Source organism: Papio anubis, chromosome 4 (genome assembly GCF_008728515.1).
Source record: "Papio anubis isolate 15944 chromosome 4, Panubis1.0, whole genome shotgun sequence".
Taxonomy (NCBI): Eukaryota; Metazoa; Chordata; class Mammalia; order Primates; family Cercopithecidae; genus Papio; species Papio anubis.
In genome coordinates this window covers 37,204,792-37,692,378 of record NC_044979.1, presented here as the reverse complement: position 1 = coordinate 37,692,378, position 487,587 = coordinate 37,204,792, and the positions used below count along the sequence as shown (strand labels likewise).

General features: G+C 37.1%; 3 protein-coding genes, 2 long non-coding RNA genes, 1 other non-coding gene and 1 pseudogene across 16 annotated transcripts; 2 read left to right on the top strand and 5 right to left on the bottom strand.

Moving 5' to 3' along the window:
- The first annotated feature begins 1,491 nt into the window (after nt 1-1,491).
- On the top strand, nt 1,492-310,451 carry CPED1 (cadherin like and PC-esterase domain containing 1). 7 transcript variants are annotated; one of them, XM_009203765.4, is made up of 23 exons: nt 1,503-2,830; nt 29,032-29,215; nt 59,429-59,535; nt 75,795-75,870; nt 108,490-108,622; nt 110,670-110,838; nt 135,684-135,826; nt 137,164-137,236; nt 138,440-138,607; nt 139,708-139,812; nt 141,391-141,560; nt 145,082-145,152; nt 147,329-147,379; nt 152,116-152,305; nt 153,269-153,437; nt 249,494-249,611; nt 256,637-256,773; nt 276,205-276,425; nt 276,685-276,786; nt 277,196-277,283; nt 281,382-281,528; nt 308,441-308,599; nt 309,039-310,451. In XM_009203765.4, exons 1-23 carry the CDS (start codon nt 2,582-2,584, stop codon nt 309,051-309,053), a joined length of 3,045 nt encoding a protein of 1,014 aa, XP_009202029.2. In that variant the 5' UTR covers nt 1,503-2,581; the 3' UTR covers nt 309,054-310,451. The 7 variants fall into 7 exon arrangements, with proteins under 7 accessions (XP_017812615.2, XP_009202029.2, XP_003896557.2 ...); XM_003896508.5 differs by having other exon boundaries at nt 1,505-1,871; nt 2,350-2,830; nt 152,119-152,305; nt 308,441-310,451; XM_009203763.4 differs by having other exon boundaries at nt 1,505-1,871; nt 2,350-2,830; nt 308,441-310,451.
- On the bottom strand, nt 206,629-206,735 carry LOC116274687. Its single transcript, XR_004183471.1, has one exon. It is a non-coding gene; the product is annotated as a U6 spliceosomal RNA (small nuclear RNA).
- Nucleotides 310,452-332,017: 21,566 nt separating the features above from the next.
- WNT16 (Wnt family member 16) lies at nt 332,018-348,394 on the top strand. Of its 2 annotated transcripts, none has more exons than XM_021936206.2 (4): nt 332,018-332,671; nt 336,831-337,081; nt 338,953-339,239; nt 346,182-348,394. In XM_021936206.2, the coding sequence occupies exons 1-4, from the start codon at nt 332,607-332,609 to the stop codon at nt 346,644-346,646; spliced, it is 1,068 nt and encodes a 355-aa protein (XP_021791898.1). In that variant the 5' UTR covers nt 332,018-332,606; the 3' UTR covers nt 346,647-348,394. The 2 variants fall into 2 exon arrangements, with proteins under 2 accessions (XP_021791898.1, XP_003896559.1); XM_003896510.4 differs by lacking the exon at nt 332,018-332,671 and adding an exon at nt 336,265-336,652.
- Nucleotides 346,036-347,274, bottom strand: LOC103883208. Its single transcript, XR_001901176.2, has 2 exons — nt 347,195-347,274; nt 346,036-346,269 (listed from the first exon to the last, which is right to left on the bottom strand). It is a non-coding gene; the product is annotated as an uncharacterized LOC103883208 (long non-coding RNA).
- Nucleotides 348,395-355,154: 6,760 nt separating the features above from the next.
- Nucleotides 355,155-403,000, bottom strand: FAM3C (FAM3 metabolism regulating signaling molecule C). 4 transcript variants are annotated; one of them, XM_021936207.2, is made up of 11 exons: nt 402,828-402,939; nt 402,221-402,263; nt 389,309-389,362; nt 385,302-385,406; nt 378,518-378,547; nt 377,700-377,823; nt 370,586-370,644; nt 369,354-369,404; nt 366,489-366,573; nt 357,419-357,545; nt 355,155-356,828 (listed from the first exon to the last, which is right to left on the bottom strand). In XM_021936207.2, the coding sequence occupies exons 3-11, from the start codon at nt 389,319-389,321 to the stop codon at nt 356,739-356,741; spliced, it is 684 nt and encodes a 227-aa protein (XP_021791899.1). In that variant the 5' UTR covers nt 389,322-389,362; nt 402,221-402,263; nt 402,828-402,939; the 3' UTR covers nt 355,155-356,738. The 4 variants fall into 4 exon arrangements, with proteins under 4 accessions (XP_021791899.1, XP_003896558.1, XP_009202032.1 ...); XM_003896509.4 differs by lacking the exon at nt 402,221-402,263 and having other exon boundaries at nt 402,828-403,000; XM_009203768.3 differs by lacking the exon at nt 402,221-402,263 and having other exon boundaries at nt 402,791-402,902.
- Nucleotides 403,001-442,472: 39,472 nt separating this feature from the next.
- LOC116274625 lies at nt 442,473-449,453 on the bottom strand (annotated as a pseudogene).
- Nucleotides 449,454-452,272: 2,819 nt separating this feature from the next.
- Nucleotides 452,273-485,493, bottom strand: LOC103883209. The gene is made up of 2 exons (XR_001901177.3): nt 485,146-485,493; nt 452,273-452,466 (listed from the first exon to the last, which is right to left on the bottom strand). It is a non-coding gene; the product is annotated as an uncharacterized LOC103883209 (long non-coding RNA).
- Nucleotides 485,494-487,587: the final 2,094 nt, after the last annotated feature.

Sequence of the window (487,587 nt, the reverse complement as noted above, 5' to 3'; positions counted from 1 at the left end):
CCTTGGACTCACTAGTTAAAATGGGGAATTGGGTTCTTCAATCTACTAGAATCATTTCTGGGATACTAATTTTCCACCTTCTTCCCTATTCCCATTATTTGAAGTCTAGCTATATCATCTTCTTAAAATTTTTAATACTGTTGTATTCATTTCTCCCAACCCAAAGGCAATTTTATTTTAGCATCTTATTCACTCTTTTTTCTGTACCTTGTTCTCAACAATTTAATAAAGCATAAGAATGACTCTTTAGATTCCCCAAACTCAGACTTCTTGCCTTAACAAAACTTAATAGAACTGTCTGCCTATTCCTTATCACTCAGTAACAGCACTCTTACACCCTGGATTCCAATTTAGAAATCTCATAATTCTTATTATCTCTCCAATCACATTGCATCCACCAAAACGATATGTCCTACAACACCATTGTTCAGCCATTTTCTCTTAAAACTCTTTTGGCTTCTAAAAGTGAAGGATCACTTTATTTTTCTCTATCCCATTTGTCATGAGATTAAGGACTCTGAACCTATACGTAAAATAATATTAAAGCCACTGGAGGCGATACATGCAAGGGCTTTGGATGAACCCAGCTTCCATGTAAATATTTCTTCTGTAATGTGTTAATTAATTTGTTCTATAAGATGTTAAAAGTTTTTCTCACAAGCAAGGATCTCTAGATACCCATTTCTCTGAATCTGTGATAGCCGGACACCCCTAGGGGGCGCTCCGTCTCTCAAAATACAAGGGGCTGACAGCAGCGTGCCTCTGGGGTGGGGCTCACTCTAGGGGTGTGGCCTCACGGAGAACCTCAGCCCACTAGAGTTTGGCTTAGAAACAAGTTTGAAAACCTCTTCAGGTCCAGAGCCTTTAAATAATGCCTGCTATGCGCTAAGACAGCCCTGGGTATCCAGAGTTCGCAAAGCAAGGACTGGGGAAGAGAGCGACATGCACCAGACTGATCTCCTTTCCCCTTGACAGCCTCAGCAAAAGTGGAAGGGGATTTGCAGAATTGCACTATTAGCAGCGTCCACCCGAAGGTCTGCACAGAATTAGATTGAGCTGATTCTGGACAAAGCCCACTGTGGACCTTTTTCTATTGGGCAAAAGTTACCACCAACACTTGCTATAATCAACTCATTTTAGGAGCAAAATGTCAGGCCATAAAGCATCAGATCATTGAAAGACCCAACTAATTAGTCCAGGAAAGGAGTAATAAGAACATCCGTGATCTGAGTTCGATACTAAGGCACAGAGAGACGACTGAGCTATTCTGGTGCTTGCCGTCTGAGGTCCAGACAGTACTTGTGACCCTCTTATCCTCAGAAGAGTAACCACAATTCCCTGGAGTGAAGAATATCCCAATTCACTCATGGAGTTCACTTTAGTCTCATTCTCGACCTTTGTCACCAGTTGGCTAGGGTATTTGTTTTTCCAATTCTGTGTTAGGAAAAAGAAGTTGCATAGAGGATCAGACATCAGATATGTTTCTAAATTCTGCAGCTCTGGGTGGGCAGCCTCATTTGGGGAAATGCTAGCTGCTGTTTCCAACGTGGGGAAGCCCACAGTTTCGGACCCAGAGCTGACAGCGCTGTTCCAGCAGCCCCCACGGCCAGAGGAACCCGGCCTTAGCTCCGCCCCGCCAGCCCGGCCCGGGTGGCTGCGATGCCGCGGTCCTCTGCTCCCGCCGGGCGTGCAGCGGGCGCGCGCGCGTGTGTTTGTGTGTGTCTGTGTGTGTGTGTGTGTGTCTGTCTGTCTGTGTGTGTGTGAGATGAATTGGAGTCATACGACTGGGTGTTTCCTTCCGAGTGGTTTTGATCAGCAATCCATTAGGAAATCATGGAAACTTTTTTTCTGGCTAAAAGGATGAAAACTGAGTAAGTACATAGAACTTTGAACTTGAGACGGAATGAAACAAATTCAAGCAAAAACCCTGACAGTAACCATGTCCATTCAAACTGCGTATGGCCTTTTTATGTTAAAAGCCGTGAATACTTACAGGACAGTGGGAATTTAAAACTAAATGAAGGGAAGCATACAAAAGGCTGAAAGCAAGACTGCTTTAAAACCGGAGGAAAATTGAGGAACTGCTAAGGCAACCTGGCCTGAGTTCAGCTGTGCGACAGACACTTTGGGTTTTAATCTTTTGCGTTCTTCAATGCTGTTTTCAGACTCCAGATTTACTTTGGTGTTGTTTTCTCTCTTCCTGCAAAGCTGAGGCAGAGTCGGACTCCTTTACTGTGAGTTTAAAGATGTGAAAATAAGGCATTACTGGAAGCAACAGTTTGGCAGCCTGGGATACACTCAGGTTATTCGTTACAACTATTATTATTTGATGTCTTTTTTTAAACTCAGGTCATCCACTTTTGACTGTCATCCATGGAAGAGCTCTTATTAAATGCCTCAGACTTTCGGGACCTATGATTCTTTGGCACAACCCTTTGGAAAATTCTTGAGCAGGGATGAAGCAAACTTGATTGGAGTTGTGGAAAAAGAAGACAGATTAATATTTTTTATGCTGACAAAAAAATAGCTGCTATGACTTTTCCCGCAACGTGGACAGGGGCCAAGTGAAGCTGAACTGGTCATGGTCTGTCGCCCGGTGTTCCCTTGTCGTCGGCGATTTTGCCCCCGACCCTTCTTGGTGGGCTTGGTGGTGGCAATCTGTCTGTTCTACCAGACTCTGACCCTCCGAGGGACTCGGAAGCTCACAGCCGCTGCCCCTGGGGCTGTCCCACACACATCCACTGAAACTCAGGCAAGCAGATGCAAGAAAGGATTCTCTCAGGACACACAGTGCTTCCTTCTCTCTGGTAATGCCCAGGAAACCAGAAAGGTAAGACTCTCATAAGCCTAATGGAGACAGTTTCTGCAAAGACAGCAATCTGCCTCTGTCCTTTCTATAAAACTAAAATTAACTTCCATGAGCTCTGAAAGGGATCCAGAGTGTAAACAGCCTAGAGAGTGACCTGATGACAGGGAAACACGTTACGTAAGCTTCAACTTCTTATAGTTACTTCCAGAAAGTTCTGGCCTTACTTTGTCTCTTAGGATTTCCCTTCATTTCAGTGGAATGAAGTAGACAGTTTGGAGGAGGCGTAAAATGACGTGGATTCTTTCTACAATATCAGGATTCTAAGAGATCTGAGGATTTACAATTCGAAAACATAAATCAAAGATTCAAAAACTTTGATAAACCTTGAGCGTCTCTTTTCTCAAGGCGGTCAGTATGAGTGCCCAGACCATTCCAGACTCAAAGATTCTCCAAAGTTTCATTTTGTAACTAGCTAGATCGATTCTAAATTGGTGACCACATTTCTAAAGCAATATATTTACTTCAAAAGTATTTAAAATAATAGTATAATATATTTCATCAAAAGAATTGATACACTGTGTTTTATTGTTTATAAGATCAGGGAAATACAGATTATTCTATATTTATTCTATTCAGATAAACTTACTAATCTTACTCGTCAAATGTTGAAAAAAAAAACACAAACAGCCCACAAAGTAACACAGGATTTCTATTTTAATATACCACTCTCCTCATGCCTATCAGTGAAATAATGACCTATAAAATAGTCAAGTGTAAAACAGAACATGAACAAAGAAAAAAAAATGCACGCAAAAAAAATCATGGTGGCAAAGCTACTAAATTTTATGTTACAACAAGTAGTATTGTAGCAACATAATTGAGGGCTCTGTAAGTAGCATCTTATATCTACAGTAGATTCTGGTCGATCTTATGATGCCGGTTACCATTTGAAGTAGAATTTCCACTTGAACACCAGCTCTGTTGCTACCGTTATTGCCAAAACCTCCACAATTGACCAGCACCACTTGTTTTAAAAACCCTTTTATTTATTTTGTTTCAGACTACTGTCCTGTGAGACAGGTACAGTAGATATGATTGTTATCATTTTATGAACAAGGAGCCTGACACTCAGTGCCATTTAGGTAGGCCACATGGTTAGCATTATGACAGGATGCATCCCCAGAGCAATAGCTATCAAGCTGCTTAGTTCCTACTGCAGGGCTGATGCTCTAAAGAAAAGTAAATTCAAAGCCCTTGTAATAATTTTTGAAACCACAACTACAAAAACTTATTGAAATACAAAATAACGTTAAGTTAAAACAAAGAAAATTTGAAACTTTTAAGTGACTTCATTTGTTATCCGTAATGCCAAGAAACATCTTGACCAAGAACTATCTTATGACAAAGAATAGTGGATAATATAAGTTGGTAAAATGAAAACTGCAACTGAAATTCTACAGCTACTTTTAGGCACAGTAAAGTGATTGAAGAATGTGTATTTTTGTTGTTGTTGTTCCTTTACACTAGCATTAACTTTTTTTTTTGTTTCCTGAATATATCACAGTCAAAATGGATGTAAACTGTGACTGTTAAAGTCATTTCTTGTTAGTTTCTAATATTGAGAAATGCAATTTCTTCAAAAATAGTTGAGATAGTCTTGCTCTTATTAAATGCCTAAAATTTTTGCTAAGAATTTTGGATGAAAAGATTTTATTCATGAACTTACAGCTTTCTTATTCCCCTCCTTCGCTCTGTGTGATTCCTGCTTTGTTTGTAATTTAGGCATATGTTAGCTGTTATTTGTGGGCTGTCATAGAAAATTCTATTTCAACTTTGAATCTCCTACTACTTATAAACCATCTGAAACTTACTGGCTGCTGGTGTAAAACATTCACTTGAGAATTTTCTTCACCAAAAATGCCAAACACATGTTGAATTTGGTTTACAAATGATTCACAGTCTTAAGTATTTTAACTATAAGCAAGATTCTAAATTTACGATTAAGTTCAGGAGCCCAGTGGATATGAAAAGTAGATTTCCAAACATTAGCCATGTCACTCCATTTTTAACCTATGCCAGCCCCTGGTTTAAAGCCACTTTTTATTTGAGGCAGAAAGGAAGCGAGAAAGAAAGTATCATACACATGTTAATTAAAACCAGACACAAATTAATTCTACTTATAGTATATGTTTTGAAAAAAGAGTCAAATCATACTCCAATTTAAATTATTAGATATTCTTTCAGATGGCTAAAATGAAGAGAGAAAACCTTTGGGATCAATATATTGATCATTTTCTAAAGTAACTATTTGTGAAGTTCATTTTAAAAAGCTGATTAGATGCTATATAGGTTTCCTGAAAACCTAGAATTAGCTTTGAGGCATTTTATAGAAGTAGCATTATTTCTATCTGTAAATTTTGGATTTTGTTATTACTTTTATTTAGTCAAATCTTTGCTGTAAGTGTTTTTAAAAGTTACTTAAAGCAGCTGATTTTGACCTAGGGTTCATGGATTCCAGAATGTATTTAGATGTATAAAATGTATACATCCATGGCATTTTATGCAAAATACTATATATGTAGGTGTATGTGCAGATCTTTGGGGGGGAAATTACAGATTTCTGTCAGGTACTCAGAACTAAAAACATCCTAAGAACCACCACAAATGCTTAACAACCAGTATGTTTACATGTTAAACTAACTGCCCCTCCAAGATGTGTAAATTGGATCTAGATTTAAAAACCTAAAATGGAAAAAATCATAATTAAAGACTTCGACTGAGCATATTAGAACAAGTGTTTCGGCCGGGCGCGGTGGCTCAAGCCTGTAATCCCAGCACTTTGGGAGGCCGAGACGGGTGGATCACGAGGTCAGGAGATCGAGACCATCCTGGCTAACACGGTGAAACCCCGTCTCTACTAAGAAATACAAAAAACTAGCCGGGCGAGGTGGCGGGCGCCTGTAGTCCCAGCTACTCGGGAGGCTGAGGCCGGAGAATGGCGTGAACCCGGGAGGCGGAGCTTGCAGTGAGCTGAGATCCGGCCACTGCACTCCAGCCTGGGCGACAGAGCGAGACTCCGTCTCAAAAAAAAAAAAAAAAAGAACAAGTGTTTCAGTGAATGTTTTAGTGTTTGCAGGGATAAACATTCAGAAACCAAAGTAAATATACAGAAATAAAAACTTCTTGGATCAGAGTTTTTATTCATTGACTAAGTAATACATATTGCCCAGTCTTTTTTGTTGCAGTTATGTCTATGAGAAGACCTTTGGTACTTTATCAGCCTCCTAATGGAAGGTTCTGTACTACCAAATATTTGATCATGGGTGACTTTACCCTGCACACTTTTACACATGGGATCTGATTCAATGTGTAAAGCTGTTTTCAGTATGGATTGAAATCATGGTATAGTATATGCCAACTTTCCATAGTGAGGAAGTACTCTCCCTCTTTCTTGCCAAACTTTAATTCATTTTTCCATTTGAATAATCCAAAGGGCTTGGCTAAGCAGATGCATTTTTGTCACTTCTTCAGAGTTTTCTCCCAACATCAGTAGTCTGAATATTGCCTGACAATCTGCCAAGTCTTAAAATTATTTCAATTTAATATAGAAACATAGATGTGTTGTCTTCATCAAAGTAGGTCACTCAATAGATTTATCTATTTTTATAGCATCTAACACTTTAACATTTCATAACACAGGAAGCATATTAAATTATAAACAGAAACAATGAAAGAAAATCTCCTTAGTATATGCTCCTTTAATGGAAACTTTGCTATTTGGGGAATACATTTATACTCACCATAGCCATGTGTTTCTGATTACCTCCTGTTGATGGCTCCAAAATGAGAACTACTATTTTGTTGACTGTTGCTTGACTATTCAATTTCCATATCTTCTTGACTCTCCCTTCTCTTTCTGTGACTGTTCTATATGACATTTGCTTTCTCAAGGATCCAAACACAGCTCAATGCAAATAAGTGGATGTTCTCATTGAAAATGATCTAATTAATCTTGTTTGCAATTCTAATAGTAAATAATATATTTAACATTTGAAAATTTCTTAAAAATTCCTTACTTGGCCCAGGTTTTCTAGAAATAGAACTGGAGGCAAATACTTGCATGCTAACACTTTATTAGAGAATCCAATCTCAGGAACACAAGAGTGAGGAAAGAACAGAGAAGGGAGAGCAAACACAAGGGAGTACATTATTGCAAATCATTTCCAGAGAGGCTTTCTTCAGCTACCACGTCACAGTGCAGGTGCTGGACAAAAGGAGCAGAAAGGGCAAGCAGTTTATCTCCTGATATCTTCTCCTGCCTTTTATTGATTGGAGTCCCTCTCATCGTACTTACAGGTTGAGTTATTTGGCTTCTCAGGGCAGCCACTAGAGAAGCTAGCCCCTGGATGGGTGTCATCCTGCAGGTGCAAAGGTGAGGTGGACCCTCCTTTTCAATCAGTACTGTGAGTAGGAGCTTCCAGGTCTGTGAAAACACTGTCCTTAGTTTGATGACCACAACAATGGCAAGTAATGCCCACTAGAGGGGTAGATGAGGCAATGTGATCTACTCACTACTGAGACAGTAGTTTGATAATTTTGCTTTCTAGAAATCCACCAAAAATCCAGCAAAACTGCTCGCAGTCTTGGGAAGAGGCCTTTCTTATTTTATATAAAAATTGTGTAGTTATCTCACTGAGAATCCTTCTCTTTAACTAAAAAATATCCCCCACAGAACCTTGCTTCATCTCTACCCTTTCTCCTCCTGATACCTTTCATTTATTCATTCTTTTCATTCATTTAGTAAATATTTATTGAACAATTTGTGTGTATTAGCCTCTTTATGAGATGCTAGTGATACAGGAATACAAGCTTCTGTGAGACAGACAAGTAAATTAACACGGTGGTAGGAAACTGATAATTACAAGATGACTTTTTGAATGTTGGGAAGGAACTAGAGAGGGTAGAGAAAGAAAAAAGTATTACATGCAGAATAGCCCACATATGCAAATAAGAAATGAAATAGCCAGATAGCCTGATACATTTGGGGAATTCAAAGTATTTGTTATGCTGTGTGTGTGTGTGTGTGTGTGTGTATGTGCGTGTGTGTTGTTGTTGTTGTTGTTACTGATGGAAGCAGGAAGGCAAATACACAAAATAGAAAATTCAGCAGGGTCTGGATGTTGGAAACGTGCACATGATAAGGAGTCTGGATTCTATTCCAAAGGCAACAGAGAATCCCTAAAGAATGTTAAGCAAAGACTGGCATAAATAGATAAGTGTATTAGAGAGAACAGTACGAGCACACATTGCAGAATGGACTGGAGTAGAATTGAAGGCAGGAAGACCAGTTGGTAAGCTGTTTCAAAATGCCTCTTCTTTGCCAAATCTTACTTTCCACGTGTGTTCTTGAACACCCCCTTTTCAACCTTTTCCAAAATTGGCTCCACAGTTACCCTCTATTACTTATAATATTGCCAATTCCAAATCTTACTCCTGCCAGCAAACATGTGTAGAACTAATAAACCAGTAAGCTTTCTTCGTACCTGGCAATCAACCTAATACAATATGCTCCCTGTCTCTCTACTTCCCTTCGGAGAAACTGTAACTGGTTCTCTTTGCATGTACTTCCTGGTCACCCCTCCCCATTCCTTATCCTTTGCATTTGGTCATTTCTATTGAAAGCTATCTTGGTGAACCCCTTACTACCAAATCTAATGATCTATTTTCAATATACGTCCTTCTTCTCTGAGGCATCCTCTGCTATTTGGAAGTGATTCTTTCTTGAAATTTCCTTTTTGAATTCCACAACACAACAAAGTTATTCTGAAAAACTTGTGGTCTCCTTTCAAGTTCATTTCCTCTCTCCGATGACACAGGTAGACATTTCCAACCTTAGGCTCTTGGAACTTTGCCTTGTTTTATACTTTTCCTTGATGAATGTATCAATTTTGCCTATTGTTAATTTTCGCCCTTGGGCAGATGACGTATCACCTACCTCTTCAAATTCCTGTTACCTTTTTCTAGAATATTATAAAATACTACACAAATGTAAATAATTTATTTCACAAACTTCATGCCCAAATCAATGATTCCTCTTAACCTCCCTATTTCCATGAATAGGACCTGACACCCAACCACCATTTTCCTAGATGCATAGGTTTTACACCTTTGGTATTTCTTGCTCCTTCCCCATACCTTGCTCCTCACCAAATCCATCTGGCCTGGCTCCTTACCAAATCTGAGACCTGCCACTGAGCCACATGGCCAGCTCCAAATTAGAAAGGCCACAACATTCTTCAGGTTTTTCTCCTCCTCCTCCTCCTCCTCCTCCTCCTTCTTCTTCTTCAGTAAGTCTGGGAGTGGTGGCTCACATCTGTAATCCTAGCACTTTGGGAGGCTGAGCCGTGAGGATCACGTAAGTCCAGGAGTTCAAGACCAGCCTAGGCAAAATAGGGAGAGCTTATCTCCACAAAATTTTTTTAAAAAAATTAGCTGAGATTGATGGCATGTGCCTGGAGCCCCAGCTACTCGAGAAGCTGAGGTGGGAGGATTGCTTGAGCCTGGAATGTCGAGGCTGCAGTGACCTGTGATCGTGCCACTGCACTCCAGCCTAGGTGACAGAGCAAGCTCCTGTCAAAAAAAAACCAAAAAAACAAATTATCCTTAAAATTTTTTAATAGAGGTAAAAAAACCCCATATATTATAAAATTTACCCTCTTAACCATTTGTAAGTATATAGTTAAGTAGTATTAATCATATTTACATTGTTGTATAAAGTCCAAAACATTCTTGCCTTGTTCACAGCCCTTATTCAGAAACATTAGTCTCAACCAGCTTGCATGTTGCTTCCTCTTCTCCTTGGCATCTGGCCCAGATCTAGATTTCCTCCTCGTGGTTTATATATTGCCTGTAGACATGGTGCTCCTTTTTTAGCTCTAACTTGTAATTTCTCTCTGGTACCATGCTGTGCATTTAGCCCTTTATTATACTATTATAATTTTAGTAAATATCACATTAGCACAGCCTTTATGGCTATGTAATGTGGAATTTTCTCTGGTCCTCCAAATTAGTTCAAATAAGAGTTCATCAGATTCCAAAATCTTAGCGTTTACCTTCACAATCTCAATGCTGTGTCCTCGTTGTCACTAACCTAGACTCGTTCAGTGATTTAACCAGTTACCCCTCCATCTGCCTGCATATTCTATGCAGTCTGTGCACAGGTCCCATTAATACCTCTGCTGAAAGCCTTCAGAAGTTGTAACGTTGGGCGCACTCAATTGAGTAGAAACCACCCTGACCCAGGCATGTTCCAACATACTTTTCTAGCCTTATCTCCACCCTGTCTCTACGTGTAATCCATAATCCAGCCAACAGCCTATTCTCTAAACTCCCACATCTCTCCTTCTGTCAGGAGTCTCCTCCAGGGAGCCTACCCTAGTCAATGCCTCTAGAAATCTTCATGATCATTCTTTTTTTTTTTGAGACGGAGTCTCGCTCTGTCACCCAGGCTGGAGTGCAGTGGCCGGATCTCAGCTCACTGCAAGCTCCGCCTTCCGGGTTCACGCCATTCTCCCGCCTCAGCCTCCCGAGTAACTGGGACTACAGGCGCCCGCCACCTCGCCCGGCTAGTTTTTTGTATTTCTTAGTAGAGACGGGGTTTCACCATGTTAGCCAGGATGGTCTCGATCTCCTGACATTGTGATCCGCCCGTCTCGGCCTCCCAAAGTGCTGGGATTACAGGCTTGAGCCACCGCGCCCGGCCCATGATCATTCTTAAAACTTTCAAGAACCTATGAAGTTTCACCTCCTTCATCATAGCAGCCCTTATCTCCATAAATGGATGTGTGCTTAAACATCCCTAATAACACTTATGTTTCATTGTAAGTATTTATAAATGAAGGAACATTAGAATGTTAGAACTGCAAATAAGTTAGAGATAATTAAGTTCAACATCTTTTTTAAGTGAAGAGAACGAAGGCCACAGAAAGAAAGTGGCTCTCTCAAAGTAACATAATAAGTTGATAGTGAGGACAGGAATGGACTGAGACCTATGTCCTTTCTATTTTATTATAGCCCCATATGCTACCTCCATTCATTGGTATTATGGTCGAATTGTGTACCCCATCCCTGAAAAGATATGTTGAAGCCCTAAACTCCAGTACCTCGGAATGTGACCTTACTTGGAAATAGGGTTATCGCAGATACAATTAGTTAAGGTGAGGCCACACTGGAGTAAAGTGGCCCCTAATCCAATGTGACTGGTGATATAAAAAGATGGTAGACAGGGCGTGGTGGCTCACACCTGCAATCCCAGCTTTGGAAGGCTGAGATTTGGAAGGGTGGATCACTTGAGGTCAGGAGTTCAAGATCAGCCTGGCCAACATGGTGAAACCCCGTCTCTACTAAAAATACAAAAAATTAGCTGGATATGATGGCGGGCACCTGTAATTCCACCTACTCGGTAGGCTGAGACAGGAGAATCACTTGAACCCAGGAGGCAGAGGTTGCAGTGAGCTGAGATCATGCCACTGCACATCAGCCTGGGTAACAAGAGTGAAATTAGATCTCGAAAATAATAATAATAATAATAAAATAAAAAATAAAAAGAAGAGGACAACATAGGAAGACAGAGACACACAGGGAGAATGCCATGTAATGTTGAAGGCAGAGATTGGAGTCATGCAGCTGCACATTGAAGGACACCAAAGATTGTGGCAAACCCCCAGAAACTCGAGAGTCGAGGAAGGATTCCACCACAAGTTTCAGAGGAACTGCTGACACTGTTATTTCAGGCTTCTAGCCTCCAGAATTATGAGATTTAGTAAGTAAGCTTTTCTTGTTTTAAACCATCCAGCTTTGTTACAGCAACTCTAGGAAACTAATAAATTTGGGAAGGTAAAATAGTTAAGTACATGATCACTGCATTCAAATTAATACCATTTGTTAACTTGTTCCCTTGGGCACATTTCTTGACCTCTCTAGGATTTAGTTTCCTTACCTGAACATGGATGTATTATCACCAACTCCCCAAGGCTAACATGAGCCTTAAATGAGATAAATCACATGAAGCACTTAAAGTGTCTGGCAGATAGAAAGCACTCAATAAATATTAACTATGAAAATAATTATTATTTAATTTCCTTGAAGACTCACTCATCTCTGTGGACCCTATAGACCCTAACATTTGGCCTTCACAAAGTCAGTGAGCAACAAGTAATTGCTGCAATGAACATAAGTCTTTAGATAAGAAATAATCTGAGATGAAAGCTTTGTTGAGTTTCTCTCTCTATCCCCCAGCCTCTAAGCTGTTGCCTTTTCAAAGTAAAATGAATCTTTTGAATCAAGACCAAACTTAGGGAGGCTGATGTATCAGTCAACGTCAGACTTGCTTATCTATAGGCAAGTCCTTAGTTTTGCAGATTTTTTTTTTTTTTTTTAAATCTGAGCTGCTGAGATGAACAGCATGTTATAGCTGGGGATGGGGAGGAGTGAGCTGAGTGCAGATAGGAGGGAAGAGATTAAGATTTTGGACCCTGAGTAACATATCTATTCATTTGTTTATCGTGTCTTTCTGCATGGAATATAAGCTCCTTCAGATCAAATACTTTATTTATTGGTTTACTGCTACATCCCCAGTGTCAGAATAGTCTCTGATACACAGTGAGGATTGAATAAATATTCAGTCGATAAATGAATAAATAAATGAATGATGAATTTCAACTTGCCAACTCTAGAGCAGGGCAACATATGAGAGGAACTCCTTCTCCTTCTTTTCTATCTCTTGCTGGACTCAAAAGTCCTCCACTTCTCCTTCTTCCTACACAAATATCCCTTGATCTCTTTACTGTACTCTCTCTTAGACTTCTGGCTAATGGTAATCATCATGCCATTTCTACATTAAAGTTGATTAATTATCTTTGATTAACTATCATTGATTTCTCTTGTTATCATCAGCTCCTTTGTCTCATTGAAATCCTTAGCCTATAGACATTCTCAGGTATCTACCATAATAATAATAAAAATAACATCCTTTCCTAATCATTGTGCCTTTCTAATTACATCTCTTCTTTCTTACCCTCATTGTCACCATCATCTAACCTCTATTTCTGTTAAGGAATTTCCATTTTTAACAGATTGATCCTACCTAAAATTGAGCCATTCCTTTTCTACATTTTTATATTGTAACTGGATTGGAAAATGTAGATTTTAAAATCTTGCTGATGGAATTTAAGCACAGGAATTTATGTATAGGAGGCTCTCAAGAGATGTTGTCAACGTACTAACAGGTATACAACTTTCAGAGAATTAGTTAGGCTGCCTGATGAGCATTTAATGCTTGTGAGTTTATCTGAGACAGTTGATTAGAGCAATGTTAAATTTTTGTAATGAAATATGCATATGGGTAAAAAATTGCTCATACTGAGAGAATTTAAACAAATTCAAATTTGTTTACATTAGATACATTTTAATGAAGTCTTGATGAAGCTCAAATTTAAACAAGAAGTTATTTTTAATGTCATATGTATCAAAGAATTAATCATTTTGTAAGTGTCATTCTCTCTTGTTTTTCAGATAGTGGCAGGAGCTTCTGCTTCTTTTCCCTCTATGCAATTATGTTTCTTGTTTTAATGGAATTAAAATTCATATAAGATAAACTCTCTGAAATGGAAACCACTAGATACACTGACATTATAAAAAGTGCTTCCTGTTATCAACTCTGAGTCTGTGGCCTTTTGGGGTGAAAGGAATGTTTTGGTTTCGTTTTTCCCCTTGGCTTCCTTTAGATATTTTTTCCAAGGGATCTGTTCTCACTAAAAGAATGAACTCATGTTCTAACATAGGATTTATGTTCTGTGGCAGAAACTACACCAAATTTGGAAATTTGCAAGGTAAACAGAACTTTGTCAACTTTTGCACTTTTTGGAGACTTGTTCAAAATGTAAAATTAAGCATTTTGACTTATCATGTATAGAGTTGGGAAAGAAATATGACAATAAAAGACTGAGTCGGCCATGTATAATGATCCTAAAAGAGTTTAATCAGCTTTCAATTAAATTCACTAATAGAGGCTAGGCATATTTATGATCCAAAATAATAGATGGATCAAAATAATTATTAAAAAGAGCACATGGATTTGGCAGCGCAGAATGGGCCTTATCATGTTCCTTGACATATAACTACCTTTAGTGTCCCTAATCTTTATCTGGGGGTTCTCAATAGGAACCCCTACCAGTTCATTTATGGTGCAGCCCTATCAGAGTAACTTGGTAAAAGGGAAGCTCTGCAACTCTGCATATTACTATTGAGAATAGATCTTACAATCTCCAGCACAGCTTTCAATCTCAAGCCTGTTAAGTACCTTGAATAAGAAGCCTCGCAGATCTTGGATATGTTGTGGAATACATTGGTCCAAATTCCAGCTTTATCTTAGCTATGGGACAATTGGCAAATTTTATCCACATTTTAAAATCCTCAGTTCTCTTATTGGAAAATGGAGCTAACCCCTATTTTTAGAAACTGAAAAAAATCATATGTTTGAAAGCATCGAGCATGGTGGTTGGCCAGAGTTAATGTTCAATAAGTATTATGTGTGTCCTTTCTTCCCCTGAGAAGCTGGGTTTAATCTCTGATCCCAAAAACAAGCACTTGGTATAGGTTACATTATATTTGCTTCAATAATGCATATATAATAGGCATTTTTGATTATCACCCTGTGTTTTCTTCAGTACATTTATTTTGCTCAGGTAAATGTTTAAAGCTGCTTGTCCATTTTCACCTTTGGCACCTATAGATACAGTCAAATGCAAGCATATTCCACGGGCATTCCAGGGATATGCATAATGCTTCTTTATCTGCTCAAGAAAGTCACTTTGACTGCCAGGAGTCAGAATGCAACATATCTTCCCTTGTTTATGAAACATAAATTATTCACAAATGTTGATATTTTAGTTCTTTTCATAGCCAATTTCTTGTAACATACGTCACAGCTGATCTTGACAAATTCAAGCTGGTAATTGCTGACCTAAGCATATTTTGAGTATGCTTGAGAGAGGGATTTCAGGTATCCAATCTAGGAAGAGAGAGGCAGGTGGAGGAAGAAGCCTGATAGTAATGTATGACAATGGGAAGAAAATGGAATTTGCTTTAAAAATAATATTACTCCAGGGTCATGATATTTCTTATTTCTTTTGGCATAGGACAAAGAAGGTGGTGTTAGGGTGGTGGCGCAGACTTCTAGAAACCACCAGAACAACCTGTTAAAAGTTCATGTGTCTGAAACAGATCCTGCTGTGACCCATTCACCCTTTCCAAGAGAAAGGGAAATTACCCGGGACTGAAATGGGGAATCCCAGTTTCCATTATGAAGAGTTGAATGACCGTGGACAAGTGAGTTCCTTGGGTTTTGTTTTCCTAGTCTGTGGTCCAGGATCAAAATGCCTGTCACAGAGGTGCTATGGGACCTAATTAGACACTTTAGCTGAGAGTACTTTGAAAAGCATTGAGATTATAAAAGACTGGGGAATACATATTTTCATATCCAAAAGAATGATATCATTAAACTATTCTCATTGCATTTGGTGCCTCTTGGGAAAAGAAGAGAGATTATATATATATCTCTCACAAATGTGATTACTGGAAACACTCTTCATTAAACATTTATAGTATAGTGTGCTATACAAATGCCAAGTTATAAAGTTATGTTTCAAAATGCCACTAGGAGTCCAAAATCGTGCTGCTACAATTGAGTTTCCTCTTGGTGTTTCACTATTTCTTTAACAAGCAATAGGAAGTATAATAGCATTCCAATAGCTACGGCCGGAAGCCTACTTCTTCCCTGGTGGAAAATCTAGTATTAATTTAGCCAAAGTGCACAAATGCTTCAGGAAAAATGGAACAGGATATTAACTTTTCTATAGCAGTGAAGGAACTACATGACCCTAGCAAAGCATCAGTCAGAAAGTTGACTTTCATACTGAGCAGTAAACCTTCCCTACTGGACACGCCCAGAGGGCAGAAGTGATTTTGAATGTTTCCCTTTACTCCCCTCTCTGTTATTATCTTTAAGAACTATCCTTTTTTCTGAATAAACAGTGAAAACATTAATAACATATCTGAAACTCCCAATTGTACAAGCTAAACCTACTTATCTAAGTATTTTAGAACTATATAAGCTATTTTAAAAGCAGATAGGTTTGAGGCAGAGTTAGTTTTCTTGTGGGGGAGTATATGAGGATAGGGAAGAAAGGAGGTGAGTGTACTATGTTTCTTAAAAAAAAGAAAACACTGATTAAAGCATGACCATGTTTGCTTTTAACAAACTTATTTTACTGGAGAGCAGATAAACTCTTCAGCATATGTTGTGGAAACATATTCTGTCAGATATATAAACTTCAAAAGCTAGAATTGTCTCCTATTTTTCTTGTAAAATAATATCTTAAAAGGAAGCCCCTTTTCTGGGATGTAAATAGGAGTATGTCTCGTTATCCAATAATATGTACATAATCCTAAGCACATTTCCAAAGTAACCAAGCATTTATAGTAATGTAACCATACCCTGTGAAATCTAGCATTAAACAAAACTTTCCAATAAATTACTGTCAGCTGGATCAGGGCAGAGACCAAGTTTACACAATTCCTGGCACATAATATGTTGAATGAATGCATGAATGAGATCTAGTGTAAGTTCATGTTGTGTATTCAGTATAGAACTCTCTGTGGTGGTCAGCAGTCCTTGAATTCTTCTTTTGTACTTTCCTTTCAGCTCTTAAACTCTGATTATTCCCAAACAACGTCCCCACCCAGGTCTTCCTTCATTCAAAAGATGTCTTCACCTCCTGCTTTCCTGAGAAGACCAAAGCAATTTGTTTGACCATCTAAGACATGGTTCCCACTTTAGACCTGACTGATACCTACTGCTAGACCCTTTAAGAATAAACTGGAACTCTAGGAAAGGAAATTCCTTTTCCAGCCAGACACAGAAGAAAGCTAAAAGCTATTCTGCAACACAATTGGTCCCATAAAGAAAGGATTAGAGAGTTTAGGGACTTGAAAACTTGATATCAGTATTAGATGATGTTTCCTTCCTTTAGGAAGTATTCCTTCCTTTAGGAAACAGTGCTTATATTTGGGAATTTTAGATATTGGCATTTTCTGACAATTTTTGATTGTGGGAGCAAGAGGTTGGCCGTCTGATGTTTAAACACTCTAGAATGAATATGTAATTTGGAGATCTCCAGGGCTGATTCTGAAAGAATATGTGAGGTTGTGTTATGATATGTTAGTGTGATTGTACAGCCTCTGGCAACATGAGCAGGAACAGGTAGACAGGGTAGAGTCGGGGGACCTCCCAAGGGAAAGCATAGGAGGGAGGGTTCTTGGAGCTCAGTCAGTTTGGAGAAAGGGTTACCCAGGGTTGTCTCAAAGGAGAACCAAGGTTGCATGTCAGTAATGGCCAGTAAACTGAAAGGACCAGATAAGAAGGCCACGGAGAGTGAATAAGCATGAGGGTAATAAGAGTGAGCAAGAAAAAGAATGAATGCCCAGCTATAAATGTGTGCTGAAGGAAACTTGGTCTACTTCTTTTATGTAGAGTGTGGTGCCTCTTCCCCACATTCTTCTTAACACCGTGGTCATTCCATGAATACGATAAGGCAACATTTCTCTGGGTTTGCCAAGTGCGTGCCTCTATCTTGCAGCCCTTCATTCAACAAGAAGTGGAACAGATCTTTACTGTCCTGGAGATGTAGAGCCACCTGCATGAAGGATATTGCCTATCCATCCTTAACCATCTGTTCAGCTCAAGGGAGCCCTGGATTTCTGGGGAAAATCCAGATGAACTGGTTGCTACATGCATCTGAATGCCGAGGGGAGAAGGCAGGAGCCAGAGATGCTGTGCATGGGGTTGACAATGTTAAACATTTCAAATGGGCTTAGAACCTATCCTCCTCCTCCAGGGGGTATAAATGTGGTGACTGGACAGGCAGTGGATGGAGAATCTCTTAATCCCCAAATCAGTGCCTGAATTCTACCCTTACATCCGGCAGGTGTTCCATTAGGCTGGACTCTGCCCAGAGGAGGACATGTTTGCTCCGTGCCAGAAAGAGATTCTAGGCCGGCTGCCACAAGTTCGTTCATGATGACCCACTGCAGAACTCTGGGCTGTGTGCATGTGCAGAAGTGAAATGCAAAGGGGACAGCAGAGCTAGGAGGACAACTGAGGTCACAAGCTGGACAGGATGGAGGTGGGAGGATGAGGAACACTTTGTGGTTGGGAAAGTAGATAGAGAAGAATGAAAATTGAATGGAGAATGAAAGCAAGGAATTCAGGAATTTGTAGGGGAACACTTGGGAGACCCTAAGACTAGACACTGGTGACTATATTTTCTGAGCCATAAATAGAGAATGTAATGTTTCATAAAGGACTAATATCCTAATGTGTGAATTTATTTATAGAACATTATAACAAAGTAAAAATTAAGTCATATTTAGTTGTACAATTAACAAATGGCCTTTTTTCTGGTCCAGTCCCCAAATCTAAGAAGTATGTTCATTGTATGTATGGCATCATGCCCCTATGCATTTTTATAATATGTTTGCTCTAACACTGAGTTTTTATCAGAGAATAATCATAGATATGGAGGCTCATTTAGTATTTTAAAATTATTTAATGTCTCATATATAAACACTACCTTTTCATATCCTACATGTAATTTGACAGAACCCTTATGAAACAATATGATTAAAACTTTAAAGGCTTGTGTTCTCATTGTTCAACTCCCACTTATGAGTGAGAACATGCGGTGTTTGGTTTTCTGTTCCTGTGTTAGTTTGCTGAGAATGATGGTTTCCAGCTTCATCCATGTCCCTGCAAAGGATATGAACTCATCCTTTTTTATGGCTGCATAGTATTCCATGGACTATACATGCCACATTTTCTTTATCCAGTCTGTCATTGATGGGCGTTTGGGTTGATTCTAATTCTTTGCTATTGTGAACAGTGCTGCAATAAACACATGTGTGCATGTGTCTTTTTAGTAGAATGATTTATAATCCTTTGGGTATATACCCAGTAATGGGATTGTTGGGTCAAATGGTATTTCTGGGAACATCACACACTGGGGCCTGTCGGCAGGTTGGGGGCTGGGGAGGGATAGCATTAGGAGAAATACCTAATGTAGATGACCAGCTGATGGGTGCAGCAAACTACGATGGCACGTGTATACCTATGTAACAAACCTGCACATTCTGCACATGTATCCCAGATCTTAAAGTATAATTTTAAAAATTTAGAAACAAACAGAAAAGCTGTTATTCACCATTAAAAAAAAACTTAAAGGCTTTTACTTAAACTATGTTAATTTTTCAACATATTATTTTGTCTGACAATTCTTTAAGATCTATTTCTCTAATAATATCTTATGTTTGTGTGGGACTACATATTTTTGAATGCTTTTGTCTAAACGGAGTCACTCTGGATTCTTACAGTAGCACAAAAAGATGGAAGGTGTCAGTACTCATTTGCAGACAAGGAAAATGAAGTTCATCAAGTGGAACTTCATTAGTGTCAGCTGATCATGAATGGGGTGGAGGGGGTGGGAAATAGAGACCTGAGATTCAGGAGGCTTTGTGTGGTGGCTGGAAAAGCCTCAAACTCAGATTCAGAGTCTCTGGCATCTATGAAAGTGTCTGGTTGACCGCATGATGCTTAGGTACTGATATTGTTGTTGTAATTGCCCCAGTGCTCTTTCCTTTCTGCTATATTGCCTCTGTATGGACTTACTATTTTAAGGCTGAATTGCTGAATTAACTTGTTGTTTTGGCATCAGGGGACAGAGACTTGCTATTATATTAACATTTTTCAAAAGAACAAGGTCTTTCCTTGTCCTCCGCTTGTTATTTCATAATTGTGGATTGTCAATTCTCTTTTTTCTTCATTACGGACATCCTTTAACTACTGTTGACACTGTGGTAAGACTCAGAGGGCAATAAGAAACCTCATATAGTCAGCTTAACACCAGCAAAAGCAATCAGGGCTTGGAGATAGAAAGAAAATAACTTCTTCCTCCTGTTAAGCGCTACATGAGTGTCTGAGAAAGAGAGGACAGGGACAGGGGAAGAATCTAAGGAACAGGAAAGCAGAGGGGAAGAGAAGAGATTAAAGAGGGACACACTCAGGAGTGATTTTCGTTGGCTCCAAAATAGGGAATCACATCAAATTGTGTCCAAAAAAAAAAAGCAAGCTACATTCTCTTTGTCTTTTCATTTCAAGTTCTATCTTATTTTCAAGTTCTGTCTTATTCTTACAGACATAATGAAGGAAACTGTCAAGACCACCATCTCTCAGTTATCCCTGTGTTTTTGTAATCTCAGTTGGATCTGTGTTATGTCTGTGAGGTTACAGTAAATAGTAAACTGCTGACCCACAGCTGTGCAACGTGGGTGGCATCTCAAAGGAGCCTTGAAGAGGAGGCTGAAAAAGATGCTTTATACTACTTTTAAAAACAGCTAGAAAAGAGAAAAGGGAAATTTTAGGAGAAGCAGAAGAAGGAAATAGTATAGGTTCCTTCACATTGGTTGAAACGAATGAGCATTCCAGTGGAGGTGGAGGTTGGCAGGCAACAATGAACGCCAGGCACCGGAAGGCAAGAAGTCACAGCTGGTGATCCTAGATATGCACTTGAGGAGAAAAAGCTGTCCTTGTGTTCTTAGTTTTGCCTCTAATTTCTTTCTGCCTCCAAGATTCACCCTAAGTGTAGGGGTTAGCCTGGGGAAGGAAGGCGCCTCACTGGAGCCGAAGCTACACCCAGCATGATTCTGCATTTGCTGGAGTTTGAAGCGTTGTGAAACTGTTTAGATTGCAGTTTTTTTTGTTTTGCAACTTGCACTCTTCCATTCTCCATTCTCTCCTCCTCTCTTCTTGCTTCAGTTACACAGCTCTGTGTTGTACACCTTTTTCAGAAAGGCATCGTATGATCCCAAAGTTTTGAATGAGAAGAATTGAGGCATTAAACATTGAGGATACCCAGGAGTTCTCAGAGTTTACCTTCAGATTATATGTTTACTGTTTTACAGATTTGATGGAAAGTCTTCTGATAAGGAAAACATGACCGATCTCTAAGGTGACAGTGTTTCAAATGTGGACTAAGGCAACTAAGGCATTACAGCATTTATCATTAATTATTTTCTAGACTGGGATGTCCAAGTCAGGGTCTGCCCTGCTGTTCCTTCTGTTTTCTTTTGTGCTCTCTTCCCTCGACAAAACTCCTTTGTTTATGTTCTACGATAACGACTTTTCCAATTCTTCCAGTAATTAAATGCCTATTCTTCTGTAATTTTATTTCTGTTAAGCATTATCGATCCATCCTGTTTTGTTCTTTTGTACACCGGAATCAGGTCTATACAGAACTCACCGTTCAGGCCCTCATGTTATCCTCTTCCCATTTCCTCTATTGAGCCGGACGTCTCTTAGGGTATCCAGATCCCTTCTGGCGGCTTATGGATCAGGTTTTCATTTCAGACTGTTTTTCTTCCTTCCTTCCTTCCTTCCTTCCTTCCTTCCTTCCTTCCTTCCTTCCTTCCTTCCTTCCTTCCTTCCTTCCCTCTTTTTTTTAACCTCTTTTCTACAATATGGAAGGGGTGGCTTGAGGTTTTTAGAAAATACTGTGATTTAGGTAGTAAAAGTCTGGCCTTCTGAAATTCTATCAGGGTACTCATCCATCCAGAAAACAAAACAAGAAAAGCACTCTTTTTCTGTCTATCCTAAGTCCAGTTTTCCTCATCTGCCTCCTCCCTGACACAACTTTAGAAAACCGAATCAAAGTTCTTCAAAGTCGAACCTATGTATAAAGACCAGCACAGAGTTATCAACCTTTAAATTTTCCACTACTCACTGCATTTAGGTTTCCTACTAGCTACTTAACAAGATAATAAGTAGCGTTGCATTGCTCCATTTTTATCATCATTGTCAGTCATTTCTTGTTGCCTATCTGACCCTATTTGCCACTCACAATAAAAAGGATTCATGGTACTGACCTTCAAGGTCAACAGCAAGGAACTTCAAGAGAAAAAAGACAATTCTTCAAGGCAAGGAAAAGATAAGAAGAGAAATTACCAATTTAATTTAATTACTTATTTTCTTTCATACACAATATTCACAATATAGGCAAGCAATAACACCAAATCATCTAAAAGAGCTCCTGGGTCATTCTTTAACAAACCAGAACCCTTATTTCCATCAGAAATTATATGATTTCATTAATGGTTTATTGCTCTTCTTGCTAAACACTAGCGCTCCTAATGAAGGCTAGAACCTGGATAGACTACTTCACTGTTGCATTCCCAGACCCTAAGACCATGTCTGTTACATAGAAAATGCTCGAAAATGTTAAATGGGCAAACGAAAGAATGATGAGAACAAGCCAGAGGACAGAGGCAGAATCGGTTTTGCCATCCAGAATCTGTCCCACCGGGTGCTTTTCTTCAGGAGCTCTCAGCAATCCCAGCCCAGGTGCAGGACAGGCAGGTTGCTGAGATCTCCCTCAGGTCCCTCAGCTCAGTGTTTCCACAGCATCCTATGCCTCCTGACTTACTGGACTTACCCTAGTTTATTATAACTAGTTGCTTACGTCTGATTTTCTTGGTGGGATGTTAGATCCTTAAAGGCAGAGGATTTACTGTGGATTCCAAGCTCTTTCATGTTTGATGTTTTGCCATGTGGATGTGAAGGAAGTGCAGCAGAGCAAGGAAATTTAATATATTAGATAGAGGGTGGTTGGAGTGTTGGACCATGGAATCTGAACTGCAGAGAGAGAAGCTGAGGAAAAAGGAGGCCAGTAGAAAGTTCAGGCTGTGCCCAGTGGCTCACACCTGTAATCCCAGCACTTTGAGAGGCCGAGGCAGATGGATTGCTTGAGCCCAGTAGTTCAAGACCAGTCTCGGCAAGGTGGTAAAAGCCCCATCTTTACAAAATAATAATAATAATGAAAAATAGCTGGATGTGGTAGCATGTACCTGTAGTCCTAGCTACTTGGGAGGCTGAGGTGGGAGAATGGCTTGAGCCTGAGAGGCAAAGGTTGTAGTAAGCCTAGATCATGCCACTGCACTCCAGCCTGAGTGACAGAGCCAGTTCCTGTCTCAAAAAAAAAAAAAAAAAAAATTGTTAGGTGAGAAGACAAATGATTGAAGAACCAATACATTGGAAATAAATGAGAAGAGCCAGATGCTTCAGTGCAATCAAAGAATGGAATATCTGAAATTTTATAATTTCAGAGGAGGGGCTGTTCTGGGACCTACAATGTCTAAGATATGGCCATTGGAGCAAGTGTTTGAAACGAAGTGGAGGAGAGTCACTGGAGATGAAGAGGTCATGAATATTTTATGGCTTGAGATGCAGACATTGAACCCTTGACTGAGATATTCCAGTAGATTTTTTTTTCCACCTAATAGTTAAATAATTAAAGGGCATGTGTATTTACAAAAAAGTAAGCTCATACTTTGCATTTATGTATCCATTCATTTGCTCATTTATTCATCCATTCTCTCTTATTTAGAACCTGGCAGTAAGTTGCATATACAACAATGGCCAAAGCAGACAAATCTAGGCCCTCATGGAACATAGTAGGAGAAGCGGACATTAAACAAATAATATATAGTTATACATCACAAAGTGTGCCAGTGGGAAAATTACATTGAGGGATATAGGTGATAATGGGTTTTGGCGATGCCTGTTTAAGTGGGTGCTATTTCATCAAAGCTCTATTGGAAATACTTTTTTTTTTTTTTTTTTACTTTTTGAAAAGTTTTTTGAGACAGAGTCTCACTCTGTCACTGTGGCTGGAGTGCAGTGGCACGATCTCAGCTCACTGCACCCTCCACATCCAGGGTTCAAGCATTCTCCTGACTCAGCCTCCAGAGTAGCTGGGATTACAAGTACACCACTATGCCCAGCTACTTTTTTTCTACTTTTAGTAGAGACAAGGTTTCACCATGTTGGCCAGGCTGATTTCGAACTCCTGACCTCAAGTGATACTCCTATCTTATCTTCTCAAAGTGCTGGGATTACAGGCGTGAGCCACCATGCCCTGCAGGAATACATTTTTGATAAGGAAACTTTATTACTTTTTTTATCTCTCTTATTTGTATATAAATCCACACGTGAGTGAACTTGCCTACCATTAGATATTGAAGGTTGGGATAGCCCCAAAGTACAGTTTGGGAGTACAGTCAGAAGGTGCTCTGTGACATGGAGTAGTTCTGAGAAATGTGAGAAATGTGTAGCCCTCCCATCATCAGCTTGAGATTCAGTTAAATCAGCTGTAAGATGCAGACAGAAGTACACTAAAGCTTCGTTTAGAGAGGGACATCCTTTCAAGCCTCAGCTTGCATATCCAGAAACCTGTGTCCTGCAATTATAAGATATTTTTTAAATAGAAAATGTATATGATATAGATCCCAGAAAATTCCTTCCATTTACTTCTTACATTCCCTAAAATAAGTGTACATTTCACCAGTGGGGAAGAGAATCTGTATTTTATTCTTACAGTGGAAAAATGAAAACATAATTCACTATGATAGACTCTATAATATTTCTAAAATGCCAAAGTCTGGACCAGGAAGGCGATTTAACTTTTAGTCATATATGACACACATCCAAAGTCTACTAGATGATTTGTATTTGAACATCAAAAGATGTCATAAATACATGGCTACTTTAATAAATCCAGAAAAAAATCTTTCTGCTATGTGAAAAAAAAACAAGTTTTATTTTTCAGCCTTACTGTATTTTGAAGAGCTATATTTCTTGGTTTCATGGTGAGTCTTGGTAAAGATTTTTTAACAGTGTAAGTAACTGAGAAATGCAGTACTTTTATAATGTAGCTCTTTATTAAATTTTTTACTGTAAATTCATTATTTTGCTTAAATATTTAACTCTATATTTGTCATTCTTGCTAGTATTTACAGTTCTATTGAAATAAATTTGTGAATACAAGTCTTAACCACTTTCTATTCCCAGTCTTCCATGGCTTTATTTATAACGAAGACTTCTACATATTGAAGGAAAAGATGTTTGTATTCACTCATTCAAAGAATATTTGTTATGTGTCTCTTATATGCCAAGTACTGTTTTTAGGCTGGGAAAGCAAAATTGAACAAAACAGACAAAAACATATGCTTTCATTTAGCTTCCATCCTGGTATGAAGAGAGAGAAAATAAACATAATAAGTTTCTAAGATACGGGAGGCCCAGGAAAAAAAAAATCAAATAAATGTAATAAGTAAACAAATTATATTTATGCATTAAAACATAATGACTCCTATAGAGGAAAATGTATATCAGGTATATGAAATCATACATATTATTGCAAAAATGCCTGTTATGACAGAGATCAAACCATATTAATTGAAAAGCTTATGGAATTTTGAATATAAAATTATACTATAATATAGATTATTATTCAGTTTTATTTACATATCTTTAACATAATTTATTGGTGAGACACCATGTTGGACACTTTCATATTGAAAATTCATTTAATTCCCTCATACAGTAGGATTTGTTACTTCATTTACACATGTGAGAAAACTCTGATGTGGGTAGATTAAATAATTTAGCTCAGTAGATGAAGCAAGCAGTGATGGAGCCAGAATTCAAATCCAGATTTTTGATTCCCAATCTTCTCTTTTTACTCTACATTGCTGCATCCAATGCTTCCAGTACTTTATGACAACATTCTTTCCTTTGCTTTATCTCAGATGGCACAAAGTTTTCAGATTTTGGACATCCTTTCAGTAAAAATAAAAAGTGTCCAGTTATAAAACAACTTTTATGTCGTCTAACAAAGGGATTTCTAAGGAAATATTTTGCAGCTCTCTCAAGATGAGAGAGACGCAAGTGAACACTCAGAATCAACATTCAGTAACACTCATTCTTTTCTAAATTCTGGGCCAGCAGGGTTGTTTCAAGTGAAGTTGTTGTAGCCGTGGCCAGGTTAAATGTATTCTTCCATTAAAAATATACCTTTGGAATTGTGGGAATAATCAGGACCTCTTATTTCTGAAAGTGCTGCTATTAGCGTTTGATGACCTCGCACTTGCTAGTGTGGTTGACATAATTGTTCACATCGTTTTAATTTCACATACGCAATGTGTGCACCTGTTGTCAGACCGGCTGAAACTGTTCTTGCCCTTTGGTATTGAGCCATTCTGCTGATACAGTGTGTTATAAATATGACAAGGACAGCAGCAGTTTGTATTACAGGATAATACAACATAATGCTACTGACAAGCTCATTTCCTATTTATTCCCTATAGTCTGAGATGTGGGTTAAAATTTCAGTCTATGCTATGAAGGTTATTACCAAATATGGCCAATAATTATACTTTATTTATATGTAATATACCCTCTACAGGGTATATTAGTAAAAGTTACATTGTTCTTGCTTAAATTGATCTTTATTGAGGGAAAAAGAGGATGGTATCTTTCAAAATGAAAACTACTCGAAGTTTTAAAATATATCTTCCTTGTGTGAAATCCCTTTTGTATTTGAGCCAGCTGTAATAGAGAGGAGCATCCTGTGATTACAAAAGAAAATGTGACATGGGAATTCTGGACACAGGGGGTTTGCTTGAGTGACACTGATATACTGGGAAGCATCTGTCTTCCCCTTGCACCTAGACACTTGTTTGTTTACTTTGGCTTTCTACAGGCTACTCAGTTCCCTCTAACCCCTGTGTCCAAAGGCTAAATGTGTATTTGATTTCAAACACTCCTTACACATTTATTATTGCCAACAATTATAACATTTGGGGAGAATTGTGTCCCAATTTTCACTTAAATTGTTGCATTTAAATGGTTTTCTCATCAATAAAACGCAGTGTCTTTTAACAAAGGAAAATATCTAATCAATCTCGTTCTCCCAAAGTAGCATGTACAGAAGGTACGATTAGCCAGAGTTCTATTCCTTTTCATTATATTCATTATACTTATCACACACATAGTAAGCAACTATGTTAACGTGTGCCAGGCAGAGCGCAAACTCAGAAGCAGTTTTTCCAGACTCATTGTTCTTTTTGATATGTTATTATTTTAAAAAATACCTCATAGTACCTCCTACACAGCAAGCATGGTTCTGAGCACTTTACAAGTGTTAACTGTCTAATCCTCATAGCACCTTAGGAAGAAGGTATTGTCTGAAGTCACACAGATAATGCTGGTGCAGCCAGGTGATTCGAATCCAGCAGTTTAGATCCAGAGTTTGTGTCCTCCTGAACTACTCTATGCTTTATCTATGAATTTTCAGCTAGCAATAGTTTGTAAGCAATAAAAAAATAGCATATGGTTCCTGACCTCAAAGGATTTACAATCTAACTCTGTTTCTTCTTTCTTTCAATATGCGTCTTCAAATATTTTGATAACTGCTATGATTCATTAATTTACTAAATATCTTCATTTATTAAGCATGTACCATATATCATGTCTTGGGATAGACATTTGAGAGACATGAACAATGCAGGCCGGGCTGTTAAGGGGCTGATATGAGAAAAATGTAATTTCCTTTCATGAGTGCTAATGAAAGTATGCATTTCAATTAAACATTTCCATAAGAGATAACGTTTGACTATTGAGAGTTGATTTGGAATTTGATAAGCGAAATAACGAAAAGAGGAAGGAATTGTAGGTGGAAGGAACAGTGATGTGCAAAAGAGCAGGTTGTGGGTCAGGAATAAAGATGATTAAGAGTGTGATGTGATCTGACCAGAGTAGGAAGGAGGGGATAAGTTTAAATGATCTTGTGTTTCTTGATAAAGATGTAGAATTGGGCCGAGTGCGGTGGCTCACGCCTGTAATCCCAGCACTTTGGGAGGCCAAGGTGGGCGGATCATGAGGTCAGGAGATCGAGACCATCCTGGCTAACAAGGTGAAACCCCATCTCTACTAAAAATACAAAAATTAGCTGGGCGTGGTGGTAGGCTCCTGTAGTCCCAACTACTCTGGAGGCTGGGGCAGGAGAATGGCATGAACCCTGGAGGAGGAGCTTGCAGTGAGCCGAGATTGTGCCACGGAACTCCAACCTGGGCAACAGAGCGAGACTCTGTCTCAAAAAAAATAAAAAATGAAAAATAAAAACAATAAAAGAAAAAATAAAAGATGTAGAATTGATTGATTCTATCAGTATGGGAAATAATGAAGACATTTAAGTGCTGAATAACATGGCATTCACAATATGAAAAAGATCATGTTTTAGGTTAATAAAATGGACAGGTTGACTCAGAGCTGTCATTGCAAGTAATTTAGATTCCCAGCTGTGTTTTTACCAAGTCCCCCTCATCTTCTCCACCACCTCCTTTGGCTCCTCTTGTTCAACCTCTCTCCTGGTTTTTGCTGACCTTCGTGCAATCTCATCACTCCTTCTAGTAATAAAAATCATCTGTACTTTATCGAGGTTTAATCTCAAGTTTTCAGAAAAACCCCAATATCTGCCATTAAGCCTTATAATGAATTTAAATGTCAGCCTTCTTTTTCCTTGTCAATTCAAAAATCTCCTTTGTTAGTAGAATTGCAATTTCTATTTTGAGAAAGAGGAATATTTATATGAAAGAGCAATAAACTATTGAGATAATAACCTGGAATTATGATACTTCAGTAGTTCTCCTCTCCTCACATGTGAAGACCCATTCTGTCTCATTGAGATGCGTTCCAGTTTTGCTACAACCTAATTGAGAGAAACTGCAGCATTGTTTATCTACAAAGAGCTCTGGACTGCTTCTCACCTCGACCCCTTCCTGACCATGTCCTTTCCGTACAAAACCCATCCTCTCTGAGTGTTTCCTTGACCATGTTTACCTAAAAGAGCTATTAAAAGATAATGCAGCTAGAACTACTTTATAAAAGCACAGTGCAGATGAAAGGCACTGCTATTAATTTGTATTTTCAGCTAGAGTTGAGCTCTATATTTCTATGCATCAGTATTCCTCCAAGAACCTCTATATTTTATAGCCTAAAATTTTCATCTTTCTGTTACAGTGAGGACAATTCAGCTGGCCTTCAGTTCTTGCATATGAGGTCATCTTTGTCCTTGTCAGTCTTTCAGAGAAATTGTCTTTCACTTCTAGAGAAAAACTTAAGAAAAACTTCCCAAATAGTCCTTGATTTGCATTTGTGATGTCCTTCAAGGGAAATGTACTACTTTTTTATATTGAAATTTTATGCCTTCTTTTCTTAGGTCGAAGAATCAATGGAGACACACTTTGGCAGCCATGGCCGAAGGGCCATACTCTACAGGCCTCCTTTCTACAGCAAAACAGAGCTTCGGCTACACCAGCGCATTCTGACTCAACATGGCTATACCGTTGTGATCGCTGAAGAAAGGCACAATGCTGGCCTTGGACTGGCGCTACTAGAACAAGGTCAGAATAGTAAGAAGTAACTGCCAAAGTCACTTGACATATAATGTTAAACAATTTCTAGAATGTGCTACTATCTCCTTCTAAAAAAAATTATAAAACCAAATGTTTATCCTTGACCAACTTTCTCACATCATAGAAAACTTATCTCTTTTTTTTACTTCCTCTCTCTTTTTCTTTAACTGTATCTCTTTATTCCTGAAATTATTTTGTTTATATTTTTGTAGCATTTTAGAGTCGCATAGTTCATGTTTAAATGCCACATAAAAAATGTTTATGTTTATGAGACTGAATACATGTTCTGCCCAGCACCCAAACTGCTTCATATTTTAAGAAAATTGCAGCTTCATCTGACTGCAAGTAGAATGTGCTGGAAATTGTTTCCAGAAGCCAGCTTAAATGTGATTCACAGATTGGCTCTAAATAGGAAAGAAGTATGGATATTGATCATATGCACCATTACTTGTCAAGTACATTTATTTCTGTCATTTGGAGAGAATAATAAGAGACACGTTTTTAAACAAGTTTTTTTGCAAAGAAAGTTGAGTAAATAATGAGACTCAAAAGGGCAATAACAATAAGAACTACCATTTCTTGAGCAAGTAACTGTGGCAGATTCCATGCCATCCTCTGTACTCATGATCACATTTAACCTACACTATAGCTGCCAAGCATCCTGAGATGAAGAAATATTAATTCCAACTTCTAACCCAGATTGCAGAAAAGGAAACTGAGGCTTTACCAGCTGAAGTTATACACCTTGCATCTTACATCTGGTGTGAGGGATGGACAGATGATAATATCTGTGTTTCAACTCTCACTTTCTCTGCTCTGGCTTTTTACCTCTTTGATACTTCAATCTCTCCTTTGGTTCATAACCCTGCACTTATCTATCATTATGAGAGCTCAATGATGCAGAACCCTCATTCAGAATAAGCAAATCAGATTTTTCTCTTTATGATTGTACAATATATCTATTTTCCTATTTATTAAAAGGGGAGGAGGATAAGCACTTTGAATTAACTGTTTATCTCAGCCTTTGTTTCCTTTGGGGGAGAATAGTCAGATCCTGGTATCACAGTAGTTTTCACAACAATCTTGCCATCAGCACAGCACTCCTCCAGTTAGATGCCCCCTTGCTGGTTTGTGCTGAAAGCAAGTTGGGAAGATATTTCTGAGAAGGTTGGGGACTGTTTAGCCATGACCATCCTTTAACACATTGGCAGTGAAATTGTGAGCTACTTAGAAGAAACTCTCAGGAAGTAGAATCCAGAAGATCTGCTTTGATGAGAAGAAAGAAGGTCTTAAAATATGCAGAGCCTGGGTCATGGGGACACAGGCTTTTGTTTACTCCATTTAGTCATCACTGCCTTCTAGGAGTAGTGTGGAAATCTAAAGCACTGAGCTTCTGGAAGCAAATGAGGAAAAGAAAACAAAATAAGAAAGCTCTGGAATATTAAGGAAAGCTGAAAAGAAACTTTGCAAACCTTATATTTTCACTGATGTTGGCTCCATTCTGTAAGACCAATCTAAAGTTCTGGAATACCCATAAGTGATATTTAAAAACCTATTTATCAGAATAGCTATTGGTATAAAGAAAAAAATATAAAATGTTTAATCTTTCTTTCATTCCACAAAATATTTCATCCCATCCCTAAAAGGGGTGATTGTTTAACTACTGCACACTGCCATGGGACCCATGCTCCTGGAGTCGTGCAGAGTGGCCCTGATAACATGCTACTATTTTCGAAAATTCCTAAATTTCCCTGCCTTCTTGGTGCTGCTACTGATTTTCTATGGGCACAACGTGGATTATCTGTACATTTCAACTTCAATTCAATTTTAGTTTTCAATTTTCTCCAGCTGCAAAGCAGATGGGTTATAGCTCCTCTTTCCCTCGATGTTCTTGGGCCAGTTTTACCAGAGAAAGGAGACTTACTCTGCAGCTTCCAAATATCAAGGAAGTGCAAAAACAGCCTGAAGGCAACAGAATCTGGCAGCCAAAGGAACTGCTGGGCCCAGTGGCACAAGATAACTATACAGTGTCCCTAGAATTTGTCAGTGTAAATGCTGATTTGGTTTACTTTTCCCACATTCCCACAGCTTTTAAAACATCTAGATCCTACCTCTGTCTTGGCATTCTTTTACTGTGTATAATAAGATATTTTTACTGGATAGGTCTCAAGAAAGGGTAGCAATTTCCCAATTTCATGAGTATGGAACATTGATTTTTATTTTTTTTTATTTGATTTTGTAGTTTTTACTGTGAGAACAATATGCATCAAATACCTGAATTTTTTTTTTTTAAAAAGAGTCGTGACTACAATCTAACATTTTCTTGATGATTTATTGTACAGAAAGAAAACATTTTTATTGCAGCCTATTTTCCGTGCCACAAATTTAATCTATAAATTATGTTTGAACTGAGGTACTTGCTACAAAACAGTATTTCCTAGAGATGTGATTCTTGCAGAATTTGTTTTGCTTTAGTTTCACATATTCACCTCATGGTTATTTTTACCATGTGTATATCAACAGAGAATATGAAACTATAGTGGGAATGTTTAAACGAAACCTCTCCAAGTTGAGCAGCCTGTGGAAAGAGGAAACAATTCAGAATAATCCAGAGCCCTACTCCACTTCCTTTTACCACTGCATTTTCTGCTTTTTAACCTGCAGTTTGAAAATATTACATTAAAAACAAAAGAGATACTCTCACAAATGTTACTGAGTACCCAGGTGCAGATTTGACACTTTGATAAAATGTATTTTTCATCCTAGGACAATACCTATAGAAGGTATTTTCTCTATTTTGCCTATTTCACCTGCTTTCCTGTCCTTTCCTGATCCACCCCGTTCACCTCTAAAATCTACTTGGAGTAGATTTTATCGTTGGATCCTTATTATTTATGTATACTTGAGTAGTACATATTTAGCAATTTTCTGTCAATTTCTGAATACATACTGCACTTTCAAATTATGTATATTATAATCTACACACACAAAAAAAAACAAAATGCAAACCAGTAATCAAGCTACAGAATTAAAGTCACTCGCTTTGTACCATCCTTTGAAGCACAAGTGACCCCTTTCCAGCTTGGAGCCATTCTTTTTTAAACTTTTGAGGAACATAAAAGGATAAAAATCAGCAAAACTAAAATGGTCATAGGCCAGATAGGAAATACTCCACTATTAAATATAATATTTACTAGCAGAGTAACCTTTGAGTTTTGTATTCGATTTAGTTTTCCTATGACTTGTATACTAGACACTTATTGAAAAGGAAAAAGTAGGCAATTTTGAGTCCTACATTAGAATATGGGTGTTATGTCACCCCACCGACTGGTTAATTCCTTTCTAATGATGTAAGAGAAATGGATGTCTCTATTGGGAAAGATTTTAAGCCTAGGAACATATGACTTAAGCAAGTTAAGTTCTCTGAGCCCTAGTTCTCTTATCTGTTAAAGGCATTAATGTTCTTAACTTCAGAATAGTATGTGGTGGGGACTGAATCACTTGGTCCAACCTTATCAGAGTTCTAGAAGGAGACAAAGTAAAGTCCAGTGAGTGTTTTATTTCATGCAGAAGCCAGAGAAAGGGGCCCAGGAGTTTACATGTTAAAAACAGCCACAAGTAATTCTTATGTGTAGCCCAGTTCGGGGAGCACTGTTCTGAGGGACATATTATTGGTTCAAAGAGTAACAATTTTTAGAGTTAATTTTGGGAATAAAACAATGCAACAGTCTGCTTGCTATTATGCTATTACATTGCCTATGATCTAACTGCATAGGTATTTACAAACAGCATTTCATCTTTAAACTGATTTTGAGAACAGTATGAGACAATTGTCTTTACAGATTTAGGCCTACAAAACATAACAGAGTAAAAACATGCACTATTATGGTTCTCCCATCCCTTGCTTTGGAAAAATATATCTTATGCCCCTGCATTTGTGAGAACATATAATTCTCTAAAGGAAAAGATAGAAGCACCATTCAATTATTCTGTTTCCTATCATGTAAGTGCTGTTTAGTAAATCAATGCTTCAGCATATAGTGGCCTAAAAAGAAAAGTTTTTATCCTACTCCAATGGTAAAATCCAAGTAGTATGTGGTCAAGGGACTCTGACTTAGAGTAGATTTTATCATTAAATCAGAATCATTTACGTATACTTGAAGAGTACTGGATATTTGGCAATTTTCTGTTAATTTCTGAATACATATTATACTTTCAAATTATGTATATTATAATCCACGTGGAAAACAAAATGCAAACCTGCAATCAAGCTACAGAATTAAAGTCAGTCTTGCTGTTTAAAATTGCTCTTGTTTTTATAACTTGGGGGTTTCACATAGAATGTTTTTTGAAGAAATACAGAAAGTAAAAGACCATATAGATGTTCTTGCCAAGGGCTGGCAAACTACGGTACACTGGCTAAATCTGGCCCACTGCCTGATTTTGTAAATAAAGTTTTATTAGAAAACAGCCACTCTCCTCTGTTTTTGTATTGCCTTTGGCAGCATTTGTTTTACAAAGGCAGAGTTGATTAATTGCAACAGAGGCTGTATGGCTTTTAAAACCTAAAATTTTTATTATTAGGCCCTTTACAGAAAAACCTTTCCTAGCTCCTGTATCCAGAATAAGCCTATGTAACTTGATGTCATACCAAGTTGAGGATTCAACTCTAGGACTGGGATGTTTCATTTTTTAAACTTACACCAAATCTTATTCAAAAAGGATATGATGGTTTACAATAAAATATATAATAACAAAATTAATAAAATATACATATAAAATTAGGGGCCAAACTGGTTATTCCACTTAGGTACCATAATTTAGGCTTAGTTTTGTCCATGAGCCTCTAAACACCTAGAACAACAAGAGAAAGAATAGAAGTTTTACTCTCAGGAAGAAGGAACCATCATGATTCATCCCCCTAACTTCCCACGTGCTCAAATAAGATATTTAAAACAATTTTTTTCAAAGGGAGTATTAAGTAAACAACAGTAAGTTACGCAATGGGTCAAAAGTCAGAGCAACATTTGTATTGCAAATGAAGTAGATGTCATATCTTGGTTCATATAGCAACATTTTAAAATGAGTTCAGAGTATAACATTACAGCATGATATAGTGAAGACATTTCTATAAAAGGCTAGAGTTAATACTATGATAAATAGTATTTATTGGAATTTGCATTGATATTAAACTTGATACAGTGTGTTCTGGAGAACAGTATTTAAATGATGCTACTTGACAGCTTTTCACCTCCTAATAAGGACACTGTTATTTACCCAAATGTGTTCTTGGGAAATACTATTAAAAGATATAGTTAATAGAGCAAGAGATACAGATCACTACTTAATGTTGTGGAAAATATAAAAAGAAAGATCTATTTCCTTGTTTATAATTTAATAGTTTTCTATCTTCCTATATTTTATTTACATTCACTTGCACTTTAAAAAATGTCCAACATCGGTATATCACTTGGAATTTAGTCTCATTTTGAAGGTTTATTTATAGTGGCTACTTGCCAAAAGCTGTTTCTGAAGTTTGTATAGAAAAGAAACATCCACTACAGATCAATCTTAACCTTTGTAATGGAAAACATATTTCACATTTTTCTTTTTATTTGTAATAATAAAGAAACTATAAGGAAGTCGAACTTTAAATTACCCATAAGTAAGATGAGTTTAACCACAATAATAACTTTCTTGGGGTAGTAGTAGACTTTGGGAATTAAAAAGTATAAGCATTGAAGTAAGACAGAACCTAGGTTGGAGTCCTTAGTGGTACCGTTTAATGGTTACCTAACCTTGGGCAAGTATCTTATCCTCTCAAAGTCTTGGTTTTCTCATCTACAACTTGATCCTTTTGAGGTTGTTTTAAGAATGGTACATAGTAATCACTCCATAAACGGGAGCTAATATTGTTACTACTGTCAAGAACTAGTTACAGAAAGGAGAACATGCCATTTTCCCTGTAGGGAGATGTATTTAAAATACACCATAGTACAAGAGTGCTGCTGTTGGATGTTATTGTGGGTAAAATGAACTTGATGGGTGTTTTTCAATTTAGCCTTCTCAACTTCTATGTTCTCATTAAAAGGTCTGGGTTGTAAATCCTCATGAAATTCTGACAACTCTCCTCGATTATTCTCGTGGAAAAATCTCACATTAAAAAAAAAAAAAAAATTGTAAGCTTCCTAAGGTCAGGGACCATGTCTTTTCTGCTTATCATTTATAACCACACCTTCCACACAGGGGCATCCCATAAGTATGTATTAAATACATGAACAAAGGAGGGTAACACAGTGCATCAATATTTGGACTCCCAAAACAGCAGATTCACTCAGGAAACTCATATTAAAACTTAATTTATAAAACTTTTATTTTATTTGACTTTAGAGGAACACTGATATTCTACTTAGACTTAAATCCACTCTTACACCAAAGATAATGAAACCATAAATATAGTATTACATAGGGCTGATAGTTTATACATCCAATGATTCTATACTGCTGGGGCTTTTAAGTACTCGTGTCCATTTTTAAGAATTTTACTCTTTCCTTGCTTTCGAGGCTCTCCTGTTACATTTGCAGGTTACTTGACCTATTGATTTTGGGACAGGTTGGATGAGTTTCATTCTATACATATTCAGTTGTAGGTGTTGTGAACTTTTCATAGGGATGTATTCAGCAGAAACTCAAGCAAGCAGAAAGGCCAGGTCAGGAGATGTGGGTCATCTTCTGAGAGGTGATAATTGATTTACTGAAGGTTCAATAGCCTGTAAAGCAGTGTAACACAAGTGTTACCTAAGGATGCTCTCTGGTAAAAGTAAGTATACAGCTTTTGCTACTTGTGAACCTACAAAGCAAGAAGGAGAACCGTCAAAAACCACGTCATATCACTTAGGTCCTATCTGCATCTTCTATATTATGCTCTGTAGTTTATTTCTTAGTGTGATGTAAGTTTTATTGGTCTTCCAGTTCTTTGCTTTGAAAAAACATGTATTACGATCCAGAATTTTAATAACACACTTCTCTAGAAAAAAAAGACACCATCAAATTATTCTCTTTCCTATCATCCGGGTGCTATTCAGTAAATCATTGTTTTACTTCATAGGATAGTAAGTGGCCAAAAAAAGATACATATTTTTCTAAGTTTTTAACCTGCTCCTGGGGTCAAGACTCAGTAATATGTAGTTCAAAAGACTCTGACACAGAGTGTATTTCATCATTTTGTCAGAATTATTTACGTATACTTCAAGAGGGTTTATTTCTACAGTTGCAGCAGAAGCCGGAACTGTAGCAGGAATGAGAAAACAGATTGTTCAACTGAAAAGAATGTTTCTGGGAGGCCCTATACGTAGTTGAACCAATATTTTTGTATTCCCATTGTTTAACGAGGTACTTAAACGCAAGATTTATTTTTAGTAACTCTAGAAGGCATCACTAGGACCAGTTTATGGAAGGACATTTTATCGATCAGAGTTGTCCAGCAATAGAACAGCCCAAACCAAAAAGTAGGAAGTTTTGTTGCAACAGAAGCAACTCTGGGTTGCTGTATTATGTAGCAGAATGAGTGAAATGACCACCAAAGCTTTTTTTGAACTCTACGGTTCTGTGGTAAAATATAAGACTCAAACACACAGAATGAGAGAAAACAAGACAAAAATATGAATCTCTATCATTGCAGGGATTCCTTTTGTTTACTCTTTGCTTTGTCTGGTGTTGCACGGGCAAAAGAGAGAAATAGCAGGCAAGGAAGAGGTGAGAAACACCAGTCTGGAGCAAATCTGGATGTGGCCCTCTTGGACTAGTAGTGCACGTTTATAGCAGAGGCTTCTGCTGATAATTTAAGGCTTGAGAGCCTAATGAATTTCTCTTCCCATTCCTTTTCCCCCACTAGCCCCACACAAGCACCCTGCTGCTTTCCTGAGTTTAATATGCTCTATGACTATTTAGCAGGAAGACAAAAGAGTAAAGGTCACATTTAAAAGGCACTGTGTGTTTTGCCTCGCCGGTGTTTCGCCGAGAACACATTTGACATACGTTTTTCATTATGAAAGTAATAGGCTTTGGATGGTATCAGAAGTGCTTCTGTATTTTAGTTAATCAAACTGGGGGGAAAAAAAGAAATTGAATCAAAGAAACATATAAGACTGCACTATTCTATTTTATTGTGTTATGACACACAGTCATTGTATGCTCAGGTTTATTGTTATTTTCCTCAGTGCTTATAGAATTACTGATGTATTTACGACCAAACAGAATTCGTTCTTTAATTGGCTCACTGGAGCTCAAGGAATGTTTATTTAACCTTAACTCGATTGAGTTGTTTAGACTACAGAGACTTGAGTTCAATTTACTTTAATTTTTGAAAAAAAATTGTCTTATTTATAAAAGTTGAGCTTAGAGTGACCTCCCCATGCTGATGTTTTCTTTACCCTTCGCTGTGCACAGAGAACAAAAAGCTAGTGTCTCATTTTTACTCCAAAGAATCTAAACTGCCTCCTTAAATGGGTTAGGTCTTACAACTGAAAATGGCAACCAGATGTTTACCAAAGTCCCTAGCATTGCCCCTTCAAGCCTAGCTTCTTTCTAATTGTTTGATCTTTTTAAGTTTCATGGAAACCAGACTGGGTATTTAAATTGTCTAAAGCTGGGAAATGTTTAAATATAGCTTTGAAGATACTTTCTCTGAACTGTCTTGTTAGATGTACTTTCTTTTATTTTTAAGGAAAAATGCAGCACTGAAAATTTGATAAGTAATTTATTTCAGGTCGTTGTTCTTTTTGTGTATCTTTAAAATGGAAAAGACTATTTTTTGAAAAGAAATCAGACATTTTTGTTTGGTTTTGCCTAAACTGTGCTTTGAATGGCAGATTTAATTTGTAAAAACACATAATATCTGAATTACAGTTAGATTGAGGAAAGACTCCAGGAAAGATAAACAAACTCCTTCATATGGGATCTTTCAAACGACAGTTTGTGGATTAACTAAAACGGGAGTTTGGAGACTCCAGGTACAGTGTATTTGCTACGCCAATGCATTATGAAGTTTAGCTGCTTAAACTATTTTTGATATTTTTCTCAATTTGGGAGGAGTTTGGGAGCTTCTAACTATAGTTCCCAGACTGTCTTTTAACGATTGTACAACTTTTACTTTCTACTCTCAATATTATAAGTATTGTTGAAACCTCCCAACTCACTTCCTTTTTAGACTTGACGTTTCCCAAAATAATTAACATTTTCCCCTGATGGTCTTTCATCTTTTTTAGCTAAAGTTGCTTCCCTCTAACACTGTCTCTTGGTGGACATACAAACTTCCATTTGGGTAATAAAGCCTTACGAAAAAGTAGAATTTTTTTCTTGGCAATCTCTCTCCAATTAACTGTCTATAACAACTTTTGCCCCCACCTACCTCCTAAAATTGTGCCTTCAAAATTTACCAAGAAATTCCTTTTTGTTAGGAAATTCAGTCACTATTGAATTGCAATGTTTTTGGTATGAGAATAGATTTGGGCGTGAGTAGAATATCAGTATTTCTCAAAAGTTATATACATTCTATTCTGTAATGAATGGAATAGAATAGTGAGATTCCCCTCTCTACATAAAAGTAAGAAAAAAATAGCTGGGCTTGGTGGCAGGCTCCTGTAGTGCTGGCTACTCAGGGATTGAGATGGGAGGATCCATTGAGGCCAGGATGTCAATGGATCCTGATAGCATTGATGTGAATTCGCTGAGGCAATTTCTGAGTTTCTTTTTTCTTACTCTAGCAGTGTTTCCCAACCTTGATCAAACGCATGAGCCATAGTGGAATAAACACCACGCCACCATGTCCTTGCATGTGGTATGCATTGGGAGTGATCTTCCAAACCCTTTTCTCTCTTAACCTCCTGAATGATGCCTTAACCTGCATCTCCCATCTTTCAACTCCTTCTTTGTGTTCCTTCTTGAAATATGGACATTCTCCAAGACATTTATCCCCAGTCATTTTTTTCCTTTTCTTGATACTCCCATTAGTAATTTTTTCTACTCTGCAGATGCAATATCTCCCTCAGGAGATATAACTTCTAAATACGGTTGAATCCTACCTAATTTGTCTCCTATGGGCAGAATTTGGAGAGTCAAGATTGTCCAGGTACCTGATAGATGTTTTGATTTGTGTATCCTACGGCCTCAACATGTATAAAACACAACTGATGGTGCTACCCCAGCAGTATCTGTCATTCTTTCCTGACATGTTTCTGTTGCTAGTTCCATATTCCCTCACTCTCTCAGCTCTAAAGCTCGTCGTCACATCCCCCATCCCCATCAGGAGATCACTATTATTTGGGCAGTCTTCTTTAAGCTCTGAGCGATCATTTCTTTCTTAAAAACATGTTAATTTCATGATGCCAATTTTATATTTCCTTGAGCAAACGACAGTAGTATACCCTTCAAAAAGCAAACAAACAAACAAAAACAGAGGACTTGCTTACTTAGGTGAACTGGAATCTCAAGTTTTCAAGAAAAACTGGCCTGTTCAGGAATCTACCTGCTTCCTTACAGTTTCAGTTTCTCTTTCCTGAAATCACAACACACATCTGTCACCAAGCCCTGTAAAATGTGCATCTGCTCTACCCTGGGTCCCCCTTCCCTACAGCGACTTTGCCTCATCCTTGTGCTATCATAGTAGCTATTAAACACTCCCCTATTATTTTCTACTAAACAGAACACATATTTCTTAATCAGGCATTCAATACTTCCCATGCTATGGGGTCAGACACTTCTACATCCCTGCTATAGCCTTGGTTCTCAGGCCTGTCCACACATTCCAATTACTTAAGGAACTTAAAATTTTACAAAGCCAATGCCCAGGTGACACTCCAGAAAATTAAATCAGAATTTTGGGGGAGGGAGACAGACCAGGACATCATTATTAAAAAAAAAAAAAAAAAGGTTTCCCAGGTGATACTAATACGTGGCTAGGGAGGATAACTATAGTAATTGGCCTGCTCAACTTTGCCTGATCGCATTTCAAAGCTTTCTGCCTTGTGTTGTTGTTGAGGTTTTTGTTTCCTAGAGCTCCCTCCTTTCTGTCAGTTTTTTGTTTGTTTGTTTGTTTTTGTTTTTGTTTTTGAGACAATCTGGCTTTGATGCGCAGTCTGGAGTGCAGTGGTGCAACCATGGCTCACTGCAGCCTTGACATCCTGGCCTCAATGGATCCTCCCATCTCAATCCCTGAGTAGCCAGCACTACAGGAGCCTGCCACCAAGCCCAGCTAATTTTTCTTATTTTTTTGTAGAGAGGGGAATCTCACTATGTTACCCAGACTGGTCTTGAACTACTGGGCTCAAGGAATTGTCCCACCTCAGCCTCTCAAAGTGCTGGGATTACAGACGTGAGCCATCTCGCCTGGCTCTGTCATTTCTTAATGTTCAAACGAATATGTAATCCCCCCCCTCAATTCTTCTCAAGACAGAAATGGTGAACAAATTTCCTTAGACCTCATCATACATTATTCATATATCTTTGATGCCTAGGGTATGCTTTGTGTCATACTTTTTGATAATTTTTTTGTGTTTCTCTTACCTCCCCTTTTGTATTATAAACTTCCTGTGAAGCAGGGAGTATTTTATTCATCTATTTGTATGCTATTCTGCATAAAAACAATGCCGTGCATATACCTAGTAGATACACAACTAAATGTATATGCAATTGAAAAAATAAACCTACAAATAACTAATAAAATGGCTGAATCTCTCCTTCAAATATTCAAGTGCCATTTTCTTCTTTGGACTTTTGGAAAAAAAATTAGTGATCATGATAAGAAACAGCTCTATGGTAGAGCAAAATGAAATGTGCTCAGGGCTGTGTCTGAGCTCAACCAACTGAGGAACAGAACTCACATCCCCCTACCCCTAGTGAAGGCTCTTTGTAACCTTCTTTCAGATTTCATCAAGCCAGTGACATCTCTGTTTCCAAAGAAAGAATTCTACCAACAAGTTAATTGTAACCTTTAATAATAATAATAATGAGTTTCAGCTCTTTCTCGAAGGAAAAGTAGGGAAGTCACAGCGAATCTCACCATTTATATAACAAAATGTTCCATTTAGAGTGGGGAACTCTTGGAATTTAAAAAATCTTGTTTAACATTCCACCTCCTTATCAGAGTCACTAAACAAGTGATTAAGGGATGAGGAGAGCAGAGGCGACTCTAGGGGACCTGACTAGCTCTATATTTTATAATTATCAGAAGCTGAAGGGAATCCCTTTAGCTTGAAAATACAGTTTTGGCAAAGCTCTACCATGGTACCTACTGATTTGCTGGGATGGTGATTTTCAAATTTGGCATGCATCAGCGTTCTCTGGAAGGCTTGTTAAGTTGCAGACTACAGATTGCTGGGCCCTACTCACAGTAGATCTGATTCAGTAAGAATGGAGAGGCGGGTTAAAAATTTGGATTTCTAACAAGTTTCCAGGTAATGGTAATGTGCTGGTCCTGGGACCACATGTTGAGAATGACTGTGCTAGTTACTTTTTTATTATCGTTTTTCAGCTTTTCTTACAGAAGCATAAAGAATTTCTGCATATCTCCTATTTAAGTAGTTAGTAGCCAAACAATTCCTCATTTGCCTTGCCAGGACCTTGAATCAACCTTTCACGTTGGTGAGAAGCCGCACTACTGAATTTGCATAGACGCTGAACCCATTAATTATGAGTTGACTTGCAAAGCATTTGTACATGTTAGCTTCTTTACAGTCAAAGCCAATGATCTCATTTAAAAATGATAGCACAACTGAATTTAGACTGTCTTTGGACACACTGAACTTTCTGGAAGAGTAGGATCAAGGCACAAATATGAACACATGATTTATTGCACATGATAATTATAGGCCCCCAAAGAGCAGCAAGATGATAGTGTGGAAAAGAACATTGGCCTAGGTTGCATTGTCTATGTGAAACCATGTCTAAATCGCTTAATTTCTCCAGATGCCTTTCATTTGCATAAAATGGATACTTTTGGATTAAATGATCATTACGGTCCATTCCATTTGGAAAGAGCAAAAAGAAGTACACTAATGAATGAGAGGGATTACCTGTAACCCACTAACAATGATAATTAATTTTGGATGTTTCTTTATAAGCTTGTATACATTTTGTGCAGTTTTCTAGCTTGTTTTTTTAGCTATTAGTTTAATAGCTATAATAATAAAGCTTTTTAACTTTATTATTATTATCGGAAACACATGCCATAAAAACTTTGTAAACATTATTTCAATGGCTGCATAAAGTTATATTACATAAATTTATTTAATACTTCCTTAACTTAGTTTACCTTATTTTTCCAACATCATTAGATAATTATGTTTCCCACTGTTTTGCTATTGTAAATAATGCACTGATAACATTATTATACATAAATCTTCATCCACCTTCCTAATTATTTTTAGCATAGATTTCTGAAATTAAAGTTATTGGAATAAAGACTGAGAATCATTTCTAAAGCTCTTCATTTATGTTATCAAAATTCTATCTATTCTATCTGAAAAGGTTAGGTCATTTCTCATCAGCTGCACAAGAAATTTCCCATGTCACCAAAGTTCATCAGCATCAAATCTCTTATCTTAATAAGTGAGGCTGTTTTAAGATTGAGAACTTTACCTGTTGTTCTATGGAAGTATAGAGTGAAATTCCAAATTCATTGTTGTAGTATAAAACTGATGAACTTTCTTCTGGAAAATTGTTATTTGTGTCATAGTAGAAATGCTGGGAATGCCAGAATGGCAGGCACGTTCCACAGTTACCTGAAAACTCATCCAGATAGAAAATGTATAGGGAATAATGAGGGTTTACATCTTCATTGGTTTGTTTGCTCAAATATTTCTGTTCATTATTTTTCCACCTTCAGGAAAGACAACATATTAAGGTTAATCAGCAACAATTTATTTTGTGTGGTACCTGAAATCTCTACTTTATAATTATATACAATGTGATTACCACATGATAAAACTGATTTTCATTTCTTGTCTTATGGAAAGAAATCCTATTATCTTGTCTTGTCATGCTGAGTATTTTAAAGACACTCTGTCTTATATCAGAGACATTTTGAATTTTAAAATGATCAATGTCCATGTTAATTTTATATACTTTTTCATATCTGTATAACATTTTATTGGCATTTTATAGTGCTTTGAGAGATACACAGTGTGTGAAAGGACAATTTGTGTTTTGGAGAATGACGTTCCTTACCTTAATGTATAGTCTTCCTGTTTATAAAGATGTTACATGTTTATGGTGGAATACTCAATCAAATACTGGCAAATGCAAAAATAAAAGTGAAAATTACTCCAAATTCCAGAGATAACATGGTTAACAATGTTGTGCATATTTCCAGGAGTCTTTTTAAGCATCACACATGCACATACAGACACACACACAATACACACACATTTATGTTCTACTTTTTTTATCTCCTGCCTCTTTACAAACAGTACATGTTAAAAGTCTTGTGATATTAATAATTTTTTTAAAAATACATTTTTAAATCAATAGTTGTAAGCTAGCCTTTACTGAGTACAGTATTCCTCCCTCATCCATGGTTTCACTTTTCTGGTTCCAGTTACCCGTAGTCAACTGCAGTCCAAAAATATTAAACTGAAAACTCTGAAATAAACAATTTGTAAGCTTTAATTGTGCATTATTCTGAGTAGCATGAAGAAATCTCAAACTGTCTCACTCTGTTCTGCCCCAGGACATGAATCATCCCTCTGTCTAACGTCTCCATGTTGCAGATGCCCCCTACCCTTGAGTGACTTAGTAGCCTTCTTAGTTATCAGATCGACTTTCGTCTCAGTGCTTCTACTCAAGTCATCCTTATTTTACTTAATAGCTCCAAAGGGCAAGAGTAGTGAAGCTGGCATATTGTTATAATTATTCTATTTTATTATTATTTATTGTCGTTAATCTCTTAATGTGCCTAATTTATAAATTCAGCTTTATCAAAGATATGTATATATAGGAAAAACATAGTATTTATAGGGTTTGGTACTATCCACAGTTTCAGGCATTCACTTGAGTGGGGAGGTCTTGAAACATATCTCCTGCAGATAAGGGGGACTACTATACTAATTAAATGCATTGTTCTATGCACTTTATATTATTATATGTAATCTATTATATTATTATATTATTATATTATTATTATGTAATCTATTTCTCACTTCTAGTCCATAAGGTAGATATTTCTGTTTCAAAGATGAACCGAGGTTTAGACAGCCGTATATCCAAAGCAGTTCATGTCATAAATGGTGGAGCTGATGCTTGACCCAAGGGTCAGTTTGTCATCAGACCTGAGCTTTTAACCAGAATATCATACAAATTTCCCAAAAGTGTATAGAAAATGCATGCTTCATTCTTTTTAGCATATTATTGTATGCATACACCATATTTTTAAATGAATTCCTTCTTAATAATTAGATTTTTTCAACTTGTTGCTATAAAATACAACTTTGCTGTGAAATTCATTTATATTATATTTTAGAGATTTGAGTTATAATACAAAATTATTGCATCAATGGGTAAAAATATTAAAACTGTGGGCCTCTCTACCAACTTTTTTCTTTTTTTGTTTTTTCCGAGATGGAGTCTTGCTCTGTTGCCCAGGTTGGAGTGCAGTGGCGCAATCCTGGGTTGAAGCGATTCTCTTGCTTCAGTCTCCTGAGTAGCTGGGATTACAGGTGCCTGCCACCACACCCAGCTAATTTTTGTATTTTTAGTGGAGATGGGATTTCACCATGTTGGCCAGGCTGGTCTTGAACTCTTAAACTCAAATAATCCACTCGCTGTGGCCTCCCAAAGTGCTGAAATTATGGGCGTGAGCCACCACACCCAGCCAATCTCTGCCAATTTCTCTACAAAAAGATGGTTTCTGTTTTTGCTTCCACCAATAGTGCTGATTCCCTATGTGTCTTCAGCATTAGACATTATCATCTGTCTTCAGTATTGGATATTTATCTCATCAGATTAAAAAATGACACAAAATTTCTATTTTTAATAAAAATTTTTGATTTGCACATCAATTGAAAATATATTATTGACTAAATACCATTTAAAATAATTTTATTTGTAAAACTTTTAATACTATGTATATACGAATATACAGTTCATAGAAAAGCAAATTCAAATAACAAAATGAAGAAAATATGTTGAAATGCGCAAAAACTTAAGGAAAGATAATTTAAAATATAGTGTATTACTTAACATTCATGAGATTGGCAAAACCTAAAATTAGTGACATCACTTATTGCTGGTAGGGATTCTGAGAAAGAAAACTGTCATACATTGCTTGTGGAAATGTGAAATATTATGGCCTTTTTTTTTGGGAAAGCAATCTGGAAAAATCTATAAAACTTTATATATACCTTTAAGCCAGTAATCTTATTCTCGGGAACCCGTATGATAGAATTTAAAGCATCAAAACATGATAAAGTATACACATAAATCTTAAAATTAATAATGTTAATGAAGTAGGAAAAATGATTCTAAATAAGGACAAACAAAAGAAGCAAGATTGCTGTACAAATTTTTAGTAGTAAATAATTAGAGATAAAAACAGCAAATTATGTTCTCAACATTTCTGGAAAGGTAGAAAGTTAATGTTATGAGACTAAATGAAACTATGATTTCGTATAATTCTGTTAAAATATGTGAGATTAAGTGTGCTTCTCCATTATTCTCAGCAAACTAACATGGGAACAGAAAACCAAACACTGCGTGTCTCATAAGTGGGAGTTGAACAGTGAAAACACATGGACACAGGGAGGGGAACATCACACCCTGGGGCCTGTCAGGGTGTGGGGCGGGCGGGCAAGGCGAGGGGTAGCATTAGGACAAATACCTAATGTATGCGGGGCTTAAAACCTAGATGACAGGTTGATAGGTGTAGCAAACCACCACGGCACATGTATACTTATGTAACAAACCTGCACATTCTGCACATGTATCCCAGAACTTGAAGTAAAAGAAAAAAAAGGAAAAAAAAAAAAAAAAACCCAAAAAAAAACCACTTAGCGGCATAGGAATGATGCAGTTTAATAGTACTTGGCATAGTTTCACATTGGCCTAAATATTCTTCGTCTCATAGATGACAGAATTATTAGCCTTGGGAGACACTTCTGATATACCCTTGGCTGCTGGGAACAGGGCCAATTTTAAGAAAACTGTGAAGTGGATGAAACATGTCTTAGGCGACAGCCCTGTTTACTCATTACCCAGCTTCCTCCGTATCTGAAGCATACACATTAGGATCCAAGGAGACTTGGCCTGGCTCACCAGGTAACCTCTCCCACCTGGAGCTTGTTGTTATTTACTCATGAAAATGTACCTCCCTCCATCATATCTCAGGGCTTAAGATGTCACCTAGCAAATAAGAGAAAACTGCTGAGCCTGGTTCTAGGTAATATGCATACATTTTAACTGAGGCCAACCACTGTGAGGTTCTCTCTTTTTCTTAGATTGAAACCATTGCTGAGGATCTGCCAAGTTAATATTTCTTCCTTCCATGGGAGGAATGCCTGCTGAAGAAACATGAGGGTGTGGGTCAGGGTTAGAAGAGAAGATTATTATTTCCTGTGTTTTCTTCATGACACTTTGTTGTGTCACTATGTTCAAAAGCCTTAAATAATAGGCTGGCAAGACACATAGAAGTCACATTTTGTTACTTGAAAGTTCATCACCTAGATGTCGGATTTATCTGCCTGTATCTACCTACCACATATCTAGCTATTCATTAAATAAATGCTTATGTAAAGCTTATCAAATACTGGACAGTGTCCTACACACTTTACAAATATTAACTCATTATCCCTGTAACATCCCCAAAATATCAGTATTATCATTCTTGGGAGGTCTGAGTTTTATGCCTCATATCCTCTATTTGAAATGACCCTGAACAAGCTCATTAGATTATCTATTGTTTGATTTTAAAATGGAAGATAAGACTTCTTTCATAAATATCTCACAGTAATGTTATGGTTGGGTTCAATAAATCTCCAAAGAGTATTGAAAATAATGCTTATGAATAGGAGATGTGTAATCCTAAAATACTTGTGGCATTAAGTAGTAAGCCATTGAGAGACAGTTGATTATTCTTCTCATGTTAGCGAATATATTTTCTCAAGCCTTAATTCTCATCTGTGCTGAATTAGTGTGGATTTATTCTTGAAATAAATTAGAAATCAGTGGTTCTTTCCTCCCTCTTAGACTTCTCACAATCCCCAATGCCTTATTATACAATGTTAACCCAGATATGATGAGGTTTTATTCATTGCATTTCACAAAAGTCATGCAAAATAACATTTAGTAGAACAGGAAGAAGGAATAATATTTTGTTAAATGAAGTGTCATGATGCTAATTATACACTAAAACCTCTTTTGCTGTTCTGGGGAATTTGGCATAAGGAATGTCTGTGAAAATGCCATATTATATACTCAAGTAATAAAAGAAGCCAAGGCCAGGCGCGGTGGCTCAAGCCTGTAATCCCAGCACTTTGGGAGGCCGAGACGGGCGGATCACGTGGTCAGGAGATCGAGACCATCCTGGTTAATATGGTGAAACCCCGTCTCTACTAAAAAGTACAAAAAAAAAACTAGCCGGGCAAGGTGGCGGGCGCCTGTAGTCCCAGCTACTTAGGAGGCTGAGGCAGGAGAATGGCGTGAACCCGGGAGGCAGAGCTTGTAGTGAGCTGAGATCTGGCCACTGCACTCCAGCCTGGGCGATAGAGCGAAACTCCGTCTCAAAAAAAAAAAAAAAAAAAAAAAAAAAGAAGCCAAGATACAGCATCAAACTCATGACAAGGATTATGAGGAGGACATTAGTATAGCCAGATATCAAGTTTTGTTTGTTTGTTTGTTTTTGTTTTTTGTTTTTTGTTTTTGAGAAGGAGTCTCGCCCTGTCGCCCAGGCTGGAGTGCAATGATTTCGGCTCACTGCAACCTACGCCTCCCTGGTTCAAACGATTCTCCTGCATCAGCCTCCAGAGTAGCTGGGATTACAGGCACCCACTGCCATGCCCAGCTATTTTTTGTATTTTTAATAGAGATGGAGTTTCACCCGGTTGGCCAGGCTGGTCTCAAACTCCTGACCTCGTGATCTGCCCACCTCTGCCTCCCAAAGTGCTGAAATTACAGGCATGAGCCACTGCACCTGGCCGACATCAAGAATCTTATAAGTGACACTAAGCACTCAAGTTTTATTCAACACACTGTTATTAAATAAGAATGATATGTAGGACCCTATAATTGGTGTGGGTAGGGGAGGGAGCATTACAAAGGTGAGACCTTTCAAAGAACAATTGGGCAGAGGTGTATATCAGTGTTTCTCAAACTTACTTGTGTATACCAATCATCTAGGGATCTTATTGGCAAATTCTGATTTTGTATGGTCCAAGTTGGGCCCTGAAAATTTGCATCTCCGCCAAGCTTTCAAGTCACGGCAATGTGGATCCATGGAGCATTTCTGAGTAGCAAGGTTATAAATGTTGAAACGTAATATCAGGTAAAATAGAAGCAGTCTGAAGGGCAGAAATAAAATATTTTGGGAGAGCAGAAAAGGAAATGGGCAATTCTGAATGTGGAGACCTAGGAAGGTGTCACAAGTAGAACACTTGGTGTGTAAGGATGATTTCTTAAGCAAATACTAGAGAGAGCATTCAGCAGTGTGAGCTCCATACTTGAGGCATACATGTTTGTAAGAGCTTGGAGTTTCAGGGGCCAAAAAAGGCATGTGCAGCTGGAGAACAGGAGTGTTTGGGAAAGTGAGGGGTTACTTCTGGGGAAAGGAGACTAGAAGATTTGGTTTGAGTAGATGTGCAGGGACTTGGTTGCTTTGCTAAGGAATTTGACCTGTATTGTTCTGACAAGGATGAGATCTGTATTTTAAGAGAATAACTCTGACTATAGGAGGAAAAATAGATTCTAGAAGGAAAAATAATTAGAAGCAGGGAGACTAGCTAGAAGACTTTGCAGAGATGATATCTTAGATTTAGAGAATGGGATAGGATTTAGAAAGGACAGGAAATGTTTCAAAAATTTAAATTTAGAATTGATGGTGTTTGAAATTAATAAGATTTGGGAATGAGATGTGAGTACCAGTTGAAGATGTCCTTATGCCTTCTAGTTTGAGGAAGAGTGGCTATAGCCTTGATGATTAAAAAAAAAATGTAGGGCTAGGCACAGTGGCTCAGGCCTGTAATCCTAGCACTTTGGGAGGAAGAGGTGGGAGGATTGTGTGAGCCCAGGAGTTTGAGACCATCCTGGGCAAGACAGTGAGACCCTCATCTCTACAAAAAGTTAAAAAATCGCCAGGTATAGTGGTGGGCAGCTGCAGTCCAAGCTACTCAGGAGGCTGAGGCAGGAGGAACACTTGAGTCCAGGAGGTCAAAGCTGCGGTGAGCTGTGATCACACCACTGCACTCCAGCCTGGGAGACAGAGTGAGGCCCTGTCTTTAAAAAAAAAAAAAAAATAGGATAAAGAGCAGGTATTTTGCTGGGAGATAATGGGTTCAAATTTGTATGTTTTCAGCAGGGCATCTCTTCTAGATTATACTGGAAATGCCTCTTGAAATATAAGAAAGATTAAGAAATGTGAATTTCAGAGCCAATGACAGAAGCAATAGTTAAAACCATATATGCCAATAAAATGCCAAAGGAGATGTTAAATTTAGAGGGAAATAGTAACAAAGGTAAAGGAAAGATAGGGATTTGAAGGGCTGCATGCGTTTAAAAAAATTTTATTTCAATAAGTTTCTGGGGAGAAGGTGGTGTTTGGCTACATGAATAAGTAACTTAGTAGTGATTTCTGAGATTTTGGTGCACCCATCACCCAAGCAGTGTACACGGTACCCAATGTGTAGTCTTTTTATCCTTCACCATCCCCCACCTTTTTCCCCAAATCCCCAAATTCCAGTGTATCATTCTTATGACTTTGCATCATAGCAGCTCCCATATAATACTGAGAACATATGATGTTTGGTTTTCCATTCCTGAGTTACTTCATTTGGAATAAAAGTCTCCCGGTTCCATCCAGGTTGCTGTGAATGCCATTATTTCATTCCTTTTTATGTTTGAGTAGTATTCCATAGCGTGTACACACACACACACACACACACACGCACACATATATATAATTTTCTTTATCTACTCATTGATTGATGAGCATTTGGACTGGTTCTATATTTTTGAAATTGCAAATTGTGCTGGTGTAAACATGCTTGTGTAAGTATCTTTTTCATATAATGATTTCTTTTCCATGGGTAGATACCTAGTAGTGGCATTGCTGAATCAAATAGTAGATCTACTTTTAGGGTTTTAAGGAATCTCCACACTGTTTTCCATAGTGGTTGTCCTAGTTTACAATTCCATCAACTGTGCAAAAGTGTTCCCTTTCACTGCATCCATGCCAACATCTATTTTTCTTTTTATTTTTTGGTTATGGCCATTCTTGCAGGAGTGAGGTGTTATCACATTGTGGTTTTGATTTGCATTTTCCTGATAATTAGTGTTGTTGAGCACTTTTCCATATGCTTGTCAGAAATTTATATATCTTCTTTTGAGAATTGTCTACTCATGTCTTTGGCTCACTTTTTGATGGGACTGTTTGTTTTGGTCTTGCTGATTTGTTTGAGTTCCTTGTAGATTCTGGATATTAGTCCTCTGTTGGACCTTCACGTATACAACGTGAAGATTTTCTCCCACTCTGTGGGTTGTCTGTTAATTCTGCTGATTATTTCTTTTGCTGTGCAGAAGCTTTTTAGTTTAATTAAGTCCCTTCTATTTATCTTTGTTTTGGTTGCACTTGCTTTTGGGCTTTTGGTCATGAAGTCTTTGCCTAAGCTAATGTCTAGAAGGGTTTTTTTCTGATGTTGTCTTCTAGAATATTTATAGTTTTGGGTCTTAACTTTAAGTCTTTGATTCATCTTGAGTTGATTTTTGTATAACGTGAGAGATGAGGATCCAGTTTCATTCTTTTACATATGGTTTTCCAATTATCCCAGCACCATTTGTTGAATAGGGTGTCCTTTCCACACTTTATATTTTTGTTTGCTTTTTTGAAGGTCAGTTTGCTGTAAGTATTTGGGGTTATTTCTGGGTTCTCTATTTTGTTGTATTGGTGTATGTGCCTATTTTTATACCAGTACCATGCTGTTCTGGCGACTATGGCCTTATAGTATAGTTTGAAGTCAGGTAACGTGATGCCTCCAGATTTGTTCTTTTTACATAGTCTTGCTTTGGCTATGTGGCTCCTTTTTGGTTCCATATGAATTTTAGGATTATTTTTTCTACTTCTGTGAAGAATGATGGTGATATTTTGATGGGAATTGTATTGAATTTGTAGATTGCTTTTGGCAGTTTGGTCATTTTGACAATATTGATTCTACCCATCCATGGGCATGGGATGTGTTTCCATTTGTTTGTGTCATCTTTGATTTCTTTCAGCAGTGTTTCGTAGTTTTCCTTATAGAGGTCTTTCAGGTCCTTGATTAGGTATATTCCTAAGTATTATAATTTTTTGGCAGCTATTTTGAAAGGGGTTGAGTTCTTAATTTGATTCGCAGTTTGGTCACTGTTGGTATATTGCAGAGTTACTGATTTGTGTACATTAATTTTGTATCCTGAAACTTTGCTGAATTCATTTACCAGTTCTAGAAGCTTTCTGGATGAGTCTTTAGGGTTTTCTAGGTATGCGGTTATATTATCAGCAAGCAGCGACAATTTGACTTACTCTTTGCCAATTTGGGTGCCCTTTATTTCTTTCTTTTGTCTGTTGCTTTAGCTAGGACTTCCAGTACTATGTTGAATAGAAGTGGTGAAAGTGAGCATCCTTTTCTTGTTCCAGTTCTCAGGGGGAATGCTTTCAACTTTTCCCCATTCAGTATAATGTTGGCTGTGGGTTTGCTGTAGATGGCTTTTATTACCTTAAGGCATGTGAGGAGTTGCATGGATTAAGAAGGGGCTTTCAACTTACCGTGTTTCATTCAGCTCACTCCTCTTGGCTGTGACAGTTCCTCAGACTTTCTATTTTTTATGACCTTGACAGTTTTGAGAGGAACTGGTCAGCTATTTTGATGTCCCTCAGTGGGAATTTGCCTGACGTTTTTCTCATGATTAGACTAGAGTTATGGTTTGAAGGAGTGTGAACACAGAGATAAAGCATCATCCTTATCACATCATGTCAAGAGTTTGCGCTAACCACATGACTTAGCTCTGTTCATGTTAACCTGATTATCTGACTGAGGTAATGTTTGCTAGGTTTTTCCACTATATTCTTTTATTCCCTCTTTCCATATTGAACTATTTGGAAAGGTGTCACCATATGCCATTCACACTACATAACTGTTTTAGAATTATTCTGCATGAGAGATTTGTCTCTTCATCACTATGTATTTATTTATTCAGTCAGTTATTTGCACCATTACGGGCTCATGGATATTTATTTTCTACTTTAGCTTATAATTAAATATTATTCTATTTATTTAGTTGCCCAGATTGCTCCAGCTCTAATCATTGACTTAAGTGTGTCTTTGATGTACCTTTATTGTTGCTTTCCTTTGTTTGCTTGTTTGTTTGTTTTTGAGCACTTTCTTACTTTCTGACACTGCAACAGTCTAGGCTTATCTTGTGTGTTTCCTGCCCCAACCCTTTAATCAGTGATTGCTCTAACAACATGGTTCCTTTTATTGGAGAATGGTAAGTAAAATTAATTATGGGTGCTATGGTACTGGTCCACAGATGTACTACATGAAGAGTGCAGAGTAAGGAATTGGTTAATGCAACTTGAGAAATTTGGGAAGAGACAGAGGTATTTGCAATGGTTAACTTATATCCAACTAATCTTGTGGTGGAATTAAGTATAGACCTTAATTTATCATCAATAAGCTAAAAATGTACTCATGAACATAACACTCTGCACTAATCCTGATAAAGGATGGGTACGGGTAAATACTTTGTTATTTAATCAGGATTTTATAATTTAATTGTGAAAAGAAGGGTAATACAAATGAACAGTGAACAGATAAAATATCCTCACATATTATATTATAAAGGAATATTATGAATTACTAAAAAATGAGACACCTTTAGTACTTCACCTTAAAGGAAAGAAACTCAGGAAATCATCCTTGTTGTATCCTTATGGAATATGATAGTTTAATATTGTGAATAAGTAAATGAGGCTTGGCTTTTGTAGCTTTGTATTCTAGAAGCTCTTGGACAAGTTTATTTTCCAAACTATACTTTACAAATCTGTTCTGCCTCAAATTAATGTGTACGTGTTTACAGAAAATTTCCAATATGTAAAGCACTGGAATCTCCCATTTGTTTTTATAATTTAAGCACGATGAGTTATTAACTTTGTTCTTCTCATGTTTATTTCTCCTCTTTTATCCTTACCAGCTAAGAACCAAAATTATATTTATTTCATTTTTTAAAAACTAATGTTTTTCTATTATTCTATTTTTAATTATAGAATAGAATTTCAATATACTTGCTTTTGATTTAATTATAATTGTTTGCCGTTCACATGCAGTTATTCACTGATTTACTAGTTTATATATTTTACAAATATGTGGCAAATGCTTTATATTTCAGCCACTATTTTAGGTACTGAGAATCTAGCAGTGAACAAAATAGATATAGCCTCTGCCCTCATGGAGCAGACATTCAAATTGGGGAAACCATAATAAACAAATACAGAAAAAATATATATATAATCTGTGAGACGGTGGTAAATACTATGGAAAAGAAGAAAGCAGGAATAGGCTTAATATTGTTAAATTTTTATTAAGTGTGCCAGAAAATTAAAGTTGTCATTCCTTGAGAATAAACAGCATTTGATGCTAATATGAATGATGCTATCTCAGAGTTCTCTGTTGTTCTCTGGATTAAATTATGGAACTTGCAGATGTTATCAGTGAAGGATGTCATTTGTGAGTCAGGAAATGAGTGTTTGCTTTATGGCAGCCTGTCTATGAGAAACTGGAAATATTCTAAAGGCAGCCTCACTCCTTATTGCAGATACTTGATTTTAAAACAAAACCAAACAAAAACTTCTAAAAATTGCTCTTTTAACACGAACAGATGTTAGCTGGTTTCTGAGAACACTTAGAGAAGGATAAAAACTGTAGTCAGTGCCATTTTATATCTGAATTAATTGATCTGGATCCTGACATCTCCTTCCAAAATTGTCTGAGAAGTTTGTGTCTTTTCCAGAGATAACACTGTGAAGGCATGAGAGTGATTCATGTTATCAGCAGTTTCGCTGCCGAGTGTTTGGGAGGTGCCTGTAGGTTTTTCACGTTTCTGTAATTCTGAGATGGGGACCGGAGCATCCACATCCTGTTTTCCTGGAATTATGCCCTATGACCTTTCTATTTAAGACCTTAGTAAGCCTGATCAGGAAGTTCTGGTTTCTCTGCAACAGGGAAAGAAATAATTTTAACAGTTAAAAAAAAAAAAAAAAAAACTGAGAAAGTTTTAAGGATATATTTTCAAAAATAGATAGAGTTCAGGTACATATTTCTAGTTCCTGAGTACCTGTGGGGTAAGTACTAGCTCCTTTTGTATAGGAAGATTTAACTTTGATTACCACTGGTACTGCCAATAGTATGATGGGGCACAATACCTAGGTGAGGGTCTAGGGATACCTGAGTTATACCTGCTGTAGTTATTTCTTCCTCCGAGCTTCCAAAGAAAAACAGATGCACTGGACAGTGGAGAGAAAGGCTAGTTTCTCCAGATAATTTCTATGTCTGTTTCCTCACATGTAAAGTACATGTAATAACACGTAAAAATTGTTTCTACTCCACCGGGTTGTTGGAAATATTACATAAATTAATACATGTAAGGCATCAATAGCTAAATTTATTTGTTGCTTCCCTGTTTTCAAAGGAGATAATGGTGTAATGTTCAAGAACATGGCCACTAGAACTAGTTGTTTGTATCCAAACTCTCCTCCCACCACTAACTGGAAGGGCGACCTTGGGGAAGTTATTTAACCTTTCTGTGCCTGTAAAAAATAGAATAATCATATAAAATAGATTATTGTATGGGATAAATGAGATAATACAAATACGTGGAACAATATTTGGCACATTGTAAGTTCTGAAGTACTATTAGCTGTTGACATCATTGTTACTACTATTTCTACTACTCATTTATTCGTAGTGGCTTTGGCCCCCAAATCCTAATGCAGTGTTCTAAAGAGCATGGCTAAATCATATAGGGATGTCCTTTTCCCCATGCCAGGAGAACCTAAGAAATTACCATCCAAATTGACCAGGGGCTTTGCCTGTTTTCACCTAACACAAATCTGATGTCTTAGCACTTCTTACTCTAATGTCAACCTTCTCGGTGCAGAAAAAGCACATCGAGAAAGACACAAACAACGAGCATTTACTCTAGTGCTTAGAAAGAGCCTGTCCTAGGCCATTTACAAGTATGGCAACAGCCTTGAGACAGGCTCAACATGGAAAACAGTCTAATGAGAGAGTGAATGAAAAAGAGATGAGGCAAGTCCCAGGTAGGAGCAGATTCTGAGCCACTTTTGCACCCAAACTGGGAAGAAGAGATGTAAGAAAAAAAGATGATCAGAGACCACTCTTGATTTTTCCAGGCTCTGAAAGGAAAGAACCCTAAGAGTTGCAGCCCTTGCCACCTTTAATGTAACCAACAAAATGTCCTTGGAGTTGAATGACCTTCCCCAATCTTATGGAATAGCATGATAAATCTAGAGATCAAAGGGTAGATTCAAACATCCCTCTAGGACTAATTAACCAAATAGCAGTTTGCCTGATGTTATCTTAATAAAACCAATTTATCTAATGAACAACTCTAATTCATTAAAAGCTAATACACGGAACATCAATTTGTCAAATGGCCAGCTCATGGAAACCTGGAACACTATTGTTTTATGCCAGGTCTAGAATGGCGTGCTGCTATCAGAGATAGAGCCCAAGCAGAGTTAGGGCCAGGTGTGGGGTAACAGACCACGGCAAACTGGAGAACGTGTGGGGAGTGGCTCCAGCCAGTCACTGCCTTGTAGGATATGGACCCAGTGTTACCAGAGCTTCCAAGTTTTCAAATAAAGGCTGAAATTGGAATTTTCTATGTGAATTGTGCTGACATTTGCATTTTGGCAAATACTTAAAACAAAAACAAAACAAACGCTGTGCAGGCCAGGTGTATCCCGTCTGAGGGCTTGACTTGCCTCTGTGCTTTTAGTTTACAGTCGCTGCTGGAGACCTAGGGCATTGGCCTCCTAGATGCTCATGCTTTCAGCTGTGAAATGTGGCTCCAAAGTCCCACAATATATAGTAATTTGTCATTGTGCTGAGGTACAAATTTGTATCCCAAATGCTCCAAGGCTAACTTCTCCATGTGATTTACTTAGCTAGTGAAAGTGCTTTGATGTCTGCCCAGTTTCTACATTTCAATGTGGCTTTAGGGCTTCTTTAACTAAATTTGAATACATAGTACCTCTCATGAAACAAGTAAAACTTCATTAAAAAAAGAAAAAGGGCTTTGGAAAGCAGGGGAGGGAGTTGACTTCCAATGTTGGAAATAGAAATGAAGACAAAGTGAGAAGGTCTACTAAATGGGTAACTAGGAAATAGCTTTGGGAACATTGAGGTGGGATTCAATGTGGGTAACAGTGGGGGTTTGGAGTGGAAACAATCAGCGTTTTTAAACTGTGCTAGCAAGCATTCGGGAATAAGGTGTATGAAGATATTACTTGAAATTTCAGTTACACTTTACTTCATTTTAAGAGGAGATTTGTGGGCTATACACTATTTTTAAATTATTAATTTAAAATATTAATTAAACATCTTTGAGAGATGAGGGGGTCACCCTTATGAATGCCAAAAAGCTGTGTAATGCTTTGTAAGTTATTTTACTTTCTCCCACTTTGTTTTTAATTTGATCCCTCAAAGAGATTGTTGAGGGCAGTGACTTTCTGCTCTTTTTTTTTTTTTTTCTATTTACTTTCATACTTTGAGTACAATGTTCTGTTCATAGAAGATTCTTAATAAATTCAATGCTTTGAATTATTTAAATGTGTCTTTCCCTTTTAAACATTTATGGCTTGAATATATATTTCTCTCAACTCTAGAAATGATGTATGTGCTTTGAATAGTGAAGAAGAGTATGCTTTAGACGTGGAGGAATATAAAACTTACTCTGAGACCAAAACGCCGCAGGTCATGATTTGAAATCCCTCTTTGCATATCTTTATCTTCTTAAAATATTTAGTTGGGAATCATATGACAGGAGGTTTCTTCTAGGGTTCTAGCATTTCCTGGGCTAGAAATGATATAGAAGAAAATAGTCTTTGTGTTTCACTTTGAATCGAAATCAAAAAGTTTGGGATGAAAAAGCCAGGTGCACTTTTAAAATAAAGTATTGGAATCATCATATAGTATTTGGTTTTGTCTATAGGAATCGATGGGAACTTTTCTTGAAAGTGAGAGTGTATGGAACAGGGTAGATCTTGCAAGCCTAAGGCCATGTTGCTACATGATGAGATTTTTCTCATCCCCAAATCAGCTGCTGCTCCTCTCCTTGCACCTTTGCCTTATTGTGCTGTCTTCCAGCATCTTGGGATACATCAAACAAACAGAGAAGTTCTAGGACAAGAGCTTGATTCAATTGCCTGGACTCCTTTGTTTGGTAGAAAGGTTTCCCTTCCAGCAACAGGACAATTGAAAACAGGGGAACCAGTAGCCCAGACAGCACAGGACTTGTGAAGCTGAAAAGCACAGGACTTGTGATTGGTGGGGAGTGAAATTTCATTTCTAATTGTCATAGATCCCTCTTCCTTATTAATACTTTTCTCATAAAGCTTTTTTTTTGGAAATACTATGCTTCTCAAGTGAGAAATTCTGAAAAAATTTGAAAAGAGAGGTATTAAAGAGGTTGGTTGCTTCTAGGCTTTTTAGAAGCTACTAGACCTAATGCAGGAGATGACTGGTGAGGTCTGGCATGAATAATCACTCGAATATTTATCTCATGATTGATCAACAAAAGAGATGATGTATATAGAAATTGTTTAATTGTTTTTTAAATTGGATTTTCATCCAAAATAAGGACTATTTCCTAAGTAATACCAATTCATTTAGACATTACCCAGTGGGGTTTTTTTCTGGTTATTTTTGAGATACCTATTTTTATATTGTCTCTGAATAACATTAAAAATTGAAATACATTTATTCTGTTGCTTTTATTTTTGCTTTTTCTCCATGAGGTAATGTGTTTACCATGCTCTCAAGGAGTAGTTATTCATGCATTATTCAAGAAATATTTTTAAAGCACCAATTATATGTAGGGCATGTGATCTATATCTGTATCTATATGTAGATATAGATATATAGCAATATATTTAACAATATATATAAAATCAAAGTGAATAAAGTTAAATAAACCCATGTATACACACAAATGTTAACTTTATAATGCTTAGAGATTAGGCAAGAATGTACCCTTCTGAGATTATTTTGGCAAGTTAGTATGATTTATTGGCAAAGAGTTTTGTCCTTGGCGAAATAGCTGAAATATCATTTGCTTTCGTCCCTGTTGTACTCCACAGTTTGAACTGAACTCTGCTGTGTATAACTAGATTACAAATTTCTTTTATGCAAAACCTGTTGTTTTTATTTTCATTGAATTTTATTTTCTGCCTATTACAACATTTTCTTTTATGAAACATTACAAAAGTAAATTTGATGTTTGACGTTTAGATCTGTGAAAAATAGTGGGAGTATTCAAGCCTGGAACAAAATATTTGATGTTTTCACTTCTTATCATTATTTGATTTCACAACTTTCTTCTATCTTAAAAGATTTTATTATTTTTCCTCCCAAATCTATAAAAAAGACTTTATTAATTTTTAAAATAAGTGATTTAAGGTATTCTAATTTCAATCTTTTAAATGAATTTTATGTCTTTAGACAATTAAATTTTCTATAGAATAGAATACTAAATATAAAAATATTAGAACTTCCAAAATTTAAAATTTGAATTTTAGTTATTTTATTGACTTTTTGTCTTAAGTATATTTGAGATCATTTACTTGTGTTTTAGAATTTAACTAATTACATTTTTTATCTGAAGATTTAAATATTGCCTTTAAAATATCTGATGAAAACTTATTTGTTTTGAATATTCTTTTGCTTTTAGGTGATCTGGGCTCTTGGGATCTGCTCATTTGCCTGTCTTCTAAGAAAGCAAAAGGAAAACCCTGCATATCCAAGGAGGTCATGTGCCAGTTAGGTTTACATCAAAAGGTAAATACTCTCAAAATGTGCACAGATTTTATCAAGCCTACAGATATTAACACTGGTATTTCCTGGTCTATAATGTTTAAGAGTCTTAAAGAATTAGCATTATTATATCTATGGAGAATCTGCCAACTGGCCATGCCTTATATACTTTACCATAAAATAGTCACCACTTTCTGTTTGATAAGATCTCCCTCAGCTTCGGCTGCTGCAGATACTGTTGTTTTACTCAGCAAGACCCAACTTTAACTAGGAGTCTGTAGCCTATGAAGTGTTGCTTAATCTGACCACTTGTTCACCGAAGTGGTAAAGTCTTTATTTTTTAGATGCCTGTTCTAATTTTTTCTAACTTAAGTTGGTATCTTAAGTTACAATAGAATTTAAAAAATTTCTAATTACCTTTTAAAATTGACATTTAGTACTTACTGTTTATATTGTATGAACTTTTATAAATAGTTTTAGAAAACTTAACTAAAAATTATCCAATGTTTACCATGTGCTAGTCACTGTGCTGGAAAATTTACATATTGTTGATACCTGCAACGAATCTGTAAGAAAAGTGCCAAATCCAATAGCTCTTATACAGCCCCTAACTGGAGATGGAGTATTGTACCCAGATCACTTGATATTCCTACAGTTCACTATCTAGGTAACTCCTTTTTTCTAACTCTTCACTTTTTTGGCATTTGGGCTGAGCACACGCTTTTGTGACTCTATGTACATCTCTGGCCATTCCTCCTCTGTTGTCCTTGCAATCAACTTTTCTCTGCCCATTCTTGGAATGCCTGTGTTCCCTAACACCAATCCTGAAATTTCAACAACCATTTGTAGTTGAGATTCCAAAATCTACGTAAGGTACAGAGCCCTTTCCCAGGCTTTGGGCTTGAATATGCAACAGGCTGCTGAACATCTGCATTTGGATGTCCCACAGACATATCAAACTCAACCTGGCAAAAACTGACTCATTCCTTTCCTCAGTAAGTTCTCTTCTGCTCTTGTGTTCAGAAGCTTCAGAGCTTCTGTTTTGTTTGTTATAAGCAGAGTCACCCAGTCTGTCATCTCCCAAGATAGAAATTACCCACTTTGTCATCTGCTAAGATAGAAGGGCCATCACCGTTGAGCCCTTCCTTCCTCTTTCTTGGCATTGACCTTCTATCGATTGCCAATACTGCTGAATTTAACCTCTTAACATGTCTTTTTTTCTTCTGTTTTTGTTTTGTTTTTTGAGACAAAGTCTCCCTCTGTCACCCAGGCTGGAGTGCAATGGCATGATCTCACCTCACTGCAACTTCCGCCTCCCAGGTTCAAGCAATTCTCAGGCCTCAGCCACCCAAGGAGCTGGGATTACAGATGTGCACCACCATGCCTGGCTAATTTTTGTATTTTTAGTAGAGATGGGGTTTTGCTGTGTTGACCAGGCTGGTCTCGAACTCCTGGCCTCATGTGATCTACCTGCCTTGGCCTCCCAAAGTCCTGGGATTACAGGCCTGAGCCATCATGCCAAGCCTACCTCTAAACATTTCTCACATCTGTCATCTAGTCTCTGTACTTACTACCTTTATTCTGGTCAGATAATCATCATCTCTTACCTCGGTTATTGCTAAATCTTCCTCACTGGTTTTTCTGAAGCGAATATTTTACCCCTGAAATCTATGCTACTCACAATTATGAGATGAAAAATATAAAATGGTGAACTTGCCTTTTTACATCTATGCTTGAAGTCTTGAATGGCTTCTCATCAATCCTAGAATAAAGTCTTAGTATTTGCTTTGTATTAGGCTTCTGGGAAGAATTAAATGCCATACTCATAAAGGTGTATCTGAAGACAAACTAATGAAGAAACTATTTACAGAGGTTTTGGCAGGGTAAAATAAACTAAAAGGCCTAGTGAGGCGCTCAGGAACCAGCAACATTATAAAAGTTTTACCACACTGGGTTGTAGGAGGGATGTGTAGAAGGAATGGTGTAGCCAGAATCTCATGAGAGCTGGAACCAAGAAGGAGGAATCTTTGGAAAGGTGCCGTAAACTTAAGGGAGTGTAGCCTTTGCCATATCACAGACCTGCAGAGAGAAAGCCTTGTGGATAAACACCCCACCTCTCTCTACTCCCACCCTCCAATCTCTTGCCAATGCCTCCCATTGGTCCAACCTAACTGCTAGTCAAAGGGCAAGAGATTCTCTGTGATGCCACCCACAAAAGTCAGCCTCTTGGGGAACAGAGCAGGCAGCCCAGTCCTGGAGGACCAAGTGGTGACTATTTAGCACAATAAGCTAGTCAAGGTTTTTTGCGAATGGCTTTTGCCTAACAGTACCCTTCTCTTATATCTTTCTAACTGGGTGTCATGCTGCAAGTGATATGAAACTGCTTATTATTCTCTAAACCCTGGTGCTGTTTTCTGTCACATACCTTTATTCTTAGTGTTTTCTCTGCCTGAAAGGCTCTTTCTCAGTCCTCTTTACCTCAGTGATTTTCAACCAGGGAGAGATTCTGTCTCCTCTAGTAATATTTGGCGATGTCTAGAGATATTTTTGGTTTTGTCACATGTAGGGGGGATGGTTGGTACTGGCATCTATAGGTTAAAGTCAAGGATGCTGCTAAATATTGTATAATGCCCACAACAAATAATTGTGTGGTCAAATATGTTCATAGTGGCAAGGTTGAGAAACCTTGATGTGGTCCCTTGCCTTAAAGTCAGCGCTTAAGTCTGTTACACTCAGCACCACTATCACCCCAGAAGCTCCAAAGCTTCTGTTTTGTTGGTTATAAGTGGAATCACCCACTCTGTCATCTCCTAAGATAGAAATCTGGTCTTCACCCTCGAGCCCTTCCTCTTCCTTGTCATCTACAATTGCCAATACTATGGAATTTAACCTGTAAATATTTCTCGGATCTGTTATCTATTCTCTGTACTTACAACCTTTATTCTGCTTACCTGGATTGCAGGCAGGGCTTCCTGGCCTTTCTCTTCCTAGATATTCATACAAATCCTCAAGCATATCTTGAATTCTATACTTATCACATGGTTCATTTTTTTTTTTTTTTTTTTTTTTTGTCATCCGCAAATACACGTCAGGCTCCACCAGCTAATGAGGACAAATGAGATCACATTGGCATTAGTATTGATATTTTGGGGGCAATACAGGTTTTTTTTTGTTTTTTTTTTTGAGACAGAGTTTCACTCTTGTTGCCCAGGCTGGAGTGCAATGGCACGATCTTGGCTCACTGCAACCTCCGCCTCCCAGGTTCAAGTGATTCTCCTGCCTCAGCCTCTGGAGCAGTTGGATTACAGGCGTCTGCCACCACGCCCAGCTAATTTTTTGTATTTTTAGTAAAGACAGGGTTTCATCATGTTGGCCAGGTTGGTCTTGAACTCCTGACCTCAGGTGATCCACCCGCCTTGGCCTCCCAAAGTGCTGTGATTACAGGCATGAGCCACCATGCCTGGCTCGCCTGCAATACAGGTTTTGTTTGTTTCTTTGAGATTAGAGTCTTGCTCTGTCACACAGGCTAGAGTGCAGTGGCCGATCTCCACTCACTGCAACCTCCAGCTCCGGGTTCAAGCGATTCTCCTGCCTTGGCCTCCCCAGTAGCTGGGATTACAGGCACATGCCACCACAGCCAGCTAATTTTTGTATTTTTAGTAGAGATGAGGTTTCACCATTTTGGCCAGGCTGGTCTCAAACTCCTGACCTCGTGATCCACCCGCCTCTGCCTCCCAAAGTGCTGGGATTACAGACATGAGCCACCATGCCTGGTCACAGGTTTTCTTAAGAAGCTTTCTGGTGGGTCTCAGCAGCTTGGGCGGCGAGAGGAGCGGCAGCGGCCAGGCAGCCCAGCTTCACGAAGGCTCTCGGTGCGACGAGGCCTGCAGGCACCTGGCATGTGCCCTCCTCGTCACCAGGATGCCCAAGAGGAAGGACATGAAGGGACCACCAAGGAAGAGCCCAAGAGGAGATTGGCGCAGTTGCCAGCTAAACCTGCTCCCGCAAAAGTGGAAGCGAAGCTGAAAAATGCAGCAGCGAAGGATACATCTTCAGACAAAAAAGTGCAAACAAAAGGGAAAAGGGGAGCAAAGGGAAAACAGGCCGAAGTGGCAAACTAAGAAACTCAAGAAGATTTACCTGCAGAAAACAGGGAAATGAAAACTGAGGAGAGTCCAGCCTCTGATGAAGCAGGAGAGAAAGAAACCAAGTCTGATTAATACCGTATACCATGTCTTATCAGCGGTCCCTTTCTCTCTTCTTGTGCAATCCAGAGGAATATTTCTTATCAATTATTTTGTAAATGCAAGTGTTTTAGTAGCTCTAGAAACATTTTTAAGAAGGCGGGAATCCCACCTCATCCCATTTTTTAAGTGTAAATGCTTTTTTTTGGAGGTGAAATCATTCGCTGGTTGTTTATTTTTTTTTTTTGCTACAACCAGAAAATAGTGTGGCACATTGAATTATGGGAGGCTTTGACTGTCTCGGGTGTCAGCTTAACATTCCATAGATGGGGGGTTAGTTTTTATATCCTATAATACAAAGCATATTAAATGGCAATATGGAGTCAGTCCTGCATTTAATGTCTTGAACATTTTTAATTACTTCTATTTCCTTGTTGTTTTTTAGTAGAATTGTTTCCTAAAGAAAACCACTCCTTGATCACGGCTCTCCCTGTCGGAATTGTGTGCACGCTGTAAGATCTTTGATTGTGGCAGTCCTGTTTTCCTAATAACTTTGTTACTGTGCTGTGAAAGATTACAAATTTGAATATGTAGTGTACATGCTATTCAGTTGTGAATTGGTGAGACGTATATAATAGCTTATTAGCATGTGAAGATACCGATAGCCTCTTAAGGAAAATTTGCTTCCAAATTTTAAGGGGGAAAGTCGCTGGAATAACTTTAAAAAAGAATGACAATACATGGCTTTTTAGATTTTTGGTATGTGTGTTAAGAATTGTGTACAAATTTAAATGTCTGTGCTGATCCTCAACCAGTAAAATCTCAATTATGAAAGAAAAAAAAAAAAAGCTTTCCCATCTATTTCCCTCGCAGGTGTCTTCCATGTACTTAGAAACAGTGTTTTTGGTATGCTGTTTCAGACCATTACACAAAAGATATTGAGGAACAGTCCATGCTACTTTCGCTGTCAATCATGGCTCCTGTGATAGTTATGTTCCCAGCCTGGGGTGCAAAATCTCTCCCCACAGCTGTAAAATTTTGAGACACCCAAAGTCCGTGCATTCATCAGTCCTATATGGATTGAAACTAGACTTTGTTCAGTATACATTAAAGAGAACATTATTCTATTTAACTCAGTTCTTCACTTTGTTTCCTGAGCCCCAAAATGTATGGTTGGTACCTGGACAACACAAAGTCACACATAAAAACTCTTCCCGTGACTCTTCTGTCCCTTCTCCTTGGGCTTTTGTGGTCAACTCTTGCACCATCACTCACTAGCTAAAGGATTTTGGTCACGTTATTTAATCTCTGTAGCCTTCAGCGTCTTTTCCTGCAATAAGAAGGCATTAGACACTGGACAGTCTCCAAGACACTTGCTGGTTTTAGATTTGCATGAGTCACTGGAGATGAGTGGAATATGTGAAGAGAAGAGAGCAGAACAGATCAGCCAGCGATGGCAATGGAGAAGGCAAGAAGGGGGTTATGGGTGAAATAGGTAGAGAAGGAAATTATAAAGTAAAATGTCAGTTATGCTGGGATTCTCCTTTTAAATTTAACTTTTTATTGTTTTTGGAGACAGAGTCTCACTCTGTCTCTCAGGCTGGAGTGCAGTGGCGCAATCTTGGCTCACTGCAACTGCGGCCTCCTGCGTTCAAGTGACTCTCATGCTCAGCTTCCCAAGTAGCTGGGATTACAGGCATGCACTGCCACACCTAATTTTTTTTTATTTTTAGTAGAGACTGAGTTTTGCCATGTTGGCCAGGCTGGTCTTGAACTCCTGGCCTCAAGTGATCCGCCCACCTTGACCTCCCAAAGTGCTGGGATTACAGACACGAGCCACTGTGCCTGGCCTTAATTTTAAATTTTGACGTAATTTTAGACTTACAGAAAAATTGCAAAGATAGTACAAAGATTTTTCCAAATACCTTTCACTGAGCTTACTTTAATGTTAAATCTCACATAAACATGATACTTTCATCAAAACTAAGAAATTAATATGGATACAAGCTGTTAACTCAATCATAAATGTTATTCAGATTGCATCTTTAAAAAAAAAAAAGTTTGCCCCTTTTCTGCTCCAAGAACCTATCTAGTACCCCTCATTGCATTGAGTTTTCATATCTCCTTACTCTCCTTCAATCTGATGCAATGTTTTTTTCTTTCACGACCTTGACATATTTGAAGAGTACTGGTCAGGTGTTTCGTAGAATGATCCTCAATTTGGATTGGTCTGATAATTTCTTCATAAGGTTATGAATCTTTGGCAAGAATTTCATGGAAGCAGTCTACCCTTCTCAGTGTAAAATATCAAGGGGCATATGATGTCCTTGTCTCTTGTTACTGGTGATGTTCACCTTGATCACTTGGCTAAGGTGGTGTTTGTTGGATTTTTTCCCCGTATAATTAATAAACATCTTGGGAGATAATATTTTGAGACTGTACAAAGATCCTGTTTTTCCTTAAATTTTGCCTATAAATTTTAGGATCCAGAGGTGGATCTTGCTCACAACAATTTTTATTCTGGTGTTCTAATGGCGATTTTCTATTTCTCTTATTACTTTCATAATTATTAATTGAAATTCCTCTGTAAGGAAGAGCTAGTCTTTCTCCTGCATTTATTTATTCAATAATTTATTTATGTCAGTATGGACTAATGGATATTTGTTGTATTCTATGGGTTACAAATCAGTACTATTGTTATTAATTTTTTGTTGTTGCTCAAATTGTTCCAGCTTTGGTCATTGAGAGCTTATTCATGTTGGCTCCTGGCTCTTTTGACATGTCATGTGTTCTTTTCTTGGACACTTCCTTATTGTTTAGCACCTTGAGACACTCTAAATTCATCTTGCATTTTTCCTGTGCCAGGCTGGAATTAACCATTTATCCAGGAACCCCATTCCTGTTATTGCAGAATGATATTTAAAAACAAAGATCTGGGTACTAGGTGTGCCCATTGCTACTGGGGTGTCATTGAGTTTGGGCTCTCTCAGTAGAGAGAGCTTGGACATGTCTGTATGTATATTAATCCATGCAGACATACACTTGTATTTATTTCTGTGTCTGTCTCTATATGTACATATTAAAAAGCTGATTCTTACCATACCCCTGTTTGCTATCCAACACTACAAGGTTTATTATAGCCTTATGCTGTCCTCATTTGTAACTTCTTTCTCAGATAGTGAGAAAATTGGATCTCATTTACATCATATTTCCCTATTTGTTTAACCCTAGCATACAAATACATTAGGTTTAGAATTATTAACCTATACCCCTGTGAGAAACAAATTTACTAATAAAAGTAAATGTTTTGTGTATGGTCTTTTTGCCTAATAATATTCAGTCAAAATATTATTTTCTGGAGGTACGGCATATCTTTTTTCCTTGCTCCCTTCGCTGTGGCTATGTCACTCAGTAATACAGTTAGGGTCATTTGCTGCAATTTATATATTATTCGAGTCCCCAACCTCTACCCCCACTGCAAATCAGGGTTGAGTTTTTTTTTTTTTTAATTTGCATGTAGTAAAATTCATTATTTGTGGTTTATAGCTCCATGGGTTTTGACAAATGCATAGAGTTATGTATGTATCCTCACCCCTCAGTCATGGCAGAATGGTCCCATTATCTCCAAAATTCACTTGTTCTGCACCTTTGAAGTCATCCCCTTCTGTGATCCCTACCCTTAACAGTCACCACCAACTTATTTTCTGTCCCTATTTTGTTTTTGTTTTTGTTTTTTGTTTGTTTGTTTGTTTTAAATAGAAGGTCATATGAGTAGAGTCATATAATTTGGAGCATTTGGGGTCTGGCTTATTTCACCTTAGCAAACTCATTTCAGATTCATCCCTGTTGTGTCAATTAGTTTATTCCTTCTTATTGCTGAATAAGATTCCATTTTATGGTCGTACCACAGTCTGTTTATTCATTCACAAGTTAAAAGACATCTGGATTTGTTCCACTTTATGGCCATAATGAATAACACTTGCCATAAACATTTGCATACAGGTTTCTGTATGAATATAACTTTTTCTCTCTTAAGGGTGATTCATATGGTAAATATATGTTTAACTTTAAGAAACTTTAAAAACAATTTTAAATTTAAAAATTTAAAAAATGTTTTAACTTTAAGAAGCTGCCCAACGTTTCTATAAATATGGCAAGTTACAGTTCCTTTTATTTAAAAAATAGAGAAAGTCACACATGAAAAATTTCCTGCCTTCAGGGTTACCTTTACGGTAAATTAATTTTTTAATCTTTCTGTAAGCATATCGTTTATTTCATGCTTTTATCTGATTGTGAAGCAATATTTGCATAGCTATCACAATAGTTAATTATACTAAATGTGGGTATATTACACAAACACTAACACAAATTACAGGTGTGACATAAAATATAATTATATGTGTAAAAATATATATAATAAATAATTATGTATATAATTATACATATAAAAATATAATTATACATTCATATAATTCAGTTTTTTCTGTTGTTGCTAGTAAAAATTCACTCTATTATTTGTTGATCACAAGGTCCATAGTCAACACTTTGTTTTAATGAATGACTTGAGCAGCAAAGCCTATAAAGCACATTTATTTAAAGACAATTGTTTTATAGAGATGTTTTGGAAACTCTTTTAGAAAATACAATTTCTCTCAGAAATAAATAGAAGTACACTTGTTTCCTGGATATTTCAAAAAAGAAGAAACAAAAAATAGAAACAAAAAAAATCAAAATTTTAAATGTGTTTTATCTAATAATTCTATTTCTCGGAATTTACATATTATTCTTTCTGGTCAGAGGATTGAACAGTGATTATGCTAATAGTGTTACTTATTATAGTAGAAAATTGGAACCAAAGTAAGTATTTTCGAAAAATAAATAATGCACATGAAACATGATTAATCAAATGCACATGATACATGATTAATCAAATGGAAATGCTCCTAATATGGGTAAAATAAGCAAATCAGAAAACAGTTTATATGTTCCAAATCCAAATTGTGTTTCTAAATATATGTAGAAAAATACTGAGTAACTAAAATGTTATGTTTCTAAATATATGTAGAAAAATACTGACTAACTAAAATGTTAGGAATGGTATTTCTTTCTGGTTGGAAAAATTATGAGTGATTATTGTTTTCCTCTTTACATGTAACTAAATATTCTATCATATATATATATTAATTCTACCATCAGGAAAAATACTGTTTTAAGTAAGGGCAATCCCCTACTTAAAATAAGTTTACCCTGCTAATTCTTATAAAAAAAGAAAAAACAACAAACATTCATAGTTGAATTGATCTGGCAGTTGGATGAGGCAATACCATTATTTTCTATTCATGTAAGTATGCAAGTTGTGAATCACTGCTTTAGCAGACAGTCCTAAAACCTTTATCCCACACTCAGTATCTTTTCCATTCTCTCTCCACATCCCCTTTTTACTCTTTACTGTGTTCTCCTAATTCTTATAAAACTTTAGCTAAAATAGTGACAATGAAAGTGTCAGTAACATTTACCATTAGAAGTTTTCAAGTTTCCTCTGGGATACGTTCTTACATTATTTCTTTAATCATTTATCCATTCCCTCTCCTCTTTTTACTTTCTGGAACTTCTATTCATCATGGGTTAAACCTCTTGATTTGCTCTCTAATTTCTTTTCTTTTTTTTTTCTTTTTTTTTTTTTTTTTTTTTGAGAGAGTCTCGCTCCGTCGCCCAGGCTGGAGTGCAGTGGCTGGATCTCAGCTCACTGCAAGCTCCGCCTCCCGGGTTTACGCCATTCTCCTGCCTCAGCCTCCCGAGTAGCTGGGACTACAGGCGCCCGCCACCTCGCCCGGCTAGTTTTTTGTATTTTTTTTAGTAGAGACGGGGTTTCACCGGGTTAGCCAGGATGGTCTCGATTTCCTGACCTCGTGATCCGCCCGTCTCGGCCTCCCAAAGTGCTGGGATTACAGGCTTGAGCCACCGCGCCCGGCCTCTCTAATTTCTTTATACCAGCTTCACTTTTAAAAAATTCATACATCATATTTATACATATTTATGAGGTACATGTGGTATTTTGTTTCATGCATATGTGCAATAATCAAGTCAGAGTATGTAGGCTACTCAAAACCTTGAGTATTTATTATTTCTATGTGATGAAAACATTTCAAGTTTCTCTTCTTGCTACTTGAAATATACAACACATGCTCTCCATTTTGTTTGTTTGTTTGTTTGTTTTTGCAATGGAGTCTGGCTCTGTCGCCTAGGCTGGAGTGCAATGGTGCAATCTCGGCTCACTGCAACCTCCACCTCCGGGGTTCAAGCAATTCTCCTGCCTCAGCCTCCTGAGAAGCTGGAATTACAGGTGCACACCACCACACCCCGCTATTTTTTTTTTTGTATTTTTAGTAGAGACGAGGTTTCACCATGTTAGTCAGGCTGTTCTCGAACTCCTGACCTCGTGATCCTCACACCTCAGCCTCCCAAAGTGCTGGTATTACAGGAGTGAACCACCGCAGACAGCCTCTATTTTTAAAAATAATTTCTACTTTTATTTTAGATTCAGGAGTACACGTGTATTTTTGTTACATGGGTATATGATGTGATGCTGAGGTTTGGGGTACGATTGATCCTGTCACCCAGGTACTGAGCATAGTACCCAATAATTAGCTTTTCAACCCTTGCCCCCCACTTCTCCTCTGCAAGTCCCCAATTTCTCTCACTGTGATCTTTATGTCCATGAGTACCCAGTGTTTAGCTCCTACTTATAAGTGAGAACATGTGATATTTGATTTTCTGTTTCTGCCTTAATTCACTTAGGATAATGGCTTAACACTAAATTTAGACAAATACCATTTATCAAGATGAAGGCCACAAAAGGCCTGAGAAACTTGACTTGAAGAATGTCTCAGTAAGTTTACTCTTGGTTTTATTGACTCATTCATTCATTCATTTATTCATACATTTATTTATTCATCTATCCCTTCACTGTTTCTACAATTATTTATTAAACGTATTTATTTAGCTCTATTTTAGGTGCTGGGAAGATAGTAATTAACAATACAGACAAAAATATATATTCTTGGGAAGCTTAGACATTTATGGATAGACGGGGAAAATAATCGCTAAGTAATAATATGATAGATGGTAAAAAGCACTAAGGAGAAAAATAAAGCAAGGAGACAAAATATTGGGGGATTGAGTTTAAGATCACCATGAAAGTGACATTTGAGTAAGGCCTGGAAGACAGGGCGCTCCCCATGCCAGGATCTGGGGTAAATCCACCAAGACTCAGAGGAGAGGAACAATAGGCCTACAGTAAAGGGAGAAAGTCTTGGCTGTTTGAGGAATGTAAGGAGTTCCAAGTGACTGAACTAGAGTGAATGTAGTAGGAGGTGAGGGCAGAGAGGTACCTGGAGCTGGGGAAGCTCAGCAATGGGGCCACTGGAACCGTCGTAAGGACTGCGGGGTTTTACTCTTGGTAATTGGAGAGTAATTGGATGATTCTGAGCATGCAGATGACAGATGACATGAGTCCATTGACATTTTTACAGGATTGCCTTGATTGTTTTGTTGAAATAAGCTATCCAGCAAGCAAAGACCAAAACAGGGAGACTAATTATTGTAATAATGTAGGTGTGAGACGAGAGTGATGTGGGTTAGCAGAGTAGCAATGGGGTGGTGAGCTGTGGCTAGATCCTGAAGACATTTTAAAGGTATAAATGACAAATAATAATAGCTCACACTTATATCTCCTTACTATTTGCCAGGCACCATCCTAAGTCCTTACATGTTTATTTATGTCCATTCTTTACAAATAAGGATACTGAGGCACAGAGAGGTTATAAAACTTGTCTAAGACCTCCTAGCTAATAAAACAACCAAGATGCAAACTCAGGCAGTCTCATTTCAATTTTATGTTTTCTTAATCATATCAATAGCACCTTTTGATGTAGATATTTAGGCAAAGCACTTAGAGCCTAACCTAATGAGTATTCTTAAGGAAACACAAATTCTAAATGATACATGCAGATAACTGTCACTCTATAGCAGGAATAATTTGAAGCTTTATGAACCATGACTTTATTATGTAAACAACACAGATATTCAAAACAGAAGTTGGTTCATATTTGTTGGAGATGTTGTAGAATTGTCGATAACCTTATAATGAACAAACAGAGGACACTGGCTCAAATTAAGATTACTAATCACATTAGAGCTTTGTAATTTTAGAGCTTAATAAAAATGGTCATAAGATCTGTTATTGAAAATAAACTGCCAGGAGTCTCCCCAGTCAGCAGAATAGTAACATGAATTTAAAACTATTAGTCTGTATGATGATAAAAGTGAAGTGAGGTCCATTATTTGGGGTAACACTAAGTTTAGTAACTGGGGCTGTATCTCACCTCAAGTAGACAGGTGCTAGTGTTTCAAAAGCAGAGAGATTGATTTCTAGCTCTAAATTGTTGTAGGATTAGCAGTCCCTAAAGCTAGGATGTTGTTCTTAGTACTTGGAGTACTGAGAACTACCAAATGGCTCTTATTTTAAAGCAGCCCAGGGAATTTTCAGGTGAATTTGATGAAATGATAATTGCACTTGAGACATGGGGAGAAAACACATTTTTCCTTTGATTAGCTGGTTCTCCTAATTTCTTGTCATTAATTCTTTTCATTGTGGATGATAATGAACAGCTTTGGGAGAAGTTCTAATTTATTTTCAAGTAAAGGCATGAACATTTCTACAGATACGAGGAAAAAGAGCATTTCTCTAAAATGCAACATGATGTGTGTGTCACTCTTAATGTTCAGGAACAATAAAAGAGTCAATTCTTTCCCCCTCCAGTGTTTTCTTACATTTTATAACTAGTTCAAATTCAGGTGTCCACTGTCCCTAATAAATTAATAATATTATTGTAGTTTTCATTTTTTAATTTATAAGCACTCCATAAATTGTTATAATTAATATTATATTTTTGCTCTTATTAATAGACTGTCTCAAAAGAATTTTTTACTTTTGCTTCGACAATATGTAATAGAAACAATTTAGATGCATATTATCACAGATTAGGACTGTGAAAGGTATGTTGGGATACAAATCTTTTATAATGCATATTCCCTTTTTCAAAACTTGATCTCATAGAAATATCCTAGGGTTTAAATATTATCATTTCATCTGTGCATTGTAATTCTTTTAAAGATATGAAAGGATTTGTGCTAAATAAAGAAAAATAAGTCCGTTTATAAATATACACACATACACATAGATGCATATCGTATATAAGGCATTCAAACCTAATACAAGATCTGTGTATATTAAAAATGATAATTCAGATGATAATGATGTATCAGTGTAGGTTCATCATGTGTAACACACGGCCCACTCTGAAGGGGGATGTTAATAATGGAGGAAGCTGTGCATGCGGGGCAGGGAGTATATGGGAAATCTCTGTGTCTTCTGCTTAATTTTGCTGTGAACCCAAAACAGCTCTAAGAAATAAAGTCCATTAAAAAATAATAATTGCAATGTTAGGCTGGAGAAGCTCATCATATAAAAGTCAGTTAATACAAATTAAAACTCCTTTGATGATGTTCCACTTAATAATGATGCAAATCTTATACATTTTATGATACATATAAAAGTAAAAATACAAAGCACTAGGATATAGAAGAGTATTACTAGGTTTAACAATTAAAAAGTTATCATCTGTGTAATATAGTTGAGTTACCACAACTGTATGACACATGACCCTTGAATGTTTTTACTTCTTTGTGCTGTTATTTTACTCAGTTTAACTGCTAGTTTGGTGCTCAGTTCCAGAGTAGAATAGAGGTGATGTTTCTGGTGTCAGATGTCGCTACGTTTATGTAATCAGCCACACTATCAATTCTAAAGATGTGCTTTGGAGGAAGGAACACAGGGAGAAGTCATTGTGTGGGGGATAGGAAAAGAGAAGGCAGAAGGATAGAACAATTGTTTCCCTTAGCTTGGCTCTATTTTTTTGAAGTGCTTTGTTGGTTAAGAGAAGGTTAGCAATGGATCTGAGTCAGTCCATAACCTTTAATGCCACTTACCCAATGCTGATTCTCTTTCTGAATCATATTGTTAAGTATTCTATTAATTCACCAGCAACTGTGTGATTTTGCCCTGTTTAGGGAAAATGGCTCAATTTCATTGATTTTTGAAGCTTTTCACAGACTAATTTAGAAAGATACTATTGAATTTAAAAAACAAAAAAATCATCTCTATTACAACACTACATTGTAAAAGTTCACAAGGACACCAAAGTGTGTATTAGTCCTTTTTATTAGTCTCTTATGGGTTCTCTACACTTTTGCAGTGCTGTTTGTTCCCTCCAGCCCTTGTTAAATTCTGAATTGAAGAATTCATTGCTCTATGAAAGCCCTTCTTTTTCTACATTTAGTTCCTGAGATTTCTCACTTTTGGATTTGAGAAATCGAGACAACCTTAAGATCGAAAGTGTACTGTACTTACAGCCTTTTCTCAATTCTTAGTGCAAATGAATGTAAATGACGTCCACTTTGATATGGTTTGGCTGTGTCCCTACCCAAATCTCATCTTCAATTATAGCTCCCATAATTCCCACGTGTTGTGGGAGGGACCCAGTGGGAGATAATTGAATCATGGGGGCGGTTTCCCCCATCCTATTCTCGTGTTAGTGAATAAGTCTCACGAGATCCGATGGTTTTATAAGGGATTTCCCCTTTCACTTGGTTCTCATTCTCTCTTGCCTGCCACCATGTAAGGTATGCCTTTCACTTTCTGCCGTAATTATGAGGCCTCCCCAGCTACGTGGAACTGTGAGTCCATTAAACCTCTTATTCTTTATAAATTACCCAGTCTCGGGTATGTCTTCAGCAGCAGCATGAAAAAGGACTAATACACACTTTGGTGTCCTTGTGGACTTTTACAATGTAGTGTTTAGGAATGCCACTGGTGCAGAATCACAACAATGGGTTCTGCTGAAGCTTGGCTTCATTCATACAGAATCGGGCTGAAGTTTATCTTTTTTACAGCTATTAAAGGAAAATTTGCTGAATACATGAACAGGGTTAATAAAGTAGCAAGGACTGGGGAAGATTTCATCGATGCACTGTTCCCAAGCACTTTAAATGAATCAGTTTTTAGAACTGTATCTTATTGATTTGGTAAAAATCTTAGAGCAGAAGTGGAACTTGGAGACTATAAGCTCTAAATGCTTTATTTTGCAAATGAAGAAACTGAAAAAAAAAAGAGAGCAAATTATGATTCTCCTAAGTGCCCGAAGCGAGCTACCACCCCTGTTTCCAGTTGCCTCTTCTCCAACTGCAACTGGGTTCTTTCTATCAAGTCACGCCAGCAGGACGTAGTGGATAAACTACAATACTTTATTAGGTTAGAGTGTGTTAATTTGAAAGTAATCAATAATGTCTCAAAAATAAATCCGATTTTCAAGCTAATTTATACAGGTCTCTTTCTGTTGGTTTTAACAAGGTTTTCTCATATTGGGTATTAGTTTGGGGATTAAGTGGATGATGTTAGTTAATCAATCTGTAAATTCACAAGAGAAGGGAAGTATTAAAGTTGTCTGTATCTTTTCTCTTAAAATCTTTTCAAATTCCATATGTTTGAATTTATGACAATATTTACAAAGCTGTCTAAGAAAAAGTTTTGGTTGAAATGAAGTTTTGTGGGTGACTGGGTTTTATATTTAGAAATAATAATGCCCTTCATTATAAAGTGAAGAATGTTTATGAAAGTTTGGAACCAGTTTAACACTGAATTACCACTAAATATCAAGTTATTTGTGTTACCATATTTGCCTCAAGTATTTCCTTTTATATTTAGCAAACATCATGGCTTCAAAATATGAAAGGGTTTTCAAAAAGTGGTCCCAAGGACCACTTTTGAAGCTTCCCAGGGGCAAGTTTTAGTTTTATGTTATCAAATAAGCTACTTCATTATTCTGGATTTGCATGTTGACTTGCAGAGATTTGAAGGTGGGGTGTGGGTGGTTTAGACAATACATCCCATCTATACTTTCTGGGATTTTTGTGTTTGCTTGGTTTTGCTTTAGCATTGATGAATGCCTCACTCACTAGAATCTTTTTCATTCCTTTTAGGCAAACATATTACCAGAAATACAGCAGCCACTTTGCAGAAAGGAAGGATTATGTCAAATAGTTAGAAGATTCCCAGGTAATCTTTTGTTTGCTTCCTTGGGCGTAAATATGTGAGACATGCAGGCTTCCTTAGCAGACAGCAGCTAACACGGTCTCAGGTTAGCATCTTTTGCTCCTTTGTCTATCAATTCCACAATCACAGATCTGCCACAGTTCACAAGACTTTGCCAATGAAAAGACCTACAGTGAGGACTAACAACCATAACGTTGGTATTCGTTTAGTTTTGCCTTCTGATTTGCCAGATGAATATATTTCTTATTCTCCTTTCTGTTTGCTTTTAAAATAATTGCTGCTTCATTTTTAAAGTAATAATTACAGTAGTTCTTAGTTATGTAACACTTGGGGTTTTTATCAAAGTATATATTTCTTTATGATTAAATTATTCTGATCCCAAAAAAATTTTCTCCTTTCTAGAATCCTCTCAGTTTGTCTGTGTGTTAAATACAGGACACTGAATGAATAAATTCTGCATTTTAACTATGTTAGGAAGTTGGGACAAAAATTACCATCTTCAATTTCCTCATGGGTTCCCAGAGTGGAAAAAGCGTCAGAAGGTATATGAGCCCTCATAGATGAAATAGGCCCTCATAGAAAAAATGATAGCCTACTTTAAAAGCCATCGGTGAAAGGATTCCTCAAATTTCTTGTTTTAAATACATTTAATGTTTAATAGTTTATGCTCCCAGAAAGTTCTTTACTACATAATTAAAACTTAGATCTGCATAGCTTTAATTTTGTTTTGTGTTAATTTGTCTCCTAGTTACATCAGGAAACAAATAATCGATTTTAATCCATCAGCTTTCCCATTGGGGTTTCTGCTCCCACTCCAAACATAAACCACACTGGCATGTTCCACTGTGAAGATTACAGTCATCGACTGATATTTACTGAGAATTAAAATAAAATAATAAATCTCAATTCAACTTTCAATTTAAGATACCTATCTAAAGAGCCATGTAAATTTGGTTCTGTAGTTATTGTTTTATATGACAATTATAATGGACTACATAAGCTGAGTGTTTTTTTGTTTTTGTAAGTTCTAGCTGGAGAGATTTTTAATCATATAAAAAAAGTAATGTTTTGGGGAGAAGCAAATAAAATAACTATTCTCATTAATGCAATATTAAAATATCCAGAAATTCTTTAGAAAAGGCAATCTGAAGAAGTTATTTTTACATTTTGACCAGAACCTACAAATTTAAAAGTGTGTTTTTCTTTGTTGCTATTTACATTTCAGAATGGTTGATTCAGAACATTAAGTTTCTTTGGCTTTGTACTTAACGCAATAATATCATACAAATGAAAAGCTGTTTATGGTCAGAAATAGATTACCAGTTTTTTAAAAAGTTCCACCAAACAATTCTATATAAATTTACATTTTACGTTTTACGTCCATAAAACTAAGAAGTATTTTCTGTCTTCTTTTGCTTCAAACATTTTTTATTCTCAAAAACATCTATAAGTTCTAGGCATTTGTAGTTCTTTCTACACTCTGTCTAGTGCATTAATTTTGTATTTATCTCTGTGACTAACAAGATAGTTTCACAGAATGCAGTTTTTTAAGTGGAATTATTTCTACCATCATGTTATCTTTCTCTAGATGAAGATAATTTTCTTAGATGTGTAGCTTTAAAGAAATGTCTGCAGCATGATTTTCTGATCTAAGTTTTATAAATAGTAGCTTTTGTTGTGGACTGTTGGTATAAATATATCATATAATAAATTCAGTATTCACAAAATTAAAATTTTATTTGTCATGAAGGCTGAATATTTAATATTGAATACAGATTAGGTAGCAACATGTCAGTACCTAAATATATGGTATGATTATAAAAGTATGATGGTAAAACTAAACATAATATTATATAATGTAGACATTATATTTAAAGCCAAAATGTCTTGTATAATTTTAAGCTGTGTATCATTTGGAGGTTGACAAAACACAAATTTTGGAACCAAAGATTTTTAGCTCTGCCACCTATTCGCTGTGTGACTTCAGGGGTTTTTTGTTTTTTGTTTTTTTAATCCACAAAGTGGAGTTAAGAAGACCCATTTCATAGGTTTAATTTTAAAAGTCAGATAGATTGTATATGTGTGTATGTATAACTTAATTTGAAGAATAAAGCATATTATTTATTATTCCTTACACATGATGTCCAAATAATGGTAACTGGATTACCCTAGATTTGAAAAGTCAAGCAGGCAAAATTCTAGAGGCAAAAGGCCCTGGAATACTTAATGTTTTCTCCCTTTATATGATAAATTATCACTAAGATTTTATCTTTCGGTCAAAAACTGTGAAAGGTTTGAGATCTTAACCCCTCTCACAAGCTCACAGGTCAACCTGCCGCAGTTTCATGGGTATTGGTAGAAGACATGAGATGCCTAGGTCAGAGACCAATGACTTTTTTATTTACAGCAATAAAGGTAAGCCAACTATCAGCACATGTACCAGTTCACTGAAGCATGTAGGCCCTTTGTATCTGTGGGTTCCACATCTCTGGATTCAATCAACCATGGATAGAAGTATTAGGAAAAATAATCTCACGAAGTTCCAAAAAGCAAAACTTGAATTTGCTGCATGCTGAGTATTACATTGAATCCACGGGAATGAAGCAATGTGCAGGCATTGTGTTAGGTATTATAAGTAATCGAAAGATGACTTAAAATATACAGGAGGATTGCGTAGATTATATGACATCATTTTATATCAGGGACTTGAGCACCTGTGGATTTTAGTATCCATGACCAGGGGGCGGAAGGGTGGGGTGCGGTCCTAGAACCAATCAACTATACTGAGTGGTTTGCATTTCAAGAGAGGAACCCAGAGCTTAGGAAGTTTGAATCTTTATAATGTGCAGTGAGTATGCCTACCCTTTGCCCCAGAGGGAGACATTATATTTATTATACTGGACAAAAAAATAAATGTTCCTTTGCTTTGGAGTGAGGCACCATCTCTATTTTTCAAGGCTTTCCACTATATAAATATCTTTGAAAAGCTAGTTCAAAACAAATGTGGTCAGTGCCTCTGTTTGCAAAATGTGCAGGAATATGAAAGATAGATATAGCAGTGTTTCCAACAATTTCAGAGAGGAATACCTAACAAGTCCTAGCTCTGAGTCTTAGTCATTGTATAATTCTGAGCAAGATTTAAAACTTACTTGTACTGCAGTTTTCTTATCTCTAAAAATACAAAGTTTGGCAATGATCAATAATGCTGAAATCTCATAATTCTGCTGTGCCTTTTCCCCATATAGACTTGCCATGGACTTTATCTTCAGTAGTAGGTACAGACAGGAATGCTAAGAAAGGAGAGACGATCACGCTGGTAAATGTGGCTGGAACCCACGCAAGTGAGGCAGGAGGAGGAGTGGTTGGAGATAGCACGTAAGGCTAACACAGTCTGTTCCATTCCATAGCCAGAGTGTACCTGACATTAGACTTGTGACTCACATTGAAGGGCACACACCCATGAAATTTTTACTGGCTAGCACAAAGATTTTTTTTTATCTTGCCATTTAATGCTTTGCCTTTTGAAAAAAAAGTTTCATAGTTTTTAGTTGGCCCAAATTTGTTGCTAATGTTTTTTGTTGCTTTTTATTAAGTTTGCTCATTTTGATAAAAGGGAATTTTTCACCATATTTGGAAGACAAATATAAAAGAAAACATAAGAGAACTGTTTTGCTTGGGTTGTGAGCTGTTGTTTTTGTTCTTTTTAGTACAGCATCGCCATCCAAAAAATCCTGGTTAAAAGTGTGCCCAATTTTGGCCATAACTCATTCTTTCCAGTAGTTTTATCTTAGCTCTGAGTGCTGACCTTCATGTGAAGCTTGAAATATACTGGGATTTGTATTCAAAGATAGCATTTTGAACATTTTAGGATTTGTGTCCTCATTAAAATAAGTAGCATGTGAGTACATAAAGAAAAAGGAAAATAATAGGTAAAATATAACACCTTTTGTTGTATCAAAAACAGTGGAGCTTTAAAAATTATAGGTAGTATTTACTACCAAATATAAAATATGTCTTCAAAATAATACAGTTAAAATAATTTTTAAACATTGACCAATAATAGTTATTTATTTTAGGTGGCACTGATGATTGCTCTTAATATCCCAGGTCTAATATTCTAGCAAACTTTCAGAGAAGGTTAAAGTTTGCTTGTTCTCTGTGTTCTCAAATCCTGATACCCCCTCTCTGTGGATTGTGTGGGCTCCTTAATGCTTCTGTCATTCCAAAGAATCTCACCTCTGTACCAAACATGATTATATTCCTTATGTAAAACATTCCATCCCCAAGTAAAATTCTCATCTCTTTAGTATGACTGACTTCAACTAGGTAATAGCAGAAAGTAAGCTGATGGAACTAATTCAGACTAAATTATACCCTCACCCCAGTTATAAGCCTCTTAGATGTATTTGCATTTTTATAAAAGCAGCTTGTAAACCCAATGAATTTCTAATTGGTAGGATTTCTGGAAGTGCATTCAAATTTCCATTTAATTCATCAGTAAGCCATCCATCCCCAAAGCTTACCGAATTCATCCACTTTTCTCCATCTCTACCATGACCAACCTAGTCCAACTCAGCAGTCTCTCATATTCTTCTCACTTCCTTTCTTGCTCCTAAATAATCCAGTCCATTCTATTATCCAGACTCTAGCCAGATTGGTCTTCCTCCCACCATTTCATCAATAACTGAAGGAAGTTTATTAGGTCTGCTCACATAAGTCTGTTTAGGGACTGAAACAGTACAGCCCAGGTCATCAACTCTTTGATGTTCTGACATAATCCAGGGACAGATTTTATCTAGAATAGGAACGATAAGCCCAAATGCTCACAGGGCCTTGGCATGTGACATAAGAAATTTCCTAACAAATTCAGAAGCTTTAGAGGCCAGATAACGTGTACCTTTTCAGTATTTGGTCTGCCATCAAATGTAGAGACTTTATTTAGCAAAAGCCATTTGGTCTCCAAGAAGAGAAGAGTTGAAGATACAGGAAAGTACAAGACAGGAGCAAGTGGCCTCACTGACACATCTCTCTCAGCAAGGTTGGAAACCTCTGGATAAATTTTCTCATGTTTCTTATCCCTGTAAAATTCAGTAACCATTAGGATTCAGATCTCATCCAGTGCTCTAGTCCTTCTTCTCCCACTTCCTCATTCACATGCTTTCCTATACTCCTTTCCCTCACACATTCCCGTAGCCCTTGGTAACTCTAGCTTCCATTTTCCCTCACAAAACAGAAATTTTGCTAGCCAAGGATGACAATGAAGCTGGGTGTTTTAATTAAAACTTTACTCTCTGGTATTAGCAGGGATTTTCAACATGTCTTTGCTACTTTTTCTTACTATCATCTACCAACTTTTGAACCATTCAGCTCTTTTTTATTACTATTATTTCTTTTGAGATGAGGTCTCACTATATTGCCTAGGCTGGCCTTAAACTTCTGGGTTCAAGTGATCCTTCTGCCTCCACCTCACAAGTGGCTGAGACTACAGGAGCAGGCCACCATGCCTGGTTCATCCAACATATTTGATAAGAAACTTATCACATGGGTTAATTTCTTCCTCTCCATTTCAAATCTGCAATCATTCTTGTCAGTTTCGACATCTGTAAAGATGGTCCTTTAATTTCATCAGCCTAATCTCATAGCTCTTTGAATTTATCCATGACCTCATTTCTTTTCAGCTTCAGCCACCCACCTCTGTAGCCCTGCTCAATAATTTTATCACCCACAGCTTTGTCTCTGGAAGCTCAAACTTACTCACCACTTTATAATCACATTCTTTTGGGCTTCCTCATTCCTTCAACACCACCAATCTTGGAAACTCAGATGACGTTTTTGGTAATCTTAATTCTGTCACTTTACCCAAGTCCAACAGTCATTTTTCAAATCACAATTTCTTTGCTACCAAGCCTGGACCATTTAATCTGTCAGCTGAGTTAGAAACACCTGGAACATTCTTTCACACTAGCGCTTAAGCCACCAACCAATTCTAAATTCTGATTTCTCTTTTCCTACACACAAAAAACATGGTAGTAAATTGCACAGTGTGCTGTTCTCTTCCCCTAGGATGCCTTCCTCACTTACTAAAATAGAAAAAACAAATCACACTAATTCTGCAATTGTCAGCTCAACTACCACCGCCACCAAGAAAATTGGCTAGTGGCCACTGAATTAACCGCATTCAATTACCCTCTAAAATACTTAGGAAAATTCATACCAAAAAAATTTAAGAACTACTCCTAGCATTCATAGTATAGAAGAATCTAAGATAAACTTCCATGTATTCTGAGGCTGATGGAACTAAATTGTAGTTCCTAATGCTCTGTTCAATTCAGTGTGGGTAGAGGAACCCTGCACCTCCACGATCGGGATGTATTTTAAAAGAAGAACCAGCAGAATGTGCTGATGGTTGAGATGTGGTTTATAGAAGAAAGTATCCCTAGAGTTTTTTCCAGTTGTTCGTTGAAATAGACAAATCAGACAGTGGGAAATAGAGCATTAATTTGTCAGTCAACCATAGGCTTAAGAGAAGTCACGTGGCAGATCACAGACACATTTCTTCCGATTTGAGCATATTGGTTTTAAAATGAAATATATATGTATATATATGAAAATGAGTATCCCAACCAATGATAATTACTAGAAATGTTTTTGTGTATACATTTCATACAAAAAATTTAAACTTGTTTTTTTAGACATTGACTTGAGTATCTTCAGAGTGAAGTCTACCTAATTTGCTAAGATAGATTTACACTATGTTTCCTCTGTGTTCTTATTATACCTTGAAAAGCCTCCATTGTAGCAGTGTCACAATGTGGCTTTGGTGCACAGTTGACCCTTGAACAGTGAAAGCGTTAGAAGCACTGACACCCCATGAACTTGAAGATTTGCCCATAACTTTTGATTCCCTCAAAACTTAACTATTAATGGCCTACTGATGACTGAAGCCATACTGATAAAATAAACAGTCAATTAACAAATACTTTGTATGCTATATGTATTATATACTGTATTTTTATAATAAAATAAACTAGAGAAAACAATATGTTATTAAGAAAACCATAAGGAAGAGAAAATACATTCACTGTTTATTAAGTGGAAGTGGATCATCATGAAGGTCTTCATCCTTATCATCTTCATGCTGAGTAGACTGAAGAGGTGGAAAAAGAGGAAGGTTTGGTTCTGCTGCCTTGGGGGGAGGGATAGGCAGGGGTGGTGGAGGAGGGGGAAGAGGAGGCAGAGGCAGGCACACTCAGTGTAACTTTACAAAATATATCATAATTTCTGTCTGACTTTTTTGCTTTTTCATTTCTCTAAAAATGTTTCTATGTAACACCAGTCCTTCTACAGTTTACCTTAGCTTCAGTGCCCATAACATAGAAGGGCTCATGTTGTAAAAGAAGTCAAAAGCCCCCTTGTGTAATGCGAACCCTTCTTCCAGGTTGTCTATGTCAACTTGTTTTCTGGCGCTGCTTCTTCTACATCTTCTTCATGATCTAGTACTTGTTTGGAAGGACTCATCTCCATGAAATCCTGAATACTTCAAGTCGTCTTTTGTTAATCCTTCTGGTGTGGTGTCTATTCACTCTTAAATTTCTCCAAGATCCATATCTTGAAACCCTTCACCTCTTCCCTTTTTTTTTTTTTTGCCAAATCCACAAATTTTATTTCACAATTTCCTTGACTGGCTCTCTCATTAATCCTGGAAAGCCACGTACAACATTGGGACACAGTTTTCTCCAGCAGATATTTATTCTTTTGGGCTGATGGTTTTCATGGCTTTTTCTATAGCAACAGTGGCATCTTCAATGGTGTAATCCTTCCAGATTTTCATGATGTTCTCTCTGTTGGAGTTCTCTTCCATAGCACTGACAATCCTTTCCATAGAGTACTGTATATAATGAGCCTTAAAGATCCTATGACCCCCTGATTTGGAGGCTGAATTAGAGACATTGTGTTTGAGGGCAAGTAGACCACTTTGATGCCTTCAAAGTGTAGAGCTCATGCAGTTCTGTGTGATCAGGGTCATTGTCCAATGTGAAAAGAACTTCAGAAGCAGTTTCTTACTGGCATGGTACTTCCTGACTTCAGGAACAAAGCATTGATGGAATCAATCCAGAAAAGGGGTTCTTGTCCAGGCCTTGTTGTATAGCCAAAAGACTGGCAGCTGGCATTTATCTTTGCCCATCAAGGCTCAGGGGTTAGAAGCTTTATAAGGACAGACCTGATCTTAAACCCAACTTCCCTTGCACAAAAGAGTTGAGTTAGCCTACTCTTCCCTGCCTTAAATCCTAGTGCTCACTTCACTTCCTTACTAATAAATTTCCTTTGTGGCTTTTTTTTTTTTTTTTTTTTTTTGAGGGCATCTTCATCTGCATTAAAAACTTATTCAGGCAGATATCATTTCTCCTCAATGATTTTCTTACTGGTGTCTGGGAACTCGTCTGCTGCCTCTTGGTTGGTAGAAAATGCTTCTCCTGTTACCCTGACATTTTTTAAGCCAAACTTCTTTTTGAAATTATTAAGCCATCCTTTGCTAGCATTAAAATCTCACCTTTAGATCCTTTACCTTTCTCTTGCTTCAAGTTGTCATATAATGACTTTGCTTTCTCTTGAATCACATTAGAGTCTGCAGGCACGCCTTTTTTTTTTTTTTTTTTTTTTTTTTTTTTTTTTTTTTTTTAGCAATCCTCTACTCACATAAAAGCTGCGTTTTCAATACAAGATAAAAAGGTGTTTCACAAAAAATGCAATGTTTTCACATCTGCTTGTGTGGCTTTAGTGATGGCTTTATGAATTTTATTTACTTTTGTTTATCATGGTCTGTATGCTGGATTCATTTATTCAGAAACGGTGGGCAACTGCAGCTACAGACCTCAATCTATGGTACACATCAAGGAATTCAACATTGTTTTGTAACATTGTGGATTTGTGTATTTCTTGGGAGCATTTTCAACAGTACTAGAGGTACTTTGTATGAGTCCTACAGTGTTATTCAAGGTTACAGCATGGCATTAAACATGATGAAAAATACACAGGAACAACAGGAGTTTTTTTTTCTTTTTTTTTAGTTTTTACGGCAATGCACAATTTGCTTGTCTGACAAACTGCTCAGGAGAAGATGATTAGCATCACAAGGCATTTTAAGCAAACACTGGAAATACTTGTGCTCACTGCAATAACAACAGGAGATGGCTACAAACTTATTACAGTAGTATGGTGTGTACTACCGCTAATTTTATGCAGTTATGATTTAATACTGCATTTTTACATTTGTTTACCTTTCGCTCTACTCTGCCACACATGGTCTCAATATGTTCGTGTGTATAACGTTTTTATAATTTTTTTTTTTTTTTTTTTTTTTTGAGACAGAGCCTTGCTCTGTCACTTAGGCTGGAGTGCAGTGGCGCGATCTCACTGCAACTTCCGCCTCCCAGTTCAAGCAGTTCTCCTGTCTCAGCCTCCCAGGTAGCTGGGATTACAGGCATGTGCTGCCATGCCTGGCTGATTTTTGTTATTTTTAGTAGAGACAGGGTTTCATCATATTGGTCAGGCTGGTCTCGAACTCCTGACCTCAGGTGATCCACTCACCAATAAATTTTAACTTTTTATAAGATTTGTGTACATTGCATGATAGTAAGTGATAAAATAGACTGAAATCTACATATATTTTACAATTTCATGGCATATCTAACTTTTTCTTAATTTTTAAAACATTACTTCACTGTGTGGTTCAACTTTGAGATTTTTTTAAAATTATTGCAAATTTCCAAAATTTTTCCCAATATATTTATTGAAAAAACAATCTGCATATTTGTAAACCCATACAGTTCAAACCCGTGTTCAAGATTCAGCTGTATTTGTATGTGTTTGTCTCCCCACAAGGACTGAGATGCCCTGAGGGTGGGACATTATTTTTTCACTTTTCAAATTTAGTACATGGTCATAGTCCCTAATATATAATAGTAATAATGATTTTGAATGAAACATGCTAATGATGGGGGCCAGAGTTATGGAAGGGGACCACTGCCAATTATCAGAGAGTTTTGGCAATGCCTGGACTGATTTTTCTATGTATGCATTATGAGCTTGATATTGAGCTGATGCTATGGGGCAAATAACAAGGGTAGGATAAATCAAAAATATAATTCCTCACTCCTGCGAGATATAATTACACATTTTAAATAATAAGCTTTCTACATGTGTGAAAGAACTAGAGAACTAGTTTTAATATTATCCATAAACTAGGTAGAAAGATAGCAACACATTTCATAATACAGGATCAATTTCTGGGTGGTTACCATTGCAGCCGAGAGACTGTTACTGCTATCTAAAAGGACAGGTTTGACCCTTCCTCACGTGGTTGGTTGATCCTTATGCATGTGGTCTGGAGATGAACAAGTAATTTTTTCAGGCAGACTCATAGTTTTGTACATTTCAACCCAAGTCTTTAAGTATTTGTTCACCTTTCATTTGAGGAGAAGCTAAGTGCTGACTGCCAGAGGATGGAATAGGAACACAATGGTGAGAATTTTCTTTCTCTTCTTATCCAGTACTTATTTAGTACTTCTTATAGATTAGCTCTCTGGGCAGTGTCTTCATCTTGATGGTTCTGTATTCAGGGAAAAGGGAATAAATCTGCTATTTCTTGCTGACTATCGGGCCTTAGCTTTTCTTCTCCATGGATCTTGTAAAGAAAAAAGTGAGGGTGTATGATATATAGCCAGAAAAACCTAAATCAGAAAGAAAGAACGTTGATCTACATTGCAGTGGATATTGGTGGATTTTTTTAAAGCTCTAAACTTTAAAAAATACTCAGAAGTCCCATATAACCATGAAAGAAATAGAATGACTGTGATAAAGGGTAGGATCCCCTCCCCTTTATCCTCCCCTTTGCCCTTTTTAAAATTTCTCCTGGTGGCCCCTGGAGACTCCTGCTTGACACCACTCCATCCCCTATGAAACTTGGGAGAGTTCAGTCTGAAAATAATGACTCCAGATAAGGAACTCTAGAATAGATTAACAGCAATCGGTGGGGGTGGGTATATTTTCTACCCCCACTTTTTTTGTGATTCTCTCTATTTATCAAAAATGGAACTTAGTAGACATGTTCTTCTTTTTCCTTCCTGTATCCTTTTTAGGTTTCTGGCCATCCATGAGAAGGAAGTTAATGAAAATGGAAGTAGGCCGGGCGCGGTGGCTCAAGCCTGTAATCCCAGCACTTTGGGAGGCCGAGACGGGCGGATCACGAGGTCAGGAGATCGAGACCATCCTGGCTAACACGGTGAAACCCCGTCTCTACTAAAAATACAAAAAAACTAGCCGGGCGAGGTGGCGGGCGCCTGTAGTCCCAGCTACTCGGGAGGCTGAGGCAGGAGAATGGCGTGAACCCAGGAGACGGAGCTTGCAGTGAGCTGAGATCTGGCCACTGCACTCCAGCCTGGGCGACAGAGTGAGACTCCGTCTCAAAAAAAAAAAAAGAAAATGGAAGTCAAATTTTAAAAATGATTGAACATGCATTTTTTCATTCCTTTTAGCTTTTGTTTTTATTATGCCTTTATTAAACAGTAAGACACATTCATTATGAAAAGAATAGAAAATACAGATAAGCAAAAAGAAAGCAAAAACATGTGTTTAGTGAAATTACATACCTTTCGATTCATGTGCAATTTTTACATACTAGAATGCTACATAATTCAAGTGTGAATAAATCATTGCACATTTATTGGTGGGTAACTATGAAGACATTATAAATAATGGAGATCTACATTTAATGTTATAAAAATGTTCCAACCGTATTGTTGAGTTAAAAATAATAGAAAGGAAAGTAGGCTCAATAATGTGTATATTATATATATGTGTATTAATATATTTTATATATTTTTCCATTTATACAATATGTGTTTACAGTGTATATTAACAATATGCTTTGTCTTAAAATAGATACACTTACATATTTACAAACATATTAATTTTGTTAAATGTAAATATATGCTTTTCTTTTACCTTCGTTTATGGTATTTCTAGGCTCACACAGGTTTAAAATTTTTATATAATCAAATTATTATTTTTAAAGTGGTTTTTACACCTCACTTTGAGGCTTAGAGTATCCTCAGAAGTAATTAGAATTTACCTTGCTCAGTTAGTTTTTTTCTTTTTGCACTCCGTTGTTTAGTACTTTGATTTATTTTTCACTTCTTACTTTTTACTTCATACTACTTTATGATTTTTGTATGTGTGTGAGACGGAGTCTCGCTCTGCCGCCCAGGCTGGAGTGCATTGGCGCGATCTCAGCTCACTGCAAGCTCCGCCTCCTAGGTTTACGCCATTCTCCTGCCTCAGCCTCCTGAGTAGCTGGGACTACAGGCACCCACCACTGTGCCCGGCTAGTTTTTTTGTATTTTTTTTAGTACAGACGGGGTTTCACTGTGTTAGCCAGGATGGTCTCGATCTCCTGACTTCATGATCCGCCCGTCTCGGCCTGCCAAAGTGCTGGGATTACATTGTTTTTGTTTTTGAGATGGAGTCTCACTCTGTCACCAGACTGGAGTACAGTGGCGCAATCTCCTGTCATTGCACCCTCTGCCTCCTGGGTTCCCGTGATTCTACTGCCTCAGTCTCCCGAGTAGCTGGTACTACAGGTGTGTACCACCACACCCAGCTAATTGTTGTATTTTCAGTAGAGACGGGGTTTCACCATGTTGGCCAGGATGGTCTCAATCTCTTGACCTCGTGATCCACCCTCGTTGGCCTCCCAAAGTGCTGGGATTACAGGTGTGAGCCACCGAACCTGGCCTGATTTGTTTTTTAATTTTTAGCGGAGCATTACATTTTTGTAAGTCATTTCTTAGTTTTGAAGTAAATGACTCTTCTAGCCAGGTGGAGCAGTAGCATGTACTTGTGATCCTACCTACTGGGGAGGCTGAAGCAGGAGGACTGCTTGAGACCAGGAGTTTGAGACCAGCCTGGGCAATATGAGATCCTGTCTCCGGGGCGGGGGCGGGGGGGGGGGGGGAAGGCTTCTATTATTGACATACTAGTTGAAACCCTGATCATTTTATGCTTGAATTGCATATATCCTATTTCTGTATGGTTGGCCTCATTCGCTCTTTATGCAGATGGGCTTTCTCCACATGATGGAGAAGATGACTGCCAGGTACTCCCTGTTCAGAAATGCAGCCACTTCCCTTTCCCCTCCAAACTGAGAGACCAACATGTGTCATCAGCCCACTCTGCTCAACACTGTGACCGGGAGAATAGCTCCTGTAAATGGTTGGGCTGAGGCTGCTCCCATGGGCACTGGATTAGTTTGCTAGGGCTGCCATAACAAAGTACCACAGACTGGGTGGCTTAAACAAAAGAAATTTCATTTCCACAGTTCTGGAGGCTGGAAGTCTAAGATAAGGTGAGTCTAAGATAAGCAGAGCTGCTTTCTTCTGGGGCCTCTCTCTTTGACTTGCAGATGACTGCCACCTTGGAATATTCCCACATGCTCTTTTCTTTATGGGCAAGCCTATGTCTGTGTCCTATTCTCCTCAGGACATCAACCATATTGGATTAGGGCACACTCAAGTGATTTCATTTCACCTTAACTACTCTTTAAAGGCCCTATCTTCACATACAGCCATATTCCCAGGTACTGGAGGTTAGGACTTCAACATATAAATATGGGGGAGGAACATAATTCAGCTCATAGCAGCCAGGGATGGGTGGAGAAGACAAGGCTGTGAGTGGCAGATTCATGATATCACATGGAAAGGGGAGAACAGATCCCCAAAGAAGAGATACTGGACAAAGACAACAGATATGTATTAGTAGAGGTGGATTTTTTTTTTTTTGAGACGGAGTCGCTCTGTCGCCCAGGCTGGAGTGCAGTGGCGCGACCTCGGCTCACTGCAAGCTCCGCCTCCCGGGTTCACCCCATTCTCCTGCCTCCGCCTCCCGAGTAGTTGGAACTACAGGCGCCCGCCATTACGCCGGGCTAATTTTTTGTATTTTTAGTAGAGACGGGATTTCATCGTGTTAGGCAGGATGGTCTCAATCTCCTGACCTCATGATCCGCCTGTCTCGGCCTCCCGAAGTGCTGGGATTACAGGCGGGAGCCACAGCGCCCGGCCTAGTTGAGGTATTTAAAAAATGTTTGTTGACTGCTTATGGTAAAGCCCATGGAATTCTTAGGCAGACGTAGTCCTTTCAAAATCATTTTAAGGTAAGGAAATATTAATCTTTCCTTCCCTTCAGCACCAAGTACTCTGATACTGCCCATTGGCTACCCAAGTGCCCGTCTGCTGGTCTATATGTAGAATTGCCTTTCTGTGCCATGCTTGGTCTTTGTCTCACAAAACACTAGACCAAGCTCACTGAGCCAAAGGTGTCTCTTGCTCCTGTGTTGCTCATAGCTTTATACTTTGCTTATTTGGCATCAGGCCAGTTTGAAAGTCCATTTTCCAGAAAACATTTGGCGGTTTGCTGACGTCTCTGAAGTTGTGCAAAAGACTGACTGGCTGAGAAAGCCGAATAACCCCTCTGCTCTTTGGTAGAGTGAATTTCGAACACCCCAGTGTTGAACTGATTTGGTAAATGTTACATTTCTGTTTTTTATTTCACTTACAGAGTTTGTCATCTTGTGCCAAATGCCACTAGAAATTAGGGACAACATTGGGTAGCACACTGATAATTTGTAGGATTCTGACAACTAATTCTGATTTTCAGTAGATCAAAAAGGAAGAAGTAAAAGAAAGATATTCACTTTTGTGATCTAAGTCTCTCCAGCAGGCCCATTTACTCATGTAGATGGTAAACATAGATGCGTAGAAGTGTGTCTGTATAATACCAAAACAACTGGCTAAAACATAACTTTAAGCAATTGATACTGGATTTCTCTGCATTACATGATAAACACTGAGTATACCATATTTTTACTTTGCAGATTTGGTTATCCTGTTCACCTAACCTGAGTCTATTAATCAATAATTTATTCTTATTTGTATGTAGACATATTCCATGTCTCGCCATATAGTCTGCAGAAATAAAGTATACTATCAAATAAAGTATACTACAGTTGTTTGGATCTTCCTCAACTAATACATCGCCCAGTGATTGTGATATGGTATTTGCCCCATATAAATTCTTCCTGAGCCACTATGTTTGCAACAGAAATATAAGCAGTTAATCTGAAACCTGGATCAGATTTCTAAAACACATTGCTTGCTTTAAAATAGATGAGAAAATTTTTGCAGAAGTGGTCAAACTTTTTATTTTGAAGCCATCAGGGGCTCTGCCTGGGGATTACAAGGACTGGGTTAAGGGTACAGAGTACAATCAAGTTCCAGGAGTTAGCTGCTGAGGTGGTGAAAATTCACCCTAAAATTTACATACCTGCTTTGTGAATAAACCCAATAAGTGAAAGAGAAACTATACTGTACTGTAATTTTTATTTTTATTTATGCATTTAAAAAAACCTGTTTATTTTACACACACATACACACATACATATACCCAGAGAGAAAGAGATTGACAGGGAGAGAGAGAGTTTGGTGTTGGGGGATATACTGTATTGAACTTCAAGACGATCACTCTTCCAGTCTCCTTCTGGTGGTAGAGAGAGATATTGAACAACAAGAAACTTACAAGTGTTATAAAAGAACAGTATTAGTAAGTTTGCAGTGCTCAAGGCTGTTTTCATTTATTTTCACAGAAGTCCAGGGCCATGCACTGATTTTTGATTTGCAACGTATCATCAATATTAGAAAATAAAAGCCCACTAAAGTGATGCATTAGCTGAAATGCACAGAAATCCATAAATTGTATGCTATATAACATGTTAATCATGGAAAGGCAATACTTGTTATGACTAGTCTCTTGAACTTACTTTTCATTTTAACCATAATAATTAATATTATTAGGATCAATGCATTGTCACAGGCATTTAGCCTCTTCCAATCTGACACATCCTGTTGAAAAATATGTTGATAAAGACTCAAAATGAGAGTTGCAGCAAACTATAAACAAAGTGCAATACTTTCATTTTCCTTAATAGAATCTTAGAGTCTTCCATTTGCATTTGAAATTGTGGTTAGAAAGGAGCATGTCTTGGCAGAAGTATAATTAACTGAATAAATGGGGTAGCTTTGGAAGATGTTTTACTCTTTGATGGGTTGGGTGTGCTCCTTTCTGGGAGAGAAGCATGAACTCTATTATATAGAAAAACCCCATTCAAATCCTGTGATTCATTGCATCAATAACTTTTAAGACCATTTTCTTTCAACTTCTCCTAGCACCATCTAATGGTGAAATATGGAACTTTCTCTTCTCTTCTGCGTCACTTTCATTAACATCATAGGGTTAGAGCAGCTGTGCAATACCAGTGTTGATAGTCATTTCACAAGCAAATGTGTTGCATTTGAGAAGGCCAACTTTTGCCCAAAAGGAGGTACTCTGATTTAGAAAGATAGGCAAGTAAGTGCAACTTAGAGATTGAGTACAGTCAACAATCATAATTAGTACTCACTTTTGGCTTGTTTTATAGATAGTTATGGTGGGCTTTATAATTTATGCTGCAGGATTATTTTATAGATAAGTTACCCTAAAATAATAACAAGAGAGAACATTAATTTGTTGAACTTATTGTATGTCAAACACTGTGTCAGGCACTTTATACACTTCCTTCTTTCAACCTTCTATAGCAGTTAATTCATTCATATTAGCTGAGAGGGCTTTTTCATGGCCCATTTTGCCTCACCTATTTCTGAGCATCTATGAGAATGTATGTATGTATATTCTGATATGAATTTTAACCCTGAAGGAAGGAATTTAAAGTGATGGCAGAAATCAGGAATCCTATGGCCCAGGCCTGCAGCCACCGAATTCCAGTTCCACCTAGCTGCTAAACATAGTCATGTAACTTTGGGAAAAGTCCTTAGCCCATTTGAGCTGCTTTTCTAGACTTGTAAAATGGAAATAATTAAACTGACCATTCTTTTCTTATAGAGTTATGAAAATGCTTTATAAAAGAATATTATGAATCTATGAAAGTAATATATAAGAGATTATGTCTATATTACTCTGGATATCCATGGATTGATTTGTGGAAAGCAATTGAATTAGGGTTTCTGTTTTCTACCTCAACATAAAGCTGTCACAGTAATATATAATGTGCTTTTTTGAGGTATTCTGAGTTAGAAAGAAATAGGCAAGTAAGTACAACTTAGGGGTTGAGTATAATGAGAAAACATAATTAGTACTTGTTTTTGGTTTGTTTTCTAGTTAATTATGGTGGGCTTTACGATGTTATGCTGCAGGATTATTTTATAGATAGATTAGCCTAAAAAAATAGTAGGAGATGACATTAAAATTTTAACTTATATGTCAGACACTATGTCAGGCACTTTATACACTTCCTTCTTTAAACCATCTGTAGGATAACCATCTATAAGACAGATATGTTCATGCCTTTTTTAGATGAGTAAATGAAGCCTCCAAGAACTTCTGGGCTACACAGCTATAAAGCAGCATATCCGTATCTAAAGTATTATGCTATAACTTTATGAGAAACTTGAACCACTATACTGTATTTTAAGTCTGTCTTATAAATAAGAAAATAAGAAAGGAGCTATTTAAAGAAAATTGTTACAGCTAGGCCTAATGAGAAGCTGAATTTACCTATTCTATTATTATTTATTTTTCTTTCATCAACTAAAATGATCCCTTAAATTTCTTATTTATAATAATACTTATGCATAAGCAGAAGTTAAGTGAATGTGCTGAAGGCAGAAGATTGTCTGTCTTTGTCTTGCTTTGTCTTAGTGTCTGTATAGGGCATTCAGCAGCAGATGGGAATGACCAGCACTGGGAGAGTCAGAAGCTCCAGTCCTCAGCTCTCACTGGCACTCTCCTCCTTGAGGGTCCTCCTTACCCTTTTCTGTTACCTCTTTTCTCATGTTCCTCCTCCAGACTCAGCTCCTCAAACCATCTACAGCCTTTCTAGGCAGCGTAGAAAATTTACCAGTGCAGACCTCACAGTGCAGTCTTATGCCTGGGATCCGTGATGAGTCAGATGTGGGTGTAGCCACCAGCATTAGGTCTCGGCCTCCAGAATAATAGTGGCCCCCTCCTGCATGGGGCACTTGGAAGGGCCAAGAATTAGTTGTCCTAGCTTTTTGAAGCTGTTCTTCTGGTCTTCTTGGGAGGGTTTATGATGTCTTTAGAATTCACTGATTGTGCTGCCAAACTGGTTTGTATAGTAGCAATCTGGGAATGTTAATTAATGAATGCAAGTACAGCCAAATTATATTTTATGGGAAATATATGATTTCTGTGGAATTAATGGTTGTTGAAAATAGTTTTCAGAATGAGTAATTGCTTTGACCTGATTGCACAGGTGCTGGAGGATAGCGGGAGGTACAGATGGAGTCAGGCTGCATATGTGTAAATCCTGTCCTGACCACTTGATATCCCAGTGTCCTTGGGCAAGTTGTACCTTCTCTGTGCTTTGCTTTTCTTCCATCTAAGTACTAACCAGGCCCGACCCTGCTTAACTTCTGAAATCAGACGAGATTGAGCACTTTCAGGATGGTATGGGGCTGTATTCTGTGCTTCAGCTTTCTGTCTACAATGTAGGGATGGTCATGACTCTGTCTCCTAGGGTTGCTAAGAGGACAGAATGAGTTAATACGTTTCAAGTACTTGGAACAATGCACAGAGTGAGCACCCCATAAATGTTGAGTATTATGATTGTTTTTTTGATAAGTATCTAATTATAATTAGATATATTATTAGTTATATTGTTATATTAGATATATTGTTATTTATAATACTAGATATATTGTTAGTTATAATTAGTAGCTACAACTTTAATCTAGTTTGGTGAGACTTACATTTTTAAGACTCACTAACCTGGAGATAGAACTTGGATTCTAAAATCATTACAAAAATATTTCTTTGCCTCTACCTACATTTGCTATTTTCAGGCTCCTTCCCCTTAACATCCTGTCACTGACCACTACTGAGTCATCATAAAGCAATTCTCTCATTCCTATCAGACTCCAAATTCTCTTTTGAAAATAGATATATATTCATTGACACTTAGTTGATCAGAATGAAATATCTATAACTCGCCTATTCACATAATTTTAACAAACTAGTATAATACCCCAACTCTATTATAAAGGAAAATTAAGGTGAAAGTAATTTATAATATAACAACATGTATTTCAATATGTAAGTATTTATGCATGATGGCACCATAGGGTGTAATGAAATAGTCAGATGCTTCCACTCATCTTTAGAATCACCCTGAATGTGACAGCTACAAATTCAAATTGCTGTGGTTGTATCATAGAGGGAAACTAAGATTCCATAGGTCACATTGCCATTGGTGATGTGCCTTTCCAAAATGGAAACAACTCTGGAGAAAGTCACAAATAAAGCAAAGCTTAGTGTTCCCTTGCTTGGCCATGGAATTTCATTTCTGCAAAATTCAGTGTATAATAAAACTGATTAAAATGAGTAAAACTGAGTTTATATGGAAAACCACATCAAGCTCTAGGTTCAAATAATTACCAACTGGCTTTTCATCCACATCAGTATCCACTGAGACATTCAAAAGTGATGTGGGACAGGGGACAATGTGTTGTTGCACAGGGTGATACTCAGCATACTAGCAGCTGTTTTGGTATGAGAATGAATGCCTAACCATTTGAACAAATGTTAGACTTTATATCTTACCAGTGCATTCCAAAGAAATACCAGATCTATCTTGCACAAGGTACAAATCTATTTGTGGCCTTTATCCATTAAATTTCAGTAGCATTGCTCATCATTGTGATGGCCCCAAATGCTCCCTTTGTCTCAGAGAGCATTTCCTATGTATGCATAAGTACAATCCTCTCATACTTGTTACAACTATTCACTGTTTACTCTACTTCTGCTGGAGTCCCCCATGGCCATCTGCTGCTGATGTACACCACTGCTCGTGCCCACCAAAGGCACTCTGCCCCTGGGCTCCATGTGGCATCGGTCCTGCTGCTGCAGCTGCCTGTGTCTGTGCTGAGGTGCCATGTCCAGGGTCAGGGACACTGAGATTCATGCTGTACCTGCTTCTCCTCCTGCAGCTGCTGAAACTGAAACTGCTGGTGCACATCCCGCTGTACCAGTCACTGTCCTACCCAGGGCCTGTCATCTCTTTGGTTTTCCAAAGCCTGAATAAGTCAAAAATAAATTGGATTTTTTCACTTCAGTAGGCAAAATCCTTCTTTATTTTATTGTTTTTTCTAGTGTAATATTATCATCTCAACCTCTCACATATAACTAGAAAAAAATGTTTTAGTATTGTTTTAGCTTTTGACCTAAAACCCGGAGTGGAAGGGGAGCCTGTGGAATGTAAGAACAGCATACAAAAAGGTGTCTTTCTCTTTCATCATCCTGGTATCCTTGGACTTCTCTTGCCATCCACCTCTTTTTTCTTTAGGAGAGATTCCTTACTATTAAGTCTCACTCACTATTCTGCCAGTCCAGGCCAGACACAGTGGACTCCCATTGAACATGGATTAGTTTCACACTAAAACTGCACTACACTGATAAATAATAACCAAATAGCATCTTGTCATCTCTCATTGATAGGGTTTAAAAGAACAGCAACAAAAAATAGATGCATTTTCTACCATTTCCTATTTTGGGGGTTGTCATGGTGTGTTTAGTACCCCTAGGTTTTAACAATGTCCCAGCTGAACCTGAACTATTTCTCCTGAACAGAGTTTGGATACAGAGCTGTATTTAACCTTCACATATAAAGCCATAACTATTTATGCCCTTGTGATCCAAATACTGCAGAAGAAGGAAGGTTTACTTTGAATCTAAATAAAGAATTGAGAAGAAAGGGAGGAAGATGACATGGTTGAGTAGAAAGGTTATGCTTAATCTGTCTTCTTCAGTTTAGTATTTTGTAATGTTTCTGTTTCTAGATTCCTTCCCTCAGTCCCGTGTAGGTCAGCCCAACAGCCAATTTTAGAACAGTTTTGTGTCATTTAAGGTAAAGAACTTTCAACTGTATTTGTAGCAGGCTATAAAAAGCAAAGATGCCATCCACAAAATGGTATCCAAATTTTTCCAATTACGTGATTTATTGGTAAATCTACACATTTGTTGTGTCAAGAGCAAAATAAGAAATGTGCCAGGTGTACTCAGTTTTTAATTAAGGGAAACCTTACCTCATGGACAGATTTTAATAGGGCATTTTGTTGTTTCAAAGCCACTGAAACAACATTTTAAGCCATTTGTCAATAAAAAGCCCTCAATTATGTAGAATATGGCTCATGAGGGAAAGTATACAAACTGGAAAGAAAACAAAAAAATTTGAGTCTTACGTTGATTTTGAAAATATCTAGTCAGAAACATGTGCCCAAATGTCAACTCAGACTCCTGGGACTAGTAGATACTACAAATTTCTTAAGTGATCTGGGTTGGAACAGACAGATTCAGGGGACAGAAGAAAATGCTGAGGAAATGGCAACTTTCTCCAAGAAAGTGGCAGTCACTGCAAGTTGGAAACGAGGTGAGTGGTTTTGAAGCCCAGTGCTGAAAACCTGAATTGAAAATCATTTGATGGATAATGGTGGCCATGAACTTTTACCACTTTTCACTCCAGATCCATGAAATTGAATGAACACTCTTGAGTTTGCCCTCTCTCCTAATAGAAACTTCATGCACTTTTACTCTAAATCTGATTTTGCTTTGCTACCAATGACCACCACTCTTCACTGGCTGGCCCCAGAAGCAAACTCGGGCAAGGGAACCTAACCCCAGCCATGAGGGCTTGAGCCAGGCATAGCAGGGGACCTAGGTAGAAATGAACCCTTAGAGAGAAAGCTGAGCATTATGTTGTATTAAGCAAGTAAATAAATAAACGAACAAAACACTCAATCCCCTCTTCGTCCAGTAAACAACAGATCTGATTCCCCAAGTCGTGAATAGGAGTTGGAATTTTTAATATAGTTTTTTTTTTTTTTTTTTTTGGTAGGGGAAGGGAGAGCGCAAACAAAAAGGCAGCAAAGGGGGAATTAGCATCCTCAATACACAATAAATTTTTTGCCAAATTCAGTTTTTATAACCCTCTTCTCTTTCTAAGCAACTCCCTCTAGCTCACTAAAACACTCTCCCGCCCAATATCTCTCTTCATTGGTCTTTTTGTCCATTCTTCTCTCTCCAACAAACTGATATAGATTAATAAATCAGTTTATTATTTCCCATTACTTCAAACAACATAATAAAAACTTGGTTCCCAAATTAGCCTGTATCCTTCTTTCTTAGAGAGGGAAGGAAGAGGGGTATCTGTATTTTGACTTTTTTTTTTTTTTTTTTTTACTGTTATCTGATAATTTCCCATTTTAACTTAAAGCCGTCTTGAATTCTCTCTACTACTTACAAGTCAGGCTTTTATTCAGCTTTTACGGGCTGGGTCTGCACTTCCAAAATATCGCAAAGAGTTCAAACTCAAGGATTTTTCTTTCTTTCTTTCTTTGTGTGTGTGCTTTTTGTTTGTTTGTTTGTTTGTTTTTTGATGGAGTCTTGCTCAGTTGCCCAGGCTGGAATGCAGTGGCATGATCTTGGCTCACTGCAACCTCCGCCTCCTGGGTTCAAGCAATTCTCTGCCTCAGCCTCCTGAGTAGCTGGGATTACAGACGCCTGCCACCACGCCCAGCTAATTTTTTTTATTTTTAGTAGAGATGGGGTTTCACCATCTTGGCCAGGTTGATCTTGAACTCCTAACCTCATGATCCACCTGCCTCAGCCTCCTAAAGTGCTGGGATTACAGGCATCAGCCACCATGCCTGGCCCGAGCTCACAGGATTTTTAAAGCTAGGACTACACTTCCCTAATTTATTGAAAATGACTGTGACATTATTGAGTGCTACAAAATTATTTTCTCTAAGATACTTAATGTATTTGGTAAGAAATAGCAAGATATAAATGACTTCTTATCCATCATCCACCTATTCTTAGGCATTTATTTAGCAATTTAAAACAGAAGTTCAAGTCTAGGATTGCTATACAGGGTCATGCAAACAAGTGGTGTTAATTGAGACAAGGTGCTGATGTCAAAACCCTAAGCCTGGGTTAGCGTATGTTAAATTTGTGAAAAATAATTCATATGTATGTATATTCATATATATGGTAAAAGCATCTTGCCAGCACAAATGATAAGAGATGATTACAGAAAACTTGGAAGAATATTCTTATAGAAATAGTCATTGGAGGGTGGGTGTGGTGGCTCACGCCTGTAATCCCAGTACTTTGGGAGGCCAAGGTGGGCAGATCACGAGGTCAAGAGTTCAAGACCAGTCTGACCAACATAGTGAAACCTGGTGTCTACTAAAAATACAAAAAATTAGCTGGGTGTGGTGGTGTGCGCCTGTAATTCCAGCTACTCGGGAGGCTGAGGCAGGAAAATTGTATGAACCTGGGAGGCGGAAATTGCAGTGAGCCGAGATAGCACCATTGCACTCCAGCCTGGGTGACCATGCGAGACTCCATCTAAAAAAAAAAAAAAGGTTGTCATTTGAATGTAATGTCCTGGCTTAAATTTTACCTGGAAAAGAAACAGGTTAAATTCAAAGGTTAAAATCTAGACAAAAATAGGCAAAAAAAAAAAAAAAAAAAAAAAATTGAAAGTTTAATCATCTCATTAACATCTTTAAAGACCAGCAGTTATTTAGCACTTCAGATAGGAAGGCCCTTCCCCTCTTGGCTCAATTAATTGGATAATTCTTTAGTCATATAGAAGATATAAGATAGTCCGATGTACATGGCTAATGATGGGGATAACTAGCTAAGGCTGATAATTGAGACACCATTTCAGAAACTCTTCTCAGGTTCTGCCTGGCTTCTGACTCAGGCCCTTGGGTCCTCATCTATTAGGAGTGAACTCTTGTGTTATATGTCACTCAGCCAAACCTGAACCCCTCAGATTCTAATCATATCACTGAGCAACTTGAGGGAAAGAACCTCAAGGCAAAATGGTTTAGTAATCCTAACAGAACATCTCTTCTGACATATTTCCATGTTCTTAACCTATTTCTGGCATTTGGAGCTCTAACCCTCATTAGATTTCATTGTGGCCATTGGCTCTTGTCTCTCCATGGTCTATATTCTTACCTCCCTTTGGCAGTTAGATATTACAAAAATCTTGATATTTTAAATATGCTCTTGGTTCACATATAATATGTTTACTTTTAAATAACATAGAAATAGAGGTAAATTAACAGGAATATTGTGTACATTTCATTATACTAAAAATCCCAGGTAAAAATTGAAGGTTAAATTTGCCTGTGAAGTTGCCATTAAATAAAAAATATATTAACACATGGTTTCATTTAAATAGGAGCCATGACCCTTAGTGTTTGTGTGTTACATTTAAATCAGAATTGACTTTCTCATATATATATGTATATAAATAAAATATTGTATAAAATTTGAAATCACTGTTATAGCATTCTAGTAAGTTATTATTCTAACTTAAATTATTTCAATAATATCTGATAGCTACTCCAGAAAATATTCCTGAGAAAAAGGTTTACAATTAATAAAGTGATAAACTACTTTTCACAGTGGGTGGGTTTAGGCTGCCATTCTATTACCATATTTGTTTCACTCTATGTATTAATATTTTTTGGAGGTTGTATTTTAAATTGTTATTAATGATGCTCATTAATTTATACTAAATTATCCACCTTTGGTCTTGCTGCAGTAGTCAAGCATTTTTCTTTTTTAAAAAAATGTCATTTCCCCTGGAAAATTCATGCAGAAAACCATCAAAGGAAAATTAAGCTGCCATAAAGTAATAAAACAATCTTTCATGCTGTTTGGTCATTGCAGCAAAATCATAGGGCAAGAAAATTGAACTAGTAGTCTAGACACAGCTTTTATAACCGAAAAGAATGAACAGAACTCAAGGTTCTTATGTGGTCATGGTCAAAACATAGAGCGGTCCATGGGGAAAATTATTTCTGTAAAATTGCATGACTTTGACACTTCCACTGAAAAAGACTAGAAAGAAGAGCATTCATGGCCTGCATTTACTGAGTGCTCCCTAAGCATTTGATTGATTGGTTAGTTGGTGGAAATTTTATACAATGACTACCCCTTTAGAGCACATTGCTGTGTCATTGATCTGGTCATTTTTATGGGTCAGTTTGTGTCTCTCCTTCCACTGGGACACGGACTACACTTCATTTCCTATAACAAAGTGAAAGTTACTGGTTTTCTGCCAAGAGTACTGTATAGAAATACCATGCTATTCATATCTGTGGTTTGATGTACACTGATATGATAACATCATATGAAAGATATTCTGAAACCATAGAGAATAAAATATTGTTATCAAAGTCGCACAAGTAGTAATACAATAATGTCAGATGTTGATAAATGAATTATGACTTGCCTAGGTTAAGGCTAGAATTCTGTATTAATAATACCTTTATGTGTTTGGCATATCCATTCTCTCAGAGATACTCTGGCCAATGCTATTTGCGTAAAATGAAAGTAAAACTTTATTAAAGAATCGATGTGTTTAGGCCAGGTGCAGTGGTTCATGGCTATAATTCCAGCACTTTGGGAGGCCAGGGAGGGCAGATCTCCTGAAGTCAGGAGTTCAAGACCAGCCTGGCCAACATGGTGAAACCCCATCTCTATTAAAAATACAAAAATTAAGCAGGCATGGTGACAGTTGCCTATAATCCCAGCTACTCGAGAGGCTGAGACCCAAGAATCACTTGAACCCAGAAGACAGAGGTTGTAGTGAGCCGAGATCCTGCCGCTGGCACTCCAGCCTGAGTGACAGAGCGAGACTCTATCTAAAGAGAAAAAAAAAAAAAAAAAGGCAAAGCATAGAATTGTTCAGAGTACACAGATCCCCAAATTTTACTATTTAAGCTGAAGTGTAGGTCTGAAATAGTTTGCAGAGTTTTGTCTAGGTGTCATAAATCTGTTGACTACAAGCTATTTCTGTTTTAATTTGTGTTGGTTGCTTTAAAAGAAGTATGTCTCTGAACAAAATACAGAGGAACAGACTTAAATACTGCAGTAACTGAAAAAGACATACTGAAGTAACTGACTCAGTCCTAGGTTTACTCCATCCATAGTAACCTAATACAGAATTCCTTTAAAGAAGTAAAACAGAACAAGAAATTAATTGCTTTCCTGGGATACTGCAATGCTAAATTTGAGGGGGATCACTAAAGACACAGTGTGTCTTTACAGGCCATGCATAAGTAAAGATACTGTGTTTTATTTTGGTCTTGTTTTTAAGAGAGTAATGTCAAATACCAGATGTTTAAGAATGCTGTAAGAAGATTTAATGGATTCGCTTTTATCTGATAGTGAGTAGTGGTGGGAACCTCTTAGTGTTAAACACAAAGGGAATAACATTGTAGCTACTCTTTGAAATTTCTGAAGTTAGAAACCAGATTTCTAGATTATTAAAAAATCTATATTAAACTACTATTTAATAGTAGTAACAGTGTAACACTTTTTGAGCATATAAGTCAAATGCTGTGCAAAGCACTTTAAGGGAACTTCATATTTAATTCTGTCAGCATCTACATGAGGTAAGTTATTATTATTACTATTCTTATTATTCTAATTTTCCAGATAAAGAGACTGAATTTAGAAAAGTAAAGAAATTAACTCATGATTGCACCTATATAGGCATCTATTAATAGACAGGAATTAGTATTTTTAAAAATAAATGTTATTTATAATATTATTTGTAAAATATTTTTGGAAAAATATTATTTAGCAACTATTTAAAATGTGCTGGACAAATTAGAATATGCATCTTTATTGGTTTCCCCCATGTCTTCTTGGGCCCAATTTCAGGCAATTTGGTAAAACAAATGAACCCTAGGCCCCCAAATCCTTCACTTTCTCAGTGTCCCTGTAAGGAGCAGCCCTCCTTTTGGCTGTGTGCTGGTGACATTCTCTCCTATGCTTTCCCATGCTCACTCCTATGTTTCCCGTGGAACCGTGTGGGTTCCAGGGGGCTTTGCCGATATTAGGCCTCTTGGTCTTAGATAGTTAATCTCTGAGCTGTGGGTCCCTTCCTGGGGTATCCTTGGTGCGATTGTTACAACCTACTCTTGTGATTATAGTATTGTGCCAATCTAACACTACATTGTGGTAGCGAGAGAAAACCAATCCCCACCCATGTTATACACATTTCCTAGGTCTGAACAATGAGTTTGCGTTGTACAAATCCAGTGAAGTGGCTCAGCAGTTGGCTTGTTTACTCTTTTCATTTCTGCAAATATATCTGGTTACTTGGGTAAGAAGAAATTAGAGTTCATGTATTAAGTATAGATGTATCTGAGATCCTAAATTAAGTGCCAGGATGTGCTTGGTGCTTGGCACTAGTCATTCAGTGGAGAAAAAAAATTAGAATCTCTGCCATCATGGAGCTTATAGTCTAGTGAACTGAGAATACCCTTAGATGCACTCAAAATAACCCTTACCTTCTAACTTCTAATGAGTGATCAAGCTTGTAACCTCGACTCTACCTTGTGATATATTTTCTCACCATTTTATACACTGCATAAGAGGTGAAAGGGTGGTTGATGCTCCTAAAATACTAGTTAGAGGATAGGAGCTTCTTCAGCTACAGCCTCTTCCCACAAGACTTAGTGTGTCTCACTCAAATGAAACTGGAGCTGGTTGACCCTGTGGAGCACTCACAATTACCAGAACATGACAAATTCACAGAGGGACTGCATTTCAGCTCTGGTGCTGAGACCCTGGCCACTTATCTTCTCCATTAGGCCATTTATAGCACATATTTAAATCATAACTTTTTATCTAGGATCACAGAGATTGAAGATTGCAAAGGAACTTAGACACCATCTACTTATTCTTTTAGTCTACTTGCTGCTAGACTTTTTCAGCATCATACAAAGAGAAAACAGATTCAGAGCTGAAGATTTTTGTTCTCTTCTAGCAACTGGCACAACTTAGACTAGGCTTCTCTTGTTTTCAAAGCATAAGCCAAACACTCACTGAATGATTTCAAGGTCCCCCTTTTGCCATTTCTACCCACTGACATTCTAGCCACTGTAACTGTTTTTCACAGCAGTATGTTTAGTCACTCTTTCTTCCCCACTGTTGGCATCATGATGAAGGAAAAAAAAAATTAGATTGAGTATGATGAAATTGCTGATATTTGATCAACATTCAACAATTTTTTTTTTTTACCTAACAAAAGGCAATTTTATGTGGCTCAACCTATGCTATCCCTTGCTGCCATATCTGAATGCTCTTATTTGAAATCAAAGCTAATATTGCTCCTTTTTTCTTTTTACACACACACACACACACACACACACACACAGTTGTTTGTTTCTCTAGGACATGTGGCTACTGAGAAGACTAAGGCCAAAACTTGTATTTACCAAGTACTGTGTAGAGTTTGTGCTGAATATTCTCTATTTGCCCCTCGGATTCACTCTACACCCTTCTCCAGGGAGCCGTCCTCCACAGACTGCATCCACAGGGTATCCTTGTCCCCTGGCATCTAGCGAGAGATTGAGGACAGGAGGAAATAATTTGGGAGTATTTGTTGCCTGGCTCCTTCCCCTCTGGACCCTGGCTTGAAAGTGGCTGTGTTCTTCTACCTGTAGCCACAGTCTTTCTTAATGGCCTTTCCTATAACAATGCTTTTGCCTGGTTCTGGAAACTTCTCCTTCCTGGGCTAAGCGTGGTAAAAGCTTCCCATTTTGTCGGCCCTGGGGAGCTCCTCTACCCCTTGTTGATTTTCCTGAACTATACCCATATGTTTGTTAGCAGTCCTTCTTTCATTGTCTCGTGGTTAATAGTCTCTTCAGTTACTCCTTTGACTCTGCTGTCTTCTGGGGCCCTGACTGACAGAGTGATTTCCTGGCTATCACTTCAGTTTGTGCATATATCAGTTTCTATTTACTATATGTGAAAGTTCTGAGGTTATATTTGCAGAGCTTTTATACCTGTAGGCTAAGTTCTAAGACTTATCAATGCCCTCAGGCAGGAGGAATGATTAATGCACTCATAAATGGTACTTATTTACACTTCTAATCTCAAAACTAATTGCTAACTATTAAATAAGGCCTTTATCTTTATTGAAAATTTTGAAATAAGAAAATACTAGCTAAATCTAGTTTTCTAATATGAAAATGCAAGACGATATTCAAATATCTGTGAAATATAATTATACTTTTATTATTACTTCCCTATTAATTATTAGCTGTAAGGCAAAACATTAAATCAAATGCAATATACATTTGGTAGGTAATCTTTGTCAGTATAAGTGTTTTTTCAGTGTTTAATATTTGACTGTGGTATATATACTCATATGCCACATAGAAGGGAAAGAAATAATCAAATAAAATGTTTTTAATTCATTGGAATATGATTTTGTTAAGCCATAGATTGACTTAACCCCCCAAAACAAGTTCATTGTTAGAACAAGTATTTCAAATATTTCCTGTGCACTTACTTTAGTGCTTATTTTAGTAACTATAGTGTTCAGTGATGTGGGAAGTTCAGAAGACTCATGGGATTTATGTGCTGGATTTTAGAAGGCTTCCTAACAATGTCACAAGTCTATTAATTGTTGGTTGGCAAGAACCAAAATGAAAGCCCAGGTCTCCTGTTTCTGGTTTAATCATCATTTTCATAATACTTTTTCCCCAACCAGATATTAAAAGGTATTGAAAAGCAGGTTTCATGCATCCCTAACAAATTGTTCACTTTTGTTCTGCGTAAACTTTGCTGATCATACAGTTACAGGCTTCAGGGCTCTCTAAAATAAGCTAAGAGTAGCCAATAAATAAAAGTACAGCACTATTCACCATATGATATTTCACATTTTAATCTACTTTCCATTCAGTCTGCATATTATGGGGCAGGAAAGCCCTAAAGAGTCATGGTAGGTATTCCATATTAAGTTACTTTAACATTTTTAACAAGTATATGTTAATGAACTAGGCTGTTTGGAAGACTGTGTCATACAGCCTCATCACCCAAATCCTTTCCAAAAGCAGAAGGTCTTTTGAGCATTGTTTGTAGGAGATTTCTAGGCTCTTTGAGTGTGTTGGTTGGGCCATGGAGAAGGGGAATGGAGTAATAAATGGATTAGACTGGACTGTTGAGAGAGCCCTAGAAGGCTATGCCAGATGAAAGATACAAGACATACTGCTCCAGGCATACCTTTATCTGTTAAATGATAGCCTAGGACACCAAAATGTTTACACGATTATTTATGAAATTCCATAAAATGCATTTGCAGCTTTTAAAGATATGAATGAAGTTTATATCTGAGTTGTGGCTATAATCAAGTTAAATGAGAATAATTTTAGAGGGGACAGCTAATTACAGAGTTTTTTTTTTTTCTATTAGAATAATAAAAAGTAACATCCAAGCCTGGAATAATATAATAGGAAGCCTAGAATGTATTGATATATGTATAAATATAAAAATAAAGGTAAAGTTATTTTGCTCAGTATTCATTTCCATTATCCGATCAGAGTTTCAGAGATTCATGTGGAAATCTGACATAGTCTTGGCAATTCCTGTTTTGGACCCCTTCAGTGTCATGTATGGCTCCACTTGAGCTAAACCAGAAAAAAGTGACATAAAATTGTTTATTCTTTTGACGTGTTTTTTGACAACTTCCTCGAAACCATTGAGATATTATCTTGGCGAAAAACTTAATATGTCTAGCTTCTTTAATGTCAACTGTGCTTGAGTTTGAAATCAATTCTGTGCTTTTTGGCAGCAAAGTAAAAGGGAAATCAGAGTAAATTATACTTTTTCTCATACTTTACAAAAGACGCCTCCAAATCAGCTCTTTGGAGACACAAAACTTGTCCTAGTAATATACTCTGAAAACATAACTCTATTTAGTAAAATTTTAATTAAAAACATATATTTTCTTACTGCAAATTTAAAGGCTTACATAAACATTTCAACTTTTTAAAAGTTGTGATTCTCAAGAAAAGAAATTAACTTAATGGCTGTTCATTTATCATCTCCAAAACCAAAGCCATTTGAATATTTCCTTTATTATGATGTATTAGAACTTCATTAAAAGGGAAAACTTACAAATAAGTTATCCTTTTTGGAGCAAGATCACACTGTGCTAAATAATGAGATATGGGAATACATTGAACAGCTTGACTTCTGCTGACTTTTACTTAAGAGTGTGAAGTGTTTTAAATTAGACTATGTTAGTATTGATGAAATGTGCACAAAGGGGAAAAATAATTTAAAGGCTTTGTTCTATTTTGAGAGCTGGATAAATTATATAATTAAAAAATAAAGCACTGTGACCTGGGATTAGGAAAACAACTTCCAGATACTGCTGGAGAGTGTGGAAATTGGAGCAGCCATTTTGGGAGGCAATCTGGCCATGTCTAACAAATTTGCAGGGCATTTGCCATTGACCTGGCAATTGCACATACCAATACGAATCTGCCACTAGACAAATTTGTAAAAGTACACCAAAATAGATGTATAAGAGTATTCATTGCAGTGCTTTTGAAATAGCAAAAGAAAAACATTACAAAAATAATCTAAATACACAACAATAGAGAATGGCTAAATCAAATGTATATTTATTTAATGAAGCACCCTAAGCTATTAAGAGGTATGTATGAAATAACTCTGAATATGCTGATATGGAAAGGATGCCAGGATGGGTTAGTAGGTATAAATAAGCCAGACATATATTATTATAACACCTCTTTGGGATAATTAAAAAAACAAACAGAAATACGTACATATATAGGTTCATGTAGATACATTGATATTTTATATTTGATATTTTGTTGATGTATTGTACATCAACTTTTGTATTGAAGAAATATATACATCTGACCCAATGTACTTATTCAGATTTTAAAAGTTAATATGTAAGCATTGGTTTTTGGTGGGAAGAGGTTCTAGATAGAAGTGGATTGGAGGATGCTTTTTCTGCTCATTTGGTTGCTTTCTGTAATATTTGATTTCTGTAATCATGTATATGCAATACCTTTATGTTTAAGCATGTCAATATGTGTGTTCTTAAGTAAAGCATTATTATTGTTCTTTATTTTTATATACCTTAAAATGCAGTAATTAATATTTTATTAGACAATAAAGCCCTGTTGTTGAGATTCCCAAGGTCACGAAGCATAACAAACTTTAGTATATCAGCATTGTATTGTCGGAATCAGCTCAAGTTTTCTATGTAATATTCTCATCACAAACAAAAGTCTGCTCTTACAGCCACCACCCCCTCATTGAGAATGCATCCTTCAACTTTGTAGGATAGATCAGCTTGGTGTTGGACAGTTAGAGACATTATATCTACCTCCCCTTCTGAGCAAGAAAATGAAATTAATTATTCCAGTTGTTTTCCTCCTCTGTAGTAAGAGAACATATGGCAAACAAAGGCCTCTCTACATATGCATTCATACTTAGTGGAGCCAAGTTTGATTCAGAATGGGGAGAAAAATGGTTGCATATTTCTCATGTACCCTGCAGTTTAACACAGCATACTCTATTTTCAAAGCAGTTCCAAAAAGAAACAATAAAATGACTGTCTTCTGCTCTCTTGAATCTTTTCAGAATTGCAACTTCCAGTGAGTCCCTCTGTGTGTCTGGATCAGGGAATACAATTAAAGCCGAGTACTTCGAGTCACCTTTTAAAAACAGTGAAGCCACGTATGTGGAAACCAGAGGACTGGAGACATGAACAGCTGTAAGCTAATCAGTGTGAATTGTTATAACCAGCATGCATTTTAGGAGACGGCTAACAAGAGAAAAGCACAGAACAGATATGGGGAGTTCACAAGTGTGAATTATTAGTTTCTCTTACATAAATTTTCAGCTCTCCTTTTTAAATAAAGAATGCCATCATTGACTTTCTCCTAGATTAATTCAAACCTGTCCTGCCAGAGAATAAACATTTGGGTAAATTGGACTCTTATCTAGTAAGTTACATTAAAGGAAATTGAATTGAAAACCTTGACAATGCAAAACTATAAAATTTTAGCTTCCATTTTATACTCAAATGACTTTGCCTTAGACTATGAATATGGCTGGATGCATTATTTCTGCTATTATTTTTTTTAATGGCTCTTAGCGTCTAAGAAAGTATCTGCTCTATATCAAGTTATCCAAGTTTCCTCCAGGGAAAGGATTTTATAATGTAGATAAATTATAGTGAAAAATTAAGAGGTTTTAATTATCCAAGACACAAATAAGTTTGCCTTATCTAATTTTATAATTATTAAGTAGTATTTAAACAGTTAATAGTATTTATTGAAGAATCGTATGCATCTTGTGCCAACCTAGAATTTTAAAGTTAAAACTAGGTCAGGTGCAGTGGTTCGTGCCTGGAATCCCAGTGCTTTGGGAGGTCAAGGCAGGAGAATTACTTAAGCCCAGGAGTTTAAGACCAGCCTGAGCAACATAGCGAGAATCCATCTATACAAAGAATAGAAAAAAAATTAGCCAGGCATGGTGGTGCATGCCTGTAGTCTCAGCTACTCAGGAGGCTGAGGCAAGAGAACCAATTGAGCCCTTGAAGTGGAGGCTGCAGTGAGCTGTGATCGCACCACTTCACGCCAGCCTGAGTGACAGCAAGACCTTGTCTCCAAAAAAAAAAAAAAAAATATATATATATATATATATATATATGTAAATAGCACAGTCCTTTCATTGATCAAACTTAGATATTTAACATTTAGAAATATTATGTAGAAAAGCAAATAATTATATATTTTGGTATTATTTATGATGAAAGCATATTTGTTTCATTACAAAATATTAAACTGGTGTTACTTTTCCTTTGTAACCTGAAGTGTTTTCTTTTTTTGTTTGTTTGTTTGTTTGTTTTAACATTCAATCCCTTAAGTTAACTCTTCATTATCTGGGAGTAGGGACATTAGGTAAGATTGAACTAGTGGGCAAAGTATTTTCACATATTCTTGGTGACCTGTTCACTGTGTAAAAACAACACATTTTTCTAGAGAAGAAAAAATAGAGCAAAGGTAGGCAGAGGTAGAAGGTTTTAGAAAGTTTCACTCAAACTGTAATTTATATCACTTTTGTTGCAATGGTACCGTGCATCTGAGGTCATGGGTACTGTGACTAATTTATATATTTATTTTTTAAATTCAACTTTATTCTACATACTATCTTTCCACCTTTTTATTTTATTTATTTTATTTATTTATTTATTTATTTATTTACTTACTTATTTACTTATTGTGAGACAAAGTCTCACTCTGTTGCCCAAGCTGAAGTGCAGTGATGCGATCTCGGCTCACTGCAACCTCTGCCTCCCAGGTTCAGGTGATTCTCCTGTCTCAGCCTCTCAAGTAGCTGGGACTACAGGCACCTGCCACCATGCCTGGCTAATTTTTGTATTTTTAGTAGCGATGGGGTTTCACTATGTTGGCCAGGCTGGTCTCGAACTCCTGATCCGCCCGTCTCGGCCTTCCAAAGTGCTGGGATTATAGGCATAAACCACTGGGCCCAGCCACCTTTTTTACTTTTTAAAAATACTTTGATTAAATCTGGCGGAGTGGGGAACTATTATCAGTTTGACTCATTCTAGCTGTACCTCTCCACCACCTGGTGGTGATGCTAATAAGCAATTGAAATTGTTCAAGGAAATCCACACACTGAAGGTGGGCGTCCTACAAAGGCTAGTAGCAGTTTACAAAGCTTGAAGGTAATTTGCAAATTACATACTCAACCCTACATTATGGAGCGCTAACTACGTTGTTTTATTTTTTTAGGAATGAAACGACAGTCCTTGCTCCACATGAAACAATCTTTCGAGCCGAAGATCTATCTGTGATTCTTAAAGCGTATGTGTTGGTGACATCCTTAACCCCTTTGCGTGCATTCATTCATTCAACTGGCACAGTTTGGAATCCGCCAAAGAAAAAACGCTTCACTGTCAAGGTAAGCTCTCAGTTGAAGCTATTATTTCACACAAGTACGCTGAAGTAAAGTGAGTTGGGCTGCCATCTTCCCACCTTTATGGTTATCAAATCCCATTGAACAAAGATCACATCTTTTTAATTGCTGCAAGAAAAGATTTTCATTTAATAGGTGCAGGTTTAAAAATGAATTGGAAGCAGCTTAATTCACTAGGGATCACAAAGGCTACATTCTTTTTTCTCAATTCATCGTGATAGTTCAATTCTTTGATCTACTTATTACAGAGCTAGTTCACAGCTATACTCTGTTTTTCTTAATTTTTCACTTATTCAAGAAAAATATAGTCAAAGCAACAAATGGAAATACAATTTTGCCTTTGTGCTTTTTGCTTCACCCTTAGGAAGCATAATGCTAGTTCATTACACCAGTCAATATGGAATATTTGCTGAGTGAAAAATAAAGCTTTCAAGTGTGCCTAATATAGCAAGCTATGACATAAAGGATAATAGGGAAGATTTCAGGGAAGAACTTAATAATAATCCCAAAAAGTTTAGTAAGTTATAAAAGGTAGCTCAGATCAACTTGGCAGAAAATGAGATCTAGTGATGACAATATGTTTCATAAATTTTAAAGAAATTTTGATTTTACAGTATTTTATTGTTCTGCATACCAAAAAGAGGAAATGGAAAGAAACTGAAAGAATGCACAGGGTCTCTCATAGTTTCAGCAGATTCAAAAATGATTGAACTTGATTTTTTTCAAAATTTACCTTTATAAATTGAATTTTGAATTTTGGAAAATCTTCCAGCTCAAGAAGAAGGCATGAGCAAATTGTTAGAATTTATTTCTGGCATCTTCTTTTTTTTTATTTAGTGTGCTTTCGTTTTTCCCTCTTAAACTTTGTTTGCTTTTTCACTGTAAAGCTTAAATATTCTTCTGTAAGTTTAAAAGTTGTGCATTCTTTACATATATAACATACAGTGGTCACTGTTAATTTAAAACATGCACTTGTGTTTATGTTTTCCTGTTCATTTCTTAGACTTTTCAATATTTCTATCTGCTTCCCAACCTTGCCTTCTCAAGACTCTTTTGGTCTCTGTACCACTTCCCCAAATCCCATTATCACAATGTAGATTTTTAGTTTTGGTTGAAATAATCACTTGTTCCTTTTTTTGGTCTTTTTTCCCTCAAATACAAAAAAAAACTGTATCAAGACACTTACCATCCTCACTTCCCCACACTGTTTACAATGTCCTCCTGGACTTGTTTCTTTTACGATTCGAGTGTTTTCAATTTGGGTCTGATGTCTTTAATCTTTAATTCTAAAAATTTGTTTTCATGATTTCTTGAAATATTTTTGCTCACTGTTTTTATTCTTCCTTCTTCTGTTGACCAGATTTGATCCTTCCATTTCTATTTATATTATTTGGCTTTTCTTATCTGCTTTCTGGAAGCATTTCTGTTTTCTAAGACAGTTCTTTAATCTTATCTTTTGAATTATACAATCTGTGTCAGTCTGTTTTGCATTGCTATAAAGGAACATCTGAGGCTGGGAAATTTATAAAGAAAAATGTTTATTTAGTTCATGGTTCTGAAGGCTGTACAAGCATGGAACCAGCATCTGCATGGTTTCTGATGAGGCCTCAAGAAGCTTCCATTTATGGTAGAAGGCAAAGTGGGAGAAATCATGTCACATGGTGAGAGAGGGAGCAAGAGAGATGCCAGGCTCTTAAACAAAGCTCTCCTGAGAACTAATAGAGGGAGAAGTCACCACCAGGAAGGCACCAAGCCCTTCATGAGTGATCTGCCCCCACAACCCAAACAGCTCTTAGCAGGCCCCACCTCCAACATTGGGGATCATATTTCAACTTGAGATTTGGAGGGGGCAAATACCCAAATTATATCAAAATCCTTCTTACACTGTAGCTTTACTGCTATCTCATCTGTTGTTTCTTGTATTTCATTTATTTATTTAATGCTACATGTATAACTTAAATGCTCATTTCCCTTCACTTAAAAACTAGTATATTTTTATTGACTTCTAACATTTTTACCGTATTCTTCTTTGTTCTTTTTAATGATTTCTTTTTCACATTTTATTTTGCTACTATCTTCTATTATTTCTTTCAGTATATTGCTCATGCTTATTTTAAATTCCTCATCTATCAGTTTTGGCCGCATAATATATGTTGTTCAGTTTGTTGCCTTTCTTTTGAAGTAGGTGTATTTTTTTGTGCATTCCCTATATTGTCATTTGAGCTTAAGTCCTCTTGCAGACATTATTTATTCCAGCCAGTATAGTGTTTGGGGAAGGTCAGTCCTTTCAGGTGAATCCAAGGAGAAGGGAGAGAATGTGTTCCAAACATGAAGAAATAACTTTTGGTTGCTTCCCTTTGTAGCCAGGTAACTTTCCTGGTCAGAATTTCACCCCCTAGACTCTCTCAGGCATAAAAGCACTGGGAGGAAGCACACCTTCCTCCATTATACATCATCAAGCCTGGGGGTTGACAGACAGTAGGTGGAGGAGTGAATGCCACATGTGACCAGTAACTCCACACATTTTTTTCATCCTCTCTCCCAAGAAATTCAGCAGTCTGAATCCCGGGCCTGGGCTTAGCATCCTTAACAAGGAAGGAGCAACCAATGATTGTCCTAGGGGAAGACAGGGGAGAGTTAGGAGGAAAATGAAAACATTTTCCTTCAGCCTGTTGCCTCAAGTACCCTCCAACAACACCCCTCCCCCAACTCCACTTATCCCTGACCATGGCTACCACTGGTCAGACCAGTTCACGATAGCTCTAGAATCCCTTTCAAAGAAGTATTTGTTATTTGTTCTTTGTTATCAAATTGTTGCGTGGATCTCATTTCACCTGGGCTAGTGAATCATCTTAACAGGAAACTGAAGCTCTTAGATATTTTAAATAATTTTTAAAGTATTTTTCCTCTTTTTGTTTAAGTGCCGCTCCGCCTACCCTGGTACAAATAACAGGCTAATTTTTATGATAGTATTTATTTATGTATTTCCTGAAAATAAATCATGAAAAAAGAAATCTCATTGTGATCTGGTTTTCTTTAGATTTTCATGCTTTGTTCACTATTTCCTTTCTTATTCATGTGTTTGTCTTTTCTGTGAGACAGATGGAAGCTGTGGTTGTAGCACAGGAAAGCATGCAGTTCTTGTCATTTTCATCCTCTCCTTAGGATTTATCTTTTCAAGATCTTGCCTGATTATTCTGGACAATACTGTTATCTCCTCTCAGAGGGAGGTAGTGCAGCTTCCTGGGTCAATGCAGAGAAAGCAATTGTTTCCTTACTAGTCCAAAGTTACGCTTGATGATACAGATAAGTTTCAGAAAACAAGAGGATATTCATTTACCCTTCAACTGATGTACTTGTTATTTCAGTTAAAACAAATAGATTATAACTCATCTGTTAAATTACTTAACCATCCTCAGAAATACTGCTTTCTCCTGGTATTTTTAGATGTGAAAAAATACATAGAAATTTCACACTGCTAATGTGAAGGACAAAACCAAAACCCACTTTAAAAACTACCCACGCTATACCAGCATGTTATTAAACACTGTTCTCAAATTCCACAAAACATAATTTTGTGTGTGTGTGTGTGTGTACTGAGTCCTGAATTCAAAGCCCAAATGACTTAGTTAAATCAGTAGTGATTTATGTACTGTGTGATGAGGCAAGCCCACTAAACTAGTTATCAGTGGCCATTTATAGAACATTCTGGCAGCTAAAGAAGGTATGAAGGCAATAACAGATATAACTATGAGCTCATTTATTTCCAATTAGGTCTTCTGCTGAGATACTTTATCTGTTAAAGCTTTGTAGAGAGTAAAAAAAAAAATCAAGAAATGCAAATTTGAGGAATAATGGAAAATAGAAGCTTTGTAAACTATTTTTAATACCTTTCTATAGAATAAAGTATTTAAAAATTTAAGCGTTAGGTGTTTCCCAAGGATGTTCAAACCTAAAAGCAGAGGAAGATGTGAAAAAGAAAAAAACTGCAAATGTGATATTTGCTCACTATATCGATTGATCTGATTTTAAAACAACTCTATTTGTTGCTGTTAAAGACAATATCATTTACTTGATGAGTATAATAAATCCAATTTTAAGAAATATTTTATTTAAAAATGTCTTCCCTTAAAAAGCTCTCAACTGAATTATAAAACACTTCAGTTTGTATCTATAAATTCAAGAGTAAATCCCTTTCACAAATATTCTAACTATAACTTTTGGTTAAATGAATCTATGTCTGTCTTAAAAAACAGGTCATATAGATTAACTGCAAGAAATGTCATAAATTTAAATTTGGTTCTTAGAGCGAAAAGTCACAAGTCATCCCTTCATCCATTGTAAATCACAAAATAAGTTACCCAACAGAGAGGCAACTGTAATATCTGTAACGTTTTATGATGTCTGAAGATTCTTTATACTTCTAACCGTAGTTGACTGACTGTTTTTATGAAAATGTATTGCTGAAGAGATTTGTGACTTCTGGCAGAAAAGGTTGTCAAAAGCCTTATTTTGTCCAGTCAAGACATAAATTAAATTAATTCATTGTTTGATCAGCCATCCCATATTTGAAGACGTTAGATGTGTTGCTATTCCATATTTGACATCAGATATAAAGTTATATGAAGATGATTCCTTGCATATAATCAACTCCCTATAAGTGTCTCTTCGATTGAATTGAATCAAAGGTCATTTAAAAAATTTTAACTGCATGCATGAAGAAATTGCCTGAGTCTACTTTATCCCTAACTGCTGTAAGCCAGCCACTCTACTTTGCAATGATATATATATGATATAGATAAATATTATATAAATGATCATTTGTTTTCCAGTAAATGCAGTATTCAGATGTCATAATCTGAATTTCTAGATAAGGGCCGCTTTGATAGAAATAGGGAAGTCTGGGATACCATAGCCTTTTTTCAAGTCAGATTTGTGAGTTCTAAATCACCAACTCTCTACCACCACTGCCATGGCCTTCAGGGGACCATTCTTCCATCTCCAGTGCCTGCAATTCCCTCTCACATCAATGCAATCAACAAATGTGCACAGCGGGCAGAGGAGAACTGTGGCGAAGAAAGGAATGTTGTTATGTACAAGATTCCTTTTTAAAAGATACATATATCCCTTATTCATTTTGGAAACATGACACAGTTGCAGGGATGAAGTTAGCCTCATTTGTCGTCAATATTTATGCAGTGCCTTTGATAATGTTGGGTGAGATCGCTCATATATTCCCAAGGTAAAAATGAGTAATGTCTTTGGAAGAAGGTATAAAGTGACAGTATGGTTTTTCAACCTTAGGAAGTGTTCTCCTGATCTTCATTTTATGTCTAAAACCGCAGGCTATGAAGCAGACCTTGTAAAAGGCTTTTTGACTGAGCATCTGGCCCTTCGCTAGGCCCAGGAGATTTATGTCAGCTGTAGAAAGAATGTGAATAAAAGTCTTCTCCTGAGAGTTTGTAAAAAGAGTTGATGTATTACTTAACCTACTTTTGCTTGAATTAAATTTTAAAATTGCATCAGGGTGTTCATTTTAAAGTATGATTTTTATATAAATAGAAACTATAAATAACCAGCATGTAATTGAATAAACTTGTGACCAAAGCTGACTTACTTTAAAAACTTTTACAATAACTGCAAAATAATCAGCCACATTGATGTTAGATATTATTTCGAATATACGTTTGCTCTAGTAAAAGAGTCACTGCCTTGTAACTGTACATGATTTTAAAGTACATTAATGTAGAATAACTTAATTATTTTGCACTAATACTCTTTATGCCAACTTTGTGTCTTTTTTTAAAAGCAATTCATTCATTCATTTCATTCCTTCATTCCCAACTTAGTTCTATTAAAAGATTTGTCAAGTCATTTTGTACATTCGTCATTTTGTACATTCATTAATTCTGAAGGCTGAACTTGGATTATTATCCTAAATGTAAAGAAAACTATTCTTTAATGATGATCATCTTCATTTGGCCAAAATGATAACTTAAGCAAATGACTCTAAGCCTCAAAAAGGCAAGCAATGTGTCTGCATCTCCAGAGCCTCACAGAGTGCCTGGCGCATGGCAGATGCTCAAAAATGTTTATCAATGAATCGTTATCTATCATCCTCATTGTAATTAAAGGTACCTCATTAATAATAACTTATTAAAAACTGCCATTTGGGGAAAATAAGATTTAAGAGCAGGTTCTACAACAGAAGATAGTCGTATGGATTTACATATTCCATCGTTGTTAATTCAAGCATATTTTCTCTTCTGAACTAGGGTTGTGAATGCATAGATATATGCAAATATAATTAACTAAAATAATGCTTTATATAGGTAGATATATACACACACACATATATGTGTAGATATACCTACTATATATATATAATGTATTATAATGACAATGTAAAGGTAAAATCTAACACTAATGAATGAATTTGCTAATTATTATTGCATTTAATACTAGAAAATCAGTAGGCAAGTGTTAATTATATATCCAGAAAAATGGAGGTGAGCTAATACTCAGGGATTTCAATGTGAAATCAGGTGAGGTAAGTTCATTCCTTCTTCCCTCCTTCAGGATACTTGAAAGATCGAAAAGTTCCTCAATAGTACTTTGGAGGATAGAATGTGTGTTTCCCTTCTCAGCTCCTCCCCTTCACCTGTCCTGTTGGGAGCCTGCTTCTCCCTGAAGCCATCAAGGGAAGGTATATGCTGGGATGAGGATGGGGCCCGGTTGAGGACTTGAAAAGAGCAAGTGTTGTTTCTCTGAACTGGATCCCGGAAGTGTATGCCCCGTGAACTTCACAGAAGCTCTTAAAAATTAATCTCTGCAGGCTCTTCCTCTTTCTGCCATTGGCCAGCACAGTAATGCCACTTGGATTTCTGTTACGCCTTGCTGATCACAAGTTTATAAAATAAACAGATGTTTAGAGTAAAAACCAAGCCTGGGAAAAGAGGTCTAGTGTAAGCAATCTTTCAAGGCACTTTAAGCATCTATAGAGAGCAGCACCCTCTTAATTTTTTAGTTTCCTATTATTTCTTTAATAGATGAGCCAGCTAAGCCGTAAAGATGTTCAAAGACAGAACAGCTGTATTCCCTTTCTTCACTACCCTCCATGCAGAAAGGATTGTTAAGATGGATCTTTGGGTAATGAACCATGAATTAAGGCAAAACTCCCTGCGATCTTCTAAATGTTTTCATTTCTGTACAGGCACCTAGAGAGTTATTGAATTTAATTTTATAAATCTTTATCCCTAAGACTTTAACAACAAGGCTTAACTGAGTTTTTCATCACTGTGGTAATGTTAAATATCTTCTGATGACAGGAAAATATATTGGAAGGAAAAAAAAATCACATAAAGTCAGCAAACAAGAGAACAAAAACCAAGAGGAAAAATCTACTTGCCTAAATCTTTTTGAAATCCTTAAAAGAAGAGATTATGCTTATTCTTCATTTACATAGGAAACAAATCTTTAGTGCTTGGCATAGTACCTAGTATTCAGCAGATTCAGGGAGAGAGAAATGGATTAGAATAGAGACTCCACTCATCAAATAGCTGAAAAGAATAATTAGTAATAAAAATAACTCCTTTACAAAGTGGTATGTGAGTGCAAGGTAATAACAGTGAAAATAATGGCAGTAATTGTCTCCAAAAATTAATTGCTTTAATGCTTAAGTTTATTGCAGAATATGTACTCAGTGGGGAAGTTAAATGATTTTTACACTTTTACTTTGGGTATAGAAAAAAAGTAAGTTTTTACCAGAACATTTTGAAACTTATTAAATGTATATCATTTTTGAGATTTTTATAAACAATATCCTTTATTCCTTGAGATCTGTCTCAAAGGCTGTGACAAATTCTAAATATAAAATATCCTCAAATATGCCAACTAGGTAAACTGATTTGTCTGCTGAAGGAAGACAGGCTTTTGCTCCCTTCAGGAGAAAATCTGACTTGCATTTGTCTTACGTGATTTATTCATTGTAAGTTTAAAATGAAATACAGCCTTTTTCCTTCCACATATTAAAATGTGGTTTCAAATTTAGAAGAAACAGCAATCTTTTTTCACCAAGGAAGCCTACATAACTGTGAGATGGAGCAAAACAATTACTGTATTGCCCCCAAGTGGTCTTTTTTGCTATTGTACAAATAGTCTGAGCTGTCCAATGGCAAAAGGAAAAAAGGCAAAAATGCTTAGCAAAGCATGGACCATTTTTCCCCCATTGAATTATACATGTTTATTTTTAAAAGTTATTTTATAACCCATAATTATGGTAAGAAAGCCATGCTTTTAAGTAGATTGTGAATGATAATAATTCTTCAGTACAATTTAAGTTACCTAGGCTGCACAATTATTTGGAATGATTTCAGCATTTGTCAGCCACTGGACATTGTTTTTTCACTTAAGAACATTTTGTAAAATTTAATATGCAATGCTATTAAAGAATGATATCACTTAGATGACTATACATTAAGAAAATTCATTCTTCCAGCTCAAATTCATATCATAAAATATAATATTTTTTTCTACGGAAAAGTTAAGCCTATTAGTCATAAACTTGTGAGTGTACATTTAAGTGAAGAAATGTACATTTTATAATGTTTTTTTCATATAAGGAAATTCAGTGATATTTTCTAGAGCTCTTTCTCCTCAAGGAATTTACTTGAGAGTGGTATAAATATGCAGAGTACACAAATATAGGATACTTTTTATGGCATATTGACTTTACTTAGAAGAAATGACTTATAAACATGCTATACTGTCTTATTTGTAGATCAAACAAAATATGTCAGGGATGTTAGATTGATTTCCATAAACCTCTAGTCTAAGCCAGTCACCACAAGCTCAAAAACATCACCCTGTCCCATTGCCCAAAAATTAAGGCCTAAACTTTTTTCCTTAGAAAAACAACAAAAGGAGCCGGGCGTGGTGGCTGAAGCCTGTAATCCCAGCACTTTGGGAGGCCGAGACAGGCGGATCACGAGGTCAGGAGATCGAGACCATCCTGGCTAACACGGTGAAACCCCGTCTCTACTAAAAAATACAAAAAACTAGCCGGGCGAGGTGGCGGGCACCTGTAGTCCCAGCTACTCGGGAGGCTGAGGCAGGAGAATGGCGTGAACTCAGGAGGCGGAGCTTGCAGTGAGCTGAGATCGTGCCACTGCACTCCAGCCTGGGCGACAGAGCGAGACTCCGTCTCAAAAAAAAAAAAAAAGGAAAAAAGAAAAACAACAAAAGAAAAAAGATTTTGCAACACATAGTTTTAAACTTACTACATAATCCCAGTTTTAAAATTACTCTACAGTTAGAGCTGGCATTTTATACTTAACGTGTAAGACTGCACTACTGTTTCCATGAATCTTTTGTGTTACTTCTGTCTGATTACAACCTGAACCTCAAATCTGCTGTTAACTGGAATTCCTTTCAATTGTCTAAATGACCTGGTATTATGATATAGAACTGAACAGCTGTGTTTTATTTCTCTGAGTGCTACTGAGGCAGCAGAAATGGATTCTCTCCCAGGATTCTTCAGATATATTTTGTTTTCTCTACCTTCTGCAACATAAAGACATATTTCATTGCTTTTGTTAGATCTCTATGGAGTGTCTGCCTATAAGGTGGTCATTCTCTCATTGCCTCATTGACTGACACAGAGCATTCCTATACACATCACTGTATCCTCTTTGTCTCAAAACAATTTGTCCTCTCACTCCCTATTTCTAGCCTGTAAAAACTGTTCTTAGAAGCTCAATGAAACAAGTCTTTAAAATTTAGAGAAAGGGACTTCAAACAGGAGAGGAAATTCCAGGCACCCCTTTATTTACATATATATCTGTAGCCATAGGCACTATGTTTCCCCTCCACATCAGCTTCTTCATATGTGGTCTCTAGTTTTCCAGAGTCTAACAGTTCCAGGTACCATAGCCTCATCATTCTGTTTAAAAAAACATACTGTTCCAAACTGATACTTTGGTAGAAATTTCTAGTAGAATAACTTCTCAGTAACTTCTACTAGAAAATTTTTCAGATATATTGAAAAGGTATATGAATTTTTCTATGTGCTTGATTACCCAGATTATCTACATGAAGAATATTTGTTCAAATCACACAGAGAGAAATCATTACTTTAAACTCAGAAGTCACAGAAGAAAAACATTATGCTAAGGAAATATATTTCATTTTCATGCCTTCAAGGAGTTACTGTTAAAGAAATGTGATTTTAAAATATGAATAGGACGATGATGACATCCTTTCAGGCTGAGTAATAAGCAAATATCCAATTGCATTTTTACTTTAAAGGAGAGAGAAATAAATCATCAGCATTAGATCTACAGCACTGGATATGCAGCAAAGAAAAGAAAAATCCCAAGCCATAGTTCTACAGGTCTGGGGATGGGTGTGCAGTAGGAAAGTCCTTGTACAAACTCTGTGACCTTAGACAAATCTGCTAACATCGATGGACCACTTTCCATGTCTGTAAAATAGGAATAGTTTTCCTATGAGTTAAATTAGCCTTTTGATTCCTGCTACAAGTATTTACCAGCTACCTCCTATATGATAGATGTTATGTTAGGCTCCAGTAGCATAGCAGGAAACAAGGCAAAGTCCCTGCCTTTGTAAAGTTTATTCTTATATGGAATGACAGATGAAAAACAGATAATGAATTAATTATACACATATAAAGAAATTCGGATCGTTACGAGTATTTAATATATCTAAGAATGAAGTGAACAGGATGGATGTTGACTAGGAAATAACTGGACTGCCCACTTTATGAGAGGTAGAAAGATTGCCCTGAATAGGTGAGATCTGAGCTGTAATTCTGTAATGAGACTAAATGCCATTTGAAGAGATGACAGCGAAATATTCCCAGCAAAAGGACAATTCCAAAGTTAGGAGAGTCTTCACATATTCACAGAATGCCACAACCACTGACTGGGTAACATGTTGAACACAGGGTGAGTGGTAGAGAGATTGAGAGAAAGGCAAGAGCCTAATCACACAGGAGTCAGGAAAAGTAAGAAATTGAATTTTTTCCCTGTAGGCAAAGGGATGCTTCTAAGATAGTGAACAGGAGGTTATCATGATCTGATTTACTTTTTAAGCCCATTCTGCTGCTGTGTGGAGAATAGATTGAAGAGAACTGCGAACAGAGGCCGAGAAACCAGTTGCAAGGCCATTCAGGGGTCCAGATGAGGAGCAGGGTGGCTTGACCTAGGTTGGCGAGGTGGTCGTCTAAAAATGGAATGTGGATACGTTTTGAAGGTAGAAACAAGAATTGGTATTGGAGTGTGAGAGGCTAAAGACAGAGGGTTCAAGGATGACTCTTCAGCCATTATTTGAATGGTGGTGCCATTGACTGAGAGATCAGATGGGGGAGCCACCAGTCAGGAGGAGGAATGGGAAAGAAACGTGAAATGAGGAGGTGGAGAGGCACACAGGTTCCTGTTCGTACAGCAGTTTACCTATTGAGGCTGGTTCTTACTCACCTACCCCTTCTCAGGCCTTGTCTTGTTTGCCCTGTAACCTGACTGAAGGCCCTACCAGAAAATTTCTCTCCTGGACAATTTGGTGATTCTTTTCCCATTCACTTCCTCTCTCTACCTTTCTTCTCCCCAGTCACTGCAACCCCTATTTCCAACAAAAGTATCCTACCATGTCTAAATGAACAGAAGAATAACAGTAGCTATTTGCCCATCCTAGTGTGACAGGGAGGTTCCCACAGCTTCAGGTACCCATTGCTATAAAAACAGTCCTGGCAGAGGTGCCTGTTTCTCAGCCACCATAAAATCAGGGGTTATTTTCAAACAGATGGTGCCTCAAATCACAAGTCTACTTTTTTGAAGGATAGTAGAGTGGTCCAGTGTGATGTATTCAGATAAGAAGGTGAGAAGATGCTTATCAATCTATTCAATGTTTGGGATAGAAGCCAGAGTGAAGTTAGAGAAGTTTGAAACAAAGAACTCAAATCAGAATTAGAAAGCCTTAAGTTACATTCTAAACACTGAAAAGAAAAAAGAAAAAAACACACGAAGTTCTTAGATCACCTTCATATGAGAGGTTCATGTGAGAAGGAGATGCAGGTTCCATTTCAAAAAGAGGAGAAATGAAGACAAAATTTAAACAATGATAAAAGGCAAATTGAATCAGTCAGCTTTTGCAGAGCAAATCACTTCCAAACTTAGTGACTTCAAATAAGCATTTATTTCTTTTGGTTCTATAAATTGTCTGGATGGCCTCTGCTCATCTCTATAGGCAGATGGTGGCTAAGCTTGACTGAGTGGTCTAGCCTGCCTTCACTCATGCTCCTGCATATTGGCTGGGTATCAGCTAGGTCCACTGGGATGACTTGGCCATGTGCCTGTCATCGTCTTGCAGTCCATCTAATGTTCCACCACACAGTGGCAGTTTCAGGATTCTTAAGAATTGCAAGAGAACAAAGCCACTTGAAAAGGCCAAGTCCTTTTCAAGTTTTTGCTTGTATAGTAGTTTGAATGGCCACCCCCAAAAGGATATGTCCATATCCTAACCTCCAGAACCAGTGAATATTACCTTGTTTGGACAAAGGGCCTTGGCAGATGTAATTAAATTAAAGATATCAACATGGGATCTTCCTAAATTATCCAGATGGGCCCTGTGTATGTCCTTGGAAGAGAAAGTCAGAGATTTGACACAGAAGAGAAGACACACAAAGGAGAAGATACATCTTCACATCTTCACTCAGGTGAAGATGAAGACAGAGATTAAAGTTTTGCACCCACAAGCCAAGGAATGCCAACAACCACCAGGAATTGAAAGAGACAACGAATGAATTGTCCCTAACATCTTTAAGGGGAAACGTGGCCATGTGGACATATTGATTTCTGGACTTCTAGCCTCTAAAACTGCAAGAGAATAAATTTCTCTTGTTTTAAGTTGTCAACTTTGCAGCAATTTGTTACAGCAGTCCTAAAAAGCAAAAAGAGTTTACATTACATTTGCTAAATATCTCATTGGCCAAAGAACATCACATGAACAAGCCAAGATTCAAGGGGTGAAAAAATAGACTCCACCACTGGATGTGAGAAGTTGCAAAGTCACACTGCAAAGGAGTGTGCATAGTGGGGTGGGAAGAATTTGTGACCACTTTTTTGCAAACTGCCACACTAATGAAAATAAATACTTTCATGTTAGGGCAGATTACCAGCAGGTTTAGCAGGATGTAATTTAAATGTGAGAACAGGGAAATATTTAAACTGGGGGCAAGAGAAAACTAGAGAAGTGGGAAGTGGGGACGAGTATCTTGACTGATGACTTATCGACTAAAAGAGAAGTAAGTTTATAATGGTTATATGTCCTTCATCAAGTAAGATATAGAAACAGTATAATTTCACCCACAATAAATGGGTTGAAAATTCGTGCATTTAATCTATATCTTCTTGCATATATAAGTTTGTTCATATGACATGAAGCCAAAACAACTCAAGGAAAAGCAATATTGAATATTTCAGTAATCATTCACAGCTAATTTGACTCATTTGTACTCCAGAACTCTTTGGGAATTCCTACTCTGTGCTGGGCCATGTGAAGAAAGACTCAAAGAGAAATATTGGTTCTTGCTTTCAAGAAACCCTCCAGTAGGGGAGAAATATGTATTTATAAATAACTAATACAGGGCAAAATGCAAGGCATGATTCAGAGTTGCAGAGATAGTGAAGAGTAGGAGAGAATTATTCAGGCTGGAGAAAGGGAATAGGTTTCATAGAATGGATGGTGTTTTAGCTGTGCTTGGAAGAATGAGTAGGGTTTCTTTAAAAATGAAGAGGGATGTTTACATTTGCTTTGCCAAGGCAGCATGAATCATGCAGGTGAAAACATAGGTTATAGTCTTGAAACTATGAACTGCCTTATTTGGCCAGAATTTGAATGTCCGTAAGAGAAGGGAGAATCCTAGGGTGGCCTGAGGTGAGAGGGATGGGGAAGAAAGGAAGAGAAAAAGACACAGGATTTGTGGTAGGTTAGACCAGATGAAGATATACTACAGATGAAACCTGAAGAGCTTGAATTTCATGGAATGTAAAATGTAAAGTGACACTACTGTCATTTTACGCTTCTGAATGTATTCTCAGATATGGTCTTATTTGAAACTTTTTTTTTTTCTTTGAGACAGAGCCTCTTTCTTCACCCAGGCTGGAGTGCAGTTGCAAATCTTGGCTAACTGCAACTTCTACCTTCTGTGTTCAAGTGATTCTCCTGCCTCAGCCTCCCAAGTAGCTGGGACTATAGACATGCACCACCATGCCTGGCAATTTTTTTAGTATTTTTTGTAGAGATGGGCTTTCACCATGTTAGCCAGGATGGTCTTGACCTCCAGACCTTGTGATCCGCCTGCCTCAGCTTCCCAAAGTGCTGGGATTATAGGCGTGAGCCACCACGCCTGGCCTTATTTGAAACTTTTAAGAAACCCAGGAGATAGGTTGATATGTTTATATACACTCTATGGATGAGGAAATAAAGATTCATGATTTAATGAAGAGGACAGAACTAATAAATGTGATTAGGATTGGGACTCAGATCTCCAGTGACTAAAATCTCGCTTAGTTACCACGGACAGCTTGTAGTACTGCTCTGCATTCCCCCCATAAAGCTTGTTGGCTGCTGAACTCAAGAGCTCAATGCCTGAGGCAAGGATGCTACCTTCAAGTTTGTCCTTTACACCCTTGAGTTCTGTGCCTACCTTCATGAGCTGATGAACTGTAAGTGCAAAAAGAGACAGGTTTTCTTCTGTAAAAGCAAAGCTGAATATTTATAACATTCTTAATATAGGACAATCAACTTAAAACATTTCAGATGAATTAAATGTGGGTATAACAACTTTCAAAATTTGGGGGGAAGCCGTAAAACCTAGAATGATTCTGCCCTGGGATTTCTTTGCAAGTGTCTTTGTGTTCTTGGTCTAACTGCAGTTAAGTCAATGCCTGTGTGTGAGGTTTCTGTGAGTTAGATGACTTGCAATTCCAATTAGTTCACCCATAGTCAAAGGCCTTGACCATATGTCAAAAGATTGACAAAGGAATACAGGTTTAATTTTTTTTTTTAAAGTTTAAGAATTGGGTATATCACTTTTTGAGTTCTCATATAAAAATAATGTACTTTGTAGTAAAAAGGATAAAGGTACTTCTACTGTTTACAGCTTATTTTACTATTGTGTGCATAAACGTGCATGCGTGCATAATCATCTATTGATTAATTGCTATGTCCTTCAAGCACAAATGAATTAGCACCTTATGGTTTTATATGCTGACTTGGAATGTTCAAGATAAGTTCAGCTACAACTGATTCATATCCTTCTGTAAATGTTGGGGACTTCTGTTCTTTATGAGCAGGGAACTGACATGATTGGAACTGGCCTTCATAAGGATGATGACTGGCAACAGTGGAAAAAAAATATTGAGGGCAGGGAAGTCAGTAGTCAGTACTCAGGGCACACGGAGATGACATGGATTTGGGCTATCTAGCATTATATTTGACTAGATGCTAAATCATGAACTTTTAAATTATGCATAATTAAGTACCCACTGAAAATCCAGCATGTAAAGGAATGAATATTGTTTGGTGTGAGAAAGGTGTAAGGTAACTGACAGGAGAAAGGTGTGAGAAAACAGCAGAGTTGTCATAAATATCCTATAGATTCAACAGACTTTAACACCACAGCCACTTAAAAGTTAGGGCAAATTGCTCTATCATGTTCTTTATTGTACAACCAGAACCCATTATTTTTTTTAATAATGAATACGTTTCCTTTTCTTTTGTGATTGACCGGGAGACTTAATAAGACTTAAAAGAGATACCCTGCATAAAATATCCAGTATATACATTGAAAACATTTTCCCTTTTTACTTTCTTAATCGTTTGAGAGTATTTAGAGATATGAGATAGGTATCTTTCTGCCAAATGAGTCCTTATTTGCAAATTTTTGTACTGCCTGTAACAAATATTACTTGGTACAAATATTACTGGATTTCAATGTCATCTTCTAGTCAAGATAATTAATAAAAGATGGATTGTTTTCAAACGAGCTGTCAGAACTTATTTTATTGGAAGTTCAAAGAAGGCTTGGTTTTGACTTTAATGGGAATAGTTGTGACCTGCTCGAACAATGGCATTCGTATAAAGAAAATGAGCAGGCGTATACGTAGAGAGTTCAATGATAAAATCTTTACAACTTTAGCTTTTGCTCTTTGCTATTAAATCTCTCTGCTCCTTTATATCCCACTGAGAGATTCCAGAAGGGATAATAAAGAAAACCTGCCAGTTTTCTAAGAAGGTGGAATATAATGCAATCAAGGGTCTATCATTCAAAGCAAATAATTAAATTTTTATTCTATTCACAGCCTTTTGTATTTCTGTACTCTGCTTCTGAACAATTCCCTTATATGCTTGTGGGAGAGTTTAAAGTTTTCAGCTGTGAAACTGATTAAATTATACGGAATCTACATTCTGAATTTCCAAGTTTAATATATGCTATAAAGTTTGGGCTGTTAAGAAGTACGAATGAGTAAAATTATTCATGTCACTGGAAACAGAAAACGTATTTAAATATTGGAGTTTTTAATATAATTCCAAAGAAGGAGTAAATGTATCCTAATTTAGGTTCAGCCAATTTGGTTTTCTGTGGTTTACCCTAAAGCAAGCCAATTTTCAGTGAACTAAAACAAATGATGAGAGGATTTATATTCTTAAATCATTTGACGTAACATGAATTTTTTTCTTGATCTAGGCAATTTGATTTAAGTTGCAAAGAAATATTCTTAGTTTTTCCAAAAGGTAATTAGGCTACATAAATTCTCAAGTTGTTGAGTTGTTAATTGTGTGGGTGTAAAGGCATGTGCTTGAGAATTGTGATAGTTTCAAACACATTTTAGATAAAAGTAAAAATACAGATGATTCATTCTTCTGGATTTCAGGGTCCATCCATAGTCCTAAACCTAATATGATCAAAATCACAAAGGCAGAAGTAATGCTGGGGCTATGCAGCAAAGCAGATTGGCTTCAACACCCGTGTTGGTTGCCCCCAGCTGTATTACCTTAGGCATGTACCTTGCATTCTCAACCCCAACTTTCTTCATCTGTAAAATGAGGATGATGAGTACCACCTTCATAGCATTGCTATGAATACAAACAAAGCAGTACATGTAAAATGCACGGTGTCTGCCACATAGTGTCAGCTTGGCTAAGGGTATTATTAAGGTGATTATTATTAAATACAACATAGAAAATTCTCTCTCTCTCTCTCTCCCCCTATATATATATACACACACGTGTATACATATATATACACATGTGTATACATACACACACACACACATATGTATATATGTATTTGAGATGGAGTCTCGCTCTGCCACCCAGGCTGGAGTGCAGTGGCATGATCTCGGCTCACTGCAACCTCTGCCTCCCAGGTTCAAGTGATTCTCCCGCCTCAACCTCCCAGGTAGCTGGGATTACAGATGAGTACCACCATGCTAGGCTACCTTTTGTATTTTTAGTGGAGACGGGGTTTTACCATATTGGCCAGGTTTGTCTCAAACTACTGACCTCAGGTGATCCACCTGCCTCGGCTGCCCAAAGTGCTGGGATTACAGGCATGAGTCACCATGCCCAGCCAAATTATATTCAAATACAACATGTGCATTAAATTAAAAAATTACATCACTACTTAGGTTTGTAATTTAGTCATTTTTCTCCATTTTTCTATCTTTTTTTCTCTTTCTTCTATTGTTAAAAATCTGATTTTTTTCCTTCTAAATCACCTTCCTCTTCCAAGGGTCCACGATGCTCACCAGCACTTCATTTTCAGCCACAGCTCTCTCAGATGCGTTTTAGAGTGGGGGCAGGCAGCCATATCCAGAGCTGGATGTCATATGCCTTTGGGGATCCATGATGACTCCCCAAGGGGCTCAGAGGCACATGGACAATTTTGAGAGAATCAGTGCCCAGACGTTCACCTTTCATATGGATCATACATTGAAACTTTCTAAAGTTTGATTTTGCTGAAAAGATACCTCTTAAGCAGGTTGCTATCTCCCATTCTTTTTATACATCGTTCTGCTCTTCAAAAGAAAGACCCAGCTTTTGCTAGCTGTGATATTATAATGATGGTTACTCAAAGGTAAAAAAACATTTGCAAAAAAAAAAAAGAGAAAGAAACAGACAAATTTAACTATGTTGTTCTTTAGAGCAAGTGAAGGATGCTAATCACTAGGTAACAAATCCTTCACAATTCAGCTTGTTTTCAGTTCTTTGTTTTTAATAAGATTGAATATTTCATGATAAACCACCATGTAATTTTGAACATATACCTTGGAGGGAGTTGAAAGAACTGAGCCGTGTTGCTATAACTAAACCCTTCCGTCCACAACTGTGTATTTATGTGAACAAATTTTCTTCATGCTTATATTTAAAATAATATTAATAATGATGTTGAACCCTTCTTGTTCTAGCATTAAGTGATATTCTTTTAATGGATATATGAATTAATCGAATAAAATGAAATGGTCTGGTCACGGTTGCTCACTCCTGTAATCCCAGCACTTTGGGAGGCCAAGGAAGGTGGATCACGAGGTCAGGAGTTTGAGAACAGCCTGGCCAACACTGTGAAACCTGTCTCTACTAAAAATACAAAAATTAGCTGGGCATGGTGGTGCATGCCTGTAATCCCAGCTACTAAGGAGGCTGAGGCAGGAGAATCGCTTGAATTAGGGAGTCAGAGGTTGCAGTGAGCCGAGATCGTGCCACTGCACTCCAGCCTGGCTACAGAGCAAGACTCTGTCTCAAAAAAAACAAAAAAAACAAAAAAAAACAAAGAAAGAAAAAAACCACATATCTATCTTGGAAGTTGCATTAGGTCATTCCTGTGTTGCTATAAGTACCTTAGACTGTGTGGTTTATAAAGAAAAGACATTTAATTGGCTCACCATCCTGCAGGTTGTATAGGAAGTATGGTGCAGGCATCTGCTCAGCTTCTGGAGAGGCCATGAGAAGCTTTTACTGATAAGAGAAGGCAAAGGAGGACCAGGCATCTCACATGGTGGGAACAGTAGCAAGAGGCGTTGGCAGGGAGGCACCACACTTTAACAACTGGATCTCCTGAAAACTCATTCACAATGGCAAGAACAGCATCAAGCCATGAGGGATCTGCCCCCGTGACCCAAACACTTCTCAACAGGCCCTACCTGCAACACTGAGGATTACAATTCAGCATGATATTTGGTGGGAACCTATATTCAGAGAAATCAGAGCTGCATTTCCAATACAATTTTACTTTTTATTCTAGAAATTATGTAATATGATTTATAATGTATTTCTCTTGTTCTGACTAATTATGTACGACCAATAATTTTAACTATTTGGAAGAACTTTTTTTTTTTTTTTTAAACTTAGAGCCATATGGTCGCTGAAATTCTAAAGTTTAAATTTATAAACTTTTTTTTTTCTATTGAGAATTATAGGACAATCAAGAAATACATTTTTTCTTTTTTTCTTTTTTTGGGGGAGGTGGTTGGAGTCTCCCTGTCACCCACGCTGGAGTGCAGTGGCACAATCTTGACTCACTGCAACCTCCGCCTCCTGGGTTCAAGTGATTCTCCTTCCTTAGTAGAGATGGGGTTTCACCATGTTCATTGGGCTAGTCTTGAACTCCTGACCTCGTGATCTGCCCACCTTGGCCTCCCAAAGTGCTGGGATTACAGGAGTGAGCCACCATGTCTGGTCCCAAGGACTTTCATATATAAAAATATTAGTATGAAATTCTGAGGTATTTGGGTTACTTCAGATTCATTTTAAGAGTTCTGGCCAGGCATTATTGACATTTGAAGGCAACCCAAAGGTGCATCAGTAGATGAAGGGATAAACAAAATGTAGTATATGCCTATAACAAATATTATCCAGCCTTAAAAAAGAAGGAAATTGTGATATATGCTACAACATGAATGACCCTTGACAATACTTGCTAAGTGAAATAACCCAGTCATGAAGACACTGGATTATTCCACTTATATGAGGTATCTAGAGTAGTCAAATGCATAAAAACAGAAAGTAGAACGTGGTTGCTGGGGGCTGGGAGGAGGGGGAAATGGGGACATGTTTACTGGGTATATAATTTCAGGTGTGCAAAAAGTTCTAGAGATTGGTTGCACGATAGTGTAAAAATACTTAAAGCTACTGAAGTGTACACTTAGAAAGGATTATGATACATTGCACGTTACAGGTATATGACTACAATTCAAACTTTTAAAAATAACTTTGCAGTCTTCACAGCTGCATTTTCTCCAATTATCATGTTTATCCACTTGCTAATTGCATAACACCAAAGCCCCTAAAAGCAATTATTTCAAGGTAGAAATTTTGCAAAAGAAAATGAAACAAAAAATAACCCCTTCATTACTCTATTTCTCAGTTCCAACATTAGTGGAAATATTTTCTATTTTCATGCCACCTACTTTTAGTCTCGGTTTTATTCTTGAACACCTTATTATCCTTGAATTTTTTAGGATGCAAAATATCAACAGCAAGCTTGAATACTGGTAAGAATGAGCTATGAACACGGGTGTGTAAATATGTCTTTGAGACCCTGCTTTCAATTATGCTGACTGTATACCCAGAAGTGGAATTGCTGGATTGTATGGTAGTTCTATTTGTAATTTCTTGAGGAACCACCAAATTGCTATTCAAGTGGCTGCACCATGTTACTTTTCTACCATCAAAGCACAGGGATTCCAGTCTCTTAATATCCTCACCAATGATTATTTTCTGTTTTGTTTTTGTTAGTCACCATCCTAATGGGTGTGAGGCAATATCTCACTGTGGTTCTAATTTGCATTTCCCTAGTGATTAGTGATATTGAGCATCTTTTTAATATGATGTTGGTGCAAAATGACCTTAAGTACCAATATTCCTTCATCTGACTTTAGTACCAATATTATTTAATCTGAGAAGATGAAAAGTTCTTTCATACATAGTAACATTGAGAGAAGCCCTGGTATACTTTAGTAAGGTATAATGCTGTTAAACATGACATTCTGCTATGGTTTCTCATTCAAGAACATTATTTTGAAAAACCCTAATACTGGTAAATCTTTCATCCTCCATTCTAACTCATAGATTAAATTTTCTCATCTCCAAAATTCTCTCAAACAGCTATAAGCTTCTGTTCTTCAAAGGTTTTATTACAAGACACCAGAAAAATTTATATTCTCCTTCTCTCACGAGATGCGAGCAAGAGATAAGCATGCTGTCCTGAGGAAAGTGATGTTACCCAGAAACTACAGTAAGGTGTTTCTCTTATCAAGGTATCTGTGGTTTCTGTAACATCATAGGTTTGTTTATTCAACAGTATTTACTGAATACCTACTTAGCATTAAGCACTGGAATCCAGAAGATAAAATGGGACAGTTCCTGAACACCCCCCTCCAAAAAAAAACAAAAACAAAAACAAACAAACCTCACAGTCTAGCAGAAAGAACAGACAAGAAGGTCAGCAAGTTTAACACGGAACAAATGACATGTGTTGACATTGAGATCAATTCAGCCAAGCAAGGTCTTATGGGAGGATGGAGAGAAATAATGAGGCAGAACCCAGAGCATAACATGGGAGGAGTTGTAAAGTATGTGGTGGAATGAAGTGGACACCAAGGACACCTTGGAAAAAGATATCAGACATGATCGAAGTTTTTCTATATGCTTTTAAGTGCATTCTGTTGCTCTTATCCTTCCATTTTTAATTAATTGAAAATTTTAGTCCACCCACTTGTATCTGAATAAGTTTCTTGAATGGATCAATGTTGTAAAAATGTAAATACCTTACTAGTTATTGCCTGAATTCTACACAGGTACAAACAAATGATGGTGTGTTAGCTGACTGGTTTTACGACTGTGATCTTACAATGTCATTTTCTATATAATTTATTTTGCACTAAAAGTTACACTGAAGGAAGAAAATTTATAGTTTATAAAATAGTTTCATGTCATGTTAAAAGTTCCAAGATGTTCTTTTATTCATATTTATTTTATTGCCAATGTACCAATTTCCTTGCGAACTTACATTCTCACATTTATTTAATTCAAAAGCATTGATTGGAAGTGTTGATATGGAGAGGAAGAAGTCTTCTTAATATTTAAGTTCATGGCTTGACTGTTTTAAATTAGCAGCGAAGGTGAAGGTGCTCCTTCAGGTGTTTGTGAGTTAAGAAAGTGCCTGAGTGAAATTGTTCAGGTTCCGGTGGTATTTGAATGGAATTAACATCAAATAATTTCAGATTTGACATTGTCTCATGAGATCATTGAGCATAGTTCTGTCATTCTGCACTGAGACTCACAGAACTCATCTAATTTGACCAAGGAAATACAATTAGAGTAACAAATTGCAATGTAACCGGACACTCAAAAAAGTGGTTCACTTAGTCTAAGTGAGTGAGTTACAACAACCGATACAAGTTGTGCTTTCTTTGGGAGACTTTGAAAGTTTATGATTTTTTAAAAATTCATATTAAGCATTCACATGATTCTACTCTCATTTCTGGCATATGTAGTTTGCTTGCCACTATACTGAATGAATGTGAAATAAGGAATCTCGCTCATCTGGACTTTTTCTTTTTTGAGATGGAGTCTTGCTCTGTCACCCAGGCTGCAGTGCATTGGTGTGGTCTCGGCTCACTACAGCCTCTGCCTCCTGGGTTCAAGTGATTCTCCTGCCTCAGCCTCCCGAGTAGCTGGGATTACAGGTGTGTGCCACCATTCCTGGTTAATTTTTGTATTTTTGGTAGAGATAGGGTTTCAGCATGTTGGCCAGGCTGGTCTTGAACTCCTGACCTCAGGTGATCTGCCCACCTCGGCCTCCCAAAGTGCTGGGATTATAGGCGTGAGCCACCATGCCCAATTGTCTTGTTTTAATTAATAAAAAATAAAAGGAACTGACATGTACTGAATACAGATGTGCTGGGTGGTGGAATTCCTTATGTACATTCTCTCATTTAATCTCAGCGATACCTCTATAAAGTAGGCACTGTTATTGATCCCACAAAGTCTCACAACTTTGGCACAAAACCAAAGTTGAACCTGGACCTTTTTACCTCTAATGTCTATAGAGGTAATACCTATGTACTATGCAACTTGTCCCCCAAAGCACAGAACACAGGGCTTTCTAAAGGCTGCAGTTCTCTCTAAAAGTTGAATTGAATGGCATCCCATATTTAAATGCTCACTGTTACATTAAGAAATTAAGAAATAATCATTTTCATTTTAGAGAAATAAGTGCAACCCTAAGACATTAATTTGCTAATTATTCTTCCTCATGGAGATATAATCTTAAAATTAATCTTATTTATCTCATATGCTACATAGACATTTCCAACTTTCATCTATTATTAACCTTAACCTCTATGATATTCAGGTAACATTAAACTAGGAAAATGCAACAATGTCACAAATAAACCTTTCTACATAATGTGGTGAAATGAGTGAAATATGATGAGTTACTTTTACTTGGAAAAACATAATGTTACTCTGCTTTGATTCAAGGGTGTTAACATTTTTAGTGTTAGCAATAATTTGTTTTCTTTTAATCATACAATTATTACATTTATTTTCCTTAGTAAAATGGAAAAACATCCCAATTGCCAAATACTAATGACACATTCTTAGGGTCTCTATGTGTAATCTTATTAGGTTTCTGTTTTCAGCTGGAAAAGTTTATGAAGCCAGTATTTGTTTATCTTGGGGGAATTTTGCTTGTGCATTGAGAAGACACATTTGCCATTTTCCACAGGCAATCCAGGCCAATATTTGTCCTTCTTTATCATAGCAACAAAAGTTTTTCACTTTGCAATCCTGTGTAGTCTGGATAGATTTAGTCTGTTTTTCCAAAAAACATTAATAGAATACCTGCTGCATGTTTTTTCAAAAAATATTTTTTGTTCTTCATCTTTAAAAGAGTATGTTTATCCAGAGAAAGTTTATGAATCAATATGAGACTTGTTTCATATTTTTAAAAAATATCCACTTGAACTTTGATATGAAGCATCATCAAGAGGTAGTTTGTTTTAATCATTTTAATATTTAAGCAAATAAAAACAGCTGTTTGTGATACTAACAATTGTGTTTTTAAGATGACACAAATTGAGCTTCATTCCCCCTTTTTTGTAATACCTCTGTATACTCTCTATCCACATGAAATAATTAAGAATTAAAACATTAACAGGACACTGGGATTCTCTCAGAATCTTATCTGGTTGGCTAGATCTTGCACAGAATAATGGCATGAGGAAAAAGCAACTTTGATACATTTATTTTTGTTCTAATATACCCCCAAAATTGATAATAATACAAAACTAACATTTGAATTTCATACTTTAACATGACTTTCGAATACATTTTCTTCTAATTTGGCTTCACATCTCTCTGATTGGTAGATATTAATCCCAATTTAAAGAGAAGGACACAAAGATTCGGAGGAGTGAGTGGCAAGCCCAGCTCACCCAGTGAGTAGAGCTACAAATGAAACTTCAGAGCTCTGATGACAAGACTTGCATTTTCCATGATTAGATGCTGTGAAATGAGGAAAATAAAATGGAGTAAGCACTTCTAAAGAAATTTAAATTATAATATATTTAAACCTTTCTCTTTCAATATACTTGTGTCTTAGATTACCAAACTTACTGATTAAGGGGTTTTTTTGGGGCGTGACAAGTAGAGATAACCTAGAACAATCCTTCAAATTGGTCACCTTGAAAATGATAGACAGACTGAGGCTATTGTTTTAACACGTGAATCCTTTACTTTGTTCACAGCTGCAAACATTTTTTGAGACATTCCTGAGAGCCAGTTCACCTCATCAGGCTTTTGATATTATGAAGGAAGCAATTGGCAAACTCCTGCTAGCGGCTGAAGTATTCAGTGAAACATCTACTTTGGGACCAAAGACCTTCCATAGGTAAAAACAAATTTTAATTTTAAAAAAGAAAAGAAAGAAAGAAACCTATCTTTTAAAAATTGTTGGTGGAAATATATCTTAATTATCATAAGTAGGTGGTACTTGGAAAATTTTATGTTAATACACAAATATGATCTTCTAAACATATGTGGCCATATTTATAGATCCTCAAACTTTAGAACATGTAACAGACTCAGTAGTATCTAAATAGTGGTAACAAGAAGTAAAGTACACATTTTAAAAGTTAAGCTTTTAATTGCAGCCCCCTTTTCAAGCGCAACTATTTCTATCATAGATACCTGGCGTTGACTAGGTATAATCTTACTTATATGTAATAAATTTCATTCTCAAATATCCCACTGATTTCATAATGCAGAGCAGAAAATGAAGAACTTCATTAACAAAATTCAATAACTCCTATTCCCATATCTGTTTACTTGAATATAACTTACTGCCTTTCTTCTAACGAAATGTTAAATCTAGTATGTCAAAAAGTGGGGGAAGCACATCAATTTAAACCTTATCATAATTTATACATGAATAAGTGCCTAGCATGTAGGAGTAGGAGGGTTTTCTTCTTCATATTTAGGTTTCCATGGATTAATTTTATTGCTTAGTTTAATGTGTCATGAAGATTTAGGTGTATTTTTATTTTCTGTAAGAAATAAAATAGAAGCCAAATCCAAAAATTCATCACATGTAATTTTACATTATCCAAGCCACTGCTCTTTTTAATTAGTAGACATTGAAATTTAACTATAGTAAATATTAATGTGACACCAAATGAGAGTAAATGTAGCAAGAGGATATGGTTGTTTTTGTTATTTTACTTTAAGTTCTGGGATACATGTGCAGAACGTGCAGGTTTGTCACATAGGTATACATATGGCATGGTGGTTTGCTGCACCCATCAATCCATCATCTAGGTTTCAAGCCCTGCATATATTAGGTATTTGTCCTAATGCTCTCCCTCCCCTTGCCCCCCTCCCCCCAACAGGCCCCAGTGTGTGATGTTCCCCTCCCTATGTCCATGTGTTCTCATTGTTCAATTCCCACTTATGAGTGAGAACATGCGGTGTTTGGTTTTCTGTTCCTGGGTTAGTTTGCTGAGAATGATGGTTTCCAACTTCATGCATGTCCCTGCAAAGGACTTGAACTCATTCCTTTTTATGGCTGCATAGTATTCCATGGTGTGTATGTGCCACGTTTTCTTTATCCAGTCTGTCATTGATGGGCATTTGGGTTGGTTCCAAGTTTTTGCTATTATAAATAGTGCTATAATAAACACACGTGTGCATGTGTCTTTACTTTTATGGTACCTTGTGTTTTCATTTTAGATGCAGATTCTGCTTTCAACTTCTAACTTTTGATATTGGTTATGGCAGTTTCATGCACCCTGTAGTGCTCCAGGTCAGTATGCCAAAGGCCTCATGAGTGATGTGAGCTTCTACCTTGTGGTGAAAGATCAGTGTGTGTATGTTGTTGTTGTTGTTTTCATTCATAGTAACCATTCAAAAAATAGCAATTTGCAAAAGTACTGTAGGCTTATATTCACTGTGGTTCAGAGAATTAACTAGTATGTGGAGAATCTATGAGTCCAATCCTGTCTATGTGTCTCTGTAAAATAAACATGAAGTTTTCTGTAGTTCAAGTACTATTTGTGAAATAAATGTGGTATGAAGTCAAGCATGCATTAATGGAAAAAAGAAGATGTGTAGATAATAGAAAGTAACAGATTATCTGGTGTATTTACATGAGGTTATGAAAAGATAACCTTTATTACATATAGATATTTAGTTTAAAATTGGTTTATATTTAATTTAAAAAATCATGGGAATTTTTGAAATTCTTTTTCTGGTATAGATATGTGTAGAGTGAAGTGGTTTTATCTATTTTGATTCTTTTCCTTTCTCTCAAATTAAATACAGTCATTCAGATCATCTCCCCCAACATATTTTTTTTCCCTCTAACATAGCCCTTAGAAGCAAAAAGATAAAAAATAATTCATTAAATTAGTCTAAGAAAGTTGTACCGTGGAATATGAGGTGGGAAAAAAGGAAGAAGGGGAAAATAAAATTATATGTAACTAGAAATCAGCTTTGTATAACATTTATGTGTCTCAAACTATTATACAGGTAAACCAATTACATTATAGATGGCTCAGACGTTTGGTTAACTAGCTCCAAGATTTCTCCATAAAAATTTAAAACTTTATTAATTGACACTTTTAAATAGTCATTGTTTCCTTATTTTGCATGCATACCTAATAGTTTATATTATGCTTTTTAAAATTGTTCAGAAAAAAATGTTATGTATTATCTTCCATGAAAGCATATTCTTCAGCTATAAAGGGTATCAAGATAAACTAATGTGACTTTATAATATATTAGTTTTCTTATGCTGTGCTGTACATTAATTAATTGTGTCTTTAAATTGTATCTTTAAAAAAACAAACATTATTCACATTTATAAAACTGTTGACCTCCAGAAAGACCACTAGATGTCAGTTCTGATCTATAATCCAACAGGAAGTAAATCATGTCTTAGAAATCATTCCATTGCCTTAAAAGTAAATTGATGAAAAATATTTGCTGTGCTTTTGTTCTTTTGAAGGTACACGAGCATTTACATTTTCAAGATAATGATAATATGGACTTTGAGGACCAAAATACAGAAGAATTCCTTTTAAATGATACTTTCAATTTTCTCTTCCCTAATGAATCATCGCTTTCCATATTTTCTGAGATATTTCAGAGACTTTATAGATCAGATGTATTGAAGGTAAGTACATATTTGCGTACTGATAAATATTTTTTCAAGTCATTCCTTAGAAGGTGTCTTTCTCTTTATTGTGCAATTCAGCAACTTGATCATTCACTTGAAATTAATTGGTATCTATTATATCACACTTTAATTTTTTCTGACCTCTGGACTGAGATTACTTTTATGTCAGCTAACTAGTCAAGTGACTGATTATCATAAAATTATAGGTTGAAAACTAAGTAAAGTGTTCATAATTTCTTATTTTTTCTTTTTCTTTTCTTTTTTCTTTTTTTTTTTTGACAGAGTCTCACTCTGCCACCCAGGCTGGAGTGCAGTGGCATGATCTCGGCTCACTGCAACCTCTGCCTCCCGGGTTCAAGCGATTCTCTTGCCTCAGCCTCCCAAGTCGCTGGGACTACAGGCATACGCCACCACACCTGGTTAATTTTTGTAGTTTTAGTAGAAACAGAGTTTCACCATATTGGCCAGGCTGATCTTGAACTCCTGACCTCGTGATCCGCCTGGCTCGGCCTCCCAAAGTGCTGGGATTACGAAATATTTTTGGATATTATGAATAATATATATTGTATACTCTAGAATACTTTTTTAGTTTTTAATTTTTTCTTTCATCTTTTAAGTTCAGAGAGTACGTGTGCAGGTTCGTTGCATGTATTATAGAATAAAAGAAATGTTAGAACTCTTTGGTGGTAGTTTAGAATAGCAGTGAGTGCTCCAGATTGATGTCAGAGGATATGAGTTATAATACTGATTTTTTTAAGCATTCACACCTATTGTCATGTTTGGGCAAATGCCAATGAATAGGGCATAGAACTTCAAAATAAGATTGATTGATTTTTGTAACACGTTAGCATCTCCCCAGTCTCACTACCAAAGCATCATTGAGCTATTTTATCCAGGTCCTCCCTGTCAAATATGAAGCTTTCTTATATTCAGACACCACTGTGACAAGTTGAAGTTGCTATGTATTATTTAACATTAATTAGCTCAGTTGTTCATATAACTCAAAATTTGATTGGTTTATGAAATGGGAGGTAATTGGGTTGAACATGGTTTGACTTTTTAGCAATTGCTTAAGTTTTTTCCCCCTACCAATACAGGGTGAAAACTATCAAAAGGAACTAAATCAGTGTCTATCCTTAGAAGAAATTAACTCAATTATGACTTTCATAAAGGAACTTGGAAGTCTGGGACAATTCCAACTGGTAAAGCAAAAGTGACATTTGATTCTTTCTTGGTGACTGAGATTAGAGTAAATCACTGTAAGCTACCTGATTTTGACATCAAACTAGATGAAGTATTTCTCTAAGAAATAGAAATCTCTATAAGCTACTTTGCTCTTTTCAGAGATCTAAGTAGCAAAATTAGCAAGATTTATATGCATTACTTTAAGAGTTTGCAAACAATATGTGACTTATTAAAGGTAAAATAATATGGGATTAGCAACTGCCAGAATTTGACGGTTCTCAAGGGGAAAATGTCAACATTTTTCTGAAGAAGTTTTACTTTTAGCTTCAGAACATTTACATGCAACCAAAAGTTATTTCTGCTTATTATATCCTTGTTATTTCTGTTTATTATTTCTGCTTATTGTACCATTTGTTTTTGTAAAATCATATAGAGTTGAAAATAATATTTTAGAAAACTACCTAAACCTAATTTCTTATAACTCTATATCGAACTTCAAAGAAAGAAAATGTAAATAATTATAACTTTAGCTGGTTTATATATTTTTAAAAAGGCATTCATTTTATCTTCTATGTATTTTGTTAATTCCTTGGTCAATATCAAAGGATAATTTATTGCACATGAAATGCATATTCAATACTTGTTTTCTTTCCAGTTCTGATACTTATATAGACTAAAATGAATTTGTATTTTTCCACCTAAGATTTGTTCATATGAAATATCTTTTTGAAATAGCATTCTTAGTCATTAATAATTACCCTGATGTTTCACTCAAGTATTTATCTTACTTGTAAAAACTATATGTGTGTGTATATATATGTATATACATACATACACTACTTGTATGAGTTTAATCAACTTACTAAATTAATTAATGAGTGTTTGATGCTCCTTTTTCTAATTTAGTCCCAAATTTTGGAGGATTCAAAGTAAGCTAATTTCCCCAAAGATAATTGAGTTGACACAATATCATTTTAACTATTTGAAACTTATAAGTATTACTTTCACAACAGTTTGACTTAATACTATAAAAAGATAATAAAAGGGACCTGTCTTCACTCTTCAAGAATTTGTTAACTTTGGATACTGATAATATGGAGAACATTTCTCACCATAACTTGAGGAAGAACTAAATAATTACTTTGCAAGAGAAAGAGAAAATTCCAATTTCCTGGTTCTCACAGTAGAAAGGAGATAACCACAGATTTTTCTTTGCAGGGGAAAGAGGGGGAGATTAATATTTCTCACTCTGACATAATTCATTTGTAACCCAAGAAGCTGTCTCATTCTTCCTGCTCCCTAACTCTGTTATTCAGGTGTCTTCAGGTATCTGTAACAGGAAAGAGAAATCCATTTATATTCAATGAAAAGAAAAAAAAATCCCATTTGGAAATGTGCTCATCAACAAAATTAATTTCTTATAAAAAGTGGCATTTACATCAACAACTTCACAGAAATCTAATTTATAGTACTGACCAATGGATTTTTAGCAAATATCTGATTTTTTAGATAAATGACTAAGTATAAAGCTGTTCATAGTAATACTACATTATAATTTGTTTTCCATAACTTATGCTGATGTTTTGTGTTCTCAGCTCTTCCCATCGACTACTCCTGGGATTCAGTCACTGATGCGTGAATTTTATAGTATGGCAAATCCTGTGGGAAATCCTGGCTCAGTCGCGACCCAATACTGGTCTCTCTTAAATGTATTTGAACAATTTCAGTTCATGAATAAAAAGACACAGCCACATCCACTGGAATGGTAAGATAACCACAAATTTGAATTGTACAATCCAAAAAATCTCTAGTCTACAGATTGATTTCAAAAGGCTTTGCTTATGTTAAAGCAGGCAGCGACAACAAAAAAGTGTGTCCAAATTTCCATGCTCTAGAAAACAAATGTCTTCAGACATTGAAAACATAATGATTCTAGTGGTCTTCAAACACTTTAATAAAAATGTATCCAACAGTTTTTTAAACCAACAAGACTTGACTCCACTATAATGTTTAGAATTGAAAGTTTCAATCTGGTTTCCTTCTGTGATATATATTCTTGAATTGTGAGGGTATCAGACAGAAATAATTAGGTGAGATTTGTTTTATGAACCATCGGTCAGAGTGGCAGCTTGAGACAGTAAGATTATGTATTTAGAGAGTTTTTGAGGTGTGACTTTTTTCTGAGCAAAACCCATTGAATGTATATACATATGTTCTGTCTTTGTCACAATTCATATTTTGGTTTTAGAAGGTAGAACTTTGGAGTTTTTCCTTTTTTAGAAGATAGAATCTTAGAGGAAAATATTTGGGTAAGATAAAATTTCCCAACTTCACTTCCATTCTAGTGAGAAGTAGTAATTAGGGAGTAAGAGAGAACTGAGACAGATAAAATTTTACCTCCACTAGTTAGGGAAAAGGGGCAACACCTAAGGTTTTTTCTGCTTCTCTTTTATATGGATGGTATTACGGGAGTATTTGGCTTTTCTACTGGCAGCAAAACAGAAGTAAACCTAAACCTCCTAGAGAGATGAAAGACTAAATGGCCCTGCCATAATCATTTAAGTCTTTTGCAGTCACCCTGGGCCATGGCTTTGGTTCTATTGACTTACACTTCACTTCTTTCTGCTCAGGATATAGTGAAAACAGTTCTATAAAAACTTTATTTTTACAATTCAAAAATTTGAATGATCGTATATTTGAAGAATTCTTAGGACATGTCCCAGGATCGGAATTCACTTTAGTTGCCACAGCTTTAAGAAGCTGGTTTTATTTCCTCAATACCTGGAAGTAGTAGACCTAGCAGAAGGTTTTGTTTATGTGTTTGCATATTAGGTTTTAAATAACATACTTCAGAGACACTTTGTACTTTACACTCACTCAAATAATCTAAGACTGTCTCATTTATTATAGATGGGTGAAAAACAGACTCGATTTCCAAAGGAAGCTATTTAAAAGTATTGTTTTTAACTTTGAGGAAGCTCCCTCAAGATACTCAAACTTTGGAAAGTTTGTTCCCAAGCAAAATTTTCTCAAACTCCACATAGGTTATAAGATTAAGCAGTGTTCTGATCTTAAATTTAGAAGATTGAAGTCTCTTTCAATAAGAAAATTTGCTAATGGTCAGTGTTGAGTATAGTTGGAAAAGGTGAAGACTTTTTTGAATCATAGAGACTATATTCAGAAATCCCAACTTTAGAGTTTATGAAGACAAGATTTGGACCCCTCTATATTTTTCAGTTTTCTTATCTGCAAAATATACATTATACTATGAACTATGTGTATTTCAGTATGATTACATAAAATAACTTTCATTTGCTTCATAGCATCTGATACGCTGTAGCACAGGTAGGTAGTAAATATCAGTATACTTTCCTTTCCATGTTTCTATTCAATGATCATTTTAGCTTCTATAGTGTGGGTAATGTTTTTCTTTTTTAATGGGAAAAGCAAGACAAGTTTGAAATATTTAAGTTAATAGTGAGACAAGTAAACCTTATTATGTTTGTCAACAAGCAATTAGTATATTGCTAATTTTACTTGCATTCAAGAAGAAAATGCCCAAATCTAATTATCTTCAAGGTTACCGGTAAGTGTGTATATATTTAATTATCATTCATGCCATATTGCAATGAGGGTGCATGTTATATACATGTTCCAGATGAGAAAATGAAGTGCTAAGAAGATGGGTCATTTGCTCAGGTTACGAAGCTAATAGAAATAGAGTTGGAACTAGGACCCTGGCCTTTTCATCCGTGGTCCAGTGCTTTGGTCCAGGACTCATTCATGGTCGAGTACATCATGCAGACAGGGAGGTCATCATTGTCCTTATCTTCCCAATGGTTACCACAGTTTTTTTCTATAGAAAATATCAACTTTACGGATGTACACTACCTATGTTCAATGACTTCATCTTTCATTTTCAGGAAAGATCATTCTCTTGTAGCAATGAGGTGAGAAAGTCAGGAAAGCATGACAATACTAGGTAATAGTTATGTATTTGTCCTGAGGCTCAAAATCCAGAGATCTCAACAGAATTAGTGTAAATCTGAAAAGAATGAAAATCTTAAAATCAAGGTTATGCACCATGTGCTAATTTTACCTTACTAGAAATACAGTTGCATTGTACATCACTCTAAGAAAATGCTTTCAATGAAAATCCACATGGATTTGAAACAATGTATTCACAAAATTATGCAGAAAATCACTGCAGGATGCCTTTACATACAGAGTGTCTCATTCCATTAAGATAGTAACCTTTCCAAACTTCAGTTTCTGTGCATTTCAGGGTCCTGTCTTTTGTAAGAGTCACCTGGAATAAACAGTTTTTAAAATAAAATTATCATGTAAAAAATTATCATGGTTTCCAGCATTAGCAATAATTTTAATTCCTTGATGCTTTTAAATTTCTTAGCTGATGTTTATATTTGGAGCTGAATATGTCTTATTTATCTCTTCTCCATTACAGTACCCAGCACAATATCTGGGACAACACATATTTCTAAAATGTTATTTAACAAAGAAAATTGTATTTAACTTTCATAGCATCCCTGTGAGGTAAGGTAAACACTGTTATCTCCATTGTGCTGGGGTGGAAATGGAGATTTGCACCAGCACAGGAAAGTCTTGTCAGGGGCCTGCAGATGATCCTGCCTGCTGTTCTTTATCATCAGGACCAGCAATTTTTCTGTCTGCAATTTAAATTATTTTCGTCCCAAATCTGAGGATTTAAAGGGCAATCTGGCCAAGTATTTAGTTATACAACAGAGAAAGTTAGGTGAACACACCAGAATATAACTAACCCTTACTATTCGCTACTGTTAATTAGAGTTTAAGGGTAGAAGACTTGGCAACACATAGGTCGTTTTCTGCATGGTACACTTATATTTCTTCAATTAAATGTATGTTCTTCTCAGGCTGTGCCTCGGTGCTTCCAAGACGTTTTGCTCCAAAACAGTATAACTATAGCCAAACAGATTTCTAAGAAGAATGTGTATTCTTGAATCACTTCTGTTGGACCCAAGCTATCTGAGATTCCTCAGATTTGGACTGAGAGTGACTTTTTACCCTGGTTTTATTCAAATGTGCTTCTGCTGATTAGGGATGATGAGATTTCCACCTACTTCCTTTAAGGGTAGATTGCCAGTTTTGAGGATTGAAATGCAGAAAGTGTTTTTTGTGTTCATCAAAGTAACTGTGCCCACACGGAAGAAGAGATAGCGTTAGATGTAATTTCCATGAGTTTTGTTCATTTCATTAATCCAGAGTTGTTTGGCATTGCATTTGCAGGGATTCTTTCACAGAGGATAAGAACATTGAAAAACCACAAGTACGATTTGATGCAATAGAAAATAAAAAAGGTAAATCTATCTATATATATATAGATATAAATGTATATTCCCACTTATTTCAACATAACTAAATACTTATTTAGTATTTCCTGTCAAAAAAATGCAAAATATTTAGCATCATTAGCAATCAAAAATGAAAATTAAATGAGGAAATACTATTTTTCCTTAAATTTGGAAAGAATTTTCTTAAAATAATAGAGAGGGAATCCAGCAATCCCACTACTGGATATCTATCCAAAGGAAATGAACTCAGTATGTTGAAGAGATATTTGTACTCCAGTGTTAACTACAGCACTACACACACAATAGCCAAGATATAGAATCAAACTAAGTGTTCATCAGTGAACAAATGGATAAAGAAAATGGGGGTATATATACATAATGGAATACTATTCAGCCTCGAAAGAGAAAGAAATCCTGTTATTTGTGATTTGTGACATAGATAGTCCTGGAGAATGTTAAGTGAAATAAGCCAGACACAAAAAGATAAAAACCCAGTAATCTCACTCATGTGGGATTGAAAAAAGTTGATCTCACAGAAGTAGAGAGGGGTTACCAGTTTTATGCTGTCATAGAGAGTAGAATAGTAGTTACTAGAGGCTGGGGAGGTAGGGAGGGAAGGAGGCGTCCAGAGATTGGTTATAGTTAGATAGAAGAAAAAATTCTGTTGTTCTATTAAACAGTGGAATGACTATCATTAACCAATGTATATTTTTAAATAGCTGGAAGAAAGGATTTTGAATAATCTCACCACAAAGAAATGATAAATGTTTGAAGTGATGGGTATGCTAATTAGCCACATTTAATCATTACACAATGTATACATGTATCAAAATATTTCACATCGTACCCCAGAATTATGTGTCAATTAAAAGAAAACTTTAAAAAAGATAGAGTTGGGGAGAGAGTAGGGAAATAAATATTCTCATAGTGCTGTTGGATGTATAAATTAGAACAACCTCTATTAAGGGGCCATTTAACAAAATGTAAGAAAAGTTTTAAAAGTTATTTTTATAGCTCAGTAATTTTACTTCTAGATATTCATTTTAAGGAAATAATATATACAACATTTAATTACGTAAATTATCAACAAATTTAAAAACTGGAGTTCATTACTATTGCAATAAGAGTGGACTGGACACACAAAGTAAGCTAGAGTCATCAAATAAAATGTTGTAAATTCATTCTTATGTTGTGAAAGAATATTTATGACATGAAAATTGTTTATGATCTATTGTTAAACCTAACAATTGGCTACCTCACCGTGAAGCTCAGGAAAAATTCGTGGTGATTTATATTTTTCCTCTTCGGCTTATCTCTATTTTCTCATTTTTTCATTCCAAAGAACATCTGAACTTTTTGTTACAAGAAAAAGTTACTTCTAATTTTAAAAAGAAAAAAATGAAAAGAAGTACCCACACATATGTCTATAATTTTTTTTTAGTTCAAAGTTTTTCTATTATGAAACAGGATTTAGCCCAATACAGTGGTTTTCAATGTGTGTCCCCCTCTCCCCAGAATCACCTGGAAAATGTAGCAATTCAGATCTACTCAATCAGAATCTCCGGTGATGAGACCCAGCACTTCGTGTTTTAACAAGCCCTTCCGATGATTCTGAGGCTAGAGTTTGAGAATCACTGGTTCAATAGAATGAATCAGTAGGTGCAGTGCAGAACTGAGAGAAACTGCCTTTCTTTTACCCACCAGTTTTTTCCTCTATAAATGAATGATTTAAGCACTCGGAGTGTTTTATTCACTCATTTGTTTCATAAATATGTATTAAGGCATTTTAAAAATAAATATTTGGTTGAATTAAAAAATAGAGAGTAAATATTAGTGGAACCAACTGGATGGCACTTCTATAATTCTAATGATTTGGAAAATTATAGTCATAGGATATAGAAACTATACGGCACCTTGACTGATCAACTTCAGGCAATAAATGGCATTTAGGCCATTCGTTCTCTCTCTTAATATTTTTCTATTTGAAATAATAATTCTGCTGAGCTTTGGATAAAATAACTTATTTTATTGTAGCTTCCAGTTTTAGTTAGAAGTGTTCACTAGTATAATAAAAGTTAAATAAAAAACATGTTTTATTAAGTTATCTAATAGCTAAATGTGTATTTTAAATTTTGATTAATGGTTTTTATTTTAAATTTACATTTCTGTTTTTTTTTTTTAGCTGCAGTTCCACAAATTAAGAATGAAAATAAAGAAATACATTGCAGTGATGGTGAGTTGAGATTGAAGTGTTGTAGCAGCATAATCAACAATTAGGGAACAGCCTTATTTTGAAAAAAAAAAAATAAAACCCATCATTTTATTATATTTGGGTATCTTAGGCTGCTAATTGTTAAAGTAAATTTTAGGAGTTATTAGATTTTTGAGGGAGTCAGTATCTACCACTTTTGCATAAGAACATAAAACATTACTTTTTTTGTTTAAGGACAATGATTTCCAAACCCACTTTGAAAGGCTTTAGGGGTTCTAGGGCATTGCCTTGGGAGCCTTTCAAATGTAAGAGCTTGGCTTATCAGCTTTATACACTGACCTTTAGGGGGCTCACTACCTGGCAGTGATTTCTTTCTCACCAGATTGTTGTTGTAATGATTAGTACTTCAGTAGAATTTTCTTTATAACAGTTAAGCCAATTTTCAATTTTTTAATTCATTTCTTCCCCAAGACATAATAGGAGAAAAATAGATACTTTTAAGTTTGTATTAACTTTAAATTTAAAAATAATTTTCTTCATTCTGGTCAATTAGACAATGGTCTCACAAATATATCATCTTAGAGAGTCTAACTGATTTTTCCAAAGTCACAGGGTTATTAAATGCCTGAGCTGTATCACAAAGCTGGGTCTTCAGATTCTCTGTTCAAAGCTCCTGAATTTAGGTCGGGCACAGTGGCATGCACCTATATGCCCAGTGCTTTGGGAGGCCAAAGCAGGGGGATCACTTCAGCCCAGGAGTTCGAGGTTACAGTGAGCTATGATTGCATCAGTGTACTCCAGCCTGAGTGACATAGCAAGACCCTGTGTCTAAAAGAAAAGAAAAAGAAAAACCCCTGAGTTTTTTTTAATATTCTATAATATATTGTAGAAAAATTGAGTTCTATATAGCAAGATTTTTCTTGATAATGCATACCTTAAATATATATATACACACATGCATGTGTGTGCATATGTATATATGTATGTATTTGGTGCTAAAAATCAACTTAGAAAATTTAGTTTTTCACAAATAAAAATCAATTTCAGTAAAACATTAAAGCTGAAAAAAAGTACAGATTTAGATTTAATTTATTATATTATTTTATTTATTTATGTTTTAGAGATAGGATTTCACTTTGCTGTCCTTGCTGGAGTGCAGTGGCACCATCATAACTCACTGCAACCTTGACTTCCTGGGCACAAGCAATCCTTCTGCCTCAGCCTCCCAAATAGGTAGGACTACAGGCATGAGCTACTACAGCTGGACAATTTATGCAATTTTGTATAGAAATGAGGTGTTGCTCTGTTGCCCAGGCTGGTCTTGAGCTCCTGGCCTCAAGTGGTCCTCCTCTCACAGTACTGGGATTACAGAAATGAGCTGCCATGCCTGGCCTAATTTATTATTAATAGAAGTCTTTGAATTTAATAAAATCTAGTTTTTATCATCTAAAATGCAATTTAATTCATTCACGATGTTTTATCAGTATTGTTAAGTTCATGGTAGGCTGAGATAATAATATAATTTAATAGAATTAACATATATAGCCAATTAAAGAAAATGGCGTTTTAAATAAAGTATTGCTAATAGAGAATAAAGATAGCATGTATTACTTATGCCATTCCTTCCCTGCACTCACCACCCAATCTCCTACCCCCAGAAAAATACATGCTACTCCATTCTCCTGGAAAACTGTTGTCTAGAATATGGTGGGAAAAGGACTAGTGAGAAAACTAGGAGCAAAATTAGAATGAACACTTGTTGAGGGTCTACTCTGTGCCAGGCCCAAGGCGAGATGAGACATCCAGAAAGCCACCCCGCCTCCTTGGGCTTCTATTTTCTCATTTGTAAAATGAAAGGATTGCACTGGACGATCTCACTTCCTGCCCCACCCTGCCCCCGCCCAGTTCCCAGGTAATATGGTGTAGATGATGTGAACATGTTAGATAGGCTCTTTAACTTCGTTCATGTTTTTATGCTGATAAAAATTAGTCCTGCCTGGATCTTTAGTAATTAATCTTCCTGCTTTTATGGTATAAAATAAGATTTAAAAAATAATGTGAGGATGCCTCAGAACAGGTGGGATTATCTTTAAGAGTCTAGGCTCTTCTCATGTTCAATATGAGTTATGATTATTCCTGAAGAGGGCAATCAAATTCTGTGGTTAAAAGAAATCCATTAAAAGCAACCAAAACTTTAAACAGCTTTCCCATATATACTTGCCGAATAGATTAAGCAGGCTGCTACCACTGAACCTCGTGCTGAGTTCTCCGTAGATCTCAGGTAAGCTGGCCTGAGACAAGTTGAGACTGGGATGGGAAAGATGCCAAGCAAACACCAGGTGTTTGTAGGCGGCAACACTGATACTTCAGTGGAAGATGATGTCAGAACTAAATCAGCTTTCAGACAGGGGTTTAGGAGATAGTGCTCACACCAGAGGTGGAGACTTTCTGATGAAACCAAAAGTAAGCACTTGCTGAAGAGAACGATTGCACATTTATTTCCTGTCATCTAGGGCTGTTTCAGTTTCTAAGGAGGCAGACCCTCTTGAAAACTGTGACTATTAAGTGAAAGTACAAACTGCAGGGAATTTAACTCTCAGGGAATCTTTATAAAAATATATCCTATTAAGTTAAAGCACATCTTCTATGTTTGATTTTGAAAAAAGATCTTCCTTTTTGTTATTCACTTAGCTAGTTCTGAGCAGAAAAGTGCAACTGTTTATATTCCCTTTGTGCCTGAGCAATGGTCATTTCCAAAGCACAGCCCATAACTCAACTCCAGCTTGTTTAATGTTATGTTAGGTTTGCAGCCATTTGAATCAAATCTCACGATTAATAATATCCTGTTTTTATTGTGCTTATCTCAGGGTCTTTAACAGAGAAAATACTGGAGAGAAAACTTCGATGAAAAAAGAATGTATTATTGATAAGTGGTTGAATTTGAATTAAAAACTGTGGTCCTTTACAGAATGACTTCTAATAAAAACAATTTCTCCCTTCATTCTTTTTTCTTTTTTATTATAAGAAAATGTCAGAGGCTATTAGCATCGTTGAAATTATAGATGCAGACCACCTACATCTATCAGCCAGATACTATATTTGGTTGATCATTAGGTCAAATAACAAGTAAAATTAATGAAGCAGACAGTTTACCCAATTCAATGAGTTATTCAACCAACATTACTGGTTATTTTTTACTAAGACTTTTTTATGAAATAAAATTACAGTATATCTATTGTATTATTATTGTTCATAATTTATACGTGAATTTGTTTTTCTTCCATAGCCTGAGAAAACTATAGCGTATAGGTCAGAAATATGTAGAGTTTTTTTTTTTTTCATTTTTCCTTTAATTGTTTTAGTCCATAATGGGAGCTAAACAGAGACCTAGTCCCCAGAACTAGAATGAAGCATCCATGTGGGTTAGTGGCACCCATCATCATGGATTTGGTGGTACACCTCCATGTCCATCAAAGAAAAATAAAAATTTTGGTCTTGTTGAAGCACAAAGTCTGGGCATAATGGGCAATGCAGCTGGAGAGCAAGACAGGGAAGGGCTTGTGAAATGCCTTGTTTGCCTTGTTGGGAGCTTGGACTTGACTCTGGAAATTATGAGAAACCACTAAAGAATGGAAGACAAATCGTCAGATTTGATTTTAGGAAAATCAATATTATAGCTGTGTAAAAACAGAGGATACAGTTAATAAACACAACAGTTAATAAAATAATCTCCTTTCTCTAAGTTCAGTTTTATAGCTTCCTGTAGCAAATTCTGTGTTATCTTTTTTTGTCACTGAACATTTTATGTAAGGAAACACCAAGACACTTTCATTTTACTGATTTTTGTAGAATTGTCTATGTTTATCTTTGTTGATATTTTGTTGACAATTGGAAAGTATTGATAGAATGAAATACTCCTTGACATTTATTTGAAAAACATTTTGTTAAGCTTTTGGGTAATTTGTTTATTCTAAACATTAACATTGAATATAATGTAACAGTAGCTGGTGTATGTGCCTATAAAGCTATTTTTCTTCTTTTTGTCACTGAAATAAAGCTGTAAACAATTGGGCTAACAAAGAGAAAGATTTTTTTAATGACTCAGAATCAATGGTATGTAGTAATATTCTAGGTTCTGTGACAGGATGGAGCAGAGTATAGTATTTCCTTCTTATACTTTATGGTACTTTCCCAAGTAAGGGGGCCTGAGAAGGAGCAGTTTCAGGATGCCCTTGTTTTTGTGTCTGTTTTGTATAATACTGGAGCTTGCAGTCTTTGCCTCATGCTGCCTATAAGATACTATATCAATCAAATGGCATTTCAATGACACTCCACATTAAGAAATTTTCCTCATTCCTTGCTGGTCCCCTTCTGCCACCATCCCACAGAGCCATCACTCCCACTTACACAGTTGCTTGATATATGCAGTAAATATCACAAAAATGTTATCAATCCACAGGAGAGACATTTTCCCACCTTCTGTGCCTTTAAAATTTCAAGGACTGAGCAGAAAATGCCATCTATATAACACCAACTAAAGTCAACAGCTGTTATATGAGGCAAATTCTACAAAATCTGATGAATTGAAAAGCCAGCTGCAGCCACAAATCATGTATGATCAGGGTACTGATTGGAAAGTCAGCAGGGATCATTGAAATTGTTCAAAGGAAACAGTAAAAGAAAAACCTAATCATCTATTATTTAAAGATATTTACCCACTTCACAGTTGTCTTTGTCATTGTTTTTGTTTTTTTTAGCAGATAAAAACACACCATGTCATATCAAGCAGATCTTCACACATCCGCGTTTGGAACTAAATCCCGACTTTAATCCAAAGATCAAAGATTATTACTCTGAAGTCCCATTTGATGTGGTAACAGTGACAATTGGAGTGGAGACTCCTAAGTGTCAGTGCAAGGTGCACCTGTACGAGCAGGCAGGGCCAAGGTATGAGGATGTTGACTGGGGCTGTGTTGAGACACCCTACTGGGAAGCAGACATTTGATGTAAACTTTGAAAGTGGTTCAGAAAAGCTGATTCGTAAGATCAGTGGAAAGATTGCCAGGGTGTGAACTTTCCCCTTCTCATGTTTTTTAAAAAGATTGGCAACCTTTGCAGCTCATCTTTGTAACAATATTTTAACAAGAAAGGATCTTGTTATATGAAATATAGAGAAGATTCATTAAGGAAAAAATCTCACTTATTGTTGTCTTCATGTTTTAACATTGCTGAATATGTCAAGTTTTTGAATATTCAAAAATTGATTGCTTAAACCAATTGGTGCACAATTTGTGGACACAGTACCACGAACTTTCCCAGCCTCACTGGCTTTTTTTTCCTGTTGATTCTTTTAAAAGTCAGCAACTCTTTTGTTCATAATTTTAAACAGAAGATAGAACCTTATTCTGTGCTGTGTCCATAGCAAAGAAGATACTCATGGTTCCATGCTGTAGGGAAAGAAACGTACTTGGAACCCTTGAGAGCCAAGTCTAGTAGAAAGGATTGAAGTCAGGACAACCCGGGTTCCAAACCCTGACTCTTCTATGTGACTTTGAATGATGTGTTTACTAGTTCTAGGTCATGGTCTCTATATTTAAAATAGGAACAATCCTAGTTGTATTAAATGAGATAATGTGTGACCCTGGCAGGTGGCTAATAAATATTAGTTTCCTTTGCTTTAATTTATGGAAGATATAAGTTGTCCTGAAAGAACACTCTTGGCATAGTAAAGTACCGTGAAAGAGATATTTATTTATTTTCATATTTTAGGTTTCTTATGAAATTGTATAGACCTTTCCTGTTATTTATTCAAATAGGCATTTAGTAAATATTGATATATGAATCAGTTTAGGCTGAATAAATTTCCCCTATTCATATTCTCTCTCTTTCTCTCTCCCTCTTTCTCTCCAGGTTTGCCAGCTACCCTCTGGGCTTAGGAATGAACAAAATCTCAATATTTGTGGTGGATGAATCTCCAGCACATGGTGAGACCCTGATCACGTACAAACTCACCATCTATAGAGAAGACCGCCCAAGTCTGCCCTTGTTTGAGGCCTTCACAGCATGTGGTTTTGTGCAGGTAAGTGAAGTTTACATTTGCACTTGGGTTGAATTGGAAACGATCTGTTAACCCGGGTGAAAAATGCCAAATGAAAATTATTACAAGAAATTGTATGCTTTGAAATTGAAACTGGTCTCATTTCAAAAGAGTGAGAATCCCAGCCAGGTATCTAAGGCACCTTGTTGTGAGTAATTTTAGTGTGATGGCTACTGCCTGTGCTCATTGTGTTCAGTGGACTTATTGTGGTTAATGTTCAAAATACATGTCTGAGGACTCACACTTAGTTGTGAAATCGGTTTCACATTTTCCTTTTGAATTGGGCTATTTTTCTTGGATTTGTCCCTGGGTCTACTTTTGAAATTTTAAGCTAGATTTAGTAGAATTTACTTCAAAGACTAAGAGGAAAATTTATGAAACTATTTTACAGATGGGATACTGGATAAATGAAACTAAATTTGCTTGGGATAGTTGTATTTCACATTCACTTCTCATACAGTAATCATTTCGCACAGCTGTAGTTTCTCTTGTGAGCAGCACATACCATTTTGTAACCTTGTTCATTTTGGAGAAGGGTGAATGTTACCCTAACACCTTTGTTCTATGGTTTCTCCCTATTTTTGCTCTTTTAAGGATCCTATGTATAACTTTGTATGTTTCTTCATGTCATATACACCTTGCTACAGGTGATTCCAGGGAAGTAGTAATTAGTATTTTTATCACGTATCTACTAATTCACTCAGAAAGTACACTTGCAAATATATCATGTCAAATTAAATGTTACTGGGAGCTTTGAAGAATAGATGGTTAGTAAAAGAGAGGTATTGCTGACTGGGCCTTGACAGATAGTATGGTTACCATGTTGTTTTTATAAACATCACAGCCAGACACAGTAATCACCCCGCCACTGTCTTACCTGTTTCCAAGAGCTTTAAAAATCTCGGGGGTTGGTATAACTTTTATTTTTTAAGGAAAACTGATCACTAATTTAGGACTTACCACTAAATCAAATGGAATTTCACATTGGTCTGAAGATTCATTCAAAGAAAGACAAAGATGTTATTCTCCAAGATATTAATAAGCATACTTAACAAAGAGTAGAATAGAGTTCCATGGTCAAATAAACCCACTGGTTGGTGAAACAATAAGCTAAACAAAGTTAAGTAGATGTCTTTACTATAGGACTTCTCTGAACCTCTAATATACTAATTTAAATAGTGATTCATTTATAGTATGGAAAATATATAGTGTGCTTCTTTTCCAAACTTATCTGATATGGTTTTAATAGAATAGCTATTAATATTTTTTTGTGGGACAGATTTGAGGACACACTGGTCTACACTATGGAGAAGACTTTAAAATATGTTCCTCTCAGGTTTTGACCTTTCAATTTGCTTTATTTGGATTGCTGTCTCAACCTGCTTCTGAATTGAAGGACAAATAATATAGCCACACCAAAAATGTTTTAAAAAATAAACAAAAACTTAGAGGGAGGTATGCTTTTGTATATTTGTGTATGTTTATGTGTGTATAATTATTTCTAAACTAAATATTCTTACCCTTTTTGGTGGAGCATTTTTTTTTTTTCATACATTGCTGGGAGAAGTGTGAAATGTTTGACCACTTTGGAGAACTTTGGCAGTATCCACCAAAGCTAAATATATATAAATGACTCAGCAGTCCTTCTAGCTATACACCTAAGATAAAGGAAGTCATGTGCCCATGAAAAGACACACATACACAAAATCTTCATATTGGTTTTATTCGTAGTAGCTAAAAGCTGAAAATAATTCAGTAAGAAAGGAAAAAAATCCAATATTATACTATTGGGGCATTAAAAATAAATGAAGTACGGATACACACAAATATGAAAGAATCTTCAAAACCTTGCATTCAGAAAAACAAGCCAGACATCAATAATGAATGCTAGCAAGGATGTGGAGAAAAGGGAACCCTTGTACTCTGTTGGGAGGAAAATAAATTAGTACAGCTACTATGGAGAACAGTATCGAGCTTTCTCAAAAAACTAAAAATACAACTACTGTATAATCCAGCAATCCCACTGCTGAGTATATTTCCAAAATAAGGGAAATCAGTATGTTGAAGAGAAAACTGCATTCCCGTGTTTGTTGCAGCATTATTCACAATAGCCAAGATATGGAGTCAACTTAAGTGTCCATCAGTGGATGAATGGATAAAGAAAATGTGGTACATATATACAATGGTGCATTACTCGGCCATAAAAAATGAAATCCTATCATTTGTAACTGCATGGATAAAACTGGAGAATATTATATTAAGTGAAATAAGTCAGGAACAAAAAGACAAATATCACATGTTCTCAGTCATATGTGGGAGCTAAAGACAAGTGGATATCATGGAGATAAAGAATAGAATACTGCTTAACCATAGGCTGAGTAGGGCAGTGGAGAGGGCGAGATGAAGAGCAGATGTTAATGGGCACAAAAAAACACAAATAGAAGGAATAAGGTCTAACGTTCAATAGTATAACAGGGCAACTGTAGTTAGCAGTAATTCATGGTATATTTCAAAACAACTAAAAGAGTGGAACTGGAATATTCCTAACACAAAGAAATGACAAATACTTGAGGTGATAGATATCCCAATTACTCTGATTTGATCATTACACATTGTAGACTTGTATCAAAATATCACATGTATCCCATAAATATGTACAACTATTAGGTATCCACAATAATTAAAAAAATTTAAAAGAAGCCAGATATATAAAGAAATACTGTATTTCACTTATATGAAGTTCAAGAATAAGCAAAACTGATCTATGTTTATAGAAGTCAGAATAGCAGTTACCTAGAAGGTATGGGTACCACTAAGCATGAGAGAACTTTTTGGGCAAATGTCCTATATTTTAATCTGGGTAGTGGTTACATATATAACTAGGTGTTATATAGATAAAAATTTAATTGTGCACTTAAGATTTTTGCAATCTACTGTTTAAAATTATATAATATATAAAATATGCATGTGTATTTGTGTGTGTGTATATATATATATATAATTTTGTATACTGCATATAAATTATACCTCAATAAATTAAGAAAAAAGATTGGTGGGAAAGATATATATTCTTTTCTTCCATGACTTGTTTCTCCAATGTTGTATTGATCAGAAACGAGTTAATTATCATGCCATTACCTGTACCCTAGAACTTAAAAGTATAATAATACAAAAAAAAAGAATAGATTATGTCAGAAAAATGTTAGTATATTATTAAGAAAAATATTAGAAAATTCTTGTGGGATGAATCCTACAAATGATTGCGGAAAAGTATGTTGGTAATTTATAAGAATCATTTCCACAAGGTCTTAATTTAAAGTTTATGTGTGGTCCCACAGTAAGTACTATATTTTATAACATGGAAAACTATCTGATAAGCACTAGTACTTTTTGAAAGTGTCAAATGAGTGAACAGAAAAATGTGGCATAAATAATGTGGACTGCTTTAGATACTTTACTAGGCACAATTGGCTTCATGAGCTGGGGGAAGTCAATAGCAGGGGTAAAATGTTCTCACCATAGATTCCACTTAAAATTCTAACCCATAGACTTTTCTATTATTTCTCTTTTATATGTCATCTCATTAGTGTCTTTAAGTTTCAAATTAATAGCTAAGCAGATATACATCATGAGACTTAAAATTTTTAGTTCTCCAAGCTGTCCTTTTTTTTGTTTTGTTTTGTTTTGTTTTCTGTCAACAACCACAGTGTCCTCACAATATTCGTAGGGTTGAAATCTAGAGTCAAACTATTGCAATTTAAATGATAAGCTGTTCCATTTGAATCCCCAAAGCCTATTCAGGCAAATCTAAAGGAATATGAACTAAACTTTTATTAAATTTTATTTATAGATCAAAGGGAAAATTATAATTTCTCCCTACATTTCAAATTAGATTTTGGCCTAATGAGAACCCCATTATTAAATTTTAAATAAACATTCTGTTAATCTATTTGTGTTGCTCTAACAAAATACTTGAGACTAGGTAGCTTATAAAGAACAGAAATTTATTTCCTTTAGTCGTGGCATCTGGGAAGTCCAAAATCAAAGCACTGGCCTTTGGTGTCTAGTGAGGTTCTTCGTGATGCATCCTCACATGGTGGAAGGGGGAAATGAGCAAAAAGGGAAAATTCTATGTCCTCAAATGGGGAAAGATGCAAAGGGCAGCAAAAGGGTCTAAAGTAGTTCCCTTCAGCATTTTTATAAGGCACTAATCCTAAAAATCTTAATGCCATCACAATGGGGATTAAATTTCAACACATGAATTTTGGAGACATTCAAGCTACAACACACTTAAAAGACTATCCACTTCCAAATAACCAAAGAAGAAGAAACCAATTTAAGATTAATCAAGCCTCCTAATTTCTCCTTTCCCTATTCTTACCTTCAGAGCATCGACTCTGCATGTTACCATTTTGCCAAAAGACTAACATGGCAGAGTAAGCAAAGATAAAGCATACCAGTCAATTAAAAAATCAATTTCAACAACATTTTGATAACTAGTAAGATAATTTGATTAATTTATTAATAGACATTTTATCAAACATTGTTAAGTACCTACTTAGCCATAATGAACTATTTGAGTTTATTTAATGTCTATATTTTAATTATTCTTATGCTAATTAGAATTTGTATATGAGCGTCCCAGAGACAGATCTTAGTTTAATTAGCTCTTAGTTTAGTTATTACCAGTGAAGGAGAAAGAGTTAATTTACATAACATATAACCAGATTGGGACTAGAGTTTCTCAATCGCAGCACTATTGACATTTGAAGCTGGATATTTCTTTGTTCCAGAAAAGTTATTCTCTTTATTGTGGGATGTTTGGCAGCACTCTTGGCCTCTATCCGCTAGATTCCTGTAGCAACTCCCCTCCCCAAGATGTGTCAGCCAAAAATGTCTTCGGACATTGCCAAATGTCTCTTGAGGGACAAAGTCAACCGTGATTGAGAATCACTGGTTTAGACAAGTGGGTTTCTGTTTTTCTAATGTCCTGTGTGTTTACTAGGAGTGTGAATAATTTGTGAGTAATCCTTCAATGTTGCATGTTGGAGAATCATTCTTATCTTTCATCTTTGTATTTTAAATCATTTCTGCACACAGTGATACTATTCTGACAGCTCTTTATTCTATTCGTAAATCTGCCTTCTTTTCTGTCCAATGTAATTATTACAATCAGAAACATGCATTCAATTACAGAAAAGATTGTTAATAAAACATAAGACATCATATAATATAATGAGTCTGTTATTTCATTTTGATTTACTCATAAACAGTATAATGTTTTGCTGTTAGGAAGACAGATTTAGAAATTAATAAACTTATTGCGGCTAGAATATGTCATGTTTAGGAATTAATAAACTACACTTATAAGAAAATTTCTATACACATAGGGGAACATTTCTTTTAATATCCCTTTCCAAATCAAAACATTTTGACATGGAGAACAATATAATATTCACACAAGTTGATTTGTACAGATGATCTATGGTGTCATATTCATTTTGCCCTCAAAATGTTGCACCAGAATAGAGTCATAAATAAAAGCTACAGAAAGATTATATACAGGAGAAGCCTGGAGACTACGTTTCACCGATCTGTTTGAAACAGCTTTCATTTTAAAACAGATAATACCAAGAAAGGAGAAAATCATATTAAAAAAATTCTCTAGCATTTCGCTACACATTTGAAACTGGCATTTCATGACTTATTTTTTAAAAATCAATTAGCCATCTAGTTTCTGAGATGTTAAATGATGTGTGAATGACTTCAGTTATGATATTTTGAAATGGTTTAGAACTCATTTATTTTTTGTACCCTTCCAACACCGTAGAGGCTATTATAAAATAGCTCAAGTGATAGGTATCTAGTAGCAAATATCCATAATAAGAGAATAGGGAGTGCATTTATCAATAATCACTTAATAAAAACCTATGAGTTTCCAAAGTTGTACTGACAATTAAATACCGATTTTAATGGTTGTTAGTTACCTTGCCTACTTCAACTTACCACAGGAATATGATTTAATTTTTTAGCAATACAATATGTGCTATAGTGAAACGCTCTCAACTAGTAATGCTGATTAAGTACCCGCTATGCACTTTGTTCTGAGAAATATGCTATGTGCTACAGGGGAATACAATAGCAGCAACAGCAGCAGCCGAGGTAATAAGTGTAGCAGAATGCAGCATTTGTAGAACTTTTGTTATGTGCCAGGCATTATGTTAGGCACTTTACCTTCTTGCCTTATTTAATGTTTACCCCAACCTTGAATATAGGTGATTTTTAATCCTCCTCTTATTTTTTAACATATGGAGAAACTAAGGCTTTAGAAAGGTTAGAAATCTTGTCAACCCTTTCTATGAGATAGATCATTAGTAAAGGTGGGGTTTGAATATGGGTCTTGCTGACTTCAAATCGAGGAAGAAATAGGAATAGGAGCAGATAGTACGGAAGATGCCAGACAGGAAGAACTTGTTGGGAATTGGGGAACAGAGGTAAGAACTGGTTGGGAGTTAGAAATGAGATTGAGTGAACTGGGCTGCTCCATAGATTGTATTCCTGACATTTGTGGGTCCTAGTCACTTTTGCCTTTGTAGACCCTTTGTTCTGATAAATAAATAAATAAATATTACATTTTACAAAAGTGTTGATATAAAGACAAATGTATTTATATTACAGATGTAGACTATCTTCTCTGACTGAAAAGTTTTTTTTTCTGCTTTTAAAGAAAATAAAAATTTGGGGGCCCCTAAAAATTTCACATGCTGTATGCACTGTGGCTGCTGTGCCTAATAGAGAAGTTGGTTCTATTCTTCCATTTCACTCTAAGAGATCTTTAGCAGTGGCACTTACTTCAATACCAAATGACCTGGGCTGTTGGCATCCTTTCAAGTCTTGTTAAGTGCCCTTGATTTAAATGCATAACATTTGCAGGTATTTCAGATTATTTGTCCATGGACTGAGCCATCCTTTACCAGTGAGCCATCCTTTACCATCATTTACCAAGAGCCCACAAAGCACCTAGGGAAGCAAAATGTTATTTTAATGAGCAGCAGGTGCACAGAGACGTTCTGAGTGCATAGACCTCCCCAGTGGCCAGGAAGCATTTGCATACATCCAAGGCTTGGGAGGTTTTGTTTAACATTCAGTTTTCTTATAAAGCAAGCAAAGATCAGAGTGGCATATTCTTTCAATCATGATCTGTTTCAGCACTTATATAAATTACCTTTTGTGTTGATGAAAAAGAGTCATGTTAAACAGTCACCTCATGAGGTCATGCCACTTATGATCGATAGATTATCATTTAAATAAAAACTTTTGCTCAGCACATTTGTTTTGCATGTTTCTCTAACTCACATCTGCTTCCTCTGCTAGAAGAAGCAAACTTTTGCTACCCAGCAGCACAGCAGGGCCAATACAATGTGCAGGAGAATTGGGTCTTCCTAGCTTCTGACAGCATCCAGAGAAGTTTCTCTAAGTACCGCCTTCTTCAATATTCCATCATTGTTGCTTCAAGTTTATGTTTTGACATTCTAAGAATTTGTCTTCTGATTTCTGAACTGGACATAGAAATAGAAAGGAACCCTGAGAGGTTTTTTTCCTAAAATATTCTGCTTGAGTAGCTGGATTTCCAATGTGACATTTGAAACTTTGAAAGAGGTTGTGGCTAAAAGAGAAGTAGAGGGAACCTCTTTTTGATAATGCCAGTCCCTGATGCCCATGTCTTTATGGGCTTTTAATTGCTCCAAAATTTTATCTTTTATCTCTCTTTCTACACTTCCTTCCCCATTTTACAAGCCAAACTAACTCAAGCAAAGGTATATACCAGCATAGTGAGGATGGTGGTGAGAGAAGAAATCTTAGGTACAAGGTTAGGCATTTTGTTTTCATAATTTCAGCTTTTATATTAGATTCAGGGGGTACCTGTGCAGGTTTCTTACATGAGTATGTTGTGTGATACTGAGGTTTGGGGTACAATTGAACCCACCACCCAGGTAGTGAGCATAGTACCAAAGAGGTAGTTTTTCAACCCTTACCTCCCTCCCTTTCTCCTCCATCTAGTATTGTCTATCATTGCCATCTTCATGTCCATGTGTGCCCAATGTTTAGCTCCCACTTATAAGTGAGAATATGTGGTATTTGGTTTTTTGTTCCTGCATCAATTCCCTTAGGATGATAGCCTCCAGCTATACCCGTGTTGCTGCAAAGGACATGATTTCATTCTTTTTTATGGCTGTGTAGTATTCCACATGGTGTATATGTACCACATATTCTTTATCCATTTCACTGTAGATGTGCATCTAGGTTGATTCCATGTCTTTGCTATTGTGAATAGCACTGCGATGAACATACAACTGCATGTGTCTTTGGTAGAATGATTTTTCTTTTGGATATATGCCTAGCAATGGTATTGTTGGGTCAATTGGTAATTTCGTTTTAACATCTTTAAGAAATCTCCAAACTGTCTTCCACAGTGGCTGAGCTAATTTACACTCTCACCAACAGGATAAGTATTTCCTTTTCTCTGCAGCCTCAGGTTGGGCATTTTTATAAGTCCTTTTCCCACAGCCAAACCAAGTCTAAAAAATTATTATTATTATTATTATTATTATTATTATTATTATTTGAGATGGAGTTTCACTCTGTCACCCAGGCTGGAGTGCAATGGCATAGTCTTGGCCCACTGCAACCTCCACCTCCCGGGGTCAAGCGATTCTCCTGCTTCAGCCTCTCAAGTAGCTGGGATGACAGGCCCCTGCCACCACACCTGGCTAATTTTTGTAATTGTAGTAGAGACGGGGGTTCACCATGTTGGCCAGGCTGGTCTCAAACTCCTGACCTTGTGATCTTCCCACCTCGGCCTCCCAAAGTGCTGGGATTACAGGCATGAGCCACAGTGCCTGACCAATTTATTATTTTTTTAAAGATATTTTTGGCTTTATCAAACAACCAAATTTGGTTCTATATAGTATAAGTTAAAGCAAATGATTCATTTGCTTTATGAAGCAAATGAAATCTTTTCATTTGGGCCAGTGGTTCTTTCATTTCAAATGGTTCATTCATTTCAAATGGGCCAGTGGTTCTTAACATTTTGGAGGAGGCAATGTGCCCCTTAGAATATCTGATGAAACTTCTGACTCTTCATCTCAAGAAATAATGTACATATATATGCTCAATGCTGTATACAATGTCAAAGGTATGAAAAGTGTCAGGTAAAAATTCCTATCCTAGTAACTCACAATCTGAAGCAGAATATTACTAGCAGTGACACACATAATAAGGATAGTTTCATTTCTGGCATAAAATATACATGATTATAATTCAGTTTATTGAGGACCTGCTTTGTTCCAGCAACTGCACCATTTATACACATTGTTTCATTTGTAGTTTTAATGATAAGGAAATTAGTGTCTATTTAACAATATAACATTTGGGAATCGTGTGCTTTTTCAATTATCTGTATTAGCACCATCTGAATCAGCAATTGTTGTAGTTCTCAAAGCAAATTGCCACCGAATCTAATATTTGCCTTAGAAATAAATATCCATAAAGCGCTACTAGCCCTCGCTTTCTTCTTACAGACTCACAAAGTGGTTGTGAGATGTAGGCAATGGTGCTCCTGAAAACCCAGAGAAATTGAACAGTATATGATTTGGACTATTTATATTGTCCTCATTAGTTAAAGCCATTGGTGTGCTTTCTTTCAGCAGGCTATAACAAATTGTTTTTTGTTCAAAGAAAGGTCAGCCCAATGTTTCTATTAGGTAATGCTGAGAAAATTTCCACATGCATTTGACTAACGGTGACATTTCCTTCAATAGGCACGTGTTGTAGGAACAAGAATGGGGGATGGAGTATTCCTTGCAGATGGTTTCACTGATTGCAGAACTAACTACAGGCTGGTTTGATATATGTTCCCTGAAGACAGAATTAGGACACTTTACCACCTGACATATTTAACTTCTTTTGAAAATGATGCTAATTTGTCTTTTTTTCTTTTTCACCCACACCCTTTTATAGGCAGGACTGATGAGTTTAAAACATTGAGCATGACTTCATTCTTCAAAGCAGAGCAGGCCCCTACCCAGTGCCCTCCAGCTCTCAGGACCTCATTCTTTAGCAATGTGGTACAGACGTTCACTGTGTTTGCTGGGTTTTTACCTCCTCCACATCCCCTAGCTCCCCACCCCTCCACATGCTTGAAGATGATCTTTCCAGACCTAATGGTTTGGAAAATAAATGTTGCATGTGGGCTTCTTGACCTGACAAATTATGTTAAAATTAAATTCTTGATAAAGTTAAGAGACCCAGGTTTCAAAGGTTTAAGAAATAACAGGGAGGGAGACATTTTCTTTGAGTGAAATAATCCCTCTTAAATACTTTGATCAAAATACTATTTATATTGTCTAGATTTGTGTCACAGCTCAACCCTTACTTGTCAGAGACTTTGGACAATTTCTCATCTGTCATACATGGATAGTAATGATACTGATGCTCTAAGGGAGTTTTTAAGGAAAAATTGAGTTAATATTGTGAAGATCTTGGAACAGTGCCCGGGCACATAAAGAGTCCAGTATCCATGTTTGCAAAATATATATTTTAAAAGAGATAAATAAATATGTCTTCAGATTGGCATAAGAGGAAAGTTTAAAATATCAAATTTTATTTTTCCATTGAAGTCTAGTAAAATGTATTAGAGATTTTCAAATTTCTTATATTTAAGTTTAGATTTAATAAGATGCAAAAATATGAAGGACTTTGCAGCATGAATCACCTTGCTAAATTACACAGTACATTTTTGTAATGAATGTGATTACAAACATTTCAGAATGGAGTGTAAATTTTGCCTTAAACATGTATTTTAATTTTGACAGTTGCATGATTAATGGTGAATTTAATTTTAATAGCAGTCTCAGCTGAGAGACTGGGAATTAAAGAATTATTTAACAATAAGAGAGAAAATATTTCTTTGTTGAAACCAGAAACATCTTTCACAGATTTCATTTGGTAGATTCCATTAAGGATAAGGATGAAGGGATCAATGTTCTCTGTGCTGTTTTAATAAATTAGTAGCAAAGGATACAGATATTACCTATGTTTTATCAGGAATGAGGCATAACCATAATGTAATTTAATTATTTTGTATCTATAATCTCTAAAAAATACTATTATTCTAAAAGACTATAAACTTGTTCATATATTATAATAAACTAAATGAGAAAATGAGTCTTAGCTTACATGATTTCAACAAAAACTGCTAAACTCTTCCTCACTTTTTTGAAACCAGATTTTATTCCAAATGACTTTTAGATATTTCTCAAATGCTAATACATCTTCACATATTAGAGAATTGTCCCTCCTGAGAAGATTGAGATGCATTGCATCTGATAATTATTTAGCACTTACCGTGTGCTAGGTTCTATTCTAATTGTTTTCCACTTACTAACTCAACTCTCAAAACTAAATCAAACACTTAAAAGGTAGATACTTTAATAATTCCCATTTCATAGATGGAGAAATGGAGGCACAAAGAACTTGCCAAGGTCACATAGCTTGTAAGTAGCAGAAACCATTTTTGAACCCAGACATCCTGGTTCCAGAGCACTGCTAATTACAAGCTATAAGCCACTCTATGATATACCAAAACAAGATTGTTAAAGTAAGTACAGTTGACCGTTGCATAACACAGGATTCCATTACACGGATGTACTTACAAGCGGATTTTTAAAAATAAATATATTGAAAACATTTTTGAAGATTTTGAGACAATTTCAAAAAACTCACAATCCGTCTGGCCTAGAATCATCAAAAAGTAAGAAAAAGTTAGGTATGTCATTAATACATAAAACGTGTAGATCCTAGTCTATTTTATCACTTACTACCATAATATATATACAAATCTGTTATACAAAGTTAAAATGTATCAAAATGTACCAAACCCTTATAGACCATACATGGTGCCATTTCCAGTCCAGAGAAATATAAACAAATGTGAAGATGAAGTATTAAATCAAAACTGCATAGAACGAACTGTAGTATGTACTGTGCTACTGTAATAATTTTGTAGCGGGTTATTGCAGTGAGCTCAAGTGTTGTAAGTATCCATGTAAGATGTCAACTGACACTAATCATCTCCATATTAGGAGTTTAACTCTCCAGTAAATTGTGCATCACAGTAAAAAGTGATCTCTCTTTCTTTCTAACTTGGATACCCTTTATTTCTTTCTCTTGCCTAATTGCTGAGACCAGGACTTCCAGAATTACATTAAATGGAAGTGGTAAAAGTGGGCATCCTTGTCTTGTTCTAGTCCTTAGAGAAAAGGCCTTTAAATTTTCTGTTCAGTACAATGTTAGCTGTGGGCTTGTCGTATATGGCCTTGATTATTTTGAGGTATATTCATTCTATATACATGTTGATAAGGATTTTTATCATAAAAAGATGTTGAATTATTTATTTATTTATTTATTTATTTATTTATTTATTTATTGAGACAGAGTCTTGCTCTGTCACCAGGCTGGAGAACAGTGGTGTAATCTTGGCTCACTACAACCTCCAACTCCCTGGTTCAAGAGATTCTCCTGAGTCAGCCTCCTCAGTAGCTGGGATTACAGGCATGCACCACCACGCCCAGCTAATTTTTGTATTTTTAGTAGAGACGGGTTTTCAGCATGTTGGCCAGGATGGTCTCGATCTCCTGACCTCGTGATCCTCCCGCCTTGGCCTCCCAAAGTGCTGGGATTACGGGCATGAGCCACCACGCCCAGCCTAGAGATGTTGAATTTTATCAAATGCTTTTTCAGTATTGAAATAATATGGCTTTCATTCTTGATTATGTTAATATAATATATCATGTTTATTGATTTGTGTTCACAGACGACATGATCTTATACCTGGAAAATCCTAAATACTCTATCAAAAACTTATGTTGATAAAGAAGTTCAGTTAAGTTGCAGGGTACAAAATCAACATAAAAAAATCAATGGCATTTGTATATGCCAGCAGCAAACAACCTGAAAAGGAAATCAAGAAGGCAACCCCATTTATAATAGCTACATAAAAATGTAAAATAACTAGGAATCAATCTAAAGAAATGAAAGATCTGTATGAGGAAAACTATAAAACTCTGATAAAGGAGGTCACAAAAAAATGGAAAGCTATTCCATGCTCATGGATTGGAAGAATTAATATTGTTAAAATGACAATATTTCCCAAAACGATTTACAGATTCAATGTAATCCCAATTAAAATACCAACAACATTCTTCACAGAAATGGAAAAACAATCCTAAAATTTATATGAAACCAAAAAGGATTCTGAATAGCCAAAGCAATACTTGGTAAAAGGAACAAAACTGGAGACATCAGACTACATGACTTCAAAATTAACTGCAAAGCTATAGTAACAAACACATCATAATACTGGTGTAAAAACATACATGTAGACCAATGGATCAGAATAGAAAACCCAACTATAATCCATGCATTTACAGCCAATTCACTTTCACTTAAGATGCCACGAACATATAACAGGGAAAGGACAGTCTTTTCAATAAATGGTGCTGGGAAAACTGGATAACTCTCTGCAGACGAATAAAACTAGACCCCTATTTCTCATACACAAAAATCAAAATGCATTAAAGGCTTAAATCTGAAATCTGAAACTACAAAACTAGCAGAAGAAAAAATTGGAAAAGTGCTCCAGAAAATTGATCTGAGCAAAGATTTTTTGTATAAGACCTTAAAACCCCAGACAACCAAAGCAAAATTAGACAATCAGTATTGCATCAAGCTAAAAAGCTTCTGCACAGCAAAGGAAACAATCAACGAAGCGAAGAAATAACCTACAAAATGGGAGAAACTCCTTGCAAAGTGTCCATATGACAAGGATTCAATAGCTAAAATATATAAGGAACTCGAACAACTCAATAGCAAAAAAGAAAAAAAAAAATCTGATTTTACAATGAGTAAAAGATCAGAAAAGACATTTCTCAAAAGAAGACATACAAATGGCCAACAAGGATGTGAAAAAATGTGCAACATACTAACCATCAGAGAAATGCAAATCAAAATCACAATGGCATATTACCTTACTCCAATTAAAATGGCTTTTATCAAAAAGACAAAAACAGATGCTGGCAAGAATGCAGAGAAAGGGGAACTCTGGCACACTGTTGGTGGGAATGTAAATTAGAACAGTCACTATGGAGAATGGTATGGACATTCCTCATAAAAGTAAAAATAGAACCACCAGATGATCCATCAACCCCATTGTTGAGTATATATCCAAAAGAAAGAAAGTCAATACATATAAGAGATATTTGCACTCCCCCTATTCACAATGGCCAAGATATGGAATCAACCTAAGTGTCTGTCACAGATGATTAGATAAAGAAAACATGGTATTATACACAATGGAATATTATTCAGCCATAAAAAAGAATGAAATCGTGTAATTTGCAGCAGCATGAATGGAACTGGAGGCCATTATATTAAGTGAAATAAGCCAGGCACAGAAAGGCAAATGTTGCATGTTCACGTTCATATGTGTGAGCTAAAAAAAAAAAATACATCACATGAAGATTGAGAGTAGAGTGATGGTTACCAGAAGCCAGAAACAATAGGGAGAAGGAGGAGGATGGAAAGAAAAAAGAATATAACTATACTTATTACCACTGAACTGTATGCCTAAGAATAATAAAGACAGTAAATTGTATATGCACATTTTATCTAAATAAAAAAATAAAAAATGTGATCTCTCATGGCTCTTGCATATTTTTATTGTATTTAGTGCAATACTGTAAACTTGAATAACACCAGGGCACCCATACAAAGTGCCACCACTAATGATGCTGGAAGTGCTCCCAAGAAGCAGAGAAAAGTCATGATATAACAGAAAAAGTTGAATTGCTTGATATGTATTGTCAGTTGAATATGTGTTAATCAATTGTTTATGTTACTAGTAAGGCTTCAAGTCAATACTTGATTTTACTTGAATACTATTGATCAAGTCAAAAGTAGGTTATTAGTAATCATGTTTCTGGAGATTCGAAAGTTATACTTGGATTTTTGACTGCCTGGAGAATTGGCACCAGTAACCACCACTCCTCTTCTTACTTCCTGTTGTTCAAGGGTCAACTATATGTGCTTTACATACAGTTTTGGCTCCAAGAGTTAATTTGTAGGTTATTGTTTGGAACTTGTCATTAATTTCTGGTGGGTGTATAGAAGTAAATTTACAAATGAGGTTAGGTTTTAGGTAAGCCTTTAAAAGTCCACTTAATATATGCTATCATTAATATAGTGACGGGGGCAGTCATAAGAAAGGGGTCGAGTACACCAGGGAGCCCTGCAACAATTACGTGTGGGGAAAAGGTTTGAGGAGCCAACGCTGTTAATGCGGAAGATACCAGTAGAGGAGCGTGTGAGCAATGGGACGTGTTTCTAGCTGTAGGATTGACCAATAGCTCTGTGGCTAGTAGACAGGTTCATAGTTCATAGCCATTTGTCAGTCTTGTGTTCCAATGTCACACTGGACTTTAGAGTTAGGAGGATCTTTGACATCTAACACCTCACTCTGCATATCAGTAAACCTCAGTAATTTGCCAAAGTCCACCATCGATAATTGACCAAGGTTCATTGCCAGTCAGTGGCAGAGTAAGGATGAGAACCCATGAATGAGTAAAGAATCAAACCCACTAGCAGTTTGTAGTTGTGCCTTATGTAGAAGGGGTATCGGCATCCAGACCTAGACACGGTTCCTGAGCTCCTGGAGATGAATAAAATGAATGAATAAAATGAGGAAAATGAATGCAGGATTGCCAGTTCACTGACAATTTACCCTTCCTATCTGAAAAGGGTCCCTATTTCTTTTTTAGAATATTCTTTAGAATATTTACTTAGCTGTTCTATACCATTACTGGTTAAGTCTTAGTGGCATTGTCTTGATATCACAAAATGTAAAAAGTGTAAAAAAATTTTTGATGAAAGGAATGCATTATATTCAGAGATAATTATAATTCATCACTTTAATAACCCTCTTTCAGTGATATCTCCAAGGATGAGACCTACATTGGTAATCTGCAAATCTTCAATAGCCAATCAGCAAATAGAAAGTAATTATTGGGTCATGGTATCAACATATAAGAGGTAATTATTATATTAAATTCTGCTGCTGTTTACGGGTTTGCATGTTTGTTAGAAATTAAACAAATACATTTGACTGAGGCAATACTGGTACAGAATGAAAAAATAATGATTTGTGTAAAGCCCCCAAAATAGTCTCCACTGACTGGGCGTCTTTGACATCCTCTTTCCCATGCTAAGTCCATCTGTGATCCCGATAACCCCTCAGTCTGGCATTCAGCCCTCCCTGCCAACTGGACACATGCCGCTGATGAATAGCTTCTCACCCCCTTTCATAACCAGAGCACAAATATTAGATGAATTTCCTTTGAACCTTGCTTCCTCTTGGCTCTTAACATAGTCTAGCTCCTTAGAAGAAACATTTCAGGTTCTGGGAGCCACAGAGTCCCTTATTAATCATCTTTTTTTTTTTTTTTTTTTTTTTTTTTTTCTGGAGGAACACATAATAAAAGATTTTTTATATTTCTCCAAGGTAATAGATACTGTGTATTGTGATTGGAAAAGATGTCCCACTTCTTAAATATTTAATTAGAATCTGTCACTGCAGTATATGGAATATTTTAACCATCTAGCCCTTAAGAAGAGTATTAAGGTTTCTCTGCATAACAATAATGCTATTAATAAGAAGAAACAATAGTCATTTTCTATTTGTTGCCTCTTCCAAGAACCTATTTCTTTAGACACTTTCATGTGTAACTAGCCAAACAACAGCTAATCCGTATTTAAATAACTCCATGTAATAAAATAATGTTTTTCCATGTTAAGAGGAAAAATTCCAGAATGTTATATTCTTTTTAATGCCATTATCCAGTTAGAACACTTTTAACCATAATAATAATAATTTCCAGCTATCCCAAATCCTAAAATAAAGTGCCAACACCCCTAAATATATTTTGTTACTGAAACATGTGTAAACAATTATGAATATCTAAACCATACTGGTATTGGTTTTCAAACTCTCTCCAAAACTGTAGGGAAAAAATGCCCCTAATGAGTATGTTGATAGAGATATTCGACTTCAAAAGTTGCTTTTGCAGACCCAGAGAATAAAGATTTCACTTTCTACTGAGTATGTAAAAAACTGGTATAAATTTTAGATTTTAAGTTTCAGAAAGAGAAAAAGACATCTATGCAATTTACTCTTCTGATTTGTAAAACTCAAGTTTATTCAAAACTGCACCAGAATCCGTGAGTGGAGAATGATCAGTTGGAGTTGAGATTATAATTTGGGGGAAATCAATGAGGGCCTCTGACTTGATCAGAAGTTTTTGTGTACCTCTTCAAAAAATTGAATAGAAGAACATGGATTTGTTATGCCGGGTACATGGATTCATTATGATAAGAAAGAATTTGAAGTTAGATATATATTTAAATATTAAAATGGTTAACTGAAAAGTATTTTTAAATGAACCTACCTCTTATTGTTACCAGAAGAAGCAATCCCAATCTTACTCAAATTCTATTTTAAATGGCATGGATTCCCCCACCCATTGGCACAATATTGGTTAACATGGTGAAATAATTGTGGTATCTTTATAAAAACTTTACACTTAGTTAACACTCTGTTCTTATATATTACTGTCATCCCTCTCCCTCACTTGCACACATACATGAACACACACAAACACATCCACGGTAAACTTCTCCAGTCCAAAGCCTAGGTCTTTTATCATCCTCACTAAGCACAATGCCTGGAAAGTTCTTAATATTTGTAAAATTAAATGATACTGTTCAAACTAAATGCAAAATTAAATACATGCCCTATTTTAATAGTTATGCTCTAGGTTACATTAATATGGCATTCTTGAAAAATGTTAAAATGCATGATTATGTTTATGGAGTTTTTTGCATATATAATTTTTAAATTGTTTAAGCTTTGTGTTTTGAAATAATATTGAAGTTATGAGTTGAAAAACGGTATAAACAATTCCTATACACTTTATATCCAGATTCACCAAATTGTTTTTTTAAATTTTTATTTATTTAATTTTAAATGTTTATGGATACATAGTAGGTGTATGTATTTATGGGGTACACGAGATTTAAAAATGTTAAATGCATCATTACATTACATCACTATTACATTATATCACTATGACGTTACATCACTATCGCATGAGAATAGTGTTGATATCCCTGTGCATGAAGCTTGTATGAGTACAGTTCCTCTTCTCCTTATCTCAGTAAAAGAAGCCCTCCTTCTTAGCCTCAGACTTTCATATATTTGGCTGCAAGAGAGATATGAGGGGATAGAGAGCGAGAAGAGGTGACCTTTGGGGAATGTATTGTTCACAAAGAGAGACTGTGTCCCCATCGCTGCCCCCAGAGGGGGAAGGGAGAGGGGTCCATGATTTCTCCTCTTAAGGTAGTCACCTGTGAAGCTTAGAGACGACTTCAAGAGGGAGAGAAAGTTGCTTGTTCACCTGGCTGAATATCTGCTTACTAACAGGGTCTGAGGAATGGCCTTGCACTGCCAGAAAGGGAGAAAGAGCATGCTGAGCTGTTGCTGCTGGTGAGGCTCGTCAGGCTAAGAAGGGGCAAGGAGCCGTCCCTTGAGTTCTCAGGAATTCGAGGTAGAGTATATCTGTCCCAGGCCACAGTCCCCAGAATTAAAGCTGTAGAAGGTAGAAGAAATGCGGTTCTGCATGTAGGCTTCTCAGGTACCCGGCAGGAGATGAAAAGACACCTGAGGCTTTTAATCAGGATCAGCTGGAAAAGGTAGCTGAGCCTCTCAATGGTCCACACCACTGCCTCAACATCAGGGCTTTTTTAAGGCTACCCCCCAACAATGAGACAATGAGCGAGGTCAACAGGGATGATCCCCAAAAGAGATTTATTTTGCCGTCTTCTCCCACCTTAAATCAAAAGGAAAAAATTTAGGAAAGTTAGGAGGGAACAGACCTCATTCACTACCTCCAATCCTTCAGTGTTACATTTTATTGCTGTGCAAAAAATTACCACAAATGTAGCAACTTAAAACAACATCCATTCACTAGTTCACGTTTGGTAGCTTAGAAATCCAGGGGCAGTGGGACGGTGTTCTCTGCTCAGAGCTCAAAATCTAAAATTAAAGTGTTGACCAGCTGAATTCTTGTCTGGAGCCTGTGGGCAAGAGCCCACTGACAAGCTCACTGGGGTTGCTGGCAGAATTCCCTTACCTGCAACTGGAGGGCTGACGTCCCTGTTTCCTTACAAGCTGCCTGTCAAGGACTGCTCTCAGCTCTCAGAGGCTGCCCGCATTCCTTGCCACCTGGTCCCTTTCATTTCCTAAGTCATCAGTGGGGACTCTCACACCTTGAATCTCTCTCCCAGGATTTTTCTCTCTTTGTCTTCCCTGTCTCTGACCTCTAGACCCAGATTTTAGCTCCCTAATTTAAGGCCAACTGATTTGGGAATTTAATTAAATGTGCAGAATCCCTTCCAGCGACACCTAGATTAGTGTTTGCTTGAATAACTGGAGGAAGATGGATATATATCAAGGGCTGGAAATTATAAGAGCTATCTCAGAATTAGACCTGTCATAATTCTCTGCCTACCATAAAGTGTGGGAGCTGCAAATCTACACTTCCCCGGGGAAAAATTTTGGATCAAAATGAGAATAAAGTGTTAGTGAAAATGAGACTTTTAATAACTGGCAACTTCTAAAGTGTAATGATATAGGACTTTAATATCATTAAGGGAGCCAGATCCAGTCAGAAAGGGGGTAGGTTTGTCAACAGAGCAGGATAGTAGCAGTTATTCAAAAAAATAAAATTATTTCTCATTTATTTATTTACCTTACAAGTTGAGACTCTTCAATTAAAACTATTATCTATGATTGGAGTAACCTCACACAGTAGAGCAGTCTATTGTAGTAAATGCCTACACTGTTCTTGCCATGTTTTATCACTTTAATGTATAAGGCAACCATATGTGATGGGCACCTATCATTACAGAAAACAAGTGGCAGACCTGGGACTTAAATCTATAAAGTGTTGCAAACACAAATCTTTTCAGACGTGGCTAATATAAATGACAAAATTAGGCCAAGAGTGAGGCAATACGAACTGGTGAGGACTATGGCTGAGTGGAAAGCATATGCCCTGTTAAATGTGAACAGCAATTGCTCAGCTCAAGGTATTTGCTGCTACTTTGGAAGGATGATTCAGTATTGTGGAATCTCCTAATTCTTCCAAAGAAACCTAACATTTGAATTTTAATGGAAGACTTCTCAAGTTTTACATATTGGTAACTAATTTTTAAAAGGGAAGCCTCTGCAAGGCAAAAAAGTAAATAAAATTCTGTGATCAGATTCCACACAGAGAACATCAGTTCATGTCTTCTGATATAATCCAATGCACTCATACCATAGATGATAAACTTAATCAATGTGTGTGTGAGAGGAAGGATGGGCAGTGAACAGAAGGGATATAATGACTAGAACAATTTATATTGTTAATTCAAAAAAGCCTACTTTGATTTGTAGTTGGATAAATGGATTGGAGTCCATGAGGAGAGTTGAGACTGGAAGTAGATATTTTCTAGACATCTTTTAAGTCCTAGAACTGGAGGAGATATTCAGAAGATAAACCTCAGATAGACTCTGTTCTTTGTTTCCCAGCATCTGTCCTTCTTAAAATAATATTTCTAATTTCCTTTGGGAATTGATTGTTGTTTATGCTTGGCTATGAGGTTTGGAGGAATTGGCCTCTTACCAGTTCTAAGGTTATACTTCATTGGCTTAAATCAATCAGTAGTAAGTAGTTGGATACAAAATCCAATAAGTGATAATGATATTTATGCATATTTTGCAGGAACTCCCAGGAAAGTGATGTGAGGTTTTAAAGTTCAGCATGACCACAGCCATGTGTGGACATGTGAGAGAACCTGCAGTTGCCTGAAGGCTCCAATGTGGAGTCTGAGGGTGAAGTAACAACTAAAATATACTGCAATGAGATGGAGAGGAAACAGGTGACATTGTTTAAGCACTGAATCAAACGTCACCTGGAACCTGGAAATCTGGATTTTTTCGGTGAAATCTGCTAGTAAATCCTCTGTATTTTAAAAACAAATCAAAGTAGGCTTTGTAACCACTGTTACTTAGATAACCAAACATCTCTAATGTCATTTCATCATTTCTCCCCCACTCCCCACAACATTCTATTACATCTAATTTCTTAGTCAATGTTCTTGTGCAGTAAATAGAAATCAATTCTGGCTAACCTAAGCAGAAAAGGAACTTTATTCAAAACATATCTGGTAGCTTACAGAATTGAGCTATTGTGGGAAGACTATAGAAGCAGAAAATAGAGAGGAATCAAGGGAAATAGGAGGAGCTGCATGCAAGGTACTACCCCGACTCCCACTGTCACTGGACACACTTTCTTCTCCAGAGCCCACAGGCTGCTGCTTCTGCCTCTGCTGCTGAACATCAAGGCCATGAACACTTTCTAAACTGTCCCATCTTATTTGTGTCATTTGTTCCAAATTTGAAATCTTAGGGTGAGGCATCCAGTTAGCCACATTTAAATCACATGCCGTTGTTCTGCTCACTAGACAGAGCACGATTACTTGGCATTTATAGTATAGGATTCCCTCTAAATAAGAGAGGGTTGAACAATGGGCCATGAAAAAATGACAGATGTCCTCAATTTTTATATTTTATGGAGCCTCACAACAAGACAGTTACCAGTTCTATATAAATAAGTCCATTCTCATACCCATAGCTCTCCAAAGATAAAATAAATATGCCCTCTCAATGGGCAATATGTTTGTCTTTATCCAAAGAGTAGACTCATTGACCACTTGGTGGCAATATTAAAGAAAGAATTCAGGCATCACAGGGTTGGAGAGATCAAATGATTTTTTAAAACCTCAATAATCTAAACATTTTAAATCAATGTCAAGTTAGAAGTATGTCCTCAGTCCCAATTTACTGCTAGGTGCTCTGCTCTTTCTTCCACTATTTGTGTGTTTGTAAATATTAAGGAACAAAAGCTCAGAACATCACAAATCTGATTAGAGGGCCCTACTAAGACCTTGTGATCACTTCCTTTTCCAGACGCCACAAGGCATGGCCCACTGCTGGATACTTGGCCGGGGATTTAAAGGGGCTGTGTGCCACTGTGGATTTGGAGGATTATATCCACAATTTGCCACCAATTCCTCTCCGGTCTAGTATACTTCTTTAGTTCACTTCTTAAGTTTCATCTAGGCCTTAAGTGTTTCTGACTGATTATGAGCAATGTAGCAACTGAGGAATCCCCTCCCCGAAAGACAGTAGGACTTTATGTTGACCAGCGTACTGGCTTCACTTTCTTTCATTCCTCTCTTTTCACTGCTTTTCCTCATCCTGGTGATTCTCAAGCTTAAGCATGCATTGAAATTTCCCAGAGGGCTTATTAAAACACAGACTGCTGGCTTCAACCCCAGGTTCCCACTCAGTAGGTTTAAGATGGGGCTCAAGAATTTGCGTATCTAACAACTTTCCAGCTGATGCTGATGCCATGCCTCTTGTCCCCAAACCGCTCTTTGAGAACCATTGCCTTTTAGTACCCCTAAGCTGATGCCTTTTCTTTTTCATATAAAAAGCACCTGCTTTTACCATTATGTAGCTCAGGTGCATTCTCTTTTCAGTACATTTCTTCCATATTCCATTTCTTGGTCTGATAGGAAAGGCTATTTCTTTACCTCTCAAAATACCCTGTCTTTGTGTGTGAAAAGACTATGTTTCAAGTAATGTCACCAAGGAGATAGTTTTATCAGGGAATAAAATAAACCCCTTTTAGTGGTACTTCCCAAAACTTGACTTCTAATCTTGTATTGTCCACTCTGTATTCTTTATGACATAAATGTGTCTTCATTTTCTCAACTTTTCTGACTCTTCCTATAAGTGATTCTGAACATCAAAGGTATTTTTCTAAGTTTCTTCTTAAATTCTCTGAAATTTTAAAATCCATTCATTATTTTCTTACATTTGAGTATTTCAATGATTGTTTTGCTAACATAAATTACTATGTTTCTTAAGTTTTATTTGCCCTTGTTAAACATAATTTAAATCTATAAAAACAAAAAGGAACAAAAAAGGAAAAGTAATATCAAACATCAGATAAAAGACCTGCCAAAGTAGTATATGTTGGATATAAACTTCACTTAAGTATCCAGTGTATAAACTTCAGTTAAGTGTCCAGTAAGTGTTTTTTCTTGTTTCTTTTTGTTGTTGTTGTTTGTAACTGTTTTCAAGAAAGCAACATCTAAAAGTAAAAGTAAATTTCTTTTTGTCAAACTTTAAAATTAAAAACTCATTAACTGACCAGTAATGAAAATAAAGGGTCTATTCATTAATGACCAAATTCATGTTTGAGGACACAATTTTGTATGAGTAGCTTCAAATAATCCTTAGCCCAGTCTTCCTACTATTCACTCATGAAAGAGTGATAATATGTTTAGTAATCATTCAACCAAGTCATACATCATTAAATATGTCCTTTTCTTAGAATTAACACTCACTATACTTTAATTTCCTTTCCTTTCATTCTGTCTCTAATCTTTAGAGGCCTCACCAGAGTTCACAATACGTCCCCACCCTACTTCAGTGCCCTGGATGATTAACCACCACTAAGTCTGAAGTTTTTAAATTGTTATTTTTCTTCTTTTTGGCGTGTGTAGGGTGAGAGGTAAAATTTTTACAATTCAAAGACAATATATTTTAAGATTGGAACTGATAAAGATCAAGCATTTCTTTTGATTCTGGCTTTCATTTAAATCATTTGTATTCCGATTGTTTGTTAGCTTTCTAAATGGTCTCTTTAGCATCAAACTAAAATATGATTGGATGTATTTGTGGCTTTTATAAACTCTGTACTATCGAGGGTCATCCAAGTTTTAGAAACATTATAATGTGGCTATTTTGACAAATCAACATCCTTCTTATTGAATCAGTTTAATATATCTGATTTTCCTCACTTTAGAATGCTAATCATGTAAACACAACTTACCTACCAGCTCTGCCACAAGGGCCTGTTTGAGTGAATGGCAAAAAAAAAAACAAAAAAACAAAAAAACAAAAAAACAACATTTCACCAGAAGACCACATTTTGTATGTTATTCAATAAGGTACATGGATTGGGTGTGGCATCAGAAAATTGGAATCTATGTGCTAGCTTTATCGCTTATTACCACAATGACACTGAGCAAGCCACTTAAGTTCTTGGAAAATTGCTATGATGTATAAAATGGACATAATTTATACTTGCCCCAACCTATTTCCCTGGATGGTTATTAAGAATAAAATGATAATGGATGCAAAAGACTTTTGCAAGTTATGAAGTATTATACAGATGAGACATATTGTATTATATTTACTTACATATTAGACATATTGATACATTTTAAATGATTACAGTTCATCCTTTTTTTTGAATTTCGGTTAAATATACATTCTAACATCTCACTCAGGAAAAAGGCTAGTGTTTTCTTTGATAATAAACTGAAATATGTAACCAAAATTGTATGAGCCTGTATTGTAAAAACAACTTATGATGCTCTTCTGCCTGCCAGTTCCTAAAGGATATTTATCTTTGAATTTTAAGGGGTAAAATTATTTTGGTTCTTCTTATCTTTAGAGTAATGCTGTGTTTCTCATTCTTTTTAATGTTAAGTATCATGTAGCATTAAAAAATATACAGTAGGCTATGGCATTTTCCTAGATGCTACAAGAAATAAATGTAGGAGAAAGTTCTTTAATGTAAAAATTCCTAACTGTTAACAGATCGTGAAAATCAGCAACAACTGTTGTGCTGAGGATCATGATCTACAAGTAGAGGGCAGATAATTCCACTGAGATGAAAAGAGTGCGTCTGGTGTTTGAGCTGTGGCCACATTTGACTTTCATGTCCTTTTGGGACACGACACACTTTGTGTAAGAAGAAAGTTAATGCAGCTGCCTTCGCTAATCATTCAGTATGACCCAGCCCCTCAGGGAGGAAGGTAAAAACAGTTACACTCTGAGACCCACCAACCTTGCTGATTAACAGCAAATGCTGGTAAAGTGACCCTCTAAGTCTGTCTAGCCCATCAGGCCTAGAAATGTAATTTAGATGATTATCTCTATGCCCATTAAACCTTGTGACCTATGGCAGTCCGTTTGAAGTTGGCCTGCTTACACTTGTTAATAGGAAAAAAAAGAAGGATTAACTCAGAGGTCATGAAATCAGAGTGCAGCCAAGATGATGGCAAAAGAGCATAGGAAACCTTCCTTGGCCCCTGTAGAAGAGAGGAAGAACCCGAGAACAAGGGGCTGTCAACAGAATTCATTTCTTTATGGAAAAAGGAGTTCTTTGGAATGCAACCAAGATTGAATCCTTCACCCTCCACTAGTTTTGGCGAGTTTTGTAATTTATAAGCATCACATTCTAACAAGGTGAGCAGTCATGTTTAAGATCATGGGATTGATGAAAGGGATCACAGCATGAAGTCTGCTTGAGAAACTTAATGAAGAGAATAGATGCATTGTCTGCATTCTATAACAATTTGAAACAGACACCATAACGTATTTGAGATCTGTTATAAAAGTTAAATCATTTTGTATAAGTTGTAAGCTCTGAAAAAACTTACTAGAACCCATTAGTTTTAGTTTACCTTTAAAAGTCTGTTGCTTTTAAACTAAGCTGAGCTTAGTTCCTGAGGTCCTCGTTGGGTGCAGCTTCTCTGTGTATGCAGAGCACTTCATTACTGGCTTACATTCTGAACACCATCATAGCAGGAGGCTCTCTTACTGGTCAGAGCTTTAATATGCTGAGAATGTTGCTCAAATAAAAGCTCCTATCAGCTGACCTCTTTACTCACTGGATATTTAAACTTTCTCTTTCACTTTAAGAAAACCTGAAATAATTTTCAAAACTTAAAATTCTTAAAAAGTGAGTGACAAGGTGTTAATATTTTTGAAGTAGTCTTCTCTATCTGAAGAATCAAAACTTTGTATTCTCTTAAACATCACTTTTAACATATAATTTTATTTACTAAAACATGTTTCTGCATAATTTTAATTTAAAAAAATTTTTAAATTGTTGTGGGTATGTAGTAGGTGTATATGGGGTACATGAGATGTTTTGATGCAGGCATGCAATGTGTAATAGTCACTTCATGGAGAATGGAATATCCAGCGCTTCAAGCATTTAACCTTTGAGTTACAAAAAATCCAATTACACTCTTTAAGTTATTTTAAAATGTACGGTTAAATTATTATTGACTGTAGTCACCCTATTGTGATATCAAATACTAGGTCTTATTCATTCTATTTTTTTTTTATCCATTAACCATGCCCCACCTCTTCCCCAGCCCCTGACTACCCTTTTCAGCCTTTGGTAACCATCCTTCTACTCTCTGTGTCTATGAGTTCAATTGTTTTGATTTTTAGATCCCATGAATAAGTGAAAAACATGGGATGTTTGTCTTTCTGTAAAATTTTTTAGAAACAAGACTATTTATAAAGGTAGACACTTTAGTATGGCAAACTGCAGATGTTTCAGAGTTATAGGAAAAGGAAAAATCAAACAAGTTTAGAACCTCAGTGAAGATTTTACTGTATACATTTATAATGGCTGATAACAGGAATCTAATATTCAAATGCGACATAAATATGTGTATATGCTTATAAAATATTCGAATGAAGCAAATGTAATATTACAAGCTATTTAAAAATATGAAATGAAATTGATAGGCGTTCAGAATGCCTGCATAAATGAATATGTATACAAGTTTCAATATTAAATAGATTCCAAGTCACTGTATTCTATAAAACCATCAAACAAATTAACAAGCTGCCTATAGCTTGTAGAGATAAGTTAAATTAGCTAAAATTACATTCATAACACAGTATTAAAATGACTGAATGAAAAACTAAGTTCTATAAAGAAGGTAATTGGGAAAATTAACTTTAATTAGGAAAAGGCAACTTTATTGTATATGAAATTTTTGATCCTATTTCCCGTTTTAAAAATGTATTTTTGTTTTTAATGGAATTTTCTGTTTTATATTAAGAATAGGATGGCATTTTATATTAAGAATAGGATGGTTTTATTGGGAAGCAACAGATAATCCATGCTTTTTTATTTCCATTAAGCTTTGATAATGATCAAAATATCATTTTAGTCATCTGATCATCTGATAATGATCAAAATATCATTTTGCTGAAATTTTTTACTTAAGAATGTCATCAAATTTTGGTAGGCCACTGAGAATACTAATGGCTAACGTTTTAAATGTACCACTCTTGTATCCCAGTGCCTGACATAATAAACATGCAATAAATATTTGTTGAATGAATGGATGATCTTATTGATCTGTGGCTAGTGAGTTCAGAGAGAAAAAGTGGCAACTAAAGTGATCCTTTTCACTCTAAATTCAGGATAATAGTGCTGAAATGTGATTTCCCCCAGGGACTGATAAAATAATTTTGAGCTAATCTCTAAGGTATATTCAAATATTTTTTACATTGAAGGAACTGTGTTTGGATTTTTTTTTTCTTTAGTATGGATGGCTTCAATAATGCAAATGGTTTAATCAACGTCTGTGGGAGGAAATCACTTCTTCCTTTGATCCCCACCTTACACTTACACTTCCTTACACCTTACACTTCCCTGTTTTACACGGACTACACCTTAGTGACACTTGCTTACATGCGTATCTCCCCTACATTTTTCTTCCTTGTCTTGCCATGCCTGCCATCTCACAAACCCTGTGGTGTAAGGTCGATAGCAAGTGAATGCTTGTGGAGTATGTGAATGATGAAGAGTGAGTCCATATATAAGAAATCTGTCTAGTTTTTGGAAGGACTAACTCGCTGTATCTCCTATCAGATGCTCTATGCTCAGTGGCATCAGACACATCATCAGGACATACTGGAATATGTGACATTTTTTCTGTGGCTTTAGGCAGGTTGCCTGTACCTCTGTGAGCCTTGGTTTCATCATTTTTATGGAGTAGCTGAACTTTTCTGGCCCGTCTCACCCTGGGCCTCATTATACTTGGCAAAAGGTCTTTTGTGCGTCTCTGCATAAATGTAGGGTCTTTTCGTTCACTATAAATTTTACTTGTTTACTTAATAAATATAATTAAATGAACTTAATAGTAATAGACAGAAAATGCTTAACACAAGGCCTGATGGATAATAAGCACTCAGTAAAAGTTAACACTTGCTGTTATTAGCACATACCAGATACCGGGCTGATTAAAATAGATATCATTTGTCTTCTCATGGAGCTCAGAGTCTAGTGGGTAAAACAGATGTTCAATAGATTATACAAATAATAAATTAGTTATAATTGGTATAAATGCAATGATGGAGAAAATCAAAGTTTAATAAGAAATGAGTTTCTATCCTTCATTAAAATTCAAAAGGAAGCCAGGCACAGTGGCTCACACCTGTAATCCCAGCAGTTTGGGAGGCTGAGGTGGGTGGATCACCTGAGGTCGGGAGTTTGAAACGAGCCTGGCCAACACGGTGAAACCCCCTCTCTACTAAAAATACAAAAATTAACGGATGTGGTGGCGCATGTCTGTAATACCAGCTGCTTGGGAGGCTTAGGCAAGAGAATCGCTTGAACCCGGGAGGCAGAGAACCCAGTGAGCCAAGATCGAGCCACTGTACTCTAGCCTGAGTGACAGAGCAAGACTCTGTCTCAAAATAATTAAATAAATAATAAAAAAATTCAAAAGGAGATCTTCATGTCTTTTAAGCTACTGGTTTTGCCTACCAAGGACATTTTCTGTCATCATTAAATGATTTGTAAAGTGATTATTAAATAATTTCTAATTTGCTCCGTAAAAATGCCCCTGCTACCATTTAAATTTAGAGTATCTCTGTGCCAAAACACTAAAATTACTCAAACCTAAATTCAATTCCTGCCTTTAATACATCTTTACATATTTTCCAAAGACTGAGTTTGTTTAATAGAAGGAATGCTTTACATTATCAAATGAAAAATGTAATGTCTAGAGTAAGAAGAATCCATAAACATCTATTGTCCAATTAGCTAGTAAATTTTCCCTGATTAAAAATAGCTGTATCTTCATTGGCAACATACCATTTTCCCAATTCTGCTTTTATTCATATGATTGCAGATGTCACTAGAAGAAAGCATTTTAAAAATATACAGTGCTGTTCTATCTACATACCAGCCCCAACATCTCCTGAGCCTGTCCCCCGAGTGGTTTCCCTGGAACCTAAACATGTAATTAAACATAATATATTACAGCCTAGTTGAATCATCTTTGTAAGTCTCATTCATAAAGTAATGTTATGAAAATATTTGAAAAACCCCGAATATTTTCTTTCCCAGACTTTTCCTAATTTCCTGTAAACACATCCTGTGTATTCCTACCACAATAGATAAATGGGTATTTCGTACTGTTTTTAAATCTAACAATGCCTAGGAATTGGATATCTTGATTTAACCTTTCCTAAATTAAAATGAATTCATTGTAAAATCAGTGAATATGCAACTATTAAATTAGTTTCAAATGGGCAATAATATATTTTCAACTATGACTTTGGAATCTAGAATCAGAAAATCTTGGTTCGAATTCCTTTCTCTTTTAAAAATCCATTTATTTGTACCCTACTCTGAATAGGAAGGTGCTGAGGTGGCTTTTAACAACAGCTATATAAAATAGATTGGTGAAATAGAGCTGGAAGGCAGGAAAGGTAAAATAACTTGTCAAGGTCAAACAGCTTGTGATCACTCACAGATCACATCCCCTGGTAAGTCTCAGTTCTCTTTGTACACTGCTGAGGGTCATTAGGTCTACCCCGGGATAGGTTGTGCTGAATAGGTAGTAATCAATATCGTATAGCTTGAATGTTTGGAGAGACATATATTTATAGTATTACAGATAAATGATGATTTTTCTATAAAACTAGTGCTTAGTTTACAATGCTAAGCAGATTTGAAATCCAAGAATATTTTTCTATCACACAGTTTCATTAACCCTGTCCTGACTGAAATGCTCTTAATGTTTTTTATTTTTTTTATTTTGACATGGAACTAGAGATGTTTTTCATCCTTTAATATAGTTAATAAACTTCACATGACACTTAAAGATTATAGATTGCTGCTTTCTCCTAGAAAGGTACACCAATTTAAATAAAATATTTTTAAAAACATGGTATGTTTTCATTCAGAATTTTGATTTATGTGTCTGCCCTTTTAAAACATAAGGAAGACCTGACATAAGTGGATGGATGAATGAATGGAGGGATGGGTGGGTGGGTGGATGGATGGATGAAGGGATGGATGGATGGATGGATAGATAGATAGATAGATAGATAGATAGATAGATAGATAGATAGATAGATGTATTAGTTCAAACTTGTATATTTTAGGACTTTGGTATTACATGTCTAATTCTGCTAAAAAATCAGATCCCAACTGGGGTATAAATTAAGGAAACCTAGAGTAAATGCTTATGATTAATTGCTCAATGTAAGGACAGATCCAGCTGGTTATGAAGAAGGGTTAGAAGAAAAAGATAGAGTTAGTATTGGCAGCTTACAGATGTCCAGTGATTAATAGCTTCAAAGTTTATTCAGAATGAAAGATTCTGAAGAACACATGTCTACTGCCCTATGATCGTCATCTTTGTGTGTATTCCTATTTGAATTTCTATCTAGAAGTCAACATCCTTAAAGGCAGAGACCATTTTTGTTGGGCAGCTGAAAGGGGATTGGCATCTTATCATTTGGCTCAATGAATTGGCAGTTCTTCAGTAGTGCTTGTAATTAAATTATAACTGTAACAAAATAATACAAAATAATTATAAGAAAATAATAGTGTCTACATGTCCATACTCATTTACTGTCACTACCCTGTGAAATAGATACTATTATTAATAATCCCTTTTTTTTTTTGGCTTTCAGGTTCATGGTACATGTGCAGGTTTGTTACATAGGTAAATTCATGTCACAGGGATTTGTCATACAGATTATTTCCTTACCCAGCTACTAAGCCTAGTACCCAATAGTTATATTTTCTGCTCTTTTCCTGTCTACCATCCTCTACCTTCAAGTAGGTCCCAGTGTCTATTGTTCCTCTCTTTGTGTCTATGAGTTCTCATCATTTAGCTCCCACTTGTAAGTGAGAAGATGTGGTATTTGGTTTTTTGTTCCTGCATTAGGAACAGCTCCATCCATGTTCTTACAAAAGATATGATCTTGTTCTTTTAATGGCTGAATAGCATTCCATGGTGTGTAGATGCCACATTTTCTTCATCCAGTCTGTCATTGATTGGCATTTAAGTGGACTCCATGTCATTGCTATTGTGAATAGTGCTGTAATGAACATTCACATGCACGTGTCTTTATGGTAGAATGATGTATATTCTTCTAGGTATATACCCAGTAATGATATTGCTGGGTCAAACTGCCCCTCTGTTTTTAGCTCTTTGAGGAATTGCCTGACTGCTTTCCACAATGATTGAACTGATATACATACCCACCAACAGTTTATAAATGTTCCTTTTTTCTCCACAACATCACCAGCATGCGTTATTCCTCAGCTGTTTAATGATAACCATTCTGACTGGTGTGAGATGGTATCTCATTGTGGTTTTGATTTGCGTTTCTCTAATGATCAGTGATATTGAGCTTTTGTTCATATGATTGTTGGCTTGTCTTCTTTAGAAAAGTATGTATTCAAGTCTTTTGACTACTTTTTAATGGGGTGATTTGTTTTGTCCTTGTAAATTTAAGTTCATTATAGATGCTGGATATTAGACCTTTGTCAGATGCATGGTTTGCAAATATTTTCTCCCGTTCTGTGAGATGTCTGTTTACTCTGTTGATAGTTTTGTTTCCTGTGCAGAAGCTCTTAAGTTTAATTAGATCCCATTTGTCAATTTTTGCTTTTGTTGCAATTGCTTTTGGCATCTTTGTCATAAAATTGTAGCTCATTCCTACCCTAGAATGGTATTGCTTAGTTTGTCTTCCAGAGTTTTAATAGTTGTGGGCTTTACATTCAAGTCTTTAATCCATCTTGAGTTGATTTTTGTATATGGTGTAAGGAAAGGGTCCAATTTCAATCTTCTGAATATGGGTGGCAGTTATCCTTGCACCATTTATTGAATAAGTATTCCTTTCCCCATTGCTTTTCTTTGTCAGCTTTGTGTAATAACAGATAGTTGCAGGTGTGTAGTCCTATTTCTGGGCTCTGTATTCTGTTCCTTTGGTCTATGTGTCTGTCTTTGTACCAGTACCATGCTGTTTTGGTTACTGTAATCCTGTAATAGAGTTTGAAGTCAGGTAACATGATGTCTCCAGCTTTTTTCATTTTGCTTACAATTGCCTTGGCTATTTGGACTTTTTTTATTGTTCCATATGAATTTTAAAATAGTTTTTTCTAGTTCTATGCAGAATATCATTGGTAGCGTGATAGCAGTGGTGTTGAGTCTGGAAACCTCTTTGGACAGTATGGTCATTTTAACAATATTCATTCTTCTGATCCATGAACATGATATGTTTTTCCATTTGTTTGTGTCATTACTGATCTATTTGAACAGTGTTTTGTGATTCTCATTGTAGAGATCATTTACCTTCCTGGTTAGCTGTATTCCTGGGTAATTTATTCAGTGAAAATTGTGAATGGGATTGTGTTCCTGATTTGGTCCTCAGTTTGTCTGTACTTGGTGTAGAGAAATGCTAGTGATTCCTGTATGTTGATTTTGTATCCCAAGAGTTTGTTGAAGTTGTTTATCAGCTAAAGGAGCTTTTGGGCTGAGACTATGGGGTTTTCTAGATATAGAATCGTGTTGTCAGCAAACAGGGATTATTTGACTTCCTCTCTTCCTATTTGGATGATCTTTCTTTCTCTTGCCTGATTGCTCTAGCTAGGACTTCCAATACTATGTTGAATAGAAGTAGTGAGAGGGCATCCTTGACTTGTGCCAGTTTTCAAGGGGAATGCTGCCAGCTTTTCTCCATTCCATATGATGTTGGCTGTGGATTTGTCATAGATGGCTATCTCAAGAGATGCAGAAAAGGCTTTCAATAAAATTCAACTTCTCCTCATATTATAAACTCTCAATAAACTAGATATTGAAGGAACATACTTCAAAATTATAAAATCCCCATTTTATTGTGACAGAAACTGAGGCAGAGAGCACTTAAGTGTCTCATTACACAGGATAGTTGATGGAATGGCTTTCAAATGTAGGTAGTTTGGTTCCAGAATCATGTACTCAAAGCCAGTCTTCTATTCTACCTTAGCTAAAAAGCATCAATGTTATTACTGAAGTAACACTTTTGTTTCTTGAATTCAAATGGGAATATTTCAAGGAAGTTCCAAGATTGCAGATGAATTATCTTTAAAACAAAGGTCGAATTTTTCAGTTAAAATAAACTGTGAATTAACAACACCACATTTTGGAACTTTTCAGTACAACAAGGCTGCTGACCCACTGTAAGACAGTGCGACAGAGGAAGGCTGAGGCTGGCACCAGAGTGAGCCAGTGAAGGACAAGAGAAGCTCTGCAGCAGTTTTCAATGACAAATAGATTTGTCAGGCAAGGCAGCTGGATCAAGGGATATGGTTTTTTTTTTTTTTTTTTTTCCAGAGAAACAGTGGTAGCAGGGGTTCAAGAAACAGCAAATTAACTTGAGGCGAGTGCCCTTCTATAACGGACAGTCTGGAATGTATACCCCTTGGTGATTTAGTAGGACAGGCAGGTGTAAATTACTTAAGGAATTAGTCTAATACTAGCAGGACTCTGGGCATCGGGATAGGGTTAAAGAAATAACTCGAGAGTTTTATGTGCTAAAAACAATAGACAAATAATATCCCTCCCTCCTCCCTGTTGAGGGGGGGAAAACTCTGGAAATAACTTGAATTGCATAGTTAGTTAAATAACTAATGGTAATAAGCCTCCTATAATTGAAATCAGGGAATATCCCTAAATAAATCACGAAGTTGCAACATTAATAGGAGTCCTTACTATTTATTTCTCACTATTTCCTTTCATTTCCTCTGGTTACTTTTTTTTTTTTTAAAAAAAACATGTTTTACAGGGAATCAATAGCTTTTATACTATCACCTTTGTAATACTGAAAAAAAAAGACAGTTGGAATATTACGTTTAGTTTTGGTTTGCACATTACTAAATACATATAAGCCAACTGGATGGAGTTCAGAGAATAGCAAGAAAAATTAAGAAGATGAAAGGATTGATTTATTAGCCATGATTAAAGGAGTCAAATATGTCCAAAGGGAAAGGTGAACGTCATGACAATAGCTCAAAAATATCCGAACGGTGTAAACTCCCCTGAAGAGGACTATTTTTAAATCTATATAACAGCAAGTATATCTTGCCAAACAGATTTTGTTTAGAAAGAAAATGCTACTTTATGCATTTACAGAGACAGTGGAAAGAGCTGCTCCAATGTAACTTATTGTATGCTTTCTCCTATTTTGAAAAGGACCAGGGCAATCTGCAGTAAAATACAGGTTATTTATGTTCTTTCTATCACAGAGATTTCTGCCATCCTTGGAAAGGAAGCATCTGTGATAATAGTGCTAGAAGTATGCCAAAGTATAGAATTGTTGATAGCTTTAAAGTAAATCTGTCATGCTCTGACTTATAGCTACTTAATTTTACTGCCTAGGAAGTAAGAGGAACCTGGCGGAAAAGGAGACTTGCTTCAAAGTAGCAAAGAATGGCAGTAGCTTACATTTTGGTGTTTTGTTTGGTCTGTTGGTTTCTACACATTCTCATTCCTGGAAGGTACCACTGAGATTTAGATGCATTGGGACTATATTATTTCCTAGCCATTTCTTGTTTAGTAGTGTTTTCCTTGTGAGAGAGATGCAGGTTCCTTTCCCGTCTCTGTCACTTACTAGCTTTTTGACATAAGAATGATAACATCTTACCTCCCTAACTTCAAGGATTCAGTGGTATATGTATGTGTTCGTGTGTGCAGTTGTCGAGCTCACAGAAAGTGTTTAGTTGATATTAGTTCTGTCTCCTTGCCTACTCATCATGTTTCTCTATCCAATTTTACAAGCTCTATTTAAGCCAATTTTGTACAAGTTCCTGATGTTGCCAATTTTTTATACTTTTCTTAAAAAGCAAAAAATGTGGATTTTATGTGAAAATTCTCAATTAAAAAACACTTTTTAAAGGTTTAAGCCAAGCCAGAAAAAATGCATATATTGTGTACAAGCCAAACAAAATGCGTATATTGCCCATATATTTACCTAAAATGATTCTTTCTATAAAGAGTTACACACACATATAATAGTGCAACGGCTAGTTCCTCCTAAAGAGCAGTGAGGAGAAAGTGCTGTACTGCAGCTTGGCAATGGTCCTCTCTGAAGTGGTCTTTAAGTTCTGCTTTATAATGTCATGACATGACATTTTCTAATAAGCTATGCTTCTTTCCCCCTTTTTCCTTCTACCCCAGCATCTATTGTGTTCTATACTTATGACCGGAGGTAAGGTTGTTATAGCATGAATGCAAGTAAGAACATAAAGTCCATTTGATAATCTGGATTCTTCCCTACAGGAAAGGATTGTAGGAATTAATCCCTTATTGTCATCCCCAAGATATTACAGTTCTCTGATGGAGAACAGAAAGAAAAAGCAATGGGGAAGAAAAGGAGGTAGGCGTTAGGAAGTGTTGATGAGGAGGGGCTCTTGAATGCAGATCTTTTTGTCAGAAGAACCACAGAGAGGTTGAGGACCTAGTAGCAGAGAGGACCTCACCCGCATTTTTCAGCATGCAGCCTCTGAGGAGGAGGCAATGAACGAGCAACTGGTGAAAAGAGGAGAAACGACAGTGTGGAATATTGGGAAAACAGCATCGGAGACAATGCTGCTGAATGAAAAAGCATCTGAAAGTTGCCCATCCTGACTTCCTTGAGGAATGGGTGTTTAACTAGAAATTAAATTTCTTTTCAGAGAAAGAAAGTTATATTGTACACACCAAGTTTGTGGTCTTTGAAACTTACACCTATTATACACATGTGTATTTGTTGTTGTTGTTGTTGTTATGGTGAAGGGCATTAACTTTGTGCCGTAATGTGGAGGTAAACAGGGAATGGGGGACAGCTTGATGAGAAAGATCCACTTCAAGTACCATTGACGATAAATCGTATGAATCTTAAACATGGAGAAAAAAGTTGTGCAGACAGGTGGTAAGGACTGTGCAAGATGTTACAGCCTACACCACAATGGCAAAGTACATGTGTCCCCAATCAAAAGTGGAGGAATGGAATGCCGGGAGTGACAGAACCAAAGCAGTCAGGCATGATAGAAACATTTCAACTTAGATGACTGAGGGTGAAGGGTGCCTCCAAAAATACACAGGGAAAGCAAGAAGAGCTGACCTTGTAGAGAATATGCGGATGTTCACAGGACAAGTTGCATTTTAAAGATACAGGTAGGTCATGTAGCAGAGCTGTCAGGCAACTAAATTGAAACCTGAAGGGGAATGTTGAGACTGGGGTTGGAGATGCAGGTGTCAATGGTATAAATGTGATAACTGAGTCTGTGAATCCAGGTGAGACTACCTAAAGAACAGGATGGAGCAAAGAGGTCCAAGGAGACAATCTATTTAGAAGGTAGGAGAAAGTTTGGAGCCAGCACATACAGCAGAAAAACAACGTCAGAGATATGGGAGGAGAACAAAGCTGTACCATGTGTTGGAAATCAAAAGTGAAAGATGTTTCAAAAAAGAGTGATCAGTGAAGTCAGACCCTGCAGGAAAATGATGGGGTATGGGTGTTTAAGACTATGAGCCAAACTGTTGGCCTAGTCAGTTAGAAGGTTAGAGACCTTAAGATGAACTATTCCCCTGGAATGGTGAGGGCAAACGATAGGCTGCAAGCCTAAGAAATTAATAGCTGTAGAATTAATAGCTGTGGATATAGATATACTGTGTAAGAAGTTTGGCACTGAATGAAATAGAGAGTGATGGCTGGAGTAAGTCAAGCAAAGCACATCAGGAAGTATCCAACTTAACATAGACCTTTATATCCCAGTGTATATGTGTAATAAATTTAAAGGGTAGGGAGGATTATTCTGAAGATAAATTTATTCCCCAGACCTTGCTGAAGTACTATCACAATAGTGTGCAGAATGGAATGTTTCTGGCACTTTTCTCTAAACAGTAACAGAGGTTTTTTTTATGTGTCTATATCTTTAAGCCTTTAATTATGAAAATCGCGTTATTTTGTACATATCCTTATTTGATTTTCTATTGTTTAAATGAATTAAAATGTGTTCAAATGTTTAAGATTTAGGCTGAATAACAACTCAATGGTAATGACTCATAAACCCAACATAACAGTTTATAGTTAGTTTCTTAGTCAACATGTATTAAAGGTCATTGTTCTTTAGCCCTGTCACAAAGTAGTAAGGGAAGTAATACATTTTAATTAGTATAACACAAAGACAAATAAATTATATTGCTTTGATAGTCTGAAGTTTTGTTAGTAAACATTTAACGTTTTAAATTATTCACAATGTATAATACCTTGCAGTTTTTTAAGGGAAAAAAATGAAACTTACAATGATTGCACTGTGTTCTGTGATACACACTGGGATCTAAAATTTCACTTTTAAAGTATAAAACTGATTTACTGTTATGTTTTTCTGTTTATTGTATGACTTTCACAAATTACATGTCATTTGGCTATTCTCTCAATGAATGAGATTGCTTGGATTTTCAGAATCTTGGAATAGTATCACATGGTGGTCCAAAAGACCAGATGATATGTAGCTTTCTGCCTGACAAATTCCCAGCAGTTTTGCACTTGGGCAAATTGCAAGAGATGTGTGTGACGATTCTTAAACTGACTCATTATGTTTTCATGTGAGTAGATTATCATCACACTGCAGGAGAAACAAGTGTTTTCAGCTGATGGTCTATTTTACCTTTCTCCTATTTTTTAAAGGGTAACACATAAATGAATTCCCCAGATTTTAGAAATATATTTTTTTCTGGGAAAATATCAACAATGAAATAAAACTAGACTTTTAATGTGGTAGCTAATTTGATTTTCTTTAAAAAATTCTGAGGCTCTTTACTTAGCTTTTCTCCATTATATTTTGAAGCCAATGGAACAATAATATCCTGAAATAATTATTTTAATTCATCATGGAATTCATGACAAAATCTAGAATTACATGATACATTATCTGTACACTCTTGTCTCTAAGGTTCTCCCAGTGGGTCACACCTTGGCACACACTTTCTGTTCTTCTTTCACATACTATTATCCACCCGAGATTTTCAATGCTCCATGAATTTTTCTTTCCTACACAATGGAGAAATGAAGAGAGAACAGGAAGAGACTTAAATGTGCCCTTTATGATAGGAACAGAATATGATTTTTAGATGATCTACCTATAGGCTTTAAAATTAATACCTCGTCTCCAATACTTCCAGTGTAGCCTGAGACGTGGAAGGTGGTTACTTTTAAAACTAACTAAAAGTAATGTTCTTAGTTACTTTTAAGACTAATGTAATGATTAGCTGGGATACGTCTTAGCATGCTCTGAAAGGATCAGATCAGGTTGGTCAGCCAGGGTTAAAACTGACTGTGCGACATTTGATTTGGGTTTTATTTCACCTCTAAATGGACTTGTGGCTTTTTTCACAAAATAACATTTTAAACTATAACTTTTCCATCATTTTCAAGAAATAGTCGACAGTAAGGGTTCTATTGTACTCAAGCAAGCTGTATGAGATGATGTGTGATGATTCTGAAATGAATTATTGTTTTTGTGTGAGAGATGATCATACTGCAAGAGAAACAATGGTGTTCAGCTGATGCTTGCTTTATATATTTGTAAAAGGTGAATGGTTTCCCCAGTTTGCTTGACATGCAAGTATATTCTTCAGATAGTCTGTAAGGTTTACGAGTATTTCACTTACCATCTAAGAATAAAGAATATTCTATGTAGAGGGAACAATACAAAAATACCATGTAGCTTGAAGTTTCCAGTAGCTGAAATTTTGAAATATTTACATATCAGTTGGTAAAGAATGACTGTCCCCAGGAAAATTAAATCATATTAGAATCTCAATTGTGTTTTGGATGGAATTAAAGATATTTGTTTGAAATACATTTCTCAAAAAATATTCTCTGTGATCTGTACATACATTATTGATTTTTAAAGATAACCATAAGATGTTTAAAAAATTTGTATATCAGCAAGATACCATAAAAAGTCCTCTTCAATTTTCTTTCTAAGGGATGTTCATCATCTCTTAACCAAAATGTCAGCTTGACTAATTTTAAAAGTTTGCAAATACTGTTGCTTGCATGAATAGATTTCTAACATTTTAGTCAACCTTTAGTAAAATTGTTAAAACCTATATCATCCATAAAGTATGATAAAGGTTCAATTATTAAGCTCCTTTTACAAATAAGAAAAATAAAACACAGAGTGATTGAGTGACTTTCCACAGATCACACACCTAGTTCCTGGCAAGGCTGGCATATTTTTGTCAGATAACTCTTAAGTCAAGGAATATTAGATGCATATTAATTGGGCATATTGTAGTCTCACAACTTTTAATATGGTTTTGAATTAGATATTCTTAGAGGAAGCTAGTACCTGGAAATTTAAAAGTCACATTTATTCCAAAATGAGCCTGGGAAACTAGGGGGACATTTATGTCTATATCAGCTGTCACACAAGCTTACTTCCCTCATAAAACTTTTATGCCCCAGACCCTTCTCATATGTTGCATATTTCTGTTGTTTTAGACAATACGAATCAGTAAAAACCACTGTAAAAACTATAGTAACAGTAGAATATGTCAGCCCATGCTAAACACTTCGATTCAATGAGACCTTTTTTTTTTTTAGTTTTAATGATGCTACATTTCCCCCCACCCCCCCAAAAAAAATACATATAAAATTCATAGAAATTGTGCCGGAAGAGTTAGTAGACTATGTTAAGGTATTTTGTACTGCATTAAAAACAGACCAGCTCTTAGCAAAATTAAAGAAATTCACTTAATAGAGACAGTAATTGGTAATAGTAGGAGTGACGTGGCATTTAAGCAACCAACCTACCTTCCTTCCTTCCTTCCTTTCTTACCTTTATTTCCTTATTTCTTCCTTTCTTTCCTCCTTCTTTGCCTCCCTCTCTTCCTCCCTCCCTTTTTCTCTTCCTCCTATCCCCTTTTCATTTCTCCTTGTCATTATTTGTTCTGTGGTTATTGAGTGTCATTATGTTTCTAAGGATGAGACTTCTATTTCAACTGATGTTCAGTGTAGCTTGAAATGGCATGCCATAAAGGAATAGTGCTGGTCAGATTGTAAGTTCCATAGTCAGCTAACCAGTCTGGGCTTAGATTCTAGTCCTCCCTTTTCTATTGGGATTACTTTGGGCAAGTTACTTACCTTGTCTCTATGATGGAGATCATACTACCTACTTCACTGTGTTATTGTGAGCATTAATTAGACAAGACAAGCTTCTATGTAGCTTGAGGACCACTGTGCCTGGTACATGGAAGGTGTTTGAAATATTAGTTTCCTCCTTTTTTCCTCACTCCCCTTTATGCTAGCATTTTTTTTTCTTCAAAAAACGTATTCCTATTTATTATCCTGAGTTCCTATCTTTGTCTTTTTCAAAGAAAAAAAAAACTCAGTCTTTTTACAAAGCCTTGCAAAACTGTATGAATCAGCCAAGAAATTGCAGTTATTAATAGTCAGATAATTCATAGTAATTATGTGCTGTAGAACCTACAAACTTTCCCCAAGTGCTGAGTGCTTATCTAAACTCTGAGCCTAGAAATCACTGGGCTTATGACAACCCAATGGGCTTTATCCCTGAAGACATAAAGCTTCCATTCAGCATAGAAATTCTTTTTTTCACAACTGTCACCAGGAAATAAAATGACATATGGCCATAAAAATTTTAAATTTTAAGTAATATTTGCCTCAAAGTTTTCAAAACATTTGAAATCTAGAGTTGGTGAGAGTTGTCAGCCAAGAGATACTTGTTGAATACTAACTTGAACATAGGTTTGAGAACATAAAGGACCCTTGACCTCAAAGGTTTCCCAAGGAAAGGGAGGAGGACAGTACATGCTCTCAGAAATTCCAGATGTCCACAGAGTATTTCAGCAGGCTGAGAGTCTTCTGTGAATTCCTCAAGGTACAGATTTTGTTTCCGTGTTCTCTCACAGATCTAATAGACCAGGCAATAAGCAGTGGATAAGTGGATGAATAGTTATAGCAAACTGTTCAAATACATGTTTGGATTATGTGAAACACCTCAGATGTTAGTGGGGACTGGATATGAATAGAAGAACATAATGATGTTTGTTTTCTATGTATTTTAATTTTCAGGATTTCAATTTTGCTTTCAATGCTGGTTTATAATATGAACTGAGAATAAAGCACAGAATTAGTTTAAGTTCTGGTAAGTGAAATAGTATTAGACTGTTGATGATTAAAGATTCATACAATTCACTTGGGGGTAGAGAACGACTGCTTTACATACTTCTTTAAAAATTATTTCTTCACTTTGCAAGGCCGAGGCGGGCAGATTACTTCAGGCCAGGAATTCAGGACCAGCCTGGCCGACATGGTGAAACCCTGTTTCTACTGAAAATACAAAAATTAGCCAGCCATGGTGGCACATGCCTGTAATCCCAGCTATTCAGGAGGCTGAAGCAGGAGAATTGCTTGAACCCAGGGGACGGGAGGTTGCAATGAGCCAAGATTGTGCCACTGCACTCTGGCCTGGGTGACAGAGCGAGACTCTGTCTCAAAAAAAAAAAAAAAAAAAAAAAAAGTCTTTTCTGTGACTCTTTTCTTTCAAAAGGAAGGGAGCAGAACCACAGTTGTATTTTTTAATTGGATGTGGGAGTTTTGATTTAGCCATTTTTCCTACTATTTAAGTGATAGATTCCTCTAATAAAAAGGGGAAAAGAGTGTCTTAAGTCTGCTGAAAAATCTGAGGGCAAACCAACAGTTTTTGTGAACAGTTACAATAGCAATGTAGTTGAAATTTTTGTTTCATTTCATATAAATGAGACATAAAAAATATTGCTATTTTAATTTAACCCTAAAGCTGCTTTTAATTATTTCTGAGTTTCACCACACCTATCAAAAGCCATATAGTGTTTAATCTTTCTTGCTAAACTTTAGAAGAAACTCATTTTTCCTCTTAATAAATTTTGCATTATATTTCCTACAGAAAACTAGTGAGTGAATTTTCTGTTTCTTCCAACTTTAACAATATTAAAGATAATTCTAACTATTTTCTGAGTTATACTCTGTGTACACTTCACAATTGCCTTAATCAAATTCTGGCAATAAAAATAGAGTAAGAACTGGAGGTGAGTGACCAAAAAAAAAAAAAAAAAAAAAACATTGTAAAATAGATGCAGTAGAAGTGTGCTTAATTCTCACTGATGGAAAATTAATGAGAGAATAGTAGAATAAATAGATTACTTTTGCTCTTTAAAACAATTAAGTTTCTTTTACAAGGTAAACTTGATCAAACCTAGAGAAGGGAACAATATTCACTATTGGATTGAGTATATACTTGAAAGCATAAAAATAATTGTTGCTATGTCTGGAACCATGTAATTCCTATGGTTAAGTGAAGAGTGAAGCAGGCACATAGATTTCTTTATGAAGAAACTAACCTCGCTCTTTTCTGTGGTTAAATCACACACTAGCTTGCAGCAAAACCTTTTAGACATGGACGCTGTTTATCATAAATGATCTCACAATGGGAGCAAGCTGAAGTATGGTTCAGTACTATCCTATCACCACCCCGAGACCCAAAGCAGAATCAAATTCTCTAGGTTAATAGCATCAGTTCTATGTGTGAAGAACAGTATAAGGTTCCTGGAAATTTTTAAGTGACACAAACAAATATAAATGTTCACTAGACTGAAATTATAGCAAATGATGTATCTCTATACAGAGATGGCAAAAGATGCAAGAAACAGTCCACTCGCTCTTTAGTAAATATACCTATATATTTCATAAATGACTGTGACAAATAGCATAGAAAGACGTTCACTGTAGAATTATTTTAAAGTATCTATTTTTACCCCAAACAAGTTTAAATTTTAATTCTAAAATCTCTATTAAATCACAGAGATAGGAAAAATAAACGTACAATATACAAAACTTGATGCCTATAAGGCATATTGTCATTTATGTAATATATAGGCGTATTTACTAAAGAGTAAGTGAGTGGACTGTTCCTTGCATCTTTTGCCATCTCTGTATAGAGATATGTCATTTGCTATAATTTCAGTCTAGTGAACATTTATATTTGTCTGTGCCTATAAGGCATCAAAAATCATTGTTTTATTAGTAATAATTAAGGACATAATTTTAAGCTGTGAAATCAGTAAGTAATTCTGGAGGTTTTAGTATTAAGTGGATGGAGAAAGATAACATTCAACATGCCAACTTTCTACCTTAATTCCCTATCTCTACAAAGCACTGTAATTCGAGAGTGCAAAACTCAGCAAGCAACTACACTTGGTGAATGTGGGCAAACTTTGCATCTACTGGGGGTTCTTAGGAATGAATTAGTACTGCAGATATGAATCCAATTATCATAGTTTCCTAATGGATTTTTAGATCCACAGCATGCTGCTGCTAACTGCAATTCTATGCTTAAACAATCCATAAGTCTCATTCCAGTGAGAAGAAAGGAAGCAATGTGCTGCGAAAATTTCGGTGGTCAGGTTGTAATCTGACATGGGCATTTTAAATGTTTTGCAAACAACTAATTAGTCACATATGATAATGTATTAAAGTATTGAGAATTACATCCAATAAACTGGATATAACACTATTATAATAATTAATTTTTTTTTCTGCTGACCATTCTTCCACAAGGACATTAAAAAATGGACTAAAAAAGGTATTTAGTTTTATCTGCTTTCATTTGCTTCTCTTCCCAAAATTATTCTATATCCAAGACTTTGTTATTTATACTTTTGAGCAGATAGGCAGAAAAATTTGCAAATCTTGTCCATACTTTTGTCACAGCCCTTTATTCCTTCTCTGTCTTTAGTAAAATATATTTCAAATTTTACTTCAATACTTGCAAATTACCTAAATATTGTGTGCATGGGAATTTATAGTAAGCTGCTTTCTCCATAACTTTAAAAATCTATTAAATAATTTTTGAATGATGTGTGTGAGACACTAGCACTTATCTGTTATTATAAAATGAATCCTGATAGCTCTATTTGTAATTCCTGATATTTTATGCATCTATGAAAAAGCTGTCCCTGGGCCAATATAATTTTTTAATTTCCTGGTGCCTAGAAAGCTGAACACCAGCATAATATATATTCCTTACAAGATTTCCACATATAGGACATTATACACACATCTACCAAAATTATCAAAATCAAATATCAAATGTTATAGATATCTGCAGTTTATTGAAGATAGTCTTTTGTGAGACCCTAAAAAATAAAAAAACTATGCATCCTATAAATTTGCTTTAAATATTTTTATCTTAAGATTACCTTTAGCATGTCTAGTGGTTCTGGTTTCATCAAGCAATCAATAGCTGGATTTCTTACCCATATTTCAAGTTGGTTAAATTTATTTGGTCTTTTCTAGAGGAGAAAAAAATTATTGACCCAGTTTCTCAAGAGGGTAAAAATCCGGGATATTTATTTAAACGTATATCCATTGTGCTGGGTCATTGTGCTTCAAAAGGGTCTGCACATTAGTGTGGTCTGCTCTGATACTTCCTGCTTCCCTGCAGCATAAGCTGTAAACTGGCCAAACCTGGGCCCACCCCTGGGCTCTGGAGCACATTCATTCATTCTAGATGCAATTTTCTAGGGTACAGTGGGTACCCACAAGGGTATAATGGTCATCAAAATAGGCATGATTTTTCTCTCCTGCTCTTGTGGAGTTTAAAATGTATTTTATGATCTAGACATTAAATAAGGATCCAAAAATAATATAATAATTACAGATTATGCTAAGTGCTGTAAATGAAAAGAGCAGGCTGCTATAATGAACAATGGTAAGGAGCCCAGTAGGTCGGTAAGATTGTCAGAGGACATCTCACTGTGAAGGGTATATTTTACCCAAGAGGAAGCCAGTTTTGAGAAAGGCTGAGGTAAGAAAATCCCAGGTATAGAAAACTGCTGGTTCAAAGGTTTGTGGCAAGAAAGAGCTTAGCACTTTTGAAAACAAAAACAAAACAGAAAGACCAGTGTGGTAAGTGTGGTTGAATAAGGGAGAGGTTGATATATGAAGAGGATGGACAGGTAGATGGGGGCAGATCACATGTGCTTTGTAGGTAATGGCAGGAGTGTTAGGTTTTGTGTTCATTGCATCTGAAGGCACCTCAGCCTCATAATCTCCAAAATTAAACGTGTGATCTTGTCTGCATCAAGCAGTTCAGCCAAGAGCAGTAAACACACAAGAGCAGGTGTGTTTGAAAGACTCTAGGTCTTTTTTCAAAAAAATTTAATAGAGAAAATTACTTGCAAGTGATAGAAGAGTTAAGAAGCAAAACAAAGTATGGTTTTGCAACCCATAATTATAAAATCTCTACTAACCTGCAGGGACAAAGGGATGAGCTGGCTTTTCAGGCCTTGGTGCCCTCTCACCCCATTTTACAATGTGGCCATAAAGTTGGAAAACATAGACTTTATTTTATTTTACAGATTATGCAACCAAACATTATATGCCTCTTGATATGACGCAATGAGGAAGTTCACAGGACTTCCTAAATAAATGTAATATTCACGTTTAGTCAGGCTCACAATTCAAACAAATCAATTGTTTAAAAACATAAACAATAAGTAATTTAAACACTGGATATTTGCTTCTATTAAGTCACTATTAATTTTTCTAAATTGGATTGGTATTTTGGTTATATAAAATAGTGTTTGTCTTTTAGAAATATGTATCAAAGCATTTATAGATGAAATGATACAATATATGGAAATGACTTTACAATAACCCAGTGAGAAGAAATCAGGGAGTAGAAGTTTAGATAAAATAAGATTGATCATATGTTGATAATTGTTGAATATGGAGGTTGAATCCAAATTTATTATTGTTTTATTCTATGAGTACTTAGTATGTGTGTGTGTGTATATATATATAGTACATGAGATGTTTTGATACAGGCCTGCAATGTGAAATAAGCACATAATGGAGAATGGGGTATCTAGCCCTTCAAGTATTTATCCTTTGAATCACACACAACAAATTTACACTATTTTAAAATGTACAATTCAGTTATTGTTTACTATAGTCACTGAATCTAAATTTAATCTATTTTTGTTTTGTTTGAACTTTTCTACAAATAAAACATTAAAAATAAATACATTTGTGGAAATGAATGACACATCCTAGAGACAGATTGTGAGGAGAAAAACTAAAAGATTCCAAAACTGAGCCTTGAGGATCATAACATTTAGAGATGGGGAAAGGGGAGAATCAGAAAAGGAAACTTAAATGGAGGAGTAAGGACAAGAAAGAAAATCAGGAAAGTGTGGCATGGCAAAGCTGAGAAGGAATGGGAGTAGTGGTAAAATATGGGAATTTCTCTGAGAAATAGACTTAAGATGAGGACAGAAAAATCCTTCTCATCTCAAGTGATTGAGGCTCAGATACGCCATCATGTTATTGGCAAGAAGGTGTAAAGAGGAGAGAAGAGAAGACTAGGATTTGAGCTTGGGTGAGGGAGGTAATGCTCCTTGCACATGAGTATTTGACTCTGCCAGGTTTACTACTAAAGAAAACTGAGGCAAAGACACAAGCCTGGGCAACAGTAACCTTGCTTCCCATTTGTCATCATCCCTTGTCTGATTATCTCAGGAGCTGCTAACAGAGTAGTGACTATGCCTTATATCATAGGATCTGGGCATTTCTGAGTCCTTCAGACATATTTTCACATAATGGTGTTCCATTCTACCTTTATTTCCAACATCTTCTTTGCTCCAAGGTAGCTCTCTTCATTTATGAAGATGAAGGATACTTTGAAGCCAGTATGAAAAAGTCCTGTAAAATCAATGAAGGCGTATTAATCCATTCTCACACTGCTACAAAGAACTACCTGAAACTAGGTAATCTATGAAGAAAAGAAGTTTAATTGACTGACAGTGCTGCAGGCTATACAGGAAACACAGCTGGAAAGCGTAAATGTACTTACAATCATGGCGAAAGAAGAAGGGGAAGCAAGCACATCTTCACGTGGCAACAGGGTGAGAAAGAGCGAAGGAGGAAGTGCCACACATCAGTTCTCATGAGAACCCACTATCATGAGAGCAGCAAGGGGCAAATCCACCCCCATGATTCACTCCTTTCCCACCAGGTCCCTCCCCCAACCTTGAGTATTACAATTCAACATGAGATTTGGGTGGGGACACAGAGCCAAGCCATATCAGGTTTGTTAGAAAACTTAATTCAACCATGATGCCTCTCAACTTATGAATAATAAAGAGTTTGCCCATAGGTGATTTTTAAAGTCATCACAATTTTTGGAAAAGAAATGACAGTGATTTTAGCCATACTCTTATTTTACTTTCTTAAGAGGTTTTTTTAAATATATAATTTGTATTTATTGCCTACTTTATCATCTTAACTCTGTATCAATTTAGCAAATGGATACAAAGATTTATTTATTCATTCCACAGATATAAATACTTGCAACAAGTATTTACTGAGTGCCTACTGAGTGTCAGGTATTATTATAGACACCAGGCAACAACAGTGAACAAGAACTCGGCAGCAAACAAAAAAAGACAAAAATCTCTGCTTTTGTGAAATTTACATTAGGGTTGAAGAAACAGTTAAATAATTTTAACAAGTAAATATACAATATGCCACATAATGATAAGTGCTCTGAAAAAAATCAAACAAGATAAAAAGACAGAGAATGAGAAGGGGCACTATTGTAATAGTGGTGAGAGAAGCCCATTTGATGAGGTGGCATTTGTGCAGAGACCTGAATGAAGTGAGAAGGGAAGCCTTTCACCTATCTGATACAAGCACATCCTAGGCAGAGCAACAGTGAGTGCAAAAGCCCTGGGGTGGGCACACGCTGGTGATTTGAAAAACAGTGAGTAGAGCGGGCATTGTGACTCTGGCAAATAGTGAGATAGAAAGTAGAGAAAAAAAAAACAATGAGATGGATGCAGAAAGGTTGGGCAATGGAGACAGATCATGAAACACCTTGCAAACTATGCTAAAGACTCGATTTTAGGCCAGGCGCAGTGGCTCACGCTTGTAATCCCAGCACTTTGGGAAGGCCAAAGCGGGCAGATCACAAGGTCAGGAGTTTGAGACCAGCCTGATCAATATGGTGAAACCCTGTCTCTAGTAAAATAAAAGTTAGCTGGGTGTGGTGGCGTGTGTCTGTAGTCTCAGCTACTCAGGAAGCTGAGACAGAAGAATCGGTTGAACCTTGTGGGAGGAGGTTGCAGTGAGCCGAAATAGCGCCACTGTACTCCAGCCTGGGCAACAGAACGAGACTCTGTCTCAAAAAAAAAAAAAAAAAAAAAAAAAGGACTAGATTTTATTGGACAGGGGTCGGGGGGATTGGGTGATTTTGAGAACAGGCATGGCATTATCTGATTTAGTTTTTAAAAAGGTATGTCTGAATATTTTAAGCTGGATAAGACCAAGCTTTTCTCACTTCCAGACCTATGTGTTCCAGACCCTAAACTGCCCCTAATGCCAAATATTATTTTCAGGAACTAATTTCAATTCTGACTGTAGTAAAATTAGAGAGGCAATGTTTTCCTAGACTCAGGAAAACTAGAAAATAAATAAATAAATAATTTTAAGAAAATACTTTTCTTTTATCTACTTTTATTTTCCAGTATCAGAGAAACATATATCCTTTTTTTGACCATCAAAAACTTCTCTTTCAAATAATGCAGCCTCTCAAACTCTGAAGAAATGAAACCAGCTCTGGATTATTCTACCACATTTAGCAAACATATAAAATCTGAAACCTGAATGTGATGACAGGATTTTATTAAATCCTAGTGAAGTCATCTAAGTTAAGTTACAAATTATTTTACAAAAGTCACACACACACAAATCAGATTTTCCCCATCCCACAGTCAGTGCTGAGTTTTAAAGCCTGTCTGGCCAGTCTTGGCTGTTATAGTATTGTTCCTTTAGCCTATAAATGCCAAGGTTACTTGGAGGTAAAGGCCATGTGGTTATAGCAAAATAGAGAATTAATGGAATGAGGAAAATGTTCCAAAATATTAAAGGGTAGGTGCTCGGGGGAAAAAAGTAAAAGAACTGTTTGATTCATGCCTTTTGCCACCTTTTAGAATATAAACCGCAATCCAAACTCTTCAAAAAACACCGAGCATAGAAAAAGACAACGTTTTTGGAGTTTAACAAATAGTTTGCAGATTTATAGGGAAATTCATGACCTGGTGAGCAAAGGATACCATAAGTCTACACCCTGCAGTCTGCAATTAAACGTATTAGAGAAGACTTCCTGGAGGAAGTGACATCTGAGATGATTTTGAAGGACCAGTACAAGGCAGGCTGAGGAGAAGAATATTATTTTTGCTAGGGAGGCCTTTGAATTGAAACTTGGGGTTCTTTCTGTGGCCATTGAAATAAGAATGTGACAGCACAATTATGTACAATCTGCGTTCATTTTTCATTCTCTCCATCACTTCTCCAGATCCTTCTGGGGTGGTGGAATGCCTGTGGCTTTCGGACTAGCGTGGCAAAACAGAAAAGTTCTAATTCACTTAAATTTGGGTGGTTATTGGTTGCATGCCTCTGTGGTTCTTTTTCGTAATTTTGGGTCCAAAACTCTGAGAGGTATATCAGTTTCAGACCTTGATCAAAATGTATTTTTAATTGGTGAGCTCATCACAGAAATTGAGAAAGATGGTAGAAAGAAAAAGAGGAAATGCTATTATTTGAACAATTCAGTTTTTGAACTTTCCTTCAACATTATTTCCCTGGCTTACCAACAAACTGGCACTACAGTTAGGTCCACAATAAATATTTCATTTTAATCAGAGTGTTGTTTGATCTCTTGTCTAGATGGCAGCAAACCAGAACACTTCCTTGACAATAAGTGATATAAGTAGACCTTACAAATACATTGAAAATATCTTGTGCAGTGATCCCATTTCTGGCATTATGAGTAAATTGGAGACCCAGAAGTGGAAAGGAATGAAATTGGAGAGGGGAAATCTGTGAAGCTTTGACATTATATTTGAATCTGCAACTATTAACTACTATGTCCACTGGCTATTTCCTAAATACAATTGGCTCTTTCTTGGGTCATCTTATTCTTTCACCATTTCCCCTCATTCTTTCCTACAAGGCATGTGTGCATATAGAGTTTGAGCATACCTAATCTGAAAATCCAATATCTGAACTGCTCCAAAATTCAAAACTTTTTGAGTACTGACATGAGGTTTAAAAGAACACTCACTGGAGCATTTTGGAGTTCAGATTGGAGTTCAGATTCTTGGATTAGGGCTGTTCAACCGGTAAATATTTACTGCAAATATTCCAAAATCTAAAAGCATCCGCAGTCCAAAACACTCTGGTTCCAAATACTTTGGAAGAAATACACAATCTATAAGATGGATGATATGCATGACTGTACATGCTGCTTTGTGTCTGTGCTCTCTAGAATCAAGCAGGACATCCCTCGAGTACCAGAGCTAACCTTAAGTTGTTCTTTGTACCCAACGCATAGCTTAATATGATGAACAAAATGTTTGGCACATTATGTTCAAACTTGAATAACTACAGGTCAGGTTTTGAGGGGTAAAGCAGACCAATAGTTATTTAGAAGTCAAGAGAATATGCAAAGAACAAAAAGATAGAGAAAATTTTTGGAAAAAACTATCTTTTATTCATTTATGCACTTGAATACAAAACACATACTGTAAAATAAATAAAAATATTCATGCCTGATGGCAAAGAGAAGACTCTTATATCAAAATTTTAAGACAAACAAAATAGATATGATTTTTATGTTTTCTGCTGAGGAGAAGCAGAGCACTTTCCCACTGATTTTCTGACAATTTGTCATCAGGCTGAACCATGTATTTTCTGGGAACTTGATCAAGTAAAATCATTCTGGGACACCAAAGTGCTTTCAAAACCTAGATCAGGTTTCCTTTTGGATCAGGGATCTGACCAAGAGCATATAGAACTCTTAAGATGGATTAATTTTTACTCTGTTCTTCTGATCTGTTTCATTTATCATGTAATAAGTTGACAAAGGGACTGAAATACACAGAGACATGGAATTTTGGGGTTACCCAGAAAAACCTCCGCTGACTCAGTCAAATTTGTGGTTTATATTTTAGCCATTGCTATGGTTAATTTCTGTTTGTTTTTACAATGCATATGAACAAATGTTTGATGAAAAAATTAAAAGAGAAGAAACCAAAAGTGAAATGTGAGCACTGTTAGACTGGCCAACATTTATTAAAGATACCAAGCTAAATGACGGAAAATGTGAACAATCTGGGTTACTTTAGTTGAAAAAATAAACCATTTATAGTACCCTAATACCTTTTAGGCTTGTTTAGTAGATATAAAAGCTTTTCTTTCTTTTGTGTCAAAGTTCCTATTGGGTTGCTGCAACTAATAAAATCAAAATCACATTAATTCAATTTCTCCTTTAATTGCTTCTTCTCATGGATTATCTGAAAATTTCAGCAATGACGTGGTATCCTCCAAGATTCTAAAGAGTGGGCCAGAAGCACATGAAGGGTGGAGGAAAAGTAGGGAAATGAGGGAAGTTGTCATTTCTGAGCAACTACTATGTGTTAGTAGGTGCATAGCCTTTCAATAACCCCACTACGTAAGCGTTGTTAACTCTACAGAGGGGGAACTTAAAGTTTTAAAAGGCTAGTAACTTGCCCAGGGTTAGTGGTAGTTAAGATTGAATCCTACTTCTGATTTATGTCAAATTTCTACTGCTTCATATCTCCTGTAAAACTCAGGTACAAGATTAAGACATGCCCGATAGAAAATCTCAGAAATAAATTGGAAGTATTTTCCTATATGTTTATAATGAAGTAAGAGTTAGAAATTAACATCTGTGGACTTCATTTATCTGTACAGTCATGGCCTCTATTAACATGGATGAGCAAGCACTGACCCCCCCCCGCCCCGCCGTATATCTATATATACAGCGAGAGATGTGCTCTGTTGCCCAGGCTATAGTACAGTGGTCTATCTCGGCTTACTGCAACCTCTGCCTCCGGGTTCAAGCAATTCTCCTGCCTGAACCTCCCAAGTAGCTGGGGCTACAGGTGCCTGCCACCATGCCCAGCTAATTTTTGTATTTATTTTAGTAGAGACAGGGTTTCACCATGTTGGCCAGGCTGGTCTCAAACTCCTGATCTCAAGTGATCCACCTGCCTTGGCCTCCCAAAGTGCTGGGATTATTGGCACAAGCCACCGTACTCGGCCTATAATATATTTTGCAATGATAGCAGTAAAAAGTGTTCATGGTACTACCTGGATAATGGTGATTAAATATAATTTAATTAACATGGACCAAACTATAGATTTATTTTACCATTTTTCAGATGATTGAAGCAGAGCATATATGATCTCAACATATCAAGACTGTAACTGAGGATTATTTCATTTACCAGGTGTATGGTTTGGGGTTTTGGTTTTCTGTTAAATCTGTCAAGCTTTTAAGCTCAGTACGTCTCATTGCTTATTTAAAAATGTAATATGATGTGAAGGACAGAAATGAATTCAAATGTGTGTATTGGGACTTTCTAATGTCTCATAAAGTAAGTTTTTAATTTTTATAAATTCATTAGAGAGAACTAATATGATCTGTTTTTAAAAACATCCCTTTCTCTCATTAGTTGTTTGGTTTTTGTTTTTCTGTTTTGAGACAGGGTCTCGCTCCATTGCCCAGGATGAAGTGCAGTGGTTCTTTCACCATTCACTGTGGCCTCAGCCTTCAGGGCTCAGGTGATCCTCTTGCCTCAGCCTCCTGAGAAGCTGGGACTACAGGCTTGTTCCACCATGCCAGGCTAAATTTTCTGTTTTAAAAATTTGGAACGCTTCATGAATTTGCATGTCATCCTTACACAGGGGCCATGTTAATCTTCTCTGTATCTTTCCAATTTTAGTATATGTGTTGGTGAAGCGAGCACCACTAGTTTTTGATATTATGATTTTCTTGCTTAGTATACTACAGTGTATAAAGTACCATACTAAAGTCTCCTGTTTTGTTTACTAGTCTATTAATTCTTTCAAAAGAGGCGATACAAATAGAAACATGTAAGATCTCAGACCTTTAAGAGACATGATAAAATATCTACACAGATATCTATAACATTAACCCAGGAAATATTTGTGTAGAGTTAACAGCTTGATTTTGAAAAAAACATAAGATAATTTAAACATATTTTGCTTTATTCTTTCCATGGTTTAATTACTATCATTTTAAATCACCTTTCATTATACAAAAACACATATTGAAACAAAGAACTGCTCATTTTCTAGTGATTACAGATACATCAACATAGATAATATTGATAATTCTAGCAAAAATTTAATTTTAGAAATCTGATCATTTTAAGTCAAATGAGAAGTACCTCTAACACACTATGCTAGGTTGAGAATATGAAGTACTGCTTTAAATGTTTGCTGTGGAACCAAATGTAGAAAAGTTTAGACGAGTCATGGACCAATCATTACTGAATTCACCTCAAGGATATTTTCACTCTTCTCTACTTGGTAATAACCACTAAGGGAATACGGAAATTTCCACACATATGTAAGAAATGTGAAGGACTTCGAGATAGATATGCATTTTGAAGAAAACATTTATCTTCAGTGTAAAAAATTCAATAAACATAAGTTAATTTTTCTTTCCAAAACACTACTTGCTACTTCTTCCTGGTGTCTTGACTTCTAATAAAACCTCAAAGTCGGTTGGTGTTTGGTCTGAATGTGTATTTCTATGAGTGTGCTGTAAATTGGCCTTGGAGAAATAGGGGTTTTCTTGAGTCCAGGAAGCCTTGTTGTGTTGTTTGGCTGTTACTTGGTGCCTTGACTATAACACATGAAGGGACTATGTGGCTTAGGTTGCCGCTTTCCTAGAAGGCAGGGGGAGATGGTGTTTAGTGGGTCTGCTGCTTGAGTAGGCCAAAGAAAACCTTGTTGTAAGTAGCGCCTCAGGGTGGAATACATTCTTTGCCAAGCATGTCATTCAGTTTCAGAAATAATTTAGCTGCTTTGGGATGTGGAGAGCAGGAAGGAATTTTGCTATTGGCTGCTGGAATAGTCCTGGTGAATAAAATGGTGGGGAGAAGATTGCTGAGAACGATCTGTTGCTAGGAGCTGGGGGCAGTTGAAACTTCAGTCTGCTCAGTTGGCACTAGCTGTATGCAGTCTGTTGCGGGCCCTGTGAGAAAGCTACCTGCAGGCTGCTACTCTGTAAGCCGACAGCCTCCATTGTACCTTCTGACTGCTCTCAACTGTCAGGCAAATGCTTAATCAGCAGCTTTTGAAAAGGAGCATGATTAATAAACCCATAAAACTCTCTTCTCTGATTAAAGCCACAACTGTGTGGCAAAATCTATTAGAGCTTAGTTAGAGACCATTATAGTAGAGAAAATACATTATTAAAGGGCAGATTTGTAGGCACTCTAGGAAAACAGATTTGGCTGGACTTAGTCCCGTCTCCCAGCTGTGAGAATTAAATAGGAGTCTGGGGACATGTAAAATTTAGTGCAGGACGTAGTTATAAGACAGCAGGGAAAATGCTGTGACTGAAAGGCAGCAGCTCTCTATGAAATGCACGTTGATTTTCAAAGGCTGAAGAGTGTTTCTTCAGTTCCCCATGCTACTGTATGCTGATAGAGAATAGATGAGATCGAATTTTAGATCACACTAAAGTTTCTCTTTTTTTCAGCTTTATTTTTAAACCTTTTCCCACAAGTCTAGCTCATTAGAGCAAAAGAACTTTAATGAGATAATGGGCATAAAGTCAATCTGGAAAGTTGAAAAAACACCATTTGGTTGTCATTACTGGACTGAACTCAATTTTCATTTTGGGCATTTTTGTTACAGTTAAGGATATCAAATATAAATGTTGATCAATGTTTACTTCTTCAGAATTGCACACTAAAATAATGCATTTTCATAAAGTAGCTAATCCACAAGTTTCCAGTTAGTAGAGCTTTGTTTTTACTTTAGTTATTCCTTAAAAATAATCTTTTTTTTTTCTAGAGAGTACCCAATAAGTCCTGGTACTATTAGGAGAGCATTCCTAAAGCAGGTTTTAAAAGTAATAGCAAATTAGTGCATTGACTCTCATTTTGAAATGTATTACTTTATGCTCATTTACTTACTGCTTTACTCTATAAATGTTTGTTGATCATGAGCAATACATGAGATCACATGAAAGTACTGCCAGGGATACAAAAATAACAACAGTACCACTAATACCTTTACTGTGACTGATGCTATGGATAACACCGAATTACTTACAAAGGGCAAACTATGCATCAAGCACTGTTCTCAACGCTTTACAGAAACTCATTTATTCCCAACAACAACCTTTAGAAGTAAGTCCTATGATTATCCTTTACATACTTGAGGAAACTAAGGCACAGGGAGGTTAAGTAATTCCCCATGTTAAACAACTAGTAATGAGCAAAGCTAGGATTTGATTCAGGCAGAATAATTGCTACAGTTGAGTGTGTGTATATGGGTGTGTTTTGTGTGTGTGTGTGTGTGCGCGTGTGCGTGTGTATGTGCTTAATAGAGGTAACAGTAGAAGAATGCTTAGAAAAATGCTGGGGGCAGAGGCCGTAGAATTCTAGCTATTGAGAGAGCCATGGAACTGACTTGAACCATGAACTTTGAGTAGGATCTGGATGTGCAGAGATGGAAGCTGAGCCTGGCAGCACAAGAGTAGCAAAGCAAGCCGTCCAAATCCCCTAATCTGTGGAGTATACAAAGTTGATTATGGATGGTAAGGTCAAGCTAGTAGATGAAACCAAATTGTAAACCTAAGAATCAGACTAGGAAGTGTGACTTTTGTTTAATGCCAATGGTAATTCATTGATTTTTTTTTTTTTTTTACTATTGGGGAGATATGTTCAGAAATATGTTTCAAAGTTTAAGTCTAATAACAATGTGTGGTTAGATTGCAATAGAGAAAGACTGACATGTGTTTAGAATAAGATTACAATAAAAAGTCAGAAAATAGTGTTGAGGTAGCAGTTATTATGCAAAAGACAAGGTGGTGTCAGCAGTTTATTGTTTAGGAAAAAATCACTCAGTACCTTATACCTTGGCATTTATAAACTAGACAATCTCAAAACATGTTATGGAACCAAAGTGACAAAATAAGAAGGCTTTATTATTCAAATACAAGCTTCTGAGTGTCATGAGTACACACCTTTTTTGATGCTTTTTTATAGCTTCTTAGATAAAAGCTCATTTTTGATAGTTACATTCGGTATGGTTTCTTGGGCACATGCTATGCTTCTGTGTGAAAGATGAGTAAATCAGATCCATTTTCGTTGTAGTTTTCCCCAGATGGCAAGTGTGAGTGGAGCAAGCACACTTTTGCCTGATTGGAAGCATCTGCAGTTTATTTGCTATGGTGTTGCTCCCTAATTTTTTTTTTTTTCCCTGACTCATGCTTAACAGAGTGCTGCCCAATCCTGCTTATTTTCTTCTCACTGCAACGTTCATATCAGCTGCCATTGGGGTTGTCTTCTTATTACTCTCTGAAATTCACTGTGCCAGAGCCTTCTCTGCAGCTCATGTGAAATACAGCTAACTCCAAGCCCTTCATGTAGCTGTAGATCCAGGTGGTTACAAGATACCACGTGCTGGCATGATGATATCACAGATATGGCATGACTTATCAAAGCATGTGATTTTATTTTAAGTTTCATTCCTATCAGTAACTGAATACACGGTCTCTATCAGTTATTTCTGAGCCTGTTACTTGGATCTTCAAACCTGGGAAGATTCCTCTGAAGCAAATGTGATAATAGTAGGGATTTTAACTTCTGCTTTTTTCCCCTGCCCACAAAGGGGTAGTATTTTAGGTCATGAGAAACAATGATGATGCCTTTGGCAAATTAAATTCAATGCCAGGGAATAACTCTACAGTCTATAAGTGCCAAAAACTATTGAAATTCACAGAAATGGCATCAGAATGATTGCTTCGAAATAGGAATTACAAGTGCATTTTAGCATTTGTAATTGCAGAGCTAAGAAGAACATAACAAGAGGTCTTAGACCGTCTGTAGAAGCGCAGCATTGCCAGGTGTAGTTCTCTATGATTTATAGGCTGAAGTAGTGAATGGACAGTAGGGACAGTCCACACATGGGGTATAATAATGAGTAAGAGTGTGAACACCTTGGAGAATAAGATTCAACTCGCTGGCTTTCCCAGCCGTAATAATTCAGTCAACAATGTTGAAAATATTTTCACTGGGTATATGATCTTTCTGTGTGCTACAGAAAAATACAAATATAGGTCCGAGCATGGTGGCTCACACCTGTAATCCCAGCACTTTGGGAGGCTGAGGTGAGAGGATCACGAGGTCAAGAGATCTAGACCATCCTGGTCAGCATGGTGAAACCTGTCTCTACTAAGAATACAAAATTAGCTGAGCGTGGTGGTGCGTGCCTGTAGTCCCAGCTACTTGGGAGGCTGAGGTGAGAGAATCGCTTGAACCTGGGAGGTGGAGGTTGCATCACGCCACTGCACTCCAGCCTGGCAACAGAGCAAGACTTCATCTCAAAAAAAAAAAAAAAAAAAAAAAAGGAAGAAGAAAAATAAAAGTACAAATATAGAAAAAAGTTTCTATTTTCTAAGGCAGTGTCAGCCAGTGGAAAGATAACGTGACCCACATATGTAATTTTAAATTTTCCAGTAGCCACATTTTTTAAAAAAGTAAAAAGAAAGAGGTGAAGGTAATTTAAATAATATGTTATTGGACCAAATATATCCAAAATATTATGTTTCAAGATATAATCAATATAAAAATTACTAGTGAGATAGTGCATATTCTTTTTTTATTTTGTCTTCTGAACCTGATGTGTATTGTACAGTTACAGTGCATCTCATCTGAGACTGGCTGTGTTTCAAGCGCTCAGTAGTCACATGTGGTTCATTACTACTATATTGGGTGGCACAATTCTAGGCATTTAAAAAGCCAGCTGGTATGAAAGGTTTTATATGATGATAAAGGTGCATCCATGTAAGATTTTCATAATATTATCATATTCCTCATTTAATGAATTAATTAGGGCAATGTTTCCAAGAGTGTGGCCAGAGAAACATCACTTTTCCTATAAAGTATTATGTAAAAAGTGGTGTGCAAGGAAATAAGATCAGAGACTTCTGGGTTAGCCCTAGAACTTAAAGTACAATAAAAGAAAATAATAATCATCATAGTAATTTTCATTTTTATTTTTATTTAGTGTTCTCCTTAATTTTTTTTTTTAAAGGAATTTTTCTTTGCCTCTCTGCTGATGAAAACCTCAGGTGTGTTGATGCATATGCGGACTTCCAAGAGGCGAATGTATACATTTCCTATTCTCAATTGGTCGTGAAATTGTTTTTGCATAGAGCATCTCTTGGGCCTAGTGTTACAAGGAATATACTGTGGAAAATGCTGATTTAAGCCTCAAATAAGTGATGTAGGAATTTGGAAATAGGAAAAAGGCAAAATGGAGAGGTCCTGGGAGCCTTGTTTGGAATGCGGGTGTACCTTCAGTTAATTCTTCTCAAGTGTGTACAGCAGAATTTATTACAATATTTGGCTTGCTCTGCACTTGGCTGTCTCCCCACAAATTTTTAAGTTTTTTATAAAAAAGTCTTATTTACATTTTTATCCCACATTGGACCAGGCACAACTATCAGTAAATGTTTGTTGAATTGAATGAAACAGAAAGTTCAATACAGACCAGTGCAAAGTGGGGAACTTAAAGAGAAAGGAACTTCTCTAGCCCAAGAAGAGAAACAAATCACACCAAGAAGTTAAGGTCAATGAGGAAATGACAATGAGAGCAGTAGTGTCATCGTAGCAGTGAAGGGCCTCTGAGCTCCTCTCAGACATTCGACTTCAGAGTCATTCACAGGAGAATATCCACATTAAAGGCAAATCAAAAGAGGAGAGAGCAGTGAAGAGAAGGTTAGATAGGGCAAGGCAGAGAATCATATGTCAAAAGCTAACAAAAACCTACCTTCACTGTAACATGTGTGGGTGTTTCTGCCTTTAATAGATCAATCTCTAGATTTTTGAGAAAATCAGATCTGAGATACAAGGTAGGAGGAGGTGCACATCAGATGGGAAGGTCAAGAACAAGAGCGTAGGGAACAAACTCTAGAAAATGTACTTTTCTATCCAGATACCCCAAGAAAGACAAAGTTATAGAAATGAATTATTATTGAGACCAATCTGGTCAACATGGTAAAACCCCGTCTCTACTAAAAATACAAAAACTAGCCTGGCGTGGTGGCACACACCTGTAATTGCAGCTACTTGTGAGGCTGAGGCAGGAGAATTGCTTGGACCTGGGAGGTGGAGGTAGCAGTGAGTCGACATTGCGCCACTGCACTTCAGCCTGGGCAACAGGGTGTGTGAGACGCCATCAAGAAAGAAAAAAAGAGAGAAAGAGGGAGAGAGTGGGAGAGTAAGAGACAGAGAGAGAGAGAGAGAGAAGGAAAGAAAGAGAGAAAGAAAGGAGGGAAGGGAAGAAGGGAGGAAGGGAGGGAGGAAGGAAGGAAGGAAGGGAGGGAGGGAGGGAGGAAGGAAGGAAGGAAGAAAATTTAGAGACAAATGCCCAGAAAATCGACTTCTTTGCAGATTTTTGTGGCTTTTCTCACATCAAGATAGGGAGCAGTTAGCTCATATTTCTACCTGGTAAGCCCTCTTGGAATCTAATTTCTGAATCCAGTTATAAATAAAGCCATTCACAGAGGAAGACAGAAAGCAGGGGGTAAAGCAATCCTTAGTTTCATCTTCCGTCCTCCTCTCCTCTACACCTAATCTGCAGTTTATATTTTTTTCCTATCTGACAAATCCTCCTTTTAGAAGTAGACTTCCCCCTTAGCCTGAACACAAAAGAAGAGAAAGATTTCCTCCATTTCCTCCATATTCCACCACTGATGGGAATTTTTAAATGTTAGATAAAACAGAAATATGGAACAAAATTGAGTATGCTAATGAAAGTTGGGTATAGTATAGCAAAATTAATCTTGCAGCCATAATTGTAGTGAGAGACCATTCCCAGAACTTCTGGAGACATTTCAGAGAATAATTTTTCCTGTTCTAGACTTAGACATCAAAAAGAAAAGGCAATTTTCCTAATTCTACTCTCAGCAAGCATCTCCAGAACATTACCTCTGACCTGGCTTCCAAACACCAGACATACTCTTTCAGCTTGTCCTTCCAAAGTTTTGGCCACCCAAAGAATGCACCAGGCTGAAGATCAAAGAACTCTGCTGGTTTACACTTGGCTGCTGGGACAGCTCTGTGTTGTACCTCTGCTGGAATTAGTGCTGTCTTCATCAGAGGAGTCAGCCACAGGAATAGGGCAACCAGTCATTGGAGACAGGAAGAAGTGGCGAGGATAGCATCAGTGCAGTGTAAAAGCTGTGCTCCCTGCTTCCCAGTGGGAGACAATGGCTGCCGTAAGAGGGTTTAAGCCTGGGAGAGCTGTGGGCATCATTTGGAGGTAGTCTTCTATCTAGAAATTGTGATCACCATTAGGTCATGATCACAACAAGCAAGAAAAAAATTACTTTCCTATAGGTTTTTTCTACAGTTGGGCTCCAGAATTTTAAAAACACATTCTGACTTATTATCTCAGTTGACCCTCCCATAAAATGAAGCAAGATTGGAAGTCATTAGACTGAAGGAAACTTGAGAACAGAGAGAATCCTGTTTCTCTTGTACCTGCCATCCCTAACACAGCACCTGGCAGTAGTGAGCTGTCTGTAAGTATTTGTTGAGTAAATTAATAGATACCCATTTTGCAAGTAGTGATCCTGATTGGGAAATAATTAACAATCATGCCCAAAATAGGAAAGATGTTAAGTAACTGAGTCAATGCTATAACCCAGGTCCTCTGATTCATTTTCCAAAGAGCCTCTAGGAAGGCTTATAGACCTAGTGAGCTTTCAAAACATGTGGTGGTTCACCGAGTGCCTTTTTTTCTAGAATTATTCCCTCCTTCTGGCTTAGGCTCTTGCTAATTTCTGAAGCCAGTTGTTCCTATTTTAAGACCCACTGACTCGCAGCCCATGATAAATAAATATGACACACCTGTCTCACCACCAGAGGACATGATACATCCTTTCCAAATCTTTTCCACTCTCCTCAAGCTTTCATCCCTATGCCCTAAGTCTCAACAGATTGTTAAGAAGATCAAAGTCAGCTGGTATAAACCTGCGTCTCCAAATCCTTCTATACCTTCACAGATCCGTTATCTAAGAGGGAGCTGTCTCTTCTCTCAGAGGATAATCCCTCCACTTTCCTCAGACCTATTACCTCTTTTCTCCTGGGAGCCTGGGTCCACCAATTAATTATTCTTCAAACTTATCCTTTCTATGGCCTCCTTCTTCTCTTGTCAGCAAACATACAAATCACCCCCATGTTAAAAAATAATCTTTATCTTTGTGACTCCTGGTCATGTCTTACCATCTTTCCCTTTCCTTTTCTGTCAACAGATAGACTCCTCAGCATGGCTTCCACTCTGACAACAGACCATTCTATACCATCTCAAAGTCCACAGTGGCTCCCTAACTGCCCCTGTGGGCCTTTTCCTTAGCTAAGACACTAATTACTCTCAGGGTAGTTGAGCAGCAAGGCCATCACCCTCTGTCTCCCTTCTGTGCTGCTTCTGACTTCATGGTGCTGAGGAAACTCTGAATTTTCTGTCTGAGGGAAACAGGGCCACTGGAATTGTTAACAAGTGTATAATAACAGGAGGAATTCTGACTAGTTGTCATGGAGGAAAGGGTAACTATTAAATGAGTAGATTATGAGGCTATGTTTTGTTTTGGTATTCAGGAGCAGAAGAATAGAAGAAGAATAAAGAAAGAGAAAGGATGGGAAGCTGCTCGTCAGTTGTGTGTCACATGGTAGGGCTGGCTTTAGGTCTTGGGGCTGTCCACGCAAAAGGCCAAAAGAGGCAAGACACCCGCTTCTCCACTAGAGCACCTACATTTGCACCTGCAGTCTGTGAGGGTTCCCAACCCTTGCTTTCAGGGAGGTGAGGAGGAGGAGCTCAGAAAGGAGAGATCCATTCGAGTCTGGATTTCCTCAAACACCCCACATTTCAGAACCCTTGCAGGAGTAGAACTACCTACTCTAAAAACCTCTTTCACCTATTTAATGATGCCTCCATTCTAAACTCTTTGGTCCAAAGTTGGAGAGGGGGCCACTGGTTTGATTACAGGTTAGCTTAAAAAAACAAAAACAAAAAATTATATCCTTTCCTTTCTTGCTGGCGTGGCCAGAAGAGATGGAGCACAATGGAAGTCTAAAAGTCCATAATAGTTTTACAAAGTAGAAGCCCCTGAATGAGAAAAATGATCAGAAAAGGGCTAGGGAAACTGAAGGAAAACATCTCTAAATAAAAAATATTGGAAAGGCCCAGCCTCACTTATTGTCATCATAGAAAAGGCAGAGGAAATTGTATACAAGTATATTTCAAGTCTACCAGTCCACACACACCTACAGGCAGCCATATGTCAGACTTTGTTCCTGTGGGTGAAAATTAGGTGCCCTACCTGCCCAAATCTGAACTGATCCTCCAGAATAATGGTCAGAGCAAGTTACAGAACCTGAACAGTATCCACATTGTATTCGTTGTCCCTTCACAGAGGACTGGTCAGTAGCCCCAGTGATCCAAAAAGGAGAGGCACATTATCTCATTTCCCCTGGATACAATACTAGTTAAAAGTGGAAAGAATTATAAACAGAACATTACAGCTTCATTAAGCCCATGATGCAGGTCAAGTTTCCTGGCAGCCACTTCTGCCCCAGGCTAGTGCTAGACATGTAGTCATTTACAGGCAGAAATAATAGAGGATTATACAGTCCTCTCTGTGCAACATGTGTTGAAGCTTTATATAGCTATTAATGCTCCTTTCCTGCAGAAAACGGTCAGATAAATATAACCAAAAGAGGGTCATTGCCTAATCCTGATGATTCAAGTGGGTGCTGCAGGCCACCTCCATAAAACATTGGTTTTCTTTTCTGGGATGCAGTCCCTTTTCATTATTAAGTAAAGAAAAGACTTCTCTCTCTGGAAAGCAAGGTTTGTTTTGCTGATGAGGATTTCAGATGAATTTTAGATACTATGAAAACTATATTATTAAGCCTGTTAATAGGTATAGTAATTAAAATTTTTATTGATTTTGAAGATTTTTTCTTAAATTTATATATGTCATCAAACATGAAAAGTCTTTCCATGTTTTATGAGTGCATTAGAAATGCTGTCCTTTATTAATCAGAACTGGAAAAATTGTATCGTTTTTTACAGTGTGAGACTTTATACATCCCACTCATCTGTCAGTGAAGCAACACTTCCTTCCATTTTTAGTAAGTTAATTATTTCATCCCTCTTATATTTTTCGCCCTATAGGTAATTCTGAGTCTTTTATTCACTTTTCACACTGTTGAAAGATTTCACAGTCACTCCTCAGTTGATATTTAGGAAACTCTATTTTAGGTACTTTTGGTATTATCTTTTCTTTGAACTTTCCGAGGTTTCTAGTATTGTTTTTACTTATTTTCTATTCCTGAAAACAGAGCTTCAATTAAGACAGATAATTTGTTCTTTTAGGAGTTCTGAAATGCAGAATGTAATCACATATTATTTTGAATAAATAAATACAATGTATGCCATTCATTTTGCTGACTTTTCTTAAAATTCTCAGCTGCACTCAGCTCTAGGATTACAAGGTTTGAACTAACATTTTTCTCCCTTTGAAAATTTTGCAAGCACAAGACACTGTAAGAACCTGTTCAGTTCAAACGTAATTAATGTAATTTAAATGCTCAGAAATTAAAAGGCTCTTTAAAACATGGATTGGAAGCAAGTAGAAAGCTGAAGGGTACCCAGCCAATTCATTTATTACCCTAAACAGGATGATAAAAACTGATTTTCTTCCAAACATAGGTCCTAATGTCCATGAGAAAGGAGGTTCATTCCATGGACAGGGAAGCCCCTAGTAGACAGCTGCTTTTTCAGGATTTTTGTATTCAGGCAAATGTAGTAATCTGCTTCCTCTATGTAAGTACAGGCATCAGTAACCTCCCTTCTTCTACCTTGAAATCTAAGTTATGTCAACATTCAAAGAGTTTCAACTGCTAAAGATAAATACCCCTCATTCAAAAAGGAAAAGAGCGACCAAATGCATAGAAGTGGGGCACAGAGCCTTCCTTGAGATCCTCATGAAGGCAAAATAATGACATTTCTCAGTAAGTTTTAGACAGTTAATTAAGAAATTTGACCTCTATTTCTCCAAAAGACAAGCATTAACTAGGCCAAAATGGGCAGCCAGACATTGTGAATATTAATATCACAAAAAGTTAATTCACTTTACAGAAGGATATTTTGCATAATGGAAAATGCTACTAATCTAATTAGAATATAGTTTTCTTTACTAAAATCTATTAACTTTTAAAGCATATTTCTAAGATATAAAACAGGTATGATGACCTTTTATTAATGGTTGTTTTAATATTTTATTGTTTTTATTACAAATAATACAAAATGTATGTAAGAAATCACTGCATGTTCTTTCTAATCTTGCCCCAGACATCACAGTTTGGTATATATCCATCTATCCTTTGTATTATTATAAATATTTACCAAGAAATGATACAATTCAATGCAAACTTTTGTTTGTAACCTACATTTTTTACTTACAATATCATGAATACCTTTCTAGATCAGTACATACTAATTTGTTTTTATCCTTTTTTTAATGGCTGAAGAAATACTGAGAATCACTGAAGAAAGAAAAACAAATTACTCATAATCCCACCACTTTAAAAAAAACATGTAAAATGCCTAATGAACATCTGTTCTCCACCTATCCCATCATACTCAGTCACTCTATGCTCTGAGGTTAAAGAGCATATAACAGTTGAGTGTATATTCTTTAAGATTTTGTCCAAACTGACACTGATATGTTTATATATACACCGCATACATTGGTATTTTAAAATAAAAATGAAACAATGCTATAACAGTAGCCCGCAACTTTCTTTTTTCTCCAATTTAATGTATTTTGCACATTTTTTCAGGTCAGAAGAGATGAAATTAGCTTCCTCTTTTAAATGACTAGATAATCTTTCATTATATGAATGTACTGTATTTATCTATTTAGTCATTTATTGACATACATTCAGATTTTCTTATGCTTTGCTACCATAAATATTGTTACAATGACCATCATCTTACATAGAAATCTTTTTATTCTTGTACTCATTTCTATAGTAAAGATTTCTAGAAGTGGAATTTAAAAAAAATTTAAGTGAGAATTTTAAACTTTAATATGCTCTGCTAATTAAACAACGTATAAGTGTGCCTGTTTCCCCACAGTCTCACCAACACTAATGCTAGTTAACATCATTATATGTTAAAGTAAAAAATACAAAACAAATGGTCATCCCAGTCCTGTGACACAGTGAGAAAAATTGCACAGAGAAGTGTTTCATTCATTTATATATGTCGCTTAGAGTTATTGATTCTTCTTTCCAATAGCACTAATTTCAGGTTTTCTTATTTCCAAGAAGGATATCATTACATGCCAAGAAGCTGGGAGAGAATTGAAATTTAGTATTGATAAAGTATATGTCTTAACACATATCATATATTGAATACGGCCAATGTGACTTAAAACCTATATTGATTCAACAGATACTATTGTTCATGTACTGTCTAGGTTTATGAGGTCTTGGGGAAAATCCAAATATATTACAATAAAGCACAATAAGTCTGATAAAAGCGTTATGACACTGCAGCAAAGAAAACACAAATTTCTTTGGTCGAGAAGGGGAATGAGTGTGTTTTTGGAACCCCAAACTCTTCTCATTTGTCCAGCCAATTACCCAAAGATTTCCAACTTATCCTAGATTATTCCCCCTCTCCTTCAGTGCTCATAACTTCCTTTTACACATCTCGTATCCTGGCTCCTTCCCCACCAGCCTAATGCAGACTTTCATCACCTTTCCCCTGAACAATTCATAATACCCTCCTAACTCACTTTCCTACCTCTAGACTCACTTGTCTTCAGTCCAGCTTTTGTATTTTTTTAAGTATGCAAATCTAATTATGTTGAGATAGCCCACCCCACCCCCATCATCATTAAAATCCTCCCACCTTGTCCATGGCATATTATCAGGATAAAATAATAAATGGCTACAGTATGTAACGTACAGCTTAATTTTATTTTATATATGACATATATGCATATGTAATGGATACCATATGTATAGTATGCATATGAAACATAGTACTGACTAATACCAGCTAAATTCCTCAAGCTCTATAACTGCCATTTGTTCACAATATCTATTAAATGAAACTTATGCTATCTAATTCACAGATATGTTGTATAAGGCACACAATGTGATTAGTGGCACAGAGTAGGACTTTAATTCCAATCATGGTCACATTTATTGAGCCCTCACTATTTGTCATGCATGGTTCTAGGTTCTTTATGTGTATCCTTTCATTTAATCCTCTGAACAATTTTATAAGGCAGCCCTTCACAGAGGACGAAACTGAGGCAACAATGGATTGGAATTGTATGGGGTCACAAAGAGGGTGAATGGTAAACATTTGAATTATTTAGTCTGACTCACTAGCCCCACACTTAACCACTGTGCTTCTAATAATATTAGATCTAAATCCATCTATTCTCTTGTCACCGTGCCACCCTTGTCACAATGACTCTGGTTTCCAGCGTTCTGCATTCCAGTGAGTTTCACAGGAGAACTCCATAGTGTATGACCAAGGTTAGGGGTACAACAAGGGGCAGCATCTGATGCAGCATGTAAAATATGATTAATACTTTTCCAAAGAGGAATCCTGTTTCCAAAATTGATCTACTAACATAGTTCACAGCCTGAATAATGATGTGCAGGAAAATTGCTATAAATGAACAAAGAAATGGGTGTATTCAAAGAATACATGAGTATAGCACATGAATAATGTGTGACCTATGGTAAAAGGAAAACTTGCAGCTAATTCAAGATCTTATTCATTCCCAGGAGTGATTTTTGTTGTTGTTGTTGTGCCAGATAGATGTCTGTCATCACAACATATTTATTTTGTTTATAATTTTAAGAAAATAGTAAATGGATGACAATTGTTTCCATATAGCTCTGTGGTATTTTCTTTTTGCTTTTGGTCCCTGTTGCCACATTTGAGTTTTTCACTAACGATCCATCATCGAATAAATGGTCTCACGTGATTTCTCAGGTCGGTGTTTTTATATAAGTAGTCATTGGAACAGCTGACTCAGTTATATAGATTCTCCTGGTCGTAGGTTCTTTGACAGACAGTTAAAGATATGTCATCAAAAATAATTGTCTCCTCAGGAAATTAAAATTCTCTGAGATGGCTGAATTAGCTTCCATATAAGCAATGTCAACTTGTTTCACATATTTTTATAGTCAGCTTTATGGAACTATAAAAATTTGTTTGTGGAACATCTTACTACTGACAGTGAAATTAGGCAACTATTAAAAAATTTTTGCCAAAAGTTAGTTTAGTTCTGGATATCTATATGTGGAAAAATAAAACTAGACCCCTATCTCTTGCTATACACAAAAGTCAAATCAACATGAATCAAAGACTTAAATCTAAGACTCAAAACTATGAAACTACTAAAAAAATATTTGAGGAAACTCTCCAGAACATAGGTCTGGGCAAAGATTTCTTGGGCAATTCCCCAAAAGCACAGACAACTAAAGCAAAACTGGACAAATGGGCTCACATCAAGTTTAAAAGCTTCTGCACAACAAAGGAAACAATAATCAAAGTGAAGAGACAACTCACAGAATGGGAGAAAATATCTTCAAACTATCCATTTGATAAAGAGTTAATAACCAGAACATATAAACCATATAAACAACACAAACAACAATAGAGAAAAGTCTCATCATCCAATTTAAAAATGGGCAAACAACAACAGAAAAAAAAATCTAATAATCCAGTTTTTCAAAATGGGCAAAAGATCTGAATAGACATTTTTCAAAAGAAGACATACAAATGACCAACAGGTATATGAAAAGGTGCTCAACATCACTGATCATCAGAGAAATGCAAATCAAAGCTACAGTGAGATACCATCTCACCCTACTTAAAATGGCTTTTATCCAAAAGACAGGTAACAACAAAGGGAGGCGAGGATGTGAAGAAAGGAGTACCCTTATATGCTGTTGGTGGACATGTACATTAGTGAAACCACTATAGAGAACAGTATGAACAGTATGGAGGTTCTTCAAAAAACTGAAAGTAGAACTATCATGTGATCCAGCAATCTCACTGCTGAGTATATAGCCAAAAGAAAGGAAATTAATATATAGAAGAGATAGCTACACTCCCGTGTTTATTGCAGCACTATTCACTTTAGCCAGGATTTGGAATCAACCTAAGTGTTCGTCAACAGATGAATGGATAAAGAAAGTATAGTACTCATACACAATGGAACACTATTTAGCCATAAAGAAGAATGAAATCCTGTCGTTTACAACAGCATGGATGGAAATGGAGGACATTATGCAAAATGAGATAAACCAGGCACAGAAAGACAAACTTCGCATGTTGTCATTCATTCGCAGGAGCTAAAAATTAAAACAATGGAACTCATGGAGATAGAGAGTAGAATAATGGTTACCAGATGCTGGGAAGGGTGGGGGGTTGGAGAGTGGGAAATGGGGATGGTTAATATATACAAAAATATACTTAGATAGATGAATAAGATCTAGTATTTGATAGCACAAGAGTGACTACAGTCAACAATAATCTATTATACATTTCTAGATAACTGAGGGAGTATAATTGAAATGTTTCTAACACAAAGAAATGATGAATACTCAAAGTGATGGATACCCTATTTACCCTGATGTGATTATTACACATTGTTTGGCTATATCAAAATCTCATGTATCCTACAAGTATTGTATATTAGTGTCCTACTGTGTACCCACAAAAATAAAAAAATTAAAACACACAATAAAGAAAAAGTTAGTTTAGTTGATCTACACCATTCTTAACTTTACTAACTTCCAAAAAAACTATTTCATGGAGCATAGTTTGGGAAACATATGACCTTTCTAAGAATTATTATATCATTCTTATTTCCATAAACCTTTTAGAGTACAATTAAAATAGGCTTTTGAAACTTTATGTAAAACCATAGGGAAAGATAAAAAATAATGACCAATCTATTGAACAGTTTATCTTACTAGATAGTATTTTTTCCCCAATTAGTAGCCTTAACTGTTAAACTATTCTGTGATATACACATTTCCAATTAAAAGGAACAGCTGGGGCAAGGCAGGGGGACTCACTGGGAATCAGTAGTGTCTAATGTTACATCCATTTTGGTTTTGACCTGTTGAAATTAGCCAGTTCACTGGAGCCTTAAAACACAGTTGGCCTTTTAACGATAAAGCAGAAGATCCACACAGTATTCGATCTGGGCAGAGTAACAACTACAAAATTCTAAAACAAAGCCAGTCCTCTGTCTTTAAAGCAGTGTTAGCTCAGTTCTGCTAGGCCAGGCAAGCATATCTGATTGGGACAGCAGGATCCCAGAGCAGCTGTGGACCAATGCAGATACGTGACATATTCTGGAGATCAGCTTGAACTACCACGGGGCTGTGGATTGTTGAGAATCAATGGCAGAAGGCAGATCCGCTGAGCATGTGACAGAGGAGGGAAACCCGGTGACTTCAGCTGAGTGGAGAGAGGCAACCTGGGGTAGAGTCACAGCATCAGCTTTTTAAAGTGAAAACTGTGGAGACTTAGAAATATGTGATCTATAAGAACAGACTTGCCAGACTTGGCCTTGAATAAAAGAGTCATTTTATCCTACACAGGGAATTGTGACAACTGCTTAATAGTAATGATCAAATCACAGCAACAGCATTCAAGTTCAGGAAATAATGAGCTAAAGTAAAACCAGGAGGAATTTAAGACAAGCTAAAATGACACTCTAGTATCCTGACATTTCTTCAGTACACCTTATTTTATAACTGGGGCCATGGTGTCTTAAGTTCTTCCATTAAGACGGACAACCCCTAATTTTGCATCGCATGGCAAAGATGATAGCATATTTTCCATAGGAATATGTCAACACCTTACTGGGCATGCTTGATGATAACTGACAATATCAGAGCCTGAACTGATATGGCTGTGTTGGGTTCTGAACAAACTGCTTCAGAGTTTTGTAACTGGCACCATATGCTTTACGCAGTCCCCAAATGCAACTAGACAAAACCCATTGCCAATCTGTTCCAGATTGTCTTGTGTATTTTATGGCTAAGGACTGAATTGCAAGCTAAGATTCACAGCCGGGAAGAAAAATTTGCAATTTATAAATCAGGGTCCAGTAAGTCTAAGAGACAAAGGATGCCCACTGCTTTGCAGGCGGAGGTATAGGAGAGGATCAATTGCTTTAGGCCCCACTTCCCCTGTCTCTGTTGTTTCCTCTGCTTAGAAAGCCTGTCAACCTCCTATCCTCCTGGTGAACTTCAATATACTTCAAGTTTGAACTAAAGCATCTCGAGCTGACCATGTTCTTTTGTGCCAACACTGTGTCCAGAGCAATCTTCATTACAGCATTTATCACTCTCTGCAGCAATCATGTGTTTACATATCTGTTTTCTCTTCTGGAACTCCATGAGGGCAGGGGCTGTGGCAGGCTCACATGGATGTTAAACAAATGTCTGTTAAAGGAATCCATTGGAAAAAAAAAATGAATAAATGTCATAAACTGTAAACTTCTTTGGAGAACTAAAAACACATGACAAATGAGTCCTGATGATTTTGAAAATCATATTAAGTCAAATATTTTCCTTGATGACAGGCACAAATATGTAAATATTTTTTTCATTGCCTACCATAGGAATTTATTTTAAATCTTTAGTTAATAAGTGATTTTCTAATGCACTATTATCCAAAAGTGGAAATTATATGAGTGACCCTGCATGAAGTGGAAAGATGAGTTGAGGCTTTTTTTCCAGGGGAGGGGATGCATTTGGTCTGATTTATGTACACTCTGGCTTAGTCTCACTTCTGACCAACTGTAAGCATTTTAAAGCGCAGCTGGTAATGTTTAAAGATGCCATCTGTAGCCATGACAAAAGAGTCTTCCCTGATGAAGATTTAATTGGTCCATAAATGTTTCACAAACACAACCTTTGTTTCTTAGTACAGTGTGTTTTGTTCTATTTTGTTTTATTTTTCAGTCTATGAAGCATGGATTTGAAGTCAGATAAACCCATGGTTCAAACCCTATTTGTTCCACTTATTAAGCTGTGTGCCTCCAAGAAAAGCTTCCTCCAAACTTTCCAAACCTTTGTTTCCTCATCTACTGAATGAGAATGATAATATCTGCCTCAAACGGCTGCAAAGATTCAATGCCATAGTGCATCTGAAGTTCCTACCCCGGGGCTTGGCATAACCAAGTTCTTTATAAATGGCATTTCCCTTTCTCCTTGTCAACTCTTTAGGAGGCACTCTTTAAGAGTTAGGTGTACCTTATCTCTTCTTTAGCTTATTGACTGTCCTCCTGTAATTCCCACAATTTTTAAAGAGCAAATGCTTGTAGATTATAATCTATGCAATGGGATACCCATGGATGCCAGTAAGATGTGACCACACAGAACCATTACTCTGCTGTAGGAAACTTCACACAAAACTGTGCTCTTACAGGTTAGAATATTATTCTATTGTTAATGCATTTTTACCTTCAAAAGAGCACCAAAGTATGATTATCAAATTGTGCTCCTCTTTTAATTTTTAATATTAATTTAGAGTTACAGAAACTTTTCAAATACTCTTCACCAGTTTCTTCTAATGTTAACATCTTGCATGACCATGGTACGTTTAGAATTCCTAAGCTATTAAACTTGGTACAATTTATTTACTTAGCCAAACACCTTATTTGCATTTCACTAGTTTTTTCATTAATGTTATTTTTCTGTTCCAGGATCCAGTTTAGGACCCACATTACTTTTGGTTATCATGCCTCTTATTCTTCTCTAGTGTGTGATGATTCCACAGTCTTTCCTTATCTTTCATGATCTAGACATTTTGAAGAGTGAAGGTCAGTTATTTTGTGGAATGCCTCACAGTTTGGAATTACATAATGTTTCTGCTGATTAAATGAAGTTATAGATTTGTGGCAAGAATGCTACAGAAGCGATGTATTTGTCTTACTGACATGATGAGGGTAGTGTTTGCTGGGTTTCTTCACTGTAAATTCTCATGTTTCTCTGTGTCATTAATAAATATCACAGGATAGTGAACTTTAAGGCTACTCCTTAGAGTATTTTATCATTATTATTAATTTTTTTGAGACAGAGTCTCACTCTGTCACCCAGGCTAGAGTGCAGTGGTGCAATCTTGGCTTACTGCAACCTCCACCTCACAAGTTCAAGCGATTCTCATGCCTTAGCCTCCTGAGTAGTTGGGATTACAGGCGCATGCCACCATGCGTGGCTAATTTTTTTGTATTTTTAGTAGAGATGGGGTGTTGTCATATTGGCCAGGCTGGTCTCGAACTTCTGACATCAAGTGATCACCCACCTCGGCCTCCCAAAGTGCTGGGATTACAGGTGTGAACCACGGCACCTGGCCTCTCTTTAGAGTATTTTAAAAATATTATAAACATGTATAAAAATGTGAGACTACACATAGAAAGGACTGTCAAGTCATAGATACAAGTATGCTTCATAGGTTTATAATTTTTACATTGTTAGAATATGTTTGAACTAAAAATGAATATTAACTTTTTAATCTCACAATGCCATAGTAGTCTGAATGTTCAATTTTGAAAGCATTGGCATTTCTGGGCAGAATTTAGCTCCTTTTAGCATGCTTTGAGCTTAACTGTGGATGTATAGCATGTGGTCAGTGAGTAATCTTTGAAAAATTATTCAACTCTAAATAATTACTAGTAAAGCTTCAATGAGAGATACAATTTATAACATTAAGACATGTAATGGGATACATTTTTTGCAGCAGACCGTATTTCATATGTCACTTGGTTGCACACACTTAACTTGCATTAATAGTGGAAGGCAAGCCTTTACTCTTCTGCCATTGTGTGTGCACATAGACTGCCAGGCCCTTTCTTCTACCCCTCTGTGTCTAATTTTCAACCATGTTCTGATGCCATACATTTATGGTTATGACAGGTGAGCTCTGCTAGTGAAAGCATATTCCAGAGAAGCCTAGTGTCCCAGCTCCATCCTTTTGGCTCTGTTTCATGTGTCAATTGGACTCACATTTCTATCTGTTAATGCAATAAACATGTAATAAACACCTGTAAGTCAGGCCCTATACTCAGTCATTAGACATAGGTGGATTAGATGAGAGACTATAAACAGTTTAGCAAGCATTTATTATTGCAACTGGAAACTGAAGTCTATGAGCAATATAATTTTATTTTCATAAATTTTAAAAAACAACATATTTAAATGTAAAGAAAATTAAGAAAATTAGACTTCAAGGCCAGGGAAACTGCATACTTTATCTTGGAATATCATCCCAGATATGTAGATTGCACAGTAGCTGTGGTCCGAAGTTACATATTTTTAACAAAGATAAACTTTGGTTGTTGATGTAGCAAGGTTCTAGAGCACAGTTTTTAATAAATGTGTTAATTGAGATTTGTCTTCATATCATTATTTATTTGATATGACATATAATTTGAAGTAGTCCAAATCTCTTCAAAAAAGTGTTAGTATGGGAGAATGCCAACTGACACCAATCCTTTTAATGAAATTTAACACAAAATTAATATTCTGGGATTATTGTGAAATTTAAAATTATCTTAATTTACTCAGGCACCAGTGAGTTTTTAAAAATATATCTTACATATTTTTAATTATAAGCTTTTAGTTGAGTAAGTGTTAAGTGGGAAGTTCGTTTCAAAAATAATAATGACAGTAATGGCAATAATAATAATAATAATAGTACTCTTATTTTCCCAATTTCACAGATAAGAAAATTAAGGCAAAAAGAGACTAAGCAACTTGCCCAAGACCACACAGCTAGTAAGTGGCATAGCCTTGCTCAGATTTGGGCCATCTAACCTCAGTCTACACTCTTAAAGTCTTATCCTCTACAACTTTCTAGATAGTTAGGTTATAGGATAAGCTGGTATAATGAAGAGTCCTACATTACAGTGATTTAAATAAGATAGAACAGTATTTCTCTCTTGTAAGAGTATAGGAATGAGTGGCCCAGGCCTGGCTAGACAGTTCTGCTGTCTTGTGTGCATGACTTCCATCTCTGGTCCAAAGTGTCTGCATGCCTTGTTGCCATCTCCCAGCCATAAGGAAAAGGAGGAGGGAAGTGAAAGGCAAGCAACCTCCTTTTGAAGGATGTGACTCAAAATTCACTTTTGCTCACATTCTGTTGTTTAGTACTTGGTTGCAGGGCCACACATATCTGCAAGAGGGGTAGGGAAATGTCCTCTAATTGAGTTGCCATGTGTCCAGCTAAACCTCCTGAGTTCTATTATTAAAAGAAAGAAGGGGAGAAAGAATACTGGGGTAAAATTAGCAGGCTCTGCTAGAACCTTTCTCTCTGGCTTTAGACTCCCACCTACCCAGACAGGTGGGAGTCTATATAGAACTCTATGTAGAATCCCTATTCTCCCCAAAGGAGACCACCCAGTTCAGAGTCTAAGGTTTCTGGGAGATGTACTGGATGCTGGAAGCTTTTCCTTGTTATTCAGTCACCTATAGCTAAAAAGACAAATTATATGCCACATCCACTTCATACTCTATAAGGAGAATAACCTCAAAGAAAACTCACATTCAGATAAGAATGGAATGGTAAATATATGGAGGTCAGTTGTGCACAGCAATTATCGTATTCGGTGGCAGGATTTACAGGCTCCCTGTTCCAACAGGGAATATGTTCTTTGGTTTGCTCAACTGTCAACGTTTCTTGGAGTAACTCTTTTGAACATTGCTTTTTTTTTTTGGAGAATTATTCCTTATTATCTGGAAGTGGTTATTTGAGAATATTCCCTAATTGAGAGGTTGCACAGTTTTGGTGGTTTATATTTTTATTTTTGCCTCCCTGTCACCCAAGCTGGAGTGCAGTGCAGTGTCACGATCGTAGATGACCTTAGACTCAAACCTCTTGGATCAAGCAGTCCTCCTTTCTTAGCCTCCCAAGTAGCTGAGATTGCCAGCATGAGCCACTATGCCTGGCCACAGTTTTTGCCTCCTACTTTCCACAAGGGCAGGGGTAAGACCCAGATTTGTTTTAAAGGTCAAGCAGTCAAAGGCTTTTATAAGCCAAGCTTGTGATTTCAATGGAAATATACATCCATAAAAAATACAGTGGAGATATATATATATATATGTGCATCCACACAGTTCCATGTAAATAAGCTATTCTATGTTAACTAGTTCTGCTTTTCTCTAAGCCAAGATATACCATTGGAAGATGTCATTGTTTTGTATTTTCTATAACCATTTCCTAAAGGCATCTGTTGGCCATTTAATCATGTTAAAGCATTAAATGGACTCTGGCATATGCTTCAGTTCACTGGTTAGTCTGTTTTTATTCTTAAAGTTTTGGGGGTATTCATGAAATGCTTTGGAAAGCTATGACAGACTTGATAGGGCATGATGTCTGGCTGGTGTCTTCAGCAGTTACCACAATGATTCATTCCCAAATGTTCTTCGTAGTGTGCTGGCCTCATCTGTATTACATGTGCCAGCACCTCACAGCACCTGAAAGCCTGTGTAGAAGAAATTCATATACCACTGTGACTGGAGAAAAGTAAAACTTGTTTGTAAATGTTTGTTTCCTTCACATTTCAAAATTCCACAGTTTAAGGGTCACTGGAGGTGTCTACCTGTGTGTGTGCATGTGTAGGTGTGTGCGTATAGGGGAGTTTATGTAGCAGTTACCAAGATATTTGGTTGGTACAAAATCAATTGTGCTTTTTGTTAATTTTTTTTTTTGAGACAGAGTATCACTCTGTCACCCAGACTAGAGTGCAGTGGCACAATCTCAGCTCACTGAAACCTCCGCCTCCCAGGCTCAAGTGATTCTCCTGCCTCAGACTCCTGAGTAGCTGAGATTACAGGCACCCTCCATCATGCCTGGCTACTTTTTTTTTTTTTTTTTTTTTTTGTATTTTTAGTAGAGACAGGGTTTCACCATGTTGGCCAGTCTGGTCTGAAACTCCTGACCTCAGGTGATTTGTCTGTCTTGGACTCCCAAAGCCCTTACTTTCAATGGCAAAAAATCGCAATTACTTTTACACCCACCTAATAATTGTAGACAAGAAATGTCCACATGGTGCCCAAAACTAATGCAACTGCATCTTTTATTAAATATTCAACTGTATTAGTAGTGCCACTCAGGCATAAGATTCCCTACCAGTTAACATCTTTAAGGATTACAACCTCATATGCTTTATTAGCAAACTATTTATATGTGGGACAGTCCATCCATGCTGAAGTATTTATAACAGCAATTATTTTAAGTATGAGTGATCAATATCTCCTGGGCAAACCTACTTACTGCTTAACAGGTAGAAAACATCTGTTGTTGTTTGGTGTCACCATTGTTGGCAAGTATACATCAATTAAAAATTTTACTCATAAGTGGGAGTTGAACAATGAGAACACATGAATATAGGTAGGCGAACACCACACACTGGGGCCTGTAGTGGGGTAGGGGGCTAGGGGAGGGATAGCATTAGGAGAAATACCTAATGTAGATGATGGGTTGATGGGTGCAGCAAACCACCATGGCACATGTACCTATGTAAAAAACCTGCATGTTCTGCACATGTATACCAGAACTTAAAGTATAATCTAAAAAAAGGAAAAAAAAAGTTGTCTTTTAAAATCTCTGCAGCCTATTACCTATTTCCAATCAGTACTATTTCTGCTTCAACCTACAAAAACAGATTTGTTCCTTTGGAATATGAAATACGTTTTTCTTGTTCTTATTATTTGGTCACGTCCAAAACTGATCTAGATTCTTCAAAGTATGAGAGAACCCAAAGTAGTAACACACAGTTCCAACACTATATTTCTTTGTTCACAAGTCAAAAAGAACTGAATGTTGTATCTGAGCATATGAATTCATTCTTTTGTTCGTTTGTATTCATATTTACCCTTCTGGATTCCATCTGGAACAAAAACCAAAAGTGCTGAGAAACCACAACAAAGGCTGCTTTCCTTGGGTTTTCTACCTCACTGGAAGTGGGCAGCATTAGGCATTTCACAGGCTTCATCTCACTAGATTTTCCAGTCCAAATTCTACAAAAACCAGAGACTCATTTATTCCCAAATGGAGAATACAGGATGTCTTTCAGAATGGACTGCAGCAAGCAGGACCACATTGGCCCCATCCTGGCTAATTTGAAGGTTGAAAAAGAAAAAACCTTTATATTAGCTCAGAGATTTGGAATGCATGAGAAATGTAAAGAAATATTTCCAATATTAATGTCATATTAATACAGTTAATTGAGTAGAACTAATTCATTTGCTTGTAATTTGTTTCAATTTCCCTCCTTCCTAAGTTTTTTGCAGACTACTTAAAATTATTTCATAGTATAATGTATAGCCACTTTTCAGTTGATATTTGTTTAGGGAAGAAACACACAACTGTGTCACATTCTATGATGACTCATTACTAGGTGGATTCTAATGTGTTATAAGTAAGACTATGCCTTCCAAAAATAAACAGCAAGGGAAGCCATATATACTATCCTCTACACAACCTCAAGTTCCATTATTTTTGATACAACTAAAATGTATTTGTAATCTCTCACTAAAACAGGATAACATCCAGTATTGAAGCTTATCAATTTTTAAAGCCATGTTTTTAGGAAAATTTTCTGCACAAAAAAGATAGAATAACTTAAGTAGTTGTACATTTTCCTTAAAACTCAATGTAAGGTGATTACTTAGGTAAACCTTGCTCACTGCCAATTTTTATTGGAATGAATTGTAAGTAAAAGTCAAGATGTTTCCTACTCCTCAGTAAAGATATTTAATTTTGTCCTATATTTTAAAAGCCAGCTACTTAGTAAAAAGTTTTTATAAGTTTTATAAACGGAAATAGAGTTTAGAGACTTACCTGGTGAGAATTTTTAAACATAACAAAGTGGAAGAAGCTTAATTTGTTGTCACATTCAAGAACTCTGTGTCATTAGAATGAGTCAAGCATGGAAATCATGATTCCAAATTAATGTGACTAATTTCTACCCACTTCCTATCCCAGTCTCTGAGCATCGTCGACTCTGAACTTGAAAGGCCATGTTTTCACCCAACTCTAGCATGTTTCAGGTCCTCATCCCTCTACCTGGAACATTTACTTAACTAACTCTTACGTTTCCTTTGATAGACTATAAGTCTGTGAAAATAAGACAGTATTAAATGGCTGTACAGGCTGCTAGTCCTTCATAGCCGTTAGTAGGAATCAAACCTGCCAATGCCTCCATTTTGGACTTCTGGCCTCCAGAACTGAAAGACAATAAATTTAGATTTGTTCTAAGCCATCTAATTTATGATACTTTGTCACAGTTGCCTTAGGAAACAAATACAACTTCAAGGAGCTATCAGTTCTCTTCTATTATTCTGCTTTACCATCTTAAATAATATTTTTTAAATTGTAGTTTTAAAAATGTAACCATAATTCATACTAATGGTAAAATATTAAAGCATGTAAAATAAAAAGTAAAAATGCATTTTGCCTTTCCATCTCTGGCCTTCTATTCTTAATCTTCTAAGAAATCCACTGTTTAGAATTTCTTGTGTATCATTCCAGAACTTACGTGTTCACAATCAAGTATATATACTAACACTTTATTTTACTTAAATAAGATCATAGTATACATCATGTTCTGCAATTTGCTTTACTGCTTTTAATAACTTTTATTTTATATATATATATATATATCCATATCTTCACTCTATAGCCATCTTTTTTTAATTATACTTTTAAGTTCTAGGGTATAAGCGCACAACGTGCAGGTTTGGTACATAGGTACATGTACCGTGTTGGTTTGCTGCACCCATCAACTCATCATTTACATTAGGTATTTCTCCTAATGCTATACCTCCCCCAGCCCCCCACCCTCTGCCAGTCCCCTGTGTGTGATGTTTCCCGCCCTGTGTCCAGGTGTTCTCATTGTTTAATTCCTACCTATGAGTGAGAACATGCAGTGTTTGGTTTTCTGTCTTTGTGATAGTTTGCTCAGAATGATGGTTTCCAGCTTCATCTATGTCCCTGCAAAGGACATGAACCAATCCTTTTTATGGCTGCATAGTATTCCATGGTGTGTATGTGCCACATTTTCTTAATCCAGTCTGTCACTGATGGACATTTGGGTTGGCTCCAATTCTTTGCTATTGTGAATAGTGCCACAATAAACATACATGTTCATGTGTCTTTATAGTAGCATGATTTATAATCCTTTGGGTATATACCCAGTAATGGGATTGCTAGGTCAGATGGTATTTCTAGTTCTAGATCCTTGAGGAATCTTCCACAATGGTTGAACTAATTTACACTCCCACCAACAGTGTAAAAGCATTCCTATTTCTCCGCATCCTCTCCAGTATCTGTTGTTTCCTGACTTTTAATGTTCGCCATTCTAATTGGCCTGAGATGGTATCTCATTGTGGATTTGATGCATTTCTCTGATGACCAGTGATGAAGAGCATTTTTTCATGTGTCTGTTGGCTGCATAGATGTCTTCTTTTGAGAAGTGTCTGTTCAGACCTTTTGCCCCACTTTTTGATTGATTTGTTTGTGTATTTCTTGTAAATATGTTTAAGATCTTTGTAGATTCTGGATATTAGCCCTTTGTCAGATGGGTAGACTGCAAAAATTTTCTCCCATTCTGTAGGCTGCCTGTTCACTCTGATGGTAGTTTCTTTTGCCATGCAGAAGCTCTTTGGTTTAATTAGATCCCATTTGTCAATTTTGGCTTTTGGTGTCATTGCTTTTGGTGTTTTAGTCATGAAGTCCTTACCCATGCCTACGTCCTGAATGGTATTGCCTAGGTTTTCTTCTAGGATTTTTATGGTTTCAGGTCTGATATTTGTCTTTAATCCATCTTGAATTAATTTTTGTTTAAGGTGTAAGGAAGGGATCCAGTTTCAGCTTTCTACATATGGCTAGCCAGTTTTCCCAGCACCATTTATTAGGGAATCCTTTCCCCATTTCTTGTTTTTGTGAGGCTTGTTAAAGATCAGATGGTTGTAGATGTGTGGTGTTATTTCTGAGGCCTCTGTTCTTTTCCATTGGTCTGTATATCTGTTTAGGTACCAGTACCATGCTGTTTTGGTTACTGTAGCCTTGTAATATAGTTTGCAGTCAGGTAGCGTGATGCCTCCAGCTTTGTTCTTTTTGCTTAGGATTGTCATGGCAATGCAGGCTCTTTCTTGGTTCCATATGAACTTTAGAGTACTTTTTCCAATTCTGTGAAGAAAGTCATTGGTAGCTTGATGGGGATGGCATTGAATCTATAAATTACCTTGGACAATATGGCCATTTTCATGATATTGATTCTTCCTATCCATGAGCATGAAATATTCTTCCATTTGTTTGTGTCCTCTTTTATTTCACTGAGCAGTGGTTTGTAGTTCTCCTTGAAGAGGTCCTTCACATCCCTTATAAGTTGGATTCCTATGTATTTTATTCTCTTTGAAGCAATTGTGAATGGGAGTTCACTCATGATTTGGCTCTCTGTTTGTCTGTTATTGGTGTATAGGGAATGTTGGTGACTTTTGCACATTGATTTTGTATCCTGAGACTTTGTTGAATTTGCTTATCAGTTTAAGGACATTTGGGGCTGAGCTGATGGAGTTTCCTAAATATACAATCACGTCATCTGCAAGCAGGGACAATTTGACTTCCTCTTTTCCTAACTGAATACCCTTTATTTCTTTCTCTTGCCTGATTGCCCTGGTCAGAACTTCCAACACTATGTTGAATAGGAGTGGTGAGAGAGGGCATCCTTGTCTTGTGCCAGTTTTCAAAGGGAACGCTTCCAGTTTTTGCCCATTCAGTATGATATTGGCTGTGGGTTTGTCATAAATTGTTCTTATTATTTTGAGATACATGCCATCAATACCTAGTTTATTGAGAGTTTTTAGCATGAAGGGCTATTGAATTTTGTCAAAGGCCTTTTCTGCATCTATTGAGATAATTGTATGTTTTTTGTCATTGGCTCTGTTTATGTGATGGATTATGTTTATTGATTTGCGTGTGTTGAACCAGCCTTGCATCCCAGGGATGAAGTCAACTTGATCGTGATGGATAAGCTTTTTGATGTGCTGCTGGATTTGGTTTGCCAGTATTTTATTGAGGATTTTCGCATCAATGTTCCTCAGGAATATTGGTCTAAAATTCTCCTTTTTTGTTATGTCTCTGCCAGGCTTTGGTATCAGGATGATGCTGGCCTCATAAAATGAGTTAGGTAGGATTCCCTCTTTCTCTATTGATTGGAATATTTTCAGAAGGAATGGTCCAGCTCCTCTTTTTGCCTCTGGTAGAATTTGGCTATGAATCCGTCAGGCCCAGGACTTTTTTTGGTTGGTAGGCTATTAATTATTGCCTCAATTTCGGAGCCTGTTATTTGTCTATTCAGAGATTCAGCTTTTTCCTGGTTTAGTCTTGGGAGGTGTATGTGTCCAGGAATTTATCCATTTCTTCTAAATTTTCTAGTTTATTTTCGTAGAGGTGTTTATAGTATTCTCTTATGGTAGTGTGTATTTCTGAGGGATTGGTGACGATATCTCCTTTATCATTTTTCATTGTGTCTATTTGATTCTTCTCTCTTTTCTTCTTTATTAGTCTTGCTAGCAGTCTATCAATTTTGTTGGTCTTTTGGGGAGAAAAAAAACAGCTCCTGGGTTCATTGATTTTTTGAAGGATTTTTTGTGTCTCTATCTCTTTCAGTTCTGCTCTGATCTTAGTTATGTCTTGCCTTCTGGTAGCTTTTGAATTTGTTTGTTCTTGCTCCTCTAGATCTTTTAATTGTGATGTTAGGGTGTCATTTTAGATATTTCCTGCTTTATCTTGTGGGCATTTAGTGCTATAAATTTCCCTCTACACACTGCTTTAAATGTGTCCCAGTGACTCTGGTACACTGTGTCTTTGTTCTCATTCGTTTCAAAGAACATCTTTATTTCTGCCTTCATTTTGTTATTTACCCAGTAGTCATTCAGGAGCAGATTGTTCAGTTTCCATGTAGTTGTGCCGTTTTGAGTGAGTTTCTTAATCTTGAGTTCTAACTTGATTGCATTGTGGTCTGAGAGACAGTTTATTGTGATTTCTGATCTTTTACATTTGCTGAGGAGTGCTTTGCTTCCAATTATGTGGTCAATTTTAGAATAAGTGCTATGTGGTGATGAGAAGTATGTATATTCTGTTGATTTAGGGTGGAGAGTTCTGTAGATGTCTATTAGGTCTTCTTGGTGCAGAGCTGAGTTCAAGTACTGTATATCCTTGTTAACCTTCTGTCTCATTGATCTATCTAATATTGACAGTGGGGTGTTAAAATATCCCATTGTAATTGTGTGGAAGTCTAAATCTCTTTGTAGGTCTCTAAGGACTTGCTTTATGAATCTGGGTGCTCCTGTATTGGGTGCATATATATTTAGGGTAGTTAGCTCTTCTTGTTGAATTGATCCCTTTACCATTAAGTAATGGCCTTCTTTGTCCCTTTTGATCTTTGTTAGTTTAAAGTCTATTTTATCAGAGACTAGGATTGCAACCCCTGCTTTTTTTTTTTTTTTTTTTTTTCTGTCTATTTCCTTGGTAAATATTCTTCCATCCCTTTATTTTGAGCCTGTGTGTGTCTCTGCACGTGAGATGGGTCTCCTGCATACAGCATACTGATGGGTCTTAACTCTTTATCCAATTTGCCAGTTTGTGTCTTAATTGGGGCATTTAGCCCATTTACATTTAAGGTTAATATTGTAATGTATGAACTTGAGCCTGTCATTATGACGTTAGCTGGTTATTTTGGCTGTTAATTGATGCAGTTTCTTCATAGCATCGATGGTCTTTACAGTTTGGCATGTTTTTGCAGTGGCTGGTACCGGTTGTTTCTTTCCATGTTTAGTGCTTCCTTCAGGAGCTCTTGTAAGGCAGTCCTGTTGGTGACAAAATCTCTCAGCATTTGTTTGTCTGTAAAGGATTTTACTTCTCCTTCACTTATGAAGCTTAGTTTGGCTGGATATGAAATTCTGGGTTGGAAATTCTTTTCTTTAAGAATTTTGAATATTGGCCCCCACTCTCTTCTGGCTTGTAGGGTTTCTGCTGAGAGGTCCGCTGTTAGTGTGATGGGCTTCCCTTTGTGGGTAACCTGACCTTTCTCTCTGGCTGCCTTTAACATCATTTCCTTCATTTCAACCTTGGTGAATCTGACAATTTTGTGTCTTGGGGTTGCTCTTCTTGAGGACAGTCTTTGTGGTGTTCTCTGTATTTCCTGAATTTGAACGTTGGCCTGCCTTGCTAGGTTGGGGAAATTCTCCTGGATAATATCCTGGAGATAATATCCTGTTTTCCAACTTGGTTCCATTCTCCCCATCACTTTCAGGTACACCAATCAAATGTAGATTTGGTCTTTTCACATAGTCCCATATTTCTTGGAGGCTTTATTCATTTCTTTTTACTTTTTTCTCTAACCTTGTTTTCTCTCTTCATTTCATTAATTTGATCTTCAATCACTGATACCCTTTCTTCCACTTCATCGAATTGGGTATTGAAGCTTGTGCATGAGTCACGAAGTTCTCATGCCATACCTTTCAGCTCCATCAGGCCATTTAAGGTCTTCTCTGCACTGTTAATTCTAGTTAGCCATTCATTTAACCTTTTTTCAAGGTTTTTAGCTTCCTTGTGATGGGTTTGAACATGCTTCTTTAGCTCGGAGAAGTTTTTTATTACCAGCCTTCTGAAGCCTACTTCTGTCATCTCATCAAAGTCATTCTCCATCCAGCTTTGTTCCATTGCTGGTGAGGAGCTACAATCCTTTGGAGAAGAGGTGCTCTGGTTTTTAGCATTTTCAGCTTTTTTGCTCTGGTTTCTCCCCATCTTTGTGGTTTTATCTACCTTTGGTCTTTGATGTTGGTGATCTACAGGTGGGGTTTTGGGTGTAGATGTCCTTTTTGTTGATGTTGGTGCTATTCCTTTCTGTTTGTTAGTTTTCCTTGTAACAGTCAGGTCCCTTAGCTGCAGGTCTGTTGGAGTTTGCTGGAGGTCCACTCCAGATCCTGTTTGCCTGGGTGTCACCAGCGGAGGCTTGGTTGGAAATGCAGAAATCACCCATCTTCTGCATCGATCACGCTGGGAGTTGCAGACTGGAGCTGTTCCTGTTCAGCCATCTTGGAATGGATCTCCTCTACATCCATCTTTTCTAAGAATTACAAAACATTTGATGATCTGGATGTAGCATAAGTTATTTAACCAGTTTTGTATTGATGGACACTTGAGATGTGTTTAGTTTTGTGTTATTAATATTTTATGAAGTGCTCCAGTCAATTTCCTTGTACATCTATCTTTGTGTACTTTGTAAAGTATATTTGTAGGATGAAGTCTTAGCAGTATAATTGCTCGTTTAAATTTATATAAATGCAATTATTTTTACAGATATTTCAAATGCCCTCCATAAAAGAGAAAAATCTCTCTTAATATTAATTTACATAAATTGCTCTCTTTCCTTCTTGAAAAACATTCAATTTTGGGATATATGTGGTATCTCAAGGGCTATTTTAGATAGATTATCATTAATTATTTATTGATAATGTAAACTTAAGCTAGTTATTCTCTAAATGTTTATTGAATGTCTGATGCTGTGAATCAGACAATAGCTACTCAGTATTTTATGGCTGATTGACTACAATGCAAAGAGAGTTGTTAAATTTAAAGACCATGTAAACATAGAAAATAATTCATTCCTTCAGAACAAGATGCCAGTCTGTACAAGGAATTCATTTGGAAATTTCTCAAAAGGGAGAACCACAAACACAAAATTCTAGAGCTAAATAGATCATATGGGAATTATTTAGACAATTATTTTGTAGAGACTCAAAAACATTAGAGCCAGAATTATATTGGAGGTCATTCCAGTGCCCCAAATATCCATGCTAGCAGAAACCCAGCATTGGCTATATAGGTCATATTTACCCTTATGTTGTCCCCTTTCTTCTCTATTCCAGTGACCCTTTCTCTGCAGCTGGGCCCCACACCTGCATCCATCCATTTCTTCTCCTTCCATTGATCCCATATACTGACAATAGTTTCTATCAGGAGCCATGTTTTGAATGTCTATCACATGCCAAGGACTGTGACAAGTGCTAGAAACAGAAAGATTGTAACACACTTTCTGATCTGGGTTTACATAGTGGACAGATTTATACCAAAAACAGCCTCAGTGTGACTGTACCTGAAAAGACATAAAGCAATGCAAGTTGATTTTAAACAACCAACTTTCAACTAGGATTGGAGTGGAGATGGAGTAAAGGTGAAAGAGAAAGTATAGATTAATTCACAGGAAGATTGAGATTAGACTACAAAACCAATGATTTGCTCTGCTTTTAGGAAAGTCAGCTATATATTAAGATGAAATAGCAGAGGTATAAAGTAAGATGGACCTCCATTTAAAACCTACCTCTCAGTAATTTAGCATTTCTATCTTCTTATTCCTAAAATGAAGGGAGGAGTTGTTGTGAGAAAAAATAAGATAATATGTGTAAATAACTTACATGCCAGGCGTGTAATAAATGCTTAAAAAATATATCTATTTCAATTATCATTATGCTCCAGTTTTATCCCTGAGAAGCTTGACAAATCTATACTACGTTTCTGGTAGGTTGGAAGGCAGGTTAGAACTCCAAGTAGCAACTAATATTCATCCTGAGATTTGCAAAATGGTTTTGGAATAAACCTATAGCAGAACAGACAATTCATATTTGGCAAACTACTTAAGATCTGTCACAAAAATCAACTCAAAATGGATTAAAGACTTAAATGTAATCCCAGAAACTGTAAAAATACTAGAAGAAAACCTAGGGAAAGGTCTCCTGGACATTGGTTTAGACAAATAATTTATGATTAAAACTTAAAAATCACAGGCAACAAAACCAAAAATAGACTAATGGGACTTAATTAAACTAGAATGCTTCTGCACAACAAAAGAAAATCAAGAGGTAACTTGTTGAATGAGAGAAAATATTTGCAAACTATTGTCCTGACAGGGGACTAATATCTAGAATATACAAGGAACTCAAACAACAAGTAAAAAAGCAAACAATTCCATCAACAAGTGGGCAACGTATAGGAACAGACATTTCTCAAAGGAAGACATACAAATGGCTGGTGGGTACATGAATAAAATGCTCGATATCACTAATCATCAGAGAAATGCAAATGAAAACCACAGTGAGATATTATCTAACTCCAGTCAGAATAACTATTATTTAAAAGACAAAAAAAAAAAAAAGATGTTGGCAAGGATGTGAAGAAAAGAGAACTTTTATACACTAGTGGTGGGAATATAAACTAGTACTGCTACTATGGACAATGATATAGAGATTTCTAAAAAAAAACAAACAAAAAAAACACCACCCCCCCAAAATAGAATTACCATCCAATCCAGCAATTCCACTAGTGGGTATATAATCAGAAGAAAAAACATCCATTTATCAAAGGGATACCTGCATTCATATGTTGCAGTACTATTCACAATAGCAAAGATATGAAATCAGCATAAGTACCTATCAGTGGATGAATGGATAAAGAAAATGTGGAACATGGACTATTACTTGGCCATAAAAAATGAAATTATGTCATTTGTAGCAACATAGATGGAACTGGAGGTTATTATCTTAAGACAAATAAACCAGGCACAAAAAGACAAATATTATGTGTTCTCACTTATATGTGGGGGCTAAAGCATTGATCACATGGTGGTAGAAAGTGAAAAGATAAATAACAGAGTCTGGAAAGAATGAATGGGGGTAAGGGAGGAGGATGAAGAGAAGTGGGTTAAAGGGTACAAACATACAGTAAGACAGAAGGAATAAACTCAGTGTTGGATATCAGAGTAGGGTGACTACAGCTAACAAAAATGTATTATACTCAGATGATGGACAATTTAAATACCCTGACTTTGCCACTAAGCATTGTATACCCATGTAAGAAAATTTCACATGTACCTCATAAATTTGTACGAAATTTTTAAATAGGCTTGTTAATGTCTCCTTCCCAATTTGTGAATATGATATTTTTAAAAGAATTTTAAAAATTAGAGAGGCAAATGCTTATATCCTAAATAGCATAAATGGCCATATTTAAATATCTCCTAAAGTTATGTTCTATATGATATATTTTGCATGATAAACATCTTCAATGTGAATCACAAACAACTCAGGATGTGTTAACTTGCTTCTCAGCATATGTCTAAGAAATCAGTCTTCTTGCCAAAAGGAGAAAAAAGTTTCAAAATCAAAATTATAAGTCTCATAGATTGATTTTCATAGTATAAATGAAATGAAATGAAATGAAGGTCCTTGTAATGGGAAGCCATTAGAAATCTCAAAACCAAATATTTCATGATTTTCCCTTTACAGTACTTATCATAATATATATCATATGTGTCACCCAGGAAACTTCTCAGTTGACCATAATTAATTTATAAGAAAATTTGAAAAATTGAAATTTTATTTGTTTGTGGCAGGAACTGATGAAACATTTTCTAATGATGGAAGCTGAAATTCCCTAACACAATGTTTGTGCATCTTATACTGAATTCATCTTTCTATTCAGTTTAATTTTTCTCTTATTCTAAAATGTTTGTTTTTTATTGCACGTCCTAAAAAAAGAAACGTGAGTGCTTCAAAACAGACCTTGAATATGAAATGCTTTCAGTTAACCTTATGGAAACATAGAAAGTAGCACTGGACAAAGTAGAAGTTATTTAAGTCAAGCAGAGTATGGGGTGAAGACTGGATGGAGATTAGCCAAAGAGGAGGACACCAGCCAAACTTTACCCTGAATATAATGCAATCTCTTGAATTATTTCAAGCAACAAAGGCAGTTTAAAAATTTTGCATTTCAGGAAGATGACATTAGCAACAACATGGAAAATAGATATACGGGTGGTCCATAGAACTGTAGCAGAGGAGACCCATTAAGGGTCAAGGCAATTCCCATGATAAAAGAACATAAAGACACAGATCAAAATAATATCCATTGAAATCAAGAAAAAAACAAATCAAGAAGAGAAAGTTGATATGAATATCTGGTGACCGATTGAATGCTAGAGGCAGTGAAGAGAAGGGAAACTTGGGTAACTGAAATGTCTGGCTTGGGCACCGAATGTTCCAAGCTCAACAATATTGAGGTTATTGGGGATGGAACAGTTTTTGGAATGATTTTTTTAAGTTCAATTTCAGCTGTTGGGTGAGTAACAACAAACCTGTCTAATAGTAGCTTAAACAAATAAGAGATATTTTCTTCTTATCCAATAAAAAGTCTAGAAGCAGACTTTTGCAGCAGATGAAGAACATCAGCACATATCAAAATGGTTTCAGAAGATCAAGGATGTCAGCACTAAAGTCTCCACAAAGTTTTTGGCCTTTCCTCCATAATTTAAGATAGTTGTTGTTCTTCCAGCTATCAATTTCCTGTTCCACAAGCAGAGAAGAAACAAGAAAGGAGAAAGGAACAGCCTCTGTACCAGAAAAACATAGACTTTCTCTGCAATTCCCTGCAAGTTTATACTTACATTTCCCTGACCAGAAATGTGTCAGTGGCCACTCTTGGCTGTAAGAAAAATAGGGGAGACATGTGATTAGTGTTCTCTTTAGGAGAGCAAAGCAAGGAAAAGTAAGATCAGAATGGGTTTTGACTCAACCTATGATATCTGTCATAGTTATATTGAAATTGAGGTACTTCCGAGACATCCAAGGGAGATGTCCAGGAAGCAGATGACTATGTGTCTGGAAGCCCTGAGACTGGCGTAGACAGGGATCCAGTTTGGGAGTCATGATCATTCAAGTTGTGGTCATGCCATGAAGATGGATGATATCTCCCAGAATGCAAAGTAAGAGCACTAAGGGCATAATTATAGAAAAGGTCAGACCTTAAGGGCTGGGTAACAGAAAGAATCTTCAAAGGAGTTGGTATTTGGTAATAAGTAGTGTTAACAAAAGCAAAAGGTGAGCATTTCCAGAAGTAGAAAAGAATGAGATGAAAAATACAAGTGAAACAAGCAAACTTTCACAGATGGAAGATTTACTTCGCTACAACATAAGAAGAGATATCTAGGCTTGGTTGTCTTATTGTCAGATAGAACAAATTTGAGCAAATTACTGTCTAATGGGTTCTAATTTTTTATGAATTAGAAGACAAGATCATCTAATGAGACCAACAGAGATGTAGAAATGAGGGAGCTTATGGAGAATGATGAAGGTTTGAAGTAGCCTTTGTGAAGAATGGGGAAATGTTCCAACTAAGATAATAGAACAAAGATTTTCAAGCAGTACTGAGAGACCATCAGGAAATGTGCCTGGCATTTATCTTTACATGTGTGTGATTTTTGCCAGTGTCACTGACTGGTATGTAGAACCTTGGATGGAGATAGGTTGGATCGTTTCAGGATTGGAGAGTTGCTGTGCACCATTAGTAAAATAAAAAAAGGAAGATGTGGATTGTTGAGGTATAGAAATGAACATTATAGACACAAATTGAAAGAGAGTTAGGAATCATGGGAATGGAAGTTCTGCATGACTGCAGAAGAGGCAGGAATAAGGTAGAAGAAAAGTATATTTTATTTGGAGAAAAGGAATTAGAATTTAAAATTACAGGTAGAGCATCGCCGGCTTGAATAAAATATTCTAGCATTTGAACAAAAATATTGTTGAATGAAATAGAATGACTCCATACAGACCTTTGATAGCAAATTGTGAAATGGAATGAATCACAATGACTAAGGTGTCCATTGGTATGTGGAAGCATAATTAAGATGTTGATAGAAGATTGCCACAAGGGAGGAGCCAGGTGAAATGAGCCACAGCAGAGGGTAACACAATGGAATAATGGTTTGAAAGAGGCAGTTGGAAGACAAGAGGAAGTAAACTTCCTGACTATGCAGGTGGCCTTCCCTGGAGATGGTTACAGAGAAAGAGGGCAAGTTGTCTTTTCCCACAAATTCACAGGGCAAGTTTTCTTTCCATTCACCTCACCTGTTCCCCGTGTGCCAGGATGGGTTTCTGGGAAGGTGAGGAGATGGAGGGAACATTGCATGAAGCCTTTGAGATTGTAGAAGGGTTTGCTTACCATGGATGGAGTAGCAGAAGATCAGTGAAATTGGATTAGAGGAGAGATGAATAGCAGGCCTTGCATTTTGGTCCATGCACAAGGGTGCTAAAGATGTGAGATGTGGTGGGATCTGATAGTGTCCAGGTTTCACGTGGCCTTGGGCTTAGTAAGTGTTCGGGCTCAAGAGAACCAGCAGATGCCTTGGATCAGCAGTTCAGCAGAACATTGGGGAAAATACATCATAAGATCTCAAATCTTACTTCAGGTGGGCTAAGAGTGAATTTATCTCCCCAGGAATGTCAGTTCTCAGGGGGAAAGGAACAGCCCTAGTCTGGAAGGGAGCACTCTGCCTTTCCAGTGGGAGCTGGCCATGCCAGAATCATCATGTTTTGAGAGATCGTTACTAACTTACTGGAAATGGCAGTAGCCCAGGGAAAGGAGAGGAAATGGGTCTCTTTGGAAGGAGCTACGTGCTGGAAGGAGTAATTGCATATTTTAAAATTTAGGTGGGCATTTAAAATTGTTTAGCCAGAGAAGGGAAAAATTCTTTCATCTTAGAGAAATAATTCCATGGGGTCAATAAAAGTAGGTAAGATTTAAAGACATAGATCAGCTCAAATAGTCCAATTCAGTATTGCTTTAAAAATGTAGCAATATCACTTTTAAAATGAGAAATATTACTCATTCTTTTGTGGACAAATAATTCTGTAAGGAATGAAATGTGTGTCCAGAAGAATAGATAATGAGAAACTTTGATCAGGCAGGAGGAAAAACCAAGAACATCATAATGAGTACAGTTAGTCACTCTAGCACCTCATGAAAAGTTAAGTAAATTTTTTAAATTATGTACTAAACATATTTACTTTGCACAGGTATGAAAAACAAAATTCCTGTTAAGTATATTGTTGCACTCAATTGAGAACTATGACAATCTACTCAGGAGTTTAGAGCTTCCTTTTGAAGTCTCCAACAAAATGATTCACTCTACGTATGAAGATTTCTGGAGCTAATGCTGTTTTATGCAACTCTGCTAAATACTACATTTTCTGTGTCTATAGATCTGTGGCTCCAAGAGATGACACTTAAGACCAAAAAAGAGCTGTTAGCTGGGCACAGTAGCTTGTGCCTATAGTCCCAGCTACTTGGGAAGCTGAGATGGGAGGACTGCTTGAGCCTAGGAGTTCAAGGCTGCAGTGATCCATGATGCTACCAGTGTACTCCAGCCTGGGTGACAGAGGAAGACTCTGTCTCAAAACAACAACAACAACAAAAAAAAAACTGTTTTTTTTTTTTTTTAAGTATCTAATGTATTCAATATGCCTAAACCTGACCAAATTGCTAATCATCCCAGTGACGAAAGAAATGAGAGACACTAATGAAAATTTTCCTGTTTTTTAATGTTATTACTATGATTAATCACTTTTAAGATCTAAATAAATACTCAGAAAGACTCATGTGGCATTTAAATTATAAGTTTCATAGACTCTCTGAGGAAGAGAGAAATTTGGTTGCATCTTATGTTTCTATAGGGGCTTGACCAAGTAGGAGTTTGTTTTTCATAGTAAAAAGTGTAGACGTAGCTCCACAGCATCACCTATATCCTAGGCTCATTCTACTTTTTCTCCCTATGGTTGCTTCATAGTCACAAGATGGTTGCTCATTCTCAGACTCACGTTCATATTCCAAGCAGAAAGAGGAAAAGAGTGATCAAGAAAAAGTGGCACCAGGAAAGTAAAACTTTTCCAGAACTCACTAGCTGGTGTTCACTTACATTTCTTTGACTAGAGCTATGTCTCCTGACTCCTTTTAGCTACAAGAGAGACTGGGAAATCAATTTTTTTAATGCTGGGCACATTACTCCAATAAAATACGGGTTTTTCTGCTAAAAGGAAGAAAGGACAATGGATAAGGTGTAGGTACCTAAGGCAGTCAGCATCAGGACTTGAGCTCACCTAATGCAATTCTTTGCCTTCTCCTCTCTCCAGCCTTCACCATTTTGTAATGAGAAATCTAGATCAAGTGACTTAGTGTCACACAGCCAGCTCATGACACAGCTGGAGCTAAAATTCACAAGTGAAACTCCCAGCACGGTGGTGTTCTTTCCTATGTATCTCACCATTGTCTTATTCCATAAAATGTACACAAAGCCTGCCCTGCTGTACTGATACCACCTTTTCTTCTCTTAACTCCCTCAGCTCTGTCAACCAGTCTCTGGACTTGGGTCTGCATTTGGCCATATGCTTTGGCTCATTCAACTTTCAGGGTAACATTGTTTGGCCACAGCTCAGAAGGTGATTAACCTTCACTCTAGTGAGCTGCCCTTGACTCTCCAAAATAGTGAACACTTTAATGGAAAGGCTTAAGATATGTAAACTGCAAACAAAGATTAACTACTAAGGGGAAATTCGATAGGAAGCACAGAATGCCATAGGATATTGTTTGGCCTAAACTGCAGAGAAAAGGGTATGACTCGAAATTTCATTTCCTTCAAAATCTACTGTCCTCCTCTTACTCTCTGCTTTGGTCTGTCCTTGGAAATATTGCTATTATTATTGTCTTACCTCAAAACGTACTGGTGTCACTGTTTAGTTAGAAACAACATTGCTGACTGACTATCTGTCACAGAGTAGATACCCAGTGGGAACCTCCATATGAAGGGAGAGACAGCACCATATTTCAGAACAATGCAAATGCAAAAACAACACGAGGTTCTAGGTAGCAGGAGTGGTCACCTGCCCAGGACAAGCCCTCAGCACACAAGTAGCAATATATCTTTCTGATTCATAGATACTTGCCAATTACATGTAGAGCTTCAACAGAAGAAACCAGTTAGGACTTTGGTATCTGTGATCTAGACTTTGTTTCTAATGCCCTTTGGATGAGTAGTGGCACATGATCACACACACACACACACACACACACACACACACACACCCCACAGAAATCTCAAAACAAGAATTTTCAAGAAAAGTTTAAATCCAAACTTTAAAAAATGTTTCAACATTATTTGCATGGGTATATATAAGCTAAAATATATTTTTATTAATAAATTGAACACAGCATCTCAGTCTGAAGTACTTAACATTTAGATGACATTATAGCATATAGAACTATAAACAGGTAAATACTTTGTATTTAAAAGTAATGTCCAACATGGTACCTCCTAGACTGAAGGACCAGCCAAGTCTCCAGCTGAGGTGATGAAAGTTGTTTATAATACTTCAAACTAAGATTGAGTTTCACAAGTACTAGAAGAATAACATTCTCCCTAAATAAAAAGTAAAGCATCCTAGATAGAGCTAAAGCCTCCTTGACATCCACTGCCAGTCCAGGAACACATTCTACAGGTAACTACCATCATCCAGATTTCCTTTTATTCTCTTAACAGAGACATACCTGTTCCCAAAAAATCAGTATTTAGTACAGTCTTGATTAAGTGAACACACACATACATGTGTGTATTTCAGATAGCATGAATTGTTCTCTAACTTTTGGGTGTTTTCTTATCCATATGTCTTGGAAATATCTCCATGTTAGTTAGTCCATTTAGATTTATCCTTATACATATCCCTTATGTTTTTCTAGAGTAGACCCTGAAGACTTCAGGGTTGCAGAGCCTCTGCACTTTTTATTTTGGTATAAACTGCCCTCCAAAGCAACTGAACTAACTTGCATTCCCATCAGCAATGTGTAATGGTAATTGCTTCTCATTGCTCTCTCTAACATTTGATATAAACATATTTTTGCAAGATGAGTCATGACACTTTTTTCTAGCCTTATAAAAGATCCAGTCTCCACTAAAAATAAATGGTTGGATAGATATCACACACATACACGGGTATACTAACAAATATCACTCATAGATGTTTATTCAGACTAGATCGCCCCACATTATAATAAACTTTGTGGTTTTTATTGCTTTATTATAATAAGCATCTTAATACAAATCATTTTTCTAATTTTAATCAGTATCTTAAACTACACGTTTTGTCATGAATTAAGAAATGAAAATACGTATACTGAATCAAGATTTTAAGTTCACTCACTCCATTCCTCTTGTTCCTTAATATCCTGGACCTTTTTGTATGAGATCTGGGATTCTGAGGTTAGGAGAGTTGAGAATATGAGAGAATGTAACCATAAATTGCTGATTAGAACCAGAGTTACACAGCAAAGAAGAGGTCAAATCCACTGTTTCTCTCCATTGTTGAGAATTTCTGATATAAAGAGGGACACAATAAAGTCTAACTTTTTATGCATCCAACAAATGTTTACTGTTTGCTATATGATAAGTACTGGTTCCATATGTGAGTGAAATAATTATTTGTTCCCATGGCACATTCAGTATAGTAGAAAAGACCCAGACAAATAACAAACAAACTGACAAACAGTTATCAAATGGTGAAGAGCATGAAGGAAACAAATGGGGTGCTGACATGAACAAAAGTAGGGAGACGTAATTGTGCTAGAGTTTCAGGAAGACCTTGCTGAGACCTAAAATGCAAGATGTCTCCATGCAAAATTAGGGGGAAAGCAATCCCAGTCGACATGATAGGATTTTAGCATGCCCTAAATTGTGATAGAGTGAGAGAACCCAGTGAGAAGAGTGGCAGTGGAACCACATGAAGTAGGATAGAAGGACATAGGACAAGTACAGGGCCAATAGCTTTGCAGAATAAGCTAAGAGAAAATGAGAGTGGTCCAGGCTGCAGGAGCAGCTCAGTGGGTGGGGCAGAGGAAGGAGAAGGAGAGAAGTTTCAGAGAGGCAATACACTATCCTTCTGTTCTACATCTGTCAGACTATTGAAAGCATTGCTTAGTATAGCACATGCCTCTATAATGATATTCAGTGCAGTGAAATGTTACTCACTGTTGTAAATATAAGAATGTGTTTTGAATAAAATACATGCATCTGATTCCACTCTGGTGTATCATGAATTCTTAAGAAAAGTTTGTTAAAAAATGAAATTCATCTGTTAAATTAAATTCTCTCCAAATAGTTCCCATTTCCTTTCTCACATTAACTGTCTTTTGCACTTGCTATATTGTCCTCTATTATAGTTTCTTTTGTTTTTAATGAGTTGACACAGATATATTTTTAAAGTAAAACTTGCATTCATTTTTTAAATTGACAGAACAATGACATGAATATCGATGTCAAAATAAAGATTAAATTGTTATCTACTTTTAGCACAAACAACTATTGATAAGCCAGCAGGGGAAGGATAAGGAATACTTGCTCCCTTTTATCCAAAAAGGTTATTTGCCACAGAAAATCTTATTTTTTAGATTTTAATATTATGGGTCAGGTTAATTAATATGACAACTAATATCTATTATTTTAATGCAGGATTGTGGTTTGCTGATTCATCCAGAGGAAACCTGTGGGTTACAGCCTATTTCTTCTGACTACATTGAAGCCATTTTACAGTCTGAACTAAAAAGATGTCCATCTGGGGACATGAAAGGTGACTATCACATTAGACACCACTTCTCTAAAAAAAGAATAATTTGGTATAGATAAGTATATGCTTATTTAAACTATCATTTTATAAAAAAATCAAGGGCATTACTTTTTATTGACTATGAACTATAAAACATAATGTAAGTGCATTATTTTAATATTTGAAATAATTTTAATAATCAATTATTTTCTTCTCCCCTTTTTGCCCAGTTAATCCATATTCATCTGCAGATCTGTTACCCATATTACTTCTGCCAGAGAGCCTTTCTTGAGCCTCTGATTTGTTTATTTATTATATAGTTTATAGCACTCAGTAATTTTCTTCCATAGCAGTTACCACAATTATTTAAATGACTAAGTATTGAATTAATTGTTTAATGTCAGTTTTCCCAGGATGTCAGTTTCATGAGGGCAGAGAGCCTGACTTGTTTGCGTTATACTAATTCATTTGGCACCGTAATTTGTACATAGTAGTTAGAAAATAAATATCTAGTGTGAACCAAAGAACTGCAGAGTATGCAAGTTCAGTTTTAAATTATTCCTTTTCACTAAAAAAAAAAAAAAAAAGTTAAGGGGCCCGATCACTAGTTTCCCTCATATATCAGTCATTTATAGAGGCAAGAAAATTGTGACATCAAATTTAATTACTGCGTTAAATCCTGCCTAAGCACTGAGCAGACCTGGAATGAGATACTTCTTTGGTGCCACTCTCAACATTCCCTATTTCTCTACTTCCCCAACAATCTTCTTTTAGTGGAGATGGTGGGGTCAAGCCAAAGTTGGGATTAAAATTGCCTTCAAAGCTATTAGAGGAACAGAGAGCATCTTCTCCAAATTTCCTGGTTACTGCTCTGTCCTCCTGACCCCAATTCTCCCTTCATCTAAAAAGTCTGAGAAAACACTCAGGAGCTTTTCTACCCTTGCCGTGAACTTCACACCACAGCTTGAATGGGAAATGAGTTTCCCAAATGGGCAGGACAAATTGCGATTTGGCATGCACGGTTAACAAACGTGGGTATGTCCCCATTCTTGAACATGTGTTCCAAATAATAAATTACAATCAGGGAATGGAGAGGGATTTACCCATTATGATGTGTCAGGTGGTGTGATTTGTGATTCTCTGCTAAATGAGATATATACTCTTCCATACAAAGGAGACACTGATGTGTCCAGTTAAATATTTTTTATCAGATGACAATTTATGAGAATTCATAAAACAATTCTATTCCTCCTACTTCAACTGCACCAAGGCAAAAGTTCTTCAACAAAAAGTTCAAGGTACATTACTGGGATTCTTTAAGAAGTGGCAGCTTGTTCTGTTCGCTCACTAAATGTACGCTAACTTATGTTGGGCTTTGTGCCTGGACATTGTGGGTGAGGCTGCCATAGAACAGTGGGCTTCTGGTACTTAAGGAGCTAGACCTCCTTAAAGAAGGCCCCAAATTGACTCACAAATCAAGGGCATGCTCCTTAGCCTGACAATTTGAAGCCTCCCTAATCTGGCCCATTTCTATATTTCCAGTCTTCTCCCAGCCTCTGCTTCTCTATGTTGACAGTGATCCTTTAGAACTTCAGGTTTTGTCCACACTGTTCCCTTTACCCACAAGTCCTCTTCCCATCTTTGCCCAACTTCTGATGCTGGAAGTCCTCTCCAGGAAGCCTTTTTTCACCACCAGATTCCCAGCTTAGCTTCTTCCCAGTATATCCGGGGCACATGTCTGCAACAGCACTTTACCACATTATGTTAAGTATTTACATGGTTCTCACTTAGTCTCCAAAACGAAATGATGTTCCCCAGGAAGAAAAGGAAGTGGCACAGGGCCCTTCATAGGGTGAAGCCGATAAAGATTAAAATATATATGCATTTATATTTTACCTGATATTTTTCTTTTTATGTTTTATAATTGATAAAATATATAAATATAGGAATATATATACAATATATATATTACAGTGTACTCATTAATGCATCAAAGGTGCATGAGCAATATGCTTTTACTGATGGCTTACCTAGATCACAGGCTTCTCTAGAGAAGAGATTGTCCCTTATCCATCTTCCAATGTCTAATATATGATTTTAAAATGATTGCTGAACTAAAACCAAGATCCAACCTCCCTCCCATCCACAGAAGACTATGAGCAGCCAGGGCACAATCACAACAACCAACTGTTCCATCCTCAAGCTCCAAAAGGCCCAAAGACTCAAAAACTTAACAAGTGAGGCCGGGATAGCAGTCTGCAAGAATGTATTATTTGCTGCTAGAGATGATTTCCTTCCTTAGCAGCAGGATTCCCTCCTACTGAAAGAAGTTGTTATAGTGGACCGAATTGGGAGAAAGTTTATTTAGGAGCTCTGGATTTAGTTTTAATGGCCAAAGATAGACTAATTTGAAAATCTTATTTTAAAAGCACATTACAGTTATTTGGCAAAACCAGATCTCTTTTTTTCGCTTTGCCTATGTATTGATCTCAAGATATCATTTTCAATAACATCAGCCATTAAACTTTTGAATGACTGTATTTTTTTAATTCTTAAATTGATTTCTATTTTTTAGGAAATACTTTAACTGTAAGATACAACCTATAATTAAATCTGTTGCTTAAGCAAAAAAAATAATTATTCTAATTAGGAAAAATAAAAATTTCTACAGTGGTCATTGAATGAGAATTAACTTTAAGGAAAATATTTCAGATTGCATTTTATGATATGTAAACAATTAAAAATATTATCCTACCTTATTTTAGCAAGAAATTATGACAACTTATACTTTAACACTAATATTGAAAATATAGATGGATTTTTTCTTCTTAAGTAAAAATGCTTTGTATTAGAACATTACAGAGTCAGGAATTAGCGTCAACATTTACATGATTTCCTGTCTCACCTCAACGCTAAACCAGAGTTGACCTTTTTTCCTCCGTTGTATCATTCAATCTGATTCACTGAAATGGCTGAAATCTAACTTGCATTAAATATAGAGCTATAATTATAAATCAAATGACTTCTCCCAAAAGACAATTTCATTCCTCAGAATGTTGTTTCCTAAAACGTATGTCACACTTTACTTCAGAAATCACAGCTTTGATTCATTCAGTGTTCAAATATATAACATAGAATTTATGGTACTTTTTTGGACAATTTTAGCAAAGAGCTGGTATTATTTAAAATGTCAAGAGCACCAGTTTTGCAGATGTTATACAGATGCCTATTGCAAGCAGTATTTAACTCACAATAAATAAAAGGAATTGTTAACCAATGCAAAAATGCAGAGTGATGGCTGTATAAATATAGAGTAGTATGAACCACTGGGGCCAAGTTTTCAGAGATCCAATCAGGCTTCCTTTTTATGTGCATGCGATTTCATGCCCACAAACTAATTGCACCCATATTTGAATCTTTGTGCACGCAATTAGCCACTTGTTTCTTCATCCTTGGCAGCAAGTGGCCAAAGTGGGCCTCAGTTTGTGCAAAATTAGCTGTCAGCAAGGTTGAGGGGTGGAGTGTCTGGAGTAGGGGTGGGATGCATATGCTCTGAGATTCTGAGATCTGATGAAAACTTAGCCCTTCAAAAGATTATTAAATAGAATCTCATTAGCAGAGACACATTTATGCCCTCAACATATCATTATCCTATTAGAAAGAAAATTAACAATCTTTGCTTAAACATAGTCTCTGTCAACACAGGAACTCGCTAAATAAATTCAGCTTTTTAAAATAAATTCATTATAACAATCAGTTTGTGAGTTTTCCTATAAGTGCTACCAAAGAGGCAGTGGGGCTGTATTTCATTTTCTGCTGATTATTTTGTGGTGACCTAGCCTAATATGATAAAAGGATAGGCAAATTGAAGACTCAGAGACCTCAGTTCTGGCTCTGTCATTAACAGCATGACCCCACTTCTGTTATTTAACTCTTCAGGCCTCAGAGTGCCTCTTCTGTTAAAAAAAAAAAAAAAGTGAGGGGGCAGGGAGAGAGAAAGGACACACCCTAAGTAAGGCCTCTTCTAACTCCATCCAACGTGATGCTACGAAGCCACTCAATGTGAACCTCTGTGAAGGAAAGACTATCATTTATCTAAGGAGATTTGCTGGAGAAATTCATCAACAAAGATTAAACTTTAGGCTGTGTCTACATCAAAGATGTGGAGGATGTTGGTTATTAATGACAAACCATGCTTGCCAGAACAGAATTAGAAAGCAAGATATATTCTGAATGAAAAAGAAGTTATAAAAGAGAATTGGATGGAAAAATAAGCACTTTTGAGGAGGATAATCTTTATTTTGCTGTTCAAAAACCAGCATCCCTCCAAAATTTTCTGTGTTGTTTCTTTTAGCAGTACTGCCATTCTGTATAACCAGAAACTTCAGAAACATCTTTCACATAGCAGACCCTCTTTTTCTCCAATATATGCAGCCAGTTCTTCATTCTCACTCCCGTCAGGCCCATCTCTTCACTGTACCTAAAGTGTCACTCCTTCCACGTCTTCAAATCTTATCTGTCCCTAAAGACCTGTTCACATTTTATTTGCTTCATGGACCCTTCTGGAACACTCTGACTTCCATGACTCTTTCTCTATTTTGAACAACTGTGGCTCTCTGAGAGTAGAGGTGGGAAAATATATAAAATATATATGTTGACTATTAGGGAATCAGGCACTAGGGCAGGTGTTATACATATTTTCCTTATAGAGAAGTAAATTTAATCATGAAAAGATTAAGTAATTTGTCCAATTTAAATAGTGGGTTTTAGCCTTGGCAGCATATTGGAATCACCAAAGAAGCATTAAAATATACTGATGCCTGAGCTCCATCCCCACTGATTGTGATTCAGTCAGTCTGGGGTACAATGTGGGCATGGGAATTTTTAAAAGCTTTCCACGTGACTCTCATATATAGTCAATGTTGAGGTTCGCAGGACCAGTTGGAGATAGAGCCCAGGTGTGTGTGGTCTCCAAAGCCCCAACTCTTTGACAACCACACAGACATTTTTACTCCATTATGTGTTGCTTGTTATGATGCTCTAGTTATTATATTATGTATAAATTATAACCTTCTAACCTGATTATAAATTTTTGAGGTGTAGCATTATAGTTAAGAGCATGGACTCTGGAGCTGACTGCCCTGCTCAAATCCTAGTTCTACCACCTACTAACTAGAGGATCTCAGACAAGTTCCTGAGCCCTGGTTAAGGAGATGATAACAGGGTTGTTGATGTTTAAATATGTTGATAAATTAAAGTTTTTAGAATATTCCTAGCATTTGGGAGGTTCTGAAAAATGTTAACTGTTTTTTAAAACTTATTATGATATTTTAACACCAGTAATGCCTCACACTTCAACAGAGTATATACTTACTGTATTAAACTTAAATCCTTCTAGAGAGTCATATGTATACGGAGACATAAAGGTTAATTTATCATTCCTGAAATTGCTTAGAAAGTACCTAGTAAATAGACATTTAATAAAGCAGTTTTCTGGAATTCTCATTACATGTAAAAATCAAAGAAAAGAAAAAAATTGTGGTAAGAAGAACAAATGAGTCTGCATTCCTTTTGAAGTTTTGTATTTCTCTTCCAGTTGACATTGTACCCTGCAAAGTTATTGTATATTTTCTTTCTGTTCCTGGAATTCATAATTTTCTCATCTCCTTTCCCTCTGATTTTCTTTTATCTCTTCCAGTTTCTCTCTCTTAATATACCTACACTTCTTTCTCTTTCTGTGCTCAATCAGTAAGAGCCATAAACTATATTCTCTTTCATATTTTATTATTTATAACTATTTCCACACACACAAACACATTCACAATTCTAACATCCCTGAAGCCATGAATATAAAATGCACTATATCCATCTCCCAAAAACAGAAATCCTTTCCACTAAACTTCATATAACACCAGATACCATTATTAGCAGTACCACTAATCAAAGCCAGAATGGACAAAGTTTTTAAATTTTTTTCTTTCTAACTCAAGAACTGAGTGATTTTTAGCCCCTCATTTTTGAAGGGTAAATATATACTAGTAACATGAGCAAGATATTTAGGGTAAGGAGAGTGATTATCAGAGACATCATTGTATACATTCTCCAACAAGGAGAGAAATAACCACTCCATATTTGTTTATATGATGTGCTATGTTCACACTTAATTCCTGAAAAGATGAACAAGGAAAAAAATTATATTTTTCTACCACATTATTAATGTATCCACTCACACTAAAAGCTGAAGTGTTTTGCATGAATGTTATTCTATCAATAAAACAGGAAAGATCTTAAACGCATAGAGAATATTCATTTATTTTATAAACATTTGCTAAAGCTTGGGACCTACTTTCTACCTGAACTCTGTTAGTAACAAAAGATAAATACAATATTGCAAATGTGTCTTAAATACATTACTCCATTACATCCTTACACCAATCATGTGAGAATAGTACACACCTCATCTAACAGATGAAGAAATTCGGGCAACAGCTAGAAAGAGGTGAAGAGATTCACACCAAAAAGGCCATCAATCAAATCAAAGAAAAATAACTAATCTTCAAAATAATAAATTATCATACTGAAGTAGTTCTCTTGTATCTTAAATCTCTTGAGAGCAGGGAATAGATCTATTATACTATTGGATGGAGAACCTATGCATGTGTTAGGCTAATAAATATTTGAGGCTAATTGCCAATTTGGGGGGCTCCCAATCTATTAATGCTTTGGTCCTACTTAAGTACTCAATGTACTGTTTAAAAATAAGCAATGATTGAGTAATACTTAGATTTTTAATAAGTATAAGGTTTCATGGAACAGAGCTCATACTTGATTTCAGCATGAAATGTGTTATTTCAGAACATTACTTAGTGTTGCTATTCTATTTGGTTGGCAGGAAGCCATGCCTTCATTATTCCACTAGATTTAAAGGATAAGGATGGTCTTATTATAATTTCTGAAATGGTGTGCCGTAGCTGAATTTTAAAGTTACTTACAAATTATAATTTCATCAGCAGAAACAGAACCAAAGAAAGTTTTGCCATCTATTCCAGGCCAGTGGATCGTGCCTTGCCTTAGTTGTTCAGACAACAGGACGTGTGACTGGAGAGAAGTAACCTGGCAGCCCCACAACTGCCAATATGGTGTCCTAACTAAGCCTCAACTCCAGCAGTGCCTGGGAGGAAGGAAGGTAGGTTCTGGATCTAGTGGGGGAAGCCTTTAATGTATGCCACCTGAAGTACTAAAAGTCATACAGTTGTATCTACTAGACCAATTCCTGCTGTCTCACAGCAGAGGAAAACTAACTGAATGCAATTTGGCTTTTCAAATCATGTATAGATGTTATCATAGAATAGCCTGAACAACTCCTGCTCCAAATGTTCAGTTTTCTCCAAGTAACTCTATTTGACAGATGGAGGATATTAAAGTCTTGTCCTATGCTGACCCGATTCCATGCTGTTTTCTCAGCACAAATTGGTAGGAGCTTGCCACGTCAACTGACAGTTGGCAGTTGAGAGCAGCTGGCCTTGTCAACTGCAGCTCTGGCAGGCACTGCTGTGAAAACAGACATCTGCAGCTCAGCACAGGAAATCAAAAGGTCCTGCATGCAAGACTCACTTCTAGAGCTTTCCAAGTGCATGGCATTGTTTTTACGCACTAACCTTACTGATCTTCTTTCACATTCCTGGGCAGGTCTCACATGGACCTCACTTGGCTGATTTTTCCTTTAGTGAGGCTTCTAAACTGATTTCTGGGACATGCAGTGTCTTCTTGCTAGGCATGCTCTGACTAGGTAGAGTCTGGCAGAACTCTCGGATATGCAAAATGGGCACATAGACCGAGATGCTTGGTTAATATCAAGTAAGTAATCCTTAACCCGATTTTCAAAGTGCTTTTTATTAGATGGACATTTCCTTATACAGTTTGTAAGCTCTCACACATGAGCGAGACTGATTTCAAAAGCTGATTTTTCACAAAGCTCTATTAAAACACATAGAAAAAAAGCACTGGGCGGAAGGTATGCCAATTTACTAGCAAATAGTTAAAGAAGAATAACAGGAGATGAAGGGCAGGACGGGAAGATGGACATCTTCTTCATGGTGATTTCAATATAGATGTTCCAATTTTCATGACTGAGAATATCTCTAAAGATCAATCGGTAGTGTTAGTTCCTTTTTTTAAAAAAAATAAGGCAAGAAAATCATTTAGAAACATTTTGCAGTGTTATTAATTGAGCATTGATTTTGTGCAAGAAACTGATTTCTTACACTTTAAATCCCTCCAGATTGTAAGCTTCATGAGAGCAGGGTCCACTGCCATAATCTCATTGTTGAGCTTCATTTTTGACACAGGATAGTAACTTAATATTTGTTGAGTAAATGAATAAATTAAAAATGTATTTATTCCTAATCACAGCTAAGGTAGACATTATCATATCTTCTTTCTAATTAAGATAATTAAAGCTCAGAGAGATTGAGTAATTCACTGATAATCATACATGTATGGGAGTGGCTACTCTACGAGCATTATTTATTTATTTTTTTAAGATGGAGTCTCACACTGTCACCCAAGCTGGAGTGCAATGGCGTGATCTCGGATCAATGCAACCTCCACCTCCCAGGTTCAAGCGAGTCTCCTGCCTCAGCCTCCTGAGTAGCTGGGATTACAGGCGCCCGCCACCACGCCTGGCTAATTTTTTGTGTTTTTAGTAGAGATGGGGTTTCACTATGTTGGCCAGGCTGGTTTCGAACTCCTGACCTCAAGTGATCCACCCACCTCGGCCTCCCAAAGTGCTGGGATTACAGGTGTGAGCCACCGCGCCCAGCCCTCCACAGGCATTTTAAACCATCAACTTGGATAATCCAGCCTCCATATCCTATAAATGTTGCACTGGGAGCAATGACAGTAGCTGTTGCCATACAGCCAGACTTCTCTAAGCTCAGAATACCATTCTGACCTCAGAATTTAGAGTGTTCAGAAAAATTCCAAGAAACTGTCACAGTCTATTAACCTGAAAAGCAATAGATGTTCATTTAAGTTCATCACTAAATTCTGCGGTTTTGGGCATGACACGTCTTGTTTCTCAGGCTCATTTTCTTCATCTGTAAAATAACCCTCTGTGGTAGATTAATCAACTTTGTAAAAAGCTAAAGGCCCTCTTCCCTGTTTGTCTTAGCTCGAGCTGCTATAATAACATACAATAGACTGGGTGACTTAAACAACAGACACTTATTTCTTACAGTTCTGGAGGCTACAGAGTCCTAGATCAGGGTGCCAGCATGGTCAGGTTCTAGGGATAGCCCTCTTCCTGGCTTCTGTTGACTGCCTTCTTGCTTTGTCATCACACAACAAAGAGAGAGAAAGAGTTTTAGTCTCTGAATCTTCTTATAAGGAAACAAATCCCTTCATGAAGCCTCTATCATTATGACCTTATCTAAACATGATGACCTCCTAGAGACCCCTGCCTCCTAATAGCATCACATTGGAGATTAGTATTTCAACATATGAATTTGGAGGAAACATAAACTTTCAGCCCACAACATTACCTTTACTAATTTCTAGGCTGATTATTAGTAACTCTACAAAGGAGTGGTTAAAAAAAAAAAAAAAAAAAAGATCGTTTTTCATACCTGTTAACGAGAGAGGGTTTGCAAAGTTTGAAAATAGAAGTCCATGCTTAGATGAGACTTCAGAAGACCAGTTAGCTCACTGCACAGCAAAGGGGCTTATCTTTGTGACTCTCCTAGTTTGTAGGTGTTCTTCAGAACTTGCATGCTCAGAAACTCAAATTTGCCAGCACACTGCCAATAGGTCTAAATAGCCTGATGTATTTATCAAGGCACTAATTTATTGTATATGCAAAAGGGAAACATTATCCATTTTTAACAGAGAAGTGGCATAATCAGCACTAGAAGGGCCATGCCACAGCAGTATGGAGGCTCTCTATGGGTAATAAGAAATAGATGCTAGGAAGGCAGAGGCTGTGTAATGGGAAAATTCCAACATGCATAATTGAGGAGGCAAAGCAATTATAGACTATATCCAGAATAATCCCATTGATGTAAAAACCAATGCATATCTATAAACATGTTTACATACATAGAGAATTTCTTGAAGTCACAAACAGTTAAGAGTAATTTCATAGGTGGAGAGGAATAGGAGAGGGGTAGGATGCAAAATAAAAATACAGGATCCTGTGTTCAAAATTTATTAAGAGTTTCAAGACAACAGTAGAACAAAAGGTGAACACGAGGGCCAGTGACATAGCCAAGAAATGCCTGAGAGAGATCAAAGTTTCAAGTAAACCAACATTTGGACATATCTTTGGAGAGAAAATGCAAAGAGCAGATGGCAACACAGATGCTAAGGCTGAGGAGGGAGGAGGCTGGTAACCCTGTCCAGGGTACCCAAACACTGGGGCTAGTTCCCAGGCCTGAATGGGTCCTGGGGAATGGGTGAGTGAAGGAACTGTGGGACTACCCACACTTGCTGTGGACCTCTGGATTCCTGGCTACAGGGGACCCAACGTACCCTATGGACATTTGAGCTGACAGGGGAATCTGTCCAGAGAGTAGACATAAATGGTACCTGAACCAGTGCAGAAACAGGAGCCTTAGTGCACGACACATCTCTGGCGGAACCTGGCTATAGGCACCCATCCCCGCAAGGTTCCCTATCTCCATCCAAGAAATTTTAGCCCCAGCCTATTGCTTGGCCAGAAGAAAATGGGGTCAACTTCCCCATGGGACTGGGGCACATCTGTTCTGCAGGCCCTCCTCCACACCCTGCCTGGCTTCTCACAGGAACATGTGCACAGCAGCCTCCACTGCACAGCTGGATGCTTTGCTCCACCTGATTATGTTCCTGATGGCCTGGGAGCACTTTAGATCCCCTAGCGCACGTGGAACCTAATTCCAAGGGTTCAAAGGATAAAGCCACTAGCTGATCCTGGTGTCCCAGGCTGCAGTGTGCAGCTCAAGAGTGCTGAGCCAAGATCTGTGGCCAGCACTCAAGTGGAAAACAAACCCACACTCTCAGAGCACTAAGAGGGATGAGATGTGTGGTTTCATGGGCTGGAACAGGAGCAAGGCATGCCTCCCTCCACAGGACCAGCCTGGAAAGAATGTGGCCTATCTCCTTGCTGGAGCCTCTGTTCAGGGAGCCCCACAGCTTGGATCACCTAACAAAAGAAATGCAGACACAGTACCAGTGAGTAAAGGGGGCTCCCAAAGGTGTAGGAGTAGAACTAATGAGAGAAAAGTCACCTCTCTCTGCACTGTACTGCAAAGCATGGCTGGAAACTTGAGTAAATACAGAGGAGCCCTGTGACTGAGTAAGGGCCTAACACACATTACTCTTACATGCCATCTACTGGATCATAGCCCAAACTGCCACACCAAAAAGAGTTTGCTAATATAGCACCCTGTGAAACAAACAAACAAACAAACAAAAAAAGCATTAAGCCACAAATAAAGATGCTGTACAGAGCCTTTACCCTTTCAAAACATCCAGAAATAAAGCCAAGTGACTATACTCAACTCACAACATATTTAAAGGAACACTAACACTCCCAAATAGGAAAGAATCAGCCCAAGAATTCTGGCAATTTAGAAACCAGAGTGTCCTCTTACCTCAAAATGAGTGCACTAGCTCCCCAGCAATGTTTCTTAATCAGTATAAAATGACTGAAATGATAGACATAGAATTCAGAATATGGATGTCAAAGAAACTCATCAAGATTCAATAGAAAGTTGAAACTCAATTCAAGAAATCCAGTAAAATAATCCAAGAGTTCAAAGATGAAATAGCCATTTTCAGAAAGATTCAAATTTAACTTCTAGACTTGAAGAAATTCACCGTAAGAATTTCATAATACAATCAGAAGTATTAATAGCAGAATAGACCAGGCTGAGGAAAGACTTTCCAAACTCAAAGACTGGTTCTTTGAATCAACTCAAACAAAAATAAAGAAAAAAGTATTTTAAAAAATTAAACAAAAACTCCAAGAAATATGAGATTATATAAAGAGAACAAATCTGCAACTCATTGGCCTTCCTGAGAGGGGAGAGATAATAAACAACTTGGAAAATACATTTGATGATATAGTTCATGAAAATTTCCCTAATCTCATGAAAGAGGTTAACATGTGTATTCAAAAAATATGGAGAACTCCAGCTAGATACTCTATGAGACGACTGTCCCCAAAGAACATTCTCATCAGATTCACTAAGGTCAATACAAAAGAAAAAATTTTAAAGGCAGCTAGAGTGAAGAGTCAAGTCCCATACAGAGGGAACCCCATTAGGTTGGCAGCAGACCTTTCAGCAGAAACCTTACAAGCCAGGAGAGATTAGGGGCCTATTTTCAGCATCCTTAAAGAAAAGAAATTCCAACCAAGAATTTTATATCCCACTAAAATAAACTTTATAAGGGAAGGAGAAATAAAATCATTCTCAGATAAGCATACACTGAGGGAATTTGTTTCAAATAGACCACGAGCATTATAAGAGGTCCTTAAGGGAGTACTGAACATGGAATTAAAAGATCGGCACCTGCTACCACAAAAACACACTTAAGAACATAGCTCACTGGCATTATAAAGCAACTACACAATATAGTCTATATAACAACCAGCTAATAAAATGATGAGAGGATCAAAATCTCACATATCAATACTAACCCTAAATGTAAATGGGCTAAATGACATATTTAAAATGCACAGAGTAGCACCAAGTAGCACTTGGGTACAAAGATAAGACCCAACCATTTTCTGTCTTCAAGAGACCCATCTTGATGTAAGAATACACACAGGCTCAAAGTAAAGGGATGAAGAAAGGTATACCATACAAACAAAAAAGAGCAGGAGTTGCTATTTTATATCAGATACAATAGACTTTAAACCAATAAAAATTAAGAAGGACAAAGAAAGGCATTATATAATAATAAAGAGTAAATCCAACAAGGAGATTTAACTATCCTAAATATTTACATACCAAATATTGGAGCACCCAGATTCATAAAACACGTTCTTGTTGGCCTATGAACAGATTTAGACACAATAATAGTGGGAGACTTTAACACCCCACTGACAGCATTAGACAGATCTCCAAGGCAGGAAACTAACAAAGAGACTCTGGACTTAAAATCAACACTTGACCAATTGGACCTAATAAGCATCTACAGAACACTCCACCCAACAACCACAGAATATATATTCTTCTCATCTACACATGGAACATATCCTAAGATTGACCACATGCTTGAACATAAAGCAAATCTCAATAGATTCCAAAAAAAATTAAATCATGCAAAGCACATTCCCACACCACAGTACAATAAAAACAGAAATCAATATCAAGAAAATATCTTAAACCTACCCAAATACATGGATATTAAACAACTTGCTCCTGAATAACTTTTGGAAGAAGAATGAAATTAAGGCATAAATTTAAAATTTGTTTGAAATTAATGAAAATAGGAACTGAATTACCAAAATATCTGGAACACAACTAAAGTTGTGTTAAGAGGAATGTTTATAGCACTAACCACCTTCATCAAAAAGTAAGAGCGATCTCAAATTAAAACTATAACTTTACACCTAAAGGAATTAGAAAACAGAGAGCAAACTAACCCAAAACCTAGCAGAAAAAATAAACAACTAATGTTAGAGAAGAACTGAACAAAATAGAGATGTAAAAATCCTTACAAAAGATCAATGAAAACAGAAGTGGATTCTTCAAAGAGATAAGTAAGATTGATAGACTGCTAACTACATTAACAACAAGAAAACAGAGATCCAAATAAGTACAATCATAAATGACAAAGATGATATTAGAACTGATTCCACAGAAATACAAAAGATCCTCAGAGAATAATACTATGAATAACTCTATGCGCAGAAATTAGAAAATCTAGAGGAAATGGATAAATTCCTGAAAACACACAAACTCCTAAAATTGAAAAGGAAGAGATCAAAATTTTGAATAGACCAATATTGAGCTCTGAAATTGAATCAGTAGTAAAAAAAAAACCTACCAACCAAAACAAGACATGAACCAGATGGATTCACAGTCAAATTCTACCAGATGTACAAAAAAGAATTAGTACTAATGCTACTGAAACTATCCCAGAAAATCAAAGAGGAGGGATTCCTTCTTAACTCATTACATGAAGTTAGCATCAGCCTGATACCAAAATCTGGCAGAGACACATGAAAATAGAAAACTTTAGGCCAGTTTGCCTGATGAACATAGATGCAAAGATTCTCAACCAAATACTAGCAAACCGAATTCAGCAGCACATCAAAAAATTAATATACTACAACCAAGTAGACATTATTCCTGGGATGCAAGGCTGGTTCAATGTATGCAAATCAGTAAATGTGATTCACCACATAAACAGAATGAAAGCAAAAAGTCACATAATCATCTCAATACATATAGAAAAAGCTTCTTATAAAATTCAACATTCCTTCATGATAAAAAACTCTCAACAGACTAGGCATCAATTGAAAGAAGACACTTCAAAATAATAAGAGCCATCTATGACAAACCCACAGCTAACATCATATGGAATGGGCAAAAACTGGCATTATTCCCCTTGAGGACTGGAACAAAACAAGTATACCTACTCTTACGACTCCTATTCAACATAGTACTGGAAGTTCTAGCCAGAGCAATCAGGAATGAGAAAGAAATAAATGGCATCAAAATAGGAAAAAATGTCAAACTATCTCTCTTTGTTAACGATATGATTCTACACCTAGAAAACCCTAGAGACTGCCAAAAGGCTCTTAGAACTAATAAACAATTTTAATGAAGTTTTAGGATACAAGATCAATGTACAGAACTCAGTAGCATTTTTATACACCAATAATGTCCAGGCTGAGTCAAAAAAGAACGCAATCCCATTTACAATAGCCACAATGAAAATGAAATACCTGGGAATACAGATAAGCAAGCTGGTGAAAGATCTCTATGAGGATGACTTCAAAATACTGCTGAAAAAATCAGAGATGACATAAATAAATGGAAAAACCTTACATGTTCATGGATTGGAATAATTAATATTGTTAAAATCGCCATACTGCCCAAAGAAATTACAGATTCAATGCTCCTCCTATCAATCTGCCAATGTCACTTTTCATAGAATTGGGAAAAACTATTCTAACATTCATATGGGACCAAAAAAGAGCTCTAATAGTTAAAGCAATCCTAAGCAAAAAAACAAAGCTTATGCCAAAGATATAACTACCCAACTTCAAGCTATACTGTAACGCTGCAGTAACCAAAACAACATGGTACTGACTGAAAACCAGACACATAGACAAATGGAAAAGAATAGAAAACTCAGAGATAAAGCTGCACATCTACAACCATTTAATCTTCAACAAGGCCAGTAAAAGCAAGCAATGATGAAAGGCTCTTTATTCAATAAACGGTGCTGGGATAACTGGCTACACATATGCAGAACAATGAAACTGGACCCTTATTTTTCACCATATACAAAAAATATTTCAAGATATATTAAAGATTTAAATGTAAGACCTCAAGCTATAAAAATCCTTTAAGAAAACAGCAATAAGATACCATTTCATACCAATGAGAATGGCTATTACTGAAAAGTCAAAAAACAACAGATGCTGGAGAGGCTGCAGAGCAAAAAGAACACTTATACACTATTGGTGGGAATGTAAATTAGTTCAGCCACTGTGGAAAGCAGTTTGGAGAATTCTCAAAGAACTTAAAACTGAGCTATCATTTGACCCAGCAATCCCATTACTGGGTATATTTATTTATTTATTTCCTTCCCAAAGGAAATAAATTGTTCTGCCAAAAAGACGCATGCACTCGTATGTTCATCACCACATGAGCAAAGACATGGAATCAACCTAGGTGCCCTTCAGTGGTGAACTGGATAAAGAAATGTGGTACATATATACATACCATGGAATACTACAGCCATAAAAAGAACAAAATCACATCCTTTGCAGAAACGTGAATGTAGCTGGAGGCCATAATTCTAAGCAAATTAACACAGGAACAGAAAATAAAATACTACATTTTCTCACTTGTAAGTGAGAGCTAAACATTAAGCACACGTGGACATAAAACATGGGAACAATAGATGCTACAGACTGCTGGGGATGAAGGGGAGGGGCCATAGGTGGAAAAATTACCTATTGGGTACTGTGCTCACTATCTGCATGACAAGGATCCGTATCCCAAACCTCAGCATCATACAATATACTCATGCAGCAAACCTGCACACATACCCCCATATCTGCAATAAAAGTTGAAGTTTGGGGGAAAAAAGACAATAGAAGAGCAATGAACCAAGCATAGGACCCTTCAAAGCATGTGGCCCTGGAAGACCATCCAGGTCACATGCTCATGAAGCCAGCTTGGGTGGTAAAGCATAGTTGGTTAGGCATGAAGAGATATTTTTAAATATTTCTGTATGATTTTCATTTTTACAATGTGTGAGCATTGTTTTCTTAATCTAAAAGTCTATATTTGAAAAGGTTGTATAAATTAGAACCAAGGCAGAGGCAGTGGAAATGCAGAGGAGAGAGCCTGAGAAAGCTATTTTTTAATTCAGAATCACAGGAGTTAGCCATAAACAGTCAGTTGCATACACTCATATTCCACACAGCACAGAGATAATTGTGTAAACATTCACAAATACAACTATGACTAGCACTTATTTTAAGAAAGCTTCACTTATGAATAGGAGTAGGTGAGCAAAGGGTTTTCCCGGTACATCTATTTCTTACTTTCCATGAGAATAATAAAAATAAACAAAACCGTCCTGTAATTTTCTCTTTGGGAACATATTAAAGTGAATTGTCTCTCTCTGAAGAATTGAATTAAAAGGCAATGGAATTTAGCCAGGGCATTGAGAATTATTAGAAAGTTAGGCCTTCGAATAGTGTTCTGCTTTCTTTAGAATCTCCAAGTAGTAATTTCTCTCAGTTGAATTTCCTTATGTCATTATTTTATATCTTTTTCCTACTGTTTTACATTGATGAATGCCAAGACTGTACTTGCAAATAGAAGCCCACCTGCCTATACGGAAGGAACAATACACAAATCAGTGGAGATCTGAAAAGATGTTCAAGCTTCTAGTAATTTTGACCAGGAATCTAACCACACTTAATGGCCTGTGAGCAGGATCATACTTTACATACCTCAGTCATTTGTCTTCATTGCACCAACATGAACAGGGGGCTGATCTTGGGTGGAAAGTTGGAACAAGTTTTCCCCTCTGAACATTAGGTGAATATGGGACACTTTTGAACTTTAAATGTATCCAAACAATTTCATTTACAGATTTATTTCACTTGTAGGTTTTTGTATATGTACATAGGTTTTGTGATATACAATTGTGTTGAATTAAAGTAGAATCAATTGAAAAAAAGGAAACTATATATTCAATGATACTTTCACACATTTCTTTAAATAGATATCCACCTCTTTATAAATGCTGAATGGAACACAGAAATTATGAGAACATAATTTTGTAAACACAGGGTGAAATATGTAGGAAATAGTTTAGAAATATGAAAATCAAATTTACAACTGTAAAAACTTAGAAGCCTGACCTAACTGAATTAAACAAGCCTTTATTTTGTTTGTCAGTGGAAAACAGTTCAGAATTTAAACCAGTAATAAAATATCTGAGAGGGGAGTGCAATTAAGAAAGGGAAATATAAAAAGGCAATATTTACAAAAAGTACTTAAACTCAGCTGTTAAAACAGGGAATGTAACTTAAATTTTTAAGTAATGTTTTCACGTTAAGTAGTGTCTTGGACTTAAAGGTGTTTAAATTTTCAAAGTGTGGCTAATTTATAATAATATGCTCTGACTAATATGTGAATTCCATTATGGTTATGTAATTCATTGTTGCCTGTGAGTTTCAGTAAATCAGTCAGATACAAGGAAAGAGTGCAACTCACTCTTACCAGGAAATGATGACTTACACATGATGCCCTCCTTCAGCATTCAATAAATACTACAACAGTCCAGAGATAATGGCAATGTAGACAAATAATTTTGTTCCAAGCAGCTAGAAGAGCTATGCCTAGGTGATGTTATATAGTTGCTCGCTTCTGTCTTTTTTTTTTTTTTTTCACCAGACTTTATGTCTGAGAGTGATTTGCGTGTCAGTCTTTTATTTGTTTTTGACTGCAAACATCAATTTGCCTGCTCATCTACATCCAACTTAATTAAAATGCACAATTGGAAAACATTTATTGTAACCACATCACATTTCACAGAGGGATGCTTTGTTGAGCTAGATTTTCATCATGACCTAAATGTCATTAGCCGTCTGACCAGCCTCAGCTTTGTATTACAACTGAACCACCCCTTTCATCATTTAGAAATGCGTGTTTCTTAGGAGATCAGTGGTTTTCGACCTTAGGGCTCATCAGAATCACTGTAGAGCTTTCTAAATATATGGGTTATGCTTGGCTCTGGACTAGATGTAACAAATAAGACTCCTCCTCGCCTCACTTTTATTTCCCTTATCTGTGGCAATGTGAAAGCTCTCCGGTAAACAGGCATTACCTGGATTCATGTTCAATTAGCTCTTACTGCACTCCTACATAACTTCCCCTTTGGGAAGATTCTAGTGGGTTCCTGTTAACTAGGCTCAGTCTTGTGTTGAAATCTACATGCACTTTATTAGATCCAGAGAAATGCTACCACTTCTGTAAATATTGATGATAAAACTGATGTGATGCAGGAGGAAAGAAAGGAAAAAGGAAAATGATTTTAAGTTTTTTCTTTTTCTTTTCTTATCTATTGATACTACATGTATCCAATTCTCTTCCTGCCACAACAGATCAGAAGACTCTGAGAAGCTAACTACCTTTGTATTGATTCAACCTAGATAGCCACCAAATTGCCTTTTATTTCTAACTTGTTTCTTTAACTATGTCCTGGTTACTTTGGGTAATGCTGGAGAAAAGAGGTTATGGATTAAAATATTTAAAAGTCTAAGTATTACCATTGTTAGTTCCCTTCAAGAAGAAACAAAATGAGATAAAAATCTTTTCATTGTTCATTTAAATTAAAAGTTCCCAGAGTCTTGCTTGTATTGTTACCAATAAATGGTATTGGTTAAGAAGTGATGTTTCTTGATAGTATTCGTCTCAGGAAACCAACTTCTCAAAATAAAAGACCTTTCAGGCATCACATAAATTAAAATTTCGCCTGTCACATACTTCCCACTTCTGCTAGTTCATAGGTGGAAAAATCTGAACAGAGGGTTTAGCTTTTCCCCAGGAAGAATTAGCATGTAAGAGAATGTGGTAGAGAATAGCTAAGCATTCATCAAAGTCAGTTTCTCTTCTCCATGACATACAACTTGACTATATTTCTCAGTGTCTCCTGACATTAGGTATTTGGCCATGAGACTGAGTTCTAACCAGTGGAATGTGATCAGCAATGATGTGGCCAGCTTCCAGGGCTGGCCCATAGAAAACCTGACAGCTTCTTTTTTCCTTCCTTCGGTTGGGTGTCAACGTCCAGAGAGTTCCTAGAAGCCATAATTGAAGACACAGTCTAGTCATCCTGGGACCCTAAATGACCTCCCTGCCCCACCCCTGAACATAAACCTGCCTTGAATCACCTGGACTATTTTTCTGAGAGAGAAATAAACTTTAATTGGGTTTGAGCTATTACAAGTTTTTTTGGGCTATCTGTTACAGCACTTAGCTTATCTCATCTAATACAGGGATTATGCAACTCAGAAACTGGAAATAAAAACAAAGATAATTAAACGATTTTATAATAAGCCTATTCATATAGTTTGGACGTTTGTTTCCTCCAAGTCTCATGTTGAAATGTGATCCCCAGTGTTGGAAGTGGGACCTGTTGGAAGTTATTTAGGTCATGGGGATGGATCTTTCATGAATACTTTGGTGCCTTCCCCACAGTAATTACTCACAGCAATTAGAGAGGTCTTGCTTGCTAGTTCACATGAAAGCTAGTTGTTTAAAAGAGCCCAGCATCTCTCCTGCTCCTTCTCTTGCCCTGTGATATGCCTCCTCCCTCTTCACCTTCTGCCATGAGTAGAAGCTTCCTGAGACCTCACCAGAAATCGAGCAGATGCTGGTGCCGTGCTTGTATAGCCTGCAGAACTGTGAGCCAAATAAATCTTTTTTCTTCTTCATCAATTACCCAGTCTCAGGCATTCTTTTATAGTGATGCAAGACTGACTAATATAACAATTTAAAAACAAGCTCAAGTTTTTGTAGAGCCTAAGAATATTACCTCCTTTTAGTTCCTATGGTTCATGATGCTATGAAAAAGAATGGGAAAATATCGACTCCTGTATACTTTGTGGTAGCTCACACTGCGTGCAGAGTCATGGGAGTAGAGCAGATGCAAAACTCTTCTAAACATACCTTTGCGTTTAAAACCACATCATATTTTTTCTCTTTGCTTATCCAAAAAAGAAACAATACCCATGCATGCTAATGTAAGGCAATAAGTTTCACAGGGGAGAGAAAGAATTATTTATAAATTGTATGTCTACTCATAAATATTTGTTACGATAATCTAGGCCTTTTAAAACAGAAGTTGTTCCTCAAAACAAATAATCTGCAAATTTTCTTTTAAAAAATCTACCAAACTGAATGGCCTAAAAGATATAGAGATTGAATAGGAATCATATAACTGAAACAATTCACTCTTTAATTCCTGACAGTATTTTCTTTTTATTATTATCATTTATTTTTTTATTGTTTTACTTTAAGTTCTAGGGTACATGTGCACAACGTGCAGGTTTGTTACATATGTATACATGTGCCAGGTTAGTGTGCTGCACCCGTTAACTCGTTATTTACATTAGGTATATCTCCTAATGCTATCCCTCCCCGCTCTTCCCACCCCCGGCAGGCCCCAGTATGTGATGTTCCCCACCCCGTGTCCATGTGTTCTCATTGTTCAATTCCCACCTATGAGTGAGAACATGCCTTGTTTGGTTTTCTCTCCTTGCAATAGTTTGCCCAGAATGATGGTTTCCAGCTTCATCCATGTCCCTATAAAGGACATGAAGTCAATGAAGTCATCTTTTTTATGGCTGCATAGTATTCCATGGTGTATATGTGCCACATTTTCTTAATCCAGACTATTATTGATAGACATTTGGGTTGGTTCCAAGTCTTTGCTATTGTGAATAGTGCCACAATAAACACACGTGTGCATGTGTCTTTATAGCAGCATGATTTATAATCCTTTGGGTATATACCCAGTAATGGGATGGCTGGGTCAAATGGTATTTCTAGTTCTAGATCCTTGAGGAATCGCCACACTGTCTTCCACAATGGTTGAACTAGTTTACAGTCCCACCAACAGTGTAAAAGCATTCCTATTTCTCCACATCCTCACCAGCACCTGTTGTATCCTGACTTTTTAATAATCGCCATTCTAACTGGTATGAGATGGTATCTCATTGTGGTTTTGATTTGCATTTCTCTGATGGCCAGTGATGATGAGCATTTTTTCCTGTGTTGGCTGAATAAATGTCTTCTTTTGAGAAGTGTCTGTTCATATCCTTTGCCCACTTTTTAATGGGGTTGTTTGATTTTTTCTTGTAAATTTGTTTAAGTTCTTTGTAGATTCTAGATATTAGCCCTTTGTCAGATGGGTAGATTGTAAAAATTTTCTCCCATTCTGTAGGTTGCCTGTTCACTCTGATGGTAGTTTCTTTTGCTGTGCAGAACCTCTTTGGCTTAATTAGATCCCATTTGTCAGTTTTGGCTCTTGTTGCCATTGCTTTTGGTGTTTTAGTCATGAAGTCCTTGCCCATGCCTATGGCCTGAATGGTACTGCCTAGGTTTTCTTCTGGGGTTTTTATGGTTTGAGGCCTAACATTTAAGTCTTTAATCCATCTTGAACTGATTTTTGTATAAGGTATAAGGAAGGGATCCAGTTTCAGATTTCTACAGATGGCTAGCCAGTTTTCCCAGCACCATTTATTAAATAGGGAATCCTTTCCCCATTTCTTGTTTTTGTCAGGTTTGTCAAAGATCAGGTGGTTGTAGATGTGTGATTATTTCTGAGGGCACTATTCTGTTCCATTGGTCTATATCTCTGTTTTGGTACAGTACCATGCTGTTTTGGTTACTGTACTCTTGTAGTATAGTTTGAAGTCAGGTAGCATGATGCCTCCAGCTTTGTTCTTTTTGCTTAGGATTGTCTTGGCAATGTGGGCTCTTTTTTGGTTCCATGTGAACTTTAAAGTAGTTTTTTCCAATTCTGTGAAGAAAGTTATTGGTAGCTTGATGGGGATGTCATTGAATCTATAAATTACCTTGGGTAGTATGGCCATTTTCATGATATTGATTCTTCCTATCCATGAGCATGGAATGTTCTTCCATTTGTCTGTGTCCTCTTTTATTTCACTGAGCAGTGGTTTGTAGTTCTCTTTGAAGAGGTCCTTCACATCCCTTGTAAGTTGGATTCCTAGGTATTTTATTCTCTTTGAAGCAATTGTGAATGTGAGTTCAGTCATGATTTGGCTCTCTGTCTGTTATTGGTGTATAGGAATGCTTGTGAGTTTTGCACATTGATTTTGTATCCCAAGACTTTGCTGAACTTCCTTATCAGCTTAAGGAGATTTTGGGCTGAGACAATGGGGTTTTCTAAATATACAATCATGTCATCTGCAAACAGGGACAATTTGACTTCCTCTTTTCCTAATTGAATATCCTTTATTTCTTTCTCTTGCCTGATTGCCCTGGCCAGAACTTCCAACACTATGTTGAATAGGAGTGGTGAGAGAGGGCATCCCTGTCTTGTGCCAGTTTTCAAAGGGAATGCTTCCTGTTTTTGCCCATTCAGTATGATATTGGCTGTGGGTTTGTCATAAATAGCTCTTATTATTTTGAGATACATTCCATCAATACCTAGTTTATTGAGAGTTTTTAGCATGAAGTGCTGTTGAATTTTGTCAAAAGCCTTTTCTGCATCTATTGAGATAATCATGTGGTTTTTGTGTTTGGTTCTGTTTATATGATGGATTACTTTTATTGATTTGTGTATGCCGAACCAGCCTTGCATCCCAGGAATGAAGCCCACTTGATCATGGTGGATAAGCTTTTTGATGTGCTGCTGGATTTGGTTTCCCAGTATTTTATTGAGGATTTTTGCATTGATGTTCATCAGTGATATTGGTCTAAAATTATTTTTTTGTTGTTGTTGTGTCTCTGCCAGTTCCTGACAGCATTTTCAAATTGTGTGATATGCACATTAAAAAGCTGACATTTTGAAGTTAGACATCTTGTAGTTAGAAATATCAATCTCTTACAAAAATTGCTTTTCCAACAGAACAATCAATATTAAAATTACAACTGAATTTTCATTGTAGTTATACTTTATTATTTCCATCTTTCATGAATGGAAAGGCACTAGAATAACATAATCCTCTAGAAATCCCAGAGCTATGTCTGCTAAGTTCAAATTTGTTATTGAGATATTTGCGACTTAGAAGAGCTTGTCGTGCAAATGACAGTGGTGATACTTCCTTCTCCCATGCAGGTAGCTCTTGCTAGTCACTAATCAGCAATGGGGTCACCTGGGACCCATTCTGAGAGCATTGGTTTGCTTAGGATGGCGATCTCTCTTCTAGTCCTCCATACAGAACTTTCCAGCCACCCTTCAAGTCCTGCTGGAGATCAGGAGGAGGTTTGGTAGGGCAGGAGAGAAATAGCTGTGACTTAGACATTTCCTATTTTTGCTGCCATTTTCTCTAGAGGAGCTAACAAATTTTAAGTGCCTAACAAGGTGGCATACATTCATTTTGTGCTTACATTTTGTGCATACATACATTTTGTGCCAAGAATATAAGAAGTATTTAAAATCACATTTAAGTCCTCCTACATGGAGCTCTGTTTCTCTCCACTGTACGCATAATGAAATGAACCCTTGGAGAGGTCACATAATTTGTCTAAAATCATCTATTTAATAAATAATAGTACCTAAGAACTCTGAAATAGGACTGTTGTGCTGCTGACATGCTTTGGTGGGCTGCCTTTTCACATATAAACTCACAGAAAATACTGGAAATCTAGGAATTTTGTTGTTGTTTTTCTAAGTAATGTATACCTCCTTTGATTTTTCTCAACCTTTGTATTGCTCAGCATAGCCCACAATACAGATATGTAGGGAGCTTGCTGGCTGCATGGGGATACCCTAGGAGGGACTGCACCTTGATACTGAAATGAAAAAAAACTGCAAGAAAAACCCATACTGGCGATTTAGTTTAAAACAACATCTCAAAGGTCTTTGAATTGTATCCTCAACGGGCTGAATTGTATCCCCTCCACTAAATTCATACATTGACATTCTAACCCCCAGTACCTCATAATATATCTGTATTTAGAGATAGGGCCCTTGAAGAGCTGATTAAGGTAAAATGAGGTCCTATGTGTGGGGCCTACTTAATCCAATATGACTGGGATCTTTAAGAAGAAATTAGGACATAGACAGAGGAAAGACACAAAGAAAAGACAGCCACCTACAAGCCAGAGAGGGCCTTGGAAGGAACTAACCCTACTAGCTACTTGATCTTGGGACTTCTAGCCTCCAGAAATATGAGAAAAATAATTTCCGTTGTTGAAGCCACACAGCCTCTGGTACTTTCTTATGGCAGCCCTAGCAAACCAATACTAATGGAGTTGCATAACTGCTGATATCTAAAATTAAGAGCATTCCTAATTATACAATGTTCCTCTTTAAAAATCAGAAATGTAGGCAAGAAAATCAAACATAAATAGTGAAAGGTTGAATGTAGAAAGAAGAAATTCAAGTTATTTCACAAACTATTTTATTACACTGGAATGTTATTGCTCCAAATGCAACCTGGCTGAGAGGATCTATGACTGAGCCCTTGAAATCTTATTATTCGGGGTAGCCTAATGATGCTTAGGATTGCACTACTTGAGCTCAAGGCAAATCAGAGAAGCTGTCTAGATTTCTTCACGCAGCTACTTGGATACACTTACCGTGGAAAGACTTTAAACCTTTTCAGATTCTCACTAAATTTTCTGCAGGTGGACAAATACAGAAATACCTGAGAAATGATGGCAATGCCTGCCGTTAAAGTCAGAAGAAAACATGTGCATGACTAATGGAAAGAGAAATCTCAAAAGAAAGAAAAAAGCTGAAGAATGAATTAAATCTTATCTGAAGACATTAAAAGGGATTGTCTATGACAAAAGTCCCTTTGACTTTCAAGTCACTACTTATTTTTAAAGTGCATGCATAGTACTATAGGGGAAAATTAGAATTAGAAATTGACTTTAACCTCAAATATTTCTTGATAGGCTATGAGAAAAAAGATGCAGACACAAAAAGCCATAATTTCATGAGGCTTCTGTAAAATCTGTAAGGGCAGTCAAAATGTAATAAAATCAAAGAGAGCAGCAAAAGTAATTGTGGCTAGGGGCACTGGATGAGACAGCATTCACGCAGGGTCTGGAGGGCGACAAGTGGGGTTGCAGAGGGAAGAACTTTCAAGGCAGACAGACTAACATAAGAAAAAGCAGATGTTGAATGCAAATCATGTTTAGCAGAAAAGTAGAAGTCTAACATGTTTACATAAAGGGAAGCATGAAGAGGATGGGGCCCTTCACCTTGCACTTAAAGGACCTGGGTTTGAATCCTGGGTTCTCCATTTAGTAGATTTATGTCCTCCATCTTCCTGAGCCTCAAATTTCTCATCTGTGAGAAGGAGATACTGAATCAAAACCTCACAATTGTGAAGATTAAAAGTGAGTAACCTGTGTGAAATCTCCACCTAGCAAAGACTGATATGCAATAAAAACTCAGTATATGTGAGAGGAACCTATAGGATTATGTAAGAAACAAGGAACCAATAAAGTTTTTGAGCACACAAATGAGATGACCAGAACTAGACATTTGGAAATTTATCGCAGCAATATTGTGTGTAGAATGAATTAAAAGACAGCCATCGTACAGGAAGGAAGACCCAGTAGGAGAGTATTACACTAGTGCAGGTTGGAGGCAGTGAAAGCCTGAACAATGCTGCTGGGAATGAGCAGGAGGGGATGTGGGTAAGAGGCTTCATTGGAGAGAAAATGGCACTGGGATAGGCACCCTGGGACATGCACTGCTGTTCAGAAAATTAGATTCTGGTTCTGTGGCAGAACCAAGTAGACATGACCTCTATTGAGCTATCTCTGTGAATTCTCAGTTTGCACATCTATAAAATAAAAAGATTGGAAAATCTCTAAGTATTCCTAGAGCACTAAAATGCTTCATGCCTATTTGAATCAATAGAACTTGTTAAGCTGATTAAATGAGAAAGTAAAGAGCATAAGGGAGATATAAAAATTGAAGATAACCTGAAACAAGTGGTAAATATGAGTTAGTGGGTCAGTAGATGATGGCATTACTAAGAATATGGAAGAGACGAAAAGGAACAGGTTTGGAGAGAATATAATGAATGTTATTTCTAACAGTTTGAAGGACTGTCCTTCAAACAATTAGGTAGTGTTGTGAATATTCAAAATTTAATTATTTTAAACTATCTCCTCTACCATGTAAACATAAGCTTTTAAACAAATGCTTTCTCTTTAACTTATAGATTCTGTTCATTGGAGATTCAACCAACAGAGGGATCATGTACTATCTTATCGAAAGGCTGAATGAAACGTTGCAGGAATGGCAGAAAGTACATGGTACTAAATTCTATCACAACGTCAATGGTGGGAAGACTTTGATCAGTTATTCCTACTATCCCCAGTTCTGGATAAGCCCTTCACTGAGACCAACATTTGAAAATGCACTTGAACACCTGTTGCAAAGGTACAATGAAACTATAATGAAAGACACAAAGCCCACAAAGTACTGATGTTCTACGAGCAGTCATCACTGCTCAACTGCTCACTGTACATCAAATGTGCTCAAAAGGTTAGATACCAAGTAAGGGGGCGGAAAACAAGTTGGAAATTACAAGGAGTCTTATGATCAAGATGCCTGATACAGTGAAATGTGAGGCAGTGCCTTTACAATGTTTACCTTCTGTTTTAGGGCAACATGTATTGTTTTTCTTTCTGGATTTCAGATCACGCCCCCTAGAGAATACTGTCCAGACTGTATTGGTTGTTGGTGGAGTTCAGTGGCTTAATTCCAATCACCTGCAAATTATTCACAAAGTTTTGAAGAGGTAAATGTCTGTAACAATAATTGTCATTAGTATTCTAAGTCAAAAAAGTTACTATGGATGTGACTGAGTTTTATCCAGATTTTATTTAAAGAACAACTTATAATTTAGCATTAAGTATTTAAAGTCTAGTTTAAAATACTAAAATAAAATAGTCTTGTATCCAGTCACAACATAGTTGTTCATTATCCAGATTTACATTTAGTAAAGATCAAAATGTGTCTGACACCTAAAACTCCATCTTTAAAAAAAAAAACCGTAATATACATCAAATATATAAAATGAGCATTTAGTCTTATATTGCCAATTATCACATTCTGAAAGAATTCTATGGTATTTGTTTATATAAACAGCAAACATCTAGAAGTGTAATTAAAGTTACTGACTTTAGAATTATAATTATCTCATTCAGGGAAAATTTACTCAATATCCTAGTGATCATCAAAACTTTGGGAATTGGATTTCATCTGCCAGTGGATGGAGTACATTTCTTAACACAGGTAAGCACATTTCCTCCAGGCTAGGTGAATTATAAGGATCCCTGCTGGAAAAAGACTCATAAGGCACTATATAATACTGAGTTATCTTCATGAAAGTAAAAAAAAGAGAATATACTTAAGGGTTATGTTTTTTCAAATAAATTATAATTAATTTCATATAGCCCACAAATATGTTGTAAATAATCCACTGACTTAATAAAAGAGGAAACAGAGTGTTGAACTATGCAAAAATAAAGAGCTGAGGGGTCTTACCCCACCAATTTTACATACACTTTTAAAGGCTATATTAAAAGGATTTCCTTTTGTCAGGTTCATGCTGAAACCACAAACAAAATTATCACTATCATGAGTCCTTTGGGAAAGAGCGGTCTTTTTGAAGATGACTTCAAACTGATTGCTTTATTTTAAAAATAGTCTTTGAAGTAGTATCATTGGTTTTTGCTGTAATTGGATATTAATCAATGAAAAGAGTAGGGGTCTCTGGCCAGTTGTTATAGAAGAGGGTAAATTAGCCTCAGCACTAAATAGAAGTTTCAGAAAGGAAAAGAAACATAGGATCTGTAGGGAAGAGAACCAGCTGCTCTTGCTTAAGCAATGGGACTTCTGGAGCAGCCAGAATTATTGGGCAATTTCAGAGTAATGACTCTGGTGAGCACTGGGAATTGGGGAGACAGAAAGCTGTCCATTTAATATGTAAGGAGGTTGAGATTTATATTTTTGTGTCTCTGTCGAGTGCTACTACCTTTCCGCAGCACAGAACACAAGACCCGCCAATTCTTTTCTCAAAAATGTATCTGCCTGGACAGCAGATCTTCTTTGATGTAAAAACAGGAGAACTGGTAGAAAGTGGCCAAGGTACAGCCTCTAAATTCAGCATCTTGGAGTTAGCAGGGATTAAGGTAATTCAAAATGAGTTGAGGCATTTAACATCTGGGATAGCCAAAGGGTTTAAGACTATTGGGGATCAAGAGAGGGGACCTTTAATAATGTCTTCCATGGGTTGAATCCCTTTAATGTTATTTGAAGACTACAGGTCGAGGTCCACAATTCATTCTTGAGGACTCCAGTAGCTCTACTGTGCCTCTTTGGTTGCAGCTCCTCACAGTAATTGGCATACTTGTGGCCTTTGCTTATACTTAGGTTACAATTCAGAATCAATTCACCTCAGCAAACATTTCCTCAGCACTTACTATGTGCCAGATATTGTGTTAAACATTATGACTGCCACCTGAACTTTGATGGTGCTCATTAATCTTTTCAAACTGAGTGAAGACAGGAGAAAAGAAGAGGAAGGGCAAAGAACAGAAAAAAGGAAAAGGGGATAATTGCAAGTGAAGGCAGAAAACAAATTCAAACTTTTCATCATGTGCTCATAGAGCCTTTCAGTGCTGGCTTCCTTCTTTCTCTGTAGACTTTATCCCTTGTGACCAGTGCATATGCACACAAGCGTGTGTGCACACACACACATTCACACTCACAACACCACTGAGCTCAGTCAGGCTGAGCATATTTCAGTTTCTCAAGCACACTGTGCTCTCAGTCACCTCCAGACCTTTGAAATAAATCCCTGCTCCTTCTACTTGGAGTTGACTCCTCCACCACTCCCTCCTCTGGGTAACTTCCAGTTCCTCTTCAAATGTTAGCTTACATGCTAGTTCTTCAGAGAAAACCTCTTGACACACTAGACTGGGTTGGTTGCTCCTGCCATGAGCTCCTGTAACAGTGTCTTATGTCCTTACTCATGTCACTCCGCACCTATACTCCTTGGCTGTCTGTCTCCTCTGCTGGATGGTAATTGTGAGAGCAACAAGGGAGATGTGGGTTAGGGGAATTTGTTTGGCTTACACTGACAGCCCAAATGCCAAATACAATTCTCAGCACATAGTAGACCATCAAAAAATGCCTGGTGTACAAGTAAGTGTAGCAAGCGTAGTATCTAACAGGTGATTTTCCAACCCTTTGTCCTCTCCCTTCCTCCCACTTCTTGTAGGCCCCAGTGTCCATTGTTTCTATCTTTATGCATATTCAGTATTCAGCTCCCACTCATTAGTGAGGAGATGCAGTATTTGATTTTCTGTTTCTACATTATTTAGCTGATGGAAGGCTCCAGGTGCATCCATGTTTCTGTAAAAGACGTGATTTTGTTCTTTAGGCTGCATAGTGTTCTGTGGTAAATACGTACCACGTTGTCTTTATCTCATCAACTTTTGATGAGCACCTAGGTTGGTTCTATGTCTTTTCTGTTGTGAATAGTGCTGTGATGAACATACAAATCCATGTCTTTTTGGTAGGATGATTTATTTTCTTTTGGATACATACCAAGTAATGGGATTGCTGGGTCAAATGGTAGTTCTATTTTTAGTTCTTTAAGAAGCCTTCAAACTGCTTTCCACAATCGTTGAATTAATTTATGTTTCCACCAACAGTTTATAAGCATTCCTGTTTTGCACAGCCTCACAAACATCTGTTAATTTTTCACTTTTCAGTAATAGCCATTCTGACGGGCTCAAGATGGTATCTCATGGTGGTTTTGATTTGCATTTCTGTGATGATTTGTGGCATTTAACATTTTTTCATGTCTGTTGGGTGCTTGTATGTTGTATTAGTCTACTTTGCATTGCTATAAAGAAATACCAGTGACTGGGCAAATTATAAAGAAAAGGGGTATTTTGGCTCACTGTTCTGCAGACTATACAAGAAGCATGGCACCAGCATCTGCTCTGGTGAGGCTTCAGGAAGCTTACAATCATGACAGAAGGCTAAGGGAGAGCAAGTGTGCCACATGACAAGAGTCACATAAGGAGAGAGGGAGAAGGAGAGAGAGAGAGGGAAGGTGCCAGATTATTTTAAACAACCAGATCTTGTGTGAACTCATTACTGTGGAGAAGGCACCGAGCTCTTCATGAAAGGTCCCCTCCCATGACCCAAACACCTCCCACTAAGCCTCACCTCCAACACTGGGGTTCACATTTCAACATGAGATTTGGAGGGGACAAATATTCAAATCATATGTCTTCTTTTGAGAAGTGTCTACCACTTTTTAATGGGTTTGTTTTCTACTTGCTGATTTAAATTACTTATGGATTCTAGATATTTGAACTTCATTGGATCCATAGTTTGCAAATATTTTCTCCCATTCTGTAGATTGTCTGTTTGCTCTGTTGATAGTTTATTTTGCTGTGCATAGCTCTTTAGTTTAATTGGGTGCCACTTGTCAGTTTTTGGTTTCATTACAATTGTTTTTAAGGTCTTGGTCATAAATTCTTTGCACAGGCCAGTGTCCAAAATGGTATTTACTAGTTTTCTCCTAGGATTTTTATAGTTTGAGGTCTTACATTTAAGTTTTTAATCCATCTTGAGTTAATTTTTATATATGGTAATAGGTAAGGATCCAGTTTCATAATTTTGCATATAGAGAGCCAGTTATCCCAGCAGTATTTATTAAGGGTCCTTTTCCCATTGCTTATTTTTGTTGAGTTTGTTGAAATAGGTTGGTTATAGGTGCAGCTTTTTTCTGGGTTCTGTATTCTCCTTCATTGGTCTATGTGTCTGTTTTTGTACCAAAACCATGCTGTTTTGGTCATTGTAGTCTTATAGTATAGTTTGAAGTCACATAATGTGATGTGTTGGCTTTATTCTTTTTGTTTAGGATTGTTTTGGTTATTAGGGCTCTTTTTTGGTTCCATACGAATTTTAGAGTAGTTTTCTCTAATTCTGTAAAAAATGGCATTTGTAATTTAATAAGAATAGCATTAAATCTGTAGATTGCTTTTGGCAGTAATGTTAATTTTTAAATTGAGAATTTTAGATATTTTATGAGTCTTTGTGGGCAATAAACTTAACCACTTTTTACTGAAGAATTTCAAAACTGTGTGCCACTATAGATATTGCTGTTTTATACATAAATGATTACATGTATGTTTTGAATTTTAAAAAAAATAGAACACATCTTTATTTAAGAAATGCATGTGAAATTCCTTATCTTACACTATGACTAATCCCAGTAAAAAAGACATTTACATAATTTCCACCTAATTTATTGAATCATAAAACAATCCTCTGTTAATAAAAACTTTCATTCTTCTGCTTTCCAATCAGAGTGAAGTACAGAACTTATGGAAAGAAAATTTGATTATTCTGGATACTGCAAAAAAATATGGCTATGAAGTCGTTGACACATTCACTATAACAATGGGGCGTTACAAAGAGTTTCTGCAGGGAAAGTGTGGATGTCATTTCCATGAGGTATTTGTGCTGGCTTTCTGAGTTTTATAGCTTTTGATTTTTTAAATTGTTTGTTGTATCTTTAATTGTATTGTCAGTCTTATTTTGCATGAAACAAAAAACAATGTCAGATGAAGATTAAATGATATGTTCATCATCACTCAGCCAAGGCATATAGTAACCACAACTTTAGCTCTACCAAATGAGATGTTAAAAAATTTATGTTTGTTTAGACACTTCAAAACTAGGACAATTGGTCAATGCAGGCAGGAATATGGGAACCTGGAGAGCACTTATTTTCTCTAACAGACTTCAAGCCTTCCCATCAGAAATTGCATCCAAAAAAAGGTGGCAAAGGTTTTCAGTAGCAGCAGCTTGCAAAACATGACTACTTAATGTGCTAAATTAAGGAATTTCATTGCCTAGTCCAATGCATAACAGGAAGACCTGTGTTTTGAGTAGGGTCCCCCCCACCAGAGTGAAAATGATTTTATCTTTAACCTATAAATAGGTTTAAGCTGATAAGGTGATAGCCTAAAACAATTTTATTCTTTTTCCTCCTGTCCTTTTGAACCCTCTGTGGATTACTTCCTCCCTAACCCTTGAGTAAAAATCTTGGTCAGGACCCATAAGTTTAACACCACTTTCAGATAACAAAAAGGTCTCCAATCACCTTCAGGCATAGGAGTATCACATCAGTACTAAAAGTGTCCCATTCTGGGTCATAACTACATAAGTCATTTCCCTCCCCCAGCTTAGGTTTCCCTCAGTCTCAAAAGCCCAAATCAGGGGAGAGAAGGTAGGAGACTTACTTGCCATTTCCCCATCTTCATTCTCTACTTTTATTCTTCTACCTTTTTTTTGCATTGATCAGAGTAGAGACGGGATGCTAAGGACAAGAAGAGTCTTATTTGACTAGTACAAGCATAACCCCGTGATGTGCTCTCTGAGTCTAGCATGCTACTTCTTTCTTTTTTGGGTGCTTTTGTGAATTGCCTTGGAGAGCCCCCTCCCCACCAGTGAAACTTTCTGGCTCCAACTTCCTTGATGGCAGTAATACCTCTCCTCCAACTAGATCCCTTTTTTGGCTCTTTGGTATCCAACTGTCCATCACTCTGTTGAGGATCATGTTGCTCCTCCAGGCATCTTTTTGGAAAATATTCAAAATAGCACTAGGCTTGCTATACTTTGAACTATAGAAATAAATACACTTGATCTACAGAAATATTAATGCGTTGTTGCTCTGTTGTTGCTGGAAATACAGTTAGTTCCCAGTGAAGCTTTCTCTCTCACTCTCTCTGCCACTCTAAAGCTGATCTGTAGCCACAGTATGTCATACCAGTTCTAATGTTTCCCAAACCCGAAGAGACATGTGTTCGGCTCTCTTGAAGGCTCCTCTCACTTGGCTTAAAGCAAAAATAAAACCACACCCCAATGGGGAAGAGGGCCCCAAAACATTGGAAAGCCCACACAGAAATTCCATCCCTTCCTCTTTGTCTCACAACTCTTTTGGTGAGACAAGGATATGGAAAACTGGATTTTGTCCATACTTTTGCAAGTCTTGCATAGGTTGTCCAGAAATTTCTTGGAATATGAGTTTTCTTGGCTTCTGTTATTTGTTGTAGGTTTCAGGAGATTCAGCTGAAACTGAGATGAAAAGCGCCTCATTTTATCTTTCTATCAGATATTGATTCACTCTTTCTTGCTTGCCTTCTTTTGTAAACCAGGATGCATTTATTAGTGGGTTGACTAGTGAGGTGACAACTAAAGTTTCCTTCTGATTCTGTTTTTCAGCCCTAAGCTGACTGTCAGAATCCATCTTGGTGGGCTGGGTGCGGTAACTCACACCTGTAATCCCAGGACTTTGGGAGGCCGAGGCAGGTGGATCTCTTGAAGTCAGGAGTTTGAGACCAGCCTGCCAGCATGGTGAAAATACTCTACTACTAAATATACAAAAATTAGCCGGGTGTGGTGGTGTGTGCCTGCAGTCCCAGCTACTGGGGAGACAGAGGCAGGAGAATCACTTGAACCTGGGAAGGAGAGGTTGCAATGAGCTGAGATAGCCACCACTGCACTCCAGCCTAGGTGACAGAGCAAGACTCCATCTCAAAGAGAAAACAAAAACAAAAACAAAAACAAAAAAACCATCTTGGTCCCAAGAGTCTTACAAATACTAAAAACATTACTGACACTGCAGTAGTTGCTCTGTATGATTTACAGGTGGATTTACATTATCCTTTAATATGACCAAATGGAACTGCATTTCAGAGAAGTGAAAGCCTGCAGCCACAGTACAGAACATGACATTTTAAATTTTGACCTAGCAGCTTGAAGCTGGATCATGCTGTTGTGAACATATTTTAAGCTGTAGGATACTGTGTGTCTACTAATGTCTTCCACGAGAAAATATACAACCTTTAGAGTATTTATCCTATTTGCAAAAGTCAAGACTTAGAAATGCAAAGGCAGTAGCCTGGAAGAGAAAGAAGCAAAGATCTTGCAGCTGAGCCAGCTCAGGATCACAGCTGGCTAAAAAAGAGCAAGCCAGTGGTTGCCAAACCCACAGAAAACAGGGCTTTTGAAAGACAGCATATAGATTGATTTTGTTCATCTTTTAGAAAGAATTTTTATTTGTTTATTTATTATTACATAATGTGTCTTCAATTCATATTTTTGTGGAAAGGTGTCCACTTTTCTTTTTTTAGCTTTAGTCCTCTGAAAGCCTAAAGAGGAAAATGTCCTCTAATAATTTCAACATGTCTCCAGTTAAAAACAGAAGATGTCCTTCTCACATGGTTATATGTCTCTCCCACCACAGCATCAACCAGTTCACATTAATAGCCATTGTATTCAGAAACCACAAAAAAGGCTCTTTGAACCATCAGCACTAGAATATTGGCTTATAATTATTACTGATTAAAATTATCGTTAAGTTGCATAGTAACAATGCTTCAAGCATGTCAGGTAAAGTCATTTTGCTTATTTGACTTTATAGTTTTTGGGGTGTAATTATCACATGCAACTCGCTTTTTCTTAAGTCTATTTCTGATGTAGGCAGTCTTGATAGCAAGCCATGTAAGTCTCCCCCAAATTATCTTAATTGATTTCAGAGTGGTGTTCTCTATTTTGAAGTTTTAATGTTTAAGCTAAAATAAGCTTCTGGGAGCATTTGCCTTTCCAGTCACAACATAATCTGATATGATCATCTTTCTCAGACTCCCTTCATCATAAAGTCTCTAAATTCATTCATCACTTAGGCAAAATTATTGCTTAACTCTTGAACAGTTTGTACCCCTTGTACCTCAGGAAGTCTCTAGAGCTGACACTGACATCTTATAATCTTTCTAAATCATCACCTAACATCTTAAGAGTGATGTAACAGCAATGTTAGCTTACTACAAGCAATCTAAAAAATCTAAAACTCTTTATAGAGGATGGTTTGCTAATGAATGCAGCAAGCTGGAAAAAAAGTTGATGACTGGTCTCATGTCTAAAAAGTAAAAGGGCAAAAATTCTGTTGATAATCATTTTTCCCCTTTGTGCTCATCTTATGAGCCTGGCAAATAAAGCTTACCATAAAATATTAGCAAGAGTTGAAAAAAATTGTGTTAGAACCATAACAATTCTGGCTTGGGGGACTTTTATCTTCTGATGTTCAACTAAACTATTCCCACAATAGATTCAAGGATACCTGAGAAGGGTTGGTATAATCATTACAGTAAGATACTGATGTTTTTTCTTTGGTTTGTGGTTAGAATTCTGTCATAGACATAACAAACTTGCTTCAGTGAGCTCTTACCGCCATAGGTGAGATTAAAGGTCTTGAGGTGTTTCCTTCATGTGTCAAGGCACCAAGAGAGAATATGTTGCCACCAAGAATCCATAAACAATTTCCCAACTGGTGTGCATCAATTTTGACTAACATGTTCCTGCTGATTGGAAAAGCAGGTGTTTCTTTTTATGAGTGGAAATGGATTACGTTTTCCCAATGTTTACACAGGATAACAAACAGGATCCAGGTAGCTCTTGCCCAAGAGAAATTTTGGATGGTGCCTTCGGTTATGTGGCAAACACCTACTGTGAACAAGCTAAAACCTGGAAAAAAATACAATAATGTTATCAACACAAACCTGACTGCAGAAGGGAAATATCCACAACCAACTGATATGTTATTATTCATTAGTCTAATAGATTATGCAGACCTTGTATAATATCTTCCATTTTTGGCAAATGTAGCTACAGCTTTTGACTCAGTCAACAAGAAACATCTGGCATCAAACTGCCACTAATACCAGCAGGTTTCCTTTGATTCTGGTATTATAGAAAGAAGAAAAGAAGGGAGTTTTGGTTCTTTGTCAGAGATGGTTTCCCACTATTAATTTATCTTAACCCTATAATCTTTATTATTTAATCTTAATTAAATAAACAAAAGATTATTCGGCCTAGAAATAAAGTGTTTTCTTTCTCCTTTAAACTTTACAAGTTTACTATCTAACCACAATTTAAACATTTAAAAAAAGAAACTTTAAATTCATCTGGTTTTAAAAAAAAAAAAAAAAAACTGAAATAATGACTCTTAGGGAAAAAAAAAAACCCAAAAGATCCAAATTTAACATAGTTAGCTGATATAGAAGAAGCCAGAATTTAACTTTCAGCATGGCTACTTTTAATGAATTAGTATGGAAATTTAATTCAATAGATATAGATATTTTTAAGTATCTACTCTATCTATCATCTATCTATCTATCTATCTATCTAGCATTGTACTACTGCTGTAAAGTGAGTTAGAAGAGCATTTTACAGGACTCCCATAAGTATCTCAAAATCAACACATCCTTAAAGGAAGAATTAATATTTCCTTTAAACTTTCCTCCCCTCTAGTATTCCCTAATTTACTCTATCACACTGCCACTTATAAACTAGAGCCATCTTCGACTTTTGCTTATCTTTCTCCAGTCCCTTCACAACCCCTAACCAGCCAGTTACCAAATCCTGTTTACATGCTATATGTTTTCCACATCTTTCTCCTACACTACATTCCAACTGCCTTGACCTTGTTTATTCTTTTACTAAATCATTCAACATTTATTTTGTGAGTCCAGTTATTGAGCTAAACAGTAGTAATATCAAAATAAATACAATGTACTCTATGCCCTCAGGACATTGCAATCAGGGTCAGGCCTAAAAACCCATATTATGAAACAATACTTTCCATAGCACATCAGATATATGAATAAGATACTGTGAAATACCGAGAAGAGCCACTCAATCTGAGGATTAAGTATTTCTCCTTGAATTACCATCCAAGTTAATTGTTGAAGGATGAACAGGACTTAATCAAGGTAACAGGCTAATGGTGGAAGGAAGGCCATTGCAACCCCAGAGGATAATGTGAACCAAAGTAGCCCTGAAACACCTGATGTTCTCATAATCACAGGCAATCCTGTATATAGTAGAACATAAATCACAAAAGAATTTGGAAAAAGTAGGTGAGGGCAAGATTATGGTAAGAGCTGGATGATCCTGTAGGTGATGAAGACCCACTGAAAGGTTTTCAGGAGAGCAGTGAGATGGTCATGGTTTTGTTTCAAACAGTTAAGACTAATAACAGTGAGCAAGGAAAATTTGAAGAAGACCAAGTTAGAGAAGCTAGGGGATTTTTTTCCAGAAGTCAGGTGACAGATGGTAAAGTTCCATCCAAACCAGGACAGAGACAGCAAGTATAAGACAGATGTGGACAAAAGCAAGCCTGGTTTTAAAAAAATGGTATCTGTAGATCTTATTTGTGGCATGCGGGAGTGGGAAGAATCAAAGATGACTCCTAACTTGAGTGATGGATTAGGGAGCAAAACTGGCAATTGAGAGAGAGAATGACTGAAAAGGCACCATCTTAGGAAAAGATGATGAGTTCAATTTTGAACATGTTGTGTTTGAGTTGCCTGTAGGACATCCAGGTGGAGATCTCCAATGGGCAGTTGGATATACAAATATGACACTGGAGGGACCGGTAGGGATGAGAGAGAGCACAGGGAATCATCAGAAAATAGGTCGTAGTTGAAACCATGAATATAGATCATCCACAGAGCCCAGACTCATTGACATCCTGTGTGAACTGCAGAGTTTTGGTAGAGGTGCAAGTGTATTCCGTGTGGCAGAGAAGATGGCAAGTGGTGACGGCTGCATTGCCTGCATGTCATCGACAACCCACCTCTTCTTTCCCACCCTAATCCATTGCGCGATCTCTCAAGGGCTGTAGGCACTTAGCCCTGAATCCTCCTCTGAGCCGGCTTTGCCTCCTGCTGTTCCCACTGAGTGAATTAAATAAGTCTTTGCCCTGTGCCCACTGTATGTGTGAAGTCATGCAGGTTACGTTTTTAACTTCCAAAGAAAGAAAAAAGAAAAGAAAATAGATCATCCAGAGAAAGTGAGTAGAGTGGCTGAGAAAGAAACTCCTGGAAACATCAATATTTAAGCAAAGTCTGGAGAAATAGGAGCATTTGAACTTAGAATATAAACTAATAGCAGGAAAACTCTAGTAGAAGGTGATGCCATGGAAAGCCACAGAGTAACCATTTGTGAAAAGGAGAGATAGAGACAGGGTCAGTGTTGTTAAATGTAATAGATCTATGAAGGTGAGGATTTCAAAATATTATTTTTGGCATGAAACAGCGGAGTCTTTTCGGATCATCTTAAGAGTGGTTTCGGTAAAATGTTGGGGAAAGAATTAGACTAGACTACATCGAAGAGGTATAGGAAGGTATAGAAAGGGGGATGATAACAGCTTTCAATAAATTAAAATAAGAAAGGGATAAAGATATTGGATTTCAAGGAGGAAAGACTGGCACGTTTTTAAACAGAGGGGAAAGAATCAATACCAAGAGATAGAATAAAAATACAGGACAGAGAAGGACAGTTGGAGAGAGGCCCCTGAGGAGCAGGTCGAGGATTCAGGTACACAGTGTGTGGGGTGGCAAATGAACAAGATGGGGAGGAGGGTCTCTCCTTCCCTATCATTTCTTTGCCCTCAGCTATTGCAATACTTTTATCTCAGAGCCTCCAGTGTCAACTACTTGAATCCATCCTTCTTACCCCCTACCAGGAGAATGTTCCTATATTTCAAATTTGGTGTTGTCATTTAAAAATCTTTCAATGGCCCTGTACTGAAGATGAGTCACAGATTCCTACACTCCTTTTTAGAAACGTGGTTTCAAACAGTTCTTTTTGTGTAAAATGATCAGTGCTCATTCAATCATCTGTAAGTGAATTCTACCCTCTGCTACTAGCTGATTAGATTAGAGATCAGTGCCCAGTGAGAATGAATTCATTGGTCATGAGGGAGCCCAGCCTTTTCTGAGATGACTTGGTACAAAATCCTGTTTCAGAGGCAGTACCCTATATTGAATGGTGATAACACCGATTAAATCAGGGTCTCTCTCTTAAGAAGGATAATTAAATGGAGGGTCAACAAACAGTGAAAGTAACTTACGTTGAACTGCTATTATGACTCCATAAGGCAGCTATACTACCCAGCCTTTGCGATACTGAAACCTAGAATGTCAGTGTGGCTAAAAAAAAGATGTTGTCCCGTAAACTCTTTCGTGTTCTTTGCAATAAACCCCCATGTCAGGGAGTTTATTACTAGCCTTTAAGAACCAAGCTAAGTTAGAGTTTGAACTATTTTGATTAGCATTTCCTATATTAAGGTTTAATGTTCTAATTTGGTGAAAACAGGTTTTGTGGTTTGAGAAATACTGAATATGCCTCCACCTTATGGGTTCTCAGATAATAATATTAGTATATTAAATAATCCCAAAAGCCCTTACACTAAAGAAGCTGGTTAGCTTAGTGTGACCCAGTTTTTCCCCTGCATTTTTGACCACAGAATGACTTTTTCTTTTTTTTTTATCACAACTATTAACACCCCACTAAACACACTTTGAGAAAATTGGCATGAGGATAAGGTCTAAAAAATCATGCATGAAGTACAGACTAAATGAGGCAGATTGACCACAAGCATTTATCTTCTCTTCCACTTGAAACCCCAAGAAAAATACTTTAAAGACATAAAGCTACTCACTTACTCCTCATCCCCCACCACAAAGAAAAAACAGAATAAGAAATAACTCATAACAGACAAGAAATCTGAATTCATTTGAATTCATTCTATGAAGTTTGACTTAGCAGGCAAAATAAGGTACAACTGAAAGTGCCTAGAGAAGAGAAATAGCAGGTGTGAGTGAGGCATACTTTCTGCTCAGATCCTATGCTGAAATATTTAAGACTGAGACACGGATCAGAAAACAATTGGCTAAAAGTCTATGTACAAAATTGGTAGACCCCTGGGTTCCTCACCCCAGCCCATACAGTTGGAAATCTGTATCATCACATACAATATATTTTTAAATGGAACTGCAGAAAGTCAGGACTCAGAAACACAGGTATAGTAAAGAATAAATTAATCTATAGGCTGAAAACAGAAAGATGAAGGTAAAGTTGGTGTGTGAAGGGAGGAGCCCTGAACTTTTCCCTAGACCTCCTAGCATTCCACAGTCAGGCATAGGGTCCCTCAGACAGGAGGTTGGAGAGCTCTTCTGACAAGAAACGGAATGACCCACCAGAAGATCTTCTTTGAAAAGGCCAGAGTAGTGCTGAGCAAATTCCTACAGTGAAGTGAGCAATTGGAAATGTTAGTCCCCACACAAATTGCCTAACATTTAGTGCCTTAATCTTAAATAAAGTATTTAAGTTCAAGAGCGTTAGATGGAAACAAATACCGTGTGTTAAAGTCCAATAGATTCCAAGAGCCAAGATGCACATCTAAATAGAGCAAAAGAGGAATTAGCTTATAACAAGACTAATATAGGTCATTCCAATAGTGTAAACATTCAGCAACATAGATATTCAGCCATTTGGGAAATTGAGTTTTAAGACAGGGGAATTTAGTGTCTGGGGAACTGCATGAGAGTGTAAGATAGAACCAACAGTTTAATATTAAATTGGTAAACTTCTGGTCTGGAGCTCCTTACCATCGGTCTCCGCACCACAGAGCAGAATTTGTTGCCAGAGCCAATGCTCAGCTTTATCCAAAGGCAGGAGTTACAAAGGCTCAGCTGTCAGAAGAAGAAGGGCTGGGGATTAGAGCAAGGGTGGGAGGCAGACAATATGCTGACTGCAAATCTGGAAACACCAAAACAAAACAAAACAAAACAAAACAAAACTCATGCCTAAAGAAAATTTTAGTCTTGCCCCCTAATCTCCAGCATCTTTGACAGATTCAGAAGTTGGATTCCTTTCAATCAAAACAGTTTATTTCATGTGGCCATAATTAAATATTTGGGGGCTAAGGAATGAAATGAAAGAATTCCCTATTATCTGTAAAAATTGCATGATGTCTTGAAGTGAGATTATAAGTTATAAGGACTCACTTCTAGCTATTGTTTGTCATGTCATTTTTATTCCACTTTTGTGAATTCTTAGACTACTTTTTCAGCTGGTCATGATTTGGTGACTGGATCTTGGATTAAATGCCATCTGCAGAATGACTACATCCAACAAAAAGTACTTCAACAGTATACATTTATCTTAAGACTAGCACATTTGCCTGACCAATCTCATGTTTTCCAGCCTCAGACAGCCATTACCCTGCCTCCTTTTCAGACCCCATCCATGATCATGAAACATATTTGTAATCAGAACATCCTCTAATCCAGTATAGGACAATTTTGGAACACTTGCACCATGAAAATTGTTTTCTATTTTATTCTGTGGATCTGGAACCACATCAGAAGTTCTTCGTGGGTTATTCAGGTCAAGATCAATTTTAAGAAAGGTATTTGTTTGTAATCTGCCTGACACCTTTCCAGTTCACCAAGCCTTCCCTTTTGTACTGGCTTTTTGGAAATTCAAAGTTATTTTTAGATGCAGCAGTTAATTGACATGGCAGTACACACATTCTGATGACGGTTTATGTGAAATCAATTTTGAGTGTTGAAGTTACCGACATTTAATAGTAAACATTGCAACGTTAAGTTTTGTTTCATAATTAGGACAATTTTTTGTTTGTTTGGGAAGTCTTATAATTCCCGTAGGCCAAATCCAGTCAAGTTGAATTGTGGCCATTTTTATGCCTTCTGAAATCTCTCTGTACCCACGTTTTTAATGGCGTGGAGCTGTGAAAGTATCTATAATTATAAACTGGCAGATCACTTACCGTATAAGGAATCTATAAAAAAGTAAAAGTTACATCTACACTCCACAGCACAGAATTTCAATTCTTGCTACACTGAGTCACAGAAAAGTGATCATTTACATAGTCTATAAGATCTTATAGTTTAAAAACTCTATTTTAGCTCCAAAATTGTTTTCCTAAATTTCTATAGTCAGTATATTAAAAATATTTGTCTTTGAAACACTGTAATCTTTACTTGAAAATCTTACATGTAACTTAATCAAATGTGAACATTGCTGTGAGAAAAACAATTTTTATTATAAGACTTATGGAACAATGCTGATCTAACAGATTATCACACGGCATGGAGATAAATTGTCCTTCACCATCTCTTCCTACTTTTAAACGTACTTCAATGTAGCAAATTCACAAAAAGAAAATAAACACAAAAGAGGAGGTACTTCAGATTAAACTGGCAAAATAAAAATTCTCCTTTAACACTCATGTTTAACATAATGCAAACATTTGCCAAATCACACATGTATGTATTATGAACCATATGTAGTAGTTCCTTTCCCCTTAGATATACATGTCTGTTTTTCAGTGGTCAAGTCATCTGCACCCAAATGTAGAGAAGCATTTGGATGTATCAAACCATTAGAATTTGTTTCTGATTAAGGTAACCACTGTATACAAACATCTGAGGCCTTTTGTCTCTGTGTCAAGGTCTAAATCTTTTACTGATGTTTTCTAATGGCTCATTTTGTTGTTTACTATTATTATTATGCCTCAAAGGTAACCTAACATGTGCATTACAAGCAGCTTTCTTTCAAAGTCACATTCCAGTTGACACTTTAGTTGGATTTTAATAACCCCAAATGGCTCTCTGATTTTGGAAAGGACCCAAATGGGCACATTTCCACACATGAGATCAAAGGAAAGGAGCAATTTGCTCCTTACTATACAGGTATCAAACATCTTTCACTGGCATAACATTTCCAAGCCTTAAAAATGCAGCTAACTCCTTTTTCTTTACTTTAGAGCCTATAAGAGTAAGTAAAATAAGGTAATATTTTGAAACTCAGGGACTCAGCAACAGCAGTTTGACAGCAATGCTGGACACTGAATTTTACACACACGTTCAAAGGAATAATAGCTGTGTGAACAGATGATCATGCCCACCATAAATTAGCACTAAGTCTTTTGAATGTACTAAGGAACTATTCATAACACGGAAACAACATGGTGCCTGACCTTGGGGAGCTAGTCTCAGACAATGTCTTTGAAGTCACTTCATTCTTGTTCTTACTTCAAGTATCTTAGACATGTGTCTTTATATAGTCCCCTTGAGGGTAGGGAGCATATCTGAATTACTCCATGTGTTTCCTGACGCAGACAACTCTGAAGATTGAAGGATGGATATTATATGGAAAAAACAAAGCATTAAATTGTAATTCTACAAGATACAGAATCATTTTGTTTCTCTTCTACTTTTTCATTACAAAAGGATTCCATGAATTCGTTTTCACTATAACAATTAAAAATAAGTATATAAAATAAAAACAAAAACTCCTCTCTTCTACATTAGAGACTCAATTAGCCCTTTGGTACATAGTTCTGTTTTAAATCTACATTCTTGATTTTAATCGCATGCCATTAAAAGTATTAGGACCACATTTATGGCCACTGGATTTATATGAGATTGGGCTTCATATAGAACTACTTTATTTCACCATAAACACTTTAGGGAATAGTAGTTTAAACCTCATTTTAATCTGCAATGTGAATTTTTCATTCTTCTATCTCAGTATTGAATTCTCCTTGTACTCAGCTTTTAATTTATATCTTGCCTTCAAGTTCTAGAAAGCTATCTACAAAGGAATTTGTGCCCTTCATCTAGACAAGAACACAATAATGTAAGACAAAATATACTTGCAAGTTTAACTAAAATGTATTGAGCATGCAATGCATTCCAGCTCCTGTGCTAAGCTCTATGTGTTCAGATTTCTAGTCACTAAGAGTGGGGAAGAGAGACATACAGACACCTTAAATACAACATACATGACCCTCTTTACCCGGACTCTGTTCCTCATCTGCTCATGTTGGAACTTTAACTTTAACTCTGTGTAAATATTATAGGTCCTCCCAAACAGGAGCTCTGGGACAAGCCCACTCCCATGGGCTCAGAGCTGTTCCAGCACACACTGCCACATCTGATTTCTTGTTGCCTGTCTAAGAGCACACATGCGGCAGCCATCCCAGGCACTAACCATGGTGACTGTCTCCCATGGCTCTGCCTGATACATGCCCTCATAGTCCCAAATCTGCACAATTGTCTGTGCAGAGCCTTACTTTGTCCCTTTGTGTATTCTCAGTTGGTGGGTTTCCAAAGCCTGGGCTCCAATGAGTTATACTGTTTAGTGAAACACATTTTTCAGCATTTACTTATAGTTGCTCACAGTATCATAGAACTCAGTTAATCTCACTGTATTAGTCTCTTCTCATGCTGCTATAAGCACATACCCGAGACTGGGTAATTTATAAAGGAAAGAGGTTTAATTGACGCACAGTTCAGCATGGCTGAGGAAGACTCAAGAAACTTACAACTCTGGCAAAAGGGGAAGCAAACACATCCTTCTTTACATGGTGACTGCAAAGAGAAGTACAGAGTGAAGTGAGGGAAAAGTTCCTTATAAAAGCATCAGATCTTATGAGAACTCGTTCACTATCATCAGAACATCATGGAGATAACCATTATTAATACCTCCCACCAGGTCCCTCCCGTAACACATGGGGATTATGGGAACTAAAACTCAAGCTGAGATTTGGGTGGGGACACAGCCAAACCATATCATTCTGCCCCTGGCCCCTCTCCAAATCTCATGTCCTCACATTTCAAAACACAACCATGCCTTTCCAACAGTCCCCCAAAGTCTTAGCTAATTCTAGCATTAACCCAAAAGTCGAAGTCTAAAGTCTCATCTGAGACAAGGTAAGTCTCTTCCACCGATGAGCCTGCAAAACCAAAAGCAAGTTAGTTACTACCTAGATAAAATGGGGGTACAGACATTGGGTAAATACACCCATTCCAAAGGGTAAGAAATTGGCCAAAATAAAGGGGCTAGAGGCCCCATTCAAATCCAAAATCCAGTGGGGCAATCATTAAACCTTAAAGTTACAAAATGATCTCCTTTCACTCCAGATCTCACATTCAAGTCATGCTGATGCAAGAGGTGGTCTCCCACAGCCTTGGGCAGCTCCCCTGTGGCTTCGCAGGGTACAGCCTCCCTCCCAGCTGCTTTCACAGAATGGCATTGGGTACCTGTGGCTTTTCTAGGCATACAGTGCAAGCTGTTGGTGGATCTACCATTCTGGGGTTTGGAGGACAGTGCCCCTCTTCTCACAGCTCCATTCAGCAGTGCCCCAGTGGGAACTCTGTGTGGGGGCTCTGACCCCACATTTCCCTTCTGCACTGTCCTAGCAGAGGTTCTCCATGAAGCTTCTGCCCTGCAGCAAACTTCTGCCTGAACATCCAGGCGTTTGCATACATCCTCTGAAATCTAGGTGGAGGTTCCCAAACCTAAATTCTAGTCTTCGGCACACCTGCAGGCCCAACACCATTTGGAAGCTGCCAAGGCTTGGGGGCTTGCACTCTCTAAAGTAATGGCCTGAGCAGTATATTTGCCTCTTTTGGCCATAGCTGGAGCTGAAGCAGCTGGAACACAGGGCACTATGTCCTGAGGCTGCACAGAGCATGGGGCCTTAGGCCTGACCCACTAAATCATTTTTCCCTCCTAGTCCTCCAGACCTGTGATGGGAGGGATTGACATGAAGGTCTCTGACATGCCCTGGAGACATTTTCCCCATTGTCTTGGTGATTAACACCTGGCTCCTCGTTACTTACTCAAATTTCTGCAGCTGGCTTAAATTTATCCCCTAAAATGTGTTTTTCTTTTCTGTCACATCATCATCAGCTGCAAATTGTCTCAACTTTTAAGCTCTGCTTCCTCTTGAACACTTGCTGGCTAGAAATTTCTTCTGCCAGATACCCTAAATCATCTTTCTCAAATTCAAAGTTCCACAGATCTCTAGGGCAGGGGCAAAATGCCACCAGTCTCTTTGCTAAAGTATAACAAGAGCCACCTTTGCTCCAGTTCCCAACGAGTTCCTCATCTCCCTCAGACCACCTCAGCTCAGACTTTATCGTCCATATCACTGTCAGCGTTTTGGTCAAAGCCATTCAACAAGTCTCTAGGAAGTTCCAAACTTTCCCACATCTTTGTCTTCTGAGCCCTCCAAGTCTCTAGGAAGTTCCAAACATTTTCCTATCTTCTTCTGAGCCCTCCAAACTGTTCCAACCTCTGCCTGTTAGCCAGTTCCAAGATTACTTTCACATTTGGGGTATCTTTACAGCAGTCCCCCACTACTAGGTACCAATTTACTATAATAGTCTGTTTTCACACTGCTATGAGGACATATGTGAGACTGGGTAATTTATAAAGGAAAGAGATTTAATTGACTCACAGTTCAGCATGGCTGGGGAAGCCTCAGGAAACTTATAATCATAGTGGAAAGGAAGCAAACATGTCTTTCTTCACATGGTGGCAGCAAGGAGAAGTGCATGGTGAAGTGGGGGAAAGCTCCTCATAAAACCATCATATCTCCTGAGAACTCACTCACTATTGTGATAATAGCGTGGAGGTAACTGTCCTTATGATTCAGTTTCCTCCCACCAGGTCCCTCTCATGACATGTGGGGATTACAGGAACTACAATTCATTATGAGATTTGGGTGGGGCATGGCCAAATCATATCACTCATCTTTGTAGAGGTGAGACATGCCAAGTTGCATCTGAAATTAAGTAGAAGACACAGCCTCAAGGTTCTTTCCCCAGGGTTTCCTCAGTCTCATAAATAAGCCTGGCAGGAATGCCTTGCCTGTCAGTGCATTACACAGGCCCATGTATTACTGAATCCCTCAGTCCAAACCTGGGATCCTCCTAGAAGACACACTACTTTTCCATTAGCATGCTTTCTCCTACCCCTGGGAGATTCTGAAGGATTATAAGGTTAATGGCTGATCAAATTTGATTTTTAAAAATCCAGTTAATATCTAGGATGGTAACAGGATTACACATGTGCTCAAGAAGTTGGTGGATGGCAGCACTGGAGAGATGTTAGAACAAGTTATCACTGGATAACATGAGTCCCCAAATAACAGGAATAAAGGCTGCAGATGGAAAAGTGGTGTCCTTGAAGTAGCAGTAGATGTTCAGAGAAAATTAACTACACCTGGTGTATTAGTCCATTTTCATACTGCTATAAAGGGCTTCCTGAGACTGCATAATTTATAAAGGAAAGAGGTTTAATTGACTCACAGTTCAGCATAGCTGAACTGTTGGGAGGGCTCAGAAGAAGATGGGAAAATGTTTGGAACTTCCTAGAGGCTTGGAGGGCTCAGAAACTTGGAAGCCTCAGGAAACTTATGATCGTGGCAGAAGGCAAAGGGGAAGCAGGCACCTTCTTCACAAGGTGGCAGGAAGGAGAAGTGCCAAGTGAAGGAGGAAGAGCCCCTTATGAAATTATTAAATCCCATGTGAACTCACTCACTATTATGAAAACAGCATGGAGGAAACCACCTCCCCGATTCAATTACCTCTACCTGGTCTCTCCCTTGACACATGGGGATTATGGAGATTACAATTCAAGATGAGATTTGAGTGGGGACACAAAGCCTAACCTGATATTTAAAGATCATTAACCATGGTAGGACAAGTAGCACCACCATCAGTGCCACCCTTTTATACCCCCTACCTTCTGCTGCCACACACACACAGACACACACACACATTCACACACACATACACAAGAGGGTTGTGGTGTCTTCCTGGAGAAGCAACATTTAAATTTTGGCAATGAAACCAAGGAAACCTTCAGTGACAATGGTGACTCTCTAAGAGACTTTATTTACCATGGAAAAGAGGTTTCCAAAGGAAAACTGAGAGGTGTAAGAGCCAGGGAAGGCATCAGAAACCAGAGAAGAAGCACCAAGTTTGTGACCACTAGCACTCCTTCAGTCAGCTGATGGTAGATTCAAATCATAATGAGTCATGCTTGTAGACTCTGTTCATAGTGATTAATGAATACCTGGCATTGAAAGTCTCCTCTTATCACTTTTTTTTCCTTTCAGATGGTCTTAACTATTTTCCTACATTTATTCTTTAAGATGTATTTTAGAATTTTTTTTTTCATGTTTTCCCCAAATTCTTCTGTGATTACAATTGGAATAGCATTTTAATTAACTTGGGAAGATTTGACATGACATGTCTGCATTTGTTCATGTGCTTTTTAATGACTCATTAAACTTTTGATATATTTTTCACCTGCATCCTATATATCATTATTGAATTTTGTGAAGTTGTTTCAGTATTGTAATGGGATCTTTCTTCTAATATATTTCTTACTAATTATTTATAGACTACAGAAAAGTTATACAATTTTCAAATGTTAACTTTATAATATCTAATTATTTTTCAGTATATTCCTTGGATTTTCAGGGTAAACAATCATACAGTTACATATAATTGGTAATTATCTGTAATGAAATATTTCATAATATTGAAACATTTTGCATTCCTGAAATAAATTGTATGGGCTAGTGATGCAGCATAAAATACTGTCAGATGTTTTTAATGCTCCTGGATTCAATTCACAATGGCAAAGGAATTTTTACAAATCAAAATTGAACTAATTCTTTATAGTATCAGGATGCTAATGACTTAACAAAGGGATTAGGAAACATCATCTTTGATTATTTTCTACAAAATAGTTTCCAAGGGAAACCAAGTGAATTAAGTGTTGGGCCAGTCACTGGCCTGGGCATGAAAAGTTCTATCTTGAAGAACATATGGGAGCACTGGCCCTGTAGAAGGCATTAGCCTGGTCCTCAGAAGCTACAAGAGGCCCTATCATCCTGATTTCCTTTCTCAGACATCAATTTAGTGATCTCTAAAAATAGACATATCAACCTTCCCATCGAGATTTGTCAAAATACTGACACTACTCCCAAATGGAAGCCATATGCTTCAGCAGATACACTGGAGATCTATATTTTTGTATATCCCGTTTATGGATCACATTTAAGATTGTTGTAAGCATCTACACCAGCATTATCCAATGTTTGTAATGCAGCTTTAAATTCAACCCTAAAATCACACAAATATTAAAATAATGTTTAAAGAACTATAACCTTTTTCACTGGGATGGACCCATTTCTACTTTGCATGTAATTAGTATGCAGACCATCAGGCACTTGCAAAAGCCGGAACTCTAGATAAAATCGTATAAACAAAATTAACCTTATTTTGGCTTCAGAACATTGGAAAAATATTATTTCAAGGTCGAATGTGATATTTATGCTTAAATGTTTTCTTAAATAAACTTCCTGAAGACTGTTCACTAATCTTGCTGTGAGTACAAACCTCCTCTAAAATTGACAAAACTTTCAGGAAAACATTGATGTACCTCTCCTGCCTATCATATTTAGAGTTACCATATAACCAAATAAGGGTGGAAAGAGCTGTACACAGTAGAAACTTTTGACCCCAGGACCTAGAATATTAATCAGTGGTTGACTGCAAATTGAGCTCTAAATTACAATCCACAGGGATTCCTCACTACAACCTCCTGATTTCACTGGATTTCTTAAGAGTTACCTGATTTGAGGGCCTGATCAAGACAAAGCCAAACCTTCCATAGCTACAGGAAAACATCTCTTTGTGGTCAGCAGAGTATAACTGGTTTTAAAACATATTATTGTTTCATTTTTTTCTTCAAATGTGAATAGTTTCACAATTTTATCATTACAAAATAATGCACATTCATTGTATTATACTAAAAGAAAAAAATCAAGCCAAAAGTTACAAGAATACGTTAAAAATGTCCTATAATTCCTCTACCAAAAGGTCACTACTGTTAATAATTTGGTATAGATCTTTACATATTTCCTATTCAAATAACTTTCAAGAAATGGTTCAAGTTCATTTGCAATGTAACTAAAACTATTTCTCTTCCAAATAAATATCATGGGATTTCTTAAAAAATATTCAATTTTGTTTACATGGAACCATTTTCATTGCAATACCTTATATGAGATGAAAAAATATGTACCTAAATTATTATGTATAACTCAAAACAATTTTTTAAAAACTGCGTAAGCTAGAATTACTTTCATTAGTCATTGATACTAGTTTATATGTCCAAATAGTGACAGAAAAAGTATGTTATAATTACATTAAAGTGATGAAATTCATAATTTGTTATTATTTTATTTTATTTTTATTATACTTTTAAGTTCTGGGATACATATGCAGAACTTGCAAGTTTGTTACATAGGTATACATGTGCCTTGGTGGTTTGCTGCACCCATTAACCCATCATCTACATTAGGTATTTCTCCTAATGCTATCCCTCCACTTCCCCCCAAACTCCTGACAGGCCCCAGTGTGTGATGCTCCCCTCCCTGCGCCCATATGTTCTCATTGTTCAGCTCCCACTTATGAGTGAGAGCATGAGGTGTTTGGTTTTCTGTTCCTGTGTTAGTTTGCTGAGAATGATGGTTGCCAGCTTCATCCATGTTGCTGCAAAGCACATGAAACTCATTCTTTTTTATGGCTGCATAGTATTCCATGGTGTATATGTGCCACATTTTCCTTATCCAGTCTAACATTGATGGGCCTTTTGGTTGGTTCCAAGTCTTTGCTATTGTGAATAGTGGTGCAATAAACATATGTGTGCATGTATCTTTATAGTAGAATGATTTATAATCCTTTGGGTATATACTCAGTAATGAGATTACTAGGTCAAATGGTATTTCTAGTTCTAGATCCTTGAGGAATCACCTCACTGTCTTCCACAATGGTTGAAATAATTTACACTCCCACCAACAGAGTAAAAGTGTTCCTATTTCTCCACATCCTCTCCAGCATCTGTTGCTTCCTGATGTTTTAATGATCGCCATTCCAACTGGCATGAGATGGTATCTCATTGTAGTTTCAATCTGCATTTCTCTAATGACCAGTGATAATGAGCTTTTTTTCATATGTTTGTTGGCCACATAAATGTCTTCTTTTGAGAAGTGTTTGCTCATATCCTTCACCCACTTTTTGATGGGGTTGTTTTGTTCTTGTAAATTTGTTTAAGTTCCTCGTAGACTCTGGATTTAGCCCTTTGTCAGATGGGTCGATTGCAAAAATTTACTCCCATTCTGTAGGTCGCCTCTTCACTCTGATGATAATTTCTTTGGCTGTGCAGAAGCTCTTTTATTTAATTAGATCCCATTTGTCTATTTTGGCTTTTGGTGCCATTGCTTTTGGTGTTTTAGTCATGAAGTCTTTGCCCATGCCTATGTCCTGAATGGTATTACCTAGATTTTCTTCTAGAGTTTTTATGGTTTTAGGTCTTATGTTTAAATTTTTAATCCATCTTGCGTTAATTCTTGTATAAGGTGTAAGGAAGGGGTCCAGTTTCAGTTTTCTGCATATGGCTAGCCATTTTCCCAACACCATTTATGAAATAAAGAATCCTTTTACCATTGCTTGTTTTTGTCAGGTTTGTTAAAGATCAGATGGTTGTAGATGTGTGGTGTTATTTCTGAGGCCTCTGTTCTGTTCCATTGGTCTATATATTTGTTTTGGTACCAGTACCATGCTGTTTTGGTTACTGTAGCCTTGTAGTATAGTTTGGAGTCAGGTAGTGTGATGCCTCCAGCTTTGTTCATTTGCTTAGGATTGTCTTGGCTATACGGGCTCTTTTTTGGTTTCATATGAAATTTAAAGTAGTTTTTTCTAATTCTGTGAAGAAAGTCAATGGTAGCTTGATAGGAATAGTAGTGAATCTATGAATTACTTTGGGCAATATGGCCATTTTCACAATATTGATTCTTCCTATCCATAAGCATGGAACGTTTTTCCATTTGTTTGTGTCCTGTCTTATTTCCTTGGGCAATGGTTTGTAATTCTCCTTGAAGAGGTCTTCACATCCCTTGTAAGTTGTATTCCTAGGTATTTTGTTCTCTTTGTAGCAATTGTGAATGGGAGTTCACTCATGATTTAGTGCTCTGTTTGTCTATAATTGGTGTATAGGAATGCTTGTGATTTTTGCACATTGATTTTGTATCCAGAGACTGCTGAAGTTGCTTATCAGTTCAAGGAGTTTTGGGCTGAGATGATGGGGTTTTCTAAATATACAATCATGTCATCTGCAAACAGTGACAATTTGACTTCCTCTCTTCCTATTTGTGAATACACTTTATTTCTTTCTCTCGCTTGATTGCCCTGGCCAGAACATCCAGTACTATGTTGAATAAGAGTGGTGAGAGAGGGCATCTTTGTCTTGTGCCGGTTTTCAAAGGGAATGCTTCTAGCTTTTGCCCATTCAGTATGATATTGGCTGTGGGTTTGTCATAAATAGTTCTTATTATTTTGAGATACATTCCATCAATGCCTAGTTTATTCAGTGTTTTTAGCATGACGGGTGTTGAATTTTATCGAAGGCCTTTTCTGCACCTATTGAGATAATCATGTGGTTTTTTTCATTGATTCTGTTCATGTGATAGATTACATTTATTGATTTGCATATGTTGAACCCATCTTGCATCGCAGGGATGGAGCCGACTCGATTGTGGTGGATAAGCTTTTTAATGTGCTGCTCTATTTGGTTTGCCAGTATTTTATTGAGTATTTTCGCATCGACGTTCATCAGGGATATTGGCTTGAAATTTTCTTTTTTGTTGTTGTTGTGTCTCTGCCAGGTTTTGATATCAGGATGATGCTGGCTTCATAAAATGAGTTAGGGAGGGGTTCCTCTTTTTGCATTGTTTGCAATAGTTTCAGAAGGAATGGTACCAGCTCCTCTTTGTACCTTTGGTAGAATTCGACTGTGAATCCTTCTGGTCCTGGGGTTTTTTTTTTTTGGTTGGTAAGCTATTAATTACTGCCTCAATTCCTGAACTTGTTATTGATCTATTTGACTGCTTCCTGGCTTAGTCTTGGGAGGGTGTATGTGTCCAGGAATTTATCTATTTCTTCTAGATTTTATAGTTTATTTGCGTAGAGGTGTTTATAGTATTCTCTGATGGTAGTTTGTATTCCTGTGGGATCAGTGGTGATATCCCCTTTATCATTTTTTATTGTGTCTATTTGATTCTTCTCTCTTTTATTCTTTATTAGTCTGGCTAGAGGTCTATCTATTTTGCTAATCTTTTCAAAAAACCACCTCCTGGATTCACTGATTTTTTGAAGGGTTTTTTGTGTCTCTTATCTCCTTCGGTTCTGCTCTGATCTTAGTTATTTCTTGTCTTCGGCTAGCTTTTGAATTGGTTTGCTCTTGCTTCTCTAGTTCTTTTAATTGTGACATTAGGTTGTCAATTTTAGATCTTTCCCACTTTCTCACGTGGGCATTTAGTACTATAAATTTCCGTTTAAAAACTGCTTTAGTTGTGTCCTAGAAATTCTGCTATGTTGTGTCTTGGTTCCCACTGGTTTCAAATAACTTATTTATTTCTGCCTTAATTTCATTATTTACCCAGGAGTCATTCAGGAGCAGGTTGTTCAGTTTCCATATAGTTGTACGATTTTGAGTTCGTTTCTTAATCCTGAGTTCTAATTTGATTGCACTGTGGTCTGAGAGACTGTTTGTTATGATTTCTGTTCTTTTGCATTTGCTGAGGAGCGTTTTATTTCCAATTATGTGGTCAATTTTAGAATAAGTGCCATGTGGTGATGAGAAGAATGTATATTCTGTTGATTTGGGATGCAGAGTTCTGTAGATGTCTGTTAGGTCTGCATGGTGCAGAGCTGAGTTCAAGTCCTGAATATCCTTGTTAATTTTCTGTCTCGTTGATCTGTCTAATATTGACAGTGGGGTGTTAAAGTCTCCCACTATTATTGTGTGGGAATGGAGTCTCTTTGCAGGTCTCTAAGAACTTTCTTTATGAATCTAGGCGCTCCTGTATTGGGTGCATATATTTACGATCGTTAGCTCTTCTTGTTGCATTGATCCCTATACCATTATGTATAAGGGTATACCTATACCCTTCTTTCTTTATCTCCTTTGGTCTTTGTTAGCTTAAAGTCTGTTTTATCAGAGACTAGGATTGCAACTCCTGGTGTTTGTTTGTTTGTTTCCATTTGCTTGGTAAATATTCCTCCATCCCTTTATTTTGAATCTATGTGTGTCTTTGCGTGTGAGATGGGTCTTTTGAATACAGCACACCAATGGGTCTTGACTATCCAATTTGCCAGTCTATGCCTTTTAATTGGGGCATTTAGCCCATTTACACTTAAGGTTAATATTGTTGTGTGTGAAGTTGATCCTGTCATCATGAGGCTAGCTCGTTTTTGCCCATTAGTTGATGCAGTTTCTTCGTAGTGTCAATGGTCTTTAAAATTTGGTATGTTTTTGCAGTGCCTGGTACTGGTTTTTCCTTTTAATATTTAGTGCTTCCTTCAGGAGCTCTTGTAAGACAGGCCTGGTGGTGACAAAATCCCTCAGCATTTGCTTGTCTATAAAGGATTTTATTTCTCCTTCACTTATAAAGCTTAGTTTGGCTATGAAATTCTGATTTTCTTTAAGAATATTGAATATTGGCCCCCACTCTCTTCTGACTTGTAGGGCTTCTGCAGAGGTCCACTGTTAGTCTGATGCTTCCCTTTGTGGGAAACCTGACCTTTCTCTCTGGCTGCATTTTTTCCTTCATTTCAAACTTGGTAAATCTAACGATTATGTGTCTTGGGGTTGCTCTTCTGGAAGAGTATCTTTGTGGTGTTCTCTGTATTTCCTGAATTTGAATGTTGGCCTGCCTTGCTAGGTTGGGGAACTTCTCCTGCATAATATCCTGAAGAGTGTTTTCCAACTTGATTCCATTCTCCCCATCACTTTCAGGTACAGCAATCAAACGTAGGCTTGATCTTTTCACATAGTCCCATATTTCTTGGAGGCTTCATTCATTCCTTTTCCTTTTTTTTTTTTTTTTTTTTTTTAAACGGAGTCTTGCTCTGTCACCCAGGCTGGAGTGCAGTGGTACAATCTCGGCTCACTGCAAGCTCCGCCTCCCAGGCCAGGTTCACACGATTCTCCTGCCTCAGCCTCCCTAGTAGCTAGGACCACAGGCACCCACCACCATGCCCAGATAATTTTTTGTATTTTTAGTGAGACGAGGTTTCATCGTGTTAGCCAGAATGGTCACCATCCCCTGACTTCATGATCCGCCTGCCTCAGCCTCCCAAAGTGCTGGAATTACAGGCATGAACCACCACGTCCAGCTGGGGAAGTTCTCCTGAAAAATATCCTGAAGAGTATTTTCCAACTTGGTTCCATTCTCCCCATCACTTTCAGGTACATCAATCAAACGTAGGCTTGGTCTTTTCACATAGTCCCATATTTCTTGGAGGCTTTGTTCATTCCTTTTCTTTTCCTTTCATTCTTTTTTCTCTAATCTTGTCTTCATGCTTTATTTCATTAAGTTGATCTTCAATCTCTGATATCCTTTCTTCTGCTTGATCGATTCAATTATTGAAACCTGTGTATGCTTCCCAAAGTTCTCATGCTGTGTTTTTCAGCTCCATCAGGTCATTTATGTTCTTCTCTAAACTTGTTATTTTAGTTAGCAGTTCCTGTAACCTTTTATCAAGGTTACTAACTTCCTTGCATTGGGTTAGAACAAGCTCCTTTAGCTTGGAAGAGTTCGTCATTACCCACCTTCTGAAGCCTATTTCTGTCAATCCTCAAACTGATTCTCCATCCAGTTTTGTTCCCTTGCTGGCACGGAGCTGTGATCCTTTGGAGGAGGAGAGGCATTCTGGTTTTTGGAATTTTCAGCCTTTTTGTGCTGGTTTTTCCTCATCTTCATGGATTTATCTACCTTTGGTCTTTGATGTTGGTGACCTTCGGATGGGGTTTTTATGTGGGCGTCCTTTTTGTTGATGTTGATGCTATTCCTTTCTGTTTGTTAGTTTTCCTTCTAATGGTCAGGCCCCTCTTCTGCAGGTCTGCTGGAGTTTGCTGGAGGTCCACTCCAGACCCTGTTTGCCTGGATATCACCGCCAGAGGTTGCAGAACAGCAAAGATTGCTGCCTGCTCCTTCCTCTAGAACCTTCATTCCAGAGGGGCACCTGGGCACCTGCCAGATGCCAGCTGAAGCTCTCCTGTATGAGGTGTCTGTCGACACCTGCTGGGATCTCTCTCCCAGTCAGGAGGCACGGGAGTCAGGAACCAACTTGAGGAGGCAGTCTGTCCCTTAGCAGAGTTCTAGTGCTGTGCTGGGAGATCCTCTGCTCTCTTCAGAGCTAGCAAGCAGGAATGTTTAAGTCTGCTGAAGCTGTGCCCACAGCTGCCCCTTCCCCCAGGTGCTCTGTCCCAGGGAGAGGAGAGTTTTATCTATAAGCCCCTGATGGGGGCTGTTGCCTTTCTTTCAGAGATGCCCTGCCCACAGAGGAGGAATCTAGAGAAGCAGCCTGGCACTGTGGTGGGTTCTGCACCCAATTCAAAATTCCCAGCAGCTTTGTTTACACTGTGAGGGGAAAACTGCCTACTCAAGCCCCAGTAATGGTAGACGCCCCTACCCCCACCCAAGCTCGAGTGACCCAGGTCAACTTCAGGCTACAGTGTTGGCAGCAAGAATTTCAAGCCAGTGGATCTTAGCTTGTTGGGCTCCATGGGGTGGGATCCACTAAGCAAGACCACTTGGCTCCCTGACTTTAGCCCCATTCCCAGGGGAGTGAATGGTTCTGTCTTACTGGTGTTCCAGGCACCACTGGGGTATGAAACAAAACCTCCTGCAGCTAGCTCAGAGTCTGCCCAAATGGCTGCCCCATTTTGTGCTTGAAACTCAGGGCCCTGGTGGCGTAGGCACCCAAGAGAATCTCCTGGTCAGTGGGTTGCGAAGATTGTGGGAAAAGCGTAGTATCTGGGTCAGATAGCACCATCCCTCATGGCACAGTCTCTCATGGCTTCCCTTGGCTAGGGGAGGGAGTTCCCCAACCCTTGCACTTCCCTGGTGAGGCAACGCCTCACCCTGCGTCAGCTCTCCCTCCATGGGCTGCACCCACTGTCTACCCAGTCCCAGTGAGATGAACTGGTTACCTTAGTTGGAAATGCAGAAATCAGCCGCCTTCTGCCTTGGTCTCACTGGGAGCTGCAGACTGGAGCTATTCCTATTTGGCCATCTTGCCAGCCCCCCATGTGTCATTCATTTATTATAAAGACACCCAAAACATTCTTACCAGTACTTTTTCTCCTTCCCTTCCTCTCTTTTTCTACTTCCCAACTTTCCCCCAATCTCTCTCTCTCTGTCCCCCTTTTGCTCTCTAGTGCTAACAACCTGAGTTTGATTAACTCAGTAATTAAAGCTGATAATTATATGATTTCACCCGGACAACGTTTGTAAAATATACAAGTAGATTACAAATGTAGCCTCTTTGTTTGGATGTGTCCGTATATCTATTCATAAAGTAACCATGAATGAAATCACAAGAAATGAATAATCTATTTGGGGAGGGAATTTAGTAGCTTGGGGTGAGGAACAGAAATAGGAAATAAACTGTTTTATTATATACCCTTTTATAACTTATGATGCTTCTTAAAACCACTGTTCTCTGTGGTAAGCAGATCTATGCAAACCTACCCCCAAAAGTTCAGGAAGCTGAGAGGCTGAAGAAAGAGGCCAACAAATCCATTTTCTTAGAAAGGAACTTTTAAAAGGGACTTACAAACAGAAGCCTTGTCTGTATCTCAGGTGACAGCAAGACACGATGGTGGTTCCCTGCACCATTATCACCCCAGACTCAGAGTTTATATGCCATTGGAAAAAGGTGATTCAGAGGGATGTGTAGGAAGATTGAAGTATGATAACATCAAGGTTGTTTTGACCTAAGGGCAGGATTTACCGTAAGTGTGCTCTTACACAAGGAACAATAGATAAACTGGAAATCTTACAGACCTTCCTGGGACTGGGGTTAATCAGAAGTCAACATGGCAGATTAGCATCCAGTGGAGTTACTTTAGCCTCCTATACATGAAAGAAAGAAAGAAACAAAGAGAGAGAGAGAGAGAGAGAGAGAGAGAGAGAGAGAGAGAGAGAGAAAGAAAGAAAGAAAGAAAGAAAGAAAGAAAGAAAGAAAGAAAGAAAGATCCAAAACTAAATCTACATATATATATCTAAATATACAAAGTTATTAGTTTAATAGTGCAAGTGCCCAGAGCAACAAAACCACTAAAAGTAACAGCTTCTGCAATGGAAAAAAATTTTTTCTTTTCTCTGAAAATAGCTTTAATTGCCATTTTATAGAAGAGTGCCATGACATGTTTAGGGTACCATGTTTGAATCAGTGGCCCGGCAAAGGCACACCAGTGCCTTTCCTATTGTGGTGCTATGTCAAACTGTATGTTAGTGTGCCTGGCCTGAAAACACACGCACACACATACACACACACACACACACACACAAGAGTGGCAGATAAATCATCTGAGACTGTTCCTTAATTGCATTGGAGGCAGCTGCAATGAGGTAAGAAAAGTGACAAAGTTGAATTTTAACCTTGGTCTTTTTTGAAACGTAAGTTAGAGCCATTCCTGGTTATGTAAGTCATATTCATGCCCTTTTGGCAACATCCGTGTGGCAGAGATGCATGTTCAAGTTTGAGAGTTAGTTATGCAAGGATCAGATATTCTTGATTTTGCCTCACAGTTTTCTTGCTCTTCATTTGCAGGTAGTGAAATCAAAGTTATCCAAAGAATATAACTTTATTAAAATGAAAAGATCAAGAAATCATATCCTGGGAAGATATTTCAGCAATCAAAGCAAACTACAACAGAGCACTGTAACAAATTTTCGATCTCCATATCATGTCAGAGGTCCAATAAATCAGGTTTGTTCTGAAATCCTTCTCAGCAGGATGTGTGTAAATAAAAGGACTATGTAGGCGCCCTGCAGGAGAGCTGAATCTGGAGCTGGAGACAAGCTACTCACCCGGACAATGTTCTAGGAGCCAAGAGCTGTGCATCACACACATTTGAGATTGACCACACACACTTGTGCACACCAGCACATGCATGCACACCAGTACACACACAGTTAAATAATGATAACACTTCTTCTTACAGCTTTATGAATTCAAGATGTGACCTTGAACACAAGTCCATTTCACAGTGAAAGATATACCTAGAAAAACGTTACTTGAAGCATAGTTATTAACCAGAACCACTGTGGGCCAGGTATGGCATTGTGATAATAAAGAGAAATATACAGACACTTGAATTATGTGAAAAAAGATAATGGTCTTTCGTCTTGTCTTACCATCTCTATAGGTACATCAATATTGAAAAGGAGAAAAGCCAATTACATTCCACTGGCAAGTAGAGGTTGTGCTTGCATTCTTCACCAGGAGAAAATGTGGTGTTTATGATGGCTTAGGCTTTGTGAATCTAATGCTTATGAAAAACAGTTCTTCCTATACTTTTTAAATTGTATTACTGAAAGAAAAAAACAGGAATGTTCCACAAGGGAATTTGAAGAGATTCTATGAGAGAGATATAAAGTGAAATATTTTATCGTTAAAACACCAATATATTTAACTTTGCACTTCTTGTGTTTCTCATAAACATTCCCTCTTGTCCTATCTGTGCACTTGGATGGGTAACTGCAGTCTGAATTAATGAAATACATAATTTTAAAGTAAGTAACAAAATTTAGTGCCTCATGTATTACTTTACTATGTTTCATTGATGATATTATTTAAATCTTGTGTTTGCCATTACAGCCCTATGTAACTGAAAATTACAATTACATTTTATGTAAATATTTTGCAAAGGATTATGCATTCTTAAATGCATAGGTATTTTTTCCCATTGAGCATTTGCATATGTCCACAAATAGTATTATGTTACTAGTATCTATATTTTGATTTTCCTGAGCAACTATGTCAAATCCAAATTTAGAGTAGACATAAAATTATTTTTTTTATTAAAACTGTGGCATACGTATAATACATACCTAATTCTAGTAGTGAGAACTATCTCTTCTATCTCTTTAGGTTCAAAATGGTGAATTTCTTTATTATACAAATGCTTTGTTGTGAGATAACATCACACAGTTACAATGGATTTTAAAGGTTTGTCTTTTTTGGGTGGGGTGGGAAGCTGAGAGGGTTAATTCAATACATGGCTGAAATTACCAAATATATAAATACCTCAATTTCACTACCGTACAAGAAAAAAACACCTATTTTGATTGATCAGTTCTTTTGTATGAATATCCACTTCCTTTAAATACTCTATTTTTATATATATTTTTATATGAAGATAAACACGAGTTTATATTTAACTGTCTTAAATTATATTTACATAAATGCAAATATCGTTTGATATAAACAATACAAATCTGCATCTTACAGATGATAATTTTTTTAGAAGAATGATACGGTATTAACTTTAAAAATAAGACTTTTCTAATATACGCTTAAAGGCAAACATCATTTTTAGATTTTCAGTGATTTTTTTTAATGACATAAAACGTTGCCTGTGTGTGCAGCCTCTCCATCATGTTTTAACATACTGTGTACTCTGTAGCAGTTTTACAGTCAGTATTTCTTATAATTTTATTTTGACCTATCCGTAATCATCTGACTGAGGTTACTCTGGTATTTGCCTCTTCACTGCTGAAATAATAATGGATTTTAGAAACAATTGTAATAATATCGCTAATAAATGTCTTACAAGTAATAGTCTGTGTTTGTAGAGTATCTTTTATTTTCTTTTTTACTGAAGATGTACAACCACGCAAACAGTGACCACTTGGCAGGGATATTTTCATGTGGATTCAAGTATTATAGCGTGGTTAAACAGGATTAACTAGATAGTCCCTTCTAAGCCTAATATTCTCTAAGTTTATGATCAGATGAACTTCCCACTGTGCAATGACCAAAATGTATGAAGAAAATGTATTGTAGTGACAAGCTTTTTAAAAATAATAATAATAATAGCAATAATAAGACACTTAAATGCCAAGAATCATTTTAATTGCTCCTTAACTGAAACTGCATTTTATTTTACCTAGGTGTATGTGTATGTGTGTGCACATGTGTTTATACGTATTTAGCAAGTTCCTAATTTCAAGGGGAAAAAAATGGGAGTAGGCATTTTAACGTATTTTTAGGTGTAAAAGTTACAGGAAATGTATTATTTTGGTAAGAATTTATTAGAATCCAATCCAAACTAAACTAAAGAAAACATTTATAACATTAAAAGTCAAGAATAACTGCATAAACATTTCCAAGCGTCACTGTTGATCTTGTGTGTGGGTGGGCACGGGTGTGTGTGTGTGTGTGTGTGTGTATGTGTGTGTTTAAAAGCACAGTGTACTATTTGCCAGCCACCCAAGTAGGCAGATAAGATCCTGCACAGGCATGAAAAAGAAGGGCTCACATTTGCCTGCTGGTTGGGTGGGTTTACACTTGGGTCATTTGATCTTCCTTGTGTTATTTGCCCATGTGCCTAGAAGTCTTCTCTACAGAGCAGTGATTCCTACTTAAGAATGTGTTGGAAGAAATTACTGATTTTTGAGAAATATTTCCCATGATGCTTATGGAGAAAAAACTAATACTATTCTCCATTTGAAATGTCTTCTTTTAGTTTCCTTTCACGGAAGAATTCCAAGAAGAAATATAGAAATGGTTCAGAATTATGTAACCCAGTAAGAGTTATTTCAAAGTTATAATGCTTTGGCAGAGTAGGGAGGGGTGTCTAATATAGTGGTGAGATTAAGAGTCTAGATAGTTAATCATGGTTAGGATCTTATTAAGTATTTTCCTAAGGGCTCCTCCATGTGAGTAAATGCTGAAACAATTGTCTTTATCTAAAATTTATCTGAATTTTTATCTTATAAAAAAATCCCCCCAATTCACCAAAACCAGTGGCTATTAATGTATTTAAAATGAACAAAAATGACTGAGTGAGCTGGTATAAACTGATAACTTCAAAAATACGTGTTCAAGCATAAAATGATAGCATAGCAGATTCCACCATTTTGAGTGGATCAAGGAATAATTACTCTCCAAATGCTACTGTTGTTTTGTTTTGTTTTTTTTAAACGTGTACTTAAAGTTGCCATGATTTTTATTGCTCTTGGAAACTAAGGCATTTTAATAGATCACTTCAGCCTAAGGGGATGAACCAGAAGTTGTCGGGAACCCCCAAAGACCTACTAAAAACAACAGGATACTGCCAGCACCTACAAACAAGATTTTGTATTTGGCACAACTTCCAAGGTTTCATACTGTCAAAAAGCCTTTTATCATGTTTTTATTGCTGCAGTAACTGCTATTATCAACTTCCATATTTCTTTCATGATTCATTCACTTGATGTAGGGGGATATAGAACTCATTTTTTTCTAATTCATATAGACCATGCAGTCCTCCTAAAATGGTATTCCATTTGTTTTCTTTATGCTTGCTGAAATGTAAAGAATTTGTTTTATGGCCCTATTAAATGTCAGATCACTATGCTTTAACACACTAGATACATAATCAAATATTACTGTGAAAACTTATCAAGAGTATTTAAATTGTGTAAGTCTATTTGAAAGGCAAATAAAAATAATTACTTAAAACCAACTAATAGTTGGTTTTAATAAAAACTGTCACTTTTAGAGAAAACACCATAAAAGGATTCCTACAGTGTAGTAATATTTAGGTAGCTTAGGTTTTGGATTTGATTTATGTTGAGTGGTATTTTCTCCCAAGTCTGTAGCACTCTCCGCAGAAGACTTTTTAAAATTTTGTTTTTCAAAGACTTTTCTTCTAGCCCTTTTGGTAATATATCTGGGAAAAATATTCTATTGTAGATTAGGTTATGAGTAGACATTTAATATCTCTAACCAAGATGTCTTCTTAAGGTGATTTATGTGTAGCATCACATGATTCATTTTATCATATGAAATAAAAAATTATACTTTTTATAATATAAAAGAGTAATTTCTATGAAATCCATTACCATGTTTAGATATGTTTTAAAAGCAAAATATTTACAATTGATTATTGGTACATAAGAATTCAGAAGTAACATGGTTTCATAAATACAAAATGTGTTCAATTGATTCTCAACTATATAGTGACTTATTTTATTGTTGAGCTGGTGAAATGCAGCTATTTGATGCAGCTCTTAGCGCTAAGCTACACAGCTGAATGATGGTATGTGACTGATTTATATATTTTGTTCAATTGTATTTCCACTTTCTTTTTTATAATAAAGCCTGTTCAAAATATGCAGATTGAAAGCTCAGTGTATGCCATCAAGATAAACATTTTAATTTTCTTTCCAGTCTCAAATTTTTGTTTGGTCTATAATTGGTATGGTTTTAAAATTAAATCATAAATTTGAATATTAGAAAAAAATTTAAGGACACTAAAATTAAACAAATATATGTTGTAACTTGTAATATAACCATGTATCCACTAATCTCCATTTAGGTATAAGAAGTTGTTTGGTTTACAGTAGATCTTTTTACCTTAATAGCTGGATATCTGGGATTCAGAATTCTTGTGTTGCTTTTCAATAAATACATGGAAATAAGAGTGCAAAATGCCAACACTGAATGCAGTGCAGCCTACGATAGTCCATGAGGTACATCACAGTCTGTACAGGATTGAAAGGAAGCTACAGCATAGGCCTTCACACCAGGAGAAACTCTTCTCCACTGGGTTTGGGGATGGATACATATGAGCACCTTCTAGCTACCTCTGACAGCTCTTGGACATCTCTTCAACCTCTTCTTAGTGTAAATCACATTGGAGGGTCCAATTTCCAAAGAAAAAGCAAATAATAATTTTAAGTCTTTAGTGGACCAAAATTTACAACCTAGACTAATCAAATAGCAAGTGGATATGACTCTAATGATATTTTCTGATTTAAAATCAGGAAAAATAGAAAATGTGCTCTAATCATCGATATAGTATATCCTCGAGAACTTAAAATAGAAACCCATTTTTTACAAATTGATTTTTTCACCGAAGGGCTCACTCATCTACTGTGATCATTCCTGCTTGTCCTTACCTTTGCCTTTTAAATGGAACTTACGCAGTATTTTTGTGTGCATTTAATATGTAATACAAGATACATTTTAAAGCTTACATTTTTATGTTCTCCTTCTTGCCTTAATTACATGTAACATGAAGCTTATGTTTTAATGGGCATAGGCTCTCCAGTTTTACAGTATCATAAAAAGAGTTTATGAGCCTTTTGTTAAAAATCAGTGCCTATGTCATTGGCAGGGCATGGAATTATTTGCAACTACTTCTTCTACTTATAAGATACAATTTGGTCTGAATTAAAAATACTATGAAGGAAAACTGAAACAATGCCTTTGTAGCCCGAAATGAGTTTAGTCATCAAATGGCACAAATTTGGGTCCATCAGTTTCCACCACATGTGCATACCCCCTGGGGAAAACCTGATCTCTGTTCACACTTGCCTCTATAGAATACCCATTTCAATGTTCATATTAGTTATGCAAAATCAATGGCATGTTTTTAAAAGGGTGTGGATACACCCTTAGCTCAAGTTACTCCTGCCAAGAACAGGAATTATTTCAATAGGATGGAGTTTCCAGAGCCATGTTATTGGTAAACAGCCGGAACTCTCTCTTGGCCACCTATCCTATAAATAAATTCATACCTTCCATGAATTATTTATGGATTCTGAGATGAGGCTGATACAGACATTGCATCTCAGGTTCTTATCTCCCAGAAGAATGTACAATCACAAAGTGGGTGATTGGCTTATGTGGTGTTTTTCTCTTTCCTGGGATCATTATAAGTCTTTGAAGTACTGAGCTTCTTGAAGTCGATTTCTCTTCCAATGGAAGCATCCCTGGGCAGTCTTTAGCAAACTGTTATCAAATACAGTGAAAATAAATGCCTTCCCTTCACCACTGATCATGACTTGTTATGCTGCCTCTGCAGACAAGAAAGTCAAAACTGGTGGGTCAACGCCAAACCTTGCCTGGTTTGTGCCTGGGCAGAGTGTGTGTCAAATAAAAGATGTGAAAACAGGAATTCTGGATTATTTTCAAATACAAACTCATCCATACTGTATAAATACATGGGTGTGTGTATATGTATAGATAAAATGTATGCACACACACACACACAAAATGAAATAGATAATGGAGCAGTATCAAATAATCTTATATCCATCAAATTAGTTCCTTTAAAACATTCCTCTTATTTTTTATTTATAGCAGTATTTAAAACCTTTAGTATAACAGGTTCTATATCTCTAGATGCCTTCACCAGGTGCTCGTCTGAACATGTGGGGAATGCGCTTCAAGGCCTCCGCCAAGCAGTGACGGAGCAGGGAGGGATGTGTCCAGGGAGATGTCTGCCAGATGCTTTTCTCAAGAGACGACAAGTGACTCAACTGCCAGAAATCGCCAAAATAAGAAGACACTAGGAAATGTTGGACCATGGAGTCACGAGGGTTCCAAAACTAGAGAGAACTATACACTATAGTTTAAACTTTAAAACTACAGAGAACTCAAGGAAAGAAAGAGAGCAGGACAACTCTGTGCCCCGATGCAAGTAAATGGATCAGTAACGTTCACTCATGGGAATCACTCTTAGTAGGGACTCCAGCCACATGCCCTGCCTCTGCCCTCTGATCTCACAGGGCCTTCTCACTGGCAAATGCTGAGATGGGTGGCTAAGAGGTAAGTCACACCCCTCAGTATGACTCAGTATGATCCTCAGTATGGCTGAGGGGTAAGTCATAATTCTTAGTTATGCGGCAGCATAACTAAGTCCTGTAAACTGTGGCAGAGGTTCCGCTGGGTGGAGGACACCCAGCACGATCACAGTTCTGCAGCTCGTAACTTCCTCCCTCCAAATCAGATTTCTAGTTGGCCTCCACCCCTTTTCATTTCCCCTTTTTGACTTAGATGGTTTCTGTGTCCACCTCCATTATAGCATTTTCACAATATAATTACCTACAATCATCTATTTGATTACCCTGAGCCGTTCATCTTTCTACTATCCAATCTCTAATGTAAAGTAAGGGCTCAGCAAACATTGTTCTCTCTCATTCTTTTCTCTGTTCACTACTTCTTAGCTCAGATGCTATCTCCTCTAGGAATCTTTCTCTGATTCCTCACATACTGATCAAAGTATTCTTTCTTTGCATTCCTTTGGCGTTCCCTGTTTACCCCTAACCCAGACGTTTTATCTTTGTCTAAGTTTGTCCTCCCTAGAATGTAAACTCCATGTAGAAGGGACTGAGTATTTTGTTTGATTGTGGATAAGCAAAATTTTTAACTGTTTTATTGAAATAAAATTTACCTACATGAAGTTCACTCATTTAAAGTATAAAATTCAGTGGTTTTTAGTATATTTACAGTTCTGCGGTCACCGTGATAATCTAACTTTAGAATTTTTTTTATCGTCCCAAAAAGAAGCATAGCAGTCACTCTTCAACTTTTCCTGCCTCCACTCCCCAGACTTCAGTGACCACCAATCTGCTTTTTGTTTCTATGGATTTGCCGACCCCGGATGTTTCCTATAAATAAGATCACAAAATATGTGGTATTTTTTGGCTGCTTCCTTTCACTTAGCATTACTATGTTTTAATCTTTGCACTCTCAGTTTAGAAACAAATTACCTGGCACAGGAGAGACACTCATGAATTTTTATTAAAAAACAACAACAACAACAACAAACAAATGCACTAACAAACTCTAGCATTTTCTGGAGTTAAAAATTGTGCTCGAAATAGAAGTTATCTAAAAGGCTTTGACAAAGCACTATGTTAGAAATAGTATTAATAACATCACTTCCTGATACCCTGTTTAGCAAGTACCCAATGTTTGTTCCCATTGTGTATATGTATTATTTTTAACTGTTTTATTGAGATATAATTTACCTACCATGAAGTTTACTCATTTAAAGCATAAAATTCAGTGGTTTTTAGTATATTTACAGTCGGGATTGAGATGGAGTACAAAAGAAGTAGTTGGGGAAGATGTCAGGTACATGTGGAAGTTGTCCTCCTACACTCAATGGGGAGGCTGCTAGAAGTTCAGGGAGCTGCTGACACCCGGTGCTGGGCCCTGAGGCTTGCAGTTGCACGGGGCTATGGTGCTTCAGGGCTTCTCTTTGCTATACCCCTATACCTCGCTCATCGCAGAAGAAGCAGATGTTCTCTCCACCCTGCCCCTAGCAAAACTGGAAAGGATTTGATGAAGTTATGCCCATGTCTAAATGAACCGTATCTCAAGCCCTCATAAGGGAACTGAAGTTTCAAGAGAGGACAAAGTAAGACTTTTCTAGTTGTGAAATTTCAGGTATCAGCTAGCCAGAAATGGGACTATTAAAAGAAGCAGGGAGTATCACATAACTTATCTGGAAGAGTCGGCTATTTTGACACCACAAATCGAGGAGCCAGGAAAGAAGCTATACTGATTGCCCCATTCAGAGATGTAAGTTATCGGAGCCTAAAGTGTATGGGAAGATGTTCATGCAGGCCCTGCCCTTCCAGCATATAGACCAATGGGCATGGCTTCTGATCCATAGAAATATTTCTACTTGCTTTCTTTTTCTACCATACTATCACCAAATGCAATATTAATGCAGCATCAAAATTCATTTTTATGTTATAAATCTTCCTTTAATTTTGTATATAATAAGTGCTTACAGATGCAAATCATGTTTAAATAGAAGGACATAATGGTTAAAAGAAGTATGCCATATTGTAATAATTTTGCAAACAGCTGTTTCAAGTTAGCATGTGTGTATTCCCAGTCTTGTGTATATGAGATACAAGTTAATGTCAACAGTACATTAACAATGCAACTGAATTTAATTATGGAACTGGAAGTGCTATGGGTAGAGAGATCGCATTTTCACTGAAAAGCAGAGGTAAGGAGACATCTGTTTCTGGTGAGTTTCAAATAGGTACTTGTGTCTTTTACACTCACCAATTCTATAATTTTTTTTGCAACTGTGCATTAGCTAAAAGATTTCTCTGCATATTTTTTCCTAAACCAAGATAGCAGATATATTCTTCAGCAATTTAATTTTGCAAGTAGCATTACATATGATTTTGAAATATGAATCTGGGAAGTATAAAGAGCACTGCAAAGCACAAGATTGATACTCATACTTTTGTACAAAGCTGTGTCTGGAATTCAGAGCAAATGAAAAGCTTTCTTGCTTTGTTACCAAATGACTCCCTACTGTGTCCAAATTCTTTATTTTACTACATTCTACTGTTTGAAATCCTTTCAGTTAGTGAAATCACTTAAATTAACCTCCAGGCTCTCTTAAGATGCTAATATCTTTGGGAGGGTTGGGGCTATTAGACATTTACGATATGAGTGAATTTTATCACATTGTTTTTCTACCAACAGCTGGCTAAATTCCATGCACTGAGTAAATAAGGGGAATGGGGTGTAATTTTGAAGGGAACCCTTTTAGGAAAAAGATACCTGTGGGGCAAAGGGGAGCCTGAGAAGCAGTGGGACATTGACTGCCTAGGGGTCACTGTGACCCAGTGCTATCCTGTGCCAAGTTCACCTCTAAAGACTGGACTTTAAAATCACTTACAGTTGAGCAATGGATTTGGCATATAGCATCTCTGAGTAATTGCTAGAGGAATTTGAACTATTTACTTGGGAAAGCAGAAACTTCAGAGATGACCTGATTGGGCTACTCCCATCACCCATTGTTTTGCATTTTGCCAATACAGCATAGTCAGAAGACCTAATAAACACATTTCTTGAGCCTCCATCTGACCATTTCCTGGTTTCCACCACTGCACAAAGCAGCAAAAGATGTTCCTTTATAGCACTGCACTTTCAAGCAGAAGTCCACTGCATCTAAATGCAGACCACCGAGATGGTTGCCAAGGAAGACAAGCATTGTTAAAATGGAGACAGTTATCTGCTTAAAAGTTGATAGAAATTAAAAGTTTATATTCATCCTTTCTTGCTCAGAGAATTTGAATACTCTTTCAGTGCAGTCTGGCTGACATGCCAACTATCTCATGCTATAGAAGAATATTTTTCTCTTCCTTTTTCTTTTTTATTTATTTTTAGTTTAATTTTTTGAGACAGGGTTTCACTCTGTCTCCTGAGCTGGAGTGCAGTGGTACAATCACGGCTCACCGCTGCCTTGACCTCCTGGACTCAAGCGATCCTCCCACCTCAGCGTCCTGAGGAGCTGGGCTACAGGCGTGTGCCACCATGCCCAGCTAAGTTTTGTATTTTTGGTAAAGATGAGGTTTCGTCATTTTGCCCAAGCAGGTCTCGCGTCCCTGAGCTCAAGTGATCCTCCCACATCGACCTCCCAAAGTGCTGAGATTACAGGTGTGTGGGAAGAATATTTTTCTAAAAAATACACTGAAAAACTAGGAAGATTAAAGAATGCAGTGGTGACATTCTATCTTCTAAAGGATTTTCTAAATTTGACTAGATATGCTCATTGTCTTTGGCCTCCACAGACAGAAGGCAATTTAGTGAACTGAGGATAAACTACAAAAATTCTATCCTTTGTCCCTATCATGCAAATAAAAAGCAAAAGCATGACTGTTACCTTGACAGAATCTGCTCCACTTTGCCATGTTTATTTCTATGTGGTACTGAAAGGTGCGTGCTGGCTAAACTCTTGTTGGGGAACAGAATTCAAAAGCTTAAAGCACCATTCTTATGGTTCCAAAATAAAAGACAAAGGAGATAGTGAAAGAACATGAGAAGAATAAGGAAAGGGAAGAAATGACAGCAATAAAAATTAAAAGGAGAAAGAAAGAGGAGGTTCAGAAACCCTAAAGAAATGGTGGCAGATGTCATTTGGTGTCATGATTATCAGTCAGCAAGACTGGTCTAGAATTTAACCACAGTTCAACAAGTAGATCTTGGAGGCTGCCATAAATGGGCAGCGAAGGTTCACTAAAATGTTTAATTATCCAGATGTGTGTCTGGCTTTACAGCCATGAAGTAACTGCATTGTCAACACGATACAAAGATGCTGTTAATCAGGGACAGGATAATGATAGTCACAAAAGGAAAATAAATGTCATATTTCTTACAAACTAATCTGATTAGTCACACTTTTGAAACTGCCTTTTGAAGAGAACTATTGCTTTTCTGAGTTTAGTCATCAGAATCATGAGTGTTTTTGCTTCAGAAATAAACCTAACCATTGTAACTCATTTGCTTACTGTATTTCTCACATCTCTTAGTAATAAAAGTTGTCCTCAATTCTGATTCAAGTCTTCCCAGATTAAGTTATCAAACTATTTCAGTGAGCGCTATATTTTCAGTACCTGGTCACATGATTCAACTTTTTCTCAAAGATACTTTCCTAATTGCTTTACACCAAAGATGATTAGTCTGGAAAGCTAAATTAACACAGAAAATTCATTTCTGGTTTTATCAACTGCCAGTGCACATTTAAAACAGAATCTATTTTCAATAATCATGATTTGAAACATGGAACTAACAGATCAAATATGATTGGCCTCATAATGTACCAGACAGTGCATGTAACTACTAGAATTACTGCGACTGAACATCAATACTAAAGAGCAACTGCTCTAGGCTGGGGAAATATTTCAATAGCTGACATCAAGTCTTAACTGGCCATGGCCCTTAGGCAGTGATCCTGACAAGATCAGCTGTTTCCCAGCACTACAAATTCACTATGGGTGGATTTCTTGTCCATTGTTCTTGTCTTCCTGTATTCCTGGTTTCAAGCTAGTAGACTATCTGGAGTGAAGATGTCTGAAGTTGCTGTTTAGTCAACCTGCTTAGATGGTATCAGAGCAAACTACTGCAATGTAATTGTAGGAAAGTATAAAATTGCACACTGTGGATAAACACTCCCTGGCCAGACTAGATGGCATTCTAAGGACATTCAACAAGGGAAACAGTATGCTTGCAAGACTTTAAAAAAAACTGCCACAGAAATGAGCATGATCAAACAAAAAATATTAATTTTATGTGGTGGATTCTTGCTGAGGCCTCTAATACCTCTAATAGATGCACTGAGAGATGACAGGAGACTTACAAGGGTGGCTCAGTTCAAAGAGTTAGGATCAAGAATTTCCAAAGTGTTGTGCCCATCTACTCATGAATCCACAAAACTGAATAAAATCCTCACAGTCAAAAACAATGTGTTGTTTTGAAATATTAAATGAAAAAACAGATTACTAAAGCAATATGTATATTATGATACTTACGTATAAAACACACAAAATTGAGGATAAAAAATCAAAGGAACACACTGAAATGTCAACAGAAACTATCTCTGGTCCTGGGATTACAAATGATTTTCTTTTTGTTTATTAGAATATTCTAATCTTTCTACAATGAATATACATTAAGATGGTTAAAAGTTTTGAAAGAATAATCAAGATATTTTAAAAATCAGATTCTGTAGGAAAACAAAAGTGAAAACATTTAATAAATAATAAAAACACAACCCCAAAAGTCCTGACATTGAATGGACCTATTTAGTAACAATGACAAGTCTAAGAAATACGTCTTTTTTATGGAATTTCTGGTTAAAGGTGGTGGTTTAAACATGAATATTTACTTTGCTCTTTTCCAAAAGCCCACAATAACAATAGTAAATTAATGTTTTAAGAACATATGTCTAAAAGACAAAGAACAATACAGACAATACAGGAAACACAGCAACATAGCTTTGAAAACTGTAAAGCAGGTAACTGAGTAATAACTGAATTATCAGACTCAAGTAAGTAGAATCCTAAGCCATTTGTGGAAGGTCAAGAAGCCACCTGTTCAACACCGAAATATTTCTGAAAGTCTTAAAAATTGGGACCACTACAAGCCCTGTAAGTTGAATTGAAAGTAAGACTAAAAAGTAAAAGGACTGGCTGAACGTTTAGAAAGCAGTTAAACCCTCAGATTGCTTCCCTCACTAAAGGGAGTTTAACAAGTGTCCACGAGACCCCAGCAGAAGATGGTGGCTCCACTCTTTGAAGAATGTAAGATACAGGGTATTTGGACTGAAGGACACCAAGAAAAGTGAGAATTCAGATATCAATCTTAAAAAAAAATTTAGACAGTAAATGCTAAGACTTCTTAAACTCTCTTCTACTAGACCAAAGAACATTAGCCAATATCATCAAAACAGAAGACTAAAATATTCTTCTCTGAAGAAACTGACCAACCTAAGAGACAAGACATAAATATACTGACATTGAAGATTTGCCAATAATATCACCCATCAAAATCATCCTAAATTAAAACCCAAAGTCAATAAGTCCCACCCACATGGTCTGAGCATCTAATTGGCTTTTAAGTACTCTTTCATAATCATGAGCAACAACCAAGGATTACTGGACATCTGACGCAAGTTTCTAAAATGACAGGGACAAAGAAAAACAATGAAATAACTTGGAAGAAGCAGGAGGAGGAAAATTTCAGAAAATGTCACTGATACATTGTATTAGAATAATGTCACCTCCTCTAATATGCCCACATCTGTATTGGTTTCCTCGGGCTGCCATAGCAAAGCATCACAAGTGGGGTGGCTCAAAACAACAGAAATTTATTGCCTTACTGTTCTGGAGGCCAGAAGTCCAAAATCAAGATATTGGGAGGGCTACACTCCCTCTGGACGCTTTAGAGGCAAATCCCTTCTCACCTCCTCCAGCTTCTGCTGGTTCCAAGCATTCCTTATGGTATCACCTCCAGCGTCTACCTTGGTCTTCACATGGTCTTCTCCTCCTTCTCTGTGTCTGTGTCTCTTCTTCTTTCTCTCATAAGGACCCTTGATACAGGATTTAGGGCCCGCTCAGATAATCCAGGATAATCTCTTGTTAACATTCTTAATTACATCTGAAAATATTCTTTTTCCAAACAAGATCACATTCACAGGTTTTGGGTATTAAGACATAGATATCCTGACTTCAAATGATCTGCCCACCTTACATGGTGAAACCCTATCTCAGATTAAAAAAAAAAAAAAAAAAAATTAGCCAGGTGTGGTGGTGCGCGCTTGTAATCCTAGCTACTAAGGAGGCTGAGGCAGGAAAACTGCTTGAACCCAGGAGGCAGAGGTTGCAGTGAGCCGAGATTGCACCACTGCACCGCAGCCTGGGAGACAAGAGTGAGTACTCCATCTTAAAAAAAAAAAAAAAAAAAAAAAGCATAGATATATGTCTATTTAGGGGGCACCACTCAACCCACTATAATGTCCTAGTCCCTGAAACCTATGAATATGTTACATGGCAAAAGGGACTTTGCAGCTGTGATTAAGTTAATGCTCTTGAGAAGATTTTCCTGGATTATTCATAGGGTCCCAATGTAATCACACGGTCTTTACAAGAGGGAGGCAGGAGGGTCACAGTCAGAGAAGATCTGACAATAGAAGCAGAGGAACAGGAGATATCACAACAGAAGCAAAGGTCAGATTGATGTGAGGAAGGAACCACAAGCCAAGGAAAAGAGGTAGCCTATAGAAGCTGGAAAAGGCAGGGAAACCAATTCTCCTCTAGAGTCTCTAGAAGGGATCCAGGTTTGCTGATCCATTACAGATTTCTGACCTCCAGAACTGTAAGATGGTACATGTGTGTTTAAACCACTCAAATTGTGAGAATTTTTTAAAGGAGTAATAGGAGACCAATACATAATATACAATGATAAGAGAACATAGCACACACAAAATTAAAACAAGTTATTTCATTTTTAAAAGCATGCAAAGAAATATACAAAGAGCTCTTAGAAGTCATGCACATACACAAGCACCTGCACGCACATATACAGGTCCACACATACACATGTATACTAGCAAAATGAAAAACTCAATAGAAATCTATAAAGATGTAATTGAGAAAATCACACATAAATTAGAGAAAGACATACAAAATAAAATAGAACAGAACAGTTACAAAACTTAAAGAATTGGAAAGTTGATCCAATGTTCATAAAATAGAAAATTCAGGAGAAAAAAATGGAAGAACGGAAATCAATAAAAAAAATTTGAAAATGTTTTTCTACAAGCAAAAACATTGTTTCCTATACTGAGATAAGCTACTGAATGTCTAGAACAATTGATGAAAATATACCCACATGTAGTCACATTACCATGAAGTTCCCAAACATTACAGAGAAAGAAAAGATTCTAAAAGATACAAGAGGAAAAAAGGGTCTGGAATGTTGCAGTAATAACCACGGAAGCTAGGAAACAATGGGGAAATGTCTTTGACTGTCTGAATGAAAATTATTTCTAACTTACAATTTGACACCTAACCAAACTATCAGAGTAGGATGACGCTATTGTAAAACAGGTGAATTCTGATAAAAATTTACTTTACATATACTGTTTATCAAGAAGCTACAGTAGTATGTGCTTCCCTGGAACAGGACAGTAAACCAGAAATGAGAAATACACAAGATTCAGAAAAATGAGGTCTCTATTTAGAAACAAGGAAACTATAATCCCTGGGATGAAGATCAAGAGGATCCCTGGACGGTGGGGCACCAAGTATAAAAGCAACCATTCCAGATTGGAACAGGTCAGGGGATGTTGCAAGACACTGTGCCAAAAACATGGAATTGATATCACTTCTCATTCATCAGAGGACATTTAGAAAACTGGTGAGGTTCGGAGTTTGATTCATGACAAACACATAGAAAGCTAAGCAAATGAGAACTCACAGAATGGTGAGTTACCAGAGGCTGAGGATGGAGGAGGAATAGGAAGATGTTGATCAAAGAGTAGAAAGTTTTAGTTAGACAGGAAGAATAATTTTTTAAAACTGTTTGCACATTATGGTGACTATAGTTAATAATAATACAGTTTTCAAAATTGCTAAGAGAGTAAATTTTAAATGTTCTTACCGTTAAAAAGGTAAATATTTCATGGGATGGAATGTTAATTAACTTGATTTAATCATTCCATATTGTATACATCACATTGCTTTGTACCCCAAATTTATATAATTGTAATTTGTCGATTTATAATAAAATTTAAGAAAAGAAAACTAAGTGGGGAGAAAAGGCAAGTGAGGAAAAGGGAAATAATCACTGTTTACCGTATAGCTTAGCAAAAATAACACTATGTGTCATAATAATATAAAAGCTCACTAGTGACCTAACCACAATTTTGAGATACCTATATTCAAAATAGAAAGGATAAGAAAGTACACATGTGCAGGGATTGGGGTGAAGATCACAGATAATGCCTAAAATTTTTAAAATTAAAAAGCAATGGCATCAGTATTAATATTTAACAAATTGAGGGAAAATATTGAAAGAATCAGGTCAAAGAGGTGAAAGTTGTTATTCCTGGGGAGGGGAAAATGGTAGAGAAGTGAGAAATTTGTTTTTCATTGCAAGACCTACAGAATTGTTTATTTCATGTATGTGATTTTTTAAAATCTATGGTACTGTTACAATTGTAGTGAAAGGATATTTTATTTAAGCTGTTTTGCAAAGTTTGATTAGCCTACTGAATAGTACAGTTTAAATATTAATATAAGGAAAGGAGCCTCAAAAAAATTTCAAGACCCGCTGGAGGATACTGCATAAAACTAAGGGAAACAATCCTGGTTGAACTTAATCTTTCTAGGTGGCTCTTCTATTTTCTCCAGCTGTTAAATATATTTATGACTTTCAACTCCTTTCTGTTGTTCATTTTTGAATTCCAGGCAAGACACACCTTAAAGCAAGCAATTACCAAAAATAATCCTCCATGGTAAGGGTTATCAAATCACTTAAATTATTCTGAAAAAATGTAGCATATTTATTTCTATGCCACCGCAAGCAGTCATAACCTGTTTTGTCAAGCCTGAAAATCTATGCAAATCTATCCACAAATAATTGTGAATAGTATATGAATCAAAATATTTCTTCAGTATTTTTATGAGCATCTACATACAGCAGTATTATATTTCTCAAATACAACCTATTGATTTTAGGCCACCTGCTGATTATCTATTTTGTGATTTAAATCCCATCCAATTTTCCAACCTCACGTTGATTAGGCCACCTGATATTCTTCTGGGCCACTTGCCTGAGGTGACAATGTGTGAGGAATCATGAATTAATTTTAATGTTGCCAAAGGAAACCACAAACAGAAAAGGAACCCAAATAATGTGTTCTAAGGTTAAAAAGGTAGAGGCGGACATTATTTAGAAACACTATAATTTTTGGTGAAATCATCCTCTCTGCTCCATCGGGTTAACCTGTACAGCTGAGGGTGAAGAACTCTGCTCTGTCTCAACATGGCTTCTAAGTGCAGAAATGGACAGGGCTCCCATGGGCATTAATAGGTCCTATACTAACCACTCCTCTTACACCACCGCTAATTATCACTGCAAAGCTTGTCTTTTCTCCGAATACAATCCAGAGGATTTGCAATATAGTTATTTTGTCAATAGCTTCTGCGACGGTTCTTAATCTGCCTGCCTGTCTATTTTGAGGGCTTGCAATACTACATTTTACAGTAGGTAGCAGAACTGAGTAACTTGCCTTCTCTGCCCAAGCAAGTGAAGATCTCCTTTGACATTTCTGTACTCTCATTTCTTCCTTCTGTGGTGAAGAATATGCTTCTCTATTTCCCACCTCACTGGTTGCTCCTTCCCTGTGGAAAAAAAGCGGCCAGCCAGTTGGTCCCCATCACGAGTGGGTGACTCAAAAGATGGTTCCACTTTTTCTCTTCCTGGATCTCAGTGTCCTCAATTAGAGTGAGCTCTCCTCTCCACTGCCTGTTGCCTCTTCCTAGTTGCTTCTTTCTGGCCCAGGTTTTGAGCCTGAAACTGGGTAGATATATCAGATCAACCTTGCTTCATCAGCCTTCAGTCTTCATTTCAAGGGGAAGAAATAAGAAATTTCACTTTGCATAGTAAAACAATACTAGGAAGCTTTATACTTAATAAACCTGATACTTTGCCCAAACTGGTTCAGATCTCTCTGTACATGCGTTATTCATCAGAACCCCTGGGGCAAGGAGGGGAGTGGAATATGAAGGGTAAGATTCCAGCACCGAACCCCACCCTGGACTGCCAACAATTAGCATAAGATTAAGATATGCTGAGGGCCAAATCAGTTCCTGAAGGAAAACTCCTTCCAGCCAAAGCCTGCCATAACTCAGTTAACCTATAAGGCAAATATTAGTTCTCTCCCCAAAACAGCATTAAAAAGTGGCTCCACTGTGTTTGTCTGGTGCTGGTTTCATGAGTGTGCCCTGGAGATTTCAGACAATAGACTGGTGCTAAAGTAGCAACTGGAATCTTTTACCCAGCCGGCTGGACTCCGACTCCGCTCTGGCATCTGGCCCAGTATATCAAAATTGTGGTTTTCAGTCCATTTTGGAAGCTGCTTCACTAAGCCATGTGACAACCCCAAAAGTTGGTCTGGCACCAGAAGACTTCATCAGATTGCAAACTTGAGAGCCCTCAAGTCGGCTGTTTTTGTATTGATGCCTCCCTTCCCATAATCATTAACAGAAGGTGAGAGGGCTGCAGTTGGAACACACCTCACACCTATTATGCAGTTTGTGTTTATGTCTCTGAACCGTCGTAAATCTCCCGGGCTCTGAGCACTTGCCTACTCAAATAAAAAGCATTCTCTGGAGAAAACTCCAGTAAGAGTTTGAATTATTAGACTAGCTCGACAAACTTACCTGGAAGGAGCACATGGCATGGCTACAGGTTTGTCAGAAAGATTTAAGAGTCTCAGTTTATTTACTGATTTTAACACTAGCAGAAACCGAAACTGTGAATACTCTCGACATAGCCATCTGGTGGTCCGCTTGGAACTTGTGTAAATCACATGGCACATACTAATGTAATGTAGTAGGTAGAAGTCATGACAAATTTCCAGTTGAGAAGTGGTAAATTAGTAGATTATGTCAATGCTGACAGATCTCAACTTAATGCTTCATTGATTCCACTATTCTTGTAAGAGATTCCTCGTCTGTTTAAAACAACCACCACTCAACCATTATTGAATGCCTACAATGCATTCAGCCCTATGGTAGGCAATAGGAGTTGCAAAAGAATTATTCGTACTCCTTGATTTAAAGATGTTTTATCAGTTATATAGGCTGATGGAACAAAACAGAGGCCTCAGAAATAACACCACACATCTACAACCATCTGATCTTCGACAAACCTAACAAAAACAAGCAATGGGGAAAGGATTCCCTATTTCATAAACAGTGTTGGGAAACCTGGCTAGCCATATGCAGAAAACTGAAACTGCACTCCTTCCTTACACCTTATACAAAAATTAACTCAAGATGGATTAAAGACTTAAACGTAAGACCTAAAACCATAAAAACCCTAGAAGAAAACCTAGGCAATACTATTAAGGACATAGGCATGGGCAAAGACTTCATGAATAAAACACAAAAAGCAACGGCAACAAAAGCCAAAATTGACAAATGGGATCTAATTAAACTAACGAGCTTCTGCACAACCAAAGAAACTATCATCAGAGTAAACAGGCAACCTACAGAATGGGAGTAAATTTTTGCAATCTATCCATCTGACAAAGGGCTAATATCCAGAATCTATGAGGAGCTTAAACAAATGTACAAGAAAAAAACAAACAATCCCATCAAAAGGTCAGCAACGGATATGAACAGACACTTTTCAAAAGAAGACATTTATGCGGCCAACAAACATATGAAAAAAAGCTCATTATCACTGGTCATTAGAGAAATGCAAATCAAAACTACAATGAGATACCATCTCATGCCAGTTAGAATAGAAATCATTAAGGACTCAGGAAACAACAGATACTGGAGAGGATGTGGAGAAATAGGAACGCTTTTACACTGTTGGTGGGAGTATAAATTAGTTCAACCATCGTGGAAGACAGTGTGGCAATTCCTCAAGGATCTAGAACCAGAAATACCATTTGACCCAGCAATCCCATTACTGGGTATACACCTAAAGGATTATAAATCATGCTGCTATAAAGACACATGCACATGTATGTTTTTTGCTGCACTGTTTACAATAGCAAAGACTTGGAACCAATCCAAATGCCTATCAATGATAGACTGGATAAAGAAAATGTGGCACATACACACGATGGAGTACTATGCAGACCAACCCAAATGCCCATCAATGACAGACCAGATAAAGAAAATGTGGCACAAACACCCCATGGAATACTATGCAGCCATAAAAATGGATGAGTTAGTGTCCCTTTCAGGGACATGGATGAAGCTGGAAACCATCATTCTCAGCAAACTAACACAAGAACAGAAAACCAAACACCACATGTTCTCACTCATAAGTGGGACTTGAACAATGAGAACACATGGACACAGGGAGGGGAACATCATACACCGGGCCTGTCATGGGGGTTTGGGGGTAAGGGGAGGGAGAGCATTAGGAGAAATACCTAATGTAGATGATGGGTTGATGGGTGCAGCAAACTACCGTGGCACGTGTATACCTATGTAACAAACCTGCCCGTTCTGCACACATATCCCAGAACTTAAAGCATAATTTTTAAAAAGAGGTTTTATAATCCAATTGGTGACTGACAACTGAGGTACATTAGACCATTAGCAAAAGTAAATTAAGTGATAAGTATTGTGGTAGGAACCTCAGGTGATATAGGAATTGGGCAGAGAGAGATGTTAACATGGTTAACTCCTAAAGTGGTATGACCTAGAAGATGGGTAGATAGGTTTGAGTATGTGGAAGGAGAGAAAAGAAATTTCTAGGCATAGAGGCAGTGTTTCTCAAGAAACTGAAAGACAAATATGCAGGTCCTGCTTATGGAAAAGGGACGACAGAAGGTTTCTTGCTTAGGAAGAATGAGTTCAAGGATATAGAGTGAATTTTATCAGAAATGACAGTTATGGACAAATCCTGAATAAAGGATTTCAGAAGTCAAACCAAAGGGTTTAAAACTGATGTAGGAGTAAATAAATTATTAAAGATTTTAGGGAGGAAAATATTAAGGTCAAGTTTAAATGTGAACACCGAGATATAAGTAAACACGAAATGGCATTTGTTGCTTGGCCAGACTTAAAAGCCTCCATCTCAACTTGCTCCCACTCATAATGAGGACAGTAACCAATGGTTAGACATTCTAACAATGACTTTGGATACAAAAGCAGTATCAGCAATTGCTTACTTTTGATTGGCATTTGTCGCCTGAAAAACATTTATGACATGACATTGACTATAATTTTGCAGAACAACGAACAGAATAGGAGAGATGCAGTCAATTCTAAATGGCTTTTCTCTTGAAGTTGGTTGTTTGTTTGTTTGTTTTTGAGATTGGATCTCACTCTATCACCCAAGCTGGAATGCAATGATGCAAACAGGACTCTCTGCTGCCTTGACCTCCAGGGCTCAGGCAATCTTTCTGCTGCCTCATCCTTCTGAGTAGCTGAGACCAGAGGTGCACACCAACACATCCAGCTAATTTTGAAATTATTTGTTGAGACGGAGTCTCCCTATGTTGCACAGGCTGGTCTCAAACTCTTGGGCTCAAGTGATCCTCCTACTTCGGCCTCCCAACGTGAGGGATTACAGGAGTGAGCCGCCACACCTGGCCCCCTTGACATTTTAATTATTCTTTGTTAGGAAAATCCTACAAGAAGGGCAAATTTGTTTTTACAATTATAGGCAGCCTAGTGATTACTCCATAAATATTACTCTAAGCAATGTAAATGCCAGATTCTTAATTTTCTTGATAACATTAAAATCACTCATTAGTTAATGAAGTTGCTTTATTTGGAAAAAAATTACTGGGAAAAAGTATTTAAAGAATCAAAACAACCAATATATTCCAGCTTTGTGCATTTTACTTACTTTCACCCTCTGAATGAAGTGACCACTCTTATTTGTCAAGGAATGTTTTTACTTTTATTCCCTTATTCCAAAAAGATTGCATAATTCCTACAAAATATCACTTTTAAAAATCTTGATGTACCCTCTTTTTTATTTTAAGTTTTTTAAGGATTGCTGGGGAAATGCTGGTAAGAGATAAGTCACTTTCTACTAACACTTTACAAGGCTTCTTCAACCTTAATTGCCAGGATGAGTAAACAAAAAACTTTTAACTTTTGTGGTTGTGGAAATTTAAAAAGCAAAGCATCATCCCTTTCCAACTCCTGCTCTTTCTCCTGGGACTATCACTGGTGTCTCCTCTGTTTCTCCAAGTCTGTCATTCCTGCGGGTTTTTCTGGCCACTAAAGGACAGCAGGCTATCCAGAATGCCATTCTCCACCCCCTTCTGAGAGCCAGTGGTCACAAGCCTGTGCTCTGTTCCACACTTGTAGCATCCAGGTGGAATTTAAAATAGAATGGATGGGGACCCAGTTATGTAAAAAGTCACCTCTGGTCTTCTGTTCTATCATGGGAGTTAAGACCAGCTGGGGTGCTTCTGGTATCAGTTTCCAGCACATAAGTCTCTGTGATCTGCAGCAGAAATTCTTACAACAGGGCCCTTAGAAGTCTCGTCCTCTGATGGGCTGCCAGAGGCAGAGTCCAAGGCATATCTCTGCAGGCAGACATTTTTTGCTGAGTTTCCCAGGGACTGAGAGAAAACTATCAGAAGGAAGAGGCTCCCCTGTTTTCTACAACTAGTAATCTACAACTGTCTTGGGCGGAAGATGGGATTTATTGCTGTCTAGCTACTTATCTGGTTCAGTTGGCTCAGCTGATTGGAGATGACAACAGTCACAGATTCAGCATCTTGAGAGAGCTCTTTTGAGTGAAATGAATATGCTTGAAATCTGGCTCTCCCCTCCCTAATTCCTTTTTCCAGAATACAGCTCAGAGCACCTTATCTCCGGCTAGGAAAACGAGTTTACATGTATGCCCTCTATGTGGAATCCAGAGACTACAGGTGCTTCAGTAACCAATGCAAACTTGCAGTTACATGGTGATTTTCTTAACATCACTAGTCAAAATCTAGGCAGCTGGGCTCAGATCATGGAATGACATAATATTAGCTTCCATTTATGTGTTTATTAAATGACTAATAATACGATCTTCACAACATTTTATACATATGGACCCTAGAAGCTTAAAAAGTTTATATAGTACAGTAAACCTCAGGTCTCACATTCTATTGGTCAGTGAATATTTTGTCCTCTCTTCAGTCACAAAACAAAATATAATAAATAGGAAATGAAGCTCCTGCTTGCTGCGAAAGAAATAAACAATTTGAAATATGCAATTGTATACATGTTTGTAATTGACCTTTTACTCCAATGAGAGTAGAGTTGAATGCTTTATACTAATAGACATAAATTCAATTATGAAAGAGTCCCTCCTTTTCATATGTCAGGATAAAATGTCCGTAACTTCTTACATTCTCCAAATAAAATTTCATATGATCTGACAAGATTATATTGTAAAATTCAACCATTTTAAATGATTTCTGCAATTAAAATAGATTCATTTTCCTTGAAATCCAGAAGCAACAGTGAAGCTGGAGATATTAATACAAGATGGGGGCCAAAAAACCCTGGCTATGCCACCTTGCAGACTGAACCATCTTTCGGGTAGACAAGGTCCTGCCAATGGCTAGGGTTTCCTCCTCCTGCAGTCCCCTAGCAAATGCAGTTTCCCCCTCCTCACCATGTGCAAACACACACACACACACACACACACACACACACACACACACACACACACACACACGTACCACTCTCCTCCCTCCAGCCCTATGGCTGCTCCAGTAAGAGATTCAGATCTGAAAAAGAAATTTTGATAATTTTACAAATGAAAAAACTGAGACTCAAAGTTGAAATGAATAGTACACGATCATCACCTGCTGACAGGAGCCCCGGTTACCCAACTTAGCCCAGTGCTCTTTCCACTGCCCCTCTCAGCCTGCAAAAACCACAGAGGGCAAAGCTAGAAAGATGGAAAGGCACCCATGCAGCTCACCGCTTGCCTCAGGGAGACCATCTTCACGGGGGCTTCTCAAAAGACCTCCCTAGGGTGGGTTTTGTTTATTTTCGGAGAACAAAACAACTTTTTAAATGTTTCAATGGAGAGATCTGTGAAATGTGATGTAAGGAACCATAGACGCCAGTAAAATTTTGATCCAAAGACCCGATAATCTGAGTTTTAAGATTTTGGGATTTGATCGGGGAAAAAAAATTTATATATATGTAACACCTAACATCTCTCTCTACATACACACACACACACACACACACACACACACACGTATATGTTTTGAATTAGGTTATGTAGCAGTATGTTGTAGTGAAAAAAACAGGGTCTTGGCCAGGTGCCGTGGATCCTGCCTATAATCCCAGCACTTTGGGAGGCTGAGGCAGGAGGATTGCTTGAGCCAAGAATTTGAGACCAGTCGGGGCAACATAGTGAGACCCCTGTCTCTACACAAAATGAAAAATTTAGCTGAATATAATGGTGCACACTTGTAGTCCCAGCTGCATGGGAGGCTGAGGGGGGAGGATCGCTTGTGCCTGGGAGTTGAGGCTGCAGTGAGCCATGATAGAGCCACTATACTCCAGCCTGGGCAACAGAGTGATACCTCATCTAAAAAAAAAAAAAAAAAAAAAAAAAAAAAAGGAGGGTCCTCTAAAGGTTGATTGGTTTTTTTGTTGTTGTTTTGTTTGTTTTTATTTTTTACCCTACTACTTATTAGCTGAGTAACCTTGAGCAAGTTTCTTAATCTCCCCAAATTAATTTCCTCATCTGTAAAGTGAGTGTCAGTTTTGTTTAGAGAAAGATGGAGAATGAGACAGAGACAGAGAGACAAAGAGAGTAAAGAGTAAGAGGGATTTGGGGGCGTATGGCAGCTCTCAGAACATGAAAGTTCACAATGCCTGGAACGAAATTATCCTTCAAATGGCTGTTCACGGAATGAAAAGTCTGCTTCTTCAGCTGGGTCAGCTCCTAGAAATATGCCTCCTTTGCTTTGGAGATACAGACAGAATGATCCCTAAGGCTCTAGCCCATACAAAAAAGATGCGAGACCACTCAGGCCCTAAAATTGTGTCTTGTGTTTGAAAATGTTTGACACAGTGGTCTCGGACTCTAAGGACAGAATACCCTCTGAGTGCACCCCAAAGACTTTATCTGGATGCCTGGATGGCGCCCAGAATAATAATGAAGGTAACATTCAAGTGTCTCCTTCCCACTCTGATCCCCAAGAATGAAATACGTAATCTTCCTTTGTGTGTTCACAGCACACTCTACCTCATACATTTATTGCACTGTATTTTAGCTGCCTACTCCCTTGTCTGTCTTGCCAAGTAGACTGTGAATTCCACAATCATTTAAGTGCTATCCCCACTTTCTAACACACAATGGAGACTCAATATATATTTTTGATTTTTTGAAAAATCAAACACCTCTTTAAAGCATCTACCACTGTTGGCCCTAAAATCAGCCTAAGGTATAGATATTGCCCAGCACTCCCAACCCCAAGATTGCCTCCCCACTTCCAACTCCCCTTGAAATGAAGTAAATACTCTAGTTCCAGCATTTAGGCCTCTTACATATCGCTCAGGATGTTTCTCATAGTTAATCCACTTAACAAATTGTGTTCAAAAATAGGATCTCATGTACTAGGCCCAATGGCAGGGGTACAGCAATGAATCTACCATGGTCCCTCTTGGAGAAGCTCACAGAATAAAGCGAGCTGGGATGAAGGCTCTGACTTTCAGAGAGACCACTAGCCATTAGCCAAAATATTTCTGGATTAGTATCTCTATCCTATCATCAACTTGACTCCTTGACTCTTTAAAATGTGGCTTTAGAACCTGGTACATAGTGTACACTCAATACACATTTGTTGGATAAGGAAGTGAGTGGGATAGGATGAAAATTTCAGTGAGCTTTTATTGTTCTAGGCTGTTTGATATAGGAGATAAGCAGCTAATGTTATCAAATCCTGTTTTGTTTTTTGTTTTTTTTTTTTTGAGTCAGTGTCTCACTCTGTGCCATAGGCTGGAGTGCAGTGGCACTATCTCAGCTCACTGCAACCTCCACCTCCTGGTTTCAAGCAATTATCCTGTCTTAGCGTCCCGAGTAGCTGGGATTACAGGTGTGCACCACCACACCCAGCTAATTTTGTATTTTTAGTAGGGACAGGGTTTCACCACGTTGGCCATGCTGGTCTTGAACTCCTGACCTCAGGTGATCCGCCCACCTTGGCCTCCAAAAGTGCTGGGATTACAGGTGTGAGCTGCTGCACCTCGCCCCAAATCCTTTATTTAAGTAATTTTGGCTTTTGGCACCCAATGAGCTGATACATCCACCATAGGAATGTATTAACACTTCAAAAGATCTCTAAGGACAGATAACACTTCTTAGAAACATTTCTTGTGTCTGATTAGGTGAGGTAGGCTTTTCCAATACCACAGCTAAACATGTTGCCCTTGCCTTCAGATAACTCTGGGAGACCTTCCATCCTATCAAACACTGACTAACTAACCTTCCAAATCTGCCAGTCACTAGAAGGCTTCCTGCTTCGGAACTATCTTTGGCTCCAGGGAGTGGTACCCTGCTAGATTCTTTAATCTCCCTTACTGATCATCTAAACTTACTTTCTTTTACATTTGTGTGTGGTTTATTTGCACAGTTGCGGGAAGAGATCTTGTCTTTATAAATTCCCACAGGACTAGGCACACAGCACGTGTTTAATAAGTACGTTTTTAAAAATGTGTCTTCCATGTATAGCCCTGCCCTGCAGGGCCGCATCGGGTAGGTGGCAAAAGTGGTGCCCAATCCTAGGGAACTTTCAACTGAGGCTTGGGGAGAAGGGCGGGCACCCTCCCACCATGAGAATCGTAAGGTAGGACTGGAGAAAAAGGTCAGAGCACATCTCTCATGTGCTCTAGAACTCTCCAGACAGCTCTCACTTTCTTTGTCCCCATCTTCTGCAGGGGACTTACAGCGTTCTCAGGGACGGCAGGAAATAAGACAAACAGGGAAAAGGAAATCACAGAGCACGACTTAAATATGGCAGATGAGATGCTAGACTGGAATCTTCTCTTTGGCTCAAAATAAATGCATACATAAATGACAGTGATTGTAAGCCTGACAGCACTTCACCCACTCTCTAAAGTCTCCTGACAGTGGGACCTCAAGCAGGGGACTGGAAGGTCAATTTGTTTGGTACCAACTCTGACTCAAAAAGATTATTCTCCTATGAGGTGAAGGAGAAGAAAAAAAGAAGGGCAGTGACATTTTCCAGCCACTACACCCAGAGGGTAACCCAGATGTTGGTGGGATGGGTGGGACTCATCAAACCCACGCTTTCCCCCAAGGTTGCTAAGACAGAAGCATCCTGTCAGTCTTCGGGTTGAATCAACCCCACAACTACCCGCTCTAAGGAGACTGTGACAGCAGGAAAGGTCATGACACACCCGGGTCTGGACACGCTGCCCCTGAGGCCTGGACCGGGGCGCCCCCCGCGGAGCCGCTCTCCACCAATGAGAGCCTCAGGTCCCGAGATGATGAGATGCGGGGCCGCTGCTCAGCCAATCAGGCGCCAGGCTCGGCCAGGGGGAGGAGATGGGAGGAGAGGCCGGGGGCGATGGAGACGCGGATACATCAACAGAAGTTTCTCACCTAGGAATGCGAGGGGCGCTCGCGCATCTCCTGCACATCTCCACCTCTGCGCAGGAGGAAAGCCCCAAAGCTGCTCTCTCCACCTCTCCTACAGCTCCCTGCAAACGAGGGCGAAGCTGCTGAGAGCCCCTATGACTGCTGGCTTTTAATGTTGTATGCAAGGAGGAAGAGGGCGAGGGATAACTTGGTGCTGGACAACTGACCTGCGGCCCGAAGGGCCTCTGGGGAGGGGGTGCAAAAGAGGAGCGGCTGGTCTCGGGGACTCCATGCGGGGGCCATGGACAGGGCGGCGCTCCTGGGACTGGCCCGCCTGTGCGCGCTGTGGGCAGCCTTGCTCGTGCTGTTCCCCTACGGAGCCCAAGGAAACTGGATGTGAGTATGAAGGTAGCAGGGACGCATCGGGTAGGTGACAAAAGGGGTGCCCAATCCTAGGGAACTTTCAACTGAGGCTGGGGGAGAAGGGCGGGGACCCTCGGACGAGTGACCTAATTTTTCGGAAAACATCTGGGATTGGGGAGCGGCTTATTCTGCGGGCGGCCGTGTCTTACAGGTGGTTGGGCATTGCCTCCTTCGGGGTTCCAGAGAAGCTGGGCTGCGCCAATTTGCCGCTGAACAGCCGCCAGAAGGAGCTGTGCAAGAGGAAGCCGTACCTGCTGCCGAGCATCCGAGAGGGCGCCCGGCTGGGCATTCAGGAGTGCAGGAGTCAGTTCAGACACGAGAGATGGAACTGCATGATCACCGCTGCTGCCACCACCGCCCCGATGGGCGCCAGCCCCCTCTTTGGCTACGAGCTGAGCAGCGGTGAGTCCTGGGACCTTAGGGGTTGTTGGGGGACGGAAGGCGACAACTCCTCCACCGGTGCCTCCAAATAAAGTAAATAGTGCTATATGGTCCTGTAGCTCTCTAAGTTCCAAAAGAGCCCCTTTAGTGCACGGGGATTGAGAGCTACAGAGGCCAGACCTGGGGAGCAGGTGCGAGCTTGGAGGGAGGTGACTCCCCAGGTCCAGAGCGGAGCGCTAGGGGCTGGAGCTCTTCCTCTTTCCTGCGGTGCCCCGCCAGAGTCGGAAAAAAACCTCTAATTCTCCTAGCCCGCCGACCCCCTCGGACCCCGTAGCGCCCCCCTACGTGGGTGACCAGCTGGAGAAACATGATGTCGGCAGCGGGGAATGCGGCTGCCGCATCTGCTTTGATTTAACCAACTCCGCTGCGCACCAAGTCCTGGACAAGTGGCTAATTGCAGAGAAGCCCCACCTTTATTGGCTCCTATGAGCACCGAGTTGACAGAATAATGGTGATTTTTTAAAGCGACTGTCCGTGACCACCCAACGTGCGGCTAACCTGAGCAGGACCACTTGTGCGCTCCTCGTTTCTTTGGCCTTTCTATCTCTTCCCTCCTCGGCGCACTCCCGCGGCGCGGGAAGCTGCAGGAAAACAAAGTTCTACTTCCACGTGCGTAGTGACTTGGTATGGATAAAGGTACAGGCAGCCAGGATTGTTCCTGGAATATCAGCAGATCCAAAGAATGTTCGGACTGGGGCGCTGAAAGATGCGCTGTCGTTTTTCATGTTCATTTCCGTTCCCCCTCCGCCTTTGACCCTTCTCCACCGAGTCCCTGCGCGCACCCCCGCCGAGCTGCGCACCTCCCCCGCGGCGTTTTGGCCGTCACGCCCTTCCGAAGGAGCCCTGGCCCCCGTAGAGAGAGAGAGAAAAAAAAAAGAGAGAGAGAGAGAAAGAGAAAGAAATAAAGAGAAAATAGATGTGTTCTTCACAGTTGCTGAAATGCATCAGCTGTTGAAAAGGTTTATTGGACAACGGGCATGAAACTGTTTCTACTCCAAACTAAACATCTGGAAAGAAAAAAAAAAAGTCGCCTGCTGATTCCCTTCTAGTCCACTTTATTAATATTTAAATGGACTTTAATTTTCAAAGATTTTAGCTCAAACTCTACTGCAGGTGTGCTAAATGCATCATTTTCAATATGCAGTATTTTTAATAGAATTATGTTTTTGCTAGTGATATTTTAATTATCTTATCTTGCGTTGCCTTAAGACTGTAAGAGGACTAGCTAATACTATATAAAATATTTAACTGTTTCATGTTAATGTGAGATTAATCTTTAATGTGAAAGTATACCGCACCGTTTACTAATTGCTTTGGTCTTTCCTTAGTTTAATTTTCATTCTGACACGTATTATTTATGCAGATAAATCACACCAAAATGTTCAGCTTGTGTTCTGTGAGAGCACATTTTAAATTTAAAAAGAAGAGTAGTCTAGTTTTCTTTGGGTGTTGTATTACCGTTTACAGTATCTGTGCAAAGAATTTTTAATTCAGCAGGTATTACTGAGCTATGACTGTCAACTATGCACTAAACTGGGTGCAAACATACATTTCAAATTTAAAAAATAAAGAGACGATTTTAAGGTAAAGGGATAATGTATGACCATATAGAATATGACAATCTGTTCAAGTGGAATACTGAAAATTAATATTGCTTTTTAAGAGACTAGAACAAGAGCAAATCTTCCTTTCTAAATGTGTACTCGTTAAAGCATCCATTGTAAGCAACTGAAAAATTACTTGTTTAGTAAGATGATGAGTAGGAGGCTTTGTTCTGAACATAAACAGAGAGTTGCCTGGGTCTCTAATTTAGCAATTTATATTTTTTCTAGGCACCAAAGAGACAGCATTTATTTATGCTGTGATGGCTGCAGGCCTGGTGCATTCTGTGACCAGGTCATGCAGTGCAGGCAACATGACAGAGTGTTCCTGTGACACCACCTTGCAGAATGGCGGCTCAGCAAGTGAAGGATGGCACTGGGGGGGCTGCTCCGATGATGTCCAGTATGGCATGTGGTTCAGCAGAAAGTTCCTAGATTTCCCCATCAGAAACACCACGGGCAAAGAAAACAAAGTACTATTAGCAATGAACCTACATAACAATGAAGCTGGAAGGCAGGTATGTATTGGAAAATGTAATAATCAAAATTCGGTGCCTTTAGGTAAATAACTAGGATTACACATCCAGATGAAACTGTCCAAATGACTTAAAAACCAAACACTGGCAGCCCTCAAGTGGGATCCTGAAATTAATATTGTTTTTAAAAGACTACAGCAGTAGAAAATTATCCTTTCTAAATATATATGCATTAAAGCATCCATAGTAAGCAATTGAAAAATTCCTTCTCTGGTAAGAGGATGAATAGGAGGCTTTGATTAGAATAAATAAATATGCATGTGTGTGTGTGTTTGTGTGTGTGTGTGTGTGTATATATTCACATTTGCATATAGATTACATATGTGTATTTTATATATATATATATATATTTTTTTTTTACTCTTTAATGAATATGTACTAACCACAATTTTGGTTCTCTGATATGAGTTAAACCGTGTTATAGGATGTGTTTGTGGTTATATACTGTGTATCTCTAAAACTTTAATTATAATATAATAGATGCACAATGCCTGTAGGGTTCGTTGGTTCTACCCCCTTAGTCGTGGAGCCAGAATAGGGTCTACAGTGTATGCCTTTCTAATAGGACTGAGTCAAATTTCATTTTCCCCAAGTTGAAATTTTATTATGTTTTAAAAAATCTACTTTTTAGTAGATGGCAATGGCTCCTAACCATGTTGTCAGTTTTGTACTTACCTTTTTCTAGAAAACATTCTTAGGGAATACATACCTTTAACTAATATTTTTTGTAAAGGAAAGTTTTTTTTTTTAAAAGGGAAATAGTTATTTTATTATAAAGCAATGTAGGTTAATTTTTAAAATTCATAAATACTCCTAAGCATAAATAAGCTATAGATACATTAAATCTATAGATACTTTAAAATATCGGTATCTTAAAGATACAGAGGAGGTACATTTGAAGAACTGCTACGTAATTGACATCTTTTATGAATTCTACATTTTTATACTGTTTTCTTAAAATGCATCATTCTTGTAGCTAAATTCGACTTATACATATTCACGTTAGTGAGTACTGACACAATAAAGTTTGAGTTCTACAACATAATTGACCTAGTTGGCAATTCATAGTGACTTTTCTAAAAGAGTCTAAATCTTTTATATGAATATATATTTTCTATGTTGTAATAAACTTTTTCAGGACAGGAATATTAGCATGTATCATATATTTTTGTAAATATTCAATAACCTATAAAGGTCCAAAAGTAATTATTGCAATTTGCCACATTCTTCTGAAATAAATAAAACAAGTTACCATATCTCTTAGGAATCTTAAAAGTGTATGTTGCATTTGTTTTCCATTTTTGGAAAGTGAATAAATAGAACCTATTTAGAATAGTTACAAGTTACCTCCAGTTTTCTTTACTTTTGTATTTTACCATTTAAAATACAAAAACAGAAAAGTCAGTAACTATATCACCGTAAGACTTCAAATTCAAATTTGAATTTTAATTCAATTTAAAAATTTAATTCAAAATAGCAAGATAGAAAGTAGGAATGTCAGTAAATAGCTATGTAACCTTTTCGTATGTTTGTTTATAAAAATTTTAAAGTTACTTTATTTCACTAGAATAACTCTTGCCCAACACCATAGTTATGCACATGTCTCTTACTCTTAAGGTTTTACATTTAAAAAAAAATGAGTGAGACATTGCTTCAATATAAATATTATACAGTAAGGGAATTTTTATTATTTCTAGAATATTAATTTTAAAAATATGTTCTTAAAATTAGAGATAAGATTATTCAAATTAATATATTTTTAAAGCAAGGAAACAAATACATGAGTGTTTGTTATCAATAGACCTTAAATCTCCTTTAGCCATTCTTTAAGTAAATTTGGTAGAGATTTTTAATAAACTAGAAATTTAGAACACAAAAACTCATGTTGTGATTGATTCTCTTAAATAAAATCATCTTGGGACCTGTAAAAAACCCTAAAGCATTCTAAAATATATTTTTATTGTAACATTCGGCAGCTATTTGGTTTTATTTTATACTGTGTGTTTTTCAAATTAGGTAGTAATATTCCTCTCTGTAACTGTTAATGTTAATCTTAAACTATTATGTTAATCTTAAACTATTATGTATATTCTGATTTTATTAAAAACACACTTCCTATTCACCATTAATTTTAATCCATTTTTGCTGGCAAAAATAGTTTTCTAACATTACCTAGGTTCTTGCTGTTATTCTAACTAGCTTGAAAACAATTCAATTTATGCATATACGTACATTTTATGTAAATCTCTGAGTTTTCTCTACTGAATCATTTTTTCACATTGTTCATTTTTGGTTCATATTGTTTCACGTTTAGATGAAATCTTAAAATATTAGAAAACATTTACCTGGTTATTTGGTAGGTACTATGCTGGTGTTTTCGTTGTTGTTTTTATTTTCTCATGAGGTATTATAATTCCACATAGTTTTGTATTTTTCTTTCTGTTGGTGGCAAAAACAAACAAACAAACAAACAAAAAAACAAAAAAACACCGTAAAAGAAGTTTCCTGGTTATTGTCTAACATGGACGAGCAAGCAGGTCAGTTTTTTCAACACTGGCAATTAGGATTTTAATCTGATAGGCATATTCTTCTGAGTAAAATCCAGGTCTGTATTCAATTGAGTTGATTTTCTTAGCCTCAAAATCACAAACTCAAAATGTAGGAAAGCATTCAGAGAAATGTGGGTACTGGCGCTTAGTAGTACTGTGAGCAGGACAGATGATTTTCTAACCGCTAACCTTAAATACTCTGATTCCCCCTTGGTTTCTGACACCATTCCTAAAGTTATGACTCCAAGAATAATGTTGCCGAATGGTGATTGGCTAACAGAATGATGTGATGTCTTCCAGGGGCAGAACTTCTGGGAATAATGTGACTTGGAATATTTATGGGTATTTCTTTTGGTGTGCTTAAAATATTTCCATTCTTCCCATGTCCACCTCATAAACTTTTAAGTTTCTCTACCCCATAATTTGTTTTATGATGAGTAACTCAACAAAGTGGGAAGGGCGCAATCCCAAATTTTCATTGACCTATTCCAAGAATATTTATAAGTAGTTGAACAACACATAGTGTTTTGCTTTTCAGTAGGTTCGAATATATTTTTGGACAGAAAGGGACAAAATGGGTCAGAGGAACAGGAATCCTACGTACACCCATCCAACCTCATGTCGCAGTTTTTATAAAAACTTAGATCATCTGATAGTTGAGAAAATGAAATGTTAGTCACAAAACGTTCCACAACAATTTTCTGGCCATTTTTGTAAAATTCAGACAAAGTAATTTACTGAAAAACAATCACCAACTGCCACATTACCTCTGAGTCAAAATTGTGGAACCAATCAGTTCTTAAACCACTTCTCAAGCGGTTTCTATGTTTACATAAAGTATTAATGATGCATCTTTCCTATTTCACTTCATTAGAAATTTATCAAACCAAAACTTACACAAGGAATCCAGTAGATTAAATGCTACCCTCCTGATTGCTCTGACATAGTTTAAAAATATTCCACCAAAATGTGCACATCTGTTTGCAATAGTTAACAAAACATTCCTCTGTTAATATCGTTATAAACCTTAACAACTCAACTAGAGTAGAGAAAGGAATTTTCTCATAACCACACAGCACTCATTCCTTTGCTATTCTCTTATGTTCCTGTTAGCAGAAAATGATGGTGATATCGCTGTAATTCAGAATGGCTATTTAACATTAATTAAGAATCCTGGAGGAAAATCTCCAGAATACACTTTTTGGGGGAACATTCGTGCAATTTCCTTAAATATACTTGCATTTTCCACTTTTATTTTTCCTTATACTACTAAAATTATCCTGATGCATATAAATACCTTATATTATTTATCACCAGCTTTACTCATGTAAGACAAACGTCTTAACCAGACTTTATTTTTCTGTAAAATTGAAATAATAAGTAACTGCTTATTAACTAGCTACTATGTGCAACAAATTTCTTCCTCTAAAACTGAATCAGATAAAATATTTATTAAAATGTGCTCTGAGAAGCAGAATTCTAATTCTGTAGAATTAAACTTTGTGTATGTGTGTGTGTTTATCTGTCCTTGAATTTTGCATTTCATCATTTCTGCGTGGTGATTACATTGCTTTATTCTAATTCCAGATTGTCCAAGTTCTTTCCTTGGAGTATTATGGGGGTATAATATTTTAAATTCCAGGTCAGGTTATTGATATTTTTTTCCTTGAAGTTCATGTATCTTTCTGTCCTAAAATACATGTGTATATATATATAGATAGATAGATAGATATACCTATAAATATTCTAAGAATATGTATATACCTCTATAGATGTTCAAAGATACAAAAATAATATATATCATATATAATAAAGATATTATTTCTTTTATTATGTTTATTGTTAGGGACACCTATAATTCAAAGGTAATAGAATAAAACTCTTTAAATTGTCATCACTGAAAAATTATAAATTCCATGTATGTATTCAAAAAGGCTAATTTTCTAGGAGAGAAACCTTTCCGTAATTTCAATACAAATTCAGCAGGTGATGTAATTGAATGTGAAAATCAGTCTCTCTTTTGATCCCTCATCATGATGTAGTGCGTAACTTTCATAGAATAACACTATTGTGGATGAGGCTAAAGCTAAGGAATTGAAAAAGAGAGCCCAGCCGGCTCAAAACAATACCATTAACCTCTTAGCAGTGACACGTGTTTAAGAAGGTGGTTTTTATTACTCCCTCTTGATTCAAGAGAGGATGAGATAAAACTGTTCAAGCGAGCTGGACCAATTATTCAATAAGTATTTGATGAGCATCTACTGTGTCCCTCATGCTGTACAAATTGGCAACATCTTACATGATGTCTGAAGTGACTAATACAAGAAAAAGTCAGCTCCTCAGTTATGATCCAGGGGAGAAACAGCTTTAAATCACTAAGTGATGATTGTAAAGAAGGCTGATCAACTTAAACATGGAAACATACATTGTTATGTTTTTAGTGTTCTTTGGACAATTATGTTTTGTTATTACCCAGCACTGATTAAGATTTTCCTCGTAACCTTTGGGAGCTTAAAATTTGAACAAAGGTAGGCAGATCACATTTATCTGAACATTTTATTGCCCAGAAATATTTTAAAGAATTGAGGGTTTTGTGAATATGAAATGCCATAAATTTAAAGAAACACGCCTCTGTGTCATACTTTATAAATTGCTGTCATACAATCGCAGGACACCTTTTGCCCTGGGTTAAGAAGAAATAGATACATCTATTGGTTTCTTAGTTTTCTGAATTCAAAAAAAGCTTATGTGCACTACTAAGAAATATCAAGCATTGCATAAATCAATACCATATGCTCTTATTTAAGGTTGCAAATGTTATTATTTGTGTGTAATATTGTCTCATTAGATAGTTCAGACATTTTTAAACTTTGTTTGAAAACATATTCTGCAAACAGGTCAATGTCAGCTTTGGTACAAAATAGCAAAGTGTAGACCCCTGTCATTTTATTGTTTTGATAAGAATTGTAAGTGGAATTTAAACTGTGAGGTTTTTCCTTTCTTTGGTGAGATTACATACATAATTTCCAAGTTATTGAATGGATGGATCCATCTTTCATTTTACCCAGCATGTTGACAGAACGTCAACTCCACAGCTAGCCCTGACGATTTATTAATCTGTTCTGCCATCGTCTGGGGATTGAAGGAAGCTATGCTGGCTAGCCTGGTATGTAAGAGATTAGAGCCCCAAACTTTTGAAATCTCTATATTGTTTTTGCACCCTTAGCCTTACTGGAAATGTTTATCTCAACTCTAACTGTACCTTCTTTTTCAGAGAAAGGGGCTTTTATTTAGACCATAGTGTGTGCCAGGCATTGGACTATTACAAATCTATGTAGTTTCATTTAATTTCTTAGTCTGTTTCAACTGAACTTAGCACTTATAATTGAAAAAATTACATAAACATTATCCCCTTTTCCATGCTAGGATAGTGCTACTGATTCATCAAGGATAGGGCATGTGCTTTGAATTAATTTTCCAGAAAAGGAGAATTTGCTGGGGGGAGCCACCATACGGTAGCCCCTTCTCCTTTTGACCACCTAAACCGGATTTGTCATAGTTTCTCATGTGGCCTGGAACCAGGGGATAGCATAGTTCACCACCTCCACCCCTCCCTTTGTATGTAACTGACTTTCATAGTGATCAAACTTGAGAACTCTCAATTGAATCAATAGGTCTCATCCCTGGATGCTCATTAAAATAATCTCAGCAGCTTTGTGAAAGTCCCATGGCCTGGACACCCCACCCCCAGCCCAACCAATGAAATCAGAATCTGAGAGGTTTCAGCCTTGGTTATGTGTAAAGTTCCATGATGTTTCTATGCACCGTGAGAGCTGAGGGTAACTTCTCTCTCAGTGCTTTTCAAATTTTAACGACAATCTTGTTAAAGTGCAGCTTTTGGTTCTGTAGGTCTGGAGTGGAGCCTGAGAGTCTGCATTTCTCACAAGTGGTGCTGGTGTTGCTGGTCCCTGAGCTGTATTCTGAGTAACAAGGTGTCGAATGGTATCAGGAACATACAGGCACGCACGAGCATCCTACCACATTCAAAATTAGAACGGGGATTAGAAATAGAAGTCATTTCCTTTTGTTATCGCAGATAATCTCCAATAATATTAGTCTGGTCCACTACTTTAAGTACAGCTTGGAAAGGTTTGCTCTGAAGGGTCAAGAAATTTGGACAAAACATTTGGGACAAAAACAAAAGGACAAAACATTTGAAACCTACGCAGTTTTAAAGATCATGTATGTTCAAAACCATCATTTTTATTCAAGAGGAAATAGAGCCAGAAAGTTAAGTGATTAGATTAACTGTGCTTCTGTTGTTGAGTAAAACACTTTATGATTGATAGTTGAACACGATTACTGTTGGTTTCAGGCTGTCGCCAAGTTGATGTCAGTAGACTGCCGCTGCCACGGAGTTTCCGGCTCCTGTGCTGTGAAAACATGCTGGAAAACCATGTCTTCTTTTGAAAAGATTGGCCATTTGTTGAAGGATAAATATGAAAACAGTATCCAAATATCAGACAAAATAAAGAGGAAAATGCGCAGGAGAGAAAAAGATCAGAGGAAAATACCAATCCACAAGGATGATCTGCTCTATGTTAATAAGTCTCCCAACTACTGTGTAGAAGATAAGAAACTGGGAATCCCAGGGACACAAGGCAGAGAATGCAACCGTACATCAGAGGGTGCAGATGGCTGCAACCTCCTCTGCTGTGGCCGAGGTTACAATACCCACGTGGTCCGGCACGTGGAGAGGTGTGAGTGTAAGTTCGTCTGGTGCTGCTATGTCCGTTGCAGGAGGTGTGAAAGCATGACTGATGTCCACACTTGCAAGTAACCACTCCATCCAGCCTTGGACAAGATGCCTCAGCAATACACAATGGCATTGCAACCGGAAGGGTGCCCCTCCCTGTGCAGCTAGTAAAGTTGACTTTTGCAGTGGAATCCCCAGAACCTTGGACCTCTCTGAGAGTTTCCCTTACCTGATCGACATATTTTCCTTTATCTGATCAACCCATTGATCGTGTGGATTTCTTGGGATTCTAATGTTGAAAAGGTTTATATTCACCTTTTGGTGATTTGGGGAATATATATTGACATACGAGGAAAATAATCTGTTTCCTAAGCAAGAAATAACAGGAAAGATCCCTCATGCCAGGAGGCCTGCCACACTCAGGATAAGATCCTTGAATATGGAACTTAGTTACAGGACTCAATAATGGTGGGTGAACATTAGTCATTTTTAAAAGACACCTCTTATAGCAATAAGGAGACATTCACCTGAATCTCATTTATTCTCTCAGTATTTTAATTGAAGAAATCAGACTGCTTGTGCGTAGACAGAAGATGTTGAAAAGTTAACATAAGCATTGGGTGCTGACTTACCCTTTCATGCACTTCCAAAGAAAGGATTCCAAAAAAAGAATCTTCTTAAGTGATACAATATCCCTAAAACAATGGTCGTTACAGATGTTTAGTGACAAAGAATCAATATGTATAAAGTAAAATGAATGATTTAGATTTTAAGTGCCTTTTCACTGGGAGAATCTGGAAAACCCTCCATAAGGTATATAGCAATCTTTGATCTTTAGATTCATACTTTTATCACAGACCAGTTTCAACTGTTAAAAACCCACCTCTGAGATACTAGGGGGGAGGATCCTGAAACGTGGGAAAAGTAGAGGTAAAAAGTGAGGTAAAAATACAATTTCATACATTGTAAAGAAAAGCACCCTTTAAATGTATAAAGACAGTGTTTTGTATAGTATTTTGTTTAAAAGGTTTCGATTTTGTAAATACAGTACTTAAGTTATATGATCTATATTACAACATTTATTGACAAAGCCCAAGAACTAAGGCAGTAAAATTATCTCATAAATAAGATTAGCTTCTTTTTTTATACTACTAACGCTATTTTTTTGGACATCGAAGAGAATTTAACTTAGCAGTTAGTTATATGGATGTGTATTTCTTGCTAAAATGACAGTTTTATATGTTGTAGATTAAAATATGTCGCAAAATATCAAAAATTGTGTTATTTCAGCAGTAAGGTTAATTGAATTCTCTTTTCACATTAGTTATGCTTAACTCATAAGGTTATTATAATAAATTATATTAGTAAAAGTCTTAACTGGAAAAATCGAAATCAGAGTAGTGATCAGTTTGATTTGATATCCTGGATATTTATTATATTTTATGTAATGCTGCATTTCTATTTGAGTGTTGAGTGGTCTTTCTTGTTTTAATATTCATGCATGTATATTCATCATATTTTACAAGATTCCTGGTAAAAATTACAGGGCTCTATTTAAGGTTGTATTTTAATGTAAATGCTTATGTTTTTTATGAATTGTTAAATATTTCAGTATTATATAGAAAAAATAATTTTCTAAATTCAGAATGGACAAAGAGAATATTCATTTTCTTATTAATAAGATAAAGAAATGTTTCCCTGCCCTAGTGTCTTCATTCTATTTCTCTTTAATTTTATTCACTGAGGCAGAGAAACAATTTTTGAAAAAGAGCAAACCCATGGAAAATGTCTCAGGTGTAATATTAAAATCAAGACTAAGCATTTAACTGTGATTGTAAAGTTTGACAAAGTTATTATTTACTAAATGAGAGGCACAGAAATGGCAAATGTTCGAATATAGTGCATATTTAAAAGTGGTTTTCCAGTCTTTAGCATCCATTGAATAGAAGAATCTGAAAATAGACACTCTCTCCTGCCTGTTTTTTCAAAGTAAATCTATTTTATCTTCTTTGAACATAATCACCCATTTTAAAAAAACAGAAGACTGTAGTGTCTATTAACAACTAATTTCTTCTGTTAATTAGAAAACCTTTCATAATTACCTTGTCAACTGACTGTGAGAATCAGGCAGCCTCTAATTTACAAACACTTGATTACTGTTCAGCCATTCCTTTAAAACAGTGATGCTAATTCTGGCACCTCTCTCTGGGATGCCTAAGCAAAAACTCCTCCTAACTCCAAACCTGTATCTTTGGGTTCTTCTTTTCTTCTCACCTTTGGTATCACCATGGAAGCCATCCTTATATTTCTCACCTGTCTTTTTCATTTTCTTTTTGTTAGACAGTCTCATTCTGTTACCCAGGCTGGAGTGCAGTAGCCTGATCTCGGCTCACTGCAACATCTGCCTTCTGGGTTCAAGCAATTCTCCCGCTTCAGCCTCCCAAGTAGCTGGGATTACAGGCATGTGCCATCATGACTAGCTAATTTTTGTATTTTTAGTAGAAACGGAGTTTCACCACGTTGGCCAGGCTGGTCTGAAACTCTTGACCTCAAGTGATCTACCCACCCTGGCCTCCCAAAGTGTTGGGATTACAGGTGTGAGCTACTGCGCCCGGCCATCACCTGTCTTATTGGCTGACAGCCTACTCTTAGCCCATTTCCATCCCACTCCCAGTTATGGTAGAGGTAGCACCATGGTGCTCCTGGGAACACAATTCTTGGACCCAGAGTCTCCTATCTAGTCTAAACCACATTGCCTGCATTCACTAGGGCCCCTTATGTTGCAAGTAATGGAAAACTCAACCCAGACTGATTTAAACATTAAATGTGTTGACTCAGTAACTAAAAACTCCAAATTTGTGACTGGTTCAGGGGAAGCTTGATCCATAAGCTCACACCATGTTCCCTGGGCTCAGGTCTCTCTATCTCTTTAGGCTGGCTACTAGCCAAGTCTTCTAATTCAGGGTCTACGCAGTGCTGTGTCCCAACCTCTTCCAAACTCTCCCAGCATCTCCCGACTCTCTACTTTTCTTAGCAACATGTCTGCCATGCTTCCAGACCTCACATTCTCCTACCTATCACTCATTCTAAGGAAAGAGGGGTCCCATCCTCAAGAAAGAGAGGTTCTTTCCTGGTTTGCTCACACAGATGGAAAGAAAACCTTTTCCTTCTCAGAGGGTTCAGCAAAAGTCTTCTGAGTCTCAATGGTTCTAATTGATTAAATGTGCCTCTCTGAAAAAATCACCATGACCATTGGGAGTTTTGGGTAAGCCATAGCTACACTGATCCATCTTAAGGCCATTATGGCCCTGGAAGTGGAAGTGGGATTCCCCGGAACTAAAATTACACAGCGTGAGAATAGAGAGGGGAGTGGTTTTCCTAAAGGAAACCAGGGTGTTATGTTACAGTATGGAGTTCCTGGGTGCTGGGCAGCGAAGACATTATATGTCTTAGTACTAGTGAGTTGTTTAGGAGACAGTTTTTGGTATCACATGGAGCTCACCCCAGACAAAGCAAGCCCTAAGCACTGGGGATTATGTATGTGGGTACGAAGTGCTTTGATTTGTTGAAATACCTTGCATAATGTTAAAGGGCGAAGGGAGCTGCTCCAGTGGATTATTTTTCAATTTAGGATTTCAACTTCTTTGTAAATTTGGAACTGCCTAATAAAGGCAATAGTAAGAGGCAATGATTCATCCTGAAATGAAGTCAAGAAAAACATATTAAACGATATTATCTGTAACATCTGGATTAGGAAGTTGAATAATTTTCCTGATAACAGTACTTTACACAACATTAACACCACATTAATTCTCTTTAATATAAACAACTGCATTATTTCTTTATTCACAATTTGGATGATAGTCATTTTGTTCTGTATTTTAAGAGACTATGATAGTTATATTAAAAATAACAATAAAATTTTAATTATACACATTAGATGCTGTGACCTTATGTTTTGGCAGCTTTAAAACCATGTGATATGCACAGTAAGGATTTTAAAACACACTTTAATTTTCTCCAGGACTGTTAGTACTAATATGATATTTGTTTGTACTTAGTTTAAAAGGTGGAAACAGCAAAGCTTCTCATCAAAATATTTATTTCTATGCAATTTGGTGAGCTGCTCATCCTTTTTGCATCACCTCCCAAAGGTCATCAAAGATTGAGAAATTCAACTCACTATTTAGAGGCAGGTAGTGACCTGGAACACTGATTACCTTGGGTGATTTGAGGGAAGAAAACTTTGAATCCTATCTCCAGAAACCTCAAATACTCCTCAAGACAAGCCCTTCTTAAAGAAAGTTGGCTGTCTCCTTTTTAAAATTAATTTAAATTTTACTATAGACCAGATGTGATAAATCATGACATTTCTTGGGGGCAAGATGATGATGACACATGGCATGGCATGACAAGGAACATAGTGATACACCAGGAAAGGACTAATTTACTTTGAAAGAGTAAATAATATTAGCAAATACTTCCATAGCACTTAGTATATACCCGTATTAGTCTAAGTAAAAAATATATAGAGAGATACATATAAAAATTCAATCTTCACAACAACCTTTTAAAGTAGGTACATTATTGTGGTTTTCATTTTACAGCCGAGGAAACTGAGACACACAGTAAGTTCCCAGCCCAAGGTCACACAAAATGATCTGGCTTCAATGTCTGTGCCCTTAACCACCACACTGTTACTGCGCTTCTCACAGTATCAAAATTGTCAGACTGTGTTTACAAACATATGCCATTTAAAGAGTTTAGGGGATTTATGAATGTAATGAAAGTTACAGGATGTTCTTCATGGTTTGGTTATATAAACTTGGTTGAAAAGTAGGGAGCGAAGTGATGGGAGAGCTGAGATCTTAGAATTTACTATGAAATAAAATTAAAATACACTGCCTCTTGATTACTAAGCCCAAAGTGACTTACGCTGACTTCTATTTTAGATTGCAGTGTGGTTAACAGTTGGATTGTGCAAGAATCTAACAACCATTCCAAAAGAAAATAACTAGGGGGAAAGATCAAACTAATTTAGTGTGACATAAAATAAATACTTACATCCTTTTTATTGTTGTGCTTATAGCCAAATGTTACATAAGGTGTTATTTTTAAAAGATGGATTAAAATTTACTATTTGTAATGGTTTACATTCATATCCAGAGGAAAACCACTAGAGGTGGTTTGCACCAGATGAAAACCTTTTGAAACAAAATCATACTAGCAAAAGTGGCCTCTCTTGTAAAGTAATAAAGGAGAATCAAGTCAACACAAACTAAAGTTTCATGTGTGACTTTATAATTCGCAGAGTAAGTAAAAGCATCTGATTCGTGTATGTGAATTGGAAAGGCACAAAGGGCAGTGGCTGAGGGCTGCCTTTTTCCCTGTCAGATGGCCATTCAGAACCATCACGGTAACTCTACTCCACAGAGGCCAAGAAGCCTTTCCTTCTACATTTTAGTAACCACCTGACACCCATGATCATGGCCCACATTTACTTGGCCCTGTTTAACCAAGAAGAAAGGGCAGATCCTTGTTGCCCCTAATTACTCTTTGGTGAGAGAAGTATCACCAAATATACTAGTACATTTAAATACACCTCAAATTCTCTGGAAACCAATGAAAGGTGTAGATATACAAAATGGAAATCAATAACTACCTATGTATTGCCAGTACATAATCTTTACTTTCTCTTAGTCCTATCCACTGTCATTGTTTTATCTCAAACTCCCTGGCAAACAAGGCTCTATGCAAGACAAGAAATAGCACAGGACACAATAGCAAAATGGGAAACCTGCAGAAGTGAATGGGATAAATCCTCTCTAACATGTCCCCTACTTAATGGGTACAGGAACTTTGCAAACTGAAAGATACATTTCAGTTCTCAGTGTGAGAAATTATTTCCTTCACTGGCTTAAAGTTGTTTTGCTTTCCCCAAATGCCCAATTCATCATTTTTTGAGAAACTATATTTTAAAATGTAGGAATGATTTCAAAATTTCACTTGCCACAATTCCTGTGACTGTGCCTATATCCAACACACTCAGTGCTTTAAAACCACAGGGAACCTAATCCAGACTATTTCCATAACTTTAACACCCTTTTGTAAGGTCTTAACAGTTCCACAAGAATTAGCTGTCAATCTCATTCTTGGTCAAAAGTTTCAGATTTCCATAGAAGTGTAGGGATGAGCTCACTTACCTTAAATCTTAAGTCCTTTCCCTAAGGGAGAACAGGAAGCCATTTGGGGCAGGCTGCACTCCCCAGGTAAGGAGGAGGCAGGACTTAAGGCCCAGTTCTTGCTCATTCCTTACACTTAAGGAAATCCTCACCAATTGATTCTCCCACTTCTACCCACTGAAAACCACAACTCAGGGAATACTGCCTTCTCCACTCACTAACCCAACATATTTCTAACCATAGCCCAACCATCATTTGCTTTTAAATCTCTCCTCTTCTCAGAGCTTGGACTCACAATGCATTCTCCTTGGGATTCCTTTCTGTTCTTGCCAAATAGAGCACATAATACTTCTGTAACCAGCCTTCCAAAAAACAGAGCACACACAAGCTAAGTAGTTTTTGGAGTTGAAATTTAAAATAATTTGAGATTTCCATGTTAATACCAACATCTGTAAATAATAATAAAAAAAAAATGCAAAATTCATGTGAAGTCTTACAATCAGAGAATTTCACAGGCTCACACTGGGCTTTTTTGCTAAAAGACAAGATTCCCAAGGGTGAGCATTAGTCTCCTCTGCTTTGAGGGATATACTTACGGAAAACAGAGCAATTCTTTTCAACAGGTAGATGTCCAAATCGGCCATCTTATTCCATGGGTGATATAGGAGGCTACAGTTTGGTGGGGAAGTCACTGGCCTCACTGTTGAGTTTGTTCTGCGTCAGAGAGGGCCAGCTGAACCCCAGCATCTTCCCCACTGTGATCAGATGCCACCCTGCCCTGCAGCGGGAATTGGGGTGCTGAGGTCATTAGGAGCAGGGATCAAGGTCTGCACTCTCTAGTGAGGCTCATCAACCAGCTGCTGCCACAAGAAGAGGTCAGCAAGGGCTCCCAGCCTCTTTGGCTTAAGTCACATACTTTCCCCTAAAGGCCAGACCAGCAATCAAGTAGAACCATTAAAAATGCTAGCTACCTGAAGATACACCAAAATACATGGAGATAAACTAACCATTTAAATGCTAGCTACTTGGAGATACACAAAAGCCTGAATTCTACCTATGAAGGGGAGTTGGTGTCAATGTGTAATAAGTGAAAAGGCAGGCAGAATATGAAGTTAGAGGTTTGGAGGTCAAGGAGAAACTCAGGTGAAGAGATGAATGAATCCTCTCTCATGATCTTACTGCTCAAGTCATCTAATGGCTCCCTTCTGGCTATGATGGGACTGGAAAGCTAGAGAGGCTGACTTGTTACATCTTCTTTTGGGCTAAGATGCCTGGAAGACACATGGTTAATAACAGCAATACTAGCAGTTGCACTGAATGAGTACTTTGTGCCAGGCACTTTGGTAGGCACCACAAACATTCTGGTATTATCCCTGTTTTACAGGTGGACACTGACTTCCTCAAAGTCCTCAAGGAGTTCACAGTGGAAGAGACGCATGTTCAGGCAAGTCTGCACTCTTAACCACTATGCCACACTGTCTCCCCGCTACAGAATTCTCTCCTCTTTAAAGGTTTTTCAGCCCTTTTTCTCTCCTTTGAAAAAGTATTCTAAATGAATTTCCACTTTTAATTGCTCTACTAACTGAACACGGCACATTTTGCATTCAATTAAGGGACAGTTTGTTGACCAAACTGAAATTATAACTTTGTTGGTCAGGTTATTTATAATTTATGTAAATTTTTAAAGTATAAAGAGCAATACAGGTTAAATGAACTCAGCTTTGATCTGTCATAAAATTATAAAACAGCTGATTCACTTAAAAACAAGTCAAATATAGAAAGAACAATGATAAATTTCACATTAATCCAATTAAATTCAGGAATATAAAGACTGGTTCAATTTTTCTTTAATTTCCCAAATACCACTTATTTTCCTGCTGTCTCTGTGCAATTTTAACATTCATATTACAATACACTTATTCTGGGACAGCATCAGATTACAAATAAAAAATATGCATTGATAAGCCCATAAGCACCATTTCAAAACTATGTCAATGTTAATTTAACAAAGAAAATTCTTAACATTAAATGAGCACTGTTTCATGTCTAAAACCGATTTTAAAGAGGTATCTGAAAATGTAGTATAAAGTTATTGCTTTCAAGTTAAGCTGGCACAATCTATACAAGATTGAACTGAGACAAAAGGAAACCACACCAGTTACATAACCAATCTTTGTCTTCTTTTGACATTTTATATATCTGGAAAATCTATCCTTTTACAGTCTTAATAAAAGGGCTTTCCCTGCCATCTACTTAACTTCTTACATGTTAAGATACATTTGGATATTACTATTTTTAACCACAGCAACAATTTTTTTCCAAGTTAGTATAATAAATACTTGAAAAACCTTGTGTGAGTTTTTGTGAAGGTCTGTAGGTGTATTACTTTGCTAGATAATACAAAAAAAAATTCACAAAGCAAAACCAAGAGTATTTATTTTCATTATTTTTTAAAAAGTGACATTTATTTCACAATCCCTAGAACTGTAAAATAACTATTCTTTTAATTTACAGAATTGAGAGAAGTATTTTAAATGTCAAAATACACATGCTGAATGTGATTTAGCATATAAGCACCAAAAATCCCAAAAGTATACAAAAATTGTTTAAACATATAAGGTGCATTTATTCATGAATTACATTCAGTTTGAAGGAAGAAACAGTACTCCAAAGTTCATCAATATTTAAGAAATTATCTGAATAGCTTCCAACTTGGTTTACAGCTAAATAACAGATACTGCTTTTAGGATTTTTTATACAATCCATCTAAAATTTAGGTTCGAAATTTAAGTGTTGCCTTACATTATGAATGGCAGTTTGATCACTAAATTTATGTTCCAGTTTGAGATATTTCATACACAACATATATTTAATGCCCTGAAAACGTCTGCTTAAAAATTTTGTTAGTGAACATCTGAAAGTAACAAAAAAGATAGATCTTCTATATTTTTATGTAGAATTGGGTATAAAGTCATTTGGGGTCAAACACAATTATTTTTTAAATGTTATCAGTCCACCCAGTAATAAGAACTTTTGTAAATATGCCACTATAGCTTCGGGCAATAACTGCTATTATGAAGTTAGATAAACACAGGATTAATTTCTTGGTTTACAAATCAAAATTATTGTGATATTAAAGCATGCCTCCTTCCAAACCACTTGGTCAATGCTGATAACAATTAAGAAAAACATATGCTAGTATTGCTCTAAATATACTGACTTAGCCGTCCTGAATGACCTAATTAGGTTGGGGAGGGGACTTGGCCTGGTTCTCCAGTTCTGTAAAACTGCCACCTCCAGCCTCACTCTAAATAGCTTATACAAAATCAAGTTATTCCAATAGCTAACACAAATCCAGCAAGCTGTGGTCCTAAATGCCATCTACATTTATATATTTACTTTTTACTGTGTACATTAAGAATTTTGTTGTGCTTTTCACATATCCAATGTGTGTTTTCATATTAAACATTCCTCAGTTTCTTGGGAAGGAAAGAAAAAGATCATGAAAAGAGGTACATCAGGAGAGTCGGACTGTAAAGTAACATTACACACACAACTAGCCAAATCTCTTTTTAATTTAAAAGATAATGTCATCACAAGGCAATATATAGAGGTATAAAAGAAAATAAAGTATCCACCCTAAAATCCATGTTATTCCATGATATTTTCACAGCAACTAGTATATATATCAATATATTTTTCACGATCTGTTCTGTTACACATTGGGTATGCTTTTAGAATTTAAAATATGTATTACCACAGCAGTCTAAACATTGTACTTTTAGGGAAATGTGCAGAGACATGGTTCAGTGATTTGATCATTGTGATGACTATTTACAATGCTATCTATTTACGTTAGCAATAAATAATCCTGATATCAAAAGAGACAATACTCATGCACACACCAAGATGGCTGCATGCTCTTAAAATATTTACACACAGCTCTCCCATTAATAGTGAAAGTGCGCTTTCTTCAATTCTCTCCACATTTCCATTAGTCTTGCTTCTGGGGGATGCATCCTTCCATTTCTACAACTTCAGGCCATCCTTCATATTTGTTTGTATCCTTATTGTTCTTTATGTGCTATTGGAACACAGTAATAATACACAGTTTAACAAACCTTTGTAAACTGCTGATTTGCAGTAACATTTTACACATTCTCATTTCAGTAATACTCATGTCAACAATGAGTTCATATAAATTACTGGTCAAGATATTAAATGAGTGACCCTCAGGCTGTATCACATACATGGCAGAGCTTCAAATAACAGCTGAAAGAATACATTGCAGATGCTTTTAAAGGATTATTTGCTAGTCAAAAACTAACACATACATCCTGCTAAGTTCTAAAATATTTCCAAACTTAACTGATTCTAAAATCCAAAGCTCAATTACAATCCTTAATAATTAAAGCTTCCTAAAAGGCTTAAGATAGGTAATCCTATTCCAACGCATTGTCCTGTAGGAAAAAATATTCCCGTGCAGAATTTTTAAGTTTTGAATTGAAAAGTACGATGGTTATTTCAAATAACTGATTACCAAGAATTTATGACAAATATATGATCATATTTACTATCTGCTTTATCTGATTTTCAAATAGCTGGGATGGGAATATGTACCGTAAGGTTTCATAGAATTTGTTTTTGTTAATTCTGAGAGTCTAAGACACTAACCTGTTCAAAAGGGCTTTTTGTCTTAATGCCCTTCCCACCACAGAAGACCCAGTTGTCTCTAAAACCAAGATTAGTAATAGATGTGCTCCCCAATTCAGCAATGAGCCGCCGTGCCTCATCATTGAGTCTTGAAGAGGGAGAGAAAGAATACAACAATAAACAGAGGGTACTGTAAGCTAATACTGATTCACTAGGATATTAACACAAAACATGAGACAAAATGAGACTTTAAATAACAGAACATTTTGGAAAATAACTTTTTTTTTCACAGAGTAACATTTCTACCAGTTGAATTCTTTAGTGACAAAAGACATGAAATCCAACAATTAATTTTAAGTTTATTCTATTAGAAAGTACCTGTTAGGTTTTTATTTCACAACAACAATTCACCTTCATTTAACTTTTTAAATTATACTCATCAAATAAATAAGGGATATCACAGTTAGTAGATGTCTACTCAGGCTAATCCAAGGTCTTAAGCAATCAATATTTTTATAAAATTAATAATCTTTTTGAATTTCCACTAAACCCTCTGTAAATTACATTTGACCAGAATAAAGATAAATGCTGACAAAAATCTATATGTTTCTAACACTACGTTTTATTTAAAACAAAATGAATTTTGAGAACAGGGATATAAATTGTACTTCAGTGATAACTGCCAAGTGGTTACTTAATAAAAATGAAAATATTAACCACACAGCAGCTAAATGTCTACTAGCAGGAGGGGCAGTGACAAAAGTCAACCACTAGGGTAACTACTAATTGAAAGATGTCACTAAAAAATTTTGTGTAAGTGATCATCCTAATGTTCAATGATTTTCTTTCCTTTATCTCTAAGGAGAAAAGAAACTCAGCAGGATAAATGCTAGCTAGAGAGCTTAAAAAAAAAAGAAGGCCGGGCGCGGTGGCTCAAGCCTGTAATCCCAGCACTTTGGGAGGCCGAGACGGGCGGATCACGAGGTCGGGAGATCGAGACCATCCTGGCTAACACGGTGAAACCCCGTCTCTACTAAAAAAATACAAAAAACTAGCCGGGCGAGGTGGCGGGCGCCTGTAGTCCCAGCTACTCGGGAGGCTGAGGCAGGAGAATGGCGTGAACCTGGGAGGCGGAGCTTGCAGTGAGCTGAGATCCGGCCACTGCACTCCAGCCTGGGCGACAGAGCGAGACTCCGTCTCAAAAAAAAAAGAAGAAGAAGAAGAAGAAATTAACTAAGGGCCACCTGTACACCTATTTGGCACTGAGTCCTATATACTGCGCAAAAGACAGCTCTAATAAGTCACTCAGAGAGGTCTGTTCTGCTAAAACCTGAGGCAAGGCAAGTTTTATACTTTCAAACGGCAGGAAAGTCAGTGAGGAAGGTACTTATTCATTCTACAGTGTTCTTTCAAACATCTCATGCTAGTATCAGTTAGCTCCTTTAATATCTTAGTGAAAGAAACACTACATACATAAAAACACTACATTTAACTAAAGAAAAAGGGATACTCATGGTTTCTTAAAAAAAGCTTCATAAAACAGGAAAGAACTACATATATCATTAAACTTTCGTGATTGATGTGAACCACATCCGTGGAGTCTGTGGAGCTGTTTTGGCCACAGCCTGGGCACTGCTGTCCACCTGGAGGAAGTTCATTAGAATCAACAAGAAAATAAGCCATAGCCTGTGGAGTATTTAGCCTTTCAGATTCACTTCCTATATAAAGTGGTACATTTATAGCCAAGTGAACTAAAAAGAAGTGAAATGACTGTGCAGAAGAACCAATCTCAGCCTCTGTGAAGATTGTGAGGACTTCACATGAAATCTGTGCATATGCGCTGGCTTTCCCTCCACAGTTCCTCTGCAGCTGTTTCCTGTGCCCATCCTTACATGAATTATCCATCACTTTTCACTCGTTTGCTCACTTGATAAGCAACCTTTGTGCTAGAGGGAAATGCCCCAAAATTGTCACCTGAACCTTGTTTTCTTGTTTCCAAATGCTACTGGGATGCCATGGATCTAAAAGACTGTCAAATTCCACTTGTGTAGTTTATCCAAATGTTCTATTTCTAATTATCTTATAGAAGTCCACACTTGCATCATCAGCACTAGCGATGAGTTTTGCTGCTGTAACAAGAATAAATAGTATTGAAATGTGCAGAGCACAGGCAGTAGGCTCAGTGGTCAGCTAAGTGGGCTGCCTCCTGCAAAGAGGCTTTGGGGTTCTATTCACATTTACATCTCAAAAAAATTATAACCGATATCTCACAGGCCTTTAGGGTGGCTCATAAACAGCTGAAATAATGAATGTGAGGTTCACAAATGTTAAGAGATTGCTTTATACAGGAAAAACTCCCTGCAAAGTAGGAGGTTATCCAAATGCAGGTCTAGCCCCCTGCCAAAAGTAAAATCTTATCCAAGAATTTTGCAACAACTAAGAAATATGTTGAAGGGCAGTCAGGCATTCTGATTTTTGTACTCCTGAATTTCAGAAGTGACCATTATGATCTGTATAAATAAACCAAGCTGACTTACAATCAAGCCAGAGATCTAGGAGAAACTTAAAGACTGACCTTTATGTTTTAACTCCATTAATCTTTTTCCTTGCTTTTCCATTAGAAGATAATGAGATCCTGTGAAGATACACATTAACAGAGCAGGCCTGAGCTTAGGAAGGCCTACTGGCAAGACGGACCCCTGCCTGGCATCTGGCCACTTGGATTTGGGGAGGGCTCCTATCATTTTCAAAACTGTTAAGAATGGTTCACTCTGTCTAAACTGTGGGCAAAAACAATGCAATTTATGCTGAACACTTGTTTTCTCTCTGAGAGTCTGGTATTTTGGAACAGGTTAGGCAGAGGGTGCCTACATGACCAGCCCTTAATGAAATCCCTGGGCACTGAGTCCCTAATAAGCTTCCTTGCAGGCAACACTTCCCGTGTTGTCCTAACTGGTTGTTGGAAGAAGCAAGCATGTCCTGTTTGACTCTACTTGGGAGAAGGCTCCTTTTTTCCCCCCTAGACTTTGTCCCATGAACCTTTTCCCTTTGCTGATTTTGCTTTGTGTATTTTTGCTTTAACAAATCACAGCCATGAGACCTACTGGAGAACTGTCAAAACTGGGGGTGATTTGGGGGACGTCTAACACATAGCCCTGTGTATATCTAATTAGAATTTTACAACAAGATGATCTTGTCAATGACTTCGAACACTTTCTGATCTGCCTATATAGAATTTGGTGGATAATTTTATTATTATTTTTAGATATCTTCTATTTAAGTAAAAAAACTTTTACATTTCAAAAGTTTAAAATCATGTAACATAGTCAGTGTTTAATTGAATAGACAGGAAATGTCAAAATGTCCCTTTTTAAAAAAAGTCAGGGCAGCAAATATATTTTTATATAGCATAAAGGCTGGAGATACAAGCTTTTTATTCCACATAGGAGCACCCTGAGTTTGAGAACGGTATCAGGTTTTGCTAGAAGACAATCTAACGCTGCCCAGAGGCAATCTAAACTAGAAAGGGAGGAAGTGAGAACTGGACACAGGAGTCTGTGGGTTCTGCCTCAATCCTTGCTGGGAAAGGAGGCACATCAGACAGTCCTACAGTTGCACCATCAAACCAAGCCAATGTTGCCTTTCTGGAAGCACGGAAAGCAAGGAGGACAATATTAATGGCTCAATTCTGATTAATAGGGAAGAACAAGCTGGGAAGGAGAAATGTCAGAAACTCTGGAAGAAAATCACCATATTACCTCAGGGCGTTGAAGAGTAAGAAATGCTAACTATATAAGGCATAAATGGCAACCCAGCCTAGACTTTAAAGAGAACATATTATACAAAGTTCAGACTAGAAATTTCTATGAGGGAATACGACTCTTTAAAAACAAACAGAAAAACTCTAATTTTCACTATATAATTGCTAACACTCCCAGAAAAAAATGGAACATAGTTTCTAAATTAGTGCTACCATAAAGGAATGTTTCATGATGGGCTCAAACTTAAGAAAGGAAGTGTGCAAAAATACAAAGCAAACCACATTACTAATGACAACATTTTTAATACTACTCACCAGGAACACCTGTAGTGCTCAGAATGAGATGAAACTCATAAAATTATTAAAACACACAGAAACAGCTTCTGCTACTGTGAATAACAAAGGGACTCACTGTTTCACGAGAATGATATACCATCAGATCAAAGCATGACTATCTTTTCCAGGGAGGCAAACATTCTTTGATCAACATAAAAAGGGAATAGTAGCTCAAGAAGTCCATGTAAGTGCTCTAAAGTAAATTTAAGCCTCCAGTCCTGTAAACCCCCTCCCCAGCTCCACACTTTTAGATTGTAAAGGAACTTGTTGAAATAATCATCAAGGTAGTGTCAGTTATTTCAGTAGGATCATGGAAAATGAGAGATGCTAAGACATTAAAAGCAAAATATCCCCGTTTTCAAAAAAGGCAAGAAAATTTTAGAAATAATGGTTCAATAAAACTAATGTGAATTCCTAACAAAATCCTTGAAGGGATGACAAGAAGATCCTGCGAGCATTAAAAAGCAATAAGGAAAGAAAGGGGAACAAAGGGAAACTAGTGGGAAGGAGAGGGAAATAAGTAAAGCCAAGTTAACATCATCTCAACTATTTCAGCTTTTGAAGAGGTTTTCAGGCAATAGATCAGGGTATTGTAATTAGCACAGTCCATGAATTTCAAGTGAGCATATGATAGTCTCGGAAAATAACCTCTATGCATAAAATAATGAAATAGCAGCTGGATGGTATTCCTGGTAGTGTATACTGGCAGCTGTCTGAAAAGTAGTTTCTGCAGTTGATTAAAAGATGCATCCCTTGGAGGAAGCCTCTAGCAGGGTGGCACACCACCCTTGGTAAACATTTTTATCAATGACTTATATTTAGACATAAGCATGACTTTGGAGACAGTACAAAGCCTGGATCATGGAAACTTCACAGGACGAATGTCAGAATCAAGACCAAGTGGGCCTAAATCAGCAAAATTAAATTTAACAAGGATAAATGAAAATAAAGGCCTTCATTTAGATTAAACAAAATCAAGTTCTGAATGAAGAGAAAGACCTGATTTGACAGTGGTTTAGGAAAAAAAAAAAAAGCCTGAGATCAAATGAAAAGATCTGAGAATTTAACTTGACCAAAAACTCACGCGCCAAAAATGTAATGTGACTGTTTAAAGAAAACTAATACAATTCTAGTCTGCATGAATATTCAAAGAAATGTAATCTCTAAAACATGGTAAGCTAGCATCTGCATTGTACCTTGTACTGGCCAGACCACATCTGGAACCCTGTGTTTGATGTGATGCATTCATTTTAAGAGAGACAATAATCAACTAGAGAATGCCTAAGAAATCCAGCCAGGAGGATGAAACAAATTAGAAGCTATACATGATAAAAAGTTAAAAGAGCCTGTGTATTAAGCCGGAAAAAGAGAAAACTAAAAGAAAAATGCCAGTTAGCTTCAAATACCTGAAGTATCAAATGATTTGGGGAATACACTTACTGTTTTGTTGTTCCATCTATCCAAATTAAAGAACATCAGGCAGAATTTAGAGGGAGACCACTCTGAGAACATAACATTGTCCTGTGAATATTTTGTTTCGATCTATTTCAAATGGAGAAATAAAAGGGTACTGACACATTAAGTAGGTAGGGGGTTAAGTAGAGGTATTCATAGAGAACAAGGGAATCTTGCCCAGGCTCCAATGCTGCTTTAGGTGACCTTTAAGATCCCTTCTTACTCCAAGACATTCATATTGAAGCCTTCACTTAGGCATAACATGTCATAGAGTATTCTCTCCAAAAGGAAGAATACAATTGGCAAGTTTAGCTTGCTCATTCAAACCATTATCTCCTTTACAAACAAAGAACAACTCATTTTAGTAAGGGTCGGGGTGGAAAGTAGGCATCATTAGATAACTGTACTCCCTGAAGTGTAAGTTTTCTTAGATGTATGTTTTTCTCTATCTTGTTTTTTAAATGGGCTTCACAGAATCAAGAAACACCATGATTAACAAAGGAAAAGAAGTTTCTTTAGGGCAGAACTTCAGAGCCATTCACTGTGAATCCCCAAAAGGGGTACAATATAAGGCACCATCCTCAAACTTCTTTGACCATTACATGTACTTGTAAAGGACTGGGGTTCTACCAAACACACTCTGGGAAATAATGTGATGAAGATTAGTCCTAGTCAATCTGCTGAAGTTCACAGCACTGCAAAACGGGCTCATTATGATTAAAAGAAACTAGGATCAGAGACGACGAGAGAGAGAGAGAGCTGGGTACTGCTTTCTCTGGTCAACATGCCACCCAACTTTCTCTCTTGGACAGAGCTGGGACATTCAGTTTACACACTTAACTTTCTTGAGTATAAGTGGAAGAAAATGAGGTAAAATTCAATGGCCTTAAATAAGGAAAAGCCATAACACATCAGCAGCAGTAAGCAAGATTTCTATTCATATATAAGAGAGGGTATATAACACAACTGGTAAATCACTGCAAATGTGCCACAATCAGACACTTGACAAGATAAAAGGTATTTATATATAATAGATGTAGATTGCTTTTCATAAGGATGTTGTCCATTTCAGTATAAAAGATATGATGCTTACAATTTCTTTTACCAGTATTTAGAAAAAGGAAATATTTGAAATATAAATTCATGTGCCCCAAACTCATACAACTCAATTCATTTAAATTCACAGAAGATGAATCATATATTGACCAGGTGACCAAATGTAAAGAAATTAAAGTTTAGATTTTTCCTTTTGCCCTAGAGGTTGAACTCTCTCTTCCAAAGCTGCTTTTGGTGCATTTAATGGGCACCAAAAAAATAGCAGTTAAAAAGTAAACATCATTCCTCCCCTAGTTCTTAGTTGTGGTTACAATTTATTGTTGGCATATTAGCAGATTAAGGGGAGCAATTCTGATTCCCATCAGGTATAACAAAATAATCTGGTGAAAAAAGGAGGTCATGTTTATCAATTCAGAAAAGTGGGGCGTTTTCTTTTTAATGTTAAAACTTCAAATTTTACACATAATAGCCTATTCTCTCAGCAAAAGCAAACAGTTAGCTACCTGTTTTCTGATGACAGCCTAATTACATCGTGTTTCATTCTATTTAAATGGATGAAAATGCTTGAATAGGCAAGTTTTGTGTTAACCTTCAATTTATGGATTTAATATATTCTTAGTTGAACCCGATAAAATGCACAATGTCAATGAAATTACTTCAAGCTTACAACCATTTATAAAGTAGCACTGTTTTCTTCATGTAAATCTGTGATAATATAGCTATAAAATAATACATTTATAAAAATCAATACATTAAAAAGACATGGCACATTTCTATATAAATCTTGTCGTATTAAGGTTCTGTCAAAATCTATAAAGGTTGTTTTTTATCCTTGATAAGTCGTCTTAAGAAAAGTCAGAGAAAAAATTATTTTTTTCTAGAAAGAAGAACATTAAAGGGGATTTAATCTCAACCAGAGAGGCATGAAGTCCAATTACTTTTATAAAACAATTTTAAAATAATTGAAATAGTGTCTTTTTGGAACAGAGATAAATAGGTCAAGTGAATGGAACAGAACAGAAATTCCAGAGATAAAGCCACATCTACATAAGAACACAGGCATTGTATGTCATGGGGAAATTACAAATGGGTTTTTAAAAATACATGAAAACAGTAAAATCATTGGAAGAGAAAAATCTACTAAATATCTAATCTGGAGGTGGAAAAATACTTCTCAAGTATACAAGTAGATCAGACTGATAGAAAAATACATAGACTATATAGGCATTAGTCTAAAATTCTAAAATTCAAAAAGCACCCTACACTAACACAATTAAAAGCAAATAATGTACAATAAATATATTTCTTTTTACATTAGAAATGGTTAATATCCTTAAAACATAAAGGAGTCTTACAAGTCAATATAGGCCAAGTTGAATGGTCAAAAGACAATTCACATAAAAGGGTAAAAAAATAAAAAAACACTTGTGAAAAAAATCCAATCTCAATAATAAAGGCATAGTAGACTAAGATACCGTTTCAAACTCTTAAAATAGAAACTTAAAAAAATTAACAATCGGTGCCATGGAACTTCTGAGAAAAATATAAAATTGGTAAAAAATTTTTAAAAATCCATTTTTAAAAACATGTTGCACATCCTTTAATTGATCATTTCTACTTTAAAAAAAAGTCTATCTTAAAGAAATAGATATGGACTGTTTAAACATTTCTAAGACAGTATATTTTGCTAAGTACGAAAATTGGAACTAGCCTGGGTCCAGCAATAGGCAGCCCATTAAACAGGTTATAAATCATGACATTTTAAAAACCAGACTAGGCAGGCATAAACATTTTTTTATAAAGAATATTTACTAATAAGGGGAAATATTCACCACGTAAGTGAAGAGATGTGCTATAAATACTAGCATTCTAAATAGTTAAAGCCAAAAAAACATGTGTGTTAAGTCATCTGGAATGGAAACTAAAATATCATCAATGTTTACAGTGGGTAGTGAGATGGACTGGAACTTGGTCTCTTTGCGCTTTTCCGTATTTTCCAAATTTTTACAACATATACTATTTTAAGAAAAAGTTAAAAAGTATTATTTATTAAAGTTATTTAAAATACAGCACACTTGTATCTTTGAAAATTAGCTCAATTTCTTGAAATTTACCCTAATGACATAATAATAGGGAAACTTTTAAATAAAGGTGAGCCCACAACTGCTGATGAACCATAAAAATGCTACTGAAGAATATTAATGCCAGGAAAAACAATTTCAGAATGTTAAAAAGCAGAACATGAAAGCATAAAAAATGTTATATACGATGTGATTCTAATTTCATGACAATATATGGGTGATAAACATTTACACAGTAAACCAGGAAGGAGGCAAGTAAAAAAAAAAAATTGTTAAGTTGTGTTTATCTGGTAGTTTGATTACTTTGCTTTATGTTACAGATTTTTTTTTTATGAAAATGTATTGCTTTCATAATTACAAATTATAGCTCCAAAAAGTTCTGTAAAGTTTCAAGTTTACATACTTGGTTGCTCCATCATCATATGTTCCCATTAAAACTATTGTTCCATCTTGTATGGCCTTCAGAAACTCAATAAATGGTGCCACATCTGAAGAAAAAGAAAGGGTTGAGGTTTTTAAAAAATGACTGAATAACCATCTTGATAATCTCTAAAAGTAATATTATAAAACATGAAGTATCTGTAAAGCAGTAATTTCCAATGTAATCCAAAAGACAGACAAATCTTATTAAGCGTTTAAAAACTGTTAAGTTTGTCCCTTAATATAATCCCAGCATCAACTTACAATTTCCCATTCCTGATTTATCCTGTCTTTTGTACTGATATTCCTGGGGCTAAGTGAAAAATACCATAGCAAAGTCATGTTAAAGCATGACTTATGAAGTAAGAAATTTAGAGATCTCTCACATTTGAACAATTGAGATCCTGAAAAACCTTATTCTGGGGTCCATGCATAAACTTAAGGAGTTTATGCATGGGAGGTTTCTGGACTCCCTAAGTGTATGTAAAATTGTTTGTATGGGCTGAGCACAGTGAATCACATCTGTAATCCCAGCATCTTGGGAGTTCAGGGCTGGGGCTCGCTTGAGCCCAGAAGCTTGAAACCGGCCTGGGCAATATAGTGAGACCTCAACTCAACAAAAACATTTAAAAATCAGCCAAGCTTAGTGGCATATGCCTGTAGTCCTAGCTACTCAGGAAGCTGAGGCAGGAGGACTGCTTTGAGGTCAAGAGGTGGAGGTTGCAGTAAGCTGAGATCACACCACTGCATTCCAGTCTGGGTGACACAGCAAGACCCTGTCTCAAAACAAAACAAAACAAAAAAACACACCCAAAACGAAAAAAAGCGTAACATTGTTTGTATAGGTACTTTACTAGAAAGAGGACACATAGCTTTTCTCCGATTCTCAAAGATTATCTGTAACTTTTAGAAAATCTAAAAATACATATACGCACAGATTTAAAGGATATTTTAGGTATATCACTTGCTATAAACTGGGAGAAGGAATATAGGTTAGGTGATCACTGAAAGCCAAACTAATTGTAGCAAATATTACAGTCACTACTCATTTTATCTACTGAATCAAAATCCACAAGGACTCCAAAATAAACCACTTCAGTGACTATAAACTGTTGATGCCACATATATAGGTCAGATTCTACAAACCACTTAACATCTTGAACTCTTTACAGTGTCAGGATTCCTTATAGCTCTGAAGTCTAATTCAACTCCAAAACTGGGTTACTTCAAATGTACTCAGTTTCTTTCCGCAGCTAAGATTCCAAAGATTTTTGATAACTGATTATATTTCATAATAGCATTTTCAATTCAAAAAGATATAACAAGGCAGCTAAGAAATTACTTCCACTGAAATGCAAAGGTGGCAATAAACTGCAACAATTTCCTAATTAGAAGCATGCTTCTAGCGGTAATTAATCTACCTGTGACAAGGGAAGTAGGGAATACCAGAGCTCCTGGTCACATGACTGATTTCAACAACAGCTTTGTAAGACTGTTTCTATCAACAAATTTTGGCAGGACCAATTTATGCCTTTAGAATCTAAAATCAATGGTCACATTTTAAGTTTATACAGCTTTGACAGCTATGCAATGTTGTCCTAACCTTATTTAAGAACAAAATAATATACGGCATCTTTTTTTTTGGGATGGAATCTCACTCTGTCGCCCAGGCTGGAGTGCAGTGGCATGATCTTGGCTCACCGCAACTTCTGCCTCCCTGGTTCGAGGGATTCTCCTGCCTCAGCCTCCCAAGTAGCTGGAACTAAAGGTGCATGCCACCACATTTGGCTAATTTTTGTATTTTTAGCAGAGACGGGGTTTCATCGTGTTAGCCAGGGTGGTCTCCATCTCCTGACCTGGTGATCTGCCTGCCTCAGCCTCCCAGAGTGCTGGGATTACAGGCGTGAGTCACCGCGTCCGGCTACATGGATCTTATTACAAGCTGAAGATATGTTAGAAAAGTTAAATTATCTGAGAACTTTTAACATGAATTTCAGGAAGCCTAATAGCTGTTGGCTTCTAGGGAATATATAAATGGAATGGGGAGGTGCAGAGAAGTCCTCATACTGATAAATCTCCCAAATTACAGAATCGAAAGATAAACCAGTGTTGGCCTCCCTTCAAACTTGAGGAGAAAAACCCATCCTTCTGGGCAGCATTCTTCTTTGGGGTGCCAGTCCCTTGCCTCTGCATGCTGGTAACTTCTTCCCACTCCTTGTGGGACTTCCAAATATGGAAAGGGAAAATATCTGTGGATTGCTTTACATCCAGTCAACAAGAAAGAAAATTCTATTTCTTCCCTCAAATATTCATCTACCTAAAAAATTAGCCACAAGTCAGAGGGTAGAACTGTGATGAATAATAGGATTGCTTTTCTAAAACTGATAGTTTACCTTGTCTTTCTAATGCTCCTAGTTATGATATTTTTAAGACTGAAAAATTACATGTAAAAAAATCAATTCTTATCACTTAGGAATGCTTACATTGGTTATTCTGGTTTTTTTTTTTTTTTTTTTTTTTAATTTTAGACAGAAACCTAAAGGAGCCCCAAACTTTTGAATTGGTTGTCCTATAGAAAACAAGATGAATTTTTTTTTTTAAAATCTCAATTTTGATACTACTGTCTTCAATTACACACCACAAAAATTTTCTTCTAAGAAGAACAAAGTATATAAAACATGAATGATAACTTAAATACAGCCAGACATTTAGTGAACAGAAAGTAAGGGAAACAAAATGAACTAACACAAATAGCATCATCATTCTCTCATTAATGGACTACATTGTATTGAGGTGATTAAGTCAGTGCCAGCAAAAGAACACAGAGTCATATGTTATTTACACTTACCTCCTCCCCACATGTCAAAATATTTAGTGTCTAATACTTCTCCTGTTTTTCCTAAAAGAGATTAAATTCATATCAAATTATGCATTTGAAATACATCATACACTGTAAAACCAATAATCTTATCCAATGATTGATGTGAATTCACTAGCAGAGAAGGAATTACTTTGAGAACAACTTAAAATCTGAATCATACGCACCTGAAATATAATTTTAAAGAGTAATTTTTAACACAACTTTCTCATTAATTTTTTAAGCCAAAGGATAAATAGAAGTTCATTACTGACTGTGGACCACTCCAATTCAGTTAGATATATTTCATCCTTGTTTCCATATTCTGTTAGTTTAACATTACTCAAAAGTAAACCTTTTACAGAAAAGAAGTATCTCCTTGAATCAGATGCCATTTTCTACATTAAATCAGTTTTTACGATAAAATTTACATTAACTTGCTCTATAAAATGTATTTTTTGCTATTAATGAAATAGACAAATAGATGCTGAACCTTTTACCTAGGGAAATGAAGAAAGTAGAAACACAAAAATTTACCTCTTGTTGTGAAAGTAGTAAAACATATTTTTCTACACTATGAAACTACAGTGGTTTCTAACCATCCTATATATCTTATAACCATCCTACACAGCTTTATGGAATACTTATTGTACCTACACAGTTTTATGGAATACTTATTGTACCAGAACAGAGAAGATCAATATGCAGTTAGGCTTTACTTCATGGTTTCAGGTTTTCAGATTTGATTTTGAAGCAAAATTTGAGATGTTCAGGATTCAATGAACTTATTCATACTAATTAAGCAATCAGAAGAATGTGGCCGATAATGAAAAATTACAATAAATTCTTCTTTGTTCCTTCACCTACACCATTTAATAGTCCACTATCCTTTGTTATTTTACACACCTTTAATCCTGTCAACCTATCTTCCTATTATGTTAGGATTGCAAAATTTGAAGCAAGATTTTACCAATGTGATGTTAGACTCTTTGTTTTCTGACAATCTCACGGGAAGTTCTTGCATAGCAAGTTAGGATACTTTCAAGAAACACACTATAAATTCTTAGACACCAAGTCTCCACCTATAGATTTTTTGTGGGGCAGGGATGGGAGAGAGGGCTTTATCATCAAGAGCAGCACTTTCTAACCTGATCCTCTGATAGTGCATTTTACTTCGGGACAGAAAAATGATTATATCCATAAGCTAAAATAATTGTTCTTACCATTTGCCAAGGCAACATTGATCCCTCTTCCAACATTATTCTTAACACCACTCATTAAACTGAAGGGGGAGAAATGGAAATAAATTTAGAATTAAATACTGTACAATAACATATCAGAAAAATAAAGTCTTGCAAAAAAGGTTAGGAATATTATACACATTTTCAATTGTTCAGTGCTGCAGAGGAAATTAAAAAGATCTCTACTAACTCAGAGAAGACAGTCTAATACTGAATAATTTTAAAGCAATGTCCTTAAATAATATTTCACAAATATAAATATATATTAAAAAATATTAGGCCTGAAATAATAGACCATTTTTGTGCTGCACTGCTTCAGATAACTCTTAAAACATGCACATTAAGCACATGTTCTGCCCCATTCTTCAGGTATCAAACAAAAGATAATCTCCTTTCTGCTCTCTTCAATACCAGCGTGACATGAAACAGAAGTGAGATACTACCCCCATCTTTTAAAATCTAAAAGCTAACAGAGTGAGGGAGCACTCTTTCCTGAATGTTTTACCTAATTGTGAACATTTTCCTAGTGATTATCACCGTAAAGTTCCTCCACACTAAGAAGAAATATTGCACTCATGAAATTACGGCATTGAATGACAGTCACTTACATGGTGACTACCTGAGATAATTGACTTCCACGGGCAGCTCTGACCACTAGATAAAGACAATGACACTGTAAAATGTAAGGTACCGGTGACACATCTGCTGGTTATCAGTTCAGTTTGTTCAATTGCTCAAATCAGAGTCATTAAACTAAAATTGTGAGTTCTTTTAACTCAAAACTTCAAGGTAATAGTAATACTCCCAGTGGTGTGCTGTTAAATATTTAACAACTGGTCTGTGTTTAGGAGAGAGAGGCAATATGCAAAATGTGACAACACGTGCACACACATGTCCATATATTGACAGAATCATATACACACATACGCACATAATGTATTATAAACTACTGATACGAAGGATGTATAGTGCACAATTTCACAAATAAAATCTACAATGTATTTTACTATAAATCTCAGTCAATTGATTCTCACAGAATGTTTTAGTTGATTTTTCAGACAACTCACATCAGCAGCTAAATTATGGTTGCAATTGATGAATGAGCTCAGTTCTAACAAATGTTGGATCTATGCTAATGAGTAAGATAAAATAAAGAAAAACAAATAATGAAGATTCATGTTAAAATTCCACTTGCCTGTCAATGATGACTGAATCAGATAATAAGTTTTCAAATACTGGAAGACTACTTCCTATATTTTTGGTGCTATCCACCATATAACAGATATAGATATGACATATTTTCCAATTTAATCTGCATAATATTTTCTCCCTCACTTGAAGACCTAAAGTCTAGAACTTGGGTCTGCAAACTTTTTCTGTAAAGAGAGAAAGCACTAAAGAAGCTATATGGAGATACACTCAAAAATACTATAAATAAATCAAAAGAAACACTTTTTTAAATGTTCATGTAACTCACAGGAAGGCAGGAAAAAGAGAAAATAAAAACAAATAATAAAATAGTAGACTTAAACCCTCATATAATAATCATTATTATAAATGAAAATAGTTTCAACATACCAAATTAAGACAGAAATTGGCACAGTGAATTAAAACGGGAACCAACTACACACTGTCTACAAGAAACTCACTTTAAATATAACCATATAGGCAGTGGAAAGTAAAAGGGTAGAAAGAGACATATCATGCAAACATTAATCAAAAGAGAAATTACAACTCAATTATAAAGAAACAATCCAATTTATTAATGGGCAAAGGGTTTGAATAGACATTTCTCCACAGAAGACATACAAATGGCCAATAAGCACACAAAAAGACGCTAGACATCGCTAATCATCAGGGAAATGCAAATGAGATTTCGTTTCACACCTACTAGGCTGGCTATAATCAGTAAGTCAGATAATTACAAGTGTTGGCAAGGATGTGGAGAAATTGGAATCCTCATACACTGCTGGTGGAAATGCAAACAGATGCAGCCACTTTGGGAAACAATCTGGCAGTTCCTCAAATAATTAAACAGAGTTACCATCTGAAACAAAATCCACTCCCTGGGAGTATAAAGAAATAAAAACATATGTCCACATAAAATGTGTACATAAATGTTTCTGTAAATGTTATTCATTATAGTTAAAAAGTGGAAACAACTCAAATGTCTACCAACTAATGAATGGGTAAACAAAATGTGGTATGTCCATACAATGGAATATCGTTCAGATATAAAGGAATGAAGTTCTGATACATGATATGACATGGAGGAAGACTGAAAACATTACGGTAAGAAGCCAATCACAAAAGACCAAATATTATATACCACTTATATGAACTGTCCAAAATAGGCAAATCTATAAAGACAGAAAGTAAACTAATGGTTAACTTAGGGTTTGAGGGTGGAGAAGTGGGGCAGGACAAGAAAGGCATAGAAGGGTATTAGCTAAGGGGTACAGAGTTTCTTTCTGAGATATAAAAATGTTCTAAAATTGACTGTGGCAGAGATTGCATGTATCTGTGAATATACAAAGCCACTGACTGTATAATATAAATGAGTGAAATGGATGGTATGTGAATTATATCTCAAAGCTGTTTAAAAGCACTAGTTTGGAGCACATACATTTAAAAAGTTCTATGCTTCATTACTTAACTATTGGCTCAGCTGCACCAAAGAGAAGTTTCAAAATGCATTGTTCTGTTTCCTTCAGAAATACATTCAATAAGTAAACTCTATCATTAAGAAGTAACTGCTGCGATTAACAGGTTAAGTGCCAGAGTGACTTTTCCAAGTAAAGATCATCTAGGGGTATGATGTTGCATTTTACAGACTGAAATCTACCATAAAGCAAAGAAATAAAGGTAACAAAGAAGCACAACGACATAGGCTTCCCACAAGAGGGCAGCAGCTTATCAATTTTTAAAAACTGAAATTCAAACAGAAAATCTCTAACAAATAAAAAACCCAATGAGATTTAAAATGTATAAAGGTTAGTCACCCTTACTAACACAAGTTGAGATATTTTCTTTTATCCTTCATGAATATAAGGTGCCCCTCCCCACATCTCCAGGCAAAATTCTAAAGGAAATGATTATATCATCTGTAGAAATAATTGATATCTTCAAGTATAGTTTTGTTTCAAATAGCTACTCCATGTTCTAGTTACTACCTCTTAGGATGGTTAGTTTAAAGCAGGGCTTGGCAAACTATAGCTCACGAGCCAAATCCCGCCAACTGGTTTTTTTATTTGTTTTGTTTTACTACTCATGAGTTTATAACAGTTTTTACATTTTTCAATGGTTACATTTTAAATGATTATATAAGTACCTATATAATAATCTTGATTTTACCTCTTTGCCTTCATAGCCAAAAACATTGATCCCTTGTTAAGAAAAAAAAAACCCTCAAAATAATCTCATATTCTTGCAGCAAACATTACCATTAAAATCAAAAGTAATGAATTATTCCTAACATCAAATTCATACAAATTGAAATCAAATGAATATATGCCTTAGATGAAAATTATAATTGGAATATAAGTCAGCTCTATGGGTGCTCTAACGAGAAAGAAAAAACCTGTATCCCAGCACTCCGGGAGGTGGAAGTGGCAAGACTGCTTGAACCCAAGAGTTCAAGACAAGCGTGGGCAACACAATGGGACCCCGTTTCCACAAAAATAGAAAAATTAGCTGTGTGTGGTGGTGTGCACCTTAGTCCCGGCTACTCAGAAGGTAGAGGTGGGAAGATCGCTTGAGTCCAGGCATTCAAAGTTGCAGTGACCTAAGATTGCGTCACTGTACTCCAGCCTGGGCAACAGAATGAGACCCTGTCTCTAGGTAAAAAAGAAAAGAAAAAAAGTAAAGTAAAAAAAAAAGCTGCAATTACTGTTTCTCCTGACACCTTAGGTTCACACCTGCGATTTTCTATTTCTAACTGAGACATTTAAAACACATCTTAATCTCCATAATATATTTTGACTTAATCTACTTATGACCACCATCCTAATCATAATTATCATCTGTCTGTATCAGAGTTTCTCAAACCTGGCCTCTCATTTTAGGAGCCTGATAATTCTTGTGGACCAGCTGACCTCTGCACTGAAAGATGTTTAACTGCATCTCTGGCCTCTACAAGGAGTACCTCCAAAGCTATGACAACCCAAAATTACAATGTCCCCTGGAGAACAAAACTGCCCCCATTGAGACAGAAGAATAGCAGTCTCCAAAATGAGTTACATGTACTCAGAGCAGGTGCTCTGAAAATATTAAATTATCTGCTTATGTTATTTTTATTATCTACTTATATATTTTAGTGAATGTATAAGCAATAAAGTCTGTTAGCAATAGCGAGGCAGTATCAAAGAGCTGTGGCAGTAACTGACAATGGCCTTCCAACTGTCCTCTCTATTCCACTTCCTTAATTATTTTACACAGCAGCCAGATAACTTTTCTCAATATAAGTAAAATCACGACATGCCTGAATCTGAAATCCTTCCACAAGCTCTCAATGCACTCAGAAAAAAAGTCTCAACCCTTTACCTGCATGGCCTACAAGTTCCTATGCAGCCTGGCCCTAATTCACTTCTCTCCAGAGCTGCCCAATCTTAGGGCCTTCGAGCAGGCTCTTTCCTCCTGTCTAGGATGGTCTTCCTTTCTATCCCTCAGATCTCAGAATACACATCACTGTCTCAGAAACTGTTCCATAACCCTCGACCAAAGGTGGACACCTCTTTCCATCCACTGTTGCCAGTACTCATCACACCCTGCCGCCCTGCAGGGCTGGAGTCACAATTTGTTTGTCTCAAAAAAAAAAAAAAAAAAAAAAAAAGTCTCGCTCTGTGGCCCAGGCTGGAGTGCAGTGGTGTGATCTTGGTGCACTGCAACCTCCACCTCCCAGGTTCAAGTGATTCTTGTGCCTCAGCCTCCCGAGTAGCTAGGATTACAGGCATGTGCCACCATGCCTGGCTAATTTTTGTATTTTAGTAGAGATGGGGTTTCACCATGTTGGCCAGGCTGCTCTCAAACTCCTGACCTCAGGTGATCCACTCGCTTCGGCCTCCCAAAGTGCTGGGATTACAGGCGTGAGCCACCGCAACTGGCCTGGTGTCACAATTTATAAGTACATATTTGTTAAACATTTGTCACCCCTACTAAACTGTAAGTTCCATAACAGGAGGGATTATGCTCAAAAATACTTGCTGAACAGGTGAATAAATGACTCTCAAAAAACTTAAGACTCTTTCTTTGGACTTTAACCTGAGACTTGCGTATAAAATCCCACCAAATATTTAATCTCTCAAGGTAATGGCAGAATGGTTCCTGAAATAAGGATGGATACGTGGCCTGCCTCATTTAATGGTTAAAGAAACTGAAACACAAATGCTACATGACATGCCCACCATGCTAGAAGCAAATTCTCTGGCTCTAAGCCCAGTATGTATTTTACCAAGCTCCACTGTCTACACACTGTTCTCTTTTCGACCTTAGATCTTTAGCTGTTCAACTTTAGGTTGAGGGATAGAGAATAGTTTCTAAGACAGTGAAGCGTACTCTGAGAACCAAAGGACAAGAAGGAAGACAGCCAGGTGAGGAGTGAGGAAAGACCATCCTAGACAGAATAGCATGCTCCAAGGTCCCAAGATCAAGAAGATCTGGAGAGAAGTGAATAAGGGTCAGGACACATAGGAACTTGTAGGCCATGTGGGTAAACAGTTGAGCTTTTTTTCTGAGTGTGTTTTGTTGTTTACAGTTTTAATCTGTGAATAAAAAACCTGCTAGTAAAAATAGTCTGATCTCTTCTTGTCTGAACTAAAATTTACATGCATCGAGGGCGCAGAATAGATGTCCAAGGTCATCTATGGGTTACGTATTCTAAAAGAATTTTGTTCTTGTTATTTAGAATCAAATCTGGGGTCTATTTAACCAAACAAGATAAAAAGTGGAAATGAGAATGTTTTCAAAAACCTACAAACTTCTAAAATTCAAGTGCCTTATTACATGTCAGTAAAACAGGACTATCCTAATGAGAAATCAGAAAACACATGGATTAACAGTAAATCATCATTAGAATACAGGGAAATAAAGGAAATCAGTACAGACCTTAAAGATCATCTAGCTCAAGCCCTTAATTTTACAAGAAAACTGTTGCCCCATGAGGCTCAATAAACTTCTTACGGCTAACTACCTGCAAAGGAGGCTAGGATAAAAATTTAAGAGCTTCTATATTAAAAGAAGAGGTACATACACAGCCAGGAAAAGCTGCCTAGGTCTCCTCTCTGCTATAAAATTACCTCTTTATTCTATATAATTAGTGACAAATTTATTATTTTATATTAAGTTTAAATAAGCTCCCATGTCTAGTTTTCTAGGCAATAGCATATTAAAAGCAACCAACTAAAAGTAGGGTTTACAATTTCAGCAGCAGGAACTTGCAAGCAACAGTTGACACTGAGGTAGGATACTAAAAATCCTAAAAATCATCCTTTAGAAAGCATTTCGACATAGGAAACCATTCAGCTTAGAGGCAAGCAGTTTGTACTGCAATGGAACTGAGGTTATTTCACACTTCAACAAGCAGCACTCAAATATTTTAAATGAAAGTTGTTGGTTTATAAGAGAACGCATTCATTGTCCAGGCCAATGTTGCAAATAGGATTTTTGCCATGATGAAAATGCTCTCTCTGCTGTTCCATTTGGTGACTATGAGCCACATGTGGCCACTGAACACCTGAAATGTGGTGATGGATATCAAGGAACTGCACTTTTTAGTTAAGTGAATTAACTTTCTTCCTAATATTTAAGGATCAAAATTAAATAGCCACCTGTGTTTTGTTGCTAGTAAATGGAACAGCACAGATCTAGAGAATTCACTCAGAGGAAATCTTTTATCTCTATCAAGCCAAATAAGTGTTATTAAAATTTAAGAACTTTAAGGCCCCTTGAATTCATGAGAAAAAAACTGTATAATAAAAACTGAAATCACTTTCCATTAATAAAGTATGCCTAATACATTTTCAAAATATCCATTAAACTCAGGTTCAACTGGCTGTAATTTAATAGCACACTTTAGAGCCTCAAGTCACCAAATACTTACACATTATCTTCCAGGCAGATTTTGGGTCCCACCACGTTGGCTGCTCCACTTGCCATTTTAAAAGCAAAATGTTTCTCAGGGCAAGCTTTTGAGATCCCACACTTATATCTGGGAGGCTTTGTAGCTTTGGGGGAGAAAATATGATTTCTTTTTAAAGAAAACAAATTAATAGACTTTCCCACACTTTATTTCAAATCTCAAACCACAAAGGGCATTATGTAAAACATCAAAATACACATATATTAAATTACAAGCTAATTTTTTCCCCTGAGGGTTTCAAAGAACCTCAAATTTTTTTTTTTTTTTTAAAACAGCAAAAAAAAGCCCACAACAGACGCCAGAACTTCCTAGGAAACAAATTAATAATGGGCGTAAATGGGTCAAGTAATACGAACTTCATTACGGTAAATATATTTTATCTAACTATGAGTTTATTTTTAAATTTCAGGATGTGGGAGGTTCTGAATGTTACTTTGCACTTCTAGTCCATATATGCACAAAAAATCGTCACCTCCAGGATCATTACAAAAAGCCTAATGTTCCACTGACTACCTGCCCATGTACAGTATTGTCTCTTACTCCTCACACCAATTTCTGTACTTACAATAATGGAGCTGAAAAACACAAAACATCCATCATGAATAATTACCAAAAAGTATTTGGGCTGTCCAATCAAATAGCATCCTTGTAACTTTAAAAAGCCATTTCTAAATCAGTTTTTCCTCACACTGAAATACTAACACTTTGAATATAAGGTCTCATATGCCTAAGATAAGGCAGAATAAATCACACATAAAAAATTGAGATGAAATACTTACAACGTGCAGCTGTGTCCAATGCTGATCTTGCTGGAAAAAAAAAATTACTTTTGTTAGAAGGAATTAGCCTATTGGCAAGTATCCACTTTTAAAATATATTTAGGCCCACAAAAATAAGTGTTCAAATAATCATTCAGTATACAATAAAACATGAATATCACTTCTTAAGAAAAAGTGAGAAAGGAACTTCACCCTGTACATTCATTATAAACTACTAAATAATTATGGAGGGTAGTATTTTATTACTGATAAAACATTTTATTTTTCCCTTTCCATTTTATTTTGAATTTTATTTACTATAAATTTAAATTTCAATCAGGAAGTTACTCTACAAAGTTACCTTTCAATGTTTATGAACATAAATTTGGTGGATATGATGGTGTTTAAAAGTTGTTGCTGCTGTATGGTGTTGTGAAGATATGCAAAAGTCCCAGAGAATATACAGGAACCTATCTTAGTGGTGAGGTCAGGAGATTGCGAGGGCCAGGGAGGGGGATGAGGAAGGTCACTACTAAAAGATTTATAATTTATCAGATCAAGGAAACCATGAGGTCAAATCTTAACTTGAATGTAGTAGTTCTTAACCTGACCATCTATCATAATTATAGTTAGGGCTTTTTAAAAGCACTAACATCTGATCCCAGCCCAAGAGATTATAACTCAGATCATCAAAGTACTGTGGACAGCCATTTCCTGATTTGACTAATAAGTATGCAGTGTGATAAATCTTAACCAGCTGTCTTGCTATAAATAGTCACACAGTTTTAGTTCTGTACTATTTTAGATAATTGTGAATTTCCTGTAGGTCCAATACTCAAACTGGTAAGCTGAAAGTTAAAAGACTGTATTGAAATGTTTAAAAAGAGGAAAATGACCAAGTAAATAAGAGTTCATTAACTCAATAGAACACTCAGTAGAATATTATGCACTATTAAAGTCATAAAGGTAATAAAACATTGAAAAAGCTTAATGCCCAGAACAAAGAAGAAAACAAACCTTATCTACACTCGGTTTGAGGGAAAAAAAAACTTTACTGGGATACAATTTCGGGAAAATCAGTTTTTTAATCATCAGGCGTTTACTAAGTAAATAACATCACCTCCATTTAATTTGTGTAAGAGTAAGGAGAGTACATGCTTTAAGGTGAAGAAACTCCTGTGAAAGACTTCTTTCCAGAAGAAAGCTCATTTTTATCCAATACACATCAAAATCAAAAGCCCTGTACTAAGTCTGCAATTCTGAAAATACTAGCATCCGGTGGCCAAACAGGTACATTAATTTTCATAAACAGCTGTCCAAGTATAGAATACAAGCACAACATACAAACACCAAAATCCCTCCTCTCCTACAATTTTTTCCCCTCAAACTACACTGATAGCTTTAATCCTTAATTTCTTTCTGCATATACATTTAACTGCAAGGAACAATAATAAACATTTGTTATTGCATTTCATCAATGAATGTCTTTCAGTAAGTCGGGCTAATGAATCAGAACTATTTTGTACTTTAGTTTTTAATAATGTCTCAAGTAATTTATACACTATATATCAATGGTTTAAATCTGAAAAGGTGAAAATAAATAAATTCAATAGAACATTAAGTACTTATGGCCAGGCACGGTGGCTCACGCCTGTAATCCCAGCACTTTGGGAGGCCGAGGCGGGCGGATCATGAGCTCAGGCGATCGAGACCATCCTGGCTAACACAGTGAAACCCCGACTCTACTAAAAATACAAAAACAAATTAGCCGGACGTGGTGGCGGGTGCCTGCAGTCCCAGCTACCCAGGAGGCTGAGGCAGGAGAATGGCATGAACCCGGGAGGAGAAGCTTGCAGTGAGCAGAGATTGCGCCACTGCACTCCAGCCTGGGCAACAGAGTGAGTGAGACTCCATCTCAAAAAAAAAAAAAAAACATTAAGTACTTATTGCAGCAATACAGACAAAAATAATTTGGACTGTATTCAGTTCATTTACTAGCTAAGTATTCACACTGAAAACAAACACTACATTAACCCACAATCTGAATAAGATTGGTGAATTGTATCCGTGTTGATGTCCTGATTGTGACAGTATATTATAGTTTTGTAAGCTATTACCAATGGGAGAAAATGAGGAAACGGTATGCACCATCTCTCTGTATATTTAAATGGATTTGTAAAAGATAATACAATCATCTTAAAATAAAGTTTCACAAAAAATTGTTTTTAAAATTCATAATTGACACTGGTAATTTCAACTACTAATTGTGGGAAAAACTGTCATTCTTCCTTTCTACAAATGTGTTTTATTTTTCTAAAATAATATATACAATAAACATAAATCTACATAATTTATAGAAACTGTCAAGTAAGTTAAAAAATGGAAAACTAATCATCAAAAGAACTGTTTTTAATCTTATGGGTCCTTAAGATAACGATTATAGCAAGAATCCTCCTACTGGATTAAACATGTTACCCTTTCATATACTAAGATGCTACACAAATGACACAGATAACCATATATCCATCTTCCCTAAGATAGTCTGAAATGAGAATTAACATAAAACCACACAGTTAAATTTTGGCCAATTCAATAGATTGGCAACCAGTAAGGTTACAAAGTACTACACTTCAGTTTTGAAATGAAAATAACCATCTGCCCTAATAATGTCTAAATCAAATAGCTAAAATGCACACGAAACCACTTGCAGGTTCTCAACATCAGGAAAAATCAAAAAATAAAAAGTAGGAGATTAAAGTAGCTCAACATCTGTTCACAGGTGACTACCAGTGATTTTCCAACTAATACAGCTTTATGTGAATCCCACTTTGGAAATATTCCTTTCCATGTAGAAATCCTAATTCTCTGTTACCTACATTTATTTTCACTCAATCAGCATTTACCATCTGCAGCACCCAGTGCTAGATGCTGGGTGAAGCACCCAAAGATCGCCTTTAAGACTCACTCTTGGGTGAAGGGAGACAGACACAGGAAAAAGAGGAAAAAAAGAAAAAAAATTATAAAATGCAAGGCAGATTAAAAATCAGTGCCAAACTGAAATATAACTACTATGCAATTAGAAAAAATGTTCAGAAAAAAGGAGCAATATATTCTTAAAGAGGGAGGTTCAAACACAATTTATTCCAAAGAAGGGGAATTTATGCAAAGTTCTAAAAAATGAGAAAGATGTGCAGGGTGAGGAACCACGACAAGCAAAGGCCAGGGTAGAAAGGACAGGAGGGGATTTGAAGCTGTATGCAGACTGGCACAACAGTGTGACCCACGCAGGAAGGAGGGGTGAAGAACAGCTGAGAAGGACAGGCTGGGGGATTTGGGTGCCAACCTAAGTAAGGAGTTTGGACTTTATCCTCTAGTAACTGGAAATACTAAAGATTACTGAGTTTTAAGAAAATGGCTCTGAAAGTGGCGAGATAGGCAGATATCAGAGATGAGAAAAGACATAGGAACATCATTATGATGGTCATAAAAACAGTCCAGATTAGAGACGAAGATCCAAACGGGGCCAAAGATGGGGGACAAAGGATGAGGACAGACATGACTGGTATCACCGGAGAGGAACCACCAGCTGCATGTGCACAGTGACTATACCACACTGTAGCTTCACCCAACCTTCTCTTCAATCTTCTAAAAACAGTGGGTCTTTTCCCATGTAACTTCTATTTGTTCCAATGGTCCCACTGCCTCCCTTCTCCCAAACATCCTCCTTTCCTTGCTGGTTCAGTCTCTTGGCGTTCATTTGTCCTTCACTGAACTTTCATCCAAGGCCTATAGACAAGTGAAAGTCTATTACGCTAAAAAAGAAGAATACGTGCAACCTGCTTTTGAGTCAAACTACCATCTCATAAGCTGCTTCTCTTACCATCAACGTGTCTTAGAAGAATTAACTATCCACACTGCTTCCAAAGCCACATGGAACAAGTCCTCTATGCCTTCCATATAGTTTCCACTCCATCATTCAAATGAAACCAGATGTGCTCTCAAAGGCCACCAGGCTGGCCACTACGTAGTAATACAAGTACACAGACCAGAACAAGTAAAGTAATCTCTCACTATACTTTGCAATAACTACTTTTATGCTGGAACCTGGATGCTTCATTTTAGGATGTGTGCTGAAAAACAAACAAGTTTAGGAGGAAAATAACCAGTTTATCAAGAGAAATGGCTGAAAGGGAGGATTCCATTACTGGAAAGGATGAAAACTTGTAAAGGAAGGTCTGGCGGACAATGACTACGATGTAACTGAGGGATCACTGATGAAGAAGGGGCTCTAGCCGGCAGAGACAAGATCAGTGAACTGAAATTACTTGGGAGTACAAAAGGCAGAATTCAGTGCAATATAGGTTAAGTATCCCTTATCCAAAATGCTTAGGACCAGAAGTATTTTGGATATGGGATTTTTTTCAGATTTTAGAATATTTGCATTATACTTACCAGTCGAGCATCTCTAATCCAAAAATCTGAAATCTAAAATGCTCCAAAGAGCATTTTCTTTTGAGCGTCATGTTGATGTTCAAAAAGTTTCAGATTCTAGAGCATTTCAGATTTTGAATTTTCTGATTAGGGATGTTCAACCTGCACAAGAAAGTACTTTTAAGGAGTTCTGTAAGAAAAGTCACCTGAAAAGGTTTATGCCAAAACTGAAGACTACATATCAGAATTGTCCAAAGCCTTGATACTCAGTATGCAATCCATGGACAGGGATCTCAACATCACGTTGGAGCTGTTGGAAATGCAGAATCTCAGGCCCCACTCCAGACACCAACTCAGAAACCTGCATTTACCAAGATTCTCTGGAGATTCTTGTGGAACTAAAGTTTGAGAAAAACTGGAATAACAGTCTTGAGATTAAATGTGAAAGGGAGTGATATGGTTTGGCTGTGTCCCCACCAAATCTCATCTTGAAATGTAGTTCCCATAATCCCTATGTGTCATGGGAGGGACCTGGTGGGAGATAATTGAATCCTGGGGGAAATTACCTCCATGCTGTTCTCACAATAGTGAGTTCTCACAGGATCTGATGGTTTTATAAGGGACTTTCCCCTCGCTTCACTCTGCACTTCTCCTTTCCGCCACCAATAACAACATGTTTGCTACCCTTCTGCCATGATTGTAAGTTTCCTGAGGCCTCCCCAGCCCTGCAGAACTGTCAGACAATTAAACCTCTTTCCTTTATAAATAACCTAGTTTGGCGTATTTCTTCACAGCAGCATGAGAACCTAATACGGAAACTGAATTAAGTCTTGGGGATTTTTCTTTTCAAATATGAATTTATGGAAAGCAAAAATCGGTAGTCCAGAGATCTCAGTTCTTTCATTTGACTTCTGCCTACTAGATCAAAATATGGTTTCTAGGGTTTATAGTCTCACTTTTCATGCTTAATTATTTAATATTATAAGCAACAATTTAGTCATAGTTTACTCAATGCAGGTACAAGGATCTATGAAGAATCTCATGGTTTCTCTAGCTTCAATAATAAAAGTCTACAAAAACAGTTTCCAGAAGAGATTCAGAATTATAGTCAGGTGTCGTCTAATGACGTTTCAGTGGACGACAGACCAGACAGTGGTAGTGCCATCAGATTATAGTACTGCGTTTTTACTGTACCTTTTCCAAGTTCAGATACATACTTACCATTGTGTTCAACTGCCTACAGAATTCCGTACAGTAACATGCTGTACAGGTTTGTAGCCCAGGAGGAACAGGTTATACAATGTAGCCAAGGTGTGTGGTAGTCTATACCATCTAGATTTGTGTAAGTATACTCTATGATGTTCTCACAGTGACAAAAATCACCTAATGATGCATTTTTCAGAATGTATCCCCATATTAGGTGACGCATGACTGCAATCTTATATAGCGCCTTGGTTAAATAATTGTTTTCCACTTTAATATGTCAAAATTAAATTCTATTATTCAGTCTCATAATGGTATATTTATAGAAAAGAAATGCATACTTGGCAATTATTTGAGATTCAATGAGATACTCACACACAATCATCTACAATAACACTATGTATAACTGGTTCATCTGAAAACATTTCAAATGTTATTTTATGAATGTAAGGATTCTGTTAAAAAACTGGGTTAAGGTACCTTATAATGGTACATTTACAGTATGGCAACATTAAATGAGTGGGTTAGAAAAAAAATGCCACAGAGGTAAAATAAGGGTAAGAAAGCACCATGGATTTCTTTCTTTTTTTTTTAAGAGATGAGGTTTTACTCTGTCACCCAGGCTGGAGTGCAGTACGGCATGATCATAGCTCACTGCAGCCTGGAACTCCTGGGCTCAAGTGATCCTCCCATCTTAACCTCCTGAGTAGCTGGAATTACAGGTGCAAGCCACCACAGCCAGCTGCAAGATGGATTTCTATGGCTGGTATCTAAAATGCATTACTGTGACTCCTAATCATATGGTTAACTGAGGGCTAGATTTGGCTTCAAGTTTTCTAGCAGCCAGCTCAAACAGGAAAACAATTTAAGCCTGGAGGTATTTTATGTTTTAGAATGTGCACTTAGAATGCCATGATTAATGCCCCTAAAAATGTGTAAAATACTCATTACATATATTCAAAATGTTGAATAGAAAGAAGATTCATGTTTTATACTAAATTAATTCCAAGATATCTTATTATATACTGTAAAATACTCTAACAAATCACATTTATGGATATGTAACAATTACATTTCCTTTTCTAGCACTGAGTGACTCAGTGCTGGTAACTGATAAAGCTTTAGGCCACATCAAAAATAAGATTTAAGAAAGGAACAAAATAAAACTTACCAAATAGATTTCCTAAACTTGCATCCATTTTTATTTCAAATACTTGAGAAATAACATAAAATGTCAGTAAAAACACTGCCACAGCTACCACCAATTTTGCAGCACCTAAAAGGCAGAAATATTTCAGCATAACTTGGTAAGCCCACAGAACATTTATTCTGCATTTCTATGAAAAACGTTTATAAATTTTTTTAAGGTTAATAAATTTCTACTTTGTATCTATTAGATCTTAATTTTACATAAGCTACACAAAAATTATACAAACAATTCATCAAGAGAAAGAATTTTCCTGACCAAAGAATTCTCAGATTTTCTAGCTATCTAGACAAAGGACTGCTTGAACCATCTGCCTACTTTTACATGCAAAAAAATTACCCACTAGTTGCTGACAACAAAAACGTGTCATGACTAATGGAACATCACCAAGTTTGTTGAATGGCAGATTCCTTATCCTTCACAAAAATAAGGAGCAATACCATATAGGATTTTTCAAAAACAGTGGACCTTCTGGGGATGCTAAGGCCACAATGTCCACTAAGCAAGGAATTCTCAAGTGACATGTTACAGATTTATTGTCCTATCACTAACCAACACATCTCCTGGAGCTATGTAGGCTCTCCTGGTATGGTGATCAACAAAGTCTTCCTCTTCATACTTAACACCTTAGTACCTTAAGACAGGCCTTCTCCATTCCTGCAGGATATAATTTGGTATCTATCACATATGCTTCATAACACGGTTACATGGAAAGCTCCAAGTGGGCAGACTCTTCAATGAAGTTATGATGCTCAGAAAGCCACCGCTTCTCACAGCCTACTCATTTCTGTTTAGAAACACTCTACTGATGACTATGTGGGGAGCGGGGCAGGGAGTATGTAGAAAATCTCTGCGTCTTCCTCTCAAATTAGCTGTGAACCTAAAACTGCTCTAAAAATAATAAAGTCTTAAAAAATCCAAAAGCAACACTATTAAATGTAGAAATGAAAGAGCAATGAGGAAGTCTAACTATAATACTAATCAATCCCTGCCTCCCTTTTCCATTTTCTACCTTGTCCCCTCCAAAATCTGCTTCCTATTTTCAAGAGCAACTTACAAGTTGCCTATATTTTTAGTGCATAAGAGAGCAAAATTCTGTTAGGCTTTGAACTCTTCTCCCCAGGATCTAGCAGAGTGCACTGTATACAGTAACACTATCAACAATTGTTTGCTAGTAGATAAATGGTAACAGGTGGCATAGTCCTTCTTGATCATTTAAGACTAAGACCAAGAGCTCAAAAATTACATGTCACATGATAGTCTTAACATCTTATTTTCTAGCAATCATAGGCACATGCAACCAGAGATAACTTTTCCCTGTCCCATAAAACAATCATATGAACATTTCATTGTTCAAAACTGAAAAATTAAAACACCAAGACGATAACACAAATATTCTAAATTCTATACCAAGCTAAATGTAAGGTTACATGAAAAAAAGCTATATACAGCAGCATGGATGAAGCTGGAGGCCATTACACTAAGCAAACTAACACAGGAACAGAAAACCAAATAGCACATGTTCTCATTTATAAGCAAAAGCTAAACACTGAGAAGGGAACATATAAACATAAAGAAGGGAACAACAGACTCTGGGGACTACTTGAGGGTGAAGGGTGGGAAGAGGATAAGATCAAAAAACTACCTATCAGGTACTATGCTTACTACCTGGATGATGAAATAATCTGTACACCAAACCCCTGTGACACTCAATTTATTTTAGCTAGATAACAAACCTGTTCATGTACCCTTGAGCCTAAAAGTTTTTAAAAAGCTATATACAAACATTTTATATATATATATATAATACTCACATACACTGTTTACTTAGTGTCTTCTGTAGAACTAATTGCTTTATAAGTATAATCTCATTTGCATAGCATTTCAAGGCATTATTTTCCTTTCACAAATAAGGAAAACAGGGCTAAAATTTTACATCATTTGCCTAAGGTCACATAACTAGTCAGCAGCAACACTGAGTCTTAAACCAAGACCTATTCACTTATACTGAACCATCAGAGGAACTAGGAGGAAAGAAAAGCTGTAAGCGAGACAAAAGTTAGAAGTGGAGAAACTAGCAGAGTCTCCATGGGGTTAGAGTTCTGGAACTTCTGTTATAGAGATCGCCCCCAAAGCTGGCCTGAGTCCAGAACCAGCATCCCATTCTGGACTTGATGGAGCCTAACCATACCAACCACAATTCCCATTCTTAGTTTTCCATAAGATTCCCTCTTCCTCTTAGTCACAGACGGCACTATTCTGAGTGTGTTCCAGTTTTTCACAGGCCAAAAAGTACAAACTGCAGACATTCATGCCTCACTGTAAGAAGAATGGCTATGAAAATATTTAAAAGCAATCAGATTAAAAAAAAAATTAGAAGAGATTAGTTAAAAGCAATAAACTAATACCTAATTATCCTTATTCATTCATTCAAGGCAGTTCCCTTAAGACCTATACTAGGAACAGTGCCAAACACAAAATAAGCACACAGTGAATAATTACTCATCAATTAACTCGGGAATTGTCAGAATCAGAGAAACGGACTAAATGACAAACTTAATTTCAAATAACATGAATTTAAAATTATGTGAGAAACAGTTACTTTATTTCAAATTGCCATGCTTAAATAATGTACTTTAGAAATCATCTGGAGACATGAAATCATAAATAGTAAGTCCTGCTGTACTCAAAGAACAACCCCCACCACACACACACGCACACAGAAAGACACTGCAACACATTTATTTAAACCACAAACAAGCTCTTCGTTTCTGAGAATATTTTTCTTCAACAATTGTACAGTTACTTTTTTAAAAAATGCTTTATAATTTCACAAGAGATTCAGTTTTTCAAGTTTCTACAAAAGCATTTGTAACAGCCCTCAGTTATGTTTAATAATCATGATGTTTAATCAATTGCGCCTGATTCTACACAATTATGACCACAGTATGAAGACTGGTTTGTTCACCCAGCTTGACTTTAGGCATTTCTAAGAGATGCTCCTTTAGGAAAATAATTGGTTTGCTGGTGAGATGATAATTAAGAAAAAAACTATCTTGATTTTGAGAAATTACAAGTTACCTATGTTGGGCACCAAGCTTAGTAGAAATTTCCATGTAAAGTATGCATTTCTTCTAGGGTTTTGGTTGATGGGAAGGGTGGGGAAAAACAGACTTATTTTTACCACACACACAGGAAGAGGTCATCAGCCCCTCCAGTTATTTATAAACGTGTCTTTTTAGAATATTTAAATATAACTACCTTAATATATGAACATCCAATGGTGTTTCTCAATTTTCTCAATATGCTGCTTAATAAACAGATTAAAGTTCTTACACATAATCTCACCTATGCAGATTAAACCTGAACAAATACTGAGCAAAAACATGTATTTTATCGAATCCTTCACACACATCTTAAGTACATACATGAGAGACATTTAAACTTTAAAACTTTATAACTCATTTTTCTCAAGAAGCTAGAACATAGCAAAAACAAAAATCAGCCTCCCTAGGTTGTCAAACCATTCTTTATATGGGCGTTATATATAGTATTTGGATTTTTTTTTCAGATTTCAGAATATTTGCATCATACTTACCAGTTGAACATCCCAAATCTGAAAATCTGAAACCCTAAATACTCAAATGAGCATTTCCTTTGAGCATCATGTTTTGCTGCTCATAAAGTTTTGGATTTAGGAGCATTTCAGATTTTCAGATTTAAGATGCTCAACGTGTAATTTCAACAAAAGACGTGAACAACAACAACAAAACACTTATGTAATATTGACTAAATGTCCAATTGGTGATCTGCCAACTACCTAAAAATGAAGGGCTGGATGATTTAGTTTATTATATTTCAGCTTAACTTTCTCAATATGGAGAAAGATTATTTAACCTCTCCTTCAGTCATTCTTTAACAAACAGGTTACACAAAAAGTACAATTACTTCTACTAAATTAAATATCTTACCTGCTACCCTCATGTTTGGTTTTTCAGTCTATGGCACTTTTCATTAATATGCTCCTAAAAAATCAAAACAAAAAGCAAATATCATTAGCTCTAGAACAAACATTCCTCCTTAGATTGAGTTTGAAATGGGGCATATAAACTAGTAAATTTTATGACATTTCTAAGTACTATGCCAACATTGGCATTTAAAAAAAAAAAATCTCATCACTGGGCCTGTCTCCTTCCACTGGACCATAAGACCTCAAGGAGGGTCTGTCCTATCCTTCTGTGTTCTCAGCTCTCTAACTGAATGACCAAAGAGTAAAAGTGTGTTATCAAGCTTGTGAATAGAAGAGAACGCCTTCGTATTCTCATGGATTATGCATCTATAAGAAACTTTTGATATTCAGCTCCAAACCTTCAGTTTGCAGATGATGTCCAAAGAGGTTACGCTGCTTATCCAGTTGTGGAACAAATTATTTGTGGACATGGGGCTAGAATTCAGGTCAGCTGGCTCACTCCAGTACATGATGCCGCTTCAGTTTTGATATGACACAAGTGCCACTACCATAAGCATTTACAGCAAGGGCTTCCTATTTCAATACCAGGGACCTCTTCATGTTTTTCAATTTAAGTTTGTAAAATAATATGTTAAGAAGTACAGAATTGCAATTGTAAATATCCCAGCAATTATCATGATTGACAGAGTAATCAAATGGATCAACTGTTCTTTGATATTACTGTAATATCAACAAGAAACAGATGCTGGAAAAAAAAAATCTGTATGTGCATGGGTGTTTTCCTCCTAAGAAATAACTCAAGATAGGTGACATTTTGAAAAGAAAATGAAAAAATAAGTAAGCTTGATAAGAAAGCCATCTTCAAGTTTAGCTGGAGAGCTTCCACAGTCAACTCAATCTATTGTAAAGGAATGGAATTCAAAAGGAAATTTTGATGGATGAATCACATTTGCCAGGAGTACATATCTCTCTATTTTAGATTGTATTTTGATATTTATGTTTCAATATTGTTGCCTGATCTAGCAATTCACAGAATGTGTCAAGAAAATAATAATAATGGCACATCCCTGAAGGACACTGAAAAGAAGTGAGACATGCACTTTTTTTGTTCACTGGACTAGGCAGGTGGGCTTCCGGGGGGCTCTGGGAGGCGGGGGAGTCTGGACAGCACCCAGAAGTCCAATGCTCTTAGGCTAGCTCTCTTTCTTCTGCATAACATACCATAAAGAAAAAATGACACTTAAACTGAGACGTGCGTTACTGATTTCCTTTGTTAATTATCTGAACACCTTCCACGTAATAGAAAAAGTCAATGTTATATATCTATTTTAACTACTTAGCCACAGGCTAGGAAAATACTAAAAGGAAACAAGGTACTGAAGCATGTACAAACCATCACATAAAAGCAGAAAAAAAAAACCTCAGCTTTTTAAATGAAAACCCCAACTGGTTATAAATCCTCTGTTGGCTTCTGGCAAAATTGAACTCAGCTTTCACAACACATACATGCTTTTGCTGCCAGCTAACATTCCAGAATAACTTCACTCTTACCTGAGTGTGACCTAGGAAAATTTCTTTGAAAGTGTGATAAGAAGTTACACACCAGGTACTTTATGTTCTATCTCACTGTTTCCATGGTCTGCTCAGGCCACACCTTATGGTGGCTGCTGCATGTACCCGCCACCTATTTGTATCTCCCAACAAGCCTGGGTCTAAACTCATCCCTAAGACCACAATATAAGCAATGATGATTGTCTAGCTGAATACAACTGTTCTCAGTTAAAATTTCTCAGATAATTCACATTTAGTAAAATTTCTAAATTAAAATCTCATTAAATTAAATCTCAGTCATAACATGCCTCAATTAATTTCCTTAAGAGCAAATTAATGATTGAAGAACCTAAATCAGCATAGGAGTATTGAACATATTTGAGAGCAAATCAAGGAGCATCTATGTATGATGATAATGTGCTAATTCTAAATCATTCCTATTTGTCTTCTTAGAGGGGATATGTAAAAGCAAAGAAAATATTTACATACAATAATCTTATAGGGAGGAGGGAAGCAAAAACTTAATAGAAACTTCGGGCTGAAAACCATCAATAATTTAAAAAGGATTGAACAGGTCCAGAGAAAAGGAACACAACAGTAAAGGGAGAAAAAGGCCTTTGCTAGAAATTCAGAACTCTAAATCTAGAGGCAACAGGTGAAAGGGCTTATATATAAGTATGTTCATTAAAAGGTAGAAATATAGATATTAGAGCCACTTACCCAAACCAGAAAATGAGTCATAGAAGGATATTTTTAGGATGGAAAAAAAAAAACAAACCCAAAACTCAACTTGGATAGTACATTTATACATTTGCTCCAAAATGTGTTACATAGGCCAAAATTTGTTTTAGTGTTTTTGATAAATATATGTCACTGAACCAAATCCAGTTGCTAATATGTAAGGTTCATAATCACCTAAGATTCAACAGCAAGGACAGCCACCACGATGCCCCTGGGCAATGAAACACTAAGCTGGAAAGAGCGCCTGAACTAGGGCCTCAGGGGGATGTACTAAACTTCTTTACATGGTTTACAATTTAAACATTCCTTTGGCCCCACGATCTACTCTAATTTGGTGAAGTTTTGTTACTCAGGTAGAAATCAAGCTACTATGTGAATAAGGAGTCATTGTTCCAGAATCAATTAACTTCAGGAACAACAGAGTGAAATCGAAGGTCAAGTGATACTTCCACTATTTCCTTGAGAAGTGGACTAAATCACGTATACCACAGAAACATCATTCTATACTGATAAAATTCGTCATAAAAAAATTATTTACCAGGAGGGGGATGTCTTGCCAGTTAACATAAACCAAGTATGAATACATACTTACATGTCAGTGCAATTCACACACATCCTTATTTTATGTAATCTTCCCACCAGCCTCTAGTTGCTGGGGGTATTAAAACAGCAGCATAGATGAGATCAGGGGATTTCGCAAGGGTCACATGAAGGGTAAGTAAGAAGCTCACACTACAAACAAATCCACTTCCTTTTCACTCCAGCTGTTCGCTGACACACTCTAATATAAGAGGCTTGTTGACAAAATGTCATGCCAATCAACTTGGCTTTTGCAAACTGCTTTGGGAATTGCTGCAGACTATCCACTCCAGCAATTTAACAGTATGTCAAAATGACTAAGCTTGTGTATTAGAACCCCTGCTTGAAATGGAAATGATACAAGAAAATGAAACGTACAAATACACCCTTTGACGTACATACTTAACAAACAGCACTTAATTAAACCAGAGGAAAATACAACAAGTTATCCTCTACAAATAGAGAAACTATCATTCAATTCAATCCAACTTCAACTCAGTGCTGGACAAATGACAATTTTAACTGAACCAACTTAGAAAGTTCCCATGATTCTAATAAGGGATTCTAATAAGTAAGGGAGAATTCGGCTTCTTTGCCTATCTTTAAACTGAGACAACACCTTCAGACTCAGACCAGACTATTACCATTCATTCTCCTGGACTGTCAGAGCTTGCCAGCTTGTCAGATCTTGGACTTCCCACCTTTCATAACTTCATGAGGCAATCCCTTATAACATACACACACATATACATGTATACACACACACACACACACAAAAATCATACACCTGTATACAAATAAAGCTATCTCCATATGTATAAAGAATATATGCCTATATATCTAGAGCTGTATCTATATATACACACACACACATATATATAATTGGCTCTATTTTTCTATAGAACTCAGACTAATACAGACCAGCTCAAGAACAGAATGTAAAAAAATTAAATTTTTATCCCCAGAGCATTTAAAGTGGAAGAGAAAAATGAGATTATAGCAAAATCAAAAGAATGCTACAACTAAAAGAGTCACTAGGGTAGGTTACTCTGACGTTACATTTACAAACAAAAGCATGGTGTTTTTTAAAAAACCTGTTTGCTATAAATAACTACTTTTATGTGAGTAAAACAGGGCAACCGTTGGCAAACTTTTCTGTAAAAGGGCCAGATGGTAAATATTTTTAGGCTTTATGAACCACACAATCTCTATTGCAATTACTCCACTCTGCAGTTGTAGCTAGAAAGCAACCATAGCCAACATGTGAACGAATGGGTCTAATTATATTCTAATAAAGCTTTCTTTATAGACACTGAAATTTAAATTTCATAAAACGTTCATGTGTCACAAAATTATCCTTTTGATTGTTTTTAACCCACTTAAAAATGTGAAAACCAGTTGTGGCTTGTGGGCCACAGAGGCCTAGGGGTTGTACTGTGTCAACCCTTAATAAAAAGAAATAAAAATACAAAATTTAAAAATAAAGGAATAAACACCTTTCCCAACCAGGCCCTAATAGTCCAACTTTTTTTGCTGGGCTATGTGCAGGACATACAACGTCCACATGCTTCGAGAGGTCCTCTTAGAAGTACTACTATGGAAGTAGGACAGATGAAACAATCCTAATTTCTATGCTCCATACGTGTTCATCAAACAGTTTCCTAATCTGCTCTCCATGGAAAGAAGCATAAGTCCATGAGAAACAACAGAATGGATCCTCTTCAAAAGGAAGAAAAAAGTCCTTCCCTTCCTGTAGATGAAGCTATCCGTCTATAGCAAAGTTGGAAATCAATCTAGACGCTGTTAAGTTTCCAAACCAACCCCAGGGAATGTAAAGAAACCAATAAAAATTAATCTTATTATATTATACTTCAGTAACTATAAAATTATGTTCTTGGGAAAAAACTGACATTACTATTTCCTTTATGTGGGTGTTTATAAGGGATTGTTTTTATGATAGGCTTAAAAAAGAGTGAGGTAAATGTGCATTTAATGCTTAACAAACTTCTAAAATTCCAAATATAAAGCTTTAAAAAACCTTGTCTTTAATAACAAGTTATTACTATTGCATATACAGACTGCTGTCAAGTACCCTGTCTCCCCTGAATGCAACTATACACACATCTTTGCAAAGCTGGCTACATTTCTGAAATAACAAAATGGAAAGGAATAAGATGACTGCGTCTGAAAAAAATTAACATTTAAAAACTCAGTAGGATATTTGAGCTGCTATCATTGTGTTAGAAATATTGTAACTTTAACAAAATTTGGTATTTTTAACACTAAAGGCTCGAAAGAAAAATCCAGTTACTAACTTGAGAAAGTATTTAATACTAGCAGGATACTGAATCCTAGAAGATACACTCTTTTAAAAGAAATCACCATTTTAACCCACACACAAACACATACACACACACCCACACACACACTCCTGTTATACAGCTTTAGACGTGGGTATGACTTGATCACGAACGAAGGGAGATTTTTACATGACTACCTGCAACTAGAAAAGTATCCCAGATTTTTAAAGAATCAAGTTAAACTTAACATTTTGAAAAGGAAAAAAAAAGGAACAAAAAGAAACAAAATTGGGGTGCAGGGAGAGGTGATCCACATGAATTCTACAATACTAAGAATGACCAATTTTTCAAAAGATCACCAATGATTACAATGTAAATGTATCCACTCCCTCTGCAAAGTGCCCCCGCCCCCCATAAAGGAATAGACCAAAAACTTATAAACAATGGCTCAGGTGAACCAGTAAGTGTTTTAGAATAAATGTTTAACCTTCTGTTGAAAACCTTGCGAAGAGAAGAATATAGATGATCTATGCCTGGATTTTTGACAGTTTTCTGAACCAACATCATCTGGCTTTCCTTATTTTCTTGAGTAGCATCAAATTGAAATTACATTTAAAAGAGAACATCTAAATGTGGCTAAGAAACAGAAATAGAATTAGAAGTATACTATGGAAAAGCACAAATGAGCCAGAAAGTGTTTTTAAATTTCCCCTAGAATGTTAACCAATGCCAGATATGAAGCAAATTGGGATTGTACTAGGCAAGTTTAGATTTCCTCCACAATCCACGACAAACTGCTCTACCTTGCTTTTCATTTGGCGCTCCTGACAGTGAACAGAGAAAAACACTTCAGAAAACTTCTATCTACGGCAATTTAGATAAAATTCCATTCTTCTAAGAATGAAATTGGTAAAATATAATACCTGCTTCTCCCTCCACTTAAAAACAGGTTAGCAAAAGTGCTCAGCTAAATCATGCAAGTGCCCCATCTAGGCCAACTTTTACCCAAAGACTTAGTGTAGGGAGAGGTAGCCAAGCCTGTCGGACCATACACACTACATCCTGAGGACGTAAGTATTCCAATACGATTCATCTCAATGTTAAGAATTTCTTAGTACAACCCCTTCAATCAATGTGAATTAGCTAAAGAGACCTAGTTATTCTTTCCTTTTCAGAAATCTGGTATTTAGTGGATCAACAAGTATTGAACCATGCCTTCTAAAACACTTTAAGGAGCTAAAAACTAAATGAATCTGTGTTCGTCTGCTCCTCTATACCCAAATATAACATGGCTAGGCAACTTTTTCCTAACAAAGATATTTCGTTTTCCAAGATAATACTACTGAAGGAAGCACCTAAAGTAGGTGGGGTTGCTCTTCACTGAAATCTCATTAATGGGGAAAGATTTGTTCTAACCTACAGGTATGCCCTCATTCAGTACCCAATGTGCCACTACAGCATTTCTGAGTTGGCAGCCAGAGTTCAGGTTTACCCTGACACAGATTTGGTGTTTACCCCAAATATTGCCACTACATCCTACCACTACTCAGTACAAGATGCTACACGACTGGGGTATATGTTTATAATCACCTAGCTGGTATTAATGAGAGCTGTGGACTCTCTAACAGGAAAGTGGCAAAAAAAAAAAAAGGTAGAAATCAAATGATCATGCCACACCTTACTATTTCAGTGAACTATAATTACAAAACAGAAATCACTGAAATACAAAGAGGATAGAAATCAGACATCTGAACTGAGCCAGCAACATCTAAATGACTGGAAATGAGTAGGATGAAATTAATATGGTGCCAAACTGGAGTCTACTACACCCCCATATATACCTAAGTTGCATTTTAAAACAAAGTTATCAGTAGAATTTTCATTACAAATAGATGTCAACTAAGGACACCTTATATAAACTCCCCATTGCAATCAAATAATTTACATGGTAAAAGATCTGAAGCACTGCTGCTTTTTAACTTTTTAAAATCTCATATCCACTGTGCTTCATAGTAACCTGTTAAGATAATAAGAGAAGCCTCTGGTTGCCAGGCACTTAATACCCTATTTTATTTATTTTAAATTTGCTTCCCTCATTTTAACTAAACTCAGGATAAGGCTTACAACCACATTTTTATTTCTTAGTAGTGAAACCACCATTGCAAGATTATAACGGAGATAGTGAAAAAGATCTGACCTAACCAACTCCATCTTGCTTCCAACCTCCAAGCTGTCCTTGTTCATTCCTGGGCATAGGCCATAACTTTATATGATGAACTTTTTTTTTTTTTTTTTTGAGGCAGAGTCTCGCTCTGTCGCCCAGGCTGGAGTGCAGTGGCCGGATCTCAGCTCACTGCAAGCTCCACCTCCCGGGTTCAAGCCATTATCCTGCCTCAACCTCCCGAGTAGCTGGGACTACAGGTGCCTGCCACCTCGCCCGGCTTAGTTTTTTGTATTTTTTTAGTAGAGACGGGGTTTCACCGTGTTAGCCAGGATGGTCTCGATCTCCTGACCTCGTGATCCGCCCATCTCGGCCTCCCAAAGTGCTGGGATTACAGGCTTGAGCCACCGCGCCTGGCCTATATGATGAACTTTATAGGGATGAATTTAGTTTATAGTTTAAAACAAAGATGGTAACAGCCCTTTCACAAAACAAACCTCCTTCTTGTCTGGGGACTAGACTGCCTTTGCAGGACTAACAAATTAGCCACAAGATTAGAAATTAGGGTTTAGGAATCATGCAGCTGAAAGCTACCAGATTCTGACCCTTATGATCTATGGCATCACAGATTCAATGAAACATCACACGTTCTGTGAACCTCTTACTACAGGGTTACCTATAGCATGCACACCAGAATTACTAGTGTGTTTTTTAAAATACAAACTCCTGAGCCAACTGCAGACCTGGAGAATCAGAATCCCTAGGAGTGGAATTAAAACTCTTGCATTTTTTTTTTTAACAAGCTCCCCAGATGACTGACATTCGTGCTCAGATCTGAGAGCTTCAGATCTACAGCACACCAATCCAAACACACAGGGAAGGGTGGGAGGGGGAAAGGTGAGGCAGATCTAAACCAAAAAAGCTCAAAAGTAAAATTCATATGACAAGATTTTTCATTCTTTCTGGAACAGTCAACCTGCTTCCAGAACAGGTCTTCAGATAACAACAGATAAAACAGGAGAAAACGTGGTGAGGAATAAATAATAAAGAACTCCTCTTTGCAGTGGTTAAACCAGAGTACTAGATTCAAAATTACTCAAATGTTTTCTTGCAGTTTTTACTATCTACCAAAACAGAATTTTGCTTAAAAAGTTATAATCCACTTAACGAAATGAAATGGTGATTGGATTTCTGCAACGGAGAGCACAAACATACCCAAAACAGAAAACAAGACAGACCTCTACAAAATGACATTCAGTTTTGCCTGTTTTGAGTTCTATAATTATTTAAACATTTGTGATCTAAGCTACCTTAATCCTACAGCACACCATTCATGGAGAAATGGATAGATGAATGAATGGATGGACAGAAAGAAATAGCTATTCTTAGAAACAATGACAACAATAAAATGAAATACATTAACAATTACAGTTTGAACATAAATGGGGTAATGAAGTGTCCCACTCATAAACTGCTAAAATGAGATTAGAGAAAGGTACACATTTACACACAGTAGAACTGCTATCTTCATCTCATGTAACTATTTTACATTATACTAGATGAGAAGTTATAGGTTCCTGTTCTAAGTGTTTAAGAATTCCCTTAGGTATCCACTCTACTTACGCTGTTTTTAAGTAGTCTGCAGAATTTAAGTGCACCAGGATAGACATAATTCCATCAGTCACACCCTCCAAATGAAGAAACAGAGAAACAGAACGGTTCCATTGCCCGAGGGCCCTGGATGAAATGCAGTATTGGCACATCATTTGTACCACAAAAACTGAATGAGAATTAGCACTGCTGAAGTAAATTAAAATGAAAACCAGGCCTGAAGAATCCCTGAGCAGACAAAACCAATCAGGACTCCTAAGTGACATCAACCTTACTTGATTCACAAACACAAGCAAAATTTGAAGTTACTTCTTATAAACGCCTATGCTAAAGAAAAAGAGAACTTAAGCTCAACCAATCAGAAACATCCAACAAACTTCTAATTACCCACCTAGCGGACTTTCCAACATGATAGAGCAAATAAAACAACTGTATGACTGTAGCCAATCAAATATTTTCTTTGCTTTACATCTGTGATCCTCCTACAAAAGCCTCCCTCCTGCATTCCCCTCGTGGAGCTCCCAGATCTGGTTTGGAGCTGCTCAATTCATGAACTGTTTCTTCAAATAAACTCTAAAGTTTATCGTGCCTCAGTTTAACTTTCTTTAACAGCAAACACCTGCAAAGAACAGACAGTAAGATGCTTCTACTGTAAAATGTTGTGCAAACGTATTGTATTAGTCGGTTTTTGCACTGCTATAAAGACTGGGTAATTTATAAAGGAAAGAGGTTTAACTGACTCACAGTTCCACATGGCAGGGGAGGTCTCGGGAAACTTACAATCATGGTGGAAGGCTAAAGGGAAGCAAACACCTTTTTCACAAGGCAGCAGGAGACAGAAAAGCGAGAGCGCAGGAAAAACTGCCATTTATAAAACGATCAGATCTCTTAAAAACTCACTATCACGAGAACAACATGGGGGAAGCTGCCCCCAAGATGCAATAACTTCCCTCCCTCAACACACGGGGATTACAATTTGAGATGAGATTTGAGTGGGGACGCAGAACCAAACCACACCACATATCAACTGAACCAACTTAAAAATCCATTTTTGTTGACCTTGTGTCCTTCAAAACTCATTTAATAATCACTTAACTGCAGGTAATGAATGGTATGTTAGGTAGCACACCTGATACCGTAACAATACGTTAGCAAGCCTTGTAGAGATTATGACAAAAATCAATTTAGAGATGTTCACATAACTTTCTCAACAGCACACAAAAACTCAACAAATGAATAAACAAAATGCAGTACATACCAATGAAATGATATACAGGTAATGGTGTATATGAATGGAATACACAATGGAATATTACTTACCCATAAAAAGTAATGGAGTACTGATAATTACTACTGATTTAGAGGATGAACCTCTAAAACATGCTAAGTGAAAGAAGCCAGACACAAAAGAACAAATATTGAATTATTCAATTTTTAGGAAAACCCATCATAGATAAATTTATAGAGGCAGAAAGCAGATGAGTGGTTGCCGAGGATTGGTAGGGAGAAGGGAATGAAGAGCAACTGCTTAATGAATATGGGGTTTCCTTTTGCGGTGATGAAAATGTTTTAGAAACGTGATGGTTCATAAAACTGTGAACGTGCTAAACGCCACACTTTAAAATGGAAAATTTGGCCAGGCATAGGGGCTCATGTCTGTAATCCCAGAGCTTTTAGAGGCTGAGGTGGAAGGATTGCTTGAGGGCAGATTTGGCCTGCCTGTGCAAAATAGTAAGATCCTGTCTTTTAAGAAAAAAAATTAAAAAATTAGTCGTGTGCGGTGGCACATGCCTGTAAACCTAGGTACTCCACAGGCTAAGGTGGAGTTCAAGGCTGCAGTGAGTTAGGATGACACCACTGCACTCTAGCCTGCAGAAGAGTGGGGTACCCTGTCTTTGTAAATAATGTAATAAAATGAAAAATTGTTATAGGAATTTAATTTAAGAAAGAAAATTGGAAAAAAAAAACTCACTGGAGTTGGAAAAATCAGGAATAGCAGATTTTCAAAATTAGATTAAAAATAAGGGAAATATAAAAATAGCTTCAATCAAATGAAGCAGGAAGAAAATGAAAGAATATTAATGGGTACACCGGAGAGACGTAGGGGTATTACAACACATAATTTCCTCCTCTGAGAGGAAGTCAGCTGATTGTGTCTCAAAGAATTGCATTAAAAGAAAGTACAAAACCTTTTAAAACTTTAAAGATTTGGGGAAATTACCTGGTTCAATCTACTCAATCAGATTAATAAAGTACTGCATGATATTAGGTAATTTAGTCAATGCCACTCTTGAAATAACTAAATACAGAACCAATGCTTCAAATCCTGATCATCTGGTCCCAATAACAGAGATGCTTCTGGACTAAATTCAAGACAAACTTTTCTACTGTATCAAGGTCTCACAAAAATCTGTCTAGCTCAGAGCTAACATAAAAATCTTTTGCTATTTGGGTCTTGTACCTTTCAGCTTTAAGAAATGGGTATAAAACTGTGAAAAACAAAAAACAACATAAAAGACTCCCTCCCTTAGAAAAAATAAAGCAGCTTTGTGAGTGCCCAGGCTGTCTTATTCAGAGTATCCATGATATCTATAATTACTGGCACATGGTAGGCACTCCAATATTTTTAAGAGTATAAAAATTTTTGAAAAATGAGATGAATCATTTAAAACCTAAAATATATGGTGAAAAATACATGAGTCTTACGATACCCCCACAGGGAACATTACTTTTTGCCATTCCATAGCCTCTTAGCCTTTTGACTCTGTTTTCCAATTTCCTTTTCCTTTTTAATGTATCTTCATAAATTATGAAAGATTAGTTGGCAATGCTTAAGGCAGCAATCCATATTAAAACTTTGTAATTGTAACAAAACATCCATTAAGTTTATTTTTAAAGTCACTTTAAGCCAGTAGTATCTTATTTTTACTCCCTTTTGAAACAGAAGCCCCTTATAATGAGGATTTTGAGGAACCTGTCCTGTGTCCTTCTTACAAAGTTCCCATTGGTAATTCAGATTGAGAATCGCTGGACTGAACTCCTTTTATTGGTTCCAACTCTTCCTATGAAGAAATGCTAGTCTTTATTGAGCTGAGAAAACATTACAAGAATCTGTGAAATAAAGCTTCTAACACCTGTATAAAACTGAAAACCTTGTGACTTAATTGGTAAACAGCCAAGAAACACAAGAGACTACTAGCAGCCTCCAGAAAGAGGTACAGGTCAATGAAGTGACCAAAACCGGATGCTGATTTGCTGATTCTGCCAATTTCTTGTTAAATGGCTTTCAATAAGTGATTAACTTTTATTTTCTAAATTCAATGGAGATCTGCTGGTACTCTGTAAGTTACAAATGTAACTGCAAATTGGCCACAAGTCCAAAGGGTCTGGGCCTCTGCTATCAGCATCGACCTTTACGCTCTGGGAATTCATATTTTCATCTGTAAAACTGGGAACGATAAAGGGACTTATTCACTGAGCTGTTGTGAGAATAAATGAGCACATGAAACCATTTGGCAGTGCCTAGTACACAGTAGGCAATCTAATATTATTTATGTCATTGTATCCATATATATGGATACATACATATATATGGATACATACACATATATGGATACATACATATATGGATACATATATATATATGGATACATACATATATGGATACATACATATATATTGGATACATACATATATATGGATACATACATATATATTGGATACATACATATATATGGATACATACACCTGGCTAATTTTTGTATTTTTTAGTAGAGACGGGGTTTCACCATGTTGGCCAAAAAGAAAGAAAGGAAAAGTCCTATCAGTTAGACAGCAGTTCTGTATTATAGGCAATAACATTTTTTCTAAAAAAAAAAAAAAAAAAAAAGGTAGAGGATGATGGAAACCGCCCCTCCCACAAGCAAAACAGCTGGAGCTCTCAATCTCAAATTGCCAGTCCGTCACTCACATATTCAGATCTAGGGCCACTAATCATCATCCGTGGTCCCGAGCTGTGAGAGCAGTAGCAAACAAATGGGAAGAAAAAGAAAAGACACCGAACATCAAAGGGCTGGATAGGTTGTAAAAAACCAAAAGTACCTCTAGTATAGGGGACACTAAAACTTTACAAGTGAGTCAAAACGGCCCCCTATGGAGTTGAAATGCAACACTCAACTCCGTCCCCGCCTCTCGGAGCTCTCAGCCTACACGCTGCAGGGGCTTGAGCCACCGCCAACCTGGGGAAGACGCGACCCAGGTGCCCGCCCCAGGCCGGGGCGCCCAGAGCCAGCGCCAGGTGCAGACACCGCCCCGTCTCCGCGGAGCCCGGAGATGCCCATGCCGGCGCGGCGGCCGAGAACCCCGGCCAGCGGCTCTTCGGGACCCCGGTCCCGCCTGCGCCCTCCCCAACAGCCGGACACACTGTGACGACGCGGCCGGGCCCCGGGGCCCGCCCCCGGCCGGCGACCGCAGACTGCGCGGAGGCTGAGGACGTAGGTGGGCGTCCCCCTCCCCCGCCCTCCTCCATCCCTCCCCGAACCTGAGCCCCGGCTCCGTTCGCTTCCCAGCCGTCTCACCGGCCTCCCTCCCGCCTCTCCGCCGTACGCGCCCGCCTTCCGGCCTCCCAGCACTCAGTCCTGCCGGAGGCCGACGGGAACCGCCGCCTCCAGCTCGCGACTCCGCTTCCTCTCGGACTCCTCCTGCTGCCCCTCACCCCCGCGAGTGGCCAGGAGAAAGCCAGCTCGCCGCTGGGCCTCCTCCCACGCTTCCCCGCCGCGACCAATGGGCCCCCGCCGCCTGGAAGCCGCGCCCGCCCCCTGGCGGTGGAGGACCAAGTGGGCGGCCGGGCCTGCCGGAGGGAAGCGCCGGAGAGCGGAGGGAGGGGTCTGCGGTCCCGCCCGCCGCCCCCGGCCAGGCGCTGCACAATCTGAACTTGCCACGTGGGAGCTGCCGCGGCGGTAGCCCTGCGCCGGGTGGCACTACGAGAGGAAGAAAAATGTGTCACTGCTTTCTCCCCACCATTCACACGCACAAAATCTCAGCCTCAAGAGCAGAACATTTTAAATGACCCACCCATCTCAGAGATGCGCCAGCTAGGTCATCTTAGATATCTTGAGATACCTGAGATGGTCAGATCAACCAAGGACCTTGGGTTGTTTGCCGTTTGACTTCTTGAATCCTAGGAAACTGATTCTGAAAATCCTACTGTCCAGCGTCGTTAGAATTCTGATCACCTTTAATGCACCACGCAAGAAGAAAAGTAGTTCTTGCATTTTCCACGTCACGTTTATTTTTAAAATTATGACTACACAATAGTTAGAAATGTTTTTTCTCAGGACATTTTCCCACAATTGTGTTGATAATTGGGAAGTTAATTCAAATCTTACTATACAAGACCCGAGAATGCAAAATTATTTCATAATTCAGATCCATATTCTAAAATAATGAATATTATCTATTATTTGATAGAATATTGGGATCATCAGTGGTTGCAGAAATTAAATTGCATTTAACAGTAGAGTTTGACTATAGTGCGTTAATATAGAATTGATATTCTACCAAATTTTGGCTTTCCTCCAAAAATATAAAACACACTAACAATAACTATGAATTCTGGAGTTTGTATCTGTGGTCAGGGGAGAAAGCATGAAATGAATTCTCATTGTTTTCCTTGCACCAATATTATGCTATTTGTGTATTACTTAAATAAAAAAACTAAGACTCCAAAATTGAGTTTAAATATCTTGCTCAAAAATACAAGGTAGTAAATTATGAAGCTGGAATTCCAGCCTAGCTTCATGCAGCTCCAAACAAACAAAAAGGCACTTTGCTTATTATAGTACCTAAAAACCATAACACTTATTCTACACATGCCTCTCCTAGACTGCTACGTCTCACTGAAAGAATTTATGAAGCCTCTTGAGTAGGGAGTCCAAGGTGTATTTCTCAAAGAGCAATTTGCTCTGTAATCAAGCCAACCAGATTGGAAATTCCATGTGACATATTCTTATAGTACCACACCTGAAACAATTCCTGTGCATAAAGTCTAATGTGTTAGTAGCCTATTCTCCACTGACCATAAGATACAGCTTAGAACCCTTTGGTAGGTAATGAAATTAATAACAATGGGTCACAACCAACATTTTGTTGCTGTTGATTCACTGAAAAATAGAAAAAAAACAGAGTTCAAAGCATAAATTCAGGATAAGTATTCCTCATGAAACATTTGTCCCGTATCATGTGTGGGTGAGTGTCTGTGTGTCTATGTCCTGGCCTGGGATACAGTAGAAATTATATTAATATGGGTTTCAATTTTTTTAACATTGGTAAATCACTTCTTTAGGACTCCTGTTAATCAGCCTGTTCTTACACCGATGAAGGAGTAAGGATAACTTCCTACTTTTACTTGGCAGGAGGTAGCGCAGCCAGGAGAAGTAATCAGGATTAATGATTAAGCTTAATAAAACCACAAAGAGCTTGACAGCTCCAGGAGGTATAGGCCAAAGGTGTTGCTATTATAATAGATACTGATAATGTATATTTCTAAAGCCGATATTTATTGTATACTTATTGTGCACCAGGCACTTTTCTAAGCATTTTATGTATATATATATATATATAGACTTATTTAATTCTCACAATAATCCTGTAAATACAGAGGAGAAAAGTGAAACTTGCTCAGGGTCCTTCTGCTATGACCAGACAGAGCTAACTAGACATGTGCTGAACTTCAAAACCCAACTATTTTGTTGACTTGAAAAGAATATCCAGAGAGTGGGACATCCAGCTTCTGAGTGGCATCCTTCATAGCACAAGCAACGAAAGAGAGGATTAAATATGATGTTGAGAGAGGCAAGAAGATGTGTATTCAGAAGTGTGCCTAGTGCCACAACATGGAAAAGGCAGGCCAGCACAGGACTGGGCCTAATCTCCATGGTCTCTTCAGATGAAAGACAGGTCAAGCTGCTGGATTCTCTTATGCAGATGCCAGTAAGAACAAAGGCATCACCTGGGGAGAGGAGATATTGATGGAGTATTTGGAGAATCCCAAGGAGTACATCCCTAGAACAAAATTATCTTTGCCAACATTAAGAAGAAGGCAGAAAGAACAAGCTTATCTCAAAACAGCTACTAATGAGTAATAATTGGCCACTGCCTTATTTATTACAAAACAGAAACGTCTTATGACTTTTTTATGTGTACCATAATTTAATAGACCTCACACACCAGAATTCAGATCATGAATAACTGACAGAATATTTTGTTGGCCAGTCCTGATGCAAAACCAAGACTGGCTTGTTGTTAAATGAATATGTTCAGTTTTTTGAATTTTAATAGTAATTCCAATTCAGTAAACGCTATCACTGTTTACCCTTTCTAAAGACATGATTAGGCTTTATTAGTAATGTTCAACTTTTCACAAAGATGGTGAATGCCATCTTAAAATGTATTGGAGATTGGTTTTATATTTAGATTTATGTAACTGGTTATGTGAATATATTTAAATACTGGGGAAATTCCTTTACTATCTCAGAACCAAGCAAGATTCACCTGTGTTTTGTGTTCACCTCTTAAAGGCAAAGGTTGAAGATAAGGTAGCAATGTCTACTTTATATTTTTGGCCTTAACTATGCCAATCTAATTAGAATTCCTTGTGTTTAAAATGATTCCTTTTACTTATTGAAAGGCATTTTAGTGTGGTTTATGTGTAGTATCAAATAAAGATTATTTAACACTTCTCACATTTTACAGATGATCTGTAAGGTCACGTGCTTTTAAAATAGTAGCAAGATAAACTTCACTCTTGAATTATTTACAGTCTAAGTCAGACTAAGTTATATTTTAGGATTGTCTTTAAACAGCCATTCAGAGGCTGGGTGCGGTGGATCATGAGGTCAGGAGATCGAGACCATCCTGGCTAACACGGTGAAACCCCATCTCTACTAAAAATACAAAAATTAGCCAGGCGTGGTGGTGGATGCCTGTAGTCTCAGCTAATGGGGAGGCTGAGGCAGGAGAATGATGTGAACTAGGGAGGCGGAGCTTGCAGTAAGCTGAGATCGCGCCACTGCACTCCAGTCTGGGCGACAGAGCGAGACTCCGTCTCAAAACAAACAAACAAATACAAAAAACAGCCATTCAGAAACAGAAAAATGTAGAACTGCTGTGTATTTGTGATTGGGAATGGTGCTTTTGCCAACTTAAAACGATTAAAGTAGAGGAGATATACACGAATTTTTAAATTATGTATGATCATAAGACTTAATTAAAAACAAAACCGCAGATCATGATTAAAAAGAATGTTCATTCTCTCTTCAATAGGTGCCATATTTTATATAAAACTCTATTACTGTAACTATATAAGAATATATATAAAACATATGTAAGAATTAGGTAATATTGTTAAATACAAAATTTACAAAAAACCTCAGAATTTTAATTGCACCCACTCTCAAGAAGAAGAATCCACTTGGTATCATTTTTCTGTATATGGAATAGTAAATTATATGCAAATATGGCTACCAACAATTCCCTCATTCTTTTAAGTTCATGCCACTTTGTTTTTTGCTATCAAGAGGTCAATCTATATCCTCTCCTCTTGGACCTAGGCTTGCCCCAGGACTTGTTCTGAACCACAGAATGCATGGAGGAGATCTTATGTGACTTATGGGCTTAGGCCTTAAGAGACCTTGCAGCTTCCATTTTCACTGTCTTGGGGATCTAGTCACCATATAGGAAACTCAGATGACTACTGAATAATGAGAAACTACATGCAGAAAGAGAGAGGTCTACCTCTCTCTCTCCCCACACATGTCTCTCTATCCACACCATCCCAGCCACTTCCCCTGAGGCACCAGCCATATAAGTAAAGTCATGTTGCATGTTCTAGCTCCAGCTAAGTTCCTACCTGAGTACATCACGTAACTCCAGACAGTACCACATGGAGCATAACTGCCCAGCATAGACCAACAAAGCCACAGACACTTGAGAAATAACATACTTAAAAAAAAAAGTTACTAAGTATTGTGGTAGTTTGTTACATAGCAATAAATAACTGACTCAGGGAAGAAAACATCTGTCGGGGGAAAAAAAGTAGACCAACTCTGGGGGTAGGATTACTTTAAAATATTCAAGCATGTTTATATTGGATTATAAACTCAAACCTGTGGCAAGATGGCCAGAAACTTGCCTAACTTTTGAAGAATATAGCAGAAGAGAGAAAAAAAAAGAGAGAGGTAAAATAATAAAACCAAAAGTAAACATGTCAAATTTTATATCTATATGGGTTAAAATATCACAATAAGTGTTGCTTGAAAACTATTATTCACACTTTTTATAAAAATGTGAATTTAAAACCCTTAAACTTCATCCTTGCCTGTAAGGGCAAAATAGTACAGTTCAAAAAGCTGGAGTGCTCAAAGATTTCATGGCGCTGTATTTGATACATTAGCAACACAGCCTGTAAAATGTGGTTTAATTTACTATGAAATATGTATGACACAGTAGAATGGCATTATAGCAAATGTATCTTTGCATAAAAAAGACTCTAAGTTTTTAATCTATTACTTTTCTAGTAACATACAAGAAAATTCTAGATGCCATAAAAATTTGAATTTTTAAATGAATTGAATAAAAAATAAATATTCAGATAAATTTAACTTTTGATTTCACTCCATAGGGGATTCTAGTTTTGATTTGATGTTTTAATAGGTCTTTCAGTGTGGGAAAATTTAGCGTTTTTGTCTTGTTATAAATCATATTAAATGATATACTGTATATGGTAAACCACATCTAAAAAATGTATTGGAATCATGACTACAAAGTAACTTCCCTTTCCTTGAAATTATGCACAAATGTGAATTATAAACAATTATTAAGGTTACTAGTGGCTTCCTCTGAAGACTAATTTATGATTCTGTCATAAAATATTACCCTCTAGAAAAATTTCTGACTCAGCATCATATTCTACAGAATACTTTTTTTGAAGTCTCATATGGCAGTGTTAACTGTTGGTAATGCCAAACAATGATGCAGTAACCATGGATTCACCTAAACACACCACACACACACACACACACACACACACACACACATCTTGCATATACATAATACACACATAGTGTATAAGGTATTTAGAAATTTATATTTATCAGATTTTGTAGAAAATACTTTACGTTTTTCACTGCCACAGAACAAATGGGAAAATCTGACTACACCCCTAACATTCATATAAATCTAAGTAAGTACAATGAGTAAGCTTCACATTAAGTCATCTAAAAACACTTCTATCCACATTCCATTTTTTAAAAAGTCTACCAAAAAACTCTCAGAGAAGAAGCAACTGAACAAATACTGAACAAAGTGTCTGTTTTCCTACAACATAATTGCTTAAGTCTGTAACTTCAGTTCTTTATTAAAAACTGACTATGGGAACCCTTTAAGCACAAAAGGACTCACTGTGACAATGGCATTTTTACTAAACATTAAGATCTCAAGTTATATTAAATTGGAATGCATTGTTTGCTTTGAAAGGCAAAACAGTAGAAATATGAGTAACAAAACATCATTCAGTTGTTAGTATTGCATAAAGACCTGTTCTCTGGTGAATTTCATGGTCACTACAGATAGTTCAGCAACACACTCCAGCAGGCCAAAATCCCATGTGGTCATAACAAGTCTAAGAAATATACAATAGAAAAACACAAAATAGATAGATAGACAGATAGATAGATAGATAGATATACACACTGCATATTGTCATTGCAATCTTTGTGTGCTTTTTCATGTATTATATAGTCTCATAAATTTGTTGCATATTTTTCCTAATATGATTGATTTCAATAATACTTGTTTCAAGGAATTAGATGGAAACATTGGAATTCTAGACAATGACATTGACCTTCAAAACTTACAGGCTGGCAGTGTTTTAGGTACAACAATGCTTTTCCTTAATATACCTGTGACCTAGATAGGAAGCTAGAATCAGCCTACCCTTCCAAATATGTTTCACTAACTGCATTTCCAATTCTAGGTCAGTCTCCCACCCCTCAGCGCCACACAAAAGGTACCATATCTGTACTGTCTTGAACTTGCTTCCTGATTAAATAGGAAAGGTTACTTATGAAACCCTAAGCCGCTCATTTTTTGCACTTTTATTTTGAAATATTTTCTGTAGAACTGTTGTGGCCTTGCTGAGGCTTGGACATATTTTTAAGTGTAATTTATTTACTCAGAGAAGCTCTGCTCAAATATAGCATCTGGTATTTCATAGCGTTTTATCCAATAGTCAAATTTTCCATCTCTATTCATGAAGCCAAAACCAAGAAAACTGCTCACTTTACTTTGAAAAATCAAGCATGGGGAATTAACTAACCTTCGGATTCTATAGATTCCAGGATAACCTCACCTTCTGAAATTCCCCATCTCTTCTATACCTCCAGACCTCCCTGCCCCCCATCATTGTTTAACTCATTGCAAGGGTTGAGGTGAGAGGGTTGGACTTGAAGTCAGACAGATGAATTTGGATCCTGGCTACATCTATTAATTAATGATTCTAAGTGACCTCAGCCCAGGTGCTTAGTCTGTCTAAACCAGTTCTTCCCTGTAAACGAGAACAATAGCAATCCTCTCACAGATTTTTAGTTTGTCCCATTTTGTTTTGGTATTGGAGAATGTTTAGTATAGTTTTTAGTATTGGGGGTGAAATTCATTTACCACATCAGATCTGTGGTCCCAGATAATTCTTAAATGCCATTACCCACCCGCCCCTGATTTGCATGCAAAACTTTGGTGAAGTATCTGCTTATCAGTTCAAGCTGCCAGGTGTCTTAGAACTCGTTTGCATGATCTTACTTCAGCACTAAAACGCGGGACTCATTTTGCAGAATTTTTTATTTTATTTTATTTTTTGCTTGTGTTTTTTTTGTTGTTGTTGTTTTGTTCTTTTCTACACTACCCTTCACACACAGCATGCACTGATTCATAGGAACCAACATCTTCCACCTCCTCATTTCCATTGCTTCCATCCAGCCCCGCAGAACTATCATCTCTCCATCACCATTGGTACACCTACTGAGTGCTCATACCCATTATTGGTCCATTTGCCCTCTTCCAGGACTCCAGAGGCCACATGCTTCGCTGTCTGCACCTGTATCTGAACAACCTAGGCTGCTTACTCTCCCGAATCCTTAACTCAGATGACAGATCCTCTCACAGTTTCTCACAGTTCCTTGAGGGAGACAGAACTTTTAATTGGAGCTTCTCATTCATGGTAGATCTCACCAAGGGTTTAACACATGATTCCATTTTCATGTTTCTCACTTGTTATCTTTGAGCATTTACTGAAACAGTGATGAAATATTTCCAGCATCTGAATAGAAGCAGGTACGCAGACGACTTCTCCACATGTCTATTAAATTAATAAATTAATTTGCTATACAGGACAATTTGGAATCATACATGACCCCTGAAAATTTTAAATGCATCTCACTTGCAAGAGAATACACACCTCCTGGCAACCACTAACCTGTTATCCATCACTATCATTTTGTCATTTTAAGAATGTTATAGAATGGTATCATGCAGTATGTAGTCTTTTGGGATTGGCTTTTTTCACTCAGCATAATTCCCTTAAGATTCACCAATTTGTTATCCTCAAGGCTAGGAGAGAAGAGAGAAGAAAGTGGGTGTGTTTTCAAAGGGGCATCATGAGGGATCCTGGTGGCAATAGAACAGTTCTGTGTCTCAGCTGTGGTGGTGGATACACAACCAACACAGGGGATCAAATTACATAGACCAAAATCATACACACAAATCAGTGCTATTAAATCTGGGGAAATCTGAATAAGACAAGTGGATTTTTTCTATGTGGGAATCCTGGTTGTTATATTGCACAATAATGTTATGTTACCACTTGAAGAAACTGGATAAAGGGTACATAGATCCATCACTGCTTAGAATTACATGTGAATCTACAATGATCTAAAAATAAAGAGCTTAATTAAGAACACACCAGAGGGACTTACGACTAGCAGAGTAAGACAGCATACTTGAAGAATCGTGTGATTTGAATGTCAGTTTTTGACAGAGCTTAAGGGATTTTGCACCTGCCATTTTAAAGATTTCAGATAGTACATATTATGCAAGGTGCCTGGGGCAATTGCCCCGTCAGCCTGTAACATAAAAATGGTTCTGCTATTATCCATAGAGCCAAATTTCTACAAACATCCCAAGGGAATAAAATATGTATTAGTTTACTAGAACTGCCATAACAAATTACCACAAACTAGATGGTTTATACAGCAGAAATTTACTGTTTCACTATCCTGGAGAACAGAAGTCTGAAATCAAGATGTTGGTTGGGCTAAGTTCCCTTTGGAGGCTCTAGGGGAGAATCCTTCCCTGCCTCTTAGAGCTTCTGGTTGCTCCAGGAATTCCATGGTGGCAATGCAGGCTCTCTAGGCTTGTGGATGCATCATGACAATCAATGCATCCATCTTCACATGACCTTCTCCTCTCCTGTCTGTGTCTTCTCCTTTCCTGTGTCTTATAAGAATACTTGTCGGCTGGGCACGGTGGCTCACGCCTGTAATCCCAGCACTTTGGGAGGCCGAGGCGGGTGGATCACGAGGTCAGGAGATTGAGACCATCCTGGCCAATATGGTGAAACTCTGTCTCTACTAAAAATACAAAAATTAGCCCGGCATGGTGGTGCATGCCTGTAATCCCAGCTACTCAGGAGGCTGAGGCAGGAGACTCACTTCAACCAGCGAGTCGGAGGTTGCAGTGAGCTGAGATCGCACCACAGCAATCCAGCGTGGTGGGTGACAGAGCGAGACTCTGTCTCAAAAAAAATGATAATAAAGAATCTTACCATTGGATTTAGGGTCCACCTGGGCAATCCAGGATGATCTCATCTCAAGCCCCTTAATTTAATTACTTCTGCAAATAACCTTTTTTTTTTTTTTCAAATAAGGTCACCTTTAAAAGTTCGAGGAGTGAGGACGTGGACATATCTATGGACATATGTTTTGCATGTGGGGTGGGGGGGCAGGAGTGGGGAGGGCACCATTCAACCCACTACAATGAATAATAATCAATTCATCAATTTATTATTTCAAGAAATGTTCTTTGAGCCCTTAATAGGAATGTGGCACCATCCTATGAAAGACAGTCCATACACTATGATATCTGAATAGTTTGTAAGTCACATTGAGGGGACATGTCAAAGCTTAAGGATAGTAGATAGAAAGAATGCATAAGTACAAGTGAGGACAGTGGTCGAGGCAGTAGATCAGAGAAGGCTGATCTATTGTAAACTAGATTTAGGTAGATTTTCCAGGGGCCTTATGAAAGCAAGTTAGCTTGAGATGGACCTGAAAGGTGGTGGATTGCATTTTGGTCTTAAGGAATAAAGGCAGTGTGGTGGAAATAACCACTGTGTTCAAATGCAAGTACGCAGAAAATAAAAATGGATAGGACAATGTCTAATATTGCATTATATGACTAGAACATTTACATTGAGGCTAGATGCCAAAGGTCATCTAAAGAAGCTTAAGAATAGGGAAACCAGCCAGGCATGGTGGCTTAGTAATCCCAGCACTTTGGGAGACCAAGGCAGGCGGATCACCTGAGGTTAGGAGTTCGAGACCAGCCTGGTCAACATGGTGAAACCCTGTCTCTACTAAAAATACAAAAATTAGCTGGGTGCAGTGGCAGGTGCCTGTAATCCCAGCTACTCAGGAGGCTGAGGCAGGAGAATCACTTGAACCCTGGAGGCAGAGGTTGCAGTGAGCCACGATCTCACCATTGCACTCTAACCTGGGGGACAAGAGTGAGACTTCGTCTCAGAAAAAACAAAAAACAAAACAAAACAACAAACAAAAAAACCCAAACAAACCATGGGAGGTTTCTTAACCAGCAGTGTCACTGATTGATTGTATTTGCGGAACTCTGGCAGGGAACCGTCCAAAGGGAGGGATCAGCTAGGGAGTTCTGGCATAGAGCAGGTAAGAAGAGATAAAGATCTGAGTTTAACTAGGAACAACTGGAATGGAAGAAACTGAAGAATATGGGTGATACCCAGAGGCAGGCTTCATGAGCCCAGGAGCAGTTCAGCAGCTCTGAACTTAGAAGCATCCTAATCTCAGAAGGGCCCTGCTTGACTTTTAACGCTCTGTGTCATCATCTCAAAATTCTTAATAATTTTCTCTTTGAATCTGTGCTTTGTAAGTAAAACCTAACGGGACCATGGGGGAGGCTTGGAGCTACTGCTCACATACAATCTCACTCCCACAATCTCTTCTCCCCAAAACAGGTTCTCTGGTTCCAACCTTACCATTTCCTGATGTCCTAAACCCTGTCTGACTTCCTCCTCCCTACTCCAGCCTAGTGTTTATTGCTTCCCTATGCCTACGGTGGGGCTTGGTGCAGGCATGGGGAGGATCACAGTTGGGCATGCATGTCTTGTGGCATCGCACAGGAGGGCCTAGAGGCAGGTGTTCTAGCCCTAGATGGTGGGGCCTTGTTGTGCTTAATGGGCAATTCTATGGGAGTGAGCTTCTTGTCCTTCCCCAATCCAGATACTGAGCACATCCTGGCAGGGAAGTTGCAATCATGTGGGTTCCTGTTCCCTGGGAGTTGGGCAGAGGACTTTGAGTCCTGGAATGTGATCCAGAAGATAGCAGAGGGGAAATCCAGCCATCAGTTACCTTGGGAAGGGCCTGCAAGACCTTATGCCTAAGGAAGTGGGACATTAAATCTCAAATAAAAAACACCATGACAGATGAAAAGAGAAAGACCATGGTAAGATCATTTAGGTCCTTTAACAGTATCTTTCTTTCTGCTTTTTGCATAAAGGTCTTGCATTTTCATTGTGCACTGGGGCCCCACAAATTATGTAGTCTTTTTAAAGGAAGTCTTATAAAGGAAGAATAAACAGGATTTGTAATTCAATGTGAAAATCGTAGAGACAAAATTTATCGAGATTATGACCCTGGATGGCAGAGAAAGCAGAAAGCACTATTGCCAAAAATTACCATTCAGAAAGAGAGCTAATCCCCAAGGAAGGTGACGAGTTGCTATGGTTTGGATATGATTTGTTTGTCTTCACCAAATCACAGGTGGAAATTTGATCCTGTGTGGCTGTGGTGGGACCTAGTGGAAGGTGTTTAGATCATGAGGGCGGATCTCTCATGAATGACTTGGTGCTGTTCTCACAATACTGAGTTTTTGCTCTCTTGAGATAGGATTGGTTTTGATGGGATTGGATTAGTTCCAGGATCTCAGGTTTGGTCTCTCTTTGCTCATGCCTACTTCCCCTTTGACCTTCTCCACCATGTTTTGACACAGCACAAAAGCCCAGGCCAGAAGCCAAACCAGATCCCTGCACCATGCTTTTTTTTTTGAGACAGTGTGTTACTCTGTTGCCCAGACTAGACTGCCGAAAGGTAGTGGCAAGATCATGGTTCACTGCACCCTCACCCTCAAACTCCTGGGTTCAAGAGCTCCTCCTGCCTCAGCCTCCCAAATTGCTTGGACTATAAGCATGCACCACCATGCCTGGCCAAATCTTAAATTTTTTGTAGAGATAGGGTCTCACTATGTTGCCCAGGCTGGTCTTGAACTCCTAGCCTCTATCAGTCCTCCCACCTTGGCCTCCCAAAACACTAGGATGACAGGTGTGACCCACCATGCCTGGCCCATGCTTCTTGTACAGCCTGCAGAACCATGAGCTAAATAAATCTCTTTTCTTCATAAACTACTCAACCTCGGGTATTCCTTTACAACCACACTAAATGGACTAAGCCATACATCCTGTTAGAGGTGTGTTAAATTGTGAACTTGTGTAAACCCTAGGTTACCAGGACTAACATTTGGGTTCTGCTTCCTGAGTAGACCAATATATGTTCCTCATGCTTGGCTTTCAAGCTGCGGGGCTCCCACCTTACCCCTGGGCAGTCCTCCTTCCACCAAACATTCCACTCTCCCAACTCCCCAGATGCTGCTCTTTGCATGTGGTGTAAAGAAGCGGATTTAGCTCAGGATGGGTCATGGGATGTCTCAAGAATGAAAGACTTGCTTAAGGGGCTGTTGTGACATATGTATTTTACTGTCAAGCATTTCAGCCTTGAAAGTGTGAGAAAATATTTGTTTTAGTTTGAGATAAATTCTAGGGTAACCAGTTCCCCCAATCAGAAATTCACAATTTAGGGATTGTCTGCTCACATTTGAGAAAAGTTATCCCTTAGGTGAAGCTATGGCACAAGTGCTTTCAATATCTGTATCTCCCATCAACACCAAAGGCTTTCCTGAGTAGTATAATAAAGGTTAGATATTGTTTTATTAAATTAATGCTCCTGATATGTATATATAAAGGTTAGATATTGCCTTATTAGTGAAATTAGTGTTTTTGATATATAGAGAATATATATATTAGACTATATATATAGAACATATATAGGATATATTCTAAATATGTTCTATATATATTCTCTCTATAGTCTAATATATATATTCTATGTATATGCTGTATTTTGAGATATATATTTCAAAACACACATATATATATGAAAAAATTTTTAGAATACTTTCTCTCTCTTGCATGAACAAGATATAAGAGTCTTGTAAGGTTTTATCCTTAAGGGTAATCCCTGAAGGTACTGCCTCTAGAATGTTCCTGCCAGAATATTGTTTCAGTATCAAATGTACCTCTCATGCAAGTTGTGTTCAAATCTCTTCAGGGTCCAGAGAACTGGAATTTCATAGAGTTTATAGAATAAGCTGTATGAGTGGTTTTATGCTGTTTTGTGCCCATCTGCTAATAAATATTTGTTTAATATGTGTGTTTGTAGCAGATTTTAATTTGAGACTCATTTTTATCATAAACCATTAGCAAGTTTGTACATATTAGTTAACCCTCAACCACCTCTATTGGCAGCTAACATTAACTACCACAATTAAGCTAAAAGTTGTAATGAGCAAATTGGTTTAGGACAGGTTTAACCCATCCATGAACTCACATCTCAGCCATATACAGACGTTCAAGGGGCAGACATTATTCCCTTAGGTGTGTTGCTATTCCATATATAACGGAAATTTGTGAAGTGAGTTTCACAAAGGAAAGCCAAAGAATTTGTCTTTAAGATTTAAAAAGGAAATCCAAGGAAAGGATGGATTATCTTGGCTCTGAAAAGATCTTTGCAGAAATGTCAAAGTACAATAACTAGAAAGAAGGAAAATAGGAAATGCCAAAAAAGAAACTTAATTTCCTGGAGATGTTGACCTGCCTTTGTAAAAAAGAGGCACATGAAGATTTTTTAAAAACACAAAGGAAGTCTGGAAATATGCAATACACAATTACTTTTTAAAAAGTTTTCCTATTAGTTTCTTTTCTTTTCAGTTATACCTTTTCTCCCATGTACATTACATGGGAGAAACCATGGGATTCTCTTCCCAGAAAATGTTTGGAAGAAAACAGATTGAGATGCTCATCCCAACAAAGATGCCATCTACTCTGCAAGAAGCACCAAGCATTTCCTGAGACCCCATGGTTTCCCTTAACACATTAAACTTTCTTAGAAGGAAGTTATATTTCAAAATAGCATGTTTACTTCTTGAAATGCTGATCATTTCAAAAGGCATATAAACTTTCTGAAGCCCATCAACGGACATCAGATTATAATCACCTGAGCTACTCTTCCAATTACCAAAGGGCTGCTAACCAAAGCACCTTATTGGCCAGGTCCCCTTCCATATAATTAATTTTTTTGTCTAAAGACTAACATGGCTTTCCTAAGACAGAATGAATTTAATGAACTGGGAGAAAGACAGTTTCTTGTATAATATTGTTCAAGTACTTCTCCCCTACATATAATGCAAGAGATATAACTGTGTTCAGAATTCCATCTTATAGGGTTAGCATTTGAAGGAACTTTCATAAAAGCCCTACTTAGAAGGCTATATCGTTGGTTATTTGTACACATTTGACCACCCGAACTGATAAAATGTTACTAAGCATACCTAAAATGTTTTGTTTTCATTTCTTAATCTAGAAAAACTTCAGGACTTTAAAAGTTTATCCCATAACACTTTTATACTTGTGGCATAGTCATTTTTCATGGTAAAGTTTCAGTGACCTTAAATGGTCATTTGAATGACATTTAATATGCAATTCTATTATTTTCTACTGTTTCCCCCCATGTTCTATATGTAAAAAGGGAAAGATACAATAATCTGAGCCCTTTCTTAAGATCTAGTTTCTGGGGTTCATTTTATCACAGTTATCTGCTACTTCCTCATTCGGAACCACTCATCAAGGTCAGTAGATTTTATTCGTTGTCACCACCATCATAAACCAACTTTGAGCCTATTTTGACTTCCTGTTCAAGATAAGAGATCAAAAATATTTTCACCTTGGTTCCTTCTGAGCAAGTTACAATTTGACAAAATGAATTCATTAAGGGGTTAAGAGAAAACAAAATTGAATAAAGAAAAGTAACAGAAAGATAGAAGGAGAAGCTATTGTATGACAAAATGGCTTTTTAAAAAACGAGCGAGGTGAACCTATACGTGGACTTGGCTAGAAAAAGTTTTCAGGACAAACATCCAAGGAAAGAAGTCAGAGACACTCAACCTCTGGTGCCTGTGTTCTCCCTGTAGCTAGATAAGGTGGGTCACTGGGGATCTCTGTTCCCCCGGAGACTGCTTTCTAGTTTTCTTTTTGAGTTTATGCTGTTGTCTGTCACCTGGTTCTGTGCTGGTCTCCAACTGTGTGACTCTCACTTTCCTCAGAGCTCTTTGCCCCATCTGTTTATTTTTTTGTCTCCCTTTTTTCCTTTCTTATAACTATATTTAATGTTTTACCTCCTTTTACTCCTTGATTTCTCTTTCCCGCTACTGCAAAAATTTTCCTATACGCCCAGTTAATTCTGAGCCTACGGAGAGGGGAAATCCCTATTTCGGAGGACTGTTATCATTGGACATTAATGTGATTTCATCTTTCAGTGACTTGGCTTCTTCACTACTGGGCTCGGATAACATCTTGTACTAATCTCTGTGGCAGCCACATGGCCTTTGATGGTTGTGCCATCTTATAAAGTGTTCATTTATGTCATGTCTGTCTTGCTCTCTGCCCATCATAAAAGTCCCTTTTGAAAAAAAAAAAATCCTAACTGCCCATACTCCAATGCATTCTCCACCGTTCTAGTTTGAAATTTCAGATAAATAACTTCATCTTAGTTGGTTAGTGGTACAGATGTAATCAATCAATGCACCCAACTCAATACGTATGTAATCCAATTTCCCAGGTGCTGACTGATGGCTCCCTTCCCAGAAGTGGGTTACTATTCTAGTAGGATGGAATTTTCTTCCTCCTTCAACTTCTTTGTCTTTTTCATTCAAATCCCTTGAAGTCTTTAAGCAAAGAATGATGATAATTAGCAGAAGAAAGTTCTGTCTTTTAGTTACTTCAATCTAATGCCTGTGAGAATTTATTAACTGAACAAATGTTTATTGAATATCTACTTGTGTGCCAGGTACAGTTCTGAGATTTGGGGATTTGGAGAGAAACATGAAAAGTCCATGTCCTCAAAGAGCTTACATTAAAATTGGGGAGAACTGAGGGTAAAAGGGGTCCCAAAGTTGTAGGTTCCAGCGTAGGAGGCTTTGATAAACTTTGCAAGTTCAGAAATAGAGATTAAGACCCATACATGGAAGAGATCTAATTGAAAATGAAGGTGGAAGGGTGGCTCAGGGAAAGAGTCTTCTGGGTCCTGAAGGAAGGTTAACTTGTCATTGATCTAAGTGTGTATTAAGGGAAGAGTAAATACAAATTTATATCATCTTCTGGACTCTAATTCTACTCTTGGTTTACACAGTTAGAATTTTTTGAAAGGCAATGGATTAAGCTAACACAGTGTATCTTTCTAACCCTCAGAAATCAAAATAGAAAGGGATTTTATAATATCAGAGAAGGTTAGATTTTAGTAACAAACAGAAAAAAGAATTGTTATCTCATAGCATGTGTCTACTTATAAGGAAAGATGAAATTAAGTTTAAAGTATATAACCAATCAGAAGGTTTATTCTAATCATAAACTATGCTAATTTATTAGAATTGCTTGAAGTTATGATTTTTATAAGTTTTGTTTTCTGCTTCCATATGGAAGAAATAAAAAAAGAAGGGGGGAAAGAGAGGTTAATAACGCCTACAATTTCCTTTTAGTAATCAATAAGTTTCATTTCACTGATAAAATATTTCAATACATACAGACACACACACACACACACACACACACACACACACACACACATATATCTTTTTTTTAAACACCAACTGCAGCAGGGAAATTGGTATGATGACCTCCACTTTATTGAAACCTGAGGATGGCACTGTCCCTGCTGACCTGAATTTCTGCTCTTTAAAGTTGAAATCCAAGAAAATCTCCAAAATAAGCAATTAACATTTTTTCATTGTTTCCAATAATACCTTAATAAAATACAAATATGTCCTGAGAAATATCACCACTAAAATGTAATTTAAAGTAATTTATCAGATTTGTTTTAACCCTATTATACATAAAAGAGCAAATTCACATCAAAATAGATGGAAAATAGCAGTACGGTGGTGAGGTGTTTTAATTAGATATCTCCAAAAAAATTAAGAATCAACCTGTGTAAATGTAATTGATGCTGATATAAACTTGTTTATATCCATTCTATATCTGTATTTATATCTATCTCTATGTCTTTTCTTTTTGCCTGAAAGGAAAAGTATAGAAGAAGTCACAAAGGAAGACTAAAAGCTACCTTACCATCTATTTTAAAGAATTTGAAGGAATATCATAGACATAGTTATAGCTTGCATCCCCACTGCACATCCTAATTTGTGTATGTGTGTGTGTGTGTGTGTGCATTGCTTCCTATGCCTAATATTTATTTATTTGCCCTACATTTGACACATATATATATAATGCCTAATTTTTTTTTTTTTTTTTGAGACGGAGTCTCGCTCTGTCGCCCAGGCTGGAGTGCAGTGGCCAGATCTCAGCTCACTGCAAGCTCCGCCTCCTGGGTTTACGCCATTCTCCTGCCTCAGCCTCCCGAGTAGCGGGGACTACAGACGCCCGCCACCTCGCCCGGCTAGTTTTTTGTATTTTTTTAGTAGAGACGGGGTTTCACCGTGTTAGCCAGGATGGTCTCGATCTCCTGACCTCGTGATCCGCCCGTCTCTGTCTCCCAAAGTGCTGGGGTTACAGGGTTGAGCCACCGCGCCCGGCCCTATAATGCCTTATTAATAGATTCAAGTGATTGCTGTAACAAAGCACTGCAAACTTTGTGGCTGAAAACAGAGGTTTCTTCGCTCTGGAGGGCAGAAGTCTGAAGTCAATGTATTGACAGGCTTTGGCCCTCTTGGGGCTCTAGGAGAGAATGTTTCCTTACCTCTTTCAGCTCCAGGTGGCTGGGGGCATTCCTTGGCTCCCTTGGCTTATGGCCACATCACTCCAACCTCTGTCTCTGCCTTCACATTGCCTCTCCTCTGTGTTTGACTTCTCATCTGTGTGTTTCTTGTAAGGACATTTACAACTGGATTTGCAAGGTAATCCAGGATGATCTCCTCATCTCAAAGTCCTTAATTTAACTACATCTGCAAATACCCTTTTTAGAAATAAGGCAACAGTCACAGGGTCTGGGGATTACGATGTGGATGTATCTTTGTAAGAGTCATCATGAACCCATCACATTAACTCATCATACCTTAATAACCATTAATGTTTTGTTTCATAGAGAAATCCTGATATTTATATCAAGCATCTCAATGTCAAACTTTTCATGTTAGAAAAACTCTTCCAACTTACAGTCAAGGTCTACTTTTCATAGACATTTATCAGCAGCTAGGCCTTCCTTGCTTCAGGCTTCAGTCCCGTGACTTCTCAAATTTGTGGCTACTATTTGTTAGTATGCTCAGGTGGCTACAACAGAGTACCATAGAGAGGGTGGATTATAAACAATAGGTGTTTATTTCTCTGGAGGCTGGAAGTGTGAGATTAAGGTACCAGTAGTGTCGGGTTCTGTTGAGGGTCTTCTTCTGGGTTGCAGGCTGCCAACTTCTTGCATCCTCACATATGGAGAAGAGGGTGAGAGCGTTCCCTAGGGCCTCTTCTATAAGGGCACTAATCTTATTTACCACAGCTGCATTCTCAAGACCTAGCCACTTCCCAAGGCCCTCCTTCTAATACTATCTCATTGTAGGTTAGGATTACAACATATGGGAACTTGAGGGGACATATTCAGTCTGTTGCAACTTTTTAAAAATCTTTCCTTCTAGAAACAGTCCTGTGCTTGAAAAACACAGATCCACAGTGTCTTTGCCTGCTGTTGCTGTCAGTACACACAGTTGAGTTCATAGTACCCACTCCAGCTAGATTTAGGCTGCTTAGCCCATAATCTTGTGCTTTCATTTTGTTAGAAAACCTTTTTGACAAACCTATTATAATTCAATTATAATAAACACAATAATCATTTTTCTCAAAAAATATTGTGATCACTAATTATTAGATTTTTCAACACTTTTAGCAATTTTTCTTCTGGTATGATCCACTAGAAGCCATCCTGAACACACACACAGGCACCCACACACACATACACACACACACACACACACACACACACAAGTTCGCTTCCCCATATCTTTCTGAGGTACTTATATCAGTGGTATTTTTCATTTAGTTTCAGTCTTCCCAAATTATCAAGGTAAAACATTAAAACACAATACTAAAAGGAATTAAATCAGTATTTAGTATTTATGAGTATGTAAACAATGTTTGAATCTGAGCCGAATGTATTTTCTTTCTTTTTAAATTTTCCTCCTAGTTTATTTTTTAAAATTGATTAGTTTTCTATATATTTATCATTATTTCATTTCCAGGCTTTCCTAGAGAAATATCAACCTCTGATCAATAGCTTACCAACACATCAGATAATGTATCATTTTCAATTTTTAAAATCAATCTTTAGGCCGGGCGCGGTGGCTCATGCCTATAACCCTAGCACTTTGGGAGGCCGAGGCGGGCGAATCACGAGGTCAGGCGATGAGGCCATCCTGACTAACACAGTGAAACCCCGTCTCTACTAAAAATACAAAAAATTAGCCGGGCGTGGTGGCGGGTCCCTGTAGTCCCAGCTACTCGGGAGGCTGAGGCAGGAGAATGGCGTGAACCTAGGAGGCGAAGTTTGTAGTGAGCCGAGATCGCGCCACTGCACTGGGCCTGGGTGACAGACCGAGACTCCGTCTCAAAACAAAAACAAAAACAAACAAACAAACAAAAATAAAATCAATCTTTAATAGACTTTATTTTTTAGAGTTCTTTGAGGTTCATAGTAAAATCGAAAGGAAAATACAGAGAGTTCCCATACATCCCTGTCCCCTACACATGCGCAATATCCCTCATTATCAACATCCCACAATACAGTTATAATTGATGAATTTGCAATGATACATCATCACCCCGAATACATAGTTAATATTAGGGTTCAGTCTTGATGTTGTACATTCTATGGTTTTGACAAAAGTATAGTATGTAGCCACCATTATAGCAGCATACAGAATAGTTTCATTGCTCTAAAAATCCTCTGTGCTCCACCTATTCATTCTCTTCTCCACCATTATTCCTGGCAAGCACTGACAATTTTACTGTCTCCAAAGTTTTGTCTTTTCCAGAATGGCATATTGTTGGAATCATACAGTATATAGCCTTTTCAGATTGACTTCTTTCACTTACTAGTATATATTTAAATTTCTTCCATGTCTTTTCATGGCTTAATATCTCATTTCTTCTTAGCACTGAATAATATTCTCTTGTCTGGATACATCACAGTTAATTTATTCATTTAGCTACTGAAGGATACCTTGGTTGCTTCCAAGTTTTCACAAGTGCGAATAAGGCTGCCATAAATGACTATGTCCAAACTTTGGTGTTGGCATAATTTTTCAATTCATTTGGGTAAATGTTAAGGAGCATGATTTACAGATCATACGGTAAGATTATATTGTTTTTTAGACATTGCCAAACTGTCTTCCAAAGGGCTGCACTAGTTTTACATTCCCATCCACAATACAAGAGAGTTCCTGTTGCTCTACATCCTTGCCAGCATGTGATGTCAGTGTGCTGAATTTTGCCCATTTTAATATGTTTGTAGTGGTATCTCGTCATCTTAATTTGAAATTCCCTAATGACTTCTGATGTTGAACATCTTTTCATATGCTTATTTGCCACTTTAATATCTTCTTGGATGAGGTATCTTTTCAGGTCTTTTGGCCATGTTTCAATCAGGTTTTCTCATTATTGAGTTAAGACTTCTTTGCTTGTTTTGGATAATAGTTTTTTTCTGATATGATATGTCTTTTGTAAATATTTTTTCCTTGTCTGTGATTTGTCTTCTCATTCTCTTGTCAGTGCTTTTACAGAGCAGAAGTTCTTTTTTTTTTTTTTTTTTTTTTTTTTTGAGGTGGAGTTTTGCTCTTGTTGCCCAGATCTTGGTTCTTGGTTCATGGTTCTTGAACCATGATCTTGGTTCACCGCAACTTCCGCCTCCCAGGTTCAAGCAAGCAATTCTCTTGCCTCAGCCTCCAGAGTAGCTGCGATTACAGGCATGCACCACCACGCCTGACTAATTTTGTATTTTCAGTAGAGATGGGGTTTCTCCATGTTGAGGCTGATCTCGAATTCCCGACCTCAGGTGATCCGCCAGCCTCGGCCTCCCAAAGTGCTAGGATTACAGGCGTGAGCCACTGCGCCCAGCCGGAAGTTCTTCATTTTAATAAAGAACTTAATTTTAATTCTTTAACTTTAATTCTTTCTTTCATGTATTGTTTAGGTGTTGTATATAAAAAGTCACCACCACATCCAAGGTCATCTAGATTTTCTCCTGTTATCTTTTAAGAGTTTATAGTATTGTGTTTTACATTTAAGTCTGTGATCCATTTTGAGTTTATTTTTGTGAAGGATGTAAGGTTTGTGTCTAGATGGTTGGCTTTTTATTTTTTATTTTTATTTTGCACATGGCTATAGTTGTTCCATCACTGTTTGTTTTAAAAAACTTATCTTTACTCTGTTGTATTGCTTTTGCTTTTTTTTTTTTTTAATATTAGGTGACTATATTTATGTGGGTCTATTTCTGGATTCTCCATTCTGTTCAACCAATCTATTTGTCTCTCCAATACCACGCTGTCTTAATACTGTCACTTTATGGCAAATCTTAAACTGTCAGTTCCTTGACTCGGTTCTCCTCCTTTAAGATTGAGTTGCCTATTCTGGGTCTTTTACCTCTCCATATAAACTTCAGATTACATTTGTCAATATCCACAAGATAACTTGCTGATATTAAGATTGCATTGAATCCATAGATAAGTTGGGAAAAAACTGATATCTTGACAATATTGAGTCTTTGTATCACAAACATGGAATATCTCTCCATTTATTAAAGTTTTTTATTTCTTTCATCAGTGTTTCATAGTTTTTCTCGTACATCCTGTATATATTTTGTTCGTTTTATACCTAAGTATTTCATTTCTAGGGGTGCTAATGTGAATAGTAATGAGTTTTTAATTTTAAATCCCACTTGTCCACTGCTGGTACATGGGAAAGCTCTTGAGTTTTATACATAACCTTTTACCCTGAAACCTTGCAATAAATGTTTATTTGTTCCAGGACGGATTTTTTTGGTCATTTTCTTCAGTTTTCTACAGATGATTGTGTCATCTGTGAGCAAAGTCGTTCCTCCTCTCCAATCTGTATAGCTTTTATTTCATTTGCATACCATGTATTTCATTTTATCGCATTAGTTAGGCCTTCCAGTACAATGTTGAAAAGAAGCGGTGACAGGGGCATCCTTGTCTTGTTCCTGATCTTATCAGGCAGCTTCACGTTTTCTCACCATTGAATATGATGTTAGCTGTAGGGCTTTTGTATTTTTTCAATCAAGTTAACGAAGTTCCTCTGTATTCCTAGTTTGCTAAGTTTTTCTTAAATCAAAATAGGTATTAAGTGTTATTTGACTATAGTGTGTGTGTGTGTGCATAGACAGATAGATATAGAGATACAGATAGATACATATATAGAGATAGATACATAGATAGATGGATATAGATATATCTATATCTAGATATATAGATATATACACACACACTACAACCAAATAGGGGTTTTCCCAAGTATGCAAGTCTGGTTCAACATTCAAAAATTAATGTATCCATCACATCAACAGGCCAAAGAAGAAAAATTACATGGTATCATAATCTGCAGCTCAGTCTTTATCAATAGATGAAGAAAAAAAATGTGAGAAAATCTAACACCTATTTATGACACCTATTTATGGCATCTAACATCTATATATAGATATATAGTATACATATATTATATATAATGTGTATATATATATAATACACTGTTGGATTTAACTTGCTAATATTTTGCTAAAGATTTTCACATCAATATTCATGAGAACTATTGGTCTGCAGTTCTCTTTTCTCATAATGACTTTGTCAAGTTTTGGTATTAGGGCAACACTGGTCTCACAGAATGAGTTAACAGGTATTCCCTCTGCTTCTATCTTCTAAAAGAGATTTTGGATAATCGTTAGAATTTTTTCCTTAAATGTTTAGTAAAATTCCCCTGTGAACCCATCTGGGTCTGGTGCTCTCTGTTTGGGAAGATTATTATTGATTCAATTTATTTAATAAATTTAAGCCTATCTGGATTATTTATTTCTCCTTCTGTGAGTTTTGGCAGACTGTGTCTTTCAAGGGACTTAGGAAATCATTGCAAAGGCTGTTCCATTGGCAAACAGCATCCCCTGCCTTGGACCTCTTCTTGAGTTCACCGCTACTAGAAAATGACAAGGTCACCCTGCTGATTGCCTTCATCTGTATTCAGAGCTCTCTGTGAACTGACAACAGCGCTTACACACTTACAGCTACTTTGAAGTGGTCACCATTTTCAACTTGATAATGATCCTCACCATTTTTTCTGGTCCACTTCTTCTGCATGCTCACCTGTATCTGTTGGCCTCTGTCATAACTTCTGCTTATGGAGCTCTATAGAAGGGAGGGCCAGTGACCCTAGGCAAGGCTCTGGACCTGTGTTCCTGTGCCAAATTCCTACCAGGCTGGCAGGCACCACCACGGGCCTGCACTTTCTTCCTGCTTTCCCAAGAAGCTGGTTCCCTGAGTTCCTGGGAAGAGCCTCTTTCTCCAGTCGTTCTTGGAGAACATTCCTCCCCTTCTGGGAAAGGAAAGTAGTCTCAAGGGAAATCTGTTCTCTTTCTTGCTTGTAGAACCACGTCAGGTACTCATGAGCCCTCTTAGCACAACTGGAGGAGTTTGTGAATACTCCTGCATAAATCCCTTCTACTTGCCAGTCCTCAGAGGAGTGAAACCGCCTTAAGTGCTCTGACAGGCTGGGCGCTGTGGCTTAGCCTGTAATCCCAGCACTTTGGGAGGCCAAGGCAGGTGGATCACCCGAGCTCAGGAGTTTGAGACCAGCCTGGCCAACGTGGTGAAACCCCTTTTCTACTAAAAATACAAAAAAATGAGCCGGATTTGAGGGCGCTTGCCTGTAGTCCCAGCTACTAGGGAGGATGAGGCAGGAGAATGCTTGAGCCCGGGAGGCGAAGGTTGCAGTGAGCTGAGATTACGCCACTGCACTCCAGCCTGGGCGACAGAGCAAGACTCTGTCTCACACACATGCAGAAAAAAGTCCTCATACAAAAACAAAGATATCACCTCCTTTATCCATTTATCTAGCTTGTCAATCTGGTCTTGAAGATACCTTCTTCCTTAAAGTGAGGCGTGCCCTGTAGAAATGCTATATGGTCAGCCTGTCCCCAGACAGGAGATGTTGAATCTCCTTTCCCTGTCTATTTTGTTACCACTGTGCATGTGTTTGTGTGTTTTTAAAATACATATTGACTTAGCCAGTTGAAAAATAAATAAATAAAAATAAAAATAGCAATTTTCCTGCTTTTGCACTGTCCCCTTCTTTGTTTGTATTTGCTTGGATTTCTGACTTTCTTCTAGTGCTTTCCTCAGGTACCTGGTGACACTTGGTGTAGCTTATGTCAAAGATGGCGCCATTAGAGAGCGTACCAGAATCTTTAAGCATAGTTGTGGGGTACCGTTGAAGTACTTCTGTTCTAAGTTGAGCTGCAGATTACGATACCAACCACCACTATATTTATTTTCTGTAATATACATATAATTCATTTCTGTTCTATCCAAACTCCTGACCAAGGCTTATATTGCCTAATATAATCAGGCACTTTCCTATCTCCCCGACCTCATTTATTCCTCCCCCCAGTTTACTCTGTTTAGTCATTTTGCCTTCTTGTTCTTCAACCTGCCAGGCTGGTTCTTGCCTCGTGGACTTTACGCTTGTTGTTATCTTTACCTGGATTTTTCTCTCTGCAGATACCGCATGGCTGCTTTATCTCATCCTTCAGTTCTCTGACCACTTCTCAGTAGGAAGGCTTTACCCAACCTCCCTACTTCAATATTCAGTAGCCTCTTACTTTACTTTCTTCATTGTATGAATAGTAAGTTCATGTCACTGATTTTTTTTACTTATTTATTGTTTATCTCTGCTTTGAGGATTTAAGCTCCATGAGAGCAAGAAGCTTGTTCAACCATTCTTTCCTTAAGACATAGAGTGATGCCTACCACCCGGTAGCACTTAGTGAACATTTGTTCAAAGAATGAATCAAGGGAACACTACCATGATTAGTGTAACCTCTTACCTGGAGCATAAGTATTGCAACAAATAAAGTATAATTGCAGGTGAGGACACAATCACTTCTTGAAGGCTTTATTCTAAATTATTAAATTATTTAAATACCCTATAAAGGCCTGTTATCTCTTGAGAGGCCATCTTCATCTCCATGTATGCCATACATATGTAGAAAATTTTGCAATAGAAATATTGTGCAGTTTCTAATTCAGTTCAGCAAAAAATATATGAGCCTTTTCTATGTAACAGACATTGTATTTGCAAAGAAGTTCACTAAGATTATAAAATATTATCTTATGAAACAACGAACTAAGCTAATACTACTATAAATAAGTCAAGGTTAAGTTCCCATGATGACAGAAAGTTTGTTGCTAAGAATGTCAGTAACAATGATAGTAAATGGAAAAGAATGATGTCCTAAGTAATTTTATCCTGATTATTACTGTCAGTTGCATTATTGATACAGAGTAAAAATGCTTCGTGGAAACTTTGATTTTCATATAGGTTTAGACTTTTGCAAATGCATCTTCTGTGAGCAAATATGTCTTGTTTTCTGTTCTGTCTCTTTATAATCTTTGTAATCTCTGTTTTCTCTTCAAAATTATTTTATCACACTCTAGGGTTTAGGTTATAGCTTAAGGGGTCATCCTTGCTTCCACTCTCTTCCCATCCTGATCTGGTTTTCTTATCATTGTATCAATGTCATTTTATTGATTAAGAACCTAAATTTCTGCATAAGCTGCCCTAACACACTCACTCTTTTCTCACATTGTCAAACGTATATGCCAATCATCCAATTTCATCTTATTTTCTTCATGTAATATACTATTTCTGTTCCAATACAGTTACTTCTGTAAACTTGAAAGGCCTTCTTCTTGTTCTTGTCTTTTGAAAATGTTTTCAACCCATATTTCAAGACATTTCTTCAATCATCATAAACTTCTTTAACTAATCCAATTACTTCACTATGAGCATTAATGTTCTGTGCTAATTAGGTGAAGTGTTTCATTGTCCACATTTTCTCTCCTATATTAGTTTTTTACCTTGAGTTAGAAACTCAATAAAAGAAGAAAAAAATCACGTATTCCTGTGTTCCTTCCACAAAATTAAGATATGTAACATTAAATAAATAGATTGCATTTATTCGATAGTGCCTATATTACATAGGGTGAAATGGTATAATGACTTATTTTTCTCTCATGCAACAGGTTAGAGGAAGGCGGTAGTTTAGAGAGGTGGGCAGTTGTGCTCCATAAGATCTGTCATTCAAGGTCTTGGGCTCCTTCTAGCCAGCTGCTCTGCTCTAAGCTTTCTCTCATCTGCATGGTCCAGATTACAGGTTAGGGGAACATGAGAAGTGGAGGGGAAAGCCTTCTCTTTAAGCAAGTGGAATACATTATAGTCGCTTGGGCATATCCAGCAGCATGGGAGTCTGATCATCTCTAGCAGGATGGGGCTGTGCCAGGCATAACTCTACTGTTACGAAATAGGGAGAATAGATGTTGGTAGACAATTAGCCGTCAACTCCAGTATTTTAAAATCAACAAGTACTATACAAACAAACAGCGTAAGTGTGGTTCGATATCTCAGAAAAGGTCTGGATGCTTTTTCTCAGGTTGATTTCATTGGGTAAACAAACCTGAATGTATAAATATGTCAAAATCACTAGTATTTATGTATTGAAATTATAGCATAAACAATTCTAAAATTGGAGAACTTAAATATTTATTGTCCCTCACTAATTGTTTATGATGTCAAAAATGTGGAACACTGGAGAGTTTAATAAAATAAGCTTAATAAAATAAAAGAGAGATCATCTCTATTAATTAAACCAAATAACTTGAAATTAAAACTCAGTATACATTTTAAGGGTCTTGACTACTTCTCCAGTTTTTACAAAATGTAAATCAACAACTAAAAGGGTATGCCATTAGAATATGAACCAAGAAACTCCTAATAGAAGAGGATTCTTTTGCTAGACAATTTTTTAAAATCTATTAAATCTAATTAATTCTGAGCTGGCTATTATCACCACATGGGAAGAAGCAGCAGTCAAAATTCTTGCCAAACTGTGGGTAGATCTATATTTTTCCCAACCTACACTCTTTTTATTTTTGTCCCATAGGAGCTGTTAACAATCACTCTGAATGTACAAAACTACAGAATTTTATCCCTCTCATATTTTACCACCTTCTGTTGAAGTGATAGGTAATGCTATAGACTGAATGTTTTGCTCCCCCAAAATTTTTATAGTGAAGACTTCGCCATCAATGTGATATTTGGAAGTGGGGCGTTGGGGAGGTGATTAGGTATAGATGAGGTTGTCAGCATGGACTTCCATGATGGGATTAGTGATACTAAAGTACATTTAAATGGAGACCAAGCCTGCAGATTCTCAGAGCAGACTTAACCAGTGAGGCCTCATGAGTGACTTCAACCTTGCTTGATTTTCAAACATAAGCAAAACTTAGCTTGAGCTATTTCTTGTAAATGCCTCTATTAAAGAAAAACAGAATTTAAGCACCAATCTTTCAGAAACAGAAAAAACCTATAATTATGTAATTAGGAACAAAATAGACCTAATAAGGCAACTGAATAACTGTAACCAATTAAATATTTTATTTATTTTACCTCTGTATTTTTTTCTGTAAAAGCCTCTCTCTTGCATTCTTTTGGTGGAGCTCCCAGTCCACTTCTGATTTGGAGCTTCCCAATTCATGAATTGTTGTTTGCTCAAATAAACTCTTTAAAATGTGATTATTACTCAACTTACCTTTTAAACAATGCTTTTATAAGAAGAGGAAGAAAGACTAGGACTCTCTTTTTTGTCATGTGAGGACAGAGCAAGTAGGTGGCCATCTGTAAGACAGGAAGAGAGCCCTTTCTGGGGAGCCATATTGTCTGGCACCTTGATCTTGGATTACACAGGCTCCAGAGCTGTGAAAAATAAATTCCTGTTGTTCAAGCCCCCTAGTCTACGGTATTTTGTTACGGTTGCCCAAGCTAAGATAGGTTAAAAAACACAACCGGTGATAGAAAAGGACTGCACAAAGCAGAGATGAATTACACATTACCAGCCCACACTGCAGTGGATGGATATAAAGGGGTTAAATGATAATCTGACTTGAAGAGGGGACTCTATTTAAAAACAAAGCATCATAGTTGTGCATTCCATTTTCAGCCCAGAACCCAATTAGGGAGTGAATTTTGAAATTTACTACAAGTCTATAATAATCAAAACAGTGTGGTACTGGGATGTGGATGGACATATAAATTAATGGAATCAAACTGAGTCCAGGGGTAAATTCATTTACCTACGGTCAAGTGATTTTTGACAAATCTACCAAGACCATTCAATGCAGAAAGAATAGTCTTTTTAACAAATGATGTTAGACAGATTGATAACCACATGTAAAATAATGAATTTGGATTCCTGTTGATACCATATACACAAACTAATTCCAGCACTTTGGGAGGCCGAGGCAGGCAGATCACTTGAGGTGAGGAGTTCGAGACCAGCCTCGCCAACATGGTGAAACCCATCTCTACTAAAAATACAAAAATTAGCAGGGCATGGTGGTGAGCGCCTGCAATCCCAGCTACTTGGGAGACTGAAGCAGGAGTATCACTTGAACCCGGGAGGCAGAGGTTGCAGTGAGACAAGTACACACCACCACTGCACTCCAGCCTGGGTGACAGAGTGAGACTCAAAAAAAAAAAGCCCCGAATGGATCAAATACTTAAATGTAAGAGCTAACTAAAAAACTCTTAGAAGGAAACATAGGGACAAATCTTTGTAACATTGGGTTAGGCAATGTTTTCTTAAATATAACACCAAATGCACAAATATCAAAAGTGAAAATTTGATTTCATCAAAATTAAATAATTTTGTGCATCAAGGGACACTATCAAGAAAATGAAAAAAAAATACCCAGAGAATGTAACAGTATATTTGCAAATTATATATTTTATTAGTCTAATATGCAAAATATATACTAAAAAACTTTCCTAACTCAACAACAAAAAGGCAAACAATTGAAGCTGAAGTGGACAAAAATTTGAATAGATATTTCTAGAAAGAAGATGTACAAATGGCCAATAAGCACATGGGAAGATTTTTTAACTTTTTTTTTTCTTTTTGTTGTAGAGACGGGATCTTGTCATGTTGCCCAAGCTTGTCTCAAACTCCAGGGTTCAAGCAATCCTCCTGCCTTAGCCTCCCAAAGTGCTGATATTATAAGTGCGAGCCACCACACTGGGCCAAAGATGCTTAACATTATTAATAATTAGGAAAATGCAAAGTCAAACCACAATACCTCTTCACACTTACTAAATGGCTATAGCTTTTTTTTAAGTGGAGAAATTGGAACTTTATACATTGCTGGTGGAAATGTAAAAGTACAGCAGCTGTGGAAAACAGTTTTGTAGTTCCCCAAACAAATAAGACAATGAAGACACATATTCACACAAAATCTTAGACACAAAGGTTCACTGCAGGACTGTTCATAATAGACAAAAAGTGTAAATAACCCACATTTCCATCAATTGCTGAAATGATAAACAAAATATGATATATCCATAAAATGAAATGAATGAACCTCTAAAACATTATGCTAAGTAAAAGCAGTGAGACACAAAAGGCCACATATTGTTCAATTTCATTAATATTAAATATCTGGAATAGGCAAACCCACAGAATAGAAAATAGATCAGTGGTTGCCAGAAGCTGGAGAAAGGAAGAGTGGAAGTGACTGCTTAATGGGTACAGATTATCATTTTGGGGTGATGAAAATGTTCTGAAATTAGACAGCAGTGATGCTTGCCTAACATACAGAATATGCTAAAGACCACTGGATAATACACTTTAAAATAATTAAGATGGATAATTCTGTGTTATGTAAATTTTATCTCACAAAATCTTCCAAAAATATTTAGCACTTTGTCGGTCACATATAACATAAAGTGCAACATATATTTACTCCTTCTTTCCAGGCAAGGATGAAGTGGCAGATGAAACTTGAGAGAACCATTATTTATTTGATTTTATTCTTTCTCCTATTAGGAACTACTTGTAGAGTAGAATATCAAGATCTTACTACCCCCAAACATATTTTCCACGGACACCCAAAACCCAACAAGTAAATAGTTATTTGTTTAGATTTTACCTTTTCTGTTACTGTAAATCTCTCCAGGTGATGAAAACATTTAAGTTTCTTAATCAAAGATTAATGTAATAGTGTGTGTTAGGATGGGCTAGATCTTTTTAGAGAGGCAAGTAACCCCCAAATTTTAGTTGCTTAGATAGGCAAAAATTGGCTGAGCACAGTGCCTGTGATCCCAGCGCTTTGGGACGCCAAGGAGGAAGGATTGCTTGAGTCCAGGAGTTTGAGACCAGCCTGGGCAACATAGGAAGACCTCTGTCTCTTCAAAAAAATTTTAAAAATTAGCTGCCATGGTGGTGTGTGTCTGTAGTCGTAGCTACTCTGGAAGCTGAGGTAGGAGGATAGCTTATGACCAGGAATGCAAGGCTTCAGTGAGCCATGATTGCACCACTGCATTCCAGTCTGGGTGATAGGGCAAGACCCTGTCTCTAAAAGACAATAAATGAGTAAAATAAAATGAATTTTAAAACGTGCAAGTTTAGTTTTCACTCATACTACATCTCCACTAATAGTCAAATGGATGACTTTGTTTATCATAATTACTCAGGAATTCAGGCTACTGAAGGCCATCAGTATGGCAAGAAAACAGGAAAATCATGCGTTACTCTGCAAAGTTATCAAACAGAAATGACACAAGTCACTTCTACTCACATTTCATTGGCCATAACAAGTAGCATGGGCGTGTCTAACTTCAAAAAGAGGTAGGGAATGCAGTTGTTGCATATGACTAGAAAGCAGAGAACTGGAAATATGTGAGTAACACTAATAACTGTTTCATAGGAATAAAAATCCCCAAACTGGGGTCCTAAATTGTGTTGAGATCATTATGACAATACCTTTATTTTGTACTAATTTTAAACTGACATCTGTAACATCTTATTCCCTGCTGTTTCTGTACTAGACTTTTTTCAGATGGGATACGTTCCTTCAAATAATACTTTCAACCTTCTTAGATAAGCCTTGTGAAGGCTTATTAATTCTTATTCGCCTAGATTTCTGTTTTTTAAAAACCCATCATTTTCCTTAAATCACTTGTCCAAACTTATGCCTATAAGAGGGAGAAAAAGGGAAACAAAAAATTACTGAATAATAATCTATTCTTAAACAATGAAGACAAGTTAAGTACGTAGGATAGGCATCCATTTAAAGAGCAAAATTACCATTCTTTAATCAAGTATCAGTTAAAAGGAAAAAAAATAACACCCCCCCGGAACACACACAGACAACATGAATGAAGGGAGAAATTACTGGAGGGTAAGAACTGTCGGTAGTAAGTGATGTTGTAATCAATTATTTACACATTGCCAAACCCAATGGCCAATTCTCAGTCCTCATCTTTCTTGAGCTCTCAGCAGCACCTGATGCCACAGATCATTTATGCTTCTTGAGACACCCTCTTCACTTGGCTTCTGGGACACCATTATTGTATTTCTTCTTTCTTCTTTCTCCTTTCTTCTTTTTTCTTTCTTTTTCTTCTTCCTCTTCCCCTTCTTCTCTTTTTGAGATGGTGCCTTTGTCTGTCACCCAGACTAGAGTGGAGTACCACCATCACAGCTCACTGCAGCCCCTATCTCTGAGGCTCAGGCAATCTTCCCACCTCAGCCTCCTCCATGCCCATCTAATTTTAATTTAATTTAATTTATTTATTTATTTTTGTAGAGACAAGAGCTCACTATGTTGCCTAGGCTAGCCTCAAACTCCTGGACCCAAGCAATTCTCCTGCCCGAGCCTCCCAAAGTGTTGGGATTACAGGCGTGAGCCACCATGTCTGGCCTCCACTAGATATTTCTGATTAAATGTCTAGCCTCTATTTCAAGCTAATATAGCCAAAACTTAACTATTGATTCCTGTAGTTTCCAAACATTCCTCTCCTCTGGTTCTTCCTCTCACTAAATGGCAGCTCCATTGATTGTTCAGGCCACAAATCTCTTAGTCATCCTTTACTTTTCTCTTTATCTTACAGCTCAGATTTGGGCCATCATAAAACATGGGAACATTATTTTCAAAACATAATCAGAATCTGACCACTTCTTACAATCTTCCCCACCACTTACTTGGTCCAAGCTACCTTCATCTCTTGCTCAGATGTTGCAGTGTCATCAGTATTTTTTTTGGGTGACACTCAGAGTAATCCTTTTAAAAATCAGTCAGATGGTGCCACTTCCTGTACTAGCTTCAAATATTACCCAGAATACAATTCAAAATTTTCATCCTTGCACAAGATAGCCATTTGGGATGCCGGGAATGTCCCATATTTTGACCTAGGTTACGTTTATATGGGTATATGTAATGCATCTAGGAGTGTAAATACATGTATAAAACATATAAAATGTGTGTGTATGTAGATATATATGGAGAGATAAGTATTTATTAAGCTGTATAATTAATATGTGGGCACTTCACTATAAGTAAAACTCTCTCTCTATATATATGTATATATTTTAAATTTAAAATTCTGAAAATCTGCTCTACATCATCTCATCTCTCACCACTCACCTTCTAAAACTATGTTCCAGTTACACTGGGTTCCTGAATATTTCTGGAACTATGGGAAGCATGTTGCCACCTAAGGGATTGGCACTTACTGTATGCTCTATCTAGAGTGCTTGGAAACAAGTCTCACTTCTTATAGGTCTGCTGGAATTGTCTGAGAGGCCTTCCCTGAACTCTTACGCAATGATATTTACCCTATTACACTCTACCTATCTATTTGTCTTGAATTTTGCAGGAGAAAATCACACCAAGAAGCTGGTTTCATCTTAAGAACATAACCGCACACCTCACATGGATTCTCAGTGCCATCCTACAGGTTACTCTTCTGTCTTGTTTCCCACACTCTGAGTTCTTTTTCTTCAAATCTCCCCAACCTTCCTCAACTTCTTCTCACTTTGGATAATGACATCACTGTTTTACTCAAATGGAAACTAGCAGAAAATTTTATTAGTTTCTCCACCACAAAATCTATAATCCTATTGGTAATTGAACATATCTTCACTATCTCTTTCCTGTTACAATGAGAACTGTATTCAACTTGCTTTCAAGGGCCTATGCCAACCGAGCTGTGGGTTCATTCTTTTTCCTTCACAAGAACTTTGATCCTTCAGTTATCTCTTACCTTGTTGCAATACCAGTGTCTCTCTCTCTGTCTGTCTCTCTGGGTATTCCAAATAGCATGCACACATTCTCTAGTATCTGCCATATGCTAAACACACAAAAAAACTCTACCTTCATTCCCAAATCTCCCACCCAGTCTGATTTCTCTGCAAAACTTCTCTAAAGAGTTGGCCTTTCATGCTCTCTCCCTTTCCCTGCCACCCACAAATTCTTCAACTTACTCAAGTCTGGTTTCTCTTCTGCCCACCACTCCTGTGGAAACCTGCGTGTTTATAACTCCGGTGGCCCCCTCTCTATCCCAATGTATTGACTTTTTCTTGCATTGAACATGTCTGCTTTCTCCCTCATTTGCGCTTCTCTTGGATTCCAGAATACTTCCTTTTTCTCAGCTTTTGTCTTGTCTCATGGTTGGTTCCTCCGCTCCTCTGTCTCCTTTGATAGCTCCTTCATATCTACTCAATCTTTACATGTTTAAGTGCCTCAGCGTTTGGTTCTGGATAGTTTTCTTTTCTCATCCTGTGCTTGAGTAATCTTACCAAATTCCTTGGCTTTTGAATAATCTAAACATAGCTATTCTTAAGCATTTGAAATATAATCTAGATTACAGGCAGGATTTACGTACTAGAGATGCTGGATTGAGAGTTATCCAAATAGATTTGCTATTTGAGACTCTGAGATTGGGAGAACTCATGGAAGAGTTGAAGATACAAAAAAAAAAAAAAAATTGTCTGGCGTGGTGGCACATCCCAGCACTTTGGGAGGCCATGGCAGGTGGATCACTTGAGGTCAGGAGTTCAAGACCAGCCTGGCCAACACAGTGAAACCCCATCTCTACTAAAAATACAAAAATTAGTCAGGTGTGGTGGCCTATGCCTCTAGACCCAGCTACTTGGGAGGCTGAGGTGGGAGGATCATTCGAGCCTAGGAGGTGGAGGTTGCAGTCAGCTGAGATCACGCCACTGCACTCCAGTCTGGACAATAGACCCAGCCCTTGTCAAAAAAAAAAAAGAAAAGAAAAGAAAAGAAAATACAAGTATTTTGATAGGACTTTCTGTTTTGGGGTTAGGGGTAGGAAGAGGTGAAGTAGAAAGGCAGTGATCAGAGCAGGAAGAACAGAACAAACATGAAACTCCAGAGAAGAGAGACATGCAAGGAAAAGAGTCTTCTACACAATAAAAATCTGCAGAATTTTTGGATCAGAAGATAACAGAAAAAATGTTTTAGGATTTGAAAAGAAGAAAAGGAGATCATAATATCTGCAAAGGCAGTTTTGGTAGGTTATAAAATTGGTACATTTTGGAGTAAGGAGTAGAAGGAGAGAATTTCCAGGCATACATCACTCATTTCAGGAGTTTAACAGTGGGAGAAATGGTTTGATAAATAAAATAAATAGTGGGATCAACCTTGTTTTTTTGTTTTGTTTGTTTTTGTTTTTTCTTTTTGTCTTTTTTTAAATGCTGTTTATTGAAGCAGGGAGATGAGAGCTTGTTTTTAAAAAGGTATCTACAGAGAAGAAGGAATTGAAACTGTAACAGAAAAAAGAAGCAATCAAAAATCAGGGAAAATAGAAGGATTGGACTTTGCAGTATAGGAAAAAGAGTGGAGGGATTCTTTTTTAGAAATAAAGAGGTTTATCTCTTCCTTTGAAACTTATGGAAGAGACTAAAAGGCCTATCAAAACAATAATGCTGGCCTGGCACGGTGGCTCATGCTTGTAATCCCAGCACTTTGGGAGGCCGAGGCAGGCAGATCACCTAAGGTCAGGAGTTTGAGACCAGCCTGGCCACCTTGGTGAAACTCCATCTCTACTAAATATACAAAAAATTAGCCAGACATGGTGGTGCATGCCTGTAATCCCAGCTACTTGGGAGGCTAAGGCACAAGAATGGCTTGAACCTGGGAGGCAAATACTACAGTGAGCTGAGGTTGCGCTACTGCAACTCTGTTGTCTGGGCAACAGAGCGAGAGTCTGTCAAAAAAAGAAAGAAAGAAGGAAAGAAGGAAGCAAGGAAGGAAGGAAGGCAGAAAGAAAGAAAGAAAGAAAGAAAGAAAGAAAGAAAGAAAGAAAGAAAACGATAATGTTTCTGTAGGCCAGGGTTTTTTTTTTTGTTTTTGTTTTTTTTTAAGATAATGCTGGGGTATACTGAAGATGATGGCCCAGATCTTTCATGTGACATAGAAGGCCAGATCATCTACTAAATGATCAGGCAGAAATCATGACTTGAGCAGCATGAGGAAAATAAGGAGCCTGGCTATAATGCATCAGGTGGGAGTCAGGATGTCTGGGTTTCAGCTGACTCAGAATATCTACTGACCTTAGGCAAATCTACAAGTTTCAGATTCCTCACTTACAATGTAAAGAAACCAGGCTCAATTTCTAAAGTCCCTAACAATCTGTGTTTGATTTTGTGACTGGAGACTGGAATATCTTCTGTAAGAAGAGGATTTACTGAGTCAATGAGAAAACAATGAAAAGATCAAGCAACAGCATGAGGATCTAGCTGAAAATTAACAAAGCTGAGTTAGTTCTGAACCACTCTGCATCTTCCTCTAAGGATCCTCCGTGGCCAGGAAGCAGCAGTGGAGAAAGCCAGCCATGGTAGCAGCCCTTTATAGTAGACAATGGTGTCCAGTTCTGTAGAATGTCAGAGTCCAAGACGTCTGGTCTAGTGGAAAGGGAAGTATTGTAGACCATGCTGCTCAGTCTGAGGACAAACTCCAGTTTCATAAAGAGGGCCCTGATAGGATGAAGTGAATTCAAGGACATGGAAGTCTTGGGGATCTCTCTGAAGTTAGAATGCTCATTTCAGAGGGTGAAAAAAAGGGCAGGTGAAGCACAGAGAAATTTGATATAGAGCAGGTAAGGAGCACATGGTTGAATCTCAGAGAAATAGCAATGCCTATTAAAAGTGAGATCTGGGTTGGGTGTGGTGGCTCATGCCTGTAATCCCAGCACTTTGGGAGGCCAAGGCGGGCAGATCACTTGAGGTCGGGAGTTTGAGACCAGCCTGACCAACATGGAGAAACCCCATCTCTACTGAAAATACAAAATGTGCCGGGCATGGTGGTGCATGCCTGTAATTCCAGCTACTCAGGAGGCTGAGGCAGGAGAATCACTTGAACCCAGGAGGCAGAGGTTGCGGTGAGCTGAGATTGCGCTATTGCACTCCAGCCTGGGCAATAAGAGTGAAACTTCTTCACAAAAAAAAAAAAAAAAAGTGAGCGAGAGAGAGAGAGATGGTATATACTATCTTGGTGTGTAGATGATGCTAAATAGAAATGCCAAGAAGTTAAGGCAACAAACTCAGTAAATATGGCATCAAAGCAGTTTAGTAATAACACTGAAGTGCCTGAGGTTGTTGCTCATGGAGAAACAAATTATAAGCTAAAAGTGTAAGTGTAATGAATATGGAGATAAAATCTGCAGAATATGGTGAATATTGCATTGTCCTTAAGGCAGTACGTACATGCATGTGTGTGTGAGAGAGTGTGTGTGCATATGTGTGTGTGTGTGTGACAGAGAGAGAGAGAGAAAGGGAGAGAGAGAGGACAATAAAGAATTGTACAATAAAAGGAAGAACAGTCAACAGAGACTGTACAATGAGAGACAAAAGAGTCAACAGGCAACCAAAAAAAAAAAAACAAAAACAAAAAAAAAAAAAGGAAGAAAATTACTACTCATCTCTCTTCAAATCAAGTATAGGAAAGTAATAGACCAACAGGTTACTGTTAGAGAGAAAAAGTGTTTTTACCAACACGAATTGGAAGAGACATTAAAGGACATAATAGCAGCACTTACCATAATGCTTAGTAAAAGCACTCGAGATAAGTTTTGTTGAATACAGATTACACATGTTTACTGTTTGTCTTTTCCTGAATACTTTCACATATATCTGCTTTAATCTTGTGGGTTTTAAAAAGAGATTATCTTAATCTGTCCCTAACTTACTTTACAGAGAATTTGGGGTCAATCCAGCAGAGGATACCTGGTGTCAAAATTGCCAAGAATTTGCAACCTGGACATGGATTCCCATTCAAAATCAGAGAAACAAGCACTCTTTTCTCAAAGGGTATAACCAAGATTCAAATGCTGGGAAGACCAATAACTAATTTCAAATTTAAAAGACCAAAGGTAGCACTGCTGGGCCAAGAACTGGGTAGAGCATGGACCAGAGATGAAGAGCAATTAAGGAAAAGGTGGGGACAAATGATCATTTCATAATGTAAACATATATAAAACATCACATTGCACCCCATAAAAATAATATATGCAATTATTATTTGTCAATTAAAAAGAAAAGTAAAAGGAGGGTTCATGGAAGCAGTCTTGGTGAAACTTCAGCCATTTCCATTAATTTATGGTGCGGGTGGGCTGGTCTAGTTTTAAGAACTAACAATGGGACAAGGCGAAATTCACTCTTGAGCCTTCATCTGAAAAGTTGTAACTGATGTTTAGGTCTCTTGTTATAAATCTTCAGTTGAGATGAAGGTCTTAACTGAAAGGGAGTCTGTCTACAATGAAAGAATGGTTTTACAATTTATTCGTTCAATTGTTCCTAAATTCCTGATTTTCAGGTTCATCCTTTTCTTTAATCCAAATAATTAGCTGGTGACATAATCCATGTGCTATTGGAAAGAAAGCACACTCCCTTCCCATGGCCATATTTCCATATCTTCCTGTTCTCTTGTTACTCATAATTCCTGCTCCCTCTTCATTATTAACTCCTATTTATGCTCTTGATTCCTGCAGCTGTCACCTTTGCCCTGCACATGGCCACTGCTCTCCTACCTCCTACCTGCATTCAGCAAAGCACCACTAACACTGGGCTGTTTTATGTAATAGATACCTGCCTAATGTTTGAGAATGATAGAGACTCAAGAACATTCATTCATCCCATTTAGTAAATAGTTTTAAACACCTATCATTGATACGACTCCAATGAGTACAGGAACACCAGGTTCTTCGTCTGGGCTCGAATGAGATAAAACAACATGGACACACATGGAGTGGTTTTAAGGAGCGGAGAGTTTAATAAGCAAGAAAGAAGGACGAAGGCAGAAGGAAGAAGCTCCCCGATACAGATAGGGAGCCAGGCTCCAAAGTAGAGAGAGGGAGCCCCAAGTGCAGTGGATACCAGCCAGATATATGTAGAGGCTAGAGGAAGCAGTGTCTGATTTGCATAGGGCTCAGGGGATTGATTTGACCAGGCATGTCATTCACGTAGCCCATGAAAAAGCTGGCCCTCCCACCCTAATATGGAAATGAACGGCACCATGATGTTCTACACACGTGCAGATATGTGGGGGTGGCCATATTGCCAGGAACATGTGGGGCAAGGGCAAGAAGGCCCTGGGCATCACCATGTTTGGGTGGACCCAGTTTCTAGTGGCCTGTTTTTGCATATAAAAGGTTGCCAGCCTGGCTCTAAGAACAGGGCGCTTTATAGGAAACTTTTCTGGAGATGCTTTAAAAAAAACGAAAACTTCCCAAAGACCCCTTTTCCTCTCTATCTGCTTAAAATAATTTCTTACTAACTCCTACCACATTGTCTAGACATTTTTCTCGGTGCTGGGCAGAAAGCATTGAACAATAAGGATCAAATCCTCGTCTTCATATTGCTTGCATTTTATTTGGATCACAGACAGTAAGTAATTTTAAAAACTATATTAAAGTTGCAATTAACTTTCTTTGTTAGACAAATAGTGCCAATATGATCCTAAGAATCTAGAAAAAATTAGAGCTTGGCTTCTTTAAATGACTGCTTAATAGGTTGCTTATTATTTCTCACACCCCTGTGTTTCTCTGAAGAACAAAAGAAAGAGTAATGAAATGAAGGGGAGAAAGGTGACACAATGAGCAACAGGCCAGACCAGATGCAGTGGCTCGTGCTTGTAATCTCAGCACTTTGGGAGGCTCAGACAGGATTGCTTGAGTCCAGGTATTTGAGACCAGCCTGGGCAACAGAGCAAAACTTGCTCTCTACTAAAAAATAATAAAAATTAGTCAGGCATGGTGGTGTCCACCTGAATTCCTAGCTTCTCAGGAGGCTGAGGTATGAGGATTGCTTGAACTCAAGAGTTGGAGGCTGCAGTAGTGAGCTATAATCGTGCCATTGCCCTCCAGGGGGACCTTGTCTTAGGAAAAAAAAAAAAAAAAAAAACCCGAAAGGTAACAAGACAACTCCAAGTGACTCCAAAGAAGTCACCTTCACAGAATTCTGAAAAGGGAGTCTGTCTTGGGGCACATTATTCCAGATTTTTACCTCCTCAAATGGATGATCTGACATTTGAAGTCACCCCCCTTATCGTATCAGCTGGAACCTTCCTCCTGGGTGCAGGTCCTTTCCTTTTTATTTATATGAAGAGCCTCCCTACATATTTGCACTCATGCCTTCCACGTTAGTAAATGACTTTCACTTAGTGCTATGACATCTCTTCTCTGGAACTCTCTCGGTTCTCACCTCATGATGAATAGTTTCAGTTAACATTCTTTCCTTTACTTATCTTAGTAATTTACAGAGGAGAATTTGCTCTCTCTGTTGTTACAAGTACAGGTAGCTTCATATTTTATACAATCCATTAGAAAACGGTGTCGAAAAGGAGGATCTCTGACCAGATAAAAGAGAGGGTCTCTGGTCTCTGACTAGATAAAGATAGTTCCCCTAATCCTTCTTGACCACAGATAATACTTTTCGTGAGCATCCACATCTTTTTAATAAGAAGGTACTATCCAGGGTTAGTTTTTGTAGCCTTGGCTGGCCCGTCGGCCTCTGGCACGCTGGAACTTCTCGGCCTTGGAGCGGATGTAGGGTTTGGTGTGGCTGTGCGGGGTTCCCGGGGCCTTGCCGAAATGCCGGTACACCTCTCCACCCCTGTGAGGACCTGAGAGCAGGACGCTGCCGCGGCCCCTGGGGAAGTCCAGGGCCAACTGGTCGAAAGTGAGGTTCTTGCCCCCTGCCCTGAGGATGTGGCTGCGGCCCGGCTGGTCACGCGCAGGGCACACGCCTTCAGTTTGGGCACCTCCTGAACCCGCACCGTCATCTGTTGTGGTTCCCACAACCACGGCCTTTTTGTTTTCCCGGCCAGGAAGCTTCATCTTCCGGATCATCTGGGAAAGGGACAGAGGTGGCCGGTTGGTGCACTCATAAACAACCTCTTCAGCACTGTTACTTTTTTAAAAGTGCCCTAAATATCCTTATCAGAGGGGTATTCTTCATTTCACTTTCTCTCTTTTTTTCCCCCTCAGAGCCTTCTTGCCCTCTATTTAAATCTTTCTTCTAAAGCTTCTCTTCCAGTCCTAGGACCCCCAATTCTTTGTCTCCCTTGACTTCCAAAGGAACATTATTTTTTAACAATTCTTAATTATGGAAAGAATTTTATTTCTTCACTTTCTTAACTATTCCAATTCTAACTAAGCTCTAGGGCCTACCTACATTTAACTAAATGAAACTAAACAACAAAGCCATCATTTATATGGCTGTCCTATGTTATGGAAGCAAGCTTGAGTCATCTTTTTTTAATAGGAATTTTGTCTTCTTCCTACAAATGCATTGTCACCAAAGAGAGTAATAGAGGGAAGGATTTGGCACAGGGAGAGATGGGCTTGGGATGAATAGAATCAAAATTTCAGAGTTTTAAGGGGTTGGTAATGGGCTTTTGCCCAGAACCATAAAATAAAGAAAAAGAGATGAAGGGAGCTTTTCAGCTGAAGGTGGATGAGTTTTCTATTAGTCATCTGTTGGGAGAGATAGATGGATATTAAAGGGAGAGGACAGTTTACATATATAGAGATTTATAAAGGCCCAAATACAGACACAGGAAAGACAACCCACCTGTTTCTAGCATCCTAGATAGCACATTTGTGTGGAGCCAATAAAAAAAAGTGTACACAAATAAACCCATTCTATTCAGGTGTGTTTTGAAAGAGCCATGTTGACTGGTCTAAGATGTGGAAAAAAAGCCAGGGGTTTTGTTCACAGTAAGTTCAATTCAAAGAAATCCAGTGATGTGCCAAAAGAGCTAACTAGTATCTTAGCCTGCATTAATGCAATTACAGTCTCTTTAATAGTGAAGTGGTGTTCTACAGCACTTACCATGGGGAGTAAATGAAGCATTTCTGGCATGGTAATCGATCTATTGGTAGTACAGTCATTAATGAACTGTGTTTTATTTATTTATTTATTTTTTTGATGGAGTTCCTCTCTTGTTGCTCAGGCTGGAGTGCAACGGCGTGATCTCAGCTCACCACAACCTCTGCTTCCCAGGTTCAAGTGACGTTCCTGCTTCAGCCTCCTGAATAGCTGGGATTACAGGCGCCTGCCACGACACCTGGCTAATTTTGTATTTTTAGTAGAGATGGTTTTCTCCATGTTGGTCAGGCTGGTCTGGAGCTCCCGACCTCAGGTGATCCACCCACCTTTGCCTCCCAAAGTGCTGGGATTACAGGTGTGAGCCACTGTGCCCGGCCCTGTTTTTTTTTTTTTTTTTTTTTTGGTTAAGTTTTTATTTGGTCATATTAAGACACAGTAAGGTTTTGCTTCTATAAAGTGAATTATCATTACCCTTTTTTTTTTTTTTTTTTTTTGTAATTCAAGGGAAAACTTAAGTTTGGTTGGTTAATGTTCCTTTTTCCCCTCTATATAGATGCTCTTAAGAGAATAATTGTAGTTAAAAAAAAATAAGTAATTACACTTTTGGAAGCGAGAATGATACACTACAGTTGTGCAGGGAGGATCAGAGGTAGAAACCCCAAGAAGCTACTTCTGGCCTGACTCCCTCTTCCCTTCCTTGCCCAGCTCCTCTAATTTTGCCTGAGGGATGCAAAGTAAACTACATCAACAAAGGTCCAGGAACCACAACAATTCTGAGGTCACAAATCATCTAGGCCTGCAAGTGGGTGCTCTAGATTGTAGGCATTGATGCCAAGGAAGGAGCCCACCCTCTTAACACCTCATGATCGGTAGGGCGTTGAGAGCAGGGGCTTTGACTCCTTAGTTCCTCCCCTGAAAGGCCTTAGTTAGGAAGGTAGCTGAGTCACCATAGAAAGGTCAAGTATCTGTAACATAGCCAATCCTGAGAGTGAATTCTGATAGACAACCTTTCTTCGAAATATGTTTTATTTTTGTTTTTCTATATTCATATTGTTTTCTATATTTATTTTTGTATATTCTATATTCTATGTTGTGTTTTTCCATATTTTTCTATAAATAAAATGCATACTGACCCAAGGGATTCAAACATTGTGGGTATCAGACTCACATGTACCTCCCCAGAGATACAGCCTCTGCCTAGAATCCCAACAGCCCCCTTTAGGCACTGTGTCACCCCTGGGTTTTTTCCTAGGATAGTAAGCTGTAGCAGGAGGCCCTGAGAGCCGCGGTTGCTTTGTTGGGAGAATAAGGCAGTAATCTGTAGTCTCACTTCCTCAGTTTAAAATGAAGGGCTTGGCCCAAATGACTTGTAAGTTTCTTTTAAATTTCTACCTTCTGCAAAAATAGCAAAAAGTTTTTAAATTTTCATTTATAATATCCTGGAATACATAGGGCAAGTGAAAAGGCAGTTAGTTGACTAATTTGATCACGGTGAAGAGTCAAATTGGAAAATTAGATTCCAAAGTGGATTTTGGGGGGACCTAATTTTCCTAGTTGGCTAACAGTGTCAAAATAACTGCTAATTGCCAAATCTCTTCTCCCTTCTCTGTATGCTTAGGCAATATTGCTCTAGTGCATTAAAAAAAAATGCTACCATTGCTCAGTCCACCTGTGCATCTCCTAATAATGAAATAGTGCACTTGTAGACATTTGTTGTTGTTGTTGTTGTTGGAGGTGGGAGACGAGAAGATTTACACATATAGGGACTAGTCATAGCCTATATTTAAGTGTCTAGCTCCAGAACCTGAAGCACAATGTTTTCTCCTAAGTGAAATTTGGGACTATAGGACCAGCTGTAAGCTGAGACCTCCAAAATCAGCATTGGTCAATGGTCCCCAAATTTTGTGGCAAAGGGAATCACCTAGGAATCTTTAATAATACTGATATTTGGTTGCCCCTAACTCTACCAGACATGATGATTTAATTGGTAGGAGATGAGAATAGGAATCATAAAATTTTCCCAAGTGATTCTAATGTGGAACAAAGTTTAGGAACTCCTGAAATTTGGTCAACATCATTGTAAAATGAGCTAGTTTGTTAGGTTGATTTTTTTGCAATGGTTGGGCCTAAGGCAATGTGATCAAGATTGCAGGCACTTGGATCAGACAAGCTGCTTCTTAATCTTGCTCAACCTCTGCTGCTTCTATCTACGTCCACAGACTGGCCAAGTAATTTTGTTTAGTTTCAGCTTTCTTATTTGTATGATAAAGACAAATGTGCCCACCTCATAACATTGTTCTGAAGATGAAATGAGTTTGGAAGGTTTTGGAAAATTGTTGGCATGAAATCTGGCACCCAGAACTTAATACATTCTAGCCATCATTACATTTTGTTAGAATTTTGAACCTATGTTTTATTTTATAAGAAAAAGGTCGCTCGGCACAGTGGCTCATGCCTGTAATCCCAGCACTTTGGGAGGCCGAGACGGGTGGATCAGCCTGACCAACATGAAGAAACCCTGTCTCTACTAAAAATACAAAAAATTAGCTGGGCATGGTGGCATATGCCTGTAATCCCAGCTACTCAGGAGGCTGAGGCAGAAGAATCACTTGAACCTGGGAGGTGGAGGTTGTGGTGAGCTGAGATCTCACCATTGCACTCCAGCCTAAGCAACAAAAGCGAAACTCCGTCTCAAAAAAAAAAAAAAAAAGAAAAAAGAAAAGAAAAGAAAAACGTCTTTGAATAAGTCACCTGAAGAAGTTACCATAGGCCTTCCTTTACTTATTTTCTAAAGCTTTCGTGATAATTATATTTTTCTTTTATATTGCAAAATTAATTTCTGCAAAAGGAAGCAAGATATATACCATTTACCACAACTCTCTTCTTCAACACTCTTTTGTTCTATAAAATGGAAATGAAAGTCCTGTACAATAGCAGTCACTAGCTAGCATCTAATTTAATTATCTTTATAACATCTTTCATAAAACTAAGTTAGTAGGTGGCCATGAACAGATAATTTAGGAAATTTTATTAATCTCCTGGGTAATAACATAGATATTTTTCTTGAATTCATAATGTCTTGGTGGGCTTTTGATTAGATATGCAACTCAAGTCACATGGATGATAACACATTAAGAACTTACAGTTGATATGATCACTCAACATAGACTATGAAGGTCAGCAATTTTATTGCCAATTCCTCATAGCAGCTCTATCTCTAAAATCATATGCATAATGCAACCAACTTACTCTAATGCAAAACATCCACATTCTATTTTCATGTGTTATTTTCTTTTGATTTTTAAAATGTACTAAACCAATGTAAAAATAAAATGATGTATGCTTAGCCCACCTTGGGCAAAAATACAGTTTTGCCGGGGAGTGAGGTAGGAGTAGAGAGATAGGTGTCCGGATTAAGAAGAGTAAAGGGAGTTTTAGGCAACGCTCTAAGGAAAGTCTATGCTCTACTCCTAAACTTCTCTAATGTCTTGGATGTGTAACCGGAGTCCTGCAATACTAGTTTCACAGCTAGCAGGCGCCTACCACCATTAGGTTTGTTGCCTCTCGCTGAGGCAACTCTCTGTGGATCCCAGCATGCTCTGAAATGTAATCCGCTTTCATGTGTGTCATAATACAAAAAAAAAAAAAAGATGGGACGCCCTGCTTACATAGCACTCTTTTATTTTTTTTCAGTGAATGTTATCATTATAATTAAAGTGTCTTTGGGTATAATCTTGGATGATTCTAATACTCAAAGAACAAAAATGAAGAATTCCTGACCATTTCAAAAACTCATCCAATTTTAAGATGCTCTTTTTGGTTATGAAGGAAAACACAATTAGAGATTGTTGTTCAAATTATATGATAGATGACTCTGCAGTACATTATAGTATCAAAAAATCTGGGCTTCCTCAGCTTGGGAGGGCTATTATCATAACAGTTGTATGATTCATTTAGGTCAGAAAAATCCCATTTCAGAATATTCTTGAAAAAAATATAATTAATATAATTCCACTCATAGATTTGAGAACATTTGGTTTATTTCTAACTACAAATAGTTTCCTCTATACCAGAAAATAAATTATTTACGTCTTTTCTTTAGGTTTATGTGTTGCTAGGTTTCATTTGAACTTTATTTCAACCTTAAAAATAAATGGGGAAGAAAAAATACGTTTAGGGTGGGACTGAAATAAGTAATGTAGAATTTCAAATCGGGTAGAGTAAAAAAATTCAATGGCTTGGGGACAGGATGTCATATAAATAGAAAGACTATGGGAGGATTGCCCAGAAGCCAGAATTTGGGTTCAAATACGAAAATTTTAGAATTGAAAACAACCTTTGAGATTTTAAATGAGGAAGTGAAGGGTCACAAAATATTGTAGATTATAGTTCAAGAATAGAGTGAAATTATGTATTTTAGTAATAATACCTTCACTAGGCCAATTCTTCCACCCTCAAATCTGGGTAAGTCTCTTCAATATTAATCCTGCTAGTGAGACGGGATTTTAAAGAGACATCTGGAAACACTAGTGTTCCAATTTGGCACCAGAGGGTTGACTCCTCCCAAACATTTCCTCTTGTTCCTATAACCACTGCCCCACCCACCCCATCTCCGTCTCCACTCCTTCCCTGCTCTGCCCTCCTCTTTCAAAATAATTTAGTAGAAAGGTTACTTTCTCCCAAAAATTGAAATTTTTGTTTGAAGCAACATTTGAGTCTTCCTTATTGTATTTTAGGAAATAATACTGTGTATGCCTATTAGTTGCTTAGTAAATATTTGTTAAACAAACAAAATGCCTAAGAGAAGAGACCTGAAATCAATCCAAAAGCAGAAAAAAAAAAAAAAAGAAAGAAAGACAAAACAACCAAATTAAAGCATTTATCACCCTCACTGGACCAGGGGAAAATTTCAGTTTTAAACATCTACAGACTGGGTGTCTGCCTGGACCCAGCAGGATTTGGTCTCCAGCCTCACTGAAGCATTGTTACTCTGAGGATTTCCGAGTGCATAATGCGTTTCCAGAGCTGCTTGAGTAAGTGCATCCTAGTTCCTGCCATTATGCTCATGACAACAGCTAGCAGACATTATGTCTTGCTTTAATTCTTTCTTTCTCCTTCATTCTATTTTTATTCTTCTTTATATTTTGTCTTGTTCTTAACATAAAAGTAGTTTAGAGATGATGGATTGACCATGAACATTTATTGCCTTCCCGAAACCACTCTAAAATGATGGTAAACAACAACAACAAAAATACTCGAAGGGCTAGCACAGTGGCTCATACCTGTAATCCCAGCACTTTGGGAGGCCGAGATTGGTGGATCACTTAAGGCCAGGAGTTCGAGATTAGCCTGGCCTACATGGGGAAACCCTGCCTCTACTAAAAATACGAAAATTAGCTGACCGTGGTGGTGCACGCATGTAATCCCACTACTCGGGAGGCAGAGGCAGGAGAATGGCTTGAACTCGGGAGGCGGAGATTGCAGTGAGCCGAGATTACACTCCAGCCTGGGTGACAGAGCGAGACTTGTCTCAAAACAATGACAACAACAACACAAAAACAAACAAACAAAAAGCCTCGAAGGACAAATAGGAAAGAGGACATCAGTGGTTGAGAAGTTTGAGTAAATGTTTAGCAGAGGGAAAGCATGGAGCATTGATAACTGAATTAGGGACAGAGGAAGTTGTTTAGGAGGACACTGCTTATTTGTCCCAAAGAACTGTGGTAGGGCCAAGGACCATTGAAGGAGACAGTATGGTGCTGTAAAGAAGGTGATGAATTGAGAAAGCATGTGTACCAAAGAGTGGCCTTTTCCTTCTTTCCTTCTCTCCCCTTCTCTAGCTCTGTGGCTTAGCGGGTTGCTCACCATCTCTAGCTACTTGCTTCCTGGCGGGAAAGCCAATGCTTTCGCTCTGGAGAAATTTAATAGAAGTTCCTACAGGATCACTTGCTGTTGAACTCTGTATGGAATGACAACCCAACCCAGACTACTAGAACTAGGCTTAAATCTCATATTTCTAAATATGTCACAGAGAGTGATTATCTGCTCCCAACAGTTTGAACAACAACAACAGCAAAAATGTCCTGGATTCGAACCGTACTGGATTGACTTGGGTTACTTGTTACTTCCGAACCAATCACTGTGGCCAGGGAGAATGGATGCTCTGATTAACCAGACTGGGGCTGCGTAGGATAGGAGAAGGATGGAACCGTAAGAAAAATAATGGGATATGTTATAAGGAAAGGAGAAGTGGGTTCTGGAGAAACAGTGACTTTATCTTCTAATAGAATCACTCTGAGAATACAGTATCTTTGCTGAATAGGGCTCTCATAGTAGCCACATGCCTGGCTATAGGTAGTATACTAGGAGCCAGAAGCAATCCCTAGGCCTACCGGCTGGGACCAGATTTGCACCTGTTACAAAACATGAGAATGTATACATCATGAATTATGTCTGACTGCTTTCCTCAGAAGGAGTCATTACTGGAAAATGTTTACATGGAAACTTTGCTGCTTTCAAAAACATCCAGAGAAGATTTCTTAAACTTCTTTAATAGCCTGTTTCAGCACAGCCATTATTATCAGGAAATTCACTTTCATGCTGTTAATTTAATTTAATTTAATTCTTCTATTCTGTCTGCAGATTTTCAAAGTAGCTGGACATAATTCTCTATATAATATGTATGCTTATGCTTGAAGATAATCTTACAATTTTCTTCCGGGATGGATGACTTCTGTTTTTTGAGCCACAAAATTTTATTTCTCAAACCTTTCATCATCTTTGAGTGTCTGCTCTGAACTGCCTCCCAATTTTCTGCATTTATCTCAAGCTCTAGAGTCCAACAATGAATATAATAATCTAGGGAGAGCCCTACAACAAAGTGAAGGCAATTGCTTAGGGAAATAGGGAGAATATTTTTGCACAGGACTTCGTAGTTTTAAAAGGACTTTCCCAGGCATCACTTTGTCATTTGAGGTAAGTGTTGCTTCCTCCTCCTCCTAAACTCTGATGGTTGATGTGGGTCTATCCTGAGTCAGATGCAGATTGGGAAAGCTCAGAGCTCCAGTTTGGGGTCAGCTGGAAGTCCAAGGTAGTTCTGAGGTTACAACAGAAGTTCATATTTCTTTATGCTTCCCTAGGACCAGTAACAATTTAAAAAATGAAGCAAACCACAGGGGCTTTCCATGGTTTGGACCGGTGCTGCCCGATAGAACTTTCTGTGATGACAAAATGTTCTATATCTGCACTAATATGGTAGCTATTAGCCACATGTGACTACTGAGTATTGGAAACATAGCTCATGCAACCGAGAAACAGGATTTGTACTCTCATTTAACTTTACATATGGCTAGTGGCATAATCTTTGGACCATCCTTAAATCTGGGTCTAAGCTTGAATTGGTTTCTGTGATTGAAGCATAAAGGCTTTGGTAGATCATCATATTTTAGAAATAATTTGATGGGTGGGAAGCATCTTAGTGGAATCCCAGACTCTTCTCATATTTCTTATTATGCATTTCAGTATTATTTGATTAAAAGCATTTTCCTCAGACATGCTGGCACTATATGACTAACTTATGTTCTTTTCCTCAGAAATAGATTGATTGGTACTTAGCTCTTGGCCTAGGACAGCAAATACCTTCTCAAGTAAATTTGTGTGGGGACAGCAACAAAACCCTGGGGTACCCTAGATGGTGACTAAGCAGGTTTTGGCAGAGAAGAAAAGTCTTAAGAGAGGCTGAGTTCCAAATACCCATCTGAGACCAAGACCAACACTGCTAAACCATAAGACAGTTTAGCATTTCATCTATGCATGACGCACTTACTGGCATTAAAAGGCTATATTAAAGGATATACATAACATGAAACTTAACGAGCTCAGTTCAACTTCTGCCACATATTTGGGCTGTACTTTTTGCTGAGTTTAGTTTTTGAAACATCTTGGAAGCCAGAGTAGTTATTAGATCAGTGATGATGTGAATGACGAATCACTCTTCTATTCTTACAGATGTACAGTCTGCAGATTTGTAGAGATCTTTGTCCTTAGGAACCTTTTACCCACTTATGGGCCTCTAAAAATAAAAAATAAACACAGTTATGTGCTATATAATGACATTTTCATCAGTGACAGACTACATATACAATGGTGGTTCCATAGGATTATAAAACCATATATGTTTAGATCTGTTTGGATACACAAATAGCATTGTGTTACAACTGCCTACCGTATTGGGTACAGCAACATGCTGTATAGGTTTGTAGCCTGGGAGCAATAGACTATACCATATAGGGTAGGTGTGTAGTAGGCTATACCATCTAGGTTTGTGTAAGTACACTCTACGATGTTTGCACAACCACAAAAATAACCTAACAACACATTTCTCAGAATGTAATCCCATCGTTAAGTGATGCATGACTAAATAGTTTTATTTCCTCTTAAAAGTAAGGTAGCTTCATGGTTTATTTATAAACACGTTTGCTGACTTTATTGTTGCGCTCTTCCTCTGAGCTCTGCTTTCTTGCAGTTCTGCTTTTGTCTTTGTAGTAATCTTAAATTTTCATCATTCCTCCCCCTTTTCAATTGTAGCTGGAGACCTTGCTTCTAATTGTAATGAGAAAATAAGAGCTCTTAGAAAAGCACTTCTTGTCCCTCTAACATCAAATAGACTAAATTAATTACATTCACACCTGGGCTGTCCCTTCCATTACAGTAGATGAACTGTCCATGCTGTAATATAAGGCCAAGCCCTATGTAGGCACAAGAACTCATTACTACTTGGCTGTGGAAGGGTTTTGCTTCTGAAAATACTATCTCTTTCTCATGACTCATCCATTGTCCTTCCACAGTTGAATTTTCCTCATTTTCTATTATATACTTGCTTTAATGTCACTCATTCAAATAACAGCAATTACAGCAAACCTTCTTAACTCCAACATCTCCAACCACTGTTTCATATCTCCCCTTTATTTTACAGCAAAATTCCAAAAAAGAGTTCTCTATACTCAATAACCCTACCTTCTCACCTCTTATTCTTTCTTATATGTATCTGTATGTGATTTATTTACGTGAAAGCACATTATGAAAATTGATGAAATATACATAGTCTTTAGATATATATTTTTATTTGGAAATAATTTCAAACTTATGGAAGAGTTGCAATACTATTAAAAGCTCACATGTTTTCAATCATTAACATCTTATCACATTTACTGTCTCTCCATGATGCTATTATATTTCATTTATTTTAAACTTTTATAGGTACATGGTATGTATATATATTTATGGGGTACATGAGATATTTTGATACAGGCATACAGTGCGTAATAATCACATCAGGGTAAATGGAGCATCCATCATCTCTTAAGAATGTATCATATTTTTGCATTATAAACATTCCAATTGTACTCTTACAGTTATTTTTAAATGCACAGGAAATTATTTTTTTTGTTTGTTTTTTTTTTGTTTTGTTTTGTTTTGTTTTGAGACGGAGTCTGGCTCTGTCGCCCAGGCTGGAGTGCAGTGGCCGGATCTCAGCTAACTGCAAGCTCCGCCTCCCGGGTTTGCACCACTCTCCTGCCTCAGCCTCCCTAGTGGCTGGGGCTACAGGCGCCCGCCACTGCGCCCGGCTAGTTTTTTTTTGTATTTTTTAGTAGAGATGGGGTTTCACTGTGTTAGCCAGGATGGTCTCGATCTCCTGACCTCGTGATCCGCCCGTCTCGGCCTCCCAAAGTGCTGGGATTACAGGCTTGAGCCACCGCGCCCGGCCAGGAAATTATTGTTGACTGTAGTCACCCTGTAATGTTATCACATACTAGATCTTATTCATTCTATCTAACTATATTTTTGTACCCATGAACCATCTTCACTCCCTCATCTGCTGTTACCCTTCCTAGCCTCTGGCAACCACCACTCTACTATCTCCATGAGTTCAAATGTTTTAAATTTTAGCTCCCAAAAATGAGTTAGAACATAAGTTTGTCTTTCTGTGTCAGGCTTATTTCACTCAACATAATATTCCCATTTCATCCATGTTGGTGCAAATGAAAGGATCTCATTCTTTTTTGTGGCTGAATAGTGCTCCATTGTGTATATGTACCACATCTTTATCTATTTGTCTGTTGAGGGACACTTGGGTTGCTTACAAATCTTGGCTATTGTGAATAGTACTGCAATAAACATAGAAGTGTAGATATCTCTTTTATATACTGATTTCCTTTCTTTTGAGTATACACCTAGCTGTGGGATTGTTGGATCATATGGAAGTTCTATTTTTAGATTTTTTGAAGAACCTCCCTACTGTTCTTTATAGTGGTTGTACAATGTACATCCCCACCAACAGTGTATGAGAGTTCCCTTTTCTCCACGACCTTGCCAGCGTTTGTTATTGCCTGTCTTTTGTATAAAAGCCATTTTAAGTGGGATGAGACATCTCATTGTAGTTTTGAATTGTATCTCTCTGATGATCAGTGATGTTGAGCACCTTTTCTTATACCTGATTGCCTTTTGTATGTCTTCTTTGAGGGAAGTCTATCCAGATCTTTCGCTCATTTTAAAAATCAGATTGTTTGATCTTTGATCAAATTGTTAGATGATTTCCTATTGAGTGTTTGAGTTACTTATATATTCTGTTATTAATCCCTTGTCAGATGAAGAGTTTGAAACTGTTTTCTCCCATGCTGTAGGTCATCTCTTCACGTTGTTGATTGTTTCCTTTGCTGTGCAGAAGCTTTTAAACTTGTTATATCTGTCCATTTTTGCTTTATGTGTCTGTGCTTGTAGAGTAGTAACCAAGAAATCATTGCCGAGACCAATGTCCTGGAGAGTTTCTTCAATATTTTCTTTTAGTAGTTTTCATAGTTTTGAATTCTTAAATTTAAGTGTTTAACCCATTTTGATTTGATTTTTTGTATATGGTGCGAGATAGAGTTCTAGTTTCATTCTTCTGCATACAGGTATCCAGTTTTCCCAGGACCCTTTATTGAAGGCATATTTGTCAAAAATTAGCTAACTGTAGATATATGGTCTCATTTCTGGGTGGTCTATTCTGTTCCATTGGTTTCTGTGTCTATTTTTATGCCAGCAGAATGCTGTTTTGGTTACTATCACTCACTGGTATCAGTCGAAGTCAGGTAATATAATTTTTCCAGTTTTGTTCTTTTTGCTCAGGATGGCTTTGGCTCTTCTGGGTCATTCATGGTTCCATATAAATTACAGGATTATTTTTTCAATCTCTGTGAAAAATGTCATTGGGTCTATCTCTCTCTTTAGCTCTAAGAATATTTGCTTTATATATGTGGATGCTCCAGTGTTGGATGCATATATATTTACACTTGTTGTATTCCCTTGTTAAATCTACCCCTTTATCAACATGAAATGACCTTCTTTGTTTCTATGGTTTTTTTTTTTTTTTTTTCAGTTTCAATTTGCATGGACTATCTTTTTTCATCCCTTTATTTTCAGCCTATGTGTGTCTTTGTATGTGAAATGTGTTTCTTACAGGGAGAAGATAGTTGGGGCTTGCTTTTTTATCCATTCAGCTTGCTTTTTTAAGCTACTTTATGTCTTTTGATTGGAGGGTTTAGTCCATTTACATTCAATGTTATTGTTGATGAGAATTTACTCTTGCCATTTTAAAATTTGTTTTCTAATCTTCTCTTCTTTCTTTCCTTCCTCTTTTCCTTTTTGTGAAGGTGATTTTCTCTGGTAGTATGTTTTAATTTCTTGCCTTTTTGTGTGTCTGTTATAAGTTTTTTGATTTCAGGTTACCACGAGGCTTGCAAATAACATGTTGTAATCCATTATTTAAAACTGATGATAATTTAATACTGATTACAGACAAATCCCAAAACAACTGAACAACAACTAACAAACAGGCAAAGAGAAAGCTAATATAAACTCTACACTTGAATTTCGTTGCCCCAACCAACTTTTAAACTTTTTATTATTTCTATTTATATCTTATTATACTGTCTACATCTTAAAAAGTTGTTGTAGCTATTATTTTTTATTGGTTCATTTTTAGTCTTCTTACTCAAGATATGAGTTTACACACCACAATTACAGTATTATAATATTCTGTACTTTTCTGTGTACTTGCTGTTTTGTTCCTTTAGATGATTTCTTATTGCTTCTTACTGTCCTTTTCTTTCAGATTGAAAAAACCCTTTAGCATTTCTTATAAGGCGGTCTAGTGTTGATGAAATCCTTCAGCTTTTGTTTTTCTGGGAAAGTCTATTTCTCCTTGACGTTTGAAGAATATTTTCACTGGATATACTATTCTAGTACAAGAATTTTTATTTTTTCCTTCAGCACTTTAAGTGTATCATGTCGCTCTCTCCTGGCTTGTAAGGTTTCCACTGAGAAGTCTGCTGCCAGATATATTGGAGCTCCTTTGTATATTATTTGTGTTTTTTCTCCTACTGCTTTTAGGATTCTTTCTTTGTTCTTGACTTTTGGAATTTTGTTAAATGTCTTGAGGTAGTCTTATTTGAGTTACATCTGCTTGGTATTCTATAACAGTCTTGTAGTTGAATATTGATATATCTCTCTAGGTTTGGAAAATTCTCTGTTATCCCCCTGAATACACTTTCTATCACAATCTTGCTTTTTACCTCCTCTTTAAGGATTTGTCCTTAGATTTGTGCTTTTGAGGCAATTTTCTAGGTCTTTACAGGTGTGCTTCGTTCTTTTTTATTCTTTTTTCTTTTGTCTTCTCTGATTGTGTATTTTCAAAGAGCCTGTCTTCAAGCTCACTCATTCTTTCTTCTGCTTATTTTGCTGTTGAGAGATCTGACACATACTTCAGTATGCCAACTGAATTTTTCAACTCCTGAATTTCTCATGGTTTTAAAAAATTATTTCAATCTTTTTGTTAAATATATTCAATAGGATACTGAATTCCTTCTCTGTGTTTTCTTGAATTAATCGAGTGCCATCAAAAGAGCTATTTTGAATTCCCTGTCTGAAAGGTCAAATATCTCTGTCATTCTGGGGTTGGTCACTGGTGCCTTATTTGGTTTGTTTGGTGAAGTTGTGCTTTCTTGGATGGTCTTGGTGCTTGTGGATGTTCACTGAAGACTGAGAATTGAAGAGTTAGGTATCTACTGTAATCTTCACAGTCTGGGCTTGCTTGTAACCTGTCCTTCTTGAGAAGACTTTTCAATTTTTCTACGGGAATTGAGTGCTGTGATATAAGTGTTTGGTCACGGCAGCCGTATCTGTATTAGGAGGCAACCAAAGTCCAGTAACACTGTGACTCTTGCAGACGGGTAAAGTTACTGCCTTGGTGGTCTTGGGTAAGTCCTGGGAGAATCCCTGTATTACCAGGCACAGTCTCTTGTGATCTTCCCTTCTTTTACCCCAAATAAACAGTCTCTTTCTCCATGCTGAACTTCCTGGAGTTGGGGGAGGAGTGGCACAAACACCCCTGTGGCTACCACCACTGGGACTGCTCTGGGTCAGACCTTAAGCCAGCACAGTACTGTGCCTCTCCTAAAGACTGTGATGACCATTACCTGGCTACCTCTGATACGTTTTCAAGGTCCAAAGCCTATGTCAGCAGGTAGCGAATCCTATCAGACTTGTATCTTTCCCTTCAGATTGGTGGGTTTCCTTCTGACCCAGGAATGCTGTCTGGGAGCTGGGGCCAAGAGTCGGGAACTTTAGGGATCTACTTGGTTCTTTATTGAACTGTGGTTGAACTGGTACTCAAGTTGCAAGATAAAATCTTTCATATTCTTCCCTCTCTTTTTCTCAAGTGGAAGGAGTCTCTCCCCATGGCCATCAGTGCCCTAGGCCCATGTTGAATACTGCCTGGCTACCGTTGATGCTTATTCAATGCCCAAGGACTCTTCAGTCAGCTTGTCGTAAATCCTGCAGGCCCTGAGTCTCTCTCTTCAGGGAAGTGGGTTCCTTTCTGGCCCAGAGTGGGTCTAGAAATGCATCCAGGAGCTAAGACCTGAAATTGGGGACTTCAGGAGTCTGTTTGGTGCTTTATTTTACTGCAGCTGAGCACCAAAGTGGCAAGACAAAGTCGTACTTTCCCTCTCCTTTCCTAAAGCAGAAGGAGTGTCTCCCTGTGGCCACCACAGCTGAGAATGTACTGGGTCATCACTGAAGCCAGCAGGGTGCTGGGTCTCACTCAAGGCCTGTGGTGAATTGCCTGGCTACTGCTGATGTCTATTCAAGGTGGAAAGGCTCTTTTCTCAGCAGGTAATAAATCCTGCCAACGCTGGGTTCTTTCCTTAAAGGCAGTGGGTTCACTTCTGGCCCAGGATATGTCTAGAAATGTCACCTAGGAGCTAGCGCATTCCCTTGGCTGCCCCCTGCTGGTGTGTCTCTAGGTTGCATTCACCTCAAGTCCACTGGCTCCTATCCCAGCACAGCACCAGGACTTGCCCAGAAATTGCAGTTCTTTTGGCCTAGACTGCCTTCCAAATTTATTTAGGACCCCAGAGTACTTTAGCTTGCAGTGATGGGGCTAGCCAGAACTCAGGTTTCGGCCACTGGGATGGACAATTCCCCTCTGGCTAGGGCTGGTCTAAATGCCGCATTTGTGGGTGTGGGCTGAATTCTGCTTGTATTGCTTTCCACTGTTACAGGGCAGCACTGAGTTCCAATGCAAATTCCCACAGTCACTGCATTCTCCCTCTCACAAGCACATAGATTATTTCTCCACACCATGCAGCCACTGCTGGGGTATAGGGAAGGAGTGGTGTTGGCAGTTCAAGACTGTTTATCCTATGCTCTTCAGTGCTTCTTTCCTTGATTAAGATATTAAAACCAGGTACAGTGATTGCTCACCTGGTATTTGGTTCTTATAGAGGTGCTTTCTTGTGTGGATAGTTGTTCAACTTGGTGTTCCTGTTGGGAAGTGGGTGATCACTAGAGGATTCTATTTGGCTGTCTTGCTCTGCCTTCTCCATAATGCTATTTTAATGTTAAATCCTTCAGTGTCCTATTAACAATAATATTTTCTTACCTAATCACAGTACAATGATCAAAATCAGTATAATTATCAAAAACAATTGACATTGATATAATACTATTGTTTAATCTAAACCTTTGTGTAATTTCATCAATTTTCATAATAATATTCTTTATTGCAAAACAACAATAACAACAAAAGCCACATTTTTTTTCTGGCTTAGGATTCAGTCTAGGATCCTGGTATACATATAACTGGACAAAACAAGTCAGTTTTTGTTCTTTTAGGGTCCTCAGTGGATTGGATAATCCCTGACTACATTGGTGAGGGCAGATCTTCTTTACTCAGTCTACTAAGTCAAGCGCTAATCACTCATGGGCACACCCAGGAATAACGTTTTACCAGCTAACTGGGCATCTCTTAGTCCAGTCAAGTTGACACGTAAAATTAACCAAAAAACAATCCTGGTTTCCTTCTTTCATATAGCACCTAGTTCTTTGCAGCATCACTTAAATTTGGTGCTCAGAAATGAAGCAACTAGTTAGGTAAATTATGGTGAAAATACACTTTCTGAAATCTGCACACTCTTTTCTGTTAATACAGCTTATAATTTTCCTGACGTTTTAGTAGTGACAGGTTATTGTAATGAAAGAATAGGGCCGAGGAGGTAACAGAAAGAGATGAGGTTAGAAAGAGCTGCTAGAAACACTAAGGTTTGTGTAATCGTAAAATAGGGAATTGCACTTAATCCCTACAAAAGAAGAATAGCAACCATGCTGGGCATCCATTGTAATACACAAAGATACTGCCTTCTCCTTGCAGAGTACTTCCTTTGCCTTGAAACCACATGGAAAAGTCTAAGACGCTCCTACAAATTCAGATATTGAAATTCCCAAAATGAATGAATCCGTATGTTTTAGAGACAGATATTAAAATATTTATAAATAAAACAATGTTTGAATTTGCTTCAAAATAATCCAGTGGGGAAAAGTATGAAGTGAGTGGGGCATATACGAAACAAGATTGCTTGTGGGTTGATGATCCTTATAGCTGGGTGATAGATATATGGGGGTTCCTTGAATAGTTATTTCTACTTTTGTGTATTTTTGAAGTTTATCCAAATAAAGGCATTTATTTTAAGTCCCTAGACCTAGGAAAAGTGGTTAAAAACTGCTAAAATTGTTTCTTGGGTATTCTCATTCTAATGAATTTTGCCTGCATTTGGTTTCTGCTTTATAGGTGTTATACCCATAGCCAAGAAGATTCAAACCATAGTTCATTCTGTTTTCATTTTCATGAAGATTGACAGCTATCTTTCACAAAACTGATGAATACTACATAATTTTTTTTTTGTTTTTGTTTTTCCTTTTACTTCTTTTTAGTATTATAAAACCCTGGAAATTATTATTTTCTGTATAGCCTTCCCATTCAAATTTATAGGTAGAATATGTAGGGAGTTTTCACCAATGCTTGGGAACAATTTCCACATTTTAAAAGAAGGCCTACTCTTTCATTTCAATATGCCACAGACGCCAACCCAAAACTAACTTGGCAATAATCCAGGCTATTTCATAACAATGTCCTGTGACACTCTAAAGTTTACAGACCAGAAAGTCAAGGTTCATTGATGATCCAAGAAGGGGAATTTTTTTTCCCCTTTAATGTGCTTACCATGTTAAATGAATGAAAATAAGATGTGCAAAGTATTTAAAAGCATTTTACACAGAAGAGAAAAGCACTCAGACTTATTATGAGGTGTTATTGGGATTATACCTAAATCCTAAAATTCTATTGTAGAAAATTTGAATTATGAATGAAATTTTCATTCGGAAAAATCTATGGTTTTTATTTTTTCAAAAACCAGATAGCATAAAATGGAATTATTTGGTGGCTTTCCCCTAATTTCTTGATCAACCTATAGCAAGATATATTTTTAAGCAGAAATGCATAATAAGGACACCCACCTAATAACTGGAAGAAATGAAAACATAAGCATTCTACACAGGAAAGTGTGACAAAGTGTGGCTATCCAACACATTAGGTAAATTATGTCTATCTGTCTGCCTAAGGGCTAGATAGTCCCTTCTGTCCCCTTAGTGTGGATATAACAAAAGATCAATCCCAGCCCTTTGGGATGCCGAGGTGAGAGGATCAGTAGAGGTCAGGAGTTCGAGACCAGCCTGGCCAACATGGCAAAGCCCTGTCTCTATTAAAAATACAAAAATTAGTCAGGCATGATGGTGTGAGCCTGTAGTCCTGTTGTATCTACTCGGGAGGGTGAGGTGGGAGAATTGCTTGAGCCTGGGAGGCGGAGGTTGCAGTGAACCAAGATTGCCCCACTGCACTCCAGCTTGGGACAACAGAGTGAGACTCTGTCTCAAAAAACAAAAACAAAGACAAACAAACAAAAAGATCCTCTTTTTTGTGTCCCACTCTGGGTTCCCTTCACCAGTCTGTGTTCCTTCTTGCTTCCTTATTTTGAAGAGTTGTAGATAAATGCCTTTAATCAAAATTATTTTTTTCTGTAGTTATTAAAATTTTGAACATTTTCCCATCTCCTTCACTGTCTGTTTCTGTGCCCATCACTGTCTCCCCCCAAGTCTTAAGTAATTTGGTATGTATTTTTCCATAAGTTTCTTTATGCTCACATAATCATATACAAATGCATATGCAATCTTTCAATGAATGAATAATATTCCATGCTATGGATATAATCATGTTTTAAATCATTACCTTCATGATGTACATTTTCTTTGTTTTCAAGCTTTTAATATCATACATAGTACTATAATCAATATCCTCCTATAGGTGGATTTCTCACCATCTGTGTTTAATTTCAGTTTTTGATTTATATATTTGAAAGTTATGCTTTAGGAACATAATATCATACTTTTATACTTTTTTGGTGTTTTTTCTTTTATTATTATATGATTGCTGACATCTGTTGCAGTACTTCAAAGTCTTCTTTCATTCTAATTAGTGTTTCTTTTTAAGTGATCTGTCTTTTCTCTCTAGTTGATTTTAAGATTTTTCTTTTAAGCTTGATGCTCGGCAGTTATATTAGAAAATATCCAGGAGTAGATCTGTTTTTATTTGTACATCTTTGACAATTGAAGAGTACATTCAACCTGACTCTTGCTTTTCCTCAGTTTAAGAATATTCTTAGTTATCTCTTCACACATTGCTTTGCTGCTCCTTCCTTTTCTTCTGTAACACCTATTGGTAACATTTTGGAGCCTCATAATTTCTAATCTGTTTCTTTTATGTTTTTTAAATCTCTGTCTCTGTATTCTATGAGTGAATTCTTCAATGCAGTCCTCTAATTCATTGGTATCTCTCTATCCTAGACTCTTTCCCAGTTCTTAAGATTTCCATTCCCATAAGTCTATTGTTTTCATTTTCAAGATTTCTAACTTATTTTTATAACTATTCAGTTCTCATTTCATTTATGCCTATTTTTGTTATATGACTTCTTGCATTGCACATATTGCCTACATAAAACATTTTAAATTAGTATATGAGAAATAAAGGATAAACTTTTACCTTTAACTCTGATATGTGGATTTAACACTGTATGAGAATGCCTCCCATGTACCTGGAGCCCACTTTCTAGGCTGTCCAACTCTTTAGAACACAGCCTTGAAATTCTCAGAAATCTGAATATCCTTAGCAGTATGGCACTTTCTATTCTTGGTTTTTCTACTAAAGTCATGGTTTAGTTCACTTTACAAACCTAAATTTTTCATCAGGGTTAAAAATTGGACTATATCACATCAATTAAGCATTTCCAATTCAGTTAATAAAACTACAGCATTTCTTAAAATGTTTTATGCTCATATGCTAGAAAAGTTTGCTAGTATTCAGTTATTCAAATGCAACATCACTAATGTTCAATTCTGTCTTACTGCAACATCGCTTTATTTTTTAACCATTATGATTTAATAATGGCACACGACATTTTTACTTATTAAACAAAAATATCCCTTACTTTTTAGACGCAGATTAGGGCCCAAGTCCAAATAACAAGATTATTCTGCATCCCAAGAAATGTAAGAGATTTTGAATCTGACTTTGACAATGTTCAGGCATTGAGGGCACAATTAAACAATAAGAATAGTGGAGTGATTTTGCTTTCTCAGTGTTGAGAGGCTGTAGCTTAAGAAACCCACGTTAACTCAGGGATTCCTGTGTATTATCTCACCATGCAGACGAAAAGACATTCAAGTCACTCTTTGTTTCCTCTCTTGTTTTGATTCCAAGAGTTTGTATTACCCTTTCTCATGAGAGTGATGAGAAACAACACAGTTTGGGGAATCTAGTCATTTTATCTCAAAAGCTTTTCATTTTCTAGTCATTTTATCTCAAAAGCTTTGCAATGTCTTTGAAAGACATTAATTGAATTCTGAAGAGCAAAATAACTAGAACGGGATATTTCAGTGTTTGATCATTGCTTGAGTTACTAAACACTGGAAAAACTCAATTTCCTACTGTTTGCAGTAGTTATTGAAAGCTACAGCTTTCTTATACCTTTCCACAATCATTCTTGTGATTCAAAGGTTATATATAAAAAGGGATAAAAGCAGATGACAGAAGTTCATTTCTAACTTTTAGAGCTCATGGAGAAAGTCACTTTGAAAGCCTAAAACATAAATAAGTTTGTTAGTAAATGACACTCAACAGAATGCAAGATTTTGTATGTAGTCAATCTCAATGTAAAATTCAATGATCCTTGTACAGATTACTCAACTCTCAATTATTGAGAGTTTACACAAAATTATACCGACAGCATACAAGTACCTGTCTAAAAAATAACTTAGATCATGCAGATAATTTGATTAATAATTTAATCAGCTGATTAGATGCCTCAAATCTCTCAATTTCCTGGAAATTTTGTGTTTTTAAAAAAGGTAGAGAAATTAGAAGGACTCTATAACATCACTAGTTACTGATTTAGTCTCCTACTTTTTACAATTAGTTCCTAAGTTCACAGACTTCACTCTTGATTTTCAAAAAAGGCATTAATGAATGTCAATAGTAAGTATGTTAATAACAAAATTAATATAGTTATATGATAGTACTTTTTATCTAGAAAACGATTTATGTACAAAATGATATTGCACTGAAAAGGAGCAGCTTTCTTTTCCTTTAGTGGAAAGAGTTCTCTTATTGATACTGTATGTTTACAACTAGGCTTCCTAAAGTTACTGATAGAATGAGCCATGATTTTAACAATTATTAAGTGAATAGTTGTCTAAGTAGTAATTAGATACAGGAAGATTTATGAAGATGGGATATGAATGACTAAGGTTTGAGAAACTCTGGTTTAAGGTATCTCTAAATAACAAAAGATTATTTCCTTGGAGGAAGGAGAGACAAAAATAAGGCTTTAGTTGGAAATTAAAAGAGAATAAGGTTGTCATTTGCCACAACAGGTATGAACCTGGAGGACATTATTCTAAGTGAAATAAACCAGGCAACAGAAAGACAAATATTGCATTATTTCACTTATACATGTAATCTAAAAACGTTAAACTCATAAAAGCAGAAATGGTGACTATATTTAATAATACTCTACTGTATACTTTAAATTTACAAAAGGGTAGATCTTAAGTGTTCTTACCTCACTCACACAAAATGATTAACTATGTGAGGTAATGAATATATTAATTATGTTTATTTCAGTAATCATTTCACTATAAATATATCAAAGCATCAAGTTCACACAAAACTCACTTTTCAAGCTACTGGATGATGGCAAAACTAAGTCCCAAATTCATTTCAAACAAAGAGCAAGAAGCCTAGTTCACCTAGGGTCAAGCCAGTTAGAGCCTCAGCTTTCAATAAGAGTAACAGGATAGAATATTTGAACCAAGGGTAAAGGGTCCCAGAACCAGAGGCATGGAGACCCCCAAATAGGTCAATGGAAGGTTGAAAGGGTTGGCTGGACACCAAAAAGGAGCTTCTAGGAATCATCAAAGAAAAAAATTGCCTTTCCCCGAGATCTATAGACGATGTCAGGACTCAAGAGGAGGGCTTACCAGAGGTAGGGGCTGCAGATGGCAGTCCTCCCACCCCAACACCCCATGCACAGCCCCACCACTATTATCGTGTAGAATTGCTGACATATGGTGATAATATAAAGCAGACCAATTTTTAGTTGCTTTTACTAATGTCTTTTTGTAAATTCTGTGTATACTGTGGTCTCCCTGGGTGGAAGGCTGTCACCACCCCATTTGGTTACACTCCTGCAGAATATTTAGCACAACTGTGGAACAGCAGGATAAGAGATCTCTAGGACTGGAGACTTTTGGCTTCACATCTAGAAGGTCAATTAAAAAGGAAAGATCTCTTTGGAAGGCATCTCTACGGAGGTGTAATCTGAGTAATTTGTGCTCTCATTCAATACAGATAAACTAGAATGCCTTGTTTTCAGTACGAGGACCAGAGGGATTCCTAGACAATAGCTGATTGCAAGTATGAGGAAGAGAAAGCCAGAGAAATAAGTAAGTAAGCACAACGAAAAAGGCAGATGGCCAAATTCAAGGAAGAAATACAAGGAAATAATGGAGTATTGCTTAAGTCTTTTATATGGTTCCCTGGATTTCAACTGGACGTGCATCTTTCTATGCTCGATTTTGGAAAACAGTAGCAGAGGCTGCAGCATGCTATTTTATAGGCTTAAAGTCAGGGACGCAGTGATGGCTGGAATATCTCCAAATCTTCCCCCTCCCCCAGTTCTGTGCAGGCCTGGGTGACGTGGAATAGGGATAGGGCCTGCCTTTAAAATGAATATTGGGCCAGGCGTGGTGGCTCACGCCTGTAATCCCAGCACTTTGGGAGGCCGAGGTGAGTGAATCACCTGAATTCAGGAGTTTGAGACCAGCCTGACCAATATGGTGAAACCCCCTCTCTACTAAAAATACAAAAATTAGTTGGGTGTGGTGGTGGGCACCTATAATCCCAGCTGTGTGGGAGGCCGAGGCAGGAGAATCACTTGAACCCGGGAGGTGGAGGTTGCAGTGAGCCGAGATTGCGCCATTGCACTCTAGCCTGGGCGACAAGAGCGAAATTCCATCTCAAAAAAAAAAAAAAAAAAAAAAAGAATATTGATTTTTGTTTTCCATGTTAGTCCAGGTGAGTCTGTTAGAAATTATGCTGAAGGAATTTTGTTCAGAAAACCCAAATGAGGTAAATGCAGAAGACCCAGTAGCCCATCTGAGAGCTCTTACTTCAGTATTTGAAAACTTCTTTGAGGGGAACAGTCATGTCTTCCCCCAGGGATATCCTTCGCTGTCGAGAGCATCATGATGCTGACAGTACCATGGAGCTGAACAGGTGAGGCAAAGTCCATGGTACTACATCACGTTTTTAATGATATAAAATAGTGTTCTAGGTAAAACTCTAAAAATCAAAGCTAATAAGCTATTCTATTCTCTATCTGTTATTTTATGTAAAGGATAATGCATGGCAATTATGTTTTTGCTTTCTTTAATTCCCTTTGCCTTACAAATAACTCATTTGTGTTGTGTTGCAGGTAGGGGAGATGGTTTAAATTGGTGAAGAAGCAAGGGAGAGGTGAATAATAACCACTGCAACTTTTTCATTTATAGAAATTTTCAGTGTTCCCATTGATTAACATCTTAAGTGGCTATCCAAGCATCCTATATATATTTCTACCTTTGTAAACATTGACTTCTTTTAGAGATAACATTTGTTTTCCTCTGTTGGCAGCTGTCTGAAGTATTCATTTACTTTCCTGGCAACCGTTTTCTGTTTTCTCCGAAACTTTGCTAACTGAAAAAGTGAAACGATCTTCAAATTACAACTTGCATCAACGTCATGGGGCATTGGAAAGTAAAAACACACAAAAATCTTTTGTTGTCCTTTCTTGAGAGATGGTAATCCTAAACTTAAGTGATGTTTTTCTCTTTTACTCTATAGCTAGGAGAAGTTTAATCACTTTACAGGCAGCTTTCTCATTCTCTTAATCCCATAATATTCCTTGGATTCTTAGCTGCTTTGACTTTTAATTCTTTTAATCCAGCGTTAGGGCTTTTGATACCTATTCTTGTCTTCCACACGAATAGGTGCCAGGACAACCAGGGAAACAGAAAACTGGCAAACCTTTCCTTTCATATAATTAGGCCTGGGTAGGAGGAAGGCAGCCACGTAATTTCCCTCTTCTTGAAAGGATGTAATTACAAATGTAAACCATCCTTCAATTAGAGTAAGTTTGCACTGAAATAATACCAGTGTCTCTAGTTAATTCAGGGAAACTATCCATCAAGTCCCATATGCCTGACACTTGGAGACTCAATGTTTCAATTCTCATTTGCTGTAGAAACACCCTCATGTAAATTATTATTAAAAGTTGCTGAAACTGTGGGATTTAAAGATGTCATGGTCTTCCATTTGAGAATAATAAGCAAAAGGTCCAGGAAGCAAACTGAAAATCCTCCTGAGACATTCCAGCACATTGGGATCTACTAGTATGAATATACTCCCTTTGGAGGTAGTAAGTCTCCTATTTCAGGAATTACCCAAGCACAATTTTGGATATTGAAAACATCAAGTAAGACCTGGGTAATTATATTAGTTTCAAGGGCTGTTGTAACAAACTACCCAAACTGGATGGCTTAAAACAACAGAAATTTATTCTCTCAGTTCTGGAGGCCGGAAGTCTGCAACCAAGGTGTCAGCAGGGCTGTGCTTCCTCTGATATCTGAGTGGAATCCTTCCTTGCTTCTTCCTAGCTTCTGGTGGTTAAATCCATGGTGTTCTATGACTTGCAGCTGGATCACTCCAATCTCTGCCTCTGTCATCACATGGCGTTCTCCCTCTATGTCTGTGTCTGTGTCTCTTCTTATTAGGACGCCAGTCAGATTAGATTAGGGCTCATCTAATTCAGTATGATGTCACCTTAACTTGATTACCTACACAAAGACTCTATTTCCAATTATCGCCACGTTCACAGGTACTGAGGTTTAGGACTTCAACATATCCTTTTGGGGACACAAATCAACCAATAACAGTTATATTACAGCTAATATCCCTGTGGATACTAAGATTTCAGAATTCTCACATTTGGATAAAATGGTTTCATGTACTTTAAATGGATGCTTGAGTATGATATTCCTAGTCATATTATTAGGAGGCAGTATACGGTATAGTAGAAGGTTTTAAAGAATGAGGGCAATGAGGTTTATGTTCTCAGATCTTAGACTAAAGATAAATCTCTTAAAATTACCAAGTGTTTAGCTTACAATGGTGAAGCTTAGTCTTTGAAAGTACTTTCTATCTCATGGAAAGTGATTTAGCGCCTGTAATTCCAGCACTTTGGGAGACCAGGGCGGGTGGATCACCTGAGGTCACGAGGTTGAGATCAGCCTGGCCAACATGGTGAAACCCTGTCTCTACTCAAAATATAAAAAATTAGCCAGACATGGTAGTGGTGGCCTGTAATCCCAGCTACTAGGGAGGCTGAGGGAGGAGAATCACTTGAACTCAGGAGGCAGAAGTTGCAGTGAGCTGAGATCGCACCATTACACTCCAGCGTGGGTGACAAGAGCAAGACTCCATCTCAAAAAAATAAAAAAAAAAAAGTAAATTAGACTTCTGCCAAAAGGGCCTGTAACTCAAAATAATTTATTCATTCGACGAACATGAATTGGGCGCATACTCTGTGTTAGGCACTGCACTGGATGCTAGGGATGCAAAGACAAGTTAAAAAATGGTTTTCACTTGATCTAGTGGGAGAAAAAGACTTACAGGCAAGAAAGTTACTACACAATGGGAGATATGCCAAAATAAAATGTTATGCAAAGGGATATGAGACCACAGGGACTAAATTTGTCAGTAAAGAAAGGGGTGTCTTGGAGGTAATATTTGATGTGAGATATGCACAATTTTATGTGGCAGACAATGCAGAGTGTGTCAGGCATAGAGAACAGCAGATGCTGGGCATGGACGTATTAGAGGTCAGGTAATATGACCACAACAGAGACAAATGGAAGAAACAACCTGATGTAAAGTTGGCAAACGACAGTCAAATCATAAAGGCCTTATATGTTTGTCTAAGGCATTTGGAATCAATTTCATTGGTCATGGAAAGCCTTTAAAATACTCAAAACCAAGGAAAGCCATAAGCCTACTCTGTCATCTTTCATTCTGCTGTAATCTACTGCCCTGCATTTGGATGATAGAAATGAAAAGACTTGGGCTGGGCGCGGTGGCTCACACCTGTAATCTCAGCACTTTGGGAGGCTGAGGCTGGTGGATCACGAGGTCAGGAGATCAAGACCAGCCTCGCCAACATGGTGAAACCCTGTCTTTACTAAAAATACAAAAATTAGGCTGGTGTGGTGGCTCACACCTATAGTCCCAGCTACTTAGGAGGCTAAGGCAGGAGAATTACTTGAACCTGGGAAGTGGAGGTTGCAGTGAGCCAAGATCGTACCATTGCACTCCAGCCTGGGAAACAGAGCGAGACTCCATCCAAAAAAGAAAAAAAAAGAAATGAAAAGACTTAGTTGCAATTTGGAAATGGAGAGAAAGCAGACAGAAGGGACAATGACTCCTAGCGTTCTAGATTTACACCCTTAATCATCACAAAAAGGATAAGAAATCAAAAAGGACTTGAATTTTCACTAGGACAAGAAAATGACTTTATTTAAAGAGAACAGGTGGGAAAAGGAGAATAAGAGGTCAAGGGGAGATCAAATATAAACTCCAGCTCAAGTGAGAATCAATAAAGAAAGGAATTAGAAATATGTACCAAATGAGAGCTAAGTTATAGTGTAATCATTATCAAAGTAATTCTAGTTATTTATTAGTAAAGTTTCAAATTCTTTGCCTTTCTCTGTGTCACTCACAGGAAAATTATATTCTACACACCGCTTCAAAAGCATACCAACTTAATTTCAGTCATTATTTTTCACTGTTTAGGTTCAGCCCATGATGGCAGGTATGCACAGTCATGTGTCATTTAATGCAGGGAGATATTCTAAGACATGCATCATTAAACAATTTTGTTGTTGTGTGAACATTATAGAGTTTACACACAAACGTAGGTGGGATAGCCTACTGCAAACCTAGGCTATTTGGTATAGTCTATTGCTCCTAAGCTAAAAAACTGTACAGTATGTTACTGTACTGAACACTATAGGCAATTGTAACACAATGGTATTTGTGTATTTACGCATATCTACATGCTGAAAAAATACAGTAAAAATACAGTATAAAAGATTAAAATGTTACACCTGTATGGTGCACTTACCATGAATGGAGCTTACAGGACTAGATGTCGTTCTGGGTGAGTCAGTGAGTGAGTGGTGAGTGGATGCGAAGGCTTAGGACGTAACTGTATGCCACCTTAGACTTTATAACACTCTAAACTTAGGCTGCATTAAATTTATAACAACAATTTTTCTTTCTTCAAAAATAAATTAAACTCAGCTGACTGTGACTTTTTTTACTTTATAAACTTAAATTTTTAAAGACTTTTTGACTATTTTGTAATAACACTTAGCTCAAAACACAAACACATTGTACAACTGTATAAAATATTTTATTTCTTTACATCCTTATTCTATAAACTTTTCTCTATTTTAATTTTTATAACTTTTTAACTTTTTTATTCAAAACTAAGAAGCATGCACCTGATCCTAGGCCTACTCAGAGTCAGGATCATCAATACCACTGTCTTCCGCCTCCACAACTTGCTGTAGAAACACCCTCATGTAAATTATTATTAAAAGCTGCTGAAACTGTGGGATTTAAAGATGTCATGATCTTCCATTTGAGAAGCAAAAGGTCCAGGAAGCAAACTGAAAATCCTCCTGAGACATTCCAACACATTGGGCTCTACTACTATGGAATATACTCCCTTTGGAGGTAGTAAGTCTCCGATTTCAGGAATTACCCAAACACAATTTTGGATATTGAAAACATCAAGTAAGACTTGGGTTATTATGATAGTTTCAAGGGCTGTTGTAACAAACTACCCAAACTGGGTGGCTTAAAACAACATCTTGAGCCACTGGAAGGTCTTCAGGGACAACAGGCATGGAGCTGTCATCTACTATCCTTAGTAGTCAGAAGGTATTCCTGAAGAGAGGTAATAATGCTCTCTTCAGGAATATCTTCTGAAGGACCTGCCTGAGGCTGTTTTACAGGTAACTTTTTTTTAATAAGCAGAAGGAATACATTCTAAATTATAGATTAAGAGTATAATATACTAAATACCTAAACCAACTAACATTTATTATTATTATCAAATATATACTGTATATAATCGTGCTATATACTTTTATACAAGTGGCAGTACAGTAGGTTTGTGTGTGTGTATTTATATATGTGTGTACGTATATATGTGTACATGTATTCATATATATAGGGGTGTGTGTGTATATATATGATTACCCTTGTTATATCAGGTCCATATATATATATATATAAAATCATATGTATATGATTACCCTTGCTATCTGATCACGTTCAGGTGCCGAGGACCCAACCTTTGATATATGTCTTTGGCCTGCCTTTAGCAAGAATCATGTCATGTTGGCTTTGTTTAGCAAGAATTCCCCTACCCTTTATGCTCCTCTTACTACATTCCTATCCAATAAACTCTTCACTCTGCTCATTGTTTATAAATCTCCAACTTTTTTTGCTGTTGGAGAGTTCAGAGTTTAGCTCTCTCTATCTCCTATTTCAAAAGAGTTGATCATGATTGCAGTAATCTAGAATGGAGTCTTCCTTACCATTGTAACAAGTGTCAGAATAATTTTTTAAACACCAAGCCTACCAAGATATTACCAAAATCTTGTTGAGGACATTGGACTTTTCACAACTTTTGGAATAAGGGATGGATAAATTTTTCCTGGTAGAAATCCTATGCAACTAAATTGTAAATTCAATTGGTGAAATGCAAGAGGAAAAATAATAAAAATGAATCTATTTCTCTTATAAGAAAAAAAAAATACCAACACAAATTTTGGTTAGAAATGAATTTAGAGATAGCCTGCCATAATTCCCTCATTTTAAATTAATTAAGGCCCAGAAAACAAGTTGACTGGTAAATGGTAGAGTCAGAGTGACAGTAAAATCTAGCCTCAAATGCATTTACCTTCCCACCACACTCATTACCTTCCTATTAATTGTTCCAGAAAAATTTTTTCCAAATTATTCTCTCATAAATGAATAAGATTGAATTTTTTAACAATAAGACCTGATTCTTACACTTGCTTAAATGAACTTAGCACTGTGCTGAACTCATAAGGAATCTTAGCAAAAATTCAGTAAATTGATTTTCAATTCTGGCGTCTACCTGTGCTAACTCTGATGGGTCCAGAATAAATCGTAAACTGACTGCTGAAAATATCGGTAAATCATTGTTTTCTGTTCCTGACAACATTACCGAATCCTCTAAGATGAAAGAAAAATAGAATGAGACTAGGGAACAAATGATGAATCTGCGAAATACTTTTGTCATTCAGGCATATGAAATTATAAAAAAAAACAAACTAGTAGATCATGATTCTAGAGTTGTTAGGCTTATCTACTTAACTCATGTGACTTCCAAGGAAACTACCACATTATTACTTGCAGAAGGGACAGTGGCATTGTGTGGGAGGGCCATCTGTCTTTCCTTTTTCTAGTTAACAATGATCGAACCAAAGCTAAAGAAACCAAGCTATAGTCTGGCAAGGAACCTATATTATCTATAAGCTAGGTCAAAAACTGAAAAGATAAGCTGGGTCAATCAGATAATTGCTCCTGCAAATCTGGACTAAAAAATAAATAAATAAACTGCCAATTACTAGCAGAGGCAGAAGCAAAAGTGTACATTGAAAGATATAATATGATATTATAATCAAAATATGGTAAGTCAAAAATACACCCAAATAGAAGTTATATGGAGCAAAAATTATGAATGAGCAGTGGAAGCAGGTTGGTAGAGAACGAAGGAGGAGTTTGGAAACCTGTTTCTTGAGTTGTCTTCATTCCTGATGACTCCTCAGAGAACTTTCCATTCACACATAGCTTTACGGTAACTCCTTTTGCTTGAGCTAGCTTGAGTCAGACTCTTCTTGGCAACAAACAAACCTAGCTGAGACAAGCACTAAGAATGCACTCTACACGGCCTTTTAGACATTGCCTCTTTTAACCATCTCAACAAACCTGCAAGCTAATTATAATCACCCCCAGCTTAGAAAATGGAGATAAAACAAGCTTAAGAAATTTGTTCAGATTTACATAACTACTGGGTGTCATAGGTGAAAACAAAACTCAGAACTTCCTGGCTCCAAAGTTGTGTCAGTCCATTCTCATGCTGCTAATAAAGACACACCCGAGATTGGGTAATTTATAAAGAAAAAGAGGTTTAATGAACTTACAGTTCCACATGGCTGCGGAGGCCTCATAATCATGGAGGAAGATGAAGGAAGAGCAAAGGGACTTCTTACATGTCAATGGGCAAGAAAGAACGAGAGAAAGAGAGCCAAGCAAAAGGGGAAACCCTTATAAAATCATCAGCTCTCGTGAGACTTATTCACTACCATGAGAACAGTGTGGGGGAAACCACCCGGATTATTCAACTATCTCCCACTGGGTCCCTCCCACAACACATGGGAATTATGGGGGCTGTAATTCAAGATGAGATTTGGGTGGGAACACAGCCAAACCATATCAAAAGTGCTAAAGCTCTTTTATGCTACATTATCTTATTTTTAAAAAGATAGGTACGAAACAAAAACAAAACAATTATTTTAAAACCTTCTTTGCTCAAATGCCATTGTGTTCCACATATGCCAAAGTATTGCATCTAGGTAGGATTTTTGTTGTTGTTTAATTTAATTTAATTTTATTTATTTTATTTATTTATTTTTTTGAGACGGAGTCTCGCTCTGTCGCCCGGGCTGGAGTGCAGTGGCCGGATCACGGCTCACTGCAAGCTCCGCCTCCCGGGTTCACGCCATTCTCCTGCCTCAGCCTCCTGAGTAGCTGGGACTACAGGTGCCCACCACCTCGCCCGGCTAGTTTTTTGTATTTTTTAGTAGAGACGGGGTTTCACCGTTACCCAGGATGGTCTCGATCTGCTGACCTTGTGATCCGCCCGTCTCGGCCTCCCAAAGTGCTGGGATTACAGGCTTGAGCCACCGCGCCCAGCCAATTTAATTTAATTTTAAGTTCTGGAATACATGTGCCAGATGTGCAGGTTTGTTACATAGGTAAATGTATACCACGGTGGTTTGCTGCACTTATTAACCCATCACCTAGGTATTAAGCCCAGCAAGCATTAGCTATTGATCCTGATGCTCTGCCTCCCTCCGCACCCCTGACAGGTCCCAGTGTGTGTTGTTCCCCTCCTTGTGTCCATATGTACGGTTCTAAGTTAAACAACAAAAGAGCAGTGTCCTGAGGCAGTATCTTTAAAATTATTTTTAAAAGTAAAATACTTTAATAAGAAAAATGCATTTAACTATTCATGTGTGTTTTTGGAAATGTGTTTTTCATTTTTCAATGTGAAGACATAATTTTAGAGATAGCTATGACATATAGAAAACAATTTGTAAGTCATGAATTACAGAAAAGCGTACACAGAGTTGATAGTTCATCATGGTCTATCACTTGAATGTTGACAAAACCTATCAATTTTGGCAGAATGTGTCAATCTCACCTTGGGAGGGGCAATGAGTCGCATCAGTTGGTTAAACTGTAGGAGAATGTAGACTTTGAAGTCAGACCTGGCTTGGACCCTGACTCCTTGATTCTCTAGCCACGTATTGCACTAAGAAACTTCCCTTAACCTCTGATTTGGGGTTCCTATATAAAAATAGGCAATATGGTAGAACCTACCTCAAAAGATTTTTGTGAAAGCTAAATTAGAAAGCAGCTGTTCAGTGATGCACACATAAGCAACACTGGGAAGTGTTATTTTCTTTATTATTTCATTTCAATGCATAAAAATCTTTAATTAGGAAATTTAGACACATTAGAGCTTTTCAGTATGACATACCTCAATTATTTCCCCTAAAAGTAAACTTTAATGTTAGAAGGGTCAAAGAACATTTTATGGTGGTTTTATTATGCAGTAGAAAATGCTTTCATAGCCACAATTTGTACTGAAGTATGCTGTTTCTAAATAATATGGCATTCAAACCAGTAAAGAAAGGTCAGTGTCAAATAACAGTTTTTAGTCACCCTCCTGAGGAGACAATATACAAGGAGAAGCAAAAACAGTGGATCACAGATGTTAACACGTTTTTGGAAAATAGAAAGAATAGGAAGGAGTAGCTCCTGATATAGAAGATGAAAGAAAGCTTACAGGCCACCCAGAAAGAGTGCCAACAGGAAGCAAGTCCCAGGAAATCTATGGACCTGGGACACCAGGCATCGTTGAGGGGACTTGTTCAGAGTCTGCAGATAGAACTGGGAGTTCCGAAGGTCCCCTGCATTTCACAGGATCGGGCAACTACCCTTATCTTACCTTCTATCCCTGAAGAAAGAGGCTGCTTCCCCTCTGGAGAAATTGGAACTGAAAAGCTACTTATTCAGGCAAAGAGAGAATTCTAAAAGCAGGGAAATAAAGTGAGAGTCAGCAAATGGAATTGAAAGTCCCTAGCCCTGCCTCCTCTTCTCCTAAGACTCCAGGAGCTAGGCATAAATCTCCCAGGCAGGAGAGGAGAGGAATGACATCCTCAGGAAAAATGACTTCAGTTACTGACATTGTGGGTCACCCAGTGAAAAATTCCACTCATCACTGACTATCCGTTAGAGAAGTTCACTAACAAGCTTTGCCTATACACACATAACTTTCATCAAGTTTCTCAACTGCCTTAAATTTAACGAGAATAGTTAGCTAAGAATTTGATATTTAAGAGAAACTTCTAGTATAAAGAGACCCTCAAAGCAGAAAAATAGTGAAAAAAGAAGGAACATAGAGAAAGCAGAGAAGAATGTAGAAGACAACTTCTAAAAACACAATAACTTTTGACCTCAGAATGTAAGAACATATTGCTTCATGAAACAAGAATAAGAAGACATATGAAAGAAACACCAGAGAGTTTAAAGTGGAATTGAAAATTAAAATTAAGATAACAGAGTGAAAATTTTCACTTGAGATTTAAAGGTGAAGGGTAAATTTTAGGAAATTACATAGGAATTAGAAGAAAATAATGAATAAAAAATATTTTAAAATGAGGAAAATCATGCAGAAAATGAAATGTATAACTAACAGAAGTCAAAGGAAGTGAGAAGAGAGAAAATGCAGATCAGCGAACTCTCAATAAGTTTCCCAGAGCAATAAAATACATGTGTTGAAAGGGTACATTGAATGCCCTGTGTAATACGTTTGAAAAGAACCACAATAAAGAATATGATTTCAAAATTTCACTTGGCCAAAGAATATATATTGAAAGTTCCCAAAGGAAAAAAAAATAGGTTATATACAGAAGACTAGAAATTTGACCCATTGAAAGCTAGATGACAGTAAAACAATGTCTTTAAAATTCTGAGAGAAGTAATATTCAGCTTACAAATTTTTACCCAAACTATCAATCAAATGTGAAGGTCGAATAAGGGCATTTTCAGACAATTAAATGTCACAGTAAATTGTCTGGTCCCATCCGCATTATTAAAATGCTATTGAAAGATGTGCTCTTTCAACAAAAAGAGTAAAATTAAAAAAAAAAAAAAAAAGAGAGAGAGAGAGAGAGAGAGAAGAAAAAGGAAAAAAAGGGAAGACATAAGATCCAGGAAACAGAATATTCAACATAGAAAAGATAAGAAGGAAGTGGGAGGTGGCAGTTTTGCAGTGGGAAAATTCAACTGATATGTTATCTGATTGATTATGATTATGATTATTATTTGAGGCAAGGTTTCACTGTCACCCAGGCTGCAGTGCAATGGTGCAATCTCAGCTCACTGCAGCCTCAACCTCCCAGGCTCAAGAGATCCTGCCACCTTAAGAGATCATCACCTCAACCCCCAAGTAGCTGGGACCGCAGACACGCACCACCATACCAGGCTAATTGTTTGTATTTTGGTAGAGACAGTGTTTCACCATGTTAGCCAGGCTAGTCCCCCACTCCTGAGCTCAAGCAATCCACCCACCTCAACCTCCCAAAGTGCTGGGATTACAGGCGTGAACACCACACCCATCGTTATCTGATGGATTGTTGACCTTACAAAACATCCTTTGAGAATATTCAGTGATATGTGAATGAAAATTAAGCAAATAGAATTTTAAAAATATATATATTTTTTCTGAAGTTAACAGAAACATATATTTATGATAGAGAGAGAAGAGAGAGAGAGAAATAGAATTGGCTCATGAGACTATGGAGGCCAAGAATCCCCAGGATCTGCCATCAGAAAGCTGGAGAAAATAGTGGAACTCAGTTTGAGTCCAAAGGCCTGAAGGGCCTCTTGTCTCCCACTGGCTGAAACCAAGGAAAAGTTGAAAAAAGTGCAATCCTTTGGTGGTGTGTTCACAGGCCTGATCTAGTCAGCTTCAACAACCTTTGAACTTGCTTTTGGAGAGATAAAAAGTCACTTGTATATTTTGCTACATATTATGCCAGATTTTTAAAGGGATGATAAAGCAGACTGTGCTTGTAAGCATGCCAGGTGTGGGCTTAGTTGTTCCCATGTGTTAAGATAGTCACTCACTTCTGGGTGTTGCTGTTCACTCCTCTTTTCCTTTAAAAGAGCCAGTCATGTTCCAAACTTTCTGTCTCCTTTAAAGGAAAATGAAACTGTCATAGGTACTGGAGAACAATAAAAGGGTTGTATTCTTAAACACACACACACACACACACACACACACCACACACATACACAGACACACACACACAAAAAGATGCCAATGACTGGGGGCAGGAGAAGATGGATGTCATAGCTCAAACACAGAGAATAAATTTGCCTTTCTTCTCCCTTTTTCTTTTTTTCAGACCCACAAAAATTGTCTGAGGCTTACCCATGTAGGTGAGGGCAGACCTTCTTAACTCGGTCTCCCAATTCAAATGCTAATCTTTTTTGGAAACACCCTTAGAGAGAAGCAGAATAATGTTGTACCAGCTACCTGGGCATCATCCCTTGGCCCTGTCAAGTTGACACATAAAATTAACCATCACAATATCTCTCAACCACCTGCCCCTCATGCACATGTCTTACAATACCATAATATAATTATTGAAATCTTGGAATTATTCTTGATAAAATCTGTTAACCTATAAATCTTACTTAAATTTCAACAGTTTTCCCACCAATATCTACAGAAGCAATGCAAACAAGGTTGCTCCTTAGAGACCCTTTCCAGGAACAGTTGTCAGTATATTTTCATAGCATTTCCCAATGGGCAGTATTATTATTTATTAATATGATCCAGTATATAACCAAAAGTTTTATTTTCTTGTTCATTTTTATAAACAGAGGGCAAAAACACATTGTTGTTTGCCCCCTGCCCCCCTTAATCTCTATTTTGGGAACCCTGTTTGGATCACAAGGCCAGAATAAAAACACCAATGTCATTAGTTTGGGAAATAAATTGATTAAATATGCAAACTCTATGAAGAAAATGAACAAACCTTGCATACTACGCTTGAAATTCCAAAGTTACATAAACTAAAAGGAACTCAATAATATCACTTACAAATATAGCTTTATATGATAAATAAATCATTTTCATTGATTGAAATGTATCAAAGGCTCTTAGAGCTCACAGTTTGCTTGCAGTTGGGTTAACACTGCAAGTTACCTTAGATATGGCAATTCACACCACTGCCAATCTGTGAAAATGGTAATTTTCTTATATACTTTAGCAATGAGACAAATGTTTAGATATTTTAATAGAATTTTGTTAATACTATGGCTTGATATTTTTTTAAAAAGAGTCTATTAAGATGACCGAAGTCTATTCCTAATCATTGTTTTACTATTTCAAATAAAATGTCAGGATCTTAGTACAGTAGGGGCAGGATTCTAAAGTCCTTCTAGCAGGACTGGCTATGAAATTTACAGATCCCAGTGAAAAATGAAAAGTGAAATCCTTTTAAAAAATTATTAAGAATTTCTAAGGTCAGATGGCAGAGTATTAAACCAAGCGTGGAGTTCTTCTAAGTGCGGGGCTCTGTACAACTGCACAGGTTGCGTGGCTATGAAGTTGCAACAAAGATTGCGAAGATTGTACATCTGTCGCCCTGCCTCCTCAAGGAAATTACTCTAAAGACTTGGTTGGTTCTATTGGAGAATTCCTGATTAAAGGGATTCCCTACTACCCAGCATGTGCCTATATTGATTGGTTCAAATCACTCTCAAATTCTTTTCAAACCTCCTTTACTTTTCCTCAAGCTTTATCTGTCCACACCCCAAAGTACCTACTTTGCTGAGAAAATTAAAACCATCAGACAAGAACTACTTTAATTTCTCCCTAGCAAACATGCAAATATATCTGCATCCACTTCCATCTTTCCCTCCCTCCCTTTTTGCTACCTAAGGTTGGTCCCTTCTCCCTTCGGTTATAGATCCTGTGTCCATTCACCTTCTCAGGAACTTGTCAGTGTTAGTTAATCTTTCTACACCTTAAATATTTAGCCTCTCCTTTTCAATTCAGCCCTTCTCATGACTTATATACAGTCCAAATCTCTCTCTTTTTATCAAACAAACATATGGAAATAAATCTCCCTTAAAACCACACCTGCGGGAGGCTGAGGCAGGAGAATGGCGTGAATCCGGGAGGCGGAGCTTGCAGTGAGCTGAGATCCGGCCACAGCACTCCAGCCTGGGTGACAGAACGAGACTCCGTCTCAAAAAAAAAAACAAAAACAAACCACACCTCCAATCCAACTAAAACCTTATCTCATTCTAATCCTTTGTAGCTAAGCTGGCAAATTTTCTACCTTTGCTGTCTTATTTCCTCACCTCAATTCCAATCTGGCTTTTGTCCCCTCATTCTATAGACCCAGATCTCTCTAACATCATCAGTTACATCTGTGCTGTTCAATTATTCAGACATTTCTTTATCCTTACTGTACCTTAGGATCTCAAGAGCACTCTAACCAGCTAAGCAGACCCCACTGTTCCTCGCGATCACACTTTCTCTTGGCTTCAATAACCAGACAGTCTCATGCTTTTCCTCACATTCCTCTAGCTTCTTCTTTGCTGTCTCTTTCTCTACCCAACCCATATTCAGTGGGGACTCTTCCTTCTCTCACTGCATATTCTCTCCCTAAGGGAGCTTATCTAAGCTTCAGTTACCACATGTATGGCAATGATTCCCAAATTTATATATCTACCCTGACTTCTCCTCTGTACTATATAGACTGACAGACTTATCTACCCACTTGACATTTCTTGGAGGATACCTTTAAAATTACTTAAAATTCATGTTTCTTTGGCAGAGCCATGATTTCCCTGCCTGCCTAATCACTCCTAAATCTGTTCTGTTTGTAGTGCTTTCTATCTCAATGAATGACATTGCCATCCAATTTGTTGTGCAAGCCTTCATACCTCCCTCCATCACCATCTGCCATTAAAACTATCAGCCTGCCCTGGACAGCTCTACAATACCTCCTAAATGTTACTGAAGTCTCACAATTTTCTTCCATTTATATTAAAATTGTTTTAGCCCAATGATTTCCCCTTCATGATCTGCCTATCTACCTGTCCAATTTCAGTCATACTACTGGCTCCTCTTCATTCTCAAAACTGCTGCCCTTACAATTACTCTCACCATGATTTTCTTTCTGTTTGGAACAGTTTTGCTTCCCCTCTTCTCTAATTAACTCCTACTCATCTTTCAAATCTCAGCTCAAGTAACACTTAGGGAGAATTGTATCATTCAAGGTTTGTATCTATAAGCAATAGAAGCATTTTCTGACCTAAGCAGAAAAAATCATGTATTAAAAGGATATTGATACCTCACAGATGGAATGGTTATATAGTCTGGAGAACCAAGCCCTAGTATTTAGGAGTAACATGCTAACCACTCTTAGACACTGGTTTGGGGAAGAAACATCTACCATCATCATTAAGCCCTGCATGGTAGATTTTGTACCACTACCACTTCTGCATCACATCAATGTGAGAGGGAAGGATGGGAGTGGAGAGAGAGGGAGAGGGAGAGGGATGGAGATAGAGAGGCAGGGAGGGAGGGAGAGAGAGAGAGAGAGAGACAGACAGAGAGAGAGAGAGAGAGAAAGAGAGAGAGAGAGAGAGATCCCACTGCATCCTAGTTACAAGGGAAGCTGGGAAGGCAAGTATCTGACATTTTCAGCCTCTAGAGTACTAGAGTGGGAGGCATTTTATGACTCCGCCACGGCTTGTCATGTAGGAAATTCTCTAAACATTTGAAGGGAGCTCAGATGATGTTGGGTAGTGAAAAAGAAGTACAAACTCTATAAAAGATTTCCCTGATCTCCTTCGTTAAATTAAATTCCATTACTGTCATTGCAACATGCACTGCTTTTTAATAGCACTTGTAACAGTTGGAATTTTACATTTATACATGTTGTTGCAATTTGCCATGTACTCATCTATTTCGTTCTATATCCTGCCAACTCCCTCACAGAGAGACTCTGAGTATTTTTGCTCACCTGTGTATTCTCAACACTTAATACATTATAGGTGCTCAAAAAGTATTTCTTGAAAGAATATATTTAACCTATAAAAATTATTTCTACCCATATAGATTAAATAAGCATAACAACTTCTATTATTCGGTGGATATATGTTGTATGCCTTTCCTTCACCCTTTTAAAGCCAGATGGGGAAAACATCCTACTGCTGTCCTATTGTGAAAGCAACAGAAGCTATTTATTTTGCAGGCACTCCTTCACAGGAACAGCCATTTGGGTGAATTTTAAAATGCCTTCTGCACTGAGCCAGGACATACAATGGTTTCTTTAATCCCTAAAGTAAATATGGTAGTAACCCAAGCATTAAGAGACTTTTATATAAAACTACATTGTGCTCCTTGCACATTCCTCTTTCATCCTGAGCTCGAAAGCATTTTTGGATTCTTTCATTCTGCCCTCAGGGTGTAATTGCTATCCTCCCTCTTAATTCTGTCAGAGGTAGCAGCACAGAAAAGAGGAAGTCCTAGCCAGATTGGCCTGGTGAAGTTAAGTAAGTCCCAGAAAAGAAATGTTGATACCAACAGAGCTTTTGGTTCTTATATTTTAATGACCATATACGTTTAAACACTGTGTGCTGTTTCCAAATTTGCATTCAGGCTTAAATGTAAATAATCCTAGAGAGATAGAAGTCCTCGAGGATAAAAATCCTGGAGACATTAGTTTAGCATAAATTTTTCTATGACAATATACCATGTATTGATTTTCAAGGGTTGCCATAACAAAGTGCCACAAACTAAGTGGCTTACATGACAGAAATGTATTGTCCCTAAGTCCTGGAGGGCAGAAGTCTGAGATTTAGGTTTCTGCAGGGTTTGGTTCCTTCTGAGGGCTGTGGCTCTCTCTCAGCTTCTGGCAGCCTCCGGCATCCTTTGCATGTAGATGACATTCTCTCTGTGTCTTCACATCCTCTTTTCTCTGTAAATGTCTGTCTCTGTTTCACAAATATCCTCTTTTTTAAAGGACAGCAGTCATATTGGGTGGAGATCTACCCTAATGACCTCATTTTAACTTGACTACCTCTGTAAAGACTCTGTCTCCAAATAAGGCTACATTCTGAGATTTGGGGAGTGAGGACTGCAACAAATCTTTTTTGGGTATACAGAATTCAGCTGATTACATAACCTAATCTGAGAAACCTCTGCAGCAGGCAGACCATGTACAATGCAGGTCGCAGGACAAGATACTTCGTGGAAGCAACGATATTGGTTAGCGACTGACAGACTAAGAAAGAACACTACAGACAGGATCAGCTCAGCTATCAACAGCCACAATGCACATAAAGGGAGCATTATACCCGAAAAAAAGGACGAAGCTTTGGGCTTCTCAATTTCACTCGTGCCCTCAGAAAGCAGCACCAAAAACATGCCCATTTTTAAGAAATGAGACAAACCATTGTTCTAATCTTGTAAAGTTTTCAAAATGAAATAACTCATTAGTTAAGGAATTATACATTATGGGAGTAGTTAAATAAAATCAGATATAATTTAGCTATTTCCTTACAGAAGACTTTTAAAAATGAAATGGTATCTCCGGTTCATCATGGGAAATGTACATGAAATTGTCCTGACTGGTTAAAATCATATACACCGTACACAGTCACAGTTCTATGCACCTTTACTACATAGGCCTTGTCAAGGATGAAATTTTATATTAGCTAGTGCGATTCTTGGATTAATGTTTGTCTGCCTGACTAGAATGTTACCTCCTATAGGCAAGGAGCACATTTTTTTGTTTGTTTGTTTGTTTTGTTTGTTTTTTAACATGTTTTTAGATTCTCGGCAATGACCACAAGTACTGGCACGCAATACATATTTGTTTATTATGAATAAATGAATGAATGAATTCATTTATTATTCAAAGTTTGCATTATTCATTCATTCAATTATGTGTAGATAATAATATTTACTGTTCTACCAGTACAACTTAAGAGGTGCTAGAGAGGTTGTGATGAAAAAGAAGCAACATTTGCTTTCACAGAGTTTAGGATTTACAAGGAGAATAAAAATATTTTTTTAATAAAATGATAAAAGTACAATACACAGGGTGAAATACAAGAACAATGAGAATGGATTGAAAATGCCATAAACATGCAGAAGGTGGGAGAGGCTATCATGCTCTGAGAGCAGGGAAAAAAGTGTATGAGAGAAACAACATTTGAGATAGGTCTTAATGAATGGGTAGCAAATAAAAATTATTTTGACAAATAAAAATGAGAATAAAGGGAAAATGATGAGAGAAATGACCAAAAGTGATGCCTCTATAACAGCAAGTAATTATGTTGCAAGTAGTTATCATGGCAGAGAAAACTAAAACTCAAATAGGTAGTTGTTGTCAGTAAAAATGAAAATTAGACTGAGATCCTTATTTGTCAGGCTGAATAATTTAGATAACTTTTATGATGGAGAAACAGTAAAGATTTTTTTCACAGACCCCTGAGTGTTTCCTTAGGAAGACTCTTTGGAACCTGTGAGTAATATGGGTTTGAATAGAAGTGAGTGAAATGAGGAAGATTATTTAGGAAGCTGCTACCCTCATCCAGGCCACTAATAACAGACATGGTTGTGTAGGGTCCCAAAGCTTATACAATTTGGACACTTTTAAAAAGAAGAATACAAAATTGAGTTTCACACTAAATTTTTTAAAGAAAATAGTTATGTATTTTAAAGGCTAATAAATACCATAATCATGAGCAAAACTAAAAAGAAATCAGAATATTTTAATCAACAACCTGACACATTTCATAACATTTTAATTTCTTACACTTTTTAGCTGTGTATTCATTTAATTGCCTCTTCCTATGACATGTGACATAAGTTTCTCTAAGGAGAACAGAAAGATGAGTTCCTTTTTTCTGTGGTATGATTAGTAATAGTTTAAAAAACAATTGATAGTTTAGGAAACTTTCTTCCAATTTTACAACTTGTTCCTGCTAATTTCACACTAGGATGACCTCTAGTATATTTGAATACATAAAACATACAACTTTGCCCAGAGACCTACTTCCTCTTGTTTATGCCCAGGAAATCTAATAATTCTATATCACAAATTAGCCATCAGAAAAGAAAAAAAATGGTGTGTTTATGATTGCACATACTGAATTATGAATGTACTATTGGCAAGACAGAACTTGTCAAGAACTGATTCTTCCACTTCCAGCCATACACACCTAATTATTGAAAGAACTTACCCCATTTAAAAAAGCTTCTGGCTCTATACCTTGGAAATATTTTGTTTCATCCCCTAACTCTGCCAGTGCTGGAAGCCTGAGAACATGTTCATATAAAGGTATGACCTCTGTTCTATGTCACAAAGCTGGTTGAGTCAGCATTGTAGGCAATTGGTGTATTTCTGAAAACCAGTCCTATACCAGAGTAACTGGAAATAAATTAGTTACTCAAAGAACTGACTACAAACCACTTAACATACTGCACAAAACCCAAAGCCCAAACTAAATGTATCTCCACCTCAATTCCGTCTTATCTGTATTACAAAGTTCCTGTGATCATTCCAATGCCACCTGACAAGGGAGGGTGGGGTGCTCCTAGGGGACATGTGATGGAAGGAAAGTGGAATTGGAGATAGTGGCCTTAACCAATTGCAGATAAAATGTCTTATTTTTGAAAATTTATTAAATTATACGACCTAGCGAATATTTTGCTAGGGCCCTGGGGTCCCAAAAATCCCTGCTTCCTGGTATTTAGCCCATTGTGTAAGCCCTTCTTCTTGAGTGTAGCCTGGCCTAGTGACCTGCTCTAACCAATAGAATGTGAGCAAGGTGATGGGATTAAGTCACATAAGTCACTATTGTCTTGCTAGCTGATTCTCTTCCTTGCTGGCTTTGATAAAGCAAGTTGTCATATTATGGAGGCTCCTGTGATAAGGAATTAAGGGTGGCTTCTGGCTAACAGCAGGAAGCTGTCAGATCAACAACCCTCAAGAACTAAAAATTTGTCCACAACCTCGTAAATTTGGAAGTCAATCCTTCCCAAGTCAAACCTTCAGATGGGACTCCTGCTCTGTCCAACTCCATGATTGAAGCCTTATGAGAAAACTTGAACCAGAGGGACCAGCTAAGCCATGCCTTGATTCCAAAATCAAAGAAATTGAGAGACAAAATCTATGTTATTTAAGTTGCTCAACTGTGAAGTAATTTATCAAACAGCAACAGAAAAACTAATGCGGTTACCTTCCAAGGTCTTGGGATGGTAAAAAGGAAGGGCCTCAAAGCTTATCTGCTTCATGGTAAATTGGTCCCTACATATGAACCTAAATCAGGGTTGTGGTCATGGAAACAACATGTTATAATCTTATATAATCACACTTTATGCCTTATCATTATTTGTAGCCTTTCATCTCTAGGCAGGCAGTATGGGTTTGGTTTGGATGATTGCTCAATTGAGTAAAAGATACATATTCATCTGGCAAAGGTAAGAGGTTAGGTAGAGACAGGTTAAGGAAATAAGTTTTTTGAACAATTTATGAAATTAGGACATTTACATGAAATAATAGATATGAATTAGGGGGAGCAGGGCAGATACCTGAAGTTAGAGGATACATGCTTAACAATCTCATTGGCATGATTTTATGACTTTCTCTCACAAAGTTTGGCAGCTTTGATGTGGAAGCTGAGCAAAAGAAAGGTGGAGTTACCTAATGGTGAGAATTTTGGATGTGATCATGGGATTCTGGCCCAGTGGGATGGCAAGTTAAGTTAAGAAAAGGTGATGTAATAGAAGAATGGAGAAATATATAGGGCTTGGAAGTCACAGTGCAATGAGAAAAGAAGTTCAGTAGATATAATAGAGGAAGAGGAGAGAGGAAAGTACAATGTGGTCAGAGAAAAGATTTTTGAGAGTTTGAGAAACTGGGATATAATACTTTAGAAGGATTATAAGTTGGGTTTGCCCATATAGATGTGTGGTAGAAATGGAAGCAAAAGGAAATGTGGTGAAGTTTAAAGCAAAAAATGATGACACCAGGGTCTCAAAATTGTCCTCAAAATTTTTTTGAAGATGCAAAAGATGGTTATGTGGACAAGGCATTGAAAGATGACTGTGAGCTAGACATACTCCATCAGTATGAACTTATCTATTTTTTTACTTCTGAAAATATGGCTTTTTTTCCCCAAGTGGCACATCTAATTTATTATTAGTCCCATTGTCAAAACACATCCTATCATTCTATTAATAACAAAAAACAAAAGAAACCTGTATACTGAATCATTGTCAGTTTAAGAAATACAAATAATATTTTTCCTAAGATTAACAGCATCTACTTCCTTGAGCAGCTATTTTATGTTTTATCTAATTGATTGCAACAAATTGCTTCATTAACAGATACCACAGACAAGTCATCTGAAATTGGTTATCAGTGGGGACACAGGGACACAGTTCCTGTCTTAATTCCATCTCTTGCTTCTACAGAGAGAAGGCTTGGATAGGCTGTTTTGGCCAATAAGCATCATTCCAGGTGTTGAAATGAGGATTTCATCTAGAGTTACAGAAGCTGAAATTCCAGGAGAAGATATAAAACTGAGTGCTGAAAGGAAAATGAAGGTTAGTAAGTCATAGCAGCAAGTCTGAATTGGTCTCTAATAATGTTGTAATTGTAAAGGTTAACCTTCATCTTT

Coding starts and splice junctions, on each gene's coding strand:
- CPED1 (XM_009203763.4), top strand. CDS start 2,582: ATGGTCTGTCGCCCGGTGTTCCCTTGTCGTCGGCGATTTTGCCCCCGA. Junction 139,813..141,390: donor GTCTGGGACAATTCCAACTG/GTAAAGCAAAAG, acceptor TTGTGTTCTCAG/CTCTTCCCATCGACTACTCC. Junction 249,612..256,636: donor TCCATCTGGGGACATGAAAG/GTGACTATCACA, acceptor CATCTATTCCAG/GCCAGTGGATCGTGCCTTGC.
- WNT16 (XM_003896510.4), top strand. CDS start 336,558: ATGGACAGGGCGGCGCTCCTGGGACTGGCCCGCCTGTGCGCGCTGTGG. Junction 336,653..336,830: donor GGAGCCCAAGGAAACTGGAT/GTGAGTATGAAG, acceptor CGTGTCTTACAG/GTGGTTGGGCATTGCCTCCT. Junction 337,082..338,952: donor TGGCTACGAGCTGAGCAGCG/GTGAGTCCTGGG, acceptor TATTTTTTCTAG/GCACCAAAGAGACAGCATTT.
- FAM3C (XM_003896509.4), bottom strand. Junction 377,824..378,517: donor ATTGGACACAGCTGCACGTT/GTAAGTATTTCA, acceptor TCTCCCCCAAAG/CTACAAAGCCTCCCAGATAT. Junction 366,574..369,353: donor TTTTGACATGTGGGGAGGAG/GTAAGTGTAAAT, acceptor CTTTTTCTTCAG/ATGTGGCACCATTTATTGAG.